This window comes from Opisthocomus hoazin, chromosome 2 (assembly GCF_030867145.1).
Source record: "Opisthocomus hoazin isolate bOpiHoa1 chromosome 2, bOpiHoa1.hap1, whole genome shotgun sequence".
In the NCBI taxonomy this organism is placed as follows: domain Eukaryota; kingdom Metazoa; phylum Chordata; class Aves; order Opisthocomiformes; family Opisthocomidae; genus Opisthocomus; species Opisthocomus hoazin.
The window spans coordinates 129949299-130365246 of NC_134415.1; the positions used below are offsets into that span (position 1 = coordinate 129949299).

Genomic DNA, 415948 nt, shown 5'->3' on the forward strand with positions numbered 1-415948 from the left:
AAGACTGAACTCGAAAAGATTGCCTCAACTTTAGATTTATTTCAGATGTTACCATCAGATTGTACCAGCACAAGTTTATACCAAAAGTGGGTCCCAAAGGAGGGGCTCTATACTAAAAAAATTTCCAACTGCAGTCCTTTAAAAAGGTTTTTAAAATCATTAAGAGATGCGTACCTTCTCAGCTCCTTTTTTCTTCATTTTTGCTCTACTGATATTAAGGGATGTGTCTGAAGTAGAACCGTATATAGAGTCTGCAGGGACATGAAAAGTGCATCGAAGAGATCTTTGGATCAGAAAGACAGAAAGAAATCCCAGTAGTAGTGGAAAGCCACATGCAGGACAGAGGAAAACTCAAAACCTCAAAACCCATCTCCGCACTGGTAGACCTTACAGTTGCAGAACATGGGCTTGCTCAGCACAGCAGGACGAGTGCCAGTCCCAAAAGGCAGCTGGGATGTGTCCGTCTGTCTCTGATAACATAGGCATGGCACAGCTCTGTCAGTTGGCTCCCGGTTTAGGTGCGAACTTACTCGTGAAGGGGTAGCCAAAAAGCCAGGTTGCAGCTCAGCTCTGCCGTGGAGCGGCTGTACCACGTTATTCACATTATCTCCCCACTCTGCAGTCCACTTAGATCACACTATTGTGTGGGTCTGGGGTGCTTCAGGATTATTTGGGAGGGGAATAAAGCATTAATACACAAAACTGATTTCAAGGGAGGCTCCTGGCCACATCCACTGCGTTGCACCTCTTTCATGGTAGTAAAAGAGGTCTCATGTCAGGTGGCTACACAGATTCACCTAATGATTAACAAGCTTCTAAGATGTGGATGAGGAGCCTACACTTAGTACAGAGCAGGAAAAGCCATCTCTGGGGGGGTTTAAGCAAGACAGACACAGTGGAAAACATCATTGTGCTTTCTGAATATGGGATTGCGTTTGTGGATGCAAAGCAGAACGTGGCGAGACCAACGAGGGACAGCAGCAGTGATTAAAACAAGAGTCCTCAGCATTTTTCCGTGGCTCTGCCTCCAGAAATAACCTGCAGCATACCACGAGGTCTTGCCAGCTGCATCCATGTTCAGCCAGTTTGTAGATGTGGCTCCTTGACCGCTGGAGGGTTGCGTGACATCTCATGCCCCTGGCCCAGGGTTGCCAAGAAGATTATGCTATAGCCAGCTTTAACAGGACGGATAAGCATCTCAGCGCAGCCACGCGAGATCACCCACATGTCAGAGCAACGGGAGGCTCTCGATCTGGCAAGGCTTCACCAGAGTCAGCAATCCCACCACTTATTCAGGGCCACTTGCCACCTCTCTGGCTAAAACTCAGTCTCGGGTAAAACAAGAAGCAGCGTCCGCTGGAGCTGTTTGCTTATGGGCCATGCAGTAACACTTAGATTAAATTTAAATTAAATTTAAATGAGAGTCAGTAAAAACGTGACTGCCCTTCAGCCTTCATCAAGCCCTTCTTATATGCTACAGACCCTCCCTATCTAATAGTCTGCAAGGAGAATTCAGCCACAGATGACAAGCGGTTGGGGAAATCACCCCCTGAAATTCAGCGCAGCCGTGGGCTGTGGAGGCTGACAGTGGTCCTCAACCCAGCCCAGCAGTTGGAGACCCACACAGTGCAGAAACCCTTTTTTCCTTGCCATGAGCAGGGCCAGGACAGACTGTATGGCTGTGGTGTCCTCTGAGGCAGGGAGATATCCCCTGCTCCCAATATTGGATAGGTTCAGGACATCCAGAGGAAGGATTCAGCAGATCAGGAGCTTCCAAAACCTGGTGCTTTCCTCTTGGGATTGTTTCTTCTTCCCTGCCCTCAACCTGACCTTTTTTGAATGCATCCTTAGGAAGGACATCAATGTTCACCTGCAGAACTCTTTCCTTCAGGAGGTCCTTTAATGCCCCAAAGCAATGGAGCAGCTGAGGCTTTGAGGAGCAGCAGATCCAGCACCTATCTCCACAGAGCACCTCATGTGGGTATGACTCCGTACTTCATCTTTGCCTCCCACCACTCAGCAGCATTACGTGTTTACCTGAGGTTTGGATACCTCATCTCGTGACTCCTGACTGGATTCAAGAGGGAGGAGTGGGCTGGCAGAAAACAGTTTGAATACATGATTTTTCGTGAGACATTAAAAATGTGCTAGGAGGAGTATGAGTTGCTGTGACTGCTATCAAAGGGTAGTCTCTGCTTCTTGCAGTGACACTCAGCGCCTGTTCTGAAGCATACTGAAACTCGCATATTGTATTAATGGGTCAGCAGAGGAATCGGACTGGTATTAGCTGAAAAAATGAAATTTTGGGGTCTAGACGAAGGAATCCTGCCATATCCCGTGTCTCTACAGATGACTGACCTAAGCTTTGTTTGTCTAAGTTTATTTTCACAGCTTGTCAGAAACGCTCAGAGGTGTATTTCCAAAGATATTTTAAAGGAAGCAAACCAAAAAAAATACATAATTGTACACCTTTTTTTCAATGGGTATTCAAGGCTTTTTTTACAAAATGAAACCAGGATTTTGTTTGGTTTTTTCTTATGCAGTTTCCCTTTCTCTTTTTCCCCAGTGTCTTTGCTGAAGAACAGGGTCATTAGGGTTTTTATCAAGACAAATATTTTTCATGGCAATTTGCCTCAGGCCATTAATCTTATACATATATATATATAATAAATGCAATCTTAGTGACAGCACTTAGGCTGACTCAGTCTTGCTCACAGTTTGCATGATAAGGTGAGGTTCGAAATCAGATATACATCTTAAACTATGGTAACTGCCACTTGCAGCTATTTACGGAGACACACGAGCATTTCTCCATCACTCACGAAGATTACTCAGGATATTCAGATCTGACCTCAGCAGACCCATAAAGCTGTCTTTGCTGCTGCAGGCAGGCTGCCTGGGAGGATGACACAGGGCTAGCTCAGTGCACGAGAGATCATGGATTTACTCAAAGCAGCTCAAGAAGCAGGTCCCTTCATGCTCACAGCCCATCAGCTCAAGCGCAGCAGGGCTCACTAATGGTCTGCAGGATGCCTTGGGGGTTTGCTCCGTGCCCGTAGCAGCTCTACAGCACGTGGTCGGTACGGGGCTTTTCTAGGGTTTCCCCAAAGTACCGAGTGGCCTCATTGGCTGATTTTCAGCTTTGTTTTAGACAGCTAAAAAGAAACATCTCATGACTTCAGAAGCTGGTAGTTGTCACAGGTCCTCCCATGGAAGGAAGGTTTCTTGCGCAGAAGAAGACAGGCACTGCCAGAGGTCAGCTCATCCCATCTTGTGGTAGGTAACAAAAATTTTCCTCTGGAAGTGAATCTTTCTCTCCAGTGGAGACCTGAACTCCTACAAGTAGAAGTCCAACTCCTAAATGGCCTAGGATCCAGTTGCACGTGTCCATAATTATGCAATCATTTGATCCCTGTACACAGTCCATTTACTGCACACTAAATGCAGAAAACTGCAGTTTTCAGTAACAGACACGATTCTGTCATATAATCATAGAATCATAGAATGATTTGGGTTGGAAGGGACCTTAAAGATCATCTGGTCCCAACCCCCCTGCCATCAGCAGGGACATCTTCCACCAGCCCAGGTTGCTCAGAGCTCCATCCAACCTGGCCTTGAACACTTCCAGGGAGGGGGCAGCCACAGCGTTTAGACTGATGGCACATAGCACACAGAAAAGGAGCATCTATTCCATGCAAATTGCCCTTCTATGTGAGATTCCTTGCAAATGTAACCATGGAATCATAAACTGTAGAATGCTTTGGGTTGGAAGGGAACTTTACAGGTCCAACCACCCTGCAATGAGCAGGGACTTATTCAACCAGATCAGGTGGCACAGAGCCCCATCCAACCTGACTTTGAATGTTTAAGGTTTTCATAATTTTATTTTAATCATTTTTTTTTTTCCATTGGAACTAGCAGTACTGAGAAAACATCTCAGGGCAGACCAAGCAGAGGCCCAGAGATGAAAGAAGTAAATAGAAATGTTTCACACCGTGCTATCAGTGACACCTCAAAGGTGCAGTCCAGTGATGGAGCAGCTATCAATTACCTGCCAGAATGGCAAAAGACAGAAAGACAGAGCTGCTAATGACAGCACGTCGTGGTAACCAACATTTTTTTGAGTGCTGCAGTGTCTCAGCAGTAAGGATGTGTCTCGGGTGCATTCTCCTGGGAAAGAAAAGGTGAAGAGGTGTATGAGAAAGGCAATAACTTTTTATTTGATGCTACCACCAGTAGCATCAGCGGTAGCAGCAGGAGCCAGCGCTGGCAGCAGCAGTACCTCCCTGTGTGCAGAGTCATGCACCATTTTGAAGTACTTTGCATACAGGAATGCTCAGGATTCCTATTTAGCGAATATAGATCAGTACCAACACCCAGTGCTACGTAGCATTTGTCCATCAGTCAATTAAGGTTGCTAATGTAAAGCACTCTGGTGAATACCATCGTTGCCATTGTTGCTGTTAACAAAGACATTTCAAAGTATCCACTCATTATTTTTCATGGCAAGAGGTAGCCACCACCATGAAAGTCATGTCACCAGTAAGGTCCCAGTCAGGTGGACAAATGTGTAGAAAGTGCATTTAGATCAACTAAGAGAAACATTATTTTGAAAGGATCACGTGCTTCTGGTGCAGGTTGGGTGCAGAAGGGCAGAGTCAGGCTGCCCTGACAGCCCTGGGGATGCTCGAGATGGGTCTTCAGAGACATGGAAGAGCAGCACACTGTTCCCAACTTAGTGGGAAGGATGGCCACCTGAGCTGTTCTGGGATTTTTGCTTACTGGAAACTATATTTCATGTAACATAAGCCAGGAAAATCCATAAAGTCCTTAAGTTGGAAAGAGGTCCTTGACTCCTGCCATGTGGTTTCCAAGAGCACAGATCTCCACCTCCTATGCAAAACAAAGTGTATTTGATAATGCCTGAAGTTACGTAGTGTGGCCTCATGTCTGTATGGCGCGACATCTGATGAGGGATGATGGTGTAGACTGTCAGGAGCTCATATTTCACCCAGCTTAAATCAGAGTAGCTGAGTAGTTGAGACAACACTTACTTAATGGCTACTGGACTGCAAAGGAGAAGTGGCCTTAAACAATATGTTTTTGGTGCATACAGCTGTCCATGCTCCCAGCAGCCGTCAGCCCCAGGAATCCTGCACCATGTAGGTACTAGTGCGGGGCACGAGCTGGCGTCCAAGTGACGATGGGACATCTCAAGGCATGGCGCAGGGACCATTCTCGTGGATAGAAAGGGTGAGTCCAGGCTGTCTTGGAGCAGATGTGGAGAGGTTAACCCCAAGCGTGCGCGGCACGTGGCTCCGCTCGCCCTTAGCACTAAGTGCGCTCTCCTGGCTTCCGCTTTGGTGTATCTCCTGCTAATCCTTCCTCTCGCATGCCTCACGTAATCTCTTCAAGCCTTTGCCTCTATTGGCTGGCGCCATTTAATCCTTTTACGGGGACTGCTATTTTAAAAATTCAGCTGAGCGATGCGCCAAGCCCTGCCCAGTGTCTCATCTGTTTCTGAGGTTTGCTGAGGAAATTGCTGACCCGTCGGCAGCTCCAGCAGCGGTTCTCTCGAGGTGATGCGTTGAAATACGATTTCCGAGATAAAACCTAAATCACAGAATCACAGAATCACAGAATGGTAGGGGTTGGAAGGGACCTCTGTGGGTCATCCAGTCCAACCCCTTGCCCAATCAGGGTCACCCACAACAGGCTGCACAGGACCACATCCAGGCAGGTCTTGAATATCTCCAGAGAACGAGACTCCACAGCCCCTCTGGGCAGTCTGAGTCAGGGCTCCGTCACCCTCAGAGGGAAGAAGTTCTTCCTCATGTTCAGATGGAACTTGCCAGGCTTCAGTTTGTGCCCGTTGCCCCTTGTACTGGCACTGGGCACCCCTGGAAAGAGTCTGGCCCTGTCCTCCTGACACCCACCCTGCAGATATTTAGAGGCATTTCTAAGGTCCCCTCTCAGCCTTCTCTCCTCCAGGCTGAACAAGCCCAGCTCCCTCAGCCTCTCCTCGTAGGAGAGATGCTCCAGTCCCCTCATCATCCTCGTAGTCCTCCTCTGGACTCTCTCCAGTAGCTCCTCATCTTTCTTGAACTGGGGAGCCCAGAACTGGACACAGCACTGCAGATGGGGCCTCACCAGGGCAGAGTAGAGGGGAAGGAGAACCTCCCTCGCCCTGCTGCCCACACTCCTCCTCATGCACCCCAGGATCCCATTGGCTTTCTTGGCAACCAGGGCATGCTGCTGGCTCATGGTCAGCTTGTCATCCACAAGGACGCCCAGGTCCCTCTCCACAGAGCTACTCTCCAGCTCTTCTTCAGCCCTTACTTAACACAGCCACTCACGGGGTTTGTCCTGAGACCTCTGCACTACTGGGGAAACGAGGGAAGATTTTCATACCTCACAGTCATTTTAAGGCTGTTTTTCATTGTTACTGGGATGGGAAAGAATGAAGTATAAATGCGAATCAGGATCTCTGACCTCAAAACCCTTCCTGACCTATTACTGCGTTTCGGGTTAGACCCATTCCCATTGCCTTAGCTTACCCTGGAATTGGGGGGGGCCTGGATTCAGCTCAGTCACATCAGCTGCTGTGCAGGTTACATGGAGGTGAAAATGGGGTGACTTCTCAGTTGAAAAGCACCCTCCAAACCTCCTGCCCTTTCCCACATGCTGTATAGGATGTCACGAGACCGAAATCCAGAAGACCCGTGCCTACATCTTCTGACTTAGCCGCACACTTGGGCACCTCGCAGACTGGTCTCACCCTCCTGGTCACTGTCTGAGCTGTCGGGGGTATTTTATTTACATTTCAAATAACGCACAGGCACTCATAAAGACCTGTGTAGGTATAAATCTCTTCTAGATGAGGCTTGTTTGGAGACATGAAGTAAAGCCTTCTCATTACCAGCCACTTCACTTTCACATACTTAATTATGAGCAATTCTCAGACCCCCAAAATTCCAATTTAAAAAAAAAATATACCCGTATTTGGAGACATGAGGATTCCTGTGAAAGGAACTGCTGTCATGCTCCATGCAAATTCCCTTCCAAAAAGCCACTGATTTCTCCCAGCTCTGCAAGCAACTGGAGAAGTGAAACATCAGCTGCTTGAATTTCCCTGTGTCTTTTTCAACTAACTACTGATTTCCAATGCAGAAATAAAACCCAAAATACTCACCAAATTTTCCTCCCATGTTGACTAATTTTCTGCTGACATTGTTCACTTTTTCAGATTAGCGGTACTGAAAATAGTAAAACTTCTAATCACATAATCCAAACAAGACAGGTTTCACCTCCTCTTGCTATAGATTTTCCTTCTGGTCTCTCATTAGAACCTGCATTTTAACTAGTTTGTTTGCTGAAAAATGATTTCCTGCTTTAAAAACTTGATTTGATGCGTATTTGGGTCCACAGTGCTGTTTTCTCATTATCCAAATGCTTCTTCATGTAAATAAACTGGCCTGTGGTTGAGAACTGCTGCTTGAATATTTCCTTCTAAAGCAAAAGCAAAAGCAGTTTTCAAAATGGTCTGAACCAGAGCAAACTTTGGTGAATACACCTGATGCAGCAGCAGCCGACCTCGCCCTGGCAGAGCCCACACCACTCTCAGGCATCCCATATCCACAACCCAATGCCATGTCCTCTCCCATCCCATGAATCATGCAATAGCCCACCCCCAGCCCTGGGTGTCCTCCTGGCTGCTGGAAAACTAAAGGAAGGCTGGAAACCTTCTCCTTCCAGGGTGGACATCAGCTGCAAAGCTCTTCCAGCTGCCTCCAGGGGCCAGGAGCTTTCCACAGGACTCAGAGATGTGGCAGAGCCATGCAGCTTAAAAAAAGGCTGAATATGCGACTGGTAAAAACATGTTATAAATACTGAACACTTTGTGCTGCCTGCTGACACGTTCAACTCAGCTGAACCAGCACAGCATAGCGGGGACATCTTCTTTTGCAGGCCCGTGATCCTCAGTGCCACAGCTCAGCTGCGGAACGGAGGGTCTCAGCTGAACTCCAAGGTATTAACAGCTTTACCGGAGCATATTTCTGATTTTCTTCTCCTACCTGTGGCATTCAATGGGCTTTAGAAGAAAGGAGAGAGCAGGAGCACTCTTTTCTGTAATGAGCTCCTTCCATCTCTAATCTCCTCTCTGCTTTCTTGCCTCCTGTCCCACCAAATAATCCAGAAGAGCCAAATATAAGAGGTCCTATGAGCATTTGAGCTGCAAAAAGATGATGCCTCTTGCTGTTACACATGGCTCTGTTAGCAGAAGTGCCACACAAGGAGGATGAGGATCTGGAGAGACAACACAGTCTAAATGCGTCTCCCCATCCTGTCGGGATAGCCCCACTTTTCCTTTCGGTGTCACTTCAAATCATTTACAAAGTCACATAAGAGCACTAATCACAGAGGAATGAGGTTGTGCAAGCTCATTAGCATCAACAGTGGCAAAGCCATCTTTCCTCTTTCTTCGTGGCTCACATGATTGATTTCGGCGTTCCCTCTTCCACAAGCACAATGCTGTTCATGGGCACTCTCCTTCCTTGCTTGGACACAGCTTCTGCTCGTGTTTTGACCCAGCAGAGGCACTGGAACAAACTACTTCATGTTAACAACACATCAGGTATTTTTCAGAATTTATATGCACATTGCAATCCCCCAGCCATGCCACAAGTTACTGTGCATCGTTTCTGGTGATGGATCAGGGCCAAAGCAACCAGCATTTTGCAAGATCGAACCTAAGGAACATTAGGCTTCTGTTCAGAAAAATAAAAATGTGAATCAGTCTAATTCTAACTCAGCTTGTGTCACAAACGTCTCTTCGCCTAGATACAGCAGGAAGAATAAGCTGATGTCTCTTACGCTTTCAGAAACCAGCACTGGTGATTGAATTCTGACAGCCAAACTCAGCATATGGCCGCAGAGGCTGGAAGAGGCAGAAAGAAAGGATTTCAATTTCCAGATGAGCTGAAGCAGAGCTTCAAGCCTTGTACCTGCAAGGGGGCTTCTTTGAATTCAGTTTATCTGGAACTATAGGGGCCAATCACCAGGAAATCCCATGATGTCTTTTTAGCATTATTTCAAATCACAGAATCACAGAATCCCAGCATGGTCGGGGTTGGAAGGGACCTCTGTGGGTCACCCAGCCCAACCCCCTGCCGAAGCAGGGTCACCCAGAGCAGGGGGCACAGCACCACGGCCAGGCGGGGCTGGAATATCTCCAGAGAAGGAGACTCCACAACCTCCCTGGGCAGCCTGAACCAGTGCTCCGTCACCCTCAGAGTGAAGTTCTTCCTCACCTTCAGCTGGAACTTCCCAGCCTTCACTTTGTGCCCGTTGCCCCTAGTTCCTGTCGCTGGGCACCACTGAAAAGAGTCTGGCCCTGTCCTCCTGACACCCACCCTGCAGATATTTAGAGGCATTTCTAAGGTCCCCTCTCAGCCTTCTCTTCTCCAGGCTAAACAAGGCCAGCTCCCTCAGCCTCTCCTCGTAGGAGAGATGCTCCAGTCCCCTCATCATCCTCGTAGCCCTCCACTGGACTCTCTCCAGTAGCTCCTCGTCTTTCTTGAACTGGGGAGCCCAGAACTGGACACAGTCCTGATCAAGCTTCCCAAGCACAGTGCATTCCTCTAGATTGATGGAGCGGGGGGAGCTGCTCATCCACCTGTTCTTAACCCATCGTGAAGCCAAAGCAAACCCAAAGTGCTTGGCACATTGCCCCAGCCAAGCATGTCCACCCCTGTGAGGAGGTGCACAGCCATGTTGCCATTCCTGCTGGACCAGCAAAAGAGATGCCAGAATGTAACTTGATGACTCTACATTTTCTTCTAGTTTAGAAATGCTTTTTCCATTTTCCACATTTTCTGTGTTTGCCCGATTACCACCTTACAATTTCTCTTTTTGTTAAACTTCCTTCCCTGACAGACCTCCCTTGGAGGTTGTGCACGCTTCTAGTCCAGCTTGCAAGCCATGCTGTGGGCGTGCTCCTGAAACACCTTCTGGGGATCATAGAATCATAGAATCATTAAGGTTGGAAAAGATCTCTAAGATCATCAAGTCCAACCATCAACCCAACACCACCATCCCTGCTAAACCATGTCCCGAAGTGCCATACCTACATGTATTTTAGCACCTCCAGGGATGGAACTCCCAGCCAGGAAACTGAAATACCAAAGAAAATTTGAACTGCAGGAGTGCGGTGAGATTTTTCAGCTTGTTGTCTGAAACTTACCATTTTATATGGTTCTTTAAAATGAAGAATTGTCCTGACCACTGAGTAGGAGGGTCCGATTTGGATTCACACTCTCAAGCCTGAACTTACAGAAGCTCAGTGACAAGTCCTTCCCATCACATCCATGCAGCAGCATCTCTGTAACACTTGAATGGGGACAGACTGGAACAAAACCAGCATTGGATGCTGCTAACAGAGAGGAAATTATTGGGTTCTTTTCTCTCTTGCATCACGCACAAAAACCTGGAGCAAAGGAGCATTTGCCTTGTCGCAGAGTACTCTGCACATGATGCTCCTCTGCAACCAGCTGCTCCCTCGCCGTCACCACCCTCAGAAGGAAAGCTCCTAGGGAAGTATGACAAAAAACTGTGGCTTCAAAAGAAAATGCAAGTCTCACAAGAAAACTCTCAGAGCCCACAGCCATGTCCTGGATTTCACGGTATTTCTGCGAGTGGAAAGAAGATGGAGCCTGTGGCAAAAAACTTTCGGGAAAGTGAGGGCTAATAATGTGAACTTAAACTAAAAGAGGTGGATTCAGACTAGATATAAGGAAGACATTTTTTATGATGAGGGTAGTGAAACACCTGGACAAGTTGTCCAGAGAGGTGGGAGATGCTCCATCCCTGGAAACATTCAAGGTCAGGTTGGCCAGGGCTCTGAGCAACCTGGCCTAGTGGTAGATGTCCCTGCTCACTGCAGGCGGGTTGGGCTAGATGACCGTTAAAGGTCCTTTCCAGCCCAAACTATTCTATGATTCTATGATTGATCAACTAGATCAGGTTGCTCAGAGACCCATCCAATGTGGCGTTGAATGTTTCCAGGGATGGGGCCTCTACCACCTCTCTGGGGAGCTTGTCCCAGTGTTTCACTACCCTCATCGTAAAAAATGTCTTCCTTGTACTTAGCCTGAATCTCCCCTCTTTTAATTGAAAACTATTATCCCTTGTCCTATCACCACAGGCCGTGCTGAACAGCCTGTCTGCATCTTTCTGCTAAGCCCCCTTTAAGTACTGGCAGCTGCTCTAAGGTCTCCCTGCAGCCTTCTCTTCTCCAGGCTGAGCAGCCCCAGCTCTCCCAGCCTTTCCTCCCAGCAGAGGGGTTCCAGCCCTCGGATCAGTGCTGGGGCCTCCTCTGGTCCCACTCCAGCAGCTGCAGGTCTGTCCTGTGCTGAGGGCTCCAGAAAGGCGTCAGGATGAAGGGTTTTAAATCACCTTGGATGAAAACAGCACAGCTAGAACAAACACTTATGTTTTAAAACCCAAACATTTCAAGATCAGGAGGTGCCGAGACACTCACCACCACCGAGTAACACCACAACCAGGAGCCTGAGATGCTTAAAAATTCAGATGCCTATGTGGGTGACCACCAAAGTCTAGTCTCATGGAGAAAGCACAAAATGTGTCACCTATGCCTCCAGTGTGAGGCTTACATGGCTTGGAGCTGCATTTCTGCTCCTCCATGCCAGGATCCATGGTGGAACTGTAAACACCTGCATGGGTTTGCGTCTAGGCCGGAGGGTGAGCATGGTGGGGTTGCAGCATGGGAGAGCAGCCCCAGCAAAGCCAGCTTCCCACACGTGCCCAAATCCTTCAGGGCAAGTAAAGCCGAGGATAAAGTTAAACTTGTGCTGCCCTGAAGAAGGGGGGATTTGCTGAAGGGCTTTCTGCAATATCGCAGTGACACTGCAAAAGGAGTCAAAAGCATCTGTGTTTTGAAGACCATCAGGGAGATGCGGCTTGTGCTGAGCCTCGGTGCTGGAGGAGGGTGAGCATCGCACACGGCAGAGCAGACCCGGGGCTTGCTCAAGGAAGCTGGTACCATCGCTGGGAGAAGACGTGGGACCCTGTGCTATAAAAGCTGGCTAGGGGCTGACGAGGTGCTTCTGCATTAACGGGAGGGCACGGCTGACAATAGAAGTGCTGGAATTTAAAGTTTGGCTGTAAATCGGTGGAACAAACAGACCTGCTTTGTTGGGTTTGTCTGTGAGGGGTGCGAGGTGAAATCCCGCTCGTCAAACCAACGGTGGAGGAATAAACCTGTTAGAAAGAATTAATGTACTTCACACCAAGGCTGTGCCGTTCAGAGCTCCATCTTGCACCGCCAGAATTGATTACCAGAGAAGTAAGCATTACCAATAGTGTAAATCTCAGATTAGACTGTTCGATCCAGCTGAATTATGTCTGCATAACCCCCTCTAAGCACTCCGAAAAAAAATATAGCTCTGGGATAGATCCTGCTGCTAATTTTAAGATGCTTTAAGGAATCCATGCCTTACAACTCCTTCTGATTAGCCTTGGCCATGCAAGACTTGTCTGATCAATTGGAGACAGTTGTATATGGATTTTCAGATTTATTTCTGTGATGAAAGCAAGCCTTATACAAAGCAAACCACTCTGCTGAGAAGGTGACTCTTGAATAACATTGCGCGCTCTGGCTTGCCAAGGTGACCTGCCACGGTCCCCTCCCGTTCGGCAGCAGACGCCGTTCGTCTGCCGGGCTCGGCACTTTCACGCTGGTGCAGCGGTCGAGGGAGGGGAGCGACTGTTTCTGCTTCACGCCGTGGCATCTTGCCCTGGAAAAAAGCAGCGCCTGGGTCCCTGGGGTGACAGGGTTAAGGAGATGAGCAGGGCAGCAGAGGACACAGGGCCATGTGGGGTCTTCCAAACCGTATCGAAGTGCAGGTCCATCAAGAACGATAAAATACTCACGTGCAGTCTGGTTTTTCTCCTCCTGTTGACTGAGCCAAGACAACATATGAGTAGGAAGGAGAATAAATATATCACGGAATCACAGAATCACAGAGTGGTAGGGGTTGGAAGGGGCCTCTGTGGGTCACCCAGTCCAAACCCCCTGCCGAAGCAGGGTCACCTACAGCAGGCTGCACAGGACCATGTCCAGGCGGGTCTTGAATATCTCCAGAGAAGGAGACTCCACAGCCCCTCTGGGCAGCCTGGGCCAGGGCTCCGTCACCCTCAGAGTGAAGAAGTTCTTCCTCATGTTCGGACGGAACTAGTCTTTTCACAAAGTTATTTAATTCACCAGAAGGGACACTTAAATACACAGCAGCACCTTATTTACATTGAACTACTCTTTATGCACCCTGTAAACATCAGAAGCAATTTCTAATAAATTACAACCCAGGGAGCAGCAAATCGACAATATCACCTGAGCTGCTTAAACGAGTTCATTACAAAATATATTGCCTTTTTTTCCTGTGACTTTCCTCAGATTTCATTTGAAAGCATTATTCTTCTGAGTTTTCTTTTCAGGATACATATGCGCAAAAATATCTCCAAGCAAGAAGAGGTTTTAGTTTAAACTTTATTGCCCTTGACCACAGATCCTTTTTAGTCTTTTGTGCTACAGCCTTTCTGGTGTCACCATCGCTGGTGACATCTAACAACAAACAGCCCAAACAGCAGGCACCGGCTAATTCAAATTGAGATCACAGATTCAGCTATTTAAGAGTTTGAAAAAGAAAATCCTGAAAATTTCTATAACCTCTGGGCTTCTCTTTACCAGAAAGGATGTTCTCTGTGAAGTAATAGGAAAATGTAATATTGTTTGCCAGTTTAATTGGATGTGCTCCTACCTGCTTATGAAAGAGATTGTCTCTTGCTGACCACATATTAAACATAGGACGAGAGCTGATGCTGCTTGTTCGAAGCAAAAAAAAAGCACCAGTGATTTAAGATGATGTGACGGTGATTGGGACACCTTGGCCTCCATTTCAAGGGCAGAAAGGGACTTCGAAAGCAGTTCTGCGAGGTGGACATCAGCTTGGTGGAGGACAACTCCCTCGCACCCAAATCTCTGCCTCATCAAAAATGAGGTCCATACTGTCAACCCCAGTACCACAGCTCCTCGTGTTTGAGGTCAGTGGCGATCATGTCCTGCGTTCCGCTCCTGCTGGCAACAAAAAAATCCATCACAGAGAGGGACATGGATTTTGGGGGTACAACGGAGAGCAGAGCAAGAGGCCCCGGGGGCCTGTTCTGCTCACCCTTCACAAACCTGACCACTATTTATTACAAAGCCAGTAGCTGGAAGAGCAGAAAAGGGAATTTGGGCAGAGGTGATAAAGAAGCGCGTTCATCCACGGCTGAAAAGCCTTGCCCCAGCGGTCCCGCAAAGCTCTTGTAGGCTACGAATCCCCGGGTGGAGTGGTTCGAGTAGCTGCCGTCTGCCCTGCTTTCTCTCCCTTCATTTACGGAAAGCCACGAGAAATATTTCATCCTCTTTGTTGAGGCAGCTTCCTTGCACTCAGGAAGGCATGACAAGTGCATTTATGCTCTCGCTCCAGGACTTGCTGATGGCCGTGAGAGGCAGCCGGGGACCAGGACTGGGCTTGTTACAGCTTCAGAAATTCAGCGAAGTGCCTTCATGTTGGGTGAGAACGAGGAGAGCTCTCTCGCCAAACAGAAGCTTCCTGGCTGACCTGAACTCCCCTCTAGAGCAGCCACGGCCACAGAAGAAGGCTTTTTTGCCACGGCGGGGTGGTCACCGGTTACTTGGCAAGGTCAGCCGTCCCTCTGGATGTGGAGCTGCAGGTGGGTAAAGTCCAGGGAGGCCCTGGACATGGGGGAAAGTGGAAGGAGGTATCTTGGGGGTACCGTGGGGGTTGCAAGGTCCTGGCTTTGGTGGCCACCTTGGAGGTGTCCTTCCAGCAAAGCACAAGGAGCTGAAACAGAGTAAAGTACGAAGCTGAGCTGCTGACACAGCACAGGCTGATGAGCCAAAAATGCCCCATCCTTGACCCGAAAAAGCTGGACCGGTCTGCTTCCCACCTCTCATTCACCCTGGCCAGGACGACAGCAGATACGCAGACCCTTTGTGAGAAGTTCTAGAATTTAGCTATGCTTTTAATAATAAAGAAACCTGTGCCGGAGCCTCTTTCCTTGGCCATGAGGCCATGTCTTTGGGGTGGGGAAGCTGTGACTGTGGGGTGCGTGTGCAGTCTCAGCCTTTCCTCGGTGTCCCCAAATTGCTGCTGGCCTCAGAGACACCTCGGAGCAAGCCTTGGCACTGGGCAAGAGAATCGCTGAAGGATGGAGAGGTGAATCCCACCCCACCTCGAGCAGAGAGACTTGGGTGACGTCTAAGCCTTGCTCTTCCCCTCTGTCAAAGAGTCTAAGCACATTTTATTATTTTTTAATACACAAAGTCATGCAGAAGGGTCTAGCTAGGGATTTGTCTGCTCTCTGGTGTGATGCTGTCAGCAAGCCTAGCCCATGCTCCACAGGGCTGGTGTAAATTCAGAGCTGATCCACCAGTTTCAGTAGGGTCCTTCCTGGTTTCTTCACCCATAAAATGCCTGCTTTAGTCTCAAAAAGGTGAAAAACCACGCAATCCGGTGCATCTCTGCAGCCAGCTGTTCACTGAGACAAGAAGGAAGACTTTTCCTTGGATATAATTCTTTCCTTGGCCAGACCTCCCATGGTAGCCCGGTGCTCTGCTCATCTCTCTGGCCCCTGCACCAACCACGCGTGTTGGCACGTCTCCTGAACTTTGGGAAAGGTGCCGTTCATTCTCCCAATCTATAATATTTGCTATGAACGGTTGTGTCTCGTTAACGAACTAGATAGGATCGACAACGGTTTGATTAAGGAGAAGACCAGACAGCACGCGGTCACAGGGGAGGGCTCAGACCATGAAGATGGGCCTCCGTTCTCGGTGGGCTCCCTGGGCCACCCTCATTAGGGTGCTTCTCCTCCCCACGCCTCCATTCTGCATATGCAAAACAGAGCTAATTCTCTGTACTTTACTCAGCATGAGAGCCTTAATTAGCGTTTTTGAAGAAGCCCTGGGAAGACCTAGGACGGGGAGTGGTTTTAGCTGTATCTGAGCAGGCATCCTTCCAGGCCTGGACCGGCAGCGGCAGCTGGCCGCCGTCCAACCTCCCTCCGCTCCCCGCGCTCCGGGTTTGTTAACATCCCAATCAATAACGCCGCGACATAAAATCCAGCGTCAACTTTTCTCTACGGGTTCAGCTGCAGCGCAGGGTTTGGTGTGTTTCTTCCCCCCCAGCTCACACCCTAAATCCTGTTTTTCCAGCTCCCATGAGCCCCGCTGGGAGGCATTAAGGTGTTATTACCGTTCCCCGTTGCTGCGGGGATCGGGGCGCATGCTAACGAGGGAGACGCGTGCCCCGTCCTCTCCTGTAAATCAGTTCACCTTTTCATATCCCACCTCTGTGAGCTTTTAAAGACAACAAATCACAGTTTATTCATCCTTTCTTTGGGAGGATGTCCTTTAGGTTTCGCGACGCAGAGGTCTGATGGATAAAGAGAGATTTCTTTCCCAGGAGGGGGGGGAAAAAAAGCAAAGGAAAGCTGCAATCCTCACATGATCATGTGGCGTTAGGAATTGGACCTTTAGGGCAAAAAAAAACCCTGGCTGTTGAGGAACTTAATAAATTGAAGAGCTGGGAAGCCCCCGCTGCCGGACCGCGCGTTGATCGGGAGCGGGTTGGTTCTCGCTGCGCGCCGGCGCAGAAGCCAGCAGGGTGAGGGATGTGGTCTAAGGCAGGCTGGGGCAAATATTACCCTAGTAATAATCAATAACTGCTAGCAGGGCAAGATGATTCAGGCCAGATTGGTCTACAATTGCTATTATTGTTATTCCGGTATAAAACCAGTTCCTCTTCGCTACCGCCACGAGTGATCCGCAGCGATGTATTCTGAATTTCTTCGCAGGCGCGGCGCAGTCCGTCGCACGGCGTTACACCGGCTGGAACCAAACGTCAGCGCCGAGCGGCGAAACGTTTTTGTTATTTAAGTTGCTGTGTGCTAACTTTGTGTTGATTGCTCCGAGTATCATCTCCGAAAGTTAACTAGCGTTAAAGTGTTGATAATGTCCCACTTTCGCAATCATATTTGCATCGCGCACAACAGAGTTGAGCGGCAAAAAAATTAGCTGAAGTGCTGTTTGTCATCAGCCTTGTCAGCCTCGTACTGTTTGCTTCGTCTCGGTGTGCGGGGCACTCGGTGACAAACGGTTGTGACATTTTTCATCGAGGCATTATGTTACTGTAGAATAGCTGTTTTCCGTCTCGTGGCCTCGTCCTCGCCACGCGGCAAGAGAGGGAGAGGGGAGGAAAACGGGGGTGGGAGAGAAAGAATTGGGAATTTAAAAGAAAAATAAATTATTATTTTTATTCTCAAATAAAACCCATAAATGAATAATGTAAATAAAAACAGTATTTCCGACCTCTCTCCCATCCCCTTGCCCGCAGGCAGCATCGCCACAAGTATTCCCGCGGGCAAACGGAACGCGTCCTGCTCCCATTGAAGTCGGCAGCGAACCGCTCGATACACAGGACCCGTACACAAACGGGGGCAACCTCTCTTTGTTCGGGGCATGGCGCGGCGGAGCCAGGACCACTGTTACCAGAGGCCTTCTCCTCCCTCCCGGCAGCAGCGCGGCCCCGCTGAAGTCGTGTGTCCCCCCCCTGTCTGATTTAACCCTGCCTAAACGATGGAGAAGCTGGCTTTAGCTTTTTACGGCGGCGATATTTTTAAAAGGTAATCGAAACATTTCCCCGGCGCTACCAGCTCGGGGATAAAACCCCCAGAGTTCAAGAATAAAGCAGGAGCGAGAGATCTCTGTAGCAATTTGGGTTTGGTTTCGTGTTTTTCACAGCCCTCCCCCCCCGCCCAGTCCCCGTTACTTTCCACCCTGGTTTTGTAACTGAATTTAGGAGAGCGATTTATTCCGAACCTGGATCAGCCAGAAGTTTTAACCTGCGTTTTGCAGGGTATTACGGCGGCAATTTCTCATTTCAGGCTCCGGCTCCTGTTGTGCATGACGAGCTTTCCACTCCTGTGGGTAAATACAGGGATAATAAAGCTTCCCGTTATTATGGAGCGTGGTTTCAGCCCGAGAACCCCCTCCATACATTAAGTAATTCATCCTTATTGCCATTAGGAATTCAGATGCTATTTGACGGAGGGGGAAGGGAGGGATGTGCACCGAGCACAGCTTATATTTTGCAGATTATTTTGTTTTGCTGTGCGTGTTGCTGATTTACGCCGAGAAACCTCCTGGAGAAAGGTTTGAAGGTGGCTTTATGGGGAAAAAAATGGATTTTCAGCACCGTTCGGGCTTCTCCCTGCTAATGTGCAGCTCTTACTGCCTGCCTCGCTCTCTGGCTGTGCAGTGCAGTATAGGAGACGTTCGCCTTTGCATTAATAATAGTCTAATAAAAGCAGACAATATTCTTGCTTAAATGCATTGAGTTATGTAGACCCTAATTCTAGCACATCAGCAATGAAAGAAAAGCAGATATTCTGCCCTCGCGAAAACAAATTCTGTGATACAAATGCAAGCCGACATATGGCAAAAAATTGCCTGCAGCCCTGCTGATTTACAGAACTGTTTTCGCTCACAGATAATTCATTAAAAATCATTTCGTTCTGGCTGTATATACATAAAAAATATTTACTTATGTAAATATCAGTCGGGAAGGTATGGCGTATTTTTTTTCCTGCTTTCCCTTTTTTTTTTTTTTTTCTGACAGCTGATGGGGGAGAAAAAAAATGCGTAGATGTATGGTCCACGTAGGGAAAGCAAAGCTACGCCTGGCGTTCATCCTGCGGTGTAGGTCAGGGCCGGGGCTTGGCTAGGACAGCTTTTAAATCCGCCACCTGAACCGTCTGCTCTTCCGCGCCGTGAATCTGCGCGTGGGAAACGCGAGGCAGGCGAGGCAGACGTTTACATCGTGGCGTACGGCACGAAAGGGACCGGGAAAGCGCTTTTAGCTGCTGCGGGGCTCTCCGGCTGACCTATAGAGCAACGATAATGTACACGCCGGGAGACGTCACCGTAAAGCCAGAGCTGCAGGCTTTCAAGGCCGGTGCTGCTGCAGCAGAGCAGCTTGGAAAATAAAGAGCAAATTCCAGCGAGGCGAGGCGAGTTTTGGGTTTTAATCTGCTTTTGCAAAGGCTCAGAAAGTGATGGAGGCACAAAACACGCAGGGGACAAACGACGCGGCGGGGTCTGCGGCTCCCGAACGCGAACAGCCCAGGTGTGCTCCTGAGACCAGCCCTGAAATCCTTTCACTGCCCCCCACATTCTGTTCCCTAAAATATGTGTCGCATTACTCCAAAAGCTGAGGAACCCTCCAGCCCGGCGCTATGCCTTTCCTTTTTTCTCTGTGCTTACGCCAATATAATTTGCTTAAATACGATGCGCTATTCTAAACCCCGAGCTTCGAGACCTTTAGATGATTTTTTCCCCACCTCGAGGAAAATTCGGAAAGAAGAGAGATTTAGGGTTGGTGTTTTTTCCCTCTACATATGAAATAGTAGTGAAATAATATTCTGAAAACTGTATAAGGGAATACATACATGGCGTAGGGACCTACTCCACCAGCTTTCATCCTCCACAAAAACCCGGTGGTAAACACAGCAATAATATTTTGGGGCCTTGCAGAGGGCTGCTCTGGGGGGAGCTGGGGGGGTTAATTAAGATGAAATGGCTCCACGGGGAAGGGGGGGGACCGCCAGGCTCGCATCCCACACCTGTGCCGGGCACAGCATCCAAGGGAGAAAGCTTGGACCCTGTTTCCTACGGAAATCAGTGCCACGTCGCGTGTCGCAGAGCGGGAGCCGCCGCCTCGACGGGAGAGTTTTGCGTTGAGCTGTACCTGAGAAGGAGAATAAGAGCAACTCTCCCTTCCCCACAGGAGTGTCTACACCGAGCAAGCTTCTCCCGCTCTATTTATACGCGGGGTAAATCAGTCTCCAGACTGTTTCCATAGATAACAGAGTTTTTCTTCTGCTGTTGCCTCTAACAGCTTCTTCCCCCCCTCCCAAGCTATATTTTGTGCGATCCCTACCTATCGCCTCGGTGAGTAATTCGCCTGGTTTGAAGCAAATTACAACTTGGGGTTTTTTCAGGCAGAGAGAGATTTTTCATCCCCCTCTCGCTGAATGCTGCTCCCGATTCTCTGCGCAACCCCGAGGAACGCTGGGGAGCTGTAGGTGACTGCAGCTGATCCCAACACAGATTTAACCTCCTCGCCGTCTCCTGGTATTAACTGCTTGGGAGGCGAGCAGCCGATGCAGGCGTCGCACCGGAATAAGACGCTCGGGCTGGCTCGCAGCGATGCCGATGCTTTCCGCAGAAACCGTCGTTAATTCTCGGTACGGAGCTGCTGCAGGATGCGTTGCCACGGGCTGGGATTTTTAGCTGAAATACATAACTAAATAAATGCGGCGGGTCTGTTTTGGGGGTCAGTGGACGAGGAGTTTTCCCTCCCTGGGATGGGGAGTTAATGGGATTTGTTGCTCCTGGCTGGGGGGCGAAGGGGGGTTAATCCCTTCCTTCGTGTATATCCCCACTAAGCTGGTTTAGGTCATGTCTAGAGTTCAAGTTTTTCAGCACGGGCTCTGCCTGCCCGTCCGTCTCTGCAGCACCAGGCACACGGGGCTGAACCCCGCGAGGTGCTGGCCGGCTCTGACCCCGTTGCACCTCCCAGCACCCAGAAATTCAGGTGAGCTCCAGGAAAGAAGAAAAAGCCACAAAAAAGGGAGGTTTAAATTTCACCGAAGCTGTGAAAATGCTTGTAAAGGCTTTTAGAAACCCCGCCGTCGTCGCTCAGGAAAGCTCCCAGCGAGGCCCGGAGCCCATTGTCTGCCGCGATGTGATTTATCATGGAGCGGGTAGAGCAGAAAAGGGACCTCATCCCCCCGGCCGGGTGCTCAGCACCGACCCGTAAGGCCCCACTTCCCCAGAGCCACCTAAGCCACCAGCTCCAGCGGCCGTGGGGATGTCGCTTTGGGGTTTGGGGTTGTTTTCCTAAACCCAACGCCTTTTAGGAGCCGTCCTGCAAAGCGTTGAATAGCCTCACCTGACCTCCTCCAGCAACGCATCCTTATTTAGGGGCATACATCACCTCTACAGCTTTTCCTCCGGCACTGGAGGTGGAGCAGAGAAGTGAAATGTCGTGGAAAATTAAAAAAAAAAAAAAAAAAGGCAACTCTCAACCCACCTGACTTTGCCTTGAAACCCTTTTTCCATCCCAGCCGGCCCGAGCGCGCGTCCGGGCGATGGCGAGCGGGACGCGCGCGGGAAGGCCGGACACAGATGCCGTGCCATATGGAGAGGCGCCATTCTGGTCAATCGGATCTTCGGGAGTTAGATCGCTTAATTTCTTAATGTGCTAGCAGTGCAGAGGGAGGGAATGGATCATCGGTTAAGTCCAAGGATTTATGTTTTTAAGGCAGCATAATGCATTTTCAAGCAGGTTGAAGTGGGCTTTAAATACCCCCGGTAAACGCAATGGGGAGCGGGCAAGAGCGCAAGCTAGAAAAGACTCTGACAGACCACTCTGAGCATCCCTCCGGCGCAGGTTTACGATGCAGCATCCACCCCCCCATGTGAAACCCAGGCCGCAAAGCCCCGCATCCCTTCTGCAAAGACATTTCTGCCCAGCACGGAGGGCTGCGGGCGATGCGAGCCCTGGCCTGGGTTTGCATCTCCAGCTGCCCCGCGCGGCTCCATCTCCGCGGTTTGGCTCTGTGGGCAGCTCACTTCCATCCGAAGCCACCGAGGACGGGCGGCCAAGCGTCCCTGCGGTCCCTGATCCCCAGCTTCCCCACTTGTGAAATGGGGGCATTGCATTTACCTCCTTCCGATTGCTGCTCGGGGCCCGGGGCTCGTGAGGATTCCCAAAGCGCTTTGGCATCCTCCAAAGGGAGGTCTCACAGAGAGATAAAGCGCTGTTAATTATAAAAAAATAGATATATAGAAATGATTTTGGAGCGATACCGGAATCACAACTTCGCACCTGCAACCAAGTTACCTCCCGTGAAACACATATATATATTTTTATGCAAAATAGCTCAGCTCTCTATAAATCTCCGAGGTGGAAAACCAAGGAGGAGACGGGCAACGCGAGACGGCGGCCCCGGCGCGGTCCCCATCGGGCGGCTGCCTGCCGGGCAGGGGCCGGTGCCGGGGCGAGCAGGGGCTCCAGCTGCGGTCCGGGGCACGGTGGTCTCGGAGGGATGCTCTGGCCGTTGGCTCCTGTCAGTGAGACCCTTTCAAATCTGTGCAATGCGATTTCTGATTTGAATTGCAAACGGTGCAGAGGAGGGATGTGAGAAGCTGCTCGTGCAGGGGAAATAGGGCTTGCTCTTATTTTAAGCAAATAATATTGTGTCATCTTATTTTTTTGGGGGGGAGGGGGGCATTATGAAGGGCAGGCAGGGAGATTTTTGTGCCTGGGCTGGTGACTCTCCCGAGCAATTCCCAACACCTCATTTCCAGCGTTTCCTTGAAAAAAAACTCCTCCAGTTTGGTGCGTTCGATGCAACGCCGTTAACATAATGGCAGCAACATGGTACGACTGTTCAGCCGCGCCGAGAAGAAAGGGCCGCGGCTCGCAGCCGGCTCGGCGCTTCTTCGGAGCCGGATGCTTTCGCCCGTCGCGGTACAAACCACGCTCGTGCTGCCATGAGGTTATTTCTCAGCAACTCCTAGGCCTCAGGTTGGGGGGGGTTGAGGCGGGGGGAGCACGTATTTGTCTTCATGCGATGGGAAGGAACACCCGTGCGAGGCGCAGCTGAAACGATCTCGACGGCACGGTAGCTGCGGCTGGGGCAAAGAAATCCCGGGAGCGGGCACAGGCCCTTGACACGCAATCACCAGGCGAGGAATAAAGGATTTTCCTGCCTCGGGAGCCTGCTCCGGGGCTGCGCAGTGTGAGGACCCGGTACGGTCGCTCGGTGAGGACCGCTGGTGCTGGGGATGGACGGACAGCCCTGGGTACGGATGGAGAGACAGCCACAGCGCTGCGTTTCTGATCACCCATATGCAGTACGACCTCACTGTAAACAAAAAAGCACATTCTTCTCCTTGAAATTCACCTTGAACGCTGGGAGATGGGGTAGGTTTGCTGGGGGGGGTATTTATTATTATTATTAATTATTATTCTTGTTATTATTATTATTATTATTATTCCCCCCTCCCACTTCCCCTGGCACTTGGCAGCAGAGGGGCTGCAGAAGCAGCCGAGGAGCGGCCGCAGCCGACGGCAGCCCTGGGAGCTGTCAGCTCCACGCCACTGCAGTGATGTCAGCCGCAAAAACGCAGCCGCTGCCACCCCCCAGCCCCTCGCGCGCACGCACGCAAGTCGCAAGAAGAAGAATTCGTAATTACAGTAGCGTAGCCATGAAACCAGCAGTTTGGGGGGGGGGGGGAAGGGGGGAGAAAGCAAAGCCTTATCCAAAACTGGTCCTTTATTTTTTTTTTCCTTTTATTTATTTCCTTTTATTTTTTCCTTTTTTTTTACCTTGTATTTTTTCCTTTAAATTATATTTTCCTTTTTTCCTTTTTTCCCCATTATTTTTTCCTTTTATTCTTTCCTTTAATTTTTATTTTCTTTTTTATTTTTTCCTTTTAGTTTTTCCTTTAATTTTTATTTCCTTTTATTTTTCCTTTTTTATTTCCTTTTGATCTTTCCTGTTTTCCCCTTTTATTTTTTCCCTTTTATTTTTTCCTGCTTTTTTTACCTTTTATTTTCCTTTTTTTTTCCTTTTTTTTCCTTTTTTTTCCCTTTTCTTTTGCCCTTTTTTTCCCCCTTTTATTTTTTTCCCCTTTTATTTATTTTTTTTTTTCTTGCAACGCTGCACCCAGCTCTGCAGCATCCTTTCTCCGCAGCGGGGCCGGGGCGGGAGATAGGGGGGGTGTCAGGCCAGGGGTTCCCCCCCCCCCCCCCAGCCACGACCGCGGTGGAGGGTGCAGGGGGCGGCGTGGGGGGGGGGGGGAAGCTGGGCAGGGCTGGAGGTTTCTCTTCCCGCGGGTCTCTCCTTGTTTTAAAAGGCAGCATTTCTGCGGACAACACCCGGAGCATCTCTGCGGGAGAGGGGCTGGGGGCGAGGGCTGCAGCCGCCTTGTTTTCCGCGCACGGAGTCAGCAGCTGTGATTTTTTTTTTCCTCCCCCCCCCCCCCCCTTTTTTTTTTTGGCTGAATAATCCTTTACGGGGAGGGGGTGTGGGGGGAAAAGGAGGGGGGGGTGGGGAGGAGGGAGGGAAAGTGGATCAACATCAGCGAAGGAGGACAGCGAGCAAGATTAGGGCTGGCTAATGATAAATGAGCAGGCGCCGGTGACAGCTCCGCTCTCCGCGCAGCTCCCGCCCGGCTGCTCCGCGCTCCCTCCGCGCCCCTCCGGCCGCCCGCCTGCCTTCATCCCCCCCTTTTCCCTTTTCTTTTCTATATATATATTATCTATATGTATATAATTTTTACCTCTCCTCCGCATAGCGCGGAGGGGGGGCATAGATCCCCCCCCCCTCCCCGAGCATCCTCCGCGGGATTACGCGCCTGACCGCGCTGCTGCACCGGCTGCGGACGGAGGGACCACCGCGCAGGGGGTATTTCCTTCTTATTTTGTTATTTTTCGGGGGGGGGGGGGGGGGTCGGGCTGGGAAGGTTTGGGGGGGGCACAGATGCGACAGCCCCTCCGCATCCCATCTGGGAGGGGGGGGATGCAGTTGGGGCCGTGCTCACCCCCCCCCCCCCCCCGCGCCCTTTCTTTCCCCCCCCTCAGACGGCTGGGGGGCGCTGGGGGGGGGCATGAAGCCAGGTTTCTCCGTGGGCTCTGCCCCCCCCCCCATCGCACCCGGGTGACCTTTCGAATCCAAGCCCGGCTCGGAGCCACCAAGGTGCCTTGGCCAGCAAGGGCTGGGGCAGGGGGGGGTGATGGGGAAGGGGGGGGGGGGGGCGATGCACCCGGGCTCTCCCCCTCCCTCTGCCTCTCCCCCTCCCTCCCTCCCTCCCTCGCTGCTCCCTCCCTCTCCCTCTCTCTGCTGCATTTTGCATGAGCTATCTAGGTCATTAGCATTTTAGCGTATGCAAGACTTGACAAAGCTGATGAGAAGCCAGATGGGCCCCTCTCCTCTTTTTTTTTTTTCCTCCCCCCCCCCCTTTTTTTTTCCTCTCTCTCTCTTTTTTTCTTTTTTTTTTTCCCCTCTTTTTTTTTTTTCTTTTTTTTTTTTTGCACCACTTGGGATCTGAGCGAAAGGATTGACTGCAGCAAGGCGACCGGGGAGGAGGGGGGGTGAGGGGGGGGGGAAGGTTTATCGCTCTCCTCCAGAAATCCCCCCCCCCTTTATAGCAGCTTCCTTCGGGGAAGGCGGCAGAGAGCGGGCAGCGGCGGGCAGAGACGGAGGGCAGGTAACGACCCCCCCCTCTCCACCCTCCCCCCCATCCCCACAACCTTGGCTTTATTTTCTTTTCTAGACAGTTTTTTAAATTCCCAACCCGGGGGGTGGTGAAGGTGGATTTTATATCCCCCCCCCCCCCCATCCTCCCCTCCGCGGGGCGCGGAGAACAAAGGCTGGGCTCCGCGGGGCGGTGGGCAGCGCGGCCCCTCGCCCACCTCCCCTCCTTCCCCCCCACCCACCCTTCTTTTTTTTTTTTTATATTTTAATAATATCCCCTCCCCTTGCTCTTCTTCTACATCTATATTTTTATTTCTCCCCCCCCCCCCCCCGAGGAAAGGCCCCTCTCTCCGTGTTCACAGCGGACCTTGATTTAAATGTCCATACAATTAAGGCACGCGGTGAATGCCAAGAACGAGGCTGACCAGCATCGGCTCTCCGCACCCGCGGAACCCCCCCTTACCCCCCCCGACCCCCCCCAAACCCCCCCCCCACCTCCCCCGTCCCCCCCACCCATCCCCTCCCCATCCCCAGCCCGGCCGCGGGGCGCGCAGGCAGCCGCAGAGGGAAGGGGGGGGGGACTGACCCGGCACCTTGTTTTTGGGGGGGGGAATGATCCCTGGGAAAAAGGAGGGGGGGGGGGATCCCTGGGAAAAAGGGGGGGGGCTGTCCCTGCACGCACGAGGGGAGTGAAATCTGGAGCTGTCACTCGGGGGGGGGGGGACCCACGGGTGGGCCCCGGGGCTTTGTGCTTTGCCTTTTCTCCGCAGAGCGATGAGGGGTTTGGGGGTGTTTGTTTTGCGGGGGTGGGGGGGGCTCCCCTGCTAAAAGCAAGGGCAGGTCTTGGGGTCACCGGGGGCTCACCCTGCTCCCCCGGCGGGGGGGGGAGTCTGGGGTAAAGACGCTTTTTTTCTTTATTTCTTAAAGCTGCTTTATTATTATTATTGTTGTTGTTGTTGTTGTTGTTGTTGTTGTTGTTATTATTATTATTATTGTTATTTTCCGGTGGCTGTTTGTGAGTCTTCCCTCCCCCCCCCCTTTAATCCTTATAATTTAAATCAAAAGTGCCGGGGAGAAGAAGGGGAGGGGGGGGAGCACTGTGTCTGCAGGGCGAGGCCGGGCGTAAATCTCTCGGAGGGATAAACATGTCATTTGTTCCCTTTGTATGGTAATGCTGTGCCCCCCCCCCCCCCCCCCCCGAGCTGCCCCCCCCATGCAGCTGCCCCGGCCATACATCCTCCCTACAAAAGACCCCAATTACCCATCGGCTGCCTCATTATACCCCTAAGGCAGCCCCAGCGAGAGGCGTGTGCGGGGAGCCCAGGGGAGGAGGGAGAGGGGGCTTGGGGGGGGGGTGGAAACAGCACCTGAATTAGAAAATAAAATAAATATTCGAGAAACTGGAAGGTGGAGGGGGACGGGGGGATGCTGAGACCCTGCGGCCTAACGCCGTGCCCCCGCAGAGCCGCCCGCAGCTGCTCCGCCACCACCCCACGGTTTTATTTTCCCCCCCTCCTTTTTCACGCTTTTATTTCTATTTAATTTCTTTTTTCCTCCTTTTTAGCCAGAGAGGTGCCGGGGAGCCCATCGCCACCCTCCCATCCCGCTTCCCTGCCCCCCTCCCGTCCCTTCTCCCTTCCCTTCCCTTCTCTTCGCAGCTGGAGGCCAACCCGCCCCGCATCCCTCCATCCCCAGGACTGGCCCAGTGCTCCCAGCAGGTGCTTTGCACTGGGCGAGGAAGGGCCTTACTGGAGGGGACGGTCCCCAACCCCACGGGGAGGCTGCAGAGCTTCCCCGGGGCTTGGGGGGACCCTTCGGTGACAGCCTTGGGGGGTCCCATCTCTCTTTGCAGCTCTGCGCCCAGACCCTCGCCTAACGGGACGGTGCCCGCGGGAGCATCGACAGCGGCTCGGGGTCCCTGGGACAGCTCTTTGCACCCCTCCCCGGGGTGCCGCAGGTATTTCGGGGCAGCCCGCCCCGCGCTCGCATCCCGGCTGGATGCCGCAAGGAGCCCGTCGGGTCGTGCCGTGCCAATAAAGCTCTTTCGCTGCGGGGCTCCCGCATCCTCTCCTTTGTTCGCCGAGGTTTCTCTTTCCGGCGGTGGAGGCAGGTTTTTTACCCCCCCCCCCCAAGGACCCACACTCAGCACCAGGTGGGGGAAAAATATTAAAAACCTCCCCGAAATAAAAACCTTGACCTTTCGATTTGGCAGCCCGCGGTCGCCTGCTCAGCCCTGGGCTTCGGACACCTCTGCACCCTGGATCTCCAGGAGAGCCTGAACTGGCAGAGGGCTCCTGTTTGATGAATAAAAAGGGGGGAAAAAGAAAGAGATGTGGAATCCCTTCTCTGTGGGATTGCCTCCATCCCCGCAGATCCCTGCCCCGCCGCACTACACGCCGAGCATCCCTCTGCGGCACTGCCGGCCCCAGCAGCGCATGGCCCTCGCCCCGAGAGCCAGCGAAACGGCTTTTCCATTCACGAGCTGCGGCACGGGCGAGAGAAACAAGGTCTAAATAACCCCAAATAAATAAATCACCCGTTCATTCTTTGCGAAAAGGCTGGGATGAAGAGACGCCATCAGCTCGCAGCCGAAGGCGGGAGGCCTGGTACCCGGCTGCCTCCCTTGGGCTCAGCTCAGGGGGATGGAGAGGAGGGGGCAGGAGGCTCTTATTAATATTAATCCCAAGAAATATTGCTATGCCCCGAATAAATCAGGCCGGGGGTTTCTCGAAGACCTTTGCCCCCTCGAGATGAGCCGCAGCGCGGCTCCTCCTCTTCTGGGTGGACACTTTGGGCAGGGAAATGGCGCAGGGGGGGGGGTGGGGGGTGGACAGATGCGTTTGATTTTTTCGCTGAGGGATGGAGGAGGAGATGGCACGATTTTATTCCAAGCACGTCAGCTTCTTCCCCCCCCCCCCACCGCCTCCCCATCCCCTCCTTCCTCCCTCCACCCGCAGTCCGATGTAAACATAACGGGTAGGAACCTGCCAGGCTTCGTCCTCGGCTGGATTACAGAAGGGGGGGCAATTAAGCAGCTTGCATGAACATTTGATTAACACGACGATGCCCCTGAATAACCTTCAGGCATCCGGCCTCAAGGTCGCGCGCTGGAAGGGGCTGGAGAAAAGGACCCTCGGGTACCCACGATGCGGGGAGAGGAAAGGGATGGATGGAGCGGAGGAGCCGGGTGCGCAGATCCTTCCATCTGCGATTTTATGCCATTTTTATTTCTCCACGCCCACCCCCTGACCGATTCGCTCGCCACCGCAGCGCTGGTTTGCCTCGAGATGCTCCGGCGGGGAGGTGGAAAGGAAGATGTGGGAAATTCCTCTATTTCCCTCATTTCCCGGCTCTCCAATGAGTCCCAGCCCCATCCAGCTCTGCTATTCACCCAGCCCCGTGAAGGATGACGATCTCCATGCAGAAAGGTCTTTTCCCGCACATTCCCACAGCATCCAGCTCTTTTTTCTGGTTTATTTTCATGCCGTGTGCCTCCTCGAACCGCAAACCAACACATCTCCTAGCAGCAGCAGTCAAAGTGGGCATTTCATTGCGAAATCTAATCAGGATTCGAGGGGAAAATCCTTTCTTACTGTCTTAGCTAAGCAACGAGCTCGATTAAATTGCTTAGACTATAAAAAGGAACGAGACTCCCGTATTTTTTTCCCCCCTCTGCTCTTCCTGGACAGCACCGTCATCTCCGCACACCGCTCCACCGTCTTCAAAGCCTCAATGACACAGGACTCGCATGTCATTCCCCGACACACCCCCCACCCCGTTCCCTGCCTCCCCTCAGCAACAGAGTCGCAAATCATCTCAAAGGCTCTAAATTTAGCCAGCCGGCGAGACCACAAACGGGGATTTCGGTGACATCGCTGCTGGAAATTAGGGGGTCAAACAGGGAAGCCGAACGCGGTGTCCCGAGGAGTGGGACGTGATGCTCCTACACGCCGAGGCCATCCTGTTTCTCCCATTAAGACATCTCAAAGCAGCCCCTCAAAATATATTTTTCGTATCACCCAAAATGCCCAGAATTTGACCGGTAGTTAGAGTAATTCCAATCAGGAGCTGAGCTTAAAGACCGTGGGGACCCAACGGATCAGCACTGCCGACATTCTCGCTGTGACCGGGTTTGCTCCAAGCCCGCGGGTGATGAGCAACCAAATGAGCAAAGCCGATGAGCTTTGCCCGGCGCCGAGGCTGGCAGGAGAGGAGCCTCGCATCTCCTGCAGCTCCAGAGCTGGAAGGCAGGTCCAGCCTTCGCTACGCGGCTGGTGATGGTGGAGGACACGCCGTTACCATGGCGCTTGCACAGTTGTGCGTGCATACGGTCCCAAGCCGTGCTGCCATTATGGGGTGGTGATGCTACCGTGGTATCCCAGTACCTACAGCGCTTTCGGCATGCCCTGCTCTGCAACCAAGGGTTGGAGCTGAACAACACCACACACAGGGGAAAGGGAGCCAGGGCTGAGTCCCGAGGTGGGAATGGGGCTGGGGAACAGAACCACCTCCAGGGATGGTGGTCGAGTCCCCATCCCTGGAGGTGTTCAAAAAACATGTAGATGTGGCACTTTGGGACATGGTTTAGGAGGCGTGGTGGTGTTGGGTTGAAGGTTGGACTTGATGGTGTTTTCCAACCTTAATGATTCTATGATTCTATGATTCCATGAATGGGGTTGCTCTGAAGCAAGAGGTCCCCTATGCCAGGAGGTGAGTGAAGAAGAGGGATTCCCACGGCTCCTGTTGCGCTGCAGGTGGAAGGGCAGATCCCGACCTACTCAACAAGATCGGATCTGCTGGAGGGCACGAGTTTGGTAAGAGGAGCTCAAGAGGCACAGAGCATTCAGAAGCTATCTGGACCCTCAGCCAAAGGTTTAGCAGAAAAATGATCCCTGGTGAAATCACAGTTCTTGAACCACTACCAGTACCAGGAAAGATCTGAATATCACCCACTCCTCACATGAACCTACAGATCGTGATACATACACACACCTATAGTGGCCCCAGAAACCCTGATCCCTAAAACGTCCAACGTATCATTCGGTGCAAACAGCCTGATTTTAGGGCATGAGCCGACCCCAGCCCTAAAAGTCACCTAACCAGAAGCCTGGACCCTTCCTGTCCTGCATCAAGGACACGGTGTGTTCAGGTGACAACGATCTCTCTTCAGGTGTTTCGGGACCATTTCAGGCAAAGTTTCACTGCAGGGAGGTTGGGCTAGATGACCTCTAGAGGTCCCTTCCAACCCAAAGCATTCTATGATTCTATGAAAGTGCAGGATACCAAGAGGATAAAAGGCCCCAGCTGTTGGTCACTGGGGGTGGCCAGCAGCACAACCTCTTGCCAAACCCAAGGCAAGCTCTGAGCAGCCTGACTAGGGGATTTATGCCCCTCTTGCTGTCTCTCCTGAAGGTATCTAGGGAGATGGGGACAGGCTGGAGGCTCAATGGAGGACACTCCTCCCATCCCTTACAGTACTTTAAGCAAGGTCTGGTCCTCAGCAAGCTTTTTCCAAGTGTCCCAACCTTTCTTCAACAGCCTTTAGGTTAGGGAGGTAGAGGAGCTGCAGAGGTGGGATTCACCCTACCAAATCTCAGCTGCTCAAAGGTCCTCTTGTGCCTGCGAATCACATCCTGTGAACATCCAACCTGATGGACAGCTGTCCCTCGTCTCCAAGACAAAGCACCCTCTGGAGATGCCCACCTCTCTGCCCATCTGGGAAGCAGTCTCGCAGGCACGTGGAGACTATCCATGCACCTTTCCAATGGCTGAAACGAAGGGAGATGTTCCCCAGCCCCCATCTATGAATATGAAAATGGATTGGGCAAGAGACATTGGCCAAGGACCCCAGCCAAGCGAGATGCTCCCGGCAGGAATCACTGCTGGGGTGGCCGTAACGTCTTGTAAAGTCTGGAGACATCCAAGAGAGGCTGAGGTGATGCTTTTCGGGACCCGCTGCTCACAGCACCTACATCTTTCGGCAGTCGGTGACCCTTCGCTGCCCTCCCACTTGTGCTGTGGGTTTTCAGCAGCACAAAAAACTGGAGAACACTGCCTTTGCCCTTTGTGTTTCATGTCCACCTTGCCCCAGGGGTGACAAATGAAAAACAAAACAACAAACCAATATCTCCCCTTTGGCATCACTCCCTCCTGCAGCCACAAAATATAGCCTGGGGGGGGAGGGGGAGGAGGTTGGGGTGAAGAGACAGCAGCCATCAACACCTAAATCTGATATAAATCGCTTTGGCCACGGCAGCATACGAGGATTTCTCTGTCACCAATACACACAGCGGCAATTTTATGAAAGTTTGCTGATTTGGGTGGAGACTTTTTATTTGAAACCACGACGGGCTGAAGCGTTTCCATGTGGCACCAGCTGCAGAGATGAGCTAATGCAAAGCTCGGTCGTTTCCCTGCTAACACGGGTCTTCCTCTGCAGTCGCAGTCGCACCGATAATATCTCGTATAGGGGAAGACAAAAGTAATGGGTACGCGTGTGTAATTTTCAATGTCAATGTGTTCAACTGTGAGTTGGAATCATAAAAGTTATTTCATTTATTACAATCATACATAAAGCCTCTTAGAGCTGCAGACTTGGAATAGGCAATTATGCCCATAGGTTAATAACATACAGCGATTTGACTGACAACTGGAATTAGATTTAAACACGGCAGAGTGGCACGCTAAAGGCACTTTATTAAAACCGTGGCTGGGGATTTGTTCAAAATACCAGTCGCATACCTTTCCTGGTAAAATATTTATAGATAGCACTACATAGAATCACAGAATCACAGAATGGTAGGGGTTGGAAGGGACCTCTGTGGGTCACCCAGTCCAACTCTCCTGCTGAAGCAGGGTCACCCAGAGCAGGCTGCACAGGACCTTGTCCAGGTGGGTCTTGAATATCTCCAGAGAAGGAGACTCCACAACCTCCCTGGGCAGCCTGTTCCAGGGCTCCATCACCCTCAAAGGGAAGAAGTTCTTCCTCATGTTCAGACGGAACTTCCTGTGCCTCAGTTTGTGCCCGTTGCCCCTGTCCTGTCGCTGGGCACCACTGAAAAGAGCTTGGCCCCATCCTCCTGACACCCACCCTGCAGATATTTAGAGGCATTTATTAGGTCCCCTCTCAGCCTTCTCTTCTTCAGGCTGAACAAGCCCAGCTACCTCAGCCTCTCCTCACAGGGGAGATGTTCCAGTCCCCTCATCATCCTTGTAGCCCTGCGCTGGACTCTCTCCAGTAGCTCCTCATCTTTCTTGAACTGGGGAGCCCAGCACTGGACACAGTACTGCAGATGGGGCCTCACCAGGGCAGTGTAGAGGGGAAGGAGAACCTCCCTCGTCCTGCTGGCCACACTCTTCTTGATGCACCCCAGGATTCCATTGGCTTTCTTGGCAGCCAGGGCACACTGCTGGCTCATGGTTAACCTGTCATCCACCAGGACACCCAGGTCCCTCTCCACAGAGCTGCTCTCGAGCAGGTCCGTCCCAAGCCTGTACTGGTGCATGAGGTTGTTCCTCCCCAGGTGCAGGACCCTGCATTTGCCTTTGTTGAACCTCATCAGGTTCCTCTCTGCCCAGCTTTCCAGCCTATCCGGGTCACGCTGAATGGCAGCACAGCCTGCCGGTGTGTCTACCACACCTCCCAGTTTGGTGTCATCATGGCCTTTTATACTGCGTTTTCTTCTCCTTTCCCCTACTTCTTTGAGTTCTGTTGTCTAGCGAGGAATTTAGCGGGTCGGATTTTCCCGGAGAGAAGGCAAACACCCCGGGTTGCTCAGGGTGGGGTGCTGGGATGGGATGTGATACGCAGTGGGAAGGGGCCACATAGCAGCGATTACCTCTATACCTACAAGGGACATGAATTTACCTCTCCATCCCCTCTCCACATACACTCCCCAGAGCAGCATCCTCTTAACGCTGCCCTTGTTAGCACAGCGTTAATGATCCCGATAGCCCAGACGAAACCAGGATTCAGTAAAATAAATGTTGTTTGGTTCAGCTGAGTTTTTCTTATTCTGCTATCAGGAAAGTTTGCTCTGGTGAGGTTATTTTAGCGTGGGGGTGGATCGCTTGCAGCTGAGAGGGGACTCTCTCCTGGGTGGTTTTAATACCAATTTAGAAAAACATGTGTCAGGAATGACAGAAGAAAATATTTGGTCCTGCCTTGGGACAAGGAGGTGAGTTAAAGCCCAGTATTTCCCACCGTTATTGGAAAAAAACACTAAATGACTCTAAGAAATAGCTAAGGACCAGCAAAGCTTCTGGGGCTGGACCAAGTGACATCCAAAGGTCCCATTCCAACCTGCATTGGTCCACGAGTCTAGCTAACCTCTAAATTAGAACTAAAACCCCAAAGGCTCTTTGTGTACCATTGCCACCTCTTGCAGCCAAAGGAAAAGACAGGCTATATCCAAAATGCCCGTAAAATTAACACTTAATTCCCCTCTCTTGCTGTCTTGCCTCATTTGCACGGTGTTGATAACATCTATATAACAAGAGCTGGCTTTGTGCATAGTCCAGACCCGCAGCCATCCATGGGCCAGGGCTCAAAACCCACGGATCCAGACACTTCAATTCAAGGATTTTTATTTAAAATGAGCAAGACCGAAAGAGGAGAAAGGGCGATATGGTCCCTGCAAAGGAAAAAGGGGCAGTCACTGCTTTTAATCCCCTGAAGTCAGATGGTGCAAGTAGAACTCCAAGCTGGTGGCCAGATCCAGCTAGGCAGAAGGAGGATTACAGATGTGTTTCACAGAGGAAAATCTTCTCGCCCAGCAGATCACTGGCAAAACAGAGCATAGAGGCCAGACCTCCAGACTCCCATTCTTCTAGAATAAAACCACATGGTGCAAAACCAGAGTTTAATCAAAAAGTAGATTTTCCTTAGTTTCAAGGAAGGGACAGCTGGAGGTGCAATCTACTGAAAAAGGAGCTTGAATCCACCCCTCCATCATCGCTCCCTGCCTGGCTGAGCAGGGCAGCCATCTGTGGGGTCCCCAGTGGTCCCTGGTCCCCGGGATGAAGGACAGGCTCCAGCAAAGCTCTAGCTCCAGATGTTAATCACAGAATCCCAGCATGGTAGGGGTGGAAGGGACCTCTGTGGGTCACCCAGTCCAACCCCCTGCCCAAGCAGGGTCACCCAGAGCAGGGGGCACAGCACCGCGGCCAGGCGGGGCTTGAATATCTCCAGAGAAGGAGACTCCACAGCCCCTCTGGGCAGCCTGGGCCAGGGCTCCGTCACCCTCAGAGGGAAGAAGTTCTTCCTCGGCTTCAGCTGGAACTTCCCAGGCTTCAGTTTGTGCCTGTTGCCCCTTGTCCTGTCACTGGGCACCACTGAAAAGAGTTTGGCCCCATCCTCTTGACCCCCACCCTGCAGATATTTAGAGACATTTCTAATGTCCCCTCTCAGCCTTCTCTTCTCCAGGCTGAACAAGCCCAGCTCCCTCAGCCTTTCTTTGTAGGAGAGATGCTCCAGTCCCCTTCTCATCCTCGTAGCCCTCCGCTGGACTCTCTCCAGCAGCTCCTCACCTTTCTTGAGCTGTGGAGCCCAGAATTGGATGCATGTACTCCATGAGACTTCTCCTACCAACCTAGGGACCCGACTGCTGGTTTCAAAGCCTTTATTGCCCAACAACTGAAAAAAGAGAAGCCTGAGAGCGCCACCTGTAAAAAATCATCCCAGTGCTCCTTACACATTAAACGCGATGGCTCAGAGCCTTCCTGTGATGCGACAGCAGGCAGGAGAGCAGGTCTCTGCGCTGGGACCACCCGGCAGCGGTCCTGACGCTGCGACCTTTCCCCAAAGATTAGCCCATCGTGCAGCTCCTCACGGTGTCGGCAGTGCCCACGGCATCAGTGGCACTGTCCCCACGCACACAAACGCCCACATGCGCTTTCCCAGCAGGTTTTTCCAAAAGATTTACGGAGGATGATGCCGGTGGCAGCTCCGGAGGAAGAACTGCCAAGAGATGAATTAACCAGAGGCGTGCACGGGGCACGCGGTGGGCACTGACTCTATCCCGGGGCAACTCGCTTTGTTAAAGCACACGTGGGAGAAGAGGCCTCCTTTTTTTTGTTACGCTCTGAAAGATTTATAATATTTTATGTCAGGTTCTCCTTCCTCTCGCTGATAAAACTCCTCCTGGCACGACTTCAGCCGAGGATCAGCTTTTACAGCACGGCAGAGAAGACCTCTGTGATTTAAAGCAAACATCCAGCCCTTGGCTGTAGCCCAGTCCGAATTCAGGGAGGTATCTAAACGGTTCAGAGCGAGGGAAGGGGGTGCGCGTGCGAAACCCACCATGAAGGATCAGGGCTGACAGGGCTCGATTCAGCCGAGCCAACATTCGCCCTCTCATCTCGGTCCCGGGCAGACAAAGCACCACGCGTTGGGCGGAGGTGGTTTGTCACCCTTTCAAAGAGAACCTTGTGACAGGGCGGTTGTGTTGCCAGCTTCTGTAATTTTACCATGCACCACATTTTAGGAAGGTATAAATATATGTAGGAATACATATACACGCATATATGTTGTTTTTCTTAAAGCCCAAGGCCCTGGAGGCAAACTGTCTTTTAAAAACCTCAATTTTCAGAAGGTTTGAGGGATGAGCTGTGTTTACTCTAGCAGCTAAAAAACCAGAAGGCAAATTCAAAGCACATTAGAAAGAGTACTAAAAATATGATCAAGGACTTCAAACCAATTTTGTGATCTGGGGGGTTCTGGCTGGGATTTCTGAGCGTTTGGGGTTGGAGATAATGGAACCGGGAGCGGAGGGCGGCATGGTTTTATTTCAGGATCAATATCGGGGTGGAGCAAATGGTGTATTTCTCTGCTAGCACACGCAAGTCTTAAAAGGTCTAATTGTGCCCTGCTTTGCAGTAATGCAGCTCTGTGGCACCACCAGTGAGTACCGAGGTACCCGAAATGTGCTCGTTTCCCAGTCCTGCCCTGGTTTTTGTCGCGCATTGTGTCCATCCCGGTCTCACCCCATCGTGCACAGCGTGTTTTCTGGGTTATGGCAAGGATGCCCAAATCTGCGCTCCATCCCTCACTCACGCCTCAGGGTAAAAAAGTGACTAACATCATCTGGTTGGAGTTCCCACTAGGAAATAGGGCCCATATGGATGATCTTAATTAAGTGGAGACTTCTAGGACGTATCCAGCCCGGTGGAGATATCCAGGAGCAGTAACTGCATGAGGAGCCGAGATTCCTGGGGAGACCCAGCCTAGCCCCAGGGGCACAAAAGCACAGTTGTCATCGGTGATGGACAACAGAGAGGGGAACATACAGGAAATAGCAATTAAACCATTAAAGTCTTGGGCAGCTTCCCAGCGACCAGCAGACCTTATCTATATAAATATCTCCCATGGCATAAAAGGAGCTGTTCTCTACCCGTTGCATGCCCCCGACGACCTTCAAGAGGGATGAGCAGGTCGGGATTGCCACCAGCCATACCGAGCTGGCGTCTTCTGCTCCTTCTGAGGAGCAACGCATCTGGAAGGGGGTTTGGTGCCCTTCGGGCAAATATCTGCTGCTCCCCTCCAGCAGTGCTCAGCGGTCCCAGTGCAAGTTGAAATTATGCTATGGCCTAATTACTGCCTAGATCTGCTGCCTATAAATACCTGGCTGGAAATAACCGGCCTGCCCCAGCGTTGGGTGGGACCGGCATCCTTGGTGATGGGGAGCATGAAGGAAGGCAGCGGGGTTCCTCTGTGAGCATGGGAAGGTGGGAAATGTGCTGTTGTCAACACATTCCAGTGTTAAGATGGAGGTTTTCGGAATTAATCTGATTTTTTTGTATTCCTGCTTTGTGTCATACCCCAAACCCCCTGAGCCTCAGAACACCCCAGCCTGGAGCAGGTACTGTAACATCTGCTATAATGCACACCATCATATATGTGTGTGTATATATCATATATAGTACACATCCATGTGCCAGCACAGAGGAAATATTAGTAGAGCCAGAAAGAAATCATTACTGTCATTCCTCTGTGCCATGTGCAGAGGCCAAGGTGGTCTCCTGCTGCCTCCACCAGGAACGACTCCAACGGCCCTGCGAGGACAGGGTCGTGCCATGCGCGTAACCGCTGAGTCCCAGCTCCTGGATTCGAGGGCTAACCTCCGCTTCTCCACTTCACTTTTTCAAGTTTCCACCCACCACCACAACAGGGCAAGGCCAGGAGATGCAACAGAGGCTCCGCAAGCAGCGGCAGAAGAGGCCAAAGGGATCCTGGGGTTCAACAAGAGGAGTGTGGCCACCAGGTCGAGGGAGGTTCTCCTTCCCCTCTACTCTGCCATAGTGAGGGCCCATCTGCAGTGCTGTGTCCAGTGCTGGGCTCCCCACTTCAAGAAAGATGAGGAGCTACTGGAGAGAGTCCAGCGGAGGGCTATGAGGATGAGGAGGGGACTGGAAGATCTCTCCTACGAGGAAAGGCTGAGGGAGTTGGGCTTGTTCAGCCTGGAGAAGAGAAGGCTGAGAGGGGACCTAATATATGCTTACAAATATCTGCAGGGTGGGGGTCAGGAGGATGGGGCCAGACTCTTTTCAGTGGTGCCCAGCGACAGGACAAGGGGCAACGGGCACAAACTGAAGCCTGGGAAGTTCCAGCTGAACCCGAGGAAGAACTTCTTCCCTCTGAGGGTGACGGAGCCCTGGCCCAGGCTGCCCAGAGGGGCTGTGGAGTCTCCTTCTCTGGAGATATTCCAGCCCCGCCTGGCCGCGGTGCTGTGCCCCCTGCTCTGGGTGACCCTGCTTCGGCAGGGGGTTGGGCTGGGTGACCCACAGAGGTCCCTTCCAACCCCGAACATTCTGGGATTCTGTGATTCTGTGAAATCAAAAGAAACCTCTCTTCATACAGGCAGTAAAAAGCAGTCCCCATGCAGGGACAGGGGCAGCACGGGCAGGGCACTGTTCCCAACAGACAATCTGGATGCAGCTACCCTGTTAGGAGGGGAGAGAGTTTAATAACCTCTTCCTAGGCACTGATTAGTTTGTTGGTTAGTAACTAACGAGTACAGGTGTAGCTTTAGGGACCTGCCACTTGGGCAGGCCCTGCCTGCTCTGTAAGGCAGAGGTACCCAGAGCACAGACGCTTGGCTCACCTTGAATCTCATTTTTTTCTTGACACTAAACAGAGAAATCTCTCATAAAAAACAACAGGGAGGCAATTTTTTAAAAATCTATCTGTTCCCTGCAGCAACAGACACTCGAGTACAACTTTGCACCCATGTCTGAGAATCAGCAATAACTGGGAAATTGTCCAGTTTATTTTAATAGTCAAGCTGAGTGAAATGCAAAATAACTTGATGACTTGAAAAATGTGATCAGTAGTTACAACCGGTTGCCCTTTAATTAGCCAGAGGAATGGCCCTGAGACTGAGATTGGAACAGAAATAATCCAGGGAAGACCCATGATCAGAAAAGACGACTACAACAAAAGTTTTCCATGGTCGGAAATCATTCGTGGCATCTGTCAGTGCAGCCACATGTTCTGCTTGTTGGGAGAGTGGGTTCATGGATGGACACCAAGACTGACTGCTCTGTGCAATCTGGGTGGGTTCCACTCCAACCATCAACAGAAGGTGTAGCAATGTTTACATTTAAATAGTCATCTTGGGGTTTTGAAGCTGATTTTCCTTTGGGGGTCTGGATCTATGACTCTCAGAGATGAGTTAGACTGCACACACCTCTCGGTGACCATGCAGGTGTCTGCAGCACCCGGCAGGTATTTTCACAGAATCACAGAATGGTCAGGGTTGGAAGGGACCTCTGTGGGTCATCTAGTCCAACCCTCCTGCCAAAGCAGGGTCACCTACAGTAGGTTGTAGAGGACCTTGTCCAGGCAGGGCTTGAATATCTCCAGAGAAGGAGACTCCACAACCTCCCTGGGCAGCCTGTTCCAGTGCTCCATCACACTCAGAGTGAAGAAATTCTTCCTCATATTTAGACGGAACTTCCCAGGCTTCACCACTGAAAAGAGCTTGGCCCCGTCCTCCTGACACCCACCCTGCAGATATTTAGAAGCATTTATAAGGTCCCCTCTCAGCCTTCTCCAGGCTGAACAAGCCCAGCTCCTTCAGCCTCTCCTCGTAGGACAGATGCTCCAGTCCCCTCACCATTCACACCGGGTAGCATCAGATGTTCTGCTCTGGTTGTACCTGAGCCAGGAGGAGATGCTACCTCGCACCCCTGCATTAGCCTTGTCTTCCCAAGTTGGCCAGAAAAATGCTACTATAACCCGTTGGTAGAAGATCTGGTTGTTTAACCCCAGGAATGGCTGCACAAACTGTTATGTCAGCTGAGCTTCACAGTGATGGAGAAGAGGTGAAGACGTCAGCGGGAGTCCCGGGTGCTGAACACCAGCACATTTCCCTTCCCACCAGCCGCAAAGGCTTTCACTGCAATTCCTCCCGCTGCAAGGAGTGATGCTGCAGCAAACAGCGTGCCTGCAGGATGATGAAACACAGACGAACTGTAACGAGGTTTAAAATCAAACCATTTTTTACCCTGGCATGTCTGGTCTGGATGAATCCAAAACGTTAGCGGTACAAAACCCCTGAGAGGGAGAAGCGAGCTTGACCAGATGCACGGCGAGACCCAGACGGGAAGCCTGATGCAGCTCTTCCCATTCCCACCCCTCTCTGCCAGTCCGGGAGGACAAATCCTGCATTGCAAATATCCCACCTAACCCAAGGAAAGGCAGGAATCGCATCAACGCGGCCGAACCCCACGCAACTCAGCCAGGGCACGAGGCCAGCGGAGCGCGTGCTGCGGGTCTGGCTTCCCAGCCAGCAGCGATCGCGGACCCCTGGCAGACGATCTGTTTTTGGCACCGCTGCCCGTTCCTGAGCAGAAATTAGCCGAAACGCGCGGCGCATCTCTCGACTTTTCGGCGCGGCAGCCACTAGAGGGAGGGTTCGGTGCCGTACAGCCGCCAGCTCTGTCCGGGAACGGGACTTGGAAAATCCCTGCAGCCTTTGGGAAGAAGGAGCAACTCGAAACTCTGCGGGATGGAAGGCAGGAGGCTTGCGAGGAAGGACCGGTGCAAGCAATGCACGAAGGAAACCATGCCAACACGGCTATGTGCTTCAGCATCGTGCTGTCTCCAAGAAATTTGTTAATATTCGCGTGTGCCTTTGCAGAAAGTGGTGCACCTCTAACAACGCCGAGAAGCTGCACTGCTGGAAGGAGGAGGAAGAAGGAAAAAAATGAGGAAAGTTTTTCAAAACAGAGAAACATGGCAGCAGTTTGCTAGTTTTAAAGAAAGCTGCTATAGATATCCATTACTACATCCCTGTAGCCAAGCCTTTTACTTTCTGTGGAAATAAGAAAAGTCTCAGCAATGAACACTTGCCAAGTCAGCCACATATTTAGGATGCTAAAGCTGAAGACCTGGATGGACAAACCCAACATCTCAGCTAAGTCAGGTGAGCCCCCCCAGCCCACGAGAACAGCCCATGCTGGAGGGTTTGCAAGGAGCCAAGCAAGATGCTCCCCTCTCCAGCACCCACCCGGTCCCCATGCACTCCCCATCACCCCACATGGCATCACCCAAGCCCTGGGTGCCAGCAGGGAGCTGGACCTACAAATATCCCGTATGGCCTATGCTAAGGAAAATCCATACCATGCCCAAATGACCCACTCTGGGCCAAAGCAGAGGTGCTTTGTACAAAGACCAGGTCTGTCCATTTTTTATCTGTTGGCACGCCTGCATGTTTGTGCAAAGTTGTGGACAGCCCTGGGGTCTCTCCTGGCTGGAGAGGGGAAGGATGGGGTTTTTCCAGGTGAGATAGCTGCTGCAGGACAAAATGGTACCCGAGCATCCACGCCGCGGTGTCCTCGTGGTGGTGATGCTGCCGGTTGCTAGATGGGTTGAGGTTGCTTAGCAACTTCTTAGCTCTCGAGAGGGAAGGTAGGAGCGAGGCGGGCGTAGAGGCAGTGCTGTCTACCCGAGGGGTCGGGGAGGACGGGACCGCCGCTGCCACTGTTGTTTGTGGGGTCATACATAGGGTTCTCCCAAAGCGTCTGAGACCTTGCTTCCAAAAGGCTCATGACACTGACGTGGCAGTGCGTCCAGTCTCGCAGGATGTCCTGATGCCCAGAAGACCGTGAGGAAACACGTTGCTCTGCTTTGGCACCCTCATCCAGTGATGCTCCGGTGAGGGAGCTCAGCCATGCTCCCTAACTCCTCCATCGGACAGTAGCCCAAGCCCAACTAGTCCCAACAGCTCCGGGACACACATGCCATGAGGGTGCAACCCAAGGTCAGCCAAGAAATCAAGCCATGGGATACCCTCAGGAGCAGTGTAACTGGGAAGCGCAGCTCCGGCTGCAGAGTCCTGGCTGGGAAATTCCAGTGCCAGAGCAGCACCCGGATAAACGAGCGTATCAGGAGAGGGAAACTTCTAAATGACTCACATTTGCTCTTAAAAACAAGTTTGTAAAACTTTGTTGGGCTAGCTTACAGTTTTCCAACACAAATCTGAATTTCCTAAAGTTAGTCCTGTAGAACTCTGCTGCTGTAACCTCCTGTCGCAAGTGCCCTTAGGACACAGGCAGGAGGAGACTTTCAATACAGCCTGGAGTTAAAAACATGACTGTCCCCATGTCCAAGAAAGTGCTCAGCCATGAATGCTGTCTGCTCCTCCAAGTCCTCTGTGGCCTGGGTTTTTCCATTTTTGCTTAGGACTGAAATCCACTTCTTCTTTCCCCCCATGTAGAAGGTGTCTCTCACTTTCCCTACCCACTGAAGGCCATAGATAGAAATCTATAGACTGGAGCATCTCTCCTACAAGGAGAGGCTGAGGGAGCTGGGCTTGTTCAGCCTGGAGAAGAGAAGGCTGAGAGGGGACCTTCGAAATGCCTCTAAATATCTGCAGGGTGGGGGTCAGGAGGATGGGGCCAGTGGTGCCCAGCGACAGGACAAGGGGCAACGGGCACAAACTGAAGCATAGGAAGTTCCAGCTGAAGCCGAGGAAGAACTTCTTCCCTCTGAGGGTGACGGAGCCCTGGACCGGGATGCCCAGGGAGGTTGTGGAGTCTCCTTCTCTGGAGATATTCAAGACCTGCCTGGACGCGGTGCTGTGCCCCCTGCTCTGGGTGACCTTGCTTCAGCAGGGGGTTGGACTGGGTGACCCACAGAGGTCCTTTCCAACCCCTACCATTCTGTGACTCTGTGATTCTATGAAATCACATCTCCAGACTGGGAAGTCAGGTCATATACACGCACCTGTTCTTCTACTCATCCCTAGACACCGCTTACCATGGTGCTTGGGGAAAGGTCCTGGGCTGGATGGGCCTCCAGTCTCCTTCAGGACAGCCCTTCTTGGGATGCAGACATCCACCCTGGTCTAGTACCTACCTCACTGGCGTGAGGAGCAGCCTCTCTATGACCTACTGCTTGTTACCTGCATTTTATTATCATATATACATTATTCTAATGCTGCAAAGGCTTTAAACCATGCAGTCCTCTCACAGTGTACTTTTGATTTTTTTTCATGATGTTTATGTGAATCCCCAGCATCTGTGTTTCTAATCCAGGACTAACATGTATTTTCCAACACCATAAGCAAATAAATTTATGCCACTTCAGACCAAAAACCTACAAATTCCTTAAATATGTTTACCTTTAGAACATTCACCTCTGCTCTTTTGTCTGTTTTTTCTTTGCTGCAATATTTCTGGTTTCTCCTGAAAGAAGGAGCTCTTTAACAGCACAGTCATACCCTAGTCTCCATCACTTACCCACCCGATGTTTTGCAGATTTGCTGTCAATCATTTGATATCCTGCTCTGCTAACTGCTGTCATTAGACTATTTTTCTGTCCTTCAGCCTCCTGCCACCACGTTATTTTGGCGAATACAATTTTTTTCTAGTGTTATATTTGTTTGCATTAAAATACCTGCAAAGATATAGTTGTCTGCGGTGCAACATTTGAAGTAATCCAATATTATGTTATTTAAGTATCACACCGACACTATCATCTTGTGCCTTTGTTCAGGGATGGGTTTTGGATGGGAATGATTTTAAGCTGCAGCATAATGTCCCTGTGCACTTTGACAGCTCTATTACGTTAATTCTTAGGGAGAGATTTGTTTTCCTTTCCATCAAACCACTAACCGGTACGCTTTTCAGGACCACAGTCTCACTGCTCAGTGCAGCACCTCTGTACTAAAGTTTTCGACCCTAAATTTTTGTTTGTGACATTTATCTATTGGAACTTTTGCCTTTCCTTTGCAAAGGACTTACACGTAGGGCTGCCTTTTCTTTATATTTTTTTCTTTATATTTTTTTGCTTTCTATCTCCCTGAATTCCGGTTCCTCTGCATATAATCCCTATCAGCGCAACAGCCTCTGACAGATTTTCAGCCTTTGAACAGACACACCATTTCCTGAAATAATTTGCACTTTATCTTCTCGAGTGTATCTTTACATCAGGTGCAGAAACACCAACGCGAGGAAGGATTTCTCTGTCATGTCATCTGAAACCTGTCCCTGCTCAACAGGATGAGGTTTCTCTTGGCAAAGTTCGCATTGCAGTTTCAAATATAAGTTAATTTGTACCTCAGGATCCAAATCATGTGCCATAAGAATTCAGTTTGTATTCTTGGGCTGATTATATTCTTTATTCTCCAGATTCCCTCTTCTGTTTTCAGGGATCTCCTACCAGCCTTTAGCTGAGGTTTCCATCTCCAGCTTCCGCTATGACCTCAGATTCCTTTAACCCTCCAAACCTGCATATTCATTTCACAGTCTCACATCCCTCATCAAGAACCAAATTTCTGACTCAGAGTTGATATCTCAGGAGTTTCACTCCTTCTGCAGCACAACTACTCTTCTTCATCAAATGGAAGTTATGAAACAAACCTAATTCCTCAGAGCTATAATTTCACCCATTTCAGCAGCGCCTTTTTCCCTCTGGAAAAAGGATTCTTGCTTGGATGTTCCCCCCCCGCCGCCGGGGATCTGGCTGTGTCCACGGTGCTGCGAACTCCTGCTTGTCTTGTCCATCGAAGAGGGCAAAGCAATCACCCAGGGCACCGTGAGCTGCACACTGCGCTCAGAGCAGCCCATGGGAATGGTTCTGGTGGTTCTCTGTCGGCTCCGTTCTCCTGTCTTCATGAGGACATCAGGCAGGTAAAACAACCCAGGTTCCTTCCTTACAGGGATCACATAATTACTCTTAGAAGATCCCTGAAGTTGCCTTTGGCAAGGGCAGATGAGACCTGGGCACAGTCTGAAACTGAAAGCCTGCACAAGATGAAGCCAGTAACGAAGTTCGTCTCCTTCAGAGCTCATGGAAATTCAGAAATATCAAACAGATTGTGGAGCACTTCCAGTCCAGGTTAGCTTAACACATGTTACATGTTCATTACCCAGTTCCTTGAACACAATGAGCTACATGAGCAAAAGGACTGCTTTAACGGTGTAACTGCCCCTAAGCAATTTTGCTCACACAGACAGGAGAATGGGATAAAACTGCAGTTCTGACTAATAAACCTATCTAATGGTGTATATGAAATTCAACACAGCATCAATTAACCAGGTGGAAAAAAACCCACTTGTATGGGAAAAAACCCACTTGGGTCTCTACAACTACGTGAAGGGAGGTTGTAGTGAGGCAGGTGTTGGTCTCTTCTTCCAAGTAACCAGGGACAGGATGAGAGGCAATGGCCTCAAGTTGCATCAGGAGAGGTTCAGATTGGATATTAGGAAAAATTTATTTCCTGAAAGAGTGGTCAGGCGTTGGACCAGGCTGCCCAGGGCAGTGGTGGAGTCCCCATCCCTGGAGGGGTTCAAAAACCGTGTGGATGTGGCACTTTGGGACACGGTTAAGCAGGCATGGGGGTGTTGGGTTGACGGTTGGACTTCATGATCTTAGAAGTCTCTTCCAATCTTAGTGATTCTGTGATCCTAGGGTGTGGGTTGAATCTAACCTGAGCTTATATTAATGGAACTTCATGTGGTCACAAGCTTTGGGGCCAAAATCTTTCTTGTGTCATTCTCAAAAGTATCAATGACAGCCAAGCAAGTGGGTAATGTCGCTAAAGGATGGCACAGGTGGTGTTAAAGCCAGGAGTCAAAGGTACTTACCTGCTTGCAAACTCATCAGAAAGAGCAATCAAAACTTTTCTTGGAAGAAAAGTAACAAGAAACCCATCCCATGGATGGACTGCAGAGGTCCTCAGAGCTAAAATGGTCTTATGGGTTTCTCTGGACACACACGCACAGACCACAACGTTGGTTACAGGGCAGAGCATGAGCTGTGACTGAAGGACGTGACAGTGGCATGCCTGTGCTGAGAGAGGATTGGAAGGGTATTTGGGCAGTGACAAAAAAGACTGCACAGGGCCTTTAGGCAGTTGCTCATCCTGACAGAAGTACTCTACACAAGCCCAAAGCTTGTTCAACAGTTTAATGTTCACGTGCATCCTTAGGAAACATGTGACACATACAAATAACCATAGCGGTATCGTACAGATATACAAATAACCATAGCAGCATTGTACAGATGATTTATTTGGTTTCCCAGTGGGTGTGCAAGTCAATTAGCAAAAATAAATGTCATGTGGCTATGACTTATTCTGTTTCTCAAGGGTCTGTGTTTTCCCTCTGTATTTTTGTTTGTTTAACATGTTCTTAATTAAATTCTGTTTTCTAGCTTTTGAACTAGCACGGTGACACATGATAAAGTTGTTTAGAATCAAAATCTTCCTTGATTTCTCATTGTTGCAAAGGAATAGATAACAGTAATCCAGGCTCCACAAGCCTGCCTCCCTCTAGTTGTACGCGTCTGTAACGTCAGCTAAGCAGAAGCTCTCATGTTCAAATAAACCTACTGATTTGACGACCTCATATCACTATTTTGAGATGATTGCACACAAGTAGTAGTGAATGGGCTCCCTCTTCTGCCTGAGAACATCAGTGCATGAAAATGAAAGGCCGGGATGATTTTCCTGAAGTGCCAGTTGCTGTAAAACATGCGGGGAAACCCATGGAACATCTCTGAGAAGCAAGACCCAGCCGTTCCCAGAGCCGCACATCTCTTCGTTAATCGTGTCCGTGCTGGTGGGGTAGGGGAAAAGCAGCTCCGCTGATGTCCACAGCACTTGGAAAGACTGCAACCTACAAATGGAAAAGGGCCACCAGCTTGTTTGAAGTGGGATTTAGTTCCCTTTCCTTCACCGAACTAAAATTTAGGTCCTCCTAGTTTTCACTAGGCAGCTCAAGTCTCCCTGTCCGTGCTGGAGAGAGACCAGCACCAGCGAAAGGGTGATTTATCCCGTGACACCTGTTTTAAGAAAGGAAAATTATCTTCCAGGTACTTCTCTCTTCTTTCTCCCACTGCAGAGACAGGGTAGATAACTAAGGATGGTTGGATGCCACAGTTTTAGGAGCCAAAGCAAGGGAGAAAGGTACTCTCCAGTTCCTGTCCAAGCCATCACCAAGTTTCAGAGCATCCCTGAAAAAAAAGCATGGAACTGGAACCAAATGATCTCATCTATTTGAAATAATATTCAAATCATGAGAGCAGAATGAGCTGAAGACTGGGAGAGGAGAGAAAACAAAACTGACCCAAACTGGGGATAAAGCACCAGCAGCTCTATTTGGGGAAAGAACTAAAGATCTAGGGAAAGAATCAGAGTATAAATTCATGGTTTATGTAGAGCAGAGGGGTCAGAGACCTCAGTGGTCTCTCCTGGCTCTAGGATATAGCAGTAAAGGCATATTTTGATGTGGGATAGATCTAGGTGTGCCCTGGCAAGCCTAGAAGCAACCACTCCAGTATTTCTGGTTCTGCTGTGACTTAATGAAAGTGGGCTCCTTGTGTGGCGTAATTTGTTAAGCTAATTTGTATGAATATTCAGCTTGCAGGTGTCCATTACAATTCAAGTATTGCCCTCAGGTATGTGTACTGCATCACCTGTGAACTGAGATGACTTTGCAGGGGGTAAAAGCAAGGGATAGCCATTTTCCACGCAGCAGAGTAGCCGAAAACCGGTCAAGAAAGTGAAGCACACAGCTGGAAGTAGAGGAGATCCCGTGGAAGACAGGGGGAAAAAGATCCCACTAACCTTTTAGTTAGCAAGAGGACTTTCCCTCAGTTTTTTAACACTGACTGCTTGTTATTTGACCACAGCCTAGCAGTGATTTGCCTGCTGTAGGTGACCCTGCTTCAGCAGGAGGGTTGGACTAAATGACCCACAGAGGTCCCTTCCAACCCCAACCATTCTGTGATTCTGTGATTCTGTGATTAAGCACTTCGAGCGTCTACAGTGAAATGTTCAACGTTACGTGAGATCTCTCAAATCTTTTGAGGCAGCGCAGGCTGGCTGCGCCTGGCAAAGCCCTGAGCACATCATTTCCATGGGAGTCCCCAAACACAACCATCATGAAACATCTGTATCAGACTTGGGGCTTGTTAACTGGTTGATATTTCCTGATGCTTTACATTTTGATGCCTTTCTTTGGCTTTCTACTATTATAATTCATAAGGGAGAGAAAGAAACAGAAAAACCTCAGAGAACCGAGGTTCTGTATTGAGCCTGAGCAAGGATTTCTGCATGACCTTAGGGCTGTGTGTTTCTGAGATAAAGATTCTGAAAACTCACATTTTGCTGCACCGTCACTGGTAACAATACTTCATGGAGGGAAAAGAGAAATTAAGGCAGAGAAGGGAATGGTTAAGAAGCCTGTCACAGAAGAACCTGGTGGACATTTTCATTCTGGAGCCACTTTCTCCAGAAGTAATTTTTTGATGCAATATTTGCTGAACATTAGGAGCAACATTGCATCTGCAAAGCTGTTTGACAGTGGAAGAAACTCTTAAGAGGTTCTGCTCATCTGTTCTTGCCTTTATCTACTAGAGGCAAACAAACTCTGAACAACCTGGTCTAGTTGAAGATGTCCCTGCTCACTGCAGGGGGGTTGGGCCAGATGACCTCTAATGGTCCCTTCCAACTCAAAGCATGCCATGATTCTATGATAATAGGCCATACGTTATATGAATCAACTCTGCACACGAGGGATGTCTCTGCAAACAGCTGGCTTTTGAGTTGAGACATGGTGGAAGAGGTGGCTTGGTCCTCCTGGCAGCTACGCACTGCTCCTTGCTTCTCTGGTTGTGATGGCCTTGTGTGGTGCAACAACCTCTGCTTCATGCTCTTTTCTCACAATAACGCAGATCCTTGCCTTTTTGAAAACTCTAAAAACTTACTGGCACAAAACTGATGCACCCTGCCATTCCAGTTATTCTCATTCAGAAGAGACATTCCCAAATTTTAAGAGAAAATATTTTTTGTTTTCTCAGTTTTGCAGCCATCCCTGAGTGAAGGACCAGAGTACACTGACCTATCTCTCCAACAAACCTCCTCTGCTTGACGTTTTCAATTAGAAACTGCATCAGCAAGCTCCTAAATCCAGATATCGTCTACACCAGTGAAGTGGAGGTCTGGAAGCAGAGTCAGCAGCAAGGTCCAAGTATCAGAGCTGGGCTTCATTTTCCCAGTAAGCTGAACCGAAATGCTCAGACCCAGCTCAAAGCCAGAGCTTGCTCTCTATGACACATTGAGATATGGATAGGTACCTTAGGGGACATCTACTATCAAGGCTCATCCACACAGAAATGCCATGGGCACTTTTGATTTAGGAGCCAAACTTGTTTCTTTGTTCAATGGGCTCATTACCAGCAGAGGGCCTGACATCAGCTTTTAGCAGTACCCTGCCAATACTTGACATTTTATTAAAGCCACAGCTCACCGAGTGATGTAATTACCTGGACATTTCTTTTTTCATTTTTACTAAGTTCAAATAAAGTAGGTTTTTAGCATTCACCAAAGATTACTACTTTATTTTTTTTAACACTTTCCTTGAGGTAGTTAACTATTCATAATACCTATCAATAATCACTTATCTGAAGGTATTATTAGAGTTTCATCCACGCTAGTAGTCAAAAATGGTGTTTCATTCTTTTTACCAGGTGTTCTTTAGTGTATGGTAAGAAATTTCTAGTAGGCACAAAGTAAAAAGGAGCCCCTCGATATTTACCTCCCTCTGATAACCTGTGCTAATGAGTTTATTGCCATTTTAGATGAAACGTAGTCAAAAAATATCCCTTCTTGTGTCCTAATGAGCGCAAGACCTGTGCCTGGACAAGCCCTGGGAAGGGCCACCAAGGGTTGTGGCAGCACCAGTGGAAACCCTCTGCCCAAATTGGGGGTTCCAGGAGCACATCTGTACTTGGGTGCAGGTTTTTAGGAGCCTTGGAACAATGACCAGCATCCCCTCGCTCTCCCTGCTTCAGCCCACAGGAACTGGGCGAGGGGAATCAGTGCCACAGGGCAAGGGGTGCTCACTGCTTGTACCAGCAATGGTGTGGCCAGCAGGAGTAGGGAGGGGATCGTGCCCATGTACTGGGCACTGGTGAGGCCGCAGCTTGTGTGCTGTGTTCAGTTTTGGGCCCATCTACTACAAGCAGGACATTGAAGGGCTGGAGCGTGTCCAGAGAAGGGCAGAGAGGATGGGGAGGGGTCTGGAGAACAAGTCTGCTGAGGAGCAGCTGAGGGAACTGGGGCTGCTCAGTCTGGAGAAGAGGAGGCTGAGGGGGGACCTCGTCGCTGTCCACAACTACCTGAAAGGAGGTTGTAGTGAGGTGGGGGTTGGTCTCTTCTGTGAGGTAACCAGCGATAGGATGAGAGGCAACGGCCTCGAGTTGCATCAGGGGAGGTTTAGATTGGAGATCAGGAAAAATTTCTTGAGCGAAAGAGTGGTCAGGCCTTGGACCAGGCTGCCCAGGGCAGTGGTGGAGTCCCCATCCCTGGAGGGGTTCAAAAACCGTGTGGATGTGGCACTTGGGGACATGGTTTAGCAGGCATGGGGGTGTTGGGTGGATGGTTGGACTTGATGATCTTGGAGGTCTCTTCCAGCCTTAATGATTCTATGATTCTATGAGGCTATGATTCCATGGTGCAAGGGGATGGAAGGGGCAAGAATTCTCCTGTCCCCAGCTCCTTGTTTAAAAGCAGCAGGAGAAAATCAGTAAGGATAGGAAAGGGGAATTTTACAACTAGACCTGATTTTATTTTGCTCCTAAGCCACCGGGTGTCACTCTTGTCTGTAGAGTCAGAAAGGAATTTTTGGTCGAGGTTAAAATGCGAGTTCATCAATAAATTCTGCAGCTCCCAGCGGTGACAGCAGCATCGCCATTTATCACAGTTTCCCAGGTTTCAACACGAACTCACCAGCTCATTAAATCTGGGGGTATCTGGAGCTGGCATTTCAGCCTGCGGTGCTGTTTGCTAAGCACAGGCAAAACGCATTAAATTGTTTTTATTATTACTGGTGTAAATGCAGCTGGAAAATTTAGATCTGGGCTTGGATTAGGAGCTCGGCCAGTGTCTGGCGGTGTCTGGATCACTAGGACATGCCTTGAAGCTGTACAGCTTCTGGCAAGAGGGAAGGTGAAGAGAAACAGCGTGGATGGGCAGAAAAGCAAAAAAATGTGGCTTTCGCAGGCGTTTCCTCTGCAGAAATGGAGCAAGAACAACATGATTCAGCAGACGAAGCTCTAACATCTTCCAGCCTTTGAAGTCAAGGTAGTTTAGCTCGCACCGATCACGTATCTCAGGCGTACTAGGAGATAAATGCTGCAAACATTACACAACTCCCTAAACATGCATACTTTAGAGAATCAGTGATTGCCACCATGTCGGGGTTTTTTGCTGTTCTAGGACTACAAGCTTGTCTTGCAACCGCTAAATATACTCTCCTGTTAATTCTGTATTTTTCAAGCGCTCTAGAGGTTCTCCATTTTCTCCAAAGACAGAAAATCTATTTTATTTTCAAACAGATGAAATCCAATGTCAAATCTTTATCTGAGAAAAGAACTACTCAAATAAAATGCAACACGGCTGGTAAAACCAGTTGCTTTGAAACATGCCGTATCAGCACACTGAACAGCTGACAAGAATAATAAAAATATTTAGTCAATAAGATGAGAAAATTCTCATCTGGGGCCTCAACCAGCACATAAATTGCTAATATTCCCTGGCCCCGCGTTGCTGCCAGAGGTATGGATTTGTGTTGAAACCCCACCGTACGGGAGCCGAGCACTCCAGCCGAAGCGCAGCTGCAAAAAATGTCACTGCCATAAACAGGGCGCGTCTGGGGTTTGTGGAGAGATCACAGCCTGGCTATCGATTTGGGATTCCCTCTGGGTACCATAGGCAAGAGTACTATGTCCTATAATGCCACGAAATTTATGACCAGGACTTTGAACTTTGGAATAACTTGAAAAAAGCAGCGGCTGTTACAAAAAGTTTGTTTCAGGCTTTACTCTGTTATCATCTACCGCTGCAAGAAGACTTCAAGAGTTCATTTCTTTGCTCTGGGAATGCTCTTCACAGTGAGGGCAGGAGGCCACACTCAAATACCTTTAAAAGTCCATCCCAGGATCAGCAAAATTCCCAGTTATGAATGACCCTGGACACGTTCAATCCTTTGATTTTACAAAGTTCCTATTAAAAAAATAGAGCACAGAAAGCGCGTTGCAAAAATTAATGTGAGTCTCCCGAATGTGCACATTCGTACAAAGTGTTGCATGAGAAAATTTAGCCATTCCTTTAACAAAATTTCATAATAAGCAGAACACAACTGATTTGGAGAAATAAATTTTCTGTTTTATCCAGATTTCTCGACCTGTTCTTAATACCAATTTACGTTGGTGCTTTCTTTCTCGATTCTAGCTGAAAGAAATGTATAATGAACTTGTCTTCTGGTTTTGCCTAAAAGTACCTATAAATTTCTGCTATATTTAAATATTCGTATAGAATGCATAGATAGAATATACATTACATATATATACACACATAGTATTCTCCAAACTGAAAAGCGAGATACACCTGAAGACAAAATGAGCATATCAGAATAAAACTCATTACCCCAGGGACTGGACAAAACAAAACCCTAGGAAAAATGTACAACAGCAACAGGTCTTCTTCTTTAAATATTTCGTCAAATACTTTTGATCTGAGCACCTGATCGCTACAGATGCTAAAGAGCTGCTGGATGCCTTGAGTGCCTCCCAGTGTCTGACTGGGACTGTCCCAGCTGGGGCTCAGCTCCTTGCAGAAGTGAACCACAGTGACACTTAGGAGTTTGCGTACAACTAACTCAGCACTGATCAGCTCCTCTGTTTTAGTTTTCCAATGCCTGAATGATTTATGGGGAGAAACTAGGTCTACAGCAAATTCATAATTGATGCGTCTCTTTTGATACACACTCTAACAAATGAAAAAATGCATTTAAAATATGCTGGATTTGTTAGTTGTTACGGTTTCGCAGCAGACATCCAAAAGACTGTTATGTTTTCTGGCTTGCCCTGAGATGTGATTATATCTAGATGGTCTGAGATCTAAACCCTTTGCACTTTCATCTAGATGAAAACAAAAGCCAACTTCTTCCACCACGGCCTGGAGATACGCACACCCCAGGCATCGCAGTTACCTGGGACACATGAAATCATTTTTACTTGATTACTTCTAAACAAAATCAATCATATTTAGTCCCTTATAAAAAACGAGACGAAGGACCTGTTGCTCTCTCCTGCGCATCACTGCTTTAATCCCCGCTATGACCAGGTGGGTGTAGGAAGAACTGTGTCTTCTCAACCTGATGAAAATAGTGTTGCACTCAGAAACTCGATAAATGAATGGGAGGGACAAGTAATGCCTTCCCCCCCCCAGGATGTTTTGTTAATTAAATTAGCATTTAAATAGCCAGAGCTAATCTGGGAAGTCAGCCCCTCATTACAGTAACTAGGAAGGGGGAAAAGAGCCGGAGACAATTCCCTACAAGATGGGGTTAAGTTGGCGTTTCACAAACTATTTGCGCAGCCTGTCCCTCCCAAGTGAAAGCTGCCACCCCCCCCCCTTTCCTCCCAGCATAATTAGCATGTTCCAGTGCTGTGAATGGAAACAATATCCTCCCTCCAAGCTGTGCCCCTCCAGGGAGATGCTTCCCACAGACTGTGAAGCACTGAGCCAGGGAAAGGGCTTGTCGGGGAATTCACAGTGGGGTAATTACGCTGAGGTAGCTTGTGCCAGTGCAAGAGAAGTTGCATTACTGTAATTCATTGCAGGAGGCAGGGGCTGGCATAAAGGGACCGTCCAGAGGCAGGACCGCAGAGAGCCCTGAGAAGTTATTGCCCCCGCGCGCCTTCCCAGAGCCCCGGTAAAACCCAACGGCGAAGCCGAGGACGGTTTTGGAGCTCGAAGGATGCCTCCGTCTTTGAAGAAGTTTGCAGAAAGCAGCAACAATTAGATGGGAATCTGGTTTCTCTTTGGCAATTAGAACGGAAGGAAGCCTAAAAGGGTGATTTTTCAGATTTTGAAGCAAATTGTTCACTCTGAGTAGAAAACTGGAGCAAAGCTTGCAAGAATTGTATGCTTGCATTTGTCACTGTCCGTGTATACGGCACTGAAAACATGCTGGCACCTTTTGCTCAAGAATAAAAAGGTGGTCTGCAATCCTCTCTCCAAAGGACTTGCTGTTTAATTTTACCTAGCAGAGAGCGAGCAATGATAACTAATGCCGGAGGAGGAGATGGAGGAGGGAGGACTCTGAGGGTGATGGAGCACTGGAACAGGCTGCCCAAGGAGGTGGTGGAGTCTCCTTCTCTGGAGATATTCAAAACCCGCCTGGACAAGGTCCTCTACAACCTACTGTAGGTGACCCTGCTTCGGCAGGGGGTTGGACTAGATGACCCACGGAGGTCCCTTCCAACCCCTACCATTCTGTGATTCTGTGATTCTGTGACTGGATTCGGGTGACACCTGCTAACCCCAGCAGTATGCACATCTGGTGGGTTTCATCCCATTTATTTAAATCGGATTCCAGGTGACTCAACCTGACGTAACAAATCCCCCACCCTCTACTTGCTCCTTATCGTGCCCAGCTGTAGAGCGTGGGTTATATTTATCTCCATCGCCAAGTACTCGGTTTCAGAAAGCGTTGGTGCGGTTTGCTGAGGCCCCAGCTGGAAAATACCACAAGAAGTTCAAAGCCCGGTTTCATCCTGTAACTGGAGCCTTGAGTTCACAAGTGCAAGAACCAACTGTGCAGGCTGCAAGCGGGACGTCCCCTCTCCCAACACGGAGAGGGCACGGGGCTGAACCACGAGCATGGCACGCCAAAGAGCTGATGCTTTCTGCTGCTATGGATAAAAACTCCATTTTTATTTCAAGCTTTTGCCACCCTGCTTGCTGTGACCTGCTGTTATTTAAATTTTTTTAACTTGAAGACGTCTTCTCAACCCTCGCAAGATGCTCTGGCACTCCGCTGAAGAGCATGGACATTAATCCTGGTGTCACTGAAATGCCAACTTAATTTTTGCTTTCTCTCTGCCTTAACAGGATTTCTTCAGGTCAGCCAGGTGTGAAATGATAGATGTTGAACGCAACTCTTCTGGGCAAAAAGTGCTACCTTCTGAAATCTTCTCTCAAAACCGCTTAGTAATGTGATATTTATTTACTTCTGTCATAAAACCTCATTCGATGTTGAAGGGCCAAAGGATTACATTTCTGAATTTGGTTTTTCCCTGCCCTTGCTGAAATCCGGCCTTTCAAAACAACACAGAGATAATCCTTGTTCTGAAATAAAATCACAGAATCACAGAATAGTAGGGGCTGGAAGGGACCTCTGGGGATCCCCCAGGCCAACCCCCTGCTGAAGCAGGGTCACCCAGAGCAAGGGGCACAGCACCGCGGCCAGGCGGGGCTGGAATATCTCCAGAGAAGGAGACTCCACAGCCTCTCTGGGCAGCCTGGGCCAGGGCTCCGTCACCCTCAGAGGGAAGAATTTCTTCCTCGGGTTCAGCTGGAACTTCCCAGGCTTCAGTTTGTGCCCGTTGCCCCTTGTCCTGTCGCTGGGCACCACTAGAAAGAGTCTGGCCCCGTCCTCCTGACCCCCACCCTGTAGATATTTAGAGGCATTTCGAAGGTCCCCTCGCAGCCTTCTCTTCTCCAGGCTGAACAAGCCCAGCTCCCTCAGCCTCTCCTCGTAGGAGAGATGCTCCAGTCCCCTCCTCATCCTCGTAGCCCTCCTCTGGACTCTCTCCAGTAGCTCCTCATCTTTCTTGAACTGGTGAGCCCAAAAAAAAAAAAATAGCAGCTACAAGGGTTTTCAACCATGACCATTTAAATGAGAGTTTGGGTTTCTTTCTTTGCATTTTTGCATTATAGTTTCGTTCTCCGTCTTCGCAATCAGTAGCTGCGGTTGGGCAGTCGAGCCGTCTAACGGGGATAGATTGTAATGTGGCTCAAACCGCCTCCGGTGATTGCTGTTGAGCTCTGTTGGCGAGCCGCCTCCGCCATGCAAACCGCCACGGGCCCGTTCGTGACACCGCCCTGACGGAGAACCAGAGGTTGCTCCGCGAAGCCAGACCCGGTCATCATCGCAAGCCACGCTCCGTACGCTGGGTCACGGTTCACCGTCTTCAATGCGACGTGGTCTTTAAAGCGATTTCTGATGGGCAGAAGCCCCACAGACCGGTGAAGCAACGCCGCCTTGCTTTGCCTCTCCCAGAGCACGCCGTGAGGTGAGGATTTTCGGTCTCGGCGGTGCCAAATATCGCATTATTCCCCCCAGAAAAGGGCCCGAGGCGCTGGTGGGGAACGAGGTGTGATGGGGTTCGCCCGCAGCCACCTAGGGGATGAGCGGCCTGGCCTGGGATGACCCAGAGGCCTGCACCCCGTTGCCCCACACAACCCACAAACACCATTCGGGAGGACTACATATCCCAGCATGCAATGCTTCCGCTCCAGACAGGGACTGCGAGTTGGACTACATCTCCCAGCGTGCAGCGCGGCGGACGGCCGGGGGGGATGGGGAGCCAGCGTGTCGCGCTGCACGCCGGGAGCTGTAGTCCGGCCGGACGTTGGTCACGCACGGTGCCTCCCTCCCGCCGCCGCCGCCGCCGCCGCCGGTCTCACCCCCTCCCGCCCCGCATCTGCGCTCCTCCCCGCGCCGCTGCCGGGTGTCCCCTTCGCCGACGGAAGCCGAGGAGGGACGCGGGAGCCGGAGTGGAGCGATGGGGGACTCCAAAGTGAAGGTGGCGGTGCGCGTCCGCCCCATGAACCGGCGAGGTGAGACACCCCCCCCCCCCCCCAGCCCCTCAGGGAGTCGGGGGGTCTGTGAGGGGAGCGGGCGGGAGGCCGGGGGGTGCCTGTCCCATGGGTGTCTGTGGGGCGGCTGTGCCTGCGTGTGGCTCTGTGAGGGGTCTCTGGGGGCGGCTCTGCCTGTGTTTCCCGGCGCCGGGCCGCCTTGATAGGTGTATATATGTATTTATGTATTTATTATGCAGGCGTGTGTAGGCACAGGTAGGCTTGGGGGCGAAGCCGAGCCGCTCTCACGAAGCAGCTGGCTTCGCTCCCCTTTCCCGACAGTTTTTTTTTCCTTAAACCTCCCCAGTTTGATGGCTTTTTTTTTTTGGTGTTTGTTTCCCCCCCAACCCCAGGTACACCCCTCCCCACAACTCTCACACCTGTTTTCCAGCCGGGCTGTGCCCTGCTCCCCTGGGAGAGCTTTTCCTTCTTCCTCCTTTCTGAGGTTTGGGGCGGGGGGTAGAAAATGCCTCTCCTTCTATATTTTTTTTTTTTTTCCTCTGCTAATTCAGCCCCATAACCCCTCTTCTTATCCCTCGGTGACTGAGTGGGACGGAGTTAACCAGATGACAGAGGCACTGGAAGGACAAAAGAAATAAAAACAAACAAGGAAACGTGTAAGAGGAAGCGTGAATTGACAAGAGAAGATTTTTTTTTGTTGTTGTTGCACTGTTTTGGTTGGTTTTTTTCCCCCCTCAGCGAAACTTGCCTGAGGGTTATGTTAATCAGACCGTGGTCTGGGCATCTGTTTAAACGTTTATTACTTGTCTTAATTAGAAAAACTTGCTCTAGAGCATGAGGAAGCAAGTATGAAAAGGCAACTTTAGCCAAGGAATGGGAAGGTTAAGAAGGCAAAAACCCAAGAAACATGGCTTTTTCCCCCACATTCTCACAGAAGTATGCCAGTAATTCCTTTTGGGGAAAGGGAATGAAGTGAAGTCAGTTTAATAGCTGAAGCAAAAAGCGGGGTGGGGTGTAAAAGCCCTTTATCTTCCACGTGATCTGAAACAAAATAACTCTTTAATTCCTTTCAGTAAATAAGGAAGGAAAAAAAAAAAGGTTGAAAGTATTGAATACAGTATTTCCATATGTTTTAAAATAAAAGTAGGGGAATGTCAAACTGAGTTCACAAGGGCTCTAAAGTCCCACATCCAAAACAGAGGAGATAGAGTCGATGTCCTTATGGTCGGGTGGGTTGGGGACAATTGAGGGTGTTTTGACCAAAATCTGCATTTTGTTACATTTCAGATAGCAGTTCTCAAAACTGAGGGACCCTTCCCTGTGGAGACTTGCTGGGAAGAGATTGAGTGATAATGTGGAGGAGTTGGTGGGAGCTGGGATGGAAAGGAGCTGAAAGGTGGTGCCTTGTTTCAGTGGTGGACATGGGCTTGCCTCTTGCTTGTGTCCCTTTCCTGCCATAGGTCATTTCCTTGGCTGTAACCCAGACATATTCTGACTGTGGAGTGCTCTTTACCCCTGGGGTTATACAGTAATTCAGGCTGGAAGGGACCTCTGGAGGTCTCTAGTCCAACCCGCTGCTCAGAGCAAGTCAACTTAGATAAGGCTGCACAGAGCCTCGTTCAGTCAAGTTTTGAATCTCCGAGGATGAGCAATGCACCTCTCCCTCATGGCCTGTATTCTGTGTATGTTCAGCCCCAGTTTGTGCACCTGTCTGCAAGCTGTTTCCAGCTAGGGACTGAGTTCTGCAGAAAATACATGCGGGGAAGAAGTGGTGGAAGTAAAGAGGAAAAATGATGGAACATAATAGATTTAGAGCGGTGGATCTGTTTGAAGCTTCTGCCCTGCTGGGGAATATCCTAACACTGAGCTGCATGAATCTGGGAGAATAGGAGAATGTATCTTGTTATCAGAGGTGTTTTATTCTGTATAAATTTATACAGACCTGAACCGCACGTGGCTTGGCAGTCGGGGCGTACCTCCTCTCTCTAAGAACCGCTCTGCAGCTATTAAGCATCGTGTTCTTTTGTGAGTGATACCTAAATCCATGTAAGTCTAGCCTAGAAGATCGATGTCTTTTTTTTTCCCTAAAACACAGTCCAGATGTTTTGGTCAGTTCTAAACAGATACCTCCAAGCAATATTTCTGATACTACTAGAATTTATAGAGACAGTGATATGAAGCCTAGTGTTTTTCGTACCTACTAAATGTTAAATTTAAGAATTTGTGTAACTGACTTTCTGAAGAGTCATCCAGCTGTAAGACTTCTGTGCTTTGCTTTTTTAATAGGCTTTGAGGCAAGAGGTGGCTTTCTTGGAAGCGCTCTAACACGCACTTTGTTTAACTAGTATTTGTATGAAATTCTGGGGCTTTGGACGTGAAGCAAGTATTTGTTTTCTTCAGGATCATGAGTAATGTTCTTCCCTTCCCTCTGCACCGAAGGGCTTAAAGCTGCAAACCTGTCAGCGGGTTACAACTGTTGAAATTTAAGCTTTGAAATATTCTCAGTGTTTATTTGTGGTGGAGGTGGTTGTCTTTAGTGTTTGAATTATGCATTTCTTGAGGCAAGAGTTTATTAGGTTAATAAAAGTGGTATTCCTATTACTAATTTATACAGCTCATAAAAGTGTAAGAGGTTCCCTGCGTGCGTGTTGAAGGGATTTCTATAACAAATAGTTGATTATTCGTAGTCCTCACGTTTCAAGGTGATAGTATTGAGTGTTCATTCTCACGCGAAGGGGTAATCTATAAACTAAGTTTGTAGTATTAGTTTTTAGCAGTGAGGGGAGGTATTCGTAATTGTACTTGGGTTTCCCAAGTTTTTTTTGCATCTAGGTTGCTTCTTTGCATCTTGCTTCAAATTAGACCCCACTCCTACAAAGTGTGTATGGAAGCCACGCTTTTGTATGACTGCTGCTATTAACACGCTTGCAGCATCATGCCTAGAGCAGTAGGCTCAGCCAGGTAGCAAGAGTGACTTGGTTTTTTGCATGCTTTCTACTTTGCAAATTAGGGTCTCGATTAGCATGCTATTATGAATTAAACAATAGAGCACTGTTGTTACCGAAGACTCAGTCTTCTGTTTTCTTGGTTTTGTCACTCACGAAAGTATTTCCTAGTGCACTGCTTTTTCAGATGCCTTTTTGATAACAATCAGCAAGTTCTTTTTGCTGATGTATTTGAGAGTTGCAGTGGATTTCCTTTTACAAACACTGTCAGTGTTTGACTTCACTTAGCAGATACTCATTATATTGCAGGTAAACGCTGCGCAAACCTCAAGGCATACCATGAAGCAAAGCAAAAGACAGCTGGAGGCTTTTTAATTAAGATTTGTCTTACTGAGTATTTTGTTTTCAGGTGATGTTGGTGTACAAGCATCCCATAAGTACGCTGAAGTTCTTGTGTTCCTCTGTGCCTATGAATCAGTTCGGTGTAGTGTTAATTAAAATGTAACATCTTTTATCAGTACTAGAAGAATAAGGCTTACACCCAAGGGTATGGCTGATGACACCATAAGCCAGTCAAATCTGGTGCTGTTGTGTTGCTACATCTCACTTGGGTTAAGACTTTTCTGTTTGAACAAGAAAGGCAGGAAACTAACTGCAAAAAAATTACGCATTGAGTGCTTTGAATGAATTCATTGAGGAGCAATAGAAGCACGGGTGCTGGGGCTGGGCAGGGCGGGTGGGGGCATTACACAGCTCCGGCGGGGAGTGGGGCCGTGGCTGTGCCAGCTTGGGCTGAAGTTGTGGGACCACAGCCTGTGTCCTGGCAGCGCTGCCAGATCAAACTGTTTGTGGGACTGCGATGTAAAACCTAGGGCTTCTGGTTTAAACGGCTAGATTGCCTGTAAATACACATTCAGGTATCTTTTATGTTAATGTCTGTATTCATCCAGACTAGTTTCTCTGTTCAGACAGAGCTTTTGTGATAAAGATTCTGTCTCCAGTGCTTGTAAGGAAGGAATTTGCCTCTGTATCTGGGCAAGCTTCTGGCCATGGTGTTAGGTGCTAATTTTATGTCCTCCCACTCTTTGGAGGAGGCCGCATTTCCAGTCACTTGGAATGTTTTTGGGAAGGAGCTGGGACTTGTTTGTGTATTTTGGGGCTGGTGTTTTGTTTTGTTTTTTTTTTCCCCACTGGAGATTACAACAGAAACAGTTTATCTATAAATTGGAGTTTGTGCAAGCAGTTGTACAAGATCAATTATGGGATTAGAGTAGATGAAATGGCACCTGTTGTACCCTGATGGCAATGTGCAAAACACAACACTCTGCTTTCCCATTATCCTTGTCGTACATGAGTGCCTAGAGTTTGTAATATTTCCTGGTGACGGTTGATAACCCATAAAATAGTGTTTGTTGTGTGAGCAGGATTGGCCTAGAGATACGGTGACCAATGGGTAAAGCATGTAAGAGTTAGTGATTTGTCTTGCCTTCCTCAGTGAGGCAATGGGGTTTTAAGAACTCCTCCAGTGTTACAAGCTCACTCCCCACTGCCAAAGAGCCAGCGAAACTATCAGTCACTCAGAATCACAGAATAGTAGGGGTTGGAAGGGACCTCTGTGGGTCATCTAGTCCAACCCCCCTGCCGAAGCAGGGTCACCTACAGCAGGCTGCACAGGACCTTGTCCAGGCGGGTCTTGAATATCTCCAGAGAAGGAGACTCCACAACCTCCCTGGGCAGCCTGTTCCAGTGCTCCGTCACCCTCAGAGGGAAGAGGTTCTTCCTCATGTTCAGACGGAACTTCCTGTGCCTCAGTTTGTGCCCGTTGCCCCTTGTCCTGTCACTGGGCACCACTGAAAAGAGCTTGGCCCCATCCTCCTGACACCCACCCTTCAGATATTTGTAGGCATTTATAAGGTCCCCTCGCAGCCTTCCCTTCTTCAGGCTGAACAAGCCCAGCTCCCTCAACCTCTCCTCGTAGGGGAGATGCTCCAGTCCCCTCACCATCCTCGTAGCCCTCCGCTGGACTCTCTCCAGTAGCTCTTCATCTTTCTTGAACTGGGGAGCCCAGCACTGGACACAGTACTCCAGATGAGGCCTCACCAGGGCAGTGTAGAGGGGAAGGAGAACCTCCCTCCTCTTGCTGGCCACGCTCTTCTTGATGCACCCCAGGATCCCATTGGCTTTCTTGGCAGCCAGGGCACACTGCTGGCTCATGGTTAACCTCTCGTCCACCAGGACACCCAGGTCCCTCTCCACAGAGCTGCTCTCCAGCAGGTCCACCCCAAGCCTGTACTGGTGCATGAGGTTGTTCCTCCCCAGGTGCAGGACCCTGCATTTGCCTTTGTTGAACCTCATCAGGTTCCTCTCTGCCCAGCTTTCCAGCCTATCCAGGTCTCGCTGGATGGCAGCACAGCCTGCGGGGGTATCCACCACTCCTCCCAGTTTGGTGTCGTCAGCAAACTTGCTGAGGGTACATTCTAACTCTTCATCCAGGTCGTTGATGAAGTTAAACAAGACTGGGCCCAGTACTGACCCCTGGGGGACACCACTTGTTACCACTCCACTGGGGATGCCACAAAGGCAAACAATTCTTGTGCTAATTACATCTTTAGAGCTAGCCTGAAGTGCAGTATGAGATTACCTTGCCGCTCTGGTTTCACCTTTGCTTGCTCCTTCCGAAGTCGACAGAAGAGCAGATACACAGAGCGTGAATGGTTCTGCCTTGGCTTTTGGGTGGTTGGTGGCAGAGCAGACACTACTGCATCTCGTTCCTGTGAGGTCTGAAGTGTGAAACCAGGCAGCAGCACCCAGTTGGGTGTTGAACTTCCTCAGAGCTCTTTGCTGCATCAGAAAGTCACCAGACTGATTTAGCTACTTGGTTCTCCGTGAGCTGAGCAGCGCGTGCAGCGGCAGAACTGACTGTCGGTAAGGTTGATGTCCAGGTACACCGAGTGCCTTTGCTAGAGCCGTTTGGCGAGCTCTTTTCTTGCAGAAAATAAAACAGCAGAAGACAGAATACATTTTTTTACCATTTGGACAACGTAGTGTTAACATGCGAGGAGACCTTGCTTTCGTTCGGCGTGCTTGTGAGTCTGAGTTGGCTTACACCTCATCAGCAAGATTAGATAGCATTGTGTGCTCTTCCAGATGCGCTCATACATATTTAATGATCTTTAATTGCTGCACACTGAAAATTTTATGAATTATATTTACACAGTTCATATATAAATCAGGGAAGCTTGAAATATGCCTGAGTAGACTTCATGTTTGTAGGCTTAAGGGACAAGTCAAATTACTGTGGTTTTGTCCAGAATGTATCAGTTACTGTGTCTTATAATTAATGCCCTAAAAGTGCTAGTACACTATTTTTTTCCCCCATTTATGCTCTTAGCATTGTCATTCAGATGTAAGTTACGTTCACACTCTCTCCTATAGTCAGTTAGTTTTACCTTTATTTGTGTTGGCTTTTACATAGCAAAGGGCAAAGAGAAAAGTCACTCTAAGGCAACAAACAGTCAGGGAGGCTTGAGGACCTGTTGTGTTTGAAGTTGCTTTCAGATTTCTTTTTAAAACAAAAACAAAAAAATAAACAGCAGCTTCTTTTTTTAGATGGCATTCGTTTAATCTGTGTGATAAAGAAACGTCTAAATATTTTTAAGTTGCTGTTTAAACATTTTTCAGTGTTATTGCCATTTGCTTTTTGAGACCAAGAAAGGTACAAGAAAACAACTGCAATTTCTTACGCAATGCAATTGGAGGCTCGGGCCACAACATTCCAGTTCTAAACTTCAAGGGAATGTTAATCTCCTGAAAATCTACTGGCAATTTAAAATATAAAATTTCTGTTGTCTGTCTTTACAGGAGATTATTTTGAGCTTTTGTGTTTGGGGCCAGTTTTGGCTTATGAGCTTAGTAAATGCACTTTGAACCTTTCACATTTTATTTTTTATACTTCAGTTGGCTTTTCTGAAACTCCACGAGAGCAGCCGTGCTGGTTCCCAGTGGCATTGTCAAGCTCGTCCTTAGCTGTCAGTGCCCCTGCAGATGCCCTGAGCCTGGCAGTGGGACCAGGAGGAATCTGTCACAAATTTTATTCGACCTGAGTTACAACACCAGGCTCACATTTTTGTTTCTGTGGGGTTTAGGGTCAAATGGTGTTTGAAAGGGCTGAAATACTGTCGACCACCAGAAACTAATTTCTTAAATTGAAATCTGATGGAAAAATTTGTATGGAAATAGAGGCTCTTGATGAATTGAGAAATGCTTTCCCTTAGTTCATCTTACACAATGTGAAAAAATAGAGTGCATAGAGAGGAAAATGTGGAAATTCAAGTAAATTGTAGCAGACTTTTCGGCTACCATGGCTGTGATACTAAAAGCCGTTATGATGCCTGGTCATAAACCATTGGTTTAATAAATGGCAGCTAAACTTATTTACCATATCATCTTTCATGTTAAGATTATTTTGAACTGCTCTGTAAAAGCTGTCTATTAGGATCCTTTTGTTTGATTCTGAAATATCAGCTACCTTAAAGGTGGGACGATGTTTTAGGGCAGTGGCTGAACAAGCTTCAGTATCGCTGCGTGGTGGTTCAGAGGTTCTCCTTACGCCACCAAGGCAGCTGGGTTTGGCTCCGTACCCTGCGAAAGCGAGCGAGTTGGGTACATCGTTATCCAACCAGTGTCGTCATTAGCTGCAGCTGAGCTATGAAGACAGCTCCCTAACTGCTCCGAGAACGAAGGTGGAGGTTTCCCAGAGTTTATTTAAAATGTCTGACGCTTTCCAAAATACTTCTGCGCTCCCCTTCCTCCAGGATTCCCGTACGCTCGTTGTCTCTGCCCCAGACCTGTTTAGTACATTTTAAAGTTGCACCTTCGCTAGTGTTTCCTAGCACTGTTGTGGAAAATCTGCCGTGTCGAGTTTATGATTACCAGAAGCGTGACTGCTGTTACAGAGGGAACAGAAACTCCGATGTATTGTTGGGAATATACCAGCGCCGGCTGAGTCCACCACCATTGCACGCAGTGATTTGCTGCTCCTGGTTTGGCTTTTCCTGCTCTCTCTTGCCTACTGATTTTTCCACTCTGTTTGAAACGCACTGAATTTCTTTTATCAAAGAGCTTTATCAAGGGTTTTATCAAAGGCGTAGTCATTTAGGATTTACATGAGTGTGCTTTCAGCCTAGATCTGCATTGCTTGAATGCCAGTTTTTATTGTCTTAGAAGACTTCTGTGAGGAGTTGAAAAATCAAGGGGAATGGGAAGGGGAACGGCCTCCTTCAAGCCCCACCTTCCAGTTTGGCAAGTAAGATAAGTCATCCGAGAGACTCTCTGTGAGTAGCTGGAGTGCAGGACTGAACAATTATCCTTGCACTCAGCCCAGCTTTGCTGAACACTTCTATGGCTGTGAAATGTAAATGTGGAAAAGTGACTAAGATATGTGTTAGCCTTTTATTATGGACGTCACAGCGTGCTCACTCTGAAGCTATGAAAGAGGCTTTCGTTCCCTGCAATAAAGGTTTCTTGAGATGATGAGAGTTTGAGTTTGAAATTTTCAAAAAGCAATTAGCTGATTAGTTTCTTGATTTGATGAAGCACATGAGTAGTTGATTGTGTTTGCTTGGTAATGACTGAAGGTAGAAGCAGGTTAGCAACAACAATAGGTGAGATTTTAAATCCTGTTGAGCTACAAGATTTGTGCTGAATCTCCAAAGTTTGACAGTGAGCCACTTCTGTCATCTTTTCACTTCTCTTAGGTTTTGTGATGCCTGAAAAAAACCCAGCTGTGTAGCTGAAAGAAATTATGATACCAAGCCTTGACAAATGAGTCCTTACTACAAGATGAACTAATTGGTGGTTTTGGCTGTGCATGCTTATCATCTTATCTCGATGCGTCCTAATTTTGCTGCTTGTTCAGGGGCAGCAAGTACTCTGCTTACCTAGGAGATACTGAAACAGTAAAAGTAAGGGTGGAGTCCACCTCTGATCATGTCCAAAAAAGCAGGAAGATAATTTGTCCGTAAGGCTAACCTGCTTTTGTAATATTAAGGACTTAATGAGGTGAAAATTATGATGATAGATTTTCGGTAGTGGCTAATGTAAGATTCAACTCTCAACCTACCGGAAGCATTAAAGAAATCGGTCAAAGAACATGCTTTGTAATAAAGCCAGAATCTGTAGAAAGTGTATGATGTGCTATTAAAACAGAATTTCAACTATTTCTTCAGCTAAAAGGAGAGCTGCCATGTGAGTCTTTTGCCAAGGTAACTGAGATAAGTAGCCTTAAGGCTGTCTGGATACATGACTCGTCTTAGAGGCGGAATAGAACTTTTTCTTAGGGGTTTATTTCATGGGACACCGTGAGCTGATGTAGCAGTTCATGTCTGCTGGGAGAAGGTCTCACTCCTTTGCCTCTTCTTTTCCGCTCTGTAGAAGTCTGTCCACTTGTTTGCACGGCCTTTGACGTTCTTCAGAGCTTTCACTGGGCTGATAGAACTTTCTGTAGTGTCCGAATACATTCATTTTTCACGTTGGGTAGTTTTCTGCCATTGAAGTAACTTAGAGCAGCTTACAGAGGAGTCTGCTGAGCACAATAGTGTTGGAAGGTGAGCAGGAGGCACAGGGAGCCAGAAGGAAGGACCAAGACCTCCTTGTTTGGCAGTAGCTGTTAGGTTGGCTCACCACGTCTCCCGAACCCGCGCTGTCCCCTGTCTGCAGGGTGGCTAGGTGAGGGATTTTAACGTTACCTTTGTGATGACGATAATCCGGCAAGGTGTGTTGTACGTGATGAATTGGCTTTGAATCTTTCTTCTTTTGACTTGGACAGGACAGATGACTTTAAGGAACTCTTGGATCCTGTCTGTGTGCTTTCTTAAAGGTATTTCACAGAGAAATTTAATGAATACTAGCGAGACCTTGAGTTCACTGGGCAGTCATGAGTGCAAAACCTGCCGTCAGCGTTCTCTCTCAAGAGATGGATTAAAAAAGGTGATAGAGACCATACTGCTTATATACAGAGTGTGCATACCTTATGGTTTGCATAAGGGAGGTAGCATGTAAAAACCCTCTTCAGTAGTTGAGGAAAAGCAGGTCACTGCAATACAAAACGTTAATCACTAACCAGGTAGAGCAAGATAAAGTGGCTTGTCGGATATGGGATGTATGTATGTTCATATAAGCAAGCATGTGTTGCTTATTAATGATAGGTAAATTGACTTTCAGGGTGTGGAGAGAAATTAAAATAAACACTGGCTTCTGAAACTTGGCTGTGTCTGCTGCTACAAAAGCACGGTTGAACAACAGAGGAGTAGTTTTGTTCAGAAGGATTTCAGTTTCGTGTGACTGCCTGCTATGACCAATAATCCTGAGTTTTGGCTTTTTGTCGTGTTTCAAGCAGCAAAAGGCTATAACATTTGCTTCAAAAAATGTCAGTGAAAGAAACTTCCTCTTATTATGTTATTTAACAGCAGCAAGAAGTCTGCGAGGTGCTGTGCAATAATTAAGGTCTGCACTTTTTGCCCGGGAAATTTTCAGTCTGAGTTTAAGGTGCTGTGAGGTGAAAGAGCAAGTACGGATGACAAAGAAGGAAAGAGCAGAGACGAAGGAGGATGGGGATTATAATTAGCGTGATGAGGCAGGAGCACATTGTGGTGATTCAGCTGAGGTGTTGAACCCCGTGTAGAGGTTATTCAGCGCAGCCCCTCGTCATCGCAGCGTGTGAGGGCGTTGCAGGGTGCCTGCTGGGTGTGAGCAGTGCGTCATGTTTGTAGGTATCGGCACTCGGGTGCGCTTTCCAGGTTCGGTGTCGCAGCCTAAGGACGTAGGACTGGAGTTGTTTATGTGCGGGCCCCTAGATCGGTAGGCAGTGACTTTGGTTGCAAGTGGCTGCGTGCTTTTTTTTGTATCTGACTCCACTTGTCGTTGGGTGGATACCTTGGACGGTTGTCAGTGTTATCTGAAGCTTTCATTTTGTTTTCCCCGCCTCCACGGCTGAGAATTCTCCTACATTCCAATTACTCCTATTACTCATGGCGTATAGCCCATTGCTTAGCATCATTTGGGAGAGCTGGGCTTTCCAAGCCCTTCTCTACAGCACTCGCACCTAAATTATTTTTGATGGGACTTGAATTTCTCTGAGCAGGTGCCCTGGGACCGACAGCTGGCATGGCATGCTGCGGTATCACAGCAGTGGCCGGGGAAAATGTGCTGCAGATGGTAGGGGCAGCTTTCCCCTCCAAGGGTGAGAGGCATGGAGAGAGCAAGAAGAAGAGCCGTCAAAGTGGTACCATGCTTAACAGTTCTTTCCCCAGAAGAAATTTCATACTGCCTTGTATGTGCTGATTGTCCTTCAGTAAAACCTAAGTGCTCTTTCTTGTTTTGAAAAGAGTGCATGCTTTAAAGCTGGACAGGATCCATCCCACCAGAATATCTCTAGGAGTGGAATTTGGCAAGAGTCCTGTTTCTATTCTCTAGCTGATGGGTGGCTGTCAGACTGCATGAATAAATTTGGTGTCTGGAGGAAGTAATGGTGTACATAATCCTGGTGCTTTAGGAGCAGCACTTGACACTTTCTCATTTCTTTATAGAGCTTGATCTGCATACAAAATGTGTGGTGGATGTGGATGCAAACAAGGTTATTCTTCATCCTGTAAACACCAACCTTTCAAAAGGAGATGCCAGGTAAGATTTTTTGAATGAGGAAGGTCAGGTTTCATAAATTAAATATGAGGCTAACAACAAGGAAATGTAGGCCTTGATAGAGGGCTTTCTGTTTAAAAAATAATATAGATTTTTTCTGCAACGTAATTGCCATCATCTGTAAAATAAGGCTGATTTTACTGCGCTGGGAAGATGCTTTGAAATCCTAGTGCTTACTGCATTTGCTTGCTGCTCTGAACAATGTGTTAGCAATTAATGGGTCTGTGAACCGTTTCATTCTTCTCATGTGCAGTTATAGAACAGGAGAAATTTAAATCTGAAAACTGATTTGAACGGGGCACAGTTTGTCATTTTGGAATGAAATTAATTTTCACAATTATTTTCTCATAGTGGGCTTGTATTCGTTGTGTAAGAAGGGAATTAGGAACATGCTGGAGAGGGGTAGCTCTAGGAGTGTTTTGACAGTGGGACATTACATACATCAAATATTTTGAAAGGTAGCTAAGGGTAGGGACCGATTTATGTCGGAAACGCTATCAATTTGTTAAACGACTGTGAAAGTGAAAAGTCCTGTACTAATTGATAGGGTTAAGGTTGTGACTACTTAATTTATTGCTTGTTTGCAAGGGGAGAAAATGAAAAAATGTATGCATGAAACAATGTAACAGGTGAAGGAAAAGGCAAAACCCGTTACTGGACATTGCAGTCAATCATGATCTGTTTTCTGGGGGGAAAAAAAAATAGGAAGTGGTCTTAAGGGTGACAGAAATGAGAAAAAAAATCAGTTAAACACATAGAAGAGCTTTGTTTAAATGCAACATATCATAGCTTTTTCATGTAAAGCTGAACTGTATGTCAGTGGTCAGTAGAAGTATTCTTTACCTAATCTCTGAGAATTTAAACTCCTCAAATCCAAGTGGTAGTAAATGGAAAAGCAAAGAGATCATCAGGCGTGATATGTACTTGCGGTTGTCATCAGCTGAAAGACTTATTACAGGCTGCGGGACTGGAGCTGTGAAAAGTTAGTTAAAATCAACCAGGCTGTGTGTGGTGGGATGTTTTTGTTTGTATCAATATCTGTCTCCTCCAGAAACACGTGTATTGTTTAGCTGCCAAATACCTGTGGTGATTTGAGCCTTTGAAACTGCTAAAAATGGCAGGAAATGGAGATTCTCAGAAGCCTCGTCAGCCAGAGCAGTATTGAGAATGTTATTCATAGTTTCTCTAAAGCATGGCAACCAGTTGAATGCTGCATAGTTTATGCTCCCTAATATACGTTTAAAAAAATGTTCATACCACAGCCCTGGGAGAACAAATCGTGCAAATTGTGTCCCCTGGCAAGGGAGGAATCGGTTGGCAATTGCGCTGACGTCCCAGGCAAGATGGTGAGCCAAGTGTGAGAAACCAGCGTGCCAGACCGAAGAATACTTCATTTGCATTTTCACAAATACCCATTGCTAATCTAAGCAGGAAGCATAGTAAATTTATATGGGGTGGTTTAACAGAAGAGGGAAAAGTGGAAGCCCATTAACTGTGCTAAGGATTTGCCTGCAAACAGCGAGACAACATATCTCGAAGCTAGCTGGAGTGGTGAGGATTTGGAACAGCGTCCTATCTAGCCTGCAGTCCCCTTGAGAGAGGCTGCCACTAAATTGTCTTGGCTTCTGCAGCTCCGTCAGAGGAATCTTAAATATCAGCTCAGGGAAGAGGTTAATTTTAGTTACAGTTATTCCAAGTTTGGCGGTTAATTTATGCTCAGGTTCTGCTTCTGTTTCCAAATGCACGGTCGACAGCTTTGTCTTGTGCTAGAAAGTCATTCGTTTTGATTTCAGACTAATCTAGTGTCTAAAGTGAACTGGAGGAATTCTGGCAAACCTAGAGGGCTTTTAATTAAACAAAGAAGAGTAAATAATATTGTAAATACACTCTTTAGATGCTTGCAAAGGAGTAGAAGTTTGAAAATCTCAAGAACTTTGCTACATTTCTCATTGAGATGCCAGGGTCAGTTTAGGAACTGGGAAGAGAATTTTAGAAACAGAAATCTCTGCTGTCACATCACCACTTATCATGACTCAGCCGTGCTCCGGCGTGGAGTGACACTTGGAAAAACAACTGATGACTTTTGGAAATGTGCATGTTTTTCCTTTCTGGTAGAAACCGAGTCTGGGAGGTGGGTAGGTGTAAATAAATAGTTTGATGGGTGAATTAGCCTCTGTCACAGTTACACGTGTTTGTCCTGTTCCCCCAAGGTGGTCCTCGCAGGCCAGAGATCTACATAATGTGTGTGTCCATCTGCAGAAAATCTCTGCCAGTCAGATCAGTTAAAATGGAAAATACCTGACATACTGGTTTCAGTGGTCTCCGAGTTGCAGAGGAGAAGCTCTCTTTGGAGTTCCTAAGCGATACACCCACCTCTCCTTCTGATTTCCTATGGGACATGGGAAGGAATCTGTACAGAAAAAGTCAGAAATGTCCACTCTGTGTACTCCATATTTTGACAGGTGCCCAACTTAAGGTGTGTGGGCCCTGGCTTTCGGAGATAGCTAATTGAGTTGATGTAATTGCCACTGAAACATGTTCAGGTCTTCAGAAAAACAGCGTCTCTAGCTGTTTCAAATTTTGCATTAAAAATCAAGGAGTGTTTTGAAAATCCGAGTGATAACTGATTGACCTCACTTTCTCCTGTGTCTGCAATGTGAATATGTTATTTACACATTTCTCTAGAGTCTTGAAGATTAATAATGTGTCTTTTCATACGAATTAAAAAATCTAGCATCCTCCTGTTAGTTATTCCTTAACCAAGAAATGACCTTTCCCAAGATAAAAGAAATGCAGCAGTTATTGAGCAATCCTTGATAGTGCTGTGCAGGTTTCAGTAATCTGATTGCGTACAAAAGCTCAATTTTAACATCTATCAGATGACCTCCAGGCTGGGTGGGCTTTGTTACTAACCTCAGGCTACTGGGGGGCGAGCGGTGGTATCTGGTATTAAAATGAAAATTATGCTGTGTGAAAATGGTCAACCTTTTCTTTAGTTGCTTTCACGAAATTAGGTGCTGCCGAGCCTTGTGTTTTGTCACAGATTTCCCAGAGTGACCCCTTTAAATCAAAATCTCGAGGACCTGCGAACCTCCAGGGATTTGCTGTGGATGAACAGTGGCGTTAGCGTGACTTGTCGACTCTTTTCTTTGTCTGACGTAGCTGTCTGCTCTCTCTGTTGTAAAGGTCAAGGCTCAAGTTCCTTTATCGGGATTTACTGCCTGCTGCAAAGATTACTCATAACATTATTACCTGGTGGCTAGGGCTTGAAGGAGGGTGTGAACTCATTTGGATTGAAGTGAATAGATAAGTCCTAGGCAACAATTGGAATGTTTATAGGAATTAATTTTTTGGAAAACCTCCAAATAGACTCTAATTATTCTAGGTTCCTTTGTAGCTTTTTTTTTTCAACTGTCAGTTTGCTTGTGCTGTCATTTTACATTTCCCAAACAAGACCTATTAAAAAGACTTAATTATTGTTTTTGACAGGTCAGACAAAGGAGTTTTATTATATTATATACATAACTGTAATTGATGTGTAACTGATACAAGCTCAGACATCGGTTGTGTGTTAGTCTGGCACAGGCCTAGGAATGAGCCATGATGTTTGTAAAACAAAGCATTTATTAAATCTGCCCAACAAACCACCTTTGAGCCGTTTGATTGGGAGAATATGCTTAAAAATGAAAGGAGCGCTGATTTGTGAGTGCTTTTGTCGCAGTTCATGGTTTGTAGAGGCTTTCCCTCTTGTTTTGCAGAACAGAGAGATTCCAAAGACTGGCACAGGGTAAACACTATTCCAGGAGAAGAGTGCAGCTAGCTGAAGCTGACAAGTGTGTTAAACCAGGCTGGGTTTTTCCTTTTCAGCTGTTGTAATATCTCTATAGTGCTTTGTAATAGATATTCAATAACTGAGTATCTTTTTAAAAATACTTATAAAGTGGTTTGCTTTTAAGGTATGTGTTCCTGGATTTAAACCACTTTACTTTTGTATATCCACACAGACAACAGTTTTGCTCATGGAGTTGTGATACTTAAACTCAATTTGATTGTTTTCTGAGGAGTTCTGGAAGCTGAGCAGGGGCATACTGTTGTCTTAGACTTGAGGATTTTTGTGGCGTTGCAACATCTCAGTTCGATGATGTCTGCTTTGAGGAACTGGATGAAGCCCAAGTATATTTTACTTATAAAGGAATACTTCTGCAAGATTCTTCTATCACTCCAACTCCCATTTTCTTTCTGAGACAAATGACAGCCCTGAAAAAAGGTTATGGGGAGAAATAATTCTGGACTACTTTCCTTGTAATTGAAATAGGGTCATCTTTCAGAGTTGTAGGTAAAATGATGCTTCCCTTGTCATGGGTACTACTACTAATACTCCCAAAGAGAAATCTCTTCTGTAATAAATTTAAAGATTGTTGAGAGAATAAAACCAGTACTCACAGAATTTAGTGAAAAAGAACAATAAAAAAAAAAAATCCTGCTTATGCAGTAAGTAGGTAATGCTGCTGATTTCAGATGTGTGATGGACTTTAGGCAGCAGTTAGGTTGAAATAAATGGCCCAGTGTGTTAAAACTTTCCATAGTTTGTCTTCATATTAAAGCTTTTTTTCCTTTTATAATGCTGAAGAACCTTTCCATTCTTTTGAAGCAGAAATTAAGATTAGGACCAAGGCAGATGGAATGCTGTCAAAGATGTAGCTGTTGAAAAAAATAGTACCGGAAAACAATGATCAGGGATTCTCAAGGACCAAGTGACATTAGTTCACTCATTTTGAAGGGTAACGTGTGAAGTGGGTGAATGGTAACAAGCACATGCAATATCTAAATTTTTAAAAATTAGGAGGATTGGAAGGGCTTACTAATTGTAGAACACTACTGCTGTGGTCCTGGGAATTAAGACTTATCTGTTGAGCCAAGCTTTGTGTTCTGCTCTAATGGGAAAGCTTACACAATGCCTAGGTATTTTGATAAATGGTATAATAAAAATAATGTTAAATATTTGTTGAAGTGCCCAGAGCTTTTGCCAAGCTCAGAAAGTGTATTTAGAACCAAATGTGATCTTACCAGATTCTGTTTTCACCTATTCTTTGCTCAGTTACTAATAACTAGAATACAGGGTTTGTGCGAGCCCACGCCAGCGCGCTCTGCCCGCTCTCCGTTAGCCGGAGATCTTGCGGTGGTGGTGCCCGACGTGGGGTCAGCACCACGGAGCGTGCTGACAGCACGATGAGCTCCTGCTTGGCACAGCCTGAGCAGTTCTACAGTATTTGGGCTGCACGGAGCACAGGTGAAGCTGGCTTTCATCCGGCTGTGATGAGCGTGTGACACTGCAGCGTGACTCGAGAACTTGGCTTAGAGCTGGCTAAAAGCTGAAAATAAGTCACGGCTTATCAGCTCTTGCTGTGTGGAGTATTACAGATCTTGTGCTCTAGTGATGGAAGTGGAAAATGCTAATCTTTGTGTAGCTGACTACATGGGAAGTACCCAAATAGTGAGGTGGTAAAACTTGCACATAAATTGATTTCTTCTGCAAAAATTTTAAATAGGGAGTGTGGTGGTTGGGGAAAATATACATTAGCTAGTGAAAAACTTGCATTAACCAATTATAAATAAATAATCTCTTTGTGACATGAAGAACCATATATATATTACTTGTAGAGTTTGCTAAAATACAATATATGTGTAGAATCGTAGGCAAAAATCCCAGTTAAAGGAAGATTTAGCAAAAGTTGAAGATGTCATGATCCTGTTTATCTAGGCTATAGTACCTTACAATTTTTGCACGATTAATCGAGCCTCCTCACATCTTCCGGAACAGCATGAGTGTCCTAGAGAGGAAACACTGAGGTGATTGTATCGGCGTTGTTGTATATGTGTGTATAAATATGAACTGGAAAAGCTGACTGGTAGGAGTAACCAGGAAGACTTTGACTTTTAAAAATAATATGTGATAGCAGGAGCACATAGGGGTGCACACTTTACTACTACTGCCTTAGGAAACAATGTGCATAATCAGAAAATGAGGAAAATGTAAAAGGCAGTGCTATATATGGAATTAATCCGGAGAACCCCTCGCCCCAAGAACACAGTGAGAGGCAGCTACTGGTATATAGACATGGAAGAATGCGCATGCGTTCTTGAAAATACACCAGGATCCTGCCTGATGTTAGGAAAGAACCGCCTGAAGCGCTGCCTCACCTTAGGCAGTGTTTTATGTGTGTGTCTCCAGTTCACACATTTTACTCAGAAGTACCAGCTGTTGGGCACAGCCAGAAATTGAGTATTGAGCTTGGTGGGCCACTTGCACAGAATCATAAAATGGTTTGGGTTGGAAGGGACCTTAAAGCTCATCTGGTTCCGACCCGCCTGCCATCAGCAGGGACATCTTCCACCAGCCCAGGGTGCTCAGAGCTCCATCCAGCCTGGCCTTGAACACTGCCAGGGAGGGGGCAGCCATAGCTTCTCTGGGCAACCTGGGCCAGGGCCTCACCACCCTCACGGTGAGGAATTTTTTCCTAATATCTCATCTAAATCTGCCCTCTTTTAGTTTAGAGCCGTTCCCCCTTGTCCTATCACTACCCACCCTTGTGAAAAGCCCCTCTCCATCCTTCCTGTAGCCCCTTCAGGTACTGGCAGCTGCTCTAAGGTCACCCCGCAGCCTTCTCTTCTCCAGGCTGAACAGCCCCAACTCCCTCAGCCTGTCCTCGGAGGAGAGGTGCTCCAGCCCTCGGATCATCTTTGTGGCCTCCTCTGGACCCGCTCCAACATATCCATGTCCTTCTTATGTTGGGGGCTCCAGAGCTGGACGCAGGACTCCAGGTGGGGTCTGACGAGAGCGAAGTAAAGGGGCAGAATCCCCTCCCTCACCCTGCTGGCCACGCTGCTCTGGATGCAGCCCGGGACACGGTCGGCTTTCTGGGCTGCAAGTGCACATTGCTGGCTCATGTTGAGCTTCTCGTCCACCAGTACCCCCAAGTCCTTCTCCTCAGGGCTGCTCTCGAGCCACCCCCTGCCCAGCCTGTGCTTGTGTTTGAGATTGCCCCGACCCACGTGCAGGACCCTGCACTTGGCCTTGTTGAACTTCCTGCGGTTCACGCAGGCCCACCTCTCCAGCCTGTCCAGGCCCCTCTGAATGTGATCCCTTCCCTCCGGCGTGTCAGCCACACCGCACAGCTTGGTGTCGTCGGCAAACTGGCTGAGGGTGCATGATGTGATACGGTTGCTGTTTGACAGCAAAGCAATTTAAAGGATCAGATATAATTGTCTTTGGAGAGGGGTGAAAACGAATTGCATTGCATGTGCCTTTGCTTTTCTGTATCTTTCCCAGCATTGCATTAATTCCCGCTGTGTTAAATTGGCTGGGATAGGAACAATTCAGAATAGAATGGGAATGTGTGGAAACAACCCGCAGTGCATCGCTGGCTGTGTTACCTCCTTACACGGCGGGGGAATGGCTTGCTATGCGGGTAAGGGTTCATACTGAGGCACAAAACTCTTAACGGAGAATGAAATTTCTAGGTTAGATGTTAGTTCAGCTTTGTCTTGCAGGGAACAGATTTATGCAACGTTTCATAATGCAGAAATGTTCCAGGAAGTCGTGGGGGGAGGGAGAGAGCGTGTTTGTATTCCCGAGACCGACAGCTGATGTCCAGCAGAAGGGGAAGCCTGCCTCTCTCCACATCCACGCTGGTGTCTGGTGGGCGCCGAGCAGCTCGCAGGAAACTCCTGTTTGCGAAAACAGCGCTAGGAGATTTTCCTGTATTGCCGACTTCGCCTGTACAGCTCCGTTGCACCTCTGTATGGAACTCTCACTTCAGGCACGGCCTTGTTCTGTAAATCGATGATTGTTTCTGATGAGCTCCCTCAAGTACGTATTGCTGTGTATTTGTTGATCAGGTTACTGAACAGCCTAAATAAGTTAGAAGAGGGGAGGAAAAACAAGCCTCAACTAAATGGACAGAGTCATTAAAATGGGTGAGTGAAATTATGGTAAAACCATTGCTTTTTCAGTCAATTATCAGAGTTTATTTTCTAGGAAGCCGTATTTAACCTATATGATGGACCACACTCCGTACACGTGTGTTAGAGCTAGACGGCATCCAGCTGCCACTCATCTACATTGTACTGAAAAATGTCTTCTGATATAAAAGTTATGTGTCTAAATACTTCTGATGAGTTGCTGCGGTACCTAGACTACATTTTCTTTATTAAAAGTTTGGACGTCATTTGTTGGTCCTGGAAAAATCTTAAATCAGAGAGGAGTTCACAGAATCACAGAATGTTAGGGTTTGGCAGGGACCTCTGTGGGTCATCCAGTCCAACCCTCGCGCCAAAGCAGGGTCACCTACAGCAGGCTGCACAGGACCTTGTCCAGGCAGGTCTTGAATATCTCCAGAGAAGAAGACTCCATAACCTCCCTGGGCAGCCTGTTCCAGTGCTCCATCACCCTCAGAGGGAAGAAGTTCTTCCTCATGTTCAGAGGGAACTTCCCAGGCTTCAGTTTGTGCCCGTTGTCCCTTGTCCTGTCGCTGGGCACCACTGGAAAGAGTTTGGCCCCATCCTCCTGACACCCACCCTTCAGGTATTTAGAGGCATTTCGAAGGTCCCCTCTCAGCCTTCTCTTCTCCAGGCTGAACAAGCCCAGCTCCCTCAGCCTCTCCTCGTAGGAGAGATGCTCCAGTCCCCTCACCATCCTCGTAGCCCTCGTAGTTGAGACAGCCAGAGGATGGAGACGGTTTCTTGAGGGCTGGAGGGCTAGCAGACAAGGGTCTGTTACCGTGCACCTCCTGAGTCTTCAGCTGCACAAGGAGGGGTTGTGTTGCACAAGGATTTTTGTATGGCAAGCATTCAGCTCCTTATCTTGTGCAAACTTGAGAAGTAGGAGTTCTGCCAGGAGAGAAGGTGGTTGCTGCACTTCACGTTGTGCTTTTGAGGAAGTGTATTTGCTACAACTCACATGCTTTGACTTGAGTAAAAGCGAAAACGCGAGGAAGAAATCCTCCACAAATTCTTGTCACGGACAAAAAAGTTAACAAAAGTTTGAACTGTGCTTGTGTGTGTCAGTGTGCTTAAGAAAGAGCTGTATCCTATTTTGTATTGCTTAAGAAAATAAAACAATGAGACTTGGTTAATATTTTATAGACAGTTCCTGTCCCACACCTATTTACTTCTACCTTTTTTTTATGGCTAACATAGCCATAGCAAATTAGAATTATCTGTTATTTATAAACTCTGTGTCCGTGTTGTAAGTGAAAACCGCTTTTAACATGAGCCACGTCCTCCTGGAATGAGAGCTGGGTGGCTGTGCCGCTGCTAGAAATCATCCTTGGCCACTTTAGGTTCCTTAGCTGAGCACAGAAACATAGCATGGCTTGGGTTGGAAGGGACCTTGCAGACCATCTCATTGCAAACCACCTGCCAGGGGCAGGGACATCTTCCACCAGACCAGGTTGCTCAGAGCTCCATCCAGCCTGGCCTTGAACACTGCCAGGGAGGGGGCAGCCACAGCTTCTCTGGGCAACCTGGGCCAGGGCCTCACCACCCTCATGAGGAAGAATTTCTTCCTAATCTCTAATCTAAACCTACTGTCTTTGAGTTTAAAACCATCACCCCTTGTCCTGTCACAACAGGGCCTGCTAAAAAGCCTGTCTCCATCTTCGCTGTAGGCCTGCTTTAAATACTGGTAGGCCGCAGTAAGGTCTCCCTGGAGCCTTCTCTTCCCCAGGCTGAGCAGCCCCAGCTCTCCCAGCCTTTCCCCCCCAGCAGAGGGGTTCCAGCCCTCAGATCATTGCTGGGGCCTCCTCTGGCCCCGCTCCCACAGCTCCAGCTCTGTCCTGTGCTGAGGGCTCCAGAGCTGGACGCAGGGCTCCTGGGGGGTCTCAGCAGAGCAGGGCAGAGGGGCAGAATCCCCTCCGTCGCCCTGTGCCCACGCTGCTGGGGTTGCAGCCCAGGGCACACTGTTGGGTCATGCTGAGCTTCTCATCAACTAACACCCCCAAGTCCTTCTCCTTAGGGCTGCTCTTCATCCATTCATCCCCAGCCTGTATTGATACTGGGGGCTGCCCCGACCCATGTTCAGTGCATTACACTTGGCCTTATTGAACCTCATGAGATTCACGCAGGCCCACCTCTCAAGCCTGTCCAGGTCCTTCTGGATGCCATCCCTTCCCTCCAGCATGTAGACCACACCACTCAGCTTAGTGTCATTGGCAAACTTGCTGAGGGTGCACTCAATCCTGCTGTCCATGTTGCTGACAAAGATGTTAAACAGTGCTGGTCCCAGTACTGACCTCTGAGGAACACCACTCGTCACCCGTCTCCACTTGGACATTGAGCCCTTGACCGCAGCTGCTGGAGTGCAACCATGCAGCCAATTTCTTATCCACTGAGTGGATCAGAAAACATGAAAGAACCCTTTTTTGATTTTGCTGCTCTCTGGCCAAGTCTGTAATAACCTGCTGTAGTTGAGGGAAAGAGTAAAGATCAGAGATGAAGAATTAATTTGAGTCACATGTCATGTGATCTCAAGTACAACCTTCAGCTTGTGTTTTGTGGATTCCTAACCTCTGGTACTTTTTCTTCTTTAAAATTAATACATTTGTAAAGTACCTGCAACCTTAATCCTTCATTAAATTGAAGGCTTTTAATAAACTATGTAATCTAGCAGCAAGTTCTGGAGTACCCTTAAGATTGTTGACCTGCTTGCAGACAGTGTTTGGAGGTTGGTGGTGATAGTTGCTAAGCAGCCTGTCCTTCATGCAAACTTCTCAGGGGTTGGCAAAGGCTTCTGATTGTGAGTTATCTGAGGAGTGGACTTCTGCTGCAAATAGAAAGTAATTTGTAGTCCCTTCCCATCGCAAAGTGATATCAGCAGTAAGACCAGTTCCCAGAGGTTAAAAAAACCCAAACAGAACACCAAAAAAACACCAAACCACAAACCAAAACCAAAAATCCCCTCTTGGTGGCATATTGAAGCTGTAAGAATGAACTTGTTAGAGTGGAATGTAGCTTTTATTTAAATCTCTAGCAATTTTGAGAGAACTGTCAACAGTTTTGTTTTGAAAGCTAGGCTATATCTGAAGCTTAGAATAACCTTCAAGGAGACCGTGATGCGTTAATTGTTTTCTTGACTTGTTAAATCCACAAAGGGACAAATCCATTTGCTTTAAGAAGAGTCAGCTGGAATTTGGCTCAGTGTCAGTCTTGTTCTGGATTTCGGTTTCAGTGGAATTAGGATTTGACCCAGTGTTTTCCAATCTAGCCCAATGGCTTTTTTGACTTTGCTGCAGTGCAGGTTTATCTCTTAGGAAAATAATTTAAAAAGTCATAACATTTGGTTTGATGGTAGTATTTCTTTGAAATGGTAGAAATCAAGTCAAAACTCCATTTGAATGTATGAAAATAAGGAAATAACACTAACAGATTACCCTGTGCTGTTCTGACAGCATGAACCAAACAAAACACTGGATAGGTAATGAATGCTGAGCTTAAAGTTTGAAATATTTGTTTCCTATGTTGATCTAATACCTTAACAGAAGACTTCAAGGCTTTAAAGTAGATTTCCTGTTAACAAAACAAATTAAGAAATATAGGGCCTGACCTAGTGGCCATAAATTGAGGAGAGAAGTGAACAAGGATGGGGGAGCGAGCTTGATCTTATGATTTGCCTTCAGTATTCTGAGTAAATGTTGCAGCTTTGAGCGCTTATGTGAAATTATTCCATCTTAATTTTCAATTCTTAAATAATGACGCTTCATGACGTAAGACTATAAAATGGATTTAGCGGTCAGAATGGTGTGGAATAATACTCCTGTAGGCTGAAGGATTATTTCAGTGGCTGGAGCCGCTGGGTGCTGTGGAAGGTGATAGATGCAGTTCAGGATAGCTTTTAAAACCTCAGCGTTGGAAAGTATTTGGAGTATCAGCAAATACCTAGCACCTTCAGTGAGATTTCCTGCCTGTCAAGTCAGTTTGTATCAATTTTAAGAACAGATCTTAAATGTATGTATAAAATATATATTAAAAATATATATAAAATTAGTCTGTTAAACTTCTTCACTGCATTCAATTGATTTTATGCCTACCAATCTTTTGAGATTAAACTCCAGAATTTTCATCTCAGATTAATATGAAATCAGAAAAAGATGTGAGAGGGTATTTCTTGCCATCCAACGTGGTTGATTAGTAATAGCCAGAATGCTTCTGCTGAACAATTCTAACGCTCTTTGCTGCAGTCACTTTAGATTGCGTAGATGTATCCCTCAAGCTAATTTGAAATAAGATAACCTGACTTTTGAGAGTTGAGTATCTGTGGCAGGACGTGCTTTGATGCTCTCCTGAGAAGGTGGTTAAATGCCTCGTGATATTATCAGTTATGGTAACACATGTACTTCTGCGGTCAACTAGAATGCGTAGGTAGATAACATCACATGCAGTCTTCTGAATTCCTTAGGCTTAGGAAAATTGAATTTGAAAACTGTCAGGGTTTGTTTCCTAAATTTTTTATGGAATTAGTATGAGAAGTGAAGAAAGGAGAAACCTTGCACCTCTTAGTGTCTTATATTCATTGTCCTGAGGAACTTTGAACAAGTTTTTGGAGTTTTTTTGTGTGTATCAATTTGAGGTAACTTCTCCTTTTTTTTGTTGTGGTGGTGGTAATCGTAGAATTAGGAGTTCAAAAGATGACACTGTTACACTTGAAGTTCCATTCCATTCCATAGAATCATAGAATCATTAAGGTTGAAAAGACCTCTAAGATCATCAAGTCCAACCGTCACTCCAGCACCCCCATGCCTGCTAAACCATGTCCTGAAGTGCCACATCCACTCAGTTTTTGAACCCCTCCAGGGATGGGGACTCCCCCACTGCCCTGGGCAGCCTGGTCCAATGCCTTGAACGCTGCCAGGGAGGTGGCATCCACAACTTCTGTGGGCAGCCTGTTCCAGTGCCTCACCACCCTCAGAGTAAGAAATGTCTTTCTTATAGCTAATCTAAATCTCCCCTCTTTCAATTTGAAGCCATTACCCCTTGTCCTATCCCTGCATGCCCTTGTAAAACGTTCCTCTCCATTTAAGGGGGTTAGCCTGATTCTGCCACCATCTTCCAGCTCTGTAAAGCAGGAAATAACACTGCTGAATGCAGAGGAAATTGTTACTGTCTGTCTTTTTGTTTATCTTTGTTTCTTACAGTAAGAAGGAAAAATTGCAATTGCTGTAGCACCTCAAGATTTGCTTTGGTATTTGATGTTCTTTTACCTATTTATATTTCAGTAGATGGGAGAAAGATAAAAGTACTGTTTTTTCTCCTCCTCCTATGAGGAGAAATCAACAATCAGCGTCTTGTAGGTATTTTTGTTTTTTGTTTTCCATGAGCTAGGTCTGCAGGAATGCAGCATCTGCCGCTCTGCACGGGCAGCACCCTTCCCTCTGGGCTGGAATGCCTGTCCTTCCTGGGAGAAGCTCTGGAGGTATGGCTGTTTATGGCTGCCTCCTCAAAGGCACACGAAGGTGGTGGTTGTGGCAGTTTTAGAGGTACCAAATTACTCTCCCCTGGTTCTAATTTACATTGCAATGACTTGTGTCTGTATCCATTCTTTAGGTATGGATCATAGAAACTTTGGCTCCCTGTGCAGTGCTGCAGTGTGAGTGCTGCATTTGGTGCTCTGGGAGTGTGTGAAATAACATAACAACCTTTTAATTAGTGCTTTAAAGTACACAGCAGCTTTGAAAAGTATATCTTGATCAATGATCTGGATAAAGGGATCAAGTGCTCCCTCAGTAAGTTTGCAGATGACAGCAAGCTGGGTGGGAGTGTCGATCTGCTGGAGGGTGGGAAGGCTCTGCAGAGGGATCTGGGCAGGCTGGATTGATGGGCCAAGGCCAACTGTGTGAGGTTCAACAGGGCCAAGTTCTGAGTCCTGCCCTTAGGTCACACCAACCCCACGCAACTCTCCAGGCTTGGGAAGGAGTGGCTGGAGAGCTTCCCTGTGGAAAAGGCCCTGGGGGTGCTGGTCGACAGCCGGCTGAGCAGGAGCCAGCAGTGTGCCCAGGTGGCCAGGAAGGCCAACAGCATCCTGGCTTGTACCAGCAATGGTGTGGCCAGCAGGAGCAGGGAGGTGATCGTGCCCCTGTACTGGGCACTGGTGAGGCCACAGCTTGAGTGCTGTGTTCAGCTTTGGGACCCTCACTCCAAGAAGGACACGGAGGGGCTGGAGCGTGTCCAGAGAAGGGCAGCGAGGCTGAGGAGGGGTCTGGAGAACAAGTCTGATGGGGAGCATCTGAGGGAGCTGGGGCTGTTTAGTCTGGAGCAGAGGAGGCTGAGGGGGGACCTCATCGCTCTCTCCAGCTCCCTAACAGGAGGGGGTAGTGAGGTGGGGGTTGGTCTCTTCTCCCAAGTAACCAGCGACAGGACAAGAGGCAATGGCCTCAAGTTGCATCAGGGGAGGTTCAGATTGGAAAAATTTCTTTCCTGTAAGAGTGGTCAGGCCTTGGACCAGGCTGCCCAGGGCAGTGGTGGAGTCCTCATTCCTGGAGGGGTTCAAAAACCCTGTAGATGTAGCACTTGGGGATATGGTTTAGCAGGCATGGGGGTGTTGGGGTGATGGTTGGACTTGATGATTTTAGAGGTCTTTTCCAACCTTAATGATTCTATGATTCTATGGCATACCGTCCTACAAAAATGCAAAGCCTAATTGCCCGATCAGCGCTCCTTTGAGGCCAGAAACAATCAGGTTAAGTAGTGATTTTTTTTGTGAAATTGGTGTAAAGAAAGAGGGCTGGACTTTAGAGGTACCTGGGGAGAGGAAGGATGGGCTTCTGGCAGGAGCAGTGGCTGCAGTAGGGGCTTTAGGTTTTGCCTCAGCTTTACCATACACTTCTTATCTGACTGTAAGACAGTCACTTCAGATTTTTTTCTTCCATTTCTAGCCTCTAAAAGAGAACTAGCATTATTTGGGTTTTTTTTGGTTGATAGCTAGTTCAAGAAGGGGTGTATTGCTTGGGGAGCGTCGTTTTTTTATTGTTTGAGGAAGGTGGGTTTTGGTTTGTTTTTTTGTTGTTGTCTTGGGTTTTTTTGTGTGTTTGGGGGTTTTTCCCCCCCCCCCCCCTTTTTATTTTTTCTTTAAGCAGAAGGCTTCCTGTGCTGGTGTATAATTAATTAGGTCACATAGCTCAGTGGGACCAGAACTCGAGGCCTCTGCATTGTGGTAGTGACGTAAAGAAACCCAACATCTTAATGTGCATTGTCTGAGGTTCTTCGGCTGGTCCACTTGCTTTCAGTTTTAGCCTTTTGCAAAGCACAATGCCGTTTTCTTTCTTTCTCCTCAGGGTTTGTAGGCTTCTGCCAGCGTTTTGTTCTGTGCTTCAGCAGTTACAGCTCCGCTGTGCTGATCAGATAAATGAAGCGAAGAAACAGGATATCCACCGAGGTTTTATCTGAATAGGCCTTCAGTGATGAGCACTTCCAGCTCTCTGAACTTTTTTTAAGCATTATATGCATATGTTGATGATCTGAATTTTATTTATACTTGGTTACAAATGTAATTACTTACAAAAATGTTACCAAAAGTGAATAACTCTGATCAAAAGTGGCATTGTCAATTGTTTTAGTCTTCTGTCCAGCCGTTTCCTGGTATGAAGGCTCTTCTCTCTACCCCTGCAAGCTCTCTGAGTGGTATTTGTCACCAGCTAGCCTTCATCCGACAGCCCGCGTGGTTCTGGTTTCTTCCTGAAAATGCAGCTAGAGATAATGACTGCGCAGAGTTTGCAGCCGCGGTACCGTGGGAAGGGAGAGTTACAATGTGCTGAGCAGAAAAGCAGACACTTCAGAGGTGTGAAGAAAGGGGGAAAAAAAAGAAAAGACAGACAAAGAAAAAGCATATGCAAATTTTGTGGCGAAGAAGAGAGAAATAGGGGTGGTTCTGGGAGGAAGCAATTATCTGGTTGCTTTGCACATCTGCTGAAACCCCATGTGTGCCCGCTGAGACTTACAAGCGTCTCCACCACGTAGAAGCTCTCATGGTTAGTACCTGTGCTGCCCACAACAGCACGTTATGCAGTAACTGCATGCTAAAACCTCGCGTCCTGGCTTCGCTCCAGCCTCTGCAACTGCTCTCAGCAAAGTTTTCACACATGGTAGTTATCTCTTTCTGTCACCACTAAAATATCTTTCCTTGCTGCTGTGAAGAGTTTAATGGAGTTGCAGGAAGAGCACTGGCAGGCCCTGTAGTGGGTACCCAGTGCAAGGATTATGCCAGGCGAGTAGAACCGTGACGGGTTCGCACTGCAATACAGGAGTGCGAGCGATACAGAGTAAGCACGCTTCTGCGTGCTGAATACTTCCTGCAGCGTTTCAGTATTGGTTTGGAGGTGGGCATAGGGTAGTCCTCCATCACCCAAACTCTGGTGACAATGAACAGCCTCATGGTTATGTAGTGAGGCATTTTGTTTGTGAAGGTGACACAAGGTGAAACTGATAGAGCACACAAATATCACGTGATGTAGCTGCTTGTGAAACGGTGTTAGCCTTTTGAACCAAGAATATTGTACACTCTGTAATCAAACATTTCCTCATACCTGTATTTTCGTTGTCTGTGCTGTTAGTCCCTGTTCAGGTTTCTCAGGCGATGCTTTCCCAGGTAAGGTCATGCCAGCAGCCCCCTTCCAGAGGACGTTGCTGAGATCCTACATGCTCTGCGCAGGCCGGTTTGCTGAGCAGGGATGTCAGCTGCCTGCCTCCAGGTTAGAGATTTGAGAGGCAATGAGATCCCAGGATAGTTTAGAATTGCTGTTTTAGTGATGGCAGGTTTACTCATGATGGTCTTAAACATAGTAGTAGACATGTAGAGTCACAGACTGGTTGAGGCTGGGAGGGACCTCTGGAGCCATCTGGTCCAACGCTCCCGCTTAAGCAGTGTCTCCTACAGCTGGATGCCCAGGACTGTGTCCAGATGTGGTTTTAATATCTCGAAAGATAATTCATATGGCTCTGTACATGAATAGGATCAGAAGTTGTTTGTTGAAGAGTGACCTTATTCAGAGTGGTGGAATTTGGAAAACACCGACCTTACCAAGATGTGGTAACTAAGCTGACAGTACTCAATATAAATACTAGCAGTCACTGTATAATTGTATCCATAATTGATATGTTTGAAAGGGAGAGACAGGTTCGTTTTCAAGGCAGCAGTGATGTCAGCAGTTAATTGTAACTTAGTTTGTGAGAGGTTATTGGCAAGATACAAGTTACGAGGATGATGAGGGGACAGGAGCATCTCTCCTACGAGGAAAGGCTGAGGGAGCTGGGCTTGTTCAGCCTGGAGAAGAGAAGGCTGAGAGGGGACCTTCGAAATGCCTCTAAATATCTGCAGGGTGGGGGTCAGGAGGACAGGGTCAGACTCTTTCCAGTGGTGCCCAGCGACAGGACAAGGGGCAACGGGCACAAACTGAAGCCTGGGAAGTTCCAGCTGAACCCGAGGAAGAACTTCTTCCCTCTGAGGGTGACGGAGCCCTGGCCCAGGCTGCCCAGAGGGGCTGTGGAGTCTCCTTCTCTGGAGATATTCAAGCCCCACCTGGACAAGGTCCTGTGCAGCCTGCTCTGGGTGACCCTGCTTCGGCAGGAGGGTTGGACTAGATGACCCACAGAGGTCCCTTCCAACCCCGACCATTCTGTGATTCTGTGATTCTGTGATGCATTTGTTACCTCTGCAGCATCCAGCTGAGTGACTGTATCACTTCACAGAATCACAGAATGGTCAGGGTTGGCAGGGACCTCTGTGGGTCATCTAGTCCAACCCTCCTAGCGAAGCACGGTCACCTACAGCAGGCTGCACAGGACCTTGTCCAGGCAAGGACACCCCACATGACAGATTGAAACAGCTTCCTTTGCATGAACAGCCACACCAGAGGTGATCTGTACAGGATTTTACACTTCCTAATGCAGGCTGGCATGTGCTGGACGAACTGCATCCTAAAAAAAGGCAGTCTGCCCCGTAGCAGTTGCCTCTCATAGTATCCAGAGACAGAAATGCTCAGATCTTTCTGCTGAGCTTTGTATGGATGCTGGCAAAGTGAGTCCATACCTCCAACAAAAGCTTGTAGCATAAAAAAAAAGCCACAAAGAAAAATTTTGGAAAGGAAAAGCTATAATTTGAATAAGTTGGGTTAGACACTGCAGGTTAGGTAGAAAGAAGATTAGTGTTTAAGAGCTCATGGGTTCTGTTCGTGCCTTTGCCTGATACTTGCTGCAAATTTTGGCAGATGTAACCCTGAAGGCTTCATTGGCACTAGCAAGTTTTAGAACTGTTGCCAAGTTGCATAAAAGTCATTAATCCTTGTTTATTGTCAGAGTTAATGCTTAGAAAGAGCTTGATTCTTGAGGGAAAAGTATTGAAGAAATGCGTCCTTGCAGAAAAATGGAGTTAATTTTTATCACAAAAGAAACTAGCTTGACAACTTAGTCTGTCCTGGCGTCTCTAGGCCAACTAGAAACTAATTACAGCGTAATTGTGGTTTTCTCCTGCTGTCATCCCCATCTGTATACAGTGGTTTATGAAATGTTATGAAAGTGAATGGAATGGCCATAAATTAAATATCTTTGCTGTTTTGCAAGTGATTATGATTTGGATTACATTTGAAGTTTTTGAGCAAGTTTTTAATCTTTGCGTTTGCACAGGACTATAACGAAATATAAGAAGTTTATACTCAGACTTGCAAATCTATTTATGTGAACTCAAAGAGGAGGAAAAATGCTGAAACAGTTACTAAAGGGATTTTTAGTTGTGATTTGAAGAATGCCACTTGAAGACCTTTTAAAAACTATTAATAAATTGAGATTCCTTTAGAATACAGTAACAAAGGCAGTATGTAAAATGCGTGATAATGATAGTAGTACAGTATAAGATCTGTGTTTTTCCTTAAAAGGAGATCTCTATTTTAATATTTGAATCCCAAGTCGCTGCAGCCTATTCTTAAGTGAGTCTCTTGCCATTGATGCATTGCAGGGAATCTTTTTCATTGCTAAACCGACTCAATATATTAGAATTGTAGCTTCTCTTATAAGGCTCCTTTCTAGCCTTTTTCAATTACCTAATGCTAAACATTGTAAGCAAAAATGATACTGACGGTGCATCTGAATTTTGAGGGAGGGAGGATTTCCTCTCTATCTCAAACCCTCCTGTTTCAGGTATTTGAGGGGCAGATGGGAAGGGACCCCAAAATGGCCTTGAAAACTCACTTCAGAGTGACCTTGTACTGTTGCCGTGGTGTTGGCTTTGGCCAGGAAGAGCGTGGTGACCGAGACACGCTCTCAACACAAAGCAAACTTGTCAAAATAGACAATTATCTGTTGCTGCATGTTCTGTAGAGACAGAGGGCCTGTCGTCATCGCGAAGGGTAAGGAAGAATCCAGGGTAAGTGGTTTCTTTTTGCCAGACTCTTTTCAGTGGTGCCCAGTGACAGGACAAGGGGCAACGGGCACAAACTGAAGCCTGGGAAGTTCCAGCTGAACCCGAGGAAGAACTTCTTCCCTCTGAGGGTGACGGAGCCCTGGCCCAGGCTGCCCAGAGGGGCTGTGGAGTCTCCTTCTCTGGAGATATTCCAGACCTGCCTGGCCGCAGTCCTGTGCAGCCTGCTCTGAGTGACCCTGCTTGGGCAGGGGGTTGGACTGGGTGACCCACAGAGGTCCCTTCCAACCCCGAACATTCTGTGATTCTGTGTGATTCTGTACTTGCAATCTGGGGGCTTGTTCAGGAGGTGCCTCTTTTTCTCTTCCCAGTCCTTCTTCTTGCCCTTCCATCCAGGTGACATGATATGCAAACAGGGGAAAGCAAACTGTTGGCTTGATCAGTGAAATAAGTATTTGTTTGCATTGTGTCTGTGCATAAATTCAAGCTATTTGGACTTGCAAAGATGTGGGAATTGACAGATAGGTCACCAGATGGTGTTAATTTTATTGATACCACTTACGGTATCGTGGTATTGTGGGTGTCAGGAGGACGGGGCCAGACTCTTTCCAGTGGTGCCCAGCGACAGGACAAGGGGCAATGGGCACAAACTGAAGCCTGGGAAGTTCCAGCTGAACATGAGGAAGAACTTCTTCCCTCTGAGGGTGACGGAGCCCTGGAACAGGCTGCCCAGGGAGGTTGTGGAGTCTCCTTCTCTGGAGATATTCAAGCCCCGCCTGGACGTGGTGCTGTGCAGCCTGCTCTGGGTGACCTTGCTTCGGCAGGGGTTGGGCTGGGTGACCCACAGAGGTCTCTTCCAACCCCTGTTGGGGGTGATTCTGTGATTCTGTGATATTTTGTATCACTGGTTTCGTACTTTCAGAATTTGTTTTTGGTGGGCCCAAGACAGTGGTGTGTATGTACGATGTTGTAGAGTAGGCACTGCAGGTGTTGATAATGAATGATTTAGAAATGTTGAAGTATTTTGTGGAGCACAGTTCTTATTCCTGCTGAAACAATGTTCTTCTCTGTTAGATCAGTTGGCTGCAAAAGAAGCTGAGTTAGGTGAATTACTGATTTTATGGGTTACAGGCAGTTGTTGAATGCTGTAGAGTAGTTGTAGCACCAAGCTGGTGTGTGAGGCTGTGTTTGGGTGGTTTGTCCAAAGTTCAATGAAAGCAAACAGTTTCCAAAGTATTTCATAATGGTGCTGGGGAGGGTGTCTGTTGAAGGATGGAAGGATTGGGGAGAATGCCCTCGTTAGGCTTTGTCTTCCCTAACGTGTCTGCAGTTCTCTGACATCTTGGTTTTGTCTATGCTTGTGGTTCCTGGGATATGTCGCACGCCCAACGCTGACGGAGAACCATTGCTGTAAGGGTGTACATATACATACACACGCTATATACACAAGCTGTAGGCCTCCACATCCCTGGGGTCGCCTATGGTCTGCAGCCGCTGTTCCACAGTGCATCCTGCGAATGTGAATGGCCTCACCACCCTCACCATGAGCGTGGCAAGGCCCTGGCCCAGGTTGCCCAGAGAAGCTGTGGCTGCCCCCTCCCTGGCAGGGTTCAAGGCCAGGTTGGATGGAGCTCTGAGCACCCTGGTCTGGTGGAAGATGTCCCTGCTGATGGCAGGGGGGTTGGAACCAGATGATCTTTAAGGTCCCTTCCACCCCAAGCCATTCTATGATTCTGTGATTCTATGAATGCACATTTCCCTACTCTTCAGAGCTGTCACCTTCTTCTTTTTATTTTTGTCCTGTGTTGAGTCCGAGTAGCACTTTTCCACCCGTGAACTGCTGAATGCAGAGTACTTTAAGTTACAGAAGGCCAACCTCAACCTTGAGCACTTGCTACGAAGCATCAGAAAACAGCATCTCCTGTCTTCTTGGGTGAATCTGGCTTTTTGGAGAGCATGGTTTCTCTGGCCTGATGTACCTGCCTTATGTGACCACAGAGGCTATTAACCATAGAATCATTAAGGCTGGAAAAGACCTCTAAGACCGTCAAGTCCAACCACCAACCCAACACCCCCATGCCTGCTAAACCATGTCCCGAAGTGCCAATCCACACGGTTTTTGAACCCCTCTGGGTATGGGGACTCCATCACTGCCCTGGGCAGCCTTTGTGATTTTGAAGTATCACATGGCTATGAGTTACTTCACCAGTAGCTTGGAGTATTTCATGGAATCAGTGGAGAGAAGTGCGTACGTGACAGTTTTCTCTGCTGGCTGACATTTCTCCCTGAAGCTATAAAATAGCTGCAAGTCTTGGGAGTTTTGTTTTAACCCCCTGGAAGGTTTATCTTGCCATTTAACAGTTGAAACAATGCAGCCATGGGGAACTTCAAAGTGACTTTGCTTCAACAGCAGTGAGATCAAGGCAGAACAGGTTCCTTCCTGTAAACACTCACTTTCGTGGCTCAAATTCTTTGTTTTTAAAAGCGTCTTTATTAAGAATCACCTATTAATGCTCTGTCCAGGAGTTTGACAGTGTGTGTGATCCTGCTGAGTTGTGCTGTGGAGAAATTGATCTTTCCATATGCTTAGAAAGTTGGATAGGCTGGAGTGAATTGTTTTTATGTTCATTTTATTAATGTCTCTGTGTTTTGTAGCTTCTTATTCCTGGTAATTAAATGTAGACCTTGCACAGAGAGCCAACAACGTATATGTTTATCTCATAAATCACTGTTTCAGAATAGCTTGTCCTGTTTTATCAGGTTTTTAATTAGCAGTGGTTGAGGACCTGATGCAGACAGAAACCTTAGTTGTGATCATCTAAGACTGCTTATCGCAGTGAAAGATTTACAGCTGATAACTGCAGTGGTGTCAGCAACAAAGTGACGCTGCTTGAACGTTGCTCGCTTAAACGGTAAATCCTGCAAACTGGAAGGTAAATAGGGGGCAACTGAGTTGTTTGAAACCACGAGGATATTTTCCAGCAGTCTGATGTTGATTAGTTATATTCTCTTTTCTGTCACATCCCACTTGTTAACTGATATTGTCTGCTAATCTGCTGGCACCCAAGGCTGTGTTGATACCGTGGAGGTTTTGGCTGAGGATGATTGCTGCTCTCATTTGGGGTTCCCTATTTAAGTAGAGTGTTAGTGTTGCAGTTTCCTTGACAGAAATGTGACGTGCATGTTGATAGGCTAATGCTTTCTATTTAGCTAAAACCAAAAAAAATAGAAAGAATTTTGTTTTCTACCCTTTGGTATTTGAATATTAGGGGGTTTTGGTTTCTTTTCCAGTAATCATTCTGTAGAAGCAAGACCATTGCCTGCGCTGTAGCCTTGCATACGTGCTGAGGTATTTTGGATTCTGGGATTTTACTGGAATTGTTCAGTAAAAGATTTGTTCCCATGATATAAGACAGATAGACTTTGTCACAGAATTTTAGATCAGTAGTATGAAATGCTTATTCTTCGTTTCTTAATTCTTTTGATTTGCTTGTTGATGTGGAGAGCTCATGGAAAGCTTTGGAAGTGGAAGACACCTTAGCATAGGACTGAGTATGAAATGTGATATTTTGTGCGTAAGATACATGCCGTCAGCAGGTATGTGTCACGTTACTTGCTTTGTTTTGCTCAAATACATATTCACATCATAGGCTTTGGAGACTGAAGAATCATATAATCATGAAGTACTTCATGTGCTGGAGCTACTGCCATGACGTTTGTGCGTGATACAAAGTGGTCATCGTCTTGGAAACTTGCGTTGTAGGAAGGGGAAGGGTATCACGAAGACTAAGTGTATGAAAGCCTAGAGAAACACAAACTGGGAATTACTGTGCACCACTTTTAACCTCAAAGGTTATGAACTGTTGGAGCAAACTACAACAGGTAGCAGTGGGCTCTTGTTCGAAAGGAGAATAATGTTTTTCAGAAGGAGCTATGATGGCAAAACCAAGTTGAAGGGTGTAATTGTGTTAACACCAGCTACAAGGTCCCTCTAATTGTCTAACGGTTCTTTCCAGCTCTACTATCTCTGAATACATAGAGGACATCTTGGTAAGACTTGTTTCTCTATAATCAAAAAGCAGGTTGCATTGGTGTGAGTGGCTCCACGAGCAAACCTCAGTTAATTTGGGGGCTGAAAGGAGGGCTTGATCTGGGAGAAGGAAGGGAAGACACTGTTATGAGGTCCTAAGAAATACAACCTCCTTCTTTTTCTTTCTAAAGCCCTTAGATGCTGGACAAAATGACTTGTGTTGTGAAACCCTCGTCCTTAGGTTGGCAGGACAGGCAATAAAACGTGTAGCGGGGAGGGGGGAAAGAAAGGCTCTGAGCTCTGCTTCTGCTGCCAGCACATACAGCCTTGGACAAGTTACCGTTCCCGTTATCGAACCCATACAGTGGGAACAATGCAAGAGGTTCCAAGAGACTCTCAACGCTTTTCTGTTAATTAAAAAGAAAAGCTTCGTATTTAAGTCATCTGTTTTTGAATCATCAGTGTGGCTTCTGTTGATAGCACAGGTAGCTGAGTTAATGCCATTGAACCAGGTGACAAATGCACTTATGAACCCGAACATTGCCTATCTAAGGTTTGTAAAATTTTAATGAAGATTTTTTAAATCATGTCTATATGGTGTGATAGTTCAATAGGATGCGTTTGAGAACGTAAAGCATTACACAACAAGCGAGTAAGCTCACTGGGCTTGAAAGACTGCCTGCTTCGTTATATATTGCTAATTGATAAACACAATCTCTAGGCTCATTAGTTAGACTAAGCAGGGTTCTTTTTAATGAAAGTTTTCTTCACATCAAGGACAGGAATGTTTAGATGTGTACTTGTCCATGATTTTCTTTCTAATAAACTTGTGCTATGAAGCATTATATGTTGTTTGAAAGCTATTGAATCTTTCTTTTAGGCATTCCTAAGTCATTGGGAAAAATACATTTAGCAGTTGAACTTAAAAAACATTCCGTTGGAGAAGAGTAAGTAGCTTGGTGAGGACACCAAGAGATCTGATTTTTAGCTGCTAATTTCTATTTGGTCTGCTCTGTGATTTTTAGGCAGGCAAAGTCAATTGCCTGGTTCCTGAAAGGAGCATTGGACTTGACACAAGCTTGGGCCATTGAAAATCTTACAGAAGAGCTTCAGGGTTTTAAGATTTCTCTTTTGGTATCGGAGACCTGTTTGAAACTATGGCAGCTAAAAAATCATATTAGGTATTCTTCAAGCTTATAATGTGTGCTTATTACAAAGAAGCTGCAGGGAATTGCTGCGTTGGCAGCCTTTCAAGCAATCTCTTACAATACAGCTTTATGCCTGCGACATATTTTCTCTTCCTTTCTTTTTGCAAGTCATGTTTTAACCAGATTTCTTTCCCTTTCAACTCTGGAAAGCAAACGTAATGTTTGAAACGCTGTGTTGTGCTTGGAGAGGCGAGATTTTCCTCTCATTCTGTGGAACAATAAATGGAAGCTTGCATGTGTGGAATTGCACGACCCAACTCTTCCTCTGGGAGCATTCGGTCGTTAAATTGCTGATGGGAAAATCAAAGTTCAAGGGATAAAAATAGAGGTGTAAGGAGGGAGCTAAAAGCAAGGGAGGGTCTCTTCAGGTCCTTGCTTTTAACATTCAGCCAAGCACAAACGGTGTTTTGAAGCTCTTCTCAGGAGGCCAAGCATCTGTCTGAATTCTTTCCAGCTCTGACTCTGGAGAGTTTGAAAAGCCTGTCAGCTTTCGGTATCACAGCTCTGCCCGAAACCGTATGGCAGCACGTGCCTGGACAGCCGAGCAGGTGAGGCTGCATTCCTGCCTGCGGCTCCGGTCTTGCATCAGTGCCAATTTACGGATCGGACGTTGGGGGTGGAGGGAGAGAACTGTACAGACGTTCCCCCTCCGCCCCTTTGCTTTATAATTATATAAAGTGCTTTATTCACGGAAGACTGATTTCCCGGTCCCGTACCCAGCACGGTAGCAGCAGTGCATTTCTGTCCCCCACCCCTCGATCCAACACTACGGTAACTGGAGCCAGTACAGGTTGCCAGCAAGGATAAACACCCTCTGCTCATTCTATACATGTTCTAGCAGCGATAGCTCATGTCAGTAGTGCAAATCCTGCAAATTAGGACAGCAAACTCCACTTTGCCCTGCTGTGACGTAAAGCATGGTAAGAAGCTGATATGGATTGTTAGTTAAGCAAAAGAAATTGGGTGTGATGACTTAGCAGTGACACTCCATCTTTAAATATCCTTTCTTCATCCTGGGGTTTATTTTTAGCACCTTAAATTTCCGTATTACTTTATTATTATGGGAGCTAGTTATGAAATTATGGATCACGTATGCCAATAGCGTGGACAGTTCTAACACGGTAATAACTGTTGCAGCAATACCTGCAGAGAGGAGTTTTGTCGGTGTGTCCTGGTTTTGTAGCATCAGATGACAAAACCGAGTATCCAGCATCTTTTCTGTGTTTGTGGTTATGCTTGGACAGACTCATTGAATCAGCTGCATGAATGAGCACTGAGGGATTTTATAAACCAGAGTGGCCAAATTACGGTAATTAGACATCTTGTCTGTTTTGTTATGCTGGCTGCAGAACAGTAATGAGGTTAAAGGAATACTGACAAGCTGATGAAGGTACAAAATTGGCGTACCTAAAAGCTGTTGTTGTTCTGCTGTATGTATCGGAATTCTTTGATTTTTGTGGTGTTCCTTCTGCGTATGTTTAGTTTTGTGACATTTAGAGGCAGGCAGAGTGGTGCAAATGTGTGGAAGCCATACAAGCTTCTTTCTCTTGTTTTTTAGAGTTTATTTATGTTGTAAATGCTGACAAATAACTCGACAGTCTCTAAAGTTCATTTTATACAAGGAGTCACCTGTAATGGTTCTAGAAACGCATCATCGCACGTTCTTCTGGGTATGGCAAACGTACATCCAATATCACAGAAAACTGAGGGCAGTAGAGAAGTGGGTAACATTTTAGGGTACTGCTGCTTACGACTGCCGTTGTCGTTTGTATGTGCTTTGCTGAATGTGTGCAGGAGCGATGCACGACTGTCCCAAGAGTAGTTTTCTGTAAAGAAAAATAGTTGCTTTTGCTTATGTGGCTGAGAACTTGATGTGTTAAATCCTCATAATTAAAGGTGCTTCCAGGAAAAAGATACTGGTTGAATAACACCAAAATTGGATAAATTAGCTCCTATGGAAGTGGAAGTGTGGTGCCCAGCGACAGGACAAGGGGCAACGGGCACAAACTGAAGCCTGGGAAGTTCCGTCTGAACCCGAGGAAGAACTTCTTCCCTCTGAGGGTGACGGAGCCCTGGCCCAGGCTGCCCAGGGAGGTTGTGGAGTCTCCTTCTCTGGAGATATTCAAGCCCCACCTGGACGTGGTCCTGTGCAGCCTGCTCTGGGTGACCCTGCTTCGGCGGGAGGGTTGGACTGGGTGACCCACAGAGGTCCCTGCCAACCCCGAACATTCTGTGATTCTGTGAGGAACTCGCTCAGCTGGAACATGTGAGCTGAGCTTTATGTGAATATTCCTTTGCTTCTCCTTCCCCCGATGTACTGTTGTCAACTGTTATATTTAGTTCTTATGATGTCCACAAACTTTTATCTGGAAGTCTGATATTAATTTCACGTGTGTGAAGTGGTTAACCCTTTGCAAAACAATGCCGGGGGAGAGAGGCTTCTTTTACCCAGCGCTTGCAGGGCTGTGTGTTGGGGGGAAAACGACTGCACAAACTGTTTCTTCTGCAACTCAGGCTTCACCTTGGATAATCTCCCAACCCCCCTAATGCCTTTTTCTTTCTGGTCTCCTGGCAGGAGGAGGCGGGTGGCCTGGCCCATCCAAAGGAGTTGGTTTCAACCTGTGTTTTTAGGACTGTCTGTGGGAGGTGGGCAGGGGTGTCGTGCACTGGCACCTAAGGATCTGCAGAGGATAGAAAGCCTACTGTCTGTAAACGTAAATTTGCTTCTTCGAGGCTCACACGTCCTTTAGAAAATTGTTATGGTTCCAGAAAGTGAGGGGAAAAAAGATTGCAAAGCATTTGTAGATGGTACAACAGCTAAATAATTTCTTTTTCACCGTGGCTCCAGCCATTGCCACCATGGCTTGTGTGATGCTACTGCCAGCAAGAGCGGGGAATCTGCAAAAGGAAGGTATAGGAAGGGCTGTTTAAAGTGATTTTACCATGGTGTCTGCGTCTCCCCCTCATCTCAGCTCTGTGCTCCAGATGAAATAAATGGTGTGGTGACTCTCAGACGTAATTTTGGCTGATGATTCTTCCCCCCCCACACCCTGTTCAGTTAGGAAATATTAGCTACATGTCTGTCTTTTCTCTTGTGCTGCGGATTTTCAGTTTGTCTCTTTAAATACATGCAAGCTGGTGGTGTATAGCAAACTTATTGCCTGTAAACTAATCGGTTTGGGGATTATATTTTAGTTCCCTTCAGTTATTGCTTTTATGAATACGTCGTGGTTTATAGTGGTGGGAAAAGTGTGAGCTGAGTGGAACAGCCAATCCACAAATACACTGTAGTTCGGTTTTAACAGGACTACTGGTACATTTTCATGCAATAATTTTTCTTCCTCTCAGAGAGCCCTCTTTCCTGTTGCCACTCCTAACCTCCACCAAAACAGACCTTAGACATTAAAGATAATGTTTTCTTAAGCAGCTTGTCTGTGTGTGGGTTTCAGAAGGAAGTAACACGCAACTGAGTTGATATATCAGCACTGTTTGGGGGAGTTATAGTCAGGAAGATGTCTATGTGGGAATGGAGACGGTTGAGTTTAACTGACGTGCATGGTCTAACTGTAAAGAATTGCAGCTGCCTCCCATTTGAGGTTCTCTGCTTGCACCATGTAGCGTTGAAGCTTGGATGTCACCCCTCCACTTCACTAGGAAGGGCTGTCATCTTTTTTGGTTATAACCTGATTGTTTCTTCTTACACAGAATTTTCATAGAATCACTGAATAGTTTGGATTGGAAGGGAGCTTTAAAGATCATCTGTCCCAACCCCCCTGCCATCAGCAGGGACATCTTCCACCAGACCAGGGTGCTCAGAGCCCTTTCAAACCCGGCCTTGAATGGTTCCAGGGATGGGGCATCTCCCACCTCTCTGGACAACCTGGGCCGGGTCTCACCACCCTCAGTGTAAACAATTTCTTCCTTAGATCCAGTGTGAATCTCCCCTCTTTTAGTTTAAAGCCATTACCCCTTGTCCTATCGCAACAGGGCCTGCTAAAAAGTTTGTCCCCATCTTTCTTCTAAGCCTCCTGTAAGTACTAGAAGGCCGCAGTAAGGTCTCCTTGGAGCCTTCTCTTCTCCAGGCTGAACAGCCCCAACGCTCTCAGCCTTTCCTCCCAGCAGAGGTTTTTAAATGGTAACGATACAAACTGGAAGGAGAACAGCTGACTTTTAAATTCCGTGCTGAGTTATGTTCCCAGCCAGATTGTGGGGTTTTTTCAGTGTGACTGGGAAGCAGCTTTGTGACTTCGAACGGATGATGCAGGAACCAGGGAATCCAGCGGTGACATTTTTAGAAGAGTACTTTTGATTGATGATTCTTGTTTTGTCATCCTGTAGGAAGTATTGAGTGTAAGCATTAGATTTATGGTTGTAAACTAACAGAAAATTTAGTATTTGGCTTTCAGCTTCTCAATAATAGTCTAAAGTCTTTTGGGTTTAGAGAAACAAAGCATGGGTGATTATTTCGGGGGACCTTATAGCAGCCTTCCAATACCTGAAGGGGCCTGCAAGAAAGCTGGAGAGGGACTTTTGACAAGGGCATGGAGTGATAGGACAAGGGGTGATGGCTTCAAACTGAAAGAGAGGATATTTAGATTAGATATAAGGAAGAAATTATTCACTGTGAGGGTGGTGAGGCCCTGGCCCAGGTTGCCCAGAGAAGCTGTGGCTGCCCCCTCCATGGCAGTGTTCAAGGCCAGGTTGGATGGAGCTCTGAGCACCCTGGTCTGGTGGAAGCTGTCCCTGCTGATGGCAGGGGGGTTGGAACAAGATGGTTTGTAAGGTCACTTCCCACCCAAGCCATTCTGTGATTCTGTGATTCTATGATTCTGTAAGGGCAATTGCTCCAAATCATTGGAGAGCAAGTCAGTCCTGTTCATCTGCTAAATTTCCCATAAACATAAACATATGTTCCTGTTCCTCAACACAGATATTCATAACTGCTTTTTGTAATTCAGGATTAACTGCAGGTATCGTTCAGCGCGTTTCTAACCTCTATATTTGGTTTAGCATTAGCAAAAGTAATGCTTTTCTTGGTGACGTGTACGTTTCAGATAATTAAAGGGGATTCTCAAGATACGTGTAGAAACATCTGTTTTTATTATTGTTTGTAGGGCACTGCTGTGTACGGTGCTAAATCAGGACTGTGTCACATAAAGCGCTTTTGCATATGCTGTCCCATATGAACCGCAGCCAAGCAGGCAACAAGCTGCATCTAAAAGCAAGACGTCTCAGTTAGAAGAGACAACCAGCCAGCAATCTGGAAGTTCAAAGTTAGAATTGAGCAGAAACCATCATTTGGCTCCTTTCGGTACACGTGAAAGCCTTACGTCTCATTACTGTTTATGAATACCAGCAATGGGCTGTGAAGCCTCCACTTGCAGACTTTAAATAGCTTCTTTGCAATGCAAACTTGGCATCAGGAGCTGACAAGTTTATTTGATATCACCTTTATGTTTTGTTTTTTTTTTCAGGAAAACGAATGGCTCCATAACTGTGTATATGAACTATCATACTACCACAGAAATTATCGTTGAGACCACAAAAGATTAAACACTTTTCCACATGTCACGTACCACACTTTATCTCCCAAATAGATCATTGGAAAAGGAAAAGAGAAGTTTAAGTGAAACCAGCTGCTAGCAAGTATCTGGTGCTGGTGGCTACTGTGGAACGAAAGAACAGTGTGAGGAGGGAAACATTCGTTCAGATTTTAGCTTGGAATTGACTTCTTTCTTTATCTTGTTTTAGGTTTTTATACTGCCAGAGTTTCACCTTTTTTTGGTGAGCGTTGTGCCCAAAATGTAACAGAACCCACACTGAACACAGGCTACATCTGCATTCCTTTCATAAAGAAATTACACAGTATTTGCTGTAACTGCAGTCTTCTAGTGATGGTAGAATTAGTTTTAAAAGTTGCATATTTAGGTGAAGAATTTAGAAGTACAAGTAAGAAATTTTGTCAGACTACAACAAGAAAATGTGATTGCTTTGCTGGGTTATTAGGGGCTTTCCCCTCTTTAATTATAATGCTTTTGGGCAGAATTGACTGGTGACACTCTACAGCAGCTTCTGCTCTGTACGTTCTCTGAAGGTGAAAGCCACCCCTGTACCACCAGGCCACAAGCCATTCTGAGAGCAAATTCTTCCAGAGCACTGGCACGGCTTTAACAAGTTATTATTTTACAGGGCTACAGCACCTGGGCAGTGATGAGAATGGAGCCATTTCTACATTTTTCTGCAATGCCTGAGAATGCGTTTCATATTAATCATTCCCGGCAGCGGGAACCAGCACACGAGTCTCAGTTTCTGGGTGATCAATTGCTCTGTTCGCTAGGACTTTCTAAAAAAGCCAGTTTATTCTGGCTGAGTTTATAGAAAAGCCAAACAACTGTTGTCATCATCCAGGATAGACATCGTAGATGCTTTGGTCCGGGAAAATGTTCTGAGCTTTGAATTCACAACTAACATAGGCTCTGTGCTGCAGTTGTTCTGCATTTATTCACTGTGGCTGTGTGAAGACTCGCTCATACGTAGCCCTCAGCACAGTATTTCTTGTTAGCCAGCTCTGTGGTTCCCTGCTTTGCATGCTGTTTTCCCTGTTTCGAGGTCCTTTATATTGTGTAAGTGAGGGGGTAGGTACTTAAATAGCCGCATAGCTGCTTTCTTGCAGCACGGGACACTTGAACGCACAAAGAACATTAAATTGGCCTGAGCTGCATGTGATACAGCACATGTATAAAGTCATGAAAAGGACTTTTTTAAGTATCTACAATCATAAACAGTTTTTGCTCCAGAAACAGTGTTGTGAAAAGATTTGGAGGTCCTTTTGGGGTTGCCTTTTCGGGTTTATTTCTGGAGGGAGAGGTGTTGAAAGGGAGTTCAAAAGAAAAAGCGTGCTGGGGAGATAAACAGCTCTGTATTTAAGAGCAGTGCAGGAAACAAATAGACGGCGTTGCTTGTGGGAAGCTCTTAGAAGTAATCAGTGATAAGAGCAAGGAAGGAGGAAATCTGGCTGGCAGCTGCTGCGCGGTCGGCAGCGCCTCTGACCTTGGCCCGTGGGTGCTTCGAAGCTGCCGGGGAAGGGTTTGCTGCCAGAGCCGCTGGATTTACCTGAATTCCCTTGGAAAGACGCAGTGAAATCTGCTGAAAACCTGCAGGGCGCAACTTCCCGTCGTGTGTTGGAGAGCCCCGCATCCCTTATTCAGGCATTGCTTAATATGTGTGATAGAAGAGGGTGATAGATTGGAGGACTCATGCTTGCACTCTTTAGATGCTTACTGAGAGTACCAGGAACAGCCTCCCGTCAGTCTGCCGTAGGGTGGGAATTGTATCCTCCTTGCAGACGCTTCTTTGCCCCGCCGTGGGACAACAGGAGAGTTGGCAAGAGTGAATGAGTCGTTGGCCAAAGTCCAGAGCCCAGGAGACTGGTTGGCAGGAAAGTACGTGGCAGGATTTAGTCTGACACAATTTATTTGGATAAAAGGGAAAACTGAGGGTGTACAGTGCGTGTTTCACCTTGCTAAATATCTGAATTCTCTTTCCAGACCTGTGAAATGATAACTTAATCCTTGATTGCTTCTTACAGTGCTGCAGGCCATAGTCTCTGGAAGAATGTTTTGTCAGCCAGAAATGATGCATAGCTTTACCAGCCCCAGTTACAAAGCCTATTCCAGCCAGCTAACTTCTGAATTAATTTGCGGCCAGATGCTTTTACACAATCTACATTGTAGCTTCTGCAGTTGGTACCACTAGTCATACTTCTCTGCCAATGCCTGTTACTGATTCTGATTTTTTTTCTGGCATGAATAAATTACCAACAGTAATGGAGAAGCCCTTAAGCAACTGCCAGATTTGGTTTTGGAGGTGATGGGTGTTGGTACAAGTGTTTCATGAAAGAATTTTTTTGTACACAAGAATAAATAAAGATCATTGGAACAAGAAGTAGGGAATAAAAGCTTATTCAAAATGACCTTCCCCTTTAAATACTTCAGGATTATCTGGTTCCCCAAATGAGAGCTTTCAGCTGGAACACAGTGGGCATGAAAGAACTGCGGTGCTTTGAAACAGTGACGTGGTGTGTTGACTCAAGAATAGTTCATGAAATATTTCCTACACTTAGAACTGACCACAGTGGTTTGCTGGGGTGGGAGGGAGAAGAATAGACAAAGCAGATGTGTAAGCTCATCACGTGGATAAAAGATGAATTTAGGAAATTTAAGGGCAGAGAGGAATGCTGCAGTGAGTCAGTAGCATTTACTTAGGAAGAAATAGTTGGGGTTTTACCTCCAAATGCTGAAGAAATCAGTATTTTGCAGAGAGAAAGAAATGGAAATGCTGAACATGCAAGCGATGTTTTAGTCCTGTAGCTAGGGACAACGACACCGCCAGGTTTGTGCCCCATGGCTGGACCTTCAGCTGCACCTTGGCTTTGCTGTATGCACTTTGTGCCCATGAGCCTGGGATCTGCCCTTCCTCTGCACTCCAAAGATGGTTTGGGTTTTTTTTTTTTGTCTTCAGAGCAAGTTCTTGGTGCAGATCTATACGCCTTCATGCAATTCTAGGTTTAAGCAAATAAATTTTAATTCTGCCTAGAGCACTAGGACGTTTTTTCAGCAGTCTGGAGCCATTAGTGAGGCACACAGGGAACACGGGAGCCGAGCTGTCATGATGAAGGCTTGCCTCTAATTTTCATAATATGCTGTATTTTCCCTTTGCTTCTCAGCAAACAGGTCAGTTGTAGCTTATTTCCCAGCCTCGTGCTGGGAAAAGAACGGCTGACTGGAATGTTACGCTGAGGAGAAGGATTTCTTTTCTAGGTCAGGCAGAAGAGCATCTTGGTGCAAAAATGTTACCCTGAAAAGCAGTAGTCAGAGGGGCTATGGAGGGGCTAGACTGCTTGTCTTGATGATTCCTTCTAGTTTTAGTTTTTTTGGGATAAAGATTTTATTTATTTCCTCATGCCAGGTACTCCAGCGTTAAGATTTCAGCCTTGAAAGCTTATTATAGTTTGGAAAAATGACAATACAAAAGAACTCCTGCTTTCTGTAGTGGGGAAATGGGTAGGTGAGGAAAGCAATCCCTTCTTAACGTTGTTCGTGGCAGAGCTGTAATCTTGCAGCTGCTGAACTGTTTGAGGGAGTTTTCCTAAACAGAGTGCTGGGTAAAAAAGCTTGAAATCTTCATAAGAAAAAGTAGTGTATCGGTGTATGCCAAAATGCTTCAAATTTCTGTTGACGTTCAGCATATGGGAAGTGTCAAAGTGGATATTGATTGCTGCCGGCTCGCTTATCTTCACGTTATGGGCTGAGTTTGCTAAAATGGGTGGGAGGAATACAGACAGTGTTGGAAGAGTTGATCGGGGGGAAGTTGTGTAGTCTGTGCTCTTGGGAAGAACGACAGTATGGCACGTTTCTCTTTTCTGAGAGATGTCAAACACTAATTTTATTATAGCTGAATGTCTGAGGCTTCTAATAGATGTCAAGATTTTTTTGAAGTGCTCTTTTTGAGATGCCGGTGTCTTGACAAGCTGCCGTTCTCAGATTCCTCTTTTACTGGAGTGGTTCAGGTGTGCTGAGCTGTTCTGTCACCTCCCAGGCTCCTCGGATGTCGATGGGAGGTTGGAGTTGAGAGTACAGAGATATTGTGCAACGACCTCCGGCTTATCACTGCGATCGTGCAACGTGTATGTGCTGAAGTAAGGAAATTCAGACGGTTACTGAACCGTGGAGGCAAGACAAATAACTTCTACGCTAATACCCGACCCTTCTTGCCTACAGCTCTTATCTTTCCCCGCCATACACAACTAAATCAACATAATTTGTGGTTTCTAGTGTGTGCACAGCTTTAAATACTGCTGGAGTTCCTAATTTGGAGTTGGATCTGAAACAGGCCGTGAATAGACTTGCCACATGAAAATAATGCTTTGTTTAGCAGCTGCCTGATTCTGGAGGCACCAAAAATGACTCCGAGGTATGAAGTTTTGCGCTGTGTGTGTGCCCAGAACTGCCCTCGTCAACAGCTGAGGACCCAGTGACTCTGAAATTGCACCAAGATTCAGAAAGTAACTGGACATTATATCCAATGACATTCACAACTTTGTAAATACACTGTGCATATACAAACCACACCATTAACATTGATTTCTTTACAAAAAGTGGCGACAGCAATGTCCTCTTTTCAACTGCAGCAGTTTCAAACATTACCTAATTGCTTAGTGGCTGGTGGACTTGCTAAAGAAGTCGGAGAACTGAGTCCATGCGTGTCCTCCAACAGGCATCACCCTTTTCAGAGAGAGGAGGATGGTACTCTTCACTTGAAGACAAGGCAAATTTGTGGAACCAGAAAACAAGGCAAAGGAGGTAGTTTGGGTTGTTATTTAGACCACCAGGCTGGAAGGTGTCTCCCCAGTTCACAGAATCACAGAATCACAGAATGGTAGGGGTTGGAAGGGACCTCCGTGGGTCATCTAGTCCAACCCTCCTGCCGAAGCAGGGTCACCTACAGCAGGCTGCACAGGACCTTGTCCAGGCGGGTCTTGAATATCTCCAGAGAAGGAGACTCCACAACCTCCCTGGGCAGCCTGTTCCAGTGCTCCGTCACCCTCAGAGAGAAGAAGTTCTTCCTCATGTTCAGACGGAACTTCCTGTGCCTCAGTTTGTGCCCATTGCCCCTTGTCCTGTCACTGGGCACCACTGAAAAGAGTCTGGCCCCATCCTCCTGACACCCACCCTGCAGATATTTGTAAGCATTTATTAGGTCCCCTCTCAGCCTTCTCTTCTTCAGGCTGAACAAGCCCAGCTCCCTCAACCTCTCCTCGTAGGAGAGATGCTCCAGTCCCCTCACCATCCTTGTAGCCCTCCGCTGGACTCTCTCCAGTAGCTCTTCATCTTTCTTGAACTGGGGAGCCCAGAACTGGACAGAGTACTCCAGATGAGGCCTCACCAGGGCAGTGTAGAGGGGAAGGAGAACCTCCCTCGTCCTCCTGGCCACACTCTTCTTGATGCACCCCAGGATCCCATTGGCCTTCTTGGCAGCCAGGGCACACTGTTGGCTCATGGTTAACCTGTCGTCCACCAGGACACCCAGGTCCCTCTCCACAGAACTGCTCTCCAGCAGGTCCACCCCAAGCCTGTACTGATAGTTGCAGTCATCCTGATTATCTAACATAAATTGCATGGAAAATTATGAGATAAATGACTGTAATTTCTTTGGGGATGTGGTGTTTACAGCAGAAAATATGTGGTAGGAGGTGTTACAGTATAGAGATTCTTCAGGGCCAAAGTAGTTCAGTGGAAGGAGAGTAGACAGGGAATTAGCAAGTGCTCAGGACAGTTAAGCATAGGAGGGACACCTCTTCCACACACTAAGTTTAGAGGGAGTTGGTGCATATTTAAAAGAAATAGAAGACATTACTAAAATGTTTTGAATGCTCTTGATAAATCATTTGTTTCCCTGGGTTGAAGAGTCATTTGAGGAATTTCTGTAACTTGCAATGATTAATATGAGGATGAAGAGCTTGTGGGCTGCTCTGGAGACATGGAACCTCCATGGCTACAGATCCTTTCAAGCTCCTGCCAATGGCTCGTGCTCTTTATGATGGACTGTTCCTTTTTTCTCTTCCTTGTTTGAAGCAGAGAGGTGCTGAAGTAGATTCATTTTTTGTCAAATGGTGTTGGATGCACACATTTGTGTATAGGTACATGTCTGTATATATAACTGAATCTGTGGAAAAAAGTCAGCTCTCTTCCAGAATGACTCCGGATGACGTATGTGTGTCTTCAAGGAAGACAGACAAAATCAAACTGGATTAAGATAGAGGCTCTAATGAGTTTATGAATTGGATGGTACAGCTGACTGATCTACACAAGGAGGAAAGACCGGGCTTGGTGAACTGAAAGAGTTCTTAAAATACCCTTTCATGGGTTAAAAAATCTGGTTCTCGTTCCTAGGTGCCCATAAAGGACTCCTCTCTCCCCACAATCCCCTTTCCCACCTTTATTTTCTACTTCCAGCTGCCAGTAGACGCCATTTAGAAATTTCTGCGGATGTCAGCATGTTTTTCTTTCTGAAGTGAGGGAGTGTTGACAGTTGTCAAATCCTGCGCAGGGGAGGTGAGCGGGGAGGGGGCCGGCGGAGGGGGGGGTCGTCTGGTGCAGTTGCTGGTGGTGGAGGAGCTACTGGCATCGGTTTGGCTTGGTCCCAGCTTTTACCCTTTTGCTGAGTCGGTAAGAAAACCCATCTTGCAACAAGGAATCGCAGTAAGCCTTGAGTTGGTGTTGAAGTGAGAAGAGTGAGACAAATCTTTCAAAAATATTGCTCTAGACTGCTCAAGCTGACTGAAAACAGATGTAGAAAAAGTTGTTTTGAAAGATTTTTTTTTCCCCAGGAGACCTGGTGACAGGTCCTCTGCCCTGATAGCTCTGCCGTAAACACACGCACAAATTCACATGCTGAAGTCAAAACTACTCTGCTGGGCAGAAGGCTGTGGGAGTAGGGCATGGCTACTTGGTGTCGGAAAGGCCTCACAAAATAAAAAGAAACACCTGTGCTGAATTTATGGTGAAAATTCTCTTTGTGGTTAAAATAATTTCCTCGTTGTTTCGTGAATGTCTTAGTGTGAATCTCAAAGAGGTGAAGAAAATTGCTGATAATTTAATCATTCGTGCTTGTTCCTTTAAGCTCTCCTAAATCCCACCTGCCACCCAAGAAAACAATGTGGGAAAACCCTACATTGTAAAAATGGGCATTTTACAATCTGAGGATGAAGAAGCTGGAGTTGAGGAGGTCTGAACACAATTCTTTCTCCACAGCTTACCTTGGCGTTAGACAAGCTGCGCTGTGAGTTGCACAACGAATTGTCAACTTGCTCACAAAAGAAATGGGAAAGAAATTCAGAATGGTAGCTGTTCTGAAACTGGGGCTTCATAACACGGTTTCTGCATTAATTGCAGATTAATTCTGTGTATTGACGGGAACTAGGGCTAGCAGTGTGAACAAAACCTTGACTGTGAGTCTTGGATCCTCTTGGAATTAAGGAGCTTGTGGCTTGGGGAAAGTGAAGGGGACGGGCTGAAACTCCTCTAACTGGAAAGTAAAATACCTTTTTGAAAACAAAAATCCCTCAAAAAACAACCCTCACTTCTGAGTGAAAAAGTTCTGCATGTGTCAGGTTTCAGGCAATAATTTAATAAGAGGAAAAAAATTAGCTCTTAGGTTCTAATATCACAGCCAAAAGGGTTTTGTTGGAGTTTTTTTGTGGGAGAAGGGGAGTACAAAATCAGCTGTTTGGTGCTGTGACATTTGGGGCAGTTCTGGTGATAATTCCGAAGAATTCCAAGTAAGCTATCAGACTCTGATCTGTTGAGCCCATTCTTTTCTTCCTACAGTCGTACTGTCGAGGGTTTGGGGGTTTTTCTTCTGATTAGAATCATAGAATCATAGAATGGTTTGGGTTGACAGGCACCTTAAAGATCATCTGGTTCCAACCTCCCTGCCATCAGCAGTGACAGCTTCCACCAGACCAGGGTGCTCAGAGCTCCATCCAGCCTGGCCTTGAGCACTGCCAGGGAGGGGGCAGCCACAGCTTCTCTGGGCAACCTGGGCCAGGGCCTCACCACCCTCACGGGGAAGAATTTCGTCCTAATCTCTAATCTAAATCTGCCCTCTTTTATTTTAGAGCCGTTCCCCCTTGTCCTATCACCACACCCCCTTGTGAAAAGCCCCTCTCCATCCTTCCTGTAGCCCCTGCAGGCACTGGCAGCTGCTCTAAGGTCACCCCGGAGCCTTCTCCTCTCCAGGCTGAACAGCCCCAACTCCCTCAACCTGTCCTCAGAGGAGAGGTGCTCCAGCCCTCGGATCATCTTCGTGGCCTCCTCTGGACCCGCTCCAACACATCCATGTCCTTCTTGTGTTGGGGGCTCCAGAGCTGGACGCAGGACTCCAGGTGGGGTCTCACGAGAGCGGAGTAAAGGGGCAGAATCCCCTCCCTCGCCCTGCTGGCCACGCTGCTCTGGATGCAGCCCAGGACACGGTTGGCTTTCTGGGCTGCAAGTGCACATTGCCGGCTCATGGTGAGCTTCTCATCCACCAAAGAAATATAATAAAGTCATTCTAATGGTACAGTTATTCGCATGCAACTGCTGTTAGTGCAGACTCTGCTGTGTCACTGCAAATGACGCCTTGTGAAGGGTTTTCCTCCCAAAACACCGGATGATTTGGTAGCCTGCAGTACGGCTCTCCTTTTCGAGTTCTCTAGCTTTAGGTTTATCCCATATGGTTTGTGTGGGCATTTTAATGTCTGCTTTTAGCGTAAACCCTGTGCCTTGCATAGCTTACAGTAGAGCGTTCTAGGATTAGTCCTGTGTAACAGTGACCTGGCTTTTTATCCCATTGCCTTAAGCTACAGGTTATACTGGAGGAGAACACTGTGTGTCGAGATGCCTGTGTTAGCTGATGCTGTAGAACAGGATGATCATACATGTTTCTGTACACAGAATCACAGAATCACAGAATAGTAGGGGTTGGAAGGGACCTCTGTGGGTCATCTAGTCCAACCCCCCTGCCGAAGCAGGGTCACCTACAGTAGGCTGCACAGGATCTTGTCCAGGCGGGTCTTGAATATCTCCAGAGAAGGAGACTCCACTACCTCCCTGGGCAGCCTGTTCCAGTGCTCCGTCACCCTCAGAGGGAAGAAGTTCTTCCTCATGTTCAGATGGAACTTCCTGTGCCTCAGTTTGTGCCCATTGCCCCTTGTCCTGTCACTGGGCACCATTGAAAAGAGCTTGGCCCCATCCTCCTGACACCCACCCTTCAGATATTTGTAGGCATTTAGAAGGTCCCCTCGCAGCCTTCTCTTCTTCAGGCTGAACAAGCCCAGCTCCCTCAGCCTTTCCTCGTAGGGGAGATGCTCCAGTCCCCTCACCATCCTTGTAGCCCTCCGCTGGACTCTCTCCAGTAGCTCTTCATCTTTCTTGAACTGGGGAGCCCAGAACTGGACAGAGTACTCCAGATGAGGCCTCACCAGGGCAGTGTAGAGGGGAAGGAGAACCTCCCTCGTCCTGCTGGCCACACTCTTCCTGATGCACCCCAGGATCCCATTGGCCTATACACCTATACACTTATACACATATAACAGACATACGTGTGCTGCGGTGTCTGCCTCTTCGGGAGCTCCTCACGCGGCTCCTGGGCTGGCTGGAGGTGGCCTTTGACTAAGGCAAGCTGTGCAGTGGTCCCAGAGGCAGAACAGGTTTTCTGCCAACTCCCAAGGCTAGGACTGTCGTGTTTCCATTGGGAGATCTGTCAGGGGAGTTAACAGGCTGCCAAATCCGAAGAGGGCTTTGCTTCCTCCCTCCCGTGGACTATAAAATGGTAGCTACATCAGGCCTTATTAAAAAATATTGAAATTCACAATAGTAATTGCAAGTTTGGGTACTGGCTGTTCACCAGACATTCTCTGGAGCACAATTGTATCCCAAGGTCCGAGTGTTTACAAACAGAAGGATAAAGCTGTAACCCCCTTGTCATGACACCAGCTTTATGGGATACATGCACCACTTGAATGTGGTCAGGACTAAGCAGATTATTGTACTAACAATACAGAAAATTTAACTCCGAGTAGAAAACACCCCAGACCCACAAAGCTGCTCTTCACCCCAGTTCTTGGGGTTTGGGGGCTTTTGTTTTTTTTCCAGAGTGAACTGGCAAAAATTAGTTTAGTCAGTAGAAACTAAGTAACTGCCAACTATGCCTGGAATGCCTTGGAGCACTGGAGGAATTTTCCAAGTAACAGTGATTACTTTTGTTCCTTTTAGCTACACAAGGTTAGGCTTTGAACCTTGTGTGCTCTTTCACATTTTCTTTTGACGTATTTGGGGATTTTGTTTTAAAAAAGAGACTGTTTCTGCTCGCAAAAGATCTGTAGTTCGAATAGGGCAGCACCGTTTCCTCCCAAAGAGCTCAGTAGTGCTGTGGAGGTAAAGCCCATACTCCAGAAAAATAGTATTAATTGGGGGATATCCAGAAATTGGAGTCGGGTGCAACTCAGCAATTTGATACCGCTTGGTCTACATGTAAAAATGGGGAAATAATATTTATAAACTGCTAAAAATGGGGGAAGAATATTTATAAACTGTTAAACCCAGCAACCTTAAGCCCTTTATCTTCTGAAATATTCTAGGAAACTGGTTTTCTGAGTGTTGTAGGATAAGAAGCCTGAAGTGATTGAACTTGATTTAGTTGACGTTTCTTCCCATCGTATACCGAGCTGCAGCAAAATGTGTTGCACGTTGCGTTTGTCTGATATGTGGAAAGGGAGGAAAAAATTATCAACGAAATCTGCTATTTCTTGTCACTTGTCACAGAATCCCAGCATGGCAGGGGTTGGCAGGGAGCTCTGTGGGTCACCCAGCCCAACCCCCTGCCCAAGCAGGGTCACCCAGAGCAGCGGGCACAGCACCGTGACCAGGCGGGGCTGGAATATCTCCAGAGAAGGAGACTCCACAGCCCCTCTGGGCAGCCTGGGCCAGGGCTCCGTCACCCTCCGAGGGAAGAAGTTCTTCCTCGGGTTCAGGTGGAACTTCCCAGGCTTCAGTTTGTGCCTGTTGCCCCTTGTCCTGTCACTGGGCACCACTGGAAAGAGTTTGGCCCCGTCCTCCTGACCCCCACCCTGCAGATACTTAGAGGCATTTCTAAGGTCCCCTCTCAGCCTTCTCTTCTCCAGGCTGAACAAGCCCAGCTCCCTCAGCCTTTCCTCGTAAGAGAGATGCTCCAGTTCCCTCCTCATCCTTGTGGTCCTGCGCTGGCCTCTCTCCAGTAGCTCCTCATCTTTCTTGAAGTGGAGAGCCCAGAACTGGGCACAGTACTCCAGATGGGACCTCACTAGGGCAGAGCAGAGGGGGAGGAGAACCTCCCTTGACCTGCTGGCCACACTGTTCTTAATGCACCCCTTTCAGTTACGTCTATGCTAGTAAAATAATTAAATATATTGTCTAAATTTTATTTCTCCGTTGGCTGGCTTTCTTTTATGCTAGGAAAGAAATTCTGCAGCTAAAATTTAAACAGTAGATCACATTCTCTTCAAAAAACCCTACTTTGAATCATTTATTCATATAGGAAAAAAAAAAAACCAAACTACAAATTAAAGAATCTGCTTCAGAAAGATAGCTGGGGTCCGAAACTTCAAACAAATGCAAGATCTTCCTGAAAATTCTTTGTGCTTACGTGCTGACCTGGTGTGCCTGAGGTTGTCTGCCTTGAGACTTGCTGGTGCTCGAGCTCTTCAGTAATTCCTACACCACTTCGCAGCTTCTCCACCCTGGGAAGTTCCCATTGTACAGGGGGGGATATATTTGCTTCTTCTTGACGGAAGGTAAACTTACAAATCATAAGCCATGTTATTCCGAAATGAAAGACTACAAAGTAGTGGTTCCTTCAATCCTGCCTCCAGTTACAGGCAGGTATCCAACGCCGAGACATCAGGAGCGATGCACAGGGCCTTTGGTATTCTGCTCCATCTACACCCAGTATTCACCCTCTGAGATAGAGCTAGGGGTCAAATTCACGATTTTGTCTTGCTTGAAGGATGAGTTTTCTTGAAAAACCCTTCAGTTCATGAAAACCGTTGCCTTTTAACCCATTGCTCTTCAAACAGAGCCTGCATTTGCTTAGCGAAGCTCTGCGCTGAGTTTCTGTGAATGTGATACTGAATTTTGCTGCTATGTTCCCAAGCATCCTTACCCTGCTGTGCTGAGGTTTTTTTTCCCCAGAGGCAGTTGTGAAAGTTTGAGTGGGGAAGTTCGTGGCAGCTCAGTGAGTGAGGAGGAGCACGGGAAAACACTGTACAGAAGCCACAAAAGAAATGGAGCATTATAGTTCAAGGTTTTTCATACGGGTACTGTTTGGGGCGTACTTAACTAGGGAAAGGAAGGTCTGTGCGGACAACTAATTCTGCCCAGTGTAGCATTAGTTATTTGGTTCCAGGGAATAGCTGATGTGTGATGCAGTTGTGTGCTTATGTCAGAACTTAGCATAGTTACAGAATCATAGAATGGTTTGGGTTGGAAGGGACCTTAAAGATCATCCGGTTCTAACCCCCCTGCCATCAGCAGGGACATCTTCCACCAGCCCAGGGTGCTCACAGCTCCATCCAGCCTGGCCTTGAACTCTGCCAGGGAGGGGACAGCCACAGCTTCTCTGGGCAACCTGGGCCAGGGCCTCACCACCGTCAAGGGGAAGAATTTCTTCCGAATATCTCATCTAAATCTGCCCTCTTTTAGTTTAGAGCCATTCCCCGTTGTCCTATCACTACCCGCCCTTGTGAAAAGCCCCTCTCCATCCTTCCTGTAGCCCCTTCAGGCACTGGCAGCTGCTCTAAGGTCACCCCGCAGCCTTCTCTTCTCCGGGCTGAACAGCCCCAACTCCCTCAGCCTGTCCTCGAAGGAGAGGTGCTCCAGCCCTCGGATCATCTTCGTGGCTCTCCTCTGGACCCGTTCCAACACTTCCATGTCCTTCCTATGTTGGGGGCTCCAGAGCTGGACACAGGACTCCAGGTGGGGTCTGACGAGAGCGGAGTAAAGGGGCAGAATCCCCTCCCTCGCCCTGCTGGCCACGCTGCTCTGGATGCAGCCCAGGACACGGTTGGCTTTCTGGGCTGCAAGCACACATTGCCGGCTCATGGTGAGCTTCTCATCCACCAGTACCCCCAAGTCCTTCTCCTCAGGGTGCTCTCGAGCCACCCCCCGCCCAGCCTGTGCTTGTGTTTGGGATTGCCCTGACCCACGTGCAGGACCTTGCGCTTGGCCTTGTTGAACTTCCTGCGGTTCACGCAGGCCCACCTCTCCAGCCTGTCCAGGCCCCTCTGAATGTGATCCCTTCCCTCCGGCGTGTCAGCCACACCACACAGCTTGGTGTCGTCGGCAAACTGGCTGAGGGTGCACTCAGTCCCACTGTCCATGTCACTGACAAAGATACTGAACAGCACCGGCCCCAGTACCAATCCCTGAGGCACACCGCTTGTCACTGGTCTCCACCTGTTGTTGTACTGTTTCTATCTGCAACAAATTATTAATAAAATCACAAAGTGGCTGAGGTTGGAAAGGACCTCTTGAGGTCCTCAGACATTGGTCCTTTAGGTGCCACTCTGGAGTTTCTTTCCTTTGACTTGTAATGAGACCACGTCCGGGGCTGCTTACCCTGTTGTGTCGACGTTCCCCTGTGCGCGGAGCGGGAGCGAAGACTTGGTTACAGCAGAGCATTTCTCATCCAGATTCGTGGCCATCGTGGGCATGAGCGTTGTGACAGACTCTGTGAGTATGGGACATGGACAGTTTACCTTCTGATAAGAAGTATCAGAAACACAGTGGTTTGGACTATGTTGGTACAGACTTGAAAAAGAATGAACATGCTACGAAGCAGAGTTGTTCCTGCATCCAAAGAATTGAATTACTGTGACACGTGATGCCAACTTTACTTTTAATAAAATATGTGTGAATTCCAATCGATCTAAGGCAAGCTAACTAAGCTGCGAGCAGAAAGGGGTGGTCTTACGGAGGGGTCGCTGGGAGACTCGGACACCTTGCTGCTGTTAAGCCCCAGGTAGTTTTCCCCCCCATCAGTGTGTTCTTTTCTAGTTGTGTTTTTAGCTACTTTCTGGAGTTTGTGCTGAGCAGTTCCTGGTGAAGGGCATGAAACAGCGCTAATTACGTTGGAATTTGATATGCTTGCTTTTGCAGTGGTTATGGAAGATTGAAAGGGGAAAGCAATAATAATTTCTGGGGATTTGCTGGGACTTCCGTAATTCATAGTTACTGGTCTAGTTGTTCCCTCTCCCATTTTCTTTTTTTAACCTGCAAATTATTCTTATTTTTTCGCTTTTCCAGAAGCTTCTAAAAATGATAAAATGTTATGTTTCAATTCCATAAATCCAGTTTGGCCTCGTGCCACTGGGCAGCATCATCCAGATTTATAGTTTGGATGTTGTTGCGGTCGCTGCTGGCATAGGAAATTTTCTTTTAAAAAAAAAGAAAAGAAAAAAATTGCCTGGCTTGTCAGATCATGTCCTACAGCCCCTGTACCTCTTTTCCCTGCTTCCTGACTTGCTGCCTCCCACCTTTCTTCTCCCGTCTGCCTCATCTGCCCAGCTGTGATTTAGACAAGCAGCAAGATGTGCTGCGACGGATTCAGAGCGTCTGCTGATTTGCCAGCTGGCTGCTGGCTCTGAGCTGCCGGGTCAGCCAGACAGAAGACAGAACAGATAAGGTCTGAGCTGTCCTCGCCTCCTCCCAGTAGTGTTTCACCTCCCCTCACTCACTGTGGTGTTTTCACCACGAGATTTGCAAAATCTCAGATATACTTCAGGTCACCGTACCTTCCCCCTCCTTTTGAACATGGAAAGCCAGAGTAAAAACTGATCTGAGATAGCATTAAAATAGCACTAATAGCTGTGGCTGACCCAAGTGGTTTATTGTGCTTGAATGGATAATTTAATTATTGGAGATTCTATTCATTTTTTAAAAAAAAACAGAAGCAGTAATGGCGTTGAATATATACTGATGGTCTCAGCTGGGAACTGCTCTGTTTTTATCTGATGTTTAAACTGTGGTTGGTGAAACCACTGGCATTTTTATAGGAAAGCAAATGTGTCTTGGTGCAGCAGCTTACGCTGTGTAAGAGCTAGCTTGAAAAGAGATGATTACTCAGGGCTGCATGGCTTCATTCACTCTCGAAACGGCACGTATATTCACTTGGCTGCAACAAATAAAATAGTATTAAATGTAGGCAGTTGTGTTAGACTATTCCCTGTCTCCCTTTTTTTTTTAATTTTAGTAACCTAGATACATTAGAGTCCCCCTACTTCTGTTTGACATTGGGTTGAAAATGGACAAAAGAGGGGAGCTGGTGAAGGAAAGTCCTGTCAGCCTGGATTCAAGTGAAAATATGTGGCTGAAAACATCTTAGTGACATCCTTCAGTAGCTAAAAAATAAGTTTTCCCTTCCAGTCTGGACATTTCTGCTGCATTTGAGCTGGATGTGAGTTACTGGCTGTCAGCCGAGGAGCGGTGGCAAGCCCTGCCCACGCCCGTGGAACGGCAGCGTCCTCGGCGAAGCTGCTGGGCTTTACGGGTCCGGCAGCGATGGGTTCGCTGCGTGCTCCTCGTCACTCGCTACCTCGCAGACACTGCGTTGGACGTGGGTTTCGCTGTGAGCAGTTTGCGGGCGGCACAGCTGTACATGATCCGTTCTGCTTTCGAACTGCTTGTGATTCTTTACAATCGGTTTCGATTGCAAGTTGTCACTATTAGAATCCGCTGGAGTTTTTTTGCTAATGTGAGCCTTATCCATAGGAAATGTTTTTTGCGTGTGTTGCTGTCATCCCTGTTTTTTTGTAGGTGACGCTGTTGCTTGGCATTTACCTTTTCATCACCTCTGAGATGGACTGTGGCAATGCGGGCTAGAGGGCTAGAGCACAGAGGGCTGGAGCACCTCTCCTCTGAGGACAAGCTGAGGGAGTTGGGGCTGTTCAGCCTGGAGAAGAGAAGGCTCCGGGGTGACCTTAGAGCAGCTGCCAGTGCCTGAAGGGGCTACAGGAAGGATGGAGAGGGGCTTTGCACAAGGGGGTGTGGTGATAGGACAAGGGGGAACGGCTCTAAACTAAAAGAGGGCAGATTGAGATTAGATATTGGGAAGAAATTCTTCCCCATGAGGGTGGTGAGGCCCTGGCCCAGGTTGCCCAGAGAAGCTGTGGCTGCCCCCTCCCTGGCAGCATTCAAGGCCAGGCTGGATGGAGCTGTGAGCACCCTGGTCTGGTGGAAGATGTCCCTGCTGATGGCAGGGGGGTTGGAACCAGATGATCTTTACGGTCCCTGCCAACCCAAACCATTCTGTGATTCTGTGACTGCACTGCACTTGGGCATGGAGCCTTCTTGAACACCCACCGCTTCCAGGCTGCTGTGGTTGCTCTATCCCCGTAGTGTGGCCAGCAGGTCAAGGGAGGTTCTCCTTCCCCTCTACACTGCCCTAGTGAGGCCCCATCTGGAGTACCGTGACCAGTGCTGGGCTCCCCAGTTCAAGAAAGATGAGGAGCTACTGGAGAGAGGCCAGCAGAGGGCTACGAGGATGGTGAGGGGGCTGGAGCATCTCTCCTACGAGGAGAGGCTGAGGGAGCTGGGCTTGTTCAGCCTGGAGAAGAGAAGGCTGAGAGAGGACCTTAGAAATGCCTCTAAATATCTGCAGGGTGGGGGTCAGGAGGACGGGGCCAGACTCTTTCCAGTGGTGCCCAGCGACAGGACAAGGGGCAATGGGCACAAACTGAAGCCTGGGAAGTTCCAGCTGAACCCGAGGAAGAACTTCTTCCCTCTGAGGGTGACGGAGCCCTGGCCCAGGCTGCCCAGAGGGGCTGTGGAGTCTCCTTCTCTGGAGATATTCAAACCCCGCCTGGCCGCGGTGCTGTGCCTCCTGCTCTGGGTGACCCTGCTTGGGCAGGGGGTTGGGCTGGGTGACCCACAGAGGTCCCTTCCAACTCCTGCCATGCTGTGATTCTGTGGTTCTCTATCTATTCATTTCCCACAGGATTTTGAATCAGGCTGAGAATCTTTTCATGGGTTCCTGGGCCCAGCTATCGCCGCGTGCAGCTGCAGCGTTAAGGGGTCCGTATGTGCACAGCACAATGCTGCGTGATTCAGTGAGCACCCTCAGCGCTTCCCGTAGGGAAGCATTTGTCCAATTTATTCTCTTCTTGGTCCAAAGTACACAGAACGAGCTGCAGCTCTGGATAACTGGGCTGTCTCCTGAACACTGTATGCTGGGGTTCTTGGGTGTAGGGCTTCTGTTTGCACATGTCTGGATTAAGCAAGTCTGCAAGCGAGACGTGGTTTTGTGTGTTTGTGCAGTGCTTTAGAAAATGAGATACTTACTTTAAGACCTTTATTCTGAACTAAGCTTGATGATTTACATAGTCAAGTATAATCCATCCTCTTAAAACTGTATATGTGATATGACTTCTGAGATTATATCCTGATTGCTGCTTTAATCCAAACATTAAATCATGCGTGCTGTAATGAGGGCTGGAAAGCTCAACTGCGTGGTCGCGATACAATCCTGCCTTGGAGCTGGGCTGGGGAAGATAAGCATAACTGCGTGCTGAAGTAAAGAGCAGCAGCACACCTTTGTGTGTGAAACTCAAACTCAGAATCCAGACTGGCTGCTCTCTGTGTTTTACAATGAGAATGATCTTCCTCTAGGAGCAGGAGTAAGCCTGCTTTGTAAGCAGGAGCACCCCTAAAACCCACCTGGCAGTTTCCAGTGAAGTCCTTCAGCAAAACGCTTCACCAGCATTTCAGAGCACAGAGAGCTGAGAGAACTCTTGCGTCTCTCTCAGAGTAATCCCAAAGGGCTCTCTGGTGTCTTCTCTGTCTGGATCAAAGCCCTGGTGAAGGATGTTCCCTCAATACACCTCCATATCTACGACCCACCCAGGGGCAACAGAGATGGTCGAGAGTCTGAACCAAGGACCTTGGGAGAGCTTCTGTTCAAACATAGCCTGATGGTGGGGGGGAAAGTGGTCGTGTTGTTATTGCTTACTTGAGTGACCCTGCGATGTGGCTGTCGTGGGGTAACCTTGACTTAAATAATCCTCCTGCATAGCAGGTCACGCCGACTGCTCTCCAAAGTCACCGTCGTTCCTGTTATGTCAAACAGATATGCGTGTTAGATGCAAGGCTGAGTAAAAAGAGGTGATGGACTTGCTTAATAAAGAATTATTTTGGAGGGGCAATGCTGAGGAATTATTATTTTTAAACTTGCTTCTCAACCCACATGAGCAGCAAGAAGTCTGAGAGTAATCTTACATGGCTCCCACGTCTGGCTCCTGCCCTGTTCAAAAGAAGTCAGTGATGCTTGTCACAAGGCTTTACTTGTTACCGCTGTCAAGAGCTTCCTAATCTCATTTGGAACGTCCAGGACAAGGCAAATATTGGTTCCTCGTTGTTGTTTGTTTGATGCATTTCTCCAGTCTGCTGCATGTGGGAAGACTGCGTAACTTGCTGTCGGGGCATTGACTGATGCAGTGCTGTTGTTTTAAAGGTCGTTTTGTACTTGTTGTTTAAAAAACAAACAAACCCACAGACTTCTAAATTATGTACGTAACAGATTAAAGGCATTGCTGTTCTCTGCTCATTCTTTTTGGGAAACAAATGTTTGCTGTGCTGTCCCAGCAACCGTGAGAGACCTGACTTGGGCAGGTCCAAGGGTTGGACTCTGACATTTCCTCTTGAATGACTCTCCTGCAGTTTCTGTTCAAGTGGTTTTGGAAATTTTTACGTGCTTGGGTACTTTGTTTTTAAGAAACAGTGACAGCCAAAAAGCTACACAGAGAGGTGTCAGAAGAAAAAATGAACTGGGAGAGAATGAGGAGGAGATGGTGGCAGCACGAGGAGAATCAGTGGCTTTGAATTTAAAATCAGCTTATTCAGAGCAGCATCTCAAATCTTACTCCTGAAAAGAGATAAGCATTGGTTTATAAAATGACTTGGGGTCTGTAAGCAAGGGGAGATCTGAGGAGAGAAATGAACTATTTAAATACAGTGTTCCAATGATGAGATAGTAATGATAGAGTAATTAAGCTAAAATCACTACAACTAACGATCTTTGCTTTTCTTTTGTCCTTTTTCTTACCCTCACCCCGTACCAAATCCTTTCTGCTCCTGCTGCTTTGGGGAACAGTAGGACCCAACCAAAGGTAAGGGCTTTTATTGCACATTAAATCAGTGTGGGAAAAAATTGTCATGTCACTTATTCGGTCTGGGGTTATCCAAGTCTTAAAAGCATTTTGAAAACCAGCTCTGCAGTTGGTCAGCTGTTGAGTAAGAAACTCGAAGCATCTCCTTGCTGCAGAAGCACCGCCTAGCCCGTGCCAAAAAATGAGTCACAGGAACAAATGAGAACACACATACTCAGCATTACAGGCTGTGAATGGAAGACTGCTTGGTGCTGGTGGGCTGTTAAAAGCAGTTTCTGATATTTGTGTTCGAGCAAACTCATTTTGTTGTTACGGCTTATGATCCCGTGACTTTGTGTTTGGTATGAAGACATCTGTCTCCACCCTAGCATGTCAGGACTCAGCTGTGGTGATGTGGTCATGTAGCCAGTGATGTTCTAGTAAATGCCCTGAAGGCATGGGGTGTTATAATAATATTTAATTATATAATAAAGTCAAAGACCAAAAAAACCTTAATTTAAATAAACAAGCTGTTGGTTCTTCAATTAGAGGATGTAAAATGAACACTTTTTTCTCTTGATGCTCAGACGTTAATGCAGAATAGGCAAAAGAGCGCAATGTATTTTTGAAGGTAAGTTATTTAAATTTCAAGGGTGTTGCTGTAGCATTAGCATAGAAGTAGGTAGTAAGTTTGGATGTGTTGGTAGGATGGATTTTCAACTCTTGCATATTTTAGTTTAAATACTTGAGGACGATTTGCTCTATTGCTGCTTCACTAAAATGGAACGTGAAGATGTGTGAACAGATACAATGAAATCTGCAGAAACGATGAGGTGTGAGGGTTCGGAAGGGACGTGAGGTGCTGGCGTGGCACGCTTGCTCTGCCGGCAAATGTCAGCTACGTAGCGGTGCAGAACATCTGAAGGGGAAAGAGCAGCCTTCGTTAAGCTTGGAGGAGAAATAAACAGCCAAAGAGCAACACATTGCTCTTCCCCTTTCCTGTGTCCTACAGGGTAAATTGTGCCCGTGTAAATGTAGGTCAGATATTACCCTGATTTTTTTTTTTTTATTCATGCAAACACATGCGTGGGGGAGTTGTTTTTGCAAGTGTCTGTCCCAAAATCTACGCTGTCTTACTGGAGGTCAGCTTTCACGATGAAAGGTGCCTGGGGACCTTTAAATGGATTTACCCCAAAATTGAAACTTCTGTATTTAAGAATATCGTAGTGCTATTCCTCTTGTGGTAAAACTGACTTGCTCTGGATTGTTCTTTATGAGTATTAGACTGTTTGTTAGCAGTGTGTAAATATGTACTCCTGTTGTACACAAAGAGGTTCCAACCCTAAGGCACATTTTTAATTTATGCAGACACGAGACGCGGGGAGATGGTAGGCACAAACAGCCGGCGGACATCTGTCAGTTTGCAAAACATAAAGTAGTGTGAAAAAATGAATTGCAAGGATGGATTTAAAGGAAGATACCGAGAGCTCCTTGGCGTGCACTTGGTTGCTACATGGGGAGCTTTTGGAGAGCATGGAATGGGATTCACACAGAAATAAAAAGAAATAAAAACAAGGAACAAATAAAAGCAAGGAACAGGTTTGCATGTGGGAAGATGCGGTGTTCGTTTAGGCTTCAGACTGTCAGAAAATTGTTCTGTTGGAATGTGTATTATGTTCAGAATGGCCCGGAGGAGCGTGATGCTAGCCAACATAATACAGCGCTGTCAAAATTTGGAGAACATGTTTGATTTGGCAACAGTTTTTGTAAGGTCTCCTCCTGGTTGTTTTCCTACAGGTGTTTGCTTACGATCACTGCTTTTGGTCCATGGATGAATCTGTCAAAGAAAAATACGCAGGTAATATTTGCTGTAGCTGCGTGTTCGTTGTCTCCGAGTGCGAGTGATCTAATCAAAATACAGTGTTTGCTACAGGGCACAGACCATATGGCACAAAAGTGCCTTCGCCTGTATGGCTGCTTGCTGCCAGAAGAAAAAGTAACGTCTTCAGTCGTTCCTGTTTCTCTTCTCTAGTGGTGATAACACCAGTAGGCATCGCTGCCTGTTTGCAGTGTAGGAAATTGGGAAATCCATCACAGTAGTGGGTTAATCATATTTACATCATTAGTTAAAACACTGTTCCATGTCCATCATTTTAAAAGCATCAAATCAGTTTCTTTTCAGGATTTAAGGAATATTGCTACGCCTAATTTCATGTTTCACAATGCTGATGGCAGTTTGGCATCACATTATAACTTAATAATGGAGTATTAAAAAAGCCAAATTTAGTATAGGAGTACGTGATTTCATATGGTCTGGTGAGAAAGTGTAATGTATTTAATTAAAATGTTACGATGTATTATTATGACACACTTTGGCAAATAGTTGTGGTAAAATATGAAATATATTTGGGCTTACCACTCTTGTGATCCATTCCTTTCATACTTGTTAACTTTTACAATTGCGAATCAATTAAGGTTGTTTATATTTATTTTAAAAAAAAATCACAAGAAAAATAAAAGATGCATATGCTTCTAGATTTTAATTTATCTAACATATAACTAATGAATAATAATTTAGTGGGGAACTGAGAAAACCATGACAGTTTTATGCATACAGTAAGACAGGAAGGAAAATGTTTTGGTTTTCAGGCTAATGGAGACACCTATGTCACTTATGGTCCATTATACATTGGAGGTGTTTGGTCCAAAACCGTTCTGCTGTGCTTAGCTAGGCACAGCTATTGGTAGTTTTGATGGAGAATTGTGCAAGCGTAAAATTCTGAGTGAACTTCGATGTAAAGAAACAGACTCCAGTCAATGAGAGAAAGGAAAAGCTTTCAGGAACATGACTGTATTTGAGAGGACTTTTCAGTCCAGAAAGTTCTGCCTTGTCTTGTGCAGACTTTTGTTCCTCTGCTTGTAAAAGAAATTCTGAAAAGAGAGGTTTTGTTTAAATAGGTAATCATAGAACGGTTTGGGTTGGAAGGGACCTTAAAGATCATCTGGTTCCAACCCCCCTGCCATCAGCAGGGACATCTTCCACCAGACCAGGGTGCTCAGAGCTCCACCCAGCCTGGCCTTGAGCACTGCCAGGGAGGGGGCAGCCACAGCTTCTCTGGGCAGCCTGGGCCAGGGCCTCACCACCCTCATGGGGAAGAATTTCTTCCTAATATCTCATCTCAATCTGCCCTCTTTTAGTTTACAGCCATTCCTCCTTGTCCTATCACCACACCCCCTTGTGCAAAGCCCCTCTCCATCCTTCCTGTAGCCCCTTCAGGCACTGGCAGCTGCTCTAAGGTCACCCCAGAGCCTTCTCTTCTCCAGGCTGAACAGCCCCAGCTCCCTCAGCCTGTCCTCGCAGGAGAGGTGCTCCAGCCCTTGGATCATCTTCATGGCCCTCCTGTGGCCCCACTCCAACACATCCATGTCCTTCTTATGTTGGGGGCTCCAGAGCAGGACCCAGATATTAAGCATTTTTAAGCAAACATTTCTTCCTCTGCTTGGAAAAGGAGCCAAAAAGCTGTTCCTGCAAATTTAGTTCAGTTACAAAAGAGGTGTACCCTATATTTTGCTAGTGCATGTCTTGTACTATAATGTCTCCCATATAGTTGTTACTCCTTTTCGCAAAAATCTCCTCGTGGTATTATTTAATACCTTGTACATATACAGTAAAATTATCTAGTGCTCTACTAATTGCTCTAGGTTAAAATCAAATGGCAGTTGTTAGATGTATGGATTGGATATACTTTGAGGTGGTGTCATTCACCGGTGGATTAAATTCTGCAGCCATTAGTAGATTTTCTGGTGATGAACATTGATAGGATGTTGTTGCAAGTAGATACAGGTACGTGCGTGGTAATCGTGGCTGCTGATTTTTACAGTAGCATAAATCTGGAGTGCGTCCACTGGCTGAGGGTCTTGCTTCTGTAGAGGGAGCAAATACTGGGTGCTGTTCAGACAACAACAGCAGGGAAACACAAACTGCTTGCATGTAATTACTGAAGGATCCAAATCGAGGAGAAAATATCTCTCGCTTTGCTACGATGTTAGCTTGTGTGTTTTGTTTCTTAGGTCAAGATGTTGTTTTCAAGTGCCTTGGAGAGAATATTCTTCAGAATGCCTTTGAAGGCTACAATGCTTGCATCTTTGCCTATGGGCAAACTGGTAAGTCCCTTCTGGATGTAAGCAGAAAATATCATTGATGCAAAAGGTGTTACGGTCTAACTGGAGACTCTCTTCATGGCTGTTTTGTCATTGTTACGGGAAAAATGCCTTGTAATGTAGATAAGAAATGTTTTTCTCTTTTGTAAGATTAGGTATGAGGTGGACAGGGTGAGAGATAGGAGTTTGCCTGTTGCTGCTGGCTACCCTTATTTCTCACGCCTTAGATTATAATCTTTGGAATGATCGTGATCATCCTTGAGTTCAGTGCGTCACTCGTATTTTCTACATCTGTACTTGGAATAACCTTAATCGTCATTTAAAATGTAATATGCAAAAATGAGGACGCTTGTGCACCTGATTTTTCTCATTGTGGCACATATGTGGGTGGTCACCCACAGTAAGGCTGTACCTACCTGAAAAAGTCTTCTCTGTCAGTTTGAACTAAACTTCTTGGTTTGCTTTTCCTTTTATTAAATAATCGTTAGCTAAATGTTGTTTTGGTTGCTTTAAAATAGAAAACTGCAAAAATATCTTTCACTGAAATGCAAAATCTTTTTTTTTTACCTGTTTTCTTTTATCTGTTTCCTTTCCATGTTCCACACAGCAAGAAATTCTGTTGCATGTACACTAATCAGAGTTTCAATCACACAGGGTCTGGAAAATCATACACAATGATGGGTACTGGTGACCAGCCTGGATTAATCCCTAGACTTTGCAGCGGACTCTTTGAAAGAGCACAGAAAGAGGAAAATGAAGAGCAGAGTTTCAAAGTGGAAGTGTCCTACATGGAGATATACAATGAGAAGGTCCGAGATCTTCTTGACCCAAAAGGGTAAGTAATGTGTGCATCAACAGCACTGTGACACGTTGTCGTACACTCTTCCTTTCCCTAGCCAGCTTGCCTTAATGGATCCCATCTGAGGCATCGGTGTAGGGTGGCTTTGGCTTCTTCCTGATCTCAGTGTCCTTTCATTTTAAATAATAAAGTAGTAAGACTGAAAGCTTGGAGTAGACCCACCCTAAAGCTAGCTTTTATGAAGTGACAAAAATGTGCATGTCAGCATTTTATGTGTAGACATAAGGCTTTTCCGTTTGCATTATAGTCCTTGTTCTATGCTTTATTTGTAAGACCATCATGTTTGACATCTGTCAGTGAGAAAATGACTTTCTGTAAATGTTGTCTTAAGTCAGTCATGTGCTTATAAATAACTTTTTTTTTCCAACCAGAAGCCGTCAGTCATTAAAAGTTAGAGAACACAGTGTTTATGGTCCTTACGTAGATGGCCTATCCAAACTAGCTGTTGCTAGCTACAAGGTAAGGATCAATTTTATGAAAGGCTTGTGTTGACATCCTGAACACTAGGGCACTGTCCCTTAAGCAGGACTCCTAATTGCCATGGCAGTAACATGGATTTTAGAGCAAGAGAGCTGTAGGATTGTTGTGTTGTGGTCGCCGGGGAGAACGGAACGAAGAGCGGAAACTCATCTTCATCCTGTGCTATTCAATAATTCTGGAAGTAACTCAGCTATTTAATGAAACAGCTTTCCTCCCAAACTTCAGATGAGTGTACACTGTATCCATGAGAAGGCGTTCCATGATTAATCACAGAACCAGGGTTTAGCAGAGATGGGCTTTCACATTTTGTCACGGTTTGGCTGTCATGCTATTGCCTAGTCATTTCACTTGCTGGTAGCACACAGGCACACTGGAGTTAGAAAGTAGTGGTTGCTTACAAGGCAAATACCTGAGAACATTGCATGGAACGTGCTCGCTGGGTAGTGAATGTTTATAGATGCATTCACAAAATGCCCTAAGCTTAAAGAAGCGTTAATGTACTGTGGGAAAAATGAGTAAATGTGGGATGGAATTCTGTCATCTTAAGCAACACATGAAAATGGTGCAGTCCTTCCTATTGCAGTCTCCCCAGGTATTCATCTTCCTCTGCTTGGTGGTTGCTGTTAAGACACGTTGCATGCTTTTTCTTTACGTGTTGCCCAGCAGCTTTGTGTAATACAGCATACCGAGTCCAAGTGGTCTGTGGTGTTCTTCTGTTGGATTGTTTTTTGCTTTTTTTTAGCATCATCCAGCTAGAGATGCTTAAATAACATTTAAGTCCAAGACTCTAAAGTTTTAACTATTGTACAGGATTGCTGTAAAACGCTTAAGCAGGGGAGCTGTGTGTTTCTCGAGTATCACAACTTAACGTATCAGAGGACTTGAGAAGCACTTATACGTCGGAGGAATATAGTGACCAGTGTGGGTCTGTTTTATAAAGCTTTGAGCCTTATGGCAGTATTACAGGATTCAAGAACATGTGTTTGACAACTGAGGCTAAAATAGTACAGTGTTCAAATACAAATTGCCCTTTCCTCCCTTTTTTCTTTGCTTTTGAGTATTACTGTGTGCAGCCAGGTGCATTATTTTTGTGGATAATTTAATATCTAGGTAGAGGTAGTTGATGAATATGCGTGTCACAACATTGTGTAGTTTCTAGTCTTTAAAGAGGTTATGACAATATTTTTTCCTCACATTTTATGAATAGGCAGTGGGAAAATGCTTACCAAAATGAGATTGTTTTGGTAGATAATTGGAAAGAATGTTAATGCAGATATGCTTATGGCTGTGAAAATTGTATCTAGGACATCGAGTCCTTGATGTCCGAGGGCAACAAGTCCCGAACAGTGGCTGCAACCAACATGAATGAGGAGAGCAGTCGGTCCCATGCAGTTTTCAAGATTATCCTCACCCACACACTCTATGACGTGCAGTCAGGGGTAAGTAAAACAAGTTACAAGGTCCAGTTGTTAACCTTGGATGGGTGTCTCTTGCTTTAATGCGCTTCATGGACTCGTAGAAACGTTTGTTGGAAGGGACCTCAGGAGGTCATTTCGTGTGCTAGCACTGGATCAGGTTGGCTATGGCTTTGTCGGGCTACGTCCTCATAACGCTCAGGTGCTTGTAGCCCAGTGTAGGGAAATCAATTTTAATAGGTTTGTAAGCAAAAATGTGTTTTTTGAAATGGAAGGCAAAAATGGCAGGCCCCAAGTTGCAGCGGACCGGCAGAGGGTGCAGGAAAGATAGAATCATAGCATTGTTAAGGTTGGAAAAGACCTCCAAGATCATGAAGTCCAACTGTCTACCGTCACCCCCATGCCTGCTAAACCATGTCCTGAAGTGCCATATCCACACGGTTTTTGAACCCCTCCAGGGATGGGGACTCCCCCACTGCCCTGGGCAGCCTGGTCCAAGGCCTGAGCACTCTTTCACTCAAGAAATTTTTCCTGATCTCCGATCTAAACCTCCGCTGACGCAACTGGAGGCCATGAATCCTAATTAGGTTAGATTAGTTTTCCTAATTCTAGAATGTAAACTAAGGAAACACTTTTTTTTAAGCAACGATGTGTAGAACAGACTATGTGCAGACACTAAAGATGTAATGTGTAGATGAAAAATAGAACAGCACCTGGGTATACATCTGGTAATCTCCTTCAGGGCGTTATTTTATACAATTATGTACAAATGATCAACTTTATAAACAGAAACACTTGTGTCAAAAAATTTGCGTTGTACAACATTATATATATATAAAATATCTAAAAGACATTTAAATGTGAAAGTATTTTTCTTTATATTTCCTTATATGTAAATATTCCTTGAAGATGTGTGTGAAACACATTTACGTTAATGTAATTTAAACCCTCACAGAAAATGTTGATAAACTAAAATTGAAATAGATCTCCCATACCAGAACTCTTTAAACTTTGTTGATAGATTCTATGCTTGGGCAATTCTTTAATGTCTTCAAAGTCTTGGAGAAATTTTGAGCATCCGCGGTGCAAATCTAAGTCTTGTGCATGCCTAAATATTGATTACAGTGTAGAGCATAATGAGCATTTGGACTTTTTTTCCTCCTCATTTCTCAGTCTCCACTGATCTTCTTATCCAAACGATTTTCCTTGTTCTTTAATTGGATTTTTTTTTCCCTTTGGACTTCAAACCAGCAGCCATACTATGCTAAACTCCTTGATTTGCCAGAGTTTGTCATTGCATTTTTGCTGTGGCTGTACTGCGTACTTATATAAATCCTTTTTGTGTGGTCATGGTCAGCCGGGATGCAAGCAGCTCTGTCGGATTGTCTCTCTTCTGCACCTTCCAGTGACCACTATGTGAGTTTCTGGAGCAGATTTCTCTGTTTTCCCATCTGCTGGTCCTTTCAGTCCTGGAAAAGACATGTTCTAGTACAGCCTGATGATCACACGGTATTCTGAGAGGCTTAGAGCAGCATTTTTGAAAGCACATTGATTCTAATTATCCTGTTCGTTTAGGGGAACGTAGCACTTTGCAACTGCCATACTGAGACGCTAAAGTCATAGACGCTGCAGAAGAGCGTGATGTGAGCAAACTGTTCTCAAAGACAGTTAGCTCTTCAAATTCAAATTAACATATGAAATTCGTGGAGTGTTTCAGAATGTCATTTTGGGTCAAAAGAGATAAAAGGATTTGTAACAAAATCTGTGTTACAGGTTTAATACATAGCTTGGATTGCTTTCGAGGAGGCTGTTAAGGATATAGGACACTTTGCAATTTTAATAATTTTCGTAAATTATAACATGCTTTTTGTCGTGTTTGTTCTTAGACTCTGAAAAACAGGAGAAATCTGGTATAAAATCTGAGATTTTTGGGAGACTGTGTTCCAGATGGGACTGCAAACCCCATGTCTGTCTTTGTGACTCCTTGGCCTATACTACCTCTGCGGTTTTTTTGATTTAACATATGACTAATGTGCCCTGTGTGCCTCTCCTCTGGAGGTTTCTGAGATGTCTTGAAGATACTAGTGTCTCTGACTTCACTTCAAATCCTCCTGTTGTTTCTGAAGCAGCAGCTCGTGAGTTAACACAGGATACTCTTCAAGTCCGATGACTCTCAAAGGTGTTGGAACAGCTGCAGAGAGGCTACACCAAGAAATGAAGCTTGATTCTCAGACAGTACGTCAAACTGTGTAACTTAATTTGAGTAAACTAACAGTAGCTCTTCTCTGGTTCCTTCTGCAGACGTCAGGTGAGAAGGTGGGCAAGCTGAGTCTGGTGGACTTAGCGGGTAGCGAAAGGGCAACGAAGACTGGTGCTGCGGGAGACAGGCTTAAAGAAGGAAGCAACATTAACAAGTAAGGCTTGGTGATTATTCCTTTTCCTTTTTTTTCATCAGTAAAATCATGACTGCTAAATCCAGTACACTTGTAAAAGAGGATAAAATCAGTATGAGCTCTTGTAGCCAGTTTTCTTCTTCCCTTTTCTCTGCTTTTCCTTCAGGCATATGATACTCTTAGATGTTTGAATGAGATCTCTGCCTGTTTAAAGTCATTGGCATTTTTTGTTCTGTACTCGTGTTCCTGCAACTGCCACATAATTGCATTGTGAAGACATGGTTACTAAGGCTGAAAGCATATACTGAAAACAAGGAGTAGGGCTTCTGTGAGAAAGGAGTGATCAAAACTGTCCTAGGAACTTTCTCCTCAGAGCTCCTTTTTGGAGAGAAAGTGACTGTCTAAATATGCATATGACTTATGAATATTTACACTTGTTAATGACTGCTTGCGTTCTCTGTGCAGATCCCTCACAACTCTAGGGCTGGTTATTTCTGCCCTGGCAGATCAGGCTGCTGGCAAGAACAAGAACAAATTTGTTCCTTATCGTGATTCTGTGCTCACTTGGTTGCTTAAAGTAAGTATTCTGGTCTTGTTTTTTTAAAGAGAAATAAAAGGGAGGAAAAGAGAAGCAGAGTCACGTTCAATAAAATAAAACACTGTTCTTTTGCCTCGTTTTCTGGCTTTGATGTTAAGCATAACTGTCTTTGGAACATTAGCTGGGTCTAAGACATTATTGTCTCTACAGACTAAATATGTTCCCTGTCTTCTGCTGACCTGCAATGGGCTAAAGAATAAGGAACCTTCAGAAAAAAAAAAAATAAAAGACATTATCTTTTATGAGTCAGTTTACATACAACTTCACACACAGCCTTGGGGCTAATTTAGTTTGGGTATTGCCACATGCAACTGAATTTTACATGCTGACACAGTTGGCTTTGAAGATTTTGATGAAGACTGTGGCCTTTTCCTGATTGTCTAATGTATTTGTTAACATACTCTACTTTTGTCAGCAGAGTATAATGGCAGGGCATTATCCCACTTGCAGTCTGAGGGACAGGTCAGAAGACTCTGTACATCATATTCATGTGAAATGAGCAGTTAAATCATTTTTTGTACTGCATAGGACTCTATATGGTATTCTTTGGGGGGAAAAAAAGAGCGTATCGTGATGGCACTTGGATGAAGATCTATAAGGTCTGAACGAAAAAACCAAATTGTTAAATACAAGTTTTATGTATGTTGAATTAAAAGACAACCTTCTGTTTTTGTCGTTCTTCCCACTTCTTACATACAGTGGCCGTAAAGCGTGGTAGCCTGATGACAAAAAATCTTGGGAGTGCGAGATTGGTTTTAGGTAGAGTCATCATCTGGATTTCTCCGGTTCTCTCTGAATGAGGAGCAAGCACAAACGTAGCCACTTCTGTCTGTAAAAAAGCCTGCTAGTAAAGGTGGCTTGTCTGTCTTTTTCTGATCTTGCTTGGTACAGCTTGAGTGGTCTGGGTTGGCTTGGATTGGAAGGATTGTTGAATTAGGTGTTGTGTATAGATGACTTCAGTTTCATTTTTGTAGCCTGTCATTTTGTTAACGTTTTTCTCTTTCATCATTTGATTGCCAGGATGCTTCATAACCATGTCTCATAGAAATACTAACTGACCAAGTTTCCTTTTTTCCTTTGTACTCTGTTTTGTTGTCATCAAGGAGCAACTAAGATATTTGTTAGTAGAAAGGTATCATCTGGGAAGAAGCTGATTTTTGGGACTACCAGCCTTTTTTTCTCCCCTTACTTTTTTGTAGGTGCTCTGACTAGATTTTGTTGTCTTGAATACCCTGCTTTGCTTCCCCACCCATTTTAGCAACATTTTTAAATGTTTCTTGAATTTGATGTCCCTATGATTCAACTGCACATGTGGAAAGAAAAAGAAGTAGTAACTTGCAGGTTATACCGAGGTGTGGAGATTAAAAAAGATGTTTTCGTTAAGGAGATTTGAAAATAAAGTTGACTACAATGCTTAGGTAAAATAAAATCCCTCCTCATGTAACCCCTTGACACCACAAACCTTCGTTTTTGTCAGTGCTGTCTTTTAATGAAGCTTTTAGCACAACTACCATGAAATGATTTATTTCTTCTCCCCTATCCATCACAGACACTGGACATCAGATAGTACAGTCGTTAGGGCTACATAAAAATCCAAATGGCATAACAGAAATAGCATCTGTGCTTTCGTACAGTGAAATAAATCCTCATTTCACAGTGTTCCTTGCCCTAAGACTTTCTTGGTGTTTAAATATATTTTTGCCTCTATACATTTCCACTGAGTTTTTACTCTAATTAAACCAGCGCTTTCTGCCTCTCTGCAAAGATGGGAAGAAAACCAGCAAGCAGCTTGCTCCGGTTTGCTCCCGTGCCGTGTGTGCTTGGGTTCCTGATGTGGCTGGAATAGTCCGAGCAAGCAGAGTGGAAACTTTCCTGACGGATTGCTGGCGTTGTTGTTGGAATTAGTTGTGCTGTTCCATTTCTAAACAACCTCAGCAAGCAGACTGAAATTCCTGTTTGGCACCTGTCTGCTGCATTGTGGCTCCGATGACGATGGCCATGCGCAGCGCATGCTTTCGCTCAGAACTAGAAGCACGCTTTTGTTCTGCCTTCTTTCAAGCAAACCTTCTTTGTGTCTTTAATATCCAGCTATGTTAAGTGCAAAGAAAAGGTTTGGGGCTTTTGGAGTTTTTACAAACAAGCCCATTGAAGGGAGGCTTTATTTTGAAAAGGAAAAATTTAAACATTTTTTTAAATTCAAGATCAAAGGAGGGATTGATTCATTTAAAGAGGGCTGTTTGTAGAAGCCATGAGATGGTGGGATATCTTTCTCTCTAGCTTTCAACTTCTAATTATGATGCCGAAATGGATTAAATGTGTCCTGTCATTAGGAATATCTGTCAGATAGAGTCTCTCTGCAAATCTGAGAGGAGTGTGCAGGAGACCTCAATATCTAATACTCTGTGTTTATTTTTGTTGAGGATCTTTAGGTGAAAATACCAGGTGAAAAATATTATTGCAAGAGGAAGCCTGAAGAATGATGTCAGGTTATGGGTGGGAAGCAAAACAGCTTGTCAACTCTTTAGCCTCTTGGTTTCATCTAATACTATTGATGCAAATATCTGATTTTCCCATTTTAATCCGAAGCCTTGTGTGTTTTACTGATGGCTGGTTTAAAAATATAATTACAGATCTGTATGTTTTTAAGTTTTTTTCACGGTAATCATGGTGCTAGAGAAGACTGTGCTAGTTTAGTCGTAGAAATAACGTTATTTATTTCCACTCTGTGTGTGTCTGTAGCATGCAAGCGCAGCCTTTCCAGGGTAATTTGCAGATGCTGGCTTCACTAATGAGAGACTGGCTTACTATTTGTCTGCCTTTCTTGGTTAACATTAAAGAAACCAGGGAAATCAGCCCAACAGTTTTATACATAAAACTTTATCGAGCGGTCTGGCGTTGGGCTTGAATAGCTACAATGCAAGCAAGAACTTTACCCAACTTATAATGGGTGTGTTGTGAATTATGGTGTATCACTGTAGCAGCATTCTCAGCTGCCTGTACAGCAGAGTTGCAATTCAAATAACAAATTAATCCTATTTTGGAGCTAATTAGTGCAGCGAAGGAGGCTCCCAAAGTGCAAACTGTTGAGGTTTGATTTGGAAGCGGAGTACCTGGCCAGCTCCCGGAGAAACTTCATCTTTTTGTGCAGAACAGGGATTGTAGTTGCAGCATGTCGTTCTTAATTTTTGAAAACCGTTGACGGATCAAAGAAAAGTCCTGGCTTCTGTAGAGCCCGAAATCCCATGGAATGAGTCATGTGCTATTGTTAGTCTTTTTAAAGTTTGCAGGAGATGCTTTGGAAGAACATTTCTGTGTTACAGAGTGGATCCTCCCAAGCCATGTATTTATTGGAGGAAACATTGGCTGCTCCTCAGATGAGAAAAAACGCACGCCGGTATCAGTCAGAAGGCGGTTCTTTTCAATTGGCATCTCTGTAAATACTCTTACCTGCAAGTGCTGACCGTGCCAGTGTGCCTCACTGTGCTGGGCACTATACAAATGGAATTATATTCTCTACCTGAAGTGCTACCAGTGCAGCAGCGAAGCAGCGTCAGTCCGCGTGGTCAATGCGTGTCTGACCGCTGAAGCTGCCAGACTGCTGTCAAACTGTTCTAGGCCTCGTGCAGCGAAAAAGGGAGTCTTCAGGAAATACTTCAAGGGGCGTTTTAATGATTGCTAGAGAAATCTATGTGCGTGCTTTGTAACTGAAATGGTTAGACAAGCAGCGAATGTAGTCGGATTGTTCTAATGGCAATGCCTGACCTAGATTTCATGGGTTATTGAAGATGAAAGTTAATAGCATGGTTCGTCTCGGAAAGGAATATTGGGTAAAAAAAAAAAAAAACCAAAACAAAACACCCAACCAAACAAAAAGATTTGCTGCGAAATTTCAACCCGAGTATTTTATCTTTTAGACTGGCCAAAATTGTAAACCACAATTTTGTGATCAGTAAAAAGACTGAACGCTTCCTTCTTTCCTTCCCCCACTCCTGCAACATGCTGCCTCGCAGGAAAGTGGTTTGACGCCCTTCCTCCCTGTCAGCCAGGCTCTGAAAGGGTAATTTCTTACATAGCTCGGTTTAGATTTGTGAGCTGTGCAAGTGGGGGGAAGGGAAGGGCCCCATTCTGAAAGGTTTGTAAGAATAAAATCAACCATATTGTTTATGAGAAGATCTTTAAGTAATTTAAATTAAGTTCTTATTGGAGACATCTCACTTCCAGTCTTTAAAATCTGAATTCATCATGACCTTTCCTGAGCTCCTTCAATAGTATCTGAGACGTCAGATGCTGAAGTGCTTGTATTTCTGGTTTGTAAACTTAAGCAGCAAACATAGAAGTAAACCTTTGAAGCCCTTACTAGGCACCGTAAAGCGCAAAAAATGGACTGTTTTCATTCCTGTTTAAACTCAAACAGATTCTGAAAACCAAGAATGACACTTCCTATAAGTGCTTAAAGAAAAAAAAAAAAAAGAAGAAAGGGAGGTTGAAAATAACAACTTTCCTTGATTTACACAGCTTAAGATCTTAATTTTGAGCTGAGGAGCTCGGACAAAATGTTACTGTTATTAGTTGCCCCATCTATGCCCAACCCTAGGTTATTACTCTCTGCCTAAGTTCATTGACTGGGTAAAATGAAAGAAACCTTCTGTTTTAATTTTGTAACCTCTGCCGCTTTCCAGGATAGCCTTGGTGGCAACAGCAAGACTGCCATGGTAGCGACAGTAAGCCCAGCAGCAGACAACTATGATGAGACCCTTTCAACACTGAGGTACGCAGACCGGGCCAAGAACATCGTTAATCATGCCGTGGTGAACGAAGACCCCAACGCTCGCATTATTCGGGAGCTCCGCGAGGAAGTGGAGAAGCTGCGAGAACAGCTCACAAAAGCAGAGGTACAAATTTTAGTCTTGACTGGCCAGTAAGTCCTGTTAACCCATGGTCAGGACTTTCTTACCCGGCTCTCAAAAATGAACGCCACAAAGAATTATGGCGTGGTAGCTATGAGAAATCGCCCTTTATATCACTTCTTTCCATTTTTCTGTATGTCCGCCTTGAAACACGGGTAATAACGTGAGACACCGGGTTCTATTTGAGCACCTTGTTGCGCAGTCTTGTTTTTGTTGCGAGCAACAGATCGAAAGCGAGAGGACACGGAGGCAGGGATAGGCGTGGAGTCTTAAGATTGTGCAGTTTATAGGCAGAGCTTTGCCTGCGTGTTTTAAGAATTCAGTGTGGCTACATCCTGGAAGATGTGAATTCAGTTAAATAATGCTTGCTTGCTTAGAAGCTTTAGCTATTCTATAACAAATCTCTCACCGGTGCTAGACCACATTATGAATATCTGCATAGCTACCTCAATGGAACTGTGAAAGGAGCATGGTCTAAACATTAGATGGAGGCCAAGAACCAGTGTGATTCTGAGTTCCGTTCTCAAATGTGGCAAAGCAGTGGTGGTACAATCCATCTGTTTTGCAATTCAGAAAACTGAGGTTTACAGTAGTTGCCTCATGAGGTATGCAGGGAATGCTGGCTGCGATACTAGAAATGATGAGTGAGTTTTGGACTGTTCTCGTTTGAGCTGCCTAATATGCTAAGCATCCAATAACTGTGTATCAGTTTCTTTAAGGTGTCTCAAGTTAAATACCTAAAAATTCCTCTAAAATACAAACCACTGGCTTAACAGTACTCTGAGAGATGCAGGTACTCCCAATTTGTTTCATTTGTGAGCATTCATGCCAAAATAATGGCAGCTTTCCAAAGTAATGAAGTAGTGTTTCCTAGATATGAAGTAATAAATATTTCCTTTCCCAAGTGTTACAGTCCCACCCTACTTGTCATCTCAGTGGCATTGACACAGAGCATGGAAAAAACGATGTCGTTTGCTATTAAGAGGCTACACAGTAGAGGTCAAAAACTGCATTCATTGTCTTGTACTCCTTTCAGTTCATTATGTTTGTAGCCCATCTAATTGTTATTACAGAAATGTATGTAAATAATTTTTTTTTAAGTGAAAAAAAAACATTGATCCATGATGACAGTCAGGTTACATACTCAAAGCTTATTGCCAAATATAGCGGTTACCAAGTTGTGGTTTTGTGGTTTATTTTTCCTGCTGGTGTCAGTATCCTTCTCTCTCCGAAGCAGTCGAGGCAGAACAGAGCTTGACCATTTACACACACCCACCCCTCCCCAAGAGTAAGGCGTTATCCTCTTTTCTCCTTTTCTTTTTCAGTCCACACATTTTTGCTCTTTCCTTGTCAAAATTAATATGACGTGTTTTGTTTGGCTGTGCCGAGACCACCAGCTTGTCCTTCCTAAGCTGGGAATTCAGAGTAACTGCCTTCAGGGGAGAAGCTGCTGTATAAGCAGTGTAGGGAGGCAGGAGAATTACCAAGCGCATTTTAGAGTTGAAGCAAATGTAGAGTAATTTTGCCCCAGGTCCAAATAAATGGACAAACAAGACTTAGACCTTGTGGGTAACTGGAATTTGTCGTCCTGTCCTGCTCTGTAGTGTCCAGCACCTTTGCACTGAGCATGTTTTATTGGTCGTGATAAATTTTTGTTCTGGAGATTGCCTTGGCTTCCCTTTCCTTCTTGGGTGGAATTCATGTTCCCTTTTACCCTGTATTTAGATATTTGAGATATTCAACCGGAATAAGACTACACGAGTCACGTCAGCTGACAGTTCCTAGGCTGTTGTGTCTTCAGGCAGAGAAAACTCCTGTCTTAAAACAGGATTTTCCACTCCTGGCACTTGCTCCTTTCCTTGAACGAACTGTAATGTAGTGAGGCCACTCCTTGATCTGGATTCCTGTGAGGACTTTTGGGTTTTGTGGTAAGGAAATATCTGATGGAGAACGATGCTTGCATTGTTTAATTGGCATTGCATAAATAGCTACCGGCCAAAGCCATTTTCATCTTGTTAGCAGTAATGAAATAACGACGTGAGGAAGTCCACAGGCGCCTGTTCCAGGTAGTACAGGAGGAATGTGCCGGTACCGAGACTGGAGGAAGTAAATGTATGTAGCATAAAGAAGTTGATGTCCTTTCGGTTTTCGGAGTCTCTGATGGGTGACGGTGGGGGTAGCTTCTTATTCCCGAGTTAGTCCTTGGCTGGAACGTGGGCCTTTGACTGTTTCACAAAACAAGATTAGAGCTGTGATGGATTAGAGAGGAAATTGAATTCCAGTGTCCAGAAGCACATTGTAAGGCTTCTTCTGCTCTCCACCCTGTAAAATGCTTAGGTAGAGGTGGATAACCAGAGCACCTCGGATGCTTGGATATTTGCTACAGCAAGAAAAAATCACACCCAGCAGGCCATATCAAAATGAACAATACAAATATTTTGGTGGCGTGGCAGTTGAAGTGACCGAGATGTTAAGGGCCATTTTGAGGGAACGACAGCCGAGGTGATGGTGGCTGGCCAGATCCGCAGTGTCTTGAGAAAGAAGATTGGTTTCAATGTGAGTCGTTTGGGATACTCATATTGGTATAGGAACAGGATGAGTTTGCGTTCGAATATCTTTGTGCAAATCTGCCAGTAGCATGTAATTGGTTTGCATTAAAGTTTGGAAACTCCACTTTAGCATCTGTCCTTGAAACTAATTAAACGAACTTTTTGATGGATTCTGCATTTATATGCGCTACGTATTTTAAAAAACCTTTTACTTACTGATAAATGTGCCTTGGAAAAGGAGTAAAGTTATGTTTCCCTTTTCCCCATCTGTGCGACAGCGATGTGAAAAAAAACAAAGCACCACAAGCTTTCTTGTTTTATTTGCTTTTGTTTCTGCAGGCTATGAAGTCACCAGAATTAAAAGAACGGTTGGAGGAATCAGAGAAGTTGATTCAGGAGATGACTGTGACCTGGGAAGAAAAATTAAGAAAAACGGAGGAGATAGCACAGGTTTGCTGCTTTCTTCCAATCCGCTCCCCCCCCCCCCCCTTTTTTGTGAAAAATAGGTTTGTTTCCTTCGTCTGTCAATTCGTGGAGATTGTCTGAATCTCTCCCCACATGTATGGGTAAGTAGGTCAAGCTCGCTGCCCTTTTAAAACGCTGCACTTAATTCCTGTGATAGCTGGGTGCCTCCCAGATTACTATTCCAGTGACAATAATTGTCACTGTATGCAAATGGAGAAGTTATTTAAAAAAATAATAATCTATGGATGAGAGGATTACAGGGATTTTATATTCTTCAGACAGGAAAATTTTTGTTTGTGAGGAAAGATGGAGCACTGAGAGCGTTAAATGCAAGGTTCTATACAGAGTGCCTCAATACACAAGGCAAAGGGGGCATGCAGAATGTTGAAAAACAGAACTATTCAGAAACCCCGTGTGTTTTAATACCTCTTATTATTGTTATGATATTTAGGGCCTCAGACCGTAATTGAATAGGATAGTTACGCTGAAAAATTGTGCAGGTCACCACGATTATTGCATGACACTTCCAAGTCTTACTGCACAAATCCTGATGCAGATATTTTCAGTAGGGAGCTTTTGAGGGGGAGGGCTATTGGAAGGTGGTGAATAGCGTGGAATACACAAGGAGAAAATGGAGCCTCCGATACAAAGCCCTCTTGTAGATGACACGATCAGAATAGACGACTTCAGTTTTAAAGATCCGTTGTCAGAAATGCTGCTTGTCGCTACGAGGGCTTCCTGGCTTTCAGCACAGATTTGTACAGTGTATTTTCCTCCCTGTGTACAAGGGTGAGTAATCATCATCATCATCATCAAAAATTTCTACTCTCATCCTACACAATAGTTTCTAGGCATGGAAACCCTGAGTGCGTGAGGAGGTTGGAAAACCAGAGTAATGGGCTAAGTCTGCCCTGATGATGCATATAGCTGCTTGCTTTAGCTCTCTTCCTCTTTGTCGCCAAAGTCTCAGCCTGTGACGATGTTTTGGGGCTGGGAGTTTCATGAGCCTTGCAGCTGTAGGAGAAATGAATGTATTTTTTCTGAGCAGGGATAAGGACTAGTGTTTGTGCATTGTAAGGCTGTTTCAGGACTGCTTGGAAGCCAGTGGAAAGAACCTTCTGCCATCTCCAGCAGGCTTACGGAGGCCCGAGGTTAAAGGCATTTATATCTGGCCTGGTCAAGTGATTTTATGTCTGGCCAGCATCCACCAACGTCTGTCTGTCAAATTGTAGCAGGGTAGGTGGGGAGGATGGAGAGAGTTGTAAATCTTTGAGGAAATGAGGATTCCTCATCAATAATGAGGGCCATCGAAGAGGCAGTTTGTAGAGATGGAGCGACAGTAAGGGTTCAAAGCCTGAAGACTAACTATGTGAATAGGTAATTTTTCACATTTTCAGTGAGTATTTGACATACTTTTAATGTATTTTGAATGTTTAAGTTAATTAACATTAGGTCTGGAGCAAAAGTTAACAGAAGCTGGCTCATTGTCTTTAGGTTAATCCTATGAGATTTAGACTGTGGGCCAAGTCCTCCTTTGGGCAACACGTTCGTTATCTCTGTAGATAATAAGGAATTATGTGAACTTCAGAGCCTGGCACCGATGATCAGAAGAGAGATCTTTGACATCACACTGCAGTTTTTCCACTGTCCTTTGTTTTTCTCTCTCTCTCTCTCTCTCACACACACAGACGACTTTGCCTTACAAGGACATTGTGTTGGGTTTAAAGTGTGTGGGGAGACAGCGTAGAGAAAAGCAAGAGCGAGTTTTGTTTGCTATTCTTTGCAATTTTAACCTTCATTAGACCCAGTACAACTCCAGTGCTGAACAGCGAATTGCACTGCACAGTATGACGTACTAAGTTTTTAAATACAAAGCAAACTAGCAGGTAAAGGTCAGAACCTTAATAAATGCTCCAGTGTTATTCCTACATAATCTTTCCCCCCCTTTTTTTTTTTAAGTCTTAGCATCACAGGGGAAGTGCTGCAAGTTTCTTGTATTTTTTTTTGAACTTGTTTTACCCTCCCATGTTCCTGCTTCCCCCTACTAATTCTGTGAGAGGCCTCCCATGTTTATTTTTTAAATTTTCTTTGCTGTTGTGGAGAGCGAGTCTCATTTCAGTTCCTGTATGATCCTGGGGACACTCCTCAACACTTCGATGCCAGTGTTTTTCCTAGAAGAATCCCTTTCTGTTCCGAAGTCAGAAATGTTTAGTGTTCCTCTTTCGCTGCTCTGGTCTTCGCCCAAACACTTCCCTTTGAAAGATGTACACTTTGGCACAGTAATGCTTTGTTGTTGAATTCTATGAAGTCTATTGACAAGAACAAAACGCCGTCCAAAATGCTACTATTCTTGTTCAGCAGGAAGTGTTATTTGCATTATTTAAATAGCAGGTTGCCAGTTTTTTGTCATTTTGATTGCTCTGGAATAAAAGATAGACATGGAGCTTGACTTGGCAGGGGTTTAACTGAACTTGTTGCCTTTTAGCTCGAAACAGGAAAGAAAGGGCTCTGGAGAGGTCTTTGTGGCAGCGTTTAGCCGTTGCGGTGAGGTCATGGAGAAGCTCCTACAGTAGGGCAGTGTGCTGCGCTCAGCCGTTTGCGCTTTCCGCTGGGAAGATGCAACGCGGCGAGACCGTAGCACGTAGCCCTCCGAGCCCGGAGGTGGAAGGGCGAGAGCAATGACAGATCCCCTGACCAAAGCTTGATCCAACGAAAGCTTTTGTGTCTAATCCACTGCAGAAGAAAGAGTTACCTTTTTCAGAAGTAGCCGCCCATCGTTTTGTCTCGTGGCTTTGGCAGAGAGGAGTGCGTTTCCGAAGGGCTGTGCGTCATTCAGCTGAATTTTTTGATGGCTACTCTCTTGCAGGAGCGTCAGAAACAGCTGGAAAGTCTTGGCATATCTCTTCAGTCTTCTGGGATAAAAGTTGGGGATAATAAGTGCTTCCTGGTTAATTTGAATGCAGATCCAGCTCTCAATGAACTTCTGGTATACTATTTAAAGGTAAAAGTAAATATTGAAATATATATATATAAAAAAATATATTTATTTTTAATAGAGATGGGCTTCTAATGCCATTGGCAGCGGTGTACTTAGAGAATGTTATATAACTGCGTGTCTAAAGCATTCTTTCATACTCACTGCCTTGTTAAAAATGAGTACAACACTTTTATTTCAAATTTAATTCTTTGTATCAGAGGAAGGTTGGGGGATTTTATGTTTTTGTTTTGGTTTTTGAAAGAAATTTAGAGTTGCTTTCTTTTGTAAACTGTTCTCTGGTTTTTTATGCCAGCCTTCACAAGGTTTTACCCGGAAAAATTTTTTATCTGGGCATATCGGTAATCAGCTTGCTTCTGCATATGTAGTACTGACTTTGGTTTATAAAATGCATTATTATTCCTCTTCATGCAACTTGCCAGGAGGGAAAATCAAGTTCTGTTCTGCCTTAGCAGATGTGCAGTCCCCTTTACTGACGTTCAACATAAAACGCGTAAGATGACTTTTGGACTCTGCACTGAAACATTTGAGCCAATTCTAGTTTAGCAAACTGTAGACGTGATCTGGAGTCAGGAGGAGAAATGAGATACAAGCACTTTAAACTCACAGTTTGGAATACAAGTTCTGAAATTTTAGCGATGTGAGAACGTTGGCAGTTTGAGCTTCACGTTAAATCGTTCTCTTCACTTTGAAGTGGCCTGGTGTAACTCTCAAAACAGCCACAGAATTAGCAGCTGGGCTGAAAGATGGGTTTGGTTTAGTCCGTCTTAGGAAATACATGATCAGTCGCCATTGCTCTGTGATATCTCAACGAAAGCAAGGGACAGAACTGCTAAAAAAGATTAAAAAGGACAAAAGAGCTGAGCTGACGTTTTGGGAGAAGAATTGAATCCTTTCCAGGAGCCTTGCACGTCGATGTCCGGAGCGTGACTCAGGCTGCTAAATCAGCCTCGGCACCAACAGCGATTGAAGCAGAGCCGACCTCTGTGCTGTTCGCTGTGAGCACGCCGAGAGCGCGCTGGAGCCAAAGCCTGCTCAGAAAACAGGCCTTGGCCCGTCGGTACCCACAGAAAACCCTCAGGTGGTACTGTGCTGCTTTCCTTGCTAGAGAAAACCCCTTTGCACAGGGTGGGGTTTGTGTGTTTCAGTTAGTCTTTATTTTTTTCTTTATTATTTGTTTTGTTCATTGAGAATTTTGGTGTAAAAATCCCTGTGCTTTTGAAATTCTTTCAATAAAATGACTTACACCTGTTTTGCCCAAAATTCTGAGGTTAAGCTCGCTTGCTTCTCAGAGTAAATACCTTGCCCACATTCTCTTCAATGCTGAGCTGCAGATGTAGTGGTTCTAATCAGCACCGAAGTACTGGTTCTTACAAGGTTTTCATAAGTACTGAATCACAGAATCACACAGAATCGCAGAATGTTCAGGGTTGGAAGGGATCTCTGTGGGTCACCCAGCCCAACCCCCTGCCCAAGCAGGGTCACCCAGAGCAGGCTGCACAGCACCGCGCCCAGGCGGGGCTGGAATATCTCCAGAGAAGGAGACTCCACAGCCCCTCTGGGCAGCCTGGGCCAGGGCTCCGTCACCCTCAGAGGGAAGAAGTTCTTCCTCGGGTTCAGCTGGAACTTCCCAGGCTTCAGTTTGTGCCCGTTGCCCCTTGTCCTGTCGCTGGGCACCACTGGAAAGAGTCTGGCCCCGTCCTCCTGACACCACCCTTAAGATAAGCATTTATAAGGTCCCCTCTCAACTTCCATCTGACTTAGCTAAACCATTGTATCTGTTCCTCAAAAATTGCTTTGAACTGCCTAAAAAGAAAAGGATGAACTGGGGCACGTGTGGACTGACCCTTCCACTGCCAAATTCCTCCTGCCCCGAGTACTCCAGGAATTTCCTAAGCCGTGATAGGATTTAGATGGAGCCTGCGTGGTAGCCATGGGTCTCACCACTATGAATCTGTCTCAGTTCCTCTTTGAACTCCTTTATACTTTTTTCTACAACATCCTGAGGCACTGAATTCTGCAATTAAATTACAGAAACCTCTTCATCTTCAGATTTAACTGTTGCCTGTAAACTTTTTGCTTGCAATGTTTGATTCTCCTTTTTCCCCTCTATGTATTGAGGGAAATATTGAACAGCTTTCAAATTTTGGGACTAGATGGCAAGATATATTCAGAAGGAGAACGGAGGAGTTAGAACTAGGGAACTTGTGTGATCCATTGCTAACATCTGAATTAATTTTTCGCAGGAGCACACGTTAATAGGCTCAGACAACTCTCAAGATATCCAGCTGTGTGGAATGGGAATTCTGCCTGAACACTGCATTATAGACATCACCCCAGAAGGACAGGTTATGTTAACACCTCAAAAAAATACTAGGTAAAGGAATAAAATACAGCTCTAGTTGTATAATAATTGTATTTTTTTTCTAGTATTTTATGATTAGTGGTGCAAAAAGATAATTAAAAAATGAACTTTTCCATGTAGTCTGGAGTAAGAACATTCTGCTGCTTGTATCCTGCTTTTACATTTTGTCACCTACCCCTCTGTCAACTCATGTCTTTTGTTCTGAAGCGATTTCTCTCAGTGGTGGTATTTGTAATCTAAGTTTTGAAAGAGAGGGTGGGTAAACTGCATATGCTTTCAGCAAGTACATACTCAGTGAGTGATCTGCAGCTGTGTAGATGTGACTATCAAAATCTGAATTAATTTTCTAGGAAAGCTGTTGATATGCAAAGAGCTGCTGAAGCCTTTGTTGCTTTATTTGATTAAGTAGCAGTACTTGAAAAGCAGATGGTATGTTCAAGCTGATCACAAAATGACATGCACCGTCAGCATCTCCAATAATTTATTGTTAGATACAGAAAATTCAACAATTTCACGTTTACCCTGATTCGCAGTTGATCCTGCTTTGAGCAGGAGATCTTGACATCTTAAGATTCCCTTCAAATTTGACTTGTCCTATGATCATATTTTCAGACTTCATCTGACTCTGAAATAAAAGGAGTTTCTGATTATTTTAATTAGCTTATTGTCTTTAAGCTATTTATACAGCAAAGGTCTCTGATGTCTAATTCAAATGTTTCTATTCTATGTCTGTATTTCAGAGTAGTGTGAAAAGTGTTTACTTCCAGTGACACCATCTTTTTTTCAGGCCACTCATTTTTAAGCTCTAGTTATACTTCCCAGACATAGCTGTCATAAGATCTAACCAAAAGTACTGAACTTCATAAGCTTGAGCAATCAAAAGAAGCCAAGTTTAAAGAATTTATGAAACAGCACAAGGTAGATCAGTGAAATTTCTGGGGATATTTTGCCTGTTTGCAATACATAAACCTGTTCTCCCAGCTTAACTAGTTACAATGAAGAAAGTAGTACTGGAAAAAAACAATGAAGCCTTATATAAATGCATTTGCTTTAGATTTTTGCCTTTTCGCAGGACATTCGTAAATGGTTCTGCTGTCATGTGTCCTATCCAGCTACATCATGGAGACAGAATACTGTGGGGAAACAACCACTTCTTCAGGTATGAAGGATATTAAAGAAATTGTAAGGTTGCACCAACTTTGTTTTCTCTTAAGGTATAAGGAAAGATGACAGCAGAGCATTCAGGCTACAGGAGGAGGTGATTTCGTTTTCATTTGCATTATAAAGACAGTGCTGACTGGATGTTCTTGAATGCCAGATGTTGTAGCAACTGTGCGTAATTTGAATTTCAGGGCAACAGGTTCACTTCTTGTATTTTCAAGAGATTGTAACCTTGCTGCTGAGGACCGTGCTGTAGTGTCAGTACTGTTATCTCACTGAAGAGATGTAATTTTTTGAGGTGTTAACTTTAATGTGGTTCAGTACCACATTAATACTAAGTGCTTTCTCTTCCATGGTGAAAACATTACACCCGAGCTTTGACTTGGATGTGTTGCCTTTTGGATTTTGCAGATAAGGTGTTCGATATTTGACCTATGTTATACAGTGATCTGGGTCTTCCAAGATCACTGTGTTCTCTGTTCTGTGGAAATCCATCTCCAGCCATACCTGAGACCTTCCTGTGTCAGACAGGATCACTGGCAGAAATTTTCTGTGTTCTTGAAACCCTGTGTCTGGTCTGAAATACGTAACGATCGGTGGATTTAAATTATAATCTACAACTTAATTGTTCTCTTTTACGCTTGAAAGAAGAATCTGCATGAAAAGTGGGATAGAATTTCATTTTTGCCTCTAAATTATTTGGATATGGGACGACTGAAAAAATTCATGGTTATTTAAGCTGTATTGATTAGTAATATCATGTAGTCTCTATTATTAGAGTGTAGAATATATTAGTTAATTTGCTTTGAACTCCCCTGTTTACCCTGAGGAAAACTACACTCACAGGCGATCAACGAGAAAGCTCTACCGATTGGGATAATCTGCTTGATTTTAATAATCTTTGAAAGCAACCCTTTGTTTCAAAGTCGAGCAATTAATAGTTGTTTCAAAATTTTCCTCCTATTTAAAGGCTGAATTTGCCCAAGAAGAAAAAGAAGGCAGATCATGAGGATGAAGAGCGAGACAACTCTATGAAGTGCAGTAATAGCGTTGAGCAGCTGGACGGAGATGGAGACAATTCCAGCGAAGTGTCTAGCGAGATTAACTTCAGCTATGAGTACGCCCAGATGGAAGTCACGATGAAGGCACTTGGTAGTAATGGTAAGAAGCAAAAGAAATGATTGGAAATAGGTACAGAGGTTACATCTTCAGGGACTCTTAACCACAGACCTTTTCCCTTAGAACTCCCTACTGGAGAATTTTTCTTGCGAATGACTCATCGTAGCCATTTTTGCACTTGAGGGGGAAAAAAACCATCGCAGACTGTTTTGTTTGGCAGTTCTTCTTGAGGGAAAAGCCAAAACGGGAGTATTGGTGGAACTGCAGCCTCAAATCAGAATGTTTTCACTTTGTTGTTTATTTTTCTTGTGCTACGTCTCACTCAGGCATTAACTGTAGTGATTTCTGTCTCTGAAACCATATTCTTCAGTTTTTGTGGTCTTATGTAGCTGTCCTGGAATGGCATTATTTTGGGAAACAGGAAAGTTTTTCTTCAGCTTGGCCTTTGCCTTTTCTCAGTACTCTGAAATCATCCGTCCAGTCTGTTCTGTAGATGTTTATTTTGCTCCACAGTTCAGGAGCATTTTTTTAATATGCGTTACCACAAAAATATAATCTCTTCCTCCTTTTGTATGATAACAACGTTTACTGTCTAGGATGTTCCTCACCATGGATTCCAGTGGTTACTGCAGGCCTTAACGTGGATAGCTGCAGATCTAGAATAGGGAAATACTAAACTGTAGTACTTTGTGCCTTGCCAGAGGTCATACTGCATGTCTGTAGCAGAATGTGGGAAAGATCTCATATTTCCAAGTCCCCCATCTCTGCCCCCTATTTGTCACGTGACTGGTTCTGTTTAATTTTATGGTTACCAGGTATGTGACCCCCAGAAGTACTAGCTTCTTTATTTTCAACATCTGCTTAGATCCAATGCAGTCAATCTTGCAAAGCCTGGAGCAGCAGCATGAAGAGGAGAAGAGATCTGCGCTTGAACGGCAGCGACTGATGTACGAACATGAACTGGAGCAGTTGCGGAGGCGATTGTCGCCAGAGAAGCAGCATTTCCGCAGCATGGACAGGTTCTCCTTTCATTCTCCCAGCGCTCAGCAGCGCTTACGGCAGTGGGCAGAGGAGAGGTGGGTAATCAAATCTAACCGTCGGGAGCATTCAGTTAAAGTTCTTCTGTGCTAGTGAATTTTGCAAGAGTTTAATTGCACTGCAAACCTCTGCCAAATTTCTGAGAGGACTTCTGCGGGTGACTGGTGAGGACTTGGGGAAAATATGAGTCTAAGAACAATCAGACCTGTAATGCTAGAAAAGATGAGAAATAATGATGGCCAGTTTTGGTGTTGAGGAGAAATTCTGTCCTGATCAGCAAAATATTTAACTAAAGATGAGAAATTTTGGGACTCCTATATGAGTTAGTTCTTCTGTGGATCATGATTCAGCTGCTGGAAGGTTGTTCTTCCTTTTGACTCGCATCCATCTGTCTGACCTGGGCACGTCCTGGCAACCAGAAGAGTGCAGAAAGAAAACGGAGTGAGAGGATGATACTCAGCAATTGCACTGGCGTTGTTTACTTCAGCCTCTAAATGATCTTTTCCAGTATTGCTGTCAAAAATAGCAGCTGCAGGAGGAAGGTGAAGCGTACCCTTAAAACAATGAGTATGGTAAAGACACTGTAATGAGAAAAATACAAATCTAATTTATATGGCCGGAAAAGCAACTTTTGAAATAGAAAATATTTGAGGCAGTCTACCAAGAAGTGTGTCTGGAATATTTTGTGGTGCCAGATTCCTGTGCTGCACAGTTGGCGCTCTCTCGCGCTTGCCAGGCAGGCCAGCGAGCAAGTGGGTCGTGGTGTCTGAATAAACCTTTCTCTGTAAGGTGGAGCATCCGTATCTGTGGTGGGGAAGCTCTGGAATAAGCCACACAAGAGCCGACTGTTCAGCAGATGCACGAAGAAGCCTCCAAAGCCAGCAGTGTGCTAATCTTCATACTGCTAAATTCATACAGATAATTTTCAGTCCTCCACCAGAAGAAATGCAATTTAATCCACCTGGGTTTTGTGTTGAAAAGCTGAATGTTAAGACTCCTTCCTGTTAAGTGATCGTTTGTTTTGCGCTCAGTTTCAATACTTATATGCCATGATTATTCCTGTCTCCCCCTCCATATCCCCTTCTTATAGAGAAGAAATGTTGACCCACAGCCTGAGAAAGCTACGAGAGCAGATTGTTAAAGCCAATTTGTATGTGAGAGAAGCCAATTTTATCGGCGAGGAACTGGACAAGAGAACAGAGTATAAAGTTACCCTCCAGATCCCAGCATCAAGCCTGAATGCTAACAGTAAGGTAAGGTTGCCCTAATGGAACTAAATCATTGTTCAGTGAGTTTGCCCCTCAGCATTCACTGTTTGTCATATTCTGACTTTAATGGCCTAGATCTTTTGCCAGGGCATTCATGTGCATTAAACATGGCCCTGTTAGTGCATGCTGCATCCTTACCTTATTTCGTTACTGTGAAAGTTTTATAATGTGCTAGCTTACTGATATATGTTATAGTGCAAGACCTTTGCACTGGTGTTGAAGTTCACACTTGCTTGTGTTGCAGAGGGATAAAACCTGTGCAGGTTAGGTACCATCCATTTCAGGTATTTAGCATCACCCGGTGGGTATTTGGCTTTACATCATCCTAGTGAGCTGAGAAAATGCTGTCCTCCCCATTGTGCAGGGAGGAACTGGAGCAGAGAGGATTTCAGTGGTTTGCTCCAGGCATCTTAGAAATTTTGGAAGGAGGGAACTGAACCCAGACTGCCGTGTCTCAGGCTGGCTACCTAAGCTGGTATTATTTCTGTTCTTTAGGTCAGCTCAATATTTGGGTGATACTCAGGCCATCGTTAGTACAGGAGATGTATTTTGTTCCAGGCTTAGAATTTTTATCAACTGCTTTAGAACTTTCTCTCGTCTGCTTGTTTCTCTTGCAGTCTTCTGGCACATATAGAAACGGGGTGGTAAAGAGGGTCAAGTGTCTGCAAGAGTTGAAAGTTGCAGACAATAGTGACCTTAGCTGGAACTCCAGGCCTGCTGTAACTTGAGGATATTTGTGGAATGCTCAAATGTTCCTATTTGTAACACTTATGTAAGGTGAAAATCCACAGAAAGACTTTGCAGTTAAACTGAATACGAATATACTGCGACAGCCAAACTCAGTCTGTCACGCTTGAATTTGATTGCTCAAGCTAGAATTCAAAAAGAACAAAATCTTGACTTTTCCCAAAGGTGTTCTTAATTTTGCTTTTGTACTTTTTTTTGGTTGTTGTAACATGAATTCCTTATTGATATCTCTTTAACTGTTTCTCAGAGAGGTGCAATTCTCAGCGAGCCTGCTATTCAGGTGAGAAGGAAAGGGAAAGGCAAACAGATTTGGTCCCTGGAAAAGCTGGAGAATCGACTCGTAGATATGAGGGATCTTTACCAGGAGTGGAAAGACTGTGAGGAAGACAACCCAGTAAGTAAAAAGGACTCCAGTATTATGCTGACAGAATTACATCCCTTTTAATTTTTTTCTTGAAGTAGATGTGAGAAAATCTTAGGGGGAGGAAGAATACGCAAAGAGCAAAGTTTTCCTGAGCCTTTGCTTTTCCTAGTACTGAAGCGGGTCTCGAGCATTTTGTGAACCTTGATGTTGTCACTTTGGTGCTTGTTTGCATGCGTAGTTGAGTGACCAAACCGAGCATACAGTGAGAAGCGGTAAGTAAACACAACAGGAGTTGAGGTTCAGGCTGACTTCCCTCAATCAGACAGCATTAAAGAGCACTTGCTGAGGACAGGCTTTATGCTTGGTCCGAAGTAAAATTCAAGCTTCCATTCTTCTTGTCATCTAATCTGACCTCCTGCTTGAGTCCATTTTCCTTTCATTACACTTTCAAAATGGTTTCATGAAAAATGTGGTTTTCTTCTGTTATTCTGCATTTGATTAAAGATGATGAGAGCTTACTTCAGGCGAGCTGATCCATTCTACGATGAGCAGGAAAACCACAGCCTTATCGGAGTAGCCAATGTTTTTCTGGAGTGCCTGTTCCATGATGTGAAGCTGCAATATGCGGTTCCAATCATCAATCAGAAGGGAGAGGTTTGTCATTCTTCTATAATCTGTCCTTACTCAACTTTGTAATTACAGCCTGTGGATCCTATTACCAGCGTATAGTAGATGTTTTCCAGTTTCGTGTGCACAAGCTCTTTGCTAACAATTTGGAATTGTGCAAATCCCGTAATACCATGCTAGAGTTGTTTAGACAGCTCTGAATCGCAGCATGCTGATTGTGAAAGGAGAAAGCTTTGTGAGCACCTTTCTGAGCGAAGCAGCCCAAAATAAATACAGTAGAATGAGTATGAGCTATAGCTCCGCTGGCTTTCACTGACTGCCATCAAGAATAGGCTCTTAAATATAGAATCATAGAATGGTAGGGGTTGGAAAGGACCTTAAAGATCATCTGGTTCCAACCCCCCTGCCATCAGCAGGGACATCTTCCACTAGACCAGGGTGCTCACAGCTCCATCCAACCTGGCCTTGAACCCTGCCAGGGAGGGGGCAGCCACATCTTCTCTGGGCAACCTGGGCCAGGGCCTCACCATCCTCATGGGGAAGAATTTCTTCCGAATATCTCGTCTAAATCTGCCCTCTTTTGGTTTAGAGCCGTTCCCCCTTGTCCTATCACTACACACGCTTGTGAAAAGACCCTCTCCATCCTTCCTGTAGCCCCTTCAGGCACTGGCAGCTGCTCTAAGGTCACCCCGGAGCCTTCTCTTCTCCAGGCTGAACAGCCCCAGCTCTCTTAGCCTGTACGAACAACTTCAAAGGCAGCTAGAGCATACCAGGCAACATCCTCTGTGCTCTGCAACACGTGTGCTTTGCAGAGACTGGTGTGACGGTCAGCGAGCTTGCAGTATGCTTCTCCTAAAGTCACTGTGGTGGCCGATTTCTTTATGCTTTCACAACAAGGGCACTTTGATTCTTGCTCCAAAGAATTATTCATTTGATGCAGCAAATGCACAGTGCAGAGCAATAGAAGGGAATGAAATGTTTCCTGCTTACAGATTGGAAGCAGCAGTAGTTGTAGTTACTTGAAAAGGGATGAACCTGTCACTGTTTTCTAGCACACAAGTAATTCTTACTCCTTTCTTACCAGGTATCGGGTCGTCTCCACGTAGAAGTTGTTCGCGTGAGTGGAGAGATCGATGACAGGTTGGTTGGAGGCGAGGATAGTCCAGACTATTCAAATGAAAATGACACTCAGGAGAGAAAACTTGTCTGCAGGGTGAGTTCCAGATAGATCCCGACCTCTGAGCAACCTTCTCCCTTTCCATACCAAGTCTTAACATCAAGAAGTCCCTGGTGCATTGGCTTCTGGACGTTGAATGTCTCTTTGTAACCTCGTGTGCCATGTTTGCTTCCAGTACTCAGCTGCACAGGCAGAGTCCTGTCTTTAAACTCATCGATTAGCTATGTGAAACTGTGTTGATGTTTCAGGATCTAAAAAAAGAACAATGCACAAATAATTCAAATAATTGAACTGTAAATTGTTCAGTTGTATGTACAGAGTTTAATACTCTCACTGTATTTCTTTCCATGGCATTGTGTGACGTCCTGGTGCCCAGCCTTTGTCTTGAAGTGCTGCTGCATGGTCTTTTCTGATGATATTTTGTTTCTCGAGTGGCTGAAATAATACAAGACAACTTGATGCGTTTTTTCCCTTTCAGTCTCCATGATTTATTTTTTTAAGTCTTCAAGGTATTCATTAGACTATATTTATATGTATATGCAGACAGTCTTACCCTAGACAGTTTATTGTAGTCTTGGAAGACATGGAAGATCTGTGTGCTAGGATTGGAGCTATAATATCTAATTCCAAATGGAGTCATAGAATCTGATAAATTCGCATTGTTCCGTGAATCATTCTCTCTCAATATTTCTCTATATATTCATTGTTTTGAGAAATATATATATTTATTATTGGTAATAATAAAAAGAAAGTTAGCGAGAAGGGATTTACTAGCAGTTCTGTGTTGTAGTGAAATGCCAGATAGGCCAAGCTGCAGATAAGAAAAGAGGGAAGCAAAAAGCACCAGAGGGAGTGGAACCCCAACTTTGCTGGCTTCTGGACAGTGCGAACAACTGGGGGCAGCTGTAGTCCTTCTCACTCTTTATCCTGCCCCACAGAGCTCCGTGTGCTGGCAGGCAGAGCGGGCCATCGTTGCAGGAAACGTTCTTCTGAGGATCTGGAGTGATCTAAATCATCAGAACTTAATTTAACAAATGGCGGATAGAAATTTGTGAAATAATATGGTTAATATGGTGGCTTTGTTTAGATCAGAAGGTGTATTCAAAACATTTTGTTTCTCTTTAGCCTTGATTTTGAAAAATGGGACAGGCTGCTGTTGCATTGTTGGCGTTATTTTTGTATTGTTTCTAGCATCAAAGAATAAGGACAAGCGATGTCTTCAGACAAGGGTTTTGCAGAATAAAGGAGCCAGTATTTCTAGAATTATGACATTTGTATTGTATTTCTCTTCAGTTATAAAGTTTTTGGTGCATCTCACCATTAAAAATCAACAAAATGTTTTTGGTGTGTTTGTAAAATTTCACTCCCAAGAAGTATGTGCCTGGTGGCATCTAGTGGCAATGTTCAGCCGATGCACTCAAAATCCTGTCTCCAATGTCCATCAATGCAGAAATTTGTATTTTGTAAGGTTTCTGGTTTTGCTCCTTTCTTTTTTTGCTATCCTGTTCAGTGGAGCCAAATAACATTATTCTAAGAGAAGACATTTTAAATCCTATGCCTAATGAATCAGTGCTTTTCCTTTCTTTCTTATCTCTTTTCTAGATTAAAATACTTCAGGCTACAGGTTTGCCACAGCACCTCTCCAACTTTGTGTTCTGCAAATACACGTTCTGGGATCAGCTGGAGCCAGTTAATGTTGCGCCTGAGGTGGATCCTTCCTTATCTTCCGTCAGCAAGGAGCCACAGTGCATGGTTGTCTTCGATCACTGCAATGTACGGGTTTTTTTCTATTTCATTAATGGAACTGTAGGCAGAAAAAGCAGGTTTATGCTTGCATAACAGTTGCTTCTTTGCTCTCGTTATTTTACGTTGTGAGGCTGATACCCTAATTCCATTTTTAATAAGAGCTTGAAAAATCTTCAGAGCCTGTAGAAGTTTGTTTGTACTACACTGTTCACTTGTACAAAAATCACAGAAGGTGAAGAGGTGCATTAATAAAGGAAGGCAGTCTGTTTGGCAGAGACTTACGCTGGAGTTTACCTGCAGTAAAATGTGAACGGAAGAGTGATATTCATCTGAGTACATTTGATGTCCGTATCTGAGCTGATCACTCTACACTCTGATGTAGCCAAGAGAAATGTCCCAGCCCTGGGACATGGTGCCTGTCATCCTAATGTAGATGTTGAAGTTGTGTATCTTAGAACAGACTATTTCTTCCTATTGACTTCCAAGCAACGGAGTGGAAGGACCTTTAATAGAGATATCTAAAGCCAGCTTAGACGAATCCCAGCTAAATCACCTGAGTTCTTGTCTTGTTCTTTCTATCATTTGTGATGACACTGAGCAATTTATCCCACTTACCATTTGTAAAATAGATACAAGACCTTCTGATGAGTTTGGATCTTGTGATTCTGAGCATTAGAGCATAATTTTTATTTTTTTTAACTATTGGATCAGGACTTGGAACAGCATGCGGTCATTTTTCAGCTCTTTATAGACTTTAATCTTCAGCAAATCATGTACCTTTGCCTTGCCTCCTGATTTTGCAAACTGAGGTGACAGTTCTTCCTTTCCTCCATATTGTGTCTTGGGGACCAGGGTGACTTTACTCTACATGCCTATATTAAAGTCAGGACAGTGAATCTCTAAGCCTAAGTCATTGTGTGGTCACGGTCATTAACCAATTTGTTGTTTACATACAGGAAGTTTCTGTAAGTATTTCCGAAGACTTCATGGAACATCTTTATGATGGTGCTTTGGCAATTGAAGTATATGGGCACAAGCAGAGCGGTGACCGCAAAAATCCAGCCCTGTGGGATTTGGGAATAATTCAGGCCAAAACACGCAGCCTTCGGGACAGGTAAATGTGGAAAATAGATCCTTGGTTTAGAATTTTGGAAAATCACTGTCTGAGGTGCCCAATTTTGAAGCAGGTTTGGGATACGCAGTGAAATTTTGAACTGAAGACAGCTGAACATGTGTTTGAGACTGTATCTGTTAGGCTGTTATAACTGGACTCTGTTGGAAAAACACCGTGCTATGTGTCAATGGGTTTTACAGATTGAGAGAGGAGAAATGCCCAGCTCTGTCAAATTAAAAGCGGTAAAACGCAAAAGATTTTGAAGTCTCTTTTATTTAGGCAAACTCCAGTGTAGAAGTAGTGTTTTACAAAAGAGCGAGCTGATTATTTTCTTTTATATTGTTATGCTAGTCTGCACCAGAAAGAGCAATCCAGTCTAAAACAGGAAGGTGGTTGTCCTGACTGTACACTGATACATTTATTTAAGATCTGACTCCAGTTCAGTCTTGACCATGAAATTTCATCACTGTGATGCTTGCATTGGAAGAGCTGTATTGCTAATTATTTCAATTAGAGTAAATATGCAACAATACCATAGTTTGGACCGAAGGGGGGTCCTTTTTTGCTGGCAGCTGTTTGTTGTCCCCAAAGTAAGCTTAGTAGCATTTTCTTAACTAAGTTGTTTTGCCTCTCCAATTAGAAGGCAGGTCTGCACTTTAATTTATTGGCACTTATTTCTTTTTTTTACTTCCAGCCTAAGCTTGTGTTGAGCATGTGAAGTGTTAAGCTATATGTAGGGAAATTTAAGACAAAAGTCAGGAAAATATGGCAAAGAGGAGATGGAAAAGGATGCTATAAAATAATGATTTATGGTGGGTAGCTGAGTAGTACCTCCTTCCTTTGTAATTTTGAGGTACTACAGAAGTGGCCGTTCCTGACTTAAGCTCTTGGAAGAACAGAAGAGAAAGCAGTAGTATAGTGAAGTCCAGGAAAGTGCCCTCAATCTTGAAAGCTTGTGAGACAATGTCATATTTCATTCTGCTGTCTTCTGTAGGAATCTGACAACACCAGGCTTCTGCGGCAGTAGTTGAGACCAGAGCTCAAATGTTGGAATATAGTGGAACTGGGTTCTGTGTCGGAATCAAGAAAAGGCTTATTTGTAACGTTTGACTACAATAGTTGTCAGTAAAAGTTATAAGCAAGTAACTATAAGTAACCCTGTATATGTGGTGCATCTACTGAAGCATTCCTTTGCTTCTTCAATCTGCAGTCTGAGCTAGTGTTTTGGGTTTTTTCTTTCCTTTTCCCTGGGGAGGAAAAAGAAAAAGAAACAATATTTGGTGTGTTTTGCAGGTGGAGTGAAGTAACCCGAAAAGTCGAACTCTGGGTTCAAATTCTAGAGCTGAATGAGAACGGGGAGTACTGCCCGGTTGAGGTGACTCCTGCCAAGGATGTGTGCACAGGAGGCATCTTCCAGCTCCGACAGGTAAGGTGGTGTGTGCAGGTTTTCAGCCTGCGGAAAGCGAAGAAGCTGTTATTTCATCTGGTAAAGGGATGGTGGCCAAGGAGCTGTCAAACTCAGACACAAAATTGTGTAAATCAGACATAAAGTGGAAGAAAGTGGAGTCCCTCTGTGTTTTGCGAAGCTGCCAGCGCAGATGTAGAGGTGATCAAAGGCTTACACGTACTCTTTTTGCTATGTCCTGTTCCCTGTTCTGCGATACCACCTGATAGAAAGGACATCAGTCTTGACTGAACAGAATTATTTTTTAAAGAGGTCCAGAGTTCCCCTTTATTTGATCCTTCCAGCCAACCACTCCTTTGTTCTTTGAATTCTACATGCATTAAATTGTTAATGCTTAACTGAGTAGTTAACGTTTTTAAGTGATAAGCTGTTGCCCAGAGAATTGTGAGGAATTAGTAAAAGTTAGATACAGGCTGCACCTCTGAACTCTCCAACTCCATTGATTTTTTTTCTAAGGGTTTTATTAAAGAACAGCTACTTTGCTGCACTGATGGAATCAGTGGGTAAGAATTCGGTCAAGGAGACCAGAGTTGGGAAAAGTTCACTGAAATTCCACCAGCTCACCAAATTAGACTTTTCTCTCTTCTCTTGTGGTTGGAGAAGAGATCCTATTTTCTGCATTCGGAAGTATTAAAAATAAACTCCTATAAGTGTATGCTTTGAAAACCCTTCAGAAAAATAAACCGGGGAGTTGCTGAATGCTGAACTTTTGTTTTTTTTCTGTAAATATATAAATCCTTGCAACAGGAGAGGTTTCTCTTGAACATTGGGTCGTTGAGATTGCAGTACTCACAAAATAAAAATATAATGTTGCTTGTAATGGCTGCCAGCAGAGGTCTCTCTGTCATTAAGCTTTCAGCATTTTATTTTTGTTTTTTTCCCAAGCATTTCAAATTGTTCTTTTGGGCAGGGGCAATCTCGACGAATTCAGGTTGAAGTGAGATCTGTACAGGAATCTGGGACCTTGCCACTGATGGAGGAATCAATATTATCTGTTGGCATTGGCTGTGTTCAAATAAAACATGTCAAGTCACAAAAAGTGCCTGAAAATTATCAGGTAAGAGTCTAAATATTTCATGTTGGCTGTGCTGTTTCCAAGAGATGTAAAAGCATAAAGTGATGCCCTGACTTTATTGCAGTTGGAGGCAACTCCATTTGTTTCAAGGTTTGGTTTGGTTTGGTTTGGTTTGGTTTGGGGGAACATTTCTTGAACCTACTTCTTCAACGTATAAAGCAATGTCAATAAGAATTGTCAGAATTGCTTTGATGGTGTTTTTTTGGATTATTCAGGGTATTTTAAGCCTAAACCTCCATCTTTAAGAAAGTGTTGTGGAAGATCATCATCTTACTCAAAAATTATTTTCCATGGCAAAAATAATATTTGTAAGACTACCTTCTGTGTCTCTCCTAGTTTGGGGGTCTTTTTTCCTATCCTTAAAGGCAGCACAGGCTTAACACACCATTCCAAGAAGAAAAGAAAATGCCAAAGTTTCTAAAACTCAGTAGGAGTTTGTCCAGTAGGTTTGCTTCAAATATTAGATATGGCAGCAATTTTAAGTAAGTATTCAAAATAAAAGAAATCAGTGGAACATATGTTCAGATAGTGTGGAGTTACGAATGTTAGAAATATATGAGCTGGTTGTTGGCCCGTAGTATGTTCGACAACCTCAGCAGCACTGCATCTCATCTTAAAACTGCAAGTGTATCGATCTGGTTTTAGGGATTGTCTTCTTGAAATGCTCTTATCAGTGCCTTGAATTTTTTCCCCAACACCTAAATTAAGATTTAGTCACTCCTCTGAGTTAGCAAACCAAAATCTGGGGCAACAGAATAAGAAAGTCTACAGACTCCCTTGGTTAGCTGCCCTGCTTGAGACAAGGCCAACTAAATGTCAGGTAGTTTTGGGGACATTTCCTAGCTTTCCGTTACGTTTACCCTGTTGACAGAGTGTGATTCAATGCGTGTCTGCTCCCCTTTTTTGCTGAATCAGTATTGGTTTTCCCTTTGAGGTCTGAAGTGTTGGGTTTTTTTGTTGTCTCCTAACCTTAGCAGTTCCTTGCCCGTTGTGTTTCAAGGGTACAAAAAGGGGAATTTTTTCCACCTTCACAGAAATCTCACTGCATCCTAGGCAGATTATTGCTGTTATTACCCTTATGCTTCTGATGGTGACTCTGCCTGCAGGCTTTCCAACTGCCTTTCCATCACAGCAGTCCCCGATACCCACATCCTACAGAGCAAGGAAACTGTTGTTTCTCTCCTACTCCTGAATGAGAACCAGTCTCTTAAGAGCCTCTTCTTTCCTGAGACAGAATGATTGATTCTTGCAAATTTTACTTGAAAGCTGTTACACACCAGCATCCTACACGTGTCCCTTTTAGCCTGTTCCGTAAGGGAACAGGTCTCAGGTGAGCATCCTGTCTGTCTCACCCTGTTTCTTACCCGGTGAGGTTCTGACCTGTTGGCCAGTTTCGGCCATATCCAACAGACCTGGCAATCCACAAAACAGTACGTGCTTTTAGAAGAAAGACTTCAGCTCTGCTTGAGAGAGAGGCTAATGAGTTGTGTCTGAGACTGATAACCCGCATGGGAAAGGGCTATTGAAAACCAGGTTGTACTGGTCCTGTGGCTTGCAATAGCCTTCTGGCGTGAGCACCTGGATTTTTAGCCCCGTTGTTAGCATTTCTCTATCTCAAGTAAATCAGTATCTACAGAATGTGAAAGATTTTCCAAAGACCTTCAACTAAGAAAATGCCTCTTCTATATGGCTTTTTAATTTTAGCTTAGCTAAGTTTTTGCTTTCATTATTGGGATAGAAAAGTAGACTCCAGTGGCTTGTTATTACTTAAATAGGTAAGGAATAACTGCGTGAGGATTGGAGTCCTCGTGGCTTTTCCATTCACTGTGCAGGAGTGGCAGCTGCGCTTACGCTCCTTCCAGGTGGCTCTGCTTGTGATGAATGTCGAGAATGAAAGGCGGTGCCTCCCATCAGAAAATAACGGAAATCAAAATGTCGAAGGTCTACATGGCGACTCCTGGGTGGCAGACAGAGTTACTCCAACTCCCTGGCAATCGGCTTAGATGTTTACAGTGTTTCTCCCCTAAATGCTGCAGCAAGCTTACCTCCAATCCTTTATGCCAGACTTTGATTTTTCAGTGCTTGCTGTAACGTTCATACTTAACTCTTCGAGGTAAACCAGCACGTTTTTCTTTGCTGTCCAGGATCAACAGGTTTCAGGTTGTTTCACTGAACTCCTATTTCTTTCTTACGGCAACTGAAGTATTCCACTTGCTGCCAGTGATAAAGAATCCTAATAGCTACATTTCTGTGATTTTTTTCCATTGTAATTGTTGGGTTGTTCTAGTTTGTGTTTAGGTGAGCTGATAGCAGCAAATCTTGGGGATGTCTGTGTGTTTTAATTTTATGATCATACTATTGCTAAGCTCAGACTTTTCTGTAAGACTGCTGATGTTGCTTAGAATAGTTGCACCTTCTTCATTAAGTGTGTTTCCTGCTATCAACACATTTTAATGATGCGGTTTTGCATGTTTTGGCTTAGGAAGAAGAGGATGAAATGGACAGTTATCAGGTAAAATTTTTGAATTCTCTCCTTTTACAAATTTAGGTATTTTCAGATTAAAATATGTTAGAGGAGGAACAGCATGTTATCTTTCTTGTACTGGTTGGATATATAGAGAACCTGTCTTTTGAAGAGACCGGAAGCTTAAAAATGGCATAGGCTGTTATGCTACCAAGCCATATGGTGGATTAGAGAGGTGGAAGGGAACCAACAAGATGCCTTAATGTGTGTTTTCAAAAGAAGATCCAATTGGTTTTCGTCTTTGGTGTTTTGGGGGAAGGAGTCTTCCTTCTTGACCAGCTTGGCTGGATTGAGATGATCCTCATTAAGAACAAGAATAGGCATGGTAATGTTGAAGATGGAGTCAAAATACTTCATGCTGTTTCATGCTGTGAGCTTGCTGTGTGTCTGAGAGCAGGAGTACACCACGTAGTAATCAGCCCTTGGGCAAGCAAGGGGGGTTCTGTTCCTGGATGCCGAAGACAGCAGTGATAAAACTACTGAAATCGGCACACTGTTTTTTTCAAAATGTATGTAGTGTCACAGTAACGTGAGCCTTAAAGGGGAACTGATGAGATACATTATCTGTGATCTATTTTTCATCTTCTTCTGAATATCTTTAACAAAAGCACATCATCGTCATTATAGATCTCAGCTTTGTATAATGCAAGCAACCAGAGATGTAGGTTTGATGCTGTCTGGCAGATTCCAGAATACTTGTAGGGGTCTATGAGTGAGTAACACAACTGCAAGTTTATAGTCTTGCATCCACCCATTTTTCTTAACAAAGTATTTGTTATAGTTCGATGTGGAATGAATCTGAAGTGCTGTTGCCATAAAAGAGGCTTGCCTGAAGGCATCCCGGAGCTGACAGCTCGTCTTTGCGGCACCCAACATGCTGCGAGTATCATTCATCATTTCTGAGCATTTCTACACCGGAGACAAATGAACTGAGTGTTCTTAAAAATACTGAGGTGGTTTTCTTGAAGGACACGAGCACTTAAGGAAAAATATTTTAAAAGGCTCAGTTGCAAATGCCGTAGCTAGGGACAGTGGCATGATGCGGGGCAGGGATGAATTCCTAGCATGAGGCTGCTAAGCACCGAGTGTCAATGGTGAGTCATGGATCAGGACTGGGATTTCTAGCTTTGCCATGAGGTAATGGTTAGTGAATTTTAAACTAGTTTGGGGGCAGCAATACTGTATAAAGTGACGTTTGTTCAGCTGAGTAGTACAGAATAACAGCTAGGGAAAGAGATGCCTCAGGCTGGCAAGAAAAAATACGTCAGATAAGATGTGCAAAGTTAAAGGTTTGGAGCTGTGAAGAAAGGCTGAGGGAACTGGAGTTGTTTAGCCTCGAGGAGAAGACAGACTGGATCTTGTCAATATGTGTAAATGGGAAGGAGTAAAGAAGACAGAGCTGGCCTCTGCTCAGTGGTGAGAGGACAAGAGGCAATGAATCTCCACTTCAACATAAGAAACTTTTTTTTTTTTATCGTGGTGGTGGAACAGGTTGCCCGGAGAGGTTGTGGACTTTCCATCCTTGGAGATATTAAAATACTGGACAGAACGCTGAGCAAGCTTCTGTAGTTGACCTTGCTTTGGGCACAGAGCGAGGTTGGACAGTCTCCAGAGGTCCCTTCCAACCTCAACTGTTCCGTGTTTCTGTTGTCCGGTGCAAAAGAAAACAGTACAGAAGAGCTCAGTGATTTCTTGGAGGTCTGCTCTGTCGTTCTTACCAGCTTCTTGGCTACAGGATGGGAAGGGCCGAGGAAATGTGTAGGCCACAAATAGGAAGCATTGGATTTACTGGGTCAATATTTAACATGACTACTTTCCTGTTCACAGGACAGGGATTTGGAGAGGCTCCGTCGGAAATGGCTGTATGCCTTAACGAAGCGTCAGGAGTATCTCGATCAGCAATTGCAAAAACTCGTTGGGAAGCCTGGTAAGCAAAATACTCTTAAAGGTGACAATAGTTACAGTTGAGAGAGACACTCGCACACGCTTTTTATCTTAATATATTGTAAAATTTAGGAAAGAAGTGAACGGAGGGTTGAATCTCTGAACTCACCATTAGTTTAGTTTCAGTGCAACTAAAGTTAGAGAAGCCTATATAAAATTGTTCATTGATTTGTATACAGTGTGTTTCTTCTTTGTGTGCTGAATTTCTGGGCGGAGTGGGTTTTATTCTGTTATGGCTGGTATAAGATCATCGACACATGATGAAGGCACTGAGTGAGAAATGCTCTCAGTTGTCCTGACTGACACCCTGCTGCTCCAGATAAAACTGAAGACGATGCAGATCGGGAGGCGCAGCTTTTAGAGATGAGGCTAACGCTCACGGAAGAAAGGAATGCGGTGATGGTTCCGTCTGCTGGCAGTGGGATCCCTGGAGCTCCAGCGGAGTGGTATGAACATACATTGCCATATGCAAGAACGAATGTAAAAATGATGCATGGCCGGTTCCTGGCTTGGGTTGTTGCCATTTTTTCTCTCCTTTATCTGGCCTCTGTACACTGTATGAGCAAAGTTGTTAAAATTAGGGCTCTTGCTTTAATTATTTTATTAGGCTGTGTATCTGAAATCCAGAAATGCTATCTAGTAAACGATACTATTATCGATCAGAGTGTAATTATGACCTTCTGAAAAAACAGAATCAATATTTATTACCACTGCACTTACCATTTAAAAAAATTAGCTAATATGTTAATTACCTAGTTCATTCACTTAAAAGGCTGCCCTGTCATAATAAAACTGCATCTACAGGAGCATTTTGTTGCGCTCCTAGTTTGAGCGCAAGGTCTGTTTAGTCAGCAAGCAGTCCATGTAGTTTTCTAAACATTAAAAATAGTAAACTACGCCAGACTGAGCTTGCCGTGCTGTAGCAGCTGTGAGTCACAACTGCAGAGAAGGAAGCAAGGTGGTTTCACCTCAAACCTCTTGTCTGCAGTTGCTTTCAACTCTCTGAAATGTTGTTCTGAGCAAACCTCTATAAGTATTTACTGATAGAATTAAGCATCATGGGCTTTTAAGCTGAAGCTTGTTAAAGCTAGTACTTCTGAAACACAAAAAGGGCAAATGCTGGTTGGAAACACATCGACTTCCACATCAAAGTGTTTGACTAGGTTGGAAAACATGGACCTTCAGGAAACTTACTTAAGGAAGAATCTGTTTTGAACACATTTGCGCCAGAGGAAATGTTCCGTATGATTCAGGCACATGATATATTACTGAAGAGTCCAGCCTGCTCTTCTTCACCATAAAGTTGAAGTCCAAGTTTGTCATGAGGTGGCTACAGCCCCTGTTTACAGCTAAGATTGCAACAAGGAGCCTTAAAGTCTCTCGTGCTTCATGTTACATTTTTAGTACCTTGTTAATGTTGTGTCGCTTAGACGTGCTAGGCCACAGATTATTTCATTTTAAAAATAGAAACGCCCGCCACCTATGTTACCCCTTCTTCCGTGATATGAAAGATGCTTTAAATGGCAGCTTTGACTCTTAAATATGTGTGTTTGGTAAGAAAGAGTAATAACTGTGTAGTGTGGCAGCATCAATGTTAGTTTAAAAACTTTGACACTGAATTTTCTGACTCTTTCTCTGCTGTCTTCACTGCCATCACTAATGCAGAGGGATTTGCATTTAATGAACGTGTGTGTCAGAGTAAATAAACTTAATTTTGCTCTTAGCATTTTAGAGGGAGAAAACATTTCTGAAAGCAGAGGTCAAAGAATATAATAATTCTAAAAGAGCTGGTATAAAAGAAATACCAATTTAGTTGAATCTCTCGGAATCTGCAACAGTAAATTAAAATAAAGCTGTTTGCCAAGGTTATCAATGGTCTGGCTTAAAACTGCAGTTGTACTGAATGTGATGTACTGTGCGTCTGTCTCATGAAGTACGTGTGCGGGGTAAATCTGCGTTAGTTTAAATGCCGCCGTTGTCCCTGTCTTACATTTTAGGACTCCTGTGCCTGGTATGGAAACTCACATTCCTGTTATTTTCCTTGACTTGAATGGTAAGCAGTTCTTAAAATGACCGAGTGCTTTAAAACAAACTGTGTACAACCAATGACATTGTAGAATTTAAGCAAGCTAATAAAATGAAAAAATCCCTGGAATGGCAAGTAGATTGATTGGAGAGTGTACATTTTTCACTGAAACATATTGGGTAATGTTTCAAAATACACAGCATTATATATGGAAGGAACCACAGGTTTTCATAATCCCAAAGTTTTGCTGATATTTAATAAAACAGAAATAGTAAAATGTGTAAACCTGTTTTCATAATCCCAAAGTTTTGCTGATATTTAATAAAACAGAAATAGTAAAATGTGTAAACCTAAGCATGTGAACAACAAAAACCAGAGTAAAGAAAAAATTATAGTTGGAAATGTGCTTTTGAGGTCACAGAATCACAGCATGTTAGGGGCTGGAAGGGACCTCTGTGGGTCATCCAGCCCAACCCCCTGCCGAAGCAGGGTCACCCAGAGCAGGGGGCACAGCACCGCGGCCAGGCAGGGTTTGAATATCTCCAGAGATGCAGACTCCACAGCCTCCCTGGGCAGCCTGGGCCAGGGCTCCGTCACCCTCAGAGGGAAGAAGTTCTTCCTCGGGTTCAGCTGGAACTTCCCAGGCTTCAGTTTGTGCCCATTGCCCCTTGTCCTGTCGCTGGGCACCACTGGAAAGAGTCTGGCCCCGTCCTCCTGACCCCCACCCTGCAGATATTTAGAGGCATTTCTAAGGTCCCCTCGCAGCCTTCTCTTCTCCAGGCTGAACAAGCCCAGCTCCCTCAGCCTCTCCTCGTAGGAGAGATGCTCCAGTCCCCTCATCATCTCACAAGGATATAGCACTGATGCTATATCCTATAATTTCTTTACTGATGACTTAGCAGAAAGTGTGAAGTCACTGGTGGTAACATCTACATATCAAAAAAAAGGGCATGATAAGCTGAAGTTTGTTTTACGGAGCGTGATCGTATGTGTGTCTTTAAACAACGTAAGTTTCAATGCACCCAAATCCAAGACGGAATTCGAACAATGTATTCGTCAGATATTTCTACCAAAGATGGGAAGTGGTAACCAAGAAAGCAGCAACCCCAAAGTAGTCCAGGGAGCTAAGGGTGCCTCATCAGTTGAACAAATCCTTGTTAAGGTGTTTAAAAGAGGGTTCATGCTTGGATTAGAAGCATTGGGTGAGAGTGGGGAGGTGGTGTGCTGCCGGTTGTGAGGAGGTCTTTGCTGCAGTGCTGTTTACAGTGATGGCTTGTTCACCTCAAATGGAGCACTGAGATATCAAATGGCTTCAGAGAGGAGCTGGTTAAGAGTTCATTCATGGTGAGGGACTCAAGCCAGAACAGGTTCAGCTGCTTCTCAAAAACCAGATTAAGGTTTTGTTTAATCATGATCTAAAAGTACTGTATTTTCACTTGTTCAGCCAGCAGCTTATCTTTATTTTAAAAAAACCACAAGCCCTACCTAATGCCAAATGAGCAATGTATGGAGTATGATTGAGCAGTAGAGCTGAAAATATAACTGTGGGCAAGGAGGGGATGTTCACAACAGGGGGAGATTCCTGCACAATGGAGGACTTCATAAGGCATGTTTGAGTCTGCGTCCCAAATCTTGGTGCGCAATTTCCGTATAGAAATGGGATTCTTTTTGAAGTGAAACAGTGCGGGGAACTTCTCTTTTGTGGGTAAGAGTGTAAGTAGCCAGACTGGGGAGTTAAGGATCAAATTAGCCTGAGACTGGTACATATATATATTAAGGGTGGGGGTCAGGAGGACAGGGCCAGACTCTTTCCAAGGGACAATAGGCACAAACTGAAGCCTGGGAAGTTCCAGCTGAACCCGAGGAAGAACTTCTTCCCTCTGAGGGTGACGGAGCCCTAGAACAGGCTGCCCAGAGGGGCTGTGGAGTCTCCTTCTCTGGAGATATTCCAGACCCGTCTGGACAAGGTCCTGTGCAGCCTGTTCTGGGTGACCCTGCTTGGGCAGGGGGTTGGACTGGGTGACCCACAGAAGTCCCTTCCAACCCCGACCATTCTGTGATTCTGTGAAAATGTGAATTCGTGACTTGCCAGATGTTTTTAAAAAGGGTAATTGCTTTGTGTCTCCTCGCCTTCTGATTTCCCTTTCATTTCTAGCTGATGACTTCAGCTCCCAAGATAATCTTGATGACCCAGAAGCGGGCGGGTGGGATGCTACTCTTGTTGCCGAAGAGGAGGAGGAATTCTTTGAACTGCAGATAGTGAAGCATCACGATAGTGAGGTAAGCAGAGATGCAGACCAGTATATTTAGTTTAGGAGTCTTTTCATTGTTCTCTTCATGTTGTCAGATGCGAAAATAATGCATCAAAGACAGCATACAAAGGATACAACACTTGTTTCTTGTATGACTGACGTCACGTTTTCAAGGAAAAACTGCTAGGAGTATAACCATGATTTGGAAAATAATAAAACTCAAGGATCTTCCTTCATCTAAATCCAGGCTTTACAGAAGCTGGATACTCTGTGTTCATCTTTAAAAAAATGAAAAAAAAAAAAACCTGAGCAAATTAGAGTACGGAAGCCCTCTGCTGAAAAACCAAACAATCTGAACTATGGCTGCAGTTTACATATTTACCTCTGCATTGTTACGTTCATTGTACTCCATTTTGCCATATAGCTCATACTTTTACAGCTTTACAATTGTTGATTTATAATTTTTGCTGTTAGCTTTAGAATCTCTGATTTTTTTTTTTTTTTACCTTAAAATGTTGCTTCTTACTCTGAAACACACTGCTTTTTGTATTTTTGGATGAGCTTCATTCCTGAGGGTTTTAGGAGGTTTTTTTGTTAAAGCCTGGAAAGATGGTTTTTCTTATGGCTTGGAGATAAACCATTTAAATCTTCAGTCATACTTACATTTTAACATTCAAGAAGAGAAATTCCAGCTTTTGCTGTATTGCTAGAAATGTTTCAGCAAAGTTATTTCTCATATACAGACAGGAGAGTTTATGTGGTGTGACGGAAGATTTTCTCTGCTTTATCTTAATAAATTAGGCCAAATGGGCCTGTAGTTCTGCATATTTGATGATTTATTTGCAATGATCCTGGGTATTCAAAGATCTTTTTTTCAAGAGGAAATGTTCCAGAGTTTGAGCAAGTTGGCATTTTTAATCCCAACATCTTCATTTGGCAAACCAATCTTGATTTTTAAATGGCCTCTTCTGAAGTGCGGGGATTTTTTCTTCCCAGGGAGTGAAATGGAGAAGCTGACTCTCAAAATTTATGTATTATGTATTTTTCTTAATTATGCTTAATTAATTACAGTTAATTATACACCTAATTATGCTTATTAGAGGATACATTTTTTTTCCTTTGCAGGTGAAAGCGGAAGCCTCGTGGGATTCCACAGTCCACGACTGCATCCAGCTCAGTAAAGGCACAGCAGCGGATGAGAGAGTTTACCTGATTGTGAGAGCCACTGTCCAGCTCAGCCACCCCGCAGAAATGCAGTTAGTGCTTCGCAAGCGCATTTGCGTGAATGTGTACGGCAGACAGGTAGATCTTTTAGAATCCTTCACACTTTTTGCTCTGCCCGGTGTTTGTCACTGCTTGAAGAGGGGAGGGCCGTGACTTGTGCAGCATGCTGCTGCTATGTCTGTTTATTTTTTTGTGTCTGTGTTCATCTCTGCCTGAGTGGAAGCCCCGTATCAGTGGCATGCAGCAAGACTTTAAGCTGCCAAGTAATTTGCATAGTAGCTTTTCTATTGTGGATGTTAATGCAGCCTTTTTTTTTTAATGGCATCTAGGTATGAGAGATTTGGTATTATTTGTATTAACTACGAAGTGCTTCATCCCCAATCACTGGAAAAAGTAGAAAGAGTTAACTTCTCATAGAATCATAGGTTGGAAAACACCTCTAAGATCATTGAATCCAACCATCCACCCAACACCACCATTCCTACTAAACCATGTCCTGAAGTGCCACATCTACACATTTTTTAAACCCCTCCAGGAATGAGGACTCCACCACCTCCCTGGGCAGCCTGGTCCAATGTCTGACCACTCGTTCAGGAAAGAAATTTTTCCAAATATCCAATCTGAAGCTCCCCTGACGCAACTTGAGGCCATTGCCTCTCATCCTATCGCTGGTTACTTGGGAGAAGATACCAACACCCACCTCCTTACACCCTCCTTTCGGGTAGTTGTAGACAGCAATGAGGTCTCCCCTCAGTCTCCTCTTCTCCAGACTGAACAACACCAGCTCCCTCAGCTGCTCCTCAGCAGACTTGTTCTCCAGACCCCTCCCCAGCCTCGCTGCCCTTCTCTGGACACGCTCCAGCCCCTCAATGTCCTTCTTAGAGTGAGGGGCCCATGAGCTTGGAGTTCATCTTTTGCAAAAACTGTACATCAGAAGAAACTTGTGTGTTTCCCTACTCCTGTAGTATGTTCACACATTAATGCTAGCCATTTCTATTTATGTATCCAGATATTAAGAGATAAACTAGCGATAGTTGGAACAGAGGTCCCCTTGTGTAATTTGTCAAAGTTAATCACTCTTGATCTTTTATGTTTTCCCGTTGGCTTGTGCTCTTATGATAATGTGCAGGTGAGAGCAGGCTGGTTAATAAATGGAAAGCAGAAGGTTGTCATTCCATTTGCAGCATCAAGTCCTGCAAAATATTTAATCCTTGAGCAAGATGGGGAGGAAGAGTTTGTTCAGCACTGTCTCAGAATCCAGCTTCCCTAGCAGTGATAATGACAGAGCAGAAAGCCTGAATTGTTATTCTGTTTGCACATCTGTAGTTAAAATCTGAAGCAAGAGAAGAAGAGGTGTGGTCGCACCTAGAAACCCTGTAGGCGACTCTAAACTGCCTTTAGTGCTGGGAACAGAAGAACTACCGTTTTTGGTGCTTCGATCAGGCGAAAGCTTTTTCTCAGAAATGGAACAGTGAATTTTTTGTCATATAGAATGGAAGAGTGTATTCAACAGATAAATTGAGCGTGCCAGTAATTACAATTCTGTTAAGTCTTCATCAATTCTGTTTCCTACAGATTCAGTCAATGATGTTTTTTACTTCTGTTCGACACGGAATCTTTGGCTTTCTTGCTGGGTTTCTGAAAATCCTTGTCAATAACCTTTCCCGGGTGTTCGTCTCAGCAGCATCTTTGAATGACTCATCTCTGCATTAATTCAACAGTCCAGTTCTTAACCCTGCAAGGCGCCAAGTCAGCATAAACAATGACCATGCCCCCTTAAATCATTCTTTGTAACGATCTCTTTGGTCAAGAATTTAATGCCTCTACTTGTCAATATTCAAGACAAGTCACCTAGGGCTCTACCAAAAAAAAAAACCCTACTTCTAGAAGTAGCAAATGCTTTGTGTGCTGGGTAAGCAGTCACCTTGCACTGAAGGAAGTTAATCCTTCCTCTGCACCTAAAATACAGGCAAGCAAATGATTTGTCTCCAAGTTTAAGTCTTTGACTCTTTCGTATTTATAGGCTAGTCTCTTAGGTTTGGACGTCTTTCTTTGTAAGCTATATTTACTTCAGTTGAAATATGTTAAACCGTGTTTTCCTTAACGCAAGAAATATTTCCCTTTTTTTTTTTTGCCTCCCACAGGGTTTTGCACAGAGTTTCCTCCGAAGAATGTCTCACCGAAGTTCCATTCCTGGCTGTGGTGTCACTTTTGAGATAGTCTCAAATATTCCAGAGGTGAATAAGAGATCGGAGTAACTGAAATTGGCTAAGAGCCTCTAACTTTCTGATTTTTCCCGTATTTTGAGCATGCTTGCTCTTGCTGCTGCAAGCATAAACTATGGTTCTTATAAAAGATTAAACATACTCCTTTACGTGCTGTGACTTAGCAGCAACCGATGCCTTATCAGCGTCACTATGTGTTTTGTTGAGTGAGCATCTGTTTGCTCAGGTTCTTGAACATTTTAAAGAGCGAGAAAAAGGGGAGTAAAGATGGGTAGGTGAAGTGCCTAGTGTAGGGTGTGTGAAAATATGTAAAAAATAACTAATTGGCATTTTCTAAGCAAAGTCTTTAGGCAACTCTTGATTCCTGGGCATGTTCCTAGTTGGATGCTAATCCTTTCCTTCCCAACAGATGCTCTATCAGAGCACTTTTAAAAACATTAACACATGAAGAGCCAAAAGCCTGATTGCCGCCTGACTCTGTCTTTTACGTTCTGCTGTATTTAGCGCTCTGTCTTGAAATGTTTCTCAAGCAATGCTCTATTTTTTTCTTGCAAGTCGCTTGAAATTTTGTTTTCCTCATGGGGCAGAAAATCCCCCGTATGTGTTTGAGCACTTTTTAATTACAAAATATCTGAATGCAGCCCTTTTGCTAATCAGTGGCAGTGGCTCACTGTAGACTCTCAGTTACAAAACCCAGAAGAACAGTGACCATGCATAGCTGGAGACGGCTGTGACAGTGGTAGGAGCACCCGTGCGGTTGGCGTGGCACAACTCCCTTCAATGTAACGAGGCTTGTATTTAGATGTCTGAGTCAGCTCCTGAGCTGAAGGGCAAACAGTGTTGAATCTGTCCTGCAAGTTTTAAAAACGCGTTGTCTTCAGAACTCATGCAGGATTTTTTTTTTTTTTTAAAAGGATGTCATTTCTTTTTGTCTTCCTAGGATGCTCAAGGAGCTGAGGAACGGGAGGCACTAGCCAGAATGGCAGCAAACGTTGAAGATGCAGCTTCAGCTGACTCTGAAGCCTACATTGAGAAGTACTTGCGGAGTGTGCTGGCTGTGGAGAACATTCTCACCTTGGATCGTCTGCGCCAGGTCTGTTTTTCAGGCTGTAGCAGACAGCAGAGAATGTGCTTACTGGGAACAGCATGTGGCAAGGCGAATGTCCTCAGGTTTCCTCAGGGGAGGTTTTGGATTGGATATTAGGAAAAATTTCTTTACAGAAAGAGTGGTCAGGCATTGGAATAGGCTGCCCAGAGCAGTGCTGGAGTCCCCATCCCTGGAGGGGTTCAAACACCGTGTAGACGTGGCACTTCAGGACATGGTTTAGCAGGCATGGGGGTGTTGGGGTGACGGTTGGACTTGATGGCCTTAGAGGTCTTTTCCAACTTTAAGGATTCTGTGATTCTGTAAGTGCACACGATGGCTGACAAACCAAAACCACCGCTTCAGTGCATACCTCAGCCTTACCACGCGTGCCTGTGGCAAACGTCCGAAGAAGCAAAAGTAGCCCTCTTCACAGAGACGTTCTCACTCAGCTGCCTGCAGTATGGATGGACGGGACTGGGAGCTTTATGTTAAATGCATTATTATGGGATCCATGGGATTTTTTTAGCACTATGCATTGCTAATTATGGTTCGGTAGAAGTAGTTGTGTGCTGTTAGCCTTTGCTTTCTGAAGCCTGGGCTTTAGTAATAGTTTCCAAAGTTTCTGGTAGAGTTCTTGTCATTTTGCCCATATTCTACGTTGACTTAACCAAAGCCGTTCTGTCCATAACTAAGACATTGACCGGGTTAATATTAAGTACTGTAACTTGGTCTGTTTACCAGGAAAAACACAAAAGAGAAAAACATTTATTGAAGATTGTTCTTCTGGATATGAGTTATGCAAGTACAAAAGAAAGTTACGCAAATCACGCTAGAGTATGTGCTTGCCCACTATAAATGAATGGTGAAGTGTGATGCACTCAAAGTATCAAAAGGAAGTTTCCTGTCACATATAATTAGTTTAACGGATTAAAATAGGAACTCGGCTAGGAAAGGGAGTCTTGGTCTTCACATCTGTAACAGTCATCTCCTAGAATCAGAACTAGCTGTAAAATCCTACGTATGCCAAGCAGCGAAATGCTAGGTGTTAAAGTTTTTCCACTCTTACACCTCTAGCTATATTACGTGCAAGTTTGAGATTACAGTAGGCTTTACAGACAAGAGCCTGTGCAAGAAGGTGGTTTAGAAACATTTTCCGTGTATAGACAATGGCTTTAAACTAACAGAGGGCAGATTGAGATGAGATATTAGGAAGAAATTCTTCGCCATGAGGGTGGTGAGGCCCTGGCCCAGGTTGCCCAGAGAAGCTGTGGCTGTCCCCTCCCTGGCAGTGTTCCAGGCCAGGTTGGATGGAGCTCTGAGCACCCTGGTCTGGTGGAAGCTGTCCCTGCTGATGGCAGGGGGGTTGGAACCAGATGATCTTTAAGGTCCCTTCCAACCCAAACCATTGTATGATTCTATGACAAAACTATCCTGGGATGCTTGGAGCTTAGATTCTTGCAAAACACACATATTTTCTTTGTTTTGTTTCTCTGTGGCTGGCAGGAGGTTGCTGTGAAAGAGCAGCTAATGGGAAAAGGCAAACTCTGCCGCAGGAGCCTGAGCTCTCCCAACGTGAACCGGGTGAGTATTCCACGCCGGCATCTGCAGCGTATTGAGGGCAGTAAGTCCACTCTTTCAATTACAGGTCTCGATGATGCCAGAGCCATGGAATATAGCAATAAATTTCCTTCTGTTGACCCTTCTGTTTGTCTGTGCGATTTGTGAGCATGTAAATTACTAAGCGGAGACAAGATCTGCACGTATTCGCGCTTTCATCATACAGGCTAGTATGGTTGAAAGCACCCCCGTCAATCCAGACTCTCTTAAAAAGCAGTGTAAAGAGAACTTCTGCATCTTTTTTTTTCAGAACACTGGAGCTTTTCTCATTTAGTTATCAAGTTTTTTTCTTCTTTAGAAGATTTGAAAGTGAGCTAGATGTGTTTACTGAACTTAAACTTTGTAGCAGTGTTGTGCATAAGACAGATGTGACTTCTGTCGTCAAAAATTTGGAAATAAATCCTTTGATAGAACTGGTAAGCAGGCATCAAATCCTGGCTCCTTCCAGGTCGATAATCGGAAATTCACCTTGCATCTCTTGGATTTCAGTTCTGCTTTAACCGCCAAACTATTTTTTTTCACCCTTCCTTGTGTTTGTCAAGAGGTATATTTATCAGTTGTTTAAGTGCTTGTTAAGTAATAATTCTGCTTGTCTTAACTATTTCAGCTTTCTGGAAGCCGCCAAGATTTAGCACCCCCTTATAACCTGAGCAGTAACCGGGTGAGTATCTGAAGGTCTCCTGGGAAATCTGTAGAAAAAACATAGCTACAGTGACTACGCTATACCAGTTACAGGGGCATAAGTGGGAAACATCTGTAAAAGATGTTCCTAGGACATAACTGGCTTTGGATGTGCCACACTAGACCTCTCTGGGAAAGCTCTCAGGCCTTCGTCAGTCAGCTAGCACTGCTGCCAGCCGCTGTGGCTGTACGGTGGCAGACCCGAGTGGAGCAGACGAGATTAAACGTCACCGTCATCGCACGGGACTGCGCTTGTCAGGGAACATTTTCTCCTTGTCAAGCTTCAGATCTGTTCCAAAGCTTTCGCCTGGGTGGATGCAAACCTTCCGGATAAGGGTCAAATTTGGGTTCATATGTGAGTTCAGGTCCATCTCTGGGACAGAACAGAGGCCTACGAAGAGAGTCACTGACCTTCAGAGGGAAACCGGTGGCCTTAACCTTGCGGTGGGTGATAATTCAGCCCATTACACTCCTTAAAGACAATGGTATAGATCAAAAGTATTTCTTTAAAAAGGGAAAGGTTAAATTTAAACTTATTTTCCAAGTCCTAGATAAACCAAAGGATCTTCTCCCAATAGATATTCCGCCCAGTGAGCGTGTAGTCATTTTAAAAGGGAGAATCAAGTGGTGACAAGGCGTTTTAATGCATAATGCAGTTGCATGGAATAATAGAATTTTGATGTAGTGCTCTAGCGTTGGTGGCTAAATCTGCTACATCTGATCCACACAGAGAATGCTAAAATATGTGCAGGTGATAAAGTGCTTATAGCAACTTCTAGTTGGAGAGAACTGTGGGATGTTTCAATATTGTAGGTTTTTAAAGCAAAAATTAAAGATTAGAGTTCTTAATGACTTCTGTTTTTCTCCTCCCTTCCCCTCAATGATTTCTCTTATTGCATGGTTCAGAATCCAAAGGTCCCAGCAGAGGTAATGCATTAGGTCCACCTAATGAGTGGGATAATAATTTTATCTCACTAGAAACTTTCTTTTGCTCACTTACACACTTTTACTTCCCGCTTTGAAGATGCTGCTGTTGGTGTCTTATTTGCATTGTACAGAGCAAACAAGTTTTTCCATTGAAAAGCCTGTCATTAATGCGGTGTGAAACTGGTGCAAATTAGAGAAGTTTCTCCTTCTTGGGTGCATCTTGTGGTTTGTTACAGAGCTATAGCTACTTAATGCTATTTCTCACAGTTCTTTGGACAGGGTGAAGTTATTTCAGAAATGGCCCCATCTCAGCTGAAAAAAAAAAAAGACATGAAAGCAAGCAAATATGTGCCAGTCTTGTGTACCTTCACCTGGAGATGAGATAAACGTTGAGAACGGCCTCCAGTTGCGTCAGGGGAGGTTTAGATTGGACATTAGGAAAAATTTCTTTCCTGAAAGAGTGGTCAGGCATTGGACCAGGCTGCCCAGGGCAGTGGGGGAGTCCCCATCCCCAGAGGGGTTCAAAAACCGTGTGGATGTGGCACTTCGGGACATGGTTCAGCAGGCGTGGGGGTGTTGGGGTGACGGTTGGACTTGATGATCTTAGAGGTCTTTTCCAACCTTAATGATTCTATGATTCTAAGTTTCTATGGTTCTAATGTCTTCCAAATTTTTCTCAGGCTTTATGGCTTCAAATAATTCAGTGTTAACAAGTCTGAATTTCAATGAAAGAATGTATTTAAATTAACACTGGGCCAGTGGAAAACATGTTTACCCTTAGCATCATGCTAGCACTCTCGGAGGAATGACTTTGTCACCTGAGCTGTACCAAGCTTTGGTTAACCAGGGTTAGTTGGTAGTGGTTTGCATGGATTTTTGCAGCTCTTCGTGGCCGATGTAGCCGCTGGTGAACGCACTGTACCGCTGTAGCACGGAGCTGAGATTGTGTCGCTTACCTCCTTGCTTGCAGCATGCTTCGTTTCAAGGCACTTGTTACTCAGGACACTCCCCTGTTAGCAATTTCTGACTTCAAATGAATCTCTGGTTCGGTTTCCGTAGGGAGATGAACGAAAATCACATCTGTAGTGAAATGTTAAACAAATTCTTTGATGTTCCCATAGCACACATTCATCGTAAAGCACCCTGGTGATATCAGTCCTATCTGTTTTAGCATAAAGGTCTGAGAATGGCTTGATATGCAGAGTTTCAGCTAAGTTAGATGTCTTTGTCACCTGCAGAGAAATTTAGTGAAAAAGTAGTCTGCTCCAGCAGTCATAAATCATTATTTTACCAGGAATGTGGTTTTGTTTACAAGTGACTATAATAAGCTAATCTGAAACAAGTGGTTTTTCTTGCATTGTAAGAAACACCAAGTCACGGGGTAGTAATGGCATCCTGAACTGGGTGGAGAGCTAAGCTGTCAAGCCTGAGTACTTTAAGATTAGTGGAAGCCCTCGACACATTTCAGTATATTCCTCTCCTTAGCTTTTATTCCATTACTTCATTTTTCTCTCTAATTTTAACATTCTTCTTCCTTGCGTTCCTGCTGTCTTTACCATGGATTTTTATCTCTGTGGAAAGGGCTCTTGAGTCTTATTCCTCTGTGTAAAGCACCATTCATACTGGCAGAATTGTGAATGTGGACTCTGCTTCATTCTTCAGCACTGTGAATAGCCAGGACTCATTCCCTCACAAACAAGAATATTAAACAAGTTAGAAGAAGAAGTAAAGATGGCGTTGGTACAACTAAAATAGGCAGATCAGAAAAGTTAACAGAATTAGGACCTGCACTCGTCTTGCAGCCGTAGCTGAATCTTTGTTACTGCCAGTGTGGATGGGTGGTTACACCCCCACGAAGAGCTAGAAAAGCCCTTCTCCAGGGTGGGAGCAGAGGTGTGGGTTTGGCACATTTTGAAGAAAACTTCGAAGAATATCTCTGTGTACTGACATTGCAGGGAGCAGGACGACTCTCACACTCAGATATGCATTCATGTGAAATACTGAAGTCACCACTGGGATTTTTTTAATAATAACTCGTAAGGTTAAGCTACCTAACTGGCTGAGAAGTCAAGTAGATGCCTTCTCAATTTACTTCAGAAGGCAGTCTTGCAGGTGTTTCGTATTAGGTTAACGGGACCGCATTTGGTCTCGTCTTTAAGCTATATCCGCTTGCTTAAATGAGAAGCCAGTTTTTACTCCTGTTATCACGACAGATACGGTTACAGGAGAGCGAGATGAATTTTATTTCATCTTGCACATCAGTGCATGTCAGGTGATGCCAGAGTCTCTTAGTGGTGACATAAGATATGGAGCTGGATTTTTACATTCCAGGGTACTTGCATTGGAAGTTTAAAAATTCAGTTGACTTCAACTGGATAAACCAGATGCACAAGAACGGAAGGCACCTCTGACTTCTTTTAGGTCTTCTTCAGACAGTAATCAGATACTGATGAAAAATTTGAATTTATCCATTTAAGTGAAAAATATGAGTTGTTCTTATAACACCTTTGCATGATAGCCATTCTGTCTTTGACAGTCATCCTTCCTTTCCCAAAGGTCCAGTAGTCTGTAGCTCAAAAGCCTCGTATATCCAAAAGCCAAGAGAGACAAGGTTGTGCTGCTTAACCTTCAGGTTTTACTGGGAGCCAGATTTTTTTCACCAAATCGGTACCATGTAGATCAATTTGAATAATCTCACTGTTCATGAGAACAAGTGCCTTTTGTCCCAGCTGTATGCTTATATTTAAGTACTACATGGTTGCCTTTTCCTAAGCCTTTTCTGGGCTGCTAAAATAATAAAACACAAGAACTATTCATTTCTCTTACCCAGTGGCAGCATTTTAATGGTCTGTCAACTTCAAGAAAAGACTTGTTGTCAGGTAAAGCCTACAGATGACTTGGCTAGTGATCACCCATATTTGCTCGAAAGATTTTGTGTATGTCAGTGCTGACCTGAAATAAATTCCTTGGTGTTTGTCATGGAGGATGTGTGAAAGAAGGGAAGGCAGAGCAGAAGAAGGAGAAGGTATTATAGAAATAAAGCACTTTATAAACTGCTCTGTATCAAAATACATCAAGGGACATGTGTTCTTCCAGTGGCTATTTTTGATTTGTTAAATTAAGTCACTTGACCTCTGTTTGGTCACTTGACAGAGACCAAATATATTCAGGAAATGATGGCTCCTCTGGGCAAATGATTTACAAGCTTCCTTCCTTTCTCTCACCACCCTTCTTGATAGAGGAAAGATTCAGAGCACTTAAATAATACCAATTGCTTAGACTTAAAGTTCAAGTGTTTCAGTTAGTGAATGCACAAAGCAATTGTGAGAGTGCTGTATAACATGCAGATGTGAAACCTGGGAACTTCATCAAGTTAATATAGTTAATGATTCTTGTATTTTTTTTCTTTTTGTGAGATGGAGATGGGTTATCTTTCAGTCCAGCTTAGTAAAATCAATCATTCATGAGCTGACTTTCGCCTCTGCAGATTCTTCACTCGTTGACCCTTTCAGTTGTCTACAGTATTTTCTTTTGCAAATGTTGCTCCGCCTGTTGCCCTGATTTACCTCATTTTTAACGGTTTGCTGCCCTCTCAGAGCTGAGGCTGACGTTACCCCTAGCAAATCTGACCTTCGGTCTAAAATGATCTTTCCGGTCTCTCCTAAGCAAATGTTCTTTAAAAACCCAACACGCCTCAAGTATGTGGCCAGGCAAATCCTTTTTTCAAGTGCACATTCCTGTTTTAAGGACCTTCATTTTATTTAACCTGGTAAAATATTTAAAATCATGCAGAGAATGTAGTCGTCCATAATATCAAGGCTGAAGCAACATTTCCTAAAAGATCCTAAGCAAAAAAGCTTTTCCTAAGGAAAAAATCACTAAATAATGCCATTCTTTCTGTACAAGATGAGTATTCTGAAAGTGTTTTGCTCTGTTTCTTACTTACTCCAATTTTTTTCATCATTCTCGAAATAGGTCTAGAAACTCAGGATACTTGCCTGAAATTATTTTTGTTGGAACAATCAATGAAGGGTACTTCTGACTCAACAAATCAGATTCAGAAAATGATTCAGTTGCTCCTTACCCGAATTGAGTCGGTGTTCTTGTAAGCTAGAAAACTTACCCATAATAGTCTTTCTGTTGCTTTTGTCTCTGTGGTCTCCAGAAGCACTTAGACTTGGCCTATAGATAGAAAATTATTAAGGCACGTCACTTTTATCCATTTGTCTTTAGTAAGTGGATCATTATCGTAATATCCAACAGTAACACTAATCAAGCTTTGTTATGGCCTCCAAAAAAGAAGCCTTCAGATGCTTTGCACTCTTCCGTGGTTCTTTGTCTTAACCTAATGCCAACATCTACCAGGCTGATGGCACGCCAGACCAGAAGGCAACAAACCCAAACAGTGTTTCAAGATTGTTTGAGCCTTGTGACGACCTCCCACCAAATAGTCTTCTATTTTGTTTTTTAACTCCTTCAGCACCACTGAGCTGGTGCAGCCAAAAAATACTGAATTACACTGAGATATTTTCCCCATCTGGATAGAGTATGAACTCTCTTCTCATGTTTTGACTCTTCTCCTGCAAACCCATCAGCAGGAGCCAGAGAAGGAGACTGCAGAAGACATTTCACAGCCCAAAGGGGAAGACAGTTTGAGCGTAGTCTGAAGTCGTCGGCTGTTTCCGTGCTGGCTTTCAGTGTCTGCTGCAGCACGAGAAATGATCAAAATGGCAGGATGAGAAAGCAGTCTCTGAAGCAGTATTTTGGATGGATCTAAGTGGGGCAAGACTGCATGGGGTAAGGCCACCTGAAGGAAACCTGCATTGGTTGAGACATGAGACTGCAAAAGCCTGAACAGGAGTTTCTGGGGAGTGGAATAGGAAAGACTGTTTCACAGAATCACAGAGTGTTCAGGGTTGGAAAGGACCTCTGTGGGTCATCCAGTCCAACCCCCTGCCGAAGCAGGATCACCTACAGCAGGCTGCACAGGACCGTGTCCAAGTGGATCTTGAATATCTCCAGAGAAGGAGACTCCACAGCCCCTCTGGGCAGCCTGGGCCAGTGCTCTGTCACCCTCAGAGGGAAGAAGTTCTTCCTCGGGTTCAGCTGGAACTTGCCAGGCTTCAATTTGTGTCCGTTGCCCCTTCTCCTGTTGCTGGGCACCACTGGAAAGAGTCTGGCCCCGTCCTCCTGACACCCACCCTGCATACATTTAGAGGCATTTCTAAGGTCCCCTCTCAGCCTTCTCTTCTCCAGCCTAAACAAGGCCAGCTCCCTCAGCCTCTCCTCGTAGGAGAGATGCTCCAGTCCCCTCCTCATCCTCGTAGCCCTCCGCTGGCCTCCCTCCAGCAGCTCCTCATCTTTCTTGAACTGGGGAGCCCAGCACTGGACCCAGCACTGCAGATGGGGCCTCACTAGGGCAGTGTAGAGGGGGAGGAGAACCTCCCTCGACCTGCTGGCCACACTCCTCCTAATGCACCCCAGGATCCCATTAGCTTTCTTGGCAGCCAGGGCACACTGCTGGTTTCATTGAACCATGTTGTGGAGAGAATTTTCCAGACATAGGCATGACTTTTGGATGTGTGTGAGACATAAACGATTTGCAGGGCAAAGATAATGCTTAAGTTGGGGGCTTAAGGTGTGGGTAGAACAGCTCCATCATCCATGCTGATAGTGCAGGAAGCTTTCAAGAAGGGCTTAAACACCAAAGTCCTCAAAAATACAAGACTAAACAAACCCCTGGTATTACTGCTGGTCCCAGCCTGGGTTATGTCAGTTTTGACATTCAGGATGGCTGCTTCCAGTCAACTCAGACGTCCGTTAGTCTTTAGGTATCCCGAATGCTGCTTCGCAGAAATAGCGCCTGTTGTCTCTCTACGTCTGATGATGGGGATGTCTGAAGACGGGTGCTGCTCTGCAAAAGTGCAAGTTACTTACTATTCAAAGCAGGAGAGCTTCTATGGGGCTAACTTATAGATCCAAATGGAAACGATTTTTGCTCTGGGTTGCTCAGTGTGACCTTCAACCCATTGGAGAAATCTATTCCTCCTATCCTGGCTTATTTATTATTTGTGAAACATTCATGACTTCAAGTTACAGTGAAGATTAGTTTAGCTGCCTGTCATTTTTCTGTTCAAGGTCAGATTATTTCCTTGCATGCAACAGCGTAAAGCTTCTTCAGAGGCGCATTTTCCCCCTCTTCCTGCAGGAAAAATACATGAAACTTGTGGTCTGGGATGTAGCAGGTCTATCCATCCCTTGTGACTCCTTTCTAGTATCTTCACTGTATCATCGCATTGCGAAAGTATTACTCTTTCTGTTATGTCTTTTAAAAGAACAAGCGAGATGCGGAAACAGATGCAATATCATTCAGACAAGTACAGATATTGTACCGACCATAGCATAACTCTTTACCAGAAGTAGGATCAGACTTCAGTGTGTGTCGGTGTGGCTGCACCATCCTGTCTTCACAACCTGTACTTCTGGAAGGGTGAAGCTTTGCAAGCTTGTAGTCCCGAGGGCACTCTGCTAGCTGAACAGGACAGCGCTTTTCCACAAGACATTGAGAGTTCTTCTAGCATTTGAGACCAGGCTCTCTAAATGGATATTGAATTGCCTTAAGATCTCCTATAAATTAAGTAAATTAGCAGCATATAGCTTTATTAGAGCCTACTCTCTAGCGAAGGAACTGCTTTGACAGGCATTGCAAGTGTGCCTGTATCAGAAGTTTGCAGGACAAGCACATGGATTTCAGTGTCTTGTGTTCAGCACTTCACATCTATCATGGTGCTCAGTTTGGTGAAGCAATGTACGGTCTTGTATCCACATAAAGCTTTCAGCAGAAAGGCCCTCTGGCCGGTTGCTTAGTGTAATCATTGCAGGCAAATCTGTTAAAGAGTTTATGTGTTGAGATGGTAGACTTAGGAAAGAATGATTTGGCCGCATAGATTCTTGACACTCATGCACTGGTGTGAAATGGCTTGGAGGTTCTATCCGTTAGCCAAGAGACTTTGTCACTGAGCCAGTGTCTGACCCCAAAACCACAGTAGACTTTTGTAAAAGCGAGAGAATTCGCATTCCATGTGCGGAATGGTGTGTGCCTGCCTTGGGATCCGTGTGAAAACCCAACGAGAGAATCCTGGGACCATGGGGAGGCAAGGTGGCCTACTACCTCCTTGGTTGCTGTGTCTTCCTCCCTCGTCTGCACTCAGGCTGTTGCAGGTCTGAAAATCATCTTGTTTCATCTTCACTAACCGTGTCAAAACTCAACCTGTCCTTAAGCTTTATCTTGGCTCCTGGTATCTGCAGCTTGTTGTCATGTATTCCACCACTCTCTTTTTTCAGGCTGCTAGAAAAATTCCGGTACTGCAGTTGCTTCCTCTTGATCTGATCAGCTCATCCGTCCTCTGACCCTAGGCACTAACATCCAGCCTTGAGGTCCAAGATCCTATTTCTTTTCTTGTTCAGAGCTCTGTCCTCACCCGTTCTCTCTGACACTCTACTTCAGACTCCAGACTTCGCTCGTGACTGCTTCCAGAGTAGATACACAAAATACTTAGGGATTTTGGGCAGACAGTACTGTTTTATTTTCACCTGGTTGTAAGGTACTCAACTTCCAAAACACAGCTGCATGAGTAAGTGAAATATTATAGCTTTAAGGTCTATAAGTAGACTTTTCCTGTGCCTTGATGCTGAGGGCGCTTATCTTCGCAGGACTGGGTGTTTCAACTAAGAGTGTCTTTGGGGAAGGGTCTTTCCTCAGCGCTGTGCATTCTGAACTTTGCAAAGGGGCTGGGCAGGCTGGAGTGGTGTAGAAGTATTGCTGTACTCTTGCTGGTGGGCTAACTTTGAAAAATACAAGTTTTTTTTTCCCCCTAGGGCCGATGGGAGAGTCAGCAAGATGTATCCCAAGGTGCCACAAATTCCAGTAGAGGCATTAGTCCATCTCGTACCTCTCTGCCGGCCTCTGGGCAGCAAAACCACTCCCCTGATCCAGGTAAGGGCTTTCCTAAAGCTAAAACCACTTTCCTAAAAATGTAGTGAAGTTACCGCCGCTCCCGAATGTCAGATAAAGCTGAGCTGCGTTCAGAGATGCAGAGAAATTTCTTCTCTGGAGCAGTGTCCGTGCAGTTCCCTCTCTGTGAATATTTAGCAGTTACGGCGAAGCTACTCAGACTCTACACAACTCTAACTAGCCGTTGCTGTAAATCTGATACTAGTTCTGCTAAGAGGTAAACACCACATATTGAAAGTTGTCTGAAGATGCGGTCTTTATCTCAGTGGTTCAATTTCTAAAGCCAAACGTTAGCTGGGCTCAGACCATGCTGTCCGTTACAGGAGTAAAACAGCAAAGACAGTCATTCTCTGGATGTTCTAGACAGTAAGCAGCACTGGAATGGGGTGGGTATTTTGCAGCTGATGTGCCTAAAATGTAACTGAGAGCTCAGAGATACACGGTAGTGACGTTTTGTATGCCTACCTAGGTTTTCTCAAGGGGGGAGTAGTGTAGGAAAAAATTACAGTAGGAGTAAGGAGAGTTGAATGCCCCTGACATTTTTTCCTTAACTTGGACCTTCTGATCTTTTATTTCTAGTAAGTTTTGTCATTGTCGTTAAGATTGTATGCTGTGTGGCCATCCTTTTTCCATTTTGATTGTTGTGTGGGTTTTTTCCTGCTTCTACAAGTTGGAAAGCATTTTATGTTTCCAATGGCAAGCAAGAAGCTTTTTCACACTATATGATTGAAAATAATTTTCTGTATACTGGGGCCACGGAGTAAGGCCTACCCAAATCCAGATGTCCCTTTCAAGGGAGGAGCAAGCACTCAACAATTTTCCTTGGCTAATGCTTTGACCACTGGAAGATGTCATCTTAGATTAAAACGATAACAGTTTTGTAATGTTGTTCTTAGGGGATTTTGGGTTGAGGTTTTTTCCTTCTCCTTTCCCTCAAAGCATAACTATTCTCATTTGTTACTTTTTCCAACAGGTATTGGTAGCCTTGCTGCTTCCTATCTGAATCCTGTAAAGTCCTTTGTGCCTCAGATGCCAAAGCTGCTGAAGTCTCTCTTTCCTGTCAGAGATGAGAAGAAGGGCAGGCAGACCTCTCCTCTTGCACAGCAGGTAAAAAACTAGATCCAAAAACTATGCAGTAACACCGGTGAGTGCGTTAGAGTGGCTGGCAGAGTGCTGTGGTAGATGTTGTTGCCCCGCAAACCAAGCATTTAGTCACAGAAACGCCTCGTGACGCGTTTTCCCTCCGTTCTGTCCAGAGGTAGCGGAGCCGTTGCAACTTATTGATACGCTCAGCCCCCCTTGGCTTTTTCGAAGTGCCAAGTACGCGACCAGCGTGATTTGTGGTCATACCGCTTGCAGCAACAATAGTAAAATTTATGAAGTGCACTTAGTGTTGTTTGTGTATTGCCAAGCGGAAAATGTAATTCTATTTTTAATTCGTTATTTCATACACCATTCCCCCCACCCTTCGCCCCAGCTCGTGTCACCTTTTACCGTCTTCTGCTGTGTACGTTGGACAGTTGCTTTTGTTCATTCTCTCACCTATTCCATGTGTCAGAGAAGCTTTTGATTGGTTTTTTGGATGTTGGGCTGCAAAACTTCACCCGCTCCAGATGTGGCTTCTGTGCTCTGAGCAGTAGCTAATGCACAGTCAAGCAGAGTAGAAAACGCTACTGTCTTTTAAAGAAAAGAGATTAAATAGAGAATCCCGTTGTAAATAATATTTTCTCCTTTATTGGAGAGTCTGTCGTCTGTTTATAAAGGAGTAGTCCTGTATAGTGTAAGTCTGGAAGATTTTAAAAACTGTTCTGAAGGTAAATCTGGAGTCCGGTCTCACTTGTTGAAGTCTGTGGCAGTCCGCCTGGCCGTGCTTTGTTGGCCGTCCCGCTCACTCTCCTGTCATCTTGTTCGCTTGTCTGGAGTTCTGGAAGCACGTTACCTGTTAACTGATACCTTCCCAGACCTCTTCACGTGCAGACAAATGTTTTAAAGGATATCTTTCTCAAAACCAAGCGAAACAAATCCTGAAATCCCCAAGCAACTATTTTCATTATCAGATCCAAACATTGTGTTCCATTGTTTGCTACAACTAAATTTGCCATTAGAAGAATGTCTGAGGATTGGTCCGAGGTCTGGAGCACCTCTCCTGTGAGGACAGGCTGAGAGAGTTGAGCTTGTTCAGCCTGGAGAAGAGAAGGCTGCGCGGAGACCTGATTGCTCCCTTACTTAAAGGGAGCCTATAGGAAAGATGGGGACAATCTTTTTGGTAGAGACAACAGTGACAGGGCGAGGGGTAATGGTTTTAAACTAAAACAGGGTAGGTTTAGGCTGGATATAAGGAAGAAATTCTTTACAATGAGGGTGGTGAAACACTGGAACGGGTTGCCCAGAGAGGTAGTGGAGACCCCATCCCTGGAAACATTCAAGACCAGGTTGGACAGGGCTCTGAGCAACCTGATCTAGTTAGCGGTGTCCCTGCTCGCTGCAGGGGGGGTTGGACTAGATGGGGTCCCTCTAGGGGTCCCTTCCGACCCAAAACTTTCTATGATTCTGTGATTGCTGCAAGTTGTTTTGTCAGTGTGGAAGTACTGCTAAATATTAAATAAATAAATAGACCAAAAATAAATACGCAAACACTGAAATATTTTTAGAGGTGGCTTATGACAGAGCTAGCACAAATAAAAGTAAGGCAGATTCAAAATATTTTTAGTTTGACTGCGGTTTTATTCTCCGCAAAGTAATAAAAGAAGCAAATTTTACTCCCAAATCTTACCTAATTTAATGCTTTCCATTTTCATGTTGCCTTTTGCTTACAGCAGCCTCAGTGTTGAGACTGGAATCATATAACCTTACTCATCTATGAAATTTAGAGAATTCAGATTAAGACAGTGGCTTTCTTACAGGTGTTTGGGTACTGGGAGATGCAAAGAGGTGCTCTTTACAATTGCAGTGAGAGCCTTTCACAGCTTCTTGAGTTCTTACGGAATCAATGAGAGCTGAAATTACAACCGAGGCCTGATTTCCTGCCTCTGGTCTACCCGCCAGTTCCCACTCCTTCCTACCGTTCAAGATCAGCCTTGTCTTCTTTGTCTTAAAGTCAAGTTTTAAACTACAAAGACATCTAGATCAAGATCAGCCTTGTCTTCTTTGTCTTAAAGTCAAGTTTTAAACTACAAAGACATCTATTGAAAGAGATTTTAATTTATATTATGTATGACTATGGAAACGCAATCAGATCACGATCGCAACAATTTTCCATATGTGGGGAAATGCTGTTTCTGCTTTGTTTTAAAAAAAATAAAAGCTAATATATAACCAGGAGCCTGTGATGTTTTAATCATAGAATAGAATCATAGAATGGTTTGGGTTGGCAGGGACCGTAAAGATCATCTGGTTCCGACCCCCCTGCCATCAGCAGGGACATCTTCCACCAGACCAGGTTGCTCACAGCTCCATCCAACCTGGCCTTGAGCACTGCCAGGGAGGGGGCAGCCACAGCTTCTCTGGGCAGCCTGGGCCAGGGCCTCACCACCCTCATGGGGAAGAATTTCTTCCTAATATCTCATCTCAATCTTCCCTCTGTTAGTTTAGAGCCATTCCCCCTTGTCCTATCACTACACCCCCTTGTGAAAAACCCCTCTCCATCCTTCCTGTAGTCCCTTCAGGTACTGGCAGCTGCTCTAAGGTCACCCCGCAGCCTTCTCTTCTCCAGGCTGAACAGCCCCAGCTCCCTCAGCCTGTCCTCGGAGGAGAGGTGCTCCAGCCCTCGAATCATCTTCGTGGCCTCCTCCATGTCCTTCCTATGCTGGGGGCTCCAGAGCTGGACGCAGGACTCCAGGTGGGGTCTGACGAGAATGGCGTAGAGGGGCAGAATCCCCTCCCTCAACCTTCCGTCACCACCAGATCTATATAATAAAATTAAATTATAAAATTATTTGCTACTTTCAGTTTTGTAATAGAAGAAGTACGTTTTATTTCACATACACCTCGCTGGCTGGAGACGTTTATAGATGGTCTTTGCAGCTCTATCAGTAAGCGAACGGGGCCGCTTCTCTCCTGTTAGCCATCACCGTGCACAGAGGAGAGGGCAAAAATGGAAGGAACCGCTATGGAATTAGCTACAGCTTCCTTGATGCAGCACAGAACACAAATACATACTGCTGTAGCGAGACTGGCTTTAAGATCATAAATATCACATCTCGTAATCTTTCTGGCTGTTTCTTTATAATGGCCTGATGATGCAGATGTGGCCAGAAGAATTTAGGTGGCGGCGGTGATGAATGGCTGTTGTACTCCGTGGGTGCTGGGGCTGCTGGGGGGCTCAGTGTTTGGCAGCCGGCTTTAACACCTTATCGCTAGCCTGCCAGGGCGAGACAGCATGCTGGTAATTCTTGCATAACTGTAGTAAGCTGGAGAGGACACAGAAAATGGTATTTCTGAGTCTCAGGAAATACAGAACAGTAGTTCTGTGGGAGAAGAAAAATGCAATGCACAGTGGCAGGGGACGTAAATGAATGTGCAGAGTGAGAGTAGGTGGTAAACTACAAGAAGTAGGTGGTAAACTACAAGAAGTATGAAGGGGAGGCAAAGCCAAAAGGGTGTTGTGGCTGTAATTGCAAAGGAATCTGACCCCTAACCAGGAACCGATGGACTTCTGTTACCAGAAACAACAGATTGGGAGAGCTAGGTTCAGGAACAGAACTGACTAAAAGACTGCTTTACAAAGAAAATGGAAAGATCTAAATCATCCTTTCCTGGCTAAAAGCAAACAAGCAGATACGTAATAACAAGGTTTTTGAATATGAATACCAAAAAGCTAGGTGGGTCAGTTTATTGCTTTTCCCTGGTTCGTCAACCAACTTCAGCAAAAGAGAATTTCCAAAGTTGTTGTCAAGCTCCCTTTTCAGTGCATATCTGTTACATGATTCCAGAGTACTTAATTACCTAAAAAACCTGTTGTGGAAAAATGCTGGTGTACCATCTTGAACTAGGTGGCTGGTCCAGCTGTTGTAGTAAATCCCCAATATGTTGTAGTTAAATTATCAGGGTTAGACGGCTGAACATCTCTGCCGAAAGCAGCGTATTTGTTCTGCTGCGCCTTGTAAGCAGGGTCTTGTGGCTAAGCTGATCTTGGTGCTTTGGAGCATCATTTCCAAGGGAGCAGTACGTACCTGTTCAGCAAGTTTGTGACTGAAGTTAAGTTCACAGAATCCCACCATCGCGGGGGTTGGCAGGGACCTCTGTGGGTCACCCAGCCCAACCCTCCTGCCCAAGCAGGGTCACCCAGAGCAGGGGGCACAGCACCGTGGCCAGGCGGGGCTGGAATATCTCCAGAGAAGGAGACTCCACAGCCCCTCTGGGCAGCCTGGGCCAGGGCTCCGGCACCCTCAGAGGGAAGAAGTTCTTCCTCGGGTTCAGCTGGAACTTCCCAGGCTTCAGTTTGTGCCCGTTGCCCCTTGTCCTGTCGCTGGGCACCACTGGAAAGAGTCTGGCCCCGTCCTCCTGACCCCCACCCTGCGGATATTTAGAGGCATTTCTAAGGTCCCCTCTCAGCCTTCTCTTCTCCAGGCTGAACAAGCCCAGCTCCCTCAGCCTCTCCTCGCGACCGAGCAGAGCTCTCTGAGTAGATGTGTTTCCGAATCTCTGATTCTGTGTCAGTCAACAGAAGGTGGAGTTTTGATCACTCGTCCTGAAAATACCTTTATTTTATTTTTGCAGCTTCTTATTTCCAGCGTAGGCTGTTGCTTCGACTGGCATCAGCCTTCAAGTAAACAAGCACATACAAAAGGAATCGGAACGAAAAGGTCTTCCCCAGTGCTGTTTTTGTTTATAGCCAGTGGTTGCCGGAGTTTCAGAAACGTTGCAGAGACATTCCAGTCAAGGTGGTGGCAGCTGACAAAATCGCTGTCTTTGACCTTCTGATGCAAGTTTAGTAACTAATCTGGAGAATAATGAACCGCAATTAATGAAATCTGCTCTCGTATTCAAGTGTGTTTCTCAGACAGCACATAAAATAATTGAAAGAACTTCCTGCTCTCTAATTAGTTAGATTGAATTAATTTGGCATAATAGGATTCTTTATGTAACTAGCAGAACGGCTTCCGATGAAGCTGTTTATGTACCTTAAAGATTGGTTTCTGATGAAGCTGTTTATATACTTTTAAGTTAGAAAATGCCTATTTTTCTCCATTATCTGATGCCTTTAAATTAATTGCCAGTAGTCTGTAAATAAAAAAAGCCAACAACTGAAACCTTTTTAGATGGCTGGAATTGCTTTTTATTTTCCTAGTCTGTTCTTTAAAAACCTTAGTACTGCAGTGTGGCAGATTACCAACCCTTATTGCTGATGGCGAAAAGTTTAGAATACTTATTTAAAATATGCAGGTGGATGGAGAAGCAGAGTTTCATCTATTTGTGCTCAATTATATTACGTGCATGCTCTTGAAGCCTGTCATTTTTATGAACGTGCTGAGGCTTTCATAGTGTGCACCCAGCAGAATTACCGTTCTTTGCCTTATGACCCTGCTGATCTCCAGGAACTGCCCGGGTAATCACATTTTAGGGCATCATTGGGTGCTGACATTAAACATGTACATACTAAATTTCAGTTTCTGTTTTTGACATTGCTGTGGCAGAAGCACGTTCCTCTGACCAATGTGCATTCGAGAAGTGGATTTTGGTCACCTTCGTACTCAAGAACCTTGTTGGATGCTCTGATGTTTTTTTGTTAGCACGTGGCTTAGATGGGAGATCTTGTATCACAGCTATCTTAAAAAAAAAATCATAAACTCTTTGAATTTCCATGTGCTAATGTAATTCATTTTTGGTTTGTGGTATAGAAATGCAGACATGCGACACATGGAGAGGGCAGCTCAAGTTTTTTTCTCTTTCACCTTCTGATGCAGGCATAATAATTAATCTTAAAAAATAATGAAATGCAGTTAATGAAAAGCTATCTGAATAGACAAAAGCCTTTTTCTAGCAGTGCATTAAAAAAATAACAGTTTTGTGGATGTGCATGGTGCAGAGTATAATTGCTAGAACTGACATTCCTTAATCAAATGTAAATAATGTGGCCTCAGAGAACCTTCTTTAGAATCTTGAAGGCTTTTTTCAGAGTTTCAAATAAAAAGAATCATTTGGGTGCTGTAATCAGCATAGCTCAACAGATCCTCGGTGGCCAGCTGAGCTCATATGCGTCTGGTGCTTGTGACGGAGTTGTTAGTGTTTTGATTGCTTTCTGAGTTCAGTTTTCACTATCGTTCTCATACAAATAATTTTTAATGGGAATGAGTATGGAAAGCTGGCTTTTAAAGTTCTTAGAGCAAACCTCTGAGACTTCTTTATGAACTAACTTGAAAATGGATATGAATTACCCTTTTAATCTACCCGGACCTAGGAATGAAGTAATTTAACCGCATAGAAAAGGGTATGGTAAATTTTGCATAAAGTGTATTAGGAATGTGGAATTCAAAAGTATTATTGCAGGCTGAAATGTTCCAAATATGGAAGGTGAAATAAGAGGGGTTTATTTGGGTTGATATTTAAATGCACAGTGTCTTTGGAGAATAAAACAAACAAACACCAAAAAAACCCCAAAACAAACTTGTACTGGGTTTCCGATCTCTTGTTTCAATGCAACAAAATCTTATGTTTGAATGATTAATGACTTTTAAATGATTTTAAAATTGAGGGCAGAGACGAATGTTGTGGAGGGGGACCTTTTTAAAATGGGTAACCTTTTTAAAATGGCTTCCACTTTTTTGGCTATGTACTTGGGGGTTCAGAATCCTTACTGCGTCCTTGAGCTCAGTCCCTCCCATCTGCGGGTGCTAACGCATAGGCAGGAGCGGTGGAAGTTTTCTGACGATGCCCTTCTGGGATTGCATCAGCTGTAGCCTTGGCTAGACCGTTGCTGGAGCTTGGAGGGCAGTCCTTGTAGGCGCTGGCCCAGTCTGTGCTGCTGACTGCCGTGGAGCTTTCTGCTTGTTGGGTGCTGACACCCAAGGGCTTGCATCCAGTGACACGAAGGCAAAAGGCTTTGTGCTGAAGGCATCGGTCGCCGTTGTCGGAGGCATTTTACAAAATGGCTAATGACACAGAAATACCAAATGTGTGTTTCTGAGCTCATTGAAGAGGTTGCCATTGTATAAATATAATATACCATATGAAAAAGAGTTCATTTAGGATTCACAGAATCACAGAATCACAGCATGGTCGGGGTTGGAAGGGACCTCTGTGGGTCACCCAGCCCAACCCCTGCCCAAGCAGGGTCACCCAGAGCAGGGGGCACAGCACCGCGGCCAGGTGGGGCTGGAATATCTCCAGAGAAGGAGACTCCACAGCCTCCCTGGGCAGCCTGTTCCAGGGCTCCATCACCCTCAGAGGGAAGAAGTTCTTCCTCATGTTCAGCCGGATTGAATTTGGTGCCTTTGTGAGTGGGGTGAGATACACGTTTGCTTTTCCTGTTCAGGCTCACCAACATACCAGGTTGGTCTCCAGATTAATCGCTAGTAACTACATGGCTTTTGGTCACCCCAAAGTATGTGCAAGCTGACCTCTCACCTGACCGGGAAATACACAGTCTGAGAGATCCTTGTGAACTCACTGCACAGAGTAGCAGCTCTTAGGAAAAAGACATTTTTTTGTTCTACAGAGATTCAAAGATGCTTTAAAGTGCTTTGCTTTCATGTTCTCTCTTACTCCGTATTTAGTCAGCTTGGTTGAAGAAATTGTGCCAAAAAATTATCGCTGTAAAAGGGTCACATTTTGCCATTGGATAAATATATATGTCTGGTTTAGCAGTCGCTATCTACAAACATTTAATGACAGAATTTGGCTCTCCATCTAGAAATATTTTCATCCAGTAAATGTCTTCACAGACAGTCAAACACGTTGTTTTCAGTATCCCCCCAAGTGACTGGACTACATTTCATAACAAAGATTTGTTTTAGTACCCTTGCTACCCCGGCGAGGGTGTTTCTGCCCATCTGCTTCTTGTCAACACCAGTGCTGGGCAAGTGCCACTTCTCATAATTGCTTTTTTTCTCCGTGTTTTTCTAAACATTGCTTGGCAAAGTTGTTGTAGTTTTGAGATTTGTCATCCTTTCAGAAGGAGGACTTGGTGAGGAATGATTAAAGTGTAGCGATTTTCTTTCTTTTGCTGTTTGATGTCAACTGGATTTTTAGATTTCATGGATTTACAGGCTACGAGACTGAGGGTTTCGGAGAGATAAAAAACCCAAACAAACACTTTCCTCTGTTCATTTGTTTTAAAGGGAGAAAAGGAAATCAAAGGAACTGAGAAATATCTTTAAACACGTTTTCTTATTCCAGTTCTGAGTGCTTATCTCTGGATAATAATGCTAGACCTCAGTGGGAGAAGATGGGGCAAGAAGATGGAGGTGTGTTCCGGTGCCAGTGCGAGAGCCCGGAGCTGTCTTTAGCTCCTGGTACAAGGTCTGCTGGAAAAGGCTGTTTGCCCTGCTGTGTCGGATCACAAACGGTGGCGTGGAAGCGACAAGGACAGTGGTTTTTTCCTTCGCACAACCTTTCCGAGATGCCAAAACGCAGTGCTTTTAGCATTGGAGCGTGGAGATATTTAACTAGGATAATTTGAATTCAAGAGTTCTGGCTTCTCACTGAGGTTCAGCTGCACTTCTGCAAAAGGTTTAAAGTGCTGTGTAAGTGCCTGCCTAGGGATTAGTCCTAATGCCTTGTGACTACAGATTTTTTTTTTCATTAAAAGGTGATATTTAACAGCTTGGCTTTGCACTCCCAAGATGGACCAACCCATGCTTCAAAGATGGTTGAAGAGGAGAGAGTAAGTGCTCTGCCAAATACTCTGCTCCCTTTAACACCGTGATAAGCTTCTCTTAAACCTAAAATTTTGCAGGGTTTTTGCATAAGAAAGTTAATCCCCCTCCTCTCTAGTCTTTGTTCAAGTGACACTCTTGGCTGTTAGGACAATCAAGTTGTTCTTGCATGTCTGAGTTAATACTTAGAATGAGTCTGAGTACTCATGCACCTCATTGCTCTGAGCTACCTCTGGACTCGGTCACAAGTTCGGTGCTAGAGTGGTTTTCAGGTTCATACTTCTGTCTTAGAAGATTGCCCCTTTATTCCAGAGGAAGCTGAAGTTCTGGAGTACGAGGTGTCTGAAAACCACCAGATCATCCCAAAGCTGTCTTTATTTTTAAGGCTTCATTGATTGTTCTATTTTGGGTCATCACCTGCTTCCCGGAGCCCCAGGGCATGTCCTAGGAAGGACCTCAAAACGCGAATACCTGGTGCACCCAAATGCAGCCAGTTTGTCTGAACCCCACTTCAGGGGTGTACTTTCAATCAGCCAGTTTAATGACAAGGAAACCCCTCCTCTCCTGCTTTCTTTTCTTGAGCTCAAACTTTAATGTCTTAAAAAAAATGGCTTTGATTCACTGTGAACATGTTGGGGTTTTTGTTCACCTTTTGTCTTTTTATTTTTTTACCTCAAACAAGCGTGTTTTTATTTAATGCCTGCCAATCTCTGTATAAACAATCACTCTTCTTCGCTCCCACGTGTATTTCTTATCGGGACAGGATTAGTCCTATTCCTGCTTTACTGCACTTAGAAAGGAGGCAGGAGAAGAGTACCTTGCTCTTCAGCTGGAAAGTTTCAATTCTTGAAACAGATTGTCGAATTCTGGGAATAGCTGTCTCGGGGATGAGCACTGCCTGCGCTTTTCTACAGAAGGAGTTTGCAAGCCTTTTGGGAGAAAAAAGAAGAAAAGCAGGCTGCTCCCAAATTGTATAAGATGTCGCCCTTAAAGAGCTCTGAAAGTATGAACCTGCACTTGCAGTACGTTATTTAACAGTGCTGAAGAGAGATGTTTCTGCCTTTTTCTGCTCTCTCCTTTTTTTCGCGCTTCCCTTCCCCAAGGTTCTCCATTGAACCGGGGGTCCCTTTCCCTCCTGTGTCAGCAGGGGATGACAGCCCACGCTGACGGCTGAGCCTAAGATTTGTAGTCAAGTGTCACAGTTTGCTGTTGTAGTCTTAGGAGAGTATTTCAAATCTTTAACGTAAAAACCTGAATACAGAGCAAGTGAGAGGGACATTTATTGTCAATGCCTTCATATCAAGCCTCATGCTGTAAAGGAGAACATACTGTTGAAGCACTGAAGTGGTCCCTCTGGCAGAGGACCAGCAGATTGTGATTAGCAAATGACACGTGTGTGTAATCTAGCAGGCAGTGGTGATGCCTTCTTCGAAAAGAGGACGCACAGGTCTTGTTTCTGGCTTCCTTTTTGAGTTAAAGCGAACAGCGCTAAAATCTAAACTGAATTAAGGTGCTGGAGATGGAGAAAGAGTTTTGGAGACGGACTGAAGCTGAGGACTTCACTAGCCAGAGCAGCGCGACCTCAGACCTCTTCATCATCCGGTTGCTCAGCGGTCTGTCTTTGACCGACTGCATGAAAGAAAACTTTGCACGCTATGAATTTGTCCTTGTAGCTGCTTATGTGTTAAAATTCAGGGACGCCTTAGTTAAGGTTTTACCCTTTCAGAGCGTGTCATCGGAAAGCAATAAAACAGCAATGCTCCATCCTTTGGTGACAAAGGTTTGTCTGTGATTCTCGAATTTCAAATACAAGTTGTAATCTTTACCAGTTTGACAACTTTTAATCCTTCAAGTGAATGATGCTCTGTTTGTTTTTCATTCCTGCAGGCTGTCCCACGAATTATGGTTCAGTCTGCCGGTGCTGTGAAGATAAAACAGGTAAGCACATCCCGGGATGTGGGGGTGCAGTTCTCATCTTTCCATGCCTGGAAACCAGAGGGGGCAAAAGCAGCTCCTGGGTTAGCTGCTTAAAATCCGTCGCTCTTCCACTGCGGCTTCGCTGCGAGACAATTAAATGCAGTGTGTGTTGCTGTGTTTTCTTAGGTCCTGGTAAAATCTCGCCTTGTATCGCTGGTTACACTTTTATATTTGAAAGCCTGGTTAATCATATGATTGCATTAGCAGTTAACTAGCTAAAATTTAGCTGTTTTGCTGCTTTAAAAGGCAAATTACTGGGCTCTGACGCTTTCTATAAACAGAACATGTCTGTTATTCTGGGTGCGGAGCTTAATTCTCAATTTTACATTTCAAGCCAATTCGTGATATCGGCGTGAAAAAAGGCTCTTGCTAAGCTGGAGAGAAGATAGACCCTATGATCTCCCACAGTTCAGCAGAACTTCAGTCTGATGAATAGCAAATCAGCTTTCTCCCACTGTGCTTTTATTGTCTTAGCAAAATGTGTGTTATCTGAACACTGAAAAGGGAAAACCCAAAGAAAGAGCAGAGCTCCAGAGTCCACGTGTACACCGTCCTCTCCATAGAAAAGCTAAAAATATGTCTTTAATCTGCAGGAATATTTCAAAAAACTCTTCTGTATTACATTTCACTTAGCAATAGCAAGCTAGCCTTTGGGGCTGAAATTCCTGTAATTCAGTCAAATCCCTCTGGCTTCAGATGACGCTTACGTTTCTGGTGGAAAAGGCACTGCAGGATAAGGTGATAATCCTGTAGTTTGGGACACTTAACTGCTAGATGGGATAAACCACAAAATTTCGAGCAATAGACAAGAATGTACACCTGAGAGTGAAGACAGAATACGGACACATCTGCCGTCCTCCAACCCCTTTTTTCCCCCTTTTTATTAGCAGCCTCCTCCCTCCCTCCCTCCCAAAGAGATTTAGAGACATCCTAATCTTTTAGAGTACATGTGCTGGCAAAAGATATTGATCTATCAGATTTAGTAAACTTTACAGCCAAGAAATACATCACTAAAATGGGCTGTTAATCTCGGGAGGTGCAGTTAATTTCATACTCCGAAAGCGCGCGGTGCTGGCGGTGTGGAGGTGGGAATGGCATTTGGAAACGGGGACAGAAATGACAGTTTAGTTGGAGAGGTGTGATTTATCAATCCTGAGAGTTAAGGCAAAGAACTGTGAGAGACTTATAGATCACGGCTGTTTCACGTTTGGTATAAATCCTGCTGTTCAAACAGCAAATGACCATTCCTGCAATATAAATAATTTTTCAGTAAATAGTGGGGGACGTATTTCTTTTTGTCGACACTTTTGTTATTAATGGAAGAAATGAGCTGACAATCCTGCCAGGTTTGCCAAGCTGACTTCAGACCAGCTTGCGTCTGTTGGAGATAGCAGCTACAGAGGGATTTAGATGAGCTGGAGTCCTTAATACTGCCCAGAGGCCTTGTGCCTGACCTTTCAGCCCAGGTATTCTGGATAACAGAGCTCCACGGTCCCTGTCCTCTTCTGTTTCAGATTAACCAAGAGGAAATAGGGAAACAGCCATTTGAAACTGCGGCGCAGACGCCGGAGGCGGACAAGAGCCCGGAGAAACCACCCAAAGTGCCTTTGCAGCACCCCACAGGAGAGAGCCAGGCGCAGGACTCCCAGGAAGGACCTCCAAGTCCTCTGAGCGAGGCCTCCAGCGGGTATTTTTCTCACAGCGTCTCGACGGCCACCCTCTCTGAAGCCCTGGCAGCAGGAGCTGATGCTGTGGCTCAGCCAGGAGGTCAAGTGCCCGCAGGGAGTGACTTCCCAGCTCCCGCTGTGGCTCCGGTCTCGTCTTCTGAGATGCCGGGGCACTCGGACGGTTCTTGGGAAAGCTGTCTCAGTGCGAAGAGAGAGGGTCTACCCGCCTTCAGCCTTCAAAGTGCTCACGTGAGACCGAAAGACAGCACTGAGGTAAATGGAAATGATGCTTTGAAATCAAAACCTTGCACGTCTCCTGTGACTCAGAGCAAGCAGGCAAACAATGCCTCTGTAGCCACTGATGCAAGAACCTTCCTTTCTACCTCCACTCCAAAGAAGGAGTTGTCATCCAAACAAGCAATGGAGTCAGCAGGACAAGCTAGGAGAAAAGAAATGGCTTCTGGGGCTTCAGAACTGGGCTTTCCCAAACCACAGATTCATCCCGACCAATTGTCCCAGCCCGCCGTTGCAGCCTCCCCCTTCAAAATCCAGAAAGTCAAGACGTCAGAGCTGAAGTCCTTTACCAGCATGCTGGGGACAGATCCCCCGTGTTCGCTAAACGCCGAAGAGCAGCAAGAAGAAAAGAGCACGTCCGCCACTCGTGGGCTGAACCACAATGGCTCGGAGATGGCAGAAGAAAAACTGGAGGTGAATTCCGACTCCGAAGATGCCAATGAAATTCCCGAGTGGCTGAAGGAGGGAGAATACGTCACAGTCGGCACAAACAAGACGGGCACCGTTCGATATATTGGGCCGACAGACTTTCAAGAGGGAACATGGGTTGGTGTCGAACTGGATTTACCTTCAGGTAAAATACGATCTAGACCGGCCGTGAAGCAGACGGCGTCTCAGAGTTTGCAGTGTTCGATTTAAGGCCGCTTTTTGATGAGGGTAGGGGGGTTATTAGCCGTTACTGGGTGCATTTTGAGAAGGGAAATATAAAAGCTCTTTACCTGCTGTAATCCTTTTCCAGTCTGCCTTTGTAAACCTCGCCTCACTGACCTCTGACTGTGCTGTGTCCCTTTTCGGTGATTTCGTTGGCTTCTTCATTCTCCATTCTGTGATTCTAAGATTCCATGATTCTTACAATGGAGGCAGGAATCAGGAGTGCTTTTACAATGTAGCTTGGTGACTATATCGTTGCAGGAGACAGGTTTTGTGTCCAAAGAGTCCTCTTCTAGGCTTCTGCTCTGTGAGGGTAAGGGTGTCCAAAGTGCTACAGGAGTTGTGGGGTTCGAATGAAGAAAGGAACATTTAGGCTAAGCTGCAGAATCTCTTATCAGGTTACCTAGTCTCTCACAAGCTATTTTAAAATAAGCTGTAAAACTGCAAAAGGCTGTGTGTGTGTGTATACCTATGTATATGCAAAGCAGTAGGAAATAATCCTGCACTGACTGCCAGGACACACAGGTGATTTAAGGTTTCTTTCAGCTTCTGTTTGCCACTCCTGCCTGACTCTTCACAGAATCACAGAATGTTTGGGGCTGGCAGGGACCTCTGTGGGTCACCCAGCCCAACCCCCTGCCCAAGCAGGGTCACCCAGAGCAGGGGGCAAAGCACCACGTCCAGGTGGGTCTGGAATATCTCCAGAGAAGGAGACTCCACAACCTCCCTGGGCAGCCTGGGCCAGGGCTCCATCACCCTCAGAGGGAAGAATTTCTTCCTCGGGTTCAGCTGGAACTTCCCAGGCTTCAGTTTGTGCCCGTTGCCCCTTGTCCTGTCGCTGGGCACCACTGGAAAGAGTCTGGCCCCGTCCTCCTGACCCCCACCCTGCAGATATTTAGAGGCATTTCTAAGGTCCCCTCTCAGCCTTCTCTTCTCCAGGCTGAACAAGCCCAGCTCCCTCAGCCTCTCCTCGTAGGAGAGATGCTCAAGTCCCCTCATCATCCTCGTAGCCCTCCTCTGGACTCTCTCCAGTAGCTCCTCATCTTTCCTGAATTGGGGAGCCCAGAACTGGGCTCTTACCTGTACAACCACAGGCTTCCCGGAATTTAGGCTCTAATACATTATTTTTTAGAAATTAGGGTGCTGTTGCTGGAGACGCTCTGTTCATATGCGATGTCGCATGACGCGGAAAAACAGTGAGTTCAGCACAAGACGAAAGAAAGATGATGGCTGGAATTTGTTCTCCTCTGAAGCTTCACCACTGCTTTTCTCTGCAGGTTCATGTCCACTTCCACAGCACTTGCTTCTTCAAGAGTGGGTGGGACTGGGGGAAGGCAGGGCACGCTAGTGGAAAATTTGAGAGACGAGCAGTAGATCCCTCTGCCTTTGATAGTGAGAGGGTCTGGTTTACCAAGGGCACGTAAAGCTCCTTATTTAAATCCTTTTAGCCGAGCTGTAGCGTTCCAGACCTGCAGTGCAGGCTTGGTTTGGTGAATCAGCACATCCCGGGGAGTTGCCCACGCTCGTCTCTGCTGCACGCTTCCCTGGGATTGGAGGCGGTCACCAGGATAAATACTGTGTCAAGGGCCCAGGACTCGCATTAAATGAGCAGTTATCTTCCCTGCCCATGGTGTGCTCATAAAAGCTGGACTGGATGGTGTGTTTTCAGCTGGTTTCAGAGAACTCGCTGGAGTTTGCCATCCCAGAAAGCAAAGTGTAGCTCTGATCCCTTTGAAAGTTGTAGACCCAAGTCTCAGTCCTGAATTCCTGCCTTATTTAAAAAAAAAAAAAAAAATATATATATATATATATTTACAGATTCATTTCAATTTTGGAAAGTCACCTTCCCTCCCTGTCTAGCTACTCCAGTGCACAGTGCTAATTCTGCTTAGCTGTCTGCACGTACCCGGTAGCATCAGCTTCAGTGGAAGCGTCGAACAGCTGCGAGGTTTTTGGTCTGTTGGGGACTCAGCTGCTGATGTTACTGGATATTTTCTGCTTCCACAGGGATGAAGTCCCTGATTTGGTGGAGCCTAGCTGGCTTCTGACACAGCTTCACTTGGGAAATTCACAGAATCACAGCATGGTAGGGGTTGGCAGGGACCTCTGTGGGTCACCCAGCCCAACCCCCTGCCGAAGCAGGGTCACCCAGAGCAGGCTGCACAGGACCATGTCCAGGCGGGGCTGGAATATCTCCAGAGAAGGAGACTCCACAGCCCCTCTGGGCAGCCTGTTCCAGTGCTCCATCACCCTCAGAGTGAAGAAGTTCAGTCACAAACTTGTATCTTTGTCACACTACACACGGGGTCAGAAGCCCAAGTCCGTGGCTCAACAAGGGTATAGCAGACCCAATGCAGGAGTGGTGGGAGAGAGAAGGAAACACCTGTAAAAAAGAAGGGGTGACCTTATGTTGTCTGAAGAGCTGTTGTGTCATTTGGCATTCCCTTTCCAGATGGGAGCGGTCTCCGTCCCGGTACCCAGAGCAACGATCGTGAGAAATTTAAATGATCTAAAGGGAGAAATAGAAAGATCTCAACAGTGTCAGCGTAAAGAAATGATTCTTTCTGTTCTGTGGAGGTTTTATGATGCGGAAGCAGTAACTCTTCTCATCTTCAGACTCTGCTCAACTCAGAAAACCAAAAGCTCTTTTAAATGGCTTTTTCCCTTCCCTCCTGATAGTTTGCTAACGCATCTGTTGCTGAACTGGTGATTTAACACTTTTGGTGAAATTAAAGAATTTCCCCGTAGAGCAAGCAGGGAGGAGGAATAAGGTGTGGTGTCCCCCGTTCAGAGTAACTGTCTCCATGTAGTGGCCTTGCTGGTGTTCGGCAGTGGAGCGTACTGGTGTCACTGGAGCACAAGCCTGCAGCTAGCAGCTAGGGTGTCAGGAGGATGGGGCCAGACTCTTTGCAGTGGTGCCCAGCGACAGGACAAGGGGCAATGGGCACAAACTGAAGCCTGGGAAGTTCCAGCTGAACCCCAGGAAGAACTTCTTCCCTCTGAGGGTGACGGAGCCCTGGCACAGGCTGCCCAGGGAGGTTGGGGAGTCTCCTTCTCTGGAGATATTCCAGACCCGCCTGGATGCAGTCCTGTGCAGCCTGCTCTGGGTGACCCTGCTTCGGCAGGGGTTTGGACTGGGTGACCCACAGAGGTCTCTTCCAACCCCGACCATTCTGTGTGATTCTGTGAGCCACCTGAATCCAGCCCAGCAGGCAGCTGCTTCCTCTAATCTTATAATTTTTTTGAGTTCAGACATAAAACCAGCCGATGTTTTTTTTATCTCCTGTGGGAAGGCTGCTCCCACCTCTCTGCTCCTCTGGTAGCCAGAAGACTTGTCTTTATGGTGGTAAGCGTGTCGATCTTCAGATTTGGTTGCTCTCGTACCAGCTGTGTCCTCCAGTGCCCGTAGTGCTCTCTCCTCCTGGTCTTCACCTTCACAGTGTGCTCATGTGGAACAGTCGTTCTCCGTCTCGGTGTCTTCTTCTTGCTTCCTTCTGCTGTCCTCCTGGTAGCACACCGTGCGCACACAGTAAAGGCCATTTTGCCTATCATCTTTCTCTCCTTCTCCCAGGTAAGAATGACGGCTCGATTGGCGGGAAGCAGTATTTCAGGTGCAACCCGGGCTATGGATTGCTTGTGAAACCGGGCAGAGTCAGAAAGGCCACGGGCCCAGCGAGGCGGCGGAGCACCGGGCTGAGGTTGCACGGAGGAGCCGCCGCCGAGAACAGAAAGAGCAGCACCTTCTCCAGTTCGGCCTCCAACCTGGCTTCGCTCACAGCCCTGGCGAAAGCAGAAGGAGGATCCGCGCTGCGGCCGGAGAAGGGCCAGAAAAACGCGGAGAACAGGAAATCCTGGGCCAACTGAGCCAGCCCTGCCCACCGCAGCGAGGGGAGCAGGTCTTCCAGCTTCGGCGAGCTAAACCAACCGAGTGTGAACTTCTCCTTTGTGGCAAACACTAATGAAGGGTTGTTTTTTCTTTCTCTCCGCTTCGGGTGATTGACATGTTCATTCTTTACCTTGTCACGGTGCTGGAGCTACGTCCTCGGCTTCCCGTTACAAATTGTGACGCTCCAGGGTCCGGCGGATGGCAGCCGGTGAAAGCTGGTGGTGGTTCCACCTCCCAGAGAAGGAAGAGACGCGGCAGTGGTGCAATTTACGGCGTGGCTTCCCCATAGCTACAAAATACTCCCCATGCACCAGTGCTGCTCTCGGCAAAAATTCTGGAAATTCTAAAAAAACCACAACAAACCCTCCCCAGATTAACAGTTCTTTTATGATCCTGTACGAGCCGTGTCCGTACCACCGTAACACATGGTGAAAGGGCAAGGTTATAAAGATTCCAGACAGGCAGAGAAGCGAACGTCAAAACTTTATTTGGAAATAAAGAACCAAAAAAACCCCGTTATTTAAAAAAGCATCAGCACTTTGGTTGTGTGACCCGGGACCAGTGCCTGTTTTGATTCCTGTCCTGTTGTCCCTCACCCCTGCTCAACCTTCGCAGGGAGCGGGAGAGGGCCCGTGACCCCCTCCGTAATATTTTTGACCCCTTCTTTCTAGGAATGAGGGGAGCGGAGCTGATTTGCTGCCTGTAATCTGTTTAACGTGCGCTCTCACCATGACAGGGTCCCCTCTCCTGCTTGCCCCGAAGCCCGGCAGGACCTTCCTCGCCTCGGTCCTGTCCTTTGGGCCGGGAGGGTTTTCGCAGCGATACCGGCGCTGAACGTGCTCCGGCGTTCCCACCCGGCCTTGGGAGACACTCGGATTTTTCCAGCAGAGGGTCGCTGTCCTTGTAACGGGATGAACCCGCTCTATTTATTTTTATTTATTATTTTAAAATATGAAATTGGTTGCGCTTTACAATCACCCACCGGCTGCCGTTGCAGGGGGAAGCTCTGCCAGCTCCGCGCCGAGCGTCGTGGTGCGAGCCAGCCCGTCCTCCGAAAGCCAGCCCGGCTCAGCCGCGGAAGAGTCGACCCCAAAACCCCTCTCGCTCTCGACAGTGGGAGGTTTGAGCTGGCTTTTGGAAAATCTGATTTTATTTTCGGTAACCCTGGCTAGTTTTTAACTGCCTGTGGCGCAAATTCCGTATTGCTGTACGCGTCTGTGTACGTACGTGTGCACCCCTCTACGTACACACGCTCGTTTTCTAACGCATCGGGAAAGGCCGTGGGCTTTTATATTCCGGGCCGTTTATATCATTTTTAGTCGTCACGGGGGGATTGGACAGCATGAGCAATAGAGGTTTTATCTACGTGGGCAATATTTCAGATGATAAATTAATGATTAAACTTTAATACGTATCTAGTCGCTGCCCGTGGGTGTCGAAGTGCCTTAGCCGTCTGGTTCGGAGGTCCAGGGGAAAGCTACGCTGTCATCAGAGGAGGTAGGGATGCTTAGCGAAGGAGCTAATCACGCTGATTTACTGTAATTAATAGCGTTGATGCTGAAGGAGTAAAATTAAAATAGAAACTAACCTGTAGCAGGAAGCAGTGGGATGGGTTACACTGCGGCGTGCGCCGTGCTGCCGGGGATTCGTCTGTCCTTTCGGCTTTGCGTAACTCGTGTCAGTGTTCCCTACCTTCTCCTCAAGAGATCTCAGCATCAAATGTACAGACCAGCTTTCAGAGACGTTTTTAGTGTACGGTTTTTCCTCCTTTTCCTTCGCGTGAAGCTCCCGTCCAAGCCAAGGCGATGGGAGAAATTTAGTAGCGAAGAATTGAGACACTAAAATCGTGGGGTTTAAAATTGCAACTGTTTTTATAGATGTTTCATTTTGGGCTGTGACGAGTCTCGCTGACGAAAGACCGCCCGCTAATTAGTACGATGCCTCTTGAACTGCCTTGTAAGTTTTCTAAAACCCGTCTGTACCGTTTCTCTCATTGCACTTTGTCCTGACGTGCCGCGGAAGGTCGGCTGAGGCGACCCGGCCCCTGACCGAGAGTTGGTTTTTCAGTCTCCGCAGTTCATCGCCTGCCTTTCGGGAGGTCTTTGTAATTTCGTGATGTTTGCTAGGAGGCCCCTCTGGGGGAGACACGAAGGGAAGAACCTGCCCGAGTCCTTTTGAAGCCTCTTTTCTTGCACCGCTGCCTCCGAAGACGGGAGTTCCCCGGGGCCGACGTAAAGCTATCGAAGCCGCAGGAGTGAAAGCGTCGAGCAGGAGGCAGCTGGGCTCGGCGTTCGCCATTTACGCTCCCCGCTCCGAATCCCGCGGGCCGCCTGAGGACGTGTTTCAGCGTTCGCCGTGCGTGGTCGGAGGCTGCGGATGACCGACACGGGGTGGGTTTCTTCGTCCCCCCGCCCTCGGTTGCCTCCGGACCCGTATTCGGAGGGCTGGGATACGCAATCTGAACGGAACGCGCTTGCTGCCACCTCTGGGATAAATTATCCTAGAGAAACGTGGCTGGCGTGGCTTGAAACCCTGGTGGATGACGAGCCTGACGGAGTGGCTCCATTAGCAGAGCGCCTGGTTGGCGTGGTTGATGTTTTACTGGTGGCTCTCTTGGTTTCTGCCATCTCGGTTGACTTTTGGAGCTCAACCTCTCCTCAAATCCCACCCTGGCTCCTGCTGCCCCAGCCGAATCGCCTCGATGCCGCGCAAGCTCCAGAAAGCCAAAACAAATCCAATCCGGCCGTGAGGACGCTCTTGGAGGACTTCTCTGACTCCCTCCCGCGCAGCCTGGCTTTCCTGGGCACGGGAGGAGTCTGCTGAGGAGACTTCCCAAGATTTTGGCGCAGTGAGTGCGCATCCCTCTACCCGAAGCCGTCTGCTGCTTTGCACCAGCTAAGCCAACTAACCAGAAAACAGTTTAAAACCATAATGAAGGTAATAGATCTTTTTTATTGATGACATTAGAAAAATACAGTCAGTGTGGAGGAGGAGGTGCTCTTAACTGGAAGTGCCCAGCGGCTGAGGCTGCTGCGTTAATTGCTATGCATATTCTCCAAGATTTTCATGCACTTTATACAGGGAAGAAGAATTATTTAACGCAGGAGCTGTAACTCGTAGCGAGGGTCCGATCTCCCGTGGCTGCTCGGCAGTGCAAGCTTGCTTTCCCTGCCCCTGAGCCGTGGATGGGGCTCGGGTTCCAGGCGTAGAAGATGGCGTTGGATGGTGGGAGATGTGATGGTCCCGTCCTCCTTTGCGCCGAGTCAGCGCCGAGGATGCTGTTGGGAGGGACTTCGTGGGGTTTGCTCAAGCCAAGACTTTCTCCCGTGTTCTGTTCGACGCTCTCGTGGTGTTTTGATCTCTGTGTCCAAAATAAAACCTGTTCAGCTTGAGGGCCTTGGCGCTGCGATGATGGAGTTGAGGAAAACCCATAGAAACGAGTCCTGCCCGAGTCTTTAAGAAGAGAGTTTTGTCAGGGGTTGAGGTGGAAGCTCCCCGCGAGCCGGGACACCTCTGCGCTCTCCTGTGAACCAAGAAACCTCTCCTCATCCCGACCTGTCAGGCATGAAAACCTGGACGGAAGGAGCTTGGCTGCCGTAGCGACTGCGTGTCCTGTTCCGGGGCGGTGGAGGACTCTTCCCTGGGTTGAAGCTCTGGTCCTGACGCTGGTGCTGCCCGTTCTTTGCACAGGAGCTTGGCGTTCGCAGTGCCTTATCCTGGGGTCGGCAGCTAACCCAGGGCTGGGTTCCCTGTGGGCCTTGGGGCTGAGGAGACGAAGGTCGCGGTGAGCCCAGGCACGGGCTGCCCACGCTACAGAATCCTCTGGACCTGGGGTCGCAACCAAGTGTCTTCTTCCTACGTCTCCTTTCCCCATCTTCGCTCTGGTTTCTGCTCTCTCCTCCTGAACCACCGTCGGGTTTGTCCCCCCCCGGAAGGCTCCACTGCCTGCTCCAGCCCCCGCCTCCGGCACCGCAACGCCGCAGCGGAGAGCGCGGGGACTCGGGGCTCCGCAAACCCAGCAACGGGACACGGGGACGCGGCACGGCCGTTCCCCCTTCGCCGGCCGTACCCGCTCGGCGGCCGCGGTTCTGATGCTGAGTGGGGTGAGGTGGCCGCTCTCCCCCTCGCTTTCCCCCCGCCAAACCCAACCCGGAGCCGTGCCCCGAGCAGTAACCGGCGACGTCCCAGCCCTCGGCGCCTTCCTCCCCGTGGCTCGCCGCAGCCGGCCGAGGTGGCCGTGTCCGGGGAGAGCCTCTCCCCGCTCGTCTCTGCCCGTGTCTGTACATGTGCTGGGTCTGTATATAGAGAGGGGCTGCGGGCGCTGCGGCGTCGCGGGTCGATCGGGGTGCTGCGAACGAGCTAAAATCCAAAGATCCTTTGTAATGAGCTGTAAAGTTTTTTAATTATTTCTGTACCATACTAAATTACTGTAATATTGTATGATACATGCAGTGCAGCCTTGCAGTACCTAAATAAACGTCTTCTTTAGAGCCGGTGAAGCTGCGCTTTGTTCATCGCTTCGTATCGCTGAGATGCTGAGACGCGTCCGCCGCCCCGCGGTGCAGCAGCGTCGCTCAAGGGCGCCGAGGTCTGTTCCAGAGAAGAGTTTTGCCTCGTTGCCTGCAATTCAGGGACCTTCCCGTCGATGAGCGGGACCCCGCAGCTTTGCTGTTCCCTCCATCCTCCCTCCTCTTCGATGCCCTTCGCCTACAGCCACTGAGGTGCAGGAATCCCTGTCAGCCTGCGGGTCACAGAATCCCAGAATCCCAGCATGGTAGGGGTTGGCAGGGACCTCTGTGGGTCACCCAGCCCAGCCCCCTGCCCAAGCAGGGTCACCCAGAGCAGGGGGCACAGCACCGCGGCCAGGCGGGGCTGGAATATCTCCAGAGAAGGAGACTCCACAGCCCCTCTGGGCAGCCTGGGCCAGGGCTCCGGCACCCTCAGAGGGAAGAAGTTCTTCCTCGGGTTCAGCTGGAACTTCCCAGGCTTCAGTTTGTGCCCGTTGCCCCTTGTCCTGTCCCTGGGCACCACTGGAAAGAGTCTGGCCCCGTCCTCCTGACCCCCACCCTGCAGATATTTAGAGGCATTTCTAAGGTCCCCTCTCAGCCTTCTCTTCTCCAGGCTGAACAAGCCCAGCTCCCTCAGCCTCTCCTCGTAGGAGAGATGCTCCAGTCCCCTCCTCATCCTCGTAGCCCTCCTCTGGACTCTCTCCAGTAGCTCCTCATCTTTCTTGAACTGGGGAGCCCAGCACTGGACACAGCACTGCAGATGGGGCCTCACCAGGGCAGAGTAGGGGGGGAGGAGAACTTCCCTCGCCCTGCTGCCCACACTAGTAACGCACCCCAGGATCCCATTGGCCTTCTTGGCAGCCAGGGCACGCTGCTGGCTCATGGTCACCCTGTCGTCCCCCAGCACTCCCAGGTCCCTCTCCGGAGAGCTGCCCCAGCCTGTACTGGTGCCTGGGTTTGTTCCTCCCCGGGTGCAGGACCCTGCCCTTGCCCTTGTTGAACCTCATCAGGTTCCTCTCTGCCCAACTCTCCAGCCTGTCCAGGTCTCGCTGGATGGCAGCACAGCCTGCCGGGGTATCCACCAGTCCTCCCCGTTTTGTGTCATCAGCAAACTTCCTGAGGGTACGCTCTGTCCCTTCATCCAGGTCATTGATGAAGAAGTTAAACAAGACTGGGCCCAGTACTGACCCTGGGGAACCCCACTAGTTACCGGCCTCCAACCAGACTCAGCGCCGCTGATGACAACCCTCTGAGCTCTGCCATTCAGCCAGTTCTCAGTCCACCTCACCAACCACTCATCCAGCCCACACTTCCTGAGCTTCCCTAGAAGGATGTTATGGGAGACTGTGTCAAAAGCCTTGCTGAAGTCTAGGTAGACAACATCCATGGCTCTCACCTCATCTACCCAGCCAGTCACGCCATCATAGAAAGCTATCAGATTGGTCAGGCATGATTTCCCCTTGGTGAATCCATGCTGACTATTCCTGATAACCTTCTTTTCCTCCACTTGCTTGATGGTGGTCTCCAGGATAAGCTGCTCCATCACCTTTCCCGGGATGGAGGTGAGGCTGACCGGCCTGTAGTTCCCTGGGTCCTCCTTCTTGCCCTTTTTGAAGATTGGAGTGACGCTGGCCTTTCTCCAGTCCTCGGGCACGTCTCCTGTCCTCCAGGACCTTTCAAACATGATGGAGAGAATGGAGTAGCCAAGCCTCTCCCCATTAGTCCTGGGGGGCTTTCTGCCTGCATCGTCCCAGCACAGCCCGGGGTCCCTGCGCCGCAGCCTCTGCCTTGTGCCACGGGCTGGGGCTTTGGGGGAGGCCCGGGCAGCGCTTATGGTTTATCAACAACTCTAATCAACATAATGGACGTGAATCAGCAAACCAAATTTAAAAAAAAAAAATTGATAAATTTAAATTAAAAAAAAAAAACATTTTTCTCCAAAGCACCAGTTCGTGCTGGAAACAACTGGCAGGGCTTGACTTGGCTTATTGGGAATAATTTCTTTTTTTTTTTTTGAAGCAACAAACGCTGTGTTGCTTCCACAATCCCCGCTGAAAGTCATTTAGCAAAGGATATTTTTATCGGTGTTGTCTTGCAATCAGCGCACGAAAATACAGCTGGTTGTTTTTTTTTTTTTGAAAGCCACTTCCCTTTCATGTTTTACCTTCTGCCTTCTGGAAAAAAACCCCCAAATAATCTTTGGCTGAAACACAGGAGCCTTTTGAAGTGCCGGCACTTTGTTCAAACCTCGCTCTTCCCGGAAGGCGGCTGCAACACCTTCCCCGCACCGCACCCGCGCTCCGCGTTCTGTTCTGCAGCCAGAGCTGCTTGAAAAGGCACCGATCAGAGCTGGCAGGAAAATAAAATAAAATTTAAAAAAAAAAAAACCACAAAAAGACCCCACAAAGAACACCTTTTTTCACCTGCTTTCCTTCAAATTAATACCACTGCAACGTCCTCGCTCGGCTTCCAGCCCTTTGCCGCATGCCACCGGGTTTGGGCAGGAGGAGGCAGCTGAGGGATGGTGACCACAGGTACCCCTCACTGCTGCGATGAGTTTTTTTATTTAAAGATGCACCCTGATCATCCCATGCCACAGGAAAAAAAAAAAAAAAAGCACAAAATGGGCTGGAAGCAGAGCTTCTTTTTTTTTAAAATGATGTTTTTTGCACGCCTGGTTTTCATCTGTGAAGCAGGGAGAGGCCTTTGTCTGTTCTCCGCGCAGGGTGGCAACTGGGATAGCTGCTCGGGGCACCCGGTCACTGTCCCTCCTGCCCTTAACGTGGGGCCCCTTCCCATTCCCCCCCTCCCTTAGAAACCGGAGCTGGGGGACGTCGGTGACAGCCGAGCTGTCCCCATGGGTTGCCCTTACAATGGGGATTAGAACGAAACGAAGTGAGTTGGGGATTAACTTGTAAAGAAACAAAACCCGGTGAGAAAAATGGTTGAAAGCCGACAGTTCTGGGGGCTTAGCTTTCAATTCTGGGTATTGACCCAACGCTGATTTACAGCAAGGCCCTGTTACAGCAGAGGGACCTGGACAGGCTGGATCGATGAGCTGAGGCCAACTGCGTGAGGTTCAACAAGGCCAAGTTCTGGGCCCTGCCCTTGGGTCACAGCAACCCCACGCAAGGCTCCAGGCTTGGGGAGGAGTGGCTGGAGAGCTTCCCTGTGGAAAAGGCCCTGGGGGTGCTGGTCGACAGCCGGCTGAGCAGGAGCCAGCAGTGTGCCCAGGTGGCCAAGAAGGCCAACGGCATCCTGGCTTGTACCAGCAATGGGGTGGCCAGCAGGGCTGGGGCAGGGATCGTGCCCCTGGACTGGGCACTGGTGAGGCCCCAGCTCGAGTGCTGTGTTCAGCTTTGGGCCCCTCACTCCAAGAAGGACATGGAGGGGCTGGAGCGTGTCCAGAGAAGGGCAGCGAGGCTGGGGAGGGGTCTGGAGAACAAGTCTGATGGGGAGCATCTGAGGGAGCTGGAGCTGGTCAGGCTGGAGAAGAGGAGGCTGAGGGGGGACCTCATCGCTCTCTCCAGCTCCCTGACAGGAGGGTGGAGTGAGGGGCGGTTGGTCTCTTCTCCCAAGTAACCTGCAACAGGACAAGAGGCAATGGCCTCAAGTTGTCAGGGGAGGTTTAGCTCGGAGATCAGGAAAAATTTCTTTCCTGAAAGAGTGGTCAGGCCTTGGACCAGGCTGCCCAGGGCAGTGGGGGAGTCCCCATCCCTGGAGGGGTTCAAAAATGTGTAGATGTGGCACTTGGAGACATGATTTAGCAGGCATGGGGGTGATGGTTGACAGTTGGACTTGATGACCTTAGACGTCTTTTCCGACCTTAATGATGCGATGATTCATTATTTTTAGCTTCCTTCGGAATGCCGGGGGCAGCAGGGCCAGGCGGCTGCGACAGCTCCGCGATCCCTGCAGGTTTGGTTCCCATCCCCAGCCCGCTCCCGCCAGGGGAGAAGCACCCTCAGCTAACTAACACCGCAGATGACGACGGGGTTTTAGAGAATTTTTCCCCCTCCGAGAGGCCCAAGGACGGGCTCCAAAGGCGCTTCCACCCCCAAGGTGTGCTGCTCGTTACCTGCAGCTCCGACGCACCGAGAGCTGCCCTGGCCGTTGTCGCGGGGGTGTCCATCCCGAGCAAAGCCCCGAAACCACCCCCAACCCCGGCTGTGCACGGTGCCTCGAGCCAGCACAGCAGAACCCAGACACCGTTTCGATAAATCAATCGGTTCCCGCAGTGTTGAGTCTGTTCTGCTGCCTGCTAACTCGCACCCACCAGCTGCAGAAACTCCTTCCCCTCTTTTGATGAAGCCCTCCCCCACCCACCCCGCAGACCCCTTTTGAGCCCCCCCACGGTGCTGAGCACACCCAGGCCAGGATGAAAGGGCAGCCAGCGCGCCCTCATGCCTTGGGCTTCTCCAAGTTCTGCCCGTAACTCGTTACTTCAACACCTTTTTGGGCTTCCTGCCAAACGGCCCCGAAGTCTGCTCCTTGAAGCCCTTCAACAACTCCTCCGTTGGCGCTGGGATGGGACGCAGTGGCCCTTCGTGAGGCTCCTGGAGCCTGCTGGGGAAGGTTTCCAAAGAGCACTTTTTCCAGAAAGTTGTCAGAGGTTTCCCCAAAGTGCAACTTTTGGCCTTGCTTGCACCATCTCCTCGGCCAGGACGCTGTCATATCGTGACCGGTGCCTTCACCTGGGACAAACACAACCATGCTCGAAGGAGGAGACACAGCTGCTCTCCAGATTTCCCTTTCACAGAATCCCACCGTGGCAGGGGTTGGCAGGGACCTCTGTGGGTCACCCAGCCCAACCCCCTGCCCAAGCAGGGTCACCCAGAGCAGGGGGCACAGCACCGTGGCCAGGCGGGGCTGGAATATCTCCAGAGAAGGAGACTCCCCAGCCCCTCTGGGCAGCCTGGGCGAGGGCTCCGTCACCCTCAGAGGGAAGAAGTTCTTCCTCATGTTCAGCTGGAGCTTCCCAGGCTTCAGTTTGTGCCCGGTGCCCCTTGTCCTGTCGCTGGGCACCACTGGAAAGAGTCTGGCCCTGTCCACCTGACCCCCACCCTGCAGATATTTAGAGGCATTTCGAAGGTCCCCTCTCAGCCTTCTCTTCTCCAGGCTGAACAAGCCCAGCTCCCTCAGCCTCTCCTCGTAGGAGAGATGCTCCAGTCCCTTCATCATCCTCGTAGCCCTCTGCTGGACTCTCTCTGGTGTCAGCCCACAGTTCAAGCTCCAAGGGTGATGCCACCACGTTGGAGGCACCACCAAAGGCTCCACTGCCTCCATCCCCCACCCCAAGACCACCCTTACAAGAAAGAGAAGGCAGCCTTGCTCAAACCAGTTAATATTTTTGATGTTTCTGAAGTTCTCAAGATACGTTTTAGGTCTTCATTGCGGCCAAGGCCTCTCTCGGGCTTTCACACCCGGACAGCTTCGCACAGAAAGGACCACAGAAGAAACGCACTGTTGTCGAGTTATACATTTTTATTTTCTAATAGGTACAATACTAAAATAAACACAAATTAAAAAAAAGTTTTATTAAAACAAAACTGTACAAAAAAGCAGTTATACTACATTTTAATTACAGAACAGTCTACTGTCCAAAAGGCACTAATCCAGAATAGGAGATACAATGATACAGGACTCATTTTAACTATTTTAATCAATACAATAGAGCACTTGTTTCTCTGTCCATTCACGTACAGAAACAAGGACTTTTTGCTACAGTCATTACACATCGTTATAAATATGAGCCCTACACGGAAAGATGCAGTATCGCTCTCCCTGCGCCAAAATTCCGTTGAAACAATGTCCGAAAGCAAATTTAAAAAAAAAAAAATAAAAGAAAAAAAAGACAGAGAGCAAAGGCCGGGAGGGAAGGAGCCGAGACTTCGCCCTGTCGCAGTGCCCGCCGCCCCAGGAAGACGCGGCAGGCGTTCACGCTGCCCGGCGCGTCGGCGACCGGAATGCTGACGCGAGGTGGACGGGAGCGGAGCCGGAGGGGGAGCGTCCATCGCCTCGCGCCCTGTTAGTTTTTCCGCTAGGTCCTGGTTTCCCTGCTTCTCCTTCCACCCCCTCTTTCCCTGGATAGTTCTCCCCTCTCCAACGCGTCACTAACGATTCCCAAGCGCACCAAGGGAGAAAAACGACCACTTCTCTCCTTGAGGGAAATGGTGGAGCAGACCCACTCGGCATCTTGCAGATAAATGCAGTGATTTGGAGAAGATTTTAGAATATTCTTCTCAAAAATCAGTATCTTTACTGCAAGGGCAGAGCCATGAGAAGATGGACCTCAAACAAGGGTGCTACAAGCGTTCCTACAGCCGCGGCCCGAGCCGTCGTCAAGCCACCAGAGATGCGCACGGCTCGCGTGCGGCTCCTGGGACGGCAGAAGGCCGCGTCCGAAGCAGCACAGGGGAAGTTACAACCTGTCCCCTCGCCAGCTGCCTTCCCAAAAGCAAAACCAGGCTTCGGCAGCGCGCTGGGGAACACGAGCTCCCTGCGGCGCCTTCCTCCTCGGTGATGGTACCTGAGATTCGCTCCCCTGCGACATCCAGCGCCGCTTCCCGGGCCGCCTGCTCTCCACATAAGGATCTCTTCATCCTCTCTCCCAGTCTACACAAATTCTTCTTTCCTCCCCTGGAATTTCAGGCTGAGGACCGGTAGAAAAGGTGCTACAGACCGTGGATGGCGTAGGCACCGTGCCTGGAGAACACCTGCGTGAAAAGCCACCAACCAGCGCGTGAGTATCTGACCTTACTACCGGGAGCAGCGACCCAGCGAGCCCATGAAGCGCCAGCGTGAAATACGGAGCCGTGGAGCGGAACGAGCGGCCCCTGCGGAGATCCAGACCCAGGCCTGCTGGCGGGGCGTGACGATGACGGCGTGTGGCCTCACGCGGCTCCGTCGCGGTGGAAGAGGGTCCGCGCGCGGGCGGGAGAGGGATACTGCACCTTTCGAACAGTGTCATACACGTAAGACAAAGACAGGCATCTGGATGTTAACAAAAATAAGTAACAAAGAAATATGATTAAACAAAATCTCTTCTCACATCATCCTATACTACATCCTCCTTCTGCTTAGCAGAAAATTGTACGTACACAAAAATACAAATACACAATTTTGTAGAACAGTCTGATTTTAATATATTTATATATATTTATATTTATATGAGTGGCAGGTTAGTTCATTATATAGAGCTTTTTGCACTTTTGGCTCATATGCAACAAGGCTTTATAAATTCAGCTTTAGCTTTCATTCAGGTTTTATAGCTTCTTGAACATTTGTTTTCACATTTAAAGCAGCATCCAATTTCGCAAGAGGAGTTGGTGGTGGCTACAGCAAGGATCAGGTCAAGAGGTTACTCGGGGGTGGGGAGGAGGAGAATATACATTCCAGTGTGTGTGTGCGCGCGCTAGTGCTCGGGTGAAGGAGGAGAACAGGCTGTGAACGCACGGCTCGAGGATACCAGGTCTACCCCTAGGATACCAGGTCTACCCCTTGAGGTAGGCGGAACACCTACAGCAGATGAGACCCAGAGGTGCTGCTTGCGTCGGGGCACGCAGCGGGAGAAAGAAACACGCGAGTGGAAGATGCCGACAGAGGGACATACAGAGGCGGGAGGACCTGTCGGTGAGCTACGGTGACCGGCAAGAGATGGGACGCAGCTCGTCTTCACATTACCGACGCATCTGGAGGACCCGCGAGGCAACCGCAGGCGACGGCCGGCCACCCACCGCACCACCACAACGGCCATGCAAGGGCGAGACGACGCCCCTCGCCCCCGAGTCAACGTGACGGCGGAACAAAATCAAGACGTGCAAAACTCTGAAGTGACAAACCCGGCTCCCCGGCGCTTTGCTAGGGTTTCTGTTTTGACAGGGGGGTTTTGCTTCGGGTTTTTTGTGCCTCCGATCCCGTTCCACTGTCTTTTCACGTCTAGGTTTGCAACACTCGCTACTACGTTCATCGTTTTTCAACTACAACCACGGTTATTGACAATCACTTGGTTTAGAGAAAAAAAAAAGATCTCTGTTCAAAAAGGCATCTCCAGAGCAGGGCGACAGCACAAGATCGCACGGTCCGCGCGCAGCAGAGGCTCCACGGACGCTTTATTTTCATTAGTACCCCAGCAATAAATGGATTCCTGTTTGATCATTGCTTGTATCAACACCCATCAACGTCCCACAAGCTGATTTTTGTTCTCTGCAACAGAGATGTCCTCACAGCTTTTCTTGCCAACAGCAAGTTCCTAGGCTTTCCCGACTCAGAAGTTATTGTCAGAGTAAAAACAACATTTAGTTGCTAATGAAAAATAAAACATCTACATATGGATTGCTTTCATTTGCTGAATCCTTAAGTGGTGCTAATACATCTTAATAGTGTTCTGTTATTTCCTTTTGCTATGGTCAGAAGAAATTCTCCTTTAATGCAATTTTTTAAACTAGCATTGACATCTTTTTTTTCTTTTTTTTAACCCACATAAAATTCTCGGGTATGTTCACAAAATTATAACCACCTGCCAATAGTTACAATTATTCTGAAAAAAAATGCTGAGCAGGTGCCACTATTAGAAGCCTAGAAATAACTCAGAACAGAGGAAGAAACTGCCTCTGTGATTCCAAAAAGGGGTGATGAAATATGCGTATTAGCTGCTTCTCTCCAGAGCCTCAGACGTGCGGCTCCCCAGCGGCGCACGCTCAATGCACGAAGCTCCTGGACCTGCAATCCAAGAGGGAGTTTCCCACTGAATTCTTTCCAAGCTTCCCCCCCCCCTCCCCTCTTTACCGTCCACCCCGAATCGGAGATTGCTAAGGTTTGGCTGGGAACGGAGATTCGTTGAGGAGATCCCCACCAACAGGGTGGAAACCGAGGAGGGGCAGCGTGAGGAAGGAGCGGAGGTTTCTTTCCAGCCGGATTCTGCAGAGCTCCAGACTCCGACTGCTCGTCTGGAGTCGTGCGTGCGGAGGGGCTGCAGGGAGGGCTCGGCTCTTAGGAGGGAAATGAGGTCTAATCCCATTCCTCCAGCTCGTTCTGGAGTCCTGTTACTCACTTAGGCACTTTTTAAATTGACACTAAGAAAAAAAAATTAAAAAATAAAAAAAATTGAAAAAGTACTGCAACTCTTTCACACTTCCCGGGCTTTCGTTAGCCTTGGGAAGATCATGAAGACCACGAGGGAGACAGCCAAGGCGATTTGTCAAGAAAACAGTGCTCCCCCTGGACACGACTGACTTTTATTTGTCACCCTTTGAGAGAACTGCTACTGAACTAACTCGATAGTTTAAATTTGCTATTCCTGTATTATCTTGAAGGTAAAAGCCTGTCTTCACGGTGGTTCTGCGGCCCGACGAGACCGCTCTGTCACACTGGACCTGACACCTGATTTCCAAAGGGACCCGGCGCTCCCCCAGCTCCAGCCGCGCACTGAGCATGGGCCGAGCGCCGCCCGTACCCCCCCCCCACCTCCGGCAGCTAATTAAGGAGGGTCGGGTGCTGACGAGGTTCGGGAAGCCATTACTAACGGTACGGCTGGAGCCGAGAGCAAGGCGAAAGGGTTCTTGCTTCTGAGGTCGGACTGCAATGGGTTATGAAATGGAAAAATCTGTCCTTCTCGAAAGAACAGCCAGGGCTCTGACCCCACACAGCGATCAGGAACAAGTCACAAGCTTCGGTTCAGCACAAGTCTCAAGATGACGTCTAAATTTACGCAGAAGCCAAAAGAGAAAAACAATTCAGTGGGTAACACCGAGAGATGGGAACCTCAAAATCCAAACTCCAGTCTGACTGTAGTTTTTCATTTGGGAAAGTGATTTCAAGTTTCTCCAATCATCTTTAAAACAACTTAAAAGAAAAATGAAAAGCCGCTCTGGCTGCAAAGAAGTGATCCCAAAGCCCGGGTGAAGGAAGCGACACGAGGCACCGGGACACAGCCTCCCTGGGCAAGGCGACGCGAATCCACCCGCCCTGTCCTGACCCTCACGTGAAAAACGCAGGCAACAGCGCGCTCACCCAGAGAAACAACTGCACCAGCCGAGACCGCTTCCAGCACTGAGCGCAAGCAAGGCAAAATAAAACGAAAGAAAAAAATGCTACTGCCTGGTTCCTCTCTGGTAACCATGGTCCAACACCGTGGAACTACCTTGTTTCACACAGGAGGCTGCAGGCAAAGAACCGGCTGCAAATGGACTGAATTTCTGAGCTTTTTTTTTTGGACTGGTCAGAGTAGACAGAATTTTTCATATTTATACTGCACTGTGGACAATATATATTTGGATTTCAAGTAAGCCATTGATAGAGCACCGTGTAGTAGGCAAAAAGAAAGGTGACCACCTCTTGATTTAGTAGCATTGAAGGAATTAAAAAACGTCTAACCATAAACACGGTGCTGGAAGGTGTGAAGGTAGTAAAGTGCCTGTAGAGGAAAGAGAGGGGAAGGTGAAAGAAGAGCAAGCAGGGAAGAACAAAACTAAAACAGCACAAGTCATCCAAGACTGTGAAAGGGGAGAAAGCAGCAAGTGAGTCCTCAGGGGAGCGCGAGCAGCAGCAACCAACAACCAGCACAAGGAACGAAACCAAACAGATAAACCTGAGCACGAGAACTGTGTGCAAGAAACGTCACATTCCCCTGTTTAGAGGCGCTGCCGTATCTGAGATAGACCTCAATTTTTGCAAGTGATTTCCTAGAACATTGCTGAGTATCTGCTGAAGTGCACAGCCCAGTACCAGTCTTCCCAGTAAAAAAGACAGCTCAAGTATTAATAAAAAAAAAAATATTATACTTAAAAGTTACTATTTCCCTGATTTTCTAATCTAAGCATCACAACTGAAATGAGGGAAGGGAGGAGGGCTTCTATCTAACCACGCTGGAAAAACCCAGGGTCTTTCGGCTAGCAGAAAGCTCAGAAGATTTCATAAGAGTGAACCAAGCCTAAGCTTCAGCATTACACTGGACTGTGTTATTATTAGAATGGAAATCATAGATATTCCTTCTCTAGAGACCACAAGAACAGCGGGTTCAGGTCAGAGCACTTCAGCATGAGAAACCCACCGGTAACGCAGGTAAAACAGGATTACCAGGGTGTGAAGGAGCTTGGATGAAAGATAAAAAGAAATTACCTCTACAAGAGGAGCTGAAGCGTAGGAAAACAACGCGCGACAGATTCGGTACCAACAAGAATCAGCTTCAGAGGAAAGCGAATGGCTCACAACGCTCGTCTGGAATTCCTTCAAGGAAATATCGGCTCAGTGTAGGAAGTAAGAGGAGACATCAGTTTAGCGAGAGGACTTCTGCCGGCTGTGATGTGTTTTGAAGCACTCTGGCAATTGATGAAAGCATCCATCAAACCCAGCCGCTCGAGGCACCGCAGCTGGAGGAACCGGGCACGACTGATCAAACCGTTTTCATGTTGAACGTTCTCGGGTAGTAGTAAAATACACTGCAAGGTACTCTTAACAACCGGAATTCACGTTCCCAAATAGGAACAAAGAATTTCGGATTCGAAATTCAGACTGACCTGGGCTTTTGGTTAAGAGTTTTTTTGTTTATCTTCAAGTAAGAAGCAAAAATAACAGTTGAACAGAAAAATGCTGTTCCGGAGCTACTTCAGCTGCTCAGCACTGTCTGGTACGTGAGTGCGCATCGCGGTGTCAGCAGAAGGAACAGACTGAACCTGCGCGATACTGGAGCAGACCCAAGTAACACGGCAGCATACAGAAACCACCTGTTATCAAAACGACATTTGATTGATTCCCATTACGGCAGGAGTACAAAGTGTAAAAAGGTATCTATCATACATCACTGGAACTTCACATGGTTTAGAGACATAAGGCACAATATGTTCTCCGATGGAAATTCATACTTTTACAAGAAGTTCTTACTGCAGAGAACCCCTCTAGTACTCAAATCTCTATAAATTATTAAATACTATGAACAGGTTATAACGGTAAAAGACAAGTCTACCTCTTTGGAATCATAGTTTTACAATTAAGGCCAGAAGGGACCAGTCTATCACCTACAAGGAGACCCTGAATATTGCACGGCCTCCCAGTTTCTGATGCAAACTCCCTATTCTATCTACTTCACCCAACGGCATGGGCGAACCCTGCCCTTCCAAATGCAAATAAATACACCCCAATTGAAAGCGTCTGCCTTTTCCACACAACTCTTTACAAATTTTACCATTTGTCTCCAACAGATTTTATAAACATAAATGGAACAGTATTTTTTTTCCCTCAACACACTTACAAATACCTTCTTAATGTCCATGGGTACTTCATTGCCTCTTAACTCCTAACCAGACGCCTAATTGTCAGGCCCCCTTCACTGAACTGAATTATTGGCAATGCAACTTCAGGGCTGTTTTCCTTCTTGCTCTGCTACAAATCCCAGCATTAATAAGTGAGCACTGTTGAAATCTAGGAGCAGATTCTCAATTGACGTTAACTCTGCCAACGAGCGGATCTATTCCCTCATCTCAATAGTATTTCTCTTCTCCAAGCACCTGGAGAAAGAGGACTGTGACCTGAGAGAGCTCTGAAGGAAGGAGGAGTTGCAGAATTAAACTGTTACTGCCCAATAAGGAGCTGCGTGCCGAGATCTCAATGCTCAGCTAAACTGACAGGCAACTACCTCTGCAACAAGCGGTACAAAAGCTCATCTCAAGTTCCAGTAACACCTCCTAAATGAACTTCATAATGCTTTACGGGTTTGCCATGAAGACACGTTGGCACAAAGAAACACACGTTGGCGATTTTAGAGCGTTCCACGAACTGCTTCAACTACTTCATCAGTAAAGCATCCAAGACGTTTACCCTTCTCAAGTAGTAGCTACACCTTCTGCGCAACACACCCGGTCTTTCCCAGCAACACGTCCAATTTCTTCTCTGCCATTCCGAACCCAGTGTAGCTCCACCTCAACTCGGATCACTCTATCCAACACGCAGAAAGGGGAGATGCTTCCACTGCTACTTTCCACTCCAAAATTGTATCAAGCCCTTTGAACAGAACAGCTTGAATGTGGCAAGGGAAATTCTATGTCACTCTGGTCTTGAAAAGATCTGCTCGCTTGCCATAATGCACAAATGAAATGGCTTGCACTGTGGTATGGGAAAAACTGGTCAGGGATTTGATACTCCGAGTTCCTGGCTCTGGTTAGCTCCTGAAGGATATTTTCAGTACTATCACTACAGTCCTGTCAAAGAGACATAGCAGCAACTTGATCAGCAGGCAGACTTTGAAAAAAAAATATATATACAAAGTCAAATGTGCTTTGAGGAATGGAATATATGCTTAATATTCTTAATGGAATATACTGGTTGAGAAACATTAATTAATAATTTACTTTCATTATCTCTTTGCCCTCCTTGAGCGATCTGACAGATAAACTTTGTAAGTAAAATGTGTTTTTAAATCTCAAATGATGTAAAATAGATCTCAGAAGGCTAAAGTCAACCTCTTAATTATAGAGGTGGGTTATTTAAGCTACATATGCCATCTTGCCATAACATGGAAGACTTTAATTAGTTAAGGAGAAGGGCTGGGGAGAGGAGGATAGGAAGCTGAATTGAGGCCAGTGACAGTAGCAAGTTAACATTTAAAAATGTACGTCCTAGAAACGGAGTCGTTACCATCGCTGCTGTGAGCGTAGTACCACCAGTGGCAACCGCGCTGGAAGAACTGGAGGACCCGTGACGCACAGGGTTGTTCTGAACCACAGTGATATTGGATGAGATTTACACAAGTAATTCAGTACAAAGAAGCTGCAAAGTATCTGGAGGATTGAAAGAAGAGTCTAAGGAAGTTAAGCTCCTAACTTCTTTTGCAAATGTGTTGGAGTTGGGAACCTGCTAACTTTTCTAAACATCACTACGAGTCTCTCTACACAGCTCTGCATACCAAAAAACTCCGGAAACCTGTCTGATAAGTAACTACAGCGGGAGAACAGCACCATGGAAAAATACTGCCGAGAAGCTTACGGGCAAAAATGGAGCATGGGCTCTGCAGCGCCCAAGATTGGCCAACAGATACTGTTCCTCACGAAAATACAGAATAAAAAGGCACCTAACACCCTCTGACAGATGCTTTTGTGGAATCTAGCCACATATCAGAGAAAGATTACGATGTTATTTTAGGTCATCCCCATATATCCTCTCCTGTTGTGAATGGCAATCACACCGTCCAGCCAACTATCCAGCTGCAGGCTACTCTGAGATTTCTTAAGAAAAACCGAGTGAGGTCCTACCACTGCACCATGCCAACTGCAGCTGGAGACAGCAGACAGCTTGAGGACAAGATGGTTATATACGTGGCAACAACTGTTGGTAAGGCTTCCGAAGCGAGACGCTACGAAGGGGACCTTGGAGGGGCACAGAAGAGCCAGTTACACTCCCTGCTTCAGCAACCGGAGGACAGAGCAACCGGTACCCTCTGCCTGCAGCAGGGTGAAAACACGGGATGAGTAATTCAGCGGAGTCCTGGACCACAGCTCACCTTCCTCAACACCACAACTCTACAACAAATCAAGAAGAGCTAAACCAGAACCCTGGGTAATCTGTAATCACGCTGTCACACAAAACCAAACGTCCCTTTTGTTTCTGAAACTCACTGAGAAGCAACACATACACGAACAGGAGGGGAACTATAAAAGGAAGAGAAGCAGCTTTGCATAGAAAACTCAGCTCCGTTCTAGTCCCTGCTGTTGTAAGTTACCATTAGGAACAGGTCATTATTTAAGTTTACGAAGTAGCTGTGTTCCAAGTGTCACTAACAACACTGGTATTAAAGAGAATTAGGGGGCGGAAGATCTTCTGTTTTCAGTCACAGAAAAGACAGAAATCCTTTTAATTATGACCATGCCAATCCACATCTTTCTAAAGCAGCTAATTACATGTCAGGAGGACACCCAGTCATTCAAAAGAACTGCCATCACTTTTACTGCCACGCTCTTATGCATTTATCCTGCCCATCCCAATTACCCCGGCTGCAGTTTGAAAGGATTTAGCAGAAGCGTGCTGGATGTTTTGATCAGCAGAGTACACCCGCTTCCATTTAACAGCGGTGGGAAGAGAGGGAATAAACGGCAGCGAGCGCCTTCTGCCAAGCCATCTGAGCGGGAGATGCACTGCACATACAGAAACAGCAAAGGCCCATTCCGCAGTGCACCCCAGTTCAGTGGGTTTCGTTCACTCCCGCCTAGGCTGCTGGTCAGCACTCCAACCATTACCAGAAAGAAGGGCGAAGAGCACAACACCGCAGCCATCAAACTGGTCAGTCGGTTTTCTCAATCAGCCCGATTAAAAGGGGCGTTTAAATATGTTTTGTGAACTTCTCCCCTGTCCCCAAAATCCTTTTCTATCCCCATGACATAAGCTGCCAATGTTTGCACCTAGATACTACACTGATAAGCACGCTGCAGGCATCACAGAGCGTACCTCGGTATCTTCAAAGAGCAAAATGTATTTGTTTACCTCTTCCAGGAAGCTCGAGCTGAAGTATGATATGGATTTCCATAAAGAAAGTGCGACTGAAGAACCTTAACAGAAACAGAGAGCAGTTTGCACTGATTATTGTAATTGTGCCGATACCATCTCAGCCACAGCATCACCCGCGCTCAGTGGACGCCCACCCGAAACAGGCACCGGCAAACAATTCTAAGCTCTGTCTGAGTGATAAAACCCAAGGCCAAGGTTAGCGACGAACACCTCTTTAGATGTTTCAATTTTTCTCCCCACATCTGTTCCACTGGTGCCACTGAGATGACTTAGATTTTATTTCTATTTGTTGGACAAAAACCAACATCAAAATGCTGTCATCTTACTGACAGCCCTCAAAATGACCAAGCCCAATTCCCCGGTTATAACACAATTCTCACGAAGAAGAAAAATAACTTTTGTGTATTTTAAATGCAAATTTATAGCTGTCACCTCTAGCACATCTGCTTTTTTCACTAATGTGCAACATCTTTAGTTGGGACAGTTTAAACCCTGTACATTAGACAACAGTAATAGATGCTAAAATGAAGGTTTTAGGGCTAGGCTTTTCAGCTTGCCAGTTGCCTACTGGCCAATTAACTGATCCAATATCCTGAGCAAATATCCCAGCTGCAAAAAAGCCCAGCAAGGAATGTCTTATTTTATCTTCTTGGGACCTGCAAGGTACTGTTTGGTTAGGCCATCAACCTTCCCTTCCACAAAATCACAGTGAAAACACCCGACTCCACAAAACTCCATTAAATTAGCTGGGATCACGAATCAACCCTGACTACTGCTACTAATACACACACAAAATACTGAGCCATCTAATAAGAACAAAGACGTTAGGTCACTGACGTATAACAGTTTTCAAGACCAATCCTGCCAACAGAGGTTCCTGCCAAATGATAGAAGCTACACCAAACTCAAGATTATTGCCTACAAGCTTAAGACTTTGATCAAAATAATATTATCAAGTTAAATAACTTCACAGAGTGCAAGAGCTACGTGGGTGGGAATCTTTGTCTAAAATAAAAGCAAAGTTTATTTTGACATAAAACCCCCAGAATTTGCTGGTAATTATCCAACGAACTTGAAAGAAGCTGATGAACGCAGGGGAAGGAGGGCTGCACAGTGATGTAGCTGGAGTGGGAGGAGGAACATCAACCTTCATAAGAAAAATATTAGCTGAAACGAGCAAAATCCCAGGGATAAAGGGGAAAAAAATTCTTCTCCTACTAAACCTCCACATCTCTCAGTACTCTGGGCAAAATCTCACGCTGAATCTTCGTAATTTGCAGAGAAAGGGGTGAATCCAGCTTTGCGTTCCAGGCGAGATTACAGACAGCGAAACACCCCCCTGCACTAAGGGCTTTAGGGGCAGCGATACGGAGTCTTGAACACTCTTACACCAATTCTGTCGGTTTTATCTATACAAAAACCAAAACCTGTTCCCTTATGAAACCCGGTTACAGCTACCACGTCGCGGCCACTCAGCTGCTCTGGGGGAAGGCCAGCCAAAGCCACCTTCTTAATTCTTTGCAAGCGGCATCTCATTGTGAGGGAAAGCTTTTCTGCCCCATAAGGGAACTCAAAATCTTGGTGGACTCATCTCCATGTTCTTACGCACTTTGAAGGCAGAAATTAACACTTCTGAGTCTAACTGACCCCATGCCAGTCCATACTCGCAAACACCACTGCGCTTCTCTTCAAAATAACATCCAAATCAGACCTAAAGCCTGCCTAGTGAAGTATGGGTTTTTTTCCTGTAGTGGCCAACAGTAAATACGTAAGGAAAGAAAAGGATGATCCAAACGAGTGTAATGTGGCTCTTTCCCAGTCATACCTTCCGATAATCACCAATTAATGATTTACTGAACCAAAAATTTAGAGCTTATCACAGTAGTCACCAGTGGGCTTAAGTTAACCACAATTTTTCCTCTCATACATTCAGCTACGTGAAGTTTGTCACCTGCACTCACAGCAGCAAGATGATGATAAATCCTCGCAAACAAAGGCAAAAACTCATCTACAGCACAAGTGTTAGGAAAACATGGAAAACTTACCAGTCTGATGTTAGGCAGTGAAACAAACAGAATTATTCAAATATCCCTGAAGAACTGTGTAAACAGAGCAAATAATTAATGAAACCTATTACTTATGGCTTGATTGGAGCCTGGAGCCAGACCCTGTAAATAAAGCTCCCCTCTATTAGTAGAATAGGAAAGATAACTTTAGGAGTAGCAAACCAGAAAAAAAAAAACAACCCCGACAACAAATAAGGAGAATTTCTTTAAACAAGTCAACATGTATAAATCAGAACAAGGAAACACCTCAATCTGAGCAGGTTTGTACAGAACCATAGAATAATTCAGGTCAGAAGAGACCTCTGGAGGTCTCTAATCCAACCCTGTCCAGTGCAGTTTGGAATATCCCCAAGGATGGGGTTTCCACTGCCTTTCTGGGCCACTGTTCTACCACTCTGAGTACGAAGATATTTCTTTTTATATTCACCTGTGATTTTCTTTAATGCAAGCTGAGCACACTGTCCCTCACCTTTTTGCTACGAACCGAGAAGAGCCTGGCTCTGTCTTCTCTAAACCCACCCATTATGATAGCTGAAGAACAAAGTATGAGATGGTCCCAGAGCCAGCCTGAACAAACCCAGCTCTCGCAAACTTTCACAAGACATATGCTCCGACCCTCTTATCTCAGCAGCCCCACGAGAGACTCGCTCCTGCCCAGCACTGCACACTGTGCTCCAGATGTGGTCCCACAAGTGTTGAACAAAGGGGACGAATCACTCTCCTCGACCTGCTGAAGGATCTTCCTAATGAGATTCCTTGACTGCTGCAAGGGTGCACTGCTGACTCACAACCAACATGGTCACATCCAACATAAGAATAATGTGATTACACCGTAACAATACATATGTTTATAGAGTATTTGAAAGAAATCTCCATAATGCTGGAGTGTCAGTGGATAACATGTCTACTCATTGCTAAGTCGACTTAGCTTTTAGAATCTCAAAATGCTTTTGCAAACATCTGTGATCTCACACTTCAGGAAAAAGGTGGGGAATTAAAAAAACCAAACCAACAAACCCTAAAAAAGAAGTGGAGGTAGAAATTGTTGTTTTAAGAAGACGGTAAGAGACAACAACTCAAGTATTAGGACTTCATGAGCAACAAAATAACAGCCAGAACTTACTCTACGAAGTTAAAAGCAATCTGTGCCCATCGCAGAAGAGGAGCATCTTAAATACTTTCTTTTCTATTCACAGAACAATAAGGTAGACCTAGTCTGCCACCAGATCCACTTCAAGGGAACCCACATGAGAACAAATTGCAGTAATTCCAGACTGGCTACAACAAACTGCAACTGAATTGCAACGCTACAAAAAATGAGGCTTAATTTTCAAGAAAATCCAGAGACAGAAAGACAAAGACTCTCACATTGCAGAAAAAAACCCAGAACAAAGGCGAAATTCCAGGACACACCCTCAACTAACTCTTTCACTTACTCTAGATCATGTACACTTCTCCTGGTATCATCACACCAGTGTCTGTCCCATTCTAGATAACTTTTTGATTTGAAATAAATTATTAGCCAACTGCAAATTGTTCATTATGAACTTTCAGAATAAAGGAAATCGACTGCTGCGAGCATCCTAATAACAGCTGAGGTCTTGCTCTTTCCTCATACCTCTCGATGGTCAAAGAAAAGCCAAAATAGACAGGGGCAAACCAAAAACTGACTCCGTGGAACAAAATGTCCGATTTCCCAGTTAATCCAACTTGCCAGTTTCTCTGGCAAGAAGACAGTAGTTACCAGGAAGCTAAAGACAAGGAGGATCTGCCAATCTCCAGTGGTTCACAAGGGGTTTAACCTTCAGACAGGATACTGAGGCACGATGAGACCAGCAGCTACTTGACAGTGATAAACAGAATTAAACAGAATTAAGACCAGATTACTCTACGTTAGATGGTATAGACATACAATTTCAGTGGTGTTACTTTGATCCCACATCACATGAACCTACAATCAGGATATAGAAGTTCTAGCACTATTTTTATTCTTCCCTATTGCTTTAAAAAGGCGATGCTTGAAACAATGACTTTTTTTTTTTCCAAGATGGTACAGTAAGCAATATTTCTTTTAAAATTGCAGCTGTCCAACAGTTTTAGTCTGTTCTTTTTAAAATGAAACAGCCAGAACAAATGGTGGTGGCAATCCCAACGTAAAGAGGCCATCGATTATTAAAATCTCCTTACTATAAATCGTGGATGTTGCTTGTCAGCTTGGTGTGTGACTGTAGTATGAATAAGCAGGTAAAATTCCACTAAGGCTATAGTTTGCTCGATCATTCAGCTGTGCAAAAATAGAAAATAAAAGCTCTCCCCATCCTTTCACTCCTTAGTACCAAAACATTCATACACACATCAAGAAAAAATCCGCAATGGTGCAATGGTCGCTGATCCAATTCCTTTCTTTCCTGAGTCTGCCCTGATCCTACTTATGAATTTGCCTACTCAAGAAACGCAATAAAATAGAAAAAAGACGGCTTCATTCTGCTTCAGTGATCTATATCTAAGGAAAGCACATAAATTTTCCAATGAAATCCATAAATGAAAGACAAGGCCAAGCCCTACCTATACATCTTCAAGTCAGAGCGACAAAGAGGTGCCAACTCTGTGCCCTCTGAAAGCACCAAATCTCCTCCACCCTTACCTAAGCAGTTTTCACAAGATTAACAGATGTAAAGATGATCCAGTTAGCCTATGCCTTGAAGGGGTTTAGCCTGGCTAAAAACCTGCTGAGGAGCCACATTTTAGGAGTTCACAACGCTATCTGATAGTTAAGCGTGAGGAAGGGATGAGAACAAGCCAAGTAATGGCAACTTCCCTTCACCCCCGCCACCTTTAGAAGTGGAGAGGAGAAAAAGGAAACCCGTCCTTCAGACTAAGCTGTTTTCCCCTTTTAAGCTATTCCCATACAAACTGGGAAGATAAAAATGGAATGTTGTGGAAACACTATGCAAATTTTCATACTTCTACATACAAAAATTTACATAGGTTTTTAATCTTTATTTTTAATGTAACACAGTCCTGCCCGTCTCTAACGCTTCTCGTGCTGTTTCCATTGAAACGTTTCCTCTTACCGGCAGCAACATATCATTTTATCAGGATGCCAGGAGATCATTTCCACACAATGCCAGCAGATGTAATTTTCTTAGATGCACACACAGTTCATCATTTAGATACTAGATGACAAGGTGATCGCAGGGTGACTCTGTAATGCAAGTCTGCTGTTTGGTATTTTGAATTCTCAAATGATAAAAAAAAGACTTATCAAATATAAATATCTTTAAGAAAAAAGTAACAAAAGTGCTACATATGATCAAGGAAAACAATTCCATTAGTTTCTGCTACTTAAAGTAGGTTTGCTTTACAAATATTACCACATCCATTATCAGTATGGCTTCCAATTAATTAAATTGCTCGTAGCAGTATAGCTTTCTCACATCTTAACAAGGACAGAGTAAAGAGAACACAAAACATTCACACCCCATTTCTCAGGTAAGAGATCCTCCTGCCTTTAAACAAACAAAAAAGTTCGTATTTAGGAGAGTATCGCTGCTACGATGGCTATCTAGCAAAGGTCAGATGCAGAAGTTCTCCAACAACCTTTCAGGCTAGTCAAGACATAGGAATTAGTTACACAGATGTGTAAAAATCCACTCACCCATTTTATGACCTTCACAACCTTCCTGGAAAACATTGCTTTTGAAAGTGGCAAAGTGGAGAGAGGAGGAGGGTGGGGACAGAAAAGGTTAGCGGAAGAATAAAAGGTGAAATTGTTAATGACGGATCAATAGAGTCTAGACCTCTTCTGAGCAGGCACTGCTAGCCATGCCAAATAATGAATAGTGGTTTTGAGAAGTGGACTGTTGTCCATTAGACATTCAGCTCATTTTTCATACGATCCCAGGCTGGGCTTCAATCATGGTCCCAGAGGCAGAAGACGGTACTTCTCCACTAAGCCACGCAGCTTGTGAGAGCAGAGGATGTCTGTGTTGAATACGTGAACATCAACTGAAATATGTGAATGTGTTTCCAACGGACATTCTCAGCACAGCACCCAGAAGTATATCGAGTCACTGTATGACCAGTGAGGCACGGCTTATTGCAGCTGGAAATCATTTATTCCCATGCTGAAGTGGGGTTTCTAGTGTTCTTTTTACTCTCTGTTGATACTCCCAGTCTGGTGTCCATCGACCCTGTGCCACTACCTCAGCTTGCATCCTTTCAGTCTCAGAAAAGGAACAGCGTACAGACTATTTTTTTTTTTAACACAACCTCTAAGGGTATCCAAGATTTTAAGTGTAGCCTACGACTTGTAATTGAGGGCTGTCTAAAATACCTGGAAGCACTTTGAATGCTAAGACAGAGCAGCAAGATTTTTCTAGCCACTGGGGCTGGGAGAGGGAGGTTGGTTGGTTGATTGAGTATTTATTGGGAATTAATACTGAGAGAGTATATGCAAAGGCTGAGGGCACCATGCCATCTTCACAGAACAAGACCCTAACAGCTAACTGACGTACAAGAAACTGCAAAGTTATACTGTAAGAACACATATTAAGGACCGAGGAAAGTCTGCTAAGGTGCTACGTCTAAAACTAAGTTACTTCTCGCTTTGACCCCTCCCCTTTCTTTGTCTCAGTCGTCGTCTAGAGCCTCTGTCTTGATCTCGTTGGCTCCTTGCCGGGCTAGCGCCAAGATGGTGTGGTTTACCGCTGCCATTTCCACGGCTAACGAAATGGGGTCTTGGTGGTCACTATGGCTAGTGCTGTCATCCTGCGCATGCGGAAAGGAGAAGAGAGAAGCATCGTTACTCCACAAGCAGAAAGACGGCAGATAAAAACTAGTGTGTAACGTAATGGACTAGGGGCAGCAAACTGCGCGTTCGTTACAGGGGCAGAAAGTGACAGGAAGTTACAGAATTGATTTAGGACTCCTTTCCCTCACTGTGCAGACAAAGGTAAGCGGGGCAAGGCGTGGCACACCCGATTTTCGAGAGAGAAATTTGAGGGCGGGGGATAACCTGAGGAAAATATTAAATTCTAAAGATAAAAGTGACACACCACGCTTGTCAGGAAACCACACTAAGACAGGAATCATTATCCACTGCACAAATTCATGCTGTCCCTGCCTTTGGAATGTTGTACACAGCTCTGGTCATCCCATTTACAGAGGACACAACAGAACTAGGAAAGGCAGAGAGAACGGCAGCCCAGGGGAAGAGAGGCATGGGGTGGCTTCCTTACGAGGAGAGGCTAAACAGACTCAGGTTCTTCAGGTTGGAAAAGAAATGGCTGATGGTTGATATGGTAAATGTTTATTATAAATAATTACTCAATACGAAACAATAGTTTGTGGCTTCTCGGGACCTAATGAGCACGGGCACTCACTGGAATGGGAATATGTTCCGAAGCAGCAATGGGAAGCGCTGCTTCACTTATCACGGCTCCGTTGTAGGATTCATTGGTTTATAGATGAGACAAAAGTCAAAATGGCTTTAATGGGCAGGGGTTAGACAGGTTCAGGGAAAACTAGTCTGCTAGAAACTATCGAAACTGAAAGTGGATACACTGCCTGGCTCGGGAAGCCTCTCGAAACTACCGAATTCCAGAAGCTGGAAGCTATTACAATAAAATAATTCTATATATTCTTTAAAAATACTTTTTATTTAAATGCTACTCTTGACCTCCCTCAGAAACAGGACACAAACCTAGACTAACCCTTGGTCTGAGCCAGTATCATGTGAAGACACTGAATTCACACAGGCATAGGGAAAAAGATGCCAAAAACCTCCCGGCCTGCCAAAAAAACACAGTGCAACGGTTTCAGGGGGCTGGAACCACCACAACTCAAATATGCAGGCGAGGACACCGCCAGGTTCTCCAGCCCACTGAACGATGCGCCACGTACTTCTTCATCTATTTTCTAAAGAGCAAAGTCTCTCGGCTGTACGAGGACCGCTGCGCTGACGGCTGTGATGGCTGGCAAGCAAAACTAATACAGAGAAACTCTGCTGCCACAGGACTGGAGTGAAAATTTTAAAATCAGTGAACAAAAAGGGCTGCCTTCTACACGGGGTGTAATGGCCATGCAATAACAGACCTCGAAGTCTGACAAGTCTAGCATGGATTTTGTAGTGAGCTGTGCATGTTTCTCAGTCTACATCAGAAAGAGGGCCTGGTTTTCAGTAACAGGAAGGAGAACCAGAAAGATCCAAACTAATCCCAGTTGTCAAATAAGTTCTTCTGGAACTTTGGGCAAAATCATGGTGTTTCCCCCTCTTTACAACAGGGTACTAATAGTTACCCGACCATGATCTCGCAATTTTTTATAATTTAAATTTTTTCAATTTACAGAAAGGAAATGATAAACATTTATCAGTCTTCCAACAGCCTTTAAGAGATGAACTTGTGAAATTTAAAATTCAAAACGTGCATTATGCATTTTTAACTTCAGATGACAGGTGGCAAACATTGAGGGCGACAGAAAAGCCAGGATTTGGTAAAATCCTGAGGTTATTTAAAGGAATGCATTCCTTTACACCAAACGTCAGGCAAATACTGTGACATGCCCAGACCCTAAAGGCCTGTCAGTAATCTTTACCATGGTAAGAAATATGAAGTCCTGACTTTTGGAGTTTTAGGCACTTCATTAGTAGTTGGATTAACTTTGTGTTTTATACTAGAGTTTAAATGTCGCTGTGGAAAACAGAATTTATGGTTTTAACAGCTAAGGGATGTTACACGGTCATCAGGAGAGCTCGCCATTTAATCCGCTTCGCTGCTAATGCCTAATTACATTTCATAGAGCAGTCCAGCTAGATTACTGAGAAATGTAATTTTTAAGGACTCTAAACAAAGATCTTTACATTTGAATAAGCGATTTATTTCTCTTTTCAAAGTATTTTGGATAACACACAGAAGAAAAACATAGTTTGGGAGCCTGCATGACACTTTATGTCAGTATTCAGGTCCTGTATCGGACTGACAAGGAATTATCTGTGCTCGGCAGCAGTTTCAAAATATTTTATAACAGTCAGAGAGCAGCCTCTCATCATCTAGAGCTAGCAAAGCAGTTGGTTCCACCAAATCTGCTGGTGATGACCTATAAAAAGGGCCTTAATAGGCGTCAGAAGCAGAGCGGCTGGGAATGCCTCTGCCAGATATCCGTTGTGCTGGGCCACAGCCAAGTCTGCTAGGGACTCATTCCAGGACACTCCGTTGCCATTACCCTCCTCCAGCAGCCTTTTCAGAGGGAGACCTACCTACTTCTCCCAAACGAGTCAATTAAAAGCGATCTGCCCACCCCAGCTGTTGGGTGTAGCACAGAACACAGCTCACATCAAAACCAGTACCAAGCGAACTGGTCAAGTCCACTGGTGCCAAGCACACACAGCCCTGCGGGATTTGGCCACAACTGACACCTGAAGGAAAATTGGGAAGGGGGTGCAATACCTGTCAGGAAGGTGTGTGAAGGAAGGGTCACCAACTTTAGGGTAGGTGAGGGCTCAGAGTGCGGGAAGGGGTATTCTTTTGCTAGAGAATTTAAAAAAGAAGTTGCTGTCAAGGGTTAAAAATAACCAAGAAAAGTAGAGAATAGGCAAGAGTTTAAATGCAAAAAGAACAAAAAAAAAAAGACAGATAATATGTAAACAATCCCAATAGTGGCACATCTTTGCAGAACAATATGAAACAGGTACGGGGCCAAACAGATGTCAAGCTGCATTTAATCAAATCCTCTCCCCCCACCCTTTACCCTTTGTCTGTCAGTGTCACAGGGACAGATCCTGAGACGCTCCTGAAAGGCACTCCTGGAGACAACCAGAGGGAGCTCAGCACCTTACAGGAGGGTGCTCAGTATCTCGTTGGGCAAGGTTGACAAAAGAGATGAGAAAGTGTACTGGGCAGGGGCTTACTGGGTGCCAGATAAGCAACTCCCAGTAGCTGTAGCACAGGCTACAACAGAGACATTGCTTGCAGAAAGAAATGATGGGTGCAAGAGGAACACGCACGCCTAGTTTTGCAGGGAAGCACGTTGGTGCCCGACATATAGGAGGAACTGTCAAAGGCCTGCACACCCTTTCTGGAGGGTGGATAGCTAGAATGGTGCTGGGGGAAGGAGAGTGCAAGTTATGCATGGTGCACTGGGTGAGTTAACACTCTCCTAACATTTTTCATACATTGCGTGTGGCGTGAATGGTGTAACTTGCTTGTTTGGAGCAGATCCTCCTGTCTTCTTCTACCTTCTCTGCTTCTCTGCCTCCCTCTGAACATCTTCCCTCCTCCTCCCCATTGCGTACTTGCCAAGTGTCCTGTTGTATGACAATAAATCCATGTGGGTGAATACTGGTTGCTCAACACATTCAAACAGGGGAGCTGTGCTCTTCCACTTTCCCCATCACAATTACACAAAAGCAAAGCAAAAACAAGAGACATCTGATTTGTTAGAAGCAGAGGGCCTCTTCACGTGGCGCGTGAACTCCCCCTTTTTGGGCCGCGCGGCTCAGCCATGGTGCTTACCTGCTCTGAGTAGTCATTGCCATCAACGTCGTCGCTGTTGGAATGACCTCCCGGACTCTGTACATCTATTCCATGGCTCTCCAGGATTGCTGCTTCTTCGAAAAAAGCAAATGGATCCCTAATTTATCTGATGCATTAGAGGAATTAAAAGTAAGTACTTTTTTTTTCCAAGAAGTTAAAGTAACTGGAAGAACGGAGTTAGTTCTTAGCCTCTTCCCCTTCACTCTCCAGTGTATGGGAAGGTAACACATGTACAGCTACTGGTTTGCCTGAAATCCTTCCCTGCCAACTAACAGACTTGTCTGCGAATAAGAATCCTTGTTTTCCAGCCAACCCTATTAGAAATCAGCTTCATTTCTAATGCACTGGAGTGGCAAAGGCATTCCCTGTAGATTGTCCCACGTAGTTTGGACTGGGAGGACGTGAGGGGGGTGGGGAGTGTCTGAAAATAGATGGAGAAATTCTTTAAAGCACTTAAGGGACTTAAAAACCCACATGTCTTCATCTTCCAGCAGGATCCATGCATCTGAACCTCCCTTTGGTTCTTTTTTAGCACCTTCCAACCCTCTGTCCCATGCAGGTCAGACATGGCTATAACTCCACCCGCCTTGGACTGACTTTGCTTTGTTTCCCTCACCCTTTCAACAGACAGGTTTCATGTTCAGAAAAATATATTTAGGTTAAATATCAGTAAAATGTTCAATGATGTAAAAATAGATTTTTCTTATTCACTTATACGGCAAAAAGAAGCAGTCAGCAATGGGTGTAACATCTGACATTTGCAAAAATACTGGTAACAGGCAGGTATGGATCTCCATATTGCAAACGTAATTCTGATAGTATCTAAGTGCATAAAATTTTGCATGCATTGCAGAACTCTGTTGAATCCTGGCCATTAATTAATGTGAGTTTATTCTCATTAGAATGCCTTATGTTTATTCTCATTAGAGGGTCTACTTGTTACGAGTTCAGAGTCACTTCTAATTTCCTCATGATCAGCTACTCACGCAAAGAACCTGCAGGGCTAACTCTGAAGTGACTTTTGTTTTATCCTGATCATCAGGAAAAATCATTACTTTGTTCCAGCCACCTGTCCCTGTGCAAGCCCTTGGAAAGCAATAAGGAGCACAGGTGTAACCGGAATGAGGAGCTGGCTTGCAGAGCCTTTGGTCCTAGTGGCTGTATCCGAGATGTAAAACAACTCATCCGGACTCCGAGATCCCTGGGGGGTCTCAGGGATGGCAGTAAGAAAGAAAACCCCAGGTTCTGGCTGAAAAAACAAGCACGTTTCGGTGGATCACAGACACAAGGGAACTTACAACCAGATAAAAGCTCTTCACCACAGCCACTTTTCATTTAAACAGCATGCTAAGGTGGTGAACTCGCCATCGTCTCAATTTCCCTCACTTCCAGTGCAGGTATTTTGAGGTTTTATTTCAAATTCTACTCTGGATACCCGAAGGAGTCTGAGCACAGGGAAATATGATTCTCCTTCGACCAGCAAAATTCTCACTTTGGTTTTTAAAAACTGATCTTCCAGTAAAACTTCGTAACTGCATCGTTTTTCCTGCATCGATGATGGAATCCTACCCGTATTTTAGAAAAAAATCTGGAACAGCAAGAGACTAATTTTAGTAATTCGTCCACATTTCTACTAGAAATATCAGAACCCTGAGTATTTGCATTAATACAACCTTACATAATTTCCACCTCTCCTGAGCAAGTGAACGTACTAAACCTTGAAAACAGGCTCTCTGATACATTACCGATATTGGCTCTTCTCTTGATTTCCTTTCTTCTGTTGGCAAACCAATTGTACACTTTAAGGGAGGTGACTCGCTCCAAATCCGACAACTTTTTTCCTATGAAAGTAACCAGCGGGTGGGGGGCAGAAATACAGCATTATTACTCACTGGGTTCCAGAGGCAGGCAAAAGGCCCTTACACATGTGATAAACCCCTGAAATCCAGACAGCACTGAAAAGTTATTATAACTGAGAATAAAGTGAATTTTACGTGAATCGGAGTACTGTGCCCAGATGCTGTGGTAGTAACTGCCAAATATCTCTCTAAAAACAAAGCAGCCTTTCTTCTTTTTTTTAAAATCCGAAATACAGGAATTTCTTTGCAGCTCCAAGTCAACTAAACCCAGAGCAGCGGGAGAATAGAGGGCTGCTTTCCTAGTTCAAGCACAAAACTGAGATTCAAAATACTCCAACCCAACTCACAAGCCCTGCCACAAATCGCATACCCTTGGGCCAGTTCTCTGACTGGCTGCTGCGAGGATACAGTTCAACGATGTGTTTTCTTCGGCAGCAAAATGAATGCAGAGCTTTTGTGCCATCCCCTCAACTCTGCTTTCCTTGCTCTCCACCTCCAGCTGCTGTCGTGCTCCCGCAGCACTAGTCACACCCTCCCAACTGCACCAGGGCACTGGCTATGTTTTGGACAGGTGGGATGGTGGAAACCAGATCGCTGGAGTTCTGCACTTAAACCAGCAAAAAAAGTCCCAATAACCATCAGCCAGCAGCAGGAAACCACGCCTTTTGCTGATCACCAGCATAAAAGAGGGAAAAGTGGAGGGATTCAACATTGCAAGGACCTCATGGAAACCTCTTCGGCTGGCCTTGACCCTGTACAAAATATCCAGTGTAGCTGCATCCTCCGTCCTCTGCAGTCTCCACAGGGGTGAGACTCCCCTGCCTCAGACTGTTTCTCAGAGTTTATTTATCCAGCATACGAAACATTCACGTAATTGCAGCAATCTGCAAACTTAATTCAGGAGAGATGAGACAAGGGAAAGGAAGAAAAATCTGGAAATAGCTAGCTAAGCTGATTCCTAACGCTTTGCACCAGTACCACTCAGAGCATCTCACCGCTCCCGAGACGCAGCGTTCGAGGAGTTTGTTCAACGTCGCTAAAGCAGCCAGCGGCACAGCCAGGAATAAAATCCTGACCTCCTTGGTGCTCGCTAGATCTTTCTGCTTCCACAAAAAAAAGACAAGAGGCAACACACAGAAGTTGCAACAAGGGAAATTCTGACTAGGTATTAAGAAAAAGCGTTTTGCCACGAGAGTGCTCAACATTGTGGAACATGGGCCTAAAAGTGTGAAAAACTCCAGGTTTGGAGATATTCAAAACTGAACAAGGTAAACCCCTGAGTAACCCAACCTAAGCTGGTCCCACCTGATCAGATGATCTCCAGAGGTCACTTCCAGCCTAAGTCGCTCTGAGATCTGTGCTATCCTGTGTCCGTCCCAATGTTCAGGACTCATGCCTTAGCTACCTTTTGCACTAATTTTTATTCTGGTTATATGAAACCCAAATATATCCAAAATACAAGTTCTGAAAACGATGTAAATGTTTGGTTAGCAAAAGTAAGCAAAGGCAGGTGCGTCCACTAATGCTACACCGAATATTCATGCTCCTCTCTCAAGTATGACTTCTCCAGGAACACGGAAAACACAACTTTGTTGACCCAAATACAAGGTCCTCCATTAATACACCGATTCTGACACGAGACCCCTGTCTAGAAGTTGTAAAGAGAACTGAAAGACGGGAAAGCTGTGTGCCTTACTCCTCCGAGGACCTGCCGTACGATCGGTCTCCAGGAAGCTTCAGTCTGCCAACCTAAGATTTCCCCTCTCTAAAATGGGACCAGTAGAACTCACTTTTGTGGAGTGTAATAACACTCTCAGATCACTACTGACTGCTTGTACAAAGCCTTTGAAATCACTGCAGAATGGAAACTTTTCAGATTTATTTTCCTAGCAGTGCCATTTACAAAGCTGTAGGAACGAAACGTTCAGATGCACAACTTGTACTTCATATCTCAAATGGTGGGAATTCACGTTGCAGACATCAGCACTTCGGTTTGAAAATTGCATTGACTGTCACGTCCATCCAAGTACGGCAGCTCTGAACAACACGAGTTACACAACACTCAAGAAGAAACCTACTGCTAGCTGAGAGCACTACATTTGTTAGTAATAGCCAGAAAATGAGATTTGCCGAATTTAGTCAGAGATGTTGAGATCTAATTGCAGTTGCCTTTGGAAAGGACACCATGAGCAGCTCCTCACCTGGCTTCTGTATAACTGCATTACAGGCGTTTGCAATTTCTTCTCTCTTTGCCTCATCTGGATATTGATTCTCATTGAAGTAACTGCAAGGGGGGCAAAAAAAAAAAGAAGTTGTTTTTTTTTTCAGAAACCACAGCATGAAGGCTCCAAAGCAGCGTCACTACAAGGTGTCAGGTGCTAGTTTGTGCATCACTTTTACACAGGTAACACAGACGCAGTAAATTTTATGTAAACCTGTATATGCATAAGGCAGCATTAGCACATGCTCATATCCACACAGAGTGGATAAAACTTCCTAAATGCCTCAGATAAATGAATATTATCTCAGCGTTCGCAGTGTCACCTCAGCATTTGAAATATTGTACTAGGAGAGACAACAAAGTAAGCAACGCTGCGAATATCAGTTTAGACCGTGAAGAATCATGTCAGAAGATATCACAGGCCATGCCTCTGCCTTTGTTTATTACCTTTATTACTTATTTTTTTTCTGACACACCCCCAGCTTAAGCAGCGTCCTACAAATAAGGGAGCTGTTCAATATTTATTTTGACCCCCGGGTTAATATATATACACATACATACATACTTGTATATATACTATGCACAAACACACACAAATATTGCATACTTTATGGTATGAAGATTGTACAGACAAAATTACAGAGTAATACAGTAAGACTTCTACAGGCAGACTAGCATTTATTTTAAAATCACAGCCTAAAAATTTTAAATCTCCCCCAGAACAACATATTGTGTATAGCATATTTTAACCGTATTTTCTTCTGAATAATTGTGATTTTATTGTACTTTATATGCAGTAAACATCCTATAAAAGTTAAACTGTGTTCTCTTACTTCATTTAAGGGCTTTACAAATTCTAATGAACTGATTTACATTTTACAGAGCTTATCAGATTTGCATTAAAACCAACAAAAAGTCCTGTTTACTTCAATGGACTCTGATAAGCATGCCATAAGCAGGGACTGCTATGGTTGTTTTTTTTTTGTGTAGATTGTCCATAACATATAATCCTAAGAATTCTTTGATCAACTTTGATCAGCAGCACGTTCAGTTGGAAATAAGATATTTCCTTTAACTGTAGATCATTTGGTAGTAGGAGATTCAGGCACATTTAGGCAATTATTCTTTTCCACGGTCATGTTGCTCCTGCGGTGGATCGGCCCCAGCAGTTACTTTCTATGGACACCTGGATTCTGTTCCATACAGCAACTGTTCCTGTCCAACCTTCTTTTGAATAAGTCGTACTAATGCAGATGCCACTATTTCACTTTCAGTTTGTTTCAATTCACTGTAAATACAAACTCAGTTTGAATTTCAGCCCCTTGTTCAGTGTTATTTACAGTTCCAGCCATGCTCACCAACGGAGCCCTATTCCAAAGTTGCGACTCATTGACTAAGAGAAACCACACATTAGCACAGCTAGTTGCACTGTTCATGTACTTCCACTTGATTTGCTAGCTTAGGGAGCAAATGAAACCACAAAACCAGCTCTGTCTTCACTAAATGAAGGGCAGGCTACGTCTATGCTACCGATTTGGGCTCTGGAAGCAATCACATTTACAAGTAAACATCCACTACTTCTTCCCCGGACCTCCGAGCTGCTTTCATGAAATAAATCCAGAGAGGCTGACCATAACTGCAATTCCCACTACGCTTGATCCTGCTCTGAAAAACCAGCTTGAGGTTTTGCCATTAGATCTGAAGAAGAGGACACCTGGCTACACTTACTTTCTGGGAAGTTTCAAGTACGTAGTACTGTCAACTCTGGCCCTGGCAGCAGCAGGAACACTCGCTGAATTATCAGCAAGAGATTTTCCTTCTCCCCACTTTCAGCAGTAACCCCAGGCTTTGGAGATCCTCATGACAGTGTCTCGGCTCTCCCACCGACAAAACAGAGAACTCGCTCTCTGCCCAGAGCCAAGAACTATTTCCTCTTTAAAGTGCCATGAGATAAAGGAACACCAAGACATCACATCACTGCTGAAAGCTGCTGCACTATTATTTACATGAATATATCACGGCCTGGAGTCCCAATCAGGAATCCAGGTCATCACTACGTGTACAAATATTAACCTGATGGGTCCACACAGTGATGTACTAAACCCAGGACGTGAAACCCTGCTATCACACGATATTACGGATCTAGATCATCTGCAGTCATAAAACTGCTAGACAACGCCTAACTTTGTCATAGAATCCTAGGTTGGAAAAGACCTCTACGATCATCGAGTCCAACCATCAACCCAACACCCCCACGCCTGCTAAACCATGTCCTCAAGTGCCACATCTACACGGTTTCTGAACCCCTCCAGGGACTCCACCACTGCCCTGGGCAGCCTGGTCCAATGCCTGACCACTCTTTCAGGGAAGAAATTTTTCCTAATCTCCAATCTGAACCTCCCCTGATGCAACTTGAGGCCATTGCCTCTTGTCCTATCGCTGGTTACTTGGAAGAAGAGACTACTGCCTGCCTCACTACAACCTCCTTTCAGGCAGTTGTAGACAGCGATGAGGTCCCCCCTCAGCCTCCTCTTCTCCAGACTAAACAACTCCAGCTCCCTCAGTTGCTCCTCGTAAGACTTTTTCTCTACACTCCTCACTTATGGAATAAATGACAAAAGATGTAAAATTAAGAAACAGTATATACTTGAACTGCCCATTCCTATGTTGATGCAAGAAACTGAGACACCAATTAATGAAGAAAACACAAGACCCACTAGCGATCCTTCTCTTGGCATGTAACCAAACTGTCCTTTCAGCAAGCCACTGACTGCCACACGCTTTGGCTGGCTCCAACAAAAATAGCTCACATTTTCTAATAACAATGACACTTAGGCTCCAGTTCACAGTTCTCTGGGCTAGCAGGAACTCCCCCTGGGATGGAGCTGACCTGCAGACCTGGACAACGAATTCTGAAACATTCGCTTTCAATTCTAACACAAACTTCTTATTTTTTAATGTAAATGTCTTAAAGTTTCTACAAGAAAAGTGATGCCCACTTAAAAACCTGAAACTCTCTTCATCCTGAAACCCAGTTCTATGAAAAACACCAAAAATTTGAGACATTTTCAGGCAGCTCTCCTGGTAACTGAGACTTTTTCATGGAGATCGCAGAGCTAAGCGGGTGCCAGAGGGGAGCTGGAAAGGAACTAACCCCTGTAGTTAAATTTGCTTTCTGTAGTTGGCACGGTAAGTTTAGTGCCTGTCTCTCCTTCCAGCTGCTGGCTCATTCCTTCTCCACATTAATGACGTCCCTCCTCCTTCCCACACACACTCAAGCTGCCTACAAACTTGTCCAACCCTCAGCTCATGCTCCCCAAAACTGTATCTTCTCCTCAGTTTCCAACAATAGTCTTCTCCATCACCGTGTTGTGCTTTTAACCTTTGACAGAGCACAAGCTGGTTTTGTCAGAGAAGAGCTCATACTCAGGAGTTCTCAGTCTTCAAGGAAAAGGTCTCATAGCTACAGGTAACCAAAGCCATACAACCTCAACCATAAGGGCTGATTTTCATCCTCAGCCTCCAAACCCTCCACACCACATGCCGTCAACCCATTCACGTTTCATTCCCATCACTTATTTCGAAAGTCTTCACAGCACTGGTGGGTGATACGCCATGACTCAAAGCACAACATTTATAGCCTCCCAACATATCTGGAAAGGAGGCGAGAGTAACTGAGTCTTCAAGATAGAGAAGCCATGGGGAAAAAATTAAAAAAAAGAATCAAGACTTCACCATTGATTGTTTTGGTTTGCTCATGTAGAAGTTGTGAAAACACTGTGATTTTTGAAATTAATTGATCTGCCTCCAGTTCTGTTTCTTATCAGCCAGGTATACCCTTGCTAAGGGACAGGGAAAGAACGCGGGATGTCTGAGTAAACCACAGCTTGTTCACGATCTGAGAAGTTCCTGAAAACTACAGGCGAAAAATACAAAGCAATATGAACTTAAATGGGGGGGGGGAAGAAGAGGCACAAGTCAATCCTGCAAAGGCACACTGCTTTCTAGACAAAGGGCAGCTGTCAGCTGAATACCTTCAATGAAGAAACCAAATGATCTCTTTTGTAGAAAATGACAGTGGAGGATTAAAATGAAAAGTGGCCAAATAATTTACATGAGATGAGAATCCACATGATGGTAAAGAATGTAGATATCCTTGAAGCGGTTTCATTTCAATAACACTGAAGCCTAGAAAAATTGCAGATTCAGAGAAACCCTCTTTCTTTCAGGGATAATGTGCTTAGGACAATGACAGAGAGAGAATCCATCTCAGTCCCGGGTGCCGTAATGGAAGGAAACGCATTCTTCCCCACTCTTTACCAAGGTGCCCCTATCTGAATTCCTGCAATAGCTGCCAATCTTTTTTTGCTCGGCTGTACGGCTTCTGTTATCCCGGCTTAGATATCAGATGCATTAAGCAGCGCCTCAGTAGCGTTCTTGATAATCCACAGTGGAAGTTTTGCTGCTTCATATCAGCTTTGCAGCTGCCAGGGAAGTGTTTGAAATGATCCAAGCTACGGAGCAGCGGAAGGACGGCCAGGTTCGGTGCTTTTTCATAGGGCAGACACAAACAGATAAAAACCCAGCACTGCTCAAAAGACCCCAGGTCGGGGAAAGGCTTAGTTTACAGCGTGACAGAATGGTTAAAGCCTCAAAGTGGGGAAGTGATTCAAAGTAGAGAAGCTCAGATCTGTTGCAGGGTAACAATTCACCAGAGGTCAGCTATTACAGCAGAATTACACACACTCGCGGTGAGGTGACTCAGGCATGCGTACATCAGGCCAATCTCCCTGAAAGAAGGAGAAGTTACTTCGCAATTAACAGGAGGTAAGGCTACAGAGATGGGTGCTTGCTGAAGATGAGCGGGCAGGCTACAGGTTCACTCCCTCACTTAACTTTCTGCTTGTGTCTCTGGGTTCCCACTTCCATCAGTGCAGGAAGCACTCGCGATGTGAAACATCCCAGCACCCTTGCTGGGCCTCTAACTCCTCCACGGAAGATCATCTTCCTCAAGACTCGAGGGAGGGGATTCTGCCCCTTTACTCCGCTCTCGTCAGACCCCACCTGGAGTCCTGTGTCCAGCTCTGGAGCCCCCAACACAAGAAGGACATGGATGTGCTGGAGTGGGGCCAGAGGAGGCCACAAAGATGATCCGAGGGCTGGAGCACCTCTCCTGCGAGGACAGGCTGAGGGAGTTGGGGCTGTTCAGCCTGGAGAAGAGAAGGCTCCAGGGTGACCTTAGAGCAGCTGCCAGTGCCTGAAGGGGCTACAGGAAGGGTGGAGAGGGGCTTTGCACAAGGGTGGGTAGTGATAGGACAAGGGGGAATGGCTCTAAACTAAAAGAGGGCAGATTCAGATTAGATATTGGGAAGAAATTCTTCCCCATGAGGGTGGCGAGGCCCTGGCCCAGGCTGCCCAGAGAAGCTGTGGCTGGCTCCTCCCTGGAAGTGTTCAAGGCCAGGTTGGATGGAGCTCTGAGCACCCTGGGCTGGTGGAAGCTGTCCCTGCTGATGGCAGGGGGGTTGGAACTAGATGATCTTTAAGGTCCCTTCCAACCCAAACCATTCTATAATTCTATGATTCTAAGACTCAGGCTGCAGTCCAGCTTAACTCAATTTAAGAACAGACCAAAAGGAATGGTCCTATCCTCTCCTCCATTCCCTTTTCGCAGGAAGGTTTTCTGTCTGAGCGCTCCTCTGGTCCAGCTTTCCACACACACCAAGAGTGGTGGTTGCGCAGCCAAGGGAGGCGGGCAGGAGACAGCTGAAACAGGCAGCTGGGACCGGTTCCTCCAACGGCAGCTCACACGCATCGTCTTCAACCGATGCTAGAAGCAAAGCCTGAGCGATGGGCTCAGCGAGTGGCCCAGGAACGCATGGAAAAAAAAGAACTCCCCATTTTTCCCAGCTCCCATCTGACCCCTGTTGATGAACAGAAGATCTTGCTGCCACCAGGGAATGAGCTCCCTGCCAAACCCTCTGATGTCTCAAAATACACGAGAGTGCAGGCTGCTCTTTCGTCTTTGATAAGGCTGCCTGTAATTTCAGCTCCCTATCTAGTTTCCCTTCAAACGCTACCTCTGTTTCCCACTGACAAGCTACATAAAACACTCAAATATAGTTACCTACTTTATCTCTCATTAGTATATTTATCAGCGTAGTATCACCCAGTAGCAAGAGGTCATTGTTTCAGTCTTTGTGGCTTTTAACAGAACTATTATTCAGGCTGTCAAATCAAGGGAAATATTTCTGAAGTTAGTCTGTCATCTGTGCCTGAGATCTTATCTCTGCGTGGCATGAGACAGACTGTCAGAGAAGTGACATTCAAAGCGTAATCTCATCAGGAGGTGTAATGACTGGTTTATTTCCCAGTAAACACTGGCCAAGAATATCACTAATGCCATTTTCAGCGAGGTCAACAGATGACACCATCCATTTTACCTACTGATATTTCTACAGATTCTATAATAATGGCATGCATGTCAACTAAACAGTTCACCCCACCATATACAGCAAAGTCACTTCTATGCTAGACAGCAAAATTAAAGCTCAAAGATATCCTCTCCACAGGTAAACTCTGAGGGAGCCAAGAATGACACTGAAGACACCATCTTCTTTTTTCCCCAGGACTGCAAAACGTAACCACCAGTTTAGCTGCTGCAGGAAACATCTGGTGAGCCTCTTCTGCACCTGAGATCAGCCCAGGACGGGAGCTACAGCTCTCTGGGAGCGAGCAGACAAACCTGAGTCTAGACAGTCCTACAGCATCAGCTCAACTAGACCTTCCATCCAGGCAAAAGACAAGTTTTCAAAAAAAATCCCAAACCCAGAAAAAACACTCGATTAACACAACCGCTACGACCTACAGAGATACCCAGCCCCAACATAAAGATTTGGCATTTCATCCAATGCAGAATTTACCCTAACTTTAAAAAAGCTTTGGAAACAAACTATAAAAATGCCCATTCTTTAAAAAATCTGCACCTCATTCCCAGCTTGAGCTTTCAACCCCAGGGTATTGCCATACTCTCTGTGCAGGGAGAGAGCAGTTTTTAAGTCTCTCACTGTAAGAGATGTTTCGTTCTTGTACTTCTTTTCATGGAAAGTGTAAATCTGGAGGAGAGAGCGCAACAGGACTAGATCACTCAGAGCACCAGACACACACAAATCGCAATCATTTCGCACATCACTATGTGTTTGTGTACATAAACTGCATAGTCATTTCAGTACACACTAAGAAGACGCGCTCAATAGAGCTGACTCTCTATTCTGGTTTTACAAATCAGTGCCTAAACTCCGAGACAGTCATTTTACTGATGTTTCTTAGCAGGAATCTACTCTGCAATGTAGATTAAACACCAAAAATACACCTTGCACTGGAGTGCGTGAAAATGTACGACCTTCAAAGCTACTATAACATCATCAAGTTTCTTACTTTTCAAAAATCATTTTCTCAGTATTCTGACAGCAGTCTCAAGCACCAACACAATCCTATCAAGCTATTAATATTATCCTCAAATTTGTTTAAAAACAGAATTAATTTATAACAGCTCTGAAAGCTTGCAAAAGATAATCTATGCCTCCTAATCTATAGCACCCTACTGTCGAGATAATTAACAATTAAAAAAAAGAATAGTTCAGACATCGGAGGTGGCGATTTACTCTTCCTTGTAATTGGATTTGATGATAAAAGTATTTTTGAAATTGCACAACAGCTCTCTTCTGAGTAGAAAGATGTGGAGTTCTTAGCAATTTGAAACACACAGGTACCTCATGCTTAAGGCACCTCGAAGACACTGACAGCAGACTGGCTGAAATTTTATGACTATCCTTAAACTTAATGGTATCGCAGACTCCCCAGACTAACACAGTCAACTAAATTGGTCACAAAGTAAAAGGGAGGGGAAAAAAAAGATGCAAATTTTTTGAAGCCAGCAAGTCACTAACACATCAAGACGTGATAAAGCGAGATTTGTTCCGTAATATTTCAACAACCGGTTGGTAGGAGCATACAGCACCTTCAAAGCTCTGCCTAACAAGGCATCTAAGCATGAATAATAGTATCTCTTGCTCTCCTTTATTTACTTGCAATATTCAAATTGAGACCTACGCACTACAGGGATATTGATGTGCATTAAATCCTCTGGACGTAACCGACTGATAAACAAGACCTTTATGGAGACAACGGCAAAACAAACATCTCATCTACATTTTTTAACTTTGTATAGGGGAAGAGTTATTTAAGTTACATCCTCTGGATTATCTAGTTCCCACAAAGCAAGCAAAGCTAAGGCAGGGTCAGTCCATGGATGAAACATCTCCACGAAGTGATGAGACCCTGTTGAAATCAGCCCCGGCACTGCAGGAAGAGCCCACCCATTCGTTAGGGCTGTTTTGCCGCGTGGTGACTCCCCTTTCCGGCGAGATGTACCATCATCAGTACTGTGGTTATCAGAGACGCTACGTGCAAGACAACAGAGGATTCCAAGGCTTTACACGGCAACACAAATAAAGAGCAAAATGTAGGACTTGGGTGTTATATTACCCAACCCAAAACATCATTCTCTGCTTCTCTTGAAGAAAATATTGAACTCAGATTCAGAACTCTGTTTTCTGCTCACCTAAAGTAAGGTACTTCTAGAAGAATAGCCTAACCTTGCCTCAAAATTGTGCTTTAACACAACAGTCAGCACTGGATGACAAAAAATGTACGTACAGAATGTCAAATGTAAGCAGCAAGGTCCCTCAAGTTGTTATTAGTTTAGCCTCAGTAAGGTCATGTTTTTCAAAATGTTATAGTCCTTCTGGTTCTGAAGTTTGAAGTCTCACTTTGTCCTAAGGCTCCAGGAGAGGAAAAACACCCAACATGAGATTCGTGATAAAGCTTCGTATGAGCTGACAACTTCCAACAAAATCACTAGCATTCCCCCTCAAAGATCCACAAGTTTTTATTTTCAATTTCCTGTATTGGACCAGACTCGGCTCAGAGTAGCTTAAAATCATACAAGCCACCACTGCTGCTGCATTTTCAGAAAATAAAATTTGATTGAACTAATGAAAGGATCCTACAGGCCAAGAGAAGGCCAATTTTTGCAGGATATGCAGCACCTCAAGTCAAGAGGCTTAGGATCACAGCTTCTGATTTGGGGCTCCATACATATATTCTTCCTACTGCCTGGTACCTTCAAGATCTGGACCAGAACTATTACTGTATTAAGTGCTATACAGACACAAAGGAGAAAAAGGTTGAGTTTTTTTTCACACACGTCTATTCCCTGCCTTGCAACCAGGACACAACGCAAGAGATGGATATAAGCAAATGAGAAGAAACAATCAATCGGCACAGGCCAGCATGCTACTTCATTAAGCTGCTACGGTGCCAAGCCCGGCTTCACGAGGTTCTTTGCAGACATCACAGCAAAGAAGGTTTAAGGGAAGTTTCAAGCGATGAAGTAGCTTTGCGGCTCCTTGAAGAATACCACTTCTGCAAGTCAGCAGCAGTATACTTTTATTTCTTTGCTACAGATCATTCAATGACCGTTCACCATCCATAAGGGAAGGAAAGAGTTGAGTTTTATCATTGCTTTTGCCTATAGCACTATGAATAGTTAACCTTGGGAACAGTAAAGTGCCAAGGACTCAGAAGTATTACTTTATTAAAAAACACCCACCATGCTTTTGTAGGGACCAACACTAGAGAAAAGAGATGCAAGTAAGGATTTATATTTTGTTAACCGACAATATTAATCCAAGATGGATGGGTACATACTGGTCGCAAACAATGTTGGGAACTTAAGATTTCTAACCGCTGAAACAGTAAGAGTATTACTTTATTAAAAAACACCCACCATGCTTTCTATTTCAAGAGTACTTTCTATAAGCAGATCAGAAACCCCTTAAAAGTATCCTGAAATTGCGTTCTTTAGTATTATTAAATGAATTTAGAGGTAGAAGAAAAGCAAAGTTAAGAGATACAGACACAAGAAACCAGCCGCAGAGCTGTGAAAAGAATCCACAGCTCCTCACACCAAGATTTGTGCTCCCTGTCATGAGCCATGTTTTTTGTCGTGCTTCCTCTTAAATGTCATTTCCACTCCACCTCAGAACAGCCGAGTTCCCTGGGGACAGTCTCATCTCTTCACGAAGGGTGACTAAAACTATACTGGTAGTAATGCTCTAAAAGCAACCAAAGAGTTGTTGACTGTACGTCCTGCATCTAGAAACATTAATCATTCTTATCATTTTTGGTCTTCACTAAAGCGTTCGATACAGTCACAAATGGGAAATTATTCATAATTTTGGAAAACACAAAGATTAGTATAATTATGAGATAGGGTAGAAAGGAAACATATAACTAAGAACTGGACTGAAAATGTAAAATAATGGCTTAGAAGATGGCTATCAGTGATATTCCTCAAGTATCATCTTTAGAGTATCTTAAGAATGAAAACACTTAGGGGACTGGAGCATCTCTCCTACGAGGAGAGGCTGAGGGAGCTGGGCTTGTTCAGCCTGGAGAAGAGAAGGCTGCGAGGGGACCTTCGAAATGCCTCTAAAGATCTGCAGGGTGGGGGTCAGGAGGATGGGGCCAGACTCTTTCCAGTGGTGCCCAGCGACAGGACAAGGGGCAACGGGCACAAACTGAAGCCTGGGAAGTTCCGTCCGAACCCGAGGAAGAACTTCTTCCCTCTGAGGGTGACGGAGCCCTGGAACAGGCAGACCAGGGAGCTTGTGGAGTCTCCTTCTCTGGAGATATTCCAGACCCGCCTGGACGTGGTGCTGTGCAGCCTGCTCTGGGTGACCCTGCTTCGGCAGGGGGTTGGGCTGGGTGACCCACAGAGGTCCCTGCCAACCCCGAACATTCTGTGATTCTGTGAAAGTCTGAATGTGGTAATGAAATCTGCTGATGACAAAGTCAGAAGCCATGTCAATACAGGAAACTGGAGTACCATAAAAAATAATAGACAATCCTAAGGGCAAGAAGTAAAAAGATAAATTTAACAGTGCAGTATGCAAGGTCAGACACTTTTGGACCAACAGCTCCTTCTCATATACACAAAGAGACTGTCAGCTGGAAAGATCGTTTTCTGTTAAGTCACTATGACCAAAAGACACAAGGCAAACAAAACCACCAAAGAGGTGAAGCCTGAAAGAGCTGAGGATGCCAAACCAGAAAGAAAAGCGTTCAAATACTTGCACGAGACCTCACCTGGACTATGCACAACCCTGGGCTCCCACATTCAACAGAGATGAATTTAAAACTGAGCAGCTCAGAGAGCAGTCGTAGGATGACAGAGGAACGGAAAGCCTATCTTGCAAGAGATACAGCATGTTTCACCTGAGCAAACCTCAAGGCTGAGATGAGGATACGGTTTACCATAAATACATGAAAGGGACCAACACTGGAGAAAAGAGATGCAAGTAAGGATTTATTTTTGTTAATTGACAATATTAATCCAAGATGGATGGGTACATACTGGTCGCAAACAATGTTGGGAACTTAGATTTCTAACCGCTGAGACAGTAAGAGTCTGCTGGGTAGCCAGTCCCAACGGGCTCTTGTACCCTCGGCTAGACCTGCTTCTAAGCACAAGAATTTAATCAGTTTCTGAAAAGGATATAATAAAGGTTGACTGAAAAAAAGAGCAGCTGGACGTGAAACTGGAAGTCCCAGTCCAACAGTCCTGTGATTAAGAGGATACCAAGGAGCATTTAGAAACTGAAAGAGCGCCAGCCTATGTACATGATAAGCAACAAATCAGATGACTTTTTCTATATGTTTTGTACTTGTGTACCCTATTTTCTCATTCTTTTTTCTTTATAAGGAAATCACATTAAAAAAGCTCTTTGGAACAGGTCCATGTCTCCTATTCTGTTGACAGAGTTCCTCACACACAGCACAGAATTAAAAACAAATTCAAACTTATGCATGTTCCAAAGGAAAATCAAACAAAAAAAGGTCAATTGTGCTATCCTGGACTACAAAAATTAAAAAAAAAAAAAAGGATGTGGTACTGACTTTTGTGGTTAAAGCCCACATGGTTCTCTGATAAAGCTTTCTTTTTAGTCTGTGTAAAGCGCTCCACAGTCTGACCAAGAGCCCATAAATACATGACGCAACATACTTAAGAGTTTGACTTAGAAATTTTCCTCCCTCACTTCTCCTTGTAATTACCCTGTTCCTTACTTGTATAAAGACCTCACATCTGTTACTAGATGGCAGAGAATTTCCTCTCACTGAGGTAGGTTTGGACTCAGTTCAGAGGCTCTGTGCAGCAACAGTCAGCAGGAACCCTTTCCATACTTCCAGAAACGGGCAAATCCAACAGCGCTTCGAGCTGGACGGTGCTCACGTGTACTCCACGCTGACAGCTGGCTGCATCAAAGCAAGAGGTGACAAGGTGCCAGCCTGATTACTAATTCCTTCCGAACGCTTTTGAGATCAGTCAAGAAGCTAAATTTTGCAATTCACTTAAGTGGGTTTATTCCACGGATAGTATTACGTACAGGTCAGGTGAATCTCACCGTGAGCGATGACTATCCCTTTCAGCTGAACTTGGACCTGGAACAACCCTCCTTGGCAGCTCAGGGCTGTCTAGTTCTTTCTCAGGACTTTAAGGAGGCTGAAAAATAGCCAAAGTGGGAACGATCACAGCTTTACAGTCACTTGCGCTTGTCATTGCCCGGGGAGCTGTTTGCCACTGCCTTGTCTGCTAAACGTCCCACGAGTCTGCTCACAGAGTCAGCACACATCCCAGTGTTGTCTCAAGCTCCTTCAGTACAGACTTCGAGAGAGCAGAGTATAACTGTTATACCCTCACACCAGAGCACATCATCTTCACATGTGTTGTAATATGATCAAGAAATTTCGTTCCAGCCAGCCTACAGTGAACAGTCATTCTAAAATGGCTACACAAAATACAGACTGAATGTGCCAGGGTCCAGTTCACATGGTTTCTGTGACAAGTATGCCATGACTTTCCCTGCCTCCTGAAATCATGTTAACAGGTAAGAAAATAATGATGTAGCTGATTAATGAGCTTTTTGTTACTATTCAGTTCTGCGTACTTTAAACAGCACAGTCACAGGAAGAAGAACAGCACGAAGGGTGACAGAAAGTCTAGTGCTGGCACAGCAGAAAGCTCCAAGAGAGAGAACCCACAGCCGAGACTTACACTCTTACACTGTCCTTACAGCAAGCAGCATCTAAAGGTCTCAAGGTGATCAGAGGGAGTCCGCTGCACTGGGCTCCGTGTATGAGCAGAATACAAGCCCTTGGCTCAGAGCAGCTGTGACCTAAAATGACTGGTGTTAACAGTGACATTAAATAATGTTCTGGAAAGTGAATTATTTATATTGGACACAAATAAGGCAGATAATTGCTGTGAATTTCAAGAATATCTAAGCACTCCCACGACTGAACTTCACTTGCTATCTCTGCAAAAAGCAGGCCAATGCGCACGGAAAAGAACAAATTTGAACTTTTCACACATGTGGCTGGTTCTAAATCAGTTATAACTGTTCAAGAAAAAGACACACATATTGTTATGGACTCCTCAAAGAAAACATACTCTCAATCAATACATAAAAGTGATCAGCAAAAACCAGGCTGGAGGTCAGAGAACAGTAGGAATCGGATTCAGCTGCCTGTATAAGCTGAAATATTCACCCTGGAAACATGGTAATCAGTTCTGCTCCTGTGCCTACTTACCTACCCAGGTTCACTAAAAACTGAATGCAGAAATAGAAATGGTCCAGAGAAGAGTGATAATGAATATTATTAGAGGCAAGGGAAGACTTGCCATTTGAGAAGAGATAAGAGAACGACTGTTTAGTTCGGAGAGGAGATAAATAAGCAGCACACTGACAGCAGTATATACAATGAATGATCACGGGGTGGTAAACGCAATGTTCTCTCTCATTCGTTCTCAGGATACTCAGGCAAAAGGGACCTCCAGTTTTTAAACACTTTTTAGCATATAAAATGAAACTAGGTATAATTAGCTCTCCCGAAGTACTCTGAAGACCTTAGCAGCATTTAGCAGGAATTGCATATTTATGTGAACATTAAGAATGCCCACAGCTACAAATGCAGGATTTAAAAAAAATACAGACTAGGAGGTAAGACCTTTTGTCCACAGCCACACGGCTGCTAGCCTTGTGTGAACTAGTCACAGACTGGAGAGGACAGACAGAAAAAATGACAAACACCATCATCATCACCGCCACCGGGGTTACTGCCAAGCCTTGAAGCTTCAGTCACATCCCAGAACTGCACAGCGCTGGTGCGGGACCTGCATGCATCACACAGTCAGCCCTTGTACCAGGGACAGAAAATGGAGCTGGAAAAGGCACCCTAGGACAACACATCCGCTCTTAAAGGTTCACCTAGGCAGATAGTAAGCAGCCTACAGTTCACGGTGCTCTTCAGACCTGCCATGTCACTCACACTCATGTTTTCCTAGTAGGAACTCAGGCTGAATTGAGGTTGTGTCCATACCTCCTCTCCCTAGGCAATGCACCAACACTGCTTTACATGCTGGGGATGGCGACGTGAAATCACTGCAAGGGCAAGCAGGGCAGCTGGACATTGCACGAGTTGGCATTCAGGGCCACACTATGAAGTATGGGGGCTGTGAGCTAGGAGACTCCTGCAGGAGCCAGCAGATGCTCTTCAAAGCAAACGATAGGTTAAGAGGTAAATTTGGTCTTAGATCCTTCCATACACTGGGGCTACTAGACCCAGCAAAAATGACATTAGCCTGTACAGTAAGCAATAACGATGCCTTTTCACATCTTCACTGAAAGCATTTGGGCACTCAACAGAGATTTCCAGTCCCATAGGCATGACAATTGCTTTGACTTTACAAGAAGACAACGTCATAATATTCAGGATGGGATCCTGCCTCTCAGCTTCATGAGCAGGGAGACAGAACACTGAAGTATTCCAACCGGTCCTGGAGAAATGCAGGAGAGTATCTGGACTAGTTGAGAATTCCCGTTCTTAAAATGGGGGTTTATTGCACCAGGCAGTGCTGTTGCAGGTCAGATTGACAAGGCTCCTTTTGCAAATGTTCATTTCAGTTATTTTGACCTTGGCAGATACAAAAATTTTATCTGGAGTCTGCTGCAAGGAGTTGCCCCTCCCACAGATCTGTTTTTTTATTATTTAAAAAAAAAAGAGGGAGAGAGAACACAAAGATACAAAGAGCACCTGAGCTCCCTGAAAACGCAAAGTAACTCATCAGGTGCCGGATCCTTCCAGAGCCCAGCGTCTGGCAAGCACTCTGGACAGACCTCCCAGCATTATGTTTTACTGCATGCAATCTGCCAAACAACTGGGATTTGCTTACAGCTGATTAGAATAGGAAGCTTGCGTATGATGCATGTCTAAGGAGGAACATAGCTTGCTCTAATGCAAAATAAGAAAGACACTGTGTAGCAAGGATAAAATGGCTGCTCTTGCATTTTCTGAAGATATACAGCAATGACCCTGAGCCAAAGCACTTGAACTTTCAGACAATAAAAAGATCTTGCCTGCGTCTCAGTTGTGAACTTTACTGAATGCCTTTGCCAGGGGCCTGCACTCGCAGATCTCAAAGCATTTCACAAGCATGAAGAGCAAACACAGATCCTAAAAACCACTCCCTTCCTGCATCTCCAAGGACTCAATGAAGTTGAACCTCCCACTGCAAGTTGCTGACTAACAAACACCTTATGGTAGAACAGAAAGAGCTGGAAAATAACGTGAAGAAGTCACCTGATGTTTCCCTCTGCATTAAGATCAAATATATCAGAACCTTCCTGGCAGATCTGAGCTGATTTGCTCCTGAGAAATGTTCCGTAATTTCTGCGGATAATGTGCTTAGTGCTCAACCATTTCTAAAGTTAGAAGATTTTTCCTAATGTGTAATACAAATCTTCCTCGGTAACCAAAATGTTACAGGCTTGTGGCATTTTGCTCATCTTTTCCTTGGTTTGGCTCGCTCTCCCAGGCAGGCAGTAGATGTTTTACAGCGGAGAACGTCGAGTCACCGTAAGGTTCAATGACAGCTGAGGGTCACAGGGACAGCAGAGCATAGCTCTCAGCTCTCCTCACCTCTCAGCAGCCCGCGAAACCAACCCGAGGAAGACGAACAACATTCCTGAGCCAACCGGTGGACATCGTTACATTGATGAGAAACTGATGTTCTGTTTCTAACAATGTACAAGCCTAATGGAAGAGGTCGAAAGACATCACTTCCTGCTCTGTTGTCAGCTTGAAAAGGGAGAAACGCAATGAATCCAAAACTTCAATCTCCTCCAAAGCCTTGCACAGGAAACTTAGATCCCCTGTGGGGCCGGTATTAAGGTTCTGCTAGAAGACATAACTAAGAGTAATGGGATGAAATTAACTAAGAAAATTTCCTAACTGAATTTCAGGAGCTAATAGAGCTCTCGTTTTCCCCAGGGAAGCCGTGGAAGCCCCAGCGCTCAGGAGAGCTGCAGTAATAGCGCTTTCACAATCGGAAGAATTTCTAACAACGCATGTCAGGGCCGATATTGCTCAGGGCCAGAACCACGCACAGGGCTCCGTCAGCCCAGCCCGGCACCAGCTCGCTGGGACCACTGCAGAAGGTGCTTCTTTTGGGGGGGGCAGAAGATGCTACCTCTGTCTTCTGGGACCACTGCAGAAGGTGCTTCTTTTTGGGGGGGCAGAAGATGCTACCTCTGTCTTCTGGGACCACTGCAGAAGGTGCTTCTTTCGGGGGGGCAGAAGATGCTAACTCAGTCTTCTGGGACCACTGCAGCAGGTGCTTCTTCAGGGGGGCAGAAGATGCTAACTCAGTCTTCTGTGACTACTGCAGAAGGTGCTTCTTCAGGGGGGCAGAAGATGCTAACTCAGTCTTCTGGGACCACTGCAGAAGGTGCTTCTTCAGGGGGGCAGAAGATGCTAACTCAGTCTTCTGGGACCACTGCAGAAGGAGCTTCTTTGGGGGGAGGGTGCGCAGAAGGTGCTACCTCAATCTTCTACAACTCAAGCATGCAGCTGATGGAAATGCAACAAGGACTGGTTTCGGCATGGAGATGACTCTTCTTGCAAACCTGGGTCCAATTTAAACAGGGAAGAAGAATACAACCTGGTGAAATTAGACCAGTTTGGCAGTGAAACTGGGGGAATACATTGCTGCTCCCTGGCAAAAATCAAAGGACTCCTCTTCCACAATGCCAACAACATGGTCAGCGTGACCATGCTTTTCACCAACGCAGGAACTCATCCAACTCAAAACAAACAAAACCAGAGTAAAATCAAGCAGATCAAAAAAGCACCATGGCAGATTTGTACATCCTTCTGTTCCACTTCCCCTTCCCGGTGCTCTCCTGTCATTTGCCTTGAGCCAGTTCTGGCTCACCCTCATTGCACGGCAAGCTGAGCCAGTTCAGAAAAATGCAGGGGGGAAATAAAAAGAATTTCTTTTTTCTGAACCAAGCTGAATTGGCTGTTACTTCCATCAGCCAAGAAATCTATCTGGCACAATGCAGGGTGGCAGGAGGAGGGAAACCGAGGAGAAGGAATTGAGAAGGGCGATCAGACAGGGTAACACTGAAGGATGAGAAGATGACAAACTGTTAATTCAGCTCAGCTAGATCATGAAACTATACCCTCAGTATCTTGGGAAATCTAAACCCATTTCTCTTATGAATAAAACTGCCTTGGATCACGAAGCCAAATGAAACACCTGACTCTGTTTTGCCATCTGTGAAATGGGGATAATAGGTATCTAGATCATCTAGTCCTATTTAATCTAAATACATCTTTACAAAAGGATGCTTGAAGAGCACAGACAAGTGTTAAAGTGAAAAAACGGACCCATAAAAATCAAACCAAATATCCCTCAACCAAAAAGCAAAGTCTCTGCTCCCTAGACAAACTGCAATACTTTCAACTGATGAATTATTCATTATGTTTAGAGCAGAACTTACAGGTATTTTAATTTAATCTTTGGATAAAGCATATACTTAAAAAACAATACCCAACACCCCCCCACTCCCCCGTCTTTAATAGCACTCAACAAAAGTGCCTTAAAACGGGTATGCAGTCATCGATTCTGCTGCCAATCTTCGATAGGGTTTTTTGCCTGAAAAAGAAGATAAACCTCAACTCCAACATATGATTAGAGGAGAAGCACCGATCACTTTAAAAAAAAAAAGAGGGGGGGGTGGGGGGATAGACAAGACAACACAGCTTCATTAAAACAGATAAAACCCTAAGGGAATTTTCAATTTTGTTATTCTAATGAGAGGGGCTGAAAAGAAGTAGTAAAGCAGAGAAAAGGGAAAAAAAAAATTCTCCTTGGGACAAGACGTAACGCAGAAGAACAAGAAACTGAACCAGAAACAGACTTTCAAGTTTCACCTCAGTTTTTTTCACAGAAAGGTCTATTGTAGTCTCAGCTCTGTTCCCAAAGGAGGGTAAGCCACACGACAACATCACCACACACAAAACTCAGCGTATTTCATGAGCAGGAGGCTGAAGCAGAGAACAGGTCAAGGTTGATATCACTAGCACAGCAGCGAGGGGGAGCTTGCACTGCAGTTGTCTGAACCACACCTAGTCTGCAGTTAAATATAGAACTTTACTTTCTGGAACTACTGCTCCTCTTAACCTTCAGAGCATAAATATTCGGAGAGGTATTAAAAAAAAAAATAGGAAGGAGAGAGAGAGAGAAAGAGACCTCAATCTGTTGTCCGAAATCTAAGCCTAGTGACTAATATACTATCCCGGAAGAATTTCCAAAAAAGCAGTAAAGACTGGAGAATTGAATTACAGAAACCGCACGCGGCATTCTGGAAATCCTGTATAAACCAGTTAGTTTCTTTAATACACATACCCAGTATACAGACACTCACATACATTAGACAACGGAGTATATGTGCTGGCCCTAACTCCAATCTTAATTATCACGTTGGCATCAAAATAATAACTAACTGCATTGGAATTTTTGTTGATTTAAATCTTTTTAAAAAGAGAAACTAGACCTTTAACCCTCACCCTTCTCATTCAGTTCATGGGCCAAATCCTGACCGGTGCTGTGCCTTTACAGATGGAGAACCTGCTTCTAGAAGCCAATTTCTCTAATTTTTCCAATCAAATTCAGATTATTTCCTTGAAGTGCTCTTAGCTGGTTTGACAGACCAACTTTTAGCGACTGCATTTCTTACCAACTGAATCCAAGTCAAAAGCACATACCACAAGTAACTGATAGAGCAGCCCAAGAATTTGATCCTCACCCAAAAAATGTTTATACAGCTCCACAGCAGAAGTTTAGTTCTGCATTACCTACACAAGAGTTTCCATTAAGGTCTAGACTAAACCCTCTTATCTTCAGGCATTATAACTAAATCACACAAATTAGGTCTAATTGCAGAAGGCTCCTCTTTTGCAGCCAGAGAGGAAGGTGCATACAGCCCTCATACGAGCTGCATTAGTGGGATGGAATTGTCTTCTGGATCTCTGTTTCTCATTGCTGAATAGCTAGAAGCCTCGATGCACAAGCACTTTACTGAGGGTCCCAAAGCAGCAGCTCAAAACCAGGTGCCTAAATCCCTGCACGCACCAACAGCACATCAAGATGCCGCAGGACATGCAAAGGCAATGCAACGAAACTTCGAATCATAGAATTACAGAATAGTTTGGGTTGGAAGGGACCTTTAAAGGTCATCTAGTCCAACCCCCCTGGAAAGTAGTCCATTAAATGGAGTAAGATGCCTCCATTCACAGTCAAACCTTAATTCTTCAGAGAAAAATGCAAATTACCAGCTAAATGGCACCAGACCACATGCAATGCCAAACACCGCTTTTGTGGGCCAAATGCTTATTCCTGACCCCACAGCATCAAGTGAACCTGACCTGCTTGGGCCAGTCAGGAGCCTGGTTCCCTTCACCCTGGCTGCTGTTACCAGCCATGTTACGGACAAGCCTGGAAGACTCTGGTGACTTGTAAGGGAAATTAGTCAGCTTCTCCCTAGGACTCCCAAGAGTGTTTTCCTCCCATTCTTTCAAAACTTGTCACATAAACCAGCTCATCCTCCTTACAGCTCAACGAGGCCTATTAAAGTACAACAGTTAAACAACCATATTCCCAACTGGCTTTATAGTGTAGTTTTATTGTCACACAAAGCTTTTACCACAGCTCGAGTTTACTGCGTTCTCGCCTCAAGTAAAACTCCTCAGCCCTGCTTTCCAGTACGCACACACCGGGCTGCGAAACTCAGAGCTCGCAGTGACCTAGCAAGGGCTTTGCAAATTCATATTAAAGCTGGGATTAAGGCAATGTGGCAGCAGTCTCCATGAAACAGCAGAATAAGAAGAAAACCCCAGCAGCAAAGACCTTACAGAGCACAAGACAAAACACAGCGAACAAAACCAAGAATGACAAAGAAGAAAGGAGTTAATGAAAACTTAGATCAAGTGGTTATGTATCTGCATACACAACTGGGTGATTTCCAATGTCAACACCAACTTCTTTCCATACACAAAAGCAAATCTCAGACCTTTCTAACAGATACACACCAAACTTACAGGTTGTCTGACTTCTTGAGAGGGCCAACAGCAGAGACTGGCTTTAGGAGAGATCTGCAGGAGGAAAGGGCAGTGCTTGCTTGCTTAGCTTTCTCCTCCTGCTCTGTGTTTCCAGTGCACCTAGCACAAAGGAGTCTAAGGCTCTATCATGATTCAAACAGCAAATAACAGCAGTTATCACACTTCAGGCCAGACAGAAGCCAGAAAGGAAAACATCCATGCCCAAGACAGCCCTAATTCTGCTTCAGAGGAACTAAAACTTTCACACACAGAGGGTTAATCAGGAGATGGTACAGTCCTGAAGGGACACCGAACTGTAGCATTTCTGTCATTCTCCATACTGCAGTCAGGACAGTCAGACAAGCATTTTGAAGTGCTAAAGATCCTACACCGCACATTGCACTGCCTGTGCGGCGGGGGACACTAGAAAAGCACAGTCCCTGTACTATCAGATTTCAGGATTTTGCATTAATTGGGTGTAGCAACAGATTTCAAACATTTACATTATTTTCTCTGGGGAAACATTCAGCCAAACCTGAAAACATCAGTGCTGTGCCAGAACAGAATATGGAAACGCACACTTAGAGACACATTCCTGCTCCAAATCAGTTCCAAAGATCCTTGTGCAAGCAAGAGGAAAGAGAAGCATTACAGAAAGGGCTAAAGGCACATACTAAAAATATGCTAGCGAAGGACTCGACGCAGTTGCAAACCAGGGAGGAGAGTAGCACACGCAGTCAGCTGGTGCTTTCATGGAAAGGAGGTTCCTCATGCTCTAAGAGGGGAGAAAACTCCTCCCAGCCATTTAGCCCTTAACAGAAATAAGCATTCATCCCTAACTATGTTTGAGTTCACTAGCCCTCTTCTATTATACAATATTGTCCATGAAAGAGACATTGCTGTAAGCAGAGGAAAGGCAAAGCACACAGGCAGCCAGGAGACCAGGCTCAGAGAGTGCTGCTTCTCTGCAGGACTGAAGAGCTGGGAGCTCTAATGATCACCTGCCACTCTGCATACTTATTTGAAAGATCCACTTTGCTCTGTGCTGTTCCCAGCTCATGTAAAAGGGTTGTAAGAGCCTTTTTGGACAAGGAATCTACTGCTGGTTAGGCAAAGTTCTGCATCCTGAACAATTACAGTGCTGCCGAAATGCCAGTATCAACTATAAATTAACATGATCCAAACGAGTAAATAAATCAGTAAACTGGGAAAGGAGAAACACAGAATGTAGAGAGCGTGCAGACCCCCACCAAGACAGAGCCTGGATTAGGCTAGATGGAAAGGTGTCTGCAAAAGTAGAGCTGAACACCAACACTCTCAGACTGGGCTAAGGACAAGTGGTCTTAGGGGCTACAAAAAATTAGATATTGTCCAGAGGAGTACAACATCCTTTTAAACAACAAAAGGGGTGAAACAACTCCTCCTACTCTCTATCATTGAGAATCAAATGATTACATTGTTATTAACTTGCACGATGCTAAAACACATCCTTAAAAATGAAGCTGGTGTTCACCAGAGCAGGAAAAAGGATACTTGTATTGGCTTTAAAATGCCCATCTCCATAACCCCAAAGAGACATACCTTTCCATAACAGCCAGGCACTCCTTTCTCCACGTGAACCGACTGCCTCGCCGTAGTCTGAAGGTCCCAGAGGTAGCTGTGACTGGGGGAGGCGTCTGTCTCCATTCTGGCTCTTCTATTGGGATAGGAGCGGGTCTCATGCTTAACGTAGCCCCTAAGAATAATAAATACTGTGTTTCCTAGTGGATTAAAAATCATGCCCATTTTCTCACTCCTGCTCATGAAAAAAAGACAAGACAGATGATGAAACCATTCAAACTAAAAAAAGTAAAGCATTATCAAACAAAGACACCTTAAAGATACACAAAGCCAGCTAGAGTTCCCATCCCCAACCTCCAAGCCAGAGAGGCATCAGGCGACTGTGGAAATCTAAGGGAGACATAACTGAGCTGACAGCCACTTAGGGAAAGCTGTCCTGTCTTCATCAAGAGGAAAAATGTCTTGCAGGAAGGGTGAGCTATACCCCGGCCGGGATTTATTTAGGTTGCGCTGCTACCTCTCCTGCCACAAAATGGGAAATAGCTGGTTTCTATTTAATTGTACAGCAGTCTCAGGAAGCAAAATGTAAATTTATACCAAAGGTATTTCAACGTGTCCGAAGAGCTGAGTAAACACTCAAAATAACTCCACCGATAGAAACACACCCTGTGGCCTGTGCAAACACGGGCTACCGAGTCCCAGGTTCCCTGAAAAAATCACTGAAAGCAGGTTAGCATCACACCTTTCCTCTTCTGTCCCCCTTCTGTGGATGCATTTCTCCTTTCAAGAAGCCTGAGCTGGAAAGCATCAAGCAAGAGACAGGACTTGGCACCATGCCTTCAGGAAAGGCCCTTTGAAACTTACCCCTAATTCTTCCCACAACCACCTCTCAGTTAATAAATCAAGATAAATTTAGACACTCTGGGAGACCGATCTTTCATATATCCCTAGGTAAGGATGGAACCTGGTATAGGACACAAGTACATAAAATAGGGTACGTTCTGAACAGGAGCTTTGTGCTCAGTGACTTCCCAGGGAGGAAGAAATAGTTGTTCTTGTGTGAAAAAAATTTGAAAAAGTCACATGAAAAGATAAATCACCACCTATATCCCATCTGCATACGGAGCTCAACTGGAATTCACGCACTGAACTGGTCTGGACAGATCCAAGAGAAGCAGGCAGCTCTGCTCGCGGGAGGAATACAGTATTGTGCACGTGTGAAAAGCAGGGCTGAGACAACAAATCCCTCTGGGTACACACACTTGCTCAGAATGGTTAGGATTTATTCATAAAAACAGTGTCAGTGTGTCAGTGAAATAACACTGCTTGTTTTAAATTAAACTGAGTAAAAGGGTTAAGGGAACTTAGAGATTAACCAATAAACAAATTCCTACAGTTAAAAAGCAAGAAATTAGCTATTTCTGCACTTGGCTGTGTTCCTTTCCAGAAATGCACAAGGAATATTCTCCTTAGTGCCCGGGGCTTGCATCCATGTTAGGCAGTGGAGCCCAGAATAATGTGAAAACTCTACCCAGGAGCAGTCTATAGGAGCCCGCAATCTCTGTCTCGCATGCACAACCAACGGTGACTCTTACCAATTCCCAGCCAAAGAGCCTACATAGATTACTCACTTTTATTGACACATAAAATATTTCCTATCTTACCAATTTACTGGGAGGCCATTTCAAGGGAAGTTCCGTATCTACTCTTTCTAGTACTTGCAGAGTTTAGGGGTCTGCGTTAGTATGAAGTTGCTATGCTTTAAATATCCTATGATACACTCCAAAACCAAAAAAAACATTAAAAAAATTTTTTGAAAGATTAAATAATTAAAAAGAGGCAGGGGAGAACAGCACAAGAAACTAGCTTTCCCTGCATTGTCTTAGCAATACACTTTCCCTATCTGACGATTTCATTCCACAGGGAGGGTACAGGAATATCAGTGATGCCCAACATCAAGTTAAGAGACGCAGAGAGTACTTTCACTTGAGATTTTTCAGACCAAGGTTGAAAAAAAAAGAAAAAAAAAAAATCTGCATTTAAAACACAAATTTGCTCCTGCTATGGATACGTTCATTTACTGAATGCAAAATGCTTTTTCTGGTTTAGTAGACTTGCTAGATCAATTCACCTGTTTCTCTTTTCTACGGGGTAACAGCAATATCAGCAGCAGATAAGAGAGAAGTATGCCGAGAATTACAAGCAAGTACCCACCCCTGTTTTCGTGCATGCACGAAGACGGAAGCATCTGAACGCATACAGAGGCCCAACATGTGCCTGGATGCACGAGTGGCGAAAGCGGTGGACACGTGCACTGCTGCCACAGTTGATAGGGTAACTGTGGAGCTTTCCTTCATCCCCCTCAATTAAGTGAGCACTTGGGGATCCCGTTTATTCTGCTGTTTCAATGCTTCCTCGCAATCTTCTCGCCACCCAGCTCCACTTCTTTACAACTTGGTAAGTTACATCCTAGTTACCACGCCAGATTTCTTTATAAACCCCTCAAACAGCTTTTAAGAAGTCAGACTTCTCTCTCGAGCAGAAGGAGCGGAACAAATGCAGTATGAGAATTTCATCTCAGTATATGCATCAAAAAGCAAGACATCTATAAGGGGTATAGAGGTGAACAGTCTGGGAAGAACTCCTTTCGCAGAGAAAAATGAAAAGCGACATCTCTCACTACCTGCCAGTGCCGAGCACCTTTTGTAACAATATAGAATTTTCTTTATGCAAGACAGCATTTTCTCAAATGCCAGGTATGACTCTGGGGATGCTGCAGGTGGCTTTGGGGAAGAGGAGGCAAGAGCGGTGCTCTCCAACTGGAAGGCAGCTCTAACTCTGTACTCAAAATTCCTCGTGGCAAAGGCCTGCCTTCTCTCACCACATCCCAGACACTATCCTCAAGACCCAGCACTGCTCTTAAAAGCATCACATGCAACTGCTGATGCACATAACACGTCTCGGAGAGGCCCTGCCATACAGCGGCGATGCGCAGAATGCTCGGAGCAAGCCTCAGGCCATCTCCCGGCTTCAGAAAACCATTTAGCAGCAAGCCTTTGCAGCGAGCACCTCTCGTCCATGATACTGATAAGCACAGCTGTCACACTTTATTTTTAGCCAGACTGACCTGAGATCACATGATGAACACCTTTCACTTACTACGGAGCCGGGCGAGATTTGAATCAGCAGCCGGCGCAGCAAAAGGTTCCCTACAGAGCTCACTGCTTGGATGGCAAGGATCAGAGCAGGGACTATTTTCTCGGCAGCTCTCTAAAACAGTAAATCACCAACAATACATTTCCAGGGCAAATCGCATGGGATATCCAGCCCCTGATTTTTTTTTTTTTTTTTTGTTTTGGTAGGCTTTTATAGCTAAACAAGAACTGCTATGGGAATAACACAAGAGATGCTACATCTTGATAACAACTGCCTTTCTTTTTCCCTTTTGTTCAAGGAAGAAGAGCACATGGTTTTCTCCAAGGTGACCACAGCTGCCTTCCTATTACAGAAGACTGTCAGAAACAAATAGCCAGCAGGCTGCCTCCATCTGTAACTTCGACACATCACTTCTAGGTGCCAGCTTCAGTTTGCAGAACACAGGCAAAAGACATGCGAAAGTTACTCCGTAACAAACCTTCTACCACGCCCAAGACTCAGTGCCAGCAAAACTAATCAGGCTAACAACTACTAATGTAAAAAGAAATATTTATTTTTTTAAAACCCAGAGGCTCTGAAAAAACCTATCAGTACAACGCAGGAGACTATGCACTCTGGCTTCTAAAACATATACTATTTATCTACTGCCAAAATGCTCTCAGCCCTCCATGAAACACAAGAGATGTGGTGCCTGTCCAAAAAAAAGCCCGATCTAAATGAAAAGCATCCCTATTAATTGGATTAAAGACCTTTCAAACACTAGCATTTAACATTGACTTCTTCCCTTCAACAAGAAAATGCCTTTCACCCTAATTGGCAGCTGTTTCCAGAAGAATTTACCATCACTAGTACACTGGGATTTGCAGCGTTGCTATGAACTCCGACATCACTCCCACCAGTAAATTGTTGATCAAGAAATTTTTGAGCAAGATTATTGCATGCAGTAGGAAAAGTGCGTTTTTCTTCCTGATCCAAGACTTGAGGTTCTTTTGCAATGTTTCAGTCTGCCGCTGTCTCAACACCCGCCACCAAAGATAGGAGAAATACAGAAACTGCCCATGCAAACCAGCAACCGAAACCAAGCAAGTAACAAGCAGCGTATTCAAGAGGTCAAAGCAATCTGGCAAACAATAAATGGAATTGCTGAGTCCCTTCTGTATGGGAGCAACATCTAGCAACGTCTCAACAGATGTTGGATGTGTTGGAGCAGGTCCAGAGGAGGCCACGAAGATGATCCGAGGGCTGGAGCACCTCTCCTACAAGGTCAGGCTGAGGGAGTTGGGGCTGTTCAACCTGGAGAAGAGAAGGCTCCGGGGTGACCTTAGAGCAGCTGCCAGTGCCTGAAGGGGCTGCAGGAAGGATGGAGAGGGGCTTTGCACAAGGGTGTGCAGTGATAGGACAAGGGGGGACGGCTCTAAGCTAAAAGAGGGCAGATTGAGATGAGATATTAGGAAGAAATTCTTCCCCATGAGGGCGGTGAAACACTGGCCCAGGTTGCCCAGAGAAGCTGTGGCTGCCCCCTCCCTGGCAGTGTTGAAGGCCAGGTTGGATGGAGCTCTGAGCACCCTGGGCTGGTGGAAGATGGCCCTGCCCATGGCAGGGGGTTTGGAACCTTTGGAATCTTTAAGGTCCCCTCCAACTCAAACCATTCTTTGATTCTATAACTGCAGCGATGTCTCAAAACTGCCCTAAAGTTCCACAACATTAAGTTCTTTGCTTAGCAGATGCAGGATCGTTTCTGGATGATTTAAAGCATTTTATAGCATCATTATACATTTGAAAAGAAGAAAAATTAAATCTCTTTTCATGTATTTATAAGTCATCTTTTATCCCCTATGTTATTAGAAACCCCTGGCTGGGTGCAGTATATAAGCACAGTAAAAGACAGTCCCCTTGTGAGGACCTTAGTGGCAAGGCAGGCGAGTCATGCAGAGGAAACGGTCTCATCTTTATCCAGGAGACGGGACAGTGAGGTGCAAAGGTGAAATCATTCGCTAAGAGTCGTACAGAAAACCTGGCAGAGCCAAGGAAAGACTACAGGTCTGCCAAGTGACCACCAGTCCCTTGTGCACGCCACAATTGTTCTTTCTTTACAGTTCACAAATTGATTATATCTCTTGTTCTAGCCCTTCAAAACTGTTTCAGTTTCACATGAAGGTTTTCTTTCTGTTACTACACAAATTCAGTCAGAACATGGACTCACTCTGAAGATCCAGTTTTCCAAAAAACAGGAGTTAAAGAAATGGGGGAACTGAAAGTTCCCGAAGACCTCACCTTGCCCATCAGTACCTCAAATGCGTAGGTGCTTCTGCACAGAGAGACTTGACTACCACTCAAAGTAGGACTGAGATATTACTCCCAGCAGCTGGAATTGGAAAAGATGGGATATATGAGAATAGGAAGCTAAATGTCACTTCCTAGCAAGTGAGCAAACAGAAAAAACACATGTCAATCATTTAATGTCTTAAGTTTCTTCAAAGGAGGACAATCTTCCACGCTCTACAGAGAGTGCAGTGACGGCATCGCTTCTTTGTGAACACGGCAGGAGGCTCTACTGCTTTCCTCACTTTCTGGCTCTAAAGAAGGCAGCAGAATGACTGACGTAGTCTACTCCTCACAGGATACTGTAAGTAGTACCCAAAACTTAGGTTCCAGATTGGTTTTATAACAGTAATTTAAATTCAGGATTCTTTGGACAAGGCTGGTACCTTCGTCAATACACTGTATACAATTGCATACATGAATGCTAATTCTCTCTTGGCTAGACAGTCCGACCTGCAGTATAGTAGGTGGTAATAATTCAAAGCAGTGGATTATCCTACAATAAATAAATAAATACAACCACATTTCCCTCAAGCAGACTTTTCCAACAGCTACAGGAAAACAGAGGGTTCCCCCCTTTACCTCCAGCCTCTACAAAGAAACCACATGTTACTCCATTCTAAAGCAAATTTAAGTGCATCCAAATAGTCCCTTGGCATAGGCAGAGAAGCCATTTTGCCTTTTATACTGCTTGAAAATGCTGCATAAGACCTCTTATTCGAAAAAAGGTTACACTCAGAACAACAACTCTCCAAGTGTGTATACAGAAAAGCGAACGAGACCTCAGCAAGACAGCGCGTCAGAAAAGCAGAGGATAACATCAAGCCCTTTCAATTCAAGCCTTAACCTTCAGCGTCGCAAGTCTTCTTTCCTTACACACTTCTTAAGAGCAAAAGGAACAAGATGTGGGCTTATGGATATGGGTAAAGAAAGAAGGTTAAGAGGAAGAAGTAAAGATTTTAGTGCTACTTTCGACAAGGCTTCTTTTACCGCAGCACAGAATCCTGTTTCTTCAACAGCTCCAAATGATATTGGCAAGAAAAGATGCGAGGCTACAGGAAAGATCCACACAACAGTTGTCATCACTGGGAGAGGACTTTGGGGTTTCTTTCAGGAACACACCTTACAAATAACCTCTAGGTTCTCCCCGCTATTTTGGAGGCAATACCTTCCATCAAATGGAAACGGCTGAGAGTTACTTCACAGGATACAGCCTGAGGCTTTCAAAGCAGCCGATACCAGACTGTTTCACCCAGTAGCTTTGCTGATCCTTAGTACCACAGTTCCAGACACCGCAAAATCAAGTCCTTCTCAGCACCTCACAACCCTTGGCACTTTCATCCTTTGAAGCAGTTTTCTAGATGCCTAACAGAAAGGACGGGCGAGGCTGCAGCTTTCAATCCACCCAACTTTTTAGCTAAAGTATTCTCAGGCCAACTGACAGCTGGAGCCTCTTGATTTTCAGCTTACACACGAAGCAGAAGTTCTGAGGATTTGTTTTCATTGGAATTTTTCTTAATAGAATTCTAGACATTGAAGCCAAGTTCACATTAGAGAGCCTAAGTCTTAAATTCCTTTAAACAATTACACAGTTAATTTAATCATGCCATTGTTTGAAGCAAATGAAACATAAATATTTTGATCTTTACAATCAAACCACTAAAGGGAAAAATAAGAACTGTGGTCAAACAAAATCTATGGAGAAGAACAATGCAAGGAAATTAATTCAACTGTGATTTTGAAGATTGCTGGTTAGTTAAAGATAATGAGCTTTACTTCTCTTTTTGTATTTACAATCTATTTCGAGATCTGGAGAAGCAGGTGGGATTTGAGAGACGCATCTCCAGCTTCTCACTGTAGCCATCAACGTCCCATCTGTGAGCTTGAGATCCAACCCAAAAACTCTCTGAAGTTATACCAAAGTTCCTCTCCGCCGAAATGTGGGGAGTTTTGCTGCAACTTTACATTATGCAGCCATTATTATTGTTTTCTATTTGTTCAATCTTAAGAACCTCAGCATATATTTCTTGGTAGCTGACTACAGCCTCATCAACTGCTCCTGATTCCCAGAGTTAGCTAGCGGTGAGAGGACAGGGCAAGTAACCATGACCGAGGAGCTGGACAGACAGGTATGGATGAGCCAGCTCTGGGTCATTTGCTGCAGAGCAAAGCCCGGAGTTGTTCCTACCCTCCTAAAAAGTAAACTGGTCAAAGGGAATACCTCTTCAGTACACCAGACCAAGAAGTGACTGATCAGCGATATTAAAAAACAGTGACAAAAGGCTTCGTTTCCATAAATAAACCAGCAGGAGATGTTTAGGCTGTATTTGTTTACCAGGATTTGTCTTCTCAAGCTGGTACCATCTGTAAAATGCCCTTTTCTTCTGTTCACTCAGGTCCGACCCCTGCTGCAACAGCCAATGGGAGATCCGGCTCTGACTGATACCTGTAAAAAAACAAAAGAAAACAAAACAGAAAAAAAAAAAAAGACAGAAAGAAGAAGAGAATACAGGTTCTTTTAAAAACATTTTGAAGTGTTTTATAGCCTGATAAAGCTGGTGTTTTACACAGCCCAGGAATTCATAACATTTCAATCACAGAAAAAGTAGCGAGTTCCAGCTTTCCCGCCCCATCCCTACCGCTTTAATGTCTCCTTGTGTTATTTTCGACCTTACTCGAGGTACATCCTGGAAGCAACCTACAAGCAAAGAGGGTACAAACTGGGAAGCCAAATCCACCACTGACTTGAACTGTCCACAACCTGCCTGATGTTTAAATTTCTTCATCTCTGAAATGGAAACTCATCCCTTACCCACTATTTTTTATTTTTATATATATATACACACACATATATATACATATGCATATAAATATTATATATATTATACACAAATATTTATATATTATATATAAAAATACTGAAAGTTAGGCGATCATAAGGGAGATAAAACATAGGAACCGTTTCTGTGCTATAGATCAAATCAGCCCAGAAATGGAGCAAGCCAACTATCAGCAGCTCTGACAACAGCCAGAAAACAAACCAGCAAGGCCAGCTGCCTGTCAGCAAAGCAGGACTCAAGCTCGAGGTGCCCAGGCAAGATTAGGGACAAAAAGATCCAGAGTTTTTAAAGCAAGACTTCTAAGAAAACAGCAAAAGAGGAAAAACCCCTAGAAGCTAATACAGTGATTTCCAAGCATGACATTGAATGAAGAATCAATGCAGAAAGGGGAAAAAAAGTTATGAGGAGAAGAGGAACCAAATAAAGCAAGATGTTTAGAAGTGCACTAGGAGGTGAACTGTAGGTTTACTTGAAAATATAAAAAAATACACAGTTTGCTGCCCAACTGAAGCGGTACTTCAGGTAGGACTCCCTGCGCTTTCCACAAGGCTCTTCAGCTATCAGAAAGGGTTAAAAAAATCTAAAGTCTCCTGAGAAGTGAAGTTTTAGGAGGTGCCCAGAGTAACAATATACTGCTGAACACCACCTGTGCCACCACCTGCTTGGTGCTAATACTAAGGCAGGTAGAAAGATGGTTTTCACACGGAAACCAGACTACCTCTCAAGGTTTTATAAGATCCCATAATCGTATTTAATTCATGCAAAACAACCCCCTGTAGTTTTACCACTTCTGAGGGTTTTTTTTCTATGCATTTTTTGCATTGAACACAGAAACTAGTTAACTTTAGGATGATTAAACTTGACTCTCAGGTGTCATATTCAGGTGGGTTTACTCCAACCAGGTTTTTAAAATCACGGGGTTTATGCTCTCAACTATTCTTCCCTATGCTGAACCCCAGAGCCTATGAAGTTCTCATTGTCGTGGGGAAATGGCATTGGTCTGTTTTGTTCCAAATACAGAAGCTAACTGCTGTTCAACAGAGATCTGCCCACAAACCACACCCTTGTTTGCTTTTGTTTCCCGGACATCTATTAATCTTCTTAACGCCTGTTCCCAGAGACTGACTCTGCCCCACAACTGCAAGAGTTCAGAAGCAGCTGGGGCAGCCAAGAGCTGACTACCCCCAGGACCCACACTGGAATACATAACTGGGTTTACACTACGAGGGAAGTGGTGTTATTCAACCAAACACAAACCTCGGAAGATTCCGCCAATTTAAATCAAGTAACTGTAGACACACACAAGCTAGTATTAAAATAAGCCCCCAAAAAAGGCTTCAGTCCAATTGAAATCATGCAATCTAGACGCCTGACTCTCAACGAAAAGACAAGAGTTTGCGGCTTCACACCTACTGTTCTGATTTATAAAAGCCATTTCTTCAACACAGTGCTGTGGGACAGAAATGTTTGCACCTCACTGCTTTTGGCTGCACGGCTCCTATTAATCAATGGATAACAGCACCATTAATTTACTTGTTTACTACAGTCCACTTACACTTATTGCAGCGAATTAGTGTTGAGTGTTTGGATAACAATGTAAGATACAAATGCAAAGCATTCTTAGGTAAAAATTATAAACAGAGATTAAGTATTTTCGACAAGAGTCCTATAGTGGAAAATCCAAATCCCGCGGAAGAGGCTGCCTGATACTGTCATAAAGTGGTACCGATGTCAGCCACTTCAGACAACGTGCAACATTTTTCTTTGTGAGACAAAGCAAAAGAGCAGGAGCCAAAAGATTCAAGCTGTGTATTGCCATGCCTACATTTGACTCCTTGTGAGTCCTCACCGTTTATAAAGTCTCTTCTGCAAAATGGAGCTTTGTAAGGGACATCAAGATGTACAGATCAACGAAGGCACTCGAAATTCTCAGCACATTACTGTTTGACTACAGTATCTCATGAACAGCAGTGCAGTCGACGGCATTTTTTGCATTAGCAAAAAGCCTACAGCCCATTTTGCTCTTTGGCTAGCCGACATCTACAGCAATGCAGCAAAACCAGATAACGTGTCAGGCATGGCTTTGGCAGCTGATCTTGCTTTTGGTCATCGGAATATAGTAGATGACCTCTCAAAGACCCTTTACGTCCCATTTCCTATCATTCTTTTCTGGTTTTTATTACCTTCTCTCCTTGTTTCAGAGATCTGCGGTAAGAGCTGAGCTTCTTGAACATTTCCACTACCTATACCTCTCCTTCTCTCCTTGGTTTTAAGACATAAAATATCTTTCATCTGTATATCAACTCCGTTTAGAGGCCCCAAAACTGTACACTCCAACAGCCTGACCGACTCAAGGTCACAAGCAAAGTCAGCAGCAGAACAACTGACCCAGGATCTCATAGATCCCAGTGCAGTGACCTAATTACAAACCCGTCCTTCACCCCTTTCAACTGAAAAAAACCCAGATTGTCACATCAGAGTTTCTTGCATCTCAAGTGGATTTTATACCGTTGACTCATAGGGACAATGACTAGTACTACCACCAGTCCCATCCTGCCACACTGTCTGTAATCACGCTACTTTAGGAAATTGCACTGGCAGGAAAAAAGAAATCATCCTGCTGCCAGAAGCAGATTAATGAAATCAGTTCTCTGGAGTACTGAAAATCCAGCTGTCTTGAGGAAATTCACTCTCAAACCGAATCACGGACCTCAAGGAAGACCGCCATCCTCTGGGCTCAGCGTCAGCACGGACACGAACACACTGTAATGAGCACAACTAGTTTTCTCACCGAAAATACTGAAGAAAGAAGGGGTAATCAAAGAGGATTAATGTTGACTTCTTGTGCCTCATGCCACTCCTTCCCATAGCAGGTTACAATTCATAATTATAAACAAAATGGAGATGACAGTACATTCCTGCTCTTCTGTCCAGCCCCACTCTATCCTACATAAATCATTTGGGGAAAATTTTTCCTTTTCAAATACATAAAAGAAACAGCAAAATGCATCATCAAGAGAAGACAACCGGTATCTGCAGTACAAATCCTCTCGCAACCCTCAAAACTGCTATTCATCACGTCTCTGGTAACTGGCTTTCACCTTCACAGACAGATTTGTTCAGTGTGTCTTTAATGTTTCTTTCAGGAAAGAATTGTAGAAGCACCTGGAATACATCAGATTTGGAGAAGAAAGTAACTGAGTGTGTTTTAATTCTTCAGTTTGTAAGCCAAGTCCTAGATTCATATAATAAGCGCTCGCAAAGGACATCTATCAATTTAGGAGATTTGCAAAGCTTGTTTACAGAAAACCTGCAAAGATCAAAATCACAAAAAAAATGAGTCTGCCTCTGTGCTGTCATGAGTATTAAAGAAAAAAAAAAAAGGAAGGAAAATGTTTTTCAAAATCCAGTTTCTTGCCATTTCAGATGATCAGTAACTCAGTGATTTTCTGAACTCTCTTCATAATGGAACTAGTTAAGTTTCACTCTGTTTGTATTCGCATTTGCTCAACATCCCTGCGTGTAGCTTCCAAACCTTAAGGGATTTTATTTATGTTACAGCGGCGCTTCAAGGCTGCCCTCCACTGCACCAGACGCTGTGTGTGTTGAGCACAACACAAAGTTCAGTCCCGAAGATCTCGTATCAGTTAAGACAGAGACAGTAGGACGGGGCTGAACTGTAAAGGCAGAACAATCAGCAAGGTCAGAGTCCAGCGGAGGGCTACGAGGATGAGGAGGGGACTGGAGCATCTCTCTTATGAGGAAAGGCTGAGGGAGCTGGGCTTGTTCACCCTGGAGAAGAGAAGGCTGAGAGGGGACCTTAGAAATGCCTCTAAAGATCTGCAGGGTGGGGGTCAGGAGGATGGGGCCAGACTCTTTCCAGTGGTGCCCAGCGACAGGACAAGGGGCAATGGGCACAAACTGAAGCCTGGGAAGTTCCAGCTGAACCCGAGGAAGAACTTCTTCCCTCTGAGGGTGACGGAGCCCTGGCCCAGGCTGCCCAGGGAGGCTGTGGAGTCTCCTTCTCTGGAGATATTCAAACCCTGCCTGGATGTGGTCCTGTGCAGCCTGCTCTGGGTGACCCTGCTTCGGCAGCGGTTGGACTAGATGATCCACAGAGGTCCCTTCCAGCCCCTGCCATGCTGTGATTTTGTTAGCAGAACTGCACACTGAAAAGCTCTACCTGTCACATGGTGAGTTGTTTTTTTTTTAAATGATCTCCGCATTTTATTGTTGTTGATTTTTTTTTTAATGGTGGTTTAGTTTTTCTAGTACTAGCCTAAGAATTCAGAAATCTGAATTCAAATCCCTTCTCTGCCATAGACTGCTTCTACTGAGATGTCAGGAAAGTCAGAAGGTTTTGTTCCTTCACTCCCTATGTGTAAAAAAATGGAAAAGGCAGCATTTCCAAACCTCACAGAGGCATCATCCATCAAAGCTTTCAGCCTGGCTGCAAAGGGTTCATCTATGTATACTCCTCCCTCTCTCCTTTACTGTAGTACATAACAGAAAGATTTTAGTTTCTGAAAACATCTCCTTCAGCTTCCAAACGCAGATGGAGGGCAAGAGAAACCATTTCTTATTAAGTCTGCATTTTCCTCTTTATCCTTTGCCTTCTGACTTGGTACCCATATACAATTTTGGTGGCAATCCAAGCAAATTGCAGCACACAACTTCAAATTGTTGTTGATAAAAATCTGGCATCTCACCTGCCACACATAGGGCTAAATACCTACCCCCAAGTAAGCTGCAGCTATGCTAAAAAGGAGCTTCAAATAACAAGATAGGAAATTCAGCAGGAACTATTATTAGCTCCTGTTTATACTGTCATTTTTCTTATCAGTAGGAGATTATTTATACAGAGCCCAACCCAAGTGCTTCTTGTTTATCTTATTACAGACACCATTAAAAAAGTTTCTATAAAAAGCAGCTCCTGTATTTAGGCCCAGCACTAATAAGTGTTATGTTAGGTTTTTGCTTCTTATCAATCATTCCTTTATTTTCAAGTCACCATTTAATTCTGTTACTATTTTTCAATCTGCCCTCTTCTCTCAGTACACAAGGCAGCCCTGTAGGATGTCTTCCAGGTTTAATTTTCCCTGTTAGATTCATTATCTAAATGACTATAAAATTACCAGAAACTTTGAAAAAGACTAAGAAAGCCTAAAAAATTGTTCTACTGCAACAGTTGATTTTAACCTTCAGGTTCATGTTCCTCTCACGTATCCTCCCTCTCCATCACTTCCCATCCCCTTGCGCTGCAGCACAGGAAAAACAAAAGGAAAAGCCGTTTACTGTTGCAGGTTGCAGAGTCTGTAAACGCAAGCCCGTTCTGTGTGCTTTGTAGGACTGTGCCTGATGTAGGAATCTCCACTATGTAAGTGCACTGCAATATTAGAACTCAGATGAGAAAAGGACAAAAGACATTTCTGAATGAAATCCTCAGTGGCGTGACGAATTAGCAAAACAAAGTAAAATGGAAGTTTAAGGGGCTGAAGTTACAGTGGAGGTCCTACACCAAGGACAGAACATTACAAGATACAGAATGGGGACAAATGTGACCTTAAGCACAGGGGAAACATCTCACTCTCTGCTGAGCTAATCCAAGACCTGCAATTTGAAGACACGCAAACACACTAGTTCAGCTGAAGTTCACCACTTGTATGTCACAGAATCACAGAATGGTCGGGGTTGGAAGGGACCTCTGTGGGTCACCCAGCCCAACCCTCCTGCCGAAGCAGGGTCACCCAGAGCAGGGGGCACAGCACCGCGGCCAGGCGGGGCTGGAATATCTCCAGAGAAGGAGACTCCACAGGCCCTCTGGGCAGCCTGGGCCAGGGCTCCGTCACCCTCAGAGGGAAGAAGTTCTTCCTCGGGTTCAGACGGAATTTCCTGTGCTTCAGTTTGTGCCCGTTGCCCCTTGTCCTGTCGCTGGGCACCACTGGAAAGAGTCTGGCCCCGTCCTCCTGACACCCACCCTTCCGGCCAACTTCAAACCCAGCCGTATTTAAGAAAAGGAAGCAAAGTTTTAGGTTCCTAGCTGAAGGTCTAATCTCACTCTGTTCAGACACTATTCATCGCTTCCCCTCTCCATGCCATTCTCCTCTCCCATTACGCACACACGCATACATGCACGCTGGTAGAGATTGAAAGGAGAAAGTTCAGAGCATGGGTAGCCAAGACAAACAACTCCTCTTCTGCACAGAGCCAGCCATAAATTTTTCATTTAATTTCTTTCTTGCCTCTCTTCCTGGGCAGAAGAGATGAAGGCTAAAAGCTGAGGCCACTCTATTCTACATTATTTGAAGTGCTAAACAAATGACTTCCAGCTGATGCAGGGTGGTAACCAGTGGATGAACAAGTCAAATATGCCCAACATCTGCACCGCAGCCTCCAGAAGCAGCTTGCTCTCCTTGTGTTACAGCGAACGTTGATGGACGCTGTGAGCACACCAGCCTCTGTGGGTGGCTGATCTGTTCTTGCTTCTTGTTCCCCCTTTCACGCTCCTTCACAGCCTCTTCGTGGGCCAGAACAGGGTTCCATCTCGATGGACAATACAATAAAGAGGACTCTGAGATACAGATCACTGGAGGCTGAACATTATTCTGGAAAGATATAACTTCATTGTTATGGTCCTCCCCTACACCATCTGCTACTGACCACTCTTTGGATTTTATCTATTTTTCCTCTTGTTTATTGAATTATTTACAGAACAGCTTTACCAGTTAAGACTAAGTCTGTAAATACCGAGATGACACCATTTAGGATCACATATTCTGCAAAGCATTACCCCTGTCTACACATTGTTCTGCAATGTCACATTTTCCTACAGAGTCACAGAATCACAGAATGGTCGGGGTTGGAAGGGACCTCTGTGGGTCACCCAGCCCAACCCCCTGCCCAAGCAGGGTCACCCAAAGCAGGGGGCACAGCACCGCACTCAGGTGAGTCTTGAATATCTCCAGAGAAGGAGACTCCACAGCCCCTCTGGGCAGCCTGGGCCAGGGCTCCGTCACCCTCAGAGGGAAGAAGTTCTTCCTCCTGTTCAGACGGAACTTCCCAGGCTTCAGTTTGTGCCCATTGCCCCTTGTCCTGTTGCTGGGCACCACTGGAAAGAGTCTGGCCCCATCCTCCTGACACCCACCCTGCAGATATTTAGAGGCATTTCTAAGGTCTCCTCGCAGCCTTCTCTTCAGGTCTAAGACAACCCTGGAAGCGAGAGCCCTGGGATACATGCTTTCTGCTCTGGGTCTTTGTCCTGAGCTGTTTTCAGTCACTCTTCACCGTACTGTGCTTTTGAAAGGAAGCTGGCGTTTCTCCCTGGTAGTGCAGAGCACACTCTTCAATCTGGTCCTCAAACATCTCTTTGAGATTTACTGCTCCTTTCACATAAGCCATAACTATGTACTTATAGTGGCACATCAGTACTACACATCTGCATACACGAGGCTATGGGTCATATTTAAAATGAATCAGCTCCCATAGACCTTCCCACCAAGCATATGGACGATGACACAGCTCAACTGCAAGGGCTAGTGGGAGGAAAAGTGGTGCATCACAGTGCAGCACAAGCCTTGCAGCTATCTCTGCTTGAGAAATGGCATCATGTGCAAAATACCACTTTCTTTTCTTATTTGAAAGGTCCATGGGGACACTACTGGGTCAGCAGCAAAATTACATAGCCTTTTAACCTTTAGATCTACCTGGTTTCCCATTGATTTGGCTTGAAAACAACGTATTATCACAGTGTCTTTAGTTCAGTCTTAGTTTCGTCCCACTGACAGGCTAGGAAGAGCCGTGTAGTAATATTTTTTCTGATCACTCTGTGTGTGCATTCTGGATTCCCCCCCATGTTATGCAGTAGGGTTGAGTGGGATGTGTGTGAAACTTCACCAATCATGTATGCAGTGGATAGTGTTATTTACTCACAGGAGGAACAGCCTGGCGAACAGTGAAAGCTCCCAAAGGCCAAACGTCAACTTAATGACTTTAATAACTGAAATCCAAGAGAGTTGGTTGAGGATGGAAGGAGCAAAATGATCAGGCGTGAAGAGACTGGTCTTGACTTTGCTACCGTCTGCCTGGTGGGGTATCAAGACATGCACAAAGACACCTGGCAAATCATAATTAGATCAATTCCTTTTACTGACACAGAGTCATAGATTTTATGTGGTGATTCCGATTCAATGGCCCTCCATGGAGTAGTCCTACTGACCAAAAAAAAAACCATGCTGGTTTGTTTTGGAAAGACTCTCTTTTCTGCAACTTATTCTTCTTTGCATTACTTCTCTTGAAGATGAAGCTAGCTGGACTTGCTGGTAGACATGAAGGGTGTTCCACAGAGGTTAATTCAGAGATGGGTTATTACAGGCCTATATTCAGGCAAGGACCGCACAAAAGTACAGAAGCGACTCTCTAACTACCAAAACTTCAGAGATCAGGTACAGTTTAAGCAACTAGACTTAGCATTTAATTTTTGAAGTACTAATGTTAACATCTGATACGGCTAATAACATTCCTAGAGTTATACGAAATGTTAATCTCATGGTTTCAGATGAAATTGAAACCAGGGAAGAACAAGTAATTTTGCCCAAGATCACAGAGAAGAGCTGGAGACATGGAAGGAATTCCTGGCTCCACGGCTCAAACACACAGTTTCTGCCTGCCTACATTAACTGCTAGCATGTCTGCAAACCCAGATCTCCCAGGCAGATGGGTTCTTATGACATTTCAAACACTGAAAATATCATAAAAGAACAACTTCCCTCCTGCTCGTTTGGCATTCATAGTCATCAAGGAACCTTAAAAACAATCTATTTCGAAATCTTTATTCAAGCTTGGGTTTCAAAATGAATAAATGTTGCAGGTATAACATGGGATTGAGCTATCTGTATTTCCTCCTCAAGTCTCCATCCTAAATGTGCTACCAGCTACGCTGTTCCAGACAAGCAGTGAGCCTGTAAAGGAGAACGAATAGCCCCCCACCCCATGGAGGAGCAGCAAGACTTCGGTACTCTTTGCATCAAGCTCTGGAAATACACCCAAGGAAGAACTGATCTCACTGCAGTCTGTTCACTTGTCCTGAATGTGAAAGAGAGAAGGTACAGGGCAGAGGGCAAAAAGAGAATTACTTCTTCTAGGTAAAATCTGAGCTAATATGGTCATCCCCTCGACCTCACATCTGATTTTCATTAATCATGACCCAAAGACAAGTGACCAAAAAACTTCAAACTATCACAATCTGACTCCTGGATGTAGTGATACCAGCTATAGCTGTGTCTCCTGACTTTTCATATACATTTTATATTATAAGAACATATGCTATCTCTCTCCATACACAGCGATGCAGATACGCATCTATTTGCCTCACTCAACAAAAAATTTAGGAATTAAGGAAAACCGTTTTCATTTTTAGAGAAGAACTTTGGGCTTATTATAATGCTGTAAAATAAAATGTGCTAGCGCAAGCCACAGAAAAAAGAAAAAAGTGATTCACCAGGGAAGTTCCATGATGTGCGGGACAATGGGTCTTAAATCAAAGGCATACATTATCATGACTAAGCTGACAGATCTGCACTGCAATGCAGAAAGCCAAGCAATACTCCAACATCTGCGATGTGCACAGATAGGCAGTTAGACCCAGTTTCCTAAAATGAAGAAAGGACTCCCCCAGCTCTTACCTGTTACCTGTGCAACAACTGCTTGGGAAATTCTCCGGTTGGCTAGGAAGGCTTTGATTTCCTCCTTTATCACACTGCTGTCCCTCCTACCAAAACAAAAAACAACAAAAGAGCACACAAAAAGACAGACAGACCAAAGTGCACTTTGAAGATGCAAAATGGCTTTACTTCCTTTATTTAGGGGACGAGGAGTCGGGAAGGCAGGCATGAAAATCGTCGAAGTGCCTCACCGGTGGACACTTCTTTTAACAAGTATCACGTCTGATCAAAGTACCCTAGCAGCAGAATGGATGACTCATGTCCTATATAATTCATATTAGGTGCAGCACTGCCATATGGAATGTACAAAGTTTCATTACACGGGGATGAATAAATCTCTTATACTAGCATAAAGAACCTCAGTCATAAAAACGAGGCACAAAAATAAAAGGATAGCAGGCTCTGCATGGTTAGCTACACAGATGAATATACACACACGAACTTCTCCAGCCTTTCAAGGAAAAGATCCAAAGGAGAAAAGATTTTGCGAGTTCTGTCCCCCTTATCCCTGCTTCCTTAGTCCATAGTTTGCACTGAATGAAGAAGTGCCAGTTACTTGAAGCCTTTGTATGACTTTCACAGGGTGTGGAAAGATAGTTCAGAAGGGACTAAAACTGTGCTAAAAAGGAAAGAATTTGGAGGTTGCACAGGGACTGTGATATGCAGCAAATTTAAACTGCAGTAAACACATTCTTTTTCCTCCTCTTCCTCCCTCCCTTCCCAAGAAGTGCAGACAACTTAAACCAAACTTTATTAGGCTTTATTATTTGGTAATTTCCCTTCCCCTTCTCCCTTCCTGCCCCAGCACCATTCACAGAATCACAGAATCACACATAAATGCCAAATAAATGCTATGTTGTGGGTTCATTTTCACTTCTGTACCCAACACTCATCCTCCATATGCCTGCAAATAAAAGTAGTTTCAGCTTAAATAAGCACTAAACGCATGACCTGAGACTTCTTGCACAGGAACCCAAAACTCAAAGGAATGATCAAATTTCAGCAATGGGAACTCTTGCATACTGCTGTACTCTCCACCTTCCTGCATTATTCCATTATCCCGCAACCAACAGTAAATGAGGTTGACTGGCTTTCTTACTGCTCATCTCTCCTCCTTTCCCCCAAAATCCACACCCTTACTCTAAATCTCCAGACTATTTCAAACATATTTTCACCCTGGAGCTTATGGACCCTAGTTCTCTCACAGGGACTTCATAAATGTTGCAATTTTGGGGCAAAAAAAGACATGGCAACGTTATGACCAAAACTGTTTGGAGACATTTGGCCTTTCCTCTTACTTCTTTTTGCTATCAAGCCCACTGACTCTGACTTTCATCCTCAGTGCTATAATCCCCTCCTTTCATCTTCGCCGCAATGCTGAAAAGGAAGCAGCTAAAAGTAAAGGAAGGTCAGTCTGGAAAAGAAAATCCAGCAACCCCACTGGCTCTCACTGAAGACTTCGGCTTCTTTATTGTTTGTATTTTCCTGCGCCAATCTGCAGGTTGTGCAAATCCCAGAGAGAAACAGCCCCTGCCACAAACTATAAACAGGTACCATACGTGCTCTGCAGATCCCACTGGGAAGCACTCACCAAGCAGATTCCCTACTCTCCCTGCATATGGAAGGAAATACAACTGATGTGAAGCAGTGGAGGAGTCACGTGAATCGACACTCAGTCAGAGGTCTTCTGAATAAGAGTAAGGCAGAAATTTAGCACACTCACATGAATATCAACTTTTGGTACAGCAGGGGAAAAAGTATTTCAACAGTAAAACAGCCTGTGGGATACCCACGCGCGGCCAGGGGTTATCTACACAAGACTATGAGGCAGGCAAGAGGTGCCGAGACAGTTACCACCAGGGAACTAGCAGGAGAGCAGCTGCCTAACGCAGCTCCCGCTTTCTTGGTGATACTTATCACTACTAGAGCAGTGCTCCAACATTCAGATTTCTTCTGAGGGACTTCTCACTCTGACTTCCCACACTTTTTTTACAAAGACTTCTACTAACCTCATCAGTTCCTCCACTTTGTCATCAATGTCCAAGTCTTCTTCAGAAGCTTCAAAACTGTATGACCTTTGAGCCAAGCTGTTTGCAAGTGGGTAGCGGGTAGGTGACATCTTCCCGTTGAACGCAGACAACCTCTCGTTACTCTCCCTCCCGTTCTGATTAGTAGTGCAAGGCTGTGGGGAGGTGTCGTAACTGTTGCTCGGTGATGGGGACATCCCAGAATGCTGGGTCTGTGTTGAAGCTGTGGCTGTAGAGGAAGATGCTGGGACATTGTTGGTACTGTTGCTGTAGGAACCACCTCCGTAGCTAGACCTTCTTCCAAACTTGTCACTATGCTCTTGATCAAGACGATCCAAGGTTTCCAGCGCGTGGAGGATTTCATGTCTGGTCATTCCTGTACGTCTCAGGCGCTGAAGCAGGTCTATCTGCTCTATGGTAAATCTTGGTTCGTCTGTGTAGTGAGACATGGTTTCCAGCAGACTAAAAACAAGGTAAAAGGTAAAAGCAAATAGTTCAGTTCAACAGTTCTCTGTGGTACCTCACACGCAAGAAATCAATTCTGGTCCAACACTTTAAGTCACACCCAGGACAGAGCTGGCAGCTCAACAGTCCACCTCCGAACAAGCCCAGCAGGCAGCCTCCCACCAACGCCAGTCTCTCTGTGCGGCAGCAGGGCTTATTTTCTTTGAAGTGCTCAAACAGCATTTCTCTCTCCTGCTAGCATTCCCTACACCTTCTACGATAAACCTGCAGTTAATACCCTTTTGCTTTTGATAAACTGCTGCTACAGAGAGACAGTGGTTGCTCAGTAATTAAGGCTGCAGCTTGATTTCAGACAAAATTTTGCCAGTTGCTAAGTACCCACCAGACAGAAATCCCAGACTCCAACACTGTTAGGTCAAGGCCAAAGGCTGAGTTTTTCTGGAGAAGTTTTAACCAGTTATGACGTGAGATTTATGAATCTCAACTCTTTCGAATCCTAAGTACGAAGAGTTCAAGCTGCCCTAACTTTGTGTTGCTGCTTTGAAAAAAAGAAGATAAAAACACACCTAGCGGAAATTCAAGTGGCCTGTAGGACCAAAGTTGATTTGACTGAAGTCCCATTTCTGAAGTTGGATTTCTGAAGTTAGTAACTTTAGAACCTGGAATGTTGTCACAGATGGCCTGCCCTAACAAGGAAAGTGCAGCACATCCAATTACTACTGAGCTTTCATTTAAAGAAATAAGTCTATAGCCTTTTCCCCTCCAAAGGCAGGCTTCTCAAGTAATTCAATCATCATGGTGGCTCATCAAAAGCATTTTTTAACTCCTAAACTTCCCAGGGTGCCAGAACAATGCACATGTATTTGCTGCAAAGCGCAGAAATGGAACTGAAAAAAAAAAAATCACAATACGCTCCCTTACTCTGTTTTCCTTCCTAAGTCTCCTCTCTACAGATCCAATGGCACACCAAGGACAAGATCACCTCCTTCAGAACTCAAGATCCTGAGAAGAAGAGATAGCAGATAGATAGCAGACAGTGATTCTGTATCTGTGATTCTGTAACACGGCAAAGAGATCAAGGCATTTTCCATCCTTCTTGTGAATCTTCTTATGAGTCAAGGGTTTATTACAATTCCTGCAGGAGAGCAGGGTGAAGAGATCACTCAAACTCCAGGAGACATGACAGAGCTAATGCACAATCCCTACAAGTGAGAGCACACAAACAGCAGCCTCAGGAAAGGCAAGCAAGAATTCCAAGGGCTCTATGGAAACCAAAAGATGGGACGATGGCTGTCATGATTATGCTAGACCTATAGGGCTGCCTATTTCTCTCCACAAATTTTCACTCCTCATTTCCATTCCTGCACTGGCACAGAGAAGTCCCCAACAAGAGCCACAGAGTAACAAAACTTTTACAGTTGCTGTATTTAGTCTTTTTTTCAGATACATGAATCACAGCAAAGTAAACCAAGCCCGAAGATTCTGTGGGAGCAGCAAGGAAATCTCTTCACGGGAGTAACATCTCACAACACAGACCTGACTAGGCAATGGGAAGAGGTCTGTCCTCGAGTGAGAGGGTACAGCCATGTCAACACTAGTAAACTAGTGACCAGGAAGACGCACCGCCGCATCTACGCGTAGTCATCTGCAGCATTATTAAATCACTGTAACTGTCTTTGGCACAGTTTTGGTCCAGCACAACCAGTGCACTCCTGACCATTTTGCAGGCTTCTTTCAAGATTTTGCGTGGACCAGAAACCATAAACACTCTGGATGCAGCCACTCAGTCTCAAGGCTCAGAGCGCCTGGTAGTATGGACGTGGCCATGTGGCCCTGGCGCTGAAGAACACCACCGAAAACTGGCTTGCTTAGTAGAGCTGTAGCTAGAGTGTGCCTGTACAGACATGGTACTGTGAAACCAGGATGCATGACTCCAAAAAAATGGCATCTGCAGCCTGGAAAATCACAGAATCATAGAAAGCTTTGGGTCGGAAGGGACCCCTAGAGGTCATCTAGTCCAACCCCCCTGCAGCGAGCAGGGACACCACTAACTAGATCAGGTTGCTCAGAGCCCTGTCCAACCTGGTCTTGAATGTTTCCACGGATGGGGCCTCCACCACCTCTCTGGGCAACCCATTCCAGCGTTTCACCACCCTCATTGTAAAGAATTTCTTCCTTATATCCAGCCTAAACCTACCCTGTTTTAGTTTAAAACCATTACCCCTCGTCCTGTCACTGCTGTCTCTACTAAACAGATTGTCCCCATCTTTCCTATAGGCTCCCTTTAAGTACTGAAAGGCTGCAATCAGGTCTCCCCGCAGCCTTCTCTTCTCCAGGCTGAACAAGCCCAACTCTCTCAGCCTGTCCTCATAGGAGAGGTGCTCCAGCCCTCAGATCATTTTTGTAGCCCTCCTTTGGACCTGCTCCAACAGTTCCATGTCCTTCTTGTGCTGAGGGCTCCAGAGCTGAATGCAGAACTCCAGGTGAGGTCTCACCAGAGCAGAGTAGAGGGGCAGAATCCCCCCCCTCGACCTGCTGGCCACGCTTCTCCTGATGCAGCCCAGGACACGGTTGGCCCTCTGGGCTGCCAGTGCACATTGCCGGCTCATGTCCAGCCTTTCGTCTGTCAGTACCCCCAAGTCCCTCTCAGCAGGGCTGCTCTCGATCCTTTCATCCCCCAGCCTGTATTGATAGCGGGGATTACCCCAGCCCAGGTGTAGGACCTTGCACTTGGCCTTGTTGAACCTCATGAGGTTCAAAAATACAAAATACAGAAATTAAAAGAAGCTCCTATCTTTGGCCTCATCAAGCAACTACCGAGCCCCTTTCATCATTTCAGCAGCGTGTAGATGGGAGCAGCAAGCAGGAGGACAATGCAAGGGGATGACTCTCATCCAAGAAAATGACTATGTGAGAAGACATAAGTGCTTCAGTCCAACAGGAATGTGCTGTCCTTTGGACAATTGATTACTGAAAACGTACAGGCCATTTTAAATTCTAAAAGACAAGCACCCAGATTATTCTACTAAAAGGAGGGCACAGCAGCCAACGCAGCAATAGACTGGCAACTGACCGGAATTGTAACAACTAAAATTTGGAAGTCGCATCTCAGACCTAGAAGTTCAGAGTTTGACAAGGAGCCTTTGGAAACAGACACGGTGTTCTAGGTTTGGCTTCTGAGCTGGGGGAGGCAGGGCTGCTCAATCCTTTTCTCCAAGCTTTGTGAGCAGAGAAGCATCACACTGACTTACTGACTCACGTCACGAACTCCTGCAGAGCCCGAAAGCCCTCCCATGTCAGCTCTGAGTAGCATGGTTTTCAAATAGAAAATCTCTTCTTAAACATCTGGACTTGAGATGGTTTTCACTAGATATGCCAGCTTGCCTTTCCTTAGAGATAAACCCATTTTTTGGCATTTCTTGTATTTCTAATGTCACCATTTCCTGGATCATTTATCTGTCAACACCAACTTTCATTTGCTAAAGTACTTTGTTGAACTGGAGAATTTAATGAACTAGAACCTCCAACCAGAGTTACCTCTACTCAAAATTGCTACTTTACTGACTCTTCAATGTTTAATACTAAAACATACTTCAGATTATCTAATTTAATCTCCCATTTGTCACAGACCGAGAAACCCCAAACGTCTGTCCTAGACCCATGAACCAAAAAAATGGCATCTGACAAAAACATGACTTTCCAGATGGCTTCAAAAATGTCAGGCAACAGAACTCACCATTTTCTGCAGCAGTTCGTGGCCATGGTCAGTCACTCCCTTTAAAATTTGGGTGTCATTCCTAATTTGTCTAAAATGCCACAGTTGAGCTCTAGGTCTGGGTTCTCAGACCAAATTAATCTCCTTCAGTGAATTACACATAATCCTTTAGTGAATCTTAATTATCCTTTAGTGAATTACTAGTTAATGACACATAATGAACTCCAGCATTCTTATATGCAAGAGAAATGGTTGACCTTGTTTTGTGGGAAAGTCCAATTTTTCCCACTTTGATGCAGCGGGGACCCGCTGTGAATGTGCAGTAATTTCAGTTGCACAGGGATGCAAGGGCTGCTGGACAAGGCCATCCTCTGCTGGAAGAGTAAGACATTCAATGACTTCCAACTTGTGTTCTACAAAGTCCTGATAATCTGTGGACGGCTTCTAAACAGCTTGCAGAAACTCATCTAAGAGTAGCAAACCTACTGTCAAATTAATGCCATTATACTATGTTTAAAACAATCACTAAAAAATGTTAGCAATTTGAAAAAAAAAAACAAAACCAAAATCAACAATCTGTCAGTCCACGCAAAGTATTCTTCTAGCCCTCCAACCCTTTTAGACAACTTCTGTGTAACTCTTCAATGCTTAAAAAGGTAAGAACACCAAAATCAGATACAGTATCTCATTGCTGGTCTCACTAATGTCACATACAGATGTAAAAACTGCCTCACTTCTACCTACATACCCAGCACATATTGCATCTGACATAATTCTTCTTGGTCTTCTGGATTTTGATACCCTAGTCACATTTTCACATGCTTCTCCACACACCCACGAGATCTAGAAACAATGCTTCTGAATATGCTTTACGTCTGGAAAACAACTGCAAGAACTGGGAATTTTCCATTAAAAACCCAAAACAAATATTGCAAAACCTGGTATTATTGAACATGTTCCAACACTGCCAACTATCTACTGCTTTTTAATGAATAACTACAGTAACATTATTTAGAACCGTTATCCTAGCAGGGCTTCAGTTATTTTCCCTTTTCAAAATATTTTAATAAACTTACCCTGTTTAAAGATCAATTTACAAAGCAGTTAAGTAAATCAGCCATTTTAGAATCATCATAATTTCATTCACCTCATTAATTAACGGATATGCTCCACTACTTCATCCCCCCCGTACTGCTGTAAGAGCCTCTTATCCTCCTGAACTCCTCTGGCTAGCTATAATTCAATTTGCTTCCCCCCTCTTTTTCCTTGCGAAATAAAATCAACTGCAAAAGTAACAAGAAGTAAAAGAAGACAGGGACAAGCAGAACGATTAGAAGTGTGCAGCAGAAAATAGAGACAGCAAATACTTTCTCCTGAGAACAAAGATCATGGACCGACTGCTTTGCTGTGGCCAAACTTTGGCAAACTTTGCTGTCAGTGTAGGAAAATACCCTCAACGCTAGCAGATCTTAGCTTATAATCACGTGCTCTATCTTCTGATCATTTAGCAAAACTCTCAGCAGTTACAACAGCATGTGAAATATCCTTGTGGAGATATCTGAAAAAGACACCCAACCAAGGGAGAATTGCCGTGCGTTTTTCTCCCTGAAATTTTGAAAGCAAGATCTCTGCAAAGTACTAATTTAGCTCAAAATTAAAATTGACCAATTTTTTAACAACTGAATCTGGCCCTTAAAACACATTAAGTTTATTTAGATCCTGACAGGGGAAAAAAGATAGCTTAAAGTATCAAATTTATTTACATTTCTTAGATTAAGTTGGCAGTCACATCACAAGTAAGATGGACCAATTTCACTCACTGCCTCTTGGTATCTACAAAGCATTTATGCTTATCTTTCGTGGCTCATCCAAAAGGAACCTGAGGTACCCAAGTATCAGATTGAAGGCAGAGCTATAAGGAGCTAAATAAAAAAGAACTTCTTTTCCCTCCCAAATGCACCGATGTGAAATAACCAGCAGGTCTCAACCAGCCAGACGCAGCATCGCTCTGTCACCTCTGATGCCACTTTTCCGTCTGAACATGAGGAAGAACTTCTTCCCTCTGAGGGTGATGGAGCACTGGAACAGGCTGCCCAGGGAGGCTGTGGAGTCTCCTTCTCTGGAGATATTCAAGACTCGCCTGGACAGGGTCCTCTACAGCCAACTGTAGGTGACCCTGCTTCAGCAGGAGGGTTGGACTAGATGACCCACAGAGGTCCCTTCCAACCCCGAACATTCTGTGATTCTGAAGCGAAGGCTGTTTAGGGGCATAATCGCTCTCAATGCCATTGCTTTTCCTTGTCACACTGCCAAGCCTTATTTAGCCTATTTTTAATATAAATTTCACCTTGTAGACATGGGAGCTCCCTCCCCACTTTGGAAGTGCTGATCTTGAGTGGGGGTACGCGGCCAGATACAGAGGTGTTCTCTTCCTCCTGCATCTCACAGAGAGAAAAGTAAGGGAAAACACAGCAAGATTTTCTCACCTACAATCATAGCCCAAGCCCGCACAGACACAAGAATCATTTACCCGTCACTGACTTTTTAGGTGATGGAACACAGCAGAATAATCCTGTAAAAGCAGCTATGAGCTAAGTCCATGTCCAATTGAACTTGCAGAAGTTCAAAGCAATTCAATTACCCATTTGGCAATAAGGCCAGACACCAGCCTTAACACCTCTAACACTTAAGAAAATGGCTCTGGACTCTTTAATGTTCACATGAAGTATTTTTTTGCCACTGTTCCTCTCACTGTACGTGAGTAGGAATTACTCTAGCATCACTGAAGAGATCCACTTTGGCTGAGGTTCTTCTCCAGATTTCAATTCAAACGCACTGCTTTATCTAATAAACTCTGCAAAGCTCAAGACTTATAAAATCAGTTGCGCTTTTTGATATAAGACCTATATTTGATCTATTCTGCACAACATGGACATAGGCTAGCGCCAAAATGTTGAGAACAGGATCCTAGGTCTGGTAATTGGTTTAAGAACGATTCTGATAAAGTCACATCAACTGCAGCAAACAAGATGGGGAGAGATGCCAACTTCTACCCTTCTCTGATGTATGGCACATACTGCTGGTCCAGAGTAGGACCCTAACAGCACTACACTGTCCTGTTAACAGCATCTCCAGAATTTGTAATCTTACCTTTTATAGCACCGTCATTTTTTGCAACATAACATGCACCTTCTTGCTGTCATTGAAGGCAGTCTTGCCCTTTAAATGGAAGGGCAAAATCACAAGATAACGCTGCGGCTTTTCAGCTGAAGTAGGTTATCCCAAAGTACATAGCAAAAAAAATTCCTTTCTACAGCTAGTTAACTAAACAAGAGTTTTAACTATCACAGTCTTTCTCACAGCTTGAACTCCTTAGCCTGCCAGGTTTCTTCCTGTGTGCCCGTGGGTATAGTCCTGGTGAGAACGGCCATCTGAACAACTGTGGAGAGGGACGTCCTCCAGCTACTAAAAACACAGAACAGAGAGCACAGCCATGCTGGCTTTGCACACCCTGTCCCCAGACCATGCACCGGTGTAAGAATCCTTGTTCGGTGTCGTTTCCCTTCTACGTGAGGTCTCTAGGCAGCAAGCAAAAATGGATACTCAGGGTGGCATTGCTATCTCCAAAGGCAATATAATTGGCTTATCAACCATCCCGATATTCAGCAACCTAATTCATATGAACCACAACTCTGGATGCTTTCTGTCAGAATGAGTAACTACAAAGAAACTCCACTTCCAGCTGCCCAGTCTGATAATTTTTTAACCATACTTTATATTATGCAAGCTTGTTTCTCTCTCTGTACATTCTTACGAGATCCAAGGACCCAAGCAAAGTTTCATTCACTCCTCGTTCCTTCTCTACATCTCACCCCACCGTTACCCAGCCCAAAGGATGCAGCTGGTTCTCACAAGATGCTCCAGAGAGAGACTTTCAATCCGAGCTACAGTTGTTGCGCAGAGCAGTTGACGCATGTCACAGATTAAACGGTGCACACCACACACACACGTTCAGAGGCAAAGACTGTGACCCATGAAGTGCAGCTCTAAGGCAGCGCTGGAACAAAACTGGGACATTTAGGGCATAACGCTCCTTAAGCCTTCTGAAATTCAAGCTTTGGCCCTTCCTGTTCTTGCTGAACAAATGCTGCTCCTTTCATTCACAGCCAATTTAAATACTTCAGAAACGCCCAAAGCTTTGCACGGTACTAAGCAAAGCTGCCTTCAAAACAGTGGTTGATGCTATGAATTCTGGGGCGCAGCAGAGGATTAAGGATCTGACTCATCTGAGCCAACACTTCTGCTCATCAGTTGCAACTCCAGTATTTTCAGTGGAGTTGTACCAGTTTTCAAGAGAGAGAAAAAAAAATCAGGCCTCAAGTGCTCATCATGTCATCGAACACAGAGCCATCCTTACCCATACGTTAGCATAATTATCTCCTGCAGTTGCATCTCTCAGTTCTGATTTTCAAAGAGGACTCTACTCCCATTCATCCTGATTCACAAACAAAATGTAACGCTCGTAATGACTGCTCTCATCCCAGGGAAACGAAAGCCTCGCATTGCAGCAAGGAGTGAAATCAGACTACAAGCTGATCTATCGAGGTTAAACGTCACCGGTTCTGTTTATGAATGCAAAACGCTGTCTTATGAATGCAGAACACTGCCATACGCTTTCGATCAAAATGGTGACAGTTAATAAGAGCAGCCTGAAACTTCTGAAAATAAATCCAACGTAATCAAATACTCACCGCTACACAAATTATAGAAGGCAAGCTGAGAGCAGAATATCAACATATCATTTCTTCAGGAGGCTTCGAGTTTCTCAGCTAGTTAAAGAGCCCCAAACCCAGATTCACTACTTCTACAGAAGCTGTTCTTCCACTCAGTCTTTGAAATTCCTCACTGCCAATACAGTATTTTTTACTGGATGCCGGCACACAGGCAGTAAGCAAACCCTAGCAGGTTTTGTAACTGATTCCACTTGGGCGAGTAAGTTACCCTGCTCTGTAGTATCCGCTTTACATCTTTGGGAAAGAGAGAGAGAGAACTTGAGATCGATCTTACAAGGCAAAAATATAATATAAATCCCAATTACTGTCATAATCCAAGTCTTACAAAAAGGACTGACCTCTGACTAAGCACAGGGCTAGGAGCCAGATGCTTCTGAATTCTACTCAAGGCACAGACTGATTCACACTGACACCTTATCTGTCTAACCCTAACCTTCCTCACTTCTAAAATCTGGGTTTCCTACTCTTGCTGCAATTCTACAGCAACGAGGCAGGAATTCCAACTCTGAGGCTGGATTCAAGGGCAGAGTGAGGGATCAGAAGGACTAACAAACAGAGAGAAAAGCCGTAGCGGCAGCCGAGTGCTGAACTGGGCCCAAAGCCCAAACCTGTGCCAAGAGCAAAGGAGGAGCTCTTGGATTCGGCAGCTGAAGACTAAACTCTGGATATGTAAGCTCTGTAACAGAATCAGGGCAGGACTTCTGTGCTTGTGTTACACAGCCAATCAAATCTCACCAACACACCGAAATACTGCCCTGAACCCACATGAAGAAATGGGGCCGTGGTGGCAATAAAATTGAGAGTGGACCTAACCTAGACACCAGACTGGCAAGTCACGTATTTTCAGCTGTCAAGATTACAGGGGTAGGTATACTGCTGTCTTCTGCCTCCTCCAGTCCACTTCAGAATTTGACCAATCCTTTATTAAAACCCAGATGGAATCTCAGAATTCTTCTCTATTAATTTTACTAGCTGAGTATCTAAATACTTAGAACACATCTTTCTATGGAATATCCCTGTGAGGCAGGGAAGTGAAGCTAAGCTAATTTGTGAGACCAAGAGCTCACAGAAAGGGGCTGGCCCTCAGACAAGTCAAAAGGACTTGTTCAAAGTCACCCAGGCGTTCTGCAAGAAGGCAGACCAAGTGCCTGGTCAAACTTTAAGCGTCTTCTCTCCACGCATATAGCCATCCTACAGGGTCCATCTACAGCATCAGATACGACAAGGCGTAGGACAAGATTCAGGATTCCCACCGCATCTCTTCCACAAGTAAAGAAAAAGAGACGTTCTGAAGCATGCCAGGCACCTTCGTTCTCCCTCAGGTTCTATCAGCAGCAGTAACAGTCAACACGCCTTCTTAAAAGAGAAATTTGTTACTTCAGAAAACTAAAATCCAAACCCAGCAAGTAATTGAAACTTACCTACCCCTAATTTTGTACTTAACTACAAAGTGATTTTTTTTCCACTAGGAAACAGTTTCTAAGTGTAGTTTCACTGGCACACAGTAAAACAGAAATTATAATTTATTATATAAACTGTGAAAGCAGAGATTATACTTGGAGAACAACTCAGGAATAGCTAACAACAGTTCCCTGAAGAATGGAAGTCATAACGGCAAAACCATGGGCTTTTGGCCACAGTTGCTTCCAATATAGAGTTTATTTTACTTAAAAGCATTTCAAAAAGAAACACACGTCCTAACAAATCCTCTTAAAGCAACAAATCTGTCTCTGTGTAGCCCAGACCTGAACTAGGGAAACTTCTTCTTGCATGACATAGAGAAGACCTCGTCTACATTCTCAGGGCAAGTTCAAATCTTTCTGTGTCCTGCTCGGAGCAGGAGGAGAACACCTACAGATGGCAAGTCCTGAGGCTGCAGATGCATGAGAGGGTGAACCCACTTACGAACTGTTCCTCCTGCCCTTCTGCAGAGCTCCAGGACTTGGTGGAAATCTCCACAGACCAGTTCAGTAACCCAGCAGAAAAATCAATCAGCCAATCCACCCTCCCACAGCTGGTGTCTGCTTGGGTTAGCGAGTGGAATTAGCTTACAGAAGGCTCTGATGATGGCTATTACCAACTCAATAGACGGGGAGAAGCCACTTTGGCCAAAAGCAGACGTAGGCATAAGAGGCACACATGCAACAAGATTTCTTTTAGGTTGCTTTCAGAATGGCTTAGCTGTCTGTGAAATCATGAATTAACTCACCTGGTTTATCTTAAAGTAAAGCTAAGGGCTCAGACAAGACACTGTTTCAGTTAAGCAAGGTTAACACGCCAACTGAACGTTCCTACAGCCACCAACTGTTTACACAATACCCTGTCACTGAAGACAAAAAGAGCAAATTAGCCGAGTCCTCTCAGGTTTAATTAACATGTTTTGTGTCACATTTCAAGGAAGCTGGACAGTTAACACAGCTCAGCCCTGGGGTGACTTTCCAAGCCACTGTAACTCCACTGCCTGTTCTTCAGTGTGTGCTGACTTTGGTATCCTTCACATACTCGTTCCTTTCTTTCTGCTGTTTTTTCTAAATGGTGACAAGGCTTCAATCTAGTCCTCTTTCACCTGCATGACTCACACTGATTTTCTTTCCCCTCAGCAGGCTTTTACTCACTCCCAGGACAGCTCTGTCATTGCTGGCAGTTGGATTCATACGCGCCGGCCTGATAATTCAGGTAAGCTTTAAGTGACAATGTTGAAACTGTCTAGTTTTATTAGAAACTGTATTTTGAGAGATAGTTTGAACCATGCAACACAAATACTGATGGTCATATCTCACTATTAACACATATGAATTAATCAATGCTGCCACAATCCTGTGAAGTACAAGTAATTATTCATATTACAATTATGGAGAAACCAACAGAGATATACTTGCATTGGCTAGAGGAGGACTAAATTTCAGATCAATAACTAATTCTTGTGAGACCAAAATCAAGAGCCTTGTGTTCACACCATGCCTCAAATTCCTCTCAAGTACTGACTCTCAACCAACTGTGGATAAAGATTAGGTAGGTGCAACGGTGATGGCAGTCAGCCGGCACCGTGGTAGCGGTAAGCAAACTACTCTCTAACCATGCTAGTTTTAATACTGTTCAATTTTAATCTTGTTCAGCATTTAAAACTGTTTTTTTTTTTAAAGACTCTGTTTTCTTCTCTCCCCTTCCAAAACCACAATGTCCACTTACCATTTTTAAAAGATATCTACAGTTTAAACTGGAAACTTTGTACCTAACTGGGTCATCCCAGCTCATTCCCTCTAATTTAATAGTCTCTAATCCCCTCCAAATAGTTTCACCTCAGCTTTCCCTCAGTCAGAAATGATTCACCTATATTTATACTGCATTCTTGATGACTGTATTAACTGCACATATACTGGAATATATCAAAAAAGCTGCTACTTCTCTGATGGAGGGGGGCAGCTGATTAACAGGGCACGTCAACATTTGACAATGTCTCCAGAAAGCAACGGAACAAGGTGATATCCAAGTAAAACTGCACAGGGGCAGGGTGTGACTGAAATCTCGCTAAAGCATGGGAAATGAAAACTATGCAATTCACAGTTTGGAAATTTACGTTAAAACTGATTCAAAGTTAAAGCTGACAGACAGTCCTCGTGCTCACACAAATCACAGAGGAGCTCCAGGATCGCTCGGCAAACTCTGAATTGCCAGTATAACAAAGACACTCAGGGCAGTGTGTGGCCTTACCTCCAGACTTCTCTCCTGCTGTGAACTAGATCTTTACAATTTCAAGGGGTGATTTTAATACTGAAATCCAACACATTTCCAGCTAAAAGGAAGAAGAGGAGGTGGCTCCGGGGAATGGCAAAGTAGGCAACCACTAGTTTTGAACAGAAGACTAAGCCACCAGCAACAGAAAATAACTAATTAACGGTTGTATCAAGAAGTCGTTTTGAAATACACCGGCAGTCCCTGGCAGTCATTACTTTTTGCTGTGACTCCCTCTCCAGAAGTCTGTGACTGCACTGCCCCTCGCACTACAAATGTCCACGTGCTGGATGAATCATCTTCATCCTTGAAATAATCCAGCTGGGAAAATCTGACTGCATTCACGGTAGCCCAGTTTCTTACTACCTATTCTGTAGACAGGATTTCTCTTTCCAACTCGGTCTGACAGGAGGCAAACTCAGAAGTCAAGAGGTCAAAGTACCTCAAGAATCCGACTGCCAGTGGACAAGCGTTTGGTTGTGCCTATAAAAGAGGTATGGGTAACAGTGACGCAGGTCTGGCCAGTGAGAGAGATGGATGGCAGCACAGTACAGGTCAAGCCTTGCCTTTCAGCCTGCCAAGCTTCCAATTCTGAATTCATTTGCTTATTTATTGAAGAAACAGCATGGATACCAATCACATTGAAGACTCAAGACAGAAGTCATTTAAAAGAACAAACTAACAGGCTCAAATTCAAGGACGAGATTTAGGCAACTTCCACTTGTATTGGGGTTCGAGACACAGCAGTGGTTCCTTGGACCAACACATCCAATTCTAATGTGAGGTCAGACACCGTAGGTTTTCTGCCTTTGCTGTATAATACAGAATCACAGAATGTTTGGGGTTGGCAGGGACCTCTGTGGGTCACCCAGCCCAACCCCCTGCCCAAGCAGGGTCACCCAGAGCAGGCTGCACAGGACCTTGTCCAGGCGGGTCTGGAATATCTCCAGAGAAGGAGACTCCCCAGCCCCTCTGGACAGCCTGTTCCAGGGCTCCGTCACTCTCAGAGGGAAGAAGTTCTTCCTCGGGTTCAGCTGGAACTTCCCAGGCTTCAGTTTGTGCCCAATAATGTTTGTGTGTAATAATACCACATTAACAGTGTACTCATCCCCCTTCACCAAGTCTCTAGCGGTGCTAAACTCTCGCACAGCTCTGGTAGCCCTCTAGTATGTTCAGCAGATGTACAGAGATCATTCTTTTAACACCACTACCTTTTCCCTGGTCAAGGCTGAGTTTCTAAGAACTGCATGATTTTCCTTCTCTTTTAATGACATTAAAGTAGAAGTAACGTATTAGCCAGACCAAGTGAAGAATTAAATGTCACTGTTACCTGGTTTACAAGCCTAGCAAATATCAAACCAGTGGAACTGCTCAATTTAGCCAACTGCTGATAATCATCGTAACCATTTCTCTGCTCTTTTTCCACAAATTAACAGAAAAAAACCCACCAAACAACCCTTAATTTTTGTGGGGTTTTTAGCTTGTACTTACACTACTGGAAAAGTTCTGAGCATACTTTACATGGGGATGGGACGTTATAAAGCCTCTTGAGGGTCTTCAGTGTTATTCACCATTCTGTAAGACACAATTAAAATACACAAAAACATTAAGAGATTTCTGGGAAGGCAAATACATTCTGACTTCTTGTTATGTGGCACACAATTATACAACCAGCTGACAGAGGGCAACCTTCTGGCTGTTTTACCAGGCCATAGCGCCAAATTACTTCTCATTTATAAAAAAACAAAGACAGGACCCTTCAGGATCCTTCGCTATCACCCAGTCCATCCCTCTGCTAAAAGGCAGAATATACACCAGTCACCAAATATAACCATGGTTAAGAAAATGCTCCCTGGAATGACTGAATTATCTTATATCTTCTTGCAATTTTCATTTTTTTAAATGGATCGTTACAGCCTCACCCTCTTCATTCCCCTTGCCTTCAGCGGGAGCTTTGACAAGGTTTGCAACGGACCCACGGTCTTAAAGTCTGGTAAATAATCTTTTACATCCCAACAGCCTATGAATTATAACGACTCAAGTTACAAACGGATACTTTGCAGATCTAAACAAGGCCAACCAGCCGAGTACTCTAAGCTTCTGGAAATGTTCAATCACATTACTCTGGATAATCTGTAACTAATCCAGACCCGCATACAATCACAGACATATACTTCACTGCACATGGTAGATTCTTAAGGAGAAAGTTGATATCTGGTAATCAGTCCAAAGACAGAAATTTAAATTACAATTGATTTCTTTTGGCCACAAGTAAATTAATCTATGCAATCATTTAGCCTTATGACAGTCACCTACCCTTTTAACTCACAAAAGCTATTAAAAGGATTATTTGGCTAACATCCGCACAGAGCTTAGAAGACAGGTACTATGTTCTGAAAAGGAATGACCTAATAGAATTTCCTTTAGCTATCACTGCTGATGTCTTTCTCCACAAACTAGCACGGACTGAAAGTGCTTCAAAAGTCAAACTATTAACCAATAGGAAAGAGAAATGCAGGATATTATATCCACAGAGGCGCAGAAAGAACAGAGAGAATATTTATACTTTGGGCTCTGGGTGTATGCGAGCTGGAACAGAAAACAAGTGGGTAGAGTAGCACAGGGATTTGCATGGGACGATTAACTCTGCTCCATAAAGAGATGTCTGTAATCTCAGCAACCAAGCCTTGTGGACGGACGCATCTTGGCTCTTCTGAGTGGTTAAGAGTGGTCCAGACACTACAGCACAATTCTTCCTCTATCCCACCTGCTTCCAGACGGAGTCCGCCGGGTATACACAGACTATACTGTCGTTTACACGGCTTGCTTCTTTTTTTCCTTCGTGAAAAAACTTAGGAACTCTCAAGGCAAAAAGGCTGGGCTGAAGTAGCAGCAGTCAGCTTCTGGCCACCAGCCTTCCCAGAGGTTTTCAGCCTGTCCCCACATGATTGCTCCAATCCAGATGTGGCAAAGGAAAATGCTGGGTGTTTTCGAGGAAGGAGCTGATGAGAGCTGGCTGCTGCCACTTCCAAAACAATCCATTTGGCCCACACTTAGGTCCTGAGTTGCCTTCTTCCTCTCCAGGAAAGGAAGGAGGTCGCCAAGAGCATGGTCACAGAGAAGATGAGCAGTCCCAGCAGACCACAGGTCATGTACGGTGGCCTGGGAGACAAATCAGGACACCAAAGGACTGATGGATGGAAACGACAAACACACAGGTCCCTTGCAGTCAGTCGCCCCAAACCTTTTAAAGGTAGTTCCACCCCAAGTGACCTCTCTGTTAAATCTCTTAACTGCATTTAAAATATTCTCCCTGATGCAGTCACAAAAAACATGAGATCATGCTGTTGACTTACTGCCAAATTTTGAGTTTAACAGAGAGCTGTTCTGTTTTCCAAAGAGGAACAAGTTAGACTTAAATATACATACAAACTTTCTGAAGGTCAGAGAGGCTAACGCCAGAGAACTGGATTCCTCAGAGAAAGAGTTGCTTCCAGGGTGAGGAGTGTGGAAGAAGCAAAGAACTAAACCCACCAAGGAAAGAAAAGATTACCTTCACCATCATGAAATGCAGTATTAAAACTGGAACATGAGGAGAGGAGATAGAGAGCCAAAGAAAAGGCTGCAGTAACTTCGGTGTGAGATGACAAAGGCAGGACAATGATATTAGTGATACTAATGGAAGAGAAAAAAAATGGTACAGACCTCAGATGTTACAAATGAAGAGCCATTAGGATCTAGACCAAATTTGGGATGTGAACAGAGGAGGAAGAAGGAATTTTTCCAGGAGACTCCAGATCTGTGAGCGCAGGCAGAGGACGATACCATTCCAGCAGAAACGAACAGGAGAGAGTTCATGAGAAAATAAGAGGAAATCTCAGTTTTTGCTGTGGTAAAGGTTGAGGCAGTAATGTTACAGTCTGAATGCAATCACAAACTGTCACAGACGCAGCCAGGCAGTAAGGCAGCTCAGGGGATCCTCAGGTCTGCCTTGGTAGCTGGACTTGGGAAAGCAAACGCAGTTACACAGAAAGGAGAGGAAGCCAGCGCTTCCCACGTCCGATGCCGGAACAGAACGGCTGCTATTGAAAAGGGTTACAAACAGTCTTTGACTCCACACTGGTCTAAAGTTCAGCAGCACAGAAATACCTTCCCTGCCCCCATACACATGTAATTCTTGCTTAAATGTTTTTGTAATTTAAGGGCACATCAGATGGGAACCTAGCAACCCCTCGCCTGTAATTTTAGTCAAAAAAAATTCAACCCAAAACAGCATAACTTCTGTCACCAAAAAATGATGATCCTGAAATCATGAATCACCATCCTGGTGGCTCTCAGCCTCCTTTAAGCATAAAGCGAAGCACCAAACCAGGTCTGATCACAGCAAAGGCAGGTGTCACCACTATCTATAGCTGATATGCAAGTAAGAACTCACAAACCTTTGCCCTTTTCGCATTATTCATTAAATAAATTATCTACTAACACAGGGAAAACACTATCAGCTACCCTTCCCGTTTCTGGTACAGGCAATAAAAAAAATTCAATATTAATATGGAAATCATGGCCACAGATGTAGAATCAGATGTAATGAACAATCATGTCCCCAGCTTAAGTTGCTATAAAGGCAGCTTAAATTTACAACGGATGAGTCTTCATGGCAATCTGTTTTTCAGATATTAAAAATCTCATTTTCTCAGTGCCAAGGACAAGTGGAAGTGTGAAGCACTGGAGTATCAACTCTGCATTTGTCTCACTTGACATGAAATCATTCTCATGGTAACTCAGATTTTTAATACATTCTTGGGATCCACTTCAGTTTCTTCATTTCTCACTGTATGTAATTAACTGTTTTGAAGTATAGTTCACCCTGATCCACAACACCCTGCAGAGGCAAGGAGGAAGTCACTTGGTACAGATGAGGCTGATATCACTTACTTGGAAGAGAAATTCCTTTTCCCTTTTAATTTCTGAGTGAGTCACATCATAAAAAATAACACCACCACTTTGTATTTCACTAATACCTTCCTTGGTCAGTTCTCAAAAAGGGCTCTACAAACAACAAATTAGAAGCTTTTGTCCTTGGGGAAGAGAAACATCACCAAGTAAAACATGTACAGAGGGGCTAAACGCTTTGCTTAAAGCCACACAGCATAGTATCAGTGGCTGAACGTGGTATCTGCCCGAGCATGTAGGCCCCACTACTACAAGAAGACTATTACCAAACCAGCCAGTGAAATGCAGAACCACCAAGTTACAGTCTGCTATCAACCTGCTGCATCGAAAGGTGAAGAGAACATGCAAACTCAGGTCCAAGAATAAAGTTCTACCAATGCTGAATTCGCAATAAAGGCAGATTCCCAACACTATGCCTAATTACAAACCAATCCTCACCTAGAAGTGACAAAACATCTTAAAATCTAAGCCTTTACTTAACGTACAGCTTAAGGAATTGTCCGGTCTTCTGGCTAGAGCCTCTGTGCGTGTGTGCATGCTCGTGTCCATAAACATGGGCTGTTATGTTTCATCTGTGCCACCTTCTCTACGCTGAGGCCAGCATAAAGTAAAACAAATCTGTTGCTGGCTTAACCTATGTCCAGAAGACACCTTGCCTCAAAGACAGAAAGGGAGCAAGGATCCATCCAGTCAAGCCCATTCTAGTGGTTAATCACCCTCTTCCATGACGAACCTGCACTTGATTTCTGCTTTGAGTGTGTCTGGCTTCAGATTCCCACCAGCGGCTCCTGTTAAGCCTTCCTTTGCCAGCTTGGAGTCCTTTATTCTTGGGAGATGTTCAGACAGGCTGTTGTTTACCCAGTGGTTTTAGAACCCCAGGTACTGCATTTGTATCAAAACTCAAAAGACAAATTCATCTGGGTGCATGCACAAAAGTAGGACTAGTGTCCAAAATACTAAAGCTAATCTAGGACTCTCTAGCCCATTTTCCCAAAATAGGCCTATTAGGGGAAAAAAAAAAAAAAGCTCTGCCATATGACTTCAGGATGTGTTACATCTGTGCCCTGGAAAGCAAGGCTAAGAACCTGCTCTAAGAACTGCCACCTCCCGAGCACGCACTGAGGCTTGGCAACTTGCAGCAACCAGTTTCACGCAGTCATTGTACCGCAACGTGAAGAGCTGTTTCTTAAGTCTCCAGGCTCCAAGTTATTTAAATATCACTACTTTAACTTAGTGCATTGACCTGTGCCTTGAGCATGTTCTCGTGCAGACTGTCAAGAAGGTGACAGCAAGCTCTCGTCAAGAATCATTGCTAAACAAGCAACGCGGTCACTGCATTTGGTGCAGCTTCTGGGTTACCTTGAACCGATGCTTCCAAGGAGTGTGTTGGCTGAGCTGCAAGGTAACCGGGCATGAACTGCTATGGCAGAGACCTTATCTTGAGCGACAGGTTGTAACCTTCTAATCACAGATAGTAAGAACAGCTGAGGTTGGAAGGGACCTCTGGAGGTCATTTTGTCCAACCTCCTGCCACCCAGAGCCAGTTGCCCCAGACCACGTCCACAAGGCTTTTGAGTATCTCCAAGGTTGGAGACTCCACCAACCTCTCTGGGCAACCAGTGAATCAATGAAAGCCAAAGGGACCAAGAGAGAATACTTTTCATAAACACAACAATTATTGAAGAAACTGCTCAGAAGTTGCCTCCAACCAACGTTGTTTTCAGTCTTACTGTGACTGTGTTGGTTTACCAAACCCTTGAGAGTACACCGCAGGAGAATGCCATATTTTGGGATTATGGTGAGGGAGTACAGTAGCATCTTGCCAAGCTTACAGCAAAAATTTTTTTATGGCATCCTCTTCTTCCTCAGAACTCTTTAACTGAAAGGAAACCACTGCAACACGCCTTTTTCCCTCTAGAAAACGCACACTTCAATCTCATGATAAAGCCACAGCTGGTAAAGTTCAAAAGGCAAACAAGCAAATCATTGCCTCCACAACATGCCCTGCAGTAGATCTCCACAGAACAATTAGCCAAGGACTGCAGTCCAAATGGTTTCACTCTTCTGTCTCTAACCCCAAACAAAAGAAACCTCCTTATCCAAATTCAGTGGAATTGCTTAGAGTGCAAGCGGGAGGCCAGGCTCCATCTTGAAGCAGACTACCAACAGATCCTCTCCACAGAAAGACTGAGGTCACAAAATCACACAGGTTCCCAAACTCACCCAAGGTTTCCAGAAAGGCAGAAAAGTTTGTGTGTATTTCACTGGAAAGGACCTCGAGCTAACCAGAAGTCCCAGAGATACATAAAAGGCAATGCAGCCCCAGAGAAAGGACATAATTTAGTATTGTTTTGTTCTTAATGGCAGCTGGAAGATGAAACGCTGTCATCAAGATACATCTGCAGACACGTTCCAGCAGAGAACCCCGGGTTATATTTTCATTATTGCTTACAAATGAGCTTCAGGCCTTAATGTACCAAACACCTACGCTGTTGTATCTCCTGAATTTCAGTACGTTGTCCCCTCCAATCATGTCTGAAAACTTGCCTAGAACCAAAGGCCAGACATGAATTAGTTCTTCTGGCTAAAACTACAAGTGAATCTTGACAGCGCAAGACTGACAGCAAGGCACACGAACTCCTGGCTAACAGCGATAGCTAACGGCTCCTACAAAGACTACTTCCCTAATGACCAAACAGGTTGTCTTAATCCACTTAGATCAGTTTGAGCAACTGAAACAGATGAGGAAGAGCGAAATGGTCATTCACATGAGTGAGAATTTAAGGAGATAGTGACTCTCATTTGAGTGGTTCAGTTCTAAACGTTTGACACTGCATTGCAGAGAGCAGAAGCTGTCATAAAATTAGCAGCCACATGTCAGAAGGCAGCAAGTAAGAGCAGAGAGCTGAAGGAGCAGTCCGATCCCAGACAATTCCTGCAGAGCTACAAGGGGCAAGACACACCCTGAAGAAGAATGAAGATTTTAAGCGCTTAGATGCCAACAGTAGGGATTACACCTTGAACCCTGTGGATATGTACGCCATAAGGCATATACGTTAATCTGGACAAAACCGCAGATGGGAGGATCGCCAAGTCCTCAAGTCCAAGCCAGGGCCAAACATGCAATAAATGAGAGGCTCATTCAAAAAAAGACCCCAATTAACAGTAATTACCTTGACAGTTTTCTGCTAGGAGTACAGTGACACAGTAGCACTGGATACACCAACTGAAATGAGATTCCGTAGTGCCAAGCGTGATGTCTGCGGACCGCGAGTACATCTCCACTGCAGAAAACTGTTAAACGTGAGCATCTCTGCTTATTCCGGCATGCTCATGGGCAGTCCACACCTGTGGCGTTAGGACTGTAATAACACTGCGGTGAGATTTCTCACCACCTGGACCTCCTGAAGTGCCCCAGGTTTGCCATCTCTCTCGTCTAGCTAGCACCAAGTATCGGTTTTGGAACAGAGGAATTATCCTGTTTGACTGCAGTTTGGGTGTAACAAGACGCAGACCAAGCACACTATGCCCAGCAGCGCACACCAGGAACAAGAAAGAAACTACTGTTGTTACAGCTTGCAGGTCGCCGTGCGGAGCTCGCTCACGTTGGAGAACAACCTGACAGAGTTGCCCTACACACCACACACAGCAAGAGGTACCCAGCTGAAGGAAAACCAGCAACCGCAGCAGAAGCACAGCATCCCGCAGCCTCGAGACGGTCAGCAGTGCCTTCAGAACATCCATCTTGTACATAAATCTTTGATAATCTAATCTCAGCATGCTAGTAACAGGACATTAAAAGATCAGAAAATAAATTCGTTTTCTCAATGTCTAGAGAACAACTAACGAAGGTTGCTAGAATCTGTGCTTACAGGGCTTGGCTTCTGATCTTGTAGCCATGCAGATTTAGATACTGGGCTTAAAATAAGTAGTCTTTTAAAGACAGGCTTTCCTCTTTGGCTGTCAATTCTGCTCAGACCTGTGGCTTGCTTGCCCCAAAGAGGATACAAACTTCCACTACGAAGACCAAGGCCCAGCTGCCAGGTAGGCCATGGCTGGTGACAGGCAAGTTCAAGAGCACGAAAACGGGAGGCACTGCAAAATGTACAACAGCCTCAATAAAACAGAGCATTCATCTGACTGGACAGGCAGAGACCTTCCTTCATCCATGACTCTCCATGGAACCCCAACGCACCTCAGCAGATGCCACCAAACCTTCTTCAGCAGAACTCTGAAGATTGTACTTGGCATCAGGTCACTTGACAGAGGGAGATTAAATGCAAGACAGGGGTACCACAAACCCTTGGCAGGCACAGAAAACTGCTGCTATACAGTCCTGCGTCAATATGAATGTGCCCAATGCGAGATTCCCAATGCAAGACACATGCATGTACAGCTGAAGGGAGCAGAAGACCCTATGCCCAGCTGCTGACCTAAGAGAAGAAACCAGAAGTGTATCTGTCATCACTAGTTCCAGGAACAAGTATGGGAGAGAATTAAGTAATGACTTATGATCCTTTTTTTTGTGCCGTACAGCAATGCAAATATAAAGTATTAAGAGGACAGTGGTATCACTTATCAATAACAAATGCACCACATAAAATTTAAGGGAAGTATTATCTGTTTCAAATAGGTTTTGGATTCAAGATCATCATCCCCTTTTCCCAAACAGTAATCTGATAACATGCTGTACAAACAATAAACTAGTTAGGAACTTTACAAAACATTAAACGGTGTTCTGAAGAGCTCTGCAAGCTCTCAATTACTTCTAATAAAATAAGCATGCAACCCTTTTCCAACCTCAAACCAGTCTGCGTAAAATTGTGCCATACAAGGAGCCTGTAAGCACGGCAGTCTCGCCGACGTCTGCCCTCTGCCTTACAACTGCAGGTAGGTTTGACGGACAGCCATAGGGCACCCAAGGCACCCATCTGTCGCTCACTTCAGAATACGATTAGTTATCAGAGACTCCGCATCTCCGCCAGCGATGCTGGGACCGGGCTGGGATCTGGCAGATGTGTCCTCACCGCAGCAGCACACCAAGTTTCCTTGTCCCTCTCCATCCCGTTGCCCTTGTCAACCGATTGTGCTTAAAATACTGATCTGTGGCTCTGCCCTCCTTTTCTGCTTTCCCCTCTTCCCCTCTCTGATGACCCAGGGTTCCATCAGGTCCACCTCGAGCAAACCGCCCGGTCCAAGTGTTCTTTTCCGCCTGCTTTGCCAGAAAACCTGTGGGGCTCTCGCACCCCTGCAGAGGCACCTGGTTCAGCAGATGCAAACAGAGAAAGGCAATCTTTTTTTCTCCGAGGTAAAGCTGTATTCTGGCAGATTTATTCTTGAGACACTCCACCTTTATTTCTACTCACTGACTAGTTTAGAAGACACAGAGATTACTTTGGACAGCAGACTAGCAGTGATGCAGATGTTCTGCTTATACTGGTGTTAAGAAAATGGAATTTTAAAAGGGGGGCATTTAGCAATATGCTTTCCTAATTTTAAGGTTTAAGGCACTTCATTCTTTGGAATAGCACACTTGAGAAAGAACAGTATCTGACCATGAAAAGGACATTTACTTGTTCGTTTGTTTGAGGTGTTTTTCATGTGGTTGCTTATTGCCTGGATAGCGTACGAAGGAGAGGAAGAGATCAGTAACTACAGGCCTTACCGTCAGAAGTACACGCTGTACAGCAACCTCATACACTTCTGTCCAAATAAATAAATAAACAAAACACTCCTAAACACCTATCAGAAGTGGCAGCAACATTCGAGCAAACATCACGGGGATGCTCAAGCAGGACATCCCAACGGCCTGCACAGTCACTCCCCCGACCTGCCCCTGCAGCCTCGGCAGCACGCCCCAAACGCCCAGCGCTCGCCCACTAGGGATTATTCTTGCAAAGGTCTTCTCCTGCTTAACATATTAACGGGGATTTATAGGAGTGACTCTCTGGAACACTGCTCAACAATGCTAATAGCAGAGCTCCAAGAAATCAGTACTTTGGCAATTACAAATACACCAATACATGCTGAAATGTGCGCTCACGCTTGCTAAACCTGTAATCCGAGTTGGTTTTTTTTTTTTCCTCCCTCCCTGTAATAAGTGGTTTAAATTTAGTAGGAATGATTCACTCAGCGCAAGTTTGCTTGCTTTATTTAATTTTTTTTGCACTTGGAATCCATCTTGGATGACGTCTAACAGGAAGACTGGAGGAGGGAGGCAGAATCTGGTTTTCTAAAGAAAAGCCAGCCCATTAAATGCAGTGTCTTCCATAATTTTGTTGTAACTTAAATATCTCCAGAACTTGGAAATTTCCTCCTGGCAAAAAAATGGCAGATACAGCGCAGACACATATCCGACTGGTATTCTAGTGCTACTTTCGCTCTAAGCTGGGTTCAGGCCAAAAAAGAGCCATTCCCCATGGTCTTAAGACATCCCTGTCCACAGCTGGTCTGCTCTGGCATCCTGATACAACTATAGGAGCCTCACTACCCCAACCAGGCTGAGCAGCATCTTCACCTTGTACAAGCAGGCTTGGGGGCAAGGACTATGCACTCGTTTGCGTTTTGATTAAAAAAAAAACAAGAAAAAAAACAACAAAAATCCCCCCCCTACTTTGAGGCTTCATTAATGGCAGTCTCCAATTCTGCTGCTGTCATTCATAACACAAGCACAAATCCAGGCTGGGCGGGGAATGGATGGGAGAGCAGCCCTGAGGAGAAGGGCTTGGGGGTGCTGGGGGATGAGCAGCTCAGCACGACCCGGCAGCGAGCGCTGGCAGCCCAACAGGCCAACCATGCCCTGGGCTGCATCCCCAGCAGCGTGGGCACAGGGCGACGGAGGGGATTCTGCCCCTCTGCCCCGCTCTGCTGAGACCCCCCCCAGGAGTCCTGCGTCCAGCTCTGGAGCCCTCAGCACAGGACAGAGCTGGAGCTGTGGGAGCGGGGCCAGAGGAGGCCCCAGCAATGATGCGAGGGCTGGAACCCCTCTGCTGGGAGGAAAGGCTGGGAGAGCTGGGGCTGCTCAGCCTGGGGAAGAGAAGGCTGCAGAGAGACCTTAGAGCAGCTGCCAGTACCTAGAAGGGCCTGCGAGAGAGCTGGAGAGGGGCTTTTGACAAGAGCATGGAGTGATAGGACAAGGGGTGATGGCTTCAAACGGAAAGGGGGAGATTTAGATTAGATCTAAGGAAGAAACTCTTTCCTATGAAGGTGGTGAGGCCCTGGCACAGGTTGCCCAGAGAAGCTGTGGCTGCCCCCTCCCTGGCAGTGTTCAAGGCCAGGTTGGATGGAGCTCTGAGCTCCCTGGGCTGGTGGAAGGGGTGCCTGCCCATGGCAGGGGGGTGGAACTGGATGGTCTGTAAGGTCCCTTCCAACCCAAACCGTTCTTTGATTCTTTGGTAACTTTGGTGGCTTCCCCCAGAACTCAAGATCTTTGCTGCAGACACGGAGGAATTGACCCCAGTTTAGGCAAGGTGCATTGCCCAGCCAGCAGCACCCAGGGAGGACAGGGCTGTTTAGCCTCTGTGCTCTACCTACCCCCAAAACAGAGCTGTGTCAGTGGGCGAAAGCCTTCACCACAGATGCAGAACTCTGGCAGGCGGCTTTTGACGCATGGAAGGTAACCAGGAAGGAGGTAGGCAGAAGAGCAGATGACAGCTTTGTGACAGCACTGGAGGACTATTACGGCAAAACTTTGCTAAATATATCTGCAGTACAAAGTAGGTGGGTCAGAACATACCTCCAAGAGAAATCCATATTTGGAAGCACAGCCCAAGTGGCAAGCTATACGTACAAAGTAGGTATACGCACAAACATAAGGGCTTCAAGCAAGAACACTTGAAGGATTTGGAGTTTCCCTTCCCCCCTCACACATACATATTCAGTCAAAAGCACAAAGCAAGCCTGCAGTGTAAAACACTCCTTAGGAAGCAGGCCAGAGAACTAAACAGATGCGCAGAGAGGTGAAGTGACCTCCAGTCTCAAATGAAATTATTTAGGAAGCTTGGAATCCTATCGAGACTCCGAGCTACCGGCCTGCACCCTCACCTGAGAGTGGGCTGGGACTCAGCAACTCATTCCACATGTGACACGCAAACCCGCTGAACTGCAGTGAGCAGGTTCTTTGCTGAAAGCACAGTGCCCTCAGAGCTATATAAAGCAGAACACTAACTCCAGTGTCAACAATCCAGTAAGACGAGGACAAAAAGTAGAAAACGGAGAAGTTTTATGATGGAGATTTCTGAAAAGCTGATGAATTTTGTTGGGCTGTGACAGTTCTGCTGAATTCTCTTAGAACAGGAAATCCAGCTTCAGCTGTGGGAATGCATTGGAAGTGTTGATAAAAGCCAAAATTGCAGAACATTTGGAAATGCATAATTTAGTAGAGGACACCCAGTACAGATTCATAAAAGGAAGGTCATGCCTGACAAATCTGCTGAAATCCTTTTTATTATACGACCAAATCGTTAGGTTAGACAAGAGTGAAACAGTGGACATAAGTTATCAGGATCTCAGGAAAGCATTTGATTTTGTACCACTCAGGCTGATTTACAAAGTCATAAAGCATCGTGCAGGGAAAGGGAAGTGAAATGGATTAAAGAACATTTTAGGGATAGAAACAAAAGCAACGCAGTGAGCGGAAGGAGTCTGAAACGGAGAGGCATAAATGTCAGTCTGCTGCTAAATGCATAAAAATGGGCTCTGAGATGGGTAAAACTTCACCTCAGCTACCATTTTGGAGGCAAGAATACCTGAATTTGGAGACAGAACTGCAGAAGTGTGTTACTAGTGGCTGGTAAATTAGCAAGAAATCAGGTGCAGAGATGGATGAGCTAGGCTGAGCATCTGACAAAAGGATACGAGAGATGCTGCACCAACCTGTGGGATTCACTTGTACTAGAGCTGACGTGTGAAAGGACCTTCTGGCTGGGAATCGGCATTCATTTTAAAGAGGATTCGATAATTTTATGGTCATTAATAAAATCTGCAGCTATGCATGTTGTGGTAATGATATGGGTAATTAAATCTGAAGCTTCTGGGAATTAAGCTGATAGCCTGCAAGGGTCAAGTAGAAAATTCCTCTTGTACTTAATCAGAGAAATAGCTTTGCAAGTTGGATAGGTGCATTAATTGTCCGATCCTGACCACTACTTAACACCCAACACTACATCAAATGGACCTCTAGACTGATCCAGTTCAACTCTCCACAAACATTCCTAAGATGTCATGCAGGACATGCCAACAGAAACAGTCTTGTTGGACCTGCATGGAACCACTTGGGTTTGGTTAGCTCCTTTTAGACAATTTTGCACGGACCAAAAGTACTTCCACTTATTCTGAGACTTTCAGTGGGCTGCTGGTAAAGACTGAAAACTGCCAATTAGGCTCATCACCAGCAGGCTGGAGATGAGGTCTGTTGCTTGATGATGATGCAAGAAGACTTTATCCTTCCTTGTCTGTTCTTTCCTAAGAGAGTAGCAGATCTTTACAATGTCCTCATGAGAGGGGGGAAAATTCTCCACAGAAAACTGAGCCTCAGCAACATGCTACTTGGCTCAAGGTCACCTGTGATAAAGATGAGAACAGAACGCAGATCTTCTGATTCCTGCTCCTGTGCCCTGAATACCAGGCCACAGCGCTGCTGCCATCACCTGTGGGGAAAGCCTTTCAATCTTTAAGGCTGTCAAAACCCAGCAGCTTTTATGAGCACTAAAAATCACTTTAAATAAACTTCAGTTTTTTAAAAAAAAGAATTACAGGAGAACAGGTGGACTCCTGTGACACCGGAATTCTTCAATGCACAAAGAATCTTTCATCTCGCTGTTCTACATGGCACCTTTAAATATTCTTCTACATAAAGGCATGATATGCAAGAGCAAAAGAATAACCGAGAAACAGTAATCCCTAACAGATCAACTGTGCTTTATCTACACAGATTCTGCTTTCATAAAAGCACAGAGGAAAGAGGGGGGGAAAAAGAAAAGTACATTCTTATTGTTTTCTGAAGCTTAAAATAACCACAAAGCGAGAAAAATCAAAGCTGCTCCATGGAACAACTAGGAAAAAGTCTCACTGAGCATTTGAGAAAGACAGTAAATGGCAGAAGATGGAATCAGAAATTTAGCGAGTGCTATGGTCACCATGCTCAGATCCTAAATTTGGTCTATGCTGAAACCAGTGTGGTTGAAATGGGAAGCATCTGCTACAATGTATGTGCCCCGTATAGAATTACAGCTGTCATTGGCAGTAAGGGCTACAGTTACAGCCACCATTATATACTCCATTTTCACTTGATAACTTCTCTGAAAACTTTCTTTTTTCAAACATAACGCAACTGAATGCAGGCAATTTCTGGTGGAAACTGGCTAACTGCGAGACACAGAAGGCAAAGGGATGGGGAGAATCAGAACAAATCATCTGTACTGAAGACAGGCAGAGTTGCCACCAATTTATTCTTGTAGCTGACTGATCATGGAGTTTTTCCACTTCCAGAAACAAGCAGAAAACGCATTATCTACCATAGCTGGTTTTGAACCAAACAATGTTTGTGCTAAGCTTTAACAGAGGGTCCAGCCTGGTGCTAGGGGAAGCAGCACGAAAGTGGCCAAAATGATAGCTAGCAGAACATTCATCTATTCCTCACATTCAGACATTTCGTATGTTCCAAAGTGTTGAGCTGTTCTGCAACATCTGTGGGCTGTTGAGCTGTTCCCCCTTGCTCCCAAAACAAACCAGTGCCACATCCAGGGGTTGTGTGAACCCTTCGCAGAATCACAGGATGGTAGGGGGTTGGAAGGGACCTCTGTGGGTCATCTAGTCCAACCCTCCTGCTGAAGCAGGGTCACCTACAGTAGGTTGCACAGGACCTTGTCCCTTGTTTCCTCAAGCTGCGTTATCTACTGGACCGACAATCTACAGAAAGCTCTGCAAACCCCACAAACTTCCCTCTAACCAAAAAGCTTCCTAGCTAAAATGCAGCTTATTTTCTAAAAAACACCTTCGCACAAGCATTTTCTTGGAGCTGTTTGCCTGAGCTGAGCTCTCTACCCTTTCATGCAGTCTTAACGTACCTACTCGCTCCTGCCCAAATAGGTCAGGTACTTACCAGCTCAAGCAGCGGTTCAAAAGAGATCGTCTCAGAGCAAGGCTGACTTGCCTTCAAAGCTGCAGACCACTCTGCCGTACAGCGGTAACACGATGAACAGAAACCATCGGCAGAATTATCCCAGTCCTGACTTTCATCATTCCTAGACGCATATTTCTGCTACTCTGTTTCCATGCTACACCCTGTATTTTTAAAGATCAGGGAAGATTCTTTATAATTCCCCATTCAGACTTCGAAGGGTTTTTAGATCTATGTATTTTTATACACACACACACGTTATTTGAAACTCAAATAAATGATACAGAGACCATTAACCTCATCCCACCTAGTCCCACCACTCAAAAAAAAGAGATGCAGCTGTTAGAGAGAAACCCAGGACCCTGGCAGTTTTACACATGTGTGTCATTCAGACACGAATTAAAGTTACAATGGTTGCCAATTAAAGAAAGTCATAAGACTTTCTGTGGTGTGGATGCACGCTTCTATCCCCTCTATTGCCAGCTGCTGTGGTCCCACAGATGAGCTGGCAGCATCCTCCCAAAACACGCTTCAGGAGGCCTGGTTGTATCACCAAAGGTGGGAACTGCACTTTCCCTGCATGTCCTGCTGCACACAGACTGCCAACAAGTTTCTAGCAACTATAACTCAAAAAGACCTGTGCAATATCTCCTGTGTAGCGGTGACGCTGGCAACGGGCAATACCAGCAGTAAGCTGCTGTTTTACTTTAGCCCTACTGCCCACGCTACAACCTTCCAATTTTAAGAGCAATGAAAGAAAAAACAAATCTTTTTCATTCATGTTACTTGCATTTTGATTCTGAACTTCCCGGCCTTCCCTAAGTTCATGAGTGTTGCTCAGAGAGATATTTAACCCATTCAAAGGTATACACACCAAAATCCAGACGGGAAGAGCATAAAGCCTTTCCTATGCCCACTTTTAGACCTATCACGCTCCTCATCTTACCATTTTGCTTTGAACTGGAGAGGCTGTAAATTGGAAAGTTTCTCTTCCCATCCGAGAACTGAAAATTTTGACTCTGGTTACTCAACAGAAGTATCCAAGTTTGGAAACTGGATGTCCACCAGGGGACTGGAGGATATATAAATCAACACATCAGCCCTAAAATGTAAAAGCTACCGTTTAATGCAACATGCCAAGAATAAAATGTGAGTTTCTTTAGACAGTCTGCAACAGGCAATTATCTAAAAAACAATTTTTCACAAAGTTCTGCGCATTCCTGCTGACTAACCATTCTGCTGCCAAGCACAGGAGACCGTAGGATGAGGTTTTTTTTCTTTTTAGTTAGTTCTAAGAATATTATCCAAAACACTGACTTAATATGAAGTGGTACTTTCAACTTCATTTATTACTTCGATCTTCATGATTCTTTATATCCAGTTGATAACGTATTGGCACACTTACCTGTTATACTAATCTCTGTCCCCATCCACAAGGATACTATTTGTTAAGCCAGTTTAACCCCTGTTTAAAACTGACTTACTACTGGAAACACAGCTAAATTTCCATGACTGAGGTTAATCATATAACCAGAACTCCTGGAAGACACTGAGAAGTTACAGCAAGAAGACTGCTGCAAGATCCTCTAGAGAACAAACCAGGACAGCAGTCTTTGAGGGCGTTTGGAGACCAGGAACTACGCCTCACCCTCAATTTCCAGTTTTCTAACAAGCACCTAAACCTTTTTACTTTAGGATGTGAGTGCAAGTTCACTGCATGCATTGGTTACGAGTTCTCTCTTACTTAGTAGTCAAAATAGATGGATCTTCCCAGACTCACTGTGTATTAAAAAAAATCCGATTCTCTTCAGCCAGAGACAGCAGCAGGGGTGACATGTCCCTATAAGAAGCTAGTTACCACGTGGGCAAAGTATCTTAAAACAGTCACTTTAAAAGTGAAATCTTGGGGGAAAAAAACCCCACAAGCATGTGCTTGGTGAATATCATGACAGACTGCACGTGCTGTGACAGCAGCAGGGCTAAGATGCCACTCCTTCGGAAAGCTCACAAAATCCCTTCAGGATCTCAGCGAGCAAATGGAGTGGTAGCAGTTATGACCCAATATTACCTAAGCCTCAAACCCGGGCCCCTCTCCACTCTAGTAAATGACAATATTGTACTACTTAAAAGTGATATAATTTCCTCCCTCGTCTCTTTACAGTAACATAAAGACACTTCTATTGCTGTTCTTACAGAAACAGGGGAACAAGTACACTGAAGTAAGTGATCCTTCACCTTGTCAACACTGTCCTCTACGCAATATTACTATTCCAGTAGAAATTACCCTTCCCCTTCATCAACACAGCTACGCAGCTAAATCTTCCAAATTCAAGTCACTAACTCTATTCCAGAATCAGAAAAGGATGGTTTTACCTTGTCCCTCTTGCTGGCATTGGGGTGCCTGGACTGCATGTAATGAGCTTTGTAAGAGCAGTATGATGCATAGAGCAAACTACCTGGATCACTGGAAAGGGTTAATGACTAGAGAGCGCTGGTTGATTCCCTGCAGTTCTCACCAAGGATTCGCACTAACGGAACCATTTAAGGATTTGAAAAAGAAAAAACAGAAGTGGGATAACTTTGACAGTCTCCTTTTTTAGGACTTTCTTTAGAACCCAAATCAGAAAGCAAAACATCTTAGCCATTCTCCCACTGCCCTCACATCTGGAATTAGCATAGCTCCAGCTCCTGGAGTCAAATGCCAGAAAGCAAAGTGAAAAAAGCAAAGCTGAGAAATGTAAAGTGAACAAATACATCTTACAACCTTTACCAGACCCTGATTTAATAATATTTTTTGTGTGTGTATTTGTGGCTATAAATAAAAAACATTAGTTAATTTCAAAATACTGCTCACAACTAATACCTGTTAATCTGGCAGTTGGGAATATAAAGCTGTTGGGGTGGGGAAAAAAAGAATAAAACATCTGGATTGGTCTAAAAAAACTCTGTTAAGCTGTAAAAGGGAGTCTGGAGCCACTCTCACCTGTGACTGAGACTGATCAGCCAGAACCAGCAAATGGCCTTGCTGAGGAGAAGTGCACGGCGGACGAACTGCGGAAAGCACATCAAGCAGGCTTATGGGGAGAACTAGTAACAGAGAGATTTGGGCAGGGGCAGAGAAGGGACGCCTGATGCCCTGGACTTTGTCAGTCATCAGATATCAAGCTGAAGCCCTAAGCATGGTTTCCGACACTTCTCCGACTGCCAGATAAAGGCTGAGTTTCTGCAAGTCATGTTTTTACCGTAGTCAGAGGCTGGCGACTGGGCTAGTCTGACCGTCAGTCTGACCCTGCAGGGATCTTATGTTCTTAAATGGCCTGGGCACAATTTATGTACAGTCGTTCCACGAGCCAGAGTGCGTGAATATATTGTTAAACCAAGGTACATCAGAGAAGACTCACTCTACAAGGAGAAAACTGACACCATAAGTCAACATCCAGTTGGCTGGGGGAGTAGCAGGGATGACACACACATTCACATAAGTGGATTAGATCACAGCCTCACAGTTCCTCTAAAGCAATCTAGTAAGATTTACCTTTTAACATTCTTAAAATGTTTTTATTTTTGAAATATAAGAGGTGGAAGTGCCCCATTTTTCACTAGCTGAAGCCAAACTTGAAATAACGGAACAGTCTGAAGTCGTTAACAGACTACAAAACTCACCCTGATTTCCAGTCAGCATTACAGAGACTTGCAGAGTAACACTGTGTACCCATTAACTCCAAGTCCACAATTTGGCCAGAATTTGTTTTGCTGCATTACAGCCAAATCACTTTTTGTGTCCGTCTTCCTCCTACGTGGGATTGCCTTAGCAGAACAGGATGCCAATACTGAAAGCACTGACTGTCTCCGACTTTACCATCTTTGATTAAGAAGGCCCTTTTATTGCAGGATCACTCAGACTTTACAGATAACTGTTGCTGCATTGAGATGAAGTTACTGGCAGGAAAACCCTACAGCGACTCAGGGAAGAGCAACCAGAATATTAAGCCTCCCCAAGCGAGCTATTCCAGAAGCCCAACAGAGTTAGAAATTATTTTCCTAATATCAACTTTTTTCTGAAAATTAGGTCGACTATTTCTTTGTACTCCGCACAGCAGACACAGAAATCAGCACATTCATCATTTCTCTACAAGAAACTTTTGCACAGGGTTTGAACAACTCCGGCCAAGCAGGTGGGTTATTGAAGGTTTCACTTTAAATGTCCTTGCCCTTTCCTTCCACTGTACATATCCTCTCACAACTCACGTCTCCATCCTTTTACTGCTGCATTTTCAGCTGCTGCTTTAGCCTCACAATGTCTTGTTTCCAGCCCTGCTCCTGCCTCACATTCCCATCCCATTTTCGTTTGCCTGTCCAGCTGAGCAACAGAAGCTAGAGCTGGTCAGGAACTGCCTCTACATGGAGCGATTAACAGTAACCAAAGACTGTAGATCTGCATGCCTACCCCCATGCCCACATTTCTGAGGGACTAGATACATAACTGTATCAAGAATCAGGTGTCTGACAGCAATGGGCAAATAATCCTCCTATCTTATAAAGGCTGGCAGGTATCCTGAAGGATATCCTTTCCACTTCATTTTACATCTTGCAGTCTCTGTGTTATGAGACTGTGTAAACAGCAGTTACCACTTAATTTCTCTTTGATATTCCTACTCTGTCTCATCTTGTTTTTATTCCTAAATGGATATTCCAATACACATAAACTGGCTCAGTACGTTGCATCAGCCACCAACTTATGCTTTGAATTCAGATATGTGCAAAGGTTTTTTTGAGACAGAGAATTAAAAATCTGATCTATGATGTGGGACACAAGCACCCAAGGATGTAACATCAGAAGTTTCCAGTTTATCGTAAGGTCATATCCACCATTACTTCCTCCTTCCAGTTTTACAGATCTGAGTAACAACAGTATCTTGCATCCATATAAAGGCTTTTATCCATTGGAAAAAAGCAAGTATTTTCTAACTCATTAAATGGAGCTTAAAAATCTGAAAAAGCCTGGTAAAGCTATTGCTTTGTCATTCCCAGCAGCAGGCACTTGCACGATGGAAGGTAAATCTATCTATCATAGCATCACCAACAAACACGAACGGCAGCAAATGAATGACCCGACAATACCGAATCCAAATGAAACCGAGAGTGACAAAATGTTGGGACCTCGCCTTTCGCCCTGATTTACAGTACAGCACATTCAACAGCAGAGTGCTGGTAAATCGACGCGGCGAGGCGTTTGTTCTAAGGTGGTACAAAAGCACAAAACTACATTCTGAAGAATTCATCCTTTTTTTCGGGGAAAAAGAGAGGTCCTGCATAATGCATGCTGAATACCAACATAGTTTTCAGCAGAGTACGAGCACCGCGCCGTAAGAAGCATCACAGGTTTGAGACTGTTGAGGAAGATGGGAAGATACCATCGGCTTCACCCAAAACTGCTGCCTTTCTTCCTAACCATAAATGTTTAGGCAGTGCCCGAGAATGTAGAGCAGTAAGCAAACAGTTGATTACCAAAGGATTTAAGGTGCTCTTTACAACTGAGACTAAATTGTCATCATCCCATCAATTTTAATAAAATAAATATAATAGAAAATCTAAACAGACCAGTATCTCTTGTCTATTCTTACGCAACCTTCATTATAACTGCTCTACAGCTTCAACAAGTCTTGTGGCCCAGGAACAAAAAAATAAAAGTGTGAAAGACTTTTGTTTTTAATCACAGGAAAACAGAACTGTGTCTGCCTGCCTACCTCGTTAGCTTTGTGAATTTAAACAGTGACCAAACCACTCCAACTTGTCTGCGAGACAACACACACGCTATGCTAAAAATAATTTAAAAAAAAAAAAATGCTACTAAAGTCCTTCAGAGAAAAAAAGAAATTCAATATGTATTCCACACTGAAAACTAGCTTAGTACATTTCTTTCACCTTGATTACCAAACCTAGATTGCATTCACCACCAAAACATGCTAGGAAATTATCTGCATTCATATTAGATTTCATAAAGGAAGATTAAAAAAAAAGAGATTTTTTATTACATTTTTAATTTATTTTTTAAAAGTTGTATTAAAACTTTCATCAACTATTTCAAAGCATAAGCTTACTATGTTACTTAAAATTACATGTGAAATATTTAGCAGCATATAACATATAGGCAGCATATAGTTAGCATATAGCTAACTATTTCAAAGCATAAGCTTACTATAATGTTACTTAAAATTACATGTGAAATATTTAGCAGCATATCGCTATTGCTGTCTTTTGGGGAGGCTAGGAAGGAAGGGGAATAAATCCAACATCTGAACTGGTGAAAGGTACAGTACAAGCACCTGGAAGGAGAGTCCCAAGTGCTAAACCACTTTTGTCCTCTCTTTTGCACATAAGGAAGATTCTGTTCCTTTTAGTTTATTCATCTAATTCAAATCAATGACTTGTTCACTCAAACGCTGAATAACCAACTGGGAGTTTAAAAATAAAAATACAAAAAAAGAAGCAGGAAAGCTTGTTTTCCTCTTCTAATCTGTGAATAATAAAAGAGGTAAGAGAATAAGATCTGCCAGCTCTCAAACCTTGAAGGACATGGTATCCAGAAACAGTTCAGTTCATTAACTGCAGATAATGCTTTCTTTGTTTAATGAATCAGTTTTAAAATTTTAAACATTTATGAGATGTTTTTGTCATTTTTAAATTTTTTTTAAAAAGCTGGCTTTTTAAGAGAGCTGCCTTTAAATACAAATCTCAAAAGGGTGGGTTTTTTTTTTACTTTTAGTTCCAGTCCTCATCTGTACAGAGCTCATTTACCATTTCTAAAAAACATAAATGTTAAAGAATTTAAATAAGGATGTTAAAAATTATATGCCTGCTTAAGGACATATTCCTGCCCCACTTACCCTACCAGTTAAGCATTCCCCCACCTGCCCACAGAAAGAAATTAAGAAATTAACTTCAGACCTATACTTGTTTGCAAATAAACATGCTCCAAATAGTTACCAGCCAACGAAAATCAACCTGTCTTTAGGCACAGAATGAAAGTACAATCCCAAAACAAGATTAAAATCAATGATTTAAATCAAAGCGTCCCTCTTGCTGATGTAAATAAAAGTGATTTAAATCACCAGTTTTGATCAATTCACTCATTTGCATAACCTTGATCGTTTATCCCTTAAAATGTCACCTAGGGGCCAAAGTTAGCTGGGTATTTCTTTACATCACCATTCACCCAGCATAAATAAGGCTTTTGTGTTCTTGTTTAAAAATTTATAAAACTCGCTATCAACTACTACATTTCCATTACTGGTATCTAATCATATTGGGGATGCTGAAGTGGTTTCAAAGATGAATGAATGCACATTCTGCAGCAATCCCAAGTAAAGCTAGCAATGCATTACAGTTGACAGTGGCTCTGTAGATGTCCTCACCACCAACAAACAAGCAAACATGCTGATGGGACAAACAAGTGTTTACAAGATCCCCTCAGCCCATCAATTATCTTTAATACAGTTGGGTAGCTAGGGGCTATTGATCTACGTGGTAAATTTTCACAGCGTGCTGTTTTGCTGCATTGATCATCGGACCAAAGCAGGGATTAACATAGTGTAGGCTCTCCTTCATTAAAGGAAAAACTGCCTTTTCTAAAGGCTTCAGAAACGTTAGCTAGGACCTGCCAGTCTCTGTGCTGGGGAAAGCTGGATTCTCCTTCCACTTCTCCCTGGCCTGCTTCAGTGTTTCCTGCCTAAATCATTACTTTCCTCCACGTTCAGGTGACTCTGTTACTGAACAAACCCTCTTGTAGGCCACCTTCAAAACACCAACTCCTCTCCATGGTTTCACCTCTCCTGCATCCTGGAATTCAAGGTACAACAGGGAAGGGGGTGAGTGCACTAAGGAAACTCAGGATGTCAGGATCATACAAATTAAAGCCAAACAATCATCAAGCACACTGGGACAGCACCGGAATCTGCTACTAAGAACTCAGACGACGCTTGGCACGCACAACATTTTACACAAACTACAACCCTCAAAAATGAAGAGTACACACTGAGTGCTTTTACCTTTTCCATTGGTATACATGAAACCAAGATTGTCTTGATTACCAAGCAGGTTTTTTTAAATCCAAACATTTTAAAGCAACGGCACAAAGCTAATAACTGTATCACGGTCATTTTGATCTAATTACAATACATTTAAAGCATCCCAGTACTTTAAAGATTAAGTAGTGCTACAATTTCTCATCTAAAGTTACCACTCTGAAAGGTTCCTGGTCAGGGAATGCACAGCCCAGACTGTGTGAGCTTTTCCACTCGCGAGATTCACAGCAGAGTTAGCAGGATTGTTACCATACTTCAGCATTTTCAGGATCAGAAATTAAATGGTATCTCCAACACACACGCAAGGTGGAAAAAAAGAAAGTGAAGTCAAAAGGAATCTCTTCCTAAGAAAGCCAGGAAGGCATCAATCCTGAGCAGCTTTATGCTTTTGACTTCAAACTCAAAGACTGAAAACCAAATACTCTACATTTTAGCAAAATAGTTTTTTTCTAAATGCATGTATTTATAATCTACGTACATCTAACCACTCATTAGCAAATAAAATGCACAATAGGAAAAGACAATATTTTCAGATGACCAAACTCTGATCATAATAAAGGCACGTATTTGTTCCAAGACTGAACAAAAAAGACAAACTTTATAAATACTGAATTATTACCCTGAGTTGTAAAACATCCTAGCTGGACAAACCGACAAGAAAACCCTACTCAAAATCCCTGTATGTAGCAAAATACCATTTGTCTCATTATTAAAAAGTAAAGAGTTTAGCTCATTTCAGAAAAGCAAACAGTCCAGACCTAAGGAACAGGAAAAGTTAGTATCCCGAAGGGAGAGAAAAATAAGCTGTCACGGCTGGGTATAGATATTTCCTGCCTCAAGATCTCAGAAATTCATTCTCCAACACACTCAGAAAACTAGAGTTGCCGTAAACTGCTGCCCAGATTTGTTTCCCAACTTTTTTTTTTTTTTTTTAAACTCATCACAATTTATTTTTAACTACTGCACAGAAGTTGCATCTGTTGAGAATGCTCATTTTGCAAACTGAGCTTCTGCTCTAGCGACTCAGGGCGACTTTCCCATCTTCCTTTCAGCAGAGTTCAAACCACTTCTTCCACGCACTAACTCCAATTTTAGCGTTTACAGACTGCGGCTCTGCCATCCGCTGAAGACTCGCTGCGTTGTCAGTAACAGGACACAGTGCTGCCATCTTCAATGTCTCACGTGAGCTCGAAAGAAGGATTTAGTAGAAGTAGATGGTCTATGTTTAACTTGCATTTAAAGCCTTTAAAAGTTAAAGGAGTACTATGAATGATGCCAGAGCAAGCATTATCTAAAACGATAAATAAGCCCAAAATAGCCAGCAGAGAGCCCTGTTACTGCATCCTGCCGCGAGTGTCTATCCTTCAACAGCAGCAATTTCAGCAGTTCTTTTACAACTATCTTCCAGAGACTCACCCTAAAAACTCAGAGGCAGGCACAACAAAAAAAGCCAAACCAAATCCTACTCTTTAAATAGATGAAGGACTTCACGTGGGCGTTATCTTAGAAGAGCTCACTCTTTAGCACGTTCCTTGTGGTCACTTCTGTTCTGGGTCCAGACTTGCAGGCCACGAGCCCACACTCCCAGGCATAAAGGGTTCTCCCCCCAAGGAAAAGTCCCTAGACTGGACTCAAAGCTCGACGAGACTTGGAGCGCGAGTCTCTAACGGGGACACCACAGCTCCAGGACAGCAGTGAGGCCCCAGAGCCAACCAGATGGCGCAGTGCTGGGCTGCGTGTCCCCGAGATCCCCCAGCCCGCAGAAGAGGGACGGGTGGGAGCACGCCACGTCAGTCCCGCGTTCAGCTACGGGGTATCTGGCAGGGCTGGGTCTGCCGTTACGCGTGCCCTTCGTTTCGCAAACACAGCTGCAACACTCGCAAGCAAAGGTGCATCTGCATCACTGCAGAGTCATGCAGATTAAAAATAAAAGCAGTAAAATTACTTTCCAATTTAAAATAATTTAAATTAGCAAAATGAGTACGATGCATATTTTGCAAAAATTTTCCAAGGGAAAAAGAACATCAAGCCAGGGAACTAGTGGAAGTCACTCGGTAAGCACTGGGAACTAGTGTCTGATTAAGTGCCAACCCATCTTTCAAGCAGTATCCTTGTCTGCAAGTACAAAAGAACAAACATTTTCTTTCTACTTTGCTTATTTAGCTCAGTTCAATGACTACTGCTTTCAAAGTTGAGAAATCAGCTGGGAATTCAGAAAGCAGAAAAAACAGTTTCTCACTTTTAAATGAGGAATGAAAATAAGATAAGATGATGAGCTCTGCCAGCTTTATGTTTTTGAAGGGCAATGTAACTAGATATTAAGTGAAATTTACCTTATCCAGACAAGACTCACTGTACTTAATAAGTGTATTTTAAAAGAAAAACTGTATTTTGACGTAAGCGTAACACAGCCCTAACATCAAGTAAAACTGCACTTTCAATGAATTTCAGTTTCCATCCAAATGTAGCTTGACATGATTTGTAAATAAGAATCAGCTGGGAAATATGCAGAGAATTAACTATTTTCCAATTCAGCATGTAATAAATGTATAGGAAGTAATGTAATTGCTTAGGTTACTTCTTGGCACTTGCTAGCAAACTATGATGTTCTCAGCACAGCCTCAGAAATACACAAGCAAAACAAAACTAAAGATCGATTATTCAAACCAGTTTCCTGCCTGTTATTTAAACCCCTTTGATTTAAACTCATCCACGCGCTGCAGTGTTAACTTGGACGATCAACACATACAACCAACCACCCTCTGCAGCCATATTTAGGTTAATACAGCATGTATACGATACATTTATCGCAGGTAAATGAGAACTCATTGGATATATCTAATGGATCTTTTGCCTATCCAGAAGGCAGTCCTATTTCTGCCCTAAGCAATGGGGAGCAAAAGAAATTCTGGGAGAAGACAAGGGGCAGACCAGAGGCTCTTCAGCGGTTTAGCCAGTGCCTGTTCTGGGTGGGTTGGTCAGAGCAGAGACAAGGGAATCATTTCCTCAGGCTCCCTTCCAGTTGATGGAGATAGAAGTCCTCCACAGGCAACTCCAAACAGGCAACTAATTGCAGATCCTATGAGTTGCTCCCTGGAGAGGACTCTGTCTTGTAAGAGGCCAAAGCTAGTCTTCGCGGACACCTAAATGACACAGTGGCTAGAAAGCACTGCCACCGCTGCACTTCTACAAGCAGGAGCAACGCTCAAGTGCAAGGTCCTGCCTGCACTCAGAGGTAGGAGTGCTGCCTGGGTTGCAAGTCTCTGAACTTGATTTGGCTGTTCAGCTTGTGAATATTTACGCCTAGAGGCACAGGTACAGCCACAGTTAACTTTTCACAGTGAAGCCAGACTTAAAGACATTGTTTGCCTCAGCAACGAAACGATTCTACACCACTGCATAAGCCCAAGCTTTTTCTTTGGTCAGCTTGCGAGGCTTGATGGGGAAATAAAGAAGCACTGGATCTGACAATCACATATCTATGGTACAAATGGGGCAAAATACTGTTATAAATGTGAAATTCAAGCAAACAAATGCACCCATCCTTTAGGAAGAAACATGCAAATTAAAAACAAACCATCTTCTCTTCCGCCGAGTGCAAACTTGAAGGGGCTGGGGCTATCAGTTTTGCGTCACAGGGGATCTAAAGGAAATGCTCAAACAGGTGTAATAACTTGTTTATAAACTATTAAACTGTGCTTTGAGCAGGCAAAGTTGGTCACTCCCACACCAGGCAGCAGGAAAAGCAAAGTCAAAACCTTTAGGGGAAGATTTACTCACCGACAAGAAGTAGAGCAGGTTTTAGTCCAAATGAGTACTGGAGTACTGTGTCCAGTTCTGGGCTCCCCAGTTCAAGAAAGATGAAGAGCTACTGGAGAGAGTGCAGCGGAGGGCTACGAGGATGAGGAGGGGACTGGAGCATCTCCCCTACGAGGAGAGGCTGAGGGAGCTGGGCTTGTTCAGCCTGGAGAAGAGAAGGCTGAGAGGGGACCTTAGAAATGCTTACAAATATCTGAAGGGTGGGTGTCAGGAGGATGGGGCCAAGCTCTTTTCAGTGGTGCCCAGCGACAGGACAAGGGGCAATGGGCACAAACTGAGGCACAGGAAGTTCCGTCTGAACATGAGGAAGAACTTCTTCCCTCTGAGGGTGACGGAGCCCTGGCCCAGGCTGCCCAGAGGGGCTGTGGAGTCTCCTTCTCTGGAGATATTCCAGCCCCGCCTGGCCGCGGTGCTGTGCCCCCTGCTCTGGGTGACCCTGCTTGGGCAGGGGGTTGGACTGGGTGACCCACAGAGGTCCCTTCCAACCCCTACTATTCTGTGATTCTGTGATTCTGAGGAAGACGGTATTTCGTACCAGACCTATTCAAGGCATCAAGACGAGCTGTCAACACTACCACAAGCCAACAGACACCTCGAGCGCCAAATCCGTCCAGCAACCGCGCTGGCAAACACAGAGTGAACAAACAGCTTGAACTTTGGCCAAACAGCTGTTTCAGAGAGTTTTATTTCAAAACAAAGGACCAGTAATGTGCAACCTTTCCACCCATACCTGACTAAATACGAAGCAGCAATCCTACCATCTTACACAGGTAAACATTGCAGCGTCGTGTTGCAAGAGCCACGTTTGCTGGGACGCAAGGCAGTCAACGAGGTTTGAGCAAAGCCAGCCCACCGGTGCCACCGGGAGCGGCGCGGTCCAGGAGCCCTGCGGCAGAGCACCGTGTTTCCTACGCGAAGCCATGAACGCGCATGGTATTTTCAGGGATGTTCTCCAATGGCCTCGCCTACGCAAACTGTAAGGATTAAACCACACTTCAGAGCGATTTAAATAAATCTGCACAACCTGAGTGTCTCTGTGAGCGCCTTCGGCTGTTTCATCTTAAATTGGTTCCCTATAAGCTTAAACTTGTCTCTCCACAGGTAGGAACTCTCCTAAGCACAGCAAGGTAGCACCCAGGAACTGACCTCTACCCACTACCATGCATGTAACCAAATGCGATTTATACCTGGTTGTAATTTTATCCATTCTAAATTCTATACGTAAACAAACAGAAACTGTATGTACTTGCAAATGCATTTGTCTGTATATAAATATACGAGAACAAACCACCACTTGTGCTCCAAATCTAAAAGCTTCTCCCAGCCATTCAATAAACCTTGCAACCACAGCCAGACACTTTATGTTTTTATAAAGCCTGCAACTAAACCTTCAAATAAATAATAAAAAAAAGTCATAATTCATCATCCTGACATCAAATCAGCAGATTGGGATTTCAGTATATCAGTGATGGCTAGAGACTTGTTTTAAGTATGGTTTAGTCTGCATTATACCCTGCATTTATTGTTGCCTTTGAGATTGTTTCCTTTCGAAGATGTTCCAAATGAAAGCAACATTCTTATTTTCCCTCAACTGCCTGGATCTGAGAGCCCACTGTTCAGCAAAAAGAAAAAAAATTAAGTCCCCTAAAAATCCTTACTAGGGAAACAACAGGGCAGTGGATGCTAGAAAACAAGATTTCTTGGTCTTATTTTCTCTTGCTTGTCACGTAACCTAATAACCACTCTTTGATAGCTCAGGAGTTAAACCCCTCTCAGGGGCAAAATCCTTCCCCAACCACTTGCCCGTCCTCTTGTCCATCTCTCTCTGCTTTTGATGGGGTGACATAAAAAAAGGTTCCAGTGTCCCTATAAATGAAATGATCTTGTATCAAATGCTATTCAATAAATCAATACACATTTTCAGTTGTAAGTCACACATGTATATATATATACACACATATATTTCCATCACCAGAGCACACTGAAAACTATTCATTCTCATTACAGCCGTAGATTGTGGCAAAACACATCAACTGTACAGACAGCCCAAAGCAGTAGGATGCACACAAAAAGGTGTGTTAACCACAGAGGATGTTCTCTGCAACCTGCACACTATACACAACTGCTTCACTCTGCCTAAGGCTAAGAAAATCACGTTTCTCAACCTTAAAGTCCAACTTTTTTCAAGCAGCTCCATGGGCCACACTGTATCCCACTAACACTAAGATACACGGAAGTGGCAGAGTCATAAAACCACTAACCTTTTTGGTAAAACACTTTCTTCATTAAAAACACTGATAAAAACCTGCATCCCCTCAGCTTGTACTTCGCCAGCAAGCACCGACTGCACTGGAGAACTCGCCCATAAGTAGAGTCCAGAAGATTTAATTTTGCCGCAGTTCTTTCAGAGCCCCCCTTCTAATACTTTATAGGCCACTAAGAGTCAGCAAGTCACTAACACTGATACGGAAACTCGCTGTTTGATACAAATTCAGACAAGACCTCCTCAGTTTTTGATCTGTGTTGTAAATGGTGCTTCGTAAGCACAACTGGTAATCAATCTGGAAAAGAGGAGAAAATGTCGAAGAATAAATTATCATTTCTGCCTGTTTCCCTTGCTCCTCCTGCCTCCATCACAGTTTTACAACCCTTCTTTGAGCCTACTTACGCCAGCAGTCAAACCAGCAGAGCAGAGGAGGTGAAAACCCCCCAGAGAGAGGATGAGCGGCTGCCGGTAGAAAACAGGTCTACGAACAAAGACCATGTCAGGGGTTGATCCGTTTTAGGAAGTGCCCCCATCTTCCAGGCTGCTCATATCACTTCTTTCCTTGCAGCGAAACTGAAACAATTCTTTGTGTGTTATAAGGGTGCAGGAAGCCGTTACAGGCATGGGAGTACATACTCACCACCAAAGGAAAGGAAAAAAATCCACTAACCAATTAAAAAATTCTAGCAATCTTGGCTCTGACTGTACCACTCCTGTGAGAATACCATTGTATATTCTTCATAATATTTATAAATATGTGGGTTTATCATCCGCGCAGGCTAGGAAGTCCCTATCATTTACATTAACTTCTCTTTCGCTCAGGATGGACGCTCATACTCGAGTTCCCTGGTATGAGTTTGTAAATACAGATATGTATAAAGAGGGTAATAGATACGCAATCATGCAATATGAGGCCATAATTCCACCGAGCCAGAAAGCATGAAAGTAACCCTAGGTAATGCAACTGTTTCTACATATTCACACAAATAATTTTAGACTGTGTCCTGACACTAATATAAGAACACAGTCTTATGGAGCTTGAAATCTTCCCCTGGAGAAACAACTTCGCAAGAGCAGAATGGAAACAAACACGCTGTGTAGAAATAAAAAGCTTGTAGCTTTGCTTGCTATTTAAACCAGGCTGATTAATCTTTAAGATCTAGCAGCTTTTCAGATTTTTGCCTTCCCTCCCTCCCCCATTTTACTGGCCTTTTTATCAGTGCTCTAAAGTAACACCACACCAAGAGCTATGTTATACCCAGGACTGCGTACGCAATCCCATCAAGTGCAAAAGCAACAGCTCACGTCAGAGCTCCAAAACCACCGAATAGCTGGAGACATAGGACAGGTCAGAAGTGGAATACAAACCCAGGAACTGGCATGGACGAGTCTCAAAGAGATGCCTGAACACCAGCAGCCCTTCAGAAACCACACGGTTATAGGTTTGTCAGTTGTCTTCTCAAACTGGAACCACCAGGGTTCACGTCTGCAGGCTTTTCACTGCCTAAGTGAGAGCTTAGGTCCTGGTAAAACTTGCGATTGTTAAGATAACATGTAGATTCTCCAAGCTGACACATAAAAAAACCACCCTAAAATATGATAAAAGATGCCAATATTGACAGCTTGCTTCCGTACGCAGCAAGGTGGGAAGGGAGGACAAGCGGAAGCTGATCAGAGAAGAAATATGAATGAACAGAAGGCATTTCTCAAGCTCCCATTACCTAGTGTGAGGGCTGCCTTGTTCTCAGCGACAAACAAGCACGAAAAGACAGGCCATCCGCCTCCTGGAAACCCGAATTGTGAGACTATGATCCGCCACATAAGGTGACATAAATCTTTACAGGTCTAGGCCTTAAGAAGCGAAAGGCAGTCCAAGGCAGTCGTCAAGCACACCAGTGGGAAACCTAGGTTAAGTGGACACAAAAAAACAGTGCGACAAAACCTCAGTATGAAGCACGCAGTACAGAAGATCCCAACCAGGGAACATGTCAGCGCAGCACCTCAGGAGAGGCCTTCCCTTTCCTAAGCAGTTACTGGGTAGGTAAGGAAAGCAGACACAGAATCAGACCACCATGAATCACGGGGATATAACCCTGGTTTTCCACATCTCCGGTCTAACTGCACAACCCAAAGGCTGGCTGCCTTTGCCAGAACAAGAATTCCTGCACCAAGTGTATGGATGCAATGCACATGTTGCACAAAACCCCAGTTTACATAATAGAGAGAATATGCATTTGCTTTGATCAGAAGTTGCCCCATAAATTTTTAATAACAGCTGTAAAACAGAAATCTTTGGATAAAAATCAGCAGCAGCAATGAAATTTAAGCATGCTACTCATTTCAGGTTAAGAAAACCCATTTCCAGTCCATTCCTATTAGAACTGTTACCAACTTCTTGCAGAGAAATGCAAATGCCACTCACAGCCATCTATTTGCCGATTACCCTCTTCAGCCTACCACTTTCCCTCGCCCTCTCCAAAACAGAGGGAGTAAGGGACCATTTAATCTACTTTGTATCCTATCCTACAAAAAAAAATAACATTTTAGGTAAACTAGGAGGCAGTCAGGCTCCAAAAAGCTGAGGCTATCAAATACATATCTAGACAAAGAAAAAAAAAAATCCCTGTTGAAGACTTATAAAGATCACTGCAGCCAAGAAACCAGTCACACAGTGGCATTTTATAAGAAGGTTTTTAGAAAACGCAGTATTAAAAGAGAGAGATCCAACAGTATAAGGGGGCAGAAAAGAGGACAGATGATTGCAGTGCAATATGATGAGCATAAGAGCGAGCTAATGGGATATAAAACTACATACACCGGAGACAGCTTTACAAGTTAGAGAAATGACAGCCAAACAGCAATTATACCACACCAAAAAGGTACTGACAAACCAGAAAAAACCCTTCACTTACTAAACGACAGCAGACATAGTCCTTACGTATGATGAGTACACAGAGTTGGAGTTAAACAGTAACTGATAGTCCTATAGATGTTTGTAAATGACCTACTATGGAGCGAAACCGTTCGCTGCTCTCCTTCTGCAGCGTTCATGCCACGCCGGACATGGACAGACGTGTTTTTCTGGACGCAGGTATGTCAGCAGGAAGCTCAGCCGCGCAGCCCTGCCTCCCCGGCCGTCCCCTCCCCGCCAGCAGCCAGCACCAGCCGAGTCCCCCTGGCACAGTGCCTTGGGAGCCCTCCCCAGATCAATCACAGCAAGACCATTCGGGCTAGATCAAGCATGAAGCTGGGTACAGGTCCACGTCATCCCGACCAATTTCATCTGTACGGAATGAGCTATTAAACAAGCAGCCCTCTCAACAGGCCGGTGAGCATGGGAACTTCGGGCAGGAGGGATAACTGTTTACTATCCAGCACAAAGAATTTAAAAGGATTTTTTTCAGGACTGCACGGGGATGCCAGAAAAAAAGAACCCAAGCAAACAAAAGGTGACTGAATTTATAAATTAAGGACATTTGCTCACTAGGAACTGAACTAAAACAAGCACCTCACTTCACAAAGGCTACCTAGCCTCCAGGTATGTGACATTAAGCAGGTGGAAAGCACCGCAATGGACGCAGCTCAGGATGGCAGTTTGTCTAGACAAATGGGCCATTAAGGATTTAACATGCCCAGACCTCTCTTTAAGTGGAAAAGACTGGATACAAAAGATACCGAATGCCTGAAGCACGCAGTGAGGAGATTTGCAAGTATACGGTGGGGAGGTATCAACCATTTGCCCTGTCCTAGGCTTTGCTCAGCACCCAGGACTGCTCCTCACCCAGCCTTGTGCTAAGGATACGGCCAACTTCTGGTCTGACCACTACAGTCAGTCATTTATTAAACCTGATTTTAACTGAACTTATTGTTCAGCAAGTTCAATAAGTTCAGTTAAAATAAGTCTCTATATTGTGTTTTGCAACTCTTAAGTGAATCTTATTTCGTAACCGCCTATATTCAGAGGTACAAATTAGCGTAGCTCTGCCATTACTGCAGATCAGAGCCTAGCTTCAAGCAATGCTTTCAAAACATACATTCTTATTTTTAGAAGTACGGTGTGTGTGCACCACTGCTGCTCCGTGGAAGAAGAGCAGCAAAGCAGGAACCTCTCTGAATTCACAATTTCAACACTGACCACATAAAACTCGAATTAAACAACTGGCTTCTAACTCTCCCTTGTGCCAGCCATGGTGTTAAACCCAGAGAGAGCAGGGTATCTTTAAGGACTACTATAACATGCTCCAAAAGGTCCACCTTTCAAAAATAAGGAAAAAGAAAGAATAGGGGAAAGGGTGAAAAGCAGAAAGATGTATCTATATGAAAACTATTAGCTTAATTTCCCCGTCTGCACACAACACAGAATCGTGGAGGCTGGATAGCACTTCTCAAGCTTGCCAGGTCTAACCCCCCTGCATATGCCATTTTCCAGAGCAACTTCTTTAAAAATAAAGGTGCAGGCACACGATGACCCACCTGGATTTAGACTGGTGCTGGAGTAACGACTGGGCTACACAGACACATCTTCCCACAAAGACCAGCTGTCTCAGAGCTGTGAGGTAAGGGTGCCCATACTTTGTCGCAGGGTGGCTTCAAAAGCCCGAGAGAATATTGCTAAATCACTTTTGCTAGGTGGGTGACCAAGGCCAGAGCTGAAAAGTTAGTTAAAATGGGTTTTAAGCTAAGTTTATAACTGGGAACTATGACTGCAGATGGCCTAGGAACAGGTACGAAAGAAAGAGCGTCAACAGGAGCAGGGAAAACAGGCAAGAGAGACTCGAGATGCAGCAGGAAGCGGGCACACTATCTGCGATTTCTCTGGTTTCTGGAACACCAGTCATGGTCCAAGGCTCTCAGTGGCTGAAAGCGCACCGAGCTCATACCCAGCACGTCCAGATGAATGCAGGAGAGTTTAGAACCTCTGCCCAAGTAAGGTCTCCACACAATTATACCTCAGAAGTCATAACCCCTCCCTTTAATAGTTAGGAAAAAAGAAATCACATGTGCAGCCACAACGTACTGACAGTACTGCAGCAGCAGTGTGGCCCTGAGCCTGCAGTCTTTTCTCAGAAGTAACTCTCATTAGAAGAAAACTGAAGGATCATCCTCTTTATTCAGTTATTTGCAGGACATTCAACACATGCTGTTAACTAGAAGGCCAGTGCTATGGACGTTTTGAAGAGTGTGCAAGGAAAATAAAAATGTTTCAGTCCCAACACTGTGCAAGTTTTTATCTGTAGGAGACAGCATAAAGCAGAGCTGGGAGCAGCACCCAGGAGGACACCAAAAGCAGATGGTGGGGCGGGGGCGGGGAGGCTGCACGTAGTAAATTGTTTCATCAAATAATTGGAGGAAGGGCCAAAGTCTCCTTCGGAAGGTTGACAGTAAAAGTCTGTCAAAAGCAAAAACAATACAGAATTAACTATTCTTAAGTATTAAAGGACCCAGAACTCAGTTATCTCCTGTTAAGTGAAAGAAGAAAATATTCTCAATATAGTTCCAGTTCAGTTCTTGTGAAAGCCAACAGAGAGAGCACTCCCACTGCCTCTAACGTTAGTTACATCTTGCTTTAAGGACTCACCCCTTAAATGCATTGAAATTTAATGGAAATTGCAGATACTTGGTACCATTTCTACTCCATATCCAAACATCTGAGCTCACATAAAATACACAAGAGTCTTCTACAACTCATGCTGTTTCAACAGTTCTGGAAATCACAGAGAAGCAGCTAGCAAATTAACTAAACATCACTAGTATAAAGGAGGGGTTTAAAGAGCTGAAGTTCTGTTTTTATTTTAGCTGGACATCCACCGGGTGAGCAGCAGAATGCAGCTCTGACATGCAAGAAGTAGAATAGACAAGGTCTGCAACTGTCACAATTTATCATTTCTTCTCCTCTGTGAAGATAACACTAAAAACTAAATGCACTCATCTTCATTTCTGCTCCCACATAGCTAGCGCATTTTGTAAGGGACAGAAGAAAACTGAGGCTTCTCCAGCCTACTTTTCTCGCAGCACTTCGCAAAACAGGGAGTAGAAAGAACTTCAAAATTAACCAGGATCTGCAGGCATCCTGCTGCAGCTGCAGGATCCACAGCCTTTCACGAAAAGTTCTCTCCTCACGATGTGCACGAGCCATCTATCAAGGGGTCCACATGCATGCTGGACAGGACAGACAGCCATCTAAAGGAGAAACACATAGCAGAAGGAAAGGTTTCAAGCAGAAGGAAAGGTTTCAAATCCACCCTTCTGTTGAAGTGAGATGCCTTGGTGCAGGCCAAAGGGAAGCTGCTCCATAGAATCACAGAAAGTTTTGGGTCGGAAGGGACCCCATCTAGTCCAACCCCCCTGCAGCCAGCAGGAGCACCACTAACTAGATCACGTTGCTCAGAGCCCTGTCCAACCTGGTCTTGAATGTTTCCAGGGATGGGGCCTCCACTGCCTCTCTGGGCAACCCGTTCCAGTGTTTCCCCACCCTCATTGTAAAGAATTTCTTCCTTATATCTAGCCTAAACCTACCCTGTTTTAGTTTAAAACCATTACCCCTCGTCCTGTCACTGTTGTCTCTACTAAAAAGATTGTCCCCATCTTTCCTATAGGCTCCCTTTAATATCACAATGTTAAGAGTTGTAATGTCCTACCTGGAACAAGGCGCCTACAAACCTTTACTCCAAGCACAGAGCACCACCAAGCCCCTCGAGGGAAAGGACAAGCAGAGGAGACAGCCATGACGGCTTCATGTCACTGTTTTCCTTTTACCTGCCAGCTCATTAGCCAAACACCTCTAAAATTATGAGGGACGTTTAAATAATGTGTGGCTGGAGCCTGCCCCACAGACATCCAACACCGCAGACCGCCCTACACCACCCAGCAAGTCACTGGATACCCCCTGGTTAGGAAAGCTTACTTTCTCCCCTTGAAGTTTTCATTTTACACTGAATTAAAAAAAGACTGGAGGGAGCTTCACACTTCAGCAAGGCAAGGGCCTGAACAACGTACCTGCACTTCAGTTTCCACCCTGGGTTATCAGCCAGACTGTTTATAAAACAAAATGCCAGCTTTTATGTATTACAGTTTTATAAATCTTGAATGATACATCGTATGTGCTGGACACATAAAAGGGTTACGGTAACACAGTTTGCATTTTAAAATGCTTTAGTGAAAACAAATGAATTATCTTTATTAAATGAATTGAACCTTGCTGTGTCCTCCACTGAAAGATTTCAGTATTCGTGAATCTCTTTCCTCACGGTTCTTTTCTTCCACCTTCTGTTAGGCGAGGAAAACAAGCATTTCTGCATTTACAGCTCCCAAATGGTTTCTCAGTTTTGAATTAAATAGTCTGTGATCTGAACTATCTGAACATACTGAAATGAAGAAAATATTCTCTATGCACATGCAGAAGAGGCTACTTCTGTCAAAAGCTGGCTTACTGCTTCATCAGATTGTGGTTCCACGCACTCAGCCAAGAGTGACTACCACCACTTCACTGGTTTGACTTTATTTGAGATATTGGAAGTAAAAATACATTGCCTAGGTTCTGTTTAAGCACATCACCAGAAACATAGGCATTACATCAGGTCAATTCTACACAGCTTTAAGAAAAAGCTATTATATATTTTAATCTATTTAAACAGAAAGATTTTTAACACAAAAAACAATTTTTTCATCCAGGTTATGAACTCAAGTTTATAAAAGTGTAATTACACAGAGAGGGTGGAGATGCTTCACTGCTAGTTTTATCAGCTAATTTAGCCAGCAATCAGCTCTTCTTCTTATCAAAGATACAGATGAGATGCATCCATTTGCTATTAAGTGGGATCTGCAAACTAGACATAGCCTCCAGGTAAGGGGTAAATCTGACCCTTTAGCATCCTGAAGTGTCCAAGTACAAGAATTTTAACACCTGCTCGCAGCAGTATTCAAACTGATCATCAGCGTGAACAAATACAATCTAAATGGACTGTGCTGATGGGCAGTAAGCTCTTTGGAAGTTGAGAATATCTCATCTGCATACTTGTTCAGCGCTTAACACGTTGGGGCCCCAGCTCCAGTAACGCTCTCCAACTGAAACCACCCTAATCCTACCTCATCAGCAATTTATACGCAAACTGAACTCACCTAAGCAATCAAATATAAAGACCCAAGAAAGAACCGGATCCCAGTTTTCCAGCTCTACAAGCGGCAGAGGGGGGGGAAAGATAATACCTAAACAAGTTACAAGTTCCTAAGCCAAGGTTTTATGGAGGAAGGGGAGGCTGGAAGGAGAGAAAGAGGGATGATCTTTCCATAGCACTGCAATGCCACAGGAAAGCACCACGTTTAATGTAATCAAGCTCTACATTGCAGCCATATGGAAACAATTTCAGTCAATAAACAACTCCTGCAAGAAGACAGCAGAGGGACAGAAAAATCAGATACTGATTTAGGTAGGAGGCAGGAAAGCCGCTGGCTGAGCTCAGAGGCATGCATTACAAGAAGTATTTATGTCCAACAAAACAGCACACATTTTTGAGTCTCTGTTACTTGCCTTAGACCTCCACAGTGCCACACCTCACACTGCAAGCACTAGAAATTGCATACCTTCTTTTACAGTATCTTTCCCAGCCCCGGAGATCCTGTGCCTCAGCCCCCTTCCCCTTCCGAATCGTTCCTCCAAGCCTATCGCTATGGCAGGTTTCCCACTCGAAAGGCAGAAAGGAAGCAGACATCCCAAGCTTCAGATACCCGACTGACCTCTCTGCATTTTATCTGCCTGGAATTCGCACCTTTCAAAACAGGGACTTTCTCAGGGAGTAAGTCCTTCCAAACACCTACCTTAAAAAAAAAAAAAGCCAACAACAACACACCAAAAAGCACAAACAACCAAACAAAAAAACCCAAAACCCACACAACAACAAAAACCGCAACACCAAAATACAACATGCTTACTGACAATGGTATTTAAATGAGGTTTTGTTTCAAGAGCCCATGTTACACGGTGTCATAAAAAAAGCAAGAGCAAAAATACTGCCTTTCCTAGAGAGACATTGGCGTGCACTGCTGATTACAGCTGCAACATGGAGGGAGCAAATGCTAAATCAGTTTGGGACGGGAAAAGGGAAATTCAAGGGAACAGCCAGCAAGCGAGGGCAGCTGCATTTTAACAAAAAGTAAGGAGGCACGTTGCTATGAATAAAACAGAATTTACTTGAGTGTGACAGAGGAGTGACACCAATATTTATCAGAATTATGTCTATGAAATGAACTGAAGGATAATTCACAAGTGTCTTCAGAAGCAGCCGCTGGCAAAAGTTACAAAGGTCTTCACTTCCACGGCGCTGTGCAAGCCACCAGCAGACGCACCACGGCCGCCCCAAAAGCACTGTGGTTTTATCCTTGCAGACATCCAGGGACGAAAAGGTCTTGGGATGTTCCCGTACTAACCAAAGTGCAAAATTCAACACACACAATAATATGATAATAGTAACATTTTAAAAACTAACTTTCCAGCAGAAGAGAAAACCAGGATTACTGTGAACAGTTCTCCATCAGATTGGGGCAACACGCTTTCATCACAAGAAAACTATCTTCTAATTCATCACTAATAAAAGACTATTTTCAGCAAATCCACTAAGAGTGAAAGATTTGAAATCAGCCTACAGAACAGGCAGGGACCGGGCTTTTGGCAGTCTTATAGGGTGTTTTTTTTTTCTTTTTTTAACGAGGGAATTTAGAAAATGAGGGCAAAACCCCCAGGCCAGGTGGATGTTCACACCAAAGCTATTCTCCCAGTAAAGAATTTAAGAGAACAGGGCCATCAGTAGTGCCAGTCAGCACGTTTAAATGGCAAATGCCTTGGTAAAGGGCTAAGTTTGTTCTTTGACATTACAAATGCAGTCGAACAGAAGGAAAGTAAGTGCAGGGAGCGTACTTTGGTTCTAGTGGAAATCCACATCGGCTGCTCCGTATCGACTGGTACTTTCCGAGAGCTGTCAGTTAGCCAGTTCTTAATCTACTTCCTGGGATTGCATCATTCTAATTTTTTTGTCACTAAATTTAAGGTCTGATGCAGTTCAACATTTTTATCACTGCAGATAAAAATCTGTGACTGACACCAGGACTACAGGAACAGTACATTATTACGAGGAAAGGACAGCGAAAGAAAGAAGTCTGAATAACAACCTTAAGCTAGCTCACGAAAGCACAACACATCTGAATACAAAGGCAAATTTATAACCTAAGAAATGCAGACTGTAACTACCAAATGGCAGACTTTACTAGAAAGAAACTCCGTGTCGGAGCAGCGAGGCTCACAAACAGGATTTCCCTATGCAAAAGGGCTACTGAGAACCTTTTAAATGGCTGCATAGCAAAAAGGGCCGTCGCGCCCCAGTATTCAGTATGGATCAGACACAGGGTGGAACATTCACCACTTTTGGTTTCCACAATGTTAAAAATAAATGGAGACCATGAAGAATCACCGGATGATCTGAGCGCTGGAGAAAATGCCTCAGAGTGAGACTTAAAAGCTCAACTCTGTTTCCTTATCAAGCGAGTAACTTGATTACAGAGTGTAAGTACCTCCATGGCAAGAAAGTACTGGATACTAAAGGGCTCTAATCTTGTCAGGAAAGTCGTAACAAGAACCAGCGGCAGAACTTAAGACAAACTCAAATTAGAAATCAGCCACTTACTTTTAACAGTGAGATGGCACAAACTATCCAGAGAAGTGATGAGTCTGAAATTACCAGTGATGGACATTCCAGGCTGGAAAGCTTTCAAATTGTTTTTAGCCAAACATCAGTTACTGGTCTCAGTTTCAGGGTAAATGATTAAAATTTAAAGGCTTGTGATACAAAGCATATAAAACATATCAGACAAGGCGATTTAATTGTCTGTTCTCGCCTTAAGTTTTATGAGTCTCCAATATGTTAACATCATTTTACTTCTATGGATGAGGAAATTAAACAGGGAGGAGTAAGTTTCAAGTTCAGCAAGTTCCCTCTTTTTCAGCCTGCTGTACTTATCGCTAAACAGCACTGCTCCATCAAACAGATGGAGCCCCCACGAAATGCGAACAGCCAGAGAATGACCAACTACGATGCCTGAAAACCATGCAGAAACGAATTTAATTGAGAAAATTGTGATTAACTACTTACCTCTCCCATCTGTGGCATGAAAAATCAGTATTAGCTTGAACAACTAGCTCTTACTCTGTGTAAATACACTTGCGACATTCATGTTTATACTCCCGAGAGCAGCAGCACGCACTACCATCCAGCCAAGAATTTTCAAATACTTCACAAACATGAAAGCATCTCAACAGCCCTGAAAGGATTATTTTCATATTACACGCTGGAACACAGACAAGTCAAGGTTGCCCTGGGTCACAAAGTAAGACCTATGGCAGAGCCTAGGAATGAGAGCCCAGCACGACCTCATTGCCAGGAAGAACTTTCCTTTTCAACATTCGAGTACTACTTACATGTCAGAGCTGCTGCATACCCAGTTGCTCGAACTCCAAAACCCTGCCAGTTAAATCACAAAGAGATTTCTGGTGAAAGCTGACATTGTAACGAGAGAATCTGATCATGGCCGAGAAACTGTCCAAAATAAAGGTCAGAATAAATATCCAAGTAGAAACAGTGCTTGTATTTTATGAACTAACTAAATACTTTCTGCTTCCATTAGTATTACAGTACCACTGGAAGAACAAAAAGCAGATTCTTTGCTTGCTTCAGAGCTCATAAGAAATGGGCAGCTCAAAACGCAGGAAATGACTATATGCTACACTTCCCAATTGATAGGGCATAGGCTTATCAGAAGAATAAAACTGGCTGTTCACAAGGCTCGCAGAAAGAGCGGCCTACAGTATTGTTTCAGTAGCAGGAGTTGTTTTTTTACTGCTGAACTTAACATTCAGTAATTTTTGCTAAGAAAGTGAAGAGAAAATAAGGCTTCTTAAATATTAAGTTCAAAAGTGGGGAGAAAACTGATGCCAGGAACTCAGGGCAAGTGAGATTCAGCTGGGGGCAGAGCCAAACATAATTAATATATTTTGTATGCCTGGCTTGTAGGTTACTTCCTTCGCCCAATATTAAGACCTTATGTACCACCACAGCAGTGAATGGAGTTCACATAAATTTAAAGAGAATTTGTCTGGAGAACAAAAGAATGCCACCTCCATGAATGAAGCAGGTAATAAAATTTGTTTCCTCTGGCTGCGAGAAACTCTTCAGTAGATCTGGAGACAACACTCCACCCATCGGGCAAACAGCAATTGGAAGAAGTACTCGCCAAGATACCACAGACATACACACAAAGGCAGGTCCTCGTCAAGCCATGCTGCAGAAGTCATTTTGGTGTATACATACATGCAACCTGATGCTTAGTAGCAAGTTCCAGGCTAGTAACTGCACTGAAACCACCAAGAAACAATGAAGTAAACATGCCTAGAGGAATTCTGTAGGAGAAAGAGTTAACCGACCTTCCATACCTTCTGGCTGGCTGCACAGGAAAGATAAAGCAGAACGCGCTTTGTCAGAAGCACTGCGCTACAGCAGTTCCCAGTTTTAAGAGCAGTCTTAAACTTCAGACTCGGCATGCAGCTTTGATTAAGAACTGGGAAAGGGAAATCCGCACACAGACGGGTAGAATAACCAGTCATGAATTATTTTTTTAATTCTGAAAAACCGCATCCATTCAACCTTTGGTGTCTACATTAACACGGTGCTGAATCAAAACAATAACAAACATCCATGTGCATTCCTGAGATAGATTTGAAGTCCGACACTGAAAAACTCCTCTTAAACGAAGCAGAAGCAAGGCTATGCAAGACAAAGGGGCATCCCTTACAGTCTGCTAAGAAAGTTTACCCCATAGCGCTTTTGGCCTGATAGAGAGGGAAGAAAGAAAAAATCTAATGGATTTAAAAGCAATGAAATTAACTGAATAAATAAGGATGGCAAGTGTCAAACCACAGAAGTCAATGCAATGTGGGAAGTCCTCCCACCACTGTAAGAAAACCTCATTGACATAGGTATTCTTATTGAGCACATTAGGTAACCAGCCACAAAACTCCTTCTATGGTTAATATTTATTACTATATCACAGATGTAGAAGCGCAATATAGATGGAGAACAGACAGCAGTGTTCAACTGCCATTGACTCGGTATGTGACCTTGAGTGAGTCACTTGGCCCTCGTGCCTCAGTTTCTCTGTTTATAAAATACTGATACCTCAGCAAAGCACTTAAAAAGATTTACAAATGAAGGTACAAAGTATTATTTTATCATAGAAGGACAGCGGCTCTGCTATAACGAATCACATGTGAAACATCAGAGCCGTACTCCACTAGCACACCACGCAAGTTCTGGCCATAAATCGATCGCTTCTGATTAGGTTAGGCTTTACGACGCAGTAATTGCGATAGCAGCAGTTTCATAAGTGAAACGAGCACTTTGCTCAGCAGCGTTATTATGTAGGAAGCCTGCATGAACAACAAGCTTTTGGTAAACCCGACTTTAACAGCCAAGAAAAGAAGCATCCCAAACACAATACGCTTTTTAAGGATATCTATCATAACAGCTTCTCCACATGCTTTTACGGTCACAGGCTAACCCTGTATAAGCACCTAGCCGAGCGGGAGGAGAGGGGAAGGAAATCAAACAATACCATGTTTAAAGAAAGACCAGATTTCAAGCAAATATATCTCTTTTTAGCAGGCACAACACAGAAATAAATGTGTTTCTCACAGTTACGAGATGAAATTTTCAGTTGGCCAGCAACTACAGAGGCGATTCTCTACTTCTTGCTGTGGACCACATGACTGCCTCAATACATAAGAACACGTTATGTGCCAACTTACAATGCAGACCACATAGTTAATAGTTTGCAACCTCCTTTCCCCCAGCAGATCTTCGGAGTTGAGTAATAAAATTCCTCACATGATTTCAATGAGAGGGTTCACTTGTCAGAGGCCGTTTCAAGATAGTATCATATGTCAGGGAGGTGCTCATCAGACGAAGCTTTCCAACCCTGCGTTTTCAAGGCTCAACTGAAAAGGAGTAAACTTAAGGCTAGAAAGTTTGAAACTGGAAGAAAGAAAAATAACCTCTGGACTGTATTTTTAAAATGTGGAAGTTAGCCACTTAACGAGGGGAGGAAGAATAACTCCGATAAAAGCCCTGGCAAACCCCGGAGATCACAGACTGATTACTAGTTCTGCCGCAGACTCCATGTAGGAACCTGGGCACATTAATCCCTCTACACCCTGGTTTGCCACCTGCGAAATGAAAAATAACACCTCTTTTCATATCCTGTTATTCTTGCTGGTATTGTTCCCCAAATTAAAAGCATTTGTCAAAACACTTATCTTTAGCATTAACACTGGAAATTGCATTCATAGCTAGCATACAATCCGTTCGCATGACTGAGTGTTCAAATATGAACTCTTAGTGTACTTTCCTACCCAGCCATCCTAATTTTATACGTTTCAGAAGGGAGCTTTAGTCAATACAGGCATATTAGAATGCTAAAACACAGTTTATTAGTAATCTTATGTATAAAATCAGCTTCAGGGATATAACTTAGAGCAAAAAAAAATTCAAACTCTCCTCATTATCTCCTAAAAATCCCACTATAATCATGACATTGGTCTCACTTCATTGATAACCCACAAGATAATATTATCAGCATAGGTATAATTAAAGCCCAATCCCATGAGGACGTGCACACAGATCCAATGTTCGCTCCATTAAAATCAGTATAAAGTGAAACCGACTTCAGTGACTTTAGAAGTGACAAAGCTGCATAAAGTTACCGGGAGGAGATACAAAGGCATGGGTTTTTGCAGTAAGATTTTTAAGCTGACAGCACCCATTCAAGTGATTGATTTCAAATCCTAAACTTTCCATATGAAAAATATTTGCCACAGATCCCAATGCTGTAATGTATAACTCTGTAGTGCCCCTAAAATCTCTACACGGATATCACAGTAAAGCACAAGTTGCTTTCTTTAGATTAAAAAGTCCTGTCATTTCATGTAAAACAGTTTATTTTCTAACACAGACAACCAAACACTTTCAGAGACCCCTTTATGATGGGGACAGTACAGCATTCCTCCTTTCTCATGTTTCAGTTGCATTAATTCTCCCAATTCCCCTCCCAAACATCACAGCCTAAAGACCCGAACTTCACCACTGCCCCACTGACACCCAACAAAAAACCAGCAGTCCCAAAAGTTAATGATACAACAATTGTTGAAATCCATGCTTTTTAAAAAATCATTTTATTAAAAAACAAAATTAAAATAGTTTAAAAGTGAATGTCTGAACCCCTCTGTCTTCCCTGCTCCAGATACTGATGAAAAAAAATGTATCAAACACTCCCATGAACTTATGGATTATCACTATAAACACTTCATAATAATTAATTTTTCGAAACACTGGACAGCCATGAACTTTTAATATCCTTTTGAAAGAGAACATTAAGACCTCACAGAAACTGCCTTAGAACTAAGCTTTCTGCAGCTGACACTGGTTACTGATTCTGTGGAATTATCAGAATCACAATGCTAGGGAGATGCATGTTTTCTAGAAAGGTCAACAAATAGCAAGGAATTGCTCAAGACTGCTCAGTAAGGTAGTTCCAGAGGTAAGCAGGCCTCATCCACACAGGATTTTCTTCAAGATTTCCTTACCACCCTTTAAAAATCCTGCAGTTTCACCTATGGTAGCATTCTTATAACACAGCTGGCAGTCTGCATACCACAATGTCGTCTAGACCTGCTCTGAACGGGAGTTGGATGACACAGGAGTAAAAATGCTGATGCCTGTTCTGGTGCTAAAGGAACAACAGGAGGAAGAACAGACATCGCTGAGTAAAACACAAGTTCCTTGTTCCCAGCCTCATGCCCAGGCTCGTCAGAAAATTCTGTCAACCATACAGAAAAAGTTGTGGCTGTCGTGGGGCTAAAGAAGAATCTTCACGCAAGGGGAAAAGAGCATTCCCACACTCCGGTCTTCAGATGCGGTATCAAGCCCCACTCTTTCACAGAGCCTGGAGCTCCCAGAACACGCAGGTAACAAATGCATCCCTGCACAGGTAACATATTCCATCCCTTTCTCACTCTCCCCTCCCTCCCTCTCCCACCCGCATCTCGGAGACGTTTTCATAGCAATTTGGAAGAGAAATGGCAAAAAGGGAGATGTAAAACACAGAAATAAATAAAGTTTGTTCTCCACTGTTGACGGATTTGGCCCTAGCATGACAGGAGCGAAGAAATGTGAAGAGTGATAAATCCATATATACCTACTCCAAACTACACCCGACATCCCAAGGGACACGGTATAATGGTAAATAAATATAGATGTAGTTCCTACTAATGAGGCAGGGTACAGCGAGGCCAAAGAAAATGCAATCATCTCAGGGAAAAAAACTGCACAGGACTCCTCCTCTCCCATCCATGGAGGAAATCAAATGCCAGCTGCACCATCCCAGGAAGGAAGCAGAGCCTGTACCTGATGAGCCCTGCAGAAATCAGCTAGTCATATCACGGGACGCAAGCAAAAGGCACTTCAGGGTTTTGCCAGCCCACGAATCATCTGCGGAGAACAACTGCTCTCTCTCACACGATATATTTTACATAGTACCATTCAGAGAAATTGGAGGGTGTTTTTTTTCTTCCACCAGTTTCTTTTTTTCTCCATCCCCGTTAGTTTGAAGCAGGAGCACGTAGCTAGCGTCTATCAGATCTGCTCTGCCAGCGCTCGCAAAACCGTGTCCTGGCCACCAGTTTAACGCTTTCCTCCCTACAAAGTTTTCATCTCTCCAGCTTTTGTTCGTATACATTCTGTACTTAAAAGCCACTTCTCCGTACTCCCAATGTTACTCGAGCAGGAGAACAAATTGAGATACACCAGACTGCACAGACAAACAGCACACACGCTCACAATCTTCATTTCCTCTTCCTTCTTCCCTCCCCACACCCAAAAAAAGCTTTTTTTTTTTTTTTGTCCCTAACACGAAGGGACTGGGAAAAACAGCACACACGAAAAAGGCTTTTTCAGACCTAAGGCAAAAAAAAAAAAAAGAGAAAAAAGAAAAAACCAAAATGCTTTCCGGAGAAGTGCTCTGCAAACATACCAAGAGACACTCTTAGAGCAACTACGCAAAAAAAAAAACCCGTCAGACAAAACTGAGGTTGAAGAACTCGGCTCGGTCTGCCTCGCATCTGTATTGTGAACCTCCAAACATTCGCCTCTGGTTCTGTTTTAAACCCGAACCGAAGCAAAAACAGTTCAGCGGCATTCCCTGCCCCTTCCTCCCACCGCTCCCGGCGTGAAACCCGCTCTTCTTCCGAAAGAAAAGATCCCAGGCACGGATACAAAAAAGCATTTCCCCCCTCCCCCCCACCCATCTCTTCCCCAGAACTACAAAATAAACCAGGCTCTGACACCCCGCCCGAGCTCTCCTCGCACATTTTGGGAACGACTTCCCTCCGGGTCCTCCTCCCCACCCGTTCCCATCTTTCAACTCTCCAGCAACAAGGCAACCCCCGGCTCCTCGCTTTCGCCCTCCCCCCAAAACCCCTCTCTCCGAACCCCGGGAGCCGCCAACAGATCTCGCCCCTCCTCGCCCTGGGGATCCAGCGGGGTCTGGGGCACCCGTTCCCCCCCACCCCCAGAAGCACAAAGCACCGGGGCTCCCCTAAAAAAGCCCCTGGAGCCCCCCCAGCCAGGGCAGAGCTCCCGCGGGGAGGGCGGCTGGATGCCGGGCTCCCTCTTTCCTCAGCCAAGCTTCGGCCGAGGGGGGCGGGGGTCCTGGGGACGGGGAGCAGGGGGGGCCCCCCACCTCCCAGCCCCAAACTCAGCAGCGAACAAAACCGAAACACAAAAAAAAAAAACCCCAAAAAACCAAAAAAACCCAACAAACCAGCACCCCCCCAGGCTGAGGGGACTCCGCCACCACGAGTCCGCCCCCCCCCCCCACCGCACATACCCCCCACACCTGGGGTGGAAAAAAATAGGAAGAAATAAATAAATAGCAGGGAGGAGGATGGAGGAGTCTTGTCTAAAACCCGGCGGCTTGCCGTGCCCGGCCCTCCCGCGGACGCCGATCCCCCCACCCCTCAAACCCCTCAAACTCTGCGGCCCGGGTGAGGGGCTGCACCACCCCCCCCCCCCCCGCCCCTCACGCACATCCCGCGCTGCGAGGAAAACCCGCTCTCCGGCGCGGCGCGACTCCCCCGCCGGCAGCCGCCGAGCCGGCTGAGGGGGGGACCCCCTGCCCGCTCCCCCTCCCTCTCTCCAGCCCACCCACCCGCCCGCCCCCTCCCCTCACAAGCGCCGCTCTCGCCCTCCTTCCTCCCCACCCCCCCCCCCCCCACGCTCCCACACTCACCTCTGGGTGCTGGCGGCGGCTCCACCTCAGCGGGGAACGGCGGGAGTGGGGGGGTCCCCCCGCCCGCCCCCGCCCCAGCCTGAGGGGAGACGAACGGGGGCGCAGAGGGACGAGAACAATGGGGGGGGGGGAGGAAACCCCTCGGCCGCCGAGCCCCCCTCCCCGGCCCCCCCCAGGACAAGGGCCCCCTCCCCGCCTGGCTCCGCTCCCGCCGCTCCCTCCTCGCTGGCTCCCTCTTTTTTTTTTTTTTTTTTTTTTTTTTTTTTTTGGCTCAATCACACCAGACTGACTGTCTTTGTCTGTCTGACAAGCGCCATGTTGATATCAACATCCAAGCTCCCACCTGCTGCCGCTGTGAGACCCTGGGACTTGTAGTTCCCCCCTCCTCAGGGTGACGGGGAGAGCCTCCGAGAGGGGACTACAACTCCCAGCATGCCTCGGGGGCGCGGCGCTCCAATGGAGCGGGGGGAGGCGCGGGGCGGACTGCAACTCCCGGCACGTCTCGGGAGGGAGGGGAGGGCTCGGCCATGACTTCATCCTGGGCGGGGGGGAGGCGGGACTACAAGTCCCATGATGCTGGGGGAGAGGGGTGGCGGGGCCGGGCAGGAAGGTGGGGCAGGGTTGTCCCGGTAAATAGAACCGGGTGAAGCATGAAGCTGGTGAGTGCGTGGGGGGAAGTGTTTGTGAGGGGTGGGCTCTGGCCTGCTCCCCCTTCCCCCGGCGGTGGGGGTGTTCCCGGGATCGCCTCTGGGCTGCGGCAGCCTCAGCCCCGCCGGGCCTGAGGGGAAGCTGAGGCGGGCGGCCCTGAGGGGAGCCCCGCGCGCCAGCGGCCGTTCAGCGGTCGGCAGGGAGCTGCCCGCTGAGGGGACGCGGCCTCGGCGGGCGGGAAGGGGCAGAGGCCTGGGCGGGCGGCTCGCCTCCGGCCCTCTGCCGCCCTCCAGCCGCGCCGGGCTTGGGGTTTTGGGTCGGGCGGAACGTCGGTGGGGTTCGAGAGGAAAAGGAGTTAGAGCGTACCCTCAGCAAGTCTGCTGATGACACCAAACTGGGAGGAGTGGTGGATACACCGGCAGGTTGTGCTGCCATCCAGCGAGACCTGGACAGGCTGGAGAGTTGGGCAGAGAGGAACCTGATGAGGTTCAACAAGGGCAAGGGCAGGGTCCTGCACCTGGGGAGGAACAACCCCAGGCACCAGGACAGGCTGGGGCTGAGCTGCTGGAGAGCAGCTCTGCGGAGAGGGACTGGGAGTGCTGGGGGACGACAGGGTGACCATGAGCCAGCAGCGTGCCCTGGGTGCCAAGAAGGCCAATGGGATCCTGGGGTGCATGAGGAGGAGTGTGGGCAGCAGGGCGAGGGAGGTTCTCCTCCCCCTCTGCTCTGCCCTGGTGAGGCCCCATCTGCAGTGCTGTGTCCAGTTCTGGGCTCCCCAGTTCAAGAAAGATGAGGAGCTACTGGAGAGAGTCCAGCGGAGGGCTACGAGGATGATGAGGGGACTGGAGCATCTCTCCTCCAAGGAGAGGCTGAGGGAGCTGGGCTTGTTCAGCCTGGAGAAGAGAAGGCTGAGAGGGGACCTTAGAAATGCCTCTAAATATCTGCAGGGTGGGGGTCAGGAGGACGGGGCCAGACGCTTTGCAGTGGTGCCCAGCGACAGGACAAGGGGCAACGGGCACAAACTGAAGCCTGGGAAGTTCCAGCTGAACCCGAGGAAGAACTTCTTCCCTCTGAGGGTGACGGAGCCCTGGCCCAGGCTGCCCAGAGGGGCTGTGGAGTCTCCTTCTCTGGAGATATTCCAGCCCTGCCTGGACACGGTGTTGTGCCCCTTGCTCTGGGTGACCCTGCTTGGGCAGGGGGTTGGGCTGGGTGACCCACAGAGGTCCCTTCCAACCCCGACCATTCTGTGACTCTGTGATTCTGTGGAGGTGTTTCAGGAGGTGTTTCTCTTCCTCCTTGCCCTTAAGCAGGAATCTTGCTGTGGAGCTGGGCCATTGCGTGTGTGCCTCACACTGGGCTGCTCTAGGAATATTAGTAAATCCACGTGGTTCATTATTATGAATCATTTTCATCGGCAGTATGATGTTAATACCAGTAATTAGTAGTAAGAAAATCAGCCTGGAATGGCTTTGTCGAGGGCACACTGTGCTTCTGACAGATACTTTGGTTCTGATACCCCAATCTTCTAAAGGGAAGTTTATCAGTAAATACATTACCCATATTATTGATCTGGTCTGCAGAGTTCCCTCTTCAGCTGTTTTAAGTTTCCCAGAGACCTTGGATTCAGCCACTACTTCATATTCTGGGAAGAATTTCCCTGTTCCACATCATGTGCTGCGATTCTCTGGAGGTGAAAACCAAAGCAGCTTTCGGAATACCTGAGTGTAATGTTTGATTTGTTTCACCTGAGGTTACACCGGTGTCAAACATAAGATTGTCTCTCAGTGTTGAGACTGAGGAGTTTGTCTTGAGGAAGCTTCGTAGCAGTGAGTGTGGATTCTGGGCTCGTTTTGAGGCTTCCAATAAAACACTGCTAGTGGTGTAACGGTGTAAAATTAATTCGGTAGGCAGGCAGCCGAAGAGCTTGATCCTGCATATTGTCACGTAGTCAATGAAGTCTCTGTGCGTGGATGAATACTACCAGTGGTAGAAACAGTGCAAAGCTAAGCACTTCTGGATGTGATTGTAGAGGCTGATAAAATGCAGGAGAGAGAAGGAAACCGAGATATCTTTAAATGAAAACCATAATGGAAATGCTGAGCTCTTTGTAATGCCTAGAGTTTTGCATAGAGAGAGGGAAGGGGGTGGGGGGAGGAAATACAAGCTGTCTGAAATCTTTTACACCTATGTATAAATTTGGGGACTTGGGATCATAAGACCAGATTCTTCACTTTATGTTTGTCTGGAGATACGTCTGAATCTCGGGGTTGTGGAGGGAGGAGTTGGATGCTGTTTCGCACTCTTTTTTCCTATATTTGGGTTGAATTTGGAAGAACAAGGACTCCAGACCTGGTTCAGAATCCCCTGAAAATGTCAGACTCCCACAGATTCGAATGTGCTTTGGTCCAGGCAAACCCAGTTGCGACTTTCCCCTTAGATTTTAAGCTCGCGTGTGATATTAATACTGAAAGAATGCACTGCAGTATTTGTTGGCTTCAGTTGGAATTCAAAGCACTGGCTTTAACCTGCAATATGTTGAATGTTTTGGAGCTGCTGGCGTGAGACATCATCTCTTTTCTCTGTCACGTTGCCATCCATGAGATCACCAGAGACGCTCGGAGCTGGCGAGCGCACAGCGTGAAGCAGATGCCTGCTGAGAACCTGCCTCTGGGAGGGCTTTCACATCTGGAGTTAGCCCTCGTCTTGATCTCTTTGTGCCCCGCTCTGTCAAACTTTCATCCAATTCACAAAGCCTGCCAAGAAAGTTGTGAGCTGAGGCGGGCGTATGCCTGTCTTTTGTATGTTGTGGCTTTTTTACATTACTTTTGTAATTAGGAGATGGGGCGCCTAGTGTTGTCCCAAAACCTGGGGTTCGTTTACGCGGTGTGCAATGCGCCAATACACACACAGAGCAGAGGTATTTTATTGCGTATTTGCGCAGGTATGGGTGTCTGTCCCAAGACAGCACCCCTCATTCACAAATCTACAGTCATTTATACACTTAACATTACCATATTCATCTTCCTAATACATATGCATCATTAGTCTATTTAATAATTGGTTAAAACCTTCTCGCCCAGTATGTAAATCGGTAGGCGTGCTCAGTTTCTTCATCTTTCGGGTCTGGGGTGTAGTTGTGGTTGGTGGCCTGTGGGTCAGTGGTCGCGATCGACCCTTGCTGGAATTACCTTTTCCCTACTTTCCTCCGCTTATTGGCAATCTCAGCAGCTTTTCATAGCTCGGTAGCTCTTCTGGCAATTCATCACTGTCTGGTTCTACTTTGGACAAGCACATCTTGCTCATGAAACAATAACACATTGTTCAAGATCCTGTTTCTTAGTTCTTCTAAACTTAGTATAGTTAATTTTAAACTTACAAAATTACAAAACTTTTAACTATAGTGAGGGTAGGGCTTTACAAAAATACCTGTTGCAGCAATAGCCTGGTTAGTTTCAATTATTATTTCGCATTTTGATTCCCCTTTTGAATCCTTAGTATACTAGCATGATACCTGCGCTGGCCTTTAGCCATAAAGGAATAAAGATGGAAGCAAACAAATCTTAGAGCAAAAAGGACTTGCATTTTAGTCCAGTCAGGAATATCAGTGACTGGGGTCTCTGGATCTGTTTTAAACAGTAGCAAGTATAAACTGGGTGGAAATTACCGCATTTATAGTGTGTATAGAGACATATATATTGCAGACACTCAGATTCTTGGATTCCTAATCTAAACTTGTAACAGTCCCAGAAATGTCACCTGTGCAAATAGCTGTGTAGCATATATGAATTGCTTTTTTACTGGAGTCGGATAGAAAGAGTCTGTTGACTCTTAGGAATCCATTTACCACAGTGTGACAGCCACAGATATAGATTATTTTAGATGCTTTTAAAGAAGAAAAAAGGAAGATTTTCCAGTTAGCTCGTAGATGTCAGGGTCACGATCCTATTCATGATTTTTAAAAAAGTAAGAAAGTGTTTTGCTGATAAAAGTGTGATATTTCATTGCCTTTTTTAATTGCCCATAGTTTAAAAGCTACAGCAGTAGTTTATATCTTATTTTTCCCTTCATTTCTTTCTATTTACTTGGATTTATAGCTTCAGTTGTCAAAGTTCTGGTCTGGTGAGAACTGAATTTCACGTGTGTATTTCACATTTGCGAATAAAACAACTGAATTCCTTACTTGTATACTCACTTCTTCACCAGCTTGGCTTTTCACATTTTTTTTTAAACTTTGCTAACAGCAGGCAAGATGTAGTGTTTCTCCTTCCTAGTTAAGGTTTTGTGAATTTAAAACAAAAGCCTATGTGATATTTTTAATTTAATATTTGAGGCTTAGTAGCTTTTTAATATTTAAATATAATTTAAAACAGGTTTTTGATGAATGTGTGTAAGTATTCTCCTTGGGAGTTGTTAATCTAGACGGTTGCAGTCCCGTGTTAACATATTGTGAGCAGAGGTAGAAAATGAAATGATTAATCTACCTTCTTTCCACTTCGTAGAATGAAGTACGGAAAGCCAGCATAAGGTATAAATGACTTAGAAAATGACTGAGTCTGTTTTTAGTGCGGTGCATGGCCAACCAATTGATATTTTTCATCTTAATTGACCAAAACTTGAATTCAAAAGTTAAAGTTTGACCACCTGAGCGTTGCTGTGCTGCCAGATGCCCAGACTTCGTAGATGCAAAAGCTTGTATTCGAGGTGCAAAATCTCCTATTCTTGCAGTCCCTGAAGGACCATCAACTGGCCACGCTCTATTCAGACATTTACGTTTCTAATCCCACATTTTAAAGCTGGCGTTTTTATTCACTTCTCTTCTTATTCAAAGCTTCAGCTGCTCCTGTGCCTTGTTAAACGTTTGCCGATCTCTGTACAAGAGGTGACTGCATCTCAATGATGCTGAAGTGCCCCTGTACATAACCCCCTTACTGGCTCATTAAGCTTGCAAAGCATTTGGGATTTCTCAGTACACAAACCCTGCCATTCAGGTATGGTTCTCCTGTCCCCTCGTGTTTCCTGTTTGCCTTTAGCAAGACAAAAAGCAGGTGAGAGCGTGCCCCAGAGCAGCTGGGGTGCACAGGTACACCTTCCGCTGACCTGCGCCAAGCGGCCACGGAAGGTGGGGGCTGCACCTCCTTTGGTGGCTTAGGCTGGTTGCTTACGGAAATAAAACTTGTGTTCCCACAGGGATTCTCTCCCTCCCTTTCCACCCCGAGTGATTTTCAGATTTGCTGGCCAATTGCCACCGAGTTTTGCCAGGAGGACTGAGTTTTGAAGAAACTGATTTTCTGGGTTTTTTGTGAAAATAGGTGGTGGTTAGAACAAAAGAGATTCTATGTGTGTCCTAAATTGAGAGAGGAGCTATGCCATGCTCTCAGCCCTTACGATCAGAAAAGCTTGTCTGAAGAAATTCAGCACCCTAATACCCTGGCGTGGGGAAATCTCAGTGAACACACACAGCTGTGAGACACAGATACAGAGGAAATCAGATTTTCTTCTGGTGTGAATGAACTACGTGTTTAAAAGCAAGGGAAAAAAGGCAATTTTCAGGGGGGTTCAGTCTATTGGTAAAGGTCATGAGTAACTCACCCTCATATTCTTCTTTCAGTACTGCCTGTCAGGACATCCAACCTTACCATGCAATGTACTCAAGTTCAAATCCACCACCATCATGTTGGACTGCGGGCTGGATATGACGTCCACCCTCAATTTCCTCCCATTGCCACTGGTTCAGAGGTATGTTCTGCGGCCTGTAAGCACTTAGGCTGTGTCTTCTTGGGTTGGAGTTGGAGTGCTCTGCGTGAAATGGTGTATTGGAAGGAGGGAGGGGGTGAGTACAAACGGACAGCATCATCTGATGTCATAAATAGACTTTGTTCACTTAAAAATTCTCTTTATCAAAATAACGTCCTTTGGCTCAGTAGACGGAAGACATTTTATGGATTTATTGATTGGTTTTTCGGGATAATTTATTCTAAGCTTCAGTAAAGTATTGCTGCAACTGCTCAGCACAAGTGAGGTCACATATCTGTCATCTTTCTGGCTTCTTCACGCAAGATGAGATAAATGGGTAACTGAGATGGAGTGCATGGAGCCCTGCAACTACTGTTTAACCACCATCTTCTCAGGCTTTTCTTCAGGGCACCGACTAATGCAAAGAAAAAGAGCACTTAACAGTCCTTGTTAGTTGACTTGATGGCATAATTGTTCCCTTTTAAAAATGAAATAAATAAAAGGGCAATGCAGCTGGGCGCAGGAATGGAGCGGCCGTGAAACAAGAATAGAGTCCAGAAGAGAATCCTGAGATCAAGACTCCCCCTTCTATGCCCTAACTACAAGGTCGTGCTTTCCCAGGTTTTTAGCTGCATTTGGATATTCAGTTAGGGTGACTTATGTCTTGCATAAATAGAGCAAATAACGAAAATGAGGGGTTGGAAAGGTGGGAATGAGTAACTCTTGGTGATGGGAAGCAGTAGGATTTTCCACAAAAACCATTTAGTAACTTTGATCTGCGAGGAAACAAGTGAGGAGCATTGTGGGTTCAGGGGAGGCTTGACTGAGAGGGGGAGAATATGATTGGGAAAGGGAGTTTTCTAAGTGACTTAATGAGGTTAAAGCAGTTTGTCCAGCACTTCCTATGATTAGTTAGTTTTTGGAGGGGGAAAGAATAGGCAGTGTATGCAATGTTCTGCAAGAACGTGGAGTTCAAGATCTGCTGTAGAGTAGGCAACAGATGCCTGAAGACGGATCAGTGTGATTGATAGTCAGTTTTTGTCCCATTCCGTAATGTAATTGCCGACTACAACGTTTAGGGGCAGTAGTAGATTTTGAAGGGATCCAGAAAATTTGGGAAATCCGCATACAGACAGAATTGCCTTGCATTCGCTTCCTCCCACCCCCCAAAGAAAAAAGAAATTGAGAGAGGAACAAGTAGCAAATTAGGTGACTGAACAAAGGCTTAAGAGGTTCTTTAGAACTGCAGGCATCAGCGCTCCCTGGGGATATGGCAGCTTTGTCTGCTGATAGCAGACCCTGGGAATGAACAGCCAAATTGCAGGTCACAACCTGGAATTCCCCACCTAACTCCAGAATGTCTGCACTAAAATGACTCAAACTCAATAAGAAAGGATGTCAGATTTGACCCCTGATGGCCCAGTGGAATCGGAGCAAACAGTTGGATTTAAATCAAATCAATCTTGTCGGTAAGGTGATTGAACACCCCTTACAGCAAGGATTGTCCTAAGCACATGGACTTGGGCAAGTAATTGATCTCTACAAAACAGATGTCCTGCGGGGAGTTGTGGAAACGAGTTAGAAACTTGAGAAGGAGTGTGGCTGCCACTAAAAAGTCCTTGTCTCTCTATAGTACGCATAGCTGTACGATTATGTATCAGGTCCCCACTACCACAGTGTCTAAATACCTCTGAAACTCAGTTGTGTATTGTCAACATAACGTGGCCAGGTGATAGAGAGCTGGCGTTATCATCAGTTTCCAGGTGGGAGACTACAAGAAGGACTGACTGCCTTAGGTCTGGCGTGAAGCGTGTAGCAGAGCAAGAATCTGAACATAGGTCTGTCAGATCTTAGGTTACTACCAGCTGTATGTCCTCTCAGAACCAGAAGTGTGGCTTCTTACAGCTAGGCTGAGAAGGACCCATGTGAAATCTTAACCAGAGAGGAGCTTCCCTCTGCTGTCTTTAAATCAGAGGTCCCCAAAGTGTGATCCATGAATCACTTGGGTTCTGCAAGTCTCTGTATGTGTCTGCAAAGGTGCCCTAAATTTTACCTCTGTGGAGCATAAAGGTATGACATTACTGAGGATCTTTGCTATGCAGCTAAATCCTGTGTCGTACCTGGCATGGGACTCTCCTTGAGCAAACATTTTGAGAGCCTGTGCTTTAATCTATAAGAGAGGGAAGTGCTGTAGTGTTTGTGTCATTAAAGGGACTGGACATTTTTTAGAGGTCTTTGCTCTTCAAAAAAAAGCCCGTCAAAAAGTATTTAGATTCCACCTTGGCCTGGAAATGGCAGTCCTTGTTCTCACCAGCCCACGGAGCATGTGCAAAATACCTGCAGTTGCCAAACGCTTTGTGCCACTTCGTGTACTTTAAAGGGGGTTTGTCAACTGGAATTTTCTCCCCTGTGCCAAAGTCAAATGCAAAACGGTAAAATGAACATGTGGGAAGCTCTTAACCTTTCCTGTCTAGCCATGACACACTTGCTCACATTATTTATGGGACAGTTCTAGCTATTTTGGATTAATCAATCACTCTATTACAATGTCAAAACTATGTCGACAGGAACTGTGCTACTTCTTGGCTTCAAGGTAGAGTCCTTTCTGTTCTGTGTTGCTTATTCCACTTTCACCCACACACAAGACCTGTCTGCTAATTTTGCCTCTCCTGACAAGACTGTATACTCCTCAGTGGATGCCAGGTTTAGTAGAAGTCAATAGTGCTCTTTCATCATGAATAAGGCAAAGAGCATACTAGGGTAAATTAGGAGGAGTAGGGCCAGCAAATCAAGGAAAGTGTATTCCTTTCTGTCTCATGTTGATGAAACCGTAACTGGATCCAGGTTTGGATTCCCAAATGGAGAGAGATGCTGAGAAACTGGAGAGGGGGTTCAGGGATTTCCAAGATGCTCAGGATCTGCAGCCCAGGACTACGTGGAGAGGTTGAGGGAGCTGGGCTTGTTCCATCTGGCAGAGAGGAGGCTAAACAGCCACCTGCGTCTGCTTGAAAGGAAGTTACGAAGGCGGCAGAGCCAAACTTCTCCACAGTGGCAGGCCGTGTAAGGGGTGAGTGGATGCAGACTGTGTCTTGAGAGGCTCAGGTTGGACACTAGCCTCCCAGTGCTGAAGTTTTTCTTAGCACTTTCGCTCATCCCCTAGAATGTTGTGCTCCGGGGATCTGCAAGACACAGCTGGACAAAGCCGTGGCTGACCTGATCTCCTGCTGGCTTTGAGACATTGGGCTGCAGCCCTCCAGATGTCGCTTCTAATGAAGGTTTCTGTCCTCTCCTCCCTTGTATGTCGAAGTTGTTGCGTATCGGAGTGGTGTGTTCTTGCTTCTTCCCTGCTTTTGCCGTAGCTCTTTTAGTCTCTGCGTCAGTTCTCAGCCCCCTCAGTCTCCAAAATACTGCTTTTAAATTGGGCTTTTGAGTGTGTCAGTGGGGTTTACATTTACCCACCTCATCTTTTTGATCATTAGATTTCTTCAGACTTACTCTTTATCCTCGAAAGGGGTTTGTGCTTCTCTGGCATAGCTTCTCAATAACATGTCCTTCTGCTCTGTTACCTTCTGTCTTCGCTCCTTGAGTCTTAGATTTCCCCTTTTTTCTTCCTTGTGGCTTTCTGGAGTGCCAGTTAGGATTTGTTCTTTTATATGGATGTTAGTCTGCACACAGCATTCCTCTAAGCCATTGAATCACTTGCTGTTCTCAAGATCTTAAGTTTGAAAGCCCTTACAGCTTAGAAGCATCCCTGTCTATAGTGCTTAGTGCACAGCACTTGCGGATTTCATTGCAACAGGGTTCTCAAGTTCTGTCTCCAAATCTGAGGTTGTTGCAGGGCTTGGTTCCAGGCAGGTTCAGTTCCATTGTTTCTTCAACTTTTTCTCTTTTGGATTTCTGTAGGTATGCCCAAATCTGGGCTGACAGTGGTTTTAGTGCCAAGTTGGCACTCACAAAAATCAAATGTCATTATGAAGTATGTCAGTTATGACAGCAAGAAGTGCTGCAGCAATTACTACTGTAAACTCAGGATTACAATGTCCACCTTGAAGTTTCTTTATTAGCATTTGAAACAGTTTAAAAAAGGAGCCTTGCCATTGCTGACTGGTACCAGACCTGCCAGCTGAACACAAGCTGTTGGAGCAAACCTCCTTGCCCCTTTGTCCTTCCAACACGGGTAAATACATTGTGCAGCTCTTGGTGTGGGTTTTCGGGATGAGACCGAAGTGTGAAACCATGATTTATGTGGACATAAAATCACAACCTCTGTGTGCATAAATGACTTAGTCCAGAGCACCCGTCTTTCCCTACCGTTGCTAATGGGAATATTTGTCGGCTTCTGTCCCAGAGCAGTTTTACAGTGCTTTGGTATTGTTGCAGGCATAGAGATTGTTGCTGCCCTAAACCTGCTTCTGTTTATACAGCCAGTTTCACCACAGGGCAATGTAAGCAGCGCTAAGCCTTTTTGAAATTCTCACCATAAATGACTAAAATCAAGCTCCCTGTGTGCGTTGTCCTCTTACTCTCTTTACTTATAAGTGTCATAATCATGATTTGTAAAAGTCATTTCAGCGAACGCTTAAACACAGTGAAACTGTCTGTCTGTTTTATTGAGATTGTTAGTTCCCTGAGACAGAAATGGTGTTCTCTTCCTGTATGACACCAAATAGGTCTATGCTTAGCAACTGATAATGATATCATTAATATTGCAATATTTTTTTTCTCTCTTTCTGCAGCCCCAGGCTGTCCAAACTTCCTGGTTGGGTTTTGAAAGATGGAAGCACATTTCTGGACAAGGTACTTTACTGATGGTTACAGTTTTCTTGCCATGCAAAAAGCTACCTGACAGGTTAGGAGCTTGCACTGCAGGAGCGATGCTTCCATGCTGACTCATCGCAAAGCTTGCTGTGTGTACCCTTACTAGCCATGATGTCCTTGTAGAGCAGAACATTTTGAAACAAAATGCTAAAAGCAACTCTGAGGCTTTCAGTCTTCAGAGGTAGCCTAGTTTTTTAAAAAATCCTCTTAAAATACAGAAATCATCAGTATGAATATTTTCTTATTTCATGGAGCTCCATAAATAATAGTGCTTTGCCTTCTTAGAGTGCCTTTTATTCAACAGCCTCACTTTTCTGACACTAAAGCTTCATAGCATGCTTATAAATGAGGTTGGCATCATACCCTTTTTTAGGCAGGAGAACTGAGAGAAACTGGATTGTTTGCCCATGGGAGGTCTCTTACAGACGAAAAGCACGTCTTTGGCCTCTGAAATCAACATGTGTTCTGCTGCTGGACATAGCAGGGAGGATATTATCTCCAGCCTCCTAATTCTAAGACACAGGACCTGCTCAGCTACATGAGACACATGGAATTTTTCTTTTTTTCCCCCTCTTTTCATTACATTAGTTTTGTAGGCAGAATTTATCCGGGACTTCAACCAAAACTAGGCACTGCAGCATCCAGCTTGATCTGCCATAGGGGAACAAAGAACACAAAAATATGTCAGAAGTTAGTAAAATAGGCAGATACATTTCAAATGTGTGCGGCGATAGGTATCAGTAGAGAAAATACTGTTTTAATAGACTGTTCTCTGACTATGTGAACTTTAAAGGAAAACGGTAATAATAGTTGCTTTTGTAGAGGACTTTGAGGTGGACAAAATGGATTGATGTGATTTTTACACGCAAGGGAGCTAAAGATCATAGATTAAAGATCTGATTTTAGTTCTCGTTGGAGACAAAAGAAACTGTATAGGCAGCATTTCTGTTAGTAAAATAGTAACAGCTCTATTCAGAGCTCAGGCTAACTGGCAATCGCAGAGCTACAGAGGCTCAGTGACAGGAATGGAGCTGCCCAGTTTGAACTGGCTACAATTTGTTTCTCCTGAACCCCAGCCTTGGTCTCAGAGGTTTGGGCTCCATTCTGTCCAAAGAATGGGTAGGCTGTCAGTATATTTTTATAGGTGATGTATTTACATTTCTGCAGTACTGCAGCTGCAGTATGTGCTCAGGAGAAATCTTCAAACTCGCACAGCGTGAATGGAAGTCAAGTGTTAAAAATTCAAAGGCAGCATCTCTTACCTTCACCTTGACCATTGTAACTGCTTGGAATGGTAAATTCTTTGACCCGTGCTGGAAAAAGGCAAGGGAAGGAGTCAAAGGGGGCTGTTTTATCATGTTGGGCGGACATTCCTGTTATAGCACTCTCTGGATGACAGTTATAAAACTGAAGTCCTGGAGAGGCATTGAAATTTGCTGCGATCTAGTTTTAATCATTTTGAACTCCCTTGAGATGAGGTTAGGAGACTTCTGCCACTAGATGTAATTGCTCATTCGTTATTAGTTGGCAGGTGCACTGTAATTATTAAGAACTGGATTCAATCTTTAATTCTGTCAGTCTGAAACTGGCTGAGACCACTCGCTTTGGGACAAGCAAGAGGATCATCCACAAGAGAAGGCAGAGTGGGTGATAGGTAACCTGTGAGGTGTGTTAGGACTAGAGTTGGGAATATTTTTGTTCCATACAAAATCCTGAAGAATGTGACTTTTTATGTGACAAAGATTTCTGATGTCAGCATTGAAAGAGGAGGAAGAAAATAGGGATTGGAGATCCAATAGAGATAAGTCTAACAAAAAGTGCAATGTGGCACTTAGATCCCCAAAAGATGTTTCATCAGATGCTCTGAGACAGGGGCTAAAAATTCAGTTCTGCTCCTTATAAGACAGAAAAGGTTTGATGTTATTTGGAACTAAAACTAAATTCCAAACTTGTAAGATGGCCAGGACACTATAAAAGTGCAGTGCACACCTTCCAGGTCAGGAGAGCAGCAGTTCAAAGAAGAGTGGTCTTCATGACCCACTTTTCATACTTCACTTTTGATTCTAATACACAAAGTCAGCTTGCATTGTTACAGATTTCCCAGCCAACGGATCTGCAGTTGGAGGAGCAGAGAAAATGCAGCTTCATAGGACAGCACCTCCTTCATGGCCCCAGCTAAGCCAGCCAGGGTCTCTCTTCTTACCTGCCAGAGCACTGTCTCTGTTCCTCCAAACGAGGATCTGATCCCTTGAAGTGCCAAGCAGCCTCAACTCGCATAAAAACAACTTCAGCAAGTCTGCTTACAGCAAGTGGTATCTGGAAGGGGGATAAACATAATGTAGTAACGGGCTGGATATTACCTGTGATAAAGAAAAGGTTTTGAAAGTGCAAAATCTGCTGCATCAGAGTAACATTGCATTGTATTTTTGTGTCTTCTCTGATGTGCTTTTCTCACAGGAACTAAAGGAGTGCTCTGGCCATGTGTTTGTAGACTCTGTCCCTGAGTTCTGTTTACCAGAGGTGAGTTTGTTCAAAGCCTTACTGAAAAATCTGACTCCATTCAGTCATGTGAGAGAAACTTGCTAAATAATTCTTAAAGGTTTCATGCTAATTTATTAGTACTCAGTAAATAATGCTACTAAAACCTCTTCGTTGTTAAAGTGCCTCTCGTATCTATGACACTGGAAAAAGGATGGAAACAGCCCTTTTCAACAATGGTTTTGGGAGGTCTGGAAGGTCTGCCTGAGTGGATCAATATCTCACAGAAGAATAAGACTTAACTGTCCCTTTCTGTGGGCCTTCCAAAGACAATATGACTGAGCTGGACTCGATTATGACAGGATACATGTGCTGATCTAGATAAGGGCAGTGAATGAAGACGAGGAAAGCTGCTTGTCTCTAACCACAGATGCGTGACCTGCCTAGCGGAGCTCCCCTGGGGAGCCGACCGTGTGGTTAAGCCCCTGTTAGATTCTGCTGGGCGGCAGTCGGACGTGCTGTTCTGCTGGCAGCAAATTTAGGTTAAAAAGTTTTGCTGCCGCCTTAGCTGTTCGTCACTGCCTCTTTGAGGGAAGAACTGTACCTTCGTATCCACTGACGTAACTGCAAGCAGCTGCTTCTCAAGCTGTTTTTTCCAAGGATATCTGGGTTTAAACAAAAAGAAAGCAAGACTACTGAAAATGTTTGAATTACCTGGGCTTACCTGACTGATCAGGTTAATGGTGTGTGTAGGAGAGCTGAAGAAGTAAAAGCTGAGCACAGAGTGGTGGGGGTGAATGGTGGGGGAATAGTCTGGGAATAGTATCCTCTTTCCTCAGCTGTGTTCAGCCTGTGATAACATCAGTTCTTTGATTTCATGTTGGGGCTGTTTGCTCTGTCTTTCAATGCTTTTTCAATGCTTTTGGGCAGGGATTTTTTTTTTTTTTCCTTTCTGCCTGACCTTGTTGACAGGAAGTACAAAGCGCTTCTGGAAGGCTGTTGTCACATTGCTGGGGCTCTGGCAATAGAGTTTATGTCTGTTGATTCCATGAAACTCACCTCTTTCAGCTTCTGACTCCTGTCACCTTGGTTCTTCTACCCCATGTGACAGGTCTGGTGCTAGTTTTGGCAAGTGATATCAACAGCTCTGTGTACGATTGCTTGTTTTCCCCAACAAGAATGGATATAATCCAGTCACAAAAAAACCCTCTTATAATTCTGTGTTCTTGTGTGCTTTCTGGTGACTGTCCTGTGGAAATGTTGTCTCAAAAATCAGGGTTCTGGGGATGAGGGAGGTGGGAAGCATCTGTATGCCTACGAAGTGCCGTTATGTCCCAGATCATGGGAAGGATGGAGTTTAGTTTATGGGTTCCCTTTGGAATCAAGGCCATGCACAGGAATGATCTGCTGGGGTTTAGGATGCTTCAGCTAGGCTGTCTGGTTACTTTGTCGGGCTGGAAAATACCCAGATCTGTAGCTCTACATAGAACTGATGTTGTGTTGCTGCTTCATTACACCACTGTCGTCACTGAATGTGACTCAGTTTCCCAGCAGTCCATGTTGCAACTAGAAGACAGCAACGAGGTACACATGTCACCATTGTAGGGACTTCACAAATGGCTTCTCAAAGGCTTCAGTTCCCAAAGTTCCCAACAGGTGCCAAGTCTTCTCCGCAAGCGCTAGGAATAGATCTGCGAGTGATACCCAGCTTGCATCTCTAGCTTCACAGGCTTCGCTGTCTGGAGGAGGGTTCAGATGTCACGACCAGCTGAGTGCTTCAGCAGAGTAGAAGTGTCGCTGGTGTTTGGCAGCACAGTATGAGAAGGAGCTTGTGTGAAAGAGGCTTTGTCTTTTTCTTTGTCTCCTTCCATGCCACTTCTTTTGAAGAAACTTGTCTGCAAAAACAGTTAGTTTGAGAATCACAGCATCACTTCCAGGAACACCATTGCCAAAGAAAGCGAAGTTTTGAATGTGATCCAGAAGCCACAAGGTGATAAGAGGCTGTCTCAGCAGCAGAGTACGCTTCCACATGTCGGAGTGCAGGGTGCAGCCCTCTCTTTGCTTGGCAACCTTCTGGTCTCTCTCACTTTACATTCAGGAAACATTTTTAAACCTCTTCAGTTCATAGGCACTTTTAGTGAGATTGCCGCAAGTCCCAGGGAAGATTTTACTTTGTTTCAGTTTTGACACCTTTTTCATCCTATTAGTAAATGCTTCTGGGATGCTGGGACGTGGGATGCTTAAGCTTGGAAAGTGGTAGCCTGTATCCTGACAGCTCACTGGGCTGGGATTCAGCTCAGGGCTGGGTGACTCCCCGTTTGATTCTCTATGCTCTGGACACAGCAGAAAACCGAGCCGTGAAGGGCCAGCTTGGTAGGAGCAGGCGTCAGCAGGCTTTCTGATACCGTGTGGCGAGTGTGGTTCTGCCTGGCAAGCTTGGTGAGATAAAAGAGTGCCCTGTCATGAGTCTGAGGATGGTGTTTCACCTGCTGTACTCAGCTTGGAGATCGTGCCTCCAGCATCAGCTGTGATCGTGGATCGAAACCATGAACGCCTGGCTAGGAGTTAAGCAGCTTGTCACCAGAGCACTGTGTCAGCCCTCTGAAAAGCCGAGTGACCTACTTTCTTGCCTTTTTAATTCAAATTGCTGGACCAAGCCTTGTAATCAGATAATACGTGTTTGATGAGTGTTGAATTCCATTAGCTGCTCTGTAATAACTGAGTTAGAGGTCATATATCTTGTAAATTTCTGACTTGACACCATTTGTGTTATAGCATTACCAGTAAATATTTCTAATTAAAATTCCTTTAACAATGTGTGAAATCTTCTTTCACTCTCTGAACTGCTGCGTTAACTGTCACATCAAAACAAATTGGACCCACCCGTCTGTTTTGTTGTATGCTATGAATGAGCTTCATCTGCGGCTGTAGAAAATGGGAATGATAAAGATGCCAAGCATTTAGTTTGGGAAAATATGAGAATTATGTTAAGCATGTGAAGAAATACGATCTGCGTCCATCTCTCTCACTCCCCTGGGGTACGGTGCCACATGCCCCATAAAAAGTAGGAGACACCCTGCTAAATCGCTGCTGCAGAAGTTTCGGTGTCTGCGCAGTGTTCCTGCCTGAGGAAGCGCACGGTGTTCCTGCCTGAGGAAGCGCACGCAGCAGTTCTGTGATAAAAGTCTAGTCCTCAGGCCTCTCTTAACGGCAGCCATTTCATTACATGAAAGGCAAACCCAGGACATGGTTTCCTTTTCAGGTTTGAGAAGGACATAATTTTAGGGGGCTTTTTAAATAGTTCTCGTTAGTTTAAAGGAAAGGTTAATCTTTGCCACAGCTGAGACATCCCCCCTTCCCATTTTTTGATAAACCAATTACATTCTTGCAACATAAAGTTTAAAAAAAAAAGAACAAAAAGCTTTTCTGCCATTGCTTAAACTGCGTGAAAGGGTTACATGTTGCTTATCTCTTTCCTCTGTTTTCAGACTGAGCTGCTTGACCTCTCCACGGTGGATGTAATCTTGATCTCAAACTATCACTGCATGATGGCATTGCCCTATATCACAGAGTGCACGGGGTTCACTGGAACCGTGTATGCCACTGAGCCCACTGTTCAAATTGGCAGGTAAAAAGCCCCTTAATATTCTCTGCTCCTTTTCCATCACTGCTAAGGAAAAGGTGTAAAGGACAATATGGGTAAAGGAGTAGTGTCTAATGTTCTGAAGAGGCTCTTAGGCAGTAGCTGAATGCCAGCCAAGTCCTTAGTGCTGCAAATGTGTTAACTCAATGTTTCCCAACCTCTGGAACCAACTGTCTTCAGCATGTACAGTGGGTGCTTTGTGTTGAGTCTAGGCAGAAGATGTGGGACAGTAGATCTTGAGTGCACTGAGACACCTTGATCAGCAATTACCAAATAGCCAACTTCAAACCTTCAAAAACCATGAATTGAACATCTCTCCTCCTCCACTCTGCTCCCCTTAAACAAAAGAGGAATCCCCAATCTTTTCACCAATAAAAGACTTTAAGATTATTGCCTCATAGTTTTGCAGCATTTGAAATGCATGTAATCACTCTTTCCTCCACACAATAGAAGGGAATTTAAGCTGACTTAGTCCGAAATGGCACTTGAGATACGTAAGCTCTGAGCTCCAAAGAGAAACGCTAAGAAAAACAGCAGAAATATGAGACTAGAAAATGTAAGACCTGACAATGTGGTCGAAAACTTAACATTTGGTCATCAAATTTGGCAGTCTTTTCTTACAAAGTTGTCTGTTGATGGGAGAAGGCAATACCAAAGGCTGCAGGTTTGGCCCTCCGTGAAGTCTGACTGGACTTGTGCTGTGTGCACCTCTCATGCAGAACAGCTGCCGTGTTCTGTAATGAGAAACCAGATTAAGCCATGGTATCTGAACTACTCTGTAAGCACTTTAGGGCAGGAATCTTTGTCTATTAAAGGTCCTATGCAAACTTTCCACGCCAGAGTAATTCTCTCTTTGTGTAAAAACAAACAGAAACTGAAGTCCTTGTAAGAGAAAGGAATTGTACAAATATGAGCTAGAAGCCGACCTCTGGGGTATTGCTGGCCCATAGTTGGAGATAACAAGCGTAGTCTTGTTGGAGAATATACTGGTGTGGTTCTCCCCATCACAAGCAATTCCAGATGCCATTCCTCTGCAGTTAAATCTGTCCCTTCCTACCTTCAAGGGGAAGCGTGCGTGCAATTACAAATGCTGCTTAATTTTGGGCAGTGAAATCTGCAGTGCCAATTTTTAATGCCTGATACCTTTTGCTGTCTCAAATGCTGTATTGTGCGTTTGTGGATGAGGAGAGTGCACTCTGACAAGGTGCTTGGCCTCTCTTAAGTGATAAACAGGCATCAGCTAACAAGAGTTACTCATATATTTTGTCTGATTCTGTATGACAAGCAGTCAGTAATGAGGAAATCATCTTGCGCAGGAGAGAAATTTGGGAGTTGCTCTTTTGCTGCCACTTTCCAAATAACCCGTAACCCAGTGGGCCAGATCCTCTGCTGTCGCAACCAGGCAGACAGAGTTGGACTAGCTTGAGCTTGAAACACTCACTGGGGAAACAGGGGTAGTACTGGTGAGCGGTAATTGCTGCAATGCCTCTGTGGGAAGAATCTCTCTTTAAAACTGCCTAATGATGTTACAATTTGTGTGGTAATTTGGAAACATTTGCGACAAAGTTCTCTCCTGGGTGAAAGGCTGCAATCCGAGTTTACTGATGGTGTCTTTTCAGACTTCTGATGGAAGAACTGGTGAATTCCATTGAACGTGTGCCAAAGGCTCAGTCTGCCTCCATGTGGAAGAACAAGGAGGTACAGAGGTAAGGAACAAGCCACCGGGAAAGGGTGACTGTCCTGAAACGCGAATCAAAGTTCAGAATTCACTGTAATGGTGGGTCAGCTGCCACCATTCCAGATTTGGTTTGCTACTACCATTAAACAGAAAAAAAAAAAAGCCTCAGAGGTTTACAGCTATGACTCCTTGCCTTGGTTCTTTCTTTAATGTTTTGCACATCGTTGGTCTTCCGAGCAATCACAGAAGTTTGATTCTTGGAGGGCGACTTGGTAACAACACATAAATCTCCCCTGATCTCCCCTCACATAATTAAGCTCCTTGATGGTGGATAAACCAGCAGATTTTTGTATTAACATCATAAAAAGTTGTTGAAATTAGCAAGCTATTTAAACTTAATTATATATTGTCTTGGAATAGTTTTAATTTAAAATTATATTTACATTCATGTTTGCGGAAATGCTAAGAAAGTCAGGGCAATTGTTTGAGGTCACTGGTGGCCAACCGCAGAGCAGTGCTACCTTGCTTCCCAGGGCTGCAGCCTCTTTTACACTTGAACAGCAGAGGTTGGGTTTTTTTGGCTTTTCAAAACATTTTTTCAAGACAAGCAAACTGAAATCTGAATGAAAAAGGTTAATTGGAAACTCCATGGCCGTTATTCCATCTATACGTAAAAACAAGGTACTCAAAACTGAGGTCTGCTACATCGAAAATTTTGAAAGTCTGTGTAATCTAAAAATTTTCCATACATTTTACTAATTGCAGCTAATGCTTTCCTTGGAAATAAAAACAACTTCAGGTGCACAACATGTTCTGTGGAGGAGACAGTTTTGGTTTTACCACATTTTAAAGATAGGGCCGGTTGATTAGAAAGTTATTTTTAAAAGCTGCTTTGTGCACTTTTAATTGATCTCCCATTTTCTATTCCTAATTCTTAACGTGGGTTGATATAAGAATTTACTAAAAATGAATTGTTTCATATATTATAAAAGTAAAAGTAGTCATGATATTTTCCAATATCACAAAGCAAAGAAATGAAAAATCCAAATTAGCTTATGTTTAGCTATATCTTGTACTCCCCTGCTGCGCTTAGGAGCAGTCTTATCTCGGCACTGAAAGTCTCTTCTGAAGAAGGCAAGTAAAACACAGATGTAAACAAAAACTAACAACAGTGACGTTGATCAGGATTTTGTGCCGATTGATGTATACTCTGAGCAGAATAGTGGGTTGTTTTTTTTTTATTTTGGAGTCTGCTGGCCTGACCAGAACCTGTCCTTAAGCTCACAGTGATGTGAGGAGAGAGAACTGGAGCCATTATTCTCGTCACACCACTGCATATGTTTTGTATGCATGGTTTAAAGGAGGATCATATATCTTAGAGCTCATTTAATGTCACTTTCCTGGTGCTCATATTTTAGAAAAAGTGCTGCCTAGCACTTTGTGCGCTGTTGACTATTCCAGAGGCGAACACAGAGAGGTGATCTTTGTTCTGATTCAACTGCTATAGAAGGCTAGAGTCTTTTTGCTGGAGCGGTGTTTAAAATACATTTTTCTGTCTTACATTGCTTGGGAAGTACTCTAACGTTGACAGTTCCTCCTTGGTACATCAAGTAGCTGTTGTGATGGTGTACCAGTGGAGGTAGTAGGAAGGTTTAAGAGCCCACCCCTGGGAACAGACAGAACCAACCCTTCCGTTCCACTGACAAGACCTCTGTAGAGCACAGAGCGCTGCCGCAATACCGTGTGTTGTTGGGAACCTTGATTGGATGGCAGGTCCCTTGACTTTCAAAAGTAAAATGCACATCTTGCCCAAAGATGAGATAGAGGCAGAGCAAAGCGTTGCTACGCTAGTGGGGATGGCCAGACGTAACTAGTAACGTTGTTCAGTAACAGAAGTCCACGTATCATAAACCGTGCCTCGAGGCCGGTACGAACCAGTGTTATCTGTGAGCTGGAACAGGGGGATAAATCTGAATTCCCTTTCCAGCTGTGCCCCACCTGTGCTCAGTTTCCCCCTTCAGCTCCCTATGCTTCTGTAAAAGGAGCTCCTATCCACCACAGAGGGTGTACAGGGACTTAATTAATGTTTGCAAAGTGTTTTGAGATTCCTGGTGACAAGTGTCATGCAAGCGTGAATGAAACTGATTATTATAGCACGTGAGCAAACAACTACTGATCCACAAATTAACACCTGGCTAATAGCACATGCAGGGTTGGACTGACATCCATTATTTAAGAAAATGTGATCCTTGGTGAATTTTTTTTGAACACTTGGCTGTTGCTAGAACAGAATACTTATTACTTCGGAGTCTAATTTTTCGGGCTGATCAATCACCATTACTGCTTTACAGTTCAGCTAGTTCTACTCTGAATGGTTAGTATAAAACACAAAGTATTATCTTCTTCATTAGATAAAGCATTGAAGCATTTTAAATGCAAATACTGTATAAAATATAAGTTCATTATAATGGCTTACATTTTTCCATTATCAGGTCCAGTCTGAACTAATTGCTTAGCAAGTTTTATTATCATTGGTTTTTATTTTAAAGGAGCAATCTCATGGAAGCTCTATAGATGCTTAACCAGGATATCTTTCACGCTGATTAGGATTTAATGGGCTAAAGAGTAAGTTTGCCTTATGAAAGATGCTTTGTTGACTACCTGTTCGATGGTTTCTAATGTTTTTCTGTAAAGTGTCTGAAACAGGCAGTTTCGTGAGGCAGAGGAGTGGACAAGAGAGGCCAGCATTCTGATCTGCTTGGAACTGCCACCATACTCCCCCTTCAGACAAGAACCTGTTATGTTGTACACTTAAATATCGTCCTTGGCATCGAACAGGAGGGACTGTCTCTGTGCAGATGCCCAGTTAAGAGCACAAGCCTCTGAGTTTCTTAAGCATAAATTTTGTATACTAACCACTGGACCATGCTGCTTCATGATCCCATCCTATTTGTGGCTGTAGGTTGGTTGTCCCGACATCTGCCCACGTCTGACTGGTTGTTAGGAGGTAGTCCATCATAGGGTGTTGCCGTAGTGTTAGTAGATTCACTCCAGACTTTAAAATATCCTCCAGTAACTCCCTGTACAGATTCTGAAAGGGTGGGTGACAGGTTGAATGCCAGCAGGGTCACATCTGAGGAACCAGCAGTCCGCGTTGGCTCTGCGTGCCACTCTTTGCTGAGTGAAACCACTGGAGACTGGTGCTACTGGTCTCTGTTAGGAATCAGAGTGATTTGCAGTGTAGCCACGGTGAAGGCTAATAGAAACTTACTTCAGTCACTAAGGACAATTCCCTACTTTTCTCCATTACCTGGAGATATATTCTCCTCTTCCCAGAAGAGAAGCTCCTGAAAGCATCCAACACTAAATGCTTCTTAGGGTAGGTTAAAGGCTTTTACAGGCAATTTGCTTCAGTGCAAGGGTGGACAACTATCCATATTGTTTGGCCTTTTGTTGCTTATGACTTCCCAAAAAAGACCTGGAACGCTTTGTTTGTTTCCTTAAGCGCAGTATGCTTTCAGCCAGCATGTGCTGGAATTACAGTTATCGCACTAGACCTGTACAGCAGTCTTGGCAATAGCTGGCCTGAATCCTTTTTTCAGTATCTTAAATTATGGAGGAGTTCACTGACCTAGTAGATATAACAATAAATTAAATTCCTTTAAACAAATTGATCAAAGAAACTTGACCAATTTCCATAAATCTTTGGAAATTGGTTTGAATTAGCCTTTGATTTAGCATTGGTTTAATATACAAAAAAAAAATATCCTATTCTTCTTATGCATTTGGCAGCTGTGCTGCTTCCTGCCTCGGTTCATGTTGCTAAGGAAGATTTATTTCCCAGAAGTTAGCCGTGTCTCTTACAGCCTGTGACATTACAGTTCACTTCTTCCCTTGACAACGCTGTCCAGCGAACTTGCGGTGCCTGTGAAGAGCAGAATGGATGGATTTTACTTTGGTGTAAAACATCTTAAATACTTCCCTGTAGGGGGTTTGAGAGAGCTGTGCAGTGTCAGCTGATGTATACTTGCCAGTATACTCTGAAGGCAAGTGGGGTGGCTGAGTTGAAGGCAAAGAAGCTGAGGTGCTCTTGTAAGAGACTGGTGACAAAATGAGAGCAGAGCCAGCCTTTGTTCATGATCTGGTACCTGTATTTTAATCACCAGATTGTGGCTTACTTTTGTTTTCAGATTCTTAGGGTCTGCAAAATAGACACTGATCCAAGATCGCAGTCATCTCTGCCATTTCTAGTGGTGCATTTCATGTTGACATGTCAGATCAGCCGACATCTTTCATCAGTGGTGAAAATACGATAGGAGTTGCTACAACACCTTCATCACAGCTACATCTTGGGTGAGAGGGCTGCATAGAAACAACCACAAAGAGATCTAATGGAGAGCAGTCTTTGGGGTGAGGCAAAATGGGCAGCGTGGTTCGGCTCCTCAACAGGCAGAAAGTCTTGCTTGTCACTTTGAAGCACCAGGCGTATTTAAAACATGAAGAAAAAAAGAGAAAATCTAAGATCAGGAGACTATAAATGGGAATAAAAGCTGGTGGTCCATCAGGAAGTTCTGAAAATGCCCGCACCCCGTTGATTTTTGCAGGTTGCTGCCCGTCCCTCTGAAGGACGCTGTGGAGGTGTCTATGTGGAGGAAGTGTTACACCATGCCAGAAGTGAACGCTGCGCTCAGTAAGATCCAGCTAGTGGGCTATTCTCAGAAAATTGTGAGTACCTGTAAAGCTGTCCTCGGGTCCCCAGTAACAACTTCTTGTCTCTCAGCTTTCCTCTGGAAATACCCTTCCTGTTGTATTTTCCTTCCAGATGCTGTGTAAGATCTAGTTAGCCTAGCCTAGGAAAGCGAGACCCTCAGTCTGCCTCCCAGGATGGGTTCTTGTTTGGTGAAATCAGGGAGTGTCCATTTGTTTCTCCTCCTCCTTGGGGAGGCCAATTTTAAGACGGCATACCTGCGGATTTGGAGTCGATGGCTGGCCTGCTGAGAGCTGGGAGGATGTACCAAATGAATGTATCCTCTCCGTCTGTAAGCCACATCCCCTTCTGAGTTACCATATCTCACTTCTGGGAATCTTTTGAGTGCTTTAGCCTCCACTTTCTTTTATACTGCAAATTAGGGATTGTAAACAGAACCTAATGGTTCGATCTGAACTTCAAAAACTCCTTTCCCAGGGTTCCCAGCTAACATTTGTCGTGTTGACTGTGTTCCAGTGTAGCTTCTAGAATGAACTGAACCAACAATTCTGCAGCTACGCTGTTCCCTTACGGCTTGTAGGCAGCATGGGCGCCGTGATACCTGCTATTGGTGCTCAGGGCCATATGAAATAAAAGGGTGGGTTAAATTAAATTGTGTATCCAAAGCTTTGTATTTGCTCCCTTTTCTTAAGCAATGGGCCACTGAACTTTGGAGACTGCTGTTTATGTGAAGGACGATTTGAAACACTAACCAGTGCTGCTGTGTACTAAATTTGGTGGATTTGGGTTTGTGTGGTGCTGCATTACAGCTGGTGAAAAAAGACCCCGAGCCACCATTAACATGGCTGCGGACATGAGTAACAGCTGCAGCTTTGTCTAGTGACTGGAGAGGTTGAGGGCATTGGGACTCCTCAGTATCCATGGGTGGTTACTGTTGGTTTTCAACTGTCCTCACAGTGTGGATGCATCTCACCTAATTTTAGAGCTGTGCGTCTGAGCCAATCATTCTTTTATAGGTACCGAGAAAGAGAGACAAATTTTGTCTCTTCCCAAAGCTAGCTTTTAAAATAATCAGACCCTAATTAACCAGTTAACCTGAAACTGGATGACAGCATCAAGAATGGTTTGTTGTCCGTTTTACTTGTCTACGTATCACCAGAATCTAGAGCCTTGGTTTACACACTCTGAGGGATGGAGAGGCTGCCTTGTTTGCAAGGCATCCAAATGTGTATTGAGATACTAGAAAAATCATTAGTATTGCATGAATCAGATACTTGTTCTATTATTCAGTAACCAGAAAGTAGATCATATTAGTGAGGTAAACATGGAGGCTTATTTTCCTTTCTCAAAGCAAGTATAACACATTAGTGTGTACAGATAAAGCAATACACTTTCCACACCTGGAAAGGAGACAAGTGTCAGGTTGCTTATGCTTAAAGCTGAAACTGAACTTTGGATTGAGTTTTGAGGGTGTTGTTTCTAAATCACCAGTAGATAGCATTTAGAAAGAAATAAAGTAAGTTTGAAGTTAAGTGTATGTTTTCCACAGCAAAATGTGTAACCCAAACAGTTTTATATCAGTACAGAGCTACTTGTCCTTCCTTCTCTCCTGCTGGCCAATACCAATGAAATTCTGACTAAGGGAGTATAGAATCTTCAAAGACGTAAAGCTCCTCCAGGCTTCTTCACTACAGCAAAGGCAGGCAGAGGATCAAGACCTCAGTTGATTCCTCCATTTAAAGTTATGGTTCAGTTTGAACTCAGTTAGATGCTATAGAATTCATATGGAAGTGAGACTTTATGAAGGCCCTACCTCAGGAAAAGCTTTTCTCAGAGCTTGTGTCCTGTTAGACATTGGTAAATAAAAGCAGCAGGCATAAAGCTTGGGAAACTAGCTTCATAAAGGCTTTGAATAGCAGAACTAGTTTTAAAATTGATGTCACTGATGATGAAATAACCTGTTCTGACTTCTCTCGGGGGCTCACTCAAGTTAATGTCTCTTACTGTGTGTTGCAGGAGCTGTTTGGTGCTGTGCAGGTCACCCCTCTCAGCTCAGGCTATGCTCTTGGAAGTTCCAATTGGATTATCCAGTCGCACTATGAAAAGGTTTCCTATGTTTCGGGATCTTCTCTACTTACAACACACCCTCAGGTACAGCCCCTCACTTTTGTTAGTCTTCTACAGAGGGAAGTGTCTTTGCTCAAAGGAAATAGAGGGGCTTATTCCAGCTGGGATCAGGTGTAGTGTCGAAGCTATACTGAGGTAACTCTGTTAGCAATTGGCTGGACTTAATGGGCATTGGGAAGACATACTACCCTGATAAGTGGATGGGTATCAATAGTTACTGGGGAAAGATAACTAAAATTCTTTGCCGTCGATGATTTGATGTTAACTTCCTCACCAGCTGTGAAATTCTCCTTCACCTTAAATAGGAAATTTTCAACAGAACTAAACAATAGAGCATTAGTGACTTTTTTAAAAAATCCATATTTCAGTGAAGAGTCTTTACAGACAGTTCATGGGCTGCTTCTATATCACTTCTGAAACATCCTTCCTTGGGAGAAATGATAGCTAACTGGCTGCCAACTTTTCCACCCTGCTCTGCTAAGGGCAAAGTCTTTATAGTGCTGTAGATGTAATTTCCAGTAAATTAATTCTCTCTAGATCCATAAATTCTTAGTGCAAAGAATGACTTGAAGTTTGCAGTACTGGTGCTTCAGAAGTTGTCAAGATAGTTAAAAGCAATATTAGCAGGAGGTATTTAAAAATAATTTACAAAACATGTCAGGTTCATGATCGGTAAGTAATTTCCCCCAAGGTGAGTATCTTCTGACGAGCTTTGCTTCTGAGCATCCTTCATTTAAAAGCTTGATCTCAGGAGCTGAACAGCTGCAGCAGAGCAACCATCCTTAGCAGTACGGCTGTACTTAGCTGCGTGCAGTGTAACAGAGTCTCTGGATCCCTTTTTCTCATCAGCTTCATACTGGCCTGGGTTGTGCTCTTTTGTCACCTCCTAGGGAAGGAGCAGCAGTATTATTTGACAATACACGAGTGGAATGTTTCTGTGAGGAGAAACTTTGCACTGCAAGAAGTAGTTTGGTAACAGTGTTTTCCCTTCCTTGGCATGAAACGGTGATTCAGTTTATCGGGTTAGACTGGCCGTGCTTCATCGTTTCCCAAAGGTGGACATTCCTCTGGAAAATTCTGGTAAAGTCCCCGTTTTTAAGGAAATTAGCTCCCTGTGGCAGGGAACTGCCTGGTGAGAGCGCAGCCCCTGGGACAGATCCGCTCTCACTCACTGCAATCTGCAGGAGAAGGGGTGACAGACAGAGCAGTTTCTATTTGAGCAAGAGGAGGAAAATGTACTGTGAGCCTACCTGAAACCCTAGGGACCTACTTGTTTGCTAACAAGAGAGAAAACCGGGACTATTCACTCTGCTGACAGTGTTTCTTGTCCCACAGGGTCTCCAGGAGCCTCATTTTTTCGCATACAGTCCATGGCACTTTGCTTTATTTTATACTGACGCATGGTTTGAAGGAGGAGCTTGCCAGATAGTTGAAATTGCGTTCAGTTTGCCTTTTCCTTGTTATTTACCACATTACAAATGTTACCAGATACTATTTGCATGTCAGATATCATCTTGCATTTGCTTCCAGGTGGTTGTTGAAGACAATGGATAGTTTTTGTCCAAGTATTAATCCCTGTGAACACCAGTACAAGCTCCTACAATATGGTGATTCTGTAATGACGAGTGGTTTTTGTGAGCTGCCAACCAGCTCTTCACCTGTTTGGTGTTTGACAGACAATATGTAACAATAACAATATCTTGAGTGACACAGAGTCAAAATCGTGTTCAACAAATTAGTATTTTTTCATCAGGAAGGGAGAAGTTGTTTGACCTGTTTCTCCATAGAATCATGGAGGGCCGTCGGAATGAAATTCCCATCTTTTAACAGTGTATGAAAACAGTCACTGTGTTTTGTTTTCAAAATTACACCCAGTTAATCACCATGTGTTTATGTAAAAACATGTCCTGAGCTTTTTGAATAGTAGTAAAGCCTTAGCACTTTTCCAGTCCTCTGGAACTCCCTCTGTAGTTATTAAGAACAGGCATCAGTTGACCAGGCTCTCATCAGTCGTTTGTTTATTTAGGGTTAAGAAGACACAGATTATTTGGGCATACAAATGGAAAAAAGCTTCTTCCTCTTACATCTTGTCTAATATACACAGTAATAGCCTGGAAAGCAACGTTTCCTTCTCTCCAGGTGCACACAGGGTAAGGAACTGTAAGGTTGCATGGGGTTGTTCCTCCCTCCTGGGGAGGAACAACCCCATGCATCAGTACAGGCTTGGGGTGGACCTGCTGGAGAGCAGCTCTGCGGAGAGGGACCTGGGTGTCCTGGTGGACGACAGGTTGACCATGAGCCAGCAGTGTGCCCTGGCTGCCAAGAAGGCCAATGGGATCCTGGGGTGCATTAGGAAGAGTGTGGCCAGCAGGTCGAGGGAGGTTCACCTTCCTCTCTACACTGCCCTAGTGAGGCCTCATCTGGAGTACTCTGTCCAGTGCTGGGCTCCCCAGTTCAAGAAAGATGAGGAGCTACTGAAGAGAGTCCAGCGGTGGGCTACAAGGATGGTGAGGGGACTGGAACATCTCTCCTCCGAGGAAAGGCTGAGGGAGCTGGGCTTGTTCAGCCTGAAGAAGAGAAGGCTGCGAGGGGACTTAATAAATGCCTCTAAATATCTGCAGGGTGGGGGTCAGGAGGACGGGGCCAGACTCTTTCCAGTAGTGCCCAGCGACAGGACAAGGGGCAATGGGCACAAACTGAAGCAGAGGAAGTTCCGTCTGAACATGAGGAAGAACTTCTTCCCTCTGAGGGTGACGGAGCCCTGGAACAGGCTGCCCAGGGAGGCTGTGGAGTCTCCTTCTCTGGAGATATGCAAGACCTGCCTGGACAAGGTCCTGTGCCCCCTGCTCTGGGTGACCCTGCTTGGGCAGGGGGTTGGGCTGGGTGACCCACAGAGGTCCCTTCCAACCCCTACCATTCTGTGATTCTGTGTGATTCTGTGATCATCTCACCTGACCGAAACTGGGCACCCAATCCTTCCCTGCTTCTCCCTTCCGCCAGCTCTGGGGTTTAAGTGCTGACCTAGTGGAGATGGCAGCACGGGTGGGAATTAGCAGGCATGGGAAGAGAGTGGCATTGCTTCTTTGGTACAAATTACTCCTTAAAGTTTTCTTGTAATTTTGAGTTATATCTAGGTTACATCTATAATCAGCGGAGTTATGGTGCCTCTGCAATCAGTCCGTCGCTATTAACAGCAGGTAGAAAGTGAAACAGTTAGCTTAGTCGTGGCCCAGGATGTACAGATTAGCTGGACCTGGGTGCAGCAGATGCTGGCCGTCGGGTTCATCTTGGATGCAGCAGCAGGAATGTCTGGTGCAATCCTCAGCGGGTCTGTGAGAAGTGCGGGCGAAGGGTTCAGCAAGACTGTGTTCATAGCTGCTGGAAATAACTGAAGAGCTTTAAAGGGTTTGTTTGAGAGTTAGGTCTGGCACCATTAATTGTTCCCTTTGCTTCTGTCTTCTGGCAGACTGTTTCTATTGAAAATTTTGCCTCACCCTCTGCCGAGGCTGGAACTGACACCGTTGCCACTGAAGTGGAGAACAGGAGTTGACAGCACGGGTTCAGACACGTCACTAAAAGCCTGATAAGACACATTCTTTACATTAACCCACAAAAATCAATGCAAGCCCTCTCAGTGCAATAGCAGCTGAAATTATGCGTATCTAATATGGCATAATCATTATGTACATTATCACAGGCAGATTCGATATTATTTTTTATTGCATTATTGGCATTTCATTTTCGCAGACACGCTACAGAGAGTCAAAGACTGCAATAAATCTCGTGTAACAGGTCTGGTCCTACAAGGTGGTGCGCAGCATAAAATTCTGCTGAAGTTGATCTGAAATTCCCCTGCGTGTTTGACAGAGCAAGGTCTTTCTCAGCTACTAAAGAACAGCACTGAGGGATTGAGCAAGGGAATTAACTCTGCGGTGGTCTTCCGACTTCAGCAGAGTGGATCTCTTCATCAGTCTCTTCTGGTAGAAATCTTCCCTGGGTGGTGAGACTGAAGAGGGTCTGTTGAGAATAAACAACTGTAAAATACCATGCAGCTGGCTGCAGTTGCTCACCTTTGCTCGAATAGTAGCTGTGGGAAGAGCATCCCAGCCCAGAGCAAGGCTAAAAGTGAACTTTTCACCATAACTGTGCTACATCTGCAGAGAGACTGGTGGATTTTGCCTTTTCAAGGTTGGATTATGCACTGGGGTGCATTAGGAGGAGTGTGGCCAGCAGGTCGAGGGAGGTTCTCCTTCTCCTCTACACTACCCTAGTGAGGCCTCATCTGGAGTACTCTGTCCAGTTCTGGGCTCCCCACTTCAAGAAAGATCAGGAGCTACTGGAGAGAGTCCAGCAGAGGGCTGTGAGGATAATGAGGGGACTGGAGCATCTCTCCTACGAGGAGAGGCTGAGGGAGCTGGGCTTGTTCAGCCTGGAGAAGAGAAGGCTGCAAGGGGACCTAATAAATGTTTATAAATATCTGCAGAGTGGGTGTCAGGAGGATGGGGCCAAACTCTTTTCAGTGGTGCCCAGCGACAGGACAAGGGGCAACGGGCACAAACTGAAGCCTGGGAACTTCCAGCTGAACCCGAGGAAGAACTTCTTCCCTCTGAGGGTGACGGAGCCCTGGCCCAGGCTGCCCAGAGGGGCTGTGGAGTCTCCTTCTCTGGAGATATTCAAGATCTGCCTGGACAAGGTCCTGTGCAGCCTGCTGTAGGTGACCCTGCTTCGGCAGGAGGGTTGGACTAGATGACCCACAGAGGTCCCTTCCAACCCCTACTATTCTGTGATTCTGTGTGATTCTGTAAATTTTGAGTATCAATAATATATATTTAGTATCAGGTCACACTTAAGTATAATTTCTGAATCTCTGTGTTTGCTGGTGGAGGGAAGTGGGCATGCATTTTCAGTCTACCTTATTAAAGTGCCAGTATAAAACATGTCAAGCGGTCAACCTCAGTTAAAAAAAGTGTGAGCCTTCAAGCCCAGTCGGAGCAGAAGCAACATTTGCTTTAGCATTATGGTGCATGCCAGTGGCCAGGTTGCCACACTATTTCCTTGGACTGTTTAATTGTCAGTCCCTCTGTCACATCTGCGAGCCACAGGATAGACTGCAGATACAAACTTCTGTGTCCCCTGGAAGCGGAGATGGCGTGGATAGATGCTTGCAATAGCTACCCACAACACTTTAACCCCGTAATGTAGAGTTTTCCCAATGACTGTAGGTCGTCAGTACAGCACACGCTGTAGACCAAGCGGATCAGAGGTCATAGCCCTGTGGAGACATCTATTTTGGTTTGACATAGCTTAGCCTCTAGCATGGCCTGCAAAGAAAGGTGCTGAGGAGGGCATGGTGCTAATCTGATTCACCAGGGGAGACTGGTGAGCCAAGTTGTATTTTCTGTGTTATTTTAGCTGTGGTGTTGCACTGGGAGCACTACTTTTTGGGGGAGGGTTGTGGGAGTTTTTGTACAGTTGAATCTAGGATTTTTTACCTGTTTTCATCTACTGGCTTTTAAGGAAATACCTGTCTGTTTGGCCTGGTATTATAGTTGCGTTTAACAAACTTCTATGTATAAATGATTATTTCTTAGATAAGCAAGCCTGTTAAGGAATCTAAACTGATTTTTCTACCAGCAGTAGCCATTTACCATTTCACGAGAATAGACTTCTGAAAAGGCCTGTGCGAACAATCTGAAAGGAGTATTTGAAAGTCATGGTTGTAATCCTGTGGGCAGAAAAGCAGACTTCACAGTCAAGGGAGGGTCTTGTGTGGAATTCAGATTCATACACAAAATTGAGAGCTTCGAGCCCAGGTCCTTTGCGGATCTCACCTCTTCCAAAGAGAATCCACTGAACGGCTGAGGAAAATGGTGCTGCTCCCTGCAGACAGTGAGCCCTGGAAATCAAAGCTGGCACCTTGGTTTGCGAAGGGGAGCCAGCTGGAAACTGGTGCAGCCAGAGATAGGGATGCACCTGTTAAACCCTTCCTGACTGCACTGCCACATCCCGAGCAAATGCTTGTCTGTTCAGTGTTCGGCTCCTAACGCAACGCGATGATTACACAACCCCAGGCACCAGCACAGGCTGGGGCTGACCTGCTGGAGAGCAGCTCTGCGGAGAGGAACCTGTGTGTCCTGGTGGATGACAGGTTGACCATGAGCCAGCAGTGTGCCCTGGGTGCCAAGAAGGCCAATGGGATCCTGGGGTGCATGAGGAGGAGTGTGGGCAGCAGGGCGAGGGAGGTTCTCCTCCCCCTCTGCTCTGCCCTGGGGAGGCCCCATCTGCAGTGCTGTGTCCAGTTCTGGGCTCCCCAGTTCAAGAAAGATGAGGAGCTACTGAAGAGAGTCCAGCGGAGGGCTACGAGGATGAGGAGGGGACTGGAGCATCTCTCCTATGAAGAAAAGCTGAGGGAGCTGGGCTTGTTCAGCCTGAAGAAGAGAAGGTTGAGAGGGGACCTTAGAAATGCTTCTGAAGATCTGCAAGGTGGATGTCAGGAGGATGGGGCCAGACTCTTTCCAGTGGTGCCCAGCGACAGGACAAGGGGCAATGGGCACAAACTGAAGCCTGGGAAGTTCCAGCTGAACCCGAGGAAGAACTTCTTCCCTCTGAGGGTGACGGAGCCCTGGCCCAGGCTGCCCAGAGGGGCTGTGGAGTCTCCTTCTCTGGAGATATTCAAGACCCACCTGGACACGGTGCTGTGCCCTCTGCTCTGGGTGACCCTGCTTGGGCAGGGGGTTGGGCTGTGTGACCCACAGAGGTCCTTTCCAACCCCTGCCATACTGTGAGTCTGTGATTAGTCTGTGGAGACTACTTTCGGATAGATCTGATTACAGTTCCGTTTCTTGTTTTGGGCTGTAGTAAGCAGGTAAACAGTTGTATGTGGTTTTGTTAACTCCAGTTATGTTTCCACAGGCGGAAGGATGTTAAGTTTAAAGTGTTCCATGGGTTCTTCTTGGTCACTGTATCTATTACATGTTGCAGTCCTCTTGGTGCTGAGCGGAGAAACCTGTATTATAACCCTCATGTCATTCATTTTATTTCACTGTGCTCTGTTTCAGCCCATGGACCAGGCTTCTCTTAAAAATAGTGATGTTCTCATCCTGACGGGTCTGACACAAATCCCTACTGCTAACCCAGATGGCATGGTAGGAGAGTTCTGCAGCAACTTGGGTAGGTCCTTGAAAGAAATCTTTTGCCTATTTTATCATCTTATTCATTGCTTTGGGTGGGAAATAATTCTGAGATTCCTGGAACTGAGTAAGTTGTCCAGCTATAGCTTCTGGCATAAAACTAGCTGTTTAGATTTTACGATGTGCTCCTGATGTCATTAATACAGTAAGTGCTTGGAGAGACACAAGTTGTACCTAAAATGTTTTGGAATGGAACAGGTACAATGAGATTTAATCATCTGCCGCTCTTGGTTTGCTAAGTATGTCGCTTAGCTGCCAAGAGACTACGTTTTGCCTAGGTTTTGGATATTGTTCCCAGCTGAAATATTACTATTTCCTTCCTGTATATCAGCCAGTGTAAAATCTTTACATGCTTTTTCGTGACACTCAGTTTTGAAAACAAGCACATCTGCTTCCCTTCTTACACCTGATTTTTAAATATATCGAAAGCAAACAGCACAATCTCTGTTTAAAAAAATACATCAAGATATATTTATAGACCCCAGAAATATAAAACCTAATCAGACGCTTTCACAGCTGGAAAAGCTGATAATTGCAAAGCTGTGATATTGTGTGAATGGCAGCATTTTCCAGCCTGTTCGGAATGTCACATCCAGTGCTGTTCTCTCCTTTTCTCCCCTTCCTCCGCCTCAGTTCCTCTGTGCTCTCACCCTTCTGTCGTCAAACCATTTTCTCATGTCTGTCCTGCTGTAGTTTGCCTGTTCTTCTATCAGAGATCTTCCCTTTATTTAAACTAACTACTCTTTACAAGTACGACTGAAAAGCTTGTGGTAGGAAGATTGTTACAAAGGTTATCAAAAGACATTAGAAATCTGGATCAGGGAATCCTCACCGTAAGCCAGTGTTCTGGTCCCCATTACACACCTGGGAGAAGTTTGAGCTGTAGTATTTAGGTGGCTTACCCAAGGTTGCAGAATAAGGCTGAGAGCAGAACGGAAGTGCAAACAGTTCTTAGTCCTACTTTTTTACACGTGAATGTGCCCTTGGAGAAGGAAAAAACATAATACTTCGGGGGTTTTCCCATTTTAAAATCCTTGTGCGTATTCACAGGTGCTGAATATCTGTGTACTGTCTCACAGTCCCAGTATGAGACTGCCATGGTAGTGGAAGGCAAATAGGACAAGGGATGTGGTAGATTCCTCCATCTACCACCATCTCTAGATCCAAATCAGATATCCCTGTTTAGGACAAGTTTCATTTCAAACAGGAGTCATAGGTCCTGTTGTGGGATGTACAAGGTAATATTATATGGGTTTTGTTTATATGAGAAGATGAGTTACAGGGTTAGGATGATTTCTTGTAGTGTAAATATCTATTAATAGAGTGTGTTCTGGCATTTTAGAAGAATGATAATCCTGGATTACACCAAAGGTCCTCTCTGCCAACATCCTGGCTCCAGCAGGGATCATGAGCAGATGTCTAGAGAAGAGCAGAAGAACAGGATGAGACTAATGCTTTCCCCTTATAATCTCATAGCCTTCAAGTATTTTTATTTCAGGAATTTCCTGGATCAGGCGTGGCTTTTGTGTAGTTAGTAATGTTCAGTGGATTTCTCCTCCAGGAACTTGTTCAACCTCCCCCTGAAGCTGTGTTAATTCTTCACACCTGTGACTTCCATGCCTAACCGATGCCTGTGTTTATATGTGTGTGTGTTACTGTGTTTTCACTGTTTTTAAGCATTATTAATTTTATTACCCTATGAGCTGCCGCAGATAAACTTTGGTGACCTCGTTGTGCTAGATCCAGATGTGCTGCCCTTCTCTGTCCCTTCTGGACCTTTGTGGGGGTTACTGTCCTCCCAACAGACTGTAGCATGACCACATCCTATCATCTTACCTTAAACCACCAAGGAAGCAAGTCTGAGCTGAAATTATTTAGACTTTGTACTGGAGAGGCCGAGGAGCACTACGTGTTGCCCTGCTGCCAGCTCCACTGCAGATGTGCTCTAGCAAGTGCCTTGGTGGTCACTTGTGTCCTGAACTACAGCAGCTGTATGCTGAGTAAACAAGAGTGAGATTCTTGTTAGTTAAAATACTTTTAAACATTAAATAACATCTTAGAGATGTAACTTGGGCCAAAGCAAAATCCAAAAGATGAATGCATATAAATAGATGTTACATATGTAGATACAGGTGGGTGTTCATCTGCACAAGTTGTTCTGGTTTACAGAAACATTCTGAACTATTTTGAGGGTTTTGCAAAAGGTCTTCAAACTAATTTCTGTCTTGAATGCAACAAACTCAGAGCAATTAGAGAATTATTAAAGGCCAAAGAGAGATATATCCTTAAAATGATGCCATTGTAAGAGTCTGGAATTTGAGTGGTATTTGCCAAAAAAACACAGCAACCTGAAGAAATTAAATAACTCTGTGAATATAGTGGTAGGGCAGTCTTCTACATAACACCAGCAGTGTTTACACATCTGCCTCGACGTCAGGAGAAGAAAATAGTGAATCGGCTTCCTTTCAAATGTGTAAAAAAAGTCCAAAAGTCAATTGGTTACTGGGAAAGGCAGTAGAGTAGGCAAGCTGAGCACAATAGTTTTCATATATTTATCCTGTTTCCAAAATGTTCAGAGGACTTCACAAGAAGCCCAGAATACATTAGTTAATGGCATGTTTGTGAGTAGGTGTTGTGAAGCACAGAAGTGGAAGTGTGAAAACTTCACCTTAATCTCTGTTTTCATCCCAGCATGTAGACTTGTAGACGCTGATTCCCATTCCTACCAAGTCACATGCATGATTTCCTCTCCTCATCGTGTGTGGAGCACTGAAACCGTGCTTTGTCACATCTCCAGGTTCCTCTCGGTTTAGCCCAAACCCCATTTTTCTGTGCTCAGCCCTGCCGCACCAGCTCTCTGCAGCTCGAGAAAAGCAATTGTATTTTTACATTGCCTTGGGCATCATCAGCAAAATTGCCAGACTGTCTGTAGGGACAGTTTGTGATATTTTGTGTGCGTGTGCGGTCGTGCCTCTGTGTGTGCATGCGTGTGTTTATATAAAGCCGAAAAGAGCACAGTTTGCTTTTTGGGTGCCAACTTGACCTTGTGGTGGCAGCTGTTCAAAAAGCAAGTATCTCATTGTGAGCTGTAAATTGAACAACTTGTTATGGAGCTACTGAAGGAGACTAAATTTGAAATGCCGAGATTATTATACAACTTTTGTCAAGAGAGCGCATCCATCAGTCACAGAGATAAATTGGGCTTTAAACAGCTTTCAAATATACGTGTCCTCTTACTGACAACTGTAGAAAGTTGCTGTAGTGGTGCAGAGAGCCTGATTGGACCTGCTGCTTGCGTGGAGAGCAATATGCTTGTCAAGGTTTTCACCCCTGCTTTGGAGAAGCTGGGAGGTTATTCTTATCCCTCTATGGAACCACTTAAGAGCACCCTCAAGAAGTAGCGCCCAGCTGTGCTGACCACAGTACATGTGAATAAACTTGCACCAAGGAACTGAGTAATATATTATAAACTGCAAAGCTGGCACGCAGAGCCTTGTCGGTTGTGGGATAGCTGTGCTGCTGTCCTTTCGTGTCCCGGGGACTCGGAGTATTCACCAGGACGGTTTCAAAAGCACATTACTGTGCCACCAGGAACAGGAGATTCAAGGGGCCAGAAGCGCTGGGTCCATGGCCACTGGGTAGGGCAGCTGGCTGGAAGAGTGCTCCACTCCCTGGTCTGCCATTTTCTATTAGTTGTTGGTAACCAGCTCTGTAGTTTTCCTGGTAACAGAAAATCAAGTTGGCATCTGCTCAAAGACCTTACCCTCCGTTATTTTCTCTGTGGCCCCAGGAATCTTGAACTTCTGGTTGTTTTTCAACGGAGGAGGCTTGAGGTTCCCATAGTGAACCAACGGTTGTGGGGAAGGGAGCGCTGTAAATTCAGACTCTAAGGCTTAGGAATGAAACCGCATTTTTCATGGCCTGGACAAATTCTTTAACTAGTCCAGCATTAGATGAAAGCTTTTCCTCCTGCCTCTTCAAAGGGAGGAGGGAGCCGTTCATCCTGTCTGGGTGAAGCTGGTTGGTTCCTGAGTGAAAGAAAAAGGAACTTGTGTCATGGAGACACACAGCTTTGTCTTTCAGCCAGTGTCTTTGCTCAGGGCAGAGACAGAGCTGCAGACATACCCCTTTCCTTAGCATTCTCCACTGATCACAAATGCGCCCTGCACTACGCATCCCCTCTCTGCCCCATGCAGCATTCTTGCTGCCATCGATACAGGTACTTACCTTGCCTCTGCGCAGAATTTTTGGGTGCATAACGAAGCAGCGCAAAGTCTGCTCCTGGAGCCAGAGGTTTAACTTTCAGCCCCCAGATGGCTTTGAAAATGTCATTCTTAATCTCCATATTCCTCTCTTCACGTCCTGTTTACAGGTGGGGTGGTTTAGACTTGCACATGGAAGAGGGAGTATATAACATTGCTGGGATATTTTGTACCATCGCAGGTTCTGGACAAATGTGAAATATTGCTGTTCATATTCTCAAATATTTTGATGGCATAGTTTATATGTGACCTGGAGAAAACCTAGGCAATAAACCCACTACCCTGCAGTTGTGTTATAGAACCATGGAATGGTTTGGGTTGGAAGGGATCACCTTGTTCCAACCCCCCTGCCATGGGCAGGGACACCTTCCACTAGACCAAGTTGCTTAAAGCCACATCCAAACTGGCCTTGAAAATTTCCAGGGAGGGGACATCCACAGCTTCTCTGGACAACCTGGGCCAGGGCCTCACCACCTTCATAGGAAAGAGTTTCTTTCCTGTAACCAATTTAAATCTTCCCTCTTTCAGTTTAAAGCCATAGCCCTTGTTCTGTCACCACATGCCCTTGTAAAAAGTCCTTCTCCAGCTTTCTTGGAGGCCCCTTTAAGTACTGGCAGGCCGCAGTAAGGTCTCCCCGCAGCCTCCTCTTCCCCAGGCTGAGCAGCCCCAGCTCTCCCAGCCTTTCCTCCCAGCAGAGGGGTTCCAGCCCTCGGATCATTGCTGGGGCCTCCTCTGGCCCCGCTCCCACAGCTCCAGCTCTGTCCTGAGCTGAGGGCTCCAGAGCTGGACGCAGGACTCCCGGGGGGGTCTGAGCAGAGCGGGGCAGAGGGGCAGAATCCCCTCCCTCGCCCTGTGCCCACGCTGCTGGGGATGCAGCCCAGGGCACAGTTGGCCTGTTGGGCTGCGAGCACGCACTGCCGGGTCATGTTGAGCTTCTTGTTAACAAACACCCTCACGTCCTTCTCCTCACGGCTGCTCTCCATCTATTCTCTGCCCAGCCTGGATTTCATCTTGCCCTGACCCAGGTGCAGGACCTTGCGCTTGGTGTTGTAGAACTTAACAAGGTTCACACACGCCCACCTCTCAAACCTTGCAATGTCTGTCTGGGTGGCATCCCTTCCCTCCAGCGTGTCGACCGGTGTCATCAGGAAACTTGCTGAGGGTGCGCTCAATCCCACGGTCCATGTCGCTGAGAAAGATGTTAAACAGTGCTGGTCCCAGTACCGAGCCCTGAGGAACGCCCCTCGTCACTGGTCTCCACTTGGACATCAAGCCATTGACCACAAATCCCTGAGCGCGACCATTCAGCCAAGTCCTTATCCACTGAGTGGTGGATGACTCTGCTATAGAAGGTGTCTTTGACCACCAGTTGTAGAGAGCAGCACGTGATAGGCACTGACTGCTAAATGGAGTTAGGCACCTAAATGCGTGTGAAAAATCCTGCTAGACTCCGTAAAACCTTTAAACATTCAGCTATAAAAATCTTCCTCGAGCATGTAGGGGGGGCAAAAAGACCCTTAATGTGCTAAATCCATGCCCCATCAAAGCTTGTCAATAAGTTGAAGTCAAGGAAGTGATTATGGGGGGATGTAATATATGTGTTTTCAGGCTCTTTCACAGCTTTTTGTGTAATGCCTTGATGCATAATGTTACTGCTGCCGCACTGCAATTAATAGCAGTAGATGGTTTTACCCCATGACCACAGATGAAATCCTAGTGAGGCAGCAATTGCTTAGTGAGCTTGACAAAGTGTTTCCACTTTTCCGGAAGGTACAGCGTTTTGGTAATTCATTCTGCCAAAAGAACAAAGTGTTTGCTCTGTACTTGCTTTTGCTGTTGTACTCAGATCTGTCTTGATTACAGAGTAAACCTATTTTTCTTTTTTCTTTTCCTCATTTTTCTCTAGTCCCATGCTGTCTACAGTTCATAGAGGTTTTAAATTGTTCTTGTTATATTGAAAGGACAGAAATATTTAGAGTTTTTAAGAAGGAGAAACACTCTCCCACTCCCTTCTAGCTTTGAGGGCTGTTTGAAATAACCACATCTTCAGGCTTGCCTCTAGAGTACCGAAAACTGAGTATGGGACAGTTTACCATGGGTAGCGTTTCCAGCTGAGACCTGTGAGCTGTTGTCCTTCCCCTCGGGTGGACAGCGGATAGATGGAGCAAGGTTTGTTTTGATGTAGAGATGTTTTGTGTCACTCGTTTATCCTCATGTGCCAGTGCAAGACCGCCCTCTCCTGTCAGGAGTTTTGCATGTGCTCAGTCAGTTATGTGCCCCCCAGCTAATGGAGTATAATTGTTCCCTCCGCTAAGCCTGGAGAAGGCAGTAAATAAAAGTATTTAATGATTAGAAGTGTTTCTCCCAGTTCACATGCATAATGTGTTCTGCTAATTCATGTAATAGCATCTTTCTGTACCTTACGTAATATTTGGATTAAAGGAATTCTATTAAAAAGTTTAAATATGAACCCTATTAATTGATTTTTCTCTTTCTCTCTCCCATAGCTATGACTGTCCGGAATGGAGGAAATGTGCTGGTTCCCTGTTACCCCTCTGGAGTAATATACGATCTGCTGGAGTGCCTGTATCAGTATATTGACTCTGCCGGACTCTCCAACGTCCCTTTTTATTTCATCTCACCTGTTGCAAACAGCTCCCTTGAGTTCTCCCAGATCTTTGCTGAATGGTAGGTGTCAAAGGGCTGCTTCATCAGCCTCAGCTCACACACTCAGCTATGGTAAATAGATACATGCAGGTTATCTCTGCTTGACATATTCTAACGTGTACTTGATTAGAATTGTGAACACGTTTCTTGAGTCACAAGGGGGTGTGTGTGTGTAAGTAGATGTTCTATAATTAGGGAAGCGTCGTTTCCTGTAGAACATAGAAACTCAAATAGTCTGTCCTTTTTTGTACTTGCACTGATGATTAAATGATGTACCTGACTTGACTGAATTTTAGCTGTGCCTGTTTGCACATCTTACCCAGCGCCCACAAAACTATACCATGATCTTTCTGTATAAGCAAAATAGATTTTTCAGGCTTAGTTTTGCTGAACCAACAATGTATTTTCATGGCAAAAAAAGGCCAGCAGTATCCTGGGCTGCATTAGGTAGAGAACTGCCAGCAGGTCAGGGAAGGGGATCCTGCTCTGCTCTGCACTGGTGAGGCTACATGGAGAGTGCTGTGTCTTGTTTTGGGCTCCCCAGTACAAGAAGGGTGTGGCTTTACTGGAGTGAGGCCAGCACAGGACCACAAAGATGATATTTCAGATGAGCAGAGGCTGAGAGGTGGGACTCTTCAGCGTGGAGAACAGAAGGCTCGAGGGGGTCTTATCAATGCACGTCCCTGATGGGAGGCAGTGAGGGTGAGGGAGCCAGGCTCTTCTCAGTAGTGTCCACTGACAGCAGCTTGTGAAAAGGCACAAATTAAAACACATGAAATTTCATCTGAGCAGAAGAAACACACTTTCTTACTGTGAGGGTGGTCAAACACTGGAACAGGTTGTGCAGAGAGGTTGTGGAGTCTCTCTCTCTACGGGGACACCAAAACCCAACTGGATGCAGTCCTGGAGGACCTGCTCTAGCTGACAATGCTTGGGCAGGGGTTAGACTAGATGAGCTCAAGAGGTCCCTTCCGACCTCAGCTGTTCTGTGACTGAGAGCCATGGAAAGTAGAATCCAATCACTTGTAACTGGTCCGAAATGCTTACAAATGGAGAGGTGCTCTAGATTATTAAACAGAGCAAGTTAGCTTTTCCTTCCTTTCTTCTGGATTTCTGAAGTCTGGAATTCAGGAAAGGAAAGAGAGATCCTGGAAATCTGAGGTAAATTGATCCCTCAGGAGAATTGTAAAGGAGGTTGAAAGCTGGTGAATTTTAATCACGTTACTTTCAGCAAAAGTGGGCAAATCAAGCCTTGGTGTCCTGGCCAAACCTCGGTGTACTCACCAGGGTATGTTGACTCACCTAGTTGATAGTTAAACAATTGTTTGGTTTGTATTTACCTGGTGATTTCATTTCAGTCGCAGCTGAAGTGCTAGCTGCGTAGTTCATGTTGTAGTAAAGCTTTGGGTTAGATGTTGCTGCCAAAGTAGCAGGAGTGTTACGTGCGCCGGTTGGGTCATCTTGCCTGCTCTGACTAGCTGGCACAATTCAGACATGCTACTCTTCAGACACCGTGTTGTTGAGTTCTGCTTCATGTGGTGGCTTATATTCAAACGTCAAAACCAACATCAGCTAGTCTCCAAGCACGTGTGTGTAAGGTAAATGTTTTACTTAGGTAGAAATGGAAGCAGAGGTTGAACACCTGTAAAGCAGAGGTTTTGCGTCAGAACTGGGATTGAAATTCAGGGATTCCAGCCTTCCAGTTCTAGTATTTAGTCAGCTAAAAGAAATGTCCTGCTTTCAGTGTCTCTTACAGTTTATCGAATATAGTTTGACCCAGGCTTATTGCTTTATAATGCAGTGAAGAAAGTATGAGACGGGTAGTGTTTCCCAGAAGAAGCCACCAGGACAGTGTCACTACCCGTAACTGGAATGACACACGGGCTTCTGACAAATATCTTCTTTAACTTCTGTAATAGGATAAATCAGGAGTCTGACTAGAGCTAATCAGCGAATTTCAATATTTATGCTTTAAAAATAAATGATTGATGTAAAATAGCAGGTAACAGTCAGCATTATAGAATCACAGAATAGTTTGGGTTGGAAGGGACGTTACAGACCATCTCATTCCAACCCCCTGCTATGGGCAGGGGTGCCGTCCACCAGTCCAGGTTGCTCCAAGCCCCATCCAACCTGGCCTTGAACACTGCCAGGGAGGGGGCAGCCACAGCTTCTCTGGACAGCCTGGGCCAGGGCCTCACCGTCCTCAGAGTGAAGAATTTCTACCTTAGATCTAATCTAAATCTGCCCTCTTTCAGTTTAAAGCCATCACCCCTTGTCCTGTCACTCCATGCCCTTGTGAAAGGTCCTCTCCAGCTTTCTTGGAGGGCCCTTCAGGTACTGGCAGGCTGCTCTAACACCTCCCTAGAGCCTTCTCTTCCCCAGGCTGAGCAGCCCCAGCTCTCCCAGCCTCTCCCCCCAGCAGAGGGGTTCCAGCCCTCGCATCATTGCTGGGGCCTCCTCTGGCCCCGCTCCCACAGCTCCAGCTCTGTCCTGAGCTGAGGGCTCCAGAGCTGGACGCAGGACTCCCGGGGGGGTCTCAACAGAGCAGGGCAGAGGGGCAGAATCCCCTCCGTCGCCCTGTGCCCACACTGCTGGGGATGCAGCCCAGGGCGTGGTTGGCCTGCTGGGCTACGTGCCCATGGTGAGAGTCAGTTCACAAACACTGTAGCTGCAATAATAAAATGCGTAGGGGAATTAGGTTCTAACGAACAAAAGAACCAAGTCATTGCTGAGAAGTGGGATGAGGCAATTGCAATTTTTCTTGGCTTTGCAAAAACTGGACTGTGGAATGGCATGGATGTTGAGTTACAAATTGGTCTTCAGTGGGAAGGGAGTTCTCTTACATAGCGTGTACAAAATTACTTCAGCTGTCTTGCACCTTCTCCAAGTGATCTTACGGTGACTGAGTTGCTGGGTCCTGTAGGAGATGTCATGTCCTGTCCTCTAAGCAGAAAGACTGGAAGTAATAAAACAAATCAGTGATTTTGCACCTGATGCCAGAGAGAAATGGCTTTCTCCAGAAACAGTTTCACAGTAGATGGCAGCAGATACTGCAGGATGTTCCACAGCTCTCTAACCCAGCTTATTTTCCTTTTCTTTTAAAGGCTGTGTCATAACAAACAAACAAAGGTGTATCTTCCAGAACCTCCTTTTCCCCATGCTGAGGTGAGTAAACCATGGTCTTGCTGTCTGCTAAGATCAGAGAGTGAGGGTGTTTCTGGAACACAGTCCTATGGGGCTGTTGTTTTTCTGATGAACGCTTCTACAGCTATTTAATAGTTTTGTGCCATTATTCATACAAGTTTGGGTTTTTTTCCTTTGCTGTCTGTGGTTAATTTGGAAGTGTGGGGGAGGAATGAATGATGGTGTTCCCTCAACTCAAGAATTATCATGATGTTTATTTCAGCATAGAACTTACATATGCTCGCCTGCTTTACTTCTTCCCCTGCAGAAGGCTGTCTGGTGTACACATGGCTGAATGTTTGCTTGTGTCAGACTGCAGCCACGAATATTCCCTTTGTCCGTGCAGTTTCAAAGACTGTAAAACTAAAGGCTTGTTATCAGAGACGGCTTAGTCATCCCAGCTCCTGCCTCCCTAGCTGAAATAGGCACCATGTTGTCTGCTGCAGGAGAAATGGTATCTTGAAGGAGAGGTTTGATATAAAAAAGTTAAAGCTTGCAGTGCTGAGTGCTGTCATTGCCCATTTTAAAAGAAATTACTTGAGCTAGCATCTTAGTGAAGCAAAGAGGAGTAAGGTTCCTAGCTTTGGGGGGGATCTCCCTGAAACATATGTTGAGGAGATCTTCCCTGCAACAAAATAATAATGTGAGGGGATGTTGTAGCCACCATTAAATAAATGTGGTATAACTCATGCCTTCAGAGTTATCTCACATATCAGGAAAGGAAATCTCTTACTTTCTCCACTGAGAATGGGTAGATTTGCCACTGAAGTACATGAGAGGCAAGCTGAAAAAGGAAGAATTGGACTGAAAAATATTTTTGGCTAAATCTTACTCCTGTGAAACAGTGAGCCATTTGGGGCATGCAGTCTCAGAAAACTGGCTCCTTCAGGTTCCTGTGGTCAAAACTATTTGATGAGATGTGCAGAGTGGCCATTGCAGGTTTAAGAGGCCAGAGATTAAATGCTTTTTCAGGCATTGGGGTTTTTATTTTCCCCTGAGACATCTCGCCCAGGGACTTGTTCTGGAAATTACTATTGCCCATCATATCTATCATCTGTAGAGGCTTCAAAGGCATTGTTGGAAGTAGGATCTGACCAGAAGCCCTCACTCTTTCCAGATGCTTGAATGCATTTTAAGCGGGATGAGCAGTGAATTATATATAATCTGTTACCAAGAATCATGCAGACTGCAGGGCAAGCCACCTATTCACCACTTTTTTTGTAAAAAAAATTCATTCTCACCAATAAATCAATTCCAAAGCCTGATCTCTGAATCCGAGACTCTGTAGCCACGCTGCTGGCTATGCTCTCTGATTTCCCCTGCATCTCTGCTTCCTGGGGTGTTCTTGTTCATCCACAGTGTCATTGGTTTCACGGACAGCCTGCATTCTACCAAAGACATTGCTATGAAATTTTAGGTCACAATATGCGCTGGAACTGGTAGGTTTAAGTGAAAGCCCTTCCAAAGATGAGACGCCAGACACACAGCTGTCAAAGACTGGATTAATTAACCCATCTTTTCTGATGGGGCTTTGTGTTTATAGAGTGATAACTGTGTCCTCTAATTTTTAGGACATTTTATATTCTCCAGAGGCCTGTTGATAATGAGATTTTGCCAAATGATTGTTTAGCTGTTGAGATATTCCTCTGTCCTTCATGTGTAGATCAAGGTAATTATCCAGGAAAGGACTCGCAGCAGCGGATAACAGATCAGTTGCCTTATGACAAAATGCAGTGCACAGAGGGATTAACGTGCCTGTTACAGGTTGAACCAAAAGCCATTGGTTGACAAGGCCAAATCATACAGGTTGTAACCCACAAAGCTGGGGATATTTTATCATCAGATGCACAAACAGCTTTATCTAGACCCCTTGGTATTGATAGGAAGCCATTCTTGGGCTTCTTACATTTTTCCCTAAGGATTGCCTTAAACATGCTAAATGCCACAATACACTGTGTATAAAGGACACGATATACTGTGTATAAAGGACAGAATAGACTGTGTATAAATCAGGCAACATAGTGTATGCACATCCTTGTGGCTCCCAAACTGTGGAACGGCTGTAGCCTTTGGGTATTTCAGCACTGAGCTGCCGTCTGAAGTACATACTGCAGATTTCACAGCAGGTTGTCTAACACAACCAAGATGGTGTGTTCGGGTGTTCACTTACAGCTGCTGTATAAACACTGGGAAGTGGAGTAACCTGCACTGCTTCCGGCCCGTGGTGGGCTGAATGGGTCTCTTCGTTGCTAATTCCTGATACATATTGGCTGTTTTGCAAAACTGGTTTGTATGGTGAGAGGCAGTGGCAATGCTCTTTCAAAAGCCTGGCTAAATAGGAAAACCAAAAAAGTAATAATCAGGCAAAGAAAGACTGAGGCTGCTGTTTCATTTAATGCTTTTCTTATGGTTGTAAATCACTAAGTTCAGACACTCTTGAGATCGCCAGATCGGATTGCTCCTTTCTGTTCTGTAAGATGCATGGTTTGGTTTAGTGGGGTGGACCTGCTGGAGAGCAGCTCTGTGGAGAGGGACCTGGGTGTCCTGGTGGACGACAGGTTAACCATGAGCCAGCAGCGTGCCCTGGCTGCCAAGAAAGCCAATGGGATCCTGGCGTGCATTAGGAGGAGTGTGGCCAGCAGGTCGAGGGAGGTTCTCCGTCCCCTCTGCACTGCCCTAGTGAGGCCCCATCTGGAGTACTGTGTCCAGTTCTGGGCTCCCCACTTCAAGAAAGATGAGGAGCTACTGGAGAGAGTCCAGCGGAGGGCTATGAGGATGGTGAGGGGACTGGAGCATCTCTGCTATGAGGTGAGGCTGAGGGAGCTGGGCTTGTTCAGGCTGGAGAAGAGAAGGCTGAGAGGGGACCTTATATATGCTTAGAAATATCTCAAGGGCGGGTGTCAGGAAGATGGGGCCAAAATTTTCAGTGGTGCCCAGCGACAGGACAAGGGGCAATGGGCACAAACTGAAGCCTGGGAAGTTCCATCTGAACATGAGGAAGAACTTCTTCCCTCTGAGGGTGACGGAGCCCTGGCACAGGCTGCCCAGGGAGGTTGTGGAGTCTCCTTCTCTGGAGATATTCAAGGCCCACCTGGACAAGGTCCTGTGCCCCCTGCTCTGGGTGACCCTGCTTGGGCAGGAGGTTGGACTGGGTGACCCACAGAGGTCCCTTCCAACCCCTACCATGCTGTGATCCTGCGATTCTGTAATGAAAGCATATTGAGATCTAGATAGATGACTGGCATGCAGGACACCCTTGCTCACCAACACAGCGCCAAGATGTCCATGTCAGGTACGCAGTGCTCAGCACATGCCTTTTATTCCATGTTGCTCTCCCCTGAGGAACAGCTTCTGTTGTCCTTTTATTCCTGCAATTCTCAGCTGCCTTGGGCTGCATTCCAGTTTTAGTGGTACCTACAGCTGGTTGTGGTTTAGTGCTGTCATACTGCTTCTAAGGCAGGAGAGAGGAGCTGGGTTTCTTTTGCTGCTATGAAATACAGAGATGGAACAAAGAGTGTAAACAGAACAGGGGAAACATCTTGGAGCTGACACTGTATATGTCACTCGTATAATGTGAAACATTTATATAACCTCTTTTCATTACAGTCTTTAACAAATGTATTATTTATTCCCTGGCAGAAACCCTGTTAATGCCTGTGCAAACAGTTTCCACAGTAGGCTCAGGTACTGTGATAATTTTACCAAGCAAAATGGTCTTAATACAGATGTGGCCTGAATAACCTGTCCGTGGCCATACCATCAGTCTAGGAGGGAGCAGGGGCTTGGACTCAAGACTTCCAGTTACTAAGTCAGAGCCGTAGTCAGCAGCCAGCCTTTTTGTCTCAGGTAAACACTCTGTTTCTGAGTCTGTGACTCCACAACCTCACAATCAGGAGCTCTGCTTACTAGCGCTTAAGGGAATTTTTAATGAGTATCAGAAGCAGACATTGAATGATCATTTCTGTTGGATAGGTTGTTAGTGGAGAATTGCCTTACTTTTTTCAAAGTAATGGTAGGCTTGTGCAATGTAAACTACACGGAAATTGCCCATCATGAAAAGATGTGCTTAGCTGCTCGATTGTTGGATGAAAATAGGGAATTACTCAGACATGCCTCTTTGTTATTAGCAAGCATTAATAAAATGCCTGGCATGATACATCAGAAAGGGACAGGCCAGGAAATAAGCTTCTAATTATCTGTGGAAAAAGTCCAGCCCAATATGCTGTCTGGTCCTGAAATTCAATGCTCCTGTTAGCTGTATAAACAGCAAGATTTAAAAACAAACAAGGCAGAAGAATCCCCAAAATTGTTGATGTAGTCTCTTGCAGCAATGGGTTCCAGTGGTGCTGATGCATAGCATAAAAGGGCATTTACTTCCTTTAATCAGTTGTGATTGTATTTTGCAGTTCAGTTAACTATCCTTTTATTCTTGTTACAAGAAGATAAAGAAAAGTATCTTCATCTTCTCTACAATTATGGTTTTTATTTTGTCTTACTTTCCTCTCTGTGCGAAGTGTGAAGCTTTTTCATTCTCTTTGCATGGAAATTTTCCAGGTTTATGATTTATGTTACCTGTTCTGAACTCATTCCTCCTTCTGCTGTGCTGAATAAAACCAGACACACTCTTCAACGCTGCAGAGAACCCAAAAAACTTCTACTCCCTCCTTGTTACTGCTGCTTTAATGTAGCAACAGGTGTTCATCGTATCTCCTCCAACACAATTTCTTTCCTGCAGGAGTGGTCAGGCCTTGCACCAGGCTGCCCAGGGCAGTAGGGGAGTCCCCATCCCTGGAGGGGTTCAAAAACCGTGTAGATGTGGCACTTCAGGACATGGTTAGCAGGCGTGGGGGTGTTGGGTTGATGATTGGGCTTGAGGAGCTTAGAGGTCTTTTCCAACCTTTATGATTCTGTGATCACTGTGCACAGTTTTCTGGCGTGGCAGTTTGTTTCCTGACATTCAGTCTGAGTGAACGGGGAATGTACTATCCCTCTGTTATGAGCAAGAAATGTGGGCTAGAGTGCTTCAGGCTTGTAGCAATGGATTTGGACATCAGTTCCTACTAGCGTTAATGTGAACGGAGTGTCCAGATTCTTGCACAAGCTTTTGAAGTCTCATCTGGAGCCTTTTAGCGGCGCACAAGCTAAAAGTGCTTCTTTTTAAAGGCATTTCCCTGTGATCACTGGGGTAAGAGTTGCTGTGACTCTGTTGGGGGGAGTTAGGATCTGGAGCAGGACTTTGCGTTCCAGCCAGTGATTTCTCAGGAGGAAAACTGGGGAAGAGGAGTGGAGAAACAGCCAGTTAGGGACGGGATGGATCGCTCTGTGGGTGGCTCTCCCCTACGCTTAAACGGAAGTGGCGATGCAATTTTTCACCAGCACCTACTGTGATGGGGAAGAGAGAAGGAGCTCAAACTGACGTAACGTTGGAAGCCTCTGCAAAGGTGAAAACTGGAGTTTCCAAACGTTTGTGGATACAGCAGGCTGGCCAAGGGAGGTGGTGGCTTCCACTTCCAAGGTACTGCATCAGTTATATTCTAGGATCAACTGTCTAAATAGGCTTAGATTTAAGCTCCACAATGCCTACCTGAAATGCTGTGGAGCATTAATCAGTGGTTTGGTTTGTTTTGTTTAGAAATGTTATTCTGGTATCCCAGGACTTGTGGTGTTTTACCAAATTCCTGAGCACATGGGAATGTCCCACCCTGACACAGCCACAGCTGAGGAATTAGCCAACTCCCCGAGCATTTCAGTGGGAACCATGAATCCTACACTCTGCACCATCCCTTTTGTGGAGGTAGAGACTTTAGAAGTGAATAGTTGAATTGTTCTAGCAAGACAAAAGGAGAAGCTTTCGCTCCTATTCCTTTCTGCTTGATCTTTACGTAGACAATTTCAGGCTGTAAGATAAGTGAATCCAGACTTCTCTAAACGTCTGCAACAGAAAAATTTGAGAGGTAATGTGTATTGATCAGTATTTGCTAGTGGAGGAAGAATTTGGATTTACTGTCCTCTTATTAAGGATTCTGTTAGCAACATCTAAGAGAAATGGCTAATAAAAGCCTCTTTCTCTGACTCAAAAAATCACCAGGGTGGGAGTAATATCGATTCTGTGGTCTTAAATACTAGCATTTGTCTTCTTTGTATTTGATTCCCTCCTCCACATACCAGCTCCTGCGTAACACATTCAAAGCAATAAATACCTGGGCCCAGGTGATTGTATAGCATTATGTTTTGTCTTATAGTATAATGTAGAATTAGGTCCCCGTTAGTGTTGGTCTTTTGAAGGGAGTGAGGGAGGTGAAGTAATAAATGCATCACTCATTCGCTGATAAGAACCACATCTGCTCAAAATTCTGGATACAAAACACAGCACACACACAAACACACAGAATAAATAGCAGTGTATTTTGGCTCACTTCTATAAAGGGTACACAAAGGCTCTGGAGATTTATCCTGTTTATAGCAGCAGTTGCTGACCCTGTAAATCAGGTCCACCGCTTTAGAGGGAAGCATAACCATTTGGGACTTAAAAAAAACCACAGCTCTCCTCAGTCTCGGTTCAGTACTTTACCATCCTCTATCTCTTAAGCTTTCAGTCAATAATGGTTCTTTCTGTAGAAGGATGCTCTCAATGTTGCTTTGGGTTTCCAGAAATCGGTCCCGTTTTGAAAACGTGGGCTGGCTAAATGCCAGGCGTTGGTTTTGGCCCAGGCTTGGTCCAGGCTGGAGATCTGAGCATGACACGGTAGTGACTGTTGTGCTTATACAACCCATCTCCTCTGTAGGTGTAAAAGACCTGCACAAATCATTACAAATCTAGTCCCCTGAATGATTTGTGAAATTTTGTTGGACCAGTTTTGCAAGTTCCGCTCCGTATATTTTAGATTGGGTAATTAGAAAAGCCTTTGCTCTAGGCACTAAAATCTACCAGCTGCTTTATCGCTGGAGCGAGTAGAATGCCTCTAAACTTGTTTTTGTAGCTTTTCACCCCTGCTATGTCCAGCTGTGAGAATCGGAGCTTGTGAGTTAAGGTATGCAGCTTCAGTAGACTTAGCAGAAAAGATCTGCCAATAGAAGTGCACCCTCATTAAGTTTGCCGACGACACCAAGCTGTGCGGTGTGGCTGACACGCCGGAGGGAAGGGATCACATTCAGAGGGGCCTGGACAGGCTGGAGAGGTGGGCCTGCGTGAACCGCAGGAAGTTCAACAAGGCCAAGTGCAGGGTCCTGCACGTGGGTCGGGGCAATCCCAAACACAAGCACAGGCTGGGCGGGGGGTGGCTCGAGAGCAGCCCTGAGGAGAAGGACTTGGGGGTGCTGGTGGATGAGAAGCTCACCATGAGCCGGCAATGTGCGCTTGCAGCCCAGAAAGCCAACCGTGTCCTGGGCTGCATCCAGAGCAGCGTGGCCAGCAGGGCGAGGGAGGGGATTCTGCCCCTTTACTCCGCTCTCACGAGACCCCACCTGGAGTCCTGCATCCAGCTCTGGAGCCCCCAACACAAGAAGGACATGGATGTGTTGGAGCGGGGCCAGAGGAGGCCACAAAGATGATCTGAGGGCTGGAGCACCTCTCCTGCGAGGACAGGCTGAGGGAGTTGGGGCTGTTCAGCCTGGAGAAGAGAAGGCTCCAGGGTGACCTTAGAGCAGCTGCCAGTGCCTGAAGGGGCTACAGGAAGGATGGAGAGGGGCTTTGCACAAGGGTAGGTAGTGATAGGACAAGGGGGAATGGCTCTAAACTAAAAGAGGGCAGATTTAGATGAGATATTGGGAAGAAATTCTTCCCCATGAGGGTGGTGAGGCCCTGGCCCAGGTTGCCCAGAGAAGCTGTGGCTGCCCCCTCCCTGGCAGGGTTCAAGGCCAGGTTGGATGGAGCTGTGAGCACCCTGGTCTGGTGGAAGATGTCCCTGCTGATGGCAGGGGGGTTGGAACCAGATGATCTTTAAGGTCCCTTCCAACCCAAACCGTTCTATGATTCTAAGATAAGAAGAAAAGATGAAAAAAAATAATCACCACACCTCAGGACATGGTGCTGAGTATCCAATACATGTCCCTTTTCCCTCCTGAGTTAGCACCCCAGTTAGAAGCAGTGCACCCGGTGTTACATAGATGTTTTTGTTGCTGGAAATAAAAAAAAAAGATAATTAAAAAGAATAACACACACAAAAGCCAAGGTCCTGAAAACTGGATTAGAGCTCCTGTTCGCTCTGCAAAGTGATAGGAAGGGATGTGAAGCTTCCATAGTGCTTTGAAGAGAATACAGCTTTTATGTTTATAAACAACGAACATTTGTATAGGTGTAGCAGTGGAACCGTCTGTTGAGAATGCTTTTGCACAGAGAGTGCTGCTCTCACATTTTAACGAAGATTTGAATGCTGTATACAAATATATATAATCCTAAGGAACCTGTGAAACAGGATGCTGGAAGAACAGTCTGTGATTTTCAGAAGTGTGTTACATAAATGCTAGCTGTAAAAATGCCTTTCACTCAGCCAAGTTTGTTTAAACCACAAAGTTTTGCCCTGGAATGTCACATGTCCCATTTAATGTTTGAAGTAGAAATTGTCCCCTTCTTCCAGTTTACCCAATTGAAACTGCTTTTGCAACTTCAGTTTTGAGGCCTTTGGCTTCCTGAAAAGAAAAAAAAAAACCAGCATGGAAAAGCTTTGTGGGGCCATTTCCTACCCATTCTTTTAAATGCCAGTATTTTACGAGATCAAATTTGTTTCGCCCATTGTCTGCTAAAATGCAGTTTTTAGTACTGAAGCTAAGTTTAGATTCTAAATATTGCACGCCAGATGTGTTAATCAGAAATCTTTACCAGTCTTAATTGCAGAAATGTTTTCAAGATTCAGTGCATATTAACTGCCAGAGCAGTTATTGGATTTTTTTTTCAGATTTCCCTCTTGAGGATTAAATAGGAATTTGATATTACTAGTAAGCTGCAGAAAGTGTAGTCCCTTGGCTACTTCCTCCATGACCCAGGGATCCACGTGGAAACACCGGGCTGTGTCCACCTACAGCTTCCATCTTACGTCAGACCCCAGAAGGAATGGTACCAACCCCATTCCATGCAGGGAACTGATTGTGCCCATGTACTAAGGCAGTAATTATGCCCCTGTACTGGGCACTGGTGAGGCCCCACCTCGAGTGCTGTGTTCAGCTTTGGGCCCCTCACTCCAGGAAGGACATGGAGGGGCTTGAGCGTGTCCAGAGCAGGGCAGCGAGGCTGGGGAGGGGTCTGGAGAACAAGTCTGATGGGGAGCGGCTGAGGGAGCTGGGGCTGCTCAGTCTGGAGAAGAGGAGGCTGAGGGGGGACCTCATCACTCTCTACAGCTCCCTGACAGGAGGGTGTAGTGAGGGAGGGTTGGTCTCTTCTCCCAAGTAACCAGCGATAGGACGAGAGGCAATGGCCTCAAGTTGCATCAGGGGAGGTTTAGATTGGAGATTAGGAAAAATGTGAAGTGGTCAGGCCTTGGACCAGGCTGCCCAGGGCAGTGGTTGAGTCCCCATCCCTGGAGGTGGTCAAAAACCAAGTAAATCTGGCACGTGGGGACATGGTTTAGCAGGCATGGGGGTGTTGGGTTGACAGTTGGACTTGATGATCTTAGAGGGCTTTTCCAACATTAATGATTCTATGATTCCAGCCATCTAGCTGTTTCACATCAGTTACAAACAGGACGTGTGGGAAGTCAGATGCAAAATCACAGCAAAATATTTGTGGTTAGGAACTTGAAGGAGATCAAACTCAAGGAAGCTAAGGAGGAAGATATAAATATTGGCACCTGTGTGCAGCCAACTTGCTGTTATTGAAAGGGTATTGAGGGTACGGTTGCACACAGCCTGTTCTAGCACCAAAGCATATCTTTATGTGGTGACAGCTAGAAGCTGAGTAGGGTTGATTCTTTTGTTCAGTGATGCTAAATTCAATTAAGAACCTAATTGTGTGATGACCTCAAGTGCTGAAGTGCTTTGTTGTGCATGAGTTGTTAAGAGGCTCAGAGACGCATCAGAATTCTGAGCTTTCTGGTCATTTCCGCGCAGGCACACTGTCTTGAGTTAGGTCTACCATGGTAAAAAGTAACAAATAGAAGAGAATCTGAATTACAGCTTTGAGAGACCAGAAAAGTTGCTTATGGTAATGTTCTTTCTTAGTTCCTCTTTTAAAAATCAAATATGTTGCAATGAAGAGGAATGTCCTGAAAGACAAAGGCGTGATCCATACATACAGCATGTTGTGACATGTAGCGAAGAACATGCTGTTTGCTAATTAGTGCTATCGTCTGGGATTCTGCGGCACGACAGCTGCAGAAACACGTTGCTGAACCGTGCATATGTGAATTCTGTGTTTTGAGCAGTGCTGCAATGCCTGGCAGGAGACAGCAACGTATGGAGAGATCTTTGGTGAACAGTCTCACCTCCTCTAGATACTGGCCGACAAAGGAAGTACTGTTCCTCTCTTTCACACTTTTTATTTCTGTGCATGTTCTTAGTTGTTCAGGGTGTGATTTCATTGTGTTAAATTGCATACTTTTTAAGAAAACTGTATTTACAGTTATTTTCAGGCTGGGGATGGAAGCATATACCTGCCAGGAAAATACTTGCAAAATACTGCATGCAAGTGCTGAGCAGACTAGTCTATTAAGTTGCTTTTTAAGTTGAACCCTTGCTTTGCAGATTAGAAAACAGCGGCAGGAGAAAGCAACAAAATTCTTCTTCAGAAAGTGCCTTGATAAATAAAACTCCCCATCTTAGTAAAGAAATCTGTTCCACATGCATAGCTGATTACACTCTGTTTCCCAGCTCTAGCGACAAGTACTGCTTAGTGCTCTCAGTTCTGTGTTATTACCAGTTTCAGTGACAGTTAAGGGAGGGCAAGTCAGGCTGTTCTTTGTATGTTTTGTCAGAGGATTTGACTTCATGTGAACCTGGTATGCCAATGAAACTCATCACAACATACTGCTGAAGGCAAAATTGCCTGGTGCTACTGGGATGCAAGAAAACCAGGTTCAACATCAGTGCCCAGAGCTCCTCATAGACATGGCAAATAGGAAAAAGTAGCTTGTTTTGAATTTGGCAGCTGAGCGCTCTGGTTGCTCCAGCAGACTCTAAGCAGGGAGTGTTTGCAGAGTTTCCTCGCTGTTACCTTACTGCTGGTACCAAAGAAATGAGAGCAAGGACTTGGAGGCACCTGGCCCCATACTCTGACTTCCTTTTCATAACATTTGGGACAGTCATGACTAAATCTGTTGGAAAACCATGGGGATATGCAGGAAGGGACTCTGTGATGAATTAGAAATAAACTGTAGAATATTTATAATCTCATATAAATAAACACACTGAACTACAGAGCACAGAGGCATGAAAAGTTTGTAATGTCTGGATTTTTGTTTTGATTTCAGCTCATTCAGACAAACAAATTGAAACATTATCCCAGCATCCATGGAGACTTCAGCAATGACTTCAAGCAGCCATGTGTTGTGTTCACTGGACATCCCTCTCTTAGATTTGGGGACGTGGTTCATTTCATGGAGCTATGGGGAAAATCTAGCTTGAACACTGTTATATTCACGGGTAAGTAAAATGCAGTTATCTTTATCAAATTAACAATAGATTGTGCACTCTGGTTAAGTGTGGCCACATCCTAGGGGCTTTACTCATTTGTTCCGGGGCAGAAGTTTCTGACTTCGGTAGGAGCTCATCCAAATTAAGACCCCAGGATTGACTGTAGGGACAAATGTAATTATTGTGCCATTTAATTGATTTTAGTCCTGCGGAGCCAACGTTTGCCATGCAGAGTCCATTCCTGCCATTTCTAAGCAAAACCTTTGTTATGCACAGCAGTAAAATGCCTGCAGGAAATTAATTTTTGGATTAAAAGCAGCTGGCTGCAAGTTAAACCCAGGCAAGACCTAATTGATGCTGGTCAGAAAGGAGAAACACTTCTTCTCTGTATTCTGTTGGAAACACAAACCTTGCCTCATCCTTTCTCCTGCCCTTTCATCAAAACCTCAGGCAACCAGACAGTCTGTTTCTAAAGTTGTTGCTGTCATCTCTGCTGTTTCAGAAGTGTGCACCCCATACAGACCTGGCAGTAGTGATCTATGCTGTTGCTGCCTTTTGGCTGAGCTTTTTTCATGCCAGACAGGCACATTTGTATCTGAAGCTGAAGGTACAGCTCTAGCTAATACCCGGGGGAGCCGTTTCTTTTCTCAATGAGTCAGGCTGCCAGGGGCACAACAGGTCTTTTAAGTTCCTCCGCTTCTCCCAGTCTGCTTCTGGTGCTGACTCTACTTTTAATGGATTTAATGAATCAAGCCCTATCTCCCTCAGAATGAGCTGTGGTCTGAGATCCACAGGGCAGCTGCATCCTGGGACCACACCAATCATTAACAGCAAGACCGGGTATTTCAGAGAGAATGTGAAGCTTTCATGAAATCTATTAGAGGGGATATCTTCCAGAGTTTGATCTCCTTAAAAATACTTCAAGGCCTTGCCTCAAACTGACATGCTGTCCAGGTGCCTCCTCTTTATACCCAATGCATCATCCAAACAGAACCCTACAACAGGCACTCTTCAGCTCTGAGAAGGGAAATAATCCTTTAAGCCAGTGCTACTGGTTTTATGTATAACAAGCTCTGATATAATTGCCAATGAGTTATATATAACTTGGCCAGATAAAAAAGGTGTGGATTTTGGACTAGGACAAAGTAATTAGAAATGGGGAGGAGAACACTGAGTAACTGATCAAACCTACTCCCGCAGCAAAGGCGTGATGGAGTCCCACTGTTAAGCTTATTTTCCTCTTCTTTTTAGTGAATAGGACTGCTGGAAAGCACATAACCTCCTAAAGAAAAGAGAATTGGGAAGGGGTTATTTCCTTCCTTCTTTGTTTTCTTAACTGTGGACTTGAGGCTAGTGATGAGCAAGTCCCTTTGACTCTTTCACAATATTGGTACCACAAAGTGTCACTGTATCATGATACTTTTAAACCAATTTGGAAAGATTTAGCAAAGTGTGTCATTAGCCCTGCTGCAAGGGGAGGGAAGATACAAGGGGGTTCCTGCTGAGCAGGTAAGACACTTAAATCTAGACTGTGTTTGGGCTTGGAAGTGGTGCGTGGTACCACAGCACTAACGTCATAGCTGTTACGGTACCCATCACTCCTGACCTTGGAAGTAGTTTCGGGAGATATGCCTTAATTACAGTAATTGGTAAAACTGAAATATAGATATGCATTACCTTGAAAATAGTGAATTCTACTCCATTTGGGAGTTCAATTAAAACCAGGGTGTATAGACCCTCTGCCAGGTTGTGCAGAGGAAATCAGTGGCATAAAGCATGTTCTGAATGTGCTACCCGCCGTCAGCGAGGGTGACAGAGACTGGCCTTTAATGGCAAGAACTCTTATTCTGTGCCTTCTGGTAAGGAGAGCTAATTGACCTTTCAGTATTAAAATGTAATCTTTCTGTGAAATGAGGGAATAGAGCCGTCCTCTATTAGAGCATAGCCCTGACAAGTTGTTAAAGCAGCTGAATGGCGGTCGTAACGACCTGTGGGTACATTAGGTCATGAGCTTTGAGACTCGTTCCCAGTTTATACTCCAAATAAAATGCCAGTTGAGATCTGCTTTGGTTGTAGTGACCTTGGAGTGCGCAGTGATTCCAGGTGCTTGTGGTGGTTTGTTTCCTAAATTTGTCTTAGCCGTGGCTTTTCGACTGCAGCTTCTCCCTCTGTCTGTAGGCATATCCACTCGGCAGGACGCTCCTGCTTCCTCATGGCTGGCGCAGCTGGAACAAAGACAGCTTTGTCTGCAGAAATTCCGAGCAGATTAAATTCTTCTGTTCGTAGTATCTCCAGTGGAAATCTGAAGCACCTCCACTGATGCACAGGATTTTTATTATTTAATTATCTAGCTTCTCCTGTCTTAAGACAAAATCTCCTGTAGCTATGAAATAAATTTGGTCCATTGAAACAGTATGTGATAGCAGATGATGTTCTAGCTTTTCCTCTGCAAGACTCCTAGTTTCTAGTAATTAGGACCTTTGAGCACCAGGCCGTGCGGTATTGTTATCATGAGACTGCTTGTTCAGTCCACAGGAGCTAGGTGGTCTCCACCTTTCCAATTTGTAATGTAAAAAACAACTACGAGAGAATATAGAGTAAAACAGCAGCTGCGGCCAGTGGACAGGACACCAGCTGTGAGTGAGCTGTTGTGCTGCTCTGCTTGCTTGTGTCATCTGCGAATGTTCCCGCTGAAGCAGTACTGAATACATTATTGATTAAAAATATTGAATGCCACTAAGCTGCAAAGAAATTGTAAAAGAAAACATGGTAGAAAGAAGTCTGCTTCTTGCTCTGTCTCTGATAACAGCAATGCTTTAAAAACTAGCTCTCTAGGAGATCCTAAAAACAGCTCGTGTGTGCCGCATTAGTGCTGTACAGTGGAAGATTTTATAACTCAGTGTCACACAGTAGTAAATCAGATGTCTTGGGGGAAGAGCTAAAGACCTGTAATTCTGTTAGAAAAAGTCAATATGTGTCCTTGACAGGCGCTGTCTCCCATACGACAGGTGACTTTGGGTTTTTGGTAGTTTCAAAGCAGCTATTCCTTTATGTCACATGAGTTCACTATCAGACTAGCTCAAGTTTTGTTTTTCACACGTTCTAAATCTTCAAAGTCCTCTGTTAGAATTCCTTCATTAGAATTTCTCCCTTTTCCAAGGCTACTTATGTTCTTATTAGTTGTTCAGAGGGACAGTAGACTGGATGCCATTTTGGGTATCTGTAGATTATCTGAACCTACTGGGTCAAAAATACTTAGTCTGAACAGGTGCTGCCTCATGGCATTCTCAGGTACAAGCAGTCAGATTTCTGTGTCGTCCACAACCCTAGATGGGATGGCAAAGCTCTCTTCTGATAACTTTTTAAACTTACCATTTGCAATTTCACTATACATCTCTAGCAGAGGACCTGTGCCTGACTAAAGTTTTCTGGTTTCCCCAAGGAGTTTTAAAATGCCTTTGGACTGAACTATAATTGACCACTGATCATTCTTCAACTAGCTGCTATCTCAGTATTCTTATTTTTAAACTATTATTCATTGCTATTAAACTTACTCCCATTAAGTCCCATTTTTCACATTGATATTTTTAGGCTTTGTTTCATTGCCACTAACACATCTGCTTTTAACTAGCGTGGCTTTTTGCCCAGTGTAATTTTTATTTTATGTTTGTGGATTCGTGGCTTTTTGGGCATCTAGTAAGATATTCTTGTACAATTATCATTTTTTGTTAATATTTCTCACTTTGATGTTCCCAGGCAGTTATTCTGACAATTGCTTTAAACTTGGGAAAATTATCCCTTTGACAGTTCCAAACATATGTATCGTTGGCTGATGCTATATTCTGTTCTCACAGGGTAAATATAACCACATCATGATCACTGGTACTTAGCCAGCAGCAGTTTTTAGGGCTAGCAATTAACTTATATTTATCAGTAGAAGAAAGCCCAATATTGAATGTCGGCTGCCATGCTGGGCGCTGAACTTCCTGTGGTAAAGTTTTAAGGACATTTTTTCCTGTTGTCTACATGAGAAATCCAGCCAGTGCTCTCCTCAGGGTGATGTAAGACCATAGAAATGTCTGCCTAAATCTAGACTGAAGTCTCTGTATTTAGGTTTCCTTTAAGTTCATCCTTTTACACAGCCTGAGCAGATACCAGAGAGATACCTCAAACTGGATTCTGGCGAGGCTTGGTGGTTCGCAACTGTGCTTCACTCTGCTGGTTGTCCTTTGAGGCCCTGTGCTTCAGAATAGTCTAGCAGATAAGTCTTTCATGCATCCCTTTCTCTTTTTCTCATTCTGTACTTACCAAACTAATACCAATTTTTCTTTTTCTTGCATTTCCATTATGCGATCCATCCCACAGTTAGGTAGCTAGTGATGGCATAAGCTTTTCCATGTCAGTAGTTGGTGGCCCCCAGAATCAAGTGGCTACCTGTATGCTACAGTGTGTCACGTCAGAGACCTTCGTTTTTCATTCACCAAATTTTTCTGTAGTATTCTAAATGCAGTATTACTCTCTGTGTGAGTAGAAGTCCATTCAGCGCGTGACTTTTCCCCGGCAAACCTCTGATCTGATTTTTATAAGTCAATAATAAGAGTGCAAAGGGAAGTTGAGACTTGCTAGGTCTAATCAAGATTCCAGCTAATAAAGTTATCACAGCCCGTCTCTCCTCCTGGATAGCCCCTGTCGTGAGCAACCTTCAGTTCGTCCTGGCCTGAGCCAGGCTGGCGCAACTGTAAAAAGCCCAATTGCCTGTCCCTTCAACGGGAGGGCTCCGTGCAGGTCCTCTTGGGTTGTGTTAAAATTTGGACCCACCAGTCTAAACCTGGAACTTCGATTAAAAATAACCCCACATACATATATACTGTAAGGAAAAGGGGGAGTTGGGAGGCAGCGTGGCTGTAGCAGAGGACATTGGTACAGGCTTATCAAAATACAGTCTTTATGCTGCATTTTTGTCATAGTGAAAAACAAGCTGACATTTGGGTTACCTTATGATACCAAAAATGTATACATCTTGCTTTCTTTTACAGGATCTGATTAAACATACGAGATTATGTTTTTGTCTTGATTAAATTTGTTATAAAAATCATGCAATAATGTGTTCAAATGGAATAGTATTGCTTGGTTGCTTGATTAAGGTAAGACTAATTGTGGGCATAATTTTCATCAAATTAACTGAAAATAACGGGTGGGGGAAGGAAGAAGAGAGATCTGTACAGAACTAACATTGCTGAACAAAAGCTTGTCTAGGCTGGAATGTGGAATCAGAGAGGAACTGGGCCATCTTTGTTCTTAACAGGCATTCAGTGTTTTCAACATTTCTCTTTTCAGAACCAGACTTCTCTTATCTGGATGCCCTGGCTCCTTATCAGCCTTTGGCGATGAAATGTGTTTACTGTCCCATTGACACAAGACTGAATTTTATTCAGGTGTCTAAACTACTCAAAGAAGTCCAGGTAATGAACTTCTGTTGCCTTTTTGTAGGTTTCTTCACACACCTAAAATAAATAGGTTGATTGTGAACAACTGTTAGGTTAAACAGTAGCAAAATCAAGACAATACCCAGATCCTTTTTTGCATGAGAGAGCACACAGCATGAGCTCTGCTTTATCATCCTGCTCCAAAATGAATACGGAGTGATGGCCAATTTCTGCACAGAGTGCTGGAAGATCCTGACAAGCTTAAAGCACAGAGCAAATGGTGTGTACAATCCTTTCCTCCTTTTTAGGTACATATAGTCATAATCACCTTTTCATGTTTGTATAAACAAGCCTGGAGGTGTCTAATACAGTCTTAATGTAAAGGGTACCAAATGCTGAGTATCCTCAGCACCCTCAGCTTTAACCCCTTCTCTGCTCTTTATCCTGCAGTTGATACTTGCTTTGGTCCTGGCACTGCTGTTCTGGAGTTCCACTCCCATGTTTCTTCCAAATCCACTGCTTTCCTTACTCCATTTGCAAAACCCAGACGACTTCTGTCTAGGAGCAAGGCCAGAACATTCACGTAGTCTCTGCTTTCCCATTTTGGCTGTAGCGGCCTCTCATTGTCCCTCCAATTTGTTTCTAATGAAATTTGCTTTCTGACTCATGACGTAATTAAAATAATACCCAGGTTTCTTCCTGCCTGAGCTTTTCCCTTTGATCTGTCTTCAACTTGCTGAACACAAGAATACATATTCTTCCAAACCTCATAACAATGTCTACGTCGTTTTATCTGTTGTTGGTGGTGTTTTATTTATTGTTCTGTGACCCGGCTTGTCGCTGCACAACTGATAGCAATTGCCATTGCCTGTGTTTCTGACAAGCACCTTCTTCCATGTTACTACTGAAGTATAATACTGTTTCCAAAACAGTTTGCAAGAAATACTGTCTTGTCCTTTGGCTTCTTTCAATCCTGCAGCGATCCGTGTGGCAACCAGCCTGTTTATTCTTTGTTAAGATGTTGCTGACAAGTGGTGAAAACTCAAGAGCTGCTTATTTTGCTAATGGTTTTGCAGCCTTGCACATTGATACATCTGCCTCACCCCATGCCATTTTGTGATATTCTCCACCACTTCTGCCGTTGGCTCCCATTTTAGATGGCAAGGGTTTGGAAGATAGAGCTATTGAGTATTCTTTTTTTTCTCTCCTGACGGCAGCTAGCATGACTGCTGATATTGAAGTGATGATTAAAGACACAAATTTGAGCCTTGTTGCTCTGGGCACTGTTGTATACAAAGCAAAGACTGCCTGCTCCTTGACCAGTTTGTTCCAATCCTGACTGGATCTTCCGGATTGCATCTTTTGGGTGTTGTTTTCATACAAATTAATCAGCTTGCTAACAACAATCTGCAAACGTCCTGATGGCAAGGATTACTACTGGAGGGCAGTGCACAGAATGAACCGAACATTTTTGTAAGTCACCGCGCTCTTCTTTTCCAGCCTCTCCACGTCGTTTGCCCGGAGCAGTACACTCAGCCGCCACCCACGCAGTCTCATCGCACAGACCTGATGATAGACTGCCAGCCTCCGCCCATGTCCTACCGCAGAGCCGAGGTGCTGACTCTTCCCTACAAGCGGCGCTACGAGAAGATCGAAATCATGCCAGAAGTGAGTAATAAAAGTGGGGAAAAAGGTGGTGGCTTCCTGCTCGTACAGCCAGATTCAAGCTACTGCTTCCGTAGCCCCTTCGACTGAAGGTATCTTGTGGCTGTGATTGACTGTTGACTATCATCATGTAAAGCACTTTCAAGTGGAGGACTAAGAAGGAAGTATTTTTGAGAGAGAATTTCACCATGTAAACTAATGGGAATTGAAAGAAAATGTTGTGGGCAAGCAAAAAATATGTTCAGGTTAATTGTCCTTTGCAAAGATATATCACATCTCAAAATACAGAACGAAGGGCAATCTCTGCGAGCCACCTGTGAGGCAAGCCAGTCATCTCCACTTTAAGCATGAGTAAGTTGAGGCACTGCAGTTTGAATTAGTGGCCCAGGGCTGTGGAAAGGATCCAAAAAATCTAGGAGTTAGTAGCCAGGAGTTGTGTTTCTCCTTCCCCAGCTGTACCTGCCATGAGAAATACCCTTTCCCTTGAGGAGCAATATTCAGGCTTCTGTTAAGGGCGTAGTAGTGAAATGGCTCGTTTGTGTTACAACAGTTTCAATAAATGGTTAATTCCTACAGACTGCTCAAGTCCAACAGGTTAATGGGTTGCCTGTAGCCATCTGTAATGTGGACTACTTATGCCCGCAACATCTATTAATAATTTATTAACCCCATGAATCAAATAGAAATGTACCCGTAATACAAAGGGTGACCCATATTCTAACAGACATGATCTTAAAATATTTTTCTGACAATTCAGTCAGCACAAGTGTGTCCTTGGATCAAAGGTGACAGTGGCTTTTTATTAGCAGGCGTTACTGCCCTTTGGAAACTGCCAAAGATGTCAGTCTGCTTTTCTTCGGAGAGCAGAGGGAGGAAGTACCCTTAGTTAAGCCAACCGTGAAGTACAGAACTGGTACCCATGTAACAAAATAACAAAATCCCCCAGCCAGTCCGCAACACCCGTTCCTGCCATTTCGCATGTCTGCTTTGTGCATCGGTTCTGGCAGGAGCCTGGCAGCTCACTGGTTAAAGGACTGCCAGAGACAAGGAGGGATTTTTTAATTAGAAAATATACTTGGATGTAACTCCATCATGTCATGTATATTTAATTGTTTGGCAAATTTGCATATTTATTGGATCCCATTAAACCTAAAACTAGTAAAACGTGGCTTCCGTTCAGCAGCATGGGAAAAACAAATTTTACTTTCTAAGTGCAGAGAGCCAGCACATGGCTTACCTATTATTTAGATTCCGCTGAAGCTTTGGGTTTTCTCCAGAAGTGTGAGGGTGTAAGTGAGCCTTTGTATGTGAGCCTTTCCCTTGTGTCAGCCCCGTGAAGGGGGTGGAGACCAGCTTTCCCTGCAAACAGAATGCAAATTAGCACAGATGCTACAGATGAATATTCACCAACCCTCTTACATTTTGAAGTTCCTGTCAAGAGGGAGTGCTATGTAAAAGACAGCTAGGCTGGTCCATGGGAGCCACAGGTTCGGTTTCCTGCCCTGTCAGAGTCTTCCTGTGTGACCAGCACAAGTCTGAACCACAAAACGCAGCTCACACTGGAAAGGGATAGCGAGGGATAGCGAAAGGACACCGAGGACTACAGAGTTCCCTGGCAGAGCTTATTAGTGCCGTGCTCATGGAGCTAGACTGCATCTGAAAACAAGTCAGTATTTCTCTTGTTAGCTTGGCAGTTTGCAGCAAGATCCCTTACATCTGAGGCTCAAGAGGCCATGTGGATTCAGCTTCATTGTCTGTCACCAATGTGGAAATGCTCTCCATTTCTCAAACCCAGATCTCGAGTGGTTTTTGGATGCTGTCTGTCACTGAAGCAAGTGGATTCTACCTATACCTCTAGGTAAAACAGTACATAGAAATAAGAGCACTTCCCAAAACTGCTGAGATGTTGGAGGGAGGATGCACTGTAGACAATGCGGTATTCATCAACCTGGGAATGGGTATCAAAGAACCACGTAGAAAATAAGAGCTGGTTTCTTTTGCATTCGTTGTAACTTGGAGAGTTCAAGCAGAAAGCTGCACAGACAGGAATATTGATGGAAATGGCCCTTTTTTCCTATAACAAATAACTTCAAATTATATTCATACAGGAGTTCTAATTTCAAAGCTATCTGTACTCAGGGAGCAGAAGTATCTCATGTGATTTTCCATGTCCAGGTATTCTCCCTGGTTCCAAAGCTGCACTTAACCAACTTGTTGCAAAAAGCTACTTGGTATGTAATGCTGCTCCTGAAAAGACTTTTTAAGACAATACAAAAATTAGAAAGACCGGATCATCTCTGAGACTTTCAGGAAAGCTGTTGTCCTTCCCCACTGGTGTCGAGAGGTAGCGTTTGCTTGCCTCAGGGGGTTCTTTGAGAGTTAGACCCGTTAGTGGTTGTGTGCGACTCGAGGCTGTTAATAGGGTGCCATTCCCCAGCACTGATGTGCTAGTCACCCTCAAAATGAGATCTTGCTCATTCTTTTAAAGGGAGCTTGCTAGAGGAATTGCAATGCCAGATTTGTAGTGATCACAGACTGTCTCCCCAGGAAAATCCCTGTTTCACCATGTGTTCGTCACATCACCGTGTGAGACTCGTTTTTGCCTCCAGCTTGACCTGCGGAGTGGTGATAAGGCATGGGAGGGGTGGTACGTTGTCTCCCACCCTCTCTGACTTTGGTCTTTGAATCTTAGCAACGTAGCTCATTGCTGCGAAGTTTAACTGTGTAATCTCTCCTACTATGTGTAACCAGTCACACCACTCAGTCCCAAAAGATCGTTGTTTGGTTTTCAAATAGATGTAAGAAGGAGGAAAAGACTGTCTTTCTCTGGGGCCTGTATTTTCTTTGATGCTAACCCCCTAAATAAGCACCTTACCTCCCTAATAATTTTTATGTGCCATCTGCATGGCTTGCCTCATTCCCTCTCTCAGCGGTAGAGCCCTGTCTGTCTGTCCCACTGCAGAGGGGTCATCAGGATGTTGGTTCTGAGAGGCAGACAGAGATGGCCAGTTGGTTTCAGGCAGGGTTTACACAGTGGTGGCTAAAAATGGCAGGAGCTTCCCCTTCTGCTGGGTGGGTTATGCAAGACAGGATTGCAGATATGATAGAAGAGGCTCCCTGGTGGAGGCTATTTACTGGTTAGCATTAACCAGCCCCTTTTCAGTAGTTTCATCCAGGAAGACTTTTTAATGGTGCCTGAATAGATAGGAATTTCCATACTGCAAGGAAAGGGCAGTTGTTTGATCTGGGCTACCACCAGCTCTAGGGTTCGGTGAAGGCTTAAGTGGCAATTGGAGAGGGTATTTTATAGCTTCTAGTAAACCTTGCAAATGCTTGTTATTTGTCAAAACCATGTCAGCCAAAAATGGAAAGATGAAATCCACCTTGGGAAAAAAAGTTAATGCTAGATCTGCTCCAGGGCTAGGACTTGGGTCTAAAGCACAGCTAAAAGTCTGATAAAAGAGCGTCTTCTTCAATGAAGTCCTGATCAGGACCCCTCCAGGGCTCTCCTGGCATCCACGGTCCTTTCTCAGAAGTGAACATGTGCTCAAACTTCTGCCTCAATTCTTAAAGCTTTTGAAAACCAAACAGTTGGCTCAGCATGGTTTCAGTCAATATAGACTGACGGTACGGTGGTGTGAAATTTCCTTTCCAAAACTGTTTCACTGGTTCAGATTCTGGCCTGTCAGACTGATGCAGATTTACTGATACTGCTGGAGCTTGTCTACATTTCAGTCACTTCACCGCAGAGCAAAGTCAGGTCAAGCAGGACTGTTGTATGGTGATGAGATTTACACTCAGAGCAGCCTTTGTTTAGAGAGAGGTTTTAACAGTCCCAAGGCACCAGGCTGGAATGGCTCTCAGAGGTGTTGTGGAAACCTTTACACTTTAACTAATTTGTTCTTCTCGACATCTGCCTTTCACTTTAAAAAATAATAAAAAAAAGACTGCTTCCTGGAAATTGGTTGGGCATTGTCTTTTCACAGGAGAACGGTGGGAAAATGGAAAACACCTTCTGGAGCAAACAGATAAGTTGAACAGTAGTGTTTGAGCAAATAATGTGCCTCCAGTTTAATTACGGCTGAACAATGGTGCGGATCTCTTGGCTTCAGCAGCAGACTGGCTTCAGCGAGGGCGCTGTGTTTTTAAAATAATCGCTTTGCAAGTTCTTCGGGACAGTGGGCAGTACAGGAGAGTGTGAATGTGCAATGCACAGCCTGACATGAAATGAAATTATAAGGAACTATTGCAGAGAAGCATTAGGAAAAAAGCCACTTGGCAGCCCATTATAATTCTGTAGCTTTCACTCCACCCTCCACTTCTGCTGTCTTGACTTCTCTTTCCACATAGGATCTTGCCAATTCCTTTTTGAGAGAAAGGGAGGCAAAACATGGCTTTCATCTTACCTCCCCAGCTTCCTTCCATGTTTCAGTTTGATCTCTGTCTTTCTTCTAACCCTTCACTTATTTTGGTGACCACACATTCTCCAGTCTCCTGACCTCTCCATTCTTTTGCCCTTGACTGTTCTCCCTTGTATGAAGATGCCGTAGTCTCACCATAAAGTGAATGAAATATAACCATCCAGCTTGCTTCTGCTACTGTCATTCCTCCCTGCAACTCCAAGCTAGATGAGCTAGATGACCTCTAAAGTCCCTTCCAGCCCAAAGCACTCTAAACTCACTGAATCCACTGTTGGTAAAATTGCCTAGAGTCCCTCCCCTTGTTCTAGCACAGGCCACCTTCTTCAGAGAATTCTCCTCCCTCCTTCTCTCTTTTGTGGGCTTAGAATGTGTTATCTCTCATTTCCTCAACCTTTCCCACCCACCCCCTCCCCCCAGCACCTTTTCTCTGGTCCGTCTCATCCACAGATTGTCCTGTTTAGACTGGTGAAACTCGGATTTGCTTTTCTGCTCCCAGCAGCCTTTGCCTGCCCATGTTAATATCTAGGTTTGTTTCTCCTTCATTTTTGATGGCTGGCTATACACTCCTTTTTAGCCAGGCACTTGCCTCTCTTTTCCCAATCAGCTTCAACTACATCCCATTCTGACTTGACTTTACTCACCAGCGCAGAGTAGAGGGGGAGGAGAACCTCCCTCAGCTTGCTGGCCACACTCTTCTTCATGCACCCCAGGAGACCATTGCTTGGCAACCAGGGCACACTGCTGGCTCATGGTCACCTTGTCGTCCCCCAGCACTCCCAGGTCCCTCTCCACAGAGCTGCTCTCCAGCAGGTCAGCCGCAGCCTGTACTGGTGCATGGGGTTGTTCCTCCCCAGGTGCAGGACCCTGCACTTGCCCTTTTTGAACTCCATCAGGTTCCTCTCTGCCCAACTCTCCAGCCTGTCCAGGTCTTGCTGGATGGCAGCACAGCCTGCCGGGGTATCCACCACTCCTCCCAGTTTGGTGTCATCAGCAAACTTGCTGAGGGTGCACTCTGTCCCTTCATCCAGGTCATTGATGAAGAAGTTGAACAAGACTGGGCCCAGTACTGACCCTGGGGAACCCCACTAGTTACCAGCCTCCAACCAGACTCAGCGCCGCTGATGACAACCCTCTGAGTTCTGCCATTCAGCCAGTTCTCAATCCACCTCACCGACCACTCATCCAGCCCACACTTCCTGAGCTTCCCTAGGAGGATGTTATGGGAGACTGTGTCGAAAGCCTTGCTGAAGTCTAGGTAGACAACATCCACTGTTCTCCCCTCATCTACCCAGCCAGTCATGTCATCATAGAAAGTTATCAGATTGGTCAAGCAGGATTTCCCCTTGGTGAATCCATGCTGACTACTCCTGATAACCTTCTTTTCCTCCACTTGCTTAATGATGACATCCAGAATGAGCTGCTCCATCATCTTTCCAGGGATGGAGGTGAGGCTGACCAGCCTGTAGTTTCCTGGATCCTCCTTCTTGCCCTTTTTGAAGACTGGATGGACGTTGGCTTTTCTCCAGTCCTCGGACACTTCTCCTGTCCTCCAGGACCTTTGAAAGATGATGGAGAGTGGCTCAGCAGTGACATCTGCCAGCTCCCTCAACACTCGTGGGTGCATTCCATCGGGGCCCATGGATTTTTGGGTGTCCAGATTGCTTAAATGATCTCTCACACCATCCTCCTCGTCCAAGGGAAGGTCATCCTTTTCCCAGGCTTCCTCTCTTACCTCCAGGGCCTGGGATTCCTGAGGGCGGGCAACAGAGCTCCAGGTACGTAAATAGTGAAGGGATAAGAAGAGGCTGGGAGGTAGGAGGCGAGGTAAATTGTCTTCCTTTCCTAACATTGCCATCCAAACATAAGCTACAGGATGAAGACCATGTTTTTTCTTCTGTTTACAAAACTGACTATACAGATCATCCCTGCTTGTGAAAGGGCTATTGCGCAGGTTTTAACCTGTGGGCACACTTTTCCCATTAAAGGTACACTGGGATGCATCCACTAACTTTTTTGATGTGTGGGAGTAGCAAGGTGAGTGAAGGAATGGAGGATGAGGCAGGTCGTTCTCAGTTCAGATTTTGCTGAGGACTGCTTACTTAGGTTGACCATGAGCCAGCAGCGTGCCCTGGCTGCCAAGAAGGTCAATGGGATCCTGGGGTGCATTAGGAAGAGTGTGGCCAGTAGGTCGAGGGAGGTTCTCCTTCCCCTCTACACTGCCCTAGTGAGGCCTCATCTGGAGTGCTGTGTCCAGTTCTGGGCTCCCCAGTTCAAGAAAGATGAAGAGCTACTGGAGAGAGTCCAGCGGAGGGCTACAAGGATGATGAGGGGACTGGAGCATCTCTGCTACGAGGAGAGGCTGAGGGAGCTGGGCTTGTTCAGCCTGGAGAAGAGAAGGCTGAGAGGCGACCTTAGAAATGCCTCTAAATATCTGCAGGGTGGGGGTCAGGAGGACGGGGCCAGACTCTTTGCAGTGGTGCCCAGCGACAGGACAAGGGGCAACGGGCACAAACTGAAGCCTGGAAAGTTCCAGCTGAAGATGAGGAAGAACTTCTTCCCTCTGAGGGTGACGGAGCCCTGGCCCAGGCTGCCCAGAGGGGCTGTGGAGTCTCCTTCTCTGGAGATATTCAAGACCCACCTGGACACGGTGCTGTGCCCCCTGCTCTGGGTGACCCTGCTTGGGCAGGGGGTTGGGCTGGGTGACCCACAGAGGTCCCTTCCAACCCCGAACATTCTGTGATTCTGTGATACTGTAAAAACCTCTGTGCAACTGTGACCTAGCAGCCTCCCTCTGAAGACAGGCAGATCTTAAAATTTTTTGGGCTTCGCTAATAATTGGGAGAGGATATTTTTCTGTCACATATGAACTGCGTCCTTTTTAGGGGCTGGGATCTGGGTGGGAATCTCTTCATAGCTGGCAAGGTCCAAGGCTGCAAGCAATCATTTCCACCTAGACATGGAAGTGCCCTCATGGGTTACGTGGCCAAAGCCCAGCTGCCGTTCGTAATAGTGTTTACAATGTGCCTCATAAAATGTAAGGCACCAGCTTCAAATTGCGAAGACTTTTGCCCCTGCTGTTCCCACTAGAATACTGTGCAAACCCCCACAGGCTCCGACGGCTAGAAACATCCTCATTTCCAGCCTACATGTATTCATGGCTGGTCTGCACGTACTTATTGTTAACATTATGTTTTAGCATAAATAGATTTTCCCATTTGTTGGTATTTCCCCTGTGGTGTTTATGTAGAATAATCAAATTCTCCTTTTGGCTTTCTTTTTGCCAGGCTAAACAAGCCAAGATATTTAGTTTCCTCTTACAAGACAGCTTCTCCTGCCCTAATCTACCCTTCAGTATGTCTTACTTGAACTTAAATTACCCACAATTTACAAGTAGTTCAGGTGAGGTCTTGCTGGGCCCGATATAATAGCAAAAGCTCATCTCTGCTAGAATTACCTGACATTGTCTGGAGTTGCATTTAGCTTTTTCATGGCCGGGTCACATTTGTGACTCTCAGTTCTCATGGGATGGACTAATAAACCTGGACCCTTCACCTCTGTCATTTCCAGCAGCTGCCAGCTCGCAGCAAAAATTCTCAGTGTTAGCCCGGTCCCTGGCCTTGCATTTCATGCTATTGAATTTCATCTTGGTTTGCTCACTCCAGTTCTTGAGGTCATCTGTTGCTTCCTCCAAGATAGTCTGATCTTTCTTTCTATTAAGAGTGCCTCTGCAAACCTCAGTGTGGCCTTTGGAACACTCTCTTTGTTCTGTACTGAGGTCATTAATAAAAATTGGGTGGGAATAGGCTCAAGGCTGATCCTTCAGGAGTTGCAGCAACAACCCAGTAGCTGACTGAGGGTATCTTTGCTTTAACCAGCACGTTCCTCACCTCAGGACTGCTGTAGACATCCACAGTTTGTAATTATTTCCCATGTGGTACCTTGCTAGTGCTCCGTGAAGCACAGACTGTGGCCACCCCAGTTCCTTCAGCAGTTGTCTTCTCAGAGAAAGCTGTTGTGTTGGTTGCATGGGATCCATTTTTGACAATTTTTAAGAATTTTCCTTCCATGTACTATATTACTACATTGTAGTAGCATGAGTAATGGACCCCTTAGCAGGATTTCTGAGTGCTAGGTATTGCACAAGCACTGAACAAAACTGAGCCCTACCCCAGGGAATATATTACAACTTTATTTTTTCTAAAGACTTGCAACGTGTCGGGTTCGTAATGGGTCTGTCCTGTCCAGTGGTGTCACAGCTCTGTTTCATGTCTTTGATTTCTCTGGTTTGATCCAGAGTTGCAACTCTGGCTCCTATCTCTAATGGAGAGACACATTTATGCACGGTTTGCAAATCTGGAAAATACACATGTAATGTTGGTGTAAAAACTCAGCTGTGTCCCTTTGTAAATACACATGCTGTAATCCAGTGTACACATCAGTGAATTTCCGATCTTAAATGTTAAGGGGATTTTAATTACTGTTAAGCTTTGCTGTGCTTCTGCTTATTCCCCTTTGCTCCAGTCCTGGACGGTGAAGATCCAGCGCACCTCACTCAGACTTCACCTCTCCTTGCTGGGTCAGCCTTCCTGCACCGTCTCTGGTGTAAGCCAAGACCTATTGCACTTATAAAACTTGGAGGGGAAGAGGGAAAAGGGAGAAGTTTGGAGAAGTGTCCAAAAAATCTAGCAAGAAATCACCGATGTTGACCACTGCCAGTACAGCTGCAACTTGGACGTTGAAGTGCTGGCTGGTGTATGTCTGTGTGTGTCTGTCCCTGGGAAGATCCTCCACGGGACCAAGACCGTGCGTGCTAAAATTCTGGTCCTTTCCTGATTTTATTCACTGATTATTGAACCACGCTTTTTTTTTTTACTGTAGAAGTTTCAGATCCCATCCTCAGTCCTCTTCATGGCCCACAAAAGGGTTTTTGGCTGGTGGCTGAAGACAGCATGCAGCCTTAGGCCTAGGGAGTGTCGTCCCCCATGAAGGCCTGGGTAGAGACCCCAGAGTAACCTAGCCCATGTACATTGTTCTTTATAAACAGCCATAGTTCGGCTAACAATGGTGTTTGGGCTCACACAGTATGTGTCAGATCTCATTTTGTTGTGGAAAATGCAATCCTACGTGAAAGATTCAACTGCAGTGTACGGTAAAAATGTCTTTATTCTGTAAGAGCATAGGCGGACAGCTCTGATCATGGGAGCAGAACTTCATCTGGGAAGCTGACTCTTCTCTCCCTCAGCCGTTCCAAGGTTCACATCAATACTTGCAGTTTGAGACTACTGAGAGGCAATAACTTTTGGTTTTTGTTTGGTCTCTGTTTTAAACTTTCCTTAACAGGAGGGATTTAAAAAAATGAAATACACAGTACACGTACACACAAGTTTATCTTAAGGCAGTCCAAGTGCTCGTCCACAGGCAGGGGACTGATTAATGCGATGTTAGTTCTCAGTGCCGTGCGTCTCTGCTTTCGTGACTTTCCTGATGCCAGTGTGTGGCATTAGACTTGCGATAATGACTGGAAGGAAGAAGCATTTATTCTTGCATAGTGGGGGGCTTTTCAGTCTTGCAGACAAAGGCATAACAAGATCCAGCAACTGAAAGTTGGACAAATTCAACCTTGAAATAAGACACAGTTTCCTAGCTGCAAGGAGGATTAAAGTTTGAAACAGCTTGGGAGAGGAAATGGAGGAGTTGCCATTGCTTGGAGTGGAGACAAGATTTGCTATCTCTCCGAAAAGAGTGTCTTTAATCCAGCATTTTGGAAGAGTTCCATGATTTGTGTGCGCAGGAGGTCCGTTGAAAGGAATATAGCAGTGCTGTCTGGTCTTGGTGGGTGAATTGCTGGATGTGATTAAATGACCTTTTTGGTTTGGGTCAGTGAGCTTCTATAATAAAAGGATTGGCGACAACATGGAGAGGGCTGTGAGATGAAGCAGTATCTTAGAGAAAATAAAAATGAACATCTGTCCGACTGTCTTTCTGACTGTTAATAATTAAAGTGTTACTGTTTACCAACTGTGTGGTTAAAAGCCACGTAAATGTTAATATCAAAGTATTTCAGTGGCAGAAGAGGACTTTGATTCTAAGCAGCTCTGGTTTTTAAGGTTCTTTTTCTTTACAGCGTATGTCATTTTGCCATGTATTCTTCATTGGAGCCCATTTTGTATCGATCCTCCGTGGAGGGTGGTGGGAATGGAAAGTGCCTTCAACCACTGCAAAGCGCAACATAACACACCGCTGCAAGTGTGACTGTTTTTTGGTCCCAGGGGAAATCTGAAGCAACGATTATCATTATATTTTCATTCTCTTAGCCTTCATCAACAAACTGTAAAGGCTGTATTCAAATTATCTTCTTTAAAGATCTTGAGGAGAGTCCCAGAGAGAGAGCAATCTGAATTGCTCCATGAAATTTTGATTTCTAAGATCCACCAAGTCTGAATACATGCAAAGTTTAGGGGATTTTAGTGCAGCCTTAAAATGTCTGTGTTTTATTTCAAGGAGGTGTTCTCCAAAGATTCCTGCAACTTTGATAGCGGTAGGTAAGATTTTCAAGAATTTATTAGAAGTAGCTGAACTCTGCTGCTGTTGAAGGGAGCAGAAAAGCCTTCTCAGTGCTTTGATGGCAAAAGGTTGAGGCCAGTAGTGAGGGCTTTTTGAAGTCAAGTTTGGTTGCTTCTGTATTCACAAGGATTAGAGCTTTGCGGTAATAGAGTGATCACCTGTGTAATCATAATTTACAACATACCAGAGTACTTGGCAGGAAAGTACTGATACCTGAAGGTTCTTGAGAAGTGGCAAGGTTCAGTTGTCCTACTCTGTCCCTCTTCTCGTTTGGATCCTGTTGAAAATTCGCTACATGATCTTTGGTAAGGAATTTAATCATCCTTTACCTCAGGTGCACTATCTCCAACATCGGAATATACCATGCTTTTCTAAAATCCATTCAGTTTCTCTTCCTGCTTTGCGTGCATGGGAGCATCTGGCAAGCTAGAGAGAGCTGGTGTTGCCTTGCTGGGAGGGCAATGATGATAGCTGGTTCTCCCGAGCTCTGCTCCATGGAAATGCTACAGTAGATGGCTGAAGTTTGAAAAGAGCTCCTTTACTTGGAGGTTCAACTCTAATTAATATCTGGCTCCAACTGGAGGTGCCACGTGTTTGAAGATGAAAGGGAATGGAGTTCAGATGAAGATCATCTGGTAGAGGCTCTTTCTACAGGAGATGGGGCGATGGTCTGGGTGGGTTGATGGTAGAACTGTTGGGAAAAACAGCCAAGTAGATTCTGTCCCTTTAGGTGTTACTTGGCTTCGCAACTGCAAAGTCCTTCCATCCAGTGGTATAACTCATGAGCAATCGTACCCATTTTCATCTTGTGAGTCACCTGCGGGGCTTCCCCGCAGAGACAGAACACACTTGAGGCATCCTTGCCTTCAGGTCCACAGGGACTAACAGGAGCGTGCTTGTCTGGGAGCAATACTTGGAAATGGCCTGGGCTGCTGGTCGCTGTGGTGTGAAGGTACCTGTTTATCCAGGACTAGGTCCTGGGCGCCGTCCTGGACAGGACTCCAGGGCACCTGGTATCCAGTCTGTTGTCATCTAGAACTCCCTTGGAGGGAAAAAGGGGATAATTTTCTGTGTTCATGAGCATTGTTTTCGGCAGCGTTCCTTTGGAAACGTGGCTGGAAGAGGTGCTTCCCAGCGGGCCAACTTCCGCAGGTCTCAGCAGGTGCCGTGCTGCCCACTCCACGGTCACTGCCAGCACCGTCAGTGCTGCTGATATTGGGAGGCTGCCACTGAATTCAGAGTTGGAGCCAAGACTTGATTTTATTTCTTTCAGAGAAGAATTATAGAAAAGGCAGAGGGAGGGTTTCTATGCAGGAAAAATTTCAAACCAGTCCACAGAGCCGTTGAGTTTTTAAGGACAAACCCTTTTCTTCCAGCTGTTCTGCAGCCTGAATGCTGCAGCACTAAGGAACTGCGAGGAACCTGGCTTTGATTTTTCATTGTCCATGGACATAACAAGCATAATAAATAATGCTGAATTAGACTATGAGTTTTACTAATAAAAATTATTAATAAAGTAGTTGATGTCTTTTTAAATGAGGTTGCTCTTTAATTGTTATAATTCATGAGACTCGCCTTGGTTACTGAAAACCTCGCCCTCTTTGATGACGATACGAAAGTCAGTAGCTGTGAGAGCTGGGACGAGGGCTGTGCAGGTAAGAGCAGCGCTCTGTCGCTGTACCAGTGGGCTTGTGTTTACAGTTCATTAGTCTCTGTTTAAAAATACCATGCTGCCAATTTAAATCACAGCTGGATTCATACAAATTTTGAGATTATCACTTGCTGAACAAAATCCTTCTTTTGCTTTAGCTTGCAGATTCGCTTGTGCCCTTGGAGATTAAGCCCGGTATTTCCTTAGCAACAGTTTCTGCCATGTTGCATACTAAAGACAACAAGCATGTGCTACAGGTACAGTATAATGGGAAAGGGAGAAAAATATCTTTACGCCGGTTTTCCTGCCATCTGGGACCCCATCTGTTCTCATAAGGCAGCCCCTCCAACAACTCTTTCCCCACCGGAGCAGAGTCCTTGTCAGATGCTTTGTCCTGGCGTGTACGGGTGAGCAATTACACTTAGAGAGTGGGATGCAAATAAATCTCTCTACCCTTTTCTCGTTGGCCATGTGCCTGGCTAAGAGAAAAGGGGAAGTGAGATTATTCCTGAAGAGACACTGCAAATCATACTGCTGTCTTCCATAACCTGTACACCAGGATCAGCATCAGCCAGCCTCTTGTGGACTTAGAACTGAGGGTCGGAGGGGGGAGATGACCTAAAACATTAGGTGTGTGAAGGGACTGTCTTCCTTAAGTTGCCCTGTTCCCCACGAACGTCCCTGTTCAAGGTAGGAGCTTCCTACCACCTCCTTTAGGCTGACTCTGCAGTTCCTGGCATTAGTGCTCCGCGGAGGGAGGTGATGGCTGGTGGACCTGCTCAGCAGTGGGTGCCCTGGTCGCCTTTCTCCTTCGATGCACGAGCGTGCAGGGAACGCAGCGAAGCCACGCTCGGCACGATGCTGCCTCTCCCACTGGGCAGTCGAGCTGGGCTGTGCCCACCACTCTTGGTAAGAGGACCCAGTGTAGTAAGGTCTTTAATGCAGGGACATAAAGATTGGTTAAGGATTTATATCGCTGCACAGCAGACAGGCTGTCTTACTTTTTCCAAGTCAGTTCCCTAGAAACACTAAGCAACAGTAAACAAACCGAAATGTTAAAATGCAGTTGGTCTGAGACTGCTTCTTTCTTTGTGTTGTTCGTTTACTCCCTTCTCTGCTCTGATTCCTGCCAAATAAACTTAGACCTAGGCTTAAAATGCCAGAGCCTTCACATATGGATGGAGGTGAGCCAGCACAGTGGTATCTGTCAGTGCTGGCTGAGCCTGGGACCCACCACGTCAGTGACTCACGCAGAAATACCATGAGACATGCACGTGGGCCCACCAGCTTCAGCGAAGGTGGTGGGTTTTGTCGAGTGACTCAGTTGCATCCCTGCTTGTGGAACTGGAGCCTGAGCAGGTGGTGTTTCTCTCCCAAGGGTGAAAAACACCCTTCCCTGGCTGCTGAAAGTTGCGCGGGGCAATCACGGCAGCAGGTTCAGACGTGACGCTGCCTGGTGGGAAAGGCAGGGAGTGGAGAGGAGCCCAGTCGCTCACCTGGGCTGTACACAGTACTGCAAGGCGCTGGGGTTGCTTCAGGCCAGTTCCCCCGTCTCTTGCGCAGATGCGTCCCTGGCAAATGGTCTTGCCAAAATCTTGGAGAAATGTTCCCCAGCTCCTTTTTCCCAGGGACTGAGTTGCTAGCTCACTGGGAAAGACGAGCGCTGACGCTTTCCCGGCCTAACTAACTTGGCACAGGACACACGGACTGGCTTTGCTGTTCTTTGTGTAGGAATCTGGTTTTCATCTCCGTGAAATGAAACGGGTCTTTCAGAAGTGCTCGGTTAACCCCCCACCCTGCCCGCACGCGCAGTTAACCGGTGCTAGGTTAGCTACCGCCGCGCGTGCTGACCCCGCGTCCCGCTCCCTGCTCACGGAGAAGGGGCTCGGGGAGGCGTGAGGGCAGGTAGCTCTCTGAAGCAGCACCAAATTATACCCAAATCGCACTCCAGTGGGATTTCAGGCACTGCAGAATCTCTCACGCCTCCCTGTCTGTAGTTCTTCCCAAACAGTTCCTTTTCTGAGGTCAGCGAGAATTAAATTACCCGTTTTTCTCATTCCCTGCGTAGTTACTTGCTCTGAATTTGCCCGTTTCTCAACCTGTTGCATCTTTCAGAGTGTGATTTTCAAGGCACTGACTTCTTTAAGGCATGATTCCCAGAAAATATTGTGGAGTACTTGAATACTAAAATAGAAAGCTTCCGTCTTGAGTTGAGTCAGACAGGCCTTTTAAGATGACAGAAATTTGAACAGAACTGAATTTGACAGAAACTTCAAGATGACGGAGATTTGAACTAGAACTGCTAATTTATTTCAATAAACGGTGGCTTGCGTGTGCAGAGCTGCGGTGGAGCCCGAGGCCGGGTTTCTCCTCTCCCCTTCAGCACTGCGATGTTTCCCTTTAGTGAAAGAAAACAAAATCAGTATTCCTGTTCTATCTTGTGTGCTTGTTATTCCAAATTATGATAAGCTGATGTGATTCACTGCGTTATGTGCGCCTTCTCACCCGTTAGCTCCCTCCAAAACCTCCGCAGCCTCAGGCCAGCAAGAAGAGAAAGCGAGTGAGTGATGACGTGCCCGAGTGCAAACCTTTGAAGCCATTGCTGAGCGGCTCCATTCCCGTGGACCAGTTTGTGCAGACGCTTGAGAAGGTAGGAAGCCTCTGGTGGCGAGCGAAGTCCAAGCGGATTTCTGCTAACCTCAGAAATGTGCTGATTTGCTAGCAGAGAGAAGGAAAACCACATGAAGTTCAACAAGGCCAAGTGCAAGGTCCTGCACGTGGGTCGGGGCAATCCCAAACACAAGCACAGGCTGGGCGGGGGGTGGCTCGAGAGCAGCCCTGAGGAGAAGGACTTGGGGGTACTGGTGGATGAGAAGCTCACCACGAGCCGGCAATGTGCGCTTGCAGCCCAGAAAACCAACCGTGTCCTGGGCTGCATCCAGAGCAGTGTGGCCAGGGTGAGGGAGGGGATTCTGCCCCTTTACTCCCACCTGGAGTCCTGCGTCCAGCTCTGGAGCCCCCAACACAAGAAGGACATGGATGTGTTGGAGCGGGGCCAGAGGAGGACCATGAAGATGATCCGAGGGCTGGAGCACCTCTCCTACAAGGTCAGGCTGAGGGAGTTGGGGCTGTTCAGCCTGGAGAAGAGAAGACTCTAGGGTGACTGTAGAGCAGCTGCCAGTACCTGAAGGGGCTACAGGAAGGATGGAGAGGGGCTTTGCACAAGGGGGTGTAGTGACAGGACAAGGGGGAACAGCTCTAAACTAAAAGAGGGCAGACTTAGATGAGATATTAGGAAGAAATTGTTCCCCATGAGGGTGGTGAGGCCCTGGCCCAAGTTGCCCAGAGAAGCTGTGGCTGCCCCCTCCCTGGCAGGGTTCAAGGCCAGGTTGGATGGAGCTCTGAGCACCCTGGTCTGGTGGAAGATGTCCCTGCTGATGGCAGAGGGGGTTGGAACCAGATGATCTTTAAGGTCCCTTCCAACCCAAACCATTCTATGATGCTGTGATTCTATGAAAATCATTTTAGCGTGGCTTGAAATGGAGAGGGGCTAATGAGCTGCAGATCTTTCAGGGTCACTCTGGGTGGCTGAGTTTCCCCCATGTCACTTTTGGATTCATCAGCTGATTTCCAAGTAAATTTCGGCAGTGGGGAGGAGGTCTCCAAATTGTTAAGTTCCTACGAGTTTTGTGAAAACGAGGTGACCGAGTGAAGAACAGATCCTGGAAACGTCCCCGCTGGTGGAGGAGCTTTCTGGGGAGCTGCAGGGTAGCAGACTTGGTGGCTGAACTTGCAGGTAGTTGATTACCACTCTGTGGAGCCCTGTTCTCTCCTGTATGACTCCACGGAGATAACGGGTAGGGAGAGGGGCAGGATTGTCAGGAAGTTTGCCCTGAGGTTCAGCAGCTCTCCACCATCATCTTTGAGGCAGTAATGTCAGCGGGCAGTCATTTGTGGAGTTCAAGGAGCCATTTCTCCTCTTTGTCTCAAGATTTTGCAATTGCAATGACCTGGTGTAGCGGAAAATGTTGGCTTTAGCCTCCCTGTTCTGTAGTTTATCCATCTATATAAGGAGGGTTGTATTTCGCTTAGCCGGTGCGTGTCGCCTCTATAAACCCTGGAGATCGAGGGTAGCTGCAGTGGCTCTCTGTGTTTTGTAGCCATCATCCCCTGTCCTCCTCCCTGTGCCCTAGTCTTTCATCTCTACCCGTTTTCCTCACTTGTAGTAACATCTGTCTCTCTTCCTCCCTCCCCAACGCTACGTCTAGCATGGTTTCAGTGACGTGAAGGTGGAGGACACAGCCAAGGGCCACATCGTACTGCTCCAGGAGGCAGAAACCCTCATTCAGATTGAGGAGGACTCCACACACATCATCTGCGACAACGACGAACCTCTGAGGGTGAAACTACGTGACCTGGTGCTCAAATTCCTGCAGAAATTTTAGCTCGTGGACATCACGTTGCTCTGCGGGGAGAGACCCCAGAGCTAAGAACTTTCCAGAAGGTGAGCCCAGGGAGAATTTGTTGATAGAGACCAGAAACCATCCTCCCCTTCGTGGAGAAGCAAGAAAGTATTTTGAATATCTAAATAAATATTTTAAAAGTTTTATTTTTAACGGGTTTTGGAATACTTTGGAGAGGCTTCCTGCGTTGTAAAATTGGAAGCTGGAATCTTACAGGAGATATGAACCGCAGAGTAAATAAATAGAGTGTGTATCTACAAGGTCAGGGTGAAATTGTGTGCAGACGCAGACATTTCTCTGTGTGACCCTCTCAGCAATGTGTCACCCAGGCTGTTACCTGAGAAAACTGTAGGAATATTGAAACAATGGCCTTAGATATTAAGAGATTTATTTTTCTTCCCGGTCACCGGATCCAATTTCCTATCTGTCCTCCATCTGCATCGTGCATGTTTATTTATTTCACTGGCACAAAGAGGAGTGAGAAAGATGGTAAAGCAAAGATTATAAAAATAAAAATAGAACCAGGGGGCTATGCTGGACACGCAGACTAGCTTCGGAGCAGTGAGAGCCTGGCCATTCCCTGCGAAAGAGGGATTTTGGAAGAGCTACATGCCTTAGCGGTGGGAGGCGGCCACTGAGGCTGCACCCTCACCTGTTACGACCAGGTTTGTCCAGCCAGCTCTGGGCTCTTCAGTGAGACACAGAATCATAGAATTGTAGAATGGTAAGGGTTGGAAGGGACCTTAAAGACCATCTGGTTCCAGCCCCTCTGCCACTAGACCAGGTTGCTCAGAGCTCCATCGGAAAAGCTGGTTCCTCCTGGGTTCCTCCTGGGTTCCTCCATCGTCACTGGAGGAAGTATCTCAGGAAGATACTTTCAAAAGCAAATGAAGCAGTTAAACTCCTGGTGCTTCTGAAAAACCTTCGAGATTTAAGTGCCTCTTGTTTCTACCTTCCAAAAACCTGTCGTTTCAGCCCCCACAGTCCCAAATCCTGGTTGAAATACTGAGTCATTTATACAAAGCCATCTGTATGGCAGACCTGGGGAGGTTTTTAACTCCCCAAATCATATATTTGGGGCCTCAACTTAGTTAACAGTATTGCTTTTAAAAGCGACCGATTTCGCAGATTTAGTGCTGTTTGTTTTTTTATTGGATTGTTGTTGTATTTATTTGGTGTTAAAAATAAAAGGCATAGTGAGACTGCCAAGGAGGAAGCACATTCTGCGGTTTATAAAAGCAGCTGCATGCTGACTGCACATCCGCCCGCGCGCGTATATACACACATTTGTAAAATATAACTGCTCCTTCTCTTGATAGCTTTGGGGAGATGAAGGCAGTGGAAGAGCAGCTCTGCGATAAAAACTATTTGCTGTTGCAGCTTCCACGTCGCGTTTCGTACACCTTACGGATTTCTGTTCCGTCGGACGTGCAGGCTCCAGCATCCATGCCTTCGCTCTCTGTGCGTGCTGCGGGCGGGAGAGAAACGGTGTCGTTAAGGTGCTAAAAACCTTGTTGCAGTAGCATTAATCCTCGTAAGAGTTTACAACGTTAGCGGCAGCTCGGCTTCTTTATCGTCACTCGCAAATGGGATGGAAGAATTGGGCGTATTTCACCTTGTAATTAAATCCCCAAAGAGATTATTCTTCACGCACGGAGGCCACGTGATAAACTCAGCTGAGCTGAGGAGGCAGCGGGAGAGGGAAGCGCGGGCCTTGCAGTGTGCGAGTCCTTGAGAGCGTCTTGCTCCTTGTCACCCAGACCAGCTCCAGCACGGCTCCCAGTGCGCCAGAGCCTTCATTTTGTGAATATACTCATTTGCATTTATAATTATAGGGGACTTCACTTGTTGCTGTCAGAAGGCGGACGGAAGGGTGTGCGTTGGTGCCGGTTGCATCCCCCTCGGCTGAGCACGGGCAGCCCGGCGGCGTGCCGGTGGGCGGCCCACGAAGGCTCTGGTTTCCCCTCAATAAAGCTTGAGCAGCGGAGTATTCAGAAATTCACCATGAAGAGCTTATTTTGGGGCAAAGACCAAGGGAAAAAAAATTAGTTGCCAGCACACTGAAAGCACACCGCAAACCTGAAATTCCTCCTCCGCTTTTCCTGATGCCTTTGAGTCCCCATCCCTGGAGGTGTTCAAAAACCGTGTAGATGTGGCACTTCAGGATATGGTTTAGTAGGAATGGTGGTGTTGGGTGGATGGTTGGATTCGATGATCTTAGAGGTCTTTTCCAACCTATGATTTTATGATCCTTTTGGGAAAGGGGAAGCAAATTCAGTAATTAGCACTTCACGGCTGCTGATGAGCCCCAGCACCGTCCCCTCGTTGCAGCCCTGTGTTACTCTGCTGCTGAACCAGGGCTGACCTTCCCACCTTGGCTCCACCAAGCCCTTGGGTTGGTGTGGGCTCTGGCCCGTGACTCTTCCCCAAGCTGCTGTTGGGGA

The 415948-nt window shown here is 45.4% G+C and overlaps 4 protein-coding genes across 26 annotated transcripts; 3 read left to right on the plus strand and 1 right to left on the minus strand.

Annotated features, from left to right (window-relative positions):
* Positions 1-23020: 23020 nt before the first annotated feature.
* Positions 23021-29028, plus strand: LOC142364947 (uncharacterized). Its single transcript, XM_075445239.1, has 6 exons — positions 23021-23135; positions 23240-23399; positions 23969-24159; positions 24512-24621; positions 25365-25423; positions 26975-29028. The coding sequence occupies exons 1-6, from the start codon at positions 23021-23023 to the stop codon at positions 27687-27689; spliced, it is 1350 nt and encodes a 449-aa protein (XP_075301354.1). The 3' UTR covers positions 27690-29028.
* A 26922-nt stretch (positions 29029-55950) lies between these two features.
* KIF13B (kinesin family member 13B) lies at positions 55951-200912 on the plus strand. 2 transcript variants are annotated; one of them, XM_075415039.1, is made up of 40 exons: positions 55951-56002; positions 68059-68152; positions 117528-117543; positions 119320-119380; positions 121594-121686; positions 122338-122518; positions 122914-123001; positions 124327-124461; positions 126739-126851; positions 127296-127407; positions 132108-132320; positions 135224-135334; positions 138216-138350; positions 140591-140721; positions 141782-141868; positions 142841-143031; positions 143855-144065; positions 145118-145280; positions 146290-146436; positions 146911-147060; positions 148118-148246; positions 149813-149983; positions 150913-151070; positions 152364-152496; positions 153446-153592; positions 156093-156122; positions 157962-158061; positions 158398-158524; positions 160076-160131; positions 162260-162384; positions 163482-163658; positions 165725-165817; positions 166746-166898; positions 168396-168473; positions 169117-169170; positions 177996-178113; positions 179105-179238; positions 189834-189884; positions 191438-192458; positions 196107-200912. In XM_075415039.1, the coding sequence occupies exons 4-40, from the start codon at positions 119350-119352 to the stop codon at positions 196397-196399; spliced, it is 5640 nt and encodes a 1879-aa protein (XP_075271154.1). In that variant the 5' UTR covers positions 55951-56002; positions 68059-68152; positions 117528-117543; positions 119320-119349; the 3' UTR covers positions 196400-200912. The 2 variants fall into 2 exon arrangements, with proteins under 2 accessions (XP_075271154.1, XP_075271153.1); XM_075415038.1 differs by lacking the exon at positions 55951-56002 and adding an exon at positions 56408-56549.
* A 5483-nt stretch (positions 200913-206395) lies between these two features.
* On the minus strand, positions 206396-334927 carry HMBOX1 (homeobox containing 1). Of its 20 annotated transcripts, XR_012763277.1 has the most exons (13): positions 334615-334926; positions 287484-287567; positions 273270-273749; positions 271222-271307; positions 261037-261147; positions 253245-253398; positions 231082-231164; positions 228767-228862; positions 227001-227095; positions 226661-226792; positions 221562-223257; positions 218467-218520; positions 206396-216462 (listed from the first exon to the last, which is right to left on the minus strand). XR_012763277.1 is itself a non-coding variant. In XM_075415061.1 (12 exons), exons 2-11 carry the CDS (start codon positions 287504-287506, stop codon positions 225972-225974), a joined length of 1242 nt encoding a protein of 413 aa, XP_075271176.1. In that variant the 5' UTR covers positions 287507-287567; positions 334615-334926; the 3' UTR covers positions 223183-223257; positions 225936-225971. The 20 variants fall into 20 exon arrangements, 17 of the variants coding, with proteins under 17 accessions (XP_075271171.1, XP_075271163.1, XP_075271166.1 ...); XR_012763276.1 differs by having other exon boundaries at positions 206396-218520; XR_012763275.1 differs by having other exon boundaries at positions 218467-223257.
* Positions 334928-335204: 277 nt separating this feature from the next.
* On the plus strand, positions 335205-414726 carry INTS9 (integrator complex subunit 9). 3 transcript variants are annotated; one of them, XM_075415042.1, is made up of 17 exons: positions 335205-335273; positions 340871-340998; positions 345732-345792; positions 348271-348333; positions 351780-351919; positions 353554-353640; positions 358217-358337; positions 360337-360471; positions 367506-367617; positions 374407-374587; positions 377674-377734; positions 389152-389323; positions 394652-394776; positions 396241-396408; positions 409200-409298; positions 411554-411691; positions 413310-414726. In XM_075415042.1, the coding sequence occupies exons 1-17, from the start codon at positions 335265-335267 to the stop codon at positions 413484-413486; spliced, it is 1977 nt and encodes a 658-aa protein (XP_075271157.1). In that variant the 5' UTR covers positions 335205-335264; the 3' UTR covers positions 413487-414726. The 3 variants fall into 3 exon arrangements, with proteins under 3 accessions (XP_075271157.1, XP_075271155.1, XP_075271156.1); XM_075415040.1 differs by lacking the exon at positions 335205-335273 and adding an exon at positions 335613-335684; XM_075415041.1 differs by lacking the exon at positions 335205-335273 and adding an exon at positions 336490-336952.
* Positions 414727-415948: the final 1222 nt, after the last annotated feature.

What these genes read in the sequence shown, in the direction of transcription:
- LOC142364947 (XM_075445239.1), top strand. Translation starts at nt 23,021, where the DNA reads ATGGAGAGACAGCCACAGCGCTGCGTTTCTGATCACCCATATGCAGTA. An exon ending in CTTGAACGCTGGGAGATGGG is followed by an intron (nt 23,136 to 23,239) that starts GTAGGTTTGCTG and finishes GGCACTTGGCAG; the next exon opens with CAGAGGGGCTGCAGAAGCAG. An exon ending in GAGGGACCACCGCGCAGGGG is followed by an intron (nt 24,622 to 25,364) that starts GTATTTCCTTCT and finishes CCCCCTTTATAG; the next exon opens with CAGCTTCCTTCGGGGAAGGC.
- KIF13B (XM_075415038.1), top strand. Translation starts at nt 56,495, where the DNA reads ATGGGGGACTCCAAAGTGAAGGTGGCGGTGCGCGTCCGCCCCATGAAC. An exon ending in AGAGAAAACTTGTCTGCAGG is followed by an intron (nt 148,247 to 149,812) that starts GTGAGTTCCAGA and finishes TCTCTTTTCTAG; the next exon opens with ATTAAAATACTTCAGGCTAC. An exon ending in ATGAAATGGACAGTTATCAG is followed by an intron (nt 156,123 to 157,961) that starts GTAAAATTTTTG and finishes TCCTGTTCACAG; the next exon opens with GACAGGGATTTGGAGAGGCT.
- HMBOX1 (XM_075415043.1), bottom strand. Translation starts at nt 287,506, where the DNA reads ATGCTCAGAACTTTTCCAGTAGT. An exon ending in GCTTGAGAAGACAAATCCTG is followed by an intron (nt 253,399 to 261,036) that starts GTAAACAAATAC and finishes TATTATTCTTAG; the next exon opens with GGGCTACGTTAAGCATGAGA. An exon ending in CCATTCACGCCACACGCAAT is followed by an intron (nt 223,258 to 226,660) that starts GTATGAAAAATG and finishes CCGCATGCGCAG; the next exon opens with GATGACAGCACTAGCCATAG.
- INTS9 (XM_075415040.1), top strand. Translation starts at nt 335,646, where the DNA reads ATGACACCAAACTGGGAGGAGTGGTGGATACACCGGCAG. An exon ending in GAAGCACATTTCTGGACAAG is followed by an intron (nt 345,793 to 348,270) that starts GTACTTTACTGA and finishes CTTTTCTCACAG; the next exon opens with GAACTAAAGGAGTGCTCTGG. An exon ending in AACTACTCAAAGAAGTCCAG is followed by an intron (nt 394,777 to 396,240) that starts GTAATGAACTTC and finishes CTTCTTTTCCAG; the next exon opens with CCTCTCCACGTCGTTTGCCC.